The sequence below is a fragment of the Choloepus didactylus genome, chromosome 10, assembly GCF_015220235.1.
Source record: "Choloepus didactylus isolate mChoDid1 chromosome 10, mChoDid1.pri, whole genome shotgun sequence".
Classification (NCBI taxonomy): Eukaryota; Metazoa; Chordata; class Mammalia; order Pilosa; family Megalonychidae; genus Choloepus; species Choloepus didactylus.
The window spans coordinates 29,612,291-30,189,006 of NC_051316.1; the positions used below are offsets into that span (position 1 = coordinate 29,612,291).

The following is a 576,716-nucleotide window of genomic DNA, read 5'->3' on the forward strand; positions in this document are numbered from 1 at the left end:
TTTATAGTTCTGGCTCTTATATTTATGTCTTTGATCCTTTTTGAGTTTACTTCTATATATAGTATGAGATAGGGCTCCACCATCATTCTTTTGCAAATGAAGATATAGTTTTCCCAGCACCATTTGTTGAAGAGACTGTTCTTTCCCAACTGGTGTTCTTTGCCCCCTTGTCAAAAATCAGTTGGCCATAATTATGAGGGTTGATCTCTGAGCTCTCAATTTGATTCCATTGGTTTATATAACTGTGACAGTACCATGCTGTTTTGATTACAGTGGCTTTGTAATAAGTTTTAAGATCAGGAAGTGTGAGTACTCCAACTTTGTTCTTCGTTGTCAAGATGGCTTTGCTTATTTGGTGCCCCTTACCCTTCCATATAAATTTGATGATTGGCTTTTCCATTTCTGCAAAGAAAGTTGTTGGAATTTTGATTAGAATTGCATTCAGTCGGTAAATTGCTTTGAGTAGAATTGATATCTTTATGCTATTTAGTCTTCCAATCCATGAACCTGGTATGTCCTTCCATTTTTTGTCTTTGTATTTTTTTAGCAATGTTTTATAGTTTTCTACAACCTTATTGGTTAGATTTATTCCTAGATATTTGATTCTTTTAGTTGCTATTGTGAATGGAATTTTTTTCCTTGGTTTCTTCTTCCAACTATTTATTGCTTGTGTATAGAGACACGACTGTTTTTAGGGGGTTGATATTGTACTCTGTCACTTTGCTGAATTCACTTATTAGTTCTCAGAGCTTTATTGTTGGTTTGTCAGTATTTTCTTTATATAGGATCGTATCACCTGCAAATAGGAAAAGCTTTATTTCTTCCTTTCCAATTTGGATGCCTTATATTTATTTCTCTTGCTTAATTGCTCTGGCTAGAACTTCCAGTACAATTATGAATAACAGTGGTGGCAGTGGGCTTCATTGGCTCATTCCTGATTTTAGAGGAAAGCTTTCAGTCTTTCACCATTAACTATGATGTTAGCTGTGGGCAAAACATTTTGCTGTCTGGTTGTTCATTTGTATCTCCTTTATTATTAATAAGGTTCATCATCTTTTTTTATGTTTAATGACATTTATAATTCTTCTGAAAATTGTCTATTCATAGTCTTTGCTCATTTTCCTATTGAGATATGGGCAACTTATAGATTTGTAGAAGTTCTACAAATTTTAGGACAATAATCTTTCATTTAGTACATTGTGTATATTTCCATCTAATGTATTCCTTGTCTTTCAATTTTATTTGAAAATTGTCTTTCACCATACAGCATTCTAAAATTTTGCTTAGTCAAGATTGTCAGTCCAAAGTAGGATGTTTCAACCAGGCTGCCCCTTTGAGCATCTCAAACCCAAAATGTCTAAAACTGCATTCTGTATCATTCACTCCAATTAACTTTTCTTGACCATTCACTCATTCATTTATTCAGCAAATATTGCAATGTGTAGGTGGGCACTTAAGTTTTTTTTTTTTTTTTTAAATCATAAGGATGACTGGGAAATGTCATGACCAAAGGTTGTTTTTTTTTTTTAATTTTAAAAGTAAGAGAGAAGTTCAAAGATATCTTCTTTAAAAGCAATTATCACATGATTCACTTAGAAGCAGAAAATAATAAAGGGCCAAATCATGTCTTTGCAAGTTTCTGCACTGAAACATCATTGCAAATTACTAAATGTATTGCCACAGGACAGACTTCTCAACCCTGCTGTTGTCAAACTTTACTTGGTTTACTTTAGCTCACTAATCTCCAAAGCAAGCCTTTTTTCTGCCCAAATAGACCCTGTTTTTTTATTCTGAGCACTGTAAGCATAGGAAGCGTGCAGAAGGAATGGTGCACCCTTGTGCACAAAACCCTAGGGCAAGTGTGTCTACACTGTTGTGAAAATAGTTCCTCAGTCCTATCCATGCTGAGGTGGGAGTTGGGAAGCAAACTTAGAGGAACCCATCAGTTTGAAAATGGTGTTTCTTTCCTTCCTTCCTGGGATTCCATGCTTCCTCCTCCTCCAGACAACCCCCTACCCCCCCGCCCCCATTGGTCCTGTCAAGGAAGGGAGCATGTTACTTTATGTTCATTCTTTGCCCTCTCCCTTGGCTTCCACACCTGCCCTTTGGGAAACTCAAAGCAACTTTCCGCTGCAAAGCACTTGACAACACAGAACCTGGGTTGACTCAAACCTGTGAATTTCCTTTCCTGAAACTTTAGGATGCCATGGGGTCCCCACAGCTGATTTCATAAATCTGGTGTCACATTGTAAATCAAGCAGCAGCAGAGTGGCCAGAACATCTGCCTGGTTCTGTTATTCTCTTTACAACAAAAGGAAACTTACTCTAAAAGGTCAGTAAAATATGCACATTGTTAGTAAGAGCCTGTATTATTCTTCCCCCAAATATCAGGAAGATATTTTTCCTAAAAAAAAAACCCAACATTTTAATACACATATACTTACAATTGCTTTATGGAAGTCTGCTTAAAGGATAAGGTAGTAGGAAAAGGAAATGAGTAAATAGTGCACTGGAGTTTCTTGAGATCTTTATTCATCCTTAGCAATTTAGAGATGTTGGGAGCGGTGATAGAAAGTGCATAGCTAAAGAAGGTACAAGACAAAGACTGATGTTTATCGCCTTCATAAGCTGTTTAGCAGGTATGTGTTGAACATTTCTGTTTCATGGTCAAGACAGAATCAGAGGCCATGGATACTAACCACTGATTTGTCTGATTTCTTCTATTTCCATGACTATGTCTACTGCCTCATCTTGATTTATTAGCAGAACCTAGAAAGCCTACAAAAATAAGTGTTTTGTGGTTTATCTAGGAATAATATAGAAAATATTGCTGTTATTTTTGGTGAAGAAAATCAATTTTGTGCAGTTTATTTCAATCCAAATAAAATGTGAATTTTGTTTAAAAAAACAAACTGATGTTTATAACCAATTAGTTTAGCTTAGTCAATTCAGTATGGGGACCATTTTCTTTAACAAAATTTTACCTATTTTCCTTTCTCATAGACTGTTTCATTAGATTAGGCTAGGCTGTGGTTAAAAAAAAACGCACTCCCAAATCTCAGCGGCATAACACAACAAAGGTTTCTTTCTGGATCATGCAAGCCTGATGGCTGTCAGGGTACTGTCCTGGGCAGTTGGCCTCCCTCAGCATGGAAGGGAGTGCCAGAAAGAGCTAGACACAGCTCTTAAAGGCTTAGTTCTGTAAGTGGCACCTGTTACTTCTGCCCAGTGCCCATTGGCCAGAACTAGCCCCCTGGTCCCACCCACTATAAGGGGGTTAGGAAATGAGGAAGAGCACATGAATATTTGTAAGTAGTAAATGTCTCTGATACCCCCAACTCTATTTGAGGCAGACATAATAAAGATAATAAGTCCTCCTTCTTATTACTTAATTCTTAACTTTTGACCCAGCAACTTTCCCCTTCTCTTTTCCTCCTTTCTGTGCACTTCTACTACCAATTGCCATAACAGTATGGTAAAATATATTCTTAAATAAAAGATGGAAAGCCAATATGATTTAAAAGGTGTGTATATAGAATAATATTTATGATCTCTAAGTAAATAAAGTTATTCCAACCCAAAATATAGTGTTTTTAACTAAAGGTTCCCAACCAGGTAGCTTTGTAGCCCCCAAACAGTTCCAACAGTAGATAGCTTGACCAGAAGCTCAAATATATCCTCACTGTACTTCTCTCCCAAGACACACTGGAAATCATTTGGGACATTAGTTAAATATTCAGATTTCTGGGACTCACTCTAACTCTACTTAAACCAGAATCTCATTGGGTGGGGCCCATTTTGAAAGAGCATCACAGATTATTCCAATAAACATTGAAATTTCAGAAAGGTTAACTTGTATTAATTCTCCCAAGAGTATATTCAAATTTAAAAGGACAGCTGAAAGAAGGAAATGTTTCATATGAAAGAATGATTCGCTAAGCTTTGAAATTCAAACAGAGTGATCTTTGAGTGAAGGCCTTCCTCCATTGGGTCATATTAAATATTTTTGCTTCCTCAGCTAAAGTTGGCATGTACAATTTTTTTTTGTGTGTGTGTTTTGTATTGTATTGTATTGTTTGTGTTTTAAAAGTCCCTATCAGATGTTCTATTGTACTTTTCTATTTAAAAATTTTTTATTTTTTGAGATTGTTCACATACCATACAATTATCCAAAGATCCAAAGTGTACAATCAATTGCCCCCGGTACCATCATACAGCTGTGCATCCATCACCACAATTAACTTTTTTTTCAATTTTTAGAACATTTTCATTACTCCAGAAAAGAAATACAGGCAAAAAGAAAAGGAAACTCCAATCCTCCCATACTCCTAACTATCCCCTTTCCATTGCTGACTCATAGTATTGGTATAACAAATGTATAGTACATTTGTTACTGTTGATGAAAGAAAATTAAAATACTACTAACTGTAGTTAGTTTGCAATAGGTATTTTTTCCCCCTATATGCCCCTCTATTATTTTTTTTTGAAGTTTCAGAATAGTATTTAATTTTCAGATATTTATAGTCATCTTATTTGATATCACAAAATAGTGGCCGTGTTATAAATTTTACAGATGAGGATATTGTTGCACTATTCTCACCATACCTAGGTTGCAGAATAAATCTGAATACAGATCAATACTTCCCCTTCTTCCTCCGTTGTATATTTACAAACATACCTACATATAACCCTTGCTATTCAAATTATTTTTATCTGAGCCAAGGAACTGAATGCATTGAGATAATTTTGTTTTGTTTATAGGAATTCTCACTGTAAACTACACAAACTTAGGGATCAGAGAGTAAATTCCTTTTTTTTTTTCCAAACCCTCTATCTGAACTCAGAAGCTGAAACGATTCAGTATTTTCCATTAACTATGCAATAAATAGCAAATCTTGGGTCCAAAATTCATGTTCTTTTGTTTCAGTGTATGAAATAGAAGTTAATTGCCACTTAAATTAAGTGGTTCAGTGACCACCATAACAGATGTCTCTTCATATATAACTAGACATTTTCACCAACACTGCTCCCTATATGTCTTTGCTCTATGTATGCCATGCCTATCTCCAGACAATGGCATCTAATCTACAACCAATAATACATAATTGAAAATACACATTTTTCAATGCTCTCAAAAAGTATGAGTATTCCTTTGGATTTTCAAAAGAAGACTATATTTTCAGACTTAAACTTAATAGTTTTTAATTATTCTTGGCCTAATAACTTAATAGTTTTTAATTATTCTTGGCCTAATTCCTGTTTTATCAATTAGGAAACTAAGAGTCATCTTACAAGCTAAGTGAGATGACCACATTTATAATCAGCAAGTCAGAAAAATGAGGCAAGTATCCTCATCTTCTGACTTCTAGTGTTTCAGAAAGAATGCCATACCGTAAACCTGAGTTATCCATTTGAAATAGAGTGAAAGAAATGGTAGCATGGAATAGGATGTGATACCAAGTATGTTTTCTCCTTCATAATGTCACCTTTCTGCAATGTGTGTTTATTCCTCTCTGAAATATGGAGTTAAAAATAATTTAATATAGGGTTGTGTCTTATGATGACTATGATGATAATAAAGCCAAAGTTATATTCAGTGGTCACTATATGGCTTAAAAAATGCATCTTCATCTAATATTATGGAACCTTTCTCCATCTCTCTCTCCTTTCTTTGTTTCTCTGTCTGTAGGGCTCCTTTAGTATCTGAAGTAGGGCAGGTCTTTTATTGGCAAACTCTCTCAGCATTTGTTTGTCTCTGAAAAATTTAAGCTCTCCCTCAAATTTGAAGGAGAGTTTTGCTGAATAAAGTATTCTTGGTTGGAAATTTTTCTCTCTCAAAATTTTAAATATGTGATGCCACTGCCTTCTCACCTCCATGGTGGCTGCTGAGTAGTCACCACTTAGTCTTATGTTGTTTCCTTTGTATGTGGTGAATTGCTTTTCTCTTGCTGCTTTCAGAACTTGCTCCTTCTCTTCAGTATTTGACAGTCTGGTCAGAATATATCTCAGAGTGGTTTTATTTGGATTTATTCTATTTGGAGTTCGCTGGGCATTTATGCTTTGTGTATTTATGCTGTGTAGAAGGTTTGGGAAATTTTCCCCAACAATTTCTTTGAATGCTCTTTCTAGATCTTTACCCTTGTCTTCCCCTTCTGGGATACCAATGAGTCTTATATTTGGATGTTTTATATTATCTATCATATCCCTGAGGTCCATTTTGATTTTTTCAATTTTTTTTCCCCATTCTTTCTTTTGTTCTTTCATTTTCCATTTTGTCATCCTCCAGGTCACTGCTTCATCGTTCCGCTTCCTCTAGTCTTGTACTATGAGTATCCAGAATCTTTTTAATTTGGTTGACAGTTTCTTTTATTTCCATAAGATCATTTTTTTTTTTAATTTACTCTTGCAATTTCTTCTTTATGCTCTTCTAGGGTCTTCTTTATGTTCTTTATATCCTGTGCCATGCTCTTCTTTGTGTCCTTTATATCCTGTGCCATGCTCTCATTGTTTGTCTTTAGTTCTTTGATTAATTGCACCAAGTACTGCGTCTCCTCTGATATTTTGATTTGGGTGTTTGGGTTTGGGTTATCCATATTGTCTGTTTTTTTCATATGCTTTAAAATTTCCTGTTGTTTTTGGCCTTTGGCATTTGCTTTAATTGATAAGATTCTTTTAGGATATGTATGCTAATTCAAAGACTTCTCTCTAGTTTGTCAGATCTACAGCTTGGTGGCGTACACTTCCTCTAACTAACCAGCAGGTGGCATCTGTGAGCCACCTATTTCCCTCAAGCCAGTTCCGCCCAACTTTGTCTTTGTGGTGTGGGTGGGTCTGATTCTTGTGGGGTCCAATTGGTGCACCAAGTTTTGCATGTGTAGTTTGTGCTGTCCGCCCTGAATGTGGGGTGTGTGTTTGAGCAGTTAGGGAGCAAGGGTGGCTTTAACAATCAAATCTCCCAGGTGTTCCTGGAGATTTAAGGCTGTTCCAAGAGTCTAAACCTTCAGTTTGGTCTCGCCACAGATTGTCTCTGCCGCTGACTCACAAGTCCTTGCTATTGGTGTATGGTCCCTGGGATTTCCAAGTGGGCCCCTCTTCCAAGCCGTGCCCTTCTAGGGCCTTTGCTGAGGGAAGGCTGTGCTACATCATAAGTGCACACCAACCCTCAAGGGAAGTTCTGGGCCACTGGGCCATGTAGGGGCTTTCCTAGCCTGCTGTAAGGATGGCTGAATGGGGCGTGCTAATTTCCCCCTTTTTTCACACCACTCTGCCTTCCTAGCTCTGGGACAATTAGCTGCGGGTGTGTGAAAGGCTATTTTCCATGTCCGATATTGTGGCATGTGTATGTGTTGCTGGAAACACTTCCCATCACACTGGGTTTTTTGGTGCAACTTTGGGCTGTGGCACCAGGCAGGTGCATTCCCAGCCCACCGGGAAGATGGCTGTGAGGGGCATGGTTTTTTTCCCCTTTTGGCTCACCTCCGCCTGCCTCGCTCCGAGACGTTTAGCAGTGGATGTGCAAAAGGCTATTGTCCACGCCAGATATTGAGGAGTACTCCCAGGTTGTGGAGGCACCGTTCCTGCCGTGCTTCCCTGTGTGGTTCTCACTGCCATATCTGCAGCTGCTTTTGGGTTTTTAAAAAAGAACTAGTCCAACTCCAAACGCTAACCCACGGTTTCCCCACACTGCAGTGTGGCTGCCGGCTATTCAGCAGGCTTACTCACTTGTTTCAGAATGCAGACTCCCAGTTTCACCAAGTGGATTTAGCAGACCTTGTCCAGCTGGTGCATCACTGGAACTGGTGTTCTGGGTGACTTTCTGGCTTTTATCTAGTATTTTTCATGGAAGTGTTTTTTTCCCTGTCTCTCCTAACCGCCATCTGCTGGAAGTACTCTATTGTATTTTATTGTTGCATCTGTTGGGTTCCCCCCTTGGTGGACAGTTTACTATTATGGCTTACCATTTCTGATTGTGAGTTCATCTTTGGTAGGGGTTATTTATTTATTTTGTTTCTGCTATGGGGCTCTCTGATCCCTGGTATGTGGAAGAGACCTTATGGAGTAATTTTTTTTTGGCTCTCCCAGAAGTCCAATGGGTTTCACTTGTTCAGGGTCATTTCTCTTGGGTTGTTATCTTGGCATCACACAGGGAGGGATGTTCTTGGAATCTCCAACTCAACATGGCACACACTTGTAGTTTTTAGATCTGTTCACCCCATTGCCTAACGCAGAGATATGCTTCTTTGCCACTCAGTATACCCAACTATAATGTTTTTTCCTAGTCCTTCCTCTTGTAACACAGAGCCTTTCCAGGGCTGGACTCAAGGCCAAATACCTTATCCGCTCATGGACATAAGATTTCCTAGATCTGCTCGGATAACCCCAACCGCTTCCTTGGGCAGCCATGGCCTTGTCTCTAAGGTATAACTCTGCAGTTTTCAGTTTCTCCTTTTATTTCCTGGCATCTGAGGATATCCAGCACTTTATTTTGAATTCAGCTTTGGAATTTTTTTAAGCTTGTATTTTATCCACTCTGTGTTTGGAGCCAGGCAGAGGGAAAGGTGTATATTCTCTATAGCTATTCAGTTTGCCATTTGCTCTGAAGTTTTACAAGGACGTTTTGGAGGCACACAGCTTTCACAGTTAGTTGCGTTCATTTGTTTGGTGCTGCCACTGCTATTTTGTGTGGTGAATTACCTTTGCTCTTGCACAATATTAGATGTTAAAAAGGTCCCATTTCAAGCTGAAAACAGACCATTAATCACACTCTCCCATGGAACTTAGTTCATTTTACTCACATAGTTCCCACCTCACTGTATTGTGCTCAGTTCCAGACAGTTTTGCCTTCCCCACTACTCTGTGCGCTTCTGGGGCCAGAGACCAGATCTCATCAATCGTTTTTATCTCCAGTGCTGGCACCACACCTAACACACAGGGTTGGGCAGAAAATGCTTGTGTTATTGGTTATTAGGCAGGAAACCTTGTCATTGATGATGTTGATGATGACAATCACATCAAGAAGAATTCTGGCACTGGTTTGGATGAGCTAGAATGTCCTTCTAGGTTTATTGGATTTTTAAGTGCTATTAATGGCTATTAACTAGCCTGAGTAGATTAACACCTGCTCCCTGCCTGGATGCACATGCAGCCATTAGCTGCAGAGAGAAGCCTCCCTGAGGGATGGGAAATATATAGAAATTCAGGAAGGGCTTGCCTTCTTTTCTTGATGATGGCCTTGGATCTGCAAGTACATGCTCAGAGGACATTTGCTGCATGCTCTGCTCCTCCACCTGCCTCCTTTCCACTCTCCTTTTTCCCTCATTTTCTCCCTCCCTCTTCCTCTCTCCCTTTTACCACTTCAGTTGATGGTGTTTGAGTGAGATCAAACACAGTAATTTATCAATAAATATTTGCTGTGTAAATTATTTTAATTACCCCAAAAATATTGCCTAGCTCACTTTTTCATACACAGGCAGCCACTTATGTGCACACTAATGATAATGGTTAACATTTACTAAGCACATCACTGTCCACTGGGCACTTGTTGCCAAGCATTTTACACCTATGAAATCATTTAATCTTGAAAACTACCTGCGAGGTGGGGGATATTACACATATATTGAATCTTACTCACCCGAAGCAGAGAATTGGCAGAGAGTAATTTGTTCCAGATCACATACCCTGTAAATGGCCTTGCTGAGCACTGAGCCCAGGTTGTTTGGCTATAAAGCCCATTCTCCTAGCCATTGTTCCACATTTCAAACAGTGCTCCTCTGCTGAAGAAACACTTCATATTAAGTTTCCACTAGGCCCACCCACACCGTCAGCATGACTACTTTTTATTCCAGAGATACAATGGTGGATAGAAAGTGCTGGGTCTCTCACTTCTTCCAGTGTGGTGGATTCCAGATGGAGATGGGTAGTCCAAAGCAGTTAGATTTTCTATGGCAAAGTTGGGTCTGAAACCTTGAGTCAGTATCAAGAATTTGCAGTCTAAATATGGATTCCCCTCCCCTCCCAGCTTCTAGATGATAAGAGTCATATTTTAAAAACCTAATGATAGTAATATTAAAAATATTGATATGAATATTAAAAGATAAGATAATATTCTCAAAAAGAGGAGAATATTCAAATCAAGTTTCTTTAGTGATCCAAAATCAATGTTGAGATGCAAGCAAGTCTATTTTACAGTAATAAAAAGAGAAAGAAAGAGAATGCTAATCTTAATGCAGGCCCTAGAGAAGCTGGCAGTCAAAGTGTGTGTGTGTGAGATGTCTAGCACCACAAGATAGGAAGTTTGGCTAAGGTGGCATTCTCAGTACGAAGTGATGCTTGCCCACTCTGCTTATTCCGCGGACCAAGATATAGACTGTAATTATGTGTGTGCTTATGTGTGAGGCCTATTGGACCAGATATCTATTCATATATCTGACAACTGTATGTTAATAAAGAAGATTGGATAGAAGACATGGAGCTGCCTCCAGGAAATGTCTTTATGAAAAAGCTGATATGCATCTTTATCCCTTCTTCTGGCCTCTCTCCTTCCTTTTGGCTGGAATTTAAATAATAACTAGAGATTCAGCAGAGATGGATCACAATGGAGCAAAAAGACAGAAAGAGCTTGGGTCCTTATCCTCAAGGAGGGTTCTGGACTGCTTTAGTTCAGACAAAAAAAAAAAAAAAAAAGAATACTTTTAGTTAATTTAAGTGACTGTTAATTTGGGTTTTATGTCACTTTCAGCTAACCCTAACCCTAGCACCCTAGCTGATCCATCGTATACCAAGTGACTCCCCAGGGACATCACACAGTGTGAGCTGGAGAAGAACCAAGCCTACTGTCTACGATCTGCAGACTAGACCAGAGATGTTCTGCCTCTTGGATCCCTCTCCCCCAAGACCTTGGCCTCACGGACTCTCTCCCATTTTGATAGCGGCAGAGGGGAAGACTTTGACATATTTTCTTGTGCTTCCACTATGCACCATCTGCCTTTTGCCAGGTGCTGTTGCCGTATTGATTGGAGAATGCTCAGTGATTGATTGCTCCATTCTATGTTGTATAAAATAGGAATTTGGAGGGGCCTGTTCCTTGCATTCCAGCAGGGTACTAGAAGGGACTTGGTGATGCTGGCAAGCCTGACTCCATTTCTTTTTCTCTGAAGAGAGAGGCTGAAGTGGGTTAAGATGATGAGGATGGAAGGGACAAGACAGATGCTTTGCGATGGAAACCATTTTGCCTTTTGAAAAGGAGCAGGGCTCCCCTCCAGACAAACCAGCTTCACGAAGTGAATTTAAATAGAAACTAAGGGAGTGTCTAAGAATGAATTAAACTCCATGGAACATGTTAGGCACAGGAACATTGCAAAATGCAGCGAGTTGGCCGTCACACTGAAGGATTTGCAAATACTTGCACTGAGAAGAGGGATTTTATCACTACCCCTCTGGGCCACGATGTATCCACTCCCTCCTCGCGAATGCGATGGTATCTCCTCTGACTTGGCTCTGAAACAACTCCTGCTTAGAAACTGATACTCCATTTGGTAAAAACATTTCTAATTTTTGAAGAATGACAATACGTCCTGTGAGTTTTGAAATGTTTTCCTAATTTGGGCAACTTTTGACTGCTTTGACCTTGCATGTTTGGTGTATGAGGACTTCATTGAAGGATTGTGCTTGGGGGAAAATGATTGGCAGGTAGATGTGACATTATCTCTTTTAGAGCAGCATAAACAACACAAATGGTATAATAGTTACACATGTTTTTATAATTTGGGAGATAATATCACCCATAATGATAATGTTAAGAGCTATAGTAGCACTACTGTGTGCTGGGTACTTTTTAAGCACCTCATAGATGTTAACTTAACTGGCCCAACTACCCCAAGAGGCAGATGCTATAACTTCCCTCACTCCAAGTTTTGGATGTGGAAACCAAGTCTAAAAGAGATTAATTTGTCCAAAGTCACACAGCTAGTGTAAGGTAGAGCTGGGATTTAGACCCGGGAGCACAGCTCCAGAGTTCAAGTTCTTATCAGCTACCATAGACTACCTGTTCACATTGGAGAAAAAAAGAAAAAAAAATGTACATCAAAAATATCTATCAGAGATGCTGAATAAACCTCAAAGTGTCAAGTTATCCATCCCCAGACTCCAGAAGATCGTTCTATCAAAAGTTGACAGCAATTTGTGTGCAATTTGAAAGAACCAGGGAAATTAAGAATGCTCCTCATTTTCTGAGATTAAAGTTAACACCATCCATGTAGCTTTCCCCATCTTAGTTTTCTCATTTGTAAAATTGGAATGACACGTATGTCTTTAAAAGGGTTGTTAGGGGCAGCAAGTAAAAGGAAGTACTGTATGTAAAATGCCTGTGTTTATTGGGATGCTTTCAGTTGTCAGTGACTAAGAAAACAACTCAAATTGGTTTAAGCAAAATTGGGAATTTAGTTGCTCTCATAACTGCAAAGTCTCAGGGTCATCCTAAAAACCTAAGGCTGGATTCAGGGCTAAAATGGAGTTATCCATTTTGGTTGCTTATGCTGTTGTTGTTTTCCCACTTTTCAGTTCCATTTTGCTCTCCCTTATATTGGCTTCATTCCCAAGTTTCAACACCATCACCCCTCAGATTCTCATTCAACTGGAAAGCAAGGGTTTGGGAATTAGCTGGGATTCGCTCTCCTGAGATCTGATTGGCTCAGGCTGAGTCATGTGCCCTTCCTTGAACTGACCATTCAGTGGTCAGGAGAAATGGCTTGCTCTTATTGGCCAAACATAAGTCACATGCTGGAGTCAGGGGTGGAGTCAATATTGCCTGAAACACAGGGGTTAATCGGTAGGGAAGAGGTATTTCCCTGGAGGCCATTAAGGAGAGAAGGGTAAATGGATACAGAGCATCAAGAAACACTGCCGTGTCTGGCCCACGAGAGGAACTCAATAAATGCTAATTTCCAGCAAGTTCTTGTATGGGGAACTCATGGGATGCCATTCCAAAACATTTTTGCAGAATTGTGCAAACTAGAATGGAATTCAGGAACTTTGTTTCTAACAGACGTCACTATTAGAATTGCAAGAAAGCATATTCTTCCCTTGCTTCTGATTCGACATTTCCTTCCCGCTCCCACTCATTGTATTCCCCCAGTGATCTTAAAAGCCTTCCACATCCTTTCTTCTGATGTGAAGACTAGAGATCAAGTATTGGATAATGTGTCTACCATATCGTATCAGGCAGTCTTCCAGCAAACAATCACTGAAACCCCAGCATCAGAAAATATGATCCAATGCAGAATTCTGAGGAAATTGTTATTGCAAGTAGAAATAAAACCAGGAAACCAAACTTTCTCCCGTATTTAATTAATTTTTAAAATCTCAGTCAGCCAAGTTAATCATTCAGTGTTAATCATTTCTTTATTCATTCAACAAATATTTATAAAGCACCTACTATGTGTCAGGTTCTCCACAGGTACTGGAACTGCAAGGGATTTGAGAACTCCTTTTACTTCTGGGGGCTGGGTGGGGGTAGTTTATTTATTCCATCCTCTTTACCCTTTCCCATCACAGAAAAAGCTGGTGTATGAGCTGAATCCTAACAAACCTAGAGGTTTTTTTCACCATACCTATTTGTGCTTTTCAAACGGTGCTCTTGAAGTCTCACATTTCCAAGGAGGGGCTGCAGGGGCTACCACGGACCCGGGAAGGAGAGCATGAAGAGGCGAGACACTCCATGTTGAACTCTTTTATATCTTGGGGCTGCTCAGAAGAATGTTTTCAAAGAAGGGGGTATACACACACACCGATGTTGGAATCAGGTGTAAATTTCACCTTTCCTACCAACATCGTAACTATGTCACCTTGGGGCACGTCAGTTACTCCCTACGGGTCTATTTTCTCACGGACTGAAATGAAGATGGTAATTACTATGTCATAGAACTGTGGCGAGGATCCAAGGAGATATTACTGTATATGAAAAGCATTTGGCACATGCCTGGTGCATAGTAGGCATCTAATAAAAGTTTATTTTCATCCTTCTCTCCCTCCTCCTTCCTTCCTTCCTGCATTCCTATCTCCCTTTCTTGTAAACCACTTTGGGGATCGTTTGCACTGGGCTAGACTGTCAGCAGAGGTTGATACAGGAGCAATTACTGCTGCCCCTTCTACCTGCTCCCAACCTTGCCTTGAGCCCCACACAGAGGTAAACACCTGTCAGAGGATGCCAACTGGGAGTGATGGAGCACCTCTGAGGTGCTATAGCCCGGGATGAGCTTGGGTGCCCCACTTTAGGGGCTGTGCTTCTGCAAACATCACCATGACTCCAACAGTGAGCCTGGGAGTGGGAAGCAGAAGAAATGCTTCTCTTTTTAGTTCTCTGTGAAGCAAACTCATACCATCCTGAATGTGAAATGGGTATCTATCGTACTCAGTAACTTTTATTGGGAAGCAGCAGGAGAGTTCTCTTAGGCAAGCAGGGAGGGCTAAAAAGACAAAACACTATACAAATACCAGTAAATGGAGACCAGAATGTTGACAGAATACCCATCAGTGCCTCACAGATAGCTTTATTTTCTTTAAACAGCACTTTGAAAATAATGAGGAGAATTTTTAAGTCTGCTTAAAGAAAAAGTAAACATTACGAGCACATAAATTGATTTAAGTGTAAAGGAGGAGTTACTGGTTCAGTAACCAAAAAATCCAGTGGCTTCAGGAATGGCTGTATCCATCTGCTTTAGAATCTGTTTTGCTGAATGATTCAGCTCTGCTTTCTTAGGCAGGTCCTCCTCTTGTGGAGGCACAGTAGTCTCCGACAATTCCAGTTTTGCAACCACAGGAAAAGCAGAACATCTCTTTCCCTTTCCAGCAAGTATTCCAAGACTGAGTCTCCTTGACTGATCTGAGTTATCATGGTGGGCAGATGGATGGAATCATTCTGATTGGAGAGACTTCTTTCTGGAAGGGTTGGTGGACAAGTGTAGGGGAGAGTTAGTTCCTCAAAGATAAATCCACATGCTTTTGCCAGAAGAAGGAATAGTAAGTAGGCAAAAACAACAGGTGTTTATTCTAGGCTTATGCCTTTGTTTAGAAAATATCAAGACCTTCCCCAGAAAAGGCCATGTTACAACCTAGAAACTGGGCACAAGAATGTTTTTGGTCCAAAAAAATCTAATTATCAGCCTATTTGCCCTATCAAGAGATGCAGTAATAAAAAAAATGAATTGAAGGGAATTTTTTTGCTTCACCAGCGCAATTGTTCAGTTCTTGGAATAGATTGTTGTTTCTGACCTAATAAATAACTTAATGGGCAATCATATCATGTTGGTTGGTTCTATGTATCCACCTGGGTAGGCTGTAGCACCCTTTGTTCAATCAAACATGAATCCAGGTGTTGCTATGAAGTTATCTGTAGATCATCATCTACAATCTGTTTACTTTGAATAAAGGAGATTATTCTCCATAACATGGGTGGGTCTCATCCAATCAGTTGAAAGCCTTAGCAGCAGGACTGAGGTTTCTTTCGATGAGGAACAAATTTCACCTGTGGATTGTATCATCGACTTCTGTCTAAATTTCCAGCCTGCCCTTCCTTGCGACCTGCTCTAGTCTGCAGAACCCACAGCTGAGTAAGCAATTTCCTCTCTCTCTCTTTCTCTCTCTCTCTCTCTCTCTCTTTCCCTCTCTCTCTTCTACAGCTTCCGTTTCTTGCATATAACCTCAACTGATAAACCAGGGAATGTCCAAATGTGGTCTGTAGTTGGGAAATGACATTGACCGTGATGTCAGCCAGATTTTAAGTCAATTTTAAGTCGACGTTGAGGGAGACACCCTATTCCCCTTCAGTATGCAGCATTTAGTATGATCGAGCCTAGAGTGTAGCAGTCTTGTCAGTACATTTTCACAGCACTGGTACCGCTTTTTGTGGGGCCCTGGAAAACAAAGTGTCACTGTAATACTGGAAATAAATACTTGATAATTCTTGAAATATAGTGCTTTTCTACTGAGAAATTTAAACTACTTCACAGGCATTATCTCATGAGTTCACATGGGATGCTAATGAGGTAGGTGGTAAACATGGTCAGTCCCACTTTATAGACTGAAATTGGGACGTGATGAATGTGACTTGGCCCAAAGCAAGGTTGAAACTCACTCACAGACTAGGAATAGAAAGAGAAGTGTTACAAGCTTGAGGCCAGTGTTCAACCAGTTCAAGATGTGGACTTCTGCTCCCCTGTGTGAGAATCCCCTGGGGTTATTAAGATGCAGATTACTGGGTGCTCCGGAGATACACTGAATCAGAATTCCTGGCATGGGGAACAAAGAGTTTGCAAGCTCCTTGAGTGGCTCTTATCACATTCAAGAGTGAGAATCACCTCCTAAGGTGTGGTCTCTACCTCCACTGTTTGGCTCCATAGATGTATAAGCTGGAAAATAGAGGAACACAATACCTGGTTTATCTGGGTCAATTAGGAAAGAAGAGCTAGAAGAAAAAATACGTTTACTTTTTTTTAAGCAGATGTAAATGTGCTTCTTATTATTTTCAAAGAGCTGTTTGAAGAAAATGAAGTTATCTGAGGCGCTGACGGGTGTATTCTGTCAACATGCTGGGCTCCATTTATTGGTATTTGTATAAAGTGTTTTGCCTTTTTAGCCCTCCGTGCTTGCCTAAGAGACCTCTCCTGCTGCTTTCCAGGGACTGTCTGGACCCTTTAACCGATACAATGTGCACGACATTTGTAAGCCAAAGACATTTTTGCTAGAGAAGCACTGGCAGAGATTGTACAGCAGCTCTCAAACTGTCTCTAAGACCAGAGGAATGTCTGACAGGGTGAATTCACCTTGGCAAAATCATTTGATCCACGGGCAAAACAAGCTGAAACGGCGGTGATGCAAACATTGATTGCGCTTACAGCTGTAATGTCCTTACCCTTTTGTCATTGTTTTCTTTTTTAAAAGTTTGAAGAAAGGAGGTTCCTGTACAATAGAAATTCCTAAAGACAAGAAAAGTTTACTTTTCTAGAAGAAGAGGTTAGGCTTTGTTGGAACAATCTGGAGTCGTATGGTCTAGAATCTATAATTCCAGAATCTAGGATATTATTGCATACCCTGTCTGTGCTCAAAGGAGGCATTTTGGAAGCGCAAAGCTCGTGAGCTCTGAAAGGGAGAAGAGATTTATGTGGCTAGTGACTGGATCGCTCGGCCAAATTAGCAGCCACCCCTTGGTTTCCTGTTCTCTACCCCCACATCCCCATTCCCCATCCTCCCATCCCTCACTCCCACCTTCCAACCCCCCCTCTCCCCAGTCCTATTGCACCCCCACCCCACCCACCAGCTCTCCAATAAACTCCATTTAGGGTCACAAGGAAAGTAAGGGGAAAAGATGGGATGAAACCTGGGACCCCCTCAACACCACTGGCAATTAGCAGAAAATGATTTTCAAACTCCTGTTACCTAAAAGTGCAAAATTATAATTTGGGTTCACTCCTTGGAATCCCATTTTATACTCCCCGGTCTCCCAATACCAATATAGATGATAAATTAAAATGAAACTAAATATACGCTTTCACAAATATTTCAACATGTAAACTCAAGCTAAACATCATGAGAGCTCTGTCATAATCATGAAAAACTAGAAACAATGCAAATGCCCATTTCTGTGGAAATGTTTAAATAAATGATGGTATGTATATTCATACAGCAAAATACTATGCAGTTGGTAATTCAAATGAGGTTTTTCTATGTCTATGGGCATAGATAATAATATCTAGGATGGATTGTTTTTAAAAAAAGCAAACATCAAAAGAGTATAGTCTGATTCTGTTTTATAAATGAATAATGACCATAAATATTAGCAAATGCATCTGAAGAAAACCAGGAGGGGTATACCTCTAATGGCAAGAGGTTTGGGGCTGCAAGAGATGTTCTCTTCCTACATTATGAATTTCTGCTGTGTTTGAATTTTCCATAAAGAACACAATTGCTTTCTTAATCAGAACAAATTTTAAAAGTTTACCGATTGAAATGCTGAAAAATTCCTTTTGAGGGATTTTTCAGCATGAATGATCTGGTTGAGGCATCTTATAAATACAGGCTTACTGGTGTTTGGACCAAAGATGCTATGCTAGCTTGGTTCTCAGTGAAGCAGACACTGAGACAGAGTTAGCTGGGCAGGTGGCTTATTGAGGTGAAATGCCTCTGAAAGGAGGAGGGTGGGAGCAGATTTGGTGGGGAAGCCATCAGACCCGATGCAGACTTGACAAAGTCTCAGCCATCACAGATGCCCTGGTAGATGAGTCCCACAGTGAGCCCTTGTCCTGAGCCCTGGTACCACTGCACTGTGCGGTTGCTGTCAGGAGCCACCAGGAAAGTGTGAGCTGGGCTCAAAACCTGGGGTGACCCCTGGAATAGTTAATACCTGGAAGCCATCTGCTAACCACGCTCCCTGACCCTGGGTAACAAGTCCTTTCTTGCCTGGGGGTCTGAGTGGAGCCTTACCATGTCTGTCACAGATGCTTTTTATTTTTTTCCAGGTAACAGGCTTAGACATTTATGATGAAGGTGGTTTGAGGTGAAACCCCCAATTTTCCCTAGGTCATGCTTCTTTCTATCCATACAACTTTCTTAACAATCTGACCTCTGGTTCAGCTGTACCATGGAAATATTGTCAAGAAGTGGTTTGTTGTATGTGAAAGTTATAAAGGATAAAGTTACTCTTAGTAGTCAGAATATATACAGTAACTATCAGTTTACTTTTGTGGATTTTCAAATAATTTCAGAGAAGGTATGGGAAAATATCAATGGCAAACACTTACTTAAATATGTAAGTACTTTACGTTTATTCACATTTAATCCTCACAACCACCCTAGGAGGAAATTACTATTATCCCCATTTTTTTTTTTTTAGATGAGGAAACTAGGGCACAGAATGGTTAACAAACTGTCCTCAGGTTCTCAGTAAGTGATGGAGTCAGGATTTTTGTTGGTCGGGAGAGAGATACCTAAAGAGACGTCAGCCGCCTCCAATAAAGGCATCAGGGTTGCCAGCCAAGGCAGGACTCACACGGGCTCTGGTGGAAAGACGCTTCACTCACATGGAAAAGAGAGAGCCAGGCCAGCTTCGCCGGTGGGCATTGGTTCCCCACGGCCAGCTGGTCTCAACCATTGGCCGACCTTGGAGGTGCTCCATGCACAGCACCCTTCTCTTGTGTTCGTTTGCTGCCACAGTGGAGGAGCGCCACTCCCTCCCTGTTCAGGACAGATAAACCATCAGGGTGTGAGCTGGATGTTGTAAAACATGCCCACCAGAGTCACACTGTCTCCAGTGAATGTTAACATATGCTCTGGGCGACAGGGGATGGAATGTACTGGCAGTCTCCTTATCTACCAGGGTTCTGAGCACAGGATATATTTGTGGGTCCCAGGGAAAGGTGGCAGGTCACTCTGGGACTGCCCCCTACCACAATTTGAACCCAGGGGGTCTGGCTTCAGAGCCCATATTTATAACCACCGCAATAAACTGCCTCTTCAGTGAACCAAGAATGCTCACCACAAGTTGTAGGAAAAAAAGTATCTGTAGTATACTAGGGAAGAACTATCTTTCAAGACAGGGGGCCTGGGTGTACAAAGGAATGGGCCAGGGGGTCTCAACTGCAGACAAGAATGGAGCAGACCCCAGCTTAGGCAAGGCTTGTCACCTGGACCACTGCTACAGCCTTGGCCAGCCCTTGGTGTTAGACTCTTCCCATTGGGCGGCGAGAAGCTTTCATTAGCTGCCCCCAAATGGAGCAGCTTCATCTTGAAATGAATGGACGACTTTCACCCTGGAGTTCGATGAGAAGTATCCTCTCCACCTGCTCATGTGTCCTGAGGAGGCCCTTAGACTTGCCACAAAATCTGCGAGTTTCTAGATTTTTTCTACCCTCACCTCTCATATCCTTTTGCCATTGTTCTCTGGGCAAATGGAGGTATGGGCTCATCAACAATCTTTGTTAAAGAAAACTTGCCTTTTGTCTCTATCCTTAAGTAGTCTTGGGGTAAATTCTCTGTTCCAGAGAAAATGTTTGAGAGTCTTAATTACAGTTACTGAATCCAATTTCAACACAGCACTCTTCATTGCTCCAATTATGAATAGAGTTCATAAATAGGGTCACTTAGGAAAATTATTAAAAATTCAATGTACGTGAAAGCTTCAAAAGTCCTTGAGAGGCAAATGCTAGGGAAGGGCTGTTTCCATGACAATGTCTTCTCATCTTCATTGATCCCTTGCTCCACATTTTCTAGGAGATAAACACATGTTTTGAACAACAGCTTTCTTCTTCAGTAATTTCAACAACCTTTTCTGGAAAATGTGTTGATCATTCTCCATCAGTGACTGGAATTTTCCCGATTCCTGATGTTATGCTAACCAGTCCTTTCCTGAGGCAAACAAACCATGCTTTGCTGAAGAAGGAAACATTCTCCTTATTCTATCTGTTCTAAAAGACTTAAAGAGTAGTTCAGAGACAAATAGATTTGCAGCATTTGAGCAAGCCTCATGCAAAGAAGTATTGTCCCATCTCACAGTTTAGCCAGTCAACTCACAACCTAGCCCATCTCTAAAAAATATCTTTGTGGATTTCATTGACTTCTTGTCAATCTGTTAGTTCATTGGTCAAATCATTAGGGAATTCTAAATTCACATTTGGGGTTTCATTTTTAGTAGGAAAGGGAAGACAGGAAAGAAGACATGTCATAGTCATGAAAAATCTGAGACTGATTGCATTAGAAAAGTTTCAGTAGTAAGTCTGTATTGTCATCCATTGAATAGCAGCATGTGATACAACCCAAACTATTTAACAAATATGGCTATACTATTGCTGTTATTACTACTACTACACTGCTACTACTACTACTACTACTACTACTACTACTACTACTACTACTACTACTACTACTACTACTACTGCTACTACCACTACCACCAGTAACAAGGATAATAAAGCATGGAAAGTAAGAAATGGAGATATTTGTTGCCTTGTGAAAAATAATTTTATAAGCACAGAATTCAGTTACTGTGATGTGAACCCAGTGAAGAAAACACCTTGCTAACTGGTTTGATTCGCTCTCCCACAAGCAGCCCAAACAGGAAAATGTACCCCAAAGAAACATTTGGAACTCAAACAGTGAAGACTTCTGCATTAGTCTGTAAAACCAAAGAGCAGCCATTTATACTGATACCTAATCCTAAGTGCTTTGCAGTTTATTTTTGGAAAAGAGAGTAAGAGAAGGAAGAAAGTGGGGCAGAATAACAGGGAGCAAGAAATGGGAAGAAACTGAGATTTTGTTTGTATGTTAGATGTTAAAAACAAAGCAAGTTGCTTCAAGTGAAGAGTCATAACTTTCACTTTGTTGGCCAATCTGGGGCTAGTCCTATGTTAAGGGGATGTTGCTAACGGCAGAATTTGCTGGTTCCATTTCACACCATTTGACAAACACCCTTTTCTCTGATACAGCAGCTCTTATTTCATTTTGAATAATGCTGACTCAGCTCACAGGCCCGATTTGCAGACAACTTTGATACTAACCTGAGGGGAGAGGTAAAGGGAATAATAAAGAGAAAATATTCCATATCAAAATTGAAATATAAAAATGTAATCTGCATTAAAATATAAACCAGAAAAATGTAAACTAAAAACTGAGCTAGGAATGATAGTTTATGAAGCTTTAAAAATAGATTGTATTTTTTAGATTAATAAAGAAATACATATTCACTACAGAAGATGTGGAAAATGAAGAGTAGAAGGAGGGGAAAATACTTGTATACACCTTTTCCATCAGTTATATTTTGGGGTATTTTATTTTTTTCCCTAGGGAGAAGTTCTTATATTTGTTTGGTTAATGTAACAGTGGTCATAATACATGCACACACACACACACACATATAGTCTTTATTCTACTTTTTAACCTTTACGCTAATAGTAAGGATTTGTTAAGTGAATAACAGTATTAGATTCTTCTGTTATTTTAGCCTTGTATATACATCATTTTAAATGAGAACATAACAATATATCATGTGGATATGGCATAGTACATTTAACTTCCCCAAATATGGACATTCAAGTTGTTGCCAATTTTTGACTATGATTAATAATTCCAGGTAGACCTATCTGACTATTAGATTATTGAGGGTAAAACAAGGTTAAGGGGGCTACCCTGCAGAAATCTGTCTTGATACAGCTAAGGCAACTTAATACAGCCATGGGTACTACAAGTTACAAAGGCCGTATAGAAGACTTGAAATATACAAAGATCAAAAGGAGGAATAAGACATGGTCACCCTTACCTTCCAGGATGGTAAATAATATGTAAACAAAGATGATAATGTAGAGAATCAGAGCTGGAGGTGAGACATGCAAACTGTGTAAAGTAACTCCTTAGAGAATCAGGAAAGACGAAGTGATATTCAGATGATATATCTAAGGAGGTGATATTCAGGTAAGATGAAGGATAAGTAGGTCTTTGCTCAGCAAGAAAGGGAGTTCCTAGATACAGTGGTGAAAGCTGTGGAAGATTGAAAGATGATTAGGACTTGGAGAATTAAAACTGGTAGGGAATAAAGATATTTGACAGAATATAAGGAAACATAAGATAGATCTATATAAAGTGCAACAAACAAGCAATGGTAGTTGCTAAGAAAAGGGAAATAACTTTCATTGGAAGATCATGGGGTTTCCAAGGGCGAAACATCACTGAGCTGAACCTGGAAGGGACCAAGTTTTTGAATTGATAGCTAAGAGGGGGCGAGGAGATGGAGGAGAAGAGAGGTTCCTCCAAATGGACAGGATTGGCTTAAGCAAAGTGAGGGAGAAAGGAACTTGAAGGCTGTATTTGGGAAATCGGAAGTGTATTTGACTGGCATTTAGGCGAGGCATGCATAGAAGAAGGGGGGAAAATGATGCTATAAGGACTTCAGCACCAGATGGTGGAAGCCCTGAGGCTGGGTGAAGTTTGGATTTTTTTTTTAGGCAATGGGAAGCCAATAAAGATTTTTAAATAGGTGAGTGACAGGTGAGAACAGTCAGTGGACAGATGGGAAGGAGGAAGTAGGCAGAGCAGTGAGAATGTTCTTTTGGTAATCTAGGCTTCATGTAATAAATGCTTGAAGAGAGAAATGGGCTTGGATAGAAAGAGGCTGTGAATTCAGAAGCTAATCCAAAGGAATAATCAATGGCAGGTGACAACTATTTAGATGTAGTAGGAGAAGAGAAAAAAAGCATCAAAGATGACTTAAAGGTTTTGAGCTTGGGAAACTTAAATGGATGGAGATGCTGCTGTGCCGAAAATGGGTTTTGTGGAAAAGATGAGTTCAGATTTGGTAGTGTTGAATTTGAGGTGCTAATGAGAATCTATTTCTTAAGTTCATTGGGAAATTGAACCCCAGAGCTTAGAGGCTTTTATTAGTTAGTGCATTTCCAGAATGGTCCCATTATATCTAGCTTACGGAACATCAAAGTGGGTTTAATAAGGAGCTGTGCAATTGAAGAGTTTGAGATGGGGGCCTTTATTTATTGGGCTTTTGATTTGCTATTAAAAAAAAAAAACAAAAAACTGTGTATGTGAAGTAGGAATTGGAAACATTTTTTCCAAGAGTAGATTGTTTTAAAATTCACTAAGTTAGAAGTTTATATGAATCTTTCTGTAGTGATTTTTCTTCACCACTGTGTAAAGATTGCTGAATTTTAACAATCAAGATTTAGAAACAATTGTTTAAAAATCACTTTGAACACAAATGACATCATCTCAAACTATCGTGGTGACTTGAATGAGGGAATAAAAAACAGGTGGGGCTGATGGAGTTTCAGATTACTGTCAAAGTGCTCAGCCTTCAGAGTTTGAGGATTAACAAATTCTCTGAGGATTATTTAAAACATTCTGTAATTTACATCTTGGCCCACTTCTGTTCTGAATGTAAGTGACATAAGTGGAGGGTAGTCAGAGGGCAATTTCAATGCCATCAGATGTGAAAAACATCAGTTAGTGTTTACATTTGCTTCTGTGGTTCTTTTCCCTCTTCCTGCTCATCAAATATTTTGAAGTTCACTCTTGAAATCACTGTTAGAAGTCAATCCAAAGCCAAGACTTGCTCCCCCAAAGAATGCTTTGTGAATGCCATTGCAATTTTAGGTATTTGAATTTTTTTTGATTGTTTTGTTTTGCTTTCAGATTTTCATTCTGCTCCCCACCTCTTGACTTGTGAACTACTTTGTATTAGTGTAGCAATTATACTATATATATAATCTAAAAAGTATATATTATATATAAGGTGTTTTATAAAGGAACACTGAATTACCTCTTCCAAGAAAATGAGTGCACCAGTTTTTTTTAATTCCACAAATTGAATGCATAGGTTCTAAAAATATAGATTTTTGAGTTTAGGATTGAAGATCCAAATGTGAGTATTTTATTGTAAACATAGGAGATTTATATATTTGTTAATGATGATAATCTATTAATAATTGAGCCACTATTTTTAATACCACATATTCTTTATTAGGAATCTGTGATACACTGGGGAATCTGTTGTACAGAAAGTGTGATGAGAAACAAGAATTGCTAGAAATTAGTGATAGTCTGTCCATTTAATAAAATTGCTACAAAACTCTCTTGTGGGTAATAAATAAGGATTCTTTTTTTGCTAAGTTTCAGTCCAATTATTTACCCACTAATCTTCTACAGTCTAGTTAATAGAAAAGAAATTAATCTGAACATGTTTATGCCATTTTCCATATGGCTTGGGATGTAATAGAGAGTTTTGGATTTGTGTACCAGTAAAATAAAAGAATAATTGCAATATTTTGAGATTTCAACATAGAATTGCCAGCAGTTTATTTTGCTAAGTAAGGACATTGATAGAAACATGTACTATCTACAGTCCCTATCCCTGGTAGGGATTGCTAGTGTTAAGCAATATTCCCCTTCCTGGGAATGTGGGAAGGCTATACATCCCAGTACCCCTCTAGGTAGGTGAAGCCATGTGAATGAGTTCTGGCCAATGGAATGAAAGCAGAAGTGACTTGGTTCAGCTCCAGATAAAATCACTTACAAGCCAGAGTGTCTTCTCTACTCTTTCCCCACATAACTCATGACCATGGCTAGACTCCAGGATGGTGAATCCACATAACAGAAGTTACCTGGATTCCTGAGTCACTGCATGGAGGAGATCTGCCTGGAAAAGTTATCTGAGCCACAGTGGACCATAATGTGAAAGAGAAGAGTTAACTTTAACTATCTACATAGCCTCATTTCATAAAAATATGGGTGTTTTAAAACCAACCAAAGTAGGAAGGACATAATCTCATAATTAGAAGTTGAATAAATTTTGTTCTGGCACTCCTGAATTTACTAGAATGCCAAAGACACTGTTGCCGACCATATCCCTTTGTGGGCTGTGTTTGGTGTCTCTGGCACAGTAATTAAAAGCCCTGACTCTGGAATCAAACAACCTGGGATTAAGTTCTGGCTCTGCCACTTCCAAGTTCTGTGGCCTTGCCAAGTTATTTAACATCTCTGATCCTCTGTTTCCACTCATGTAAAATGGGGATAATAATAGTATCTATATTATAAGGTTGAGTCAGGCTTCAATGGGACAATAAATAACTCCTAGTAAGTGCTCAATAGTGTTAGTTGTTATACATATCTTGGGTTCAGAGACGATCTCTATTCCATTGTTTCTCTTGTTTCCTTAGAATTTATGCCCTCATTTTTAATATTTGATAAAATCGGGAAATTGAACTATAAACATTTTAACATCGACCGGCATAGCTTTCCTGACATTTTGTTAAGAATTACTGAAAACAAGAAACTGACTGGTAGAAAGAGTTGAAGGAGGTGAGGAGGCAGCCACATCAAAAATAGATATTTGGGTCCATGGGGCTTTGAGTTAATTAAAGAAATAAAGGCAAGACCACCCATGCCATAGACTCATATTACTCTGCCTGAAATAGTCCATGCTCAAAGGGGAGAGTTGACAGAGACAGAGGATTCTGATATGTTCTAGTGTATTCTGCACAAGGTCTTTATGAGTGGAGCCAGGTACAGCATTATAATCTTATAACTATATTCATGGGACGATACATTAACAATTGCTGATCCATAGATACGTGGAATTTCCTCCTTTTGGTAAATGTTATGTCAAACTGGGCAAATAAAATGGTCTCTGGAACCATTTTGACTGCATGGCTCAGTCTCTGGTCATTTAGTCTTTAACATCTGTCCAATGGGAGACTTTGTTGTTAAAAACATACTGGATCCCTAGAACAATCAGACTCAGAAATTCAGCCTCACTCCCTAAACATTACAGTTGCTTAGGGATTTTTTAACTCACAATCTGATGCTTCGTTCATTTTGTTATCTGTGATAAGATCTTAATATAAGAAAAGGGAGAGGTAACAGTGATAAACCTATTTTTTTTCTGATATTTTGCTGCCAAGAAACTTGTTTTAAAAGAATTCCTTTTCAAGAAGCACCTGCTAAATTGGAATGCATTTTGAAAAATGATCTTAGAAAATGATTTTTTTTTGTTTTGATTCAGCTACATTATCAAAGGGCTAATGAGTTTGATCTCTTCAGGTCTTAGAGATTTATTGTCATTAGAGTCCCTATCATGTTACATGTGGTGAAATGGTATTTTTGTATATGAAAATAATTAAATAATTTGTGGAGATGCGTGTTACTAACTTCCTAATATGATCATGCCTGTGTATTTAAGTCACAGTTATTAGTCACAGACAACAGAATTTAGTCTATCCAATTTAGGCAAAAAGGAATATACTTAGCTCACAATATTGTTGGGAGAGCTGATAAAACAAGCTATAGCTGAGCTTGCAGGAATAATTCTGCAAATCATACATAGGCCTAGGTTCTAAGGGAAGGAAACAGCAGAATCCCACTCTGGAACTCTAGCTTCAAGGGAGTCTAGTAAATGTAGCATACTCTCCAGTATCTGCAGTAGAGGAAGGTATGCTGAAGGGTGTTGGAAGGGCGATTGAGTGAACCAACCATAGTATCAGTTGCACCTGACAATACAAGATATGTGGAAGATACTTTACAGAGTTGGCTAGAAGTCACATTTTTGAGTGTGTTTTAAACAAAGGAATTGTCAGAGGGTAACTGACATTAACCTTAGCTACTTGCTAATGAAAAGATATTTTTATCTAAGGGAAAACTTGGGCAGCTGCAGAAATCTGTAACTTTTTTGCAAGAGATTAATGTATAATGGAGGTCAACAAACTAGGGTCCCTGGACCAAATCCTGTCTGTCACTTGTTTGAGCAGATAAAGTTTTATTGAACACAGCCAGGGTTATTTATTTATGCTTGCCTATGGCTGCTTTCAGGCCGCAATGGAAAATTTGTGTAGTTGCTACAGAAATCATATGGCCTGAAAAGCCCCAGATACTTATTACTTGATCTGTAAAGAAAAAGATTGCTCTCCCCTGGACTATAACTCCATCATATCAAACTATCGGATTTTTAATACTTTGATTAGTGATTTTGCAAAGGATGTTGGGTAATTTCTATTTTTTTAATGTACAGTATATGGTGAGCTCAGTGTGTCAAGCATACAAACACATACGCACATCCAAAATAAAGCTAAACACCAACATTCTCACAACTTTAAAGAACAAGCAGAGAAATTTGAAAAGTTCTATTTATGCTTTTATACAGGAGTCCTCTAGATTTGTTTTTTACAGACAATTGAGAATATCTTTTAAACACATTTCTGTATTATTTCCCCTGTCAAATGTCTCCAATTTGTTCTTTGGGTCAGAAGGCAAATTAATAGTGATTCTGATAGCTCCTCTCACAATAAAATGTTAGAAATAACAAAATGTATTAGGTGAATGTTGTGAAAGTATCAACAAAGGACAAGGAGATTGTCTGCTATTGCCTTAAAATAAGTTGTTTGATCATCTAATTTTTCATGGCTTGCTTGATGTAAGGCACTTTACAATTTTCACCCACAGTATCAATCTCCATTTGCTTCTACTACATTATTACAAACACATCCCTTCCCTTCATTTCTGGAATCAGATAGGACTGTGACTGATCGCTTCAGCTATCTGTAGACTCAGCACACGTATTGTATAATTTTTCAGTAACTCCCCCAACTTTATGAGGCAGCATCTTACTTCTATTGAAAGCATCCTTACTCAGTAAAAGGTTTAGCAAACAGGAAATGCTATTTACCACAGAGATAAAATAATAAGCAGAACTCCTGAGCAGCTGCTGTTTCTAACACCGTTTCTTCTCACCCACAAGCGGGGATGCTTATTTCTCTTCTTTGGAGGACATGGGAGAATTTGGGGGTATATTTGCCTCTCAATTTCCTGGAGACAACACTACAAGCATGGGTGATTGGCTGCCTCCAATTAAAGCAGTTGCTGTTACTTGTCTAGTCTGTACCCCATCCCACGTATTTCAAGCCATTCCCCAGTCTCTGAAGTATGGGAGCTTACTTCTTCTGCTGTCAGTGCTAACTGAGTAGTCTTTGTTTTCTTACTCTTCCTTGCTAAACTCATTTGTTATCCCAGTTTGGTTCTCAAAGGACCACTCTGTCACTGACTCATCCATTCTCCCCCCAGTTGCAGGCTCGCATTGTGGTTGTTATGTACAAATACAGCTAACGAGACGATAGTGTGAGTCCTGCCTTTTTCCATGCTGCAGACCTCCAGAGTCCTTCTGTTTGTGGCTCGGGTTGCTGTGTGCAGCGTCTGGCACTCTTTTTTTAAACTTTTAACTTCTGAATGTCCCATAATCTGCGATGCCTTTGCAAAGAGCTATCCTATTCATGCTTACTCCATGTCAGTTTCGACCTTTTGTCCATCTGTCCGCCTGCTGCTGTTTCACTGGATGCTACATCTGGGTACACACTTTTTGAAGCCGTGTTTACAAGCACTCTTTTAGAAAGCCTTATAGTCTCTGCCCATCTTGCTGGTGGAGATTCTAATTCATTTTTGTCTACACAAAGCGGTATTTTAGGACAAAGGCTTTTATCTAAAATATGGTTTTATAATTGAGATGGAGATTTGGGGAATGCTGTAGGAGAGTTGTGAAAAGCACTCTGTGCTCAAATAAGTTTGACTTTCGACAGTGAATGTGACTTGGGGGGCTGTTTACATAATGTTGAGAAACCATGTGGTTGTGGAGTTAAATAAGAAAGGAGCTTTAGAAAGAGTTTGGTTTTACAGAAGACTCAGAGACAGAAGACGAATTGTTTGAGATGAATGGAGGGTTGAAGGTAGGGAAGAATGTATTTTTGACAAAAGGCATAGAAAAATATTTGCATGGGATGGCTCAAAAAGGTGAGAGATCAGGGTGGGAAAAGGGGTTTTCATGTAGTGTGGTATAGCAAAGAGAGTGAGTGTTGCAGAATCTAAGGATTGGATTTTGACTCCATTCTGATTGCCTGTATGATTTTGGTCAAGTTACTTAATCTTCTAAAGCCTTGATTTCCTCATATCTATATGGTAGGCTTTATGGGAAGATGAACTGTTGGGCTTGTAGTAGGTGCTCAACCAACATTGGTTTAGTACTTTCCATTATTTTACTGGTTTCACCTCGAATTGTTTTTGAATGTTCGCCATGCACATATTATTGAGCTCCTAACCTGCTTTCGTGCTTGAATTTTTAGCACCGTGGTACCTTGATAAATGCCTTCCAGTGTGCTACTGAACTTCCAGCTTCTCCAATATACAGTAAAAATGCCATTAAGAGTAGCATTGGAGGAATAATGTTGGTTAACTAAAACCCTGACTGTTTTATTCACTGTTATCAAAATCTTCTTCATGTGTATTAATTCATCTTCTGGTCCAGAGCATACATCCAATGGAACATCCATGAATAGTCTTTTAATGTAAACATCAGCTTTCACTGTTGGATGCTGTAGAAAATGAACATAGGGCAAAATGACTAAAAACATAACTTGGCAGTTGCTTTTGTGAATAAATATCTTGCAGTTTAGCTTTTGTCATTTTTTTCTCTTTCACATAAAAAAAAGGAAATGCAGGAAAATTTGGTAATTATTTTGGCTTTCATAAGACACTTCTGATGAAATTTGAGCTGCTTGGTTTGAAGAAATGGCTTACACCTGCTTCTGGGTAGCTTTTCATCTTCTCATTATGGTGGTGGCAGGGGGCAGGGAATAAGAATGACTCAGATTTCTAACTTAGACAACCAGATTCGGTGCCTCCAACAGAACAGACCACTATTCAAGGCTCATTTCAGAGACGGGTAAAAGCAGTAAGTGTTTGATTACCAGGAGCTTTGCAGATGTATGAAAGGATTTTGTGGGAAGGTCAGGAGAAGCAGAACATTTTGGTGGGGTTATTTCAACAAGTTGGGTGAAAATAAACCATGTTCCCCATCTTGGGTTAAAAACGGGTCTGTCATAAATATTCAGAGAGTTGCCTTCATATTCAGGGCGTTTTATGATGACTAAGTCTTTTCATAACCCACTTGTACCACTGAGAGGCCAAAGCTAGCCCAGTTGGGGGTGTGGCCAAGGGAAAGCTGTGTTACTGTGTCTCTTCTCCCATGATGCAACTGAATTTTCTGTTTGCTAGTTCTGGCAGTTTCCTATGCTCCTAGGAAAACTGACTAGAAAATTGCATTTTCTGTTAGCCTCTGAAGCTGCTTGCCCTCCATGGAACATTCTATGGTCAAACTCCACTGAAGCTTATTATTACGGGGGAAATCAGTGGGAGAGTTTTCCTCTTATGGTGGGTCTATTTGGTGAATTACTTCACTTTTAAGAAATGGAAAGGGAGGATTGAGGTCTGAATAATTTACAGTGAATAGCTTGTTACATACAGTGAATAATTATCAGGACAATATCAGTGTAAATAACAAGAAAAGTAACTGTCAAAACATATGGGATCACACCCATATGCAGTAGCTGTGAGGGCAATTTTCAATCTTTTAGAAATTTCAGGATCTTTCTGAATCCCAACAAGTTACAGTTTTCTGGTAGGTCCTGAAAGATAGAGCTTCCGCATGGAAACCTCTTTGTCCCACACTGTCCCAGCTACTTTAATCCCATGCTGCTCACCCCATTTCCTCTTCAATCCTTTAAAAAGACTTCCACTTTCGGGAAAAATGCCTCTAGAAAGCTGAGTGGAGCAGAGACTTGCTATATGCCCACTAAATCCATTTCCTCTTTCTGGATACTCCACTAAACCACATTTCCCAGCCCATCTCCCTCTAGCTGGGGCTGCGTGACTAGTGCTGGAGGAGGTGATATATGCCACTCAAGCACTGACTGCTTTATAAAGCATCCTGTTCCATTCAGTATATTCCCTGTCTTCCACCTTCTTGGCAGTTGGGTGATGCCAGAGCCATCTTGTGTTGAAGATGGTGTAGACATAGCCTGAATCCCCAAGTCATCATTGGGAGGAGACTCGCCCAATCAGGAATGTCTGCTTTGGCCTTTACATAGTGAGTAAAAAACTTTTATAGTGCTAGGGCACTTAGAATTTGGAGGTGTTTCTTACAGCAGTTAGCTTAACCTGGTGACTACACTCCACTGTTTTTTGTGCATGTTTATTATTCATCTGTTTATCTTTAAGGCAGGTGACTCACAGTTCAGTTGACACCAGGGAAAGTCCTGAATCTATGGGGCTGTTAGGAATGACAAAGGCTCTTTTGTTCCTGGGATGTTTGATTTAGTTTCTTCTGAGGTCATTGGATTAGTCAGCAATTGGGAAAGCCACTGTAGGAGGTCATTTAAGGGCAATCCATTTTAGAGAGGAGGAGATAGATTTTCTAGATTGGGTTTTCAACTCTGGCACAATGATGTCCAATCTGTTGTGCTCTCTTGCAAGGCAAGGTATAACATAAATGGTTTATTATTAACACTGGTTAAAATAGTGAAGTGGGTGACTTTTTTTAAACCTTGCATTTTGAAATAATTACAGCTTCAGAAGAAGTTGCAAAGAAATGTACAGGGAGAGCCCATGGACCCCTCACCTTGCCTTCTTCAGTGCTGACATCTTGTCTAACTCTAGAACAATATCAAAACCAAGTATTTGACATTGGCATAATTCACAGAGCTTATTTAGATTTCACCAGTTATACACACACTCTTTTGTGTGTGTATGTGTGTGTATAATTCTATGTAATGATATTATATGTGTAACTGTTTGTAGCTATCACCATAATCAAGATGAAGAACTATATATCCCCAGAAAGCTCCTTCATGCTGACCTCTTATGGCCACACCTACACTGTAAGCCCCCACCCCTGCTAATCCCTAACCCTGGCAACCACAAATTTGTCTTGATCTCTATAATTTTGTTATTTGAAGAGTGATTATATAAAAACAATCATACAGTATTTGACCTTTTGAGATGGACCCTTTTTTCACTAAGCCTAATTCCCTTGAGGTCCATTCAAATATTACACATATCTGCAGTTCATTCCTTTTTCATTGCTGAGTAGTATTCCATGGTATGGATATAGCACAGTCTTTTCAACCATTCACCCACTGAAGACATCTGGGCTGTTTCCAAGTTTTGGCTATTATATATAAAGCTGCTATGAATATTCATGTACAGTTTTTATGTGAATATAAGTTTTGATTTATCAGGGGTGAATGCCCAAGAGCCCAATTGCTGAGTTGTGTGGTAAGTGCATTATTAGTTTTAGAAGAAATAGCCAAAATATATTCCGAGTGGTTGTAGCATTGTACATTCTCACCACCAGTATATGAGTGATCCAGTTTCTCCACATCTTTGTCTGCATTTGGCGTTATCACTATTTGTTTTATCCATTCTGGTAAGAATATAGGAATATCTCCATTGTGGTTTAATTTGCATCTCCCTAAGGGTGAATGATGTTGGACATCTTTTTGTGTGCTTATTTTCCATCTCTATTTTCTCTTTGGTGAAAAGTCTGTTCACATCTTGGCCTGTTTTCTAATTGGATTGTTTTATTCATGTTGAGTTTTGAGCGTTTTTTGTACAGTCTAGATATAAGTTCCTATGCTGGATATGTGGTTTTCAAATATTTTCTCCCACTCTGTAATTTGTCTTTGCATGCTCTTAACAGGATCTTTCACAGAACAAACATTTTTAATACAGACGAGATATAATTTATCAATTTTTCCTTGTGGATTATATTTTTGGCATCAAGTCTAAGAACTCTTCACTTAGCCCTAGGTTCCAAAGATTTTCTCCTATGCTTTTTTTCCTAAAAGTTTCAGACTTCTGTGTCTTACATTTAAGTCTGTGGTCCATTTTGAGTTAATTTTTGTATAAGGTGTGCAGTTGAGGTTGAGGTTCATTCCTTTTTGTTTATGATGTCTGATTGTTGAATGTTTTTTAAGAAGAAATAAGAACAGTCTGTCATACCACACATGGCACTCCCCTATATGTGTTTTCATAATCTTTCTTGAATAACAGACAGGATTACAGGGGCTATTGTATCCACTTACACACTTATGTATCAATAAATTTTTGTGTTGGGGACAGGGGAGGGTTTTAAACAAGCAGCCACAGGTCATATTTGGCCTGCAGACATATTTATTCCACACAGTGTGTTATTTTGTTTTCAATTTTAAACTATTTGAAGATTTCATTTGCAAATCTGGATTTATGAATTCTCTTTATAAATCAGAAGATTCAGCAATAGAAGACCCCATGCCTGCCTGACCACAGTACCTTAGAGTTGAAGTGGTTCTTTGGATGGTGTGCTGGTTTGTATATTTATGTCCCCCAGAAAAAGCCATATTCTTTATTGCATTCTTGGGGGGGCAGATGTATTAGTGTGGATTGGATTGGAAGCTATTGGTTCAGTGTCCATGGAGATGTGACCCACCCAACTGTAGGTGATAACTCTGATTGGATAATTTCCATGGAGGCATGGCCCCACCCATTCAGTGTGGGCCTTGATTAGTTTACTGGAGAAGTATATAAGCGCAGACAGAAGGAGCTCATAGGTAGCTGGAGCTGAGACTGACACTTTGAAGATGGCCATTGGAAGCTGATGCAGACATTTTGGAGGACACCATTTTGAAACACAACCTGGGATCAAGCAGATGCCAGCCAGGTACCTTGCCAGCTAACAGAGGTTTTCCGGACACCACTGGCCATCCTCCAGTGAAGGTACCAATTGTTGATGGACACTTCATGGCCTTAAGACTGTAACTTTGTAACCAAATAAACCCCCTTTATAAAAGCTGATCCATTTCTGGTGTTTTGCATTGCAGCAGCATTAGCAAACTAGAACAGAAGGGATATACTGTCTCCAATTCACCATAGACTCCACCAATCCCTGTTGATTCCTCAACATTTCAGGCTCTTGTCAGTTGCCACTTCTCCTTGTTTCTGTTTCCCTTGCATGACTGTTTCAGTTGTCCAGTGCTTGCTCCCATATTGAGTTCTCTTCCTTCTCTTTAGACCTTTGCATTTGAGGTGTTCTCTTCCTGATCTTTGTTTCCTCAACATTGACAGATTTGTTTTTCACCTACATCTCCCCCAGCCCTCTCTTTTGCTCTATCCCAGGTTACTGATTTAAGCACACTTTTAACTGTGGTTATAAAATGTCACCTGAGAGTGGTCTATCACTGGGTATTCCTAGGTCTTTTGGAATCTTGTCCCCCAGGACAACCAGCCAAGAAGCAGCTTTGGAATGTAGTAATCCATCTGTAAATGCTCAGTTTCCAATGTAGTGCTGGTGTTAGCAGGCAGAGAATACCCATTAGGCCTGTGGTTGTAAACTACCTGTTGTGTCTTAGTTACCAAGAGCCAGTTTCCCAGAGTTGGACCACTGAGCCCAGTCACAAAAGGATAAGTAGTGGCATCTGAACTACAATTATTCTAAGTCACACTGGGAGTCATTTGGAAAAAAAAAGACTTCCAACTAAGGGATGACTCATGACATCCTGGAGAGAGAAGGCCAAGAAAGAGTAATGCCAAAGGACGGGAAATTTCAAACAGTGTCGGGGAAAATCAGACCTGGGACTCCAAGGCCTTCTCTCCTCAAACCCCACAAATCACATTTGATTTCAAACCAAGATAACAATGATAACCATCTTGAGCACAAGATGGCACTCTTACTTCTGCTTCAGTCCCCAGGGCTGTCTGGAGAAAAGTGATAGGAAACAGAGCAGAACAAAACTGCTGGTGTTGCTGAGAAATACTGAAAAATAAACAGTAATCAAGAAGGGCGATGAGGGTAGAGAAGAGATTAAAAATAAATGCAACGTTTGCATCTTACGTGTGTGTTTTAATTTGGTTTTACTCAAAGTCTTACGTCTCTGTGCTAAATATATGTGGAATTAAGTCTCACGTGCTTGTTTTGGCTTTCATCTAGAGCAAAGGCCCTGGGTAAGTGCAGGGGATGTAAAGGGAAGTAGAAACCAGACGTGCTGGGGATAAAGAGGGAGGCAAAGGATGCAGGTTCTCAGACTGAGGACATCTTGGCCTGGGCTGTGATGACCTCTATTCAGTCTTCTTATGAAAATAAGAACACAGGAAACTTCCTTCCTTGTTCGAGTCTATGCCAAACTCTAGCAAGTGTGTAGACTGGTCTCACTCCTTGGCAGACGTTAAGAAGAGTAAAAGAGTCTCTCCCCTCTCTCTGCCCCCCTTTCCCTCCACCTGCCTTCTCTTTTTTGGATGGCAACTGAAACCCAAAACGAAGGACAGAAGTAGCTACTCTGGAACACCTTCTTCTCTGTATCTAAAGAAAATGATCTCCCAGAGGGTGATGGATAGAAGGACAAGGAGGAAAAGTTCACTTAACAAGAAGCTCTCTGGCATCCTCTCATGGGACACTCAGTGTTGCCCAGGCAGTGCTGAATTCACCTGGGACTTACAGCGAGCCCTATAAGGTTTGTAGCAAAACCCTCAAAGCAAGTGAAGCCAGCAGGCTCCTGCTTCTGCGATAAGGTGAGGGTCATTCTGTACCTCCTGTTTCTCATGAAGGCCAGTTCCAGAGTTGTCCCTTTTATAGGTGGAGGGTAACTTGTGATTCTTACCAAGCTGGAAAGTGCAGGCTGCCTTGTCACTTTCCATTCTTGTTGAAATGAAGTTAAACTTCCATTCTAGGACTGTCTTCATTTAGACAATGAGGTCAATAAAGGAAATGCAATCATTTTTGGAGGCAATATGTTTTGTTTTGAGAGAATTTCAGGCTTAACGTTTCAGACACTTAAAGACAGCATCTAATTAGTCATCCAAGAGCTTTGTGTGATGGAAGATGTGAAGTGGCATTATCCCCGCTTGTTTTATATGGTGCTGCAGGCACAGAAAAGCAAGTTGATAGCTTAAAACCTCACTCCTCTTTTGCTTCATAAACAATCTTGGGGTCTTTCTTTGAGTATTATTTATTCAGCTATTCAGAGAACAAACTTGAGATTCAGAACCAAAGACAGTGGCTGGTAATGTTTTGGGGGTTGTGCAATGACTGGGCATAGCTCTCATGATACCCCCTCCCCATCCAAAAAGGGCCAAGTGGAAATTTTTTTTTTTCAAATTTAAGTTAAAGAGAATTGATTTTTTTTTTTTTTTTTTTTGGTTGTGTTTTGAGGATCTGATAATACTCTTTGAAGATACTTAGAAATACTCTGGAGTACAAAAACCAGAATTAGCTTTATCTGTCCCTAGAAGTTGAATTACCCTTGGAGCAGACTCTTCTTTTCTACTTAGCTCACTATTGAAGGTAGGAGGAAATGGGAGACAGGAGGCCTTCTTCCATCTCTAGGATGTTGTCTCTTAAACCACAAGAAATCTTACCCTGTGCACAGGAGATGTTTTTCAGGTAGGTAGAGAAGGTTTATTGAAACTTCCAAAGGGCAGTAGGGGGAAGGTGAAAGCTGGAATTTCTGTCTTTGCAAAGGTCTTAGCAGAATATCAAAAGTTTCTGGACAGAAAGAGGCATTTAAATTTCAAGGTACAAGGCCAGTCAACTGACCATAAAGGTCCTTTAAGAACGAGCAACTACATGGGTGAAAACAATGAAAACTTAAGAACAGGTGGATTTCATTCTAAAAAATTATTTGTTTTCAACTTTCTCTTTGCTGAAATGGCCTAAGAAGTGTGATTATGATATGAACTTCATCTTTGTAAGGCTTTAGCTTTTCATTCACTAGAGTTAGCACAGAGAAGTCCAAGTTCATATAAAGCCAAGGGCTAAGGTCCCCTAGTAGAGAGAAGGAAGAAGAAAAGATGTCCACTTGAGAAATACTTAGAAGAGCTTCAGGGCCTGTCAAATACAGGACTCAGAAGGAACTAAGCATCATTAGGATGCTTACTAAGCATTCTTCCTGTAGATTGCTGCACTGCTGACAGCGGACTGACCACAGGGCAGAATCTCACCAGAGCAAAAGGAAGTGGTGAGAGAGCAGCCGCCATGTCCACTTAGAGTCCAGTCTGGGGCACGAAGCCAGCATACACAGGTGATGCTAATTTGCTTGGGAAGATGAAGGAACCATGAGGGCATGGCCACCACTCAGGCAGTCCATGGTTCCCCCACATGCTGCAATGTTTGGCCTCCTTGCATTTACTCATGTCATCTCCTAGACCATTTCTCCTGGACAACTCAAGTGCCTTCTTTCAGACTCAGCTCAAGGCTCATTCCCTCCATGAAACCTTGCCTGAATCCCCGATGGAGCTCTCTCCTCCTTCTCTGTCTCCTGTAGCTCCCAATGCACACCTCTGGTCAAACCCCACGTGAATTGAAATAATCTACTTTGGCATCTGTCTTCTCATAGGACTGCAAGCTCTTAGAAGGCAAGAATTGTCCCATGTTCCCATTTATATTCCTGGGGCTTAGCAACATCTGTCAATTTACTTGAAGAGAACTAGAGGTGCTGATGGCTAAGAGCTCCCCCAAATACTTACCTGGAAGTCAGGGTATGGGGGCTGTTGTTGATACCTCTTCACTGACCTGTCGATGCTGCTGATTATGAGGTGGTTTCAGAGTGCTGTCAGAAAACTCTAAGACTATATACACATTGCTTTACAAATAATAACTAGGTATTATTGGTTGTATCATTACAGAAGCTGTGCTTTTGCTGGGGAGTGATTACTTTGCTGATTGAAGGTTAATTGCTTAACTGTGCAATATAGGTAGCTATCTGCTCAGAGCAATGTAAGAGACATGGAGAAGATTCTGTGGCCAGTGCAACCAGAACTAGCTATGCTATAGCAGATGCCTTCATTTCTCTCTCATAATGTGCTAGAATAGCAGCACTGAAAGGGACCTTGGTTATCCAGTTCCTCATAGTTCTGGTTATTTACTGATGTGTGGTAAACTGCCCCAAACATAATGGCTTAAAGCAACAACCATTTCACTCTTCCTCACAATTCTTTGGATCAGGATTTAAGGCAGGGCTCAGCTGGGTGGCTCTTCTGTTCCAGATGGCATTAACAAAAGTCACTCAGTGGTATTCAGCTGGTGGTTGGGCCAGCCTGAAGGACCCATGAGGCTTTATTCATATGTCTGGAGCTTAGGAGGGGATGTTTGGAAGTCTGGGCCCAGTTGGCACTGCTGAACTATGTACTGCCCAGGATGGTAGTCTCAGGGTAGTCAAATTTCTTACATGGTGGCTCAGGGCTTCAGGAACAAGGCAGAGACTGCATCTCTTTTTATGACCAAGCCTCAGAAGTCTCATAGTGACACCTTTGCCATTTTTTATTGGTTGAGGCAGTCACAAGACTGCCAAAAATCAAGAGTAAGGGGCATACATCCTACTGCTCAATGGGAGCAGTGTGAAAGAATCTGCAGCCATCTTTTGAAACTACCATACTTATTTTACAAATAGGTAAATTTGGGGCTTAGGACAGGTAAATGATTTGCCTAAAGATACTACTACTACTACTACTACAAAAAAAAAAAAAAAAGAAGACAAACAAAACCCTACAGAATAGCATAGCAGCATTGGGACTGAAACACAAGTCTAATGTTTTCTATAGCAAAAGTGAGAATATTGCCAAGAAGCTCCCTGTGACTTAAGGGAGGCTGGAGCTGTGTTTCAAGTACAAGAACACTCACTTTAATTTTTTGAAAATTGTGTAATTTTGCTTGAAGAGAAAAAAGCTTTAGCTAAAGCCACTGCAAAGAACAAATGCAATCAAGTTCTGTTTCCTACATATATATATATATAATGGTCAAAATTAGGAGCTATCCTTAGAAATGAAAATGAAGACAGTGGAATTTGCAACTCACAGTATTATGCATATATTCATTAATAAAGCCCTGAGTAAGAGCTAACTTTATACTTGGCTTTGCCTGGAGTAGACAGTGTGGCAGAATGACCCTTGTGTCTTTCCTCAGGGGCAGAAAGGAAAGGTGTCAGAATGTCACCTTTGAATTATTGTCATTAGATGCTATTCTAACTTAAAGATGATGCAGTCAGGAGAAACCTAGAACTTCTATGAAGGAAACTATGGCAGATGTTGCTAGTTGTCCTTCAATGTCTCTTTTCCATTTCCTCTCTTGAGTAGTAGGACTCCCCACTTCAAATTCAGCAGCACACTTGGTCACACCCAGTTAACTAATTTTTCAACTTCTCTTGCAGTAAAAATGTGGCCACATGACTAAGTTCTTACCTGTGGAATGTAAGTGGAAGTGATGTGTATGACTTCCACAACACTTCCTTAGAAGAATTGTTTCCATTTCCCTCCATTTGCTCTCTTCTTTCTTTCCTGCAGGCTGCTGAGTCAGCTTGCACTACATAGATGAAGGCCACGTAGAAAAAGACTAAGGAACAAGATAGAAGGGACCTAGATCTATGGCTCACTGAGCTGATATATGAGAAAGAAATGCATTTCTTGTCTGTTTGAGCCACTGTACTCAAGGTCTGTTTATTGAAGCAGCTTAGCTTCTATCCTAATTATAGTAGAAATGGAAGAATTTAGGGGCGTAGGCTTCAATATAGTCATTCCCCATTTCTTTCAGCTGAAAGTTACTACTTTGGAAGAGATGACATGCGTGAACAGCCTCCTTATTAAAACAAAGCACAGCACAAGTGAAGTTTGAGTATTAGAAAGAGAGCCTCTAATTAGAAATGAGTGTCAGGCAACTCTGGTCAAGCCGATTCTGTCCCTTGACCCTCCTTCCCATTGTGATTCTTCCATGTTAGTTACTTATGACACCATTTTCCTGCCCCAAGGAAATGGGATATTATAAGGGTCCCTCAGACTTGGGGGTGGAGAGAGAAGGACTGGATCATGGAAACACAAAAGACTTCTCTGAGAGTAACGCTGGAGATCATATGGGTTAAATATGGGATGCTGAGTAGACTTTTATGTATCCTAGACTTCAGCGAACAGATTAAAAAATTTTGAGGAAAAATAGATAAAATCCTTTGACTGACTGCCTCTAAAAGAGACTATTGATTTCATAGGAAAGGGAAGTTCTAAAGTAGAAAATCTGACTACGCAGGTGTGAATGATCCCCAGGTGAAAGAAATGAGACTCTACATACCTAGGCTGTGGATTTTCATATGGAAAAAGAAGGAAGGAGGGGTATATAGCCAAGTTTTGAATGCAAGAGAGCATCACAAATCTGGGAGAAAAGTGGCAGGAGGGATGAAGTCAAGAATGCATTAAAATTTGTAACAAATACAGCGAGTAACAAAACAGGACTGTTTGAACCAAGCGTAGAATATGAGAAACAAGAATGAAGAGACAGCCTGCGAAATTGGGGCAGGTGGGACATTAACAGATAGTTGGGAGAAAACAGAACTATTCACCTCCTATTCTGTGTCCTTCTTTAGTGAGGAAAAAGAACTTTCCTTTGGGAATGGTAGAGATGCGGGACACTGATTACGTGCTTCAACTTGGCGGGCCTGGGCTGGGGGACCGGATCCACCCCTGGGGAGGGTAGTGGGTACGGGTGACAGCGCCCTCCACAGCCCCCCGGGCCTGGGAAAGTGAGGCCGGAGGCAGGCCCCATTTCCTCACCCAAAATACCAATGTTAGGGGAGGCTTGCCGGAGGGAACCGCCTTTTCCCCACCCCCTTATCTTGCCCGGACACTCCCCATTGCCAGTGCAACTCCCATCACCACCGGTGCGCATACATTGTTGCCAGACACTGTTACGGGAGCAACTCTCGCCCCTTTTCAATCAACCTCCGCGCCCTCTCAGAACCAATCCAAGCCTTTAACCTCTACAGCTACCCCGCCCTCTAAACCGCCCGATATAAGCTTGTACTCTCCCCTAATAAACTCTCTTGGTTTTCTTCACCCAAAAAGAAACGTGTTCCGCCTGTTCCTTTCTCGCCGCCCTCCATACTTTGCACGCCTCCCGCCGGGGACCTGGCCAAGTCCCCCGCCTCGCCCTCGCCTCCGGGAAAGAGCCCCCGCCGCCGGTACCCTCGGAGCAATCCTGAGAGCCTAGGATTTAGCAACCGGCCGCCACCCTCCCCCAGACGAGTCAACTGCGACCGCATAGAGATACTGTGGTTAAATAATATGACATCTTAATTAAGTGATATAAGGGACATACCTTATTTAAATGATTGCAAATATTGATAAAGGTTGTCACTGGGCTTACTTATGTAGCCAAGAACTGTAGCTGATACTTGGGGGAAAGATGGCACGTAAAGAAAATAATAGAAAGTGTCTCAATTTTAAGAAAGGAGCAAGGGTGGTTTCCAGAATGCATCTAAATTACTGTTCATTCCATTTTCCTAGACCAATTTCCATTGTCCTATGCTGTTCTTCCTCTTTCTGAGATATCCTGCCCAATAGTTCCCCATCAGCGGAAAGGAGAGTGGTGACAACTTAGCCAGATGAATTGTGGCTAGATTTAACAAGCCTAAACTATGAGGAAGGAATTCCTATCAAAGACATCCCAGGGTACCAAGTGCCAAAGGGGCAGTCAAGACAAATTCATTGGGAAAACTGATATTTAAATATTAGAGAAACCAAATATAAGAGTCAAAAAGACCAAAGGAAAGAATGGAGTTAGAGATCACAAAAGCTGAAATATGGATGCTAGGTTGACATCAGGTTAGAATGAGAGCAGATCTGGAGTTGGCAACAGGGTGAGAGATGAGTTTCAGGGTAGAGCTAGTGATGTCTGGTTAGTCTTTTTGTAATTGGGTGTGTGGTACATGGGTGGCTCAGGACACTGGTCAAGGAAGACATCATTACAGAATTTAGTTAGGTGGATTCTCAGCTGGTTAAACAACCACACTTGATATACAGATGAATTGTTTGGTTAATGTCAGCTTAAATGATGTCTCTAGTTTAGTGTCTAGAACTGTCATGTTAAATATTTGTATCAATGACTTAAATGGATGCATGAAGCACATACACATTAGACCTGCAGGTGACACAGATACACAGTTAAAATGTTGGATGGCAGATTCAAAACTTTAGAAGTTTACACCAAAGACTCAAAAGGATTCAATGGTCTGGATCATTGATTCAAAGGTAACAGGATGGGATTTATAATAAAGATAAATGTTGAGCTAATAACTTTCTTTAACAAAATAAAAATAAAATTTTTCACATTAAAAAGGTAAAAAGAAACAGGATGAAACTAATTTAAATGATGTATTTTCTTTAATCTAATGTGTCCAAAGTATTGTCATTTCAACATGTAATCAATATGAAAATTATTGATGAGATATTTTATATATTTCTTGTACCAAGTATTTACGGAAAGTGTGTATTTTGCTCTTACAGCACATCTCAGTTTGGACTAGCCACATTTTAAGTGCTCGATAGCCACATGTGGCTAATGGCTCCATATTGGATAGCTCAGGTCTAGAAGGAGACTGATCAAAAAGTATCAGCCTTGAAGATGGCAACCATGACTGTGAAAGGCCTGGAAATCAGTCATAAGGAACAGATGAAGAAAGGACTTGTAGATGTTTAGAAAGGACACAAATACTGTATTTGAATATTTTAGGATATGTTACATGGAGAAAGCATTCCGTTTTGTTTGTTTTTGTTTTCCTTTGAAGGTAAGAGGTTAAAACTAGGAGCAATGGATGGAAATTATTAGGGAAGCATATTTGGGCTTGCCATAAAATGGAAGTTGCTAGCAATTAGAGATGTACAAAAATGGGATTAACTTCAATTCAGCCAACATATATTGAGCTCCATGCAAGAAACTGTGCTAGGTATCAAGATTATAATGATAAGAGAATTCCTGTCTCAAAGAGCTGACAACAGTTGTATGACTGACTTCAATATAATCTGTAAAGTCCTTATTTCTTGATTAAGGAGGATTGCTGCAAGTCTTCAAGCAGAGACTAAGAAGGATCTTGTAGAGGGGATTCCTACAAATGGTTGAGACATTGTGCTCTCTGTGACTTTCATATGTTTTTGATTGTGAGCCATGCTAAGAAATACATTTATACCATAATCTGGTGCAATCCACAATGAACAAAAAGTTCCATGGAACAATATTACACATACCATGTGTGATGCATTTTGATGTTTTCTACTCTAGTAATAGACTACTCTATTTCATTAGAAATATCCTGATCCCAGTCCACTAAATTGACCTAATGGGTTGCCATCCCGTTTGGAAGAACATTTGGTTAATTACTTGTACAGATCTGATATGATTCATTGCCTGTAGCTTTTAAAGTAAGGCTAACATGGCCATAAACACTGTTCTTTGCATAGATTGTTATTGTCAGTTGGGTTGGAACTGGGAACACTTGACTTCCCCAATAAATCTGAGCTGGGTAGCCCTGAAAAGGCCTACCATACTGTTTGTTGAGGGAATTAAAAAACCTCCCTTGTAAACCAAAGGGAGTTTGCTGGTGGGGTGATGGGTGGAATAGCTCTAGAGAAATAGGACAACCCAGGGGCAGGTATGAGTATGGATACAGACTATTGGCCTAGAATAGGAAACCAATTCAGAGTTGACCATGAAACCTAGTCAGATGGATGGTCCAAACTTAGATTTAAGGACCACGTGGGTATATGTGATTCTGATTTTCTGAGGCTCTGTTGTATGCTTCCCATATGTTCTTCCATTTAGGTGTTAGGTGTGTTGGCTTAGTGTGTTACGAGCATGACCAGGAGTTACAAATGGAAGTCTTGGGTACAAGGAAAAAAGGAAGTGGGATGAGACCATGGGTGCGGCTGTGGGTCAGTGACTGGGACACATGCCATTTGCAGCCATCTGGGCAGAGGCAGGGGAGAGTGAAGCCCTTGCCAGAGCTGGAGGGTTGGAGGAGGAAACTTTCTGAACGATAAAAATAGGGAAATGAGGTGACAGGGGCGAATCATGAACTTCAGCCTCTGGTTCCATTGTGGTCTGTCTTGAGGGTCCTCTGTCCCCACATGCCCCCCTGTTTCTGGATGCCATGTTTCCTGAAATTCCTTTGGATTATGTCTTCCTCTCTGTGTCCTCTACTAAAATATAGATATTCTTGGGGAAGGAAAACTTCTGAGGGTGGTGAATGTTATTTAGGTTGTTAACTTGTTTTTAGACTTGGATCTTTCTGCCAAAGGGAGGGACTCTAGGAATAGAACACTGCTGCACCTGAGGGTGAAAAGAAGCAACATGGGCAAAAGGGTGAAAAAAGAAGGTACACTATGGAGTAAGGAGGTCGATAGTGCCAAAGAAGCATTTCACAAGTTTTCTGATTTGTTCTCTTCTTCCTTCAAACAGTTTTCTCCACCCCACCAGGTTACCAATGCTGTGACTCAAATTCTCCTCTGCCTTTCTCCATATGCACACAAAAATAAAATACATTCACAAATATCCGCTTTATTTGTAGGATCAGACCCTGCATTATTCACTTAATATATTGTAGACAGGCCTCTAGGTCAATTCATATAGTTATAACCCATTTTTAATTAGATAAATAATGTTACAAAGGCTGAAAGTATATCATAGTTTATTAAATTTTTCCCCTATTAATGGACAGTCCAGCTATTTCTAGATGTGGGCCACTATCTCTTCTATCTTTTAAATGATGGTTTCTGCCCAACTTTTTTGAAAAGGTAAAAAAGCTACATAGTAGATGCCTCTAAAACTAGAACATTACAGAAACAGAGTTTATAAAATATTACTGAACTTCATAATTGCTCCCTAAAATCAGATTTTAATGGAATTTTGATGGGAACAGGAAGCTGATAACAGGATGAGCTAGTGCAGTCTTTCTTCCTTGTTTTTTAAACAGCTTAATTGAGGTATAATTGATATATAATAAACTGAACATATTTAAAGCATGCAATTTGATAAGATCACCACAATCAAATAATGAATCATCCCCAAAGGTTCTCATGCCCCTTTGACATCACTCTCTCTGGTTTTTACCTGCGTACTCTTCCAATCTCCCCAGAAATCATTTATTATTCCCTCTTGTTTATTTTTCTGGAAGAATGAATATAGAATTGGTTTTTTTAATTCCTTAACTGTTTTATAGAACTCACCAGTGAAGCCTTCTAGGCCTGGAGTTTTCTTTGTGGGAAAGTTTTTAACTATAAATTCAATTTCTGTAATAGATACAGGGCTATTCGGGTTGTCTATTTTTTCTATAGTTAGCATTGCTAGCTTGTATCGCTCAAGAAATATGCTTGTTTCATTAAAGTTGTTGAATTTGTTTGTGCAACTTTTTTTCCACAATATTCCTTTATTATTTCCTTAATATATGTAGAATCTCTAGTGTTATCATTATTCTTATTCTTTTATCGGTAAAATATGTGTCTTCACTCTTCTGTTCCTGATCAGTCTGGCTGGACATTTATCAATTTCATTGATCTATTCAAAGAACCAGATTTTCTCTACTGCATTCCTGTTTTCTAAAACATTGTTTTCCAATCTGATCTTCATTATTTCCTTTCCTCTGCTTACCTTTACTGTTTAATTTGCTCACCATTTTCTGGTTTCTTAAGGTGGAAGTTGTGGTCATTGATTTGAGACCTTTCTTCTTTTCTAATACATTTAGTGCTATACAATGCTCCCTAAGTACCGCTTTAGTGGCATCCCACAAATTCTGATATGTGGTTGTGGTGGATTGAACTACATAACCTAATTTAGACACGTTCTTGGTTTTATTTGCATTCCTGTGGGTATAAACCCAGTGTAAACAGGATCTGTTGAAGATGTTATTTTAGTTAAGGTGTGGCCCAACTGAATCAGGGTGGGCCTTAACTGGATTACGGGAGTCCTTTATAAGCAGAAGAGATTCAGACACAGGGAAAGCCTCGGAGAGGAGCCAGAAACCGAATTAAGTGGGAACCCAGAAGATAAAGAACAGGACATTGCTATGTGATGGGAAAGCCAAAGAACCCAAGGATTGCTGACCAGGCAGAATGCTACCAACCCCAGTAGGAAACCAGCTTTCTAGCCTCCAGAACTGTGAGCCCAAACATTCCTGTTTTTAGAGCCAACTCATTGTGTGGTATTTGTGACAGGAGATCACAAAAACTAAGAATCAAGTAGTGTTTTCATTTGCCCTTTTGATTTCTTCTTCAACTCTGTGTGTCAGATACTCTTCTGTTTAATCCTTTCAGTGGTTCTTACTCTGGCTTCAGGTTGTTTCCTCACCTGCATGTGCTAATTAGCACTCAGCTTGTCCCTCTGCAGATCTCCATAGTTCTCTCTCTGGGCAACTCTCCTCCCTGCTCCTCTGCCCTCCTTGATTTCCCTGGACCCTCAGTGATGTCTCCTCAACCCAGGGATCCTATGAACATGTCTGGGTTACCCTTCCCTGAGCCAACCAAGGACACTCTCTCAAGGCAGCAAACTGGGGAATCGCAGGGCTCATCTTCTTTGTTTCCTGTTCCTTAGGGATCACTGGCGTTCCTTTTGTTATGCCCACTGTCTTGAAAATTGTTGCTTCATTTAGTTGGTTCTGCATTTTGATTAGGAAGGTAAATCTTCTCTCTACACTCCATATATGAAGTTAGCAGTATTTTGTTCTGTGTGTGTGTTTGTGTGTTTAAACAACCTAGAACTGGGTTTTGAAATTAACTTACTGGGTTATAACTAACATTAAAACAAATGAATTTGCACATAATAGAAAAGAAAATATCTGTGTATTCCTTGTATTAAGGGTAAACAAGTTCGTTTCGTGAAGACGTTTTTCAGTTATATGTATATATGTATGTGTGCACCGGGTTGTGATATAAAAGGCATTTCCTACTCTTGGTCATGGTCAAAAGAGTTTGACAAACTCTGTTCTAGGTATATCATGATCCAGTAAGCTAGGAGTCCGCGAAACTTAGTTTCAATCCCAGCGTCAAAGGTTCTCATGACTTTGGGGAAATTACCTCTTTTCATCTTGTCCTTCTGAAAAGCACCCATCATGTACAACGCTATGATCTGAGAACCCTGAAATACTGTCTGTGAAATATCTTGTAGGTCTAAAAGGGAGACACAGCCAGAGCCCTATCAGTGAAGAGGAGGGACTGATCGCCCGGTGGGTCCCAGGCACTATATACCACATGTTGAGTTGCCAGCAGGGAGAGGGGCCCTCCCTCCTCCAGCCCTGGAACAAACCCGGCTGCCATGGGAGGCAGGAAGTAAGGCTTTAAGAAGTGATGTGAGAACTTAAGAGCACAGGGAAAATCCAGATTGTGGAGATAGGAGGAGACTGTCCAGAGGAAATCATTCAGAGGGGCTGGCGGGGTGGGTGCGTAAAAAAGTAGAAGTGTGGAGGGCCGGGGGAATCTCAATTTTATTTCATTTATTCATTAAACACATATATACATGTATTTTAACACCTATTATGGCCTTGAGATATATCAACAGATAAACTAGATAAAAATCTCTGCCCTCGTGGAGCTTACATTCTACTGGGAGAGATAAGAAACAATAAATAAAGTAAAACATGAATGATGTATTAAAAGTTAAGTACTACAGAAGGACCAACAGCTGGGAAAGGGTGATTACAAGTGGGGCTGCTGGTTCTAATTCAAGTGGGATATAGTCAGTGGGATGTATTTAGGATCTAAATAGAATAGTAATATGTATCTATTATAAAAAAAATTCTAAAATTATTCCAGCATAATTAGAATTTCTTGTCTACAAACCGCATCTAAAAGCTTTGGATGCTGCATTGACACACTGCAGCCACTAGGGCGCAAATGGGCCGTTTCTGATTAAAATGGGGTAAGGGTGGGCGTGTGGCAGAGATGCGGGCAGTTTTGCACACACACACACACACACACACACACACACACACACTCACCCCTCCCCGCCGCCGGGTGTTCCGCAGGGGCACCTCCACTTAGGACGCTGGCAAGAAAGGTGGAGGAGTTTTACTGTGTGAGATGGACCAAGACATCTTTGCTCTTGGCTTCCCTTCCTTGGCATACACCCAGCAGAGGAAAAGGCCGACCAGAGGAAAGAATTTCAGCCTGGCGGTTCAGCACCTAATGCGTGTCACAGCCGCGTACCGGTGGTGAGGCAGAGATGCTTCTTTGGGACCTGCAGCGAGATTTGGGGGTGCTTCGTGGGATTCCCACGTTTACAATCAGAGCCCGGGATCTGTACAAAAGCACCACTGGATGCTTTCTGTCTTCTAATATTTAAGGCGTCATTGCGATCCGAGTATTCACCCTGACATTAAGATTTCTCGATCCTTCCCACTTCCCAGCCTCTTGCAGGCTGATCGGTGACCATTTTTATCTTTCAGGCGAGACCCAGCGGATCTATCCTTCTCGGGCGGAGGGCCGCCGTCCTTTTTCCGGGGCAGAAGCTCTGCCAGAAGGGGAGAGCCACGTGCCAGCCAGGCAGGGGCGCGCACGGTGGGGAGCCGCTGGTTGCGCATCTGGCGCCAGGGCGCGCCCGCATTCCCCTCCTCACCGCCCAGCGCGGTGCGGGTGGCGGCCGCGGCTGTGGACTGGTGCTTCGGCGCGTGCGGGGCGCTCTCTCCCCGCGCGGGGGCACCAGAGCTCTCGTGTCAGACACTGCGGTGCATTTTCCCAGATCCCTTTTAAATGACTGCGGAAAAACACTCTCTGAGCCGCAAATGGGAAGACGGATTCTCAGACAAGGGTCGCGAATGCCCCGCAGCCATCATTTACCTGCGCCCGCAGAGCAGTTAAGGTTTATTACCCGACCCTCCGGGATCGCCTCGTTTGTCCCTAGTGCGACCCTGAGGCTCTGCCCGCACGGGGTTTCTCGATAGCTTGGATGCCTGTCGTGCTCCGGGGAGCGCGGGAGCAGGGCACGCATTTGCGCACACACGAACACACGAACACGCGCAAGGTACGGCAGGGGAGCAAGGGCTTGGGGTGCCCCGCTTGGGAGTGGGCCTCGCGGGGAGCGAAGCTACGATCTGGGAATGGCTGCGTCCTCTCAGGTTAAAGAATGAGAGAAAATGACGCGGCGCCACACATTGGGCAGGCCACGGTTCCTTCCGCGCATTTTGGGATCCTGATAACGCGTCAGGCGAGCTCCCTTAACCCTCATAAGCCTCTATTTCCCAAGCGTGTGAAGCCATAAAATGGCAGGAAAAAGACCCGGTTATAGACAGCCAGAGTTGGGTTTAGAGGTTCCCCTCCCCTGAAAAAAACACGAAGAGGAAGACCCTCCAAAACCAGCGATCGCCAAATAGGTGGCCCGGAATGGGGGCAGTGATCGTCGGTTACCAAAGCAGAGCACGTTTTGGTGTTTACAATATTTATTTATTTATAGGAGAGCGCGCCCTCCCTTGAAGGCAGGGTGAGAAAAGAGAACGCAGCGGGGAGGGCTAAGGGAGGGAGGATTCCTATAATAAGAATCAGTGCATTTTTCAGAGCTGAACCGAGCCGGGTTTCCATTTCAAAAAGGGAGACAGCCTTTACTGTGATTGTGGGCGACCGTGGTGTGAATTAGGGACCGGGAGGCGTCGAGTGGCGGAACGGTCCATCTCAGAGGTACCTAGAGCTAAATGCACACACGCACACACGCACACAAACGCGCGCGTCTACACGGTCAGGATGTGTGCGTGTGTGCGCGCGTGTGTGAACTCCCACATGCTGCTGCTGTCTGCCTCTGGCCAGTGGCACCGGTACCTCCCTCCTCCCCGCTCGCCCCCAGATTCCCCTCCCCTCCTTGTTGCTTTTGTCTGGAGGGTGCTATGGGTTTGTGTGTGTATGAGCGTGTGTGTTTTTGGATTTCAGACTAATTTTCTGGAGTTTCTGCCCCTGCTCTGCGTCAGCCCTCACGTCACTTCGCCAGCAGTAGCAGAGGCGGCGGCGGCGGCGGCGGCGGCGGCGGCTCCCGGAATTGGGTTGAAGCAGGAGCCTTGCTTGCTCCTTCGCTCGCGCTTTCCGCGACTGAGTCCCCGGCGGCGGGAAGAGTCTGGACCCAGGCGCCGCCAGCGGGTGAGAGGCGCCTGAGCTCCGGTGAGCAGCGCGGGCAGTGCCCTCCGTCGCCTCGGCTCTCACTGTCCGCCCCCCATGGGGCGGCCGCGGCGGCTCCCCAGGTGGGACGCGCCGCGCCACCTGCCCGCGTCCCCCGCGCCCAGCGGCCGTGCGGATTCTGCAGCATCATTCGGGGGCTCCGTCGCGAGTCATCGCTGCCGGCAATCTCTGAGCCCCCATTTAGAGGGTCCTTCGCCCGGCCTGTGCCATGGAATCCGGTCTCGGGGACCCTTGTCCTACCTCCCCTCCTCTGACCTCAGGCTTGGAGAGAGGGTTGGCACACTGGTGGCCCCAGCGGCGTCAGTGCCATCGCGGACCAAGTTGATTCCTGGGACCGGAGCTGGGCACTCATCCATCCATGGTCTCCGGGTTGGGGTCAGGGTGGGGGCGAGGGGAGCGCGGAGGGACAGTACCCCAGTTAGCGGTGTCTGGGGTCCCGCGCCCAATCTCATGCGTGTCTGTTTGTCCTCAGCCCCGAGGTGCGTCCCGGATCCCCGTGCGCGTCTAAAGAGGAACCTGTGCCCCAGCGAGTCCCGGGAGCGCCGCGGGCCTGTGCCCGGCGCGCCGGCCATGCAACGGCGGCCACGGCGGAACTCCGAGCGGCGGGAGCGCCCCCTGTGAGGCGGCCCGCGATGCCCCGGCTACTGTGAACTGTGCCACCGGCCGGGACGCACTCAGCTCCGGAGACTGTCGACTCTGTGGGCCCGTGACAAGCACCGAGGGACCGAGAGAAAGGCGAGGTCTGGAAAGGCCGCCCAGCGCGGGCAGGGAGGCCAGCCGCCGCAGCACGGGGGCACTCACTCCGGCTGACTCGGGCTGGCACTGTTGGCTAGGGATGTCGTCCTGGACGAGGTGGCATGGGCTCGCCATGGCGCGGCTCTGGGGCTTCTGCTGGCTGATTGTGGGCTGCTGGAGGGCCGCGCTTGCCTGCCCCACGTCCTGCAAATGCAGTGCTTCCCGGATCCGGTGCAGCGACCCTTCTCCTGGCATCGTGGCATTTCCGAGGTTGGAGCCTAACAGTGCAGACCCCGAGAACATCACCGAAATGTGAGTTTCTGGTGCTTTTACCTCTCCCTTCCCTCCTTGTCCTTAGGGCCTGGGCCAGCTGGCAGGTACATCCAAGGCATGAAATGCTGTCCCAAGTCTGGAAAGAAGTCAGAGATGAGAGATGGATGGTCGGGCCATCTGTCAGTTACCTCTTCTGTTTTACTGGCTTGGGGCTGCTAGTCAGGGAGAAGCATGACACTTTAAAATAAGTTTTAAAAATATAATATTCCTTGTAAGAAGGAATTCCATATGCACTTTATATTCAAAACCCTGCTGGATGTGCTTTAGGCTGTTTATATATGTGTACAATAGCTTAGTTTTGGACATTTTTGTTTGATAAATTGTTATGTGTATGTTTGTATCTGAAGTTCCAGTAGTATTTATTTAATAGAAAGGAGGTTAAAATAATTAACTTTCTGTAATCTGTTGAAGGAGGTTAGAGTCCCTCCCTTAACGTCTTTCTCTGAGGTTTGGAGTTAACCAATTTCCCTTTTCATTTCATATATCAGATTTTGCTTAGGAGATTGCACCCAGAGATGGCCTTGAAAATGATCTGTAAGAGGAGAAGTTCTGAGTGTTGAAATGCACTGGGTCAAAAGAGAAAATGTGATAGTTGGAAGCCTAAAAGCCTGGTCTGATTTAATTTGGACTTGACTTCCCAGTGATACAATTCTGAGACCATTTGGATTACGAATCTTAATTGCCCATTGACCAATTTCCTGGGACTCGGTTGCTTGATGAAACAGTATGTTGGACTCTGAGGAATGCTGGCTTTAGCATCTGACCCCTGTGCCTCTAGAAATGCCTGAGCTTGTCCTACTCTAATGGAGAAGCAGAATTGTGTATTTCTGTTTCTTATCCTCTGATGCCTGGTGACACATTACCAAGCAGGAACTCATCAATCCTTTCTCCACCTCAACCAGAGGTGTTATTTTTCTCCAGGGACCTTGTCCTTTCATACATTTCATTAATATGAGATTTTATTCATTCATGTAGAGGATTGTAAGGCAAAGTTCTTCCTGGTTTTCCTGATGGTGTTTGACTCTGAGAGAGAGGCATCCGTGAAAGTAGGGCTTGGGCTGTGGCCTTCCGGTTGGCGAGTGCGCATGCATTTTTTTCCCCCACAGAAATCGCACAACCCTGTCTCTACCAACGTAGTTGGCCAAGATAACCTGTTTTTAAATGTAAGTAAGAGACCTTTCCAGTCTCTGATGCCTGTTCTGCTGCTGAGTGTCATGTTAGAAGGCTCAGGCAGGAAGAAATGACAACAGAACAGAGGGGAATGTATAAGCCGAGCAGCACTGAGACATGCGGAGAGCCGCCAACTGTCAGGCCAGATCCAGGATGCTGGAATCTCAGTCTTTTAGGTCAGGTTGGCAGCAGGCAGGGCAAGAGAGGAAGGCTGGGGATGACGGCTCTGGGCTGGCTGGGCCAGTGGAGACTCGTCAGGCTGGTCTAAGTTGTCTGTGGCCTTTTTATCAGAATCTGTCTTTTTCAGGGGATGGGGGTGTCAGTAGTCAGATGGAGGAAGCCTTATGGAATGCAGAGCCCTTCAGACTATTTTGAAACCATGGGGAGTGCCTTTATCCAGATGGATATCAGTTCTTGGTTCTAAATTCTGTTAGAAGATAGATGCATAATGAAGGAGGGAATGCGATCAGGCCGATCATTTTCATGTTCATATTTTTTCACGTCAGCAATTTTAAGGTCGTTGTCTGTAAAAAGGCAAATGAAACTGTTTTTTTTAATTTTTAAATATATTATTATTTTAAGCCTTAGAGGTCTTAGCTGCCTGATATATATGAAATCAATAGATTATACTAGAGGTTTCTCATACTGGTCTCACACAATGTTGTTGTATCTTTTATATTTGATGGCAGGTTCCTAATTTAAGGCTTTTTAGAATTTCATTTTTAATATTTACCAAAGCACTTGTGATGTTTGTTAATTCTACAATGGCACTTCTAATTTCAACTCCTGTTTTTTTTTTTTCCTTTTGATTTGGAAAACCCACTGAGATGGGGGCAGTTGAGAAGTTTATGGGGGTAATAGTTCAGACCAGGGAATTAGTCTAGGTAGGTGTGAGCTCTGAGAAAAAAAATTCACTTCTCTGCTCTGCCCAACAGCTTTGTTTGAGCCCAGCCAGACTGTACTCCAGTCTCTTAATCTGTTAAATGGATCGCAATACGTGTTTGGAAAGCACATCATATAAATTGAGTTCTGCTTTTTTTGGTATCAAAATGACATTAGTGGATGAGCTTGTTTCACTCTCATTCCTGTATGACACCACCTGTGATCAATTTCTTATGTATTAATGTTTCCTTGAACAGCTTTTATATTCTTGGCCAGCGATACCAGCTACAGATGGCACCAAATTCCCCATTTTCCCCTTTGTTATTAGACACAGTGGTATTCCCCAAATAACTTATTTTAAAGTCCTAGTTTAATGGTATTTAGCTGAAGTACATGTTTCTGGTTTTTTTTTAATAGGGATAATGTAAGTAAATAAAATGGGATTAGAGCTTGCTGAAGCAACAGTTTACCCTATCGTTTAAAAATTGTTTATCTTTCAATATCAATGTGTGGTGTAGAAAGTGCAGCCACAGAACCCTAGCAGAAAATTTTAAAGATATAGAGAAATATTAATTCAGAGGTAGGATATTTTTGCTGTTGTTTCTGTGTGCATTATTTTAAGCCAAGCTGACATTTCTTTTTCAGAGTCATTGTTTGAACTTGTTTTCTTGAAAATGCTCCCATCATGGTATCTTTTCATATTCTTTACTCACTAATGTGAACTGTATTTCTCTATCTGTAGATGCATAGCACACCTGCCCAAAATCACACAGCTGATAAGTGGCGGCTCCTGTTATCTGGAGATGGTTATACCACAGCAGTGCTAAATTAAATTTTAAATACAATACCATTGTCATGTATAAGTGGAGTTCAAGAGTAAATCCTGTTGTTGGAATTATATAACCAGCCGTTTAATTCCAAATTGCATCAAGTGCCAAATTGCATTGCAGAGGACAAGTTCCTTCTCACCCAAGTGTTAAAAGGCATGGTCAAAATAGGTCATGCATTTTTTTTTTTTTTAATTGCACAGGTTTTGCAAAGACCCATGACTGTCTTTTTCTGAGTTTCTTGGGTGCTATTCTCTGAATATGGGGGTGATGTTTGAAGACCAGTCTGATATTTTACCTCTTAGTGCAACATAAATAGAATTTGCAACTTCTGCTGTCAAATCCTCTACATCAATTTATTGTTGGCCCAGTTAAGCAGCTGTAACGTTATGCCATTAATACATTGATTTTGGCCCTCTCACCTTAGTAAGCTTTTCCATAGCAATTAATTGTACTAAAAAAAATCCTGGCATTCATAAGGATTCAGTGAAAGGCATCAGTTTTTATTACTCCGATGTTTACTTTTCAGTCCCTCCACTGGGGGTTCTAGAACTTTGGATTGTGCTTTACATGCATTTAAGAACCAACAGAGTAAATTTTGAGTGTGGTTACGTAGGCCATGCTGGACTTGTTAATAAATAAGGCAGTCTGATTTACATCATTCATTATTTAACGCAACTTGCATGCTGGAGTTGAAAACATGTTGTCTTCAGAGTGAAGATATTTACAGACTTCAGCTCAGCACCACCGTTTGGAGTCATTTTAATTTCATACCTTCAGTCTGCAATACGGAGATTTTTATTACATTGGTAAAACAATTGAAAAGCCCTGTGACCCTCTGACCCTACTTTCTTCTACCTCCCCCTCTCCATCACTAGTCATTGACTGTACAAGAAGATGTGTTTGATTTTTTTTTCTCTGAAAAGCGATATTCCCTTATGGGAATTCAGAGCACTAGAGTTAAGAGAAGAGCCTGGGTTATATGCTATTACAAGCAAGTAATGGGAAGTTGAGGCCATGTGGTCACAGCTTCCCTGCTCTGAGTTTAGGTCTGTTTAAGGTCTTTCACTGTTTCCATCCCATAAACCTCTGTTTGTGTCTGTTTCAATATTCCCTTGTAAAGAGGTTTTCTAAGCAGAAAAGTTGGCTGAACAGCTGAGAGTTGAGGTCCCTTTCTCCCTAGGAACATTCTGTATGATCTCTTTGACGATATCTAGGTCGTAGGACTATAAAACCTAGAGTTTTTGTTTAGCTGGAGAAGGGAAATTGAATTTCTTTCTTTTCTTTTCCTTTTTTTTTCCTTTTTCCCTTGTGACTTGGACACTAAGCAAGTGCCTCCAGTTTTAACTCATTGCTCATCTTGCCTGTTAGGGAATGAAACACTGAACAGTTTATTATTGAATACCGTACACTGACATTACTTTTGCCCCAGGCTCGTTTTACTCTTTACCACTTCTCTAGAGAGCTTCTTGTAGTTTCAAAAGTTATAGGATAGAATGTGACATTGAACTTGCTGCCCCTTGGAGCAGGGCCAGTTTTTGGTCCCTCTTGATGCTTATACATCAATAGGAGGATTTGGGGGAGAGATTATTTAGGCATGGCAAACCTTTTACTTACTTGATGTGTGTGTGTGTGAGAGAGAGAGAGAGAGAGAGAGAGAGAGGGAGGGAGAGGGAGAGACTCTGAATTTTGGATTATTAATAGTTGATTGATCATTTTCATAGTCTACTTGGGCTTGGCTATTTTAAAACATAAATCCCACCCGAGCCCCCAAATGGCAGAGATCTGAGCCTTATAGTGGCCTGATAATTTTAGCTCTACATTTGATTGCTGATCGAACTCCATTTAAAAAAAGCAAAGATCCCACATAATCAGGGTGCCTTCTTACCACTTACTTTGCTCTCTGGGGTGTCCAAAGAACTGGGAGGTCATAAATATTGATCTGGGAGATGAATAAGTGAATGCTGATGAACACCATAAGCCCTGCGAAGAGTGCAGAGTAATGCAGAGATACTAAGTTCTTACCTTACTTTTTTTTTTTTAAAGTATGTTATGGAAAATGGGAGTCAGAAGACCTGAGAGCAAAACGTATCATTGCCACCAGCTGGTTTTCTGATCTTGAGGAAGTCCCTTAATGTCTCTAGGCCTCAGCTTGTCCTACGTGAATGAGAGCTTTGGATTTGATGCTCAGACAGGTTTCTTCTGGCTGTGAAGTTCCACAAGGTTTTAGTTATGGAGATAATGTGGTTAATATATCAGCTACGAAGTAGGGGGTTGGTGTATGCGAAGCTAAAGACCTTTGGCGTCATAGTGTCATCCATGCCTTGTTTTCGTCGTCCACTCTGAACTCTCCAAAGCATGTCTTTTTAACGGTGAGCTGCTGATAAGGCTGGTGGCCTCCTGATGCTGGGCTAATGAGTCCTTTTCTCTAGGCAATTCATATACAAAAGTTGGGCTGCAAAGGGAAGCCCCAATGGGTTACCAGCAAGGAGGGCTGCTAACCCAGGTCTGCTATACCGTCTTGGCTGGTTGGGGTTGGAGTAAGGGCAGGACAGACAGACAATGAGGCTGGGGCCCCTGGGATCTTCCACATTAAGGAGTAGTCATGTAAGTGGAGGAATCCACAGCCCTTTATACACAGTCTGTGTTAACTCCTATGGAAGACCCGTGGCCAGAAACCACTTATTCTTTCCTGACTTCTTTTTGTCCCCCTGATAAAACTATACCCTTAGATTGATGACTGAGCTCAGCGGCTGAGCCAGTGAGCAAAGTTTAAGATTGTTGACTCACATCCAGAACCCATTCTGCTATCTTTGTTCTTGTTGCCCATGGCCTGCTCCAAGAGTTTTCTGGTATGAACGCTAGTTCTGAGACATACCACTGGTTTCATGCAGGGCTTCTCCCCAGGAACCTCAAAGACACTTGACAGACACCTGCTCATTAGGTTTACAGCATCACTCTGAAGTAGGTGGGTAGGTTTTGACAATCTCTGAGGCACTGTCAGGTTAATTGCTTGCCTGGGGCTCTCTGGTCAAGCAGAGAATAATTAGGGATAGGATCTCAGCTAATCTCTTGCTTAGGGTTCTGTCTGATCCAACCACAGTTGCCCACATTTGGCCTGAAGAGCCCAGGTGATTATGGGAGAGGTAGAGAATTAAATAAATGTTTACAGGTTAAACATGGTGATGTGAACAGTGGATTGGGGTTTCATCTCGTGGCTCTCCTGTTCTGTCATTTGCTCTGCCTCCCATTCACTCTTCTATATTCTGTTGTATTGTTAAGAGATAAATGATTTATAATATAGCATCTTCTTGAATAAAAATATAGAATAAAAATGTGAATAATCACACTCTATTTAGATTCCTTTTTTTTCTAGCAAATAAGGACTTATTGCTCTCTAGCACCCCAAACTTTCCTGATATCTTAATATCCCAAGAATTCTCTGGATACACGTGCATACACACATACCAGACTGTACTTGTGTATATACAACGTGTCTATGAAAATATAAATATACGTATAAAACCCCACTATGTATGATCCTTTCAGACTTATCTTTAATTGTAGCATTTTCCTCATAATTGAGGATTTACTTCTTTAATTCACCAGAGTTTTCATTTTGTTTTAACCATTCCGGATTGTGAAGTCCATGAGCATTTGTGCATAAACTAAGTGTTGGCCAACCTGGTAACTCAGAGGCCCATTGCATCTATCTTCCTATTCTTTGATCATTTTGCAACCTGAGCAAACATATTTTGTTATCCACAAGGCGTTTTTCTTAAAAAGCAGTTTTATTGAGATTAATTCACATACCATACAATCCATCTAAAGTATACAATCACTGCCTTCTAGTATATTCACAGAGTTGTGCATTCATCACCACAAACAATTCTGAAACATTTTCACCCTGAAGAGGGTTCGCTATGTTGTATAGTCCCGTGTTTCATCCTCTGGCTTTCCTTCTAGTGGCATACACGACCCTGAACTTTCCCTTTCACGCACAATCGCATCCCAAATCATCGCCGTTAGTTACACTCACACAATCAACCTTATATAATCTGCACAAATTAAGCATCAGCTCCCCATTCTCTGTCCTCATTCTATCTTCTAATGAACTATGTTCTAGAAATCAACACCATGAGATTACTAGTTAAAATTAGTTCATATTAGCGAGGTCATACACTATTTGTCTTTTTGTGTCTGACTTATTTCACTCAACATAATGTCCTCAAGGTTCATCCATATAGTCACATGCATCATGACTTTATTTCTTCTTACAGTTGCATAATGTTCCAACATATGTATATACCACATTTTGTTTATCCATGCATTGGTTGATGAGCTCCTGAGCTGTTTCCGTCTTTTGGCAATTGTGAATAATGCCACTGTGAACATCGGTGTGCAAATGTCTGTGTCCCTGCTTTCAGTTCTTCTGAATATATTCCTAGTAATGGGATTGGCAGATCCTATGGCAGTTCTATACTTAGCTTCCTGCGGAACCACCAAACTGTCTTCCACATATCAGTGAGGCATTTTTGAACAATTCTGCACCAAGGTAATTTAAACCAAAAGATAGAATTATGGCTTTCAACTCTGAAATCTAGTGCAACTAAAAGAGATAGGATCTTCTAAATTCTAATCTTTGTAAGAGAAGTTGTTTCTTCCCGATGTACCCCAGAGTCTCTTTCTGTGTGGTGGAAGAGGAGGTTATATACGAATCCTCCGACTCTTGCTCACTACGGGAAACAAGTCACTGCCCTTTCTGCTTTCGGCTTACTCACCTGGGCAGTGTGTTTGCCTGGGTAGGGGAGCATTGGATGAGAGAGTTGACATGATAGCCTGTAAGATTATAATTGTTCTAGTCTCCATGAGGTATGATTAAAAAAAAAAAAAAAGCACTTCCCTTTGAAAAATAAAATAAAACAAAAAACAGAACATGCTTCTTAGTTTGCTCCTAGTTTTACTTCAAGTCTCTCTTGCCACCACCCCGAACTCAAAAAATGCTGTGGAATATTTTCCTGGGATGTTTCTCTTGCCCTCCTGCATTTAGCTTTTTCTCTTTGTGACTCTTCAATTTCCTTCCTCTGTTTCTGGTGTTATTCTCTTATTCCCCTTCTCCCTCTCCCAAGTCACAGACACGTGCACTCAGCCAGGTGTTGGGCTATATCTTAGTTTGCCAGGCTGCTATGACAAATACTAAAATACTAGCTTAAGCAACAGGAATTTATTGTCTTATGGTTTTGGAGGCTAGAAGTCCAAAATCAAGGTGTCGACAAGGCCATGGGAGTCTGTAGCATTCTGGTGCTGGCTTGTGGCAAGTTTTGGGGTTCCTTAGCTTGCATCTCTGCCTGCATCCCATGGCAATTTGCTTCATTCTCTGGCTTCTGACTTCTGGCTTCCACTGACTGACTGGGTTCAAAGCTACTCTCCTTATAAGGACTCCAGTCATGTGGATTAAAGCCCAGCCTGATTCAATTTGGTCTCATCTAAACAGGATCTTTGAAGATCCTGATCACAAATAAGTCCACAACATGACTCACCTTAACAGAGTCAGAGACTATTTACAAATAGGTTCACACCCACAGAAATGAAGGTTAACATTTGAACATGCCTTTTGCAGAATACATGATTCAATCCTCCTTAATAGGTTTTGAAGAAATCTTGAGTTGCATGCCCTTTTCAGATAGCTGTCCTGTGCAAATATCACCGTCATTTCAATGAAACCCTTGGCTTACAAGGTTAGAAAAGGAGTCCTGGATAAGGAGATGGGATTTTGGGTTCATATCCTCATGCTGGCAGTAGCAGGGTCTATGATCCTGGGTGGGGGGTGGGGGATGCATTTAACCTCACTGGCTTGAGTTTCCTAATCTTGAGACTGGAGGTTGAGACTTAGATGGAGGCTAATCGCTTAAAGACTCTGTGGTTCTGAATCAGTCAGGCATGGGCACTAGCATTTCCTTTTCTGTTCTGGAATTCACCTTTGCCTCCATCTCCAAGGCCAAACCAGAGCTTGCTTCTGTTCTCATGGTGGCTAAGCAGCAGGAGTCCTTTCCAAGGGTTTTCTCTAAGCCCAACTCTGCATGCAGTTCAGGCTGGATGGTTTTCAGGTCCCCAGCTTCCAGCCCTCCTGTGCTTCCAGGGTTTCCCACAAATACAAACAAGTCCCCTTGGCCCCTGATAGTTTTCTTAATATGTGCTTTCTGTCTGCACTTTAAGCCATTGCAAAACCCATCCAGATATTCATATTTGAACAGAACACCTGCCACTGTGTGTGTAATGATTTTTTTTTCAGCTCACTCCTGGTCCACTTCTGTGGACAATGATCTGGAGGATTTCCTAACTGGTTTGCCTCTTTGTTCAGTCTCCACCTTCTGTGGCGCCCACAGCAGAAGCTTTCACCTGGATCAAATCATTCTCCCCATTAATTTTTCTTTTCATTCTGGCTGGTGTAGTTGACCACATGGTTCCGGATTGTCATGTAGGCTGCCTGCCAGATAATTCAAACTTCATGCAAACATTAGTTCAGTTCTACTAGTGTTTCTTGAGGACACTGAGACATTACAGGCAAATAAGATGCTGATATTGAGGACAGGGAGCCCCTGAGTAGCTTATATGCAGTGGGAGGGACAGATGCATAAACATCTAATTTTAATATAATGTGATAAAGACCGTCAGGGCATGAGGGTAAAACCTGTATTTACATTGTGATTGTTTTGACCTCAGCCAAAGATTGTGCAATTGCAAAGAGTGTTACCTCCCAAATGTGTATGCATAGTTTTCCCTGTTTAATAGTGGGAGGCCTAGATGTATGAGTTGAATGTAAGAAATCCACCATCTCTGCTTCCTATGCTGGCAGTAACTGAGTTTTGATGGGTGTGTGGCTTCGTCCAGTCCTATTCCACTAGAGTTAGCTGCCTGCCTCTGGAATCATCCTTTATGCCTTCCCTTCTAATCTGATTATGTTGGAAAGGATGGAGCACCTTCTAACAGAAGCTGATCAGTTTACCTCTATTGCAGACCCCCCCACCTCTTATTTTCTCTAACAGTGACTTCCCCTCTCTCTCGTGTATTTTCAGTCTCTTCCTCTCATTTGATATTAAACATTGGAATTTAAGCAGGACCAGGTCTCTCCCATTTTAGAGAGGTATTCCTTTAACATTACTCACTCCCTTCTTCCTCTTCCTCTTTAATTACTGCCTCTTCTCCTCTCCTCTTCAAAGTCGACTCTTGGAAGACTGGTTTCTATTCATTATGTCTGTTTCCTCACCCAGCCCATTCTCACTCCATGGCTTCATAGAACTCATCACATCCCCCAAGGACCCCCTGCCCCGTGTCTAAATCCAAGGCACATTTATCTGTCCTTATCTTACTTGACTTCTTAGCAGAACTTTCCTTGTTGCTCACTCCTCCGTCTTGAAATACTCTTTTCCTTTGGCCTCTCTGTCCCTGCCCTGCCCTGTCCTTACCTGTCCCCTGTCTCTCTGGCTGCTGCTTCCTGGTCTTACCTGTGGGCTCCCTTTGCTCCCCCCTTAAAAGCTGATGTCTCATGGGCTTCTGTCCTAGGGCTGCTTCTCTTCGTGGGCTATCCCTGCACATGCCACCTTCCTTGAGGACTTCAGATGCTCTCTTCATGCTATGGAGTCTTAATCTATGTTCCCATTAAATATCGGTGATGCCTTTGGGCTCATTTACCCGACTGCCTGCTGAGGATCTCCTCTTGGATATTTCATTGTGTGTCACACTCAACATTTCCACAATTAAATTCCTCCTCTTCCTCCCAAACCTATCCCCAGTGTTCCCCATCTTAATGGATGGTGTCTTCGTTTCCTAAGGCTGTTGTAATAAAGTAACACAAAATAGGTGGCTTAAAACAGCAAAAATTATTCTCTTACAGTTCTGGATGCTAGAAATTGGAATAAAGGTGTCAGGGCCATGATCCCGCTGAAATCTGTAGGGGAGAATCGTTTCTTGCCAATCTCCTAGCTTCTGGTGTTTGACGGCAATCCTTGGCATTCCTTGGCCTGTAGAAGTACCACTCCAATATCTGCCTCATCTTCACCTGGCCTTCTCTCAGTGTCTGTGTGTTTGTCCACATTTTCCACTTTGTTTAAGGAAACTGATCATGTTGGATTAGTCCCACCCTAATCTAGTTTGGCTTTGTTTTAAACTCAACACATCCCAAAGACCTTATTGTCAAATAAAGTCACGTTCATGGGACTGGGGTTTAGGAACAGGAATATATCATTTTTGGGAAACAGTGCAACCCGTAACAGATGGCAGCACGGTCCACTTGGTAATGCAAGCCAGAAACCTAGACTCTTCCCTCTAACTCCTATACTCATTCAATTATTAAGTCTTGCCAGTTCATTTTCCTAAATAGTTCTTACATTTGTCCAACTCTCTTTATCTCTACTGCCACTGTCCATTCATTCTTTCTTTCAGCTAAGATCGATTGGGGTCTGTTCTATGTCAGGCATCAGGTACTGGGGATGAGGTGACAAGAGGGGGCTGAGTGGTCTCTTTTCTTTACAGAACTTGCAGACTGTGAGGGGAAAGAAACACTGAGAAAATACTTAGACAAAATAATTGAATTCATGTCACCATCATCTTTTGCCAAAAATACCGTGACAGGCTCCTAATAGGGGTCTCTCCTGCAGGTTTGCCCTCTCTCTCTCCATCGCCACACTGTAGCTGCAGTCGTCTTTCCAAAAGCTCATCTTACTATGTCATGGGTTTAATTGCTCTGTGGTCCCCCATTTAGGATAAAGTCCAAGATTTTTGTTTTTGTTTAGTTTTTTTTTTTTAAACAAAACCCAGATTGTCAACGTATTGCTATATAACAAGGCATAAAACATCACATGGACTAGAATCCACAGATTAGCGTAACGTTCACTTTCTACACAAGCAGATCTATAAGGGAGCACAAATTATAACTGGAAGCTTGCTCAGCGATCTTGGAATTAGAGCAAGGGCACTTAATTCTGCATTTAAAATGTTAAATGGCATTAAGCTAAGCCTGCCTGAGGCATCCATCTCCATAATGGGAGAGCCTTCACAAAGGGAATGTAGAACTTGAAGTACTTTGGCCCAGACCCCTGTCCTCTGGATGGACACTCCTTTTCTCTCCTCCATTCATTGCCCAGCACCGATTCAGATGGACACATTCTTTCTTTGGAAAGGTTAGTGCCTTTAGCCAAGCCTTGCTTGAGCCTGGGAGCCTTTCAAATTCTTTAAAGTGATTTGCACATGTTCCCTCTGAAATGAATTGGCTTTATTGTATGGAATTTATTAGCAATTAGCCTTTTTTTTTTGGAAGCAAGATTTGAATGTGGTAATTAATGCAAACTATGCAAAGTGTTGTATCATGAAGTTATCTCCTTCTCACTGTGGACCCCAATTCAACCTCCCTCTCTAGTAGCAACCTCCCTCTCTAGTAGCAACCTTTGCTTTTAATTTTGTGTACCTCCTTCCAGAAATAGTCTCGTTATATACATGGCATCTGTCATATGTCTTTTCTATTTGTACACAAGTGAAAGCATGCTATGGCTATTCTTTTACACCTTGCTGATTTTCCCTTAACAATGTATTTTTAAAATGTTTCTCAACGTATGAAGACCAAACTTATTTTTTTAACAACCACATAGTAATCTGTTACATGAATAGACCTTACTTTATTTAACCACTCTCCTTTTGAACAACTTTACCTGTAAGTTTTTGCACATATGTGTGATTTTATCCATAGGAAAAATTCCTGGAATTTAAATTGCAGGGGCATTTGTAAGACATTCGTGACTTTGATAGGTATTGCCAAATTGTCTTGCAAAGAGGTCATATCATTTTATTCTCTTACCAAAACTGCTAAACCAATACTACTTGTTATCAAGCCTTTTGATCTTTGTCAATCAGATTCCTGGGAAATAGTAACTCACCATTGTTTTATTTTGCAATTCCATAATTAGGATCTAGGTTGAAAGTTGCTTTTTTTTTTTTTTTTTGATATACGTATGTAAGTCTTTTGTATTTCTTTTTCAGTGAACTATGTTTTAATATCCCTTTTTCATTATTTTTTTTCTATAGGGCTTGGCCTTTTCAAAATATTGATTCATTAATGCTCTTTAACAATAAGAAAATTTGTATTTTATTTAACATTTCACTTGTATTCTGATGTTGATTATGGTTTTTTTTTTTTTTTTTGTAAAGCAGAATTAAAACATTTTATAGTAAAATTTATCATTTTCTTAATGGCGCCTATGTTGATAGTGTGGCTTGTAAAGCTCTCCTCTTTAACAGTATGAAACAAGTCGTCCATGTTTTATTCTACTACTTTTACTATTTCACATTTTAGTACTTAAAGCTTTGCTCCAGTTGGATTTTTAAAATATAAGGAGTGAGGTAGTAATTGTTTTATTTTTTGTCATGAATCATCGAATCAAGTGTCTCGATATCATTTATTATAAAATTTTACCTTACTCTCACTAATTTGATAAAACAGCTTGTTTATATACAAAGAACACCCTTCTATTTTGGGATCAATCGTGTTCCATTAATCAGTCTGTCTATTAATATGCCAGCACAAACTTTTATCTCCTAAAGTTTCATATTATTTTTTCCTACTTGGAGTATAGTTTTTCTCATTGATCTTCTCTTTCAGAGTGTCTAGGGCTATTCTTGCATGATAATTTTTCCATGTGAATTTTGGGAAAAGCCTACCTATTTCCCCCCTCATTTGATGGGTGTTTTAATTGATTTTTATATTAGAAACTCCTAACTTCTTAATAAGTCTGAAAAGCCCTGTGTCCTCAGATTCTAAACCATTTCTCTAGCTCACCTCTGGCCCCTCTCTTTCTTCACCTACTCTGAGCTTTCAGGTCCTCTACTGAGCCGTACATTACTGATATTCCAGACTTCAACTGGCTTTCCTCACTGCCCAGTACCCCTGGCTTACTACTGCTGATCCTTTAAGCCTCAGCTCCGATGCCACTCCCTCTGCCTCCTCACATCTGGATTGTACGCTTTTACATAATCTGTTTCCCAGATTCAGCTCAGGCTGTTTAGAATCATAAACGCGTATCTCTGTACTGATCTGAGCATCCCCTTAGAACATAAACGCCACGAGGGCAGATACCATGTGGATCTTGTTTACTGCGTTTCAGCACCGAGCACCATATCCAGTTCTCTATGTTATACACACACAGATATACACACATGCAGGCACATACACACACACCTAGAAATTCATCATTTAGCATATTTGTTAGCTGGTCTCTAGGCCTCTGATATGCAGATCGCTGTGCATGGCTTTCCTAAAGTCATAAGGTCAAGATGCTTGCTTAAATACATTTTCTGGAATTAAATAGTGCAACATCAGCTCATGCATGATATGACGTCAATTCATTGTAGAGACATGGCATACCTTGAAAGGAAGGCAGGCTGATTGTGTATTCAACAGGAAAGAGGGACAGTGATGGGAAGATGCGGGCAAGCAGATGAAGAGAGCTGAAGAGCAGGTGAGCTGAGCATTGGAGATAAATCCAGGGGAAGGAATCATTCCAGGAACATCTGATCTCTAAAAGTCCAAATAAGTCAAATGAGAAAGATTTGTGCCATTTCTGTCATGTCAGAGCTAATAGAAGATATATCTGTGGATCAACTGCAGTTTTCCCTGCAACTGCATTTATGATTCTTCACTTAAAAAGTGATTCTGGTGTGAGATTTCAGATGTGATTTACCCTTGTAGTATGGCTGATACAGGCTGTTCATTTTTCTCAAAGAACTGCAGACATCAGGAGTATAGAAAGAGCATGTCAGGTCCAGTTTAATACATCTGCTTTTGTGCCTTTGCAGCCTAAATGCATTAGGCTGATCCCAGGAATGAGTTCTGTTTCATTAGATTTATAATACTTAACACTATCAGGCATCTGAGAAAATTTGATGGTTATTTGGAAAAAAATCATGAAACAACTGATAGACGTATGAGATTGGAAGATGTTTAAAAATAGATGGGGAAGTCTATAGGTGAACAGATTGTGTTGAATGATCCAAAGCGATAATTCTCTCTCGAGATAAATAACATTGATTTATTTATGTTTACGCTATGCAGTATGTTCATAATATACATACAAATGAAAATAGTTGAGACTATGTATTTTGAAAGCTTAACATTTTAAAAAGGAAATAGGCGGTACAGAGCCAACGTATCTTGTTGAACTCTGATGTGAAAAGTCTTATTTTTGGTTGAGTCACTGGCTCTCATGGTTATCCTAGCTCATCCTCTGGGACTGAGCTTCTTCAGGAATCTCATTTATCCTTTCAGGGAATTACTCCCTCACTAATAAAAGAATCTCTTCTAGAACTTAATTGCCTGTTGCCTTTCAGGTGCTATTGAGTTTTTTACTTACGTTAGCCTACCATGGAATCCACTCTATTACTACCATCCTTTAATTGCATTTTATATATCTATAGATGTATAGAGATGTATAATTCATAGAGCAATAGGTGCTCTATTGGTAAAGTCATCTTTTCCCAGGGATAGCTGAAATGGAGGACAGGAATCTACTGTTTATACATGCATGTATTCATTGGTTGACTGATTGATTAATTCATTCATTCAGTCAGTCAGTTAACAAATATTTTTTTAAAACATCTTCACACTGGACACTTTTCTGGGTCCTGGGTAACAAACCTGAGGCCAGGCACTACCATTTGTGTGGCCTGGGGCCAGGGCATGAATGGAGGCCCCCAGTTGGGTCATGTCTGCTGTTCTCTCTCCCCCACAGCAACTCAAGAGGCCTCGCATGCATGTTTGTAGACAACCCAGTTTGCACATCCAAACTCCATCGCCATTACCACAGACAGCCACCCGAGCAGAGCTCTACCTGGCCTGTGCCTAGATATGTGCACATCCATGGTCTGGTATACCCCCAGGAGGACAGACCCAGGGGAAAGCCTTCACAGGCCCTGGCAGTGGATTCAGAGCCCTTTGTTTGGGCAAGGAACTCTGAAATCCTGGGTATGGGGTCAAGAAGGGAGGGTGTGATCTCCAGGAAGCAGCACCCTGTTGTCCCTGTGGGCTCCTTGCCCCATGCGGACAAGCTTGCCTAGAAGAGTACCAGAGTGAGGCCTCTAAAGCGCTGGACCCCACTGCCCAAAGCTAAGGGCACTGCTGGCATGGCTGATCAGGCCTCTGCTTTGTCATGGTTCTGAGCCGTGGTTTGATCTGAAACAGAGGGAGTACAGGGTGTCAGCCATGGAAGGGCGCAGCAGGGTAACCATGAAAGGGGAATTCTCAAGCATGGGAGTCCAACATGTGCTCGATTCCTCCCCTCCCTCATATTACAACAGACGTGTCACAAGCAAAGCCTAGACTCGTCCCCGGGAGTTCATGGGAATTGTTAAACATCATTAGCTACCAGCTTTCACTTTTCTCTCTTCCCTCTACAAATTTTTACATGGCCCCTGAAAGGTCTGGATCTAAATTTAATGTTTCAAGCATTTCATTATGGCTGAATAATTTTCTCTTTGGCTCCCTAGGAGGATCCAGGATTGAAAACTGTGCCTAGAAGTTCCTTTCCCCATTATTTCTTTTCCAGATTGAAAGATCACTGGATATGCCAACTGGCATATGTAGTTGGATTGATGGAATAGTTTTTCATTTTCTTTGGGAGTTTGTGTAGGGGGGTGATGTGTGTCATGAGGTGAGATTGCTTGGTGGGTGTGGTGGGTTGAATTATGTTCGCCCCAAAACATATGTCCTTAATCTGCATTCTTGTGGGTGTGTACCCATTGTAAATAGAACCTCTTGAAAGTGGTGCAACTAAATGACAGAGGGTCTTAATCGGATTACTGGAAGCCTTTAAAAGCAGAAGAAATTCAGAAATAGTCAGAGAAACCCATGGGGAGGAACCAGAAGTCAGTGGGAACCTGGAATAAAAAGGAGAGGACATCTCCTTGTAACTGTAAAGCCAAAGAACTAAGGATTTCTCACCGGTCAGAACACCACTAATGCCATGATGAAGCAAGCATTTAGCCTCCAAAACCATCAGTCAGTAGATTCCTGTTGTTGAAGCCACCCCATTGTGTAGTACTTATCATAGCAGCCTGGAAACTAAGACACTGGTTCAGTTGTCTATGAAGATGGCCCCTGCTACTTTGGACTAGTCACTAAAAATGCTCTGTGCCTCAGTTTCCCCATCTGTAAAAGGGCATAATAATGGAGCCTTCCTCATAGGGTTTCTGTGAGGTTTAAACATGCTGATATATGTAAAATGCTTCTAACAGTGCCTAACACATAGGGAGTGCTCTACTGTTAGTTTTTATTTTCTTTTTATCCTCAACTATATTTTGGAGGAGAGTAGTCCTCTGTAGGACTGGGGGAGGGCTGAAAAGTGAAATATCTGCCTGGAGTATGGCACTGAAGGGAGCTGTGATTAAGAGGACAGATGTAAAAGGGAGTTTCCTTTATTGCAACTAGTGCCATGCCCTTTTGCTCCTTTGCTGATTGCTCTCGTATTTCTCTCCTGTGCTCAGCCAATGGGGATATTGACTCTGTGTGCTGAGCAATAATGGGTCAGATTGAGCCACTTTTATTCAGGTTGTGGTTTTCGTTCTTCAACTGTAGTTTGTTAGTTCATCCTGGTCCATTTTATTTGTTTAGATTGTTTTTAGGAGATCCCCTGGACTCTGCAAGTTACCAGTCAGCTTGTACTCCATTTTCTCTTCTTTGTCTTTCTCATTCTTTTTAATTGCAAAGTCTTTTAAAAATATACAACTTTGGAACAGTGACACATCCCTTGATTTAACAGTTTTAACAAGATATTTGTTTAGGATTTTAGATGTGCTTACACTTTCTTCATGCAAACTGACTTCTCTTTATTGAATGTAGCCTTCTATGACCATTATGTTTGGGATCCTTTCCTAACAGCATCTTTGATAGTTTAACTCCATACATAGCAATCTCTAAACGTCTATGAAAGTGATTAAAGGTTCAATGAGAAGTGAAACAAGTGAAAATGACATTGGAAGTGTCCCTCTCATCCTAACCCTCTCCTTACTCCCACAGCCTATAAACGTTGGCTGAAAAATTGTGCCAAAATCCAAACAGACCTTTTCAGAGATCCTAACGATTTACCATTTGAATCATTCTCTCTTTTTTGACATTATGCCTGATGCTTGTTTTTCTCTGTGCCATGCTTGATCTATCCTGAAGCTGGAGCAGAAATATTAGTTCCAGAAAATGTCTTCATATGGAATGATTTGGTCTGACCGGAGGCCAAGAGCTTTCAGAACTGCACTCGGCTGTGATTAGTGCTGACTTCGATGCTCCTTAGAATTCTCCAGGCTCATGTTCATCCTTGTTGCTCCTTCCTCACTGGTCCTAAACGGATCACTGGTTGGAAAGAGGGAAAAGGTGTTTTCTTTAAAAAAGATAATTTATGTATTAGATTGTAGTTTCAAGAAGTTTCACTTTTTTTAAAAAATGATCATTCATACTGAAACACACAAAAAAATCTTAGAGAAAATAATTTACTAATTCATTTCTTGAAAACAGCTGTAAGATAATTCTATAGTATTAGCATCTTGTACATAATGGCCACTTGATTTGAGTTGATTCAATATTAGAAATGTCCCAAGTAATCAATTTAGCAGCACTATATTAATTAACTGATGATAATCATTTTATACAATGAGGTTAACACAGTAAAAGTGTGGGAGTAGGGAATGAAAACAAAAAAAAAAGACAACTCTCCAACTAACTCACATGGCTGACACAGTTGCCGCAACTGAGTATAACATTTGTCCTCAACTTCCTGGCAGTGAAAAGAGAAACTCATTATTAAGAAGGAGAATGCCTACTAATTCCACAGGAACACAGCTTTGTCTGGCACTGAGTTCTGAAAGGAATTTTTTTCAGGGACAATGAGTGATGTCAAAAAGCACAGCTTTTGTAAAAAAATGCAGAAGTAGATTTCATTTTTTTTCTTGCTGAGAAAGCCAGTGAGCATTGGGAGAAGTGACAAGATGGCAATTCTGCAATGAGGCTAACATGGTTCCAAGAGTTTAATCTTTAAGTGCCGTAATTATAAAACTGATACAAATTCAGAAACTTTAACGAAGGAGATGAAACGCTTTTCCCTTAGACGCTCAATCCCAGATACCCTTTGTTGAGCCAGGCTGTGATAGACGCTGGAGTGCAGATGATCTGAGGTTGTCCCCTCTGACCAGAGCTTGGAAAATGTTATCCTCTGTTGCTAGTTAAGGCCAGATCTGTTCCCTTTGGAAACCAGACAAGCAGATGGCGGGGCTGCCATCTTTTTACAAAGACCAAGCAGCCCCGCCTGTGTGCTCATCCAGGTGGAAGCTACCTGACTGCGTACAAGGACGAGCAGCAGAGAGAGCAGCAGGTAGGTTTTGGCTCACGGGAGCAGTGGCCCTGTGAGTGCCCGAGAACTTGTACAGTCTGTGGAGCGCCATCCCAAAGAGCACTGCAGAGATGGTTTTGGCCTAGAAACTGTCAGCGGCAGGTGTGGCCAGACAGTTCCTCAGCCATAGGCAGGGCTTCTTCAGGCCCCCGTGGTGCCCCCAGCCTTGAAAGGGATGGCCCCCACCTGGGCCTGCCAGGATGCATTAGCTGCAGCGTGCACCTCACTCACTGAATGAGTGGATGTGTGGTCCGTACTAACCAATTCTAGGTACACCTGCCTCAAATAAAAATTTTGTTTTAAACATAAACTAAGCCTCCTTCTTGACAGTGGTTCAATATTGGGGTCATTTCTGTCTTGGGGCTTTTCATGGTTTAATATGGTAAAACCATGTCATGGTGTCTGGGAACTTACTTGTCTTTCCATTTGCTGTAGCAGGTTATCATAACCTATCAAAAAATCTGAAACCTAATGGGAAATATATAATGATGCTAAGTAAATTAGTTGGAAGGAAAAATAGTTCTTTTTCCAGAAAAAAAACATACCCCATGCTCCTTGTAGGCATTTTATTCACCCTTGCATCAAATATGAAACTATACTTGGTTATGTTCATGTCTGCTTTAGTTTGTTTTTAACAACAGGGGAAGTTTCTGGTGGTTCTGGAACAGGTAACAGTAAGGTATTTTTTTGGTAGTCTCTGTGACATTTTACTTGATGAGACTCACATAAGGGATCTGTAGGCTTGCAGGTGACACACCAAAGTAGGAGAAAGGCTGGAGCACGGACATCTCCAGATGCAATCTCTAGCAAGAACGAAATCAGATGTCATAAAATTTTTCCATGTGCCAGTGAGGTAGCCGAGGTTGGGGCATGTGACACAGCCGCAGGGCAGTTGCAGCTCAGCTCCACTGACTGTTGCCAGGAGGAAATGCTGGGTCCGGTGGCAGCCCTTCTGTTTTTTGTTTTTTTTTTTTTTGCAAGAATATGGAAATTCAGATTTTTAAAATGTGATTTCTTCCAATTTTGAAATATTAGTGACTAAAAAGAAAAATTTTTAAAAAGGCAGACTGTGTTGATTAGTTCTGACCACACGCAGTTCATTATGACATCTGATTGACCATTCGTAAAGTTTACAGGTCACATTATTTGTAGGCTTAGGTCCGGTTCCATGTCTACAAGGGAGTTTACGTTAATAAGTCAAATTAAACTTGCCTTTTCCCAGTGGAGACTAATGTGTTTTGTCTGGAGAGCCAACCTTAAGTGTTTTTCTTTTCATAATTAATTTTTCTCATCATAAATTGTGGTGCTCCTTGTTGGAAACCCATGATGATGACTGATAAGAAAAATGCTATTCAAACACTTCATAGAAAGATCCAGAATGTAATTTTTCTTTGTAATATTTTGCTGAATTGTTCTTTTAATTTGTGTGCTGAAGAGAACTGAGACATCATCAAGTCCACATTTTCTCTTTCACAGATGCAGGTACTAGAAGCAGGGTAATATAAAGCTCACCAGCTAATTGGTGATTAAGCCAGGCCTTGAACCCCAGTCTTCTGCTCATTGTTAAGAATAACTAGCATTAATTGAGTTCCTCATTTTTGCAAGGGCAGTTTTCTAATTTTTCCCAAATCCTCATGAAGCAGTTATTATTGTTGCTCCATTTCATAGACATGGCAACTGAGGGCAGACACTTGCCACAGGTCTGGTAGCTAGTAGGAGGTGAAGCTAGTGGACTACATTTATCCCTCACATTACATGGCTTATTATTTTCCAGGCACTTAGATTCTTAAATTCCCAGGGTATTTGGGTGTTCTATGAAACTGCAATTCTCAGAGTTTGGCCATTTACAAGAATCTGGAGAAGATTATTTATCTCCTATTATTGCTCTACTTAGATATAACACGTGAGAGGACCTGTGAGGTGCCCTTGCTCCTTTTAATTGACTCTTGTTTTAGGCCCTGATTATCTGTGACTGTCTATTATGAAGAAAATTTAGAAACGGTTTTTTGTTGAAGATGCTGGATTTACAACTGCAGGGCTCTGGCAGCATGGCCCAGGTAACTTGTGTTTTGGCCACCATGTGACCTTGGGAAAATGACCTGGGATAGCTGAGCCTCAGTTTCCTCTTTGGAAAAATGGAAACAGCCATAGTGCTCTCCCGGTAGCATTATTGTGTTATGACAGACAGTCCCTGGGGACCCCAGTGCCTGGCACACAGTTAGCACTCCATTAAAGGCAATAGCTGAGGCATCTCCAAAAAGAAGCTGGAGGTGCCAACACTGAACAGTATGTGCTGATAGGCTGTTCGGATTCAGGTTTTGGACAGGTTTAGCTGGTCCATGCTTCAGAGTGGGACACCTTAAAACATGGAGCTATAGGTTATGAGGGTCATATCTTGAATCCTGCTTTGGCCCATTTGTTTCACCTGCGCCTGCTTGTGAATTGACTTTCAAAACTCTTCCTTAGCATTTTTGCTGAGAAACTGAAGTGGCCTAGTTGTGGACCCAGGAAACAATGGCATTTTAAAAAGGATTATTACATTTCCTATGAAAGAAATCTTAGAGCAGGGAGATTTGTATCAGAGTCATGTCTTACTTCCATGGATGCAAGGAGTGGAATTTGAGGTCTATCAGCTTTTATTAACTTTATCTATCTATCTATCTATCTATCTATCTATCTATCTATCTATCTATCTATCTATCTACCAATCCATCCATCCATCCATCCATCCATCCACCCACCCATCTCTATATCTATCTATCTATCTATCTATCTATCTATCTATCTATCTATCTCTCTATCTATCTATCTATCATCTATTTGTAGGGGGTGGAGTGGACAGGGTAGTGGGAAGTAATTCCATTTCAAAAAGTTGCCATTTAAAATAGTCACTGCTGTTTCCATTTCTTTTTGATGTAATAGTGCTGAAGTACAGTTCAGGTAATAAAGTCTAAGCTCCAGGGAAATTTTACTTTGAATAACACTGCTGTTAAGCTAATATACACAAAGAAAATATGCATTAGAAACTACTCTTTGTTATTTAGGAGGATTACCTAAAGAAATGATTTGCTGGGTTGTTAAAGCAAATGTGAGATCATTTAAAATGTGATGAGTATCCTTTCCAGGAAATATAATTTGAAAAGGCATTCTGAGAATTTTTCTAGAATTACCTCTTCTCTCTTCTTTTCCAAAAAAAGCCACCTGTAAGCTTTTTGATAAGCCTAAGGAGTGGAAATTCTTTGCCCTAAAGAAAATGGCTTTGTAAAGGTCCTGCATGTCAATTTGAGACTGGAGAAGCTTTAGTGACAGTATAAAACAAGATGGCAAACAGTATGGACTTTGCTTATGTTCTAATTCTCTACCTGTTGACTTTCTGGTCACCCTTCAAGAACTTATCTCAGTGCCCTTTCTCCATTGAGCCTTAACTTTTAGCATTTTAAAAAATAAATCAGCAGCTGAAGATGTAGTGTGCTTGTAATCCAGATTTCCTTCTAGATTGGAGAAACAAATTTTGCTTTCAAAATTGGATCTCTACTCCCCTGTTATCATCTTCACCTTGTTTCCTTGGCTTCCACATGATAAATGAAGCTATTTTATATCATCACAATCTTCAATCAGTATTTAGTATGTACCTTGCACACAGGTGTGTGTTTATGCCTGATCTTTCCAGTGGGGTTATAAAAACTTCAAATGAAGGATCAAGTGCATCTGGGTGATTGCTTCAAAGTCAGGTCTGTTCCAGGAAACAGGGATAAGGTGAGTTGACTAAGACCCCTACATCTGAGGAGTTCACAGTTCAATTGGGGAGTCAGATAGGTTAATACAAAAATAACAATTGTCGATACAAAATACACCCCCATTTCCTCTAATTCTTAAGTACAAAATTAAGAAGTACAATAAATGCTAAAATATACTTGCCAGACTGATGGAAGTAAAAGGTTGTGAATAGAAAAAGCATTTATGGTGTTGCCTACAAATAAATCACTCAGTGTTTCGATATTGTAGGGTCCCAGGAGAGATTTAGGTGAATTCATTGAGACATCCCTAGAACATGGGATTCAACTCTTAGGGCAGTAGATGGTGGTGTCAGTATTTAGTAAAGGTAAGAAATAACAGCACTATAACTCTCATAAAATGAGGTTCTAGCAAGAGGCCTGTGTATGGACTGGAGAAAGGAAGAGGATGTGTTCTGGTCAACACAGGGTGGTTGAAGGCCACCAATGATTCCAGACATGTTGTTGTTGGAGGGGAGGTCTGGTGGGACTGAGAAGCCAAGGAGTTAACTGAGAGAAATTCTGAAGAAGTATCAAATTTAAAAACCCAATGCACCGAATCACTTTGTCACTACTTAAAGACTGCTGACCTGCCTAAAAGAAAACGAAGCAACGTCAGCAGATCAGAGTAGGGGAAGCTTCATTTTCCATGAAAGGCCAAAGCTCTGCTGATCTCCTATGAAGACTCCTAAGAGATAAGCTTTGGGACTTGGGCTCTGGGGGCCTTTAACCCTCTAGGGCCTAAACTTTGTAGAAGGTGTGCATAGGCCAGAGGAGGTAGAGGCTGTCACGGAGAGAAAGTTCATGAGAAGGCCTGTGACAAAATTTGTGGCCTTCCCTCTGCTTTGTGGGGCAATGAAACCTTGCGTGGAGATGAGATTATTAAGCAAAGCTTGACTTGGTATAGAGCCTACAGAGTTCACAGAACTTTGCTCTGAGTGATCAGAAATGGCCTTTGGGGGAAAGCCTACCTGATTGCTTGTCAGGCAGATATTTAAATTATCTGCTCTGCCCTGACTCTGCCTCCCTCCCTCCCAGCCCTGGGCTGGTTCCCGCAGCTGCAGATCTTCTGATGAGTGACAGCAAGCTGGGGAAGCCAGAAAGGCCTGGTATTGCCAAGACCTGAGTGGGGGAGCACAGAAATCACCAGTAGGGGGCAGCCTAGCATGCACCTGAGTTTTCTTGTTAACTGCTAGAGGCTCCAGGGCAGAGAGCAGAAAACCTTAGACTTGTGGATCAAGAACTTGAGCCACGTGTGACTTGTCCACTCACTCACTCAGAAGCCTTGGGTCCAGCTTCCTTGCAGATATTTCACTTTCTTTTCTTTTCTCTTTTCTTTTCTTTCCTTTTCCCTTTCCTTTCCTTTCCTTTCCTTTCCTTTTCCCTCTCTCCCTTCTACTTTTGTCTTATTTGTTACAAATCTTTTCTCTTTTAATTAAAAAGTAGTTTAGTAATTTAATAAAATAAAGTTTAATAGTTTGTTTCTTTATCCCCACACCCATTTCCTTTTTCCTGAGGTAACCTTCCTTGCAAGGCCTTAAAAAAAATACTTTATATACACACCTTATTGTGAACAATAAATGGTATTGCTTCCTTGTAGTTTTAAATGTGCACACAAATTGTTTTATATTATATTTATGTTTATATATGAATACGTATTATATATATGTGTTTATCTCGGTATGCAATTTGGTTTTTTTTTTTCCTGTTCAAATATATAGATCTGATTCATTCCAACTTATGTATTTACCACACCTTATTTTTTTCTGTTTGTTGGAGGACCCTTGGGCTGCATCCATCAAAACTCTTAAATGGTTACAGTGAATACCTTCGTACATGTCTCTTTGTTGGCATGTGTGAGAATGTCTCTAGGGTGAGTTCCTAGAATGCAATTGCTGGATCGTAAAGCATGCCTGTTTATAATTTTCCGGAACACTGGCAAATCGTTCTTTAACATGGTTATACCAATTTATACTCCCTCCAACAATGTAAGAGAAATCCCCCACATCCTTAGAAATGCTTTATATGGCCAAACTTTAAATATTTGCCAATAGAGTGGGAAGGAAATGGTATGCCATTGTTGATTTAATTTGCATTTCTAGTTGAGTGTCTTTTCACGTGTTTCTTGGCTATTGGGGTTTCCCCTTCTGCAAATTGCCCATTATTAACTTTACCGGCTTTCTTTCTAGCCCTGTTAATCCTTATGGTAGCTAAGGAGGGTTTCTTATGGAGTAGATTCAGGAGCCATTCGTAGCCAGCGACTATATTTTGGGCTTCTTTACAGATGACAGCTTGGGAAGGGGAATTCTTGGAATCTGGTACCGGAGAAGCACTTGCCAGGCTTTTAATCCAGTTCTACAGTAGGTGCTCCTACTTTGACCAGGAGAAAAATTCACTTCTATTTACCTGGGGCATTCCTGCCTTTACAGTGGAAGGATATTCTCTAGTGACTGTTTTTCCTGATTTCACATGGTTCTTTAGATGGTTTTCAGCAAAATCTCCTGTCCTTAGAACTAAGAATAGTTGTGCTTTGCTTAACTTGTGGCTTATTTTCATCTCATGAAAACTATGATTTTGCCACAGGCCAAATTTATCCATCTCCCTCCTTTACTTGGGTATTTAAGCTTAGAAACCTTAGAAGCAAGCGTGTGAACCTTTTCTAGCAGCTATATAGGCCATTAGAATATGCATTTTCAAATCTAATTCCTAGCTCCATTGAGGCCTCTGCTCTTGCTTTTCTTTCCTCTGCGCTTTCCCTTTTTATCTATGTCAATGCATTGCATTTTATGGAATACATCTGGGGTGTATATAAATTAAATACATGACAAAAATAAAATAAAGGGCATAAATAACTAAGAGAAAAATTAATGTTAAAAATAAAGTATTTGTGCCACAGGCATTGGTTAAGTACCTATGGTGTGTCAGGCCCCTGTTCTAAGCCTGGAATAGTCAGTGACGATACTGGCATCCCAAAGGGAGCTGAAGAACTCGCAGGTGGTTTACCCACCCCTGCCACTGTACTAACCCATCGTAATGAGTGAACAGGCTTGTCTGGAAGCCCAGATTATGACCTCCAAGAAAACCTTGCCCATATTATCTACTCTTTTTGCTGCCAGTTGCATGGAGCGAGGGAAGCATTACAATTTAGGGCTCTCTGGAATGCAGTTCATATTGTGACATAATTTAGAAAGGTGAGGTTGCTGTGGTCTCTACTCAAAATGTTAGTGGCATGAAAATCTTGGGAAAAATGTATCTAAAGTGTGGTAATTTTGAAACATTTCTTAGAAACCTGATGTTGAGAACTGTTGTTTGTGCAGTTCCTCCTTGTTTGGATGGCAGGAGGAGAGAAGGGAAGGGATCCTTCCTGTGCATCAGAGTATTAAAGCACCAGGTCCTGGGTAGCAGGGAGAACTGGGGTCATTCAGAGGAAGGTGCCCTTCTATCTTGGAGGTTGCTTTCTTATCTTAACAGGCAATGATGTTCATGTGGGTCCCTTTAAAATTATTTCACTCTGGCTTGATTTTGTTCTCCCAAAGCATTTGCTTATTTTCAGATGTGGTTTCTAAAAAGGAGGGCTCAAACTCTTCTACCATACTCTTGTCCTCACTTTTTTTAATAGTTAGATGGGACCTGTATATGTTGTGTCTTCTCCATAATTGATTAATGTTTGTTTCATTTTAACTAGTGTTGATAGCAGCAGAGTTACGTATTTATCTTCAGTGTCTCAATTGGAATATGTTATGTATCTTGACTCTTTTTCATAAAGGGGATAAGGAAAGGCACTTCCTGTAGTACCTTTGTAACTCCAACTGTTGTCTGTCATCCTTCCATCCACTCATCCATCCATTCATCCATCCATCCATCTGCCCATCTGTCCATCCATCCATCTGCCCATCTGCCCATCCATCCATCCATCCATCCATCTGCTCATCCATCCATCCACCCATCCATCCATCCATCCACCCATCTATCCATCCATCCATGCATCCACCCACCCATCCATCCATCCATCCATCCATCCATCCACCCACCCATCCATCCATCCATCTATCCATCCTTCTTCCTTTGAATACCTATCTTGTGCATGGCACTGTGCCAGGTGCTATGGGGCATATTAAAAAATATAACAGGCTCTAACTATCTTCAAAGAGGTCATGATCTAAGAAAAATGAATAGACAGGTACTAAAATTGCTGTGGTTCAAGGTAGCAAATAGGAAATTCTGTGATAATAGTTTTAATGGTTTTTGTTGTATTACTAGGGACTTTGTTGGTGCCAAGTGACAGAAATCCAGTTCCAACTAGTTTTAGGTCCGTGACATCTGGCCTCAGAGCTAGCTGGATCCAAGTGTTCAAGTGGCTTTTTCAGGGTTCTGTCTTTTTTGCATCTCTGAGCTCTCTTTTCTTTGTGTGCTGATTTCATTCTTGGATGGTCTCTTTCCCTGTGGCAGAAATATTTTTTCCATGGAAGCCCCAGGCATGTGCCATCCTTCAGCTGTGCTTCCAGACAAAGCATCAATTTAATGCTAGGGAAGATTCTCATTGTTCTAGTTAAGGCCACGTGCACACCTCTTGCCAGTCTTCATGGCCAAGGGGATGAGTCCTCTGTCCAGTCTACTTCCATATTTGAGGGGGTGGGGGTGGGTGGGAAGAGGGGCTTTCTTACATACAGTGCTCTAGGGGGCTTCATGAAATGTGGTTTCTCAAAGGAAAAACTGGTATCATTATTTGTCAAAGGTGGAAGGAGGGGAAGTGTCATGTTATTGCCTACATTGAGTCACTGGTTTCCACTCTCTCTGCTTTTTTGCAGTTACATTGCAAATCAGAAAAGGTTAGAAATCATCAACGAAGATGATGTTGAAGCTTACGTGGGACTGAAAAATCTGTGAGTACTCAGGACTTGGATACACTATCTCAGTGATTTTTCTTGTGCTCTATTATGGTCAGGTGAACGTTCACTGGTTGGTTCTAACATACCTGCAATGATGTGTTTCTATAGGACAATTGTGGATTCTGGATTAAAATTTGTGGCTCATAAAGCATTTCTGAAAAATGGCAACCTGCAGCATATGTGAGTAAAGTTTGGTTCTTTTGTTTCCCAGGGCTCAATTTGTTGAATATTTTTCTTTCCTCTGTTTGTTTTCCTTCTTTTCCAAACCTAAACTCCCTCGCCTTTTAAAGTTAGTGTAGCTGTGATAATAGCTTAGAAATGCTAGCTTTGATTTTGTTAGATTTCTGAATAGCTTCAGAGGGGTACTTAGAACAGCCTGTTTATTCTCTTTCATGAGTTTCTGGGCCATTTCCATCTTGGACAGAGCAATAGGCCAATGGCAGGGAGTCTGATGTGAAAACTATGTCCTGGTACAGAGTCCTTGATTCTTTTCCTTGGAAGCATGACATGCTTCCTGGAAGACATCAAACTAATTGGCCTTTTTAGGGAACTAAAAATTTGCCAATGCTCCCCCACCCTCAATGAATGCTATTTTGAACCTTCATTTTCCCAAAACTATCTGCCATAGGTTGATAGAAGTGGACAAAAATCAATCATGGGGCATGCTAAATGTTCAGATGGTTATTAATAATATGAATAAATAATATGAAAAGCCATGTTGATGGGTCAGAGACTGAAGTCTAATGGAAATGTGGGAAATAGGAGCTACTAGATTGCCTGCTGCTAAATCCTGTTCAATGATGGCACTTAATCAATAAGGTGTGGCCTTCTTGAGAGGTTTCTTCATTAAACAGAGGATCATCCAAGCAAAAAACGTTTATGCACCCTTAAGGTCAGATTAGATTGGTGCCTTCCCCTCAAGTTTTTCTGTCAGAGTATTGTTACCCTACATTCATTGCCCTTTTGGTGCTTTGCCACCTTCTCTTTTCAGTGATACCTCCCATGTATCATAGCCTAGGATTTTATAGAGGACTCTCATCTGCTTGATTTTTATGACCATTGGTGGGAAAGATCTTTTTAGTCTCATTTTATAGATATAAAAATAGACTTAACTTCTTGCATTTATGCTTCCGGCTCTCAGTCTTCAGCCATGTTCTTACCTTAAGAGAATAGGAAATGAAATTTGTGCCATTCCTATAATTAGAGAATCAGCCTCTTGACGTTTCTCCTCTTTCTTGGGGAGAGCAGTTCCCCAACTGTGTTTCATGCCAGTTACAAGAGACATTATTCTCTTAGAGCAGATTGTCTGGACTCCATATGGAGATTTGTTGATATTATGGAAAACCTTCATTTCATAAAGCTAATGTTGTGACTTACTATTTTACGGGTGGCATTAACGATGAAGTCACTTTAAAAATAAAGTCTGTAAAAGTAAGATATAAAACATTTGACAAAAATGTGATAAAAACCCAAGGAACTTTTATTAACACATTTCACTTAAATGTTTTTGGCATCATCTCTGAAGTCGGTTTGCCTGTACAAATCTGATGTCTGCGTAGGCCTTGACAGCATAAACAAGAGAGCAGTTGGATAGGAGAGAGAGGCAAAATGCTCTAATGCAGTCACTTAACTATAATTAATGACCTCAATGGGTAAGTTCGGGTATTTTCATTACAGCCGACCTTACACCTAAATTACTCAACTACCACATTTCACTGAGTCTTTTACATCACTTTTCTTAGTGTTGTGATTTGTACATTGGGCCATGGTTAATTGTAGCTGTCGTAAGAGATTTTTTTTTATTACTTTACAATACTTCTTTTGTATTTCCCTATGTTATTGTTGTATGGTTTTATATGAATAACATGTTATCTTGTGTATTTTTCATGGTGATATATGGCAGAATAATTTTAGTGGCATTTTTTGTGCCATACACAAAGTCAAATATCTGCATTTGTCTCCCGAAGAGGTATTTGAAAACTGGAAACTAAAGGGGCAAATATATAGTTTCCTTTAAAGGCAACCATTGGGCAGCCCACTCACTGGTAAAACTGCAAAATCTCTATCGATATTTGTAGCCATTGTCAAATAGTAAGAATGAAATTAGGCAAGTACTCAGACAGCTTTGAAGATGTAAGAGAATGTCACTACGCTTCATATCTTCACATTTGAGAAAGGGTTCTAATTGCCAAAATATGAAATTAAATTAAGTAGCTTGCCTGTAAGGACAAAAAGGAGGGAAGAAGGAATCAAGTTATGTGTCTGCCTCTCCAGAACTTAGTCCCAACCCCCTGAGTGAAGGTTCTAGGGAATGACTGTGTCATTCAAATAGGATGCTCTCTCTTCATCACTCCTCCCCCTGCCTATATTTAGGTGGCCGTCTGGAGCCCCTGCGCCTGGCCGTGACTTTGTTTCTTAGTGCCTGTAGTTCCTGCCCAGCCCTAAGAACCCAAGGGCTCTGAGAAAAGCCAGCTTTTGGGCTTCCAGGGGCTTTGCAGAGGTGCTCCTTAGCAGCGTTCTATAATCCAACAGTAAGAGGATTGTTGATTCTTTTCCTCCCTTCCTCCTCTTTTTTGGCTTTTGGCCCCAGTAATAAGTATGGTTCATAAAACTCGTTTTGTTCTTTGGCGCATCACCCTGCTCTGTGCTGGCAGCCTGACAGGGGCGGCTGCTTCCAGAGCCCACACTCAACTAGCTGATGGCAAGAACCTTTAAAAGAAGCTTCCTCTTTCTTTGCCTCCTCTTTCTTCCTTCTTGGGGAGGAAAAGCAGGGTTTTTTTTTTTTTTTTTTTTCCCAGAAAGATGGGGATTTCTGATGAAGCTGAAAACATCTGTGCCCCAAAGACTCTGGAGATGACAGGCAGACTGACTTCAATTTATTGTGCTCCAAGACAACCCATTCTTAATTCATGTTCCAAAAGAAATGATGTATGTGGGCACATTCTACAACTTCCGGGTGGATTAGTTTTTTCGTGTGGGTGAACACTTGATACTCAGTGTGAGAAAGAAGATGTAAGTGTAGAAGGAAGGGTGGCATTCTTGTGTAGGTAGAGGTTTGGATGTGTGGAAATCCCAAAATAGAATTAAGCTGGGAGTTAGACACACATTCTTAAATTATGACATGCTAAAGCTGATATCTTCTTTATTCATCAGCTGACGAGCCTCAGCTCATGCATTACCTCTTAGGCTTCAACCCCTTGCTGAGATGACTGGTCAGACACAGTAAGATACCACAACTGGCCAGCATCACCGTCACTCTCAGATCTGATGTTATCAATGGACTCTCAGCCCCGAGCAGGAAAAAGATGCCGAAATGCTCATTGATGTCCCCCTTTTGTTGAGGTCTTGGCTGTTTTTGTAAAAATTGATGTATATTTTACATTTATGTTACTTATTATTAAACACCTGCCCAGAGGTTCTAGCATTGGACATTTTTAAAATAAATTCAAACAGCAAACAATTTCACCAAGTGCATCAGCTGCCAAGATTATGACTGAATTTCCCAGCCCAAGGTGCTATGGCACTGATCATTGGAAACTCCCATCCACTGAATAAAATTGCATGCTTGGAACATGTTAGTAAAATTCACCTTTGTTTTTTTTTTTTAAATCAACAGATATGCCATCTTTTCACTGTCTGGTTGGTCCAAATCTCAAGATAGTATGTTGCCACAGTATTTCAAGATAAAAACTGATATAATCCTTACCTGTATCTTATCATGGTCTGACCAAAATTCCTTCTCTGCACACAAGGCCAGTTTACGAGCATCACATTTATTCCAAATAAGCAGCTTGGCATTTTTTTTACTTGGCACTTACCTTGAGCAAAGATGCTTCTAGGGAACGGTGCCAGTTAGGCCACGTTGTTTACTCACTAGGGTGAGCCACAGATACTTTTTCAGTTTGTGTTCCATTGCCCTGCTTCCAATGTCTTTGAATTTCTCCCCAGGCAGTAGGTCAAAAAGGACTGAGCCCTGTGTTAACCTGTAGCAGTGTGTTTCATAAATGTGCTCACTCTTAAAATGCAAATAAAGGCTATTTCCTTAGAGGGTGCTTGATGTGGAATTCTCCAGTTATCTAGAAGTCATATATGGACAATCTCAGCAGTGTTTATCAGTCACTAGGTGTGTTGTTTCCTATAGAGACATGTTAAATTTGGTCAATATTCAGAGTTTTGTGCCATGTAACTTCAAAATATTCATGCTGCCCTTTTGTTTTAAAGCATCTTTTCTCCTCATCAAGTTTCTAGTCTTTTATGTAGACTCCTATTAATTGTTTGAAAGTTCAGACATTAATTGTTAGAAAGTTCAGAGATCTCTAGCCATGTATAATGGCTTTGAATTGCCATATGAAAAATAGCTTTTGGGTAAAAAAGAGATTAAAAATACACAATATAAAAAAAAAGGTGCCCTCCCTCTTCCCACAATAAGGCAGAATTGTAGAAGAGTCTAGGGGAAAAACTAAACTGTCACTCCAGGTGAAAGAGAATATTGGATCTAAGTAAGGCACTTAAAACAATCAAATAAAATTATATTTTGAAAAACAATCTCTATTTGAATACTTTTATCCTGCAGTGTAACATTTCAAACTTCACATTTAATGCTTTTTATTCCTTTCAGCAATTTTACCCGAAATAAACTGACAAGTTTGTCTAGGAAACATTTTCGTCACCTTGAATTGTCTGAGCTGTAAGTAATGATTTTCTGTGGCATTTGGGGAAAAAATTTCAAAGGAAAGTGTGATTAAATATTTTTTTTAAAATGAATGATGTTGCAGTCTTCTTTTTATATCAGAATTCTAGAAAAATGCTTTCTTAAACTTTGGCCTGTTGTTCTAGAAGTCTCTTCATGGTTTTATTCTCTCATGAAAACATGATTCAGTAATAAAAAATATAAATCTCAATAATAATATATCATTTATTATGAGTTTAAATATTGTTTTTACATAAATTATTTCTTTTCTCGTAAAGGGAAAAGGATAGTAAGAAGGGAGCTTCACGTTAAATGGTTACATGTTGCAGAGTATCTGTTCATTTCCTGTTCTGTCCAGGCCCTAAGGCAAATCAAACCCATTCAAGGAGAAAATAACAATGGGCAAACCCTCGCAACTCTTATCCATTGGAGGAGAGCTATTCCTTCTCCCTACTCACCCATCTTTGAGAGATTTTCTTCTAGATCTGCCTCTGCATTCAATATTTATCCTTATGTCCTAATTGCTTCTGCTGTAAAATGATAGGAAAAATATTGCAGTGTGTTGATGACTAACAGCCAGCCTTTCCAAGTGTGCTCAATTCTTTGTGTTACCACCACAAAGTAAATATGATTTGTTACCATTCCTATAGGGAAGGCACTCAAACGAACCCTAAGGCAGAGGGTCTCTAAGGTTAGAGATGGGCCCAAAGGAACAAGGCCTTTGAATAATAGGCAATGACTTTTGCTTAAACTAAATGGCTTGTAGGGTCTTTTTACAATGGTCCACTCTTATTCACAAGGAAATTGTACAGATTAGAAAATGCCACTAGAGATGAGATAATGCTAAGTTAAATTAGTAGCAATGGCAGTAACATGGTTTGGCAATTGGCAGCTATTTGGAATAAAATGAATTCAGGGAATTGAAGCACCTAATGTTTCTACCACAGGACAGGCATGAAAAACTAAAGCAAGATGTGGGAACTAGAGTAAGATGCTCAGTATAAAAATTCTGGGCATCACTGTAGGAAATTGGTAGATTAAAAATTAGAGTTCTGATTTCAAAGTCACATGTCCCAATATTTTCTCTCTAGCGTATTGAATCAATTCATTCAACAGGTTTTCATTGTGCACCTATTACAAATCAAACAGACATGGCACTAGCTGAGGGATAAAAGGAGAAAAGTGTTCCTGTGTTCTGTGAGGCTGCTATCCAGTGGAGGAGATGGAAACCAAAACAAATAAGTGTATTGCACTATACTAGTCCTTGGAAAAGGAATTTGCAGAGTGAGCCGGAGGAAGAAGCCAACTGCCTTCCTGCGTTATGTGGTCAAGGAGCATCACTATATTTGTAGCTGAAAGGTTCTTTTGCTATTTAATGCCTTCTGCTGATTCAATTTTACCTTCTTTTAAAAAAGACTCTTCAGTTTTTTGTGTACTCAGAACACAAGGGAGATCTTCAGGGAGTGGGGCTTAAACTGATTGTGGGTTTCTCCTATGTTGTATTCCATTTCCAGAAGCATCAAATCCTATTTTTGTGTTGCTGGGGTACTTGGAGGTATCAAGCAGGCATAAATTAAACAGGTCTGCCATGACCATATTTTCCCCCAAAGAAACTCCTGGAAGAGTCTCCAGGGATGCCTGAGATTCTTAGAACCTGACCAGATAACCACAGGAATAAATGATGTTGCAAAGCCCAGGTCCTGTCCTCAAGGAGATCTCAAGTATTGTGGTTAATACCAGAGAGAGCCCATGTAACAATTTTAAATGGCCTCATTTAAAGGATCATTATCATAAATGGAATTCATTTTGAAATAGACCACTGAGTATAATAAATAAGCATTTAAAGATTTTTTTTAGCTTGTGGTTTTTATTTTCCCCTTGATGGCTTCCTCTTTCACCAATCTCCAGGCCCAGGAGTCCAGGCAGCTTCTCCGAGGTCAAACGTGTACCTTCTCTTTGCAGACTCTCCCACCATGGGTTAGACAGTCAGTTCAGAGCTCAGTTGCCCTGGCTCTCAGAAACTGAGACTGCTGTGCGTGTGTGTGTTCATGTGTGTGTTCGTGTGTGTGTGTGTGTGTGAGAGAGAGAGAGAGAGAGAGAGAGAGAGAGGATGCCAAAAAAAAAATCTCTCTTCCAGCTTTCCTTAATATTCACTCCAATTTTCCTGTATCAACAAAACTGGGCTCTGGTTGCACAATTCAGAAAGCTGGGAGGGCAGCCTATCAACAGTCATGTTTTCTTCCTAGCATTGTATTTGCAGTCTTGTTTTTAATTAAGACAAAATTGCTTTGCCCCCACCGAAATTTGAGCTTACCAAACGATAGTACTTGACTCTGTATCCTGGTCAGAAATGCATGCTCTAGAGTTCCTGAAAACTTATTTTTGGTATCTTCATTTAAGATCTTTCTTATTGCTATACCATAACTGTGATAAAATTGCTGTGACACCTTATTGTCCCCTGTCTTATGAGACATCCTTTTCTGTCCAATATTATAACTATTTCTGTTCTGATCTTGCTTCCCCTATATTTTGCAGAGAGAGAGAGAGTTATGTAAGACCACATAACTTTGCTTGTACAGTGATCTTTGGCTATAGCAGTTCAGATAGCATTAGATAAATGAATGTATAATAAGTACTGTCATGCTATGAAAGTGGGTATGACTTCCAAGGATTGCTAGATAAAAATAATTAATAATTTATAACATTTCATTAAAACTGAGGCAGTTGAAACTAACAGAAGAGCCTAATTGGGTTTCGTTTTTCTCCATGTAGGATTCTGGTGGGCAATCCCTTTACGTGCTCCTGCGACATTATGTGGATCAAGACTCTCCAGGAGACTAAATTCAGTCCAGAGACTCAGGATTTGTACTGCCTAAGTGAAAGCAGCAAGAATATTCCCCTGGCAAACCTGCAGATACCCAATTGTGGTAATTTACTTTTAAATCAATGAATTATAGTTGTTACTAATTATTCTAATTGCCTTGGCATGGTAGAGAATCTGGAAAGATTACTGCTACCCAGATTTTCTATAATGTGCCGTTGATGTCTCCAATGACTCGGTCAACATTTGTGTGCAGTGTGGAGAAATCAGCTGGGAACAGCTTTGCTGAACATTTTTGCAAGTAGAAGACTAGTTCTGAATAGATGATTTTAAAGCGCATAGAGATAAAAGTACATTGTTTATTCCTTTGTTAATTTGATGTGTCTGTCTATTCATCCAACCACCCATCTATCCATACATCCATCTACCCATCCATCCATCCATCCATCCATCCATCCATCTATCCATCCATCCATCTACCCATCCATCCATCCATACTTCTGTCCATTTACCCATTCATCCATCCATCCATCCATCCATCCACCCATCTATCCATCCATCCATCTACCCATCCATCCATCCATACTTCTGTCCATTTACCCATTCATCCATCCATCCATCCATCCATCCACCCATCTATCCATCCATCTATCCATGCATCCATCTAAAAAATATTTTCTTAGAGTGAAGTACTTCATTGGCCACATATATAGTTGGTTGGCTCCCAGGCCCTGCAGAGGGAAGGATCCCGTAGTGATAAAAGTGTCCTGGCAGCACAAGGAAATGCAATTCAACCCAGCACATTCTCTCGAGCTCATCTTACACCTGATGACTGTGTCTCTTGATGGGGCGCCGTAGGTTTGCCCTTAGAGGTGCATTTCCCCTTGTCTGGATTTAAAATCTCCTTCTATTACCATTATCCTCTAATCCTCTTCTCAGCAGTTTCACCTCCAGAACTTACAATAAAATCACAGCTCCATGTAAGTGCCCGTGTGTTTACAGGGAAGGAAAAATCAGTGTACTGGTTCGGATTTTACCACTGAGGGCTTCTGTGATGCACTTCTGTAATATCCACATATGCTTATTATTCTGCCACTGAAATTTTAATCAGTCAACCAGTCCATCGTTCACAATTATGGTTGATTTTCTGGCCTCATGGCTGGCAACATAGGAGAAAGTCCTGAACACCCGGTTCTGTGTGCTAGGGGCATGAACTTAATTGTAAGCATCCAGGTCTTTGTTTGAAGAAGACTCTACTGTTTGAGGTCAATTCTTATTTAAGAAATATATAGCTGCTGCTTATTCTTAATGAGGAATGTGGAATAAAAGCCAAGACAGGTGTTTGTTTCTGACCCTGAAGGGGCTTAGGAGACATCACTTACCCTAAACAGCACTTACCCTTCACATAGTCTTTTCTGTCACAAGTAGTGTCCTTTGGCTTCGTGGCTTCCTAATGCAGAAACAGAGCTTTGTTCCATTGCCAACTTCCCTCAGCTTTCTTTGCTGGCCAACACCTAAAAAAAAACACCCCACACTTTTAATGTATATTGTTTCCTGATTGATAAGAGGGTGACTGTTCTCCATTCTGGTATAAATTTACGGCTGAGAGAAACTCCCTAGCGGGACAAGACATTCAGTATTGAGTCACCTGGCCTTTTGGGCAGTTCCCAAATCCCCATAACTCTTGTGACCACATTGGTTTCGGCAGCCACTGAGAGGAAAAGAGAGAAAGCCGCTACTGACTACCGCACTGATTTCAGAAACCCCCTCATAATAGATGTCTGCTTTGCCCCTGCCTCAAGCCAATCTTTTTTTTTTTTTTTTTTTTTTGTCCATGTTGCCCTGATAACTTTCGGTACTGCACCTCCCCATCGTTATGCCTTACGTGTTGGGGGAGGAGATAGGTAAGGAGTGAATGCGTCCTATTTTTTTCTAATAAACTTGCCAAATTGCAATAATTTTTTATATCGCTTTCTTTTATTTAGTCAATGACTTGTGTATATGACAGTGAGACTTACAGTCCACTCTCAGGAGAGCATGCACTTTGATTGATTGATTAGAACTGAGTGGAAACATGCAAACATTCACAATTAATTTCACTGTAAATGAAGATTTTCAAAGAGCTACATTATATAAGAAAGTGTCAGGTGAATCAATAGACTTTTTCTATCACTTTAGAGTTCTTAAACTTTTTTGTCTTTCCTTGTTAATTTTTCTTTTCTTTCAAAGTATTTTAATATATTTATAATTGTAAAAATAATATTGATACTTTTTTGGTAAAATATTTTTTTCTGTATTATGCATAAAGATTGTCTTCTTGCTTGTGACAATTTCAGGTTAGTAGCCATAGATCTGTCTTATTCTTTTTAACTATTGTGTAGTATTCATGGTAGAATATTTCATAATTACATAAACTGCTCTATACTGATGAACATTTGGCTTATTCCCTATTTTTCACTACTATAAAAATGTTGCAATGAGCATCTTTACATATGCTCTTTGGACATATGTACAAGTGCACTCAGCTTTCTCAAGGGTACAAAGTAGGAATCAGAATTTATGGTTTATGTGATTTGCTTAGTGAAAATGGCTGTGCCAATTTATAGCCACACCAGCAAGATATGCCATGGTTATTAGCAAACTTATTTGTTGTTTCTCTAAAAAATGTTATGTCATTGCTTTTCAATTTGCAATTTCCTGATTCCTATCTCCCAGTTGCTGTTGAGTATCTTCTTATATGTTTATTGAAAATTTGTGCTTATTCTTCAGTGAATTACTTATTTATCCCTTTGCCCATTTTCTATAATTTTTTTTGTAGATTTTTCCCATGTGCTATTCTGTTGTCAGCTCTCTGTACTAGTGTTATACCTTAGAAGAATATCATGCAAGCACCTGTCTATATTTGTAGTGCTGATCTGTGAGATACATGTCTTTAAACAACCACTTTCAATCCTATTTGCCTTCAGCACAGCTCTGATACTTACAGTCTCATTAACAATCATCTCCCCTATCCATTCCCATACCTTTGAATTCACCATCATTAACATATCCAAATATATTAGATTGTCATTCCCCCTCACTATTTCCATTCCGTTTCTTCTGTTAATAGTGTTCTTTGTTTTTTTATTAGAGATTTGAAAGTTATAAATTATGTTTTTTTAGTATATAATGCCAAAATATCTACTGCATATATTTAAACTTTTATTTTCTATAAGTATCTAGAGATAACGAGTATCTCTACACCTCTTCCCCCAACAAGACAAGAAAAAATACTATTTCTTCTGTTTACTTCCTCCTCCCATTTTTCAGATTGTATCCATCTGGGATTTTATTGTTAGTTTGTTTCTTAAATTTTTTGAAGATTTATTATTTCTTTGTATATCGTTGACTCTTGTATCTGACTACTTTCTCTTGGATTGGCCTTTCTTCTTGCTGGAGTATATCCTCTAATATTTCTGTCAGAGAAATTAAAAAAATAAAACTCCAAGTTCTTGCCTTCCTGAAAAGGCCTGAATTTTTTTCTTCTCAATAGAATTGGCTGAGTGTAAAATTCTAGGCTCATAATAAATTCCTCTTAGAACTATGAAGGTATTGAGCAACATTCATTTTAGGGTTTTCTCCTTAACCATGTTATTATTAATTTTCACCACAATGCTGGCTTCTTTTTTTAATTCTGTGTGGTGTGCAATGTGCCCTTTCAATATGAGGGTTCATTTATTCAGTTCTGGAAGAATTTTCTAATTTATTTGCTCTGAGTCTTCTTTCCATTTATTCTCATATTTAGGAATTCTCATTAGATGGATATTTCAACTTTTGGCTCTATCCTCTATACCTTGCAGCCTTCTGAAAATGCTTTCTATATTTTTGTTCCTTTGTGTTGCATTATGAGAGAATTGGTCTTCAGGTTAGAAGTTTTGTTTAAAGAATGGATTCAAGATTAGTTGCTTTCCTTTTAGATCTCATTCTGTAAATTTTAAAACCATGTCTGTTGTTTTTAATTGAAGTCATGGATTCATGGAGTTCATCTTATTTCCACCATTTTTTGGGGGGTGGAGGGTTGAAACATTCTGAATGGGGTGAGAATATGGTCTTGTGTGTTTCATCATCATAAACCAGCATTTGCCAAGGAGCATGGTCATTGCATTTAGTATACAACTGGTAATACTTTAATTTTTTTAATCACATTTTAAATTGTGGAATATAACATATATGTGTATGTATATACATATATGTATGTGAAAACTTTCCAAGTGCAATTTAAAAAGTAGTTAGCAAATTTCAAAGAATGTTATGGGTTACAGTTCCACAGTTTCACTTATTTCCTTTTTGTGAAACATAACATATATGCAAAAAGGTCTTAACTTTCAAATTGCAATTTAACAAGTAGTTATATAGGAAATTTCCAAAAATGTTATGAGTTACAGTACCATAGTTTCAGTATTTCCTTATTGTGAAATATAACATATACAGTATGATGATAATTTTCAAATTACAATCCAACAAGTAGCTATAGAGCAAATTGCAAAGAATCCTATGTGTTACAGTTCCACTATTTCCGTTAATACTCTAATTTTTAATACAAAAGAGCTCTTGGATTTTCGTTCTTTATATGATGGATCTTCTTTAAAAGCTTCCTCCTTTAGTATTTCATCATGTAGATATTATATGGAGAACAAGTTTTTGACATTTTATATACAATTTTGCATCCTCCACGATGTCTCATGTGTTTCTTGGAACTATTATACATTGGATGAATGTTTGCTGAATCGTTCAATTAATAAATGCATCAACCATATTATCCTAATGATTAGATCAAACCAGAATTTTTAATAGAATGGTGACAAATACTTCAGTTAAGGAAAAATAACCTAAATATTTATGTTATTTTAACCAAATTATTCCATATGTTAGCATTTTGTAGTTCTCTTTGGAATTTCCATCATCATTGTATTTTGTGAGACTCTTGTCCCTTCTTTTTCCCTTATAAGCCTTATTGATTAAGCAAGTGTGGAAGGCGGGGCTGGGAATTTTAGCTGTGCCTTTCCCATTAATGACACAGTCAGATGCCTCACAATATTTTTCTAACAGTCCCCTCCTGCTGTGAATTACTGTAAATTTATTCATGCTGTGAAACGTATTATGCTCTGTTTCTCCACAAGGCTCTTTTAAACCTTAGAAAAACTCTATTAATTGCAAAGCAACAAAGCATATTCCTGTAAACTTTCTACATTAATTGGAATAATGTGGTGTTAAGAACACTGATTTTGAAGACTGAAACTGAATCACACAAGTGAAAGTGAAAATAAAGTTATTTTGCCAGGCTGTGCTAATTTCTCATTCCATACTTCTTTTGGTATTTTTCAATGAAATTTTTTATCACCTAGTATTTAAAAAATTTTTGCACCCAATTTCTGTACACTTGGTTGATCTTCAGCAATTAGTCATACAATGTATGCCTTTTTAGTCATTTCTCTTGGCTGGATGGGATTATTATGGAACTCTGTACTTTCATTTTTTAATTCTACAATTATCCTTTAAATCTTATCTGGAAGAAAGCTTCTTCAGGAACTGTATAAAATTCTCTGTTCTAGGTAGACTTGGCAAATATATTTAAGAAAGGCAATATTCCTCTGGGTCATATCAAAACAGTCCCTCAACTCATTTTACTAGTAACTGGTTACCAGAATGACAGTCCCACAGTGAATACAGAGTGCTAAATTCTGTTGATGGTTGAAGCACTAGGCAGTTACTATATGAAACTCCTTTAAAGGACCCACAGATTGAAATCAGACCTGCCTTTCATTTCCTTGCTATTTGTAACAACAGTCACAATTTTCCTCTTTTCTAACCTTTGAACTTTTAGGATGGAGACTCCTTAAGATCCATCAGTAAAATATTCTTTATGATAGTGAACACCGGTTCATAGGAGAGACTGAGTTCCATGAGTTAAATCGATTTCAATGATTTGTTTTTAACATTTACTTTTGGTTTCAACCATAGTTTGTAGTATGTGTGACTGTTTAGCATATTTGTACATACTCCTCCTTTTGTTTGTTTTAAACTGGGAAAATAGACTGATGGCAATTCTGCTCCATTAGCGTTCATAGAAGATTGAGAGGAGATGCTATGTTATGGCTTTCTGTGTAAATTAGATTGGTATAAAACATTATTTTCTTGGTGTGTTAGCTGGATTGATTTTTATTTTTCCCTGAAAAACCTGTACAAAGTAGGCTTTGGATTACTGCTTTGCTTTAATTTTATTAGGGAGCAGGTTTTAATTAAAATAAAGCAAGTCACACAGTGAACTCTTGCTTTTCTTTATCTTTTTAGAATGCCAAATGAAGTTTTTTTCCTAATCTGTCAGCTGTTGTTTAGATTTTTGTGTTTAGAAGTTTTGTGTGGCTGCTGTCACTGTCATGACATTCTCTCAGAGGCTTAGAAGCACAATTAACAATTTGAACTTGGAAAGCCACTCGGCTAATTTTCTGTCATTTCTGCAACCAGGTATAAAGCAGCCACTTCTAAATAGGTCAGACTCATTCTGGCTTCATTCGTGGTCATGGGATATAATACTTCAAGAAACAAAGAAATGGGAGGATATGGCAAGAAGATAAAAGGGCAGAGGGAAAGGTTATGGACTTTTAATGTTCTGTTGAGAGAGAATTAAGGGATATTTCAACTCTTTATTTGCTCTAAGTTCTTTATGAATGCACAAAAAGAAATGAGAGGAGAAGAGAAAGAGAGCAAACTAAATAATAATCCACATGCATGTGTTTATATGCTCAGTCTGATGATCCTTCATGAAGTGAACAGGGCTCAGAATCACAAAAACTGGATGAAAAAGAGCCCAGTCCAGACTTACTGGTGAAAATTGAAAAGCAAAACCCAAATTGATCCATCTCATTGATCACAAAGCTTATTTAATAATCTCAGATGATGAGAGGTTAGTTTTCCTCATTTACTGTAAGGCTAAGATACACGCTTTGAATCCATGGTTGAAGGACTGGTCAGTCTGGTTAACTCTAGAGAAGAGTGTGCTGATGGGTGGGAAGGGCTGCATGGGTGATCCCAGCCAAGAGGCAGCCGATCAGGCTAGTGGCTAAGGTCATGGGCTGATGGATGTGAGCCAGGGTCAGCTACCACTTAACTAGCTGTTTAGTTGCAGTGCTTGATGAACTGTAATTTCTTCATTTGGGAATAAAGATGCCATTGTCACCTACTTCTAGGGATGTATGGATAACCAATAAGATAATATATAGAAAATACTGAAGATGGGGTCTAGCACATCTTAAGTACATAATGTATTGGCTATTAATGTCTTTGCTATTGTCAATATGAATCTTTACCTTTAAATGTATTTTACATATGAATTTATATATACATATATACCTAATATTTCAGAAAATTCCTTTGGATAAAAATAAAGCCAGACTTCTGGGGAAGGTGGCAGAGTAGAGAGCTCCAGGACTCAGTCCTCCCATCAGAATAACTATTAAACAGGCAGAAATGACTTGAAGCAATCATTTTGAATCCCCAGAGGGCAGAAAAACACTGTACAGCATCCAGCGAAGAGCTGGAGGAAGAGGCAGGTAAATTGTTCTCTCTGCCCAGCAGCTACTGGTGTCCATCCCCACTATCATGGGGTCCAGTCCCTGGCTAGCTGCTGGTGACAGAAGGACATAAGAATCCTCATCGCCAAGAAGAGGTGGGTGGGCATGGCCACTTGCTGATCATAGCTTTTCATTAGCAAATTCTGATAGCTAATAGCTGGTTCCTGGCTGTAAGGCAGCTATTGTTTTGACCTGACCCAGTCAAAGGCAGGGGCAGGCATTGTTTCAGCTTCCCCAGACAAAGGTGATGGCAGTGGCGATTCAAAAACACAGCACTTCCTCAGGGCTGCAGGGGACAATTAGCTGAAAGACTGTATTTGCTGGGCAGGCCAGGAAAGCTCAGCTTTGGGGACATTTTGGAGGCCTTTCTGAGCCCCTCCCCAGGGCACTTTGGAGATACTCAGCACCTCCTTTGTGGGTCCCTGGTCCTGTTTTGGCTGAGAAAGACTGACTTGGAAAAGTCCTCTCTGGGGTGACCCTTCTCCCAGAGTTTGCCTTCCAGACAAAAGTAGCAACAAAAGAAGTGCAAAAGGCCTGCCAGCATCAAATACCTGGGAGAGGGAGGTCAGTCTCATGGGAAACAGAGGGGACAACCAAACTCCTGTAAACACAAAGCAAAATCCCAGGACCAGAAAGAGTAAGACAGGGAAAACCTACATACTGCATTCGCCTTAGGCAGACCTTCTTGATTGGAAGGCTGAAGCTCAAGAAGATCTGCCTTATCACCAACTGGTTACAAAACCAAGAAATAGATGTCCCAGGGAGTAATTCCCAAAGTTAACATTTTAAAATCTTCAAATGTATGGTGTGCAACAGAAGAGTGAAAGATAAGAAACAGAAAATGATGGCCCATCTAAGAGAAGAGGATAAAAATACGGAAAACACCAACAAAGAAGATGAGAATGTGGACATACTGAACAAAGCCTTTAAAAAAATGATCTTAAAAATGCTCAAGGAGATGAAAGAAAGTACAGAGAAAAATCTAAACAGGAAAAATACCAGGAAAACAATGAATGAACAATATGAGAGTCCAGGTAAAGAGATAGAAATTTTAAAGAGGAGTCAAACAGAAGTACTGGAGTTGATGATCACAATAACTGAAATGAAGAATGTTCAGGAGGGTGCCAAGAGCAGATTGAAGCTGGTAGAAGAAAGAATCATTGAACTTGAAGACAAGACACTCGAAATGAGTCAGACTGAGAAGCAGAAAGAAAAAAGAAATACTAAAAGTGAAAATAGCTTAAGATAGCTATAGGACACCATCAGGCACACTAATATATGCATTATGGGAGTCCCAGAAGGAGAAGAAAGAAAGGAGCAGAGGAATAGTTAAAAAAATAATGACAGGGAATTTAACAAGTTTAGCAAAAGATGTGAATATGTATATTCAAGAAGCTCTGAGAACACCAAACAGGATGAAAATGAAGAAAAATATACTCCATCATACACTGATTACACTACCAAATCCAGAGGACAAGGAGGGAGTTCTGAAAGCTGCAAGAGAAAAACAACATGATACATACAAGGGAGTCCCATTAGAATGAGTTCTGATTTCTCATCAGAAACCATGGAGGCAAGACGGCAGTGCGTTGAAATACTTCGAGTGTTGAAAGAAGACAGCAGCCAGCCAGGAATTTTATATTCAGCAAGACTTTTTTTGAAAAATGAGGGAGAGATTAAGACATTCTCAGATAAACAAAAGCTAAGGGAGTTCATCACTAGACCTGTCTTACAAGCAATGCTAAAGGGACCTGACCCAGACAAGGCAGGTGCTTAAATGCAAATGCATAAAAAGTTAATGATAAATCTAGGTTTTTGGACATAAATGTACAAAGATGTAAGTGGTAACAAGTAAAAAAAAATGGTGAGGGGCAGATGGGTATGGGAAAAGTATATGTGCGTGCTGTTGAAGTTAAGTTGGTATCAAACCAGATGTGATTGTTATATATTTAGGACATTACATTTTAACCCCATGGTAACCATAAGGAAAATGGATGAAAAATTTATCCAGATAGAAATGAGAAGACGCTCAATATGGTACAACACAAAAAAGCAAATAAATATAAATGTAGGCTTTACTGGAATTGTGGGACAAAAAGGTATAAGCCTGCAAAGGCTAAATAGCAAAATGTCAGAGGAAAGTCATGTATACCAGTAGTGACTTTAAATATAAATAGATTAAACTCCAGTCAAAAGGCAGACATTGGTATAATGGATGGAAAAACATGACCCAACAATATTCTGTCTGCAAGATACTCACCTGTCAAAGTTACTAGTAGGCTGAGGGTAATACTATATACCATGCATGTAGTAACCAAAAGAGAGGTGGGGTGGCTGTACTAATATTGGATAAAAAAGACTTTAAGTCAGAAACAGTTAAGAGGGACAAAGTGGTCATTACATACTGATAAAGGGGGCAATTCAGCAGGAAGATGTAACAATTATAAATATATATGCACCTAACAGCAGAGCCTCAAAGTATAAAAAGCAAATACTGACAGATTTGAAGGGAGAAATTGATGGTTCTGCATTAGTAGTAGGAGACTTTAACACACCACTCTCAGTCATGGATAGAACATTTCATCAAAAGTTCAGTAAGGAAGTAGAGAACTTGAATGATAACACTAAACCTACTAGACCTAATAGACATATATAGATCACTGCACCCAACAAAGACAGAATACACATTCTTATCAAGTGCACAAGGATCATTCTCCAGTAGAGACCATATGTTGGGTCACAAAACAGTGTCAATTAATTAAAAAATATTGAAATCATACAGTGTATTTTTTCTGACCACAGTGGAATGAAGCTAGAAATCAGAAACAGAGGGAGAAATGGAAAATTCACAAACATGTAGAAATTAAACAACATACTCTTTTTTTAATATTCATTTTATTGAGATATATTCACATACCACGCAGTCATATAATACAAATCATACATTCGATTGTTCACAGTACCATTACATAGTTGTACATTCATCACCAAAATCAATCCCTGATGCCTTCATTACCACAAACACAAAAATAACAAGAATAATAATTAAAGTGAAAAAGAGCAATTAAAGTAAAAAAGAACACCGGGTGCCTTTGTTTGTTTGTTTGTTTGTTTGTTTCCTTCCCCTATTTTTCTACTCATCCATCCATAAACTAGACAAAGGGGATTGTGGTCCTTATGACTTTCCCAATCCCACTGTCACCCCTCAGAAGCTACATTTTTGTACAATTGTCTTCAAGATTCATGGGTTCTGGGTTGTAGTTTGATAGTTTCAGGTATCTACCACCAGCTACCCCAATTCATTAGAACCTAAAAAGGGTTGTCTATATTGTACGTAAGAGTGCCCACCAAAGTGACCTCTCGGCTCCTTTTGGAATCTCTGCCACTGAAGCTTATTTCATTTCCATTCACATCCCCCTTTTGGTCAAGAACATGTTCTCCATCCCATGATGCTGGGTCTACATTCCTCCCTGGGAGTCATATTCCACATTGCCGGGGAGATTCACTCCCCCGGGTGTCTGATCCCACGTAGGGGGGAGGGCAGTGATTTCACCTTTCAAGTTGGCTTAGCTAGAGAGAGAGGGCCACATCTGAGCAACAAAGAGGCATTCGGGAGGAGGCTCTTAGGCACAATTATAGGGAGGCCTAGCCTCTCCTTTGCAGCAACAGTCTTCCCAAGGGCAAATCCTGTGGTAGAGGGCTCAATCCATCAAACCACCAGTCCCCTATGTCTGTGGGCATGTTAGCAACCATCACAGTGGGGCAGGCCAATACCCCTGCATTCTCCACTAGCTCCTCAAGGGGGCTCTGCATATTTTTTCCTTTTTTTTTAACTTTTTTTTTAAATCAACTGTATGAAAAATAAAAAAAATAAAAAAAATTTTAAAAAACATATAATAAAAGAACATTTCAAAGAGACCATAACAAGGGAGGAAGAAAAAGACAACTAACCTAAGCTAACTACTTTACTTCCAGCATGCTCCTACTCTACCCCAAGAAAGTAACCTAATATAGCAACATTTCTGTGAACTTGTTCCTACTATACCCATCAGAAATTAACAGACAATAGTCATTCCTGGGCATTCCCAGAATGTTAAATTTACCCATGATAGCTTATCTGTTCTTATTGGATTATTGTCCCCCCTTCCTTAATTACTCTCGATCTCTAGTTCCCCTACATTCTACATTATAAACCATTTGTTTTACATTTTTCAAAGTTCACATTAGTGGTAGCATATAATATTTGTCTTTTTGTGCCTGGCTTATTTCGCTCAGCATTATGTCTTCAAGGTTCATCCATGTTGTCATATGTTTCACAACATCGTTCCTTCTTACTGCCGTGTAGTATTCCATCGTGTTTATATTCCACATTTTATCTATCTATTCATCTGTTGAAGGATATTTGGGTTGTTTCCATCTCTTGGCAATTGTGAATAATGCTGCTATGAACATTGGTGTGCAGATATCTGTTTGTGTCACTGCTTTCCAATCTTCTGGGTATAATCCGAGAAGTGCAATCGCTGGGTCAAATAGTAACTCTATATCTAGTTTTCTAAGGAACTGCCAGACTGACTTCCAGAATGGCTGAACCATTGTACAGTCCCACCAACAATGAATAAGAGTTCCAATTTCTCCACATTCCCTCCAGCCATTAAACAAACAATGGCTGTTTGTTTAATGGCAGCCATTCTAATTGGTGTGAGATGGTATCTCATTGTGGTCTTAATTTGCATCTCTCTAATAGCTAGTGAAGCTGAACATTTTTTCATGTGTTTCTTGGCCATTTGTATTTCCTCTTCAGAGAACTGTCTTTTCATATCTTTTGCCCATTTTATAATTGGGCTATCTGAACTATCGTCATTGAGTTGTAGGATTTCTTTATATATGCAAGATATCAGTCTTTTGTCAGAAACATGGTTTCCAAAAATTTTTTCCCATTGAGTTGGCTGCCTCTTTACCTTTTTGAGAAATTCCTTTGAGGTACAGAAACTTCTAAGCTTGAGGAGTTCCCATTTATCTATTTTTTCTTTTGTTGCTTGTTGTTTGGGTGTAAAGTCTAGGAAGTGGCCGCCTAATACAAGGTCTTGAAGATGTTTTCCTACATTATCTTCTAGGAGTTTTATGGCACTTTCTTTTATATTGAGATCTTTGATCCATTTTGAGTTAATTTTTGTGTAGGGTGTGAGGTAGGGGTCCTGTTTCATTCTTTTGGATAAGGATATCCAACTCTCCCAGCCCCATTTGTTGAAAAGACCATTATGACCCAGTTCAGTGACTTTGGGGGACTTATCAAAAATCAGTCGGCCATAGATCTGGGGGTCTATCTCCAAATTCTCAATTCGATTCTGTTGATCTATATGTCTATCTTTGTGCCAGTACCATGGTGTTTTGACAACTGTGGCTTTATAATAAGCTTCAAAGTTAGGGAGTGTAAGTCCTCCCACTTCGTTTTTCTTTTTTAGAGTGTCTTTAGCAATTCGAGGCATCTTCCCTTTCCAAATAAATTTGATAACTAGCTTTTCCAAGTCTGCAAAGTAGGTTGTTGGAATTTTGATTGGGATTGCGTTGAATCTGTAGATGAGTTTGGGTAAAATTGACATCTTAATGACATTTAGCCTTCCTATCCATGAAGATGGAATATTTTTCCATCTTTTAAGGTCCTCTTCTATTTCTTTTAGTAGAGTTATGTAGTTTTCTTTGTATAGGTCTTTTATATCTTTGGTTAAGTTTATTCCTAGGTACTTGATTTTTTTAGTTGCTCTTGAAAATGGTATCTTTTTCTTGAGTGTCTCTTCAGTTTGTTCATTTCTAGCATATAGAGACATTACTGACTTATGTGCATTAATCTTGTATCCCGCTACTTTGCTAAATTTGTTTATTAGCTCTAGTAGCTGTATCGTCGATTTCTCAGGGTTTTCTAGATATAAGATCATATCATCTGCAAACAATGACAGTTTTACTTCTTCTTTTCCAATTTGGATGCCTTTTATTTCTTTGTCTTGCCGGATTGCCCTGGCTAGCACTTCCAGCACAATGTTGAATAATAGTGGTGATAGCGGGCATCCTTGTCTTGTTCCTGATCTTAGAGGGAAGGCTTTCAGTCTCTCACCATTGAGTACTATGCTGGCTATGGGTTTTTCATATATGTTCTTTATCATATTGAGGAAGTTTCCTTCAATTCCTACCTTTTGAAGTGTTTTTATCAAAAAGGGATGTTGGATTTTGTCGAATGCTTTTTCAGCATCTATTGAGATGATCATTTGATTTTTCCCTTTTGATTTGTTAATGTGTTGTAATACATTGATTGATTTTCTTATGTTGAACCATCCTTGCATGCCTGGAATGTACCCCACTTGGTCATGGTGTATGATTTTTTTTAATGTGTCTTTGGATTCGATCTGCAAATATTTTGTTGAGGATTTTTGCATCTATATTCATTAGGGAGATTGGCCAGTAGTTTTCCTTTTTTGTAGCATCTTTGCCTGGTTTTGGTATTAGATTGATGTTAGCTTCATAAAATAAGTTAGGTAGTGTTCCATTTTCTTTGATGTTTTGAAAGAGTTTAAGTAAGATTGGTGTCAGTTCTTTCTGGAAAGTTTGGTAGAATTCCCTGTGAAGCCATCTGGCCCTGGGCATTTATTTGTGGGGAGATTTTTGATGACTGATTGGATCTCTTTGCTTGTGATTGGTTGGTTGAGGTCTTCTGTTTCTTCTCTGGTCAGTCTAGGTTGTTCATATGTTTCCAGGAAATTGTCCATTTCCTCTACATTATCCAGTTTGTTGCCATACAGTTGTTCATAGTATCCTCTTATAATTTTTTTAATTTCTTCAGGATCTGCAGTAATGTCACCTTTCTCATTCATTATTTTGTTTATATGGGTCTTCTCTCTTTTCGATTTTGTCAGTCTAGCTAGGGCTTGTCAATCTTGTTGATCTTCTCAAAGAACCAACTTTTGGTATTATTTATCCTCTCTGTTGTTTTTTTTGTTCTCTATGTCATTTATTTTTGCTTTAATCCTTGTTATTTCTTTTCTTGTACTTGGTTTAGGATTGGTTTGCTGTTCATTTTCTAGCTTCTTCAGTTGATCCATTAGTTCTTTGATTTTGGCTCTTTCTTGTTTTTTAATATATGCGTTTAGTGCTATAAATTTCCCCCTCAGTACTGCTTTTGCTGCATCCCATAGGTTTTGGTATGTGGTGTTCTCATTTTCATTCATCTCTATATATTTAGCAATTTCTCTTGCTATTTCTTCTTTAACCCACTGATTGTTTGGGAGTGTGTTGTTGAACCTCCAGGTATTTGTGAATTTTCTAAGTCTCTGATGGTTATTGACTTCTAGTTGTATTCCATTGTGGTCAGAGAATGTGCTTTGAATAATTTCAATCTTTTTAAATTTATTGAGCCTTGTTTTATGTCCCAGCATTTGATCTATTCTGGAGAAAGTTCCATGAGCACTAGAGAAGAATGTGTACCCTGGTGATTTGGGATGTAATGTTCTGTATATGTCTGTTAAATCCAATTCATTTATCAGATTGTTTAGGTTTTCAATTTTCTTATTGGTCTTCTGTCTGGTTGATCTATCCATAGGAGAGAGTGATGTGTTAAAGTCTCCCACAATTATTGTGGAAATATCAATTGCTTCCTTTAGTTTTGCCAGTGTTTCTCTCATGTATTTTGTGGCACCTTGATTGGGTGCATAAACATTTATGATTGTTATTTCTTCTCGTTGAATTTCCCCTTTTATTAGTATGTAGTGGCCTTCTTTGTCTCTCAAAACATCCCTGCATTTAAAGTCTATTTTATCTGAGATTAATATTGCTACACCTGCTTTCTTTTGGCTGTAGCTGGCATGAAATATTTTTTTCCATCCTTTCACTTTCAATTTCTTTGTGTCCCTGTGTCTAAGATGAGTCTCTTCTATGCAGCATATTGATGGTTCATTTTTTTTGATCCATTCTGTAAATCTATATCTTTTAATTTGGGAGTTTAATCCATTTACATTCAACGTTATAACCATGAAGGCATTTCTTGAATCATCCATCTTATCCTTTGGTTTATGTTTGTCATATGTATTTACCCTCTCTCTATTAATATCCTTTAATGTACCCATACCGAATCTCTTTACTATTGAACCTTTCTCAATGTCTTTCTCTCCTTTCTTTGTTTCTCTGTCTGTAGGTCTCTCTTTAGTATCTGAAGTAGGGCAGGTCTCTTGTTAGCAAATTCTCTCAGCATTTGTTTGTGTGTGAAAAATTTAAGCTGTCCCTCAAATTTGAAGGAGAGCTTTGCTGGATAAAGTATTCTTGTTTGGAAACTTTTCTTACTCAGAATTTTAAATATGTCGTGCCACTGCCTTCTCGCCTCCATGGTGGCTGCTGAGTAGTCACTACTTAGTCTGATGCTGTTTCCTTTGTATGTGGTGAATTGCTTTTCTCTTGCTGCTTTCAGAACTTGCTCCTTCTCTTCCATATTTGACAATGTGTTCAGAATATGTCTCAGAGTGGGTTTATTTGGGTTTATTCTATTTGGAGTTCGCTGGGCACTTATGATTTGTGCATTTATGGTGTTTAGAAGATTTAGGAAGTTTTCCCCAACAATTTCTTTGAATACTCTTCCTAGACCTTTACCCTTTTCTTCCCCTTCTGGAACACCAATGAGTCTTATATTTGGATATTTTATATTATCTGTCATCTCCCTGAGGTCCATTTTGATTTTTTCAATTTTTTTCCCCATTCTTTCTTTTGTGCTTTCATTTTCCGTTCTGTCATCTTCCAGGTCACTGATTCGTTGTTCAACTTCCTCTAATCTTGTACTATGAGTATCCAGAATCTTTTTAATTTGGTCAACAGTTTCTTTAATTTCCATAAGATCATCTGTTTTTTTATTTAGTCTTGCAGTGTCTTCTTTATGCTCTTCTAGGGTCTTCTTGATGTCCTTTATATCCTGTACCATGCTCTTCTTCATGTCCTTTATATCCCACACTATGGTCTCATCATTCATCTTTAGTTGTTTGATTAGTTGCTCTAGGTTCTGTATCTCCTCTGATCTTTTGATTTGGGTGCTTGGGCTTGGGTTATCCATATCTTCTGGTTTTTTCATATGCTTTAAAATTTTCTGTTGTTTTTGGCCTCTTGGCATTTGCTTAACTTGATAGGGTTCTTTTAGGATTGTAGACCAATTGAAATCCTTCTCTCTAATTTGTCTGATCTACAGCTTCGTGGAGTACACTTTCTCTAACTAACCAGCTGGTGGCGTCCATGAGCCATCTGTTCCCCTCAAGCCAGTTCTCCCCCACTTTGCCTTTGTGATGAGTGGGGGAGTGAGTCTTGTGGGGTCCAATTGGTATACCAAGCTTGCATGTGTAGTTGGTATTGCCCACCCTGTATATGGGGCGTGTGTCTGGGCAGGGAGGGGGTGGCTCTAACAATCAAATCTCCCCGGTGTTCCTGGAGATTTAAAGCTGCTGCAATAGTCTAATCTTTCAGTTCAGTCCTGCCACAGTTTGTCTCTTCCACTGACCCACAAGTCCTTGGTATGGCCCCTGAGACTTGGGAGTGGGTCCCTCTTCCAGGCTGTGCACCCCCTGGTCCTCTGTTGAGGGATGACTGTGCTATGTCACAGGTGAGTGCCGTACCCCCAGGGCTGCAGGGTTGTGTAGGGAGGCTCCCAGTGTGCTGAGCGGATACCCCCCTTTTCTTGGGAAGTGTGGTGTTTAGGGAATTTTCTCAGCCACTGGATTATTGCCTTTTGTCTCAGAGCTCTCTTAGTTCTGCTCTTGTCTTGACCTGCCCAAGTTGCAAGTCTTTGAGGCTTTCTGTATTGGGCTTCTTAAAGTAATTGTTTTAGAAAAAGAAAAAAAAGGTAAAAAAAAAAAAAAAAAGGGCCCTCCTCACAGATCTAATGGGTTATTGAAATGCTAAGAGAAAAAGCAATTAGGGCCATTAAGGAAAAGTCCAGGGGGCAGAGAGATCAGTTTTTCTTCGGGATTTGCATATGCGCCTCAGGGCCTGAGCTCTGCCCTTCCCCTTTCTATGTTCACCAGAACTCCAAAAAAGCTGCCACTTTTCTTTTTGGGCTTTCCTTGCTGTTTCTTGCTATCGCTATCTCCTCTCTGCTGGGGTGGCTGCTCTCAGATTCTCTGGTGTCTGGTCTCAGTCTATCTATGATTGGAATTTGGATCAGTAGAATGAGTTTTCGATAAGAGCCGCCACTGCAGTTCTCCCTTCTCCTTCCCGGAGCTGACAGCCCCTCCTCCCACGGGACTGAGCCTGGCAGGGAGGGGCGCGGGTCCCCTGGCCGCAAAAACTTACAGACTTTGCTGATCTCAGCAGTTCGACGTGTTCATGAGTGTTGTATGAAGTATGCCCAAAGTCAAATTGCTCTGTGGTGTCCAGTCCACGCAGTTCCTGGCTTTCTACCTACTTTCCTGGAGGAGTAACTAAAACATACACCTCACCAGTCCGCCATCTTGCCCCACCCCCAACAACATACTCTTAAATAACCAATGGGTTAAAGACAAAATCAGAAGAGAAATTAGGAAATATCCTGAGGTGAAGGAAAATGAAAATACAGCATACCAAAACTTATGGAATGCAGCTAAGGCAGTGCTGAGAGGGAAATTTATAGCTCTATATGCTTATGTTAAAAAAGAAGAAAGACATCAAATTATATATCTAACCTCAAAACTGGAAGAACTAGAAAAGAAGAGCAAACTAAACCCTAAGTGAGCAGTAGGAAGTAAACACCAAAGATTAGAGATAAATGAAATAGAAAAAAAAAAACACAGCAAAACTAAAATTGGTTCTTTGAAAAGATCAATAAAATCAACAAAACTTTATTTTGACTGACAAAATAAAAAAGAAAGTGGGTACAAATAATGAAAATTAGAAATGAGAAGAGGGACATTACTAACACCACTGAAATAAAAAGTGTCATAAGAGGATGCTATGAACACCTGTATGCCAACAAATTAGATAACTTAGATGAAATGGACAAATTTTTAGAAACACACAAACTACCTATCTTGACTCAAAAAGAAATAGAAGATCTTATCAAACCAATTACTAATAAAAAGAGTGAATTAATAATCAAAACCCTCCCACCAAAGAAAAACCCAGGACCAGATGGCTTCACAGGGCAATTCTATCAAACATTTGAAGAAGACATAGCTCCAATTCTGCTCAAACTCTTCCATGAAGATTGAAGGGGAGGGAGCACAGGCTAACTCATTCCATGACACCAACATCATCCTCATGCCAAAGCCAGATAGAGATACCTCAAGAAAAGAAAACTACAGACAATACCTTGTATGAAAATAAATGCAAAAATCCTCAACAAAATGCTAGCAAACTTGAATCCAACAGCATATTAAAAAGAATTATACACCATGATCAGGTGGGATTTATCATGGATATGCAAGGTTGGTTCAACATAAGAAAATCAATTAATATAATACACCACAATAACAGAATGAAGGAAAAAAGCCACAGGATCTTCTCAATTGATGCAGAAAAAGCATTTGACAAAATAGAGCACCCTTTCTTGATAAAAATACTTGGAACACTAGGCATAGAAGGAAACTTCCTCAACATGATAAAGGGCATATATGAAAAGCCTGCAGTGAACATCCTACTTCATAGTGAAATACTGAAATCTTTCCCTCTGAGGAACAAGGCAAGATCCCCATTGTCACCTCTGTTATTGAACATTGTACTGGAAGTCCCTGCCAGAGCAATTGGGCAAGAAAAAGAAATAAAAGTCATCCAAATTGGAAAGAAAGAAGTAAAACTTTCCCTATTTGCAGGTGATATGAACCTATATACAGAATATCCTGACAAATCTGTAACAAAGCTCCTTGACTTAATACGTGAATTCAGCAAAGTGGCTGGGTATAAGATCAAAACCCCAAATCAGTAGTGTTTCTATACACAAACAATGAACAATCAGAAGAAGAAATCAAGAAAAAAATCCATTCACAATAGCAACTAAAAGAATCAAATTTCTAGGAATAAATCTAACAAAGAATGTAAAGGACTTGTACACAGAAAACCACAAAACATTGCTAAAAGAAATCAAAGATCTAAATAAATGAAAGGACAGTCCGTGTTCATGGATTGGAACACTAAATATCATTAAGATCTCAATACTACCCAAAGCAATTTATAGATTTGATGCAATCCCAATGAAAATTCCAACAACCTTCTTTGCAGAAATGGAAAAGCCAGTCATCAAATTTATATGGAAGTATAAGTGGCCCTGAATAGCTAAAGTGAACTTGAAAAAGAAGAATGAAGTTGTAGGACTCATGCTTTCCAATCTCAAAACTTATTCCCAAGTCACAGTGATGAAAACAGCATGGTACTGGTACAATGACAGACATATAAACCAATGGAATTCAATTGAGAGCTCAGAAATCAACCCTCACGTTTATGGCCAACTGATGTTTGACAATGTGGTAAAGGCCACTCAACTTGGAAAGAATAGCTGTTTTAACAAACGGTGCTGTGAAAACTGGATTTTCATTTGCAGAATAAAGAAGGAGGTCTCCTACCATACTCTACATACAAAAATCAACCCAAAATGGATCAAAAACTTTAATATAAGAACTAGAACTATCAAACTCCTAGAAGAAAACCTAGCGATGCACCTTCAGGACCTTGTGTTAGGCAGTGGTTTCTTAGATTTATACCCAAAGCACAAGCAGCAAAAGAAAAATAGATAAATGGGACCTCATTAAAATAAAAATCTTTTATTCCTCAAAGGACTTTATCATGAAAGTAAAACAACCACCTTCATAATGGGAGAAAATATTTGGAAACCACATGTCTGATAAAGGATTAATATTCATAATATATAAAGAAATCATTCAACTTCACAATTAAAAAGACAAACATCCTTATCAAAAAATGGGCAAAAGACCTGAACAGATATCTCTCCGAAGAAGGTATAAGAATGTCTAGAAAGCACATGAAAAGATGCTCAATATCATTAACCATGAGGGAAATGCAAACCCAAACCACAAGCTACCATTTCACGTCATTAGAATGGCTGCTATTAAAAAAAGAAAAGGAAAATAACACATATTGGAGAGGCTGCAGAGAAATAGGAACACTCACTCATTGCTGGTGGCAATGTAAAATGGTGAAGCCGCTGTGGAAGACAGTTTGGTGATTCCTTAGAAAGCTAAGTATAGAACTACCATAAGACCTGACCATCCCACTTCTAGGTAGATACCCAAAATAATTGAAAACGGGGACTTGAACAGATATTTGCACATTGATATTAATAGTGGCATTATTCACAATTTCCAAAAGATGGAAGCAACCCAATGCCCATCAACTGATGAATGAAAGGATAAATAAAATTGGTATATACATATAACAGATTTATTCAGCTCTACAAAGGAATGAAGTCCTGATATATGCGACAACATGGATGAACCTGGAAGACATCATGTTGAGTGAAATAAGCGAGACACAAAATAACAAATATTATAAGATCTCACTGATTCGAAATAATTAGGAAAAGCATACTCATAAAGTCAGAATTGAGAATATAGGTTATCAGGGGACAGGGTGGGGTTAGAAGATGGAAATTAAGGCTTACAATGTATAGGGTGCTTATTTGGAATAATGGAAATGTTTTGATAATGGATGGTGGTAATGGTAGTACAACATTGTGAATGCAGTTATCAGCACTGAAATAGATATCTGAATATAATTAAAAGGGGAAGTGTTAGATTGCATATATCATAACAATAAAAATTAAAAAAAAATCCATGGAACTATACTACACAAATAGTAAATCCTAAGTTAAACTATGGACTTTAATTAATAGTACGATTATCAGAATGTGTTATCATCAGTTGTAACAAATGTCACACACAAAAAGGTGTTGATTTTGTGGTGGTATACAGGAATCCTATATTTTATGCAGTGTTGTTCTGTAAACCCAAAACTTGTCTAATAAAAAAAAATCCTCCTAAATCAAATGGAAAAAATAAAACTTTTGAATCTCAAAAAATACATAAAAAATTAAGAAATTAAGCCAAAACAATACATCATAATCCAAGGAAATGTTTATGTATTCAAATAAGCTTGGGGAGTGTAAGATCAATGGAAATTAAATGGATCCCTTATAGCAGGATTTCTCAGAGCTTTTAATATGTAATGTGTATTGTGAATGTCCAAAAGCGTTTCCTATAGTTTTTGTTTTTTCTTTTGTTTCTTTAACTTAGACCCTTTTTCTCCCAGAGCACCTCAAGAAATTAGAGTTTCACAGAACACACTTTGGGAGAAGGTTGGTGGGCTAGATAACTGCTCAGGCCCCTGTTAGATGGAAGAAAATTAGTTGTCTATTGATCAACGGTACAGTATCTGTTTTCTAAACCCTTACTCTTCAGAGTGTGGTCTATGGAACCGCAGTGATGTCACCACCTGGGAACCTGTTAGAAATGCAAACTTGCAGGCTCCACCCCAGACCTACCACATTTTTAACAACATCCCTGATGATTCATATGCACATTAAAGTTTCAGAGCCCTGGTGAAGAGATTGTCAGTGATTGCATTGATAGTTGATGATTTTCCCCTGAAGTCTACAGGAGCACATGTCTTTCCTAAGCCCATCCATGGCAGAAGATGTTGACAAGGAGGTGTCTGTCTGTCTGGGAAGTTGGTCAGCTCTTATCTCTGGTAAGGAATCCCAAGTTCCAAGGAAGCTGGCTATGATGCTTAGAATCGTATCTCATTACTGGGTGCTAGGAGATCTCAGAAGCATTGCTGGGCATTTGCCCTGAACTTGTGCTGATTTCAAATCTTATTAAGCCAGGAAGTAGTGCCTGGCAAATGATTTATCCTGCCTTGGCTATTCATGCTACCCAATTCATTTTTATTGTGCTAATTAAACCTCAAGTGATATTTCAAGTACAGATTGTTTTTTCCATTATTGAATCTTTGGCCAGCATATTAATGCTGTAGAATTAATGTGAGTCAGATGCTTACTCATTTGTGGATGACTTTACATTTGAAAGATCTAGACTTGGCCAGTTTTGCACAGATTCCTTTGGAAACTGCTGTGACAGAGTGATACAATTTCACTATAAATAAATAAGACTAACTCTTCCCTCAGAAATAGACACATAATTATTTTTTACCTGACCCAAATTCCTAGATCGTTGCTATGCAATTATATTTATGGTCTGTGCCAAAAGGTTTATGTGCCACCTGGGGAGGTGGTAAGGTGCAGTGGTGAAGACCCTGAGCTTGGGGTTCAAATCCCAGGTCTACATGTACTTGAGTGACCTTGAAAAACATTGATTTTTCCAAAACTCATGTTCTTCATTAATTATGAGGACAAAATTCTTCATTAGTCATAAGGATTTTAAAAAACCCAATAATTTAAACACACTAGGCAAGGGTATCTGGTTCAGTAAATGCCCAATAAATGATAATATTACTATTACTGCAATTAAACAAAACATTTTTAGAGCTGTTAATCATATAAGCTTAGGCTTGAAGAAAACAAAATGACATTTGATTTTATAGGGAAGATTAAGATTATGACATAACATTCCCTATTGAGAATCTCTTTATTTTAACCTTCCTCTGTGCAGAATTTGCAAACTATTAGATATTATAAAGAGTAGAAAACTCATCCCATAGGTTTGTACTTGGGGTGCTAAGAGGCGTCTCGTCACGCTCCATTGGGCAGTCTGACTATGGAGGGGGTCATCCTGAAAACAGGCACTGCAGTAGGCCCCTGCCCCAGGGCTCCTCCAGAACCAGCACATGAATCTATAAGGACAAAGGAAATGGGAGAGGAGTCAACAAAGTACAAAAATTTGCAAACTGGAAAGCAGATGGGTGAGTAGTAACAGATTTAAAGGCTGAGAATGAGGGCTACCAAGTTGGCAACAGAGAATGCCAGGGGGAAACTTAGTTTATACTGTGGTACTACTACAGGGCTCAGGAAGTGAGAGCGAAGGTAAGGCCAGGCACAGGAGATTGGTTGAAAGTCTGTAAGAAGCAATTAAACCCATTTTCATTCCATACAGCCAGGTGTCTGCACCCCTCCCCCCCCAAATAAAACTGGAGGTTTATTCTCTTAAGAAGGGTAAAACAGAGGTTGTGAGGAACTCCAGGTAGAGGTTAGGGTTAGGGTTAGGATGAGGTTGTGGGAACCACAAAGAAAATGGGGGATTTACATATTAGATATTGAGATTGCCAGCCTTTCCTACCTCCAGGCAGGAGACTGGAAGAGTATCATCTGAAGAATTCAGCCAATCTGTCCTCCAAAAATGATTTAAAGATAATGACATTGGGTGTGTCCTAACTAAAAGGCCAGTTATATTGTCCTACACTGAAACTGACAGTTGATAAAGTTCCACAAAGTTTCCAACATCCTATTCTTGAAGATGTATGAACAATCAAGGGTCACCAAATATATAAGAAAAGCTTATAAAAAGCTTATAATATGAAAGACAAACTCCAAACAACCAAAGAGGAAAAAAAGCTGCAAGAAACAAAATATATGTATGGAGAGAAGAAAACGTCAAAAGAAATTATAATTAATATCTCATCGAGCCCAGAAGAGATTTTACACCCATAAAACAAAAACAGGATGCTATACAAAAGAAAGTCAGGCACAAAAAAGAGACTTGGACACTAAAAATACAAACAAATGAAAACCTCAAAAGAAGGTTTGAAAGGTAAAACTGAAAAAATCTTCTTGTACATAGAGAAAATAGACAAAAAGATGTGAAAATGGGACAGAAAGGATTATAAAATTAGATGTCTTTTCAGAAGGTCCAACATCCAAATAATAGGAGGTCCAAGTGGTAAGACAGTGTCACATCATAGTTTACTTGGCATTGGTTTTTCTTTTTTTAGCTGTACGTATAACATCCTACGCTTGACGTTGTCTTAAATTTGTGAAATATGGTAATTATTACATATTATATGCTTCAGTTGTAAAAAGGATTTACTTCATAACATATGGAAAGATGTGAAGATGGAGAGTGTATTGAGTGTGGAATGGCCATGTGGGGGAGGGCTGGTATTCAGTGTGGAAGTGAGCCTAGTTCTCAGCTTCCATAGTGGGAGATCAGTAGATAAAGAATGCTGAAATAGGATCATCAAGAAGTAGCAATATAAGTGTGGTGTTAAGTGATGAGGAGATCCATACCAAAAGAGGAAGTTAAAAGAGATGAGTCGAGTGCCTGGAAAACAGGAAATAGTGCTGCATGGGTGAGGTGGGGCTACTGGTTTTCACATAGTAGTTTGAATATTTTTCATCACAAATTTTTTTAGAATTATAGACTCTTCAAATTAGGTGACTAGTTTAAAAATAAAAGCAAAATAAAATACTTTTTTTTTTTTAAGTCCCCTAGGTCAGACCACTGACTTCAAGGAGTTTTTTCCACCAATAAGCCCGTTTCTTATATCTTGTTTAGAGAATTTCACAACGAATTGGAAAGTTCAGTCATTGTAGAATATTATATCACCAAATATTAGAGCTAGATGGAATGTAGGGAGCTTCTAAATGAACTGCTTTGTTTTATTGAGAAGGAAACATATTGAGAGAGAAGTGACTCACCTGAGCCCACTGAGCTAGTCGGAGCCAGCTCTGGGGTCCATGGACCAGAGTTCTTGACTTCATGTTCCACTGCTAGTTTCTGTTTACTGCATGGCCTCTGGATCATTGCTATGTTTTATTGTCCTAGATAGCTTGGGTCTTAGGATCCTGGGATTGCATTTTGTAGCCCTTTCCCCCTGGTGGGAATGTCATGAGCCATGCACTCTACAAATTTTGTTCTGGTCTGATTTCAGTAATAAAACACAAGGCTTTTGTCAGTGAGGGCTGCACCATAAAAGAAGGGTTTATGCACAGTAATGTGCAGATGGTGGTCAGAAACTGCCAGGTGGGTGGATGAGTTGCAATTTAACAGCTGTCGAAGATGAATTGCCTTTTCTGACTTCTGGGTTACTCCTGAGTTAATAATGCATCCTTGTTTCATGGGACACAGCTTTTGGGGTGAATGCAGCCCCAAGCAGAGTTTCTGATACCAAGAACTAACCAGCCTGAGTGGCAGGACCTGACATATACTGTTACCCACAGAGACCTGTCTTCATGTAAAAATTACTGTAATTATTTGTGGTTTGCAGTGTGGACAACCAATAAAGGTGACAGCAGGATCAATAAAGAAAAGCTAGCTTTTGAAGTATAAAAGTGTAAAAATGATGCTTTCCAGAAATTAAAGTTCAAAATTTCATCAGATAGCAAATACATTCTCCAGATTTTTCAAAATAAAGAATGTTTCATTGGAGTAAGAGTCCACATAACTTTATTCATCATATCAGAAAGAGCATGACCAATTTTACCCAAGTTGTTTAAGTATGATTTCTGTAGCTTTGAAATATCCTAACGTTGTGGTGATTCAAGTTTCAAGTCTTTGAAAAACGTTTTAAAAACTACATTTTCTCCACTTGTCTGACTCTTTTAAAATCAGGTCTGGTAGTGGATCTGATTCATAAGACTTACTTAAAGCAAAAATAGAATTATTCACAAAAAATAGATGCATCTAATGCTTTTGTGTTCTTGGCTATAAAAAGCAGAGGGGGAGAAATCAGTGCCTTTTTATGTGCAAAAAAACTAGATTAGTGATTGTGGGACAGAAAAAATAGGCATAGTTCTATAAAATAGTATTTTTTAAACAAAAGGTTATTCTGCAATAATATTTTCAAGAAATGTGTGAAATTTGTTTCCAGATCTTATCACTGAACATTTTTTGGGGGTCCCCATTAAATCAACCTAGTACTTCTTCAGTTCAACATTAGTCAGTCTCAGAAAATGAATAATGCTTGATTTTAAAGCATGCAATATAAAGAGTGTTCTGTTTACTGCTGTTATTTTGATACTGCATCTAACGATGTGTGTATGTCTCCATTTATACCTCTTGTTCCACAGGTTTGCCATCAGCAAACTTAGCTGCGCCTAACCTCACTGTGGAGGAAGGAAAGTCTATCGTGCTATCTTGTAGCGTTGCAGGCGATCCTGTTCCCAATCTGTACTGGGATGTTGGTAATCTGGTTTCCAAACATATGGTAAGGCTTGTGTTTGCCTTTGTGTTAATAGAGAGACAAGTGTCTCAGAACGGGAGATTGTATTAAATCTAGTGATGATCATTTAATGTTTCATAGAGACACACATAGAAATCTAAGGCAAATTGTTGATTGGCATTTACTTTCTATTGATTCTTAATTAACAGAGACTAATTAATGCACTTGAGTTATGTACACCCAATAGACTGGAGAGTCTGTATGTCCCTAGTGAGCTCTTTGTGGCGTCATGAGCAAGATGAGCGACTCTCCTTGCTGTCTTTTCCCTTGGAGGAAGGTAGGTAGGAATTCAAAGATTAAGTCAACTTTACATAGTAAGCAGTTGAAACCTAGAGAAATAGATTAACTTCTGATTTACTCCATTGCCTGTGCCCAATTCAGGCAGGGAACCTTCTCTAATGTTACACGTTTTGTTTCTCTAGTTAGAAGAAGCCCCAAATCTTCTCACTTGGGGATCAATTCTAATAAAGATTATTTTTGTCTGTTAATTCATTTGTAGAATGAAACGAGCCACACACAGGGCTCCTTAAGGATAACTAACATTTCATCTGATGACAGTGGAAAACAAATCTCTTGTGTGGCAGAAAATATTGTAGGAGAAGATCAAGATTCTGTCAACCTCACTGTGCATTGTACGTAATCAGACTGGCATGTGTGTTTAATAGCAAACGATCGTGGACAGACCCGCTTCTGTCGCTGGGGCACCCTGGGTGCTGCTAAAGTTTGTTTTAAAAAGTACACGCACACTTAATTAAGAAATGTTTATCAGCCTCTCTCACTTGTTCTATTTCTGCTTAATTTCTCTTGCACGTGTATTGTCTTTTAAGGCTCTTTTTTCAATCTTGAGTGTGTCCTCCTGTGCCTTCCCCCTGTCTTTTTCTGATAGAAAACATTTTGAACTCTTCACCTTGTTAATAAGTTTTAGTTGAAATTCTGATAACCCAATTTCTAAGCATTTTTTTCTTCTATAAAAGTAATGGGAAGCTTTAAAATTGGAATACCTAAAGTATTTGGCATCTGCTCATTAAAAACCTAATTGTTCTGTTGATACAAGAAAACCTCATTAGTTTGACATCAAGTTTCTGTGGAAAGGTAAGAGGACTCCTGCTTAAATTAATGAAAATTGTAAATATCACCTGCAGAAACTTTGTTATTATTATTTTAAATTTCTGTATAGACTGAAACTAAGATATAAGATATGAATGCTTCTTAATTCAGCGTATGTGCGTTGTTTTCCATTATTCTAAGTAGTATTTCATACATATTAGCATCCCAGATTGTGATGTTCAGTGTGAATTTGCATTCAGTAAAAGTCACATTTCACTCCACATCACTGAAAATTCTGAGCTGGTATGGTATAAATTAATGAGGTTTTGCTTTGTTTGGATTGGGATTTGGATGAGAAACACATGAGTGTACATGTGTGTAAGTATGCATACAAATTACACCCATGTAGACACATGCCCATAGTAGTGTTGATGCGCTGCTTAGCACTCACTCCTAGCACACATCATGTTTAGTGTGTGATTGTTGAAGTGAGTGACAGAAAACACCAATCTTCTGTTGCTTTTAGAACCACCCCTTTGCCCACTGAGTACTGGACTCATAATTTCTCATCATTTTGAGACATTAGTATTATCCCTAAATGAATACACTCAATATCCGGCTTTATGACCTTAAATCAGCACCTCGTCCAAAGCTCAGGACCCTTTGAGCATGGTGTAGGAATAAGTGGGTTCTGGGCAGGGGGGCCTGGCTGGGCTGGTGGGAGGTAAGTAAGTGTGGGCCCTACCTCACCGGGGTCCTTGTTGTGATTGGTTTGAAGCACAGGCCAATAAGTCTGTGTATTTACATGTGCACCTTATTTTCTGTAATGGGCAAAGAGACACGCCCTACCCCCCAAATTGTGTTTAAATGGAATTTGTATAGATCAAATCATATATTAACAGCTATTTTACTTCCCAAGCTACTTTAAGGGTGCCTATAACAATATTTGCTAAAGCAAAGAATTACACTTCGTAAATTTTCATTTTGTAATGTTGCCTTTTCTTAAGATGAGGGACCCTGTTACATACATGTGTGCAGAGTTCAGAAATTCCATGTGCTCATTTATGAGGAATTTTACTAGTACCTGGAAATCTTCCTGTAGGTTATGGAGATGAATTAGCCTTCTTGGGTAGGATTCTGGGAGGAGATCTGCCTGAGCAGATATAAGACGGTAATGACAGATTATCAGCTTTCTAATAAAGACAGTCAAACCTGAATTTTTCTCAGTAGTTGATAGTGGTCACTATCATCTGAAGGGTGGGCCTTTATCTATCAAGGTTGAAATAAAAAGTAAAAGGACTAAGTCATTCAGAATTAACAGCTGACATAACCATTGCAGGGGCCCCTCGTGGAAGTCGGTGTGTTAGCAGACTCTGATGGCTTAAATATTTTTTCCCTTTATGTGATGAACATATACAATTGAGAGGCTGTGTGTGAGAAGGAAGGGCTACTGGGTTAGTCATTGGAAGACCCAGATTCCAGTTCCAGCTCTGCTTAGCTCTGTAAGCTTGACGGAGTCTCTTAATTTCACTGGACTTTGGTTTCTTCACCTGAAAAATGATGCTAATAGATCTTGAAGGTCTTTTCAAGTTCTTGATTCTAGAATAATCCAAATTAGACTACATAAAAATAAACGATGATTTGAGATGTGAAATACCTTTGCTCAGGATAAGTCCTCTATTTAAAGATGCTGCTTGATAATGTTTGTTTCCCCAAAACATAAAGCATTTAATACTTAAACTTGAAATCATCGCTAGTCTCTTTGACCAGGTTTAGATAAGAACCCAGACATGTAACAGATCAAAACAATGACCTTTTGCGTCTAGAATCCTACCACAAATAGACCTTACAAATTAAATGTGATACTTTAAAAATACATTTCCTATTGAAAATAGTGGAAAATATTAATTAATCATATTTTGTAACAATCCATCAGTATCAGTAGCAACATTCCTTGTATTGATTGACTTGATCTACTTTGGAAAAGTTCTGTCAGATCAGGGCTTTGGAGAAGATTTGCAAAGTCATTTTTGTTGTTATTAGGATTATTTAGAAAAGAAGCCCTATAAAGGTAGTATTCCTCATTGTTCTGGTGATGAATCGATAGAAACCAAAGTCAATTTCAATTGAACCTTCCCATTGTCAGAGCCTTTTGCATCTGTTTGGAGCTGGTGCTCACTTACGCTGAATAGATTTGACAAATGACAGTGACACACTTAAGCAGAGCAGAGAAAGGAGTCCCTCTGAAGTTCTCTGTAGGGAGCTGAACTACAAAATATTGATGGATTCCAGAGTTACTGGTTATGTGTTTTCTTAAACCAAACGATGGTGGAAGAAAATCCCCTGTCGAGGTCACAGAAATCTGGAGATGGGGAGAATTCTGAGCTTTCTGATGCCGTTAACTCTCTCTCTTTCAATTTAGTTGCACCAACTATCACATTTCTCGAATCTCCAACCTCAGACCACCACTGGTGCATTCCATTCACTGTGAAAGGCAACCCCAAACCAGCGCTTCAGTGGTTCTATAATGGGGCAATCTTGAATGAGTCCAAATACATCTGTACTAAAATACATGTCACTAATCATACGGAGTACCACGGCTGCCTCCAGCTGGATAATCCCACGCACATGAACAATGGGGACTACATTTTAATAGCCAAGAATGAGTATGGGAAGGATGAGAAACAGATTTATGCTCACTTCATGGGCTGGCCTGGAGATGGTAAGTATCTAATGCTTTTTCATCTGGGGAGAATATGGGGTATATCCGTCAGCTCTTGACAAAATGATGTACATAATAATAAGCCATCCCTCTACCTCATGGCTTAAAACACCACTGTTTATTCTTGCTCATGGATCTTCAGGTCAGCTGGGGTTGTTTTATTCCACATGCATTTATTGTGGGGTGCAGGATGAAGAAGATCAGCTACACATAGATCTGCGTCTTATGGTGAATGTGGATGTGCAAGAGGGCAGGGCCTCTTAAGCCTTGGGTTCAGGATTGGCACACTGTCCCTCCTGCCTCTGTTCCACTGGCCAAAACCAATCAAGGGGAAGGAACTTGGGTGAGGTGAAAGAGGAGTTAGTATTTGAAACAATAATCTGATCTATGTAGGATTACTAATTAATGTGCTTGGGTAGTTCATGAGAGAAGAGTTATTATTATTACTTTTCTTCTTACTATTGTTGTTATTATTTTGTCTCAAGTATTTAAGAGATTTTGTACTTGCAAGGGCAAAACCCATGGAAAATCATGAGCAGATGAATAGTGTTTGGTTGACCCATGGCATATTTAAATTTTAATTTATCCCATTATTCATTTGGGATGCAGATTCCTGCTTTCTCATCCAAGAATAGAAGTCAGTATTCTGGAATGTTTTTGCTTATCTCAGGTGAATGAGTTGAATCATCCTGTCATCAGATCTTTAATTGTTTTTTCTAGGGGTGACAGTATTTCTCATCTGACTGATGGTTTGGGTGGGGAGGAAGGAGGCTGGCATCAGGGGTCCACTCGGTGGGCAATAGGGGAATTTCTGTGTGAGCCCCACTATCAGCAGGGACAATGGCCATGAGTTTAATTGCAGATCATGTTGTACAGTGGATACTATCTTGAGGCCATACTACTGGCTACCATTGTGGAGGCAGAGACCTGTTCATGAATAGAATTCCTCACCATAATAGCTCTGAGTTAATCAAAGTCACAGCAAGATTGCGTGGCAGAGGGAAGGGACAGTAGAAAGTTGAAGCCCATGTGGCAGGGGCTGCTTGGGGTGTCTGTACCTGTGTGACTTACAGAGGAAGCTTCACAGACAGATGTGACTCATGCAAAGTCACCTTGGCCAAGCATTAAAAGGGAATGCAATAACTCTCATTACATAATACTTCTTCCTATTTTCCTGCTATTTACTAAACAGCTTTTTCAATGCACAAGGTTCCTTTGCATGTTCAAAATGTGATTTGAATTATAGAAGTGTGATTTACAAACAGCCGCTCAGGAGCACATAAAACAAGCTCTGTTTGGACACATTACCCAAGGACCCCTGGCAGTCATTGCCTTTCCCATTAAATCTTCCTCTTAATTGGGACCTTAGCTGCATGGCTATATTTGCTGTAGTAAAATCTCTGTTTGACTGTGTTTCTTCTTGTATGTTTGAGGGAATAACAGCTTAGCCTTACATCTGGGGGACTCCCATTTGGGAAGATTGACGTTTGAGTGTTTGTTTTTAAATAAACTCTTTATTTTGGAATAATTTTGGATTTACAGAAAAATGGCAAAGACAGTACATAGAGTTCCCAGATGCTCCTCACCCAGTTTTCCCCATTGTTAACATCTTACATTTCCATGGTGCATTTGTCAAAATGAAGACACTGCCATTGCTACTTTACTATTAACTGACCTTTGGACTTTATATGAATTTCACCAATAACCGCCTTTTGAAGTTGAAGTGAAACTTGATTCAGAGCAAAGGTCTGGAGTTTAAAAGCCAGCAGAACTGGTCTGTGCTTTTTGATATATGCCCAGTACTGTGAAAGTAAAGGCAGTAGCTTCTATTTTAGATAGGATTTTGATATAGTTTTCTGTTGAACATTTCTGTATGGTCCCAATAGTTGATAGAGCTGAACTCCTCTTATCCATGTGGCCTCATTTTTATTGATCATTTCTGTTGGTTTTTTTTTTTTTAACAATCAAACACTCCCCCTGTTTCTTCCCCCCATTCTCGATAACCTCTAATCTACTTTCTGTCTCTGCAGATTTTCTATTTCTAGTCATCTCTAATAAATGATATCATGCAATATTTGTCCTTATGTGCCTTGCGTATTTCACTGAGCATATGTTTTTAAGGTTCTTCCATATTGCAGCATGTCTCCTAACTTCATTCTTTCTTATGGCTAAATAATATTCCATTGTGTGTACGTACCACATTTTACTTATCCATTCGTTTGTTGATGGACACTTGGATTGTTTCCACCTTACGGCTATTGCAAATAATGCTGCTGTGAACACTGGTGTACAAGCAAATGTTTGAGATCCTGTTTTCACTTTCTTTAGGTATATCTCTAGGAGTGGAATTGCAGCTCAGGTGGTAATTCTATATATAACTTTTTGAGGAACCGCCATATTGCTTTCCACAGTGTCTGCACCATTTTACATTCCCACTGACAATGCACTAGAGTTCCAATTTCTCTGCATCCTCTCTAGCATCTGTTATTTTCCATTTTAAAAATAATAGCCATCTTTGTGGGTATGAAGTGATGTCTCATCGTTGTTCTGATTTGCATTTCCCTAATGGCTAATGACGTTGAGGATCTTTTCATGTGTTTATTGGCCATTTGTATATCTTCTTTGCAGAAATGTCTATTGAAGTCTATTGCCCATATTTTAATTGAGTCTTTTTGTCATTGCCTTGTAAAAGTTCTTTATATAGTCTGGATAGTAAGCCTTTATCTGATATATGGTTTATAACTACTTTTTACCATTCTGTAGGTTATTTTTTCATTTTCTTGATAATTTCCTTTGATGCACACAAAGTTTCTGTTAGTTTTAATTTAAATAGAGATGGGAAAGAATGATTTTCTGGCATAAGAATAACTTGAAGCCTCTCCAATATCTCTCTTAAAAGAAATAATGATTTATTTATCAAAAAATTAAAATTAAGTTAAATTTTATAAAGATGTTGTCTTCCCTCCCTCTTTTCCTCTTCTTGTTCAGTTATTCATTTGTTTTTATTAGGTCTTTAAAATGTAAAATATCTGCTTTGGGGAAAGACCGATTTTTTTTTTTCTCTCTGAGTATTCAGTCAGGGACCAGCTATCAAGGAATAATAAATGAAAGTGGAGACGAAGGAGACTTGGCCCCGGGTGATAGTGGAAATAAATGGCCCTAGCAGACCATAAACCAGTGTGACCAATTAGAAATTGACCTCACTTGCCTTGTGTGATAGAATCTTTGACAGTATTTATGAGATTTGTAGCCATAACATACAGATAGTGACCTTTCTTAGAATTGTTTCCTTTCCTTCTTCACCCCCTTTAAAACTAAAGAAAAATAAACAGATAACAATAATAATAATAAAATCATTTCCCTGCTGGTTTAAAGGTACATTCCAAGTTAAGAACAACGGGCTAATTTTGGCTTTACGTTCCTCCAATATTTTTGCTGTCATCAACTAGTAATTCTAGTAATTAATGAAGAAGTTTAGGTCTCACGATTCTTTTGATGCTGTGAAGTTTTGGTTACTTTTTTGGTTTTCAGTTGTTTTGATGAGATCCTGTATTTTTTTTGTTGCAAGTTTCCTGGCTGTACAGGAAGTGGACAGCCTGGGCTGTGGCTAAGCTTGTGTGCCTTTCCACACAAAGCTGGGGAATCAAAATGGTGGCTGTGCTGTCTCTAAGAGGGTGAGATCCTCATTCAGCTCAGAAATGAGCTTTCCGTAGGATGGTCACTTTGCTTAGGAACTCATGTTTGGAGATAAAGAAGAGTTTTAAAGAAATTAAAGCATAAACAAAAAGAAAAACAAAAATTGCCTTTAGTACAGTGTGTGTTTATATTCCCAGACTTGGGAGCAGACACTTGAAGGAAAGATGGGGAGGATAGATGGGAAGCCAGCTTGGCCCGGGCCAAGATGGTGCCATTTACAAGGCATGAGGCTATAAGGTGGGGCCCTTGTAAGGAGAGGCTTGGCTAACCTTGTTGCCCGTTTAAAGTCTCCTGAGAGTTCTATGACAGTGTAGACTGTGCCACGGAATCAGCCGAGGTGCCAGTGGAACAACAGCTGTTATCAGATCTTTAGATGTCAGCAGGACTCCACATATCAAGCCAATGCCTTCCCCATCTGTTAATCATTGGAAACCTGGCTAGTAACTGAGGATGGGAGAAAATACTTTCCCAGGCTCCAAATGCCAGATTGATCATTTTGGAGCTCACATGTAGAACTGAGCTGAGTTCTGGCTAGTTCTGGGCTGCCTTTAAATCACAAAATGCTGCTTTCATCTTCAAACTGAATTCTAGAGAACTGTAGTATTTATTTTCCCATAATACTGAAAAACATACCTTGGGACGATCAAATTGTAACTTTACTTCATTGTTGTTTTCCATTGTCCTTTAAAAATTTATTCACTACGGGTAATTTCCCTGGCTCCTAGAAGAGTAGCTTCCTACCCCTTATTTCAAATGAGAATCAACTGGGGAGTTTCTCTTCTCTCCCCTCTCCTCCCCTGTATTGTAGTTTTCTTTTCCTTTCTGCCTTTTCATTTGTTTCATTTCATTTCATATTTCACTTCATTTCATTTTTAATGCACATTCCTGGAGCCTGCCTTTAGCAATTTTGCTTCAGTGGCTCTGGGATGAGACTGGGGCTTTGGCGGTTTTTATTTCTAAGATCTCCAGGTGATTCTAGTGTGTACGGCTCAAGATGAAAACTCTGACTGGCCCAAGATTTTTCTGCTCAGTGTTGGTTAACAGACAATTCTGTGGTCACTTTAGTTTGCAAAAACAATTCTCAACTGAGAATAGCATGCCCTTTCTGAGATAGAAGTCAAAACTCTGGACTGGCTGTAATGGCAGATCTCTCTTCTCTTCTCCAAGTTCAGATTGGCCGTGTAGGGAGCCAGATCTTGCTGATGAAGTTTTAGCCCCCTGCTGCCCAGGTGAAAGAAGATGGGCATGAAGGGACAGGAGGGAAGTTTATTTGCTGAGGGCTCTGGGTTCTCAGACCTGAGACTGTTCAATGCTGATACACAGACTTTCCCTTCTGGATACTTCTGTGTGTTCTTCTGAGATTCCTCTCTAGGGTCCTCTCCTGCAGTTCTCATGACATGAACAAATGCATCTCTACTCCAGATGGTGGCTCTCAACTCCTTCTTCAGCTTCAAGGAATGCAGTTTTGTATTGTTGGGTCCCTGAGCTCTCTAGATGACCCTGTTGGACTGAACCCAAGATTTTCACACCTACTTTCTCCTAAGCTTCCTACATCTGGTCCACAAGGAACACTCATGATCCATTGTCCTGAGCCCTTGTGAGCACACCCTCTTGCCACCTGCACCTTACTGCCACCTTTGTCTTCTCTGGCAAGGGTCAGGCATTTGTCCTCTGAGCCTTTTACCTGCAGGGAAAACAATTCAAGTTCTCAGAGCGGTTCCATGGAAGTCCCCTGGTGGGGTGGTGGCATGGTAACACTTCTCCTCAAAGAAACTTCTATATAAATTCTTCCTCTTTCTCTCCTCTTGGGGACCTCTTAATGTCTCAATGTGAATTAGACATTTCAAAGGACATGGATCCAGTTCTCAGCCATTTCCTTCGTGAATTCTGCCTATGAGTGTTTCATAGTCACTTTGGTGTTTGTTACTGAGGCAGAAAGAGACTGGTTCAACCTCCTGTTACACTAGAATCTTGGTATTCTGGTCACCTAGAGCAGTGCTATCCAATGGAACTTTCTGCATTGATGGGAATGTTCTGTATCTGCACTATCCAGTTTGATAGCCATGATCACTTGAACTATCTCTGGAGAGACTGCGAAACTGAATTTTAAATTTTGTCTAATTTTAATTAATTTTAATTTAAATAGCCACATGTGGCTTGTGGCTACTTTATTGGGTGGTGCAGTTCTGGAGTTTGATGCTCTGAAAATAAAGGGTAGAAGGTTCACTTGAGCTATTGAAAGAACAGGAGAGATGATGGTAACTCATATCATCGAACTAAAAAATAAATGCCTAGCAAAGAGCAATGTTTACACTGGCTTCATCATTTTAAGGATTCTCAACAATGAAATCCATGCACTGCAGGTTTCAGAGGTGCAGTGAAACCTTGCAAGCAAAATTAGGTTAGGGAAAGTCAGTGCACGCACATTTGGAGCCAACACCCACCAGTGTCATGATCTGGATTCCTGGGTGCAGAAGGAATGCTCTCTTCTGCATGGAGTGTAGCACTCCTGGCTCACAGGAGTGGGTCCTGGATCACAGGCTCAGAAAACAACCTAGCATTCCTGTTACTAAGTGTGGGAGATGTGAGACCATGGCCAGGAAGGGTAGGGTTCATTCTTTAAAAGATAACATTGCAGCTCAATAAATCTAAATGTTGTTCTACACACAAAAGACAAGCAAGGGGAGAACTGTTTTTCAGAAGAATTTGCTGATGCAGAAGATGAGGCTGCCTGGTAGCTGACTCTCTGGTCTCTAAAATGAGGAGTGGTCAGCTTAGTTGTTGTCATCTTCTTGGTTTTCCGCTGTCAGATTGCTTGGTGCTTAAGTGATGAGTTATCTCAGTTTAATGTTGTGAGCTTTTCATTCTTCTGTAGACCCATTTAATAAAAGGGGACTCTGAAGAACAAAGACTAGCCATGCTGAAAGCCAGCAAGAATTTAAACTTGGGTTTCCTAGGGACCAAACCAAACTTTTGTCTACTCTGGGACTGGCAGGTAGAGGAGTGAGGCAGCTCTTGTGAGCCCAGGAAGAGATGGGCTGGAGGGAGCTGCAGAGCTGGAGAGCACCCATCTAAGGGCATTTGAACTCAGTTTTGTTTTTTTAAAATATCAGGCAAACCGAAACCTCTTTGTGCTGCATTGTGCCCAGAGGTCATGGCTTCTAGTGACTAATTCTACTCTGTCTCTTCACTGTGCTAAATCACTCTTTTATTCAGCCCTCTTTCCACTTTCTTCAGTGCTGCTTAATCTTCCTGTTTTGCAGATGAGGAATCTCAGTCTTAGAAAGGTGAGAAATCTGCCCAAGTAGGCCAGAGGGAGAAAAAGATAGAGCTGGAACGGTGAACCATGCCTGTCTGACTCTGTCCTTGCACTCTGAACCCCAACCTTTCACTTCCTGAGATCTGTACATGAGCGAACAACAGGGAGCTGTGCTACTCACTGTGTCAAGTGACAAAGCTGGAGACCATGGGTCCTGGAAAGCTGGAGATTATAAGGTGCACGACTGGGGTTTCCCAAGAAGGAAAAAAAAAAACTCCAACCACTCATAAAATAATAAATGATATGGAAACACTAGGCTTTCTTTTCTGCCCCCTGTTCCTCTATTTGATTGCCTTCAACTTTTGTGGTTGCACAGAGATTAGCTTCTACTTCCCAGAGGTGTCCAACTCTGGAGCAGACCCAGCCTCTGCAGGCACAAGCATTGTTCAGATGAAGACATTTAGAAATTGTAGTCAAGGAATAATTAAGCCACGTCTTTGAATATTTTTGTTTTTGTGAAAGCCGAATGAGCAGATATGAAGTAGAAAAGGAGGAACTTCTCAGATTTTACTTTCTAATGAGAGAAACTCCTGTCACTTGCTGTTAATCCACTTGATGCATTCAGATCAAGTGTTTGAACTCAGAATTTTCAGCATAGTTAGTTCCTACTCTCCACATTGCTCAAAAGGATGCTCTGGTGTTGTAGAAAGGGTTTGGACTCACATCTGATTAAAACATGAGTTCCATCCTCTACTGACTGTGTGTCTTTGAGCAATTTACAACTCTGAACCTAGCTTTCCTTCTCTATAAAAAGTGGGAGTCTAGCCCTGCCTTAGAGGTTGTTGAAAGACGAGCATATCAGAAAGTGCCCAATTCAGTAGCCGGCACGTGGTAGTCAGATGTTCACTCAATAAGCATTATCCTCTTCTCAGATGGGTATGGAGAGTATAAGCAAGAATACACATCTCACTTCCCTTTGCATTGATGCTCTGTAGCCATTAGGGAGAAACTTTCTGCTCAGGGCTTTTAGCTCAGCATTGGCTTTGCCTCCTTATCTAGAAGCTTGAGCCTACCCAGGGAAGAGGGCCCTCAAGACTCTGCCATTTTACTGTGTGAGCTTTCTAGATGTGGTCCTTGAAGGAGAAAAGTTGAAGTCCCAGTTTGTTTCCCAGAGTGTAAATGTAAGGTCTCTCTGGAGTCTAAGCTCTTTTTCCCCCCTTTCCTCTTTCCCATCCGGAATGGATCCCAGAGATGTGCCAGTGGGAACAAAACAAAGCCCCTTCTCCATCACCCCAAAAGATTTTTGCAGCTGTGGCCAGAGCTACCCATCCACTAATATTTGGCTATCTAGCTATTTTTAGTTTGGCTTTATGTTTCATTGAAAAATTGCCCTCCTTTTTGCTAACTGGGGCCTTGACTCTGATAAAACCCCTCAGCTGGTTGTGAACCAGCACCTTAAACTTTAATGGGCACTCGGATCACCTGGAGGTGCTGATTCAGCAGGCCTGGAGAAGGGCCTGGAATTCTGCATTTCTAACAAGCTTTCTGCAGCTGCTGACCCTGCTGGGCCATGAATCACACTGTGAGTAGCGAGGACAGTTCACGCCCTTCAGGCTATCAATGCCCATCAAACCTGAAAGAGCCCCTGGAAGAATTTTTCAGGCATCCTTCAAGATTACCTCACTGGTGTTCCCTAAGGATATCAAGTAGTAATAATGATAAAAATATAGAAGAGATGATGCACAGAAAAAGCTCTAATTAGTTTTGGCTAAAAGTAGGGTGAATTCGATTCAGGCTTAAGGAGGCCCGGAAGAGAGAATGACAAGTAGAGAAAGCAGTTGCACACACAGAGAAGGGTTATCTGAGGATCCGCCAAAGATTCTGCTGTCTCCTGTTTAGCTTACAGGCCAAAAATAAAGACTCGTCTAACATGAAATTGATCCACTATGTGGCTGTCATTTGGAATTCAATCCTGAATATATAAAGGTCCCTTTATGAACAAGAAATGATGGTAGGAGACTAAGTGGAGATTAGCATTGGTGAGATCTCCTATACCCCTCTTTAAGCAGAAATCAATGGCAGTTGGGTGGGAGTGGGTGGGCATCACGTTGAGACTGAGATGGCTTGCAATTGTCATGATGAGGAAATCTGGAGCCTTTGTTAGCATCTTCTGATCACATGGTGTTTTAGTTTACTAGGCTGCTGAAAGCAGATACCACAAAATGGGTTGACTTTGAACAATGGGAATTTATTTGCTTACAGTTTTGAGGCTGTGAGAATGTCCAAATCAAGGTATCATCAAAGTGGTGCTTTCCTCCTGTAGACTGGCTGCCTGTGATCCTTGGCTCCTCTCTGCCACAAGGCAAGGCACATTCTCTCCTTTCTCTTCTGGGTTTCATTGCTTTTAGCTTCTTGCTTCTGTGGCTTTCTCTTTCTTTGTCTGAATTTCATCCTCTTATAAAGGACTCCAGTAAGAGGATTAAACCCACTCTGGGCCACACCTTAACTGAAGTAACCCCATCAAATGGTCCTACTTCTAATAAGTTTACACCCACAGGAATGGATTAGCTTTAAGAACATGACTTTCTGGGGTACATACAGTTGCAAACTACCATTGATGGCAAACGTTCCAAGTGTTTTGAAGGTCACCTATTTCCATAAGCATGAGCATGTTGGTTGTTTAGGAGTAGATTCTCTCATCTATATCATTACCCAAATAATTTAATGTGTTAGGCTTGGAACAAACCTAGTCAAGGCACTAGATGATAAAGTACCATTGGCTTAAAGCTTCACATTCTTTAGGCAGTGCATAAAGAATGTCTCCCTGGCCCACTCATTCAGGAAGAATGTCACAGCTCAAGAACACTCATCCACACAGGCAGTGGGAGTTAGTGACTTATGTTTCCTAATTCAGGAGCAGTTGTCTCTTATACAAAATGCACGTCAGGAACAAACTATAAATATTGAGAATTTTCCTCAAAGCTTCTTACGCCATGCAATTTTATCAAAAGATTCAGGGTGTCTGGATGAACTAGATCTCTCTGCATCACTTTGAATTACCCCAAACTGGCAGATTTAGATTTGATATGTGTCATCCAAAGAACTTAAGGAAAAGAAATTTCTCCAAATGTTATATTTTAAGAAAATGTAAAGCCCTGTTTTGGAAGTTATGTGAAAGTTCTTTGGGTGATGAGGTGCAAATACAGATCGCAAGCCAGCCAAGAATGCATGCAAAGGACAGCTTTGTTAGATCAAAGGTCCTGGTGGGGGAAGGGGAGACTGAGGGCAGCGGAGGGTTCCGCTGGGCTCACCTGATCTAGGGTCCTGTGAGGGTCTGTGGAGGAGGCAGGGGTGGTGGGACTCACACGTGGGTCTTGGGCTCTTGCCCTTCTCGTGACCCAAAAGGGATGGGAAGGGCTTTCCCACGAATACTGGTGATGGGAGGATTCAGACACTATGGCATGTAAAGCAGGAGCAGCAAGGCTGTTTGGAGAAGCTGAGGGTTGCTTCTTAATCATCCAAGCCACATGGAAGTACCTGCCCTGCTATTAAATTATGCAGCAGGAAAGGGGAGAAGCTTCAAGGGGCCTTTTGGAAAAGAAGAGAGGAGCAGCTCTTATCATCCAGACCACATAGAGTTGCAAGCCTTGCTAATTGTGGTTAACACCCAGAGCAGGGCTAGCTGAGGTGGTCACTCAGAAGGGAAACTTATGACTAAGCCAGGCAGGATGACGAGGCACCAAATATAATTTCTTTTATGTCATTGCAAGCCCCCCCACCCCCACCCCACAGCTTGTTCCTTAGGCCATTTGTCAAGACTCATTTCTTGTCATGGAGGTGAAAGAAAGCAAGTTCTACTTGCCTTTCTGCCTTAAATAACCAAGAAGTATGTAATTTGACCATAGACTCATAATAATCATGATAATTAAGATTCATACTTAAATGACTCTTTATATCTCAGGAGTACTAATTTTAATTAATTATGCTTCCCGAAGCTCCTGGGAGGTGCCAAAGTGAATGCTAATATCCTTTCTGATTGTATTGGAGACTCTTTGGTTATAGAAAAAGAGAAAAGACTCCCAATGCTAGAGAGCAAATTAGCAGTTCAGCCAGAAATGAAACCCAGACATTCAGACCCCCGACGTTTTCAGGTCCTGAGTTCAGCTTGCCATTCAGAAAGAGAAGAATAAAAGGACCTGGAAGTCAGAGTGTGAGTTGGGAAGCACTGTTGACAAAGCAAGGACAGTTGAGTTAAAATGAGCAGATCTTTTGCTATTGCTTTCTCCTATGCTATGGAATCTTTTGAACTATTTTTCAAGATCACACTAGAGTCTGTGAATAGAATTGAAAGAGAAGTTTTTTGTTTTGTTTTGATTTTGGTTTCTCTATAGGGCATTAGAGGGAGACTTAAAGCTTAATGGAAGGAAACAAATGAGTCTTCTTGGTTTCCATCATTGTTTTTATCTTTGCAGCCAAATGGAACATGAACCCTGCTCTTGGGCTATCCCTCCTCCCACAAATTTTTTTCATCCTATGACTGTATTTTTCCTTAATGTTTAGAGTCTGACAATTGCAGGATTTAACTTGATATAAGGAAGATATAGTTGAAATTAGATGGTGGGAATAAAAAGACACTCACTTTAGGTTATTTTGTGTGGGATTTAGAAATTGGTGAAATGCTTTGGTTTGATATTGTTGGGAAAAAAAGGTGGTTTGAATCATCCACGGTGAGAAGCCTAAATGCACTAAAGGTCTGTCTCTTGGAGGTGCAAACCTCACCTATTCAACAAGGAGCTTCGTCGGGACAGCCTCTGTGGCTAGAATACTCTCTAATGTTCTTTTCATTTGGATCGCCTGGTCCTCTCCCCATAATTCCTGACTACATTAGTTAGGTCAAGAACAAAGTAAAAGTGAGTGTAGCACCATAAAGTGCTCAGCAAACTTCAGAAAATAGAATGTGGCCCTGATCTTCTTTTATTTGGGGAGAAGTCGTGGCTTCTGTGCTTGAGTGCGATGTGGAAATGTAGTCTGCTGTTTATTTGGAATGCTAGTTCAGTGGGTTTTAATGGAATCCCCAAATCTCCAGATTTTCTTCCAGAAATCCTTAACATGAAGCTTTAGGGTTTGAAGCCCTTTGCTGCTGCCTAAATCTGAGTTTTCTTACTTAATGGGAGCTACTAGGATAGTATTCAAGGAAGCATAAACCTTTTCAAATTCCCACTACAAGTGCTTTGTGCAAGACGAACACTACTCATTTCTCTTCCATTCATTTTTTTTTTTCCTATTGAATTGTTTCCCTCAGAGCCAGTTTGCCTTCGCTCATTTATCTTTTACTTCTGAGCATCTCCAACAGATGTTCCTAACTTTAGGAATCACTAATGGTTATAGGTTATATGATGAACATATGTAAACTAAGTAAAAGGAAATAGGAATTAAACTTTTCATACAGTTTAAGTATTAAAATTAATACTTTTCATACAGCTAGGAAAATGAAGTCAGGAAAAAATAGTGCTTTTTGGAAAGTTTAGATGTGGCCTAGTGGTCTTGCTGGTGAACTTAGTAGGAAAGGATTGCCTTGCACTGTTAAGATTCATAAGTCTGAAAATGACCTGTTTTCTAGGTTTGGGGCTTATGTATTTGTTTTTGGTCTCATGTAAGTCCCACTTTTCTATCCCTGGCACTTGCTATATTGAATTGATTGGATGTTCTTGGATCTTCCTGGGGCCTCTGTGTGGCGAATGCGTTTGGGTCCACCTTTTGCATGTTGACCATTTAAACCTGTATGTCAGTCACCACTGAGGCTGTTTAAATGTGTGGCTTAGATAAATCTGGCTGCGAATGCTCCGAGTCCTTTTGCTTTCTTAAAGAACGGTGACTGCGGGACTGCTTCTCACTTGTGCCGGGTCCAGGACATGAGAACAAACCAGTGACCAACTCATCCCGGTTTGCCTGGGACTTTGCCATTTTGAAAGTGTCATGTCAGGGGAAAGCCCTCAGTCCTGGGCAAGTGGGATGGTTGGTCAGCCTAGTACAAATAAAGGTCCACATACCTATGTCCAAATACTTAAAGATATAAATCAAGTGAATGGATTGTTACATAAAATGGGTTCTATCCTTTTACCTTGACAAATACATGTTTATAATGACCTGCAAGGCTGGGTTTGAAGTTGGAATTCTCAGACTCTTGGAGTTCCACGCTGGAGCACTGTGCTTTGGATAGGGCTGGTCCGAGCCCATGGCCTTGCCTGTGGCTCCCACCTGTACCTCGAGAGACTTCACGAGTATGCTTGTGGACAGCCCCGTCCACCTGTCCTAGCTCAGTCCTCACATCCTCCCATGAGCTGGAGGCCAAAGGGTGCTCACTCATACTGATGATGTGGCCACCCTTGGGCTGACTTATCTAGGGGAAAGAGCTGACCAGGTCTAAGAAGTGGGTTGGACCATTTTAGGGAGGGTGTTCTCCTGGAGGGAGGTCTAGAAGTGAGCCATGGACTCAGTTTGGGTGTCTTGCAGACTCAGGCTACATGTATTGGGGCATAGTTGGAAGAGGGTCAGAGTGGGGTCTTCAGAAGTACTGGGTGACTGAGTAGCTCAAGGGATAATTGCTCATCAGAGTTCTAGAACCTTTCCTTCGGTAGGGGTTGTAAATCCTCATTGTGTGGGGACATCATTTGGATGAGGGACTGTGCAAAGGAAAAGGACTTCAGAGGACAGGTGGGTGCCATGCAAATGACATCGAGAGGACTGCCACTGGCATTTCCTGCTGCTTTATTCACTGAGTGACCCCTCAAAGTGTAAGGCAGCCTTCAAGTCTCTTCTCAGGGCATCACATCAATTATAAACAATACTGAAAATATATATTGACATATTATAGTTCACAGTTACTTTGAAATGGCATTTGGGATAATAAAACTCATCAAAGTACCATTGAAATCTACTAGAATCAATGACTTGACATGAATTGCTGCAGAGCCACTGGTTTGGTTGCACAGGTTGTGCACTGCATAATTTCAGGTAGTGCTTCCACATAGACTATAATGCAGATGGCACCCCTAGAGTTGTGCATAGCATGGACTGCACAGCATCATGCAGCATCCCTGAATTGAAGTGCATAGCCATTCACCTATTTTTTTCCTCTGATAAGATAGATATTCTTCTGGTTAAATGTGTTCAATTATAATTTGAACATTAGGGCCACTTTTATTTGGTTCTTCATTTAAATTAACCTTGATCATTCACTGGGAGAAATATATGGATAGAAAATTGGCTCAAGATTCATCTTTATTTTAACTGGTATTATCTGCAAAGTATTCAAATATGAAATGAAAACTGAGTAAGTTTTATGGCTGACAAGTTTTTCTTGTAGGTGAGGACTAAAACTTTTAGGAAATAGCTTTGGAAATTCATTTTCCAATCACTTAAATGCTATAGCAAAGCTTTTTGTTTTTTTTTCCCAAGGAGGCATTTACATCGAAGGCCAGTTCTGATTGGAAAACAAGTAGCAAATATTTTGGTCACAAGTTCTTGCCAACACTGAAAAAAAATCCTTTAAATGTTTTTGGCACTTTTCATGGAGATCCTTTAAAGCAAAATAGTCTGATTTTGGTGACTGCAAAGTTATACAAAAAATTAAATTGGTATACTTTTGCATTTCTCTCTGAGATAGCTTTATTTATAACCACATATATAAATGATTTCAATAGAAAAATATAATTTTATTTTACTTGGTTGGGTTAAAACAAAAAATAGGCTTTATTCAGCTTTGGTAGCCCCCCCGAAAACCAAGTAGAAAGCAGAACGGTTTTAGATGTCATTATGGAGGTGGTTAATAACGTGTTCATGAATGTGAATGGACCTGCCAAAGCATGATTTGAAACCATCAGAGAATAACAAAACTGATATGAACATTGTTATTTGTCTCTGGAATAAAAGTACCAAAATTGCTATTAAAATGGCTAATCATATAACAAAGTACAAAAAAGAAACGATCATAATTAGTTGGTTGAAGTTTTTCCAGCCAAAATGATTTGTGATTTCTCTTTATTCTTTCCTTTCTTTTTTGAAGGGGTGGAGGTTGGGGTACTAGGGAGGGGGACATGGCTAAAGTGAAGCCAAGTATGAGTTTCAGGTTTTATTTGCCTGTCCTGCAAAACAGTCTATTCGATTATAAAAGCTTCGAAGTGTATCTAGCTCGTTTTAGTTGGTATAAGATAGTTCTTATCTCCAAAATGCATTACTTACAAATCTTTGTGTTTGTTTTTTTTTTTTTTTTTTCCTTCTTTCTTTTTAGGTGCAAACCCTGATGTCATTTATGAAGGTAACTATCACATTTCCTTTATTTTGTATTTTTTTCAAAATGTTTTTCTAAAATGAAATAAATCAACTAAAAGAAGACCATTAAGCTCAGTTAAATACACACTTCAAGCTTTACTTATGCCAAAATAATATTTCAAAAATCATTCAGTATTGATGGCCATTTTCCCTTGATATTTACAGTGCCTGTAAATAGCACTTTCTCATGCTGTGTTCTTGGAAGTAGTAAATCTATTCTGCTGTAACAGACATTTTGTTTCCATAATTAGAACCTAATTACCTGTTTAAAAGCCATGACTACAAAGAAAAGGGAGTTGTATCTGCTTGTTTCTGGATATAACAGTAAACTTAATACAGAATTATGTTTCTTTTATAATAAGGAAGTTTGGCTCACCTCAGAGATAGGACAGCTCCACTATTTCATCAGGGACCCAAGTTCTCTTTGTCTCTCTACTCCACGGCCAGCTATACCAGCCTCGTATAGCCCTTGTAGTTATAAGATGATATCAGCAGAAGAGTGACTGCCATTCATATGGATGTGAAAAAAGGAAGAGCTTATGAAACGTGTAAGAAGAAAGGGAACTTTCCCAGAGACCCCCAGCAAGTCCTCTTTGTATTTGATTTAAGACTTAACTGGGTCCTGGTTCATTCTTGCCCCATTACTGATAAGAGGGTGGATTACCCCTTCAGTATCTAGACCCAGCCCTGGAGGTGAGGTCAGCTCCCCCTGAGGGGATGGGATGGGCTCCCTGGGGAAGAGTAGATACTTGAACAAAATGGGGTCCACTTAGGAATGTGGAAGGGGGAGCCCAGAAGTTCCCCTGTATTAGCTTTTGACCAGATATTTCATCTCCATTTTGCTCTTTTACTGACTGCCAGTGATGTTTCACCAGGTGAAACACCCACCTTTAACAGATTTCCAAACTACCTTCATGGTCAGGAGGCCACTGTGTGAGGAGATTGCAGGCTAAATTTCAAGACATGGCTTGAAAGTTAAGACTAAGTAAAAGTCAGATTGATTAAAATGTTCTATTGGCCTGTTTATTCTACAAGATATGCTTTATATATTTGTTGACACTTTTATATTTTATTTTTCAATAAAATTATTTTATGGTTTTATGTTTGGTATATGTGTGTTTAACTTGAGCTAATTTTAGTTGGGAAATTATGTTTTCTTTACCTGCTTTATACACGTTAAGCTGTATTTTTCTGAGCTGTGGTCTGGATGATTTTGTGCATGTGACTTATATATTTTTGTTTTTATTTGTCCTGATAGGATTTAAAGGAATATCTCAAATTGCATCACAGGGGTGAAGGTTGGGGGATGCATTTGAATTCTGATTTCACATTTAAAAATTTCATTTTGGACTCTCTAATGACTTAACAGTTTAAAAATGTCATCTTTCCAGTGGTTTTGGGTCTCACCTTGGATCTCTGGGCCAAAATGTCATGGTATCAAACTATAGATAGTTTAATGATTTAAATTTTACATGAATGGTTGGATATAATATGAAGAGGGAAAAATAAACAAATTGTATCTGTTGATGTTGGATTGAAATTAATGCATTTTAAGTTATTCAAAATTCAGAATATCATTCTGGAGTTCAAAGTAAAACAGCAAACAAAAAATAGGTGCTTTTCCTGTTACTTGTCATTCACATTCAAAGGAATGGTATGATAATAGAAAAAAAATTAAATTGCTTGCCCCAAGGCCAGCCTGTTATTTCTATCTAGGGATATTTCATTCGGGCTGAGTTAACAAGGTAGCTAGCTCAGGATGGAAATTGAAGGCACCTTACCTCTTAAGAATTAAAATTAAATATATATATATATATATAAACAATATGGTCTATAACAAGTTTACCAATAATTTTTATGACTTTTTTCTATGTAATATTACTAATAAAAATGTGATTATCCATGAAGAAATAAATTATATATTTCCATGTCTGATTCATGTAGACTAAAATTGATTCAGAAGATAGCAATTGCATTTGGGACATGGTGAAATGTGAATGCATGCTTACAATTCTAAATATTTTGTTGGCACAGTTCCCTGTCAATTAATAATTCTGAAACAGAAACATAGGCAATTCAGAGTTAAAAGTTCATATGTTGACTGAATTTCCATATTTATGGATTCCACATTCCATATTGAGTGTCTGCCTCTTACTCAAATAAGATACACCTGCCCAGGGTACAGGTGTTGATTTCAAGTATAGGTTCATGTTCAGGCTCTGCCTGGCCCTTGCCACATGACTGTAGACTGATCATTTAACCTTCCTAGGCTGACATTTTTCATCTGTAGAACTGGAGGTTAGACTGATGATTTCTAAAGACCCTTCCAGGTCTACAAATCTGTGACTCTTAGACAATTGGTTCTTTTTAGTATTTATTTTAAATGCCATCAATAAAGGTATACATCCTCATTTATGAAGAAAACAACCCTGCACCTGTTTAGAATTTGACCAACCAAGCGCTGATATAAAGATCTGGGTTGAACAAAACTTCTAGCTTTGTACATTCCCAATACAAAGATGGATTTAACATAGGCAGCCAGATCCTGTGTCTTCCACAGTGGTTTGGAAACTTGGTGACTTGTTTTGCTTTGTTCTGGGTCTTACCAAGGTTCTGTGGTCTCGTGTTTGTTGACAACCTAATGACAACATTATGCTTTCTTCTCTTTCCCCCTTCTGCAATTTAAGATTATGGAACAGCAGCGAATGACATTGGGGACACCACAAACAGAAGTAATGACATCCCTCCCACAGATATGGCTGACCAATCGGGCCGGGAACATCTCTCGGTGAGTGTGATGGGCCCGTGTTTTCTAGGTTGGTTCTGAGCAGGCTGCTGCTTCTCTGTTGGGGGAATTAGGCTGCTTCAGTGGGTGCCCTTCAACAAGACATTGGATTGTTCTGATGTCAACAGCATGAATACAAACCGTAAGGAATCCATGTGAGATTCTAGACAGCCTCTGACTGACTTGCGGCTCCTTTTGTGGGTCACTTTAATTGTAAGTGGTTCCTATTTCAAATGTCTTTTCTTCAAAATGTTTTCACTAGAAGAGCAAGAAACCTTCTTTGTGTCAGGGACATGCATACTTAATCCTGTTTTCCATACCTTCACACCTTAATTTTTTAAATAAAAGTTTGAGTGCACACTAAATGTAAGGAATCCAGTAGTTCTAGAAGGGACTGTGAGTGGGAAGATATTAAAAAAAAAAAATGAATGAAACTCAGGCCCAGCCTTAGGAGCTTATATCTCAGTCATAGACTTGAGATGCAAATAATAATACCTAAAATATAAGGAAAAAATGATCAATGTGATGAGAGAGAAATAGAGGTAGAGGCATCCATTCCTTCCAGCTGGGAGACTCAGGAAGCCTCTGTGAGACAAGAAGCATTTACAGTGGTCTGTGTAGGATGGTTGGGATCTGGGCATACAGGAGAGGGAGGAATGGCCATTTAAGCACTTGAAGTGGTTTGTGTGTGTAAGGAACCCAATGTGCATGCGTTGAGCCCATGGGTTACATATGTATCCCAGTTACTGAAAATTATATGTCAGCTTCGGTTTTCTCTCCTTGTTCCAAATGATAAATTTAAACACTGAATCAGCAAATGTCAGCACCATTTGAACTGACGAGGACATACACACTGCTATCTGTTTCTGGTATGATCACTGGAAGACAAGGTTGATGAAAAGAATGTTTGTTGAAAGTCTGTTCATTGTGACTCCACCTGAGTCCGGACTTGTCTATTTAGGTATTCCTTCACTATCTGTAGAAGTCTAGAATTGAATAATAAGGTAGAAGAAGCTATAGCTAAAATACTATGATCTCTTTCCCATAAAAATGTTAATTAGAAATAAAGATTTAAAAAATCCAGAATCATTAGGCAAGTTTGAGGGAATTGTTTGAGCTGGAATAAATTGATCCATAATTAGCCTCTTAGGACTCTGTGCCATTCTATGGGTAGCAGAGGCTGCTGAGATGGTTAGTTTGCACTCAAACAAACATTTGCAGAAGCATTCTCTGGCAGAGCCACTCACAGCTGAAGCATGGGAAAAGAGGATTATCACAGCTTTGCTCTGCCTTGACCAGGGGCTTGGTATGTGCCCTTTCCTGGGCTTTGTGACGAATTTGGTGCTGTCCCATCTGACATCAGAGAAGGTGAGGCTGGAGGATTAGCCATGCGTTTTTATTAGCCTACCTTCACTGTCAACCATTCAAGTTGGAGAGGCAGCCTAATGGATAAATCACGGGTTTTAGAATTCAACAGACTTTGGTTCAGATTCCAAACTTTGTCATGTATTGGAGGTGTGATCTTGGGCTGCATACCTAATTTTTTGTAAATCTCAGTTTTATCACCATCATCATCATAGCTAGCTCTTACTTATTATTTATTGAAGTAGACATGGTTCCAAGCCTGAGAGGCCCTACAACAACCTATAAGGTAAAATTTTTACAATCTCCATTTTACACATGAGGACTATGAGGTTCAGAGAAATTAAGGTAATTCTGAAATAGTACGGCTAACGAGTGGTAAATCTAAAATTTAAACGCAGGAAGAACCCATGTTCTTAATCTCCACTCTATGCTGCTTCTCACCAAAGGGTGTATTAGTCAGGATAATCTATGCTATAGTAACAAAAATCCCCAAATCTTAATGGCTTAAAACAACAAAGGTTTATTTCTTGCTTATATTACATATGTGGCTGGGAGTTCTGCTCAGCTTCATCCTAATTCCAGGACTAGGCTAATAAATTAGAGATGCTTTGGAAAGTTGCAGTTACATGGTAGAAAGAGAGCTCTAGAACAGGATTTCTCAGCCTTTGGTGCCATTGGCATTTTGGGATGAGTAATTCTTTGTGGTGGGGGCTGTCCTGTGTGCTGTAGGATGTTAGCAGCATAATTGTCCTCTACCCACCACATGCTGGTAGCACCTCCCCTCCACATTGTGACAAACAAAAATTGCTAAATGTCCCCTGAGTGGCAACAGTGTTCTCTTTTGAGAACCACTAATCTAGAGAATCTTGTACTGGCAGTTAAATCCTCCACCCTGGAAGTAACACAAGTCTCAGCTCATGGGCCAGAACTAAGTCACATGAACTAACCTAACCACAAGCAAGCCAGTGAGTCCTACAAAGAGAAACAGAAGGAAAAACAGAAGTATTTGGTGAAGAGCACTAATGATTACCATAGATGGGGATAATTAACATCTGCTTTAAGGATTATTATGCAGATTAAATGAAAGAAAGAAGCTTAAGCATCTAAGCCAGGGTGGATATCTAAGACAGTTTATAGCAGCAGTTGGCAAACTACATCCAAATCCAGCTTACCATCTGTTTTTGTAAATAAAGTTTTATTGGAACGCAGCCACGTCCATTTGTTGACATATTGTCTACAGCTGCTTTTGAGCTACTATGGCAGAGTTGAGTTGTTGCTGTGGAGACCTTGTGGTCCACAAGCCTGACATCTTTACTGTCTGACCCTTTACAGTGAAGGTTTGCCAACTCTTTGTTTAGAGAATGGAGCTTTCTTTGTAGGTAGGACCTTGGGCTGAGCAACAAGAATGGAAGAAGATACATTGTTCTGCTTACTTTCTTGTTTCTAAAATGTTAACTTGGGCTCAGTGTAGCCTTATGCCTTGACTAGCAGCAATGGGACAGCGTGATCCATGTTTCCACTTGTATCTCTGTTCTCTCTTTCTCATGGTTGTGGCAGGATTCACTGTCTGCACCTACTCTCTCTGCACATATCATCCACACTGTGCAGTTACATTTGTAAACTTACAAAACATTTTTAATGACCTGTAACATACATACAGAAACATGAATACACTTATCCTACAGCCCAATGGGTTTTTAGAGGCTGAACTTAACCCAGAAGTGCCTTCTGCTCCCTTCTGCAGTCAGACTCACCACTCCAAGGTACACTGATGTCTAAGAGCCACAATAGCTAACTTAAAAAAAAAATCTTTCTCTTATGGACAATTTTCACACATGCACAATAGTAGGGAGAATGGTATAATGAATGCCTTTGTAACCTTCACCAGTTTCAAAAAATTATCAGTATTTTGCCATTCATGTTTTATTCTCTCTTATACACACACACATATATACACATATATATGTATGCATAAATATATATAAGTAACACATATAGGAAACATATGTATGTGTCTAGACTTTAAAAATATCAATTGGATGTTTATTTCTATAAGCTTTAACTTATGCTTCCTCATTTGTAAAGTAGAGTGATCTTCATAGTTCGTTATAGAGTTGTTGAGAATCAAATGAATTAGTATATGTAAGGCTCTTAGAAGAGATTGTTAAGCATTCAATACATGTTAACTGTTACCATCATCATGTGATGATAGGAACTCAAAGGCAAGGTTGTAACTGCCCCTCTCTTCCTTCCCCTAGGTCTATGCAGTGGTGGTGATTGCATCTGTAGTGGGATTTTGTCTGCTGGTAATGCTCTTTCTGCTTAAGTTGGCAAGACACTCCAAGTTTGGCATGAAAGGTAAGAAGGGTTGTGTTTATTTTGCTTCTTACGTGGAATCATTTTTGGCTGATGACTAATGCTAATTACCAGTAAAGAAGGAAGTGGCTAGATTTACAATGACTCGTTTTTAAGGGTGAGAAAACAACAACAAGGATATGATACTATGAATCAAGACAGAGAGCAAAATATTGTTGATTATTCAGCACCACCCACTTTCCAATGAGGACAGTTGTCCCAGAAGACATGAAACTGGTTTCTTGAGTATCAAGTGATTATTAACAATGTAGGCAAATAGTACTTGATTTTTTCCTTTGTTTCTGAAAGGCAGGCAGGGTACTGAGTCATAAGAGTAGGTATATACTCAAGTACTTTGTGCAGAAAGGGTCTTTCCCTCAGACATTTGACTTCCAGATCTTCAGTGGCATGCTTTTGGGGTTGCCACTGCTTTTCCAGATTCTCATCTTTTGAAATTTAAACAATAGGCTAGGGAAGCGAAATAAGACCAGTCATTGGTGATCATTGAAGCTTTGTGAACACTAGTGTTTTTTTTTTTTTTTTTTTTTTAAATGTACTGTAAATGCTCTCAGTGCAGGATTCAAAATTAGAGACTGTGTTGCCCAAGAATAATAGATAACTGGTCTCTTTTAGAGGATTGAAAATTATCTTTTGGGAATAGAATGTGTATAAATGCTCTTGTTAAATAAATAGCCAAGAGTTTCAATGCTTTTTCTTTGAAATTTAACTTATGTATGGGCTAATATGTTCTTGTATTTTGCGTGGTCTCTGAAATAGCCACTAAGTCTGGGGAATCTGTGAAGAAGGTTTGGCTGGAGTCCTTTTTCACTTGTGTTGGAGAGCAGGTCTGGTGTGTTATCTTTACATGTGTGGTGGATCACAATGACTACGAATGTTGCTTGTCTACTTGGAAGGGAATGTATATTCTGGGCTTTGGGGTAGATCAGATCCATTTCTGATGTTTTCTCCTCTCCTGACTGAAATTCCTAAACCAGAAATGAAGGGGGAGAATAAATGGTCAATTGGGGTTTAACGATCCCCTCCCCTACCCCCAGACTCCTCCTGCCCCTCTCTTGCTTGCTGATCCTTGACATGTCTTTAGGAAGAGAAAAGATCTTTCATTCTCCAATTATAAATAAGACTCAGAGAGGAACTATGGTACAATGATTTAAAATCCTTCTCCAGCGGCGGTTCTTGAACTTGACTGGGCATCAATACACTCCTGGAGGGCTTGTTAAAACGCAGATGCTGGGCGCATACCCAGAGTTTCTAATTTAGTAAGTCTGGGGTAGGCCTGAGAATTTGCATTTCTAACAGCTTTCTGGAGATACCGTTGCTGCTGTAGCACAAGCATTCTTTGAGATCGCTGTTCTGTGGGATAACCGTAGACTACCAGGTGCCCTTCTGAAAGTGACAAGGTGTGGGGGGAGTCGTTGCAACCCAGCTTCTCCTACTGCTTCTCAGACCTTTCTGGGTCCCAGTGTTTCCATTGGCACCCAGTCCTGGCCAGGTGGCAGCTCTCCTCACGCCAGCCACCTATCAGGGCATTTTGTCTTTCTCATTCTCATCAGATGCTTTCTTTCCCTTGTGGCACTGGGAGTGGATGGACTAAACAGATTTTACCAGAGAGTACCAGTCCTGCCTTTTCTTGAGGGGTGTAGTTTGGGACCTTTCATCCTATGGGCTCTTCAGAGAGAACATGTGTTCAGGTCCTTCTGGGAGCTCAGCAAAAGCTTTGGGAATCCTTAGAGCAAAATCTGAGAGTCCCTCCCCACCCCTTCACCTGTGCAGAATTGTCTCTCAAACTTAATGTACTTTCTGAAGTGCAGCAAATGGAAGTGAAAAGAAAAGATAGCCATTTTGATTCAGAGAATATTGTATTTCATATTGAGACTCTGGCACTAAGATAGAAATACTGTTTTATGTGGAAATTTGGGATTACTGCTAAAGCACCTGCATTTTCCAACTATAGCCTAGGAGTATGCTTAATGAATTGTAAGAAAGATTTTGCTTAACCTTGTGACAGAGACAGTAAACGACTTCCCTCAGGCAGCAACTTGGATATTGTATGTCTTTCTCCCTTATTCCTAAACATAAATAAAATAGTTTTTAGAAATTTTGTTTGGGAGACTCATGTTCTTGTTTAAAATAACTTAATTTTTCTATTTTTAATTACAAGTATATCTGTGGCATGATTTGAACAGAAATGGGCCTGAGTTTATTGTTTTACCAGTCATGACCTGAATTGATAATTTTTAGGGATCTAGAAGTTAAGATGAGGTTCATGCAAGGAGTGGAAATGAAACAGAATAAAAAGTGTTTTTTAAAAATTAATGTAATTTAATGTGCTTCAGATGCTATTAGAGCTGGGATTATTGCTGAAAAACATCTGTGTTAAAAAGGGAAGAATATGTAAAAACACTGTTATACCTCCTGAAGTAACCAGGAAGTATGTTGACTGTGATTTCTGAGTAGCAGTGGTATGAAATTTGCATCACTTTGGCCAGAATTACAGACCCCATGTGTGTGGCCAGTGGTTGGTATGCAAATGAGCTATTCCAAATATAATTCTTACACTCAGAACTCAGAAGCTTCTTTGGAGAGATTCTGCCCCATCCTTATTCTTTTATCCTGGAGACAGACTGAAACCTAAAGATGGCTGCCAGCTCACCTTCAAACCTAGCATTGTACCAAATCCAGCATCAATTGTTTCAACCCATGATAGAAGCCATGAGATTATAATCTACAGTTTAATACTGCTGATTTGAAGGTCCCAGAGTTAACACAAACCAGCCAGCAACTTCTTAAAATCACAGTGCAGCTCAGTGCAGGGCAATTCAGGCTTTGTGGATTGACCAGAAACCCAAACATTTTTTATGGTATGGCTTTTATGGGAAGATGATCTCTAAATTCCAAATCAGGGGGTTAAACCTGGATTTTAGAAAAAAGCCAGTGAGATGTGGGTGTTTTCATTGGAAATAGGTCTTTTTGAACATAAGCTTCATAAGGATTTTTTCTCTGTTTTGTTGATTCCCCATAAACCAAATGCTGATGGTGCATCTAGAAGAGGCAGGACAATTCATATTTGTCCCGTTCATCATTATGTACCCAGTGCCTCATGCAAAGTTGGCACTCAATAAATATTAATCCAGTGAATGAGTGATCGGAGAGAATTTGCAACTTCATTCACTTTAGGTTGGCAGTTGGAAAATAGTTAATTTTTGGAGGATGGCTAACATGAATGATTAAAGAGAGACCCTGGGAAATTTTCTCAGTTTCTAAAGGGCTCAAAGCCCCTGCACCACCTCCTTTTTTTCAATTTTCAGATAAGTAATGGCCATAGTTAGGATGTCAGTGTGTCCAGGTCTTGTCTTAGGACACACTAGTTTTCACACACGGTTAAGCAAGTATTGTGGTTTAAGTTGGGAGGATTCTCTTCAGCTTTCCATACTGCACATTAGCATCTTCAATTTTAACCTTTCTTCCTTTCAAAGTGTATTGTTGGAATATGTGTCTGTCTAGTTCTGAAGCCCGCAGAAGTGCCGGATGGTGGCACACATCTTGGTGTTTACTTAGAATTCCTTTCGTGATTGATTGATCTATTTTCAACTTTTTGTTGCTACTGTTCAGTAGGCTACCTGCTCTGTTTTAGTAAAGATGTCAAGAGGTAGAATTTATCCCAGTCCAGTTTTTTTCCATGCTCATTTCTCTGCCTTTACACTGTCCTGTTGGTTTTTTGGAACACTGAGTTATCGTAATTGCAGAAGCCCTGAATAAGGCCCCTAACTTAGTGCTTGGCCGGCTGTAGAGGGATTATTCATTTATGTGTTTAATAAGAATGCATAGAATTTACAACAAATCTGTCTAAATCTACATCTGTATCGATTCCCCCCTACTTAAATACATTAATTTTATCCATATTCTTTTAAGATCTGCCTCTTATTTTAATTTTCATTTTCACTGAAATAGGGCTTTGGTAGATAGGAGCTCAAAGAATTTTCCAGGACAGCTTCATTGCCAATGAAATGGGCAACCAGGCTCTTGAAGGCTCTCACTTGTGCTGCACCACGTCTTGTGTTTAACTCCCACATTGCTTTCTGGCTCCCTTTCTTCATATGAAGGAGAAATGGAAGAATCGAGGGGTACAAGGGCTGCCAGATCTTCAAAGAGTGTTCTCCAACTGGGAACCCTGCCTGATGGCGTTTGTGGTATAAAGTTTTGGAAAAAAACGGAAGGGAGCCAGCAGGGAGGAGGGGGCTGGGCCCTTGTCAGACTGGGACAAAGTACTTTCTGCTATCAGCTTTCTGTTACTTGTATTCCCTGATACAAAGCCAGATATCACGTTTATTCCCTAAGTTCTGATACATCCTTTGTCCTTCTAGAGTAAAATATCTAACTGGCCCTAAGAAATCACAGGAAAATGAACTAGAAGACTAACCTTTCCTCTGATTCAATGTTGAGAGCTTCCAAAAGCCAAATTTCCTCTGTGGCCACCTCTTTGTGCGTATAAAGGGCCTCAGTTGCCTCCATCCCTGCTATTAAGGCTGTAGATTTTGCCAATTAGTCATTGACCCCAAACCTACACTGCCTGAGGATGCAGATCCAGGTTTTCTGACTGCCAGACTTGCAGTTTAATTTTCTCGTCTTGCCAACGATTTTCTAATTGTCTTTTGACAGCAACCAAAAATTTAGCTATTTAAAAATAGTTTTAAACATAGTGGGGCCAAAGCTAAAGAGGTTGAAGGTTAAGCCTTTTATATGAGCTGAAAACAATTCCAGAAAGTTTAGGAGGTTAAGTTTAACAGCTATTTGGATCAACTTTTAAAAGAGGGAAAAAATGTGACCAAAAGCCAGAAGCACAGTTGTAGCAACATCTGTAGAGACAAAAACTGTTTTTCATATGCTTCTTTTTTAAATTTAAAGAAAAATAACACTGAAACATTTATAGCAGTAATACATGAAAGCATTCTTGTTTCTCAAACTTTCAAACAGTTTAGAAATACAGAGCATTTAAAAGTGGAAATTCACCTTTACCCTCCTCTCTCACTATGATTTCCACTCCAGGGAACCTTTATCTAATTTGCATGGGTGTCTTCCATCAATAATCAAATGCGTAGCTTCATTTGTTAGGTAGATAATCAAATATATGTGTTCATTTTGTATTACATGAAGTTGTTATATACCAGTCATGTTCTGCATTTTTTTTAAGATGACCATTTGCCTTGGAGATCTTTCCATATTGGTACCTAGTTATCAGCTGTCTTCTATTTAACATTTTGTGGAAGCCTGGCATCTGGCTGCTTGGGTGTGAGACCTGGCTCTCCTGCTTACAAGCTGTATGACTTTGAGCAAGTTTCTCATCTTCTCTCTTTTTTTTTAATCTTCATTTTATTGAGATATATTCACATACCACGCAGTCATACAAAACAAATCGTACTTTCGATTGTTCACAGTACCATTACATAGTTGTACATTCATCACCTAAATCAATCCCTGACACCTTCATTAGCACACACACAAAAATAACAAGAATAATAATTAGAGTGAAAAAGAGCAATTGAAGTAAAAAAGAACACTGGGTACCTTTGTCTGTTTGTTTCCTTCCCTTATTTTTCTACTCATCCATCCATAAACTAGACAAAGTGGAGTGTGGTCCTTATGGCTTTCCCAATCCCATTGTCACCCCTCATAAGCTACATTTTTATACAACTGTCTTCGAGATTCATGGGTTCTGGGTTGTAGTTTGATAGTTTCAGGTATCTACCGCCAGCTACCCCAATTCATTAGAACCTAAAAAGGGTTGTCTAAAGTGTGCGTAAGAGTGCCCACCAGAGTGACCTCTAGGCTCCTTTTGGAATCTCTCTGCCACTGAAGCTTATTTCATTTCCTTTCACATCCCCCTTTTGGTCAAGAAGATGTTCTCCGTCCCACGATGCCAGGTCTACATTCCTCCCTGGGAGTCATATTCCACGTTGCCAGGGAGATTCACTCCCCTGGGTGTCTGATCCCACGCAGGGGGGAGGGCAGTGATTTCACCTTTCCAGTTGGCTTAGCCAGCTCGTCTTCTCTTGCTTTGGCATCCCAGCTGTAATGGGGCACAATAGTACCTACTTCATAGGCTCATTATGAAGACAGACTGAGTTTATGTATGTGAAGCACTTGGAAAAGTTCCTGGCACTTAGTAATCACCCTGTAAATATTTACTATTATCACTGTTGTTATTACAGATGAATTAATGGTTTATTTAACTTTTCTTCTTTGAATCGGCATTTGTTTTCAGATTTTCAAAAACTTATTCAAATAATACCTCGTATATAAAGATAGATACTTGCAGATGGGTTGCTGAGAGAAAGATGTATATATTTTAAATATACACTTGGATGGTGTCCAGTTATCCTCCATAAATGCTTTACCAATTTACGCCATGTATTTGTTTATACTCTCACCCATAGTGGATAGTGTCAGTCTTTTTTGTTTTGGCTGATTTGGATTAAAATGATAGTTTGCTAATGAAGTTAACCATCTTCATCACGTGATTATTGACCATTTATAGTTCTTCTGTGAAGAACAAATGTTTGTTTTTTATTTGTCAATTTATAGGTTTACTTTATAAACTATATATAATCTTTTATTGTTCACATTTTCTATTAGTCTTTTGGGTTTTTATGTTCTCTTTGGACAAACAAAAAGATTTACCTATTATATAGAAGCAAATCTGTCTGTCCTTTTCATCTATGTTTTGGGTTTTGCTTAAGAAGGCCTTTACCGCCCTAAGATTATAAACACACTTTTTATTATTTTCTTTACTAATTTGACTTTGTGTGTATGTGTTTGTGTTTTAACTTAGATCCTTAATCCTTTGGTGTCTTAGTTTCCCAGCTGCTATGACAAGTACCACACAATGGGTTGGTTTAACAAAAGCAATCTATTGGCTCATGGTTTCTGAGGCTGGAAGGCTGGTTTCCTCTCGGAGTCGGTAGCTTTCTGGCTGGCTGGCAATCCTTGGGTTCCTTGGCTTTTGCATCATGTGATGATGTCTTCTCCTTTCTGTTTTGGTTCCGTTCACTTTCAGCTACTGGTCTTCCCCATGGCTTTCCCTCCATGTCTTTCACCCTGTTTATAAAGCACTCTAGTAATCCAGATTAAGGCCTAACCTCATTTAGTTGGGCCACACCTTAACTAAAATAATATCTTCAAGAAGTTCTATTTACAATGGGTTCAATAAGACTACGTGCAGATTTCTCAGTAGAAACCATGGAGGCAAGAAGGCAGTGGTATGATATAATTTAAAATATTGAAACAAAAAAACTGCCAACCAAGAATTCTACATCTGGCAAAACCATCCTTCAAAAATGAGGGTAAGTTTAAAATATTTTCAGACAAACAGATACTGAGAGAGTTTGTGAAAAAGATAGCTGCTCTACAAGAAATACTAAAAGGAGAACTACAGGCAGATAGGAAAAGACAGGAGAGAGAGGTTTGGAGAACAGTGAAGAAATGAAGACTATCAGTAAGGGTAAAATGTTAGCTTGTGGTCAAGAAATAGATCCATGGCAACCACCAAAAAGTCTCTGGACCCTTCCTTACCATCCTGGTTTTGTTGATTTTAGCCTCTTGCTTTCCTGGCTTTCATACTTCATTTTAGAATACAGATATGTCTATGAAATGTAAATTACCCAGAGTAAGACAAAATTAAAGTATTTCACTGCAAACAGACAAATTCTAATTATGTCTATTCCCCTAATCTTTTCCAATTTGTCAGATGTGACATCGATAAGAAAGTACCTTCAGCTCTGCCCGACAGGATCAAGACCAAAAACATGTCTAAATTGGGGTACATAATTTAATCTACATTTGGCAATTCATTTTTTTTTTTCAAAATTTGGTATGAAGGACTCCTGTCTTTATGGCATAAAGATACTTGAATGAATTTGTGTGGCATTTTCAGAGCAACCAATAGTGTTATTTTAATTTTCTGAAATCAAACAAAAAATAAATTTGGAAGAAAACCTAATAGTTAGCTCTTTATTGTGAAGTAAGTAATGAGCTTTTTGTTCTTTCTTCTTATAGAGGAATGCCAACCTCACAAAATACTATCATAGAAAATAGGTTTTCATAGGAAACCTTTTTATATTGCCCTCCACCAGCTTTCAATTGAGCTAAAAGTGTGTCTTTGCACTTTCTTAGTAGAGAACAAAATTGTTCAATGCCAGTCAAGTCCTCAGAAATTTTAGAAAAGACATTCATTTGAAAGAGACATTTGGTTTAGTCATTGAGTCATTTAACAAACTGAAAAATGCTGTGTATCTAAAGAAAAGAATTAATCCAAGTATTCTTTTCCTGTCATTTGAAGATGTGTGCCATGAGGTGAAGATCTACTTTCCAAAGCCTCTTCTTTTAGTGCCAGCATTTGGATTATGTATATATGAGAAAAGAACATGCATTTTTCTTTGCAACGTATTGAAAATGTGGGTAGAACTTTTAAGAACTGGCTAGATTAGGCAAGAGCAGAAGCAGAAGAATTAGCTTTTAACTTTTAATTTACTATGTTCCTTGGAGTAAAGTCTATTAAGATTCAGGGGAAAGTGCACCCTTTTTACCTTTTACTAAAAGGTAAAAGATCCTCTAAGAAATTAGATTTTGTACTTAAACAAAAGTCATGAAACATTGTTACTTTTCTTTGCTTCTTCATAAACTGTTTGGTGGAACCATTTCAACCACCTCACACATAACGACTGTGACATACTTTGTAAGGAAACTTCAAAATCTGAAAATCTGTTTTTCTTCTCTTTTCTCCCCTTCATACCTCTTTCGCCTTTCTTTTTTTTCCCTCCTTTCATTTTGGCCTTCTACATCTCTGTGCTTTCTAATTTTATGTTATTTTTCTCTCTCTTGATTTTCTTCTTTATCCTAGTGTGTGATTTTGGTGGACAAGCGTTTCAGAATTTATGAAGTAGATAATAATATGACTTAAATATGCTATGATTTTATCTTACTTTATTTGAGGCAAAAAATACTGAATGACTGTGGGAATAAATTTAGCTCTAAATCAGCAGAATTTTCATGTGACACTTTGGAATGCAGCCTGTTTGAATAATGCACCTTCTTCCCATTTGTAAGCTGTTTTATGTCTTCAACCTTAGGAGCATATAGGAACATAATATTGGAGACATAATATTGAATCAGAAAAACTTTGGTTCAAATCCCAGTTCTCCCATCTGCTAACCATAAAGTTGGGCAAAATTTTAAAACTCTGAATCTTAGATTCCTATTTGGTACACTGAGGGAATAATACTCGTCTCTCTGGTTATTGTAAGAATTAAATCAGTGCTTAGTTTAGTGCCTGGTTCATTGAACTAATTCTGTAAGAGGTAGCTATTTTTCAGATTTATGTTATAGTCATACATCATTAAAGAAAAGAGTGTGGGGAACGCCCTATTTGAATTTATATTGAGTCTGAATCGTAGAAAATGTGCTACTACTGTTTATAGTGTTTATTAGTGTCTCAAGATTTATTAGTTGATTTTATAGGGAAAAAAATGCAATTTACAGTGTGTCTCTTTTATGGGCGTATATCATAAATATAAAGTTGCTGAAACTTATGCTTATTTTAAGACCTTCAGCTAATAAAAGACCTTATGTATAAATTATTGCAGGTTCTTAATTTTATTGTCCTTTAGATAATTCACTTATTTAAATTGCTTGTGGGTTGATGAGAATCCAGCTTTAAGTATTTATTGACTTGGCCTGTAAGTTTTACATGTTTCTTTTAAGAGGAGCATTTATTGAAGGAAAGGTTCAGAAAGAGCAAGGATGGTGTGGGGAAGGGAGTTCCCCCAAAACCCATAGCTTAGATCTAAAAACATGAGCTCATGGAGCCTCCTGTTCTAATGTGTTTTCCTTTTGCATAGTAGGGATTGCAACTGCTAAAATGATTTCTTTTATACAAAAATAGGCTTTAATATTTGATGTATTTACAGCCTGCTAGAGAGGGAAAGAGGGATTCTAGAGAAACTAAATTCTTCCTTATGTAGAAAATTTCCATCCAAATTATTATAATGGTAGACCAAAATGCTGCATTTCCTGTGAGAAAGCCTAAGCTTGTACTAGTGAATGGAGATGTAGCACTTTTGTTTCCATCAAGGCATTAACAAAACTTGAAACACATTGGCCTCTGATTTTCTGGGGAGCCGTAGTGGCCTGAGGATGCCTGATGTCAGTTCTAACGCTTTGTCTTTTTATTTTGTAAGAGGTTAATATTCCTGAATTGAAGGCAGAAGGGTCATTCCCGTTCCAACTAGTGGCAGTAGATGGAAGGAAGGGGAACTGAGTGCAGGATGTGGACGAGGTGTGGAGGGGAGAATGTTGGCAAAGAAGTGGTATTTCTAGTTACAGCTGTGGTTGTCAACTTTAGTAGTCCTGGCAAACTTGAGTAACGTCAACCTCCAGCTGAGCCTTTCCCACTCTTACTTCCTAGATTATCTGTTCGAGAAAGTTGTATGACTAAAAATAAGAGGATAGGACCAAAAGATCATCCAAGGGTCCCCTCCAGCTTTAATATCTACTATCCTGTAACAGAACTGTTCTACACAATCACACATTCACTAAAACAGTCTGCCTTGTCCTTCTGGTGATTTCCTTTATTGTTTTCGAGAGCAGTGATGTAGTCTCTTTTTCTCCAATGAGTAAACACAATCTCATTATTATTAACATATGAAATATTGTGGATGAATGGTCAATACTAAATATCCTTGGACATATTTTCAAACGTGTGGTTGTTTCAGTAATATATTGCCTTTAAATTTTAAACAGAGGCCATTTCTTATTTAGCTGGCATTCCCAATGACTCTGTTTACTATTAATTTGCAAGTAACATCCATCCTGGCAGGCGTGTCTTCATAATCCAAGCTTGAGAGCAAAGAGAGGCAGCTCTGCCTAAGCTATGTCTTCCTGGACTGGTGTGGGCTTCAGAGAGAAGTTCAACAGCTGGGCTCTTTCCCGAGATTTTTAAGCCAGACTTCACAGCATGGCTTTATTTCGTTTGAAGTAAACCCTTGGAGCATTAGATTTATCCATATTGAAGTACCATGCATTCTGTAGCCCAGAATAAATACTTCATGTATTATCTACATTTAGCCTTTCCTCCATAAGTGCAGACAATTGTGAGGTGATTGTATATATATAATCCCAGAAATATTTATTCCTCACATTTTATCTTAATTCCTCTGTGATGCTTTGGCAATGCGTGGAGGAATTGCTAAAGTGTCAAGAATTGGATTAAGAGTAGAGTAGGCGCATATCTCAGACACAGAATGCAATATGTATGACTTAATTTTTTTTTTTACAGTTAAATAAAATATCTATTTTAAGCCCTTTCTCCACTGAGGAGCAGAAATTTAGTCTCTTACCATTCTGGATAATCTCAGACATATAATTGTAATCACAGAAAATTCAACGTTTGCTCCATCAATTCAGGGTCTCTCCCTTATCTTTCCATTTCCTCAGGTTGCATTTCACTTTCTAGGTGGTGATGAAGTGTATGTGTCAGGGAACATGAAATATGAAGTGCCACAGCTTGGGGAGGGGGCGTATGGCCTGTTGGTGGTCATTTCTCTATTCTGGTATCTGCCGAGTTGTCCTTCTTCCTGCTTGTCCCTGGGCACAAGTGCAAGTCACAGGTGTATTGTCTTGTGTTCCTAATCAGGATCAACAACTTTCTCAGCCATCTTTGCAGATCTGGGGACCCAGGAAATGTGGATGAGACTGCCCCCCAGTTCTCTCTGCTTAGATACATCACGTAGCTGTCCCTACTTTCTCTCTCCCACGCCATTACAGGCTTGGCATTGCTCTGATCATATCTATCGCCAGGCTGTTTCACCATTATTGATGCTTAGTTGGATGCTAAGTTGCTTTGTAAGATGGTGACCACCAGATCATTTCGTTGCAAATGTACCTTTTTCCCTGTGCAATTGGCAGGTGACTTGTGGGGTGATATATGGCATTTAGCAAATATCATCTTCCCCCAAACTTGAGCCTAATGGTTTTAGCATCCAGTTCTGATCTTTTCCTGAAACAGTTATTTAATTTCTAAGAGTTGCAGAATGGTGTTTTTCTAATTCACTCATTCCTTCCACATACTGGCCTTCTTCCATAAAAAAGAGCTTTCTGTCCTTGGCCAGGAATTTCAACTCTTTTGTCCTAATTCTGCCTCAATAACACATCCTCGAGGCAATGGGCACTTGTTATCTGGAGCCTTCATTGCGGAAGATCATGGGGTTTAGAAAAGAACAGTGTTAACTTTATCAAAGATATATTTCATTTTAAGAGTACAATAAACTTAATTCCTTTCAGGATTCCTTCCTGTAATTTTGTAGTTTGTTGGTAGAATCAAAGACAGTGAGAGCTGGCAGTAAGTTTAGGAATCATCCAAAGCTGTTATTACACAGATGAGGACATTGGGGCCTGGAGAGTTTAAACGACTTGGCAGATCTGGAGCCAGGACCAGGCCTTGTGACCCCGCTTTACTGTTTTATGCTGTGAGACTAAGAGACATCATGAGAAAAACCCACAATTAAATTTGCTTCCACTACCAATTCACGGCGTTAGCTATATAACATGTCACTGAAGTGTATTGCCATTGAGTGATACTGTGTTTCTCAGAGCTGGGGACATATACCACATATACCACTGGTGGTAATAAGATGGTTTTATTGGAAAAATATACATGGCACTCCATACTCATGGTTTCATAATATAATTGTTTGGGTTAAGGCTATGTTAAAATCTTTTTCAAATAAAAAATGCCAAGTAAATAATTTCATTTCAATTTAAATGACAAAAAGATTGCTTGAATATGACTATCTTCGGGCACTGGAAATTTAATATTGAATGGGCAGAGCAAAGTTTTTGCCTCATGGAGCTTAAACCCTAGTGGAGGGAGAGAGGCAGAAAATGAAAGAAAGAAAGATAGATGTAATCTTCAGGGGGGTGGCAAAATCTATGAATAAAAGTGAAGCAAGGTAAGAGTGGGATCACAGGGGTGTTGCTATTTTAATAGTTTGGAAAAGGCTCTCTGATAAGATGGCAATTGAGCCAAGAGATGAAAAGAAGTGAGGGAGTGAGCATGCAGGTATCTGAGGGAAGAAAATTCCAGGCAGAGGACACAGGACGTGCAAGAACACAGAGGCAGAAGCATGCCTGGTATGTCCAAGAAAGGGCAAAGAGGCCAGTGTGTCTGGAGCAGAGTGAGCAAGGGGGAGAGCAGGAAGAGAGGCAGTTGGAGAGGTGGCAGAGATGTAGCTCACACGGGGACTTGCAGGCCATTATAAGACTTTCTCTGAGCGAGAGAGAATAGTACAGAAGGTCCTTGGATAAAGCAAAACTTGCAAAAGAATATGAGGAATTCAAATGTAGGCAGCACAGATATATTCATGCACTTAAGTAGTTTCTTATAACAAAAGATGAGAGTGGTATTCATGACATAAGGGTATGGAGAAAATTTCATTTCTGGGTTGTGAGAATGATGCTATCCCTCCCTCCTCCTCCCCCCATCCATACACAAAATACTTGTGTGTGTGCATATGTGCCTCCCATCCCCATCCCAAACACACCAAAAGATGGTTTGCAAAGTTTTTTGGTATCTGCACTTCCACCAGCTTTATGCACTTATAGAATGCTGTAGTTACTACTTGTCACATGATTATGGTCACTTGAAAGCTGAAAGTGGTAAAAACCTGTCTTTCAGTTATGCCTTGAGTTTTTCTTATAATCTTTCTCATTTTCAGTCTGATTCCTTTTATTCAAGCCAGTTCCCTTAAAGGTCTGGCTCCTTCTACAATAAATTTCATGGTTGATATGATTTGAGTCAAATTTTCTCTTTTTGAACTCTCAGTTGCTATTGGGAGAAAAGTGCCAGTGTTTGAAAATCCAAATGATGTATTTTTAGAGTAAGCAAAGACATTGTGAGAATTTTTCTATTTGTTCTCTTTGTGATGATGAAACATTAAATGGAACCCATGCACTTTGCATGGTGTTCCTTTTGACTCAAAAGTCAAGCCTAACACTTAAGGTCAGACTGGGAGGTTGGGCAAGATGGCGGCATAGAGAGGAGTGGAAGCTAAGTAGTCCCCCTGGAACTACTACAAAAAATCAGAAACATCTAATAAATAATCCAGAATAACTGTGGGGGGACAAACGAGACCTTCCACTCATCATACACCAACCTGAATTGGGAGGAATGCCTGAGAACACAGCATAAAATCTGTAAGTAAAACCTGCGGATCCAAGTCGTGAGACACCCTCCCCCATAGCCCGAGCTGCAAAGCCTCATGGTGCCAGAGAGAAGCTCTCTCCCAGTAAGCAAATATAGCTCAGCTGAGCTCCAACTGGGGTTTTAAGTAGCGAGTGTGAACTTCTCACTACAGGTATGAATCCCCAAAAAACAGACAGAGGCTTTGGGTGACGATCGACCTTGGAGAGCCGGAGGGTCGCCTTGGACTAGGTTTGAAGGGGACTATCTGTTTCTTTTTTGGCTCAGTGGAGAAATCCCCAGTCATTTTCAGTTTCCAGGACTGTGACTCAGAGAAGGGTGGAGACAGCACAAGCAGAGAGAGAGAGACCATTAAAATGCTAATTACCTCCCCCTAGGGGGTCTTTCTTCTCTAAGAGGAAAGAGGTGGGGCCCTTTCCATTCAGAACCAGACCCCAGAGCCTGGGGGAACATGGCCATACCTCCTCACACCAGTCAAGAATTAGAGGCTAACAGGTATCACCTGCTGGGCAGAAAAGTACAGTGACCTGAGGCATCACAGGGTGGAGCAATTTTCTAAGACACACCCTCAGGGAAACCAGATACTGAATATTTCTTCGCTCTGGGACCTGAGCCTGTTCTGGTCTGGGAAAACCTGATTTGGATAACCAAGGAAACCATGCCTAGACAACAGAAAATTACAACCTACACTAAGAAAAACAAAGTTATGGCCCAGTCAAAGGAACAAACATACACTTCAACTGAGATACAGGAATTTAAACAACTAATGTTAAATCAAATCAAAAAGTTTAGAGAAGATATTGCAAAAGAGATAGAGGCTGTAAAGAAAACACTGGGCATATATATGGCAGAAATCAAAAGTTCAAAAAAACAACTAGTAGAATCTATGGAAATGAAAGGCACAACACAAGAGATGAAAGACGCAATGGAAACATACAACAGCAGATCTCAAGAGGCAGAAGAAAACACTCAGTAACTGGAGAACAAAACACCTGAAAGCCTACACGCAAAGGAGCAGATGGAGAAAAGAATGAAAATATGAGCAAAGTCTCCGGGAACTCAAGGATGAAACAAAGTACAATAATGTATGTATTATTGGTGTCCCAGAAGGAGAAGAGAAGGGAAAGGGGGCAGAAGCAATAATAGAGGAAATAATTAATGAAAATTTCCCATCTCTTATGAAAGACATAAAATTACAGATCCAAGAAGCGCAGCGTACTCCAAACAGAAGAGATCTGAATAGGCCTACGCCAAGACACTTAATAATCAGATTATCAAATGTCAAAGACAAAGAGAGAATCCTGAAAGCAGCAAGAGAAAAGTGATCCATTACATACAAAGGAAGCTTAATAAGACTATGTGCAGATCTCTCAGCAGAAACCATGCAGGCAAGAAGGAAGTGGTGTGATATATTTAGGATACTGAAAGAGAAAAACCACCAACCAAGAATCCTGTATCCAGCAAAGCTGTCCTTCAAATATGAGGGAGAGCTCAAAATATTTTCTGACAAACAGACAATGAGAGACTTTGTGAACAAGACACCTGCCCTATAGGAAATACTAAAGGGAACACTGCAGAGTGATAGAAGAAGACAGGAGTGCGTGGTTTGGAACACAATTTTGGGAGATGGCAGCACAGCAATGTAAGTACACTGAACAAAGGTAACTATGAATACGGTTGAGAGAGGAGGGTGGGGAGCATGTGAGACACCACAAGAAAGGAGGAAAGATAACGACTGGGACTGTGTAACTTGGTGAAATCTAGCGTATTCAACAATTGTGATAAAATGTTCAAATATGTTCTTTTTACGAGGGAGAACAAGCAAATGTCAACCTTGCAAGGTGTTAAAAATGCGGAGGCATTGGGGGAGGGATGCAATCAACATAAACTAGAGACTGTAACTAATAGAATCATTGTATTATGCTTCCTTTAATGTAACAAAGGTGATATACCAAGGTGAATGCAGATAAGAGGGGAGGATAGAGGAGGCATGTTAGACACTTGACATTGGTGGTATTGTCTGATTCTTTACTCTACTTTGATTTAAGGTTATTTTGCCTTTTGCTGCTTCCTAGCTGTCATTTCTTTTTCCTCTTTCTTTTGCCGCTCTACCTTCTTTGACTCTCCCTCCTGCCTTGTGGAATAAATGTAGATGCCCTTATATAGATAGTGGAGAAGGTGGTGAACACATAAATGTATGACCATACAGAGAACCATCGATTATTTACTTAGGATGGAATGTATGGTGAGTGAACAAAACCATATTAAAAAAAAAAAATGGGTTGATGACAAAACCTCGCGGGCAATATACTGAGTGAAATAAGCCAGACACATTAGGACAATTATTGCACGGTCTCACTGATAGGAACTAACTATAATATGTAAATTCATAGACATGAAATATAAGGTACCAAGATATAGGACGAGGCTTAAGAATGGGGAGCGGTTGCTTAGTATGAGCAGAATGTTCAACTAGAATGAACTTAAATGTTTGGAAATGAACAGGGGTGTCGGTAGCAAGATGTGAGAATAACTAACAGCGCCGAATAGTGTGTGAATGAGGTAGAAAGAGGAAGCTCAGAGTCATATATGTCACCAGAAGGAAAGTTGAAGGTCAAAAGATGGGAATGTATAAAACTGAATCCTGTGGTGGGCAATGTCCATGATCAACTGTACAAATACTAGAAATCGCTTCCATGAACCAGAACAAATGTGTGACAATACAATTAGAAGTTAATAATAGAGGGGCATATAGGGAAGAAATATATACCTATTGCAAGCTATTTACTACATTTAGTAGTATTTCAACATTTCTTCATAAACAGTAACAAATGTACTATACCAACACAACGAGTCAACAGTTGAGGGGGGTTGGTTAGGGATAGGGGAGGATTCGAGTTTCCTTTTCTTTTTTTCTTTTTTCATCTTTCACTTTATTTCTTGTCTGGAGTAATGAAAAGTTTCTAAAAATTGAACAAAAATTAAGTGTGGTGATGGATGCACAGCTGTATGAGGGTACCCAGGGGCAAGTGATTGTACACTTTGGATCTTTGGATAATTGTATGGTATCTGAACAATCGCAATAAAAATGAAAAAAAAATATCAGGTTCAAAATTAAATTCAGATAGATAAAAAATATATAGTTATCATAGCTATCTTTGATCTTAAATTTAAAACAAGTAAGCAATAAAATAAACAAAATTCACCCATAAGCTTATATGTTTTTCTGAATTTTCTGGATATCTGCATCTTTCTATAAAAACAATTTAAATTTGAGTCAATTTTTTATATTACACTATGTTAACGTGCATTACATTTTAGTTATTGGAAGCTCTCAGTAAAACCTTCCTGGGACTCTGGCTTTTCTGTAAAATTTTATTTAAGAGAAAATATCTCTAAGTATTACCTGGACCAATTATTATAAAAATAAATGTAAGTAATGTTTAAATTATCCAAGTACTTCTGAAAATTTACTAGATATACAAATAAAATACTGAAATTTTGTTATAGTTTAAAAAAAAAAAAGGTTAGACTGGAAGATTTTTGAGGCCATGCATTTCTAGAGAGGAAGACAGCACATTTTGATTTTTGTGCTTATTATCCTCCTGACAAATTACTAATAGCACTTTGCCAGCTTGTGGCCTGGATTAGTCGTCTTTCTTGAGTCATCTTGGGGGTTAAAATGAAGGATTTCATATCCTATGACCAGATCTCCTTAAATCTCTTGTTCTATCAGTGTCCTTCACCCATCCAACACCCTTCTTATTATCTCTGTGTTTTAGAAAGTATTTTATTGATGTCATCTTTGGAAGGCCTCTATCCTCTTCTTTCTTTCTTTATACTGCTGTTCTTTCAACTCTGGCCATAGATAGCCTTTGGATTCCCCATTAGACCTGGGTATTGTATTCTTCCTGAGTCTTCACAATTGTCATGTGGGTCTTCTGCTTTATTACCTTCCCAGTAATACAAATTTATTCAAGTCTTTTTTCTCACCTATTACCCAATATCCTTATAGGTTAGCAAATTCAAACTAACTTGGATATTACTAGCAAAAAAAGCACATTTGAAAAGACAGTTCTGGCATATACAGATCTTCAATATGAGAATCTGAATATGGGAAACAAGGGCTACAGTTATCATGGATTCTTGAAAATCAACAGTATTAATTTTGGTTTTATTTCTCATTCCTCCTTCTATTCAGCATCTTATGCTGCATATCAAATTGTTATGAATTCTCAAAGTTTTCAATGACAAAACAATGCATGGGAAAGCAAAGAAGAGCCATAATCAGTCTCCAAATTCTCAGAATTCAGTATACCAAGAGTTGGAAAAACCAAGCATGAGTAGCTTTGTCCTATCGTTTTAGCATTGATTTTGGCAACTGTGTCGACCTTGAAATGATAATTCATCACAGTTATCTGTAAGTGTAGTAATCGTTGAGAATTTTGTTTGAGAAAGACAGTCGATTATTCTTCAGCTGAACTCTCTCCCCTCTCCCCACTGTGGCATTTTCTGTTCATCTCCTGAACTCCTGTAGTGTTTAGAGAGTCTCTGAAAATGGAAAACAGCCTCTGCCCCTTGGTGGCAGCCATTGTGGTTACTGATTATTAACTTATATAAAATTGGAACTCATATCTACGTGCAAAAACCTGAGGTACCCATGCATCATCAGTTTTATCTCTCTGTTAGGTCCCTCAGATTCTAGATGACTTTTGTTTACATGTATCTGGCTATTCAGCATTTGTATGGTGTACTCTCCTGCTCCAATCTAGGCTTCCAGATGTGTGGATGTAATTGCCTTTAAAAGGTTATTTATTGCCCAAATTATAAATGTTATTGGAAATTTTTTTTAAAGCTGGTGTGTGGAAACATTCATGACACTAGCAAATTAATTCCATGTGCATTTAAAATTAATTTGGTGTTTCTTGCTTCTATAGTCATTTATAACAATATGTTGGTTAATTCTTAAGTGACCCTGAGGCAGTCTACTCACCCAGTTGACTGTCTCCACAGAGTACCTATTACCCGGAGTATAAAGTCAGCATTCCCCTGTACAGACAAGGACATAGAGGCATGAGAAATTATATATTTAAAACTATGAGTAGCTATTTGAGAAGAGTCTTGAATCTCTGTTCTATAGAACTATGTTAACGAGATGCATAGATTATATAGCTCAATACACAGCATCCTAGAAACTCTGAGCAGTGTGCGTGGTTAGATGGTTAGATGAATAATGCATATGTGGAAGAACCAAGGCATTGTTGTGGCGTTTCTCTCTTAGTCTTTGAGAAATTGGTCATTGCCCTTTCCCAGTGGCTTCCATCTGGGCACGGTCTGTGCCCTTTATCAGCAACAAGCACACTTTCTTCAGGAGAAAACCAGAGCTGTAATAGGTTGAGGAGTTCATTTCTGATGCCTGAGGGCAAAACTTCAAAATTGGATTTCATACTCTTAGGAAATATTTACTTCAAACTCAGTTCTTTATAAATTCCCAAAAAATGAATTTATTTACAGTTAAGGTAGTTGGTGAAGACCAAATTCGCATGATCTAAAGGAAGAGTCTATACAGATATGTTACCATGAAATTTTCCTGATTCATGTAGGCGATGTCATGCCCTTCCATCTCCCATAACTGGCTCTGCACTCACGCTTAACTTCTGTGTGTGCTGGCTCCTAAAGGCTAGCTCCTGGAACCTTCTTCAGAGGGCTACCCTTGAGCAACCAGAGCTTCTCCTCCACCCCCAAAACACACACAGGACTCCAAGTGGCTGGGAATTAACCACCCTCCACTCCTTTCCCCCACTCCCTTATCACCCCTTAGTCAAGGGCTGACTGGTGCAGAAGTGTGGAAGCCCACTCTCTTGCCTTGAAGCTGGACAAACTCTGTAGTATAATTTACAAGTTCCCTGCAGGATCTATACAGTGACTTACACTCCAGAGCAGCCTTCAGATCAGGCTGAGGCTGAGACTTCCCCTGGAACTGCAGCCTTGCTTTGATTCTTCATTTTCCCTCTCCTGTCTGCTGCTCTCTTACCCGTTCTTCCTTGGGAGCCCTTCCTTAAATTATTTCACCTGCCAAGAAGACTCCGTCCTGGGCCGACTTCTCAGGAACTGATCCAAGACAATTAACATTTTCTCTAAGAGCCTTAAGAAATGAAGCCTGTCACGTGATGCTATTTATCAGATCTTTAAAACTATTTCATTTCTTGTTTGCTAATTTGTACTATGTATATGCAAGTGGGTGATCTCAAAAGTCAACAAAAAATTAACTGAGGTCTAGATTATACTCATTGCTCATGGAGGGACCACTGTATGTCAGATCCTTGACACATTTTCTCTACTATTCATATCGATCTGTATTTTACAGCTATGTTGAAATCTGGAGAAATTTATTCATGTGTCCAAGTCACAGAGCTGGTAGATAACACTTCAGCTCTCTCTACTGCTGCCCTGATGACTCTCTTTCCTTCTTGGAGTATTAAAACATCTGCTTTTAGATGCTGTCAAAGAGGCATTCCAACATCAAAGCTCATGACATACTAAACTTAAAGGAGGTTGTCTTTTTATCAATAGATAACAAAATACATTTTAAAACACCTAACTTAATTTTACAGAATGGCATTGATTGAAAATAATTTCTAATACGCATTTGAGTCAAGCCGCATTGATTTGTTGCATAGAGAGAGAGCTTTGACGAGTTTCTGACAGAATCTGGGTGGGTCAAAGAAACCCAAATTACTATGAAGGTAAAAGCAGATCAGGGCTTTAGGAATGTGCTTTGGGAGCAGGGGTGGAACTTTCTTTCTCAGTTCTTCCTCTGGGGCAGTTGCACTCAGTCCTGTGATTGTGTTGTACCAGGATGCTATTTAGAAACCAAGTTTCTCAGGCCATTAAATGGACTGCAGTGTCTTGAAATCTCTAATTCAACTCACAGCAGTTTTCAGGCTGCTCCTAAGAGAAATTCTAAAAGAAAAAAATGAGAGGATAATGGCAATGATGGCTTGGCCATCTAAAAGGACATCCTTCCCACTTTTGTGTTATTCATTGCTGATACAAGCCTTATATGTGTGAAAATTTCAGCAACAGTACATGAAAACCATACAGAGGCCTTTAAAGTTTCAATATGGCGATGTCAGCACTTTTTGTGGACCATAAGCTAGTCTCTCTTCCTGGAGAGCTCTTCCCTGTTCCTTTGGGTATTTCTTACTTCTCTTCCAAGATGAATTCAAGTATCACCTCCTCCAGGAAGCCATCCCTGATTCCCACAGGTTAGACAGAGTCTCGTTTCAGTGGATTTATATTACCATGAGTAATCATCCAGAAAACTGCTTAGCCCATTATAGTATGTTTACTTTACCTATTAATCCTCCCACTAACTGAAAAGCTCCTCAAGGTCAACAATTCTGTTTTATTATCTGTGTTTCCCCAATGCTTGTTTTGGTGCAAGGCACAGAGTTAACCCTCAATAAATGACTGTTGAACTGAATTGAACTGTGAAGTCAGAAGGCTCCAGGTCTTTTTGGCATATGTGATTTATTTTTGTAAATTGTTCTAATGTCACTTGTGCGACTTGAGCTGAAGAAATACCAAAGAACTAGAAGGGTAGTGATAACACTTGATGGGGATTTTGGGGCCAGGGAGTATGGAAGAGAGGAATGGGGTTATGTCGGGAAGGACGGGAGAAGTTTGGTAGCCAATGCCTTCTGAAGACCACTTGGGGGTACAGTTTAAGAGGTGAAGATAATGGTGGAGGAGAAATGGGGACAGAAAGCTCTTAAGAAATGGTAAAGAATAAAATGAAGGAATCTGTGGAATTAGCATTTGAGGTAAGATAGGGTGGTAGAAGGAGCATAGAACTGAGATTTATCTCCAAGCTCTGACATGCTCTATTTCTGTGACTCATCCTCTCAGAGTTTCATTGTCTTCATCTGTAACATGGGCATATTTGCTCCGACTTCAGAAAGGGTTTCTGAAGATAACATCAAGATTAATAAGATAGTGCCCAGCAACCATTAGGAGTGCATGAAGAGTCGTAGACTCTTTTTGCATAACCTAGAGAGGTTGTCTCCTGTGTATTTCCTTTGCTCCATGGTTCTTTGAATTGAATGTGTATATCATTTGTAACAATGGAAATGTTGATCTATTCCTCATATACGCACACCAGCACTCATTGTCAGATATTCAAGAAATTTTTTAGTGTTCTCTACTAAACCAGCATAGGATTTTCCTGATTTATATGGAATTCTTGAATTATTGTAGCTATTTGCATTAAAAATTTTAGATTTTAGGCAGTTATCAGTGTTAATACTTACGAAATTTATATTTATTTGCTCTTAGAGCTTTTCTATCAAAATGTGATCCTTGGATAAGCACCATCAGCATCACTTGGGAGGACGTTTAAAAAAGGCAGAACTTTGGGCCCCATCCCAAATCTACTGAACACAAATCTGCATTTTGTAACAATTCCTAGGTGATTTATATGTTCCTTAAAGTTTGAGAAGTGCTGCTCTAGCATACATAAACAAACATTAAGGTCAACTCTTCTTTTGTTCATGCTTACTGTGCCCAGTTTCAGATTCATACCTTTAAAAGACTGCAACAGCTCTGCAGTTTTCATCCTAGTAATTTCATCATGGGCTGTCTTATAAATTATTGCCCAAGACAGCAGTAAAGCATCTGTGAGGAACACAGTTGGTGTGCCTCACATACATACATACACACACACACACACACACACACACACACACACACACGGATATACACAATTATAAATCTTTTGAAAAATAATCTCTCTGTATATACTGATTATTTTTTAAAAGCTTTATAGGTAATAGGTGTCAAGAACTGTGAAAGCTCTGATATTTTACCCTGCAAGTGAGCCTGCCACAATTTCATGGGTGCTGGCAGAAGACATGAGACCCCTGGATCCAAGACAAAGGGCTCTATTACTCACTGCCCAGCAAGCAGCGTGAGCAGCATATTCTTGTCAGTTCCTCTTGCCCCAAGTCCCATGGGGGTGAGGAGGGTGGGCCCAGATGGATTGTGTTACAGAAGAGGAACTACAAGTGGAGGGATTCTGACTCTTTTAAAATGGGCAGTAAACATGGTCGGGAGACATTTTATCTTCTAAAGCTGTTTGTTAGACAAACATCCTTAAGATAATTCAGAACAAAGGGCAGTCAGTGCCGTGCTTCCTAAGATATACCAAAACATAAGTGGCTGTGGAGAATTGTATCCCAATAGTTAAGTATCAGGACATCTTTATTATTAAGCTTTATAATAAACATAATTTTTTTGGAATCCAGGAATATCTCCCAATCCCTAGATTATACCTATTTGAAAGACTCTAGGTGGAAAAAAAAATTTAGTCTGGACATTCAGCTAAGCACTTTCTGTGAAGGGAGGTTTTATATGAAGAAAGCAATGGTGTTGTGCATCATAAATAGCAGGGACAACTGTGACTCTTCTTAGCATCAATATTTCTTGCCATTCAGGTATTGAACCTGTTCTCATCCTCAAGTTTGAGAGATACGACATAACTCAGAGAGCTCTGAGGAGACTCTTAAGAAATGATTAAAAGATTGACAAATAGTAGTAGGAGGAAAAGCAGAGTTAGATTGGGGCTAATGATTATCTTCTAATACTGCAGTTGGAGTTGTCTCCAAATGGGTTTCCTTGGAAAACATTTGGTTCCCTTTTGCTCTGAGCATCTAAGTAGAGGCTGGACTTTTCAGAAATACTGTAGAAGAGATTTCCTCTTTGACTTCTAGAGTCTTTCTCACTCCCATAGAATATGAAATTTTGGGGAAGAGAAAGCTGGATAAGTTTTATAAAGCATTTGATAATGTAATAGTGCCATGCTGATAAATGCTTAATAAGCGGCTTTCAGGGATGGGGTGGGGGTCCCTAATTTGTAGCGTTTGCTGATTTTTATGGTGTAAACACTCCCACCATGGCTGATTTTAAGCTACCAACATGGTGTCAACCAGCTTGCAAATGACCTGAAAATTTAACAAATGGTTGTCTCAAGCCAGTGTGAGCCAGCTTCAGCAAGCCATTGCAAAACAGTCATGATTAGTAATTTTTTTTGGCAGTGAAGGTATTTTGATCATGCAGTAATTTTGCTTGCAGAATTTTCTTGTTTTCAATTCTTTTAAGAGGGTCTGTTCTGTTTGCCCCTGGCAATTCACAGCTAGACTTACCTAAGGCAGGATGGCAGCTTAAATGATCTTTTGAAGTTCATTTCAACAGTCTGAGTTGTTTGTTTGTTTTTAATCTTCCTTTACATTGTGGGTATAACTGGCCTGGCTATTTCCTTCCCTTAAATAAACCAGCTGCCTGCTCAGCATATTTCTTTTCTATGGAAAGGCTTGTAGGCACATAGTCTGATTGCCACAGATATTTTTAGAAGAGCAGGAGGCTATTCAGGTATCAGCCAAACAGTGCTGATTCCTTATAATTGGGTAATCTGTAGAATCATAATGAATCACAAATTTGGGACCAAGGCACCTGCATCAGTGCTTGGACCAGGAGCCTGGTAAATCCTCTTTGCCTTAATGAGGCTTAATGCCTCTTTAAGAGATTTATCCTGGAATTCCCCTTGGGCGCAGTTTGGCTGAGTCTGTACAGTCTGTCTCTGGAGCGCTCTATTGCTGTGTTGACAGAAACATTTTCCCAGAGAGTTTAAGTGTTAGCCCAGACGTTGCAGTCGTATGAAGCCCATGGGTGAGCAAGTCATCCACCTGCATGAACTGCCCAGCTCCTGCTGTTGAACTTTGCCTTCCCAGACACCCATGTGACGTTTCCTTTTTCTGCCCAATCTGTGCCCATCTTGTGGAGGTTGGTTTAGTGGCCTTATATACCCTCGGCTGCCTCCTCCCCACTCTCGCCTGGAAGGGATAAGCAGAAGGAGCAAGCTTGCTGCATTTGAGCCCACCCCAATGAGATGTGCCTTTAGTGGCCTCTGGCTTTATTAAGCCTGTCTTCTCCTCTCCCAGCATTTACCAGAAGGGGGGACCTTGACTTTAATGCAGATTTGAGTATCTCCTCCCTTCTCCCTTGGGTGATATTGATTGGGAGGTTTCAATTATTTATTTAACAGATTTATAAAATGCTCATCTTGTCAGGCTCTCTGGGCATATGGACAAGAGTTAAAATACTAACAAGTAATAATAATAATCCACCAAACTTAGATGCATATTCTGAAGGCTCTAGGTCAACTCCATTGGGAGCCTGCTGACGTTGATTTGCAGCTTCCATTACAATTTGACTTTTTTTCTATTTCCAAAATGCACTAATTTCCAAGGGGGTTTGTTCTCCCATGTGAAGAAAATGCTTTAACAAGCAAAGAGATGAACGCATAGATTTGCTATTTACGGTAAGACCAAATTAATAAAAAAAAGTTCACATGCCGCAGTCTAGAGATCAGTTTCCACCCAGCCCTTCCACTGTCATCTTCCCTTTTGTGGTGAAAAGAAAAATAGGAGAAGAAAAAAAACATGAGTGATTCCCTTAAAACAGGGATCACCAAACTATGACCCACAGGCCAAATCTGGCCCATTGTTTGTTTTTGTAAATAAGGTTTTATTGAAGCACAGCCCTGGCTGTCTGCTGCCACTTTCAGTCTACAATGACAGAGTTGTACAGATGTGACAATGACTATGTACCTGCAAAGTTTAAAATATTTACTATCTGGCTCTTTACCGTAAAAGTTTGCTGACCCCTGCCTTAAAAGAACAAATGAGCAAAATAGTTAATAAACTAACAAGCAACCATTCAGACTCCTACACATTTTGTAACAAGGAGCTAAGACCAAGCAAGATTTCCAATCTCCAAATCAATTTAGGTAGATGCATAAGCAGTGAGAGGGTAGCTGAGAAAAGTTATAGCTCAAGAGATTACCAACGTCCAACTCTATGTTGCAATGTTACCTTGAGAGTCTGTGAATAAAATTACAAAAAAAAAAGAAGTGTCTCTAATTACCTGTGTGGACACTTCAGTTTTATATACTAAAATGGAAACTGTGTAGAAAAAGGAAGAGATGCATTCAAATCTGCGGTCAGGGTCGGGGATGGGGAGGTGGTAGCACATACTGCTGAATAGTCCTCATGGATCTGCTGATTCTTAGTTTGGAGCTGGTGTATCAGATGGCTATAAATAGAAATATAAACAATCAAACTTGGATTTTTTGTTTTTATTCTATCTTTCTGGGAAGGAAAAAATAGAGAAGTGTCCCTGACTTGGATTGACCAGTGATGATCTTAGGGATATGGCAGAATTTGTGTAATGTTTTTGGTATATAGAGACAAAAAAGGTGTGATTCCTGGATTCTTTCAGGAATTTGGTATTTGAATCCTTTTTGCCTGTGTTTGTCATAGTTTCACACTGATTTTCTTTTTTATAACAGAGTATCAGGATTCACGGTGTAGAATGGTAAATACGTTTTTGTAGATTCCAGTGTCTTTTCTTCCTTTCTTCATAACTTTTCCAGAGAAAGCCAGCTGATTTCCGTCTGCCAGTGCTGACGGAAGAAAAGTGATAAGATCTTTGAGAAACAGGCATTTTTAAAAAAGACAAGCAATGCTTTTGTGGTGTCTTTGAATTTATGTTTTGTTTTCCTTTTATTAAATTACGGGGTATTATTTGTTGCCACTTTTAGGCCTAGGAAGCACCTTGAGGGTATTAGTTATAGCTCCCATCTTAATACCCACAAAATTAAACTCTAACTACAGCTGTGTGTTCTTTGCATGTATGTGTTGTTGACATTTTTCTGGAGAATTCATACTATTCTCCAGTATATCATCACCTTTAGACTATAATAATAAGCATAGTTTTTCATACTCATATATCTTTTCATATACACAAAGCATCTGATTTAAGAACTATCCACCTAAGGCAGGCTTTTTGCTACCCATAGGAAATGCAAATTTCCAGTGCAATAAACAAGAATATGTGTCTTAGGCATTTCAATGTAACATTCTTTTCTTGTACCCTGAATTTAGCTAACCGGTTAAAAAATACTCATTTTCAATGAGACGAATGCCCCCTGGTGGAAACAGTGGCAATTATTTGCACTGGTTTGGGGGGCCACATATAAAGAATGGTACAAACATATAAGTATAATCATGGGACAATGTAGATAGCATAGAGAGTTCCTTTTTTTTAAGTTTTTTTCTGCTTGATTTAAATGCAATAAATAGAGTGTAACATCAAATTGTGAAAGTCTTTTTAAATACAGCTGAAATAAAAAATGAGTCGCTAACTAACCCCTTATTATGATAATTCCTTTAGCGCCTTTCTCTTTAACTTGGGAATCTCTAAGCTAGTAAAGTCATTTATTGCAGGGCCATTTGTAATGATTTTTTAATGGAGGACTTTTAGCTAATACCTTGGAGGGTGTTTGAAAACTAAATAGTTGCATAAGAGAGAATTGCTTAAAGGATTATAAGATGGTCTCTTAGAAAAAAAGATGGTGGGAGGGAGGACCAGGGCTTGGGATTTAAGCTTCATCAAATGACAACTTTATATTGTTTGTCTCATTAACTGTCAGACAATTCATCTTTAGTTCAATAGGGGATGCTTACCAAGCCAGGGACACGAGCTTGACATAAATCATGTTTTTACAGAAAGCTTCATTTTGGAAATTTCTAATTGGAGCATTCTTAGAGTCTAGCTCTCAGAAAATCTAAAATAATTTCTAAGCAAGCAGAGAAGAGCAAAAGGGGGGGTTTAATGTGAGATTGTGCCCCCTCAATAGGGAACAGAATTGTGAAGAAAGTAGAGGTCATTTTCATTCCCCCAACAATGTTTAGTTTTGCTGTGGCTTGTCACTCTAATAGAGAGGAGATGTAGCTTTTTCTACTTTTGCATTTTCCCCACTTGGATGGAGCCTTTAGATATGAGAGAAAAAAAAAAGCCGTCAAGGACCATCTTGTATTCAAGGTTGACTTCTGTACACTTAATGGGCTAAATCGCCCTTTCCCCTTTCAGATATGGTTCATGTCCGTTAAGCTGTGGCTATGGATGATAAATACCATTGTACTTGTCATATCACCAAATGCCACATTTCCCGAGGCAGCAACATTTCTTTCCCTCAGCATTTGTAACGGGTTACACCCTGGAGTAGAGCAGGCTGCCTGAAGTCCTCTCGTTAACTTGCAAGTACTTAGAGATGTATTAAGATGTATTAAGATGGCTTCGTGGGAATTGAGTTCTTTAGAAATTGTTCTTAAACCAGGGCCTTGGATCAAGCTGTGGTGCTTACTCATATGTTATCCAATGGCTTGTATCCTGGAATGGATGGGAATATGGGGCTTGACTTCCCCAAGCGTGATAAGGCAAATCACATGCGAGAGAGCAAGAGAAAGCATTGAGGTTTGCTGAAGGTTCTCTGTAAGAACTTGTTTCTCAGATGAGAAATGGATGGCTATTCCCTTCCTCCCCCACCCCTGCAAATATGAGAGACCCTTAAGTATAATGTAGTAAACACTGGATGATAGTTCCTCGGATAGATGTTTATTTAAAACTGTTGGGCAGCCCACGAGGGACATTTTGGGTGTTCAGGGATTGATTTTCCCATCCTGACAATGGTCTTTTTCACAGTGTAATTTTGTTGAAAGAGCTTTGGACCCTAAACAAGTGTTACTTAACTTGATCACTTACGTTCGGTACTTGGCTTGGCTCTGAATGATTCTCAGCGATTTCCCTGGGTCAGATTCAGCCCCAAAGGTTGAGTATTTACTCTCATTCCTTCCTCCTTACATTTATTCATTTACAAACATGTGTCAGTATTGGGCATTGGGTTAGATGATGCCTATCTTCCGGAGGCATACACTCCAGTGGGAAAATCCAGAGTCAGCCGATACTTGCACTATAGTTTGAAAAGCACTTTTTAAAGGGGAAGCACAGGTTGCTGTGGGACCCCAGAAGAGGAACATCTAAATTAGCCTAAAAATAATTACTTAATGGATCCTTGTGGGATGTGCCAGGCTAAGACTAGGTTCGTCTTAGTGACATCTCCTGAGGAGGGTGGAACAGAGGGTGTTTAATAATTAATGTTCATCAACTAATTGGTGTCCACATAAGATGATAAAAGTGTCTAATATCTGGTACGAATCAAAATGCTGAAAAACCATCCATCTGAGTTATTAACATTTTAAATTAGATCAACTGGGAAAAATAAGCCCTTTGGGGATTTACTCACATTTTCAGTGACTATTTTTTCCTTTTCTCAATTTAGTTACTTTGAGAACTGAACATTTATCAAATGTTTTTGGTGAAGCCATTTATGCAGTAGAATCCATTTTCTCTAAGAGGCTGGAGAAATACCAAGAGGAACCAGAGAGTCATAAATCCTATTTAATTTGAGGTCATACATTTCATGAGAGGAGGCCCTCTTCTTTATCCTCTTTTTGTATTTTCCCCTGAGACCTATAAATGGATGATGTTAGCAATGCTTTAAAAATGCAAATCGTATCTAGAAGTTCTATAGAGGATTATTCTTACCCTTTCCTCCACCTCCCCCCACCCCCCCGCCCCTTAAACAACAAGATCGGTAAACCCCAAACCAAAATCATGCTCCAGGGATCAAAATCAACCATTCCCCAGAATAAGTCAGCTGTGCCCATCCAGCTATCTTTATCATCCACACTGGTTAGAAAACTGAGGATCTGTGCTCTGAATATAATGAATATGTCTACTGATCCATTAAATAATTGTGAAATGCCTGCTACATGTATATGTGGGGGGAGAAATGTGGTTGTGAGGCTGAATAAGTGGAAGCCCTTGCAGTCAAGTGGTTTCTGTGACTCAAGGGCCAACATAACTCATGTTCTAGAAGAAGGGCAGGTGGATAGCTGTGGGGATTCAGAGAGAAGCCTTACTTCTGGTGGATGCTATCAAGGATGTTTTCGTAAGAGAAATTGGTTTCCGGTGGGGTCTACAAAACACTGGCCTATAGAACCTTCCAGTATGAAAAATCCCAAATCACACAGTGTGCATAGTGAATGCTTTTAAATTACTTTTTCTCATGTGATTTTTATTCATCCTTCAATAACATAGACTGGATTAGAAAAATGTGCTTGGAAGGCATTAGTTCTTGGACTAACTGTTCTTGCAACAGTGATACCGAATCAGGGGCAGCTAATCATTGCAGAAAAAGGGTGGACTAAGGTGCTTTTCCTTCCTGCCTAAGATGGCAACTTGCTTACAAACCCCATGCTATTGGAGCCTCTCTCCTGGCAACCTGCACTAGAATTTATTGCAACCTTGATGTGAAAGGAACTGAGAAATCTTTTAGAAATATGACCTTGGAATTCCAAAAGTCACACATGCCTTTGAACAAAACAAAGGAAACCAGGGCCTGTTAAGCTGCAATGCAAATCTCTGGTCTCTTCAGCTGATCCCTGCCAACCTGTCTCATCTAAGAGTTTCACATTCCCAGAGTCCTCCTGGGACTTAAATTGGTAAAATGTATATGTGTCCCTTAAAATCACCGCAACCGCAGTAAAGCTGTCATTTATTGAGCATTTGCTTTGTTCCAAGTACCTTTTCATGTACTTTTCATGTATTACCTCTTTTAATACCTTCAAAAACCTCATGGGTTAGGTGTTGTTTATTGGTGGGGAAACCGCAGTACAAAGAGGTGAAATAACTTGGCTGGGGCCTCTTATATATAGGTGGTGAGTGACGAGACCAAGATCCACATCTAGACAGATAACAGTTACACATTTTCAGTGATATTTGAGATTATTATTCCTTTTAGCTATTTTTTCTCTTTTCTCCCTCTCTTTCTCTTTCTTTTTCTTTTGTTATTTTCATGCATCTGTTTCTACTTCTGCTTCATGTTTCTGTTTTTCTCCAAAGTAGGCTGTGTTATTTCTTTATCTTTATGGGTGAATCTTTTAAGCATTTTAGCCTAATGGTCATTAACCAAAAAATCAAATCTATGAGAAGAAAGGTGTTATCTTTTTTTTTTTAATCATCATTTTATTGAGATGTATTCACATACCACGTAGTCATACAAAACAAATCGTACTTTCGATTGTTTACAGTACCATTACATAGTTGTACATTCATCACCTAAATCAATCCCTGACACCTTCATTAGCACACACACAAAAATAACAAGAATAATAATTAGAGTGAAAAAGAGCAATTGAAGTAAAAAAGAACACTGGGTACCTTTGTCTGTTTGTTTCCTTCCCCTATTTTTCTACTCATCCATCCATAAACTAGACAAAGTGGAGTGTGGTCCTTATGGCTTTCCCAATCCCATTGTCACCCCTCATAAGCTACATTTTTATACAACTGTCTTCGAGATTCATGGGTTCTGGGTTGTAGTTTGATAGTTTCAGGTATCCACCACCAGCTACCCCAATTCTTTAGAACCTAAAAAGGGTTGTCTAAAGTGTGCGTAAGAGTGCCCACCAGAGTGACCTCTCGGCTTGTTTTGGAATCTCTCTGCCACTGAAGCTTATTTCATTTCCTTTCACATCCCCCTTTTGGTCAAGAAGATGTTCTCCGTCCCACGATGCCGGGTCTATATTCCTCCCCGGGAGTCATATTCTACGTTGCCAGGGAGATTCACTCCCCTGGGTGTCTGATCCCACGTAGGGGGGAGGGCAGTGATTTCACCTTTCAAGTTGGCTTAGCCAGAGAGAGAGGGCCACATCTGAGCAACAAAGAGGCATTCAGGAGGAGACTCTTAGGCACAAATATAGGGAGGCCTAGCTTCTCATTTGCAGCAACCATCTTCCCAAGGGTAAAACTTATGGTAGAGGGCTCAACCCATCAAACCACCAGTCCCCTATGTCTGTGGTCATGTTAGCAACCATGGAGGTGGGTTAGGCGAATACCCCTGCACTCTCCACAGGCTCCTCAAGGGGGCACTACATCTTTTTTTTTTCCTTGTTTTTCTTTCTTTCTTTTTTTTTTTTTTTAACTTTCCCTTCTTTTTTAAATCAACTGTATGAAAAAAAAAGTTAAAAAGAAAACAGACATACAATAAAAGAACATTTCAAAGAGACCATAACAAGGGAGTAAGAAAAAGACAACTAACCTAAGATAACTGCTTAACTTCCAACATGTTCCTACTTTACCCCAAGAAAGTTACATAATATAGCAACATTTCTGTGAACTTGTTCCTACTATATCCATCAGAATTTAACAGACCATAGTCATTTCTGGGCATCCCCAGAACGTTAAATAGCTTATCTGTTCTTCTTGGATTATTGTTCCCCCCTTCCTTAATTGCTCTCTACTGCTAGTTCCCCTACATTCTACATTATAAACCATTTGTTTTACATTTTTCAAAGTTCACATTAGTGGTAGCATATAATATTTCTCTTTTTGTGCCTGGCTTATTTCGCTCAGCATTATGTCTTCAAGGTTCATCCATGTTGTCATATGTTTCACAAGGTCGTTCCTTCTTACTGCCGCGTAGTATTCCATCGTGTGTATATACCACATTTTATTTATCCACTCATCTGTTGAAGGACATTTGGGTTGTTTCCATCTCTTGGCAATTGTGAATAATGCTGCTATGAACATTGGCGTGCAGATATCTGTTCGTGTCACTGCTTTCCGATCTTCCGGGTATATACCGAGAAGTGCAATCGCTGGATCGAATGGTAGCTCTATATCTAGTTTTCTAAGGAACTGCCAGACTGACTTCCAGAGTGGCTGAACCATTATACAGTCCCACCAACAATGAATAAGAGTTCCACTTTCTCCACATCCCCTCCAGCATTTGTAGTTTCCTGTTTGTTTAATGGCAGCCATTCTAACCGGTGTTAGATGGTATCTCATTGTGGTTTTAATTTGCATCTCTCTAATAGCTAGTGAAGCTGAACATTTTTTCATGTGTTTCTTGGCCATTTGTATTTCCTCTTCAGAGAACTGTCTTTTCATATCTTTTGCCCATTTTATAATTGGGCTGTCTGTACTATTGTCATTGAGTTGTAGGATTTCTTTGTATATGCAAGATATCAGTCTTTTGTCAGATACATGGTTTCCAAAAATTTTTCCCATTGAGTTGGCTGCCTCTTTACCTTTTTGAGAAATTCCTTTGAGGTGCAGAAACTTCTAAGCTTGAGGAGTTCCCATTTATCTATTTTCTCTTTTGTTGCTTGTGCTTTGGGTGTAAAGTCTAGGAAGTGGCCGCCTAATACAAGGTCTTGAAGATGTTTTCCTACATTATCTTCTAGGAGTTTTATGGTACTTTCTTTTATATTGAGATCTTTGGTCCATTTTGAGTTAATTTTTGTGTAGGGGGTGAGGTAGGGGTCCTCTTTCATTCTTTTGGATATGGATATCCAACTCTCCCAGCCCCATTTGTTGAAAAGACCATTATGGCTCAGTTCAGTGACTTTGGGGGCCTTATCAAAGATCAGTCGGCCATAGATCTGAGGGTCTATCTCTGAATTCTCAATTCGATTCCATTGATCTATATGTCTATCTTTGTGCCAGTACCATGCTGTTTTGGCAACTGTGGCTTTATAATAAGCTTCAAAGTCAGGGAGTGTAAGTCCTCCCACTTCATTTTTCTTTTTTAGAGTGTCTTTAGCAATTCGAGGCTTCTTCCCTTTCCAAATAAATTTGGTAACTAGCTTTTCCAAGTCTGCAAAGTAGGTTGTTGGAATTTTGATTGGGATTGCATTGAATCTGTAGATGAGTTTGGGTAGAATTGACATCTTAATGACATTTAGCCTTCCTATCCATGAACATGGAATATTTTTCCATCTTTTAAGGTCCCCTTCTATTTCTTTTAGTAGAGTTATGTAGTTTTCTTTGTATAGGTCTTTTACATCTTTGGTTAAGTTGATTCCTAGGTACTTGATTTTTTTAGTTGCTATTGAAAATGGTATCTTTTTCTTGAGTGTCTCTTCAGTTTGTTCATTTCTAGCATATAGAAACATTACTGACTTATGTGCATTAATCTTGTATCCCGCTACTTTGCTAAATTTGTTTATTAGCTCTAGTAGCTGTATCGTCGATTTCTCAGGGTTTTCTAGATATAAGATCATATCATCTGCAAACAATGACAGTTTTACTTCTTCTTTTCCAGTTTGGATGCCTTTTATTTCTTTGTCTTGCCGGATTGCCCTGGCTAGCACTTCCAGCACAATGTTGAATAACAGTGGGGACAGCGGGCATCCTTGTCTTGGTCCTGATCTTAGAGAGAAGGCTTTCAGTCTCTCACCATTGAGTACTATGCTGGCTGTGGGTTTTTCATATATGCTCTTTATCATGTTGAGGAAGTTTCCTTCAATTCCTACCTTTTGAAGTGTTTTTATCAAAAAGGGATGTTGGATTTTGTCAAATGCTTTTTCAGCATCTATTGAGATGATCAATTGATTTTTCCCTTTCGAGTTTTTAATGTGTTGTAATACATTGATTGTTTTTCTTATGTTGAACCATCCTTGCATGCCTGGAATGAACCCCACTTGGTCATGGTGTATGATTTTTTTAATGTGTCTTTGGATTCAATTTGCAAGTATTTTGTTGAGGATTTTTGATCTATATTCATTAGGGAGATTGGCCGGTAGTTTTCCTTTTTTGTAGCATCTTTGCCTGGTTTTGGTATTAGATTGATGTTAGCTTCATAAAATGAGTTAGGTAGTGTTCCATTTTCTTCAATGTTTTGAAAGAGTTTGAGTAAGATTGGTGTCAGTTCTTTCTGGAAAGTTTGGTAGAATTCCCCTGTGAAGCCATCTGGCCCTGGGCATTTATTTGTGGGAAGATTTTTGATGACTGATTGGATCTCTTTGCTTGTGATGGGTTGGTTGAGGTCTTCTATTTCTTCTCTGGTCAGTCTAGGTTGTTCATATGTTTCCAGGAAATTGTCCATTTCTTCTACATTGTCCAGTTTGTTGCCATACAGTTGTTCATAATATCCTCTTATAATTTTTTTAATTTCTTCAGGATCTGCAGTTATGTCACCTTTTTCATTCATTATTTTGTTGATATGGGTCTTCTCTCTTTTTGATTTTGTCAGTCTAGCTAGGGGCTTGTCAATCTTGTTGATCTTCTCAAAGAACCAACTTTTGGTGATATTTATCCTCTCTATTGTTTTTTTGTTCTCTATGTCATTTATTTCTGATTTAATGCTTGTGATTTCTTTTCTTGTACTTGGTTTAGGATTGGTTTGCTGTTCATTTTCTAGCTTCTTCAGTTGATCCATTAGTTCTTTGATTTCGGCTCTTTCTTCCTTTTTAATATATGCGTTTAGTGCTATAAATTTCCCCCTTAGCACTGCTTTTGCTGCATCCCATAGGTTTTGGTATGTGGTGTTCTCATTTTCATTCGTCTCTATATATTTAGCAATTTCTCTTGCTATTTCTTCTTTAACCCACTGATTGTTTAGGAGTGTGTTGTTTAACCTCCAGGTATTTGTGAATTTTCTAAGTCTCTGATGGTTATTGACTTCTAATTGTATTCCATTGTGGTCAGAGAATGTGCTTTGAATAATTTCAATCTTTTTAAATTTATTGAGCCTTGTTTTATGTCCCAGCATATGATCTATTCTGGAGAAAGTTCCGTGAGCACTAGAAAAGTATGTGTATCCTGGTGATTTGGGATGTAATGTCCTGTATATGTCTGTTAAATCTAATTCATTTATCAGATTGTTCAGGTTTTCAATTTCCTTATTGGTCTTCTGTCTGGTTGATCTATCTATAGGAGAGAGTGATGTGTTGAAGTCTCCCACAATTATTGTAGAAACATCAATTGCTTCCTTTAGTTTTGCCAGTGTTTCTCTCATGTATTTTGTGGCACCTTGATTGGGTGCATAGACATTTACGATTGTTGTTTCTTCTTGCTGAATTGCCCCTTTTATTAGTATGTAGTGGTCTTCTTTGTCTCTCAAAACATCCCTGCATTTGAAGTCTATTTTATCTGAGATTAATATTGCTACACCTGCTTTCTTTTGGCTGTAGCTTGCATGAAATATTTTTTTCCATCCTTTCACTTTCAGTTTCTTTGTGTCCCTGTGTCTAAGATGAGTCTCTTGTATGCAACATATTGATGGTTCATTTTTTTTGATCCATTGTGCGAATCTATATCTTTTAATTGGGGAGTTTAATCCATTTACATTCAACGTTATAACCGTGAAGGCATTTCTTGAATCGGCCATCTTATCCTTTGGTTTATGTTTGCCATATTTTTCCCTCTCTCTATTAATATCCTTTATTGTACCCATACCGAATCTCTTTAGTACTGAACCTTTCTCCAAGTCTCTCTGTCCTGTCTTTGTTCCTCTGTCTGTAGGGCTCTCTTTAGTATCTCCAGTAGGGCAGGTCTCTTGTTAGCAAATTCTCTCAGCATTTGTTTGTCTGTGAAAAATTTAAGCTCTCCCTCAAATTTGAAGGAGAGCTTTGCTGGATAAAGTATTCTTGGCTGGAAATTTTTCTCACTCAGAATTTTAAATATGTCGTGCCACTGCCTTCTCGCCTCCATGGTGGCTGCTGAGTAGTCACTACTTAGTCTTATGCTGTTTCGTTTGTATGTGGTGAATTGCTTTTCTCTTGCTGCTTTCAGAACTTGCTCCTTCTCTTCTGTGTTTGACAGTGTGATCAGTATATGTCTCGGAGTGGGTTTATTTGGATTTATTCTATTTGGGGTTCGCTGAGCATTTATGATTTGTGTATTTATGTTGTTTAGGAGATTTGGGAAGTTTTCCCCAACAATTTCTTTGAATACTCTTCCTAGACCTTTACCCTTTTCTTCCCCTTCTGGGACACCAATGAGTCTTATATTTGGACGTTTCATATTATCTATCATATCCCTGAGGTCCATTTCGATTTTTTCAATTGTTTTCCCCATTCTTTCTTTTATGCTTTCATTTTCCATTCTGTCATCTTCCAGGTCACTGATTCGTTGTTCAACTTCCTCTAGTCTTGTACTATGAGTGTCCAGAGTCTTTTTAATTTGGTCAACAGTTTCTTTAATTTCCATAAGATCATCTATTTTTTTATTTAGTCTTGCAATGTCTTCTTTATGCTCTTCTAGAGTCTTCTTGATTTCCTTTATATCCCGTACTATGGTCTCATTGTTCATCTTTAGTTCTTTGAGTAGCTGCTCTAGGTGCTGTGTCTCTTCTGGTCTTTTGATTTGGGAGCTTGGGCTTGGGTTATCCATATCGTCTGTTTTTTTCATATGCTTTATAATTTTCTGTTGTTTTTGGCCTTGTGGCTTTTGCTGAACTTGATAGGGTTCTTTTAGGATTTGCAGACCAATTGAAGTCCTTATCTCTAATTTATCAGATCTACAGGTTCATGGAGTACACTTTCTCTAACTAACCAGCAGGTGGCATCCACGAGCCACCTGTTCTCCACAAGCCAGTTCTCCCCTGCTTAGCCTTTTTGGTGAGTGGGGGAGTGAGTCTTGTGGGGCCCAATTGGTGTACCAAGCTTGCGTGTGTAGTTGGTGTTGCCTGCCCTGTATGTGGGGCGTGTTTCTGGGCGGTCGGGGAGGGGGGGTGGCCCTAACAATCAAATCTCCCTGGTGATCCTAGAGTTTTAAAGCTGCTGCAATAGTCTAATCCTTCAGTTCAGTCCTGCCACAGTTTGTCTCTGCCACTGACCCACAAGTCCTTGCTGTTGGTGTATGGCTCCTGAGACTTGCAAGTGGGCCCCTCTTCCAGGCTGTGCACCCCGGGTCCTCTGTTGAGGGATGACTGTGCTATGTCACAGGTGAGTGCCGTCCCCCCAGGGCAGTTCTGGGCTGCTGGGCTGTGTAGGGAGGCTCCCAGTCTGCTCAAATGATGGCTGAGTGGGGCTTTGTTAATTCACAGTGCTCCACCTTCCCAACTCTGGGACAATCAGCTGAGGTTGCAGGGAAGGCTAATGTCCACGCCCAGTTTTGTGGTGTGTGCCTGTTATTTGAAGCACTTCCGTCACACTGGGTTGTCTGGGGCAGCTCTGGGCTATGGGGCTGGCGATGGGCAGGAGTGTTTCCTGTCCACCAGGATGGTGGCTGTGAGCAGACACCCCCCTTTTCTTGGGAAGTTGTGGTGTTTAGTGAAATTTCTCAGCCACTGGATTATTGCCTTTTGTCTCAGAGCTCTCTTAGTTCTGCTCTTGACTTGACGTGCCCAAATTGAAAGTCTTTGAAGCTTTCTGTATTGGGCTTCTTAGAGTAATTGTTTTAGAAAAAGAAAAAAGGATTAAAAAAAAAAAAAAAAAAGGGGGCCCTCCTCAGAGATCTAATGGGTTATTGAAATGCTAATAGACAAAGCAACCAGGGCCATTAAGGAAAGGTCCACAGGGCAGAGAGATCAGCTTTTCTTTGGGGGTTTGCATATGCGCCTCAAGGCCTGAGCTCCGCCCTTCCCCTTTCTGTGTTCACCAGAACTCCAAAAATCCTCCGCTTTTATTTTGGAGTTTTTCGTGTTGTTTTTTTTCTCTATGCCTGTCTCCTCTCTGCTGGGCTGGCTGCTCTCAGATTCTCTGGTGTCTGGTCTCAGTCTATCTATGGTTGGAGTTTGGATCAGTAAAATGAGTTTCCGATAAGGTCTGCCACTGCAGTTCTCCCTTCTCCTTCCCGGAGCTGAGAGCCCCTCCTCCCACGGGACTGAGCCTGGCAGGGAGGGGCGCGGGTCCCCTGGCCGCAAAAACTTACAGATTTCGCTGATCTCAGCAGTTCGACATTTTCATGAGTGTTGTATGAAGTATGCCCAAAGACAGATTGCTCTGTGGTGTCCAGTCCACGCAGTTCCTGGCTTTCTACCTACTTTCCTGGAGGAGTAACTAAAACATACAGCTCACCAGTCTGCCATCTTGCCCCGCCTCTCAAAACTCGAAAGGTGTTATCTTAAAACTAAAAGAGGGACAATGGTAGATAACCCCGTGTTTGAGAATGACTCTTTGTTGTCATGTGTCAATTGTGGTTTGCAGCTCCCAGTGATCATCATATGTATGTGATCGCAAAAATGTTATTCACTTTATGAAATTGTGAACATACAAAGGTGGAGGCGGTGACTCTGCCAGAAAGAATTATGGCCAAGTGTCTTTAAAAATCATGCCTGAAATCTTTTCTCAGTCTTAAGCCTCCTCATTGCCGTCTCATTGTCCTTGAACCAAGGGAGAAGCAATTCTATTTCTATGCTGGTCAGATTTCTGGAAGCTTAAAGGAGTTTAGATTTCCGGAAGCCTGAAATGATGCAGTCAGAGACGATGCATATGAGAAATGAACAGGTGCAAAATGATCTCATGTGTGATAACAAGGACTTTAGAACGAGGTCACCTCAGGAGACTCGGGTGGCATGGCCATTCGACCTGGTTGGTCACTGGCTCTTGACTCATCTGTGAAATTAGGCTGGTGTGAACCCATCTATCTGCTATTTGGGGATGCTGGGTCACGGGGATAGGCTGCTCCATAAACAGCAGTGGCTGGGTGGATAGATGAGTCTTTATGAACTTTCTACCTTCTCTCCTCATCTCATCTTCTGAGATGTGAGAAGTTAGACAAAACACTGGGTTTTCAATTCCAAGGTCCACCCCTTATTAGCTGGGTGATCTTTGATGAATTTCTTCACCTCTCAAAGCCTCTTTTCTTAAAAAATATGGTTTTATTGAGGTATATTCACATACCCTACAATCATCTACAGTGTGCAGCATTAAATTATTCACAGTGCCATCATATAGTTGTGCATTCATCACCAGAATCATTTTTTGAACATTTTCCTTACTCCCAAAGAAATAAAAATAAAAGTAAAAAAAGAATACCTAAAACATTCCATCCCCCACCCCACCCCATCTCACCCTATTTTTCATTTAGTTTTTGTCCCCATTTTTCTACTCATCTGTCCATGCACTGGATAAAGGGAGTGTGAGCCACCAGGTTTTCACAATCACACAGTCACACCAAGTAAGCTATGTAGCTATGCAATCGTTTTTAAGAATCAAGCCTACTGGGTTGCAGTACAGTAGTTTCAGGTATTTCTTTCTAGCTATTCCAATACACTAAAAACTAAAGAGGGATATCTATACAGCACATAAGAATGCCTGCTAGAGTGACCTCTCAACTCCATTTGAAGTCTCTCAGCCACTGAAACTTTATTTTGTTTCATTTTGCTTCCCCCTTTTGATCAGGAAGGCTTTCTCAGTACCACGATGCCAGGTCCAGGCTCATCTCCAGGAGTCATTTCCCGCATTGCCAGGGAGATTTGCACCCCTGGGAGTCAGATCTCACATAGGTGGGAGGGCAGTGGGTTCACCTGCCACGTGGCAAAGCCTCTTTTTAAATTGTAAAACATGATGATAAAAATAGCATCTAGTTCAATAGAGGTGTGGTGAGGATTAAATAAGAGAATATCTGTGAAGTATGACGATGGTGGGCAGTATAGAGCACAGTGAGGCCGTCTAGCTAACCAGGAAAGAGGAGACAGCAGAGCCAGACTTCTTGGGTTTGAACCCTCTCTCCAGCTCTTACCCACTTTGTGACTTGAGGGCATGTTCCTCTACCTTTCTGTGCCTCACTTCCCTCACTATTGGGGATTGAATCACGTCCCCCTCAAAAGACATGTTCACATCTTAATCTGTGTTTCTGTGGGGGTGAGCCCATTTGTAAATAGGATCTTCGAAGATGGGATTATTGCATTAGTTAAGGTGTGGATTCCTTTGTGAATATGATCTTCTAAGATCCTATTTAGATGAGGCTAAGTTGAATCAGGGTTGGGCCTTAATCCACATGTCTAGAGTCCTTATAAGGCAGAGGAAATTTGGATGCAGTCAATCAGAAGAAGCCAGAGAGCAGAGAGATTGCCATGTGCCATATGCTATTATCAGAATGCTACCAAACATGGGAGAAAACAAGGCCTTGTCAGCATCTTTTTATTTTGGATTTCTAGCCTTCAAAACTGTGAGACACTAAATACTTTGTTGTTAACATCAGCCCATTGTGTGGTATTTGTTATAGAGCCTTGGCAAACAAAAACTCATCTCTAAAAGTATATAATCATAATACTACTTATAGGGGTGCTGTGAGTATTAGATTAATTCAAAGCCGTAAAGGACTTAGAAGAATGTTTGGCATTTGGATGGCACCATGTAAGTATTAGTTACTATTGTTGTACACAGTAAGCATGACAACATTCAACAAGTATTAATTTATTATTATTAAATTATTATAATTTATCTCTGGGGATTTAAAATAAATATTCTGGAGAAACCAATAATGATATACATAGGAAAAAAATAAAAATAAAATTTTAAAAAATTGTAAAAATGGGAAGAAAATGAAAAACTAATAAATATATGATTTGGCAGGTGCAGATGGGATTCATTCATTTCTTGGGCCAGTCTGTCATTTTTCAGACATTAGGTTGAGTGTCTGTTCTCTGCTGGGCACTGTCATGTACTGGGGCCATAGAGAGGAGAGTGTCACCCTTGAGAATCTGCCAGTGTATTCACAGAAAAGCAAATAACATAGAGCAAAGTGACGTCATCAGTGTCTGTTTTGGGGTCTCGGATATCGGCTCTTCTACCCCAGCCTCAGAGACCAAGGGCGGGCTTTGTGTAGGAGATGACATGGCATTTGAACTTGGCTATCAAAGGTAACAGGCTCCCAGCAGGGATGTGGGAAAGGGAGTTCTTTGCAGAAGTTTGATCATGTGGGCAGGTGTTTTGTGGGAACAGTGTCTTGTGTGACTTGAGACACAAGACGCATGAAGAGGAGGGGCGTACAACAGAGTGGGAGAAGGAGGTAGGGGCTGCTGTGGGATGGTTTTCTGTAGAAAACCTGGAGAGGACTTTAGATAGGAGTCCTTGACCACCAGTAGTCAGGGACAGGACTCAGTTTCCCCCAGAGCCAGTGACTATCTCCTAATTCCTAGGGAATTAGAACTGATTGGGAGATAGCAGATAGAGGAACGGGAGGACTGAAAATGGTGTCAGAGAATCAAGGAGTGGAGATTCTTACAAGTAGGGTGAGCCCCCAGTGCCAAAGGCCTCAGTTTCATCATCTATGAAGAGGATGGAGAAAAGGTCATGGAGAACTTGTTTGGAAGGCTTTTGTGGTGGCATTTCAGAAGAATGGTGAGGCATAGAGGCCAGATAGAAGCAGGTCAAAGAAAGATGAGGTTCTGACCTAGCAGGAGCTGAGGCATCAGCTTCTTATTCCACAGCACAACGGGGAGAGAAGAAAGAGTGAAGCTAACAGGGAGGCAGAGAAGGTGCTGCCTGTCCCCAGGGGTGGTCTGAAGAAACAACCACTAGACGGACAAGCTCCAGCCCCAGCAGACTGCAAAATTGCTGAGCTGTTGGGGAACAGCCAGAAGTCTCAGTGAGGTGAAATGAATTAATTTTTTCTGTGCCAGATCTTGATAGCCCAGAGCCAAGTGTCCAGAGCATTTGCCTTGCAGAGTAGGGAAGCAGAAGGCTTTGCTGATCTGACTTTCAGGGCTGTGATCTACTACCCACCAATTTAAGATGCTGAGATGCAGGGATTGTTCTAGAGATTGCAAAGAAGGACAAGCTTGGATCATAGAATCACTGGGTGTTAGTCCTGGAAAGGAAGGTCAGAGGCTGCCTAGTACAGCTTCCTTGGGGGAAACTGAGGTCCTGAGTGACATTTGTGCTTGCCAGGGTTAGCAGGAGTTAATTGCAGGCTTAGATGCAGTAGGAATGGGTTTTGGTGACTTTGTACACATTCCACTGAGCATGTGCCCACAGCCTACCTTCCTTCTTTCTTTCCCGCTCTGTCCCCCCATCCTGTGCTCTTTCCTGCCCTGTGACCCCAGAGGTTGTCATTCCAGCCCATCCTAACCCTGAGCTTTCCTTATCCTCTCCTGTCCTTTTATCTCCTTCCAAAGCAGCACTTCGTACTCTTCTCTCACTTGGGGCGATTGGTAAACTAAACAGCTTAAATGCCCACATGGCAACGAGTGGAGTGGACGTGACATTCTATTCCTCCCTGCAAGCATTTAACAAGACATCTTCTTGCTGCATTTTCATTCATTTGGGCCACTCGTGGTGTCCTCCTTTCAACTCCAAGGTGTAGATGGTATGGGAGGTAATTGGAGACTGGGCATTTTTAATTGGGGTGTCTCTCCCCAGTGCATATGGAGCCCATCCACTAGGTCTGTGAATCTTAAGTGGGCTACGTGCACATCTCAGTACTCTTAAAGAGAAAACTCTTCATTAGCAAAATGAAGTCAGGCAAACTTTGGTTAGAAAAATGACATGCTTAAAATCTTTTCTTTTTCAGTATCTTTTTAATCAGCTTCTATGGGAGACTACCTATCAGCCCCACAAATGAAGTAAAAATCGTGTATCTTTCTATGGCAATTATTCAGTTTATTGTGGCTGAATTTTCCCTTGGCTATTTTAAGCATTGGTGAGAGAAAGAAAGTATGCCCTCTTCTTGAATGTCTTAACAGGAGAAATTTTGTTGATGCCCACCAAGATGTATGGATGCTTGAAAGGATGGATTTCTGGTTTGGGCAAGGGATGGGGGAGTTGAATAGAAGAACAGAAAAGGAATCTATTAATGATTTAGAAGACTGCTTAATTTCTCTACCTCAGTAACAGAGAAACCAGCTTGATCGATACCCTCAAGGTCACTGCTGCTGTTTGCTGTGTCAGCTAGACTTTTTTAGAGTTTTAAAAGCCATCCCATGTATCCATCCTGATAGGTTTGCTTAGATGTAGTGCAGGTAGCTATGGTTTTGAGTGTGGAGCCAGTGAGATGTTGAGGGAAGGAGTGTAAGTTGACTTGGTGGGGATGTGAAAGGAACTCTTCAGCAAACTTTCAAAGAGTTGAAAGACTCTTTCAAGATAGAATTAAATCAAGATTGAGTCTGGGGAATCAATCTGCTCTGATAAGGTGATTATTATTAGATGAATCCTGGTTGTGATGTGCTTTTTAAAGGCCATTATCAATGTTTCTTCTCTAATTATTTTTCTGTCACCTTTTAGTTACCTCTTTCCTTTTAAATGTGACATTGTCCCTTGGGATTTGCCTAGTAGTGTCATATCATATTCTGATTGTTTGTTTTTGCATTTGTTGGCTAAGTGAGCTTTTTAGAATGAAGAATCTCTAACTTGCTAATGTCAGAGAAATTTGAGCTTTTTACCTCTTATGCTGATGGAAATGAGTTCAATGTTCTCTTGGCATCTTATGAAAAGAGCTTTAATGATTGCACAATCCAACATTCAAAATGGCGACCGTAAGGGACATAGTCCATGACCCCTGTTCCTCCAAGGATATTTCCTTTGGCAATCTCATTATTTGAGGACTTCTATAAGAATAAATAGATTAACACTTGGAGTTAACTGCCTTTACCCTAATCTTTACTTATATTTACTTATGTCTGGGTCAACTATAGGGGGAAAAATTATTCAAATGATTGACTATTCCCTCTGTAATGTTTTGAAGCCAACCTTCATTCCACACAGACTGAAAGGCTGATAGAGCCCCACAGTGATAACATTCATTTGAAAAAGTCTATCACCAGGAGGGAGTTCTGCTGGACGTGTGTGCACTAGGAGCAGATATCCTAGAAAATTCTAGGGGACATATGTGGTTTCCAGTCAAAATACTGTGCAGATGTTTTCTTCACTCTGGTATTTCCTCTATATACATTGCCTGTAGAATGATGTTTTGTTATTTATTCAGGAAAAAAACAAGTGAAGGAAATTCCTCTTTCTGATCAGATTTTACAATTCTGTGAGACATCACTCTGGGGATAAGATACTCATATTTTCAAGAGAAGGGCTTTTTAAGAATCATCTCTGAGTTTGAGAGACGTTGTCTAAAATGCAACTCAAGCTTGTAAACTGTCTAGACTCTCAACAGATGGAGCTACTGGGAACTTGGTAAAACAACAAGAAACGGTTTCATTTCAGATGTGAATTTATTTCTTTTAAGCTTGTCAATGGCAGACAGGCATTTGAGGGGAAGTCTCTTTATCTTACAATTCCCCAGCCTGGGAAGAGAAAGTTATTTTTACTCCCAGTTCCTATCATGGAATTTGAAACAGAAAATTGGATTGTTCTTTCTTCAAGTGCTGCTGAATTACCCTTCTGGTTTTAAGTATGAACCACAGCAGGAATTCCACTGAGGAATATTATGAGCAGAGTTAATTATAACTGCTTAATGAGGCAGATCCCAATTTTCAGTAGATCATGACCCTTAATATGTTAAAGAAGAGAGAGAGTTCACATTTTTATTCGACTGATATTTGGTTAATATGCTTCAAACAGGTTTTGGATATACTGAACTGATTATAAAATGGACTTTGTGCTCTTCCTAAAGTGCTGCTAGTAAAATAAAAAGTATTAATGTTCTTTTTATTTACTAGTTCCCTGAAGTCAGTTTCAATTTATTAAGGGAGCCCTCAGTAAAGAGTATCATTGGATTTCTTTGAAGGTCACTAAGTTGGTAGAAAAAGCATTGGTTTTCCCTGTCAGTCAAATTCAGACTAAAAGCCTTGCTCTGCCACCTTCCTCTTGTCCTTGGAAAATAATAACAATAATACTAATAATATAATTTACTGAGGAATTGTTAGTTTGTGCTGTATGAAATTGCCATTTGTCTAGGTCAAGAGTGTTTAAATACTGGCAGTTTCATATGGTTCATCCTAACATGCTGGGATATTGTACTAACTGCTTTACAGATATTATCTCATTCACTTCTTTCAACACAGCTTTATGGAATATATAATTACTGCCATTTACAAATGAGAACACTTAGCCTGACACAAGGATAAGAAGGGTGCCCAAGGTCCCAAAATTAGTAAAATAGAGATTTAAACTCTGAGCTATCTTTGACCTCACTGTTCTATAGCATCCCTGCTGTACAACTCCGCTGAGCCTCAATTTCCTCTTCTGTAAATATGTAGAGCAGAAATGTCATGAGCATTTGCCCTGACACGTGGAAAATACTTACCATGGTGTCCAACATGCAGTGGATGCTCAATAAAGTATAGTTGTCATCACCATCGTCATTGTCATCGTCACCATCATGATCAGAAAATTTCGCTTACACAAGAGTGTGTGCAGAGTGTACATGGTGACACAATGAAGGAATGCAACTTCTGTGTGTGTGTGTATGTGTGTGTTTGCTGGGAGTCCTTTTCACTATTTGCAGCCACCCTTCACACAGACTGCTATCGGTTGGTTGTGCTTAACAATTGTACATGCATTTTGCCCACTTTGTTATTTTGAAAACAAGAGAAGAAAATGTTATATTGAGAACAAGTGTCTGTGACAAATTGGCTTAATAGAAAACAACCAAAAAATCACCTGGGTTGAGTTTTCTTTTGGGCGGGGGGTGGTTGTGGTGGTTGTGGTGTCAAATTAGCCATGAGCATCTGAGTAGAGGATTTTATTGCTTGCCATGGGCATGACCTAAATCTCAGAGTGTGAGTTAAAATAAAAGTTATTTTTTCTGCACTGCTCAGTGAGAAGCAGCATTCCTCCTGTGGTAATGTTAGGGCTGGTGAGTGTGGACACAAGAATCTTTTCTCAGCTGTGTCCCACAAATGCTTACCAACTTCAGGCCAGTTTTCCTGCCCTATGCATTTGTTTCCCCAGTGGCAAACATAGACAATAATGATATGCAACACGGTTTTGAATTTTTTAAAGAGATTTGGTGGGCAGTATGTCTGCAAGCTTATACTACACAAAAATGATATTTTAATGGACAGGAATGAAGAATTTCCATTTTGTTCTATTTCAGAAGGAGGGAAGAACAGCTAATCCCCATGTTGTGGCTCACAGAAATGACTATAGAACAGGAGTCAGCAAACTATGGCCAGTGGACCAAATATGTTTATAAATAAAGCTTTATTGGAACACAGTTATGCTCATTTATTTACCTATTAACTCTGGCTGTTCTCGTGCTGCAAGAGAAAAGTTGAGTAGTTGCAATAGAGAATGTATGACCAGAAAAGCTGGAAATGCTTACTCTTTGGCACATTATAGAAAAACTGTGGTTTCAGACAACTTGGTTTACTCCACACAAACTCAAGCTGTCTCCTTTTTATGTCCAATGATGCAAATTTGGCAAGTAGTATGGGGGTCTCAAGTGTTGATGTGTGTATCCATCAAGAGGCTGAAAATGTCCATTTCCAGGAATAGCATTTAGCAGCAGACACAAACCAGTGAGAGAGAGAGAGAGAGAGAGAAAGAGAGAGAGAGAGAGAGAGAGAGAGAGAGAGATGGGGGCGGGAGAGGGGAAGGAAGTCCTTCTATTAAAACACCAAATTACACAAAAGGAGATTTGGTAATTGGGACTAGCCGTTACCTCAAAATGAGGGCAGCTGGGCAGCTGCCATATGTTCCTTTGCTCATGCAGACAGGGGTGGAAGTGGAGGCGGCTGATTTCTTTGCCTCTCTGGAAGAGAGAGAGATGAGCAGGTTAAAAAGGCAATTCAAATGGGCTGACCACATGGCACAGTAAGGAAAGAACGGTACAACATGTACTCTTTAGAGTCGGATATAATTTGAGTTTTTATTGGCTCCTTGAGACTGGAAAAGTTGTTTATCCTGTCAGTTTCCTCATCTCTGATATAGGGATAAAATGCACCCAAAATAAAATACCCCTGGAATGTAGTTAGACACTTAAGAAAATCTTGGTTTTCTCTACTCTCCCCCTTTATGCTATCTCCTTTCTTTCTCACTCTGACCTTCGTAATTGTGGTAAAGGGGAAGATAGTCAAAGGAGGGAAAATTCTTGAATGTAAAGGGATTTTGGAGCTCTGGGACAGAGGTTGAATCTAATACTGAGTAGAATGGATTCGTTTTTCTCAATGTCTTACTAAAACACAGGAACCTCAATTTTATGAACAGTTTCCATCTCACTGTATTTGGTAGGAATATAGGTAGATGGAAGCAAAATCTCTTAAAGTCTGTGATTGGAGACAGCCACTCTTACGGCTCCAAATTGCCATGGGAAAGCCCCCAAACCTCCCCCAGGCCTCTGATCATAATAGACGTGTCCAAGAGAGGAAATTTGCACTCAGTTGCATGAGTGAGGAGATAAAAACAAGGCAGAAGAAGCCTCTCATCTGGGATTTGGGAAAATCTATGGTCTTCATTTTCCTCTAACTGAACTTGATTTCTGCCTTAAAATCTCAGCTCTGAGCACTTCATATAGTAATTTCCAGATAAACTCAGTCAAAACTAGATTTTGCTGAGACTTGAAGCCCAGGCAAGTCCAGGTTCCCTCCACACCTTCCCCTGGGGTGCCATGGACAGTCAAACAGGGAGAAGGGAGTGGAGAGGAGGAGGTCTAGCAGTTGGCAGCCTTCCCTGGCATCTACTGAAATGTGGCTATAATCCTTCTGCCTGGTATTTGGTATTGGCTCTGCCCTGGGTGCTTCCACTGCAGACATTCTGAGGCCTGGCATCAGGAAGACACCAGTCATTCTGTGACCCCTTGTCCCAACACAGCCAGTGACAGCCTTGGCCACTTGGTGCCTCCCCCTCACCCCTACCCTGGGCACACAGGCACTATTGCATGCCCTCCCTCACAGCTCTGAGCTCACACATGTGCAGGTCAACCCAGCGCTGTCCCACTTCTCTCACTGGCACTGAGAAGAGGAAATATGTGGGCTCTTCACAGGAGGAAGCCCCAAGTCTCCTCCTTTCAAGTCCACAGATGCCAAGGAGGTTCTGTTGTCTTTCACCAGCCCCAAGATTCAACCCAAGAGCTTGAGTTGATCACAGCGCCTCATCCTCAGTGTCTCACTTACTTCTTTTCTGTGCTCAGTTCCCTTCTCCTGGGTCCCCCAAAAGTTCATCTATCTCCCACTCATGCAACTGAATCTTGGCCATGTCTGTGACCCTTTTGGAGGCCCAGCAGAGGTTTGGCTGTTGTCCCATGGTCTACTAGTGTGGCTGTCCCTAGTGTATTTCCACTCTGGCTCTCCACCCAGCTCCATACCATTGTACTGTGGCCATGCAGAGAGCTCCAGGACGCACAGATGCCAGAGTGCCACTTGAAAGCTGACTATTTTCCTTTGGTAATAGCTGAGCTTCTTTATTTAGAGTCAACCACTCTCTCTTTTAGAATAATATAAACAAGCCCAAAACCTCCATGAATTGTGTCAGGATTGTATTAGCTGCAACAATAAACAGAACAATCAACCAGTTAAGCAGATAGGGATTTATGTTTCACACAAGATGTCCAGGATATGGGGCTGCTATGGTGGCTTAATGATGCCATTGGGGACTCAGACTTTTTCCATCTTTCCCTTCTGCTATCATTAGCAACTGCCTCCATCCTCACATTCGTGGCCTTGTGGTCTCAACATGGCTGCCTTACCTCCAGGCATCAAATCTACATTCTAAGTGGGAAGAAGTAAGAAGAAAAATGAGGCTTCTTCTGATGAGGCCTGGCCTTTTACATGAAGAAGAGAAGAACCACTACCCCCCTGGATATCTAGCTACATCTTTGTGGCCAGAATTGGGTCATATGCCCACCCTTAATTCAAGGGATGGTGGGAAAACATGTGCATTGGGTTTTCATCCTCCAGCGTAATGGAATGCAAGGAAGAAAGGGATTGTGAATGGGTTTTGAGCAGCCAACTCATAATGTCTGCCAAAAGGTCAACTAGAGGTCTTTAGAGAGAGAGCAGTAAAGCTATTTCAAAAAAAATGGTATTAATATATGATGTCATAGGTTTTTCAGGAAGTTCAAACATTTTGGCTGATTCAGATCATTAAGTTAGTGATAAATCAGTTTGGCAGAATATTGGGCATCTTCCATGAACAGAGAAATTACTGACTCAATTAATAGTGAAAACGAGATGGGGATGGTTTCTAACACATCCCATTTAAACCATCTTAGGGAACAAACTTTTTAAGCACTTTAGAAAAAAATCTTGTGAAAACACTTGATGAATTACATAATTTTAAGTTGTTCTTTTCTTTTGGGTAAGGCTGAATTACCCCCTACTTGCCAAAACATGCTGGAAATGTTTTATTGGCTTAATTTTGATTCCTATATGTATATGAAAGTAATAAAACTGCATTTCTTTAAACATATTTCATAATTTAGGGCTTTCATAAATTCATGCTGGCTTTTATTTCCAGTATAAAATAAATTAGATTCTCCTGCATATTGATTGCATCATGATAAGAATATTGAAACAGTATGAACCTTCATTTAAGGAGGAACTGAAGGTGGGAAAAGGTAAAAGTAATAAAGGAAATACATCAAGCAGATGATTACTTTAATCGAAGGTTGGCAAACTGTGGACCATGGGCCAAATATGGCCTGCTGTCTGTTTTTGTAAATAAAATATTACAGGCGCACAGCCAGCTCATTCTTTGACATATCGTCTATGCCTGCTTTCACGCTACCATGGCAGAGTTGAGTAGCTGTGACAGAGCCCGTATGGCCTGCAAAGCTGAAGTTATTTGTTACTTGGCTCTTTATAGAAAATAATTTGCTGACCCCTGCACCACCAACCGTGGGTGACTGCACGGCACCCGAGCACAGGGGCTGGCGTCTTCTTCCCTTTATGTGGAAATCAATTGAATGTTTAAGCAAAAATAAAAGAGACTACGTGGGTGATTTAGCACTAGTGCACTCAGAACTTCCAGCTCAGAGCCACTGGGATGTTTATTTTCATATCAATAGCAACTGATTCCATTTCCGTCTTTGGCTTCAGTGTGTCATGAGAGATGCTTTCACCAAGTTGGCGTCTCATGCTAGCACTGTAGCTCGCACAGCAACAGGGGACCCTGAGTCTGCCCTTCCCTGATTCTGTGCCCTTGAGCAAATTACTCCAGCTCTCCTAAACTTATATTCCTTGTTTTCAAAAGTAGAGAACAAGACCGGCTGGAGTGGATGGGCTTTAGGGTCTCTAAATTTCCTTTCTTTGCTGTAGTTGTCTGTTCCAGTGATGAAATAGCTTATTTCTTGTCTGAAACAAGAGAATTCTGTTTTATCTACAATCTCAGCCTTCAACTGCTTTTTCCATTTGGTGCATGTGTGGACTGGGATGTCCAACAAATTAGACTTGTACGATAAATCATTTGCACCTCCTTTTGAATACTGAATAGCTATTTTCAAAGGGAAAAAAGCTAGCAGCTAGAACCTGCAGATAATAGAAATGGCCAATATTTACTGAACACATATTATATGCCAGGCACTCTTCTAAACAATTTATATGCATTAGCTTATTTAATCTGCACAGTTAAACCCCATGAATTAAGTACTATCATTAGCTCCATTTTACAGATGAAGAAAACAAAGTTACGTGCCCAAGGTCACTTGCCCAAGGTCACCTGCCCAAGGTCATGCATTTGTCCTAAGTTCTAGCTTCAGAGCCCATACTCTCCCCTCTCATCTTCCTACTGCCCAGTGGCTCAGACTTTTGCACAGCAGCTGTTCTCTGTTTTTGTGGCAAGTAAGAGAAAAAAAGTGAGAGATGTAGATTGGCTTTCCTAGAAATTATGGACAATTTTGAAAACTGGAAGAAGATATTCTTCATTTACCAAAAACCTTAATGCACTCTCTGTGCCATGAGAATCATCCTTTAAGGGCTCCTTTTCTCAGCCTCCTTTCTTTCCTAAGTCAGGAAACTTTCAGATGATTGTTGGGGCAATATTGCAAACCGGGTCTTTTCTGTGAAATCATCCTTCTTGGTCAATATCACTTTTGAATTCTTTCTGAGAATTAAAAAACAGGCAAACAAATGATGTGGAACAATCTGTAGCAGATGGCTGTTTCTGCTCCAGGTGAGTTTTTGTCATGATTCTCTGGGAAACGGAAACTGTAGCTTTTTATGATCCTCTTATTATTTCAGCTAACTGCCAGCTAGAAACTACTGTAGCTGCGATGGTTTAGGATGGTGTTTTGTTTTGTTTTGTTTTTGTTTTCCTAGAGATCAGCATATAATCAGTTTCCATTTGAATTCTATGGAATTTAGGAGTCCATTCTGAGGGGGCATTTCCATTCTTTAATTCCTTTCTGTGAGAAGGACCCCTTGTGTAGTAGAATTGGTACTCAGAGTCCACTGTACCATGATCCTGAGTATAAATAGGAAATCTAACAGTTCATTTGGAGTGGAAGCTTGAGGTGGGAGAGGGGAGGTAAAATGAGGTTTAAGACCAAGTTAGCCTTCTTCTCAAGGTTTAACTTCCCAATAGCTGTCTCCAGTAAATACAGCAATAAACCAATAAACTATGGTGTTCATTTCCAGCACAAGTCCCTAATTAATTTATTTTACATTAATTAGGTTTATAATTATATAGTAAAATGTTTACTTTCTCCCTCAGGAAATCATCTGACTCTTCTGAAGGGGCTTTATGACTATAATCTAGTGCAATGAGCCAGATAGAGAGGGTTTGGTTCCTTTAGCTGCTGCCAGAAGATGCTAGAAAGGAGGAAACAGGCAAAGTCTTGGAAGTTCCTCCAGCTAGTGAGACCTCCCATTGCCTTTGAGCAGCTAAGTCAGGTCTCTTGGACAATTGGAAGTAGAAAATTTACCAAGATGTGGTTTGATCATTATCATCTGTGCAAGATCCTTAGTAGTGGAACTGTAGAGTGCTAGTAAGTATGGATGAAGGCAAAATCCTTTTGCAAACAATTTCTTTGTGGTCCTGGAATTGGAACTGAAGCCATAGAATGTTCTCAGACATTTTCCACCATGAGTATGAAATGCCTGGCACTTGCCAGCATTGAGACTCAAGAGTGCTGTCACCAGCCAACAGTGCCATTTTGGAATGGAAAGACATCTTCTGCATTGACAGTTCTGCAAGAGGGTATATGCCCCACCCCCCCCATTGATCTGACAGCTGTGACTTCATGCAACTCCCTCTCCAGTATCCCTAGGGCTTCTAACTCTCAGTTTGGAGAGCACTTTTCCAGGAGTGTTAAGTTGGAACTTTTGGGCAAATCTCCCTTCTGTGACTTTTTCCTCCGGAGCTGAAGGACAAAGAATCTACTTGGGCCTCAGATTTAAAATGCAGTTGAAAGTAATCATTTGCAGTGGCTGCTGAGCTGACTGTATTTGGAGTTCACTGCTCATGACTTTGAGTAGAAGTCTGGAAAGCGGTAGGTATAGTTATTCTAGTAGGTAGCAAAAGAGCATCCCAGCAACACCCCAGTGGTGGGTGTAGCAAGAATTCAGTTTCTCTAAAGTGCCCCTGGTTCTTGAAGCATTTATTTCTTGGTGGGTCAACAGAGGTCCTTGCTTGGAAAGGGAGGTTGAGAATTTTTGTCCTGAAGTATCCAGTCATCAAGGTGGGAAGGTTTTACGAGTGGGTGATTAATGAGTGAAACAAAACATGGTCCGACAGTTGGTTACATGGGCTTGTAATAAGTCAAGAATTTGTAAAGGAATATTCCAATCTCTTGTCTTTATGCACCTTGTCACTAATTGATTTAAATTCATGTTGTATGTTTACCCCAGAATCCTAAATGAGCTGGATGAAGATGGATCAAGGTCAGGTTTAACTTTAATTTGTGGGCTAGCAGCTTATTTTCCTGAGGTTTTGTGTGTGTGTGTGTGTGTGTGTGTATGTGTGTGTGTAAATCATACATTCTTGGTAAAACATAGATCTCTTTTCTAAGGCCAGGAACTTTGTCTAAATATTAATAGCCATAATGCTAGCAGCTACACTGTGTTGAAGAATTTGTATACAGCATGGACAGTATTTGCTACTTATAGTAGTTCTAGCCATCACAACAACCCTACATGTTAGCATTTTTTTTATTTTTTAAATAATAAACTTTAATTTTAAAGCAGTTTTAGGTTTATAGAAAAAATTGCACAGAAAGTACAGACTTCCCATATTAAGCTCCCAATTTCACACACACACACACACACACACACACAACACACAGTTTCCCCTATTATTAATGCCTGCATTAGAGTAGTGTGGTCCATTTGTTACAATTGATGAATGAACACTGATACATTTTTAGTAACTAAAGTCCATATTTACTTTAGGGTTCGCTCTGTGTATACAGTTCTGTGGATTTTGACAAGTGTGTAATGTCACCTATCCACTAATACTGTGTCACACAGAATAGATTTTTTTCATCTCTCTTTTGGAGTTGGGTAACTGAGGTTCAGAGAGATCCCATGACTTGGGCAGAGTTGCACAACTCAGGCAGGATCCAAACTCAAATCTGCCTGGCTTCAGGCTGCTTCTTCCTGTCTAAGCAATCAGCCAGCCAACAAGCCAGCAGGGGGTTTCCTTTCAGGTATCAACGTAGAAATGTGGACTGACTCCTTTAGTACACAATCGCCAAGGAAGATAAACATGCAGGGTGATTATCATTATTACAATTCCAATGCCAATAGCAGCTGTAAGTAAAGTTTCAGGATCTTGTACAATTTAACTGGGTGGCAGATAGCTATAATTGTGAAGAATGAAAGAAAAACTAGTTTATAATCCAGTCATTCCTGCTATACACATGTAATTTCACTCTGTCCTTTCATTCTTGTGACATTTTTTAATGTTTACAGCATTTGTCTTATCACATCTGTCTCTGAATGCCTCTCCGTGCTTTACATGGATGGTATGTCCTGTTTTAAACTGAGAATGTGTGTAGTGTTACATGGTAAATAGCCTTTCCTTTTTAAGCACTTAGACTTAGCAAAGAGCTTCCTGTAAGTTTTGGAAAACATTCCTTAAAAAAGGTCAGGTGTCTGGATACACAAAATTTTCATCTAAAAAATCTAGAATACATTGTTTTTCCAGTATCTTGGTTCTGATTGATTCTTGAAGTTGATGCAAAAGTGCTTAATTAAGCTACTATATTTGGTATGCCATAGTTGCCATTTGTACTTTAGTTGAAAAAGAAAAATAAATTGCTATATCTAGTGTGTGTGTAAGATAGCATGCTCTTTAAAATCCAGTTTTTTCCACGTTTAGATTAGATATGTACCAAAGGATTGCGAAGGCACTTGCTGTGTTCTGACATGAGGGAATCAAGGAGTAGAGAGAGTTTTCCTACTCTTTCAGAAAGGGGTGTTTCCATGTAAACGGCTGAGGTTGGCACACGTCTAGCTGCTGGAAGGGTCCATTGAGGCATTAGTAAGGATAGCAACGAGGGATCGCATGGCAGCGTGGGCTTTTCCAAAATGAGCTCTTTGAGCAAATAAAAATGTCACTGACCTCAGAGGCTTCTAGGACTGTGGGACTAATTTAAGTCAAGTTGGGGGTTGGCTGCATCGGTCTGAATGCATATAAGTCTGTCATCCTGGAATTAACTTCGCCGTTTTAAGCTTTCCTATTGAGAATCTGTTGTCAGATAGGGTAAGCTCTCCATTCTAACAGGGCTTTTAAAAATAACACCTGCTAAGCAGACAGAGGGTGCTTAATGATTGGCTGTTTGTGGAAACACATTTGGAGTGTGGATCCAATTCTTGGTGGCATGAGTGGACAGACACTCTTTCAGCCTGCAGAGCAACTCAGGGATATGCTAGGACACGGTATGATCCTTGGGTTTCAGTTGATAGGCTTCTGCAGAGCCCAATCTGGGAATTCCATTTCCCTTTTCAGAGAAGTGTCAAGTGATGTCCCAGGTAGGCTGACAAAGGACAGGATGACCACTGTTCCAAACCAACATTCCCTAGATATCAGAGTGCCAGAAGAGTCCATGGCAACCCTGTCAGACATCCTTTGCACACCTCCGATGCTGTGGAGGAGATGCAAGCCTCTCCCAAGTTTTAATTCTTGTTCTACCTACGTGATATCTGAGATGACAAAAGTCTGTCTGCTAACGGTTGCTCTGGGGAAAAGGCACAAGAGAAAAATAGCATGTATGCTTGTATTCGTCAGGGTTCTCTAAGGAAACAGAACCAACAGGAGATATCTGTAAATATGACATTTTATAAAAGTGTCTCACACAACTGCGGGGATTCACGAGTCCAAAATTCGTAGGGCAGAACGCACAAGTCTAAATTCCGTAGGGAAGGCAGCAGACTGGCAACTCCGATGAAGGTGTTCAATGAACTCCCCAGGAGAGGCTGGCTGGCTGAAGAAGTGAAGGTCCTCTCTCTTTCTCTCTTGAAAGTCTTCAACTGATTGGATCAAATCCAGCTGATTGCATTCTCTCATTGTGGAAGACACGCTCTTCGTTGAGTCATCAGTCACAGCTGCAGCCAACTGACTGATGATTTAATAAACCAGCCTGTTGATTTATTAACCAGCCACAAATGTTCTTGAGGCAATGATTAGGCCAGTGCTTGCTTTACCAGACAGCTGGGTACCATCACCTGGCCAAGTTGACACATGAACCTAACCATCACAATGGATGAAGTACCTCCTTCCTTCCCCATGATCTTCATCAATCTGTCTCTGAGTTTGGACACATTCACTTCTCTGGATAAAAGGCTGGAGCCAGAGAAGTATCTTTGAAGACCAGGCATGTGCCTGCTGCAGCCGTGGTCTGGAATCAGGACCCCTGGGCAGCGGTGGTTAATGTCTGTGGCTGCAGATGTGGCACAGCAGCAACAAGTAGTGGGAGGAAAACCATTACAGGGTGTGGAAGTCACCACTCCAACTACCTCCTTAGTTCAATCCTTAGAATGCTGACCTTGGTGGTTTCATCTTGTCTGCTCCAAATATTGGATGCCAGCATAGCTTCCAGGACATCCATTGCCAGATAGAACCAAAGTTTTGTATTTTATCCCCCTCTCAGGCAGATTCCAGTAATTCATGTTTCTTTTAGTCAGTTCGTGGGGATCATTAAACCCATCTGACTTTGGTTTTCACTCTGGAATACTTGGTGTTTAGCTTAGGTTTCATTATCTCTTACACTTAGCTAATTTTAGTGGAGACAGAAAACCTTGTGGACCTAACTTGCAGGCTTTGCAGCAATATGCAGGGATGCTCTGCACACAGAAGCCCTCCTGATTGCCACATTCTCAGATAGGATCCTAAATACTAAAGATTTTCAGTCTCTGTTTCTGAAGTATTGGCTTGGAGTGCCTAATGAAAAAATGTTGCTCTGTGACAAATTTTATTTTTACCTGCTCTTTTCCTTCTAGGACCAACTTAAATTTGTTTCTGGATTTATAGCCCCTCTTTGGGGTCTTTTTTATCTCTGTTTTTCATTAACTGTGATCTCCCTTTTTTGTATGTTTGAGGTCTCTTCAAAGTGCATCAACAGCATTTACTTTTTCTTTTGCACCCTCTCCTCCTCTCTTCTCCTCCTCCTTCTCCTCCTTCGTCTTCATCTTTATCTTCATCATCATCATTAGACAGGCACTGACTGACCCATGTCCACTTCTTTTCCCTTGCTTGTCTTATACATTATTTACATCTTGAGAAGTTTTCTCTAGACTAACGTCACAGTTTTAGCTGCAGTCGGGCAGAGCCAAGAACCTCCCATTGTGTGTGTTTGAGGTTCCTGCAGGGTTTAGGTAGTTATAGGTTGATTGAGCAATAGTTTTTATGTCAATTATCTCTGGTTTAGATACTGTAGGTTCTGGGACTCTGGCTTCACATACTGGGAATAACCAATGGCTAGAGTACTTTGCCAGAAATAAATTTAGGCGCAAAATCTCAGGCAACAGCAGCAGGTACATACTCTTGTCCAATGAACTCTGTATCACTGTGCTTTCCTAGGCTGAAAATTTGAGACACTGGTCAACCTCTCGGGACTGAAAATTGTGCAACAGTGTCTTTAAGAACCCACATCACTCTACTAAGACCTATGCCATAAATTTTGCAATACAGGTTAATTGAAGCAAGCCTGCAGACTAGATGTATCCACAGAACAACAGATTGATTTGAGGATCTCAAGGTGGTTATAGCTAAAGCCTTTTGAGCATTTTTATGACCCTCAGGCCACGAACTCCATCTTTTTTTTTTTTTCTCCTCACCTAAAGCTCTTTGAGATGATCTCACGGATAGAGCAATGGCCTCAGTCTTGACATGTGCTCCCAATCCTGTGTGAACTCTCCAATACGGTCAACAATGTGTCCTTGGTTCTTGTTACTGGGCCTGTAAGCAGAGCACTTCCTTCTTAGGAATCCTTGAATTTTAATTGTGCAATAACTTTGGCTTTCCTTACACGTTCAGGCTCTGCCAAGAACTTTGTGTTTCCTACTTTGATTTTAAGACCATAACTGAACTTCATTTTGTAAAGTCAAATCAGAGTTTTTCTTTCAAAAGCCTTGAGAGCTTATGACTGTCTTCAGCCATTTAGTATTAGATTTACATCTCCAGATAATAAAATGGATGGACAACAGTCTCCTTTGTCCCACTCCCACACTCACTGCAATTTTGATAATGGTCTAGCTCCTTTTCTCCAGGAGCTTAAAATGTCTTGGGATATACTCACTGGGTATCCATGTGACCAACTGTAGCCTTTGGTATACTTCTGACTAAATATGTGATTATGTACAGGGAGCTTTGGAGGGACTTGATCAATCCAGTTACCAGTGAGAAGCAGTAGAGCCTCTGTTGTGTTGTCTCCTCCCCTTTCCCTGACTTGGTTCTGTTGTCGAGTATGTCAAAGTTCTCCAATACAACTCAAAGGTTAGACATCACTATTGTGGACCTAAAGATACCTTGAGCCCTAGGTACTGTGTGAGGTGGCTTTGCCCATAAAAGAGGAATAGGCATGCTCTCTCTGCCCTCGGGATGTGGGGCAGCAAAGAGAAAAGAAACCCAAATTTTAAAGAAATGCAGAAGAAATCCACGTGAGCTGAAGAGAATGCTGTATAAGTTAAGAAGAAGGCGAACTAAATAGTCACAAGACTGCTCTTGCGGTGGACCTTAAAGAGTGGTAAAGGCTTCTATAAAGGTGAGCATTTATAGAATTATTCAGGTAGAAGAGTGAAGGTGGGCACGAAGCACATGCTTCAGAAGCAAAAGGTACATTTAGGGATGGTTAAGCAACTTTCTCACAGAGCTCAGAGACCAAAGCAATAAAAGCTAAACTCCCATATTGGGAACTTCCTGCTGCAGGTGCAGGAGATACCTTTGTAAAAGATGGGCCAACTGTTCGATCCTGAGTATAGATTTCAGTCCTCTCACTCCATTCTCACGTGATCTGGGACACGTCACAGCCACCACGTAGGTCAAACGTGTCACCTATAAAATAGAAAAAGCGACAGTGAGGGGAGTTGATGCAACACCCAGCAGAGACGAAGTGCCCCACAAATGTCAAACTAGGGCATTTGGTGTTTAAGCCCAGGTATTGAAAGAGAGCAGACTAGAAACCTAGCTCAAATCTAATTTTATGATGGCCAGATCCTTGAACCCACTATTTTCTGGCCGTCGAGTGTTATGAGGACATGGGAATCATTTCTTTCGTTTTACCTCACCAACATTTTCCAGGAGGCTCAGGAAGCATTCACTTTGCTTTCCAGTGAAGGTGAACGGCTGTGTCGCCACTCCAGCCGCCATGCCGTCTGTGAAGTAGCGCCATGCCATGCAGACTCCAAAGTTGCTCGTTTTCTACTTGCACTCTCCAAATGACAAATGTGATAAGATTTGCTTTTTTAGATAGCAGCTGCATCTTTCTTCCGTTCCCTTCATTTCCTTTCAACTCAGCAGTTTTCCTTTTTGCTCCAGATAAATTGCTGTAAATTTAAATGTACTGCGGATTCTTGCCATTTTATGGCTGAATGCTTCTGAGTAATAGGGGGGAAATGTATGCACGTTTAAATGTAAATAAATCTAAATGGGTTGTGAACCAATGGAAAAGAAAGCACAGTGTTTCACTGACCTTCAAGTCCTCTCCCCATTCCAGCCCTTCCCTTTGAGGAGATCAAGGAGTAGATTTAGCAGAAATTGAGTTTTAGCCCACATCTGTGTTTCTCTCTTTCTCTGCTTTCAACATTATGTCACATCTCTCAGAAAGCACCTGCTGTGTCCTTGTTCTGCCTTAGCTGAGCTACTGTAAGCAGCAGTGGCAAAGTTTCCCTCAAGTTATTTTTGATAAAGGAGTTAATCTCACAGTAAACTACCATGCACCATCGGAATGCTGCAAATGCTTCAGAATGTCACATTGTCAAAATATCGATATTTCAGGCTCATAAGCTAGACAGCTCGTTTGGCTGCTAAACCTGCAAGATGTTCAGCCATTTGTTGTGGTCTACAAACTTTCCCCCTCACTAGGAGAAAATAATTGGCTATTGTTTTATATCATTTTGTGGCCCTTTTCTTGAGTTTCTTGTAATGTGAGAAGACAGAAGCAATGAGATACTGGTAAAGAGATTGGGAGATGAGTTGAATTTTACTATCATCCCCTCAGAAGTATGAAGCAGTAGATCATTTTCCTTCTAAAAGAATTAGCTCTTTAAACCAAACTCGCTTTTCAAGACATGGTGGGATTTCTTTGGTGGATGTGAAGATCAAGGATTTCAAAGAGGAGGCAGACTTGCCTTCCTTGGGGCTGCAGCGGTGGTCGGGACAGTTTGAATGCAGACACCGTGTATTGCTTACAGTTGTAACAAACTGGCAAAGAAGGTAGTGCTTGAGTTTTAATGATGGCTTCACCCTTTTTATTACATGCGGTGCGGAGCTGCCTTAATTTCCTAAGACTGCTAAAATCGGGGTGGCTTAAAACAACAGAAATATATTCTCTCACAGTTCTGGAGGCCAGAAGTCTGAAATCAAGGTTTTGGCAGAGTCATGATCCCTCTGCAGCCTCTAGGAGAGGATTCTTCCTTGATGTTTCCAGCTTCTGGTAGCTCTGGGCACCCCTAGTGACAGTCTCGGCTTCTGTCTTGTCTTCATGTGGCCGTCTTCCCTCTGCGACTTTCTGTCTGTGTCCAAATTTCCCTCTTCATATAAGGACCCCAGTTATACTGGATTTAGGGCCCGCCCTTATCCAATTAAGACCACCTTAGTTGGTTAAGGTCTGATCTCATCTTAACTAATTACATCTGCAGAGACCCTATTTCCAAAGGGGGACACTTCAACCCAGTAAAGTAGCTGAGATCTGCTTATTTGGGAAGATGCCTCATGAATCAAGCAGAACAATGCTGCAGAGAGACATTAGACATCTATTTAATTATAGGCAAATGCAGTTGTCACCTCAGCAAACTGTGGTCCAATGGGGCTTTCATCTAACAAAGCAAATGGTATTTCCCAACTGTAATAATTAATGAGTATGGAGAGGTATGAAGGAGGAAAATGGCAAATAGAAGCAAAGGAAGGGTGGGCTGGTCCCCACTGTCAACCCTTTGGCATCAGTAAGCTCTTAGAGTTCCCGTATCACAAACCCAGTGGGAATAAAGCTTGCACTAGCAGCTTAATCTGTTGTGTTATTTTTTAAATCAAATGCGTTTCACGATTGGACGCGCTGTAAACTGTTGTATCAAATCAAGAAACTCTTTTTGTTTGAGAGTGATGCCTTCTCTTTATATCGCCAAGTTTCTCCTGTTTTCTTTGGCAAACTTGACATCCTACCATTAATCCTATTGTTTCAGTGGAAAAGAATTTGTGTTCCACCCTCATGAAACCTGAAGGAGTAAGGTATTTTGTTTGTTAATTTGGCATGCATGTCTTACGTGCCTTAGCACACTCTTAAACTGGCCTGGCTTATGTTTGCCTGGAGGTTAAACTTTTAGAAAGAGAAAAGAGTAAGATAGGAAGGAGCATTCATCAGTGCCCTGGGTACTTCCTAAATTCTCCTGGCTTTGTGGGTAATTAAATCCATAACCTGTGTCTGACGTCTGTGCTGAGTTTTTTTTTTTTTTTTTTCTTAGAGGCTTGGAAGGGTGGGAGAGAGAAATGCCATGGAAATGAAGCTCCATGGGCTCCTTTAGCATTACTGTAAGTGGTGGTACAGATTGGTGGTGGTAATTACAGCTCTGCAGGCAGATGCCACGAGAACTTGGCAGACCAGACACCAGGTTGAGGAAGATCAGGAGTCTGGAAGGTTGGGTTTGGAACGTCTTCCAAAGCTGAACTTGCAAATGTCTGGGGGGTTTTTACATTGGCATCTATTTTGTCACTTAGGAATTGGATACAGAGTCATGCAAATGGCACACAGAATTATAGGTAGTAGAATCCTCCCCGTTTCTGCCATGTTCTCCTGGGCAAGTTCCAAGAGGGGCCACTCCCTCCTTTGCGCCCTGCTTGTGCCGACCTTGGGGTCCCCTGCCTGCACAGTAATGTGGCAGAGAGCCCTCTGATGGTGTGCTCCATCACGCACTAGCTGTGAGACCTCAGGCAAGCTGCTTCGTCCTCTGCGCCTCTGTTTCCTCACCAGGAAAGAGGGCACGGTAATAGAAACTGTCTCATAGGGGTTATTGTGACAATAAAAGGGATAATTTGGGCAAAGCACTGAGAAGACAGCCTGGTACAAGGTAAACTAATGGTTATTTGTTGTGCAAATTATTTACTCCCTTTTCTCCTGCTAGATAATGACATATTCCAAGGAAAGGAGCTCTATGTCTTTGTTTTTGTGTCTCCTATTACAGTGTCTACTGTCAGTGCTCAACAAATGTTTGTGGGATTAATTAATATTAAGTTACATATTGTAAGTTTTATATATAATACAGAGACTATTTTATATATAATATATGCAATATGTACACTTCATATCTTATGTGGTACATGTAATATACACACTATATATATGTATACTGTAGGTTATGTGTTATATGTTATGCAAAAGATTACATCTAGGTTTATATGTATCATATGTCTGGTATGGTAATTAATTAAATTTAGTCAATCAATTAATTATTGATATTAGGATTTCTGAAAAAGAACCTAAATCTTCCTGTGGTCTAATATTCTACCACTTAAGTCAGCCAGTTCTCTGGTCCAGTTGCCAAGTAAGCGATTAGTTATTTTAGAGATAATTTGGTAAAAGTAGGCAGGGAAAGGGAAACAGGATTTGGGTGGATATTTGTCATTGAATTTAATTTTTTCCCAACATAGATAAATATATAAAAATTCTTCAGGGGTCCTCTATATTGTACATAGATTTCTACTCCTTAGATTATGATGCTGAAGCACTGTGCAGAAATCCTTTGCATTTCTTGCCCGTGTTTCATGTACTATGTAAAATTGGTTTTATGTTTAAAACTAAGTTGTAGCTCATTTTCTCCCAGTTTCTGTTCTGTTCTTACACATTGCTTTATGTTTTAAAGTATATCCCATGTTGATGTCTTATTTTTGATGTTTACTTATTATGTTCTTTTTAAAGTGATTGTACCTGTGTATTAATTTCTGTTGATTTTTTTTTCTTTTGAGCATGACATATGTTTTATTTTGTGTTTCTTTTAGGTTTTGTTTTGTTTCATAAGATTCCACTGGATGGGTAACTGAAATAAAGGAAAAGAAAGAGAGAGGGGCTGTGGTGCTTGTTGGTTGGTGCTGTGCTCTGGGCTGGACTTTCGGGAATGGCGTTGGCTGATCCCGGAAGTGCTGCTTGTCTGGGGCTTTCCAGTAGATGTGGGTGGTGGTTGGTGGATGTTCTCTATGAAGCCTTCGTGTATCGTGAGCTGTTTGGGTAACACCACAGGCAGCTAAGCAGCAACTCAAGAAAACGTCTCAAATCAATGCTTCTCTTCTGTTCTGGCAATAGTTCAAATACAAAATCGAAATGAAATTCCATCGGACTGTGCTTTTCTGCTGAACAGCACACTGTTTGACCGTATTGGAAATGTATTGATTTGTATTGTTTCTGTTTATTAAAGGTGAGCTGTGATGTTAAAAACAAAAAAAATCTAAATTTAGTGATAGGTACAAGTGCACACTAAACAGTCTAACCTACATTTAACCCATATTTTAGCTTCCTATTCTGTTGTTCTTTAATCAGTACTGAATTCAGATGGTTTGACTTTTCTGTCTACAATACGATGACTAAAAGAGTTATGGGTATATAGACTATTGCTTTGGAAACTTTGTGATATCATCGAAAAGTTCTTTTTTCACTTGCAATAAAGGTCCTAACTTTTGGCTTAGGTCTCGGTGTCATGCCATGGTAATGATTTCCTCCAAGTTCATCAGCAGGCAAAGGGAGTTAAAAAAAAAAAAGGTGTTTGGTCTGAGCTATAGATTTATGTCAGGCAAAGTCAGTTTCCGAATAACTAAAAGAGTGAAATATATGCATATGATGAAATGATAACCTTGTCCCTTTCTATTTGCCCTCTGTGATCCACCTGCTGTTTAGAAGTTTGCCGAGTGCAAAGGCTGCGGCGTCACATGCTGTTTCCATTACAGAGCTGCAGCTTTTCTGCTCTGAAAAGGCCTGAGGGCTGAATTGTTGGCCTGCTGAGAGCAGGGGAGGCTGTTCTAAGAAGGGTAGTCCCCCTATGACATGCTGCCCTCCTGCTGGGTTTTCATGGGCAGGAAAGTTCTTCCTGACTTGAGCAGCAAAGAGGCAGCAGGTTGCTAATAAATACGTGCTTTATCATGTCCAGCTTCATTGCTGGGAGGGCAGCCTTAGAGCTACAGATCCCCGTGTCCCCCTTAATCTTACCTGTGGACACCTGTTCCACTTGCTTTGCCATCACAGGGACCTCTGTAAGCTTTGCTCAGTGTGCACCAGGCAGTGGTACACTATATCCCCATCCCAAAGAGGAGTTTAACTGTCCCCACCCCACCCCACCCCACCTTAAATGCCTTTTTATTGGGGGACTTCAGAGCCAGGCCTGGAGGATTTTGTCTGAAAATACTGTCAGCTCTGACTGTTAAACATGCACATCTTTGCCACTGCTGAATTGGAAACTTAAAGACATTTTCAAAAATTCTTTTTTTTTTTCAAGTAACTTCTCGAGTTTTGCAGTTCAGCTTTAAGGATTTATAGATTTTTAACTAGTCCAACATGTTTGGAAACATTGTTCTGAATCCTGTGAAACCAAGGCATTCATCTTCATGAACCAGGGTGGATTTAGCACCATCTGATATAAAAAAAAAGTATCCATGATGAATATTTTATCCTGTATCTTTTACATTAGCCACTAAATACGTTTTTGCTTGATGCAGGCATTTCACAGAGTCCTATGGATTACAGTATTTAGCTTGGCTACTCCATGCACATGCATTAAAGAGGGGCAGTTTCTCCGAAGCATAAACAGGCTGCTAGTTCTCAAAAGTTTTTTGTTTTTTTTTTTTTTTTTTCCCAATAAGACGTTTGATTGTAAGGAGAGCTGATCCCCACTAAAGGGAGGTCCCAATATTCTCCGAACTCCTGTTTTCTTGCTTGCTGCTGCTAAATGACAGTTCCTTTCACCATTAAGATTCTGATCTTTCCCAAAGGTGTTGATTTACAAAGAGGCCAGCTAATTGCAGAAATCCTGACCCCTGAAAGAAAAATGAAATTCAAACTGAGAACCAGGAAGGAGCTGTCAGTATTGCAAAGGTTCTTAAATATCGGCCATTTGGTACACAATATTTGGAGCTTTTATGTTATTTCATGGAGCCATTAAAAAGGTGATGAATTGTTTAAGGGCTCTTTTATAAATTTCCCAAATCCAAAAGGAAAACCAAATGAATATTTGTGCTTAACAGCCCCAAAGGATTGCTGGGTAGATTTTTGTTTTAAAATGAAGAGAAGTGGACAGATAAGGCAATTTAATATATCAAAGAGCAGTTGACATCTCCTAGGAAACGATGAAAAACAGCAGGCTATTAGAAAATTGTTTCATATGGTTCTTGTGTTCTTTGCTTTTCGTTTTTTTTTTAATCTCTAAAGACCACAATCAGTAACATAGCTTCTCATTTCTGTACTCTACACCCCTTTCGTCCTTTGCTTTCTTTGTCCCCTAAAAAGAAATCTTCTTAGAGCTCTGTTAACGACATATATTGTGTATTTCTGTGGCAGTAAAAAAAGATAGGTGGCATTTTTACCGAAACCAGTCTGTCACCCTAATACAAGGATGTCACACTTGAACACTGGTGAGAGTTAGGCAGGTAACTCGAATGAAGAGGGCTGGGTGTATGAATACCTGCCCATCCAGAGAGACAGCCGCCACCCAGTCCCAGCCAGCTTGTGCCTCACAGGAATGTGGGCCCAGGTTTCCAAACTTTCCTGTTCTTGAAGAGAAACTCAAAACCTGAATATTTTATATGAAATGTCTCTATTTTTAAAAAGTTGGCTCAGCTATTTTTAAAACATTATGTAGGCCTACAAAGCAAGTCTGTGGGCTGCCAGTTTGATGATCCTTGTTCTTTCACGTATCTTTCTATCTTTCCTTTGCAAACTCACGTTTCTTTCTTCTTGGCATGGCCTTTGAGAGCGTTGTTTCTACAAGCTTATGAAATTGAGGCTGGCAGCCCAATCATCTGCAGCGTTTCACTCACCTTTGCTGTTCTCCTTGACTTTCACCTAGCCCGTGACCCTCGCCACTCCCACCCTGCCTGGGTCTCCTGCAGCAGTTTTGCCTTCCACCCATAGGTGCTACTCCCACAGGGCAAGGGCCATTCTAATGAGTCCTTCCGTTTGTCCTGGCCCACTCAGGTTCAGTCGGGTTTAGATGGGAAAATGCACAGCCCATTTTCACAGGTGTCTTTCATATGCCAGAGTGGATGCTAGTAAATGTAAAGCAGACGTGAGATGGTCAAGAGATGTGGTTTCAGGTCCTGCGCTTTGCTTGCCCACCCTTGGGTCCCATCCCACTGCAACTAAGGCAGCTGAGATGGAGGAAGAAACTGCCACTGTCATCCCGGGATACATTGTCTCTGACTCCAACAAGAACAACAAGAAACAGTGTAAGGCTTAAGAAGGTTGGCCTCTGGGAAGTGAAAATAAATCCCAACACACTTAAGCAAGAATTGATTCAGAGGTTTCCAGTCCTGGTTTTGCAGCAGGAACTGATTTCGTTTTTGACCCATTAAGTTTTCTTTCCAGAAACAGGCAGCAAGGAAAAGAACTCAACAAACCCAGCTCCCCTGCCACACAAACTCAGAGACAAAGCTAAGTTTGCTTTTGTCTCTTAACTCTCCTGAATTAGATCCAGAATGGTTAAGGCTGAAAAAATCTCAAGACAGAACAGAGATCAGAATTACCCAGCAGCTTGAGGGGTAAATAGCATAAGGAGAAAGGCAGGAATTTAGTTTCCCTGCCAGCGACAGAGTGAGCATGACAGAGAAGTGCCAGCTTTCTCTCCCTCCTTCCTTTTCTCTTTATTCTCTCATAAATCTTACTTTTTTCCTCTCTTGCATTCTAAGTTGACTCTGTGGAAAATGGGAAGTCTATTTGTATTCATTTTTTTTGGTTGCTTTGCACAACTATCATATGCACTTTTTCTTTTTAATTGCAAAATGGAATAAAAATCCTAAAGGGAACCTGAAAGAACCCTTAACCCCATCTTGGTGAGGACAGATGACTTACACCTCCACCTGCTCCAGGGCTTCTCTCTAGAACTCCTTTCCGGGTTTTAATCGAATTCCCTTTGTCTAGAATCTAGATACAGAGGGAGAGCAAGTGAAGGGCTGGGATCCCATATAATATAGGGTCTTTTCAGGGCTGCTGCAAACACCCACACGGGCTGTGCCCTTTCTGACTGCAGGGGTGCCATTCTGTGTCAGTGGCACTCCATCCAGTCTGTCAGTGCGGTGTCAACAGCCACTTCTAGTCTGTGCCAGGGGAGTTGCACAACTCAGCAGACTTGACTCCAGTGAAACTTGTACAGAAATAGCCACTCTGTGCTGTGTATTCTGCTGTGTTCACACACCTGTAGCACCTGCAGACCATGCAGGTTGATCCAAGGAAAGGCACCCGGGAAAGTTAAGTTCTCTCCTGGACACAGCATGAGTTTAATTTGCTGTGGGATGCTGTCAGATTGAATAGCCTTGACAGAATCCCCTGTCCCTAAAGACACATACGAATGGCATTCACAGAAAGCAGCTTTCTACTCAGATCATCCCATTGCCTTGTTTCAGTCTTCAAGGACAGAGGAGCATCCTAGCAATCTGATTTTGACAGTGAGACCACTCTACATCTAATTCAGGCTAATGTTGCAGTGCAGCCTGGGGATGGTCATTAGTGAGTACTTAAAGATGTAGCAACTTGCCCCCTGCCCCAATCCATTGGCTGCACCTGAAGTCTTAGTTTTCATGGAAAAAAAAAATGTGTGATAAGTAAAGAAAATAACAGAGAGCTCTTACCACCTTTATTTCAGGACAGTCCATTTATGAGTTGGGCATAAATAAATACACAATAGCAAGAGATTCCCAAGAAAGGCAAAGCCTTGTGTTTCACCCATTTCCCATTCAAATCCCTTTGCTGTAATCCATAGGCAGCCTGTGAATCATTCTCATGCTCTGGTTTCCCCTACCATGGTGTTCCAGATTTTAAAGCCATTTTTTCACATTTCCTGTAAATAATGGATAATCATTTTTTTATTTTATTTTCAAATGCTGTTCTAACAATGTGGATAGACCATAAATGTACTTGCTGAATTCATTCCTTGTTTTAACAAGCCAATAAAGTTTTATAATTCATCTCCATGTGTCTTGCACTCTCTGTAGTTCCTTGCATCCTTCCCCTTCTTTCCTCAAACACACGCCAGCTCCCTGTGTACTGTTGGTGGAGTTCAAGATGAAGGCTGTTAGAAGGAGTGTGAGGAACAACATTGAGGATTTGGGGGAGTCCCAACCCAACTGTATTTAAACCCCTGAAAAGGACTTTCAAAATTTCATCAATGTGAATGATAAATTTATTGTTTACTGATTCTTGCATCGGAGATATTTTCATTGGCTTAAAAGCAATCCCCCCAAAAAAGATGAGGATTAAGAAGATTAAAAAAAAATAAAAAACAAACCAACTGCATTCTGTGGGAATGTCCTCTGGTATTTTAAAAACAGAATACCCCAGGTCCCATCAGAAGGATATGCTCAGTAGTGTGTCCTTCATTCTAAATGACTATGTGGTCAAATGAATATGATGACTTGCACTTCTATAGAAAGCAGAGAGAGGAAGATAAGATGACCTGGAATCATAACTGTTAACCTGAATCCCACATTTCATGTCCCATTTGTGCCATACCTCGGCCTGCCACACCATCCCTTCCTTATTTTTCCCTTTCAGGATATGATCTGACAGTAAGCTGTGTAGGACCCCACCTCTAATTCACTGGCACTTGGAGTCACCTTCTGATAATCTTGAAGGGGGTTTGCTCCAAATCAAAGACTGGAAAAACAAATCCAGTGTGACCTAATACTTTTTCAAATCAACGACACTGATCTTTATATAAGCGCCTCATGCTTAATGTTAGCGATGTGTGCCCTCTAAATTTTCTGAGCTGAGAGCAGGATTTGTCTGCCATTTGGAGGTTGTATAAGAGAGGGTATAAAGTGGTAGGCACTGGACCCAGACTATGTGGGTTTGAATCCCAGCTACACTCACAAGCTCCCTTGGGAAAGTTATTTCACCACTCCATTCCTGCTTCCTCATTTGCAAAGTGAGATGATGATAATGTTAATAGCACATTCCCCGTTGGGCTCTTACGAGAGGTCAATGGATGAACAGTGCACGTAAAACCCTTAGCACATTGCCTGACACCTGGGGGGGCACTCGGTTTGCACTATAGTTGGGTGTGCCTGTGGATCAGACCATTGATGATCATATGCCAGTTGTGTGTGTGCAAATAGTGGTGTCCAAATGAAAAGGAACTTCACTCACTGGGTCATCCTGGATGTCGCCCAAGTGTGGAAAGGACTTCAGAGCTTTCCCTGCAATTATCGAGATGCTGCTTCTGGATCCCTCTCTGTGTCCAGGGTCTTCTTCCACACTGATTCTACCTCAGATTTGAGTTTGGTAAAAGAGAAGGATCCAGTTTGTTTGTGCCTGTATCCTGATAGTTCAAAGAGTTCAAACAATGCTGTGTAATTCGCGATTTCTGGAAGAAATAGCATCAAAATATCTGATCCCAACTACGATTGGCCTCTTTTGTTCTCACTGTATTAATTCAGAATTTTTGACCATATGGATGGGGTCTGTATTCATTTTGATTTTTGAATTATCTATTAAAAATTGTAGGCTAATAATTTAAATAACCAACAAGTTGGCCGAGAGGTGTTTAAAAGAAAAGACTCATTGCAAGCTCCCTCAAGCCTTAAAAACAAGTGTTTACAGGCAGTGAGCTACAAATAACTAGATTATTCATTTCTGCTTACTGAGGTAGTTTCTGTTAATAGTCCTAGTAAGAAACACATGATTGGCCCGGTTGGGGCTACTTAATCGTTGAAGTAATACATTTTAATTTCTTTTAAAATATTTTGCAACTAGGGCTTTTTTCTTGTCCTTGAATCATTTTAAGTTAATGGCACTATGTTTTACTGGCCCTCAGTTTAAGGCACTTTAACTATTTTTGCCATCTTTTCCTACACATTTTAAAGAGAAATCTACCACGGAATCAAGGCGATAGTAACAGCTAACGAGTATTGAGCTCTCACTGTGTGCCCAGCAGTATTTTAAATGCTGCGGGTACTTATGATTTTCCCCAAAACCGATGCTAATACTGCCCACATTTTGAAGATTAGGCAACTGGGGGGCAGAGTGATTGAGGGACTTGCCCCAAGGCACCCAAACTAACAGGTGGTTACAGTAGGTTTTGACTTCGGCTGGCCCTAAACCTGGTACCTCTTAATAACTACCCTATTTGGACGAGACTCTTGAGCATGGCCAGGATTAGGGTGAGGCAAGCGAGGCACTCATGGTCAAGGTCATTCGCATGCCCAGCGATCACTCCTGTCAGCGCCAGCAGTTGAACCGAGATTACTGTTGTAGTAAAGCAGAATTATAAGATTAGCTTAAATCCCTGGGGAGATGCCCGCTGGTCCCAGTAAGCCCTCAGTTTTTTGTGCCACTAACAAAGAGCTTGCTGACCTTGACTTGCAGGTATGTGGCGCGGTGGTGAAATTGGCACGTGCTTTTTAAATTTTACCTATGAAACCGGGAAGTTGCATAAACTGTGTATTTGGCGCTAATTAGCTAATGAAAACCCAGAGCATGTTTGGTTGGTCCATGATGGATTTGTTCTTTTTGATTGTCCTAAAGTGAATTTTCTCATCAATCTTGAACTTTGGTGCTTTCTATTCATTTGGCATCAGTCCTGACTCTCTGACGAGTGCTCTGGAGGGAAAACACCTTGGTGGGGGGTGGAGGTGGGGTGCGTTGGGAAGATGCGTTTGCAGACACATCCTTCCACCTCCATGAAGAGGATGAAGATGTCGGAACAAAGTGGCTGAAAATGCCTGACATGCTCCCAGCCTCTGAAACGGCAAAGTGGCAGCCCAGCATCTGAACAGCCCAGTCACCTCGTCACTCTGGCCTCAAAAGTCCCACCTGGCAGGCAGTGAATCAGTGATGGAAAGAGACCACCAAGGGCACTTGTTAATTTTCCAGTCATTTAGTCAAGTCCCATCTCACAGATCACAGGCCCCGGGGCCTGTGTTTGCTAAATTAAAATCTCTGCCAGACCATAAACTAATGAATGGCAATTCTTGTTCTCTCTTTAAAAAAAAAAAAAAATTCTTGTTCTCTTTCAAAAGAGGAGAGGAGAACCCTCTTTTGTATTTATTTACCACCTTTATATCTCTTTTTAATAATTCTCATTATGCAGTAATCTATCTTGCTGAAGCATTAAATAAAAATGTTCACAAAGGCCGTTTGCTTTCAAGATTATATAATTCAGCTTCAGGTAAGTTCATGTAATTTTGCCCAAAGCCCCTTCAGTCCAGGTGGGAAGTACAGAGCTGCCAGCCCTGTTTTACATTTTGGGGAAATTCTAGGTTTTTACATTAAGTAGGACATAGCCTTGGAGGGTCCTCCAATCTTTCTGAAGATTAGTCTTTCCACAGGTTTTCCTCTCTGCACTTATTCCAGCCCTCCCCACCTCCCCGCCACCCCTGCCCCTGGACTAGTGAGGATTTAGCTTAATTAAAGTGTTTGATTTGCATTCAATAGATGTAAAATGAGGTCTTGCAGTCCTTCTCCACCCGCCTTCTCTAAGCATTATGGTACAGAGTGAATGCCCTGTTCTATTTCAGAGCTGACTTTCCCACTGGGTTTTACCTAAAGTGGGGTTCACTGGCCCCTCTGAGTCAGGGAGGAGAGGGACCGGTGTAGGTTTCTCTGTTCCCCCCTGGGGAGAAGGTGCGCCTCTGACAGGGGTTCAGCCCTCTGCATCTTCAGCCCCCCGGGACGGGACGGCTCCTTGCTGGCCCCAGCTCTTACCAGGCTCCAGTAACACTGTTTTCTCCACCTGTCCCGTGAGCCTGACAGGTGGCAAAGGCTCCGCTCCTCCCTATCCATCTCTGAGCACCTCCCCACTTCTTCTTTGTCTCCTGCCCCCCACTTCTGTAAGTACTCCCCACAAGTCGTCTCTTTAAGCCATGTGAGTGAGTTCGTTTTCCTTGACAGGATTCTAACTGAGACCTAAAATCTTTAACATTTTATCTCATACAGTCTTTATGTCAAGGCTATTCAAACTCCAATATATATTTATTGGAGTGAGTTCCATGTCAGCCAGGCATTGGGGGCTGCATGGCAGACAAAGCAGACCCCGTCTTTGGCTTCCTGGGCTGTGGCCTAATGGTAGTAATTCTAATGTTGTTGCTGTTATCATCCATCCTTGACACAGGAGGAGACAAAGGCTTAAATTATGTGACTTGCCCAAGGTCACACAAACCAGATCCCTTGGACTAATACAACCCATGCTTCTGGCTCTGCTTCTCGTAAGAGTGCTTTGCCTGTGCCCCTTTGGGTGGTGCTGCAGCTGCTAATTCTTCCTGACATGGTATAAGCCACATAAAAGTACCCCTGCCCTTGTTACGTATTTTCTTTTTTTATTCTTCCCTCTCCTTTCCCTCTAGTCTCCCTTCCCCTAATACAGACACACACAGACAATATGCTTCATTTCTTAAGCTTTCATCTGTTAAGAATTTAAAGCTTGGTTTGGTGAAATATGTGATTAGGAGAGAGATATTTTGTGTGTGTGTGTGTGTGTGTGTGTGTCTCTGTGTGTGTGAAAGAGAGGGGAGAGAGAGAGAAAGAGAGAGAGAGAGAGAGAGAGAGAGAGAGAGAGAGAGAGAGAGAGAGAGAGAGAAGCACCCACAAAGCAAGAGCACAATAATTTTCTCTCTCCCTCTCCCTCTCTCTCTCCCCCCTCTCTCTCTGTCTCTGTCTCTCTCTCTCTCACACACACACACACACACACACACACACACAGAATGAGAACATTGACTAGTTTAAGCCTGGTTCGATTAGAAGGGAATTCAATCCCACTACATTCCATTATCACCTCCCCAGTACTCATTATGCTTTAAGGCTCCAAGCTCCTTTTTAAAAACTTTCCATGTTGTATTTCTTGCTTTTTGTTTTCACTTCCTTACAAATAGCAAGACGTTTTGCTGAGAAGAAATGATTACAAATCCCAAAAGGTTGGTGTTCTGTTCTGAACTCCAAGATGTAAGGATTGAGTGGATTTCAAACTTGGCCAAATTTCTGACTTGGCAAATGCTTCTATCCTTATTTATGACAGCTTGGAAACTTCCATTTTCCAGGGCTTATAAATGATGCTGCTGATTTTTTCTCCCTTTTCTCTTTTACTCCGAATTATGAAATAACCAGCCTGAAGGTTTCCTTTAATGTTAACCCTCTTAGCAGAGTATGAGAGAGAGGGACAAGGGGGAGGGGAGAGAGAAAGAGAGAGAGAGAATTATGATGTTCTTTCTTTTCCTGGTTATGAGGCATATTTTATAAAGGCAGATACTTCCCTTCTTCTGCCTTTCAACAAAATGAAAATCTGGAAATGTTGAGATTTTGGTGTAGGGAATGATAGCCTTGTGGTTGCCACTGTGGTCACTTGGAACGTCACCCAGCAGCCCCCAAAAGACTGTCAATCTTGTGCTCAAACGGCAATTTAGCATTTGGGATTCTGGAGCAAGCCAAAAATCCAAAAATGTCTCAGAGATTTTTCTTAGAGTATTTAGACTATTTCTGTGTGTGCACATAAGGTGCTCATAGGTTGTGTTTCAGGGGATTTCTAGATCCATTTTCTTTGTAGAAAATTGTCAAAATGGAGGAACTACTAATTGGAGTCCTTCTTTTCCTTCTCTTTCTCCTCCTCCTTCTCTTTCTCTTAACTCCACAATCAATTCTTTAAAGCTTGTTCTTTTTAAATTATCTTTGCAAGTGCTTTTTAATTTTGGATTCATGTGACCACCCAGAAATTGGGAACCTCCAATTTTGGGGTAGAGTAGACAGATTTTTCCAAATACAGGAGGTAGGAATTTTCAAATGCAGAACACATCCTCTGAGCAGCTACCACCAAGACCGAGTGAAAGGTGCAAGGATTTTTATGAGGGGAAACACTTGCATGGAGGAAAATGGGGCAGGAGCTGGAGGGGGCTGCAGGAGCTCTCAGACCACTATGCATGTCTGACCCTGAGCAAATAAGAGAAGGAGAGAAGCAGGTGGATGCAGCTTAGACTGCCATTCCTTCCAAGGAAGTTTTGGCCAAGCCGTTCGGAGTCTTGGTGCTGAATTCGGCCATCGGAGGAGTTCCTTGCTTCCCAGGGTGGGTCTGTCTTATTCCTCCCGGTCTCAGTGGTTCCCCTGGGAACCATGACTTCTGTAGATGAGGCAAAGGATTTTGGGGCACAGCAGCTGGGACCCTTGGTCAGTTATGCTTCCTCTCCTTGAGGGTCCACGAAGTCCATTCTGGTGGCTGTCACATAATAGATGTCCTACCTGATCTTCACTTACCTGATGTGCTGGTTAATGCCGCGTCCCATTCCCTCTGTAAAACATCTTGATCCACCTACACTTGGTGCCCTTGAACCCTCCTGGCCACACAGCAGCTTCCAGTGCTCAGGGGGAACTTTAGCTTCATTAAAAGACCAACTGCATAAATTAAGCAGCTGCCTAAGTTAAGAGGGCTTCAACTATAATAATTCTTTAAAACACACACACACACACATACACAGACCAGGCAGACCAACATTTTGAAATGGTTCAAATATGATTTTTGATCTGTAGCCATCCTTTTATTTATGGCAACATAAAACAACATCTGAAAGTAAGACCTGCTTTTGTTTTTCTCGCCTACATACTCAAACCACAAGTGATTTTATTTCGTTTCATTTTGTGTTCCCCGTCAAACAAATTTCCTATCATGGCAGATCTCATTATTGATTCATATTCTTTCAGAAGAGTGTTTATAGAAATGAACAGCAGTACCTTGCCAGGCATGAGGAAAGAGTTGGAGTGGAACAGAGCGATGCATCCACTTACACAATTATTCACTCCCGCTCTCAGCTGCAGCAGCCCTGGAGTTGAATTGTTTTCAAGAAAAATAATGCCTTATTCAGATGCAACCTATTTTATTGAGTACTTTCTAGGTGTTAGACCACCCGTTGGCAACTCAAATGACTGCAGAGACCAGACAGGTCACCTGAACGAGAGGGGTGGGCGGGTAGGGACTGACCCCATCTATGGGGCAGAGCTGCCCCCCTGGTTGCAGCTGACCATTGCCAGGTGAAAACGTAAACTCGGGGTTTGCCAAATCTCCTGATTTGGCAAGAATCAAGGAGAGATCTGGGTCTCACTGTGAAATTATCCAGTTTTTAACTGTTGGCAAGGCCCATACCAATTTCGAAAGTTTCCACGAGCCAAACAAAACACGTCTTGATGCCAAATTTTGCCTTCCATGATCTTTGTGCTGGAGTTTCTGCTTGTCGCTCTCAGATATGGTTCCCTCACGATGACCTTGAGTAGATATTTGTCATGGGTTTGTTTTTCCAGAAGCAGACTCTGCGATGAGGTTTCATGTGCAAGTAATTCTCTAAGGGTGTGCTCCAGGGGAGCCTGGGACAGGAGTGTGGAGATAGCACAGGGAAGAGAGGAAGGTGTACAAGACTGTGATTGCAGGCAAAGGTTGTGGAAGTGGCTTCAGTCCCATATTTTTGGGAGACACCAGAGTATAAGTTGCCCCTGAGTTGCCCACTAGAGACTTGAGAGCTGGGCTTTCATATTCCCCACACCCATCAGTCACTGGTTTTGCGTCTCAAGCAGGCAAAAGTGTGCTCCAGTAGCCCAAGGGCAGTCCTCCAAAAAAGAGTCACAGGTACTGGCTGGGGCCCACAGTGACAATGGATGAGAGGGGACCTGGCCAAGTCCCAGCCCTTCTGTCACCAGAAATCTATGACTTTTGGCTTTTCTAAGGTCCCACAGGTTCTAAGAATTATATAAGGGGCCAGAATCCGAGCCCTGATCTTCTGACTCCATGTCTAGTGCTTGGTGACAGTATTTCTAGCTGCTTCTTAATGAGATCAGTGTGCAGAATTCAGATAATGCTAAACCTTGGCTATGTGGTCAGCCTCAGATTACAAGTTCTCCTTTTCCTCTAGAAGCCTATTTGAAGAAAGCTGAAACAGACTGATAAGTGCCAGAAAGGGGTTCTGGAATCAGCAACGCTCCAGACAGCCCTGAATGGGAGACCCCAAGAGCACCTGAAGCAACTCCCAGTTCTAAGTTCTCACCAAATTTGCTGATTTCATATCTGAGATGCAATCAGTGATTCTGTGTGCTCTGGGCCCCAAAGCTGAGTTCTGGGCCTATTAGACATGGTTGACCTGTCACCAATGACATAGACGTTTCTGGGAAATAGACCAGTGGCTAATACATCTGTTGAAGGAGATCCAGCAGAAGCAGAAAGAGGACGCCAGAGCTGCTAACTGGACATCTCTGGAGTTTGGGGGTCTCAGAGACAATTAAGATAAGATTCTTTTTTCTTTTTTTTTTTTTTTAGTACTATTTTTTTATTGTGGACTTTAACATATATACATAACAGTGATAACTTTCAAAGTATGATTTCACAAGTTGATAGAGAGCAAATTTCAAAGAATGTCATGGTTCACAGATCCACAACTTCAGCCATTTCCATTATTGTAAAATATTGCATACATACAGAAAGGTGTCAACTCTAGATGCACAGCTCAATAAGCTATTATATAGGTAATTTCAAAAGTTGTTATGGGTTACAGTTCCACAATCTCAGTCCCTTCCCTAAATGCAATAGAAGATATATACAGAAAGGTGAAGACCATCAAGGCACAATTCAATGAGCAAATCCCAAAGGATGCTATAGGCTACCATTCTACCATGTCATTTACCTCCTTCCAGCCATTCCAACACCCCAACATCCGAAAATATATATGTAATTATATAAAGTTTCAGTATTCATAGACCTTTGTTAAATCTTATCTTGTTTGTTGCAATTCCTTCCTCTCACTTAATCTCTTTCTCCATCTTCAGGGGTGTCTAGGCAGTGAGCACCCTAACTTGTTATATTGAAAGGGGGTGTTGACAGTACGGGGAAGGGGGCTGCATCTGATTATTGAAGATCAGATTATTTTTTAAGTGAACTCTCCACCTCCCCCAGGTAACCCTTCCCCTATATCCACTGTTGTAGTCAGTGGCTTGCTCATCCTTCCAAACTTCTGGGTTAGCCAAGACAACTTCCTCTCCCTTACCTCTTAAGTGCTGTCCCCAAATCAAGCCAAGTGTTAGTCCCCAGTATCTCTCAAATGTGTCCTGTTTTTTCCACTCCCACTACCTCCACCTTCCTCTAGGTCCTCTGTATTTTAGATGGATGACCTGAGCTTCTTGCCACCCTTTCCTCCGCGAAGTCCAACATTATCTTCCCAAATGGACTTGAACTAACTGGTCCACTCTGTAGTCACAAACCTTTGGCAACTCACACTGCTAATTAGATCAAGCCAAAGCTCTTCAAAATGACCCTCAAACTCCAGGACTTTTCCCCTCTAACCCATCTTTTCAGCCAAGCCTTCCCTATCCACCACTTCCACCCCACTTTTCCAAGCTGCCCACTCCACCTGGTTTGCCCTTCTTCCACCCGCCATCTTCAACATCCATCTGTCAGAGTCTTCTCACCTAACTTATTGTGTGACCATGGATGTCATACTTAACTTTAACCCTCTAAGCCTTGCTAAAACAAGGCAAATATCTACCTTGCAGAGTGACTGTGACAATTAAATGAGGAAGAGTATGGCAAATCCCTGGGACAGTGTGTGACATGTTATGGGACTCAGTAAGTGGTAGCCATGGCCATAACAATTTCATTATTGTTGTCCATCTTTCAAGGCCCAGCTCAGTTTCCATCTTCCTCTTAGAAACTTGCCCAGAATTCCCCACACAGAATTGACACCTTTTTGACACTCCTTTATTACTATCTCAATATATTTGACCATGTGGTTTGAAAAGAGCCTATTTCTGCATTAATTTGAATTGTCCCAAGACACTGGGCCACATTTCAGTCCTGTTTGAGGTCCTCACTGTGCTTTCAAAGAAGCCAATGGAATGTGTGCAATTCTCAGTTGAACTCACTTCTGTTGTGATGTGAGAGTGGTTCTGGATAAGGCTGTGTCAGCTCTCGGGCTGAAAGGCTGGATCAGAAACTGGGAGCCTCTGAGGTAAGCCTCTGAGGATCCAAAACAAGTCCCGATCTTTCCCATGAACAGTGCAGGCAAAGTTTCCTGGGGAGCTTCTTCAGTACAAGGCCCAGGAATATTTTGAGAATAGAGTTTAGGGAGAGGCTGGTAGCATCACAGGGAATGCACATGGTGTGAGAAACAGGCAGATTTGTGTTCAAATCCCGGCTTGGCCAATGTTGTGGATCTGTTCCTTAACCTCTCTGCATCTCCATTTCCTTTTCTGTAAACTAGGAATAATAATTTCTACCACTTAGGTTGTGAGAATTAGTTAAGAATGTATAGTAGATCAACAATATAGTTATTGTCTATAGCAATTCTTACCATTCATTCATTCATTAAATAAACATTTAAATCTCTGAACATCAAGGGCCCTCAGCCACATAAGCACTTAGAAAGAGTTCAGTATTTGTTGAATTAATAAACAAATGATCCTCTATAAAGCCTATAAGAAATAATTTCTTTGTTCCAAACACTTAGAAGACACTTTGGCAAGTCGTTTTATACAGCTTGGATGAACTGTGAAGCTAAACTTTTAAGGGGAGCTCATATATTAAGCTATTCTTAAAAATCCTTGAAGAATATTATTGCCATTTTGCTTCAGTGGCTTGCATATGTGGCCGTTAAAGTGGGTTCTATGGGGAATTCATATCAGGAGGCAGTTCCTTCATGGAAGGACGGATAAACTTACAGCACGGAGCTGAGTGGCAAGCTCAGGTGCCTTTAGGGGCCAGAGGAGTAAGGGGAGGGGCAGTCTGGAGGGGAGCCCCTGAAGACTGTGCCTCCTATTTAAGAAGGGTAACTGCTGCTCCTTCATCCATTCATTCTGCCTTTTACTGAGCAGTTTCCATGTGCTTCTAAGGGCTGGGACCACAGAGGCCAGCAGGCAAAGCCTTGTCCTCATGGAGCTTATATTCTCTGAGCCCAGCTCCTGCTCCAGTTACCATATGGGAATTCAGTCCTACCGCTGCCAAGTCATCTGATTTTCAAAGAGAAGGAGCCAGAATTTTGTCAGCAACCTCCTGATTTTTAAAAGTTGGCTAACGATTCACGTTTTTAAAAGAACACTGTGCAGGCCAGACAAAACTTGTCTCCTGATTCAATTTGGCTCCCAGTTTGCAACCCTTGGGGTAGAATCTTGTGACCTTTACCTTAAGAAACATTTTTCTAATGTCAGATATTGAACCGCTTCTCATTTTTCCTGGCCTTATTAGAAGCTACCAATGGTTACCACTTGTTTTCTGTGTCCTCATGGGTATAAACATTCTTAGGTGTTACATCCCTGTATTCTGAGGGTAGCTAACTCCAGTGTATCAGCTTTCCCTTTTCAATCCCATCCCCAAGGCTTTGGTCACTTTTTCTAGTTCTCTCAAGCTTCCAGAAAGGCTCCAAGCGTTGTTATCTGCTGCTCAGCATTTCATCGCAGGAGGCTCAAAATCTATCCCAAACTCTTAGCTAAACTGCTTATAGATCAGGGCCTGCTTTTAAGCCTCCCTTTCTGACTTTGCCATCCCAATTTTCACAGCCTCTGTGTCACACTTACTCTGAACCTTAAGTGTGATATTAATTTCTCTCAGAGGGACATGGATTTAATAGATTTTTTAATTAACATTTTGCAAAATTGGAGCTGTCATGCTTTATGGCAGACTGATACAAATGTCTGTAATTACATTTTTGGCACTACATCTTGGGAATAGTCTGGAAATGTTTGTTTTAACCCCTTCCTGAAATGCTCTGATTTATGGGCAGGCTTCTTTATGTGCACCTCTTACAGGCCTGGTTGTCATGACAACACAGAACATCATCTGTCAAAGAGCTATAACTTCATTCTGTGTTGCAGCTAAAAATTTATCTTTTAGGATTTATTCTCATGACAAGAAATTTTGCATTTCTATAGACATGCTTCTTCTCTCTAATTCTGCTTGTCTTTAGGGAGATTCAGGATTCAAGTGAAATTTTTCTAGAGAACAAGACAAACCTTCTACTTTCCCTCTCCCCCACCAAGGAGAGATGAATTCTTTATCCATCCCAAAGAGACATCAAATGGACTCCCTAGTACCACAAAAATGTGGAATTATCCCCACGTGCCTCCAAATATGATTTTTATTTCTTAAAAAGTTTAAAATGATTTTTTTATTGGTTGATATTTTCTTCAGCTAATAATCAAAGTACAAAAAAAAAAAAAAAAAAAGAGAAGAAAGAAAATGTCTGCAAACCTCTCCTACAAGCTGGAGAAAAGTGAAATACTTAGGTATGTAATTACTTGTGATCTGTGATTTGGGAGTTGCAAACTCAATGCCCATCACCAGGGCCAGGCAGATGATAACATCAAGGAGTATAGTAGGCCCCTGGGGACAATGTCAAATGGGAAGCTGCTACCTTGTGTAAAGGGACGTCCCTCTATAGGATCTGGCATCTGATGCCATGCAGAAATGCAAACGCTATTGTCCAGGATTTCAGTTTCATTTTATTTAAGACAAGCCAGACATCAGTATTCTTATATGAAATTTCCTGCTTTTAAAGTGTTGACAGGTAATGTAAAAATGTGTTTTGTTTTGTTTTTAACAATGTAATAGTCAAGCAAAGCATATCTGAGATCATGTTCGCTCTGTGAACTCCCAGATATGAGTTCTGCCCTAAGTGCTGCACACAACAAACATTTCAGAACGGCTTTGTTTACTCTAAATGACTAAATCAATTATTTTGCTCTCCAGTTCTTACATCTGCTCTGTTACATATTTTGTGCATTGGCTTCACATAAAATATGCTGTAGGGTGAGAGAAAGTTGGGGTGAGTCTTGGCGTCTCATACACACTCCTTTCTGACACACTAAGACAGATAGCAGGGGTCCCTCAGACACCTTCTAGAATTGTTCACGGATTTGATGCTCACTTTTTGTCTTTGATGGATGGCATAGCTTAATCCTCTTCACTTAGACCCATATTTTTTCTTTTGTGATGGGAATTCCTGGATGGCTGCTGCATTTCCAGAAGAGATAGCAAGAATTTCTTCCCTTCCACTGGATTTGAAAGTGTTTTGCTTCTGATCTATCACTGAGGGTAAAACTAATAATTCTTGGGTATACGCCATCATAAACATCTGGGGGCAAGCTGTCCTGTGGCTGCCATTGCTCTGGTACAGGTGTGGTTTAGGAAACACCCACCCCAAACAGCTATGTACCTGTTACCTAGCAGGTTCACAGTTAGATTTAAGACACTGTGGGATTCATGCAAAATTAAACCAAATGTCGAAACTTCACAGTGATTCTGGCAATAGGTTGGAGGACATTTCATGCCTTTGGGACCCTCTGTGATCTGGTCATTTGGGACCCTCTGTGATCTGGTCTTTTGGACCCTCCAGATTTGGTCCTGTGGGACCCTCTGTGATCTGGTCCTGTGGGACCCACCATGATCTGGTCATTTGGGACCCTCTGTGATCTGGTCTTTTGGACCCTCCAGATCTGGTCCTGTGGGACCCTCTGTGATCTGGGCATTTGGGACCCTCTGTGATCTGGTCTTTGGAAACCTCCATGATCTGGTCCTTTGGGACCTTCGGTGATATGGTCCTTTCCCACCTTTCCCAACTTGATTCCCAGGATGCCTTTCGTGTACTCTAGACTGGAGCCTCCCTGAGAGTCCAGGCCAGTTGCTGGTTACCTGTGTGCTCTGTGTACAGCTTCTATGCCTGAATGCTTCCACACCATCTCACCTCATCTAAACCCAGGCAAGGATTTATTAAGCCTTTAGGAAAATTCAAACTTGAGCAACATTGTTTAGAAGTATGATACAAACAATCCCCCAAATAAGTAACTCTTGGAAATTGGCACAAGGTAGGGGCTCGTTGCTACTTTCCTTTCTCCTTCTCATGCTTTACCGAGTGTCCTGTTTTGTTTTTCTTTCTTTGAGCTGTTCTTAGCCTTAAGAGGCAAAGAATTCGTTATAAATAATTCAGGTTATCAAGCAAATATGCTAATATTCTGTGTCAGGTAGCCACAGTTTAATTTCTAAATCTTTTCTCAATATTATAGAAAAAATATTTTGAAATAAATATATAATGGTAATAAACCAATTCTGATGCCCATTTCTGTTTAATTCCTTTCTCAAGTAATTTTGAAAATAATACCAATATTGGTTTATTTTACATACAGAGAAAATTACAAAGAAAGTAGAAATTTCCTACAATTCTACAATCCAGAAATATTTTACTGATTTTCCCCAATACTTTTCTAGGCATATAATTGTTATGTGGTTGAAATAATATTGTGTGTGTGTATACACACACACACACACATATAAATTTCCTATTATATGTTCTGAACAATATATATTATAAGCATTTATTTGTGGAATTAACATCTCATAAGTTCTTGGGTCCATAATATTTCATTCTGTGGATAAACCATAATGTACCTAATCATTTCCTAGTTTTGGGCATTTAAATAATTTCCAATTTCATTATTTAAAATAACACCATAATGGGCAACTTTATGCATAAATCTTCACCCATATCTTTGAATTTTTTCCCTAGGATTGATTTCTAGACACAACATTTCTAAGTCATGAAGTTTTAATATTTTTAGATCCTAAATACACATTGCCAATTTACTTTCTAGAAATATTGGCTAATTTACAGTCATACCAGGGGTGTATATGAGTACTCATCTCCCAGCACCCTTATTAGCATTGAGTTCTGTTTTTCCAGCCTTTGCTTTAGTGTTTATATGCTGTTTTGTACACATGCCCAACTGTGGTTCTGTTAGTGTGTGGTGTTAGTGTGTGTGTGTGTGTGTGTATTCAGTGCTGAATGAGAAAGAACAATGAGTCTAGTCTCTCTCAGGCTAAGGTAGAGTTATGTTGGAGCCTCCCCAGGAGAGGAACTTACCACATACCAGGTAGAACTCTTAAGTGCTATTGCACGGGCCAACTCCTGTGATCCTCTTAAACTCCCTGTGAGGTGGATATTATAATCATCCCCCTTTTTCAGAGAAGGAAGCTGGGGCCCAAGGAGGCTGAGTGACTTCCCTAAGGTCCTTCCACTAGTAGGTGTCACAGATAGGATTCACACAGGTCCTCCTGGCTCCAGAGTTTAAACTCTTAGTCACTCCTGGAGAGTGATCTGCTACCGTGAGGAAAAAGGAGTGAGGCACCACTTCAGGGTCTACGCCAAGTGAAGGATAGTAAACAAAGAGAATGCGCAGCCAACGCAGGTGATCGTGGGATATCAATAAACATAAGAGATTATCAACATTCTCTTTCTTTAGTGAATAGGTGAGTAGGTTTAGATCCCTGACTCAATGATGAACCTCTACAAAGGCGAGATAGAGTAACTAAAGCAGGAAGCCCTTTCATGGTTTCAGGAAATAAAATTTGATTATTATTCTCCATGGTGAGACCCTGATCACCTCCAAAATAACTTAGAAATTGCATTTGGTGCTGCGGCCAGAAAACTCAGTTATTTTAGAAATACAAAGAGGTGTTATGTCAGATCCATGCTGATCTTCAAAGCATGGAATTCAGCGAACCTCAGTGCTCCTTTATCTTGTTACCTTTGCTGTTTTCTCTTTAACTTAAAGCACAGTGGGCTTCGTTGATTCTTAATAAGTCATAGGCTTGAGACATCATTTGAGCAATCACAATTTAATTTAATAGGAAGCATTTGATACCCACACAATGATGCCGGGCATTTTAAGGGGATACAGAGATACGGGACATGTTTTCAAGAGGTTTACATTCCCACAAGGAGTTTAAAACAGGTTTACCACAAAACAGTACAAGATAGAAGAGGACAAATACCAGTAAAGAGGTTCAAAGAGCCGTGGGGGAAGAGTGAATAGAAAAAATATCATCTCATGCTATAATGATCAAGAAGATTCCTAGGAAAGCTGGCATTTCTGCCAGCCCAGGAAGGATGGGAAAATGTATAGGAGCGAAGACAGAGGTGACAAGCTACCTGGGTGGAGGTCTGGGGATGGGGAGGGTGCAGAAGCAGCCAAGTCTCAGCTGGGCATTGTTCCTGCAAGTGATAAAAAAAACACTGTGTTAACGTCCGTGGCTTCTGATGTACTGCCCCATCCTTGGCTGAGATGGAAACCCTCAAATAATTGCCAGGATGAACCAGCTGCAGGAATATAAAGGGGGCTTGCCTTCTACTTCATCTCACTGACTTTAAGTGCCTCGATATGATTTGCTGTAATCCATCTCAACAAAGATCAGTGCCACAGAAGCACACCGAAATTGCCTGTGTTCGAAATGGTGGAAGGAGTGGGCAGGAATCTGAGTGTTTCAAAAGCTCTTTATATGGTTCTGATGCATACGAAAGACCAAGAGCTGTGGTTTCATCAAGTGATTCTCAGCTTTGGCTGCACGATAGAATTACCTGGAGAGATTTTAACAATGCATGTGCCTGGGATCCACACTGGATTCACTAGATAAAACTGTGTGGAGATGAGCTCCAGGCTTCAGTTGGTTTTTAATATATTTCATGTGGCTCTCACATGCAGCCAGGTTTGAGAACAATTGGCACTGGAAAAGACTAGCCTAGTGTTTTTAGTGCTTTCCATTAAAAAGTAAATGGAAATAATCACTCCTGTAGATATTAAAGTGAATGCCCATTTTTGGCTATGTTCTGGGATGGCTTCTCTGGTTAAACCAGATCAGGTAATCCACTCAGATTATATTACTGTGGTTCTCACCTGGGGAGCTTTGGAAAATCCCCGGGCTCAGGCTACATCCTAGACCAATCTAATAAGGATTTTTAGGGGACAGGACCTTGGGCTTTATGGCTTTAAAACTCCCTGGGTGATTGCAGTGTGCAGCCAAGGTTGAGATCCACAGGGGAATGCCCAGGTAAGGACGATAAGAGTTGGTTCTCCCTGGCTCAGCTCCCTCCAGCTTCATGTTCCACTTGACAGCTCACTGCAGTCTCCATGGACACTTCTGTGTGTGGGTTATACTCTCACTCCCTGAAATTCTAACCCAGTTGGGAGAGGTTGACATTTTCATCCAAAACTGTACAAAATATAAAGGGAGAACCCATCAATAAGGTTTTCAGATTTAGCAAACAAAAATAAAGGACACCCAGTTCAATTTTAAATTCAGATAAAAAATAAATGTATAATTATGTCTCATGCAGTATTTAAGACATACTTACACATGCAAAATTATTCCTTGTTTATCTGAAATTTGAATTTAACTGGATAGCCTGTATTTTATCTGACTACCATACTTATAAAGGAAGTAAAAGTCATAATGAGTTTTAAGTGACAAATTCCTGATTCTACAGTTGATACTGGATCTCCAAACTTGCAGACCTGTTCTGTCCCGGAGCACACCCCCAGAGTAATTAGATCTGAGCCCCAAAGAATTAGCACCTCCTCATTGCACCTGTGTTCACACGGAGGGAACAACCTCATATCCCATCAGACCCATAATCACATTTTTCCCTTGATGATCAAGGTCAAGTTTCTAGGATCCCCTTGGGTTGTCCTATTTACTTTGTTTCTAATCCGAGGGATGGTCTCATGTTGAGCCAATTTAACAATTGACCTCCCCTTTCCCTTCCCACCTGTTGAGCCTTCTGGGACTGTGAAAGCCCACAACTTACAGGTGAAAAGATGGACAACAGTAATATCACACCGGGACCCTCCCTCACCCCCAGGACTGGCTTCATGGTCAAGTGGTCTGGGCTTAGCAAGGCCACACAGTGGGTTTAATACTCTACCATCAATGTTTAGAAATTAATTTACAACTGAGGGGCCCTGAATTTTCATTTTGTGGTGGGCTCCACAAATCAGGTAGCCAGTCTGGCTAATATTACAAAACATATGCAAAATAGACTAAAAGCAGTGGTCTTCTTGTACAGGCAATATTTTATATCCTCTACAGTGTGCACAGTCCTAGTCTTCTCTTTTGGGTAAGTGATATTCCTTTGGCAGGGAAAACTCATGATGACTGCTTGTGCACTCCTTTCCACTATCCCAGGCACACCCGTCCTAACAAAGACTTCCGCAACATAAATCCAGGAATTCCATCTGCGAACTGGAATTAACCTTCGTTTTTTTTTCCAACGTACCTTTCTTTTAGGGTGGCATTTAGCAACTGTCACCCTTCATCAGGCAGCAATTATTGAGTACCTGGCCCCGTGTGAGGCACCTTTCGCTACTCACCCCCATCACCATTATCAGTCCTCCCCAGGTATGGAATCGATGGTCATCTGTGTGCAGCCCTGCCCTGCACTGTGGTGTGTGCTATGCTAGATTCTGTTGGTGCAACTGGTCTTCACTATGAAAAGGCTCTCTTTGCTGCCTTTGGAACACAGATTTCTTCCACATTGAAGAAGGGTGTGCCCCTCAGGGCTAGAACCATGGGGGAAATTTTCTGGCATCCGCCACTATGAGATTCAGACAGATAATGAAAAACCACTGGAATCCAAAGATGGCTCATTGGGTTGGTTGGAAATCAAAGCCACCCCATCCGCACCTCTTTGGTAATAGTCACGTGGTAAAATCATTCATCTATCCCTGCTGAGGATAGCCATGTGGGTATTGGCACCAGACGGCTGGCCCGGGGAAGCTATTCTGAAATAACACAAGTGAAACACATCATCTGCAAAAGTAATGTAAGTCCTTGTTCTTATTTATGGCTGATTTAGCTTCCTCGAGGCAGTTTCAGCATCTTCCCTGCCATGCCAGCAAATCTGAATCTAATATAAAACTCAAAACAGTTGACAAGATAAAACAGCTCCAGAAACCCTCCAGAAGCCCTTGTGGTTGAAGCATGAGACAGGAATTAATAGCCCGGCTTCAGCCTTCTGCCAAGGCAGAGCAGCGGAGCACACTGTACCTTGGGGCCATCTGAGCCGAATCTGCAGGGTAACAGGGCTCCTTATCATTTGTGCAAATAGTCCTTCACTTTTCCAGAACGCTTTGAGTTAACCTTATGGTAGAAGTAAAATTGTTAAAATGTGCACGCATAATTCAAATATTCTATTAATAAGACAGCTACTTTTCAGATCTTTAAGGTCAAACATATTGATATGAGGTCTGCAGTCATTTCTAGGTATACAGAAATGCAAAGTCAAGGACAGCTTTCCTTGTATTCTGCCCTCTCCATTTGCCCAGGTTTGTTAGAAAATGATGACTTTGTTGGCAATAGTTTTATCTGAAAGAAATATCCCCACAGGGGATTGAAATCGCTTGGATCCAGGAGGATGCTCTTGAAGTGAATTAAGTTGAGTGGAATGATTATCAAGAACCCACCAGGTACTCGAGAGCGTGTGAGTTGCTGTTGGGGGACAATGTGCCCTGCAAAAAAAAAATCAGTCCTTCAAGGAACTTGCATTCCAGTTGAGAGGAAAGATTCATTGCACTATCAGATTATACTAGAATGTGATGTTATTGTTTCTAGTATAATCTAATATTACCATATATTATATAGGGCCACACTTTCTTTTCCCAAACCCCTGGAACCAAATGCTTTGGATTTGGGGATTGAGTGAGCCCCGTTAAGACCCCCTGGGTGGGGGCCTGGAGCAGCGCTTTGTAATCACACTGACTGGTAGTTCTGCAGCAAATCTGAAGGCTGCAGATTCAGGTTCAGATTCAGACACCAACTGAAAGTTTACAAATAGCCTCACAGCAGCCCATGTCTTGTTTGATTGCAAGATGAGTAAAACTTTGGGTTTTCAGAATGTTTTGGGTTTCAGAAGTGCCAAAAATAGATTGAGAGCTCATGCTAGAGTATAATATGGTATAGTATAATCTACAGTTATATTAGGGTGTACTATAATGGAAGTTCCAAGAGGGCAGTGCTATTTCCCAAATACCCAGAGAAAGCAGGCATAGTGATTCCTGTTTCATAGATGAGGGAATGTTTCTGAGCAAATTTCAGACCACCTGGGTAGCTGGTGATAGAGCCATGATTCAAGCTGGGGGTGGATCAGATGGCTTTGGGGGTTAGGACCAAGGATCAGGCTACCTGGGGACCAAGTCTCAGTCCTGCCGCTCACTGGCTGTGTGCACTCACACAAATGGCTTGACTCTTCTGTGCCTGCGTTGCCTCAAAAGCAAACGACCTATCTCATAGGACTGTTCACAGGAACGATGTATGAAGGCATAAAAAGTGCTAAGAAATTGTGGCTGGCACACACTAGCCCTGCATGAATGCTAGCTAAATCTGAGGCACTGAAGCGAGGCGCTGTGGCAGTGAATTTTGTCAGGTGGACTGGAAAGGACTTTTAGATATACATAGATAAAACTTCAGATTATCTTATGAATGCAAATATTTAAATTTCAAGAGAAAATATAGCTAATCAAATACAGCCTAATAATGAAAGAATAACAACATGATACTGTGGTGAAGTAAGAATCCAGGGTTTATGTCTAAGTCACAGATGAAGATCTATTGGGTTATCTTCTTAGGTATTGATAAAATTGAATAACTTGTCTTATGGAAATTAGCAGGAGGAGAATGGAAGAATGCCCTATTTTCATTATAAAGATAATACATTTTATACGGAGTGACACCATCTTATTGACTGGTGAAATTTTAGAAGTTTTCCTCTTAAAATCTGAAACAACATGAGCATGCTTGCAACATCACAATTATTATCGTGTTCTGGAAGTTCTAGCTCATGGAATAAGAGATAAAATGGATAGAAGAGTTTCATATATGGAAAGTCAAATGTATTGATATTTGTAGATACAACAATGGCTTAGAAAACTGTGGAGAACAAACTTACAAACCAATGCTGACTCTAAAGGTTCTATAACCTGACTTGGATACCAGATAGACAAACACCATATAGTAGCTTGCCCAAATATTAGAATAATATTAGACAACATAATAGAAAAAAAAAAAACAAAACCACCCTAAACCCTCATTCAGAGTGTGAAATAACAATAGTAGCAATAACTCCAGCATATCCAGAACAAAAAGGAGGCGGAGATGGGGAGAAAGCTATGTGTACAGATTGTTCTTCTCAGCGTAATATATAATAGCAAAAGAGAAAAAGGAAAACCTAACTGCTCAATAATATGAAAATGATTAATTGAACAATGGTAAAATTGCACAGAGGATGAAATAATGTGTATGCTTACAATAAAATGTTAAGTAAAAAGTGCAGATTATTAAACCATATTCAGTATATATTCTGAATGCATTGTAATTCCACACATATTTACTATAGGGAGAAATCACTGGAAATAAAAGCATTGACATGTTAATAATTATGGGATGTGGGATTATAGGTGATTTTTATTTTCTTTTTCATACTTTTCTTCCTATATAGTATATATTATTTTATGAAATTCTATTGCTGAAATAGAATTTAAAGATACCATTATCGATTCAAAATAGACCAATCTAGTCTTTAAAATATAGTACAGCACTTGGTAGTGGCCTCTTTCCTGATTAAAAATAATTGAACTTCTGTAAAGAAGAAAAAAAATGTTTTTTTTTCCTGATATCTTGCTATGAGACTTGGATTCATTTTCTGGAATAGAGGAAATGCCAAAATGTTCAACAAAACTCTAGAAGGTGAAGCTTCCATTTCGTTAATTCTTTGAAAAATAAATTACCTCATTCTATTACTGTAGTAATTAACACACACATTCACACTGATTCTGAACAATGCCATGTATTATTTATTGCTTTCCATTTGTGGTTTGGTGGTCAACCTAATGGATATCTTTGCCACATTTTTTTTTGTGACAATGCTAAGGTTGCTCTCATCTGCTCTTATAGTAATTTCTCACCAGAATAGTCAAAAAATATACTTTTAAAAAACCTGAAACAATATAGACCACAGGCGAATACAAATTTTAATTCTGGCTTTTCATCAGCCTCTTTCCTGCTCACTCTAATAAATGTGTGATATTGGCCAATAGGTGAGCCCTGCCCAGTTCCTTGCACAAAGCATAGCATCTAATAGTTCTTCATGAGATGCTTGTGAACTGGGTGGAAACGAGAATAAAACACCTGGGGCTCGAAGCTGTTGCTGTGTGCCTGATTCTGTGCTGAATTTGGCCACTGATTATTTTTTATGATGTGGAGCTTTATTTCAGAGCCTCTAGCAAGCTCAGAGCAGCCTGTGTGTTCTTAGAGCCAGGCCACGGTGCGCTTGTGGGTTTTCTCCGCTTTGTTGCCCGCGGGTTCTGCTGCCGCCTTTCTCCCAAATCCCTGCAAACAGGCAGCGGGTGAAGCTGCCAGCACATCAGATGTGCCTGCAAAACGCAGACAAATTGTTGCTCTTTATTAGAGGTATGGATGAAGGACTTGGGAAGCTCTAAAACTAGAAGGTTTTGGGTTTCTTGGTTACTTTTTCTCAAGCTCGCCTTTCAGAAATATGATGTCATTAAGTGGTACATTTTGTGGCCAATGTCCCTCTCTTCCTCTCTTGCCTCTCTCCTTCCTTTCCTCCCTCCCTCCATTTCTTCAAAAGGTCTTAGAAATAAAATATGATTTTTTTATTGATTATTCTTCCCTATTAGGAAAAATACCCAGCATGCTCTTCCTGAGTTTCGTACTTTGTCAGAAGCGTATCCTCTGCTTCCCTGTGGATATACCCCTGGCCTTGTCATTACCAACCTCTCCATAATCTCAAGAATCCACTCTCTGACCACACATCCCACTTTCCAGCTCACTTCTCTAGCACCCTGTCTCTAACAATCCTCTGGCCATCCCAGGACCCACCAACATTGACCCCACCATTTTTCCCCACTATCTCTCACCCCACTCATGCCCTCACTTTGGCTATAATCACTCCCTTGAACATACTGACAGTATCATCACCCTGCTCTCAGCCAAACAACACCCCTGGCCTTGGCTCATTCCAAAGCTCTGCCTGTGCTGTGCTGGGCCAGGGCACTAGAAGACACCCTCTCTGTAGTGAAGTGTCAGCACCTCCTTCTGCCTCTGTCCTAGAGAAAGGCTTCATACTTTCCCTTTCTCCTCAGACTACCACCATCTCCTCTCCTTAACTCATTTTTAGCACCTCCCCCCAACTTGCTTTCCGTTGCCCTGAGAAAATCATAGCTGTCAGAAAAAAACATTTTCAAGCTCCCACCACACCATGTCCCATCTGCCCAAACATGTTGCCACAGCTTTGACCTCCCTCTTTGTTTCTCCCCAAGAACTGCCCCTCCACTGGATTCTGCCTCCTTTTACCTGGTGAAGGGCATTGCTCCAGCAATCACCCCCTCTCTTCCCTGCATCATCTCATTTCCTTCTGTACTAGATCATTCCTATCAGCTTACAAATAGGCTGCCATTTCTCCTGTCTTAAAAAGAAACTTCTCTTGACCCCAATCCCACCTTCCCCTCTTCTATGGCTCTTTTCTCCTTTGCCTCCTACAGGAATCTCTTGGAAGGAGTTGTTCTTCCTTTCTCTAACTCCTCTCATCCCAGTCTCTCTTTAGTTTTCTCAAATCAGGCTCTCCGTCTAAGCACTGCCCTGGAACTACCCTTGCCAAGGTCACCACATTGCTGAGTCCCATGGTAACTCTCAGTTCTTATCCTACGTGGCCTGCCAGAAGCATCTAGCACAGCTTCTCATTTCTTCTGTAGATACTTCTCTTGACTTCTGCTTTCCTCCCAACTCAGTGGTAACTCCTTCTCCTCTCCCAGCTGTAATCTCGAGCCTCTTCTCTCTATCTGCACTCCTTCCTTTGGTCATGGTTTTAAATGCCTTTTAAATGCTGACCTTGCCTAAATGTTCACTGCTGGCTGATACATCTTTTATGAACTCCAGACTTGTGTGTTCAGCTGTCTACTCAGCAGCTCTTCTTGGAAGCCTAGCAGGTGCCCTGCTCCTGCCCTGGTTAACCCATCTTCATAAATGGACACTTAGGCCAAAATATGGGAGTTGTTATGATTTCTCTCTTTCACTCTCAACCTGTCCAGCCCTGTATGAAATCCTGTTGACTGTACTTTCAAAACATATCTGGACTCCAACCACTTCACCCTACCTCCACAGGTACTAAAGTGGTCCCAGCACCCTTGATCTGTCTCCTAGATAATCTGGCCATACTGCCTTCCTTGCTGAGCAGAGCCCACTCAGTTCTACTCCTGCCCCATGGCCTTTGTACTCACTCTTACCTCTTCCTGGAATGCTCATCTTATCTCTGTCAGTTCTTTTTCGCATATTGCATTCTCCATGGACCTTCTCTGACCATTTTTCAGATCCTTCCTCCTACTTGACCTCCTCCATTCCTCTTCCCTGTCTTATCTTTTTTTTTTTTTATTTTATTGAGATATATTCACATACCATGCAGTCATACAAAACAAATCGTACATTTGATTGTTTACAGTACCATTATGTAGTTGTACATTCATTACCAAAATCAATCCCTGACACCCTCATTACCACACACACAAAAATAAGAATAATAATAATTAAAGTGAGAAGGAGCAACTAAAGTAAAAAAGAACACTGGGCGCCCTTGTCTGTTTGTTTGTTTGTTTGTTTCCTTCCCCCACCTTTCCACTCATCGATCCACCAACTAGACAAACGGGAGTGTGATCCCTATGGCCCCCCCAATCCCACTGTCCCCCCTCATAAGCCACATTTTTATACAATTGTCTCCAAGATTCATGGGTTCTGAGTTGTAGTTTGATAGTTTCAGGTATCCACCACCAGCTACCCCAATTCATTAGAACTTAAAAAGGGTTGTCTATATTGTGCGTAAGAGTGCCAACCAGAGTGACCTCTCGGCTCCTTTTGGAATCTCTCTGCCACTGAAGCTTATTTCATTTCCTTTCACATCCCCCTTTTGGTCAAGAACATGTTCTCCGTCCCACGATGCCGGGTCTACATTCCTCCCCGGGAGTCATGTTCCACGTTGCCAGGGAGATTCACTCCCCTGGGTGTCTGATCCCACGTAGGGGGGTGGGCAGTGATTTCACCTTTCAAGTTGGCTTAGCTAGAGAGACAGGGCCACATCTGAGCAACAAAGAGGCATTTGGGAGGAGGCTCTTAGGCACAATTATAGGGAGGCCTAGCCTCTCCTTTGCAGCAACAGTCTTCCCAAGGGCAAATTCCGTGGTAGAGGGCTCAACCCATCAAACCACCAATCCCCTATGTCTGTGGGCATGTTAGCAACCATGGAGGTAGGGCAGGCCAATATCCCTGCATTCTCCACAGGTTCCTCAAGGGGGCTCTACATATTTTTTTCCTTGTTTTTTTTTTTTTTAAAAACTTTTTTTTTCCTAAATCAACTGTATGAAAAATACAAAATAAATAAAAAAAAAATACAATAAAAGAACATTTCAAAGAGACCATAACAAGGGAGTAAGAAAAAGACACCTAACCTAAGATAACTACTTTACTTCCACCGTTTTCTTACTCTACCCCAAGAAAGTAACCTAATATAGCAACATTTCTATGAACTTGGTCCTACTATACCTATCAGAAATTAACAGACCATAGTCATTCCTGGGCATTCCCAGAACTTTAAATTTACCCATGATAGCTTATCTGTTCTTCTTGGATTATTGTTCCCCCTTCCTTAATTGCTCTCTATCGCTAGTTCCCCTATATTCTACATTATAAACCATTCGTTTTACATTTTTCTAAGTTCACATTAGTGGTAGCATATAATATTTGTCTTTTTGTGCCTGGCTTATTTCACTCAGCATTATGTCTTCAAGGTTCATCCATGTTGTCATGTGTTTCACAACATCGTTCCTTCTTACTGCCGTGTAGTATTCCATTGTGTGTATATACCACATTTTATTTATCCACTCATCTGTTGAAGGACATTTGGGTTGTTTCCATCTCTTGGCAATTGTGAATAATGCTGCTATGAACATTGGCGTGCAGATATCTGTTCGTGTCACTGCTCTCCAATCTTCCGGGTATATACCGAGAAGTGCAATTGCTGGATCGAAGGGTATCTCTATATCTAGTTTTCTAAGGAACTGCCAGACTGACTTCCAGAGTGGCTGAACCATTATACAGTCTCACCCACAATGAATGAGAGTTCCAATTTCTCCACATCCTCTCAGCATTTGTAGTTTCCTGTTTGTTTAATGGCAGCCATTCTAATCGGTGTTAGATGGTATCTCATTGTGGGCTTAATTTGCATCTCTCTAATAGGTAGTGAAGCTGAACATTTTTTCATGTGTTTCTTGGCCATTTGTATTTCCCCTTTGGAGAACTGTCTCTTCATATCTTTTGTTCATTTTATACTTCGGCTGTCTGTACTATTGTCGTTGAGTTGTAGGATTTCTTTATATATGCAAGATATCAGTTTTTTGTCAGATACAAAAAATTTTTTCCCATGGAGTTGGCTGCCTCTTTACCTTTTTTGAGAAATTCCTTTGAGGTACAGAAACTTCTAAGCTTGAGGAGTTCCCATTTATCTATTTTTCTTTTGTTGCTTGTGCTCCTGTCTTATCTTAAGAGCACTTATTGCTATCAAACACACTATGGATTTCCTTTTTATTGTTATTTATCATCTGTGTCCCCCCCCAGCCCCCAACCCGAACTGTAAGCTTCATTGATAGCAAGAATTTTTGTTCATCTTCTTCACTTGTCTTAAAATCTATTCTTTGAATAAATGAATGAAGGATTGAATGTCTCAGGTTAAATCTGGGCCATATCAAGGTCTGGGACTATATAATGGAAGCATTCCACTGAAAAGCAAAATAACGGCCCAGATATTTCTCTATGTGCAGATATGCCGTATCCTATAGACAAAACATTGAAGCAGTAGGCAGAATTATTATCCTTTCCCCAGCAATTTGATGACACAACCAATGTAGGTGACTTTGGAATCCTTCCTAATCTCATTTTCACTTCCAGCCAGCTTTGCATGCCGTTACAGCTGTAAAGCACAGTAAAAGACTAGTCTTAGTCTGTTTCTGTGCATATTTGCAGTGTAACTGTGCTCTGTGTAGAGGGGCCCTCAGCCTCTTGGATAGCAGTGGCCTCTTAACCTAGTACCCTCCGAATTCAAGTCTCACCCTTCTGCAAATCATTCTTCCTATGATTGCCAGCGCTATCTTTATAAAATGCGTGCTTACATTACCAGAGGGCAAGCACGTCGTCTGAGTTCAGTACGAACCATTGAGATTGGCTCAGAGCCCAAAGAAAGACCCTTGGCCCAAGTTGTTGATCCACCTTATGTTTTCACCCTCATTCCAGGACTACCAGTATCCGACTGAGCTCCCTACGCTTGGACTCGGGCTTTGGGTTCTTCCTCTCCCTTGTTATCCACGCATCATGCTGCTTCCTAGATCACAGGTCATGCAGCACATTATTTGGTTGGGACATGGGCGCCATTGGGAGTTTCCCTCTTAACAGGCCCCTGATTTCAGTGTGGGTTGGGGCTTTGTTCTCTGTGGGAATTGGAGTCCCACCTCATCCACATTCTAGCAACACTACTTGGAATACTGATTAGAAGCCTCACTTGAGGATCATCTTAGGAAAGAGCTAGACTTTGATGAACATCTGGGAGAACAGCCAGGAGGCTGAATTCCAGACCCACTACTGGAGCCAATGCAAAGGCCTGATGAAGACATTAGGCTGTGTAACACCATCTTCCAGAAGTTTATGAAAGTGATGACCTTCTGCAAGGGGACCGAGAAGAGACCCACAGTTATGAGACAGGGTATCTACCACCTAGTCTAATCTCATGATCCTGCCTTCCTGACTGAGATTTGACATCCCAGAGTAAGAAATTTACTTGGCTCCATTTACTGTCTATATGATCTGAAGGTTACTGAATCCCTCTTCACCTTGGTTCCTTCCCTTAGAAATAGGGATCATAATACCTCCTTGATGGTGTCGTGGTGAGGATTTAATAAGAAGATGTCTGTCTGTCTGTCACAGGAAGAACTCAGTCAATGCTTTTTCTTCCTATAGAATTGCACACAGAAGGTTTACAACCTAAATATTTTTAATTCATGGATTGATTCCCTGGGTATCCAGTTTGCTGGAGCTTCTGTAACAAAGTCCACAGACAGGATGGCTTAAAACAACAGCAATTTATTTTCTTGCAACTTTGGAGGCTTGAAGCCAAAATCAAGGTGTCAGCACAGCCGTGCTTCCCCTGAAGTCTGCAGGGTTCTGGCGCTGGCTTGCCGGCAAACCATGGCCTAATTCAATCTCTGTTCCCATCACGTGGCTGTCTTCTCTAGCTGACTCCTACCAACGGTGAACTAAACTTCTTCTTCTTACAATGACACCAGTCACATTGAATTAGTGCCCACCCTAATTCATTGTAACTAATCACATCTTCAAAGACCCTATTTCTAAACAGGAACACACTCATGGGACTTGGGGTTAGAATTTTTTTTTTTTTTAATGGATAAAAGCATTTATTCTGCCTCTTTAGCTTTCTTTTTTATTATTGTTATTATTAAATTCAGTTTTATTGAAATACATTCACACACCATACAATCATCCATGGTATACAATCCACTGTCCACAGTATGATAACATAGTTATGCATTTATCACCACAATCTATCTCTGAACATTTTCCTTACATCAGAAAGAACCAGAACAAGAATAAAAAATAAAAGTGCAAAAAGAACACCCAAATCATCCCCCCATTGCACCCCATTTGCCCTTTAGTTTTTATCCCCATTTTCTACTCACCCATACACTAGATAAAAGGGGTGTGATCCACAAGGTCTTCATAATCACACTATCACCCCTTGTAATCTACATTATTATATAATTGTCTTCAGGAGTCCGGACTGCTGGGTTGGAGTTTGGTAGTTTCAGGTATTTACTTCTAGCTATTCCAATACATTAAAACCTAAGAGGTGTTATCTATATAGTGCATAAGAATGTCCACCAGAGTGACCTCTCGACTCCATTTGGAATCTCTCAGCCACTGAAACTATTTCGTCTCATTTTGCATCCCCCTTTTGGTCAAGAAGATACTCTCAGTCCCATGATGCCAGGTCCACATTCATCCCCGGGAGTCATATTCTGCATTGCCAGGGAGATTTACAACCCTGGGAGTCGGGTCCCACATAGTGGGGAGGGCAGCGAGTTCACCTGTTGAGATGGCTCAGTTAGAGAGAGGGCCACATCTGAGCAACAAAGAGGTACTCAGGGGGAGACTCTTAGGCACAATTACATGCAAGTTTAGACTCCTTTGTGGTAATGAGCTTCATAAGGGCAAGTCCCATGAACGAGGGCTCAGCACATCAAACCTCCAGTCCCAATGTTTGTGACAACATCAACACCAGTCCAGGTGAGGATGTCCAACACATCTGCACCTTCCCCCAGATCTTTGGGGCTGGGGAGGGGGAGGCTGTAAATATATTTTTTATTATCTGCCCAAATTACTCTGGGATGTGTCACTATTTCACTCCAGCCTATACTAACCTACCGTATCTCTCTTCCTATTCAAAGTTCCATGCAATCGTGGTGTTTGTACAAATCGACTGTAGAGTTGTACCGTTTAGAAAATTTAGATCCTGTACCTCTTCCCTTGGTCTCATATGGAAGTTGAAGTTTTAAAACACAATCAGTTTCAACCTTTATTGGGGTTAGAATTTGAACATATCTTTGGGGGGTCAAAACTCAACCCATAACACCTGCAGGTGTTCAGGAAGGCTTGTGAAATAGGTACGTCATGATACTTGTAGCCCTACCCTTTCTCAGTAGCCTCCCCTCCCAGTGCAACATTCTACCAGCTCCTGGGGAACACTATGAGCTGCAGGCCTTCCTTGCTTCTTGCTTTCCTTCCCCTCAAGGTGATTTCCCTTCATTTTTCATTCCCCAGGGCCCCACTAGCAGGTTGACCAGCTGCTTGATTGAACAGTGCTTGCTTTTAATGGCTATGATGGTTTGGATGTGCTCTCTTCATCAGGGATGGTTGCATTTTCCCTGGAGGTTTTTGAAGGCAGAAAGCTAGAACTCAAAGGTGTGGGTCTCTATTGGTGTGCCCTGAGTTGTGAAATTGTAAGGGGCACCAGTCAGGTTGAGCAAAAGCTTTATGCCATGCACTGTGTTGAGGTAAACAGCTGAAAGTTGAGGAGGCTTCTCCTCAAAGAGTTTATTATCTATCTAGCTGAAGACATAAATAAGAGAACAGATCATTATAATGTATGGCTATCATAGAGGTCTGCAGAGGGATTCATGTGAACAGAAACATTTAGCCCAGTCTGAAATAAGGGACACATTCTGAAGAAGGTGAGTCTTGAATAACAAAGGATAAATAACAAAAATCGGGAAAAGGATGGCCATTGGCAAAGACGCAGGGCCAGACACAGCATGATGAGAGCATAAAGCTACGGATCGCTGCTGCAGGGGTTAAGGCATAAGATGGGAGAGAGGGAACTGGAAGGAAAGAGTCTGGATCTAGATGAGAAGTTTGGGCTCTCAGCTAGCGATGTGGAAACATTGATCCATGTTGAGTATGGGTGATAGAAAGAAAAGGGTCTGAGCGACATTTTAGAAAGTTCTCTCCAGCTGCAGCTTGGAGGATGGAGGGTCCAGCAGGAGGGAAAACAGGAGGCAGGAGGCTAGAGTGGGCCTTGGTAGCAGCTGTAGTGAGAGAGGGAGAGGACTGGATTGGAGCAGCAGCCTTTTTGGCCAGTGTTAAGACCAGCCACAGACAGTTCACCATTGGGAAAAAAATAGTGGGCTCTATTTTTAGGAAAATGTCCTAGACTCCTCCCATATTCAGAACAAGTCAGAGAATTTTTGTAAAGGGAAAGAAATGAAGGAGGGACAACTGATCTCCTAAGATTCATCTCTCATCACCTTTCCCAATGTTCCAGGGCAACTTACTTGAGTCGTTGGTCCTTCCCTGTCCATTTGCTATAAAAATCTGACATTTCTGAAAAGAGACTGTTAGAAGCTATAAAGTGTTACCGAGTGCTAAGGGATGTGCTGCTATTTGTTTCTGTCCATTACTGAAAGAGGATGCCTTCCTGAAAACACTCCTAATTATTTCTTGGGTTGAAGAAACCCAAGGAAGAATAATACATTCTAGGGGAAGCAGTGGAGAATGTCTCATTGCATAAAATTTCCAGCTTAATCTCTAAGCATTTTTCTTGCTAACTTCCAAATTTGAGAGTGCTTAATTGTGTAGCACCAAGCTTCCAAGCTCAAGGATTCTCACTTGACAGTAATTCAATTATTTGGGATAACAGTTCACCCTGACATAAACACTCACTCTTGGAAAAGTACATTTTCTCATATTATAGTAATCTCAAAAATGATCTGAGAAATTGGCCCTCATGGACAGACTCTCATCTTCCTCTTCATCTGATCAATAGAATGCACTTTCTCTAAGCAAAAGATATATTTCGAAACCGTTTAAAAAGAGAGAACTGGAAATTTCATTTTAAGCTGAGCAGTCCTTTTCTTTTCTTTCACAGTCAGCTCATTCTTCATGATTCTTTATCTTTCCCACCAGCATCTTTCATTTTAGTGTTTAAAGGAAGGAGTGTTTTATTGCCAAAGTCTTCACAACATGGAGGTCTACAAGCAGTTATAAAAAGTCAAGCTTAGATGATATATATTAAAAATGATAAATCATTTTCCAGCCTTCCATAACGTTTTATTTTCTCTGGATCCTTACCTCCTTCTGACTCATGTACCTGGACTGATTAATGCCCCATCTGCCTCGTTACACTTTAATCCAGAGCCTGTGTTTCATTTGCCTGCCAACATTGATAGCCAATAAATTAATCATGTAGCCACACACTTGCTGTGCTGACTGCTGCCAGCATAAAACTGCCCATCAAAAGCAGGCGATTCTGAGCCTCCATTTATCTAGTACCCTCAAGACTCACATCTTCCCAGCAATTGGAGCTGCAAATGCTCATTTCTTCCTAGGCATGGGCTGGGAAAATGTGAGAAGGCTAATTAATGCATTCAAGGGATCTTACTGAATCAGCAAATCCCTTAAAGGCACAACAGACACAAACAGGCAGCTGCAGCTCCTTGGGATTCAAAACAACAACAAAAGAGCTAGTTAAATATTTGAATAGCTAAAGTATATGTCTATTCATTCCCATGGAAATTGCTAAAATAGTCTGTCTTCCCATCTCCAGAGGAGTCAAAGTCATTGAAATCCCAAAGTCTTTCATCCTGTCAAACATGCCTTTGAAGAGCACGGCATTTGCATCTCCATAACAGGCTGATTCAATGTTAGTGGTGACAAAACTCTGGTACATGGAAGGACTCCACAATATGGTACCCATTCAGTCCTGCTACTGGTGACGAAGGACTGACCAATTGAAAATTAGACTACTCTTGCCCCATGCCTGTATTAGTTTGGCATCTTTCAGTTGCAAATGGCCTGAACAATAATGGGGATTTATTGTTTCATATAAATGTACCACTAAGGAGTAAAAATACCAGGTTTTGGAGGTGGCTGGATGTTAGGCTCAAACATGACCAGGATTCACCTTTTGACTCTCTTCCATTGGGTTGGTCCAATTGGAGACAAGCTTTCCTCTCCTGGTTACAGGAAGGATGAAGGATGACTTCCATCCTCTCCTTATACTACATCCTCCCAGGTACCTATCCATGAGGAAGGGGAGCTTCACTTACATCATCCATTGTATGCAAATTGTGAGCTTTGTTACACACCCATTCTTGACTCAGCTGCTGTGAGCAGGGAATGAGATTGTTGATGTCTTTAGGCCTGAGCCACTGGCTCCTCCTTAACTCACATTGGTTGTCCGGAGGTGGGTGGATGAGAAGGAAGTGGACACTGGCTAGCAGCAAGGCAACCACAACAAAAACCAAAATGATAATCCCCACCTATGCGTCTCTAATAAATCTTGGTTTAGATGGGGTTTTGTTCATCAGGAGTCAATTGCTTTGTGGGGTCTGAGGATTAGATGTGCTTAGATGGTTTCTCAACCAGGTCTATAAGAGTTTCTCATGTATGCCTTGAAGAACGCCTGGGCCAGTGGCCATGATACATCATGAAGATATATCTTACATGGTGCTTTGCTTTAGTCTACAAAAAATGTTGGTTTAGAGCGACCAAAAAAGAATTGGCATGTTATATATAGATGAATATGAATAATGTAGGCATAAATACAAATTTAACTGTGAATATGGAGCAGAAATTGCAAAGGCATTTCCAAATACATTTAATGTGCAACAAAGCCAGTGCAAGAAAGAATGGAGAGCATGGCCTTCCTTTATATTGGATTCGCTTGGTGACTTGGCACAATCTATGTGTCTGAGCAAGTCGAGATCTGAATCATTGTTTAGGTTTTCCATGGAAACAAAAGCTCGTGGGAATTTGACATCAAGTGTCTGCCAGAACCTATGGGCTTGTTAGTCTCTTTGAGGGCCGGTAGCATCCATTCTAAGATGATTCCCTGAGAATCCACCAGTTCCTTTCCCAAAGACTTTCTCTGAGTGCTAACCAACATTAATTTGCAGAGAGAGGGGAATTGGAGGTATGTTTCAGGCTATCCTTCACCCCATGATAAGACAGAGCTAATAGGGAAATTTTTTGTGTGAGCAATCAGACATCACCTCCCTTCCCTGCAGGGAGCTTGTGACGGCTGAGAAAATGTTTAAGGAGCATTTTGAGCTCTCACTGGGGTGGTACACTAGAAAGGCGAAGCTTGGATGTGACTCTCTCATGTCTGCCAACTCTTATGATTAAGCAGAGATTGCTCCTGACTTTCTCAAACTTCCAAGCTTGAAAACTAATTATTAGGCGTTCCAGGTTCCCTTTTTTTTAAAAAAAAAAAACTCACCCAGGGAAAATTTTAACTGACTAGTTTAAAGAAAAAGCCTTCTGGAATTTACCATAGATTTAAAAAAATGCTTTGCAGGATTTAATTGTGAATGACTAATATTCAGACCAACTGACTTTTCTTTGAAATATTCCACATACTCAAAATGAAAGAGATGGTAGCTGGCTTTTTTTTTTTTTTCTTTTAAAATTAAAGGTTTGAAATACTGTGCCAGGGCATCTTGCCACATTCTGAACAAGTCTAGTTCCATCTAGTCCCACTTTAGGCTTCTGAATTTGAAGTCTATAGTATTTAAGATTTTAGCCTACTTTTTTTCTTCAAAAACTGCTATAGAAGCCGATTAATTTTCCCTAATTAAAGTAATAGCTAATCTCTAGTAAGTTTCCTGGCATAGCTCTAGATTTCAATAAATACTATTTTTTAAAATGGCTTTTGGCAGAGCACAAGGCCTTTTCTTAAGATGAGGATATTGTGACCCTAAAGCATCAGAGTATTATTGAGCAGGAGAAAATCTAGGCCAGTTGACTGAGTGCTTTTTCTTTAAATTGCACATGATCTCACATTCCCAAAATACCCATGCTCAGGAAAGCTATATAAGGCCCTGTGACAATCTGTTCTCAGTTATGCATGCCTAATGATTGGTGCCATAGACTGCCATGGTTTGAACAGTTCGTAGATGCCATTTCTCAACCTTTTTGTCTTCAGGGGGTAGGAAACAAAGTCTAAGAGAAGGGGAAGTGACTCACTTAAGCTCATACAATTCATTTCTTGCAGTGTCCAGAGAGGGCCCACATCTTCTAACATCTAATTCAGAGTCTTTATTCCTCCCTGCTGCCTGGTGGGCTATACTTTAAGTATTGCTCACCTTTAAATGCGGTCATCAGGGAGGTTTCATTGGAGGGCCACAAGTGAATCAGGAGGGTGACAAATATATTTGCATGAAAGAATGGTTTTAATGTTGAGTGTATCATTTGTCTATTGGCGTTTTCATAATACTGCTATACTTTTTATTATTATGCTTTTTAAAAATGGTTGTCCCTATTCATTCATTCAACAAGTATTTATTGAGGGTGTGTTCTAGGCTCTTGAGAGAGTAGTGAGCTATATAGACAAGATCCCAGGAGCAGATAGTGTTGTGTTTCATCATATCCTCTCAGCTCTCACCAGCCAAGTACTTGCCCAGTGTCCCACTGTAGAGACCCGTGATCTCTGACCAAGAGCCTTCCCTCAGCTAGAAGTTGTCAGCCAATGACAGACGGTAGTCGTAGAGGAAGACTCTCAAGTGGGGTATAACCCACTTGATAATGCATCTACAATGGGCTTCCTTCTTCTCCCTCATTCTCTTCCTCACTTCCTCACTGGTGTTTCCTGGGATTCCTTCCCAATAAACTATCCCCACTTGAATCCCTCAGTCAGGGTCTCTTTCTGGGGAAGCCTAGTCTAAGACAGTCACTGACCTCTTGGGGCTTAAAGTCTAGTAAAGGAGATAGACAAGAAATGGTGAATGAAGTAGTCATTTATTGGTACACGCTGAGAAGGGTGAGATGACAGAGAGTGACTGGAAGGGGTCTGGGAGAGCTTCTCTGGTTGAAGTGGTGAGGTTGGGGCCCCTCTGAGGATGTGATATTTGGCCAGAAAGCTAAAAGGATGAGAAGTAGATACATAAAGAGTGCCAGAAGAGGATTCTGGGCAGAGGCAAGAAAAAATGCAAAGTGAGCAGAAATGGAAAACCCAGTGTGTTTGTTTCGTAGGAAATGGGGGTGGGACTGGGGGCACTGGGTAGGTTGGCAGAGGCCTCGCCACGTGTGGCTCGACAGCGATGACCAGAAGTTAATACTAACTGCAATGAAAAATATTTGAAGGACTTTTAAGCGGGGGATAAAATAGCCTAATTTATACTTAAAAAATGACTACTTTGTCAGATTAGGGCAAAGCAGGGAGACAAGTTAGAATCTAGATAAGAGATGAGGGATGGTTCTCAGCACCCAGACACAACCACTGTTAGGGAACAGAATGAAACAGAATACAAAATCGTAATACATATGCATTTATCTTCTGTCTCTATAAATATTTATATAGAGTCCTTAGCATTTGGGAGTGTAGAACCCCTTAAAAATCTGATGAAATCTATGGATTTCTCTCCAGAAAAATGTACATATGCATAGACACACAATTTTGAATTTATGATGGGGAGTTAGGAAAGTCATGGAATCAGTTAATAAAACCATGTATCTATTTGTTTTTTTTTCTTTATCTACATGTATCAGGTAGGGTAGTCTCCCTACCAGAATAATTAAGTCCCAAAGCGGCTAATGATTCAAACACAATAGTTTATTTCCTGCACATGGGAGAGTTGAAGGATAAATAACTCAGCTTCATGGCCCCTCAGGTAGAGTAACTCTGAGATGTGTTCTACACCGTCTACGCTCAAATAACGGTACTGGGAGAATTAACTAGTTGGTGGAGCAGGCTTCTGCTAGCTTCAAGTCATAGCTTCCAAGTTTGCCCTAGATATTGTCTCCATTCTGGCTGGGGAAAAGGGGAAAGAGAGCAGGAAAGCACATACGTGCAGTTATTGTGGACCAGGCTTGGAAGTGGTACGCATCCCTTCTGCTCACATTCCTTTGGCTAAAATTTGGTCATACATTCACAACTAACTGAAAGGGAGGCTAAGAAGTATAGTCTAGCTGTGGGCCCAGGAAAAAGAGAAAAATATAAATTTCAGACAATAGCAGCAGTTTCAGCAACAACGCACGTATTTTTCTGTATATTTGTCACCTAGGAGACGCTCAATGCTATTTCTCTTAGGGAACAATGGAAATAAGTCACATTGGAAGCTGGAGAGAAGGGAAGGGATGAAGCCAGATGGAGGTCAGTCTGGAGGATGCCAATGCTCTTTGCATCATGTGACTCCAGACCCAGTTTAACTCAAAGCAAGTTCTCTTCCTGGACTGTGGAGAGACTTTCTTTTATAAAGGTTATACCCTAAAATAAAAGGTTAAGATCAAATTGAAGTGGAAACTTGGCCCCAAACCACACTGTTCTGTGCCCTGAGGAACTGGAATTAATTTGAAGCAAGCTATTATTCACTCGGATTATGTGTCAGTAGGAACGGGAGATGATTATGTTGTCAACAAAGTGCTTCTTTCCATTCATTTCCCCTCCACTCCAATGACTGGTGATCCTAATCCTTTGTTTGAAACAACAGTCAATCTGCCACTCAATCCAGCACTTCCTGAGCTTATACTTTGGGCTCTGCAATGTTTTGTCCACACTGTCCCTAGAGCAGGGCAGCCCACAGCCTCCTCTTTCAGGAGTATTTTAGGGAGTGGGTGTGGTCATAGGCGTTGGAGCTGAAGTGCATTTTTGCTGGTGAATCACCTTTTCCCATTTGCTCCCATTTTGGTGTTAGAGGTGTTTTTCTTGGGGATCGAGGGTGGTGAGCGTTCCTGTAAAATATAAAGAAATCATATTTGAGAATACAGCAAATTTTAAGGGGAGAAAAGCTGATTTGGTTCCTTATTAAAGCTAGAAAAGATTTTTCTGAAACCTAAAAAAAAAAAAAAACTCAAAAACTGCATTCTGTTGAGATCAGAACCCTTCTAACAATGATATTTTATGTTTGTGTAATTCAGCACCCACAGGGAAGATTAGGTTTCCTTCATGTTGCCTCTTTCTGGCTCCTTCTTCTGATTCTCTTTCTTGCATCATAAATATTCCCTTTTCAACTCCCTAGATTTTTGTTGTTTCCTTTTAGAGACATTTGAAAAGAAATCCTTATTGCCATTTGTTTTCTTTAGCTTGAATCCCCTCTTAGAGTTGTTAATGCGTTAATGTGTTATTATTTCCAAAGTTCCTCCTTTATGTTCAGGGAAGGCTGAGCTTTCCTCAAAAGGAGATAGATTTAGTTAATTCAGTAATTTCATAATTTACAGTTTTTGTTAGTCTGCATCCCCACAAGGAGGGATTTCCTTAAGCATGTGACATTTGCTTTTGAAGGGGCCCTTTATTTTGCAGTGAATAAAGTGTCTCTTATTAAACAGAAAATAAAAGAATGCTTGGCAGAGCTCTACTTCCAATGAGTGAAACATCACAGGAAATTGAGAAATTGTTTCTTTTTGGCCTTGTGGGAAAATTTTGCTGGTGAAAATCCATAGCAAAGTTCTAAGACTATTCCTTAAATCCATCAAGAAAGAGCTGTTGAATGAGGATAAGCTTCCGGAGGAGTGGTGCCAGTTTGATCTTTCTACGTTGGTCTGTTTGATTGTCCAAGTACTCTGGGGTATGGTTGAAAAGGTTTTCTTCTCTCCTACATAATGACTGTGTTACTGTTAAGGAGAACTTAGAAATATTTTAACGATTTAGGAATAACTTTGCCAAAAGTTGGCCTCAGTTGGGTGTCCCTCCACTTGGGCCTGCAAGAAAGGAGCTGGATGTGCCTAAACAAGAAATGTATCCTAAGTACACTTCTCTTCCCCAGTTAAACTGTGGGCTCTGGAACTTAGGACAAATCCAGTTTGGGCATTTGACTTGTTTCCTGAGCTCCAAATCATCATATCAACTCTTCTTGTTTCCCCTTTCATCTGCTCTGCATCGCCACCTTATTTGGGACTTGTGGTCTCAGTTTATCCCCTAAACCTGTTTCCCTTCCAGATTCCAGGGAGACTCTTTGGGTTACGTCACATATACCTCATTGTCTAACTCAAAACCTCCATTATTCCCTTTCCCCAATCCCCTCAACTTGCAGTTAATTGGCAAGGCCTGTTGATCCCCTAAATATGCCCAACAGCCATCCCCTTCTCTCTTCCCACCTTCCCAATACCCAGTTCAAACCATCCGTCTCTCCTGCCTTGATTTCTCTAAAAGCTTCCTTACCCAGTCTCTTGCCTTCAGCCTTTCCTTCCCATCATCCAGTTTCCTCCCTACAGCCAAAATGGTATTTCTAAAATTAATCCTGATCATGTGACTTCCTGTTCTGGGATTTATTTTTAGGCTCTACCCCTGATTTTCACCATCAAATCCAAACTCTTAGCCCTTGCTTACATTTCTCAGCTTCTCTCTTTCCAGCTGCTTCAGCCCTGTTCTAGTTTGCTAATGTTGCAGAATGCAAAACACCAGAGATGGATTGGCTTTTATAAAAAGGGGGTTTATTTGGCTACACAGTTACAGTCTTAAGGCCATAAAGTGTCCAAAGTAACAAACACATCAGTAATCAGGTACCTTCACTGGAGAATGGCCAATGGCGTCCGGAAAACCTCTGTTAGCTGGGAAGGCACGTGGCTGGCATCTGCTCCAAAGTTCTGGTTTCAAAATCTCTTTCTCCCAGGATGTTCCTCTCTAGCAAACTTGCTCCTCTTCAAAACGTCACTCACAGCTGCACTCCGTCCTGTCTCTTTGAGTCAGCACATTTATATGGCTCCACTGATCAAGGCCCACCCTGAATGGGTGGGGCCACACCTCCATGGAAATATCCCATCAGTTATCCTCTACGGTTGGGTGGGGCGCATCTCCATGCAAACAACCTAATTCAAACGTTCCAACTTAATCCCCACTATTATGTCTGCCCCACAAGATTGCCTCAAAGAATATGGCTTTTTCTGGGGGACATAATACATTCAAACCGGCACATTCCACCCCCTGGACTCCAGAAAAACATATTCTTTCCAAATACAAAATACATTCATCCCACAATACCACAGAAACTTAAATCATTTCAGTAACAATAGTTAAGTACAAGATCCCATCAAAATCAGATATAGGTGTGGTCAGCCCTAAGGCATACTTTTCCTTTAGCTTTGGATCTGTGGACTTAGAACAAGTTATGTGCTCCCAATATACAAAGGAGGGACATTCATAGGATAAACATTTCCATTGGCATAACGAGAAACAGTAAGGAAAACAGGGTTAACAGGACCAAAACAGTTCCTAAAACCCACAGGACAAACTCCATTAGATTTCAAAGTCTGAGAGTCATTTACAGAACAACGTTGCATCCTTGGGGCTTGAGAGAGCCGGAGTCTAACCCTTCCTAAGCGCCTTTTCGGCAGCCCTTTCCTCTCCAAATGCTTAGGTGAGTGCTCCAGCATATCCACACATTGGGGAAACCACCTTCTTGGCCCCACCCTCCTCAAACATTGGGGCAGCTCCCGGATTCCTTTCCATCTCCGGGGCACATGCTCAACCCCTTCAGAACAGTGTGGTGGCAGCCAGGCTCTCCCCAATTCCCTGGAAATGTGCTCCACCCTCTTTGGGACCTGAGGTGGCAAAACTCTTCCAGAGCATCGCGGCGGAAAGCCCGCCCTCGACCTCCAGGGCAAACTCACCCTTTCCATGCGTGTGGGCTGTTCCGCTCTCCCAGCCCGAGACCTCTTGACTCCAGACCTCAACCTCCATGGCTCTGTCTTTGAAGAAATTTTTCCTTTAATTTTTTCCTTGTCTGTCTCCTCCAGTCCAGACCGGCAATGGCTCTGTCTATAAAGATCTCACAAAAAATTCTGTTGGCTTTGCATGAAGCATGCAGGGGTCAAAGCCATTAGACAATAGGACTTTCCACAAATCCTTTCTGGATAATTCCATCTCCAATCTTGGCTTGTACTGAAATGGTGGCTGGGTTCCATGTTTGGTTACATCCTCACGTTGGGCTGTAGCTTCAGGGATTCCACCCTCTGGAAGCTCGTGATTTTCCAAGTGATCAGCTTCTGGTCTCTTTGAACCCAAGAGTTCAGTTCTAAGTTTGTCTCTTTCCACTCGCATTTTACTATAAGCTGCAAGGAGAAGCCAGGGTACATCCTCCACACGTAGTCTGGAGATCTCCTCAGCTAAGTATTCCAGGTTGCCACTTTCAAATTCTTCCTTCCATTTGACACCAGGACTCAATTTTGCCAAATTCTCTGCCACTTTAAAACAAGGATCGCCTTTCTTCCAGTTTGCAACAACACATTCATCATTTCTGCTTAAGTCCTCATCAGAAGTATCTTTAGAGTCCATATTTCCATAAACAATCTCTTTAAAGCAGTTTTGGCCTTTCCTATCAAGCTCCTCACAGTTCTTCCAGAAACTCCCCATTATCCATTTAAAAAGCCGTTCCAACATGTTTGGTATTTGCAAACTTAGCAGCAAAAGCACCCCACTTCTCTGGTACCAAAATCTGTTCTAGTTTGCTAATGCTGCAGAATGCAAAACACCAGAGATGGATTGGCTTTTATAAAAAGGGGGTTTATTTGGCTACACAGTTACAGTCTTAAGGCCATAAAATGTCCAAAGTAACAAACACATCAGTAATCAGGTACTTTCACTGGAGGATGGCCAATGGCGTCCGGAAAACCTCTGTTAGCTGGGAAGGCATGTGGCTGGCATCTGCTCCAAACTTCTGGTTTCAAAATCGCTTTCTCCCAGGACGTTCCTCTCTAGCAAGCTTGCTCCTCTTCAAAATGTCACTCACAGCTGCACTCCATCCAGTTTCTTTGAGTCAGCACATTTATATGGCTCCACTGATCAAGGCCCACCCTGAATGGGTGGGGCCACGCCTCCATGGAAATATCCCATCAATTTTCATCTACAGTTGGGTGGGGCACATCTCCATGCAAACAACCTAATTCAAACGTTCCAACTTAATCCCCACTATTCTGTCTGCCCCACAGGATTGCATCAGAGAATATGGCTTTTTCTGGGGGACATAATACATTCAAACCGGCACAAGCCCCTTGTCACATGCAACACTCCCCATTTTAACCGCAGCCAAACTACTTGCACTGCAAATTGCTCCTGTTTTCCTGCTTTCCTGGCAAATCCTAATTTGTTGCCCAGAAGCCAGAGAACTCTCTCTGACCTGCTGCCTGCCCCCTAGATTGGAATCGATGCTTGTCCTCTGAGTTCCCATGGTGTCCTGGGCGTACTTCAAGAGTATCCTCAACTGTAAGTTCCTCGAGGGCAGGCGCCGCAGCTTATTTCTCATTGAATCCTCTACTATGCCCATCGAATTAAAAAAAAAAAAGATGAGTGTATACTTATAGTGTCTTTTCATACATAATATTGAATCCTTACTATAATTTTGTTAAAATTGACTATTTTGGGCTAAGCATTTCATGGCATTGGAAAAGCAACTGTGATTGAAAGAATGAAACAATAAAACTGGATTTGGATGCAGAAAATAGAGCCCCTGCTCAGTCGGTTACGAGCTGTGACCTTTGCTGAGTCTATCAGCCTCTTGGGATCTCTGTGCTGTGACAATGAATAGAGGATAATATATTACTCCCAGGGTTTGGCTGAGGACCAAGGAGGAAACGTCTGGGGTGGGTGGAGGCACTTCGTGAGTTGTGACTGCACATGTGGGAGGGCTTCTTACTGCCTCCATATCCGCAGTTCTTCTTATTGCACCTGTGCAAGACACTAACCTTGGAGGCTTGGGGTGTAACACCAGGTCCCCGTTCAGTTGAGTGGAGCCTAACTGGTTGGATGGAGGTAGGAAAACAGTCTACCCTTAGCTTTTCCACTGGATGGGGCTGGAAAACATACTCCTCCCCACTCATGCACTGTTGGTGAAAGTGAGACCTGATGTTCTTGGAAAGCAGTTTGACAACATGGGTTGAGAACCTTGGCTACATTCAGCCCTTTGACCCAGTAATTCTAGGAGTTATCTTAAGGGAATGATTTTTGAAAATAGCGAAGGAAGTTGTTAAAACATGTAAAGATGTTCATTGCAGTTGTGTTTTTTACAGTAAAAGATAGAAAATAATCTGAAATAATCCCACTGATGGGTTGCTATTGCCTTGTTCTCCATTGGGTTCTCTGTAAAATAGAAGCATGAGTTCTGGGGGGAAAAATGCTTGAGTGAAAAAGCAGTCTTAAAAATTTCAATCCATGGTTTAGTTAAAACTATGCAAATCAAACAAATATGGAAACAAAAAAAATGACCGGTAGGACAAAGGCACTTGGTTTTGAAAGAGGGTAAGTGGTAACTAAGAAATCTGCGGGCATGGCCTCTGCCTCCCTGGGCTGACACCCACTGAATGAGGTCCACTGTCTTCTTTGCAAAGGAATCTTTCTTTGGTGTTGGGTAGAGGCCAGGCCTTCATCTCTTCTTCTGAGACCTGGAAGAAAGCATTCAGAGGAATATCAATCAGAAGTAAAACTCTGCTTAGAGTTTGGAGGGGTGAAGTTGTAGGGTACCAAGGAAAGAAAGCCTAAACTTATACTTGGAAAAATAATAATCATAACAGAAACTTTGTCATGTATTTTTGAGTGTGCAAAGAGTATTTATGGACATAGTTTCACTTAATTTGGCTCTTCTGTCTGGATAGCTTATCCTAACCGCTCTATGAAACTTGCTACAAATCTGAGGAGCAGAGAAACAGTTTCTTATTTCCCCTCCTTTTCCTTTATTTGTTTCCTTACCAGGAATGCCCCCTCCCTTTGTAGCATTCACTTTGAACCCAGTGGGGACTACCTAGAATGGAACAGTGTGGCCCAGGACACAAATATTTCACAGTGGCATTATTTATTGGAGGACCTCCTGAAAACATTTGGCAGATATGTATGCTTAGTGGAGTCTTGCGTTGTAAGAGGCACAGAGCTCGGCTTCAAAACACAGATACTCCATGCCCACTGTCACACAGCAAGTCAGTAGTGGGAATCCGTGTAGAATTAAGATCCCTTTTTCCTTTTCAAATCCTCATCCAGCAGAAGTATCAGCTCTCCTATGGGATTTTGTGTTCTTTTTTATTTTATATTTTATATTTTATTTTATTTTACCACCTATCTCAGTTTCAGAAAAACTCTGTTATCTCTTATTATTTTCCCACTTTGTTCTGTGGTTCAGAACCATAGTACATTTGTCAAATGCACTGTGTCTTTCACCCCTGCAGCTCTCCTGTTAGATGACTCAATGCAAGGCAATGCTCTTTTCACATAGGGGCAAGAAAGAAAGTGAGGTAGAGAGAAAACTGCTTAGAGACATCAACCCTGGGGTTGGGCCATATTTCTTGAAGACATTCTGCTGTCTCTTATCCGATTTGAACCTCCAGTGTTCTCAGGATGTGAAATAAATCTTTATGCAAAAATCCAGGGGTCAGTTTCCAGGTGTTTGAGAGGAAGTTTCGGTCCCCCATGGAGCTTTCCATGGGAATCTGTTGAGTTATTTCACTAAGGATAGTGCTGACTGCCTCTGGTTTACGCTCCCCTTTCGACGTTTATTTTATGTTTTGTTGTGGTTTTCAGATTTCTCATGGTTTGGATTTGGGAAAGTAAAATCAAGACAAGGTGTTGGTAAGTAGTTACCCACTCATTCTTTGGATAAGTAAATGAGGTTTGTGCTGTTTAATGAAGATGAAACTGCTTAGACCCTCTTTCTATTCCTTGATTCTTGATTCATTTTCTGTGTTCCTGGTTTCTGATTTCTTGAAGGAGATCTATATTTTTTCCAGGAAAGGCACTACTTTTGCTAATTGAGTTCAGTAAACTGTTTTGCATTTTGAAATTAACTTCTTTTTGTCCTATGGGAAAGTGTCTACTTTGCCCTAGTTCTAGATTGTGATGTGTTTTTAAGAGGCTGAAGGAAATAGAATGGAACTACAATATAACTACATGGACAGCAAACAGTTGGCTGAATATTCGAGCCTGGATAAGGTTGGGTCTCAGCTTTCTTCCATTGACTGAGATGTAATGGAATGGATTTCTGAATTGGTAAATCAGCTGTTCATTTATGACCATTTCACTAACTTTCAAAACAGACTCTAACGTCCAGATGCTGTGATTTGTGCTTGATTGCATTCTATTTCTTGCATTCAAACTATGTGCTGACAACCGCAAGGCAGAGTTCGGAGCTTACCAAGTGATTGCAGATGATGTAGCTCATCACTAGGATTGAAATCAGGTGTGATTTCTTGGGAACTCCAATTAGTTATTTTTATGGGTACAGAGGCAGTGGACAGGAATTGCACAGGAGGCAGAAAGGACAGGCCACCTTGCATCTTTCCTGTGCTTTTCCAAGCTGTGATCATCCTGGGCATCTGCTGGTTAGTATTTATTTTGGTAGCAAGGTTTCCATAGGTAAAGTGGCAAGCAGGGGAAGTGGATCAATGTCCTGGACTCTCCCAGTTCTGAGCCATCACCCCTTATTGTTTATCTCATCCTCTCCATCCCTATAAGAAACCCTGTTTCCTTTTTCTTTTTGAACCTGACATCAGACCCTTTCCTGTGGGCAGCCTCAATTATTCTGTTCAGTGATCCAAAAATGACCAGCTGGCTGAGCCCAGGGGTGGCAGGCTGCAGCAGACTGATCCAGACAGGGCATGCAAGGGGAAAAGTCACCCTGACCTTGAACTATCCAGATGATTCCAAGGTAAAGGCTCTTGATGAACAAAGAGAAAATGGAGATGTGGAAATTGGAAGGTCAAGCTCAACCAGCTTGGACCTTCTCCTCTGCACTTCCCAGAAGCAAATTTCAGATACAGCTGATGATAGTCACTTTCCTAAGATACCCGAGGGCCTGTCCTGCCTGGGCAGTCTCCAAAGCACCCTCTTCTGAAGCCTTGTGCTGTGTGCTGTGTGTGTGTGTGTGTGTGTGTGTGTGTGTGTGTGTGTGTAGGAAGAGGATGGGATAAACCCTCCCACTGACAGCACCATCTGGGGGTCTTCCCTCTCTACTAAATAGCAATTTGCTGCAACCATTTAAATATTTTTCCAGATCACTTTGCACTGCAGAGTGATGCTTTTCCCTGGAAAGCCTCAAAATATAGCTTTCCCCTTTTGGGTCACATCAGAGAGAGATAGAGATGGAGATAGAGATAGAGGTAGAGATAAAGATAGAGATAGAGATAGATAGAGATAGAGATAGAGTTTTTCTGGAGATTTGCACCTCCATTTACATCCATCAGGACAATAATCAATCCCATCACCTTGGAGACATGATTAGTATTGAGAGAAGGGAAACCTCCTCTCTTAGATGACCTGCATGGATTCTTATCAAGGGAAAATAAGTCTAAGTTCAGCATAAAAGTGTCTGTAAAGTCATGTCTGCAGGATATGTTACCAAGCAACTCTGATGAAAGAAGACTGTCTCTGCACCTGAGACATATTAAAATAAAAATGGGCTAAAAATGTTTCCAGGCAGAACTCCTATGTGTCAGTTCAGTCATCTGAGCTCCCTACCCCAGCCTCAGCGAGTGAGCACATACCCAGTAATTTAAAACTTTTTATTAATATTATAATATTCTTTTTTCAAGTCCTCCTATGCATCTCTTATAACACTGCTGTGATGTGTCCCTGACTCTTCTGTCTGACTTTCTCACAGCATCTGCTCAGACACATGCACTGATACACAAAGATGCTCCCTGTGATAGGCAAGACAGGCTGCTGTCAAATTATGTAGACACTCATTGTCCCAGCTGAGGGCTTTCTCCCCCTTCACAACTTTGCTAGGTTCTACACAATGTTCTACAGAACATTTCTACAACATGCTCATTGAAAAAGGGACTTAATCCCTGCAACCTTGCCAGCCATTGCAGTCTTCCACGATCTGGAACATCAGTAATGAAGAAAACCACACTTGAATTAACATCTCACTTGATAAATTGTCGAGATTTACATGTTGCTCAGATTTGTCAACAGCGACTTTCTGGCAAAGCGAAAAGGCTTTTGAAAAATCATCTCTGCTGCCTTAAACTGCTTTTAGGCTTAAGCATTTTCCCCCCTCCAACAGTGACCGCATTCCCTTGTGATCTGTAATATCAGAGTTGGGGGTTTTAATTGGAGAGAACAGGGGGAGAAAAGGGTTATCCTTTGGAGGAGGAAGTGACAGCAACGAACAAGCACTGTACCTTGGTTGAACTCTTTATGTGAGGGTTCAACTGTGTACATCACAGATGATTTAAGGACTGAATTCCTGGGGGAATCTCAAGATTGTTGTTTAGGTATCAACCTCCTCAAAAATGATTGAATGCTGCTAGCCTGGCTTGAGCCAGAAGAGAATCAGAGAAGAAAGCAACTGGGGTTTGTTCATGTCTCGTCCTTGCAGAGAGTTCCAGAAGGAAATGTTGGTGACTTTCTGGCAGCCTGTGGTGCATTTGAAAATGACAGCTCCTGCATTTCTGGGGGTAAAGGTGCAGCCTGGAATCTGTTGAGAAATGAGGGGCTCTGATTGCACCCCCTCAGGGAGCTCAGGTGGTAGCATGCTTTGGTAACCTTGCATGAGGGGACAGCTGCACATGGGACAGAGTGAGGGGGCCAGCCATGGGAAGATTTTCACGACAAGGTACAGAAACCTTAACCTACAACATTTCCATTTTCCATTACTGGCCAGAATTTGGGTTAAAGCTCTGAGTGATCTAGGCCTGTCAGGAAGCAAATCATAAAACAGGGATGGTTAAGGATATTAGAAAGAATTTGTTTTTATAGCTGCCCTTGGCAAGATTTCCATTCTTTACTAACACAGCTGAGCTAGGCACAAGAACTCACGACTGGTGGGTTTGTCTGTGCTTTGAGTGCTCTGTGGCTTCTAAATTGGCTATGTGAGGACTTGTTTGCAGAATTGAGCCAGAGTGTATCATTAAAGGCAACTTAAGCACACATCCCCTTGAGAGGATGCTTTAAAAAATTACCTATAATAGTAGTTGGCTGCCTCCTGCATTGTTTGTTAAAGACACAGCTAGCTGGGGAATGTCCGATTGCTCTCAGTACAAACTGTGATAATCCTCATATGAGGGGGAAATATGATCTTGTGGGATGGGTCACTGTTATATTTCTTAGGTGCTTCGATAGTATATGACAAAACAACTTTTGTTTTTGGAATTGCCATGCTTCTTGTTGAAATAGTTAAGTGTGAGGGAAAAGAAAAAGGATGGACAGGGCTGCCAAAACCTGTATCCTGGGGTGTTTGATGAAAACACATTCCCTGGCCCAGGCAAGTAGAAATTCAGACTTTTCCTTCCCTAGTATGGCATTTGACTTGGCTGGGATTTTGATTCTACCTGTTTACTGCCTCTCCTCTGTCTTTTCCTTCTTATCCTTTCTCTCCCTATCTTCCTCTGGCATCTTCCAGTAGCTGTGCCAGTGGTATTTGAGTGGGATCCTACATCAGTTTAGTACATGTCAGAAATGTGTAATATATGTCTAGGGGGGTTTATCTACTTCCCGTGTGTATTAGTTAGGGTTCTCTAGGGAAACAGAATCAACAAGAGATATCTATAAATGTAAGATTTATAAAAGTGTCTCATGCAACTGTGGGGATGCACAAGTCCAAATTCCATAGGGCAGGCAGTAGACTGGCAACTCCAATGATGAACTTCTCAGGTAACGAACTGACAACTTTGATGAACTCCTCAGGAAATGCTTCGTTGGTTAGCCAAAGAAGTGAAGGTCCTCTATCTGTCTCACTTAAAAGTCTTCAACTGATTGGATTAAATCCAGTTGATTGAATTCTCTCATTGTGGAAGACACACCCTTCGTTGATGTAATCAGTCACAGCTGCAGCCAATTGGCCGATGATTTAATAACCCAGCCTTCTGGTTTATTAACCAGCCACAAATGTCCTTGCAGTAATGGTTAGGCCAGTGCTTGTTTGACCAGACACCTGGACACATCACCTGGCCAACTTGACATGTGAACCTAACCATCACACCATGTATGGTGTGCCTACCAGAAGCCACGGAGATATTAATTGCTTTGAAGGTTTAACATAGGCCTTTAGCTCTGTGAATCCAGTTTTGGTGGCAAACAGTATAGTTTAGTGGTCAGTGGATGAATTGTTTAGGTAAGATACAGTAGACTGTACATCTGAACATATACATTCTGAGACTGCGCTAGAGAACTTACGTCTTGTATAAAAATTGCCATGATTATTGCTGTAGTGTAAAGACATCTATGTAATGACTCTACAAAGAACATTATAGCTAACTGCTAAAGGCAAAGCAGGTAACTTTACTGTGGGGTTGATTTTTCATTCCAATGTTGTTATGAAAGTGTTTTGTAGGCAAAGGTGGTGCAGCTACTCACAGAATACAGAGAAAGAGAAACATAGTAATAGGACAGTCCGAGATACTCTGATCCATTTAGTATTCTGGTTCATTTAGTATTATACGTAGTACTAATTCATAATCAAAATGCACATTTAAATTAACAAGGCATTTTCATAACACTAGTCTCATTCCGGTCTCATAAAATAAGATGTTATTTTTCATATTTTATTAATGTAAGTAGATATAGATGTCTGAAGAGGGTAAGTGACTTGTCCAAAGAACAGGGAAAGGAACTCAGATCCTCAAACTCTTATAACACCTTTCAGTATCCTTTGAAACAGGATACTTGATTCATGCTGGGAGTTGCGATGAGAGAGTCTTCTAAAGGTGTTGTGAGAGCAAAGAGGAAAACTGTATATTAAATTACAGGAGAAGGATGTAGAGAAATTGGAACCCTCATACATCACTGGTGGGAACATAAAATAGTGCAGCCACTTTGGAAAATAGTTTGGAAGTACCTCAAAATGTTAAACATAGAGCTTCCATATGAGCCAGCAATTCCACCCAAAAGAGATGAAAACATTTGTCCATGCAAAAATCTGTGCAAGAATGTTCATAGCAGCATTATTCAAAAGACCCCAAAAGTGGAAACAACGCAAATGTTTATCAACTGATGAATAGACAAACAAAATATGTCATATCCAAACAATGGAATATTGTTCAGTAATTAAAAGGAATGAAGCACTGGTTCATGCTACAAGATGGATGGACCTTGAAAACATTATGTTTAGTGGAAGACGTAAACCACAAAAGACAACATATTGTTTGACTCCATGTATAGGAAATGTCCAGAATAGGCAAATAGAGATAGAAAATGGACTAGAGGGTGCCTAGGGCTGGGGTAGGGAATAGGGCATGGATGCTAAGTGGGGTGATGAAAATGTTCTACAATTAGATTGTGGTGGTGTTTGCACACCTCTGTGAATATATTGAAACTCTCTGAGTCTTTCACTTTAAATGAGTGAATTTTATGCATGTGACTTACAGCTCCATGAAGCAGTTAAAAAATTACAGGAGAGTATTTATTTTTTCCAACTCCAGGCCCAGCTTCAGTTATCAGTAATGATGATGATTCTGCAAGCCCACTCCACCACATCTCCAATGGGAGTAACACCCCATCTTCTTCAGAGGGCGGCCCGGATGCTGTCATTATTGGAATGACCAAGATCCCTGTCATTGAAAATCCCCAGTACTTTGGCATCACCAACAGTCAGCTCAAGCCAGACACATGTAAGTACAGCTGTTTATACTTATTGGCCCATTTGCTCCAGAGCTGTATCTACCAGCCTGTTTATCAGAGCCCTGACAAAGATGTCTGGAAGCGGGTGAAATGTCTGAGTATTCTTGGGGCTCTTGGCCCATGAAATAGATCCTCTAGTTTGTTGCTTATGGAATTCTCAGGGTGTGTCTCCTGCTGGGATCAGAAGTGCAGGCAGATACTGACTTCTCTTGGAATCCACTTTCCAAAGCCATTTATCAACATGAAGTTGAAATCAAGGCATGCTTATCTTGAAAAAGATAGAGACAGAAACCAGGAGTATCATTAGAATGCACATGCATCAGTTGCAGAAGACAGGCAATTCATGTAATTTAAATGTGGTTTATTGAAAGTAGTTAAAATATACATCATCGGCAGTAAAGAACGTGATGTGTTCAGGTAGTTCTGAATTCTTTGTTCAGTCCTAGTTCTCAGCATGAGGCCTTGCTATGCTCTCATAATGAAAAAGACACACAGAAACAGATGATTTTCATGTTAATTAGGCTGGCTCGTATTTTTTGAACCAACTCAATCTATTAGCACCTGTGGGGAATCATTGGTTTTAGAAGCTTGGGATTTTCCTCTGAGCCCCTTATTCTATCTTTTGAGATATGTTTAAAATGTTTAAAATGCCCAAGTGTTTAAAAATGGAGTAGACTCTTTAGGACAATAAAAAACAAAACCACAGTGGAAAAACTGGCTGCCATTGAAACTCCAGGTCTTTCTCACACATGAAAAAGGAGCCATGCTTGCAAGCACATCAGGTGGCTCAGATCCCCAAGGGCTCCTGATGAAGGGAACTGATGAGTATGTATCTTCAGTTGCATGTTCTTGCCCAGTCATAAGTACTGTGTTCTTGCCCTGCCTCAGAATTAAGGTAAAACTTTTGCAAGGTTAGTCTTTGGGAACTGATTTGGAGACTGATTTTCCACTGGGAACTCCCATGGGATAAGGGGTATCAGCAATGTGTATCAGATTTTTCATATATAGGGGAACTCCTGTAACTTCCTCCTATTCAAATTTATCTCAAGGTATGTTTAGGGTTGGTTTTGAGTTTAATAGTTAGGAAGAACAGTATTAAAAACTTGTAATGTGTGAGACTGGACCCCATCATAGATTTCAGTTTACTATATAATATGACAACAAAATAGAATAACATATGTGAAGAATATTCAGCTCCTTGAAGTACTTAAGATATTATTTGAAATCAAGTTATTATTAATCCTAATATTGCCCTTATGGTGTCAACATTGCTTAAATTGTGCATCCTTTGAAGAGGTATGCATCCGCCAAAAGTCCTTGAAACATCCTGCATACATTTGAATATAACCGTCAAATATTGAATATGCAGGGCCACCATGGTTGGAGGATCTGTCATGGTTTTGATCGTTTTCACTCATACAAACAAAAAATGAAATGGGAGCCTATAGAATAAAGGGAACTAGCTGGCTGTGAAGTCTGTAGTTCCTACTGGAAGAGCTTTCTCCCTTTAGAAGTCATAAAAGAATTTCCAAAATTGGCTTCCTTAATCTAGAGACAATGGAGATTTTTGTAAAGGTTTGGGTTTAGACATTTTGGTCATTTTTAGAGGAGTTTTGGTTTTGTGATTTGTCTACTCTATGCCACTCAAACTTAGCAGGAACTGGAGGAGAGTGGAGGAAACCTGCAGTCTCCTCTCAGCTCCTGGCCTCTATCTAAGAGCTCCAGACTATAGATTCTACATTTGGCTGTTCCTTCCTTATATCCTCATTGGGCCCTTTACCCAACTGTCTTTATCCAACTCAGTGTTCTCAGTCATCTTGGATCATCATGACTCAGTGATCCAAGCTATGCCATCTTGGATATGGCTCCAAGTCATATCCTCTTTCATGATTTTATGAATACTTAAAACCACACAACTTCCATGAATCCTTTCTCAAAGAAATGGGAGTGAAGAAGCAATTTACTTCTCTCCTTCCCTTCAGCCTCCTTTAAATGTCATCATCTCATAGTTTTTTCCTTTATCTTCAATGTATTTTTGGCCTTTTGTTCAGTAGCAAATACACCCACTCTTGTGGATGCATTTCTGCAGTCTTGTCTAAGATAGATTGTAAGCTCCTAGAGAGCAGGGACTTTGTCTATTGAACTATGCCTCCATAGCATGGAGCATGCTGGATCTTTGATATTGGCTAAGTGTGGTTGTATTTTACTGCAGTATTGAGCATCAGCAGACTTCTAACAGGTAAAGATGACTCAGCACATTTTCATTTTATTCTACCAAACTTGCCTTCACTGAAGTTTATCTATTAGACATATTTTTAACAATGTACTAGTGTATTTAAACTATTTTAGATAACAATTTTAACATAAATAAGCTTTTAACTAAAATTAATTATGTGAACTTTCTAATTTTAGTCATCCAGAAATTAAAATATTACAAAATACATAGATCTGACATACAGAGGGATCTGTTGTTGTAGGCTCATGTAATTTTGAGAGCTTAGCTCAATTATTACAAACCAACCTCTAAACAATGGCTCTCCCAAGAAGTTGCAGAGGTTACCTCTTAATAAAACAAATTTAAGAAGATCTCAGAGAGAGTTTAGAACCTCTTTTTGCTTAAAGCAAAATATCCCATGGACAGTACACCAGCATTCTTCTGGGTGCATTGGAGGCTTGGATCAGGGACTAGCATTTTTGCATCTCTTTTCTGAAGCTGCTTGCCATTCAAAGATGCTAGCTTTAGAAAATATGTATAATCTTGTGAACAGTAGTCCCAGTCTCATTTCCCTGAATTGTAAGAATCCAACATAGAAGGTGACGCTCAATTCAATAAATTTTTATTGATTACCCGCAATACACCTGCAATGCTAGAAACTGGAGATCAGTGACAATGATCATGTGTTCACTGCCCTCAAGGAGTCTTATTGGGGAAGCTGACAGTTAATAACATATCATTGTGTAATCACAGAGCAATGAGATAGGCGTGATGATAGGATTGGTGAGAGCAGAGGGCCTGAGCCTCAATTGCCTGCAGAGATACGACAGGTCAATTATAGGAAACAAGCTGAATTGGAAAGATGATATGGGGTACTGAAGGCCCCGCTGGGACATGGGCTTGATAGTACCAGATATTCTGATTTTTCCAAAAAGGATGGACGTTTATGGTTATACGAGTTTTGCAAGGTTTAAAGCATTGGGTGGGTTAAATAAAATACATTAACCAAGTCAGGTTGGGTCCATAGTCCACCACCATTTGTGATTCCTGAGTTAGACCTTAAAGACAATTTAATAAAAACTGCTTATTTTACAGATGAGAGTTAGAAGTGTTTTGTCCAAAGTTGCACAGCTTGGATTTAAAAAAAAAATTACAACAAACAAATATAACAAAACCAACAAACAAAAAACATGCTCCAATCAGATTTCTTTAAATGATGCATAAAATGGGGAGCCAAATGAAGGAGGACAATACACTGTAACTCCTGACACACTTTTTCACTATCAGGAGCTATGTGAGGTTTTCATTTACAAAGTCCAGAGATCATTTGCAGGATTTTAGAGCAATCTGAATGGGGTTGCATTGCTCCCAAGCACTTTCCAATAGCAAGTCTGTCTACTTTATTGCAGGGCCCAGAGGTTCCCCCAAGACCGCCTGATAATAATTTGGTATTTGGAGGCTCCTGTGTCACTGCAGGAATTAAAGGAGGCTAAATCCATGCCTGATGGAGGAGAAGAGTTCTATGGTTTTCTGCAAATTCTGGCCAGACAACATCTTGACGTCATTCCTTAGCTTCCATAACCTAGCCAAGCAAGAAGTTGCCTTCCAAAGACAAAGCAGTGTGCTCTAATGACTAACCCCTCAAAGCGCTATGCCATTTTAACTATAGACCCATCTCCTCGATCAATCAGGATGGCAAGCTGGAGCTGATGAGCTCAGCAACATCAAGTCTGGAGTTGGTCTTTAATTCAACTAGTCTGTTTAGCCAAGTCTGAAAATCACATCATCTGAGAGCACGGGGTGGTTTCCTAGTAGGATTTGCAAACTTGGTTCAAGGGCCGTGTGCTGCTATCCTCTCCTTGACTGTCGAGAAAATTTTTGACAGGGTACAGTGGAAACACACCTTCTGAGCTGAAAAAAAAAAAGAAAGAAAGAAAGAAAGAAAGAAGGAAAGAAAAGCAAAACCCCCAAAACATCAATCTTGGGTTCTCTTGAAGGGTGGGAATGCGTTACATCTTCCCCTGCAGGGAAAGTGGGTGCCATAGACTTACTGTCTCCTCTAAAGTTGTGTCTTTCCTAGAGAAGCCTTGTAAATTAGCTAGGGACCTAGGCCTAGAGTCTAGGTCAAATTAGAATTGGCTCTAAATATGTACCTGTGTGTGTTGTTTTGTCCTTGGACAGCATGCCCGCCGTGTAACCTAGGGCCAGGAACTCCTGTGGCAGATGCTTATAAAGAAGTCTGACTTCTTCCTTCTTCAATCCCATTTCCAATGAAATGGGTATTTATTGAATTCTCCCAGAGTGTGCCATACTTCTCCAAGTATTAGAGTTCACGTGTGTGTGTATGTGTTTTCCCATTAGTCACATGCTTATTAGGCATTTTAAAGATCAGCACAGACTCCTAGACCAGCTAGGACTAAGGAAATAAGATGTTATAAAGGCAAGAAGTGTCTTACCAGTAGTTGAACATATCACACAGGGCACAGACGTCTGCATTGCCATTGTCATCAACGAAGGGAGGGAATGGAGATGATCTTTTTCAAGCAACTGCAGAAGCTTTTGAACGTATTCACAATGTAACTTTGAGTACACATGAGCAAAAATTCTGAATTACATCCAGGACCCCAGGAACACGTTTTAACGGATCAAAAGATGGAGGCTCTGAAAGTTAGCTGAGGTTATCTTCAAACTTGAGGGCAATTGTGTGACGATGGTCCATTTTGATGATCAGGGATAGGATTTAAAAACAAACAGCAAGGATTGTTTTAGCACTTTCTTTGCTGATTAATTTTGCCTTTCAAAATTATATTTTCTTCCATGTATTTAATTGGCCAAGTAAAAGCTGCTTTGGGAACTGTTTGTGTGCCTTTGAAGGCCATGGCCTGCATTTTAAAAATAAGCCAACTCCATTCTGCCTAGCTTGAGCGTTAGGACAGGGAGAATGCAGCTATTTTAGGATCCTTAGAAATTGCTTCGTTTCCCACACACTGGGTTGGCAACTCATCCCACGAGGGTCTTCATGGCACATTGTTGCATTTTGTATGTCCCAGTCTGATTCTTTTCCCCTCTTGATGCCCTAGTCCCCCATTGCTAGTAAAAACAATTTGACATTATATTCCCTTTCATCTCCAAAGGAGAGAGTAAGAAACTATCAAATGATGCTTAAAAAGTAACTCAAGTTCCTTAGAAGAAAGGGAACAAACACATGCTGCATTATTAATTGAAATAATCGAGATGAGAATCTGTTAGCAAATCATTTCAGACACAGTCACAGTAAGTAAAATGAGAGATCTTTTTAATTCACATTTGACCACTGGGTGATACTACTTGTTATCAAAATAGAAATACCACCTGTTTATAGGACATATTGAATACTGGGGATACACTGAATACTCCCATCCTACGTTTGACAGCTGAGAGGGGAAAATGGCTATGGATCTGGGTGGGGGGAACCATTCATAGTGACATTCTGAAAACAATTTTTACTTCCACATCATCAGCCAGCCGAGGTGGAATGAGGCATCCTGCAAGCATCTGACATCTCAGTACACTTCCCCCAAGTCAACAAGTTGGCCACCTTCCAGCAGATGCAGGTTCCTGATGCATTTGTTCTGGGCATTTCCCAAGGCCCGGGTGAACTGGAGAGCGTGTACCAGCAGGATTGATCTAATTCCATGGCACCTCTACTTTGATTTTGGATTGAATGCTCTTGTGTGTGCTGGCAAATTGTGGACCAGGGTCAGCTCAGCAAACACGGATGCAGAAGAGCCTCTTAGGCTCTACCAGATGCTTTGAACTATTGAGTACTCTCTATGGTTAAGTAGAGATGGCATGGTTGGAGTTTTTCTTGGATGTGTTGCTCAATCCTTTATGGTAGCTATTATAACAAAGTGCAGGTTTTCTCCCTGTGAAATGCAGATTTTCTCTGCCTTTCCTAATTCTGCCAGCCCAGGAGGGTAACCCACCATGGTTGGGTAACTTCTCAGATTACTCATCATGTCAACTCTCCTTAGTGATGGGCACAATAATGCTGTCCTTTATGCTCATTGGGTGTTGTAGTGGTATTTTGTTTTGGTTTTCTTTCCCTTCATAGTTCTTAATTCTTTGGAAAGGCATGTTAAAAAAATTGCTCTAAACCATGGACTATGAAAAACTGGGGAGAGAGCGATTACTTAATTCAATCTGGTAGTGAAGCAAGAAGGTAATCACATGCTGGAGGGTTAGCCCCAAAAAGGAGGGTGAATGAGACAGCATCCCAGAGGAAACCTGAATGATGTCCCCCTACTCCCATTTGGGTTTGCTTCCTTTTGGTGAGAGAATGCTGAGTGTTTCTGCTGGTGTACACCTGGCTTCCCTCATTGAGGGGAAAATTAAAAGGCAGTCCAGGGGACTCAAAGGAAAAAGGATCCATATTAGGATCACCAACCATGCTGGTTTGCCCAGCATTGAGGAAGGTCCTAGGATGCAGAACTTCCAGTTTTAAAACCATTACGGTCCTAGACAAACCACAGTGATCTGGTCACCCTAGTAGTACAGGCCTAATGATTTTTGCTTGCAAGAAAAAATGAAGTCTTAATTCCCCCAAATGCCTTCTGGTGCCCTAAAATGAGATATTTTTAAAATAAAAATAAATAACCTAGGTTATAGTAGAAAGTTTGGAAAACATAAAAGACAAAGATGAAATAAAAAATCACCTGTAACTCTGATAGTTAGAGATAACTGCTGAAGATATCATTTGCACATGTGGCTTTCTGGTCTTGTGAATGTCCCTTTAATCTCGTGTGATGTAAAATCTAACTGTGTCCTTGCTTTTATTTACACTGGGCTTTGTTCATATTTCTATAGTAATGGTTCATCGTTGGTGGATTTTGCTGGAGTATCCATAGGAAGTACACTCAGTGTCTTATTGCCAGTTCCTTATTTCTCATTTGTTGGTGGTGCACCGGAGGGTTGGCGATGGTTGACATTGTCAGGTGTGGACTGGAGGATCCTAAACTCCAGGGGAGCTCAGCTGTCATGTGGTAAATATCCTAGAGGATATGGGCCCAGGCTGGGGTTGGAAAGACTCAGAAAGTAAAAGTCTCCCTTTTACTGTCAAGGCAGGTTGGGAGCTCCAGGTTAGGATCAACACTCTACATGACTCCAAATGTAGTTTTTTGCCCAACTTCAGCAGATAATCCCTTCTTTTCTCTCAGTTCTTCAATATAGCTAGCTAGTGCCCTTTAGGGAGCTGAGTGTTCTGGATATTAAAAGGCCAGGCTAGTTACAGCTAATATGATTCCTGATATTTAGGGATGCTTGTTCTCCCACCCCAGGATTCCTGGGCTGTGCAAAGGACTTCTGATGGACTGGAGTCTCCCTTTGGGTATTTGGCCTTACCTAAACTTGGTGGAATAAGCGGTCCAAAGACCAACAGATTTTTCCATCATGAAAAGCTTCCTCTTTTGATGTCTTAGGCACCCAGACAGACTGAGGTTCTGGCAAGGAGCCTCTATCAATACCATGGCATAAAATAGTATGTCACTGTTGGTATTTTGCACAGTAATATTGTCAGATTCTAAATATGAGCCAGAACGAATAGATTCCTGTAATCTGTAAGAGATTATATTTGTGTGATTTTGAACCAAAGTGTGTGTGGGGGGAGTCCTAGAAACTAAACAATTCTCTCATGCCTAGTTTCTATATTATTCTTATCAGTTCCTGTATGTTCTATGAGTATGGGTAGAGATCAACATTCTTTTCATCCTGTTGCTATTTTTCAGCATGTTGATTTAACTATATCATTAACCTTTTGGGTGTGTTAAAGCACAACAGAAGCTCATGATTAGATAATCATGGCATTTAGACTGAGTTCCATGTTCCTAATTTTCCAATAAAGTGGTTGGTATAGAGGAGACAGGGTAAAATCCTAAACTATCAATATCAAAAGAACCATCCTGCACTTGAGTGAATGTCTTCGCTGAAGGGAATTGCATGGTATGTCTTCTTATAAAATGAGCAGAGATGTCACCACCGACCCATCACCTGAGTTGTTTATTGGAATGGTGGATGTTCAGATCCATTTCTACTTCCATGCCCAATGCTCACCCTTCACCCCAAAATAAAGTTTGCTTTTGTAAGTCAGCTGGACTTTGGTTTGCTGCTAAGGAAACTAACTAATTTAACCAGAAACAGAACTCATATTCTTACCTTCTATTAATCTAGTACTCTGGATAGCTGAACTGACTGGTTTCACATTCTTGCTATCCTGGGTTTACTTTTTCTGAATCATAAAAATAAATTCCTTTTTCCATCTTGCTCTGCCATTCTCGCTCCTTTACTCTATGTATTGGGGTTCGGGAATCATGACACTAATGATTATCTCATTTCTTCCTAGTTCTAATAATGCCATTTTCTGACATCCACAGAAGCAATTATGAACGTGTATAGTTGCTTGAGCCATATTTAGAGGAGGATGGTTTCTCTTTCTGAAGTGTTAGATGCTCTGTCAGAGGGATACTTTTAGGGTTTTTCTTTCCCAGTTGAGAGCCTTTGTTTTAAGGTGATGGTAAAATTACTTGGTGTACATGTAAGATGTTAGTTTTCCTTAACCCTTGAGTAGACATTTATCAACATTGGTTTGAAAGGTAAGACATTCATTTTGTTAGGAAGACATTGGTGATGGGGAGCTGCACCTTCAGTTCCTGGGATCCTGAGCTTTGGGGAGTAAGGCAATGGCCAAATGGCAATGATAATAATATGCCCACTCACTTTCTGAATCACACTTCTCCACTGGGCTTCTGTATGTTCTCTGCTCTGTCCTACAAATTATATCCCAAGTTTTCAGTTAAAGTGGATCTCAGCCAGATGGGCTAACACACCAGCCCAACCCTTGGTGTTGAAAATCTCAGTGCCCCTCTTATTTCTGCTTGGGAAGTTCTGGGTGGTTCCTGACCTTTATCTCACCTCCTGCCCCAGCATGAGGAAGGACTCTAGGGTGTGGGAAGGCTTGGGGAAGGGGTGTGTTGAGTGGGAATTCATTCAGATGGTCCCCACGTTTGGAGAGAGGGAACCTGTGTAGGTGGGTATGGGTTGATGTTTTCTAAGGAGACCCTTCTGCTGATGGGCACATTCCTAAGGTCACCCAGCTTCCCCACTATGGGCAAAGAGCCTCTTTCTGCCTGGGCATCCTGCCTGGTGCTTGGAGCACTGGTCTCGGCAGTTCAGCTCTCTCTTGTGGCAAGGGGCTCTGTTGATTGCTAAAATATTGCTAGCCCTTACTCCCCTTTCATTTGATACAATGGAGTGGATCTAAAACAAGACTTGTATTCCTTTCTATGTTCAGTCACTTCGGGGATTGTCTATGCATACATACATGTGATCAGTCGGAGCTTGGGATTCTTTATTACAGAGACATCTTCAGGAAAATGAGTTCTATTGTATTGGAATTTGTGATGTAGTCGATCATTCAGAGCCAAAAGTGTATACCAATAAAAGTAAGAGTATCAGTTTGTGGTCTCTGTTGCCTACTTTTGTCACCTACAAAAAAAAGTGTTCTCTACACAGACTTGAAAACATAGTTCGGTGTTGGGATTCCTAACAGCACTACCGACAGCCCCTTACAGCTGATCCTCATTTGTTTCTATTTAGCTCCAGGGCAAACCTCTCCCAGCCAGACTAGCACACAGTCCCCGCTTCATTCAGGCAGGGCCAGGAACTAAGGAGAGGCAAATAGGCACCGACCTCAAGCACACAGTTTAAGGGAGCACCCAAAATCACAGTAATCGAGATCTATGACATTTTAATGCAGTATTTTAAAAATAATAATTCAAAAAGATCTGCAAACAAAATATAAAAGTTTTAAATAAGCCCAGGATCCAATAGACCAGGATTAGGGTGAGGTGAGTGAGGAGAGTTTTGCAAATGCAGGGCCTGATCCTATCCTTATTTAAAATTTTGATACTTCTTCACCACGGGTTTTTGTATACCTTTTTATTTTTTAAAGATTGCATTAAAATGTTATTTTTCTTGTTTTCTGAGTCTTCAGCTTTCCCTTAAGCTTTGTGCACCAGGAGAGAATCTCACTTGCTTTGCCCCAGCCTAGCCCTGGACTCAGGGTTCCTCTTTGGCCTGGATCTCCTGTAGACCTCTGGCCTTTGCAAAGCCCAGTTTTGTGCACATTAACTGCTCGGCTGATTATCTTTCAGCCTTCTCTCCCTTCTGCAGCCCTGGCCTAATTGTCCTCCTCACCTCCACCGCGTCTGCCCCTGGAGATACATTTCCCTGACTTGCCTTGCTCGGAAGCCTGAGCATCTCCAGCTTTAGCCACTCTGTGCTGTCTAATGAAATAACTGCAGAGATGTGCACTCAATGCACTGGGGTGGGAGTGGGGGGCAGTGGGAGGGATGTGACTCTCGAGTGAGGAAGTGAATACGGCTGCCAAAATACAATTTATTTTGAAAAGGATAGGTAAGTCAGGAGACCTTCCCAGCAAATGTGAGAAATAATCTAGGTAAAAAAATTTGGATGGACTTTTAAAAAAATTAGGTGAAATTCTTTAATTTTTTTAATTATTAACTATTGCTTGAGTTCCCCACCTTTGGAGCTTTAGTAGGATGTTTGCTAAATTAAAGATACAATATATGAGATTTTGAATATTCCATCGTTCCTAGGCCTTTTTCTTAATGTCATGAGCCCCTTGTGTAATGTCTGCATTCCCTTTTTATGAACAACAGCATCAGATGACTTTTATGTGCCAGGTCCGAGGGGGTGTATTTTCACATTAAAAAAAATTTAAAAATATTTAAAAAGTTCATCCTTACAATGCTACAGAATAGCCTTATAGTTTATTTTGCAGGCAAGAAAACAGGCTCAGAGAGGTTGAAAAATAACTAACCCTAATTACACCCCTAACTCATGGGAAAGGCTATTCAGACCCACATCTGCCTCCATGAAGCCTCAGGCTCTTACTAGTCTAGAGCTGCTGGTGACCTTTTCCAAAAAATAATATCCACTTTTAATAATAATAATAATGATAATATTTCCAAAAATAATAATAATTTTCTAATGTGGCAAGAGGAATTGTACTGTCAGGATTCCACCTCTCATGTGGGTCAATCACATTATCTTGATGGAAAGCAATGACCTTCAAAAATGAAGATTGGGGAATGACCGGGTGGAAGGTAGTGATCTTTGTGTTTAAGGAGGAAAGAGCTGGTGAGGGCAGACTCCAGTGTCCAGGCTTAGGGTGATGGGGAGACTGTGTTCGCTTGGGCAGCAGTGGTGTCTTCCTTCATCAGAGTGATTGGCAGAAATCAGAAATAATCATGACTAATAAAACCCTTATTTTTATTTTATGCTCCTGAAATAGTGAAAAGAATCGAAAATCCCATTGATTTTTTTTTTTTTTTTTTTGCTAAACCTACACTGAAAAGTTTGCCTTTTTGTTTTATTTCAGAAAAAGTCCTAGTGAAAACATTGAGCTGGATATACCAAAGCACTATACTGTACTACAGATCTCTGACTTTTTTCTTTTTGGGGGGATGACTTGACTGCTCTGAGTTCAGCCCCTCACATTTCCTGTGTGAACCCGGTGTCCACCTTTCCAAAAGAGAGAGAATTAAAAGTGTGCCAAGTGCTTCTATGAGCAAATTGGGTTATAGACGTTTATGGCATCCCTTTAGGCATTTGTGGGTTTTGAGGCATCTGTAGACCTGCTGTGATCCAGGGAGATTAAGGCAGCATAAGTAGTTAATAATGCTTCCCGCTCACTGTTCCACAGGAAACAGTCTCAACACCAGCTGTGTGTATCCATCTCCTAGGACAGACAAGACACCTCTCTGGCTCTCCCTCTACAACTCATTCTTTCATTTCTCAGTGCAAAGGTCCATGTTTCCAAACTGGCTCATTGAAAGTGGTCAGACTTCTCATAGATCTGTAGCCTTTAGGGAGTCTTTTTAAAAACATGAGTTGGTGCTAATAATTGGCATCTCTTACAAGAAAAGGACATGCATGTAGGAGCTTTATAAGGTCAGGAGAGAATCAAGGAGCTGACACATCTGAGCACCTACCTTGTGTTAGGTACGTACGCTCACACACATTTGCATATGTGGCTAATGCTTCAGATTAGTCTTTTAATAGGTGGAATACTGAGTGCTCCCTGAAAATGCTATATCACAAATCTTTCCTTGACTTGATGAGTGTAGAGGAGTTAGAATGGTGAGGCTTAGCCAAAATGAATAATTCTTCTCTGGCCCAAAGTGTGTTCTCTTAATTATTTTGATAACTTCTAAAACAGCAGACTTTGGGGTATGAATTGTTCAATTGCAGTTCAAAGTTTATCATGACAAAAAATAATAAAATCAAAACATTGTTTACTAAAGATTTCCAAGCCCGCTGAACTCATATGCATATGTTAGTACAAAAATGCAAAACCAAAACAGCCCTTTGGGGTTTGTGGAGGCACAAGTCCTAGTGCTGTTTTGGTTGACTCTTTGGAATGAGCCTAAAGAGAAAAGGATTGAAATATTTCCAAGGAGAGAATATGATGAGTCCTTTTGCTGCCCCTGGTGGGGAGGGGTTGTGTGTGTGTACATGGAAGGAGGTACATATGCCAATAGGGAACATTCTTCCAGTGAAATGAAATAAACAAATCTCTGACTAATAAGTCTATCTGGAACTCTAACAATGAAACTCAGGATGGGGAGGGGCAGACAGAGTGGGAACGAAAGTTTAGATTAGGCTCAGAGTATGTAATCATATGTCTCTGTCAAATGATGAATGTGTAATCAGGAAGTTAAATCTTACCAGGGAATTCAGAGGCAGTCATTCAATGATACTGAAAATTGCAGATGGCAATAAATACCTATTGACATTTTTGTAAGTTCCTAATCATGGACTGTTCAATGAGCAAAAAAGTGCTTTGGTATTTCCAGCTCCTGGGTCAGTGCCCAGAACATTGTAGGTGCATAGGAAACATGTGTTGAACAACTAAATGGACAAATGAATGAATGATCTTATCTATTTGTAATTTTTCTGTAGCTTGCTTTGGAGATAAATGCATCTCTAATTCATTGAGCTTCAAGCAAGGCTACTAAGGTAAATTTCCCTATAATTCTGTTAGGAGCAGAAATTCAGTTACATTTCCATTTGAATTTGTGTATTATCTACCCCAGTGGCCATGGCTTTGTTTGTTAATGATGGGTTTAAAGCTTCGTTTTAGTTTTTGGTTCTTTCTCTTCTACTTCCCAAGTCATTTACATTTTGAGAGTTCTGTCTGGTTTGGTAAATTGGGATTCAGGTAAGCTAATCTTTATATTTTATATTAGGAGAGAATAAAAGTGACACATCTGAAGTTGAAGTTCCAATAGTGACTTCCATTTGGAGAACTGGTGATAAGGAGCACATAAAAGCTTCCAGAAGGAGACCAAAAAGGGTAGGGAGGTGAAGACTTGAAAGCAGAGCAATTTTGGAAAAACTGGAAGAGTATACCTCAAGTGGCTGAAAGCAGTCGTCATTGGGAAGATTTGAGGCTTAGGGATGAAGACAGGGCTGCTGGGAAGATGAGTGAGGAGCCCGTTTGTCAAAAAGAAACTCAGATGGTTCTGGGCAAAGGATAGGAAGAGGTTTCAGGACTGACTCCTTTGGATGCATCAGACAGCTCCTTCCTGGGGACAAAGAAGAAAAATTTGGGTGAATCAAGACCTCAGCCTCCAACATGGATACTGGGTAATCTAGGGGCATAAACTGGATCAGGAAACTAAGAACTTGCTTAGTGAATGCCCTCATTCAAGGTTTTATTTTATCATGGACACAATAATAACTAATATTTATTATTCAGTCAATACATGCCAGCCACTGTACAATGTACTTTATATATCTTTTTAAACTTACATAAAAATAGCACCTGTGCAAAAGGTGCTATTGTTATTTTAATCACACAGATGCAGAAAATAAGGGACAGAGAATTTAAACAAGTGGCCCAGGTGCATGCAGCTAATAAGCAGAAGAATGAGGATTTGAACCTTGGTGGTCTGATGCCAGAGTCTGATTTTTCTTTTTTTTTCTTTTTGGGATTGCTGTATTATTATTTTTTAATTAATTATTTTTTATTAGGTAAGTTGTAGGTTTGCAGAAAGATCATGCAGAAAATAGAGTTCCCATATACTCTCCCCCATTTTTAACATTTTGCATTATTAGTGTGGTACCTTTGTTACAATTGATGAGAGAATATTATTATAATTGTTCTATTACTTATAGTCCATAGTTTACATGGGGTTCGCTGTTTGTATTGCACAGTCCTGTGGCTGTTGTTTTAATTTGGATTCTAGCAACATGTATATCACCAAAAATTTCCTCTTTTGCCCACATTCAGATATATAATTTGATGCTGTTAATTACATTCACAATGTTGTGTTACCATCATCACCATCCATTGCCAAAACTTTACCATCACCCCCATGGAAACTCTGCACCAGCTACAAATTAGCTCCCCATTTCCTACCCCTACCCTGGTCCCGGTACCCTGTATTCCAGAGTGTGTTTCTTTAAGCACATGCTATCCTAAGCCCATCTCTCCACCTTTATCTAGCCATCCAGCTGGTCCTCTTCCCTCCTCTTCCCAACACACACACACATACACACTGACCCACAAAGGATTTGAGACAGTTTATGTTGGAAATTTACTAAATGAACTAATGAAATGTTGTATCTGCAACTTTCTCATTTTGCCTGTAGTTTAAATCCTGAAAGTCCCTCCCATTCTATAAAAGTACTTTCTGCATTCTAAAAAGCTGAAGAGGCATGCACTTCCTGAAGACGATAAGGTGGAGGATGAGTCCCAAGGGGAGAAGCCGGTGTCCAAGGCCTTCATCTCTGATGGAGAGTCACCCAGAGTCTTGACTTTGAGAGGTGGTGGTAGTGGCCTTTAGTTTGAGGCTTTGCCCAGCCTGTTTCTTATGGAATACCCTAGGAAGCTGGGGCATGCCATTGTTGGAGGAGTTCTGTATCTATTTACCCTTATTTATCCTTAACCCTGCATCCTCGAGCTAGCCAGTCAGCTGTTGGCACTCACCAACAAGCAAAAGCCTTTGGACCTTTGTGCTTCACTGCACAGTCTCTGTTTTTGTTGTTGCTTTGCTGTCATCACTGGAGATACTTTCTAAGAATTGAATCTCTGCCTCCCAACCGACATCTGTCAAATTCGGATCCTTAGAGGTGAGGCCAGAGAATCTGCATTGCTAAGAAGCTGCCAGATGATTCTGATGCATGTTGGAGTTTGGGGAACACTGGTGCAGTCCAGACCCCCAGCAAGAGGTTCTCCTGGTAAGAGGCTCATGACGTGACGCTGGGTGAGGACAGGTGGACTTTCGTTGCTGGTGAGGTGTCCCTGGTCCTCCCTCCTCCACTGATATTCACCTACCCTCTTTGGTCTGCTCTTGCAACACATACAGCTTTTACAGGTTTCTAAACATGGGAGTAATTCATTCATGGTAGTTCAGGATATAGGAATTGTGATCAGGAGGGCAAAGTAGTGCAGGGGTTTAACAAGCATTTCAGGGATAATCTCGTCATTCTAAAGCATCGAGTTCAATGTCTCTCTGAGGAAATGGTTCCCTTTTCTAAACAATCCACATGGGAATGGACCTTGGTAACAACCTGTTTCTAAGTTCTGGCTGTCAATGCACTAAGAATATCCGTGGCACCTGAAACAGGTAAACAAAGGGCAGGCGAGAAAAATCTTTACTGATCAAATTTTTTTTTCAGAAACACTTCCTAAAGTTACCCAAGTGAAAAAAAATGCCTAAACCCTCCCGTTTGAAGAGGAAAGGTTCTGGCAGTAATTTGGTAAATTTTGTTATCCACATAATAAACAAAATGCAAAATTGCCCAAACTGGGTCAGACTAGGCTCAACACTGCTGACACTTTGATGATTAGAAACAGCAGTTCCATCAAAAGTTTACTCAAAAAAGTTATGTTCACTGACTCAGTTGATTTTCCTCAGAGATAACACGCAATCATAATGCAAAATAGACAGAAATTTTAATTGTTGTCTGCCTTAGTATGCTTAGTAAAAGGAATTATTGGGATGTTTATTCCATCCTTCCCCACAAATTCTTAAATTTCCTTTGCAAAGTCATCTTATGTGATTTGAGCTGTACAAAATGATGTGAAAAGAGCTAATGGGACTTAAGGAGAGAAATGATTGAATCACCATGTTCCAATAAAAAGTGTTCAAATTGCATTTCACTGCATAATGAATTCTGCTTCAACTTACTTTGACATAAATAAGATTGGGTTAGAGAAGCCAGAAGTAAATCAAATAAATTAATAAAACTATGAGAGTTGCTTCAGTTTTTTCCCTCAGACAGTGTCTGTTTATATGTATAATAAAACCTGCACTTGTAAGTTAAAATTCGGGCATGGCACTTGGTTGGAAGCAAAACTTTAAGGAAGAGTTAGTAAATTCTAGGGCCTGAGTAGGGTGCCTTCTAGTTCACAAATATCAAAAGTTCTTTTAAAGCTGAAACTTGAAACCTAGAAGAGAGAGATTCAACTTTCAGCTAGCTGTTTTTGAAACAACAAGATCAGACATCCAGACACGCATGCAATACCAGTGATTAGTTGTAATTCATATTTTAATTATACACATTTATTGAACATGGGGAAATTTTTGCATTTTGTCTAGACGGGGACTGTGTCCCCACCAGCATAATCTATCATGGCGTTTGTGAGTCTTGTACAAAATTGAATTTGCATCCCTGCCACCACTTATAGAGAGTTCGTTATCCTGCAATGCAACTGCTGGGAAGAATGCAATTTTCAGTGTTTAATAAAACTTTGGTCTTCTCATAATGCTTTTGATGCTTGAGCGGTTTGTTAAGCACTATTTATCACAGATGCTTAACCCTAATTATAATGTATATAGTGCCAGTAAGGTGATTTAATATATTTCCTTTATTTAATATGTGTCAGTGCAAACATGGTATTTTGCAGCCACACTATCATTTGTAATTCACAGAATTGAAGTTAAACATACAATGTATTAAATATGTACTGGATGTGGTTGTAAGGCATGAAACTGATGGTAAACTCGGTCTCTTTGCTTGCTAGTTAGGCTAGATTTATGGAAAGATGTAAGGCATTGACTGGTCTGAAATGTGTCTCCTGGACTTACTAGCACCTGAAGACTTTCAGAGGGAAACTGAAGGGGGAAAATGATTGCTGAGGTGCCCTCAAGCTCTCCAGTTCTACAATCTATGATCTACTTAGGTCATGTCTATCAGAAATTATTTAGCATTTTAAAATATTGCTTTACTAATTGGAAACCTGAAAGACCAATGCCTATTTTCTGATGATCTCTTGAAAATGAGGTTCAAGTGACAAATCACTGAATGGGAATAGACTGCTAAATAGTGAGGTCAAGACCCCAAAACATGGTCTATGGCTATTAAAGAGCTGTTTAAAGAATGGCTATCATACATGTAAAATTTCAGCAGCCCAAGATCTTTATACTCAAGACACAATTTCCATGTAAGCCACATCTTTGTCTTACAATAAATTGATTGTGAAATGTAAAAAAAGAAAATTCTCTTTTTTTGCTCTTAGTAATTCTGAGAAGAAATATGTCAAACAGTTATGAAAGTCCTAAGCTGAAACAGTAAACAGACTTAGTCTGGGCAACTTCAGAAGAAAAAGGTGTCTAGATGAGCTAGTTCCTGTGAGATTTATTTAAAAATAATATTCAAAATGGTTTTCTTTCTGCAGTCTTGAAGAATTCTGTGCTTTATTAATGTAAAATTTCTACCCACAGATGAATTTTCCAATTTTCCAGAAAGAAGAGATTTTCAGAGAACTCAAAACACATTATAGATGGGAAACGGGATTTTAACTCTTTCGATCAAAGCTGAATGCTTTCATAGACATATATGACTGCTACTAATAAGCCTTTGCTATGGATTCTGTTAAACCAATTCTACACAAAGAAATTTCCACAGAGAGAAATTTATATTTATACTTCCTGAGGTTGAAGTTGCATCCTCATATTTCCTTTGAAAGCAAATTTTCAATTTGGATCATGGACCCATGGGAAGTTGCTTCCAAAATTTATGGAGCTATTGGTTACCTAAACTCCTTAATGACCAACATTTGATGGTTTGGAGAAATTTACCTGCTACCCAGGCACTGTTAAGGCTCTGGTCCAGCTTTAACTTTTACTACCTATCTTAGTTTCCTAGCTGCTAAATCAAATACCACACACTGGGTTGGCTTAACAACTGAAATTTATTGGCTCACAGTTTTGAGGCTAGAAGTGAAAAATCGAGTGTCAGCAAGGCGATGCTTTGTCCTTGAAGACTGTGGCATTCTGAGATTAGCTGCCAGCTATCCCTGGAGCTCCTTGGCTTTTCTGTCACATGGTGATGCCCCTCCTTTCTCCTCCAGGTTCCATTGACTTCCAGCTTCTGTCTGCTTGCTGTGGCTTCCCTATATATGGCCTTCTCTGTAAGGCCTCCAGTAATAGAATTAAGACCCATCCTGATTCAGTTGGCCATACCTTAACTAAAAGTAATATCTTCAAAAGGTCCTATTTACAGTGGGTTCACACTGCAGAAATGGATTGAGATAAAGAACATGTTTTTTCTGGGGTACATAATTCTGTCTACCACACCACCCAAACGTAGTGCCACTAGCATTCTCTGGAGCCCCAGCTCTGATTTAGTGCTTCCAACTGTTTCATACCAGGCTTTGTCTTAGAATTGTGTGCTCATCCTATTTTTTTGTTCTTTTCAAGCAGCGGTATCCAACGTTTCTCCCTAGAGTCTGTATGCCAAATGCCTTTCCCTGAATGTGTTCAATGAGATGATCTTACCTTCATCTCCACATCTCCTTGTCCTAATCCATCTTGAAACTGGTTCTCTCATCTAGATTTTGCTGAGCTTGTGTTTTCTGGGCCATCGAGTACTTTTCACTGGGTAATACGAAAAGGAGCCTGAGCAAGGCAGAAAACAGATGTCTCTTGGGTGGTGTGTGTCTTTGGGAGTTGGAATTTGAAATCTCTGTATGAACAGAACAGTGAATGGGTGTAATTAGTCAGGCTGATGAAGGAGTAAAACCTGGTAAGCAATTTTTTTTTTGACTGGCTTTATGAAAAACATCAGCTATCAGTTTCTGTCTCAACTAGCAGAGGTTAAAACAAGTGTGGGGTTTGAACGTTTGAACAAAAGATAAAGATTCAGCGTGGGCTTGGACTCTGTTCCTGAAAATAAATTTTGCTTGGGTGGAATGTATGTAGTTCATCCAAAAAAAAAAAAAAAAAAGAAAAGAAAAGAAAAAAATCAATGACTTGTGGCAGTTCTTCATGCATTTTATTGCAGGAGAATTTATAATATTTCAAGAAATAAATGTCAGCCCAAAACTAGTATTTAGCAAACTACAGTGTGTGGGCTGCTCTTCTTTTTCACCATCTCATCCCGTAAAGCCAAACATTTCCCCAGGTTTTCAGGGCCAAGGAGTTTTTAGGGATTGACTTAAAGTTATCACCCATCACCACGCACCCTCTCCTGGTGGCATGAATCTGGAAAATCGCTGCTTAAGTCCTTGAGACCCTGTCACCTCCAAGTGACCAACAAGAAATTAAACACTCCCTGGAGGAGAAATTTTCCTGCTGTCCAAGGAATTTTAAAATGATATTCTAGCATCATTTATGACAGCTAGTAAAGGCTGTTTGAAAAGAGGGGTTCCTTGGAGCCAAATGATGTAAAGTTCAAGAAAAAAAACAAAACAAAACTTGATAGCCAAAACCAAAAATGGCAGACTCCTTGGTGCTGGGTTATGAGCTGAACTAAGCATTCTTCACACAGCAAAACCAAACAAATCAATGATAAGCTTGAGTCTGGAGTTTGGTCCAAGATGCCTTTATTCTTTTTGGCCATCATCAAAACAGTCACTGCCTCCAGGCCCTTCAGGTAACAGTCTCCAGCAGATAGCTGCATCGGTTCTTGACCTTGTTTTGTAGCATAGATTTCAGCTTTCTGGCTTGGACCCCAGTGAAAATTTCTCGTTAAGTTGGGAAATGACAGAAGGGTTAGGGCTATTTTTTTCCTTAAGGGAAAGATTATTGGTTAGTGCTATCTGAGGTTGCAAATTATTTTCTTAGTGATATGGGGACAAAAGGCACATGGAATCCTTTTTTGTATCCTATTTGCCTAAGATTCAAAGAAATTTTATAAGAAATGGCAAACCCATTGTTTTAAGGTACATGGCTTCTTGATGGACCACAGAGTAGAACAGAAAACAAAACAAATCTAGTCTCATTACTTTCCGAGTAGTTGATAATGCAAAATATATCAGCCAGGACAAAGCAAGCTGAGGAAAAAGTTATCCTTGGGTTCAGATGTTAAGAGACGAGCGTTGACAGAACTAAACCAGTTCTGGAAAGGGAAGAGGAAAGGAAACATTTTTTGAGACTTACTATGTGCTGAGTGTTTTCACCTACCTTACATTGGGCAATTGTCACATCAGTCAGGCAATTTCTTATGGATGAGGAAAGTGAGGCGCGAAGACTTTAAGTAACTAACTCAGAAGGAGAAGGTGGCAGAGCCAACTCTCAAACCCAGGTTTGCCAGCCTTAAAGCCATCCGAGGGCTTCTATCCCTAACACTCATAAGCAGACACCCAAACATCCATCCGCTCTCTAGAGTACTCCACGTGCTATGAAGTTAGCCTGACTCCAGACACCCACTTCAACCCATGAAAGCAGAAGGGGGTGAGTTCATTGTCTGGATAAATCATGAGTTATGAGGTCTGCTTTGGTTTAAATTTCTGAGGTCAGCTTTCATCTGTTGGCTAATTGTCTTATCTGTAAACACCCCCCTTCTTTATTATTGTTAGCAATGGCTTTTAAAAGTGGCTCTTAGGAAAGTTTCTTTCCTTCTTGTATTTCTAAAATACCCCAGATGCTTTAAGTGGTTACCCAAAAATATTTTGGTATTTTTAATTTGGATATAACTTTAGCATATCATTGGTGGCACATTATAGGGCTTTAACTTTTTCAGCAATCCCCATGGTTCTGTTTGCTAGGGGAAAATTGTCATTACAACACTGTCATCATTACTAATGGGGAAAAGTAGAATCACAGACCCGAGTTTTAATTCTGGCCCCACAAGTTTTACTCTTGTGTGACCTTGAACAAGCCACCTAACTTCAATAAGCCTTGATTCCCACTGTGGAAAATAAGCAACACTATAGAAACACTAATGATTACTATTTGGGGATGCTTACTGAAGAGTCCACTGTGGTGCAAAGCACTTTGTCTACATTACCATAATATATATAAAAAATAAGCATAAAAAACCCAAACTGCTCTACGTCTTCTGCATCTTTGGTGATTTTGAATGCACATAAAGCATCTTGCATAATGCCTGGCACGTTGTTGTCAATATATGTCAGTCCTGTTATCCTGTGTCTCCATTTCCTTCTCCCCTCACCTTTGGTCACAGGAGGTGACCAATCACTCAGGACCTCTTGTTGAATCATTCAGTGGGAAGTGGTGATGCGGGGCATTAGTGGGTCCAGGGACGTGACCGATGAGTGCTAATGACTGAGGACATCTGTGACCTTACTGCCCTCATGTTACAGGTCCTGGGCCAGACTAGTGTTTTCCATCCTGCTACTTTCAGGGAGTCCTGAGGGTCCTGCTATGACAAGGCCATTTGATCAAGTGCTGGAGGGAGGGTTGTTGTACCTGGCTGGACAGACCTAGGCCTTATCTTACTGATATTTTCTCACCCTCTAGGATCAGTTACGTCTGACCATTTGAGTTGAGTCTCTTAGTTAGAGGAGCAGGACTTTGGAAGAAAAAGAATGAAAGGATCTAGAGGAGAGTGTCAGATATAAATGATGCTCCTAACTTCCATTATATCTTCATATGATCCCAGTAGCAATTACCTTGGTATGAATAGGCATGATTAAAAACTCCTTACTTCTGGTTGTCTAACAAAGATTTAGAACATGAAGTTCCTCTTGATCATACAACAACTAGGAATCCGGGGGGGGGGGTTATTTTTGTGAGTTATATTCTAAGGATATACTTCTGTCTTAGTTTGCCAGGTTGCTATGCCAAATATCACACAATGGGTTGGCTTCAACAATAAGAATTTATTGGCTCATGGTTTTGAGGCTAAAAGAAGTCCAAAATCAAGATAGATAACAGCAAGCCTTGCTTTCTCTTGGAATTTGTAGCATTCTGGTGCTGGCTGCCAGCAATCCTTGTGGTTCCTTGGCTTGTATCTCTTCCTCCTGTCACATGGTGATGTCCTCTCCTTTCTGGCTTCTGTGGCTTCCAGTTCTTTTAATAAGGCCTCTAATAAGGTTTGGCTACACCTCAACTAAAAATAACATCTTCAAAAAGTCTTGTTTTCAATGGGTTCATACCCACGGAGATATGGGTTAAGATTAAGAACATGCGTTTGTGACATACTTAATTCAATATACCCTAGCTTCTCAATCATTTTGGCTACACTACCCTGACTGAATGAGAGAGGGCTGAAGGTATAACTCTAAGATGCCTTCTTCATTTGTAAAATATCTTGAGAATCACAGATTTCATTTTAAACATGTATTTTGGTTGTATAATTCTGTGTAACAAACCACCACAAAACTTAGTGGCTTAAAACAAGAACAATTTATTATTTCTTGCTTTTGTTTGGATTGTCCAGGTGGATTTCAACTTTGTTTGGTGCCAGCTTGGATATTAGGAAGATCCAAAATGGTCTCAGGCACATGGCAGGGGGTCCGAGCTTGCTGGCTGGGAATTCAACGGGGATTGTCAGCTGAGGACCTCGGTTCTCCTCCAGGTGGACCTCTCCACGTGGCTGCTTGTGCCTCCTCACATCATGGTGGACTCAGGGTAGATAACTTAAAAGTACAGCAGTGAAGGCTTCGAGGCCTCTTAAGACTTAGGGCCTAGAACTAGCTCTATCTCACTTTCATTGCATTCTATTGATTAAATCAGGTCATAAGGCCAGTATCGATTCTAGGGAGGAGATCACCTAAGGGCATGCATGAAAACAGGGAGGCATGCTTTACGGGAGGTCACCAAAGTGGAGTCTACTATCTGGGAATTTTGCCCAGTATTACAGAATAAATCTGCTTTGTTTTAGTATAAAATTATATTCCTCCAAATGATAGTCCAGTCAAATTAACTCTCAGAGACCATTCCATGGTTTTACTTAACGGTGTGTACTACCATGGATATACCACTTGGGAAGTGTTCCAGGTTTTTCTTTTCTTGTCAGCTCACCAGTTGGGTCTTGGGACCCAGTGGGGCTGATTTGGGAGGAGAGTGGGATACAGGCTGAATGCTTTAGTTCATATGTTTATCTCGCTTAGTATGTATCTATGACTAAATCCAAAATCCCAAAACAAATAATTCTTATTGATATGTGTGTTTTCATCATTTAGATGAAATAATTGAGAGTTGCAAATTAGAACCTACAGAAATATAGAAAGGACTTTTTTTTTTAAGATGTCCAGGAATGTAGCTTAACTTCTTTGGCCTAGTAAATACACTTTGTGTTTTAAAAAAATAAATAAATAAGAATGCTTTGCCTGCATGTAGCCCATAAAACTATTCTTTAAAGAGGTGAAATTATGCCTCTATGATAGCAAGATGAATATGGGATAGTAGACCCATAGGGTATGGTTTTAGTAACCCAGTGTGATTCATTTCCCTGATGGTGGAGTTTTTCACCACGAGCAGTAACAAGGATAATTTGAAATAGCACAGCAGCCGGAAAACAAATCATATATCTAAATGTATCTGCCCTTGTTTCAGGTCAAAGTCTGCAAATTATCCAAAGGACATTTTTCTTGCTTAAGTTATCTGAGCTAAGTTATCTGAGCTCTGCTGCCAAGCACGATTGTGTGTTGCAGTTCTGTAGAGCTCAGAGAGAAAGGTCTGAGCCGTAGAGTTCACACAGGGCAAAGAACCGGAGGGGTTGTGAGCATTGCCGTGGCTAGTGAAAGAGTCTCAGACTTTCTGTGCGAGAGAGTCCATCTGGTCCGAATCCAAAGCCGATGTCACCGCCCTGAAACCTTACTTCTGAAAAGTACAATTGAGTTTCTTCCTCCAACACTGAATATTTTAAGATAAAGTTTCAAGCATACAGAAGAGTTGAAAGAAATATTCAGTGAACACTCACATACTCACCTGCATTCTACAGTTGACATCTCTCTATACATTCATCAGTCCATTAAGTTTTTTAAGCATTTTAAAGGAAGCCACAGACTTAGCTTCACCCCCATGTACTTCAACAAACAGAAGCTAAAGTTCAATATTTTATGGTTCTTTCCTTCCTTCCTTCCTTTCTCTCTTTTTTTTTTTTTTTTTGAGGTAAAAGTTACAGCAATGAAATACACTAATCTTAAATGTGCTGTTCCATGAATTTTGACAAATGCATAATAATCCTGGGTAACCCAAACCTCTATCAAGTTCCAGACCATTACTATCACCACAGCATTTCCTTGTGCCCCTTTCCCGTCCATCCCCTCCAACTCTGTCCACCAGAAACAATCACTATTCTGATTTTTTTTTTTTTTTTTAATATTCACTTTGCCTGTACTGGAACTTCATACGGACCGAATCATTTAATAGGTACTCTTTGGGTGAGAACTGGCTTCTTTTTAAAATAGGTTTTTAAAAATCCTAAACCTTGAAAGTATATACCTTCTTTGTGCTAGATTCAGAGGCGATTTCACCAAGAGCCTCTGCTCCTTTTGCTGCCAACAGGAGCGAGAATTGTTGTTCCTGGAGCTGTCCCTGACGGCTCAGCAATTTGGGAGGACCTGTGTCCTTCTTTCCGTGTCCCTAAAAGCCCGTAGCAGCAGCAGTTCCTCACTGACAAATGTGGCTGTGGACGTGAGGTGCAGCACACGGTATGTATCGGGAACAGTGGCATATCCACACAGACACCCGCAGATGCCAGACACTTCTGTGTTTATTAGAGGAGCTGCCTTTGTGTTTGCAACTCGGACTCTGTATTATTGATTTTATTCCGATTGTTCCATGAGACAAAGGAGGAAATGGTTTGCCTCAAAGCATGCAGCGTTGATTGAGGGGAGAGAATGGCGGTATCCCAGCCAGCCAGATGCTGCCGTTTCTGTCTCCAGGATAGAAAAAGAAGCAACGCACGGGAGCTGAAGTTATCTATGTTTAAGAGGCTTTTTCAGACTCCCAGAGCTCATCTGATCACAAGAAACAGGTCACACCGCTTTCCAAGATAGACGTGGTACATTCAGTAAGAGAGAGAGGACGACCCGGAGGAAAGGGGCCCCACGAGGCCTCTCAAGCCACCGGTGGCAAGCAGATTATCATTAGCCTCTTAAATCCAGAGGGCCAGAAGGCACAGCGAGTTTATTTCCAAGTCTGAGCCACTCGATGTTATTCTGATAAATGAAAAGTCTAACAGGTGCCCAGCAATTGTATGCACTGGTCAAATCACGTATTAGGAGGGGTTTTAATAGTCTGCATTGCACACACGCGTTAATCTAAGAATGCTGCTGCTCTAACGCCTTGGATGCGTTCCAACTGTGAGCTGGTTCACTTCGTTTTGCATCTCAAATGCTTAATTTAATGGGACACAGTTTGTATAACCAGAGCAGCAGCAATCACGCTTATCTCTACTAACAGATTATTTTATTTAGCTTTGTAAGTTAATGGGTCATTGGCTGCTGAGCTAAGGCAAAGTTGAGCAATTCTGTTGGCTTATTGTGGTTTAGCTGTCCCAACTTTCTGTTCTGTTCCATTACATGGACCAGTCGGATGCTACTCAGCAAATAACAGGAAGGTTCCCACCCCCGTCCCTTCCACCTAAATGACCTATTTTGACTTGAGGTGGCCGTGCTTAAAGCTGGCTGAGAGCAGAGGCTTTTTTGAGTGTTACAGTCTGGAAATATTGTTACCCACATCTACAAAGCACTTTTACCGTGAAATCTAATTTACAAAAATATCCAAACATGAGTGATGACAGACCTCAAATTAATAAATTGCCATATGCATCCCCAAACACCAGATACTATCAGTCATCTCTAATATTGTCTATGATGACTTCAAAAAAGCATACAGGACAGGGGACACAATTCATAAGCCTTTTCCTCTAAGTAGCTACAGACAAAACTTAACAGATCATTGGGGCAGGGAACATGGAATCGGACAGGCATCAGACAAGATGCAACTTGGCTCAGCTGGAAAAAAATTGCAGGAAAGTATATAGGTCTATGATGATTCAAGCTTATCCAAGCGATATTGGGAAAAATAACCATCAGATAATAGGGCAACCTGAGACAATGCACTATCCAACTCACTATTTCAAGACAAGGAGAAGGAAGTGAAGGGTGGAGAGACTGCAGGATATTGGCAATAAGAAAAACAAAAGGAAGGCAGGCTCATTGGTCCTTGTACTGTGTGGAATGTCTTAATTAATGACATACTTCACAACTTCCCAGCCCTAAATTTTAAGCAATTACATTTGACAGATAGATTTTCACTTTCCCTTAATCTGGAGATGCTCCCTGGTTGTGGTTTCTAGATACACACAGGATTAGAAGACCCTGACATTTTTGATCCAATTTGTTACCTGTCGTGTTCACAGCAGCAGGCTTTGATGCAAGCTTTTCAAGTAGCTTTTCCCAGGAATGGTCCTCTACAGGAAGCTTTCCTTCTCTACTCTTGCATTTCATCCCGGCAGCCAAATAATCAAATCAAGGGAAGGGATGGGGGATTTTCTCCACGTTTCTCTGAGCCTTTGGAGAAGCACGGAGAGCCACAATCAAGAAGGAGGAGGCCAGGAGGGGAGGCTGCCTTGGCTTCTTGATATGGTTTTATGGCTTTTAAAGGGATGCTTACGGTCTCTTTAAATGTTAAAGAGGAAAGTCCCCTTGAACTCCTAATGGCATTCAATTATGGTCATGATTATAAAATGTCTCAGATTTTTGGGGAGGTTGAGCAAATCAATAGAGTGTTGCAAGAAGGGAACACAAAGCTCTTAAGGCTTGCCTTTGCTGGTTTTTGCTCACTTCCCTATCACACTACTGCAGTGGGAGAGGCTGGTAGCATAACGGGCTTGCTTGCTGGGTGGAGGGGGATTGGGGAATTATTACGTAGCAATAAAGGGCAAACAGCGCTCCAAGATCTTTAACTCATTCAATGAGATTTTTAAAATGCTAATCAGGCATTTATCCATGTTGTTAATTTGTAGAAGCCTATGTTAATTTCCAAATCTCATTTTCCAAGGACTCTTAGGATGTTCCTATTTGAATAATTCTCCCTCTCTCTCTTCCTCTCTCTCCCCCCACCTCTTATTCTTTTGAGATGGACTCATACAGTATGTATGATTTAAACTTGGCTTGTGTTCAATATTTTTTCTTAGCAGGGTAGTTTCAGTTATGCATATGGCTAAGCTTTCCAAAGATTTTACATAGCTACTTTAGATTTAGCTGGGCAATTTCATCGTTAGATTGAAAGCACATGCATGCATTCATTCGACAGTTACGTATTAAGCAGTCGTTGTGTGCCAGGCTCTGAAAAGAATGCAGACTCCAAGAGGACAGGGATTTTGGTCTTCTTTGCCCACTGCTGTATATAGGATAGGCCAGGAATTTGAACCAGCTAGTTTTTGAAAAATAACATGTCATATTACTCTATACCTTTTATATAGGGATTATATTTCTTATTCTTATGGATTGTAATTGGGTAATAGAGGAAAGTTGGGAGAGACGAAGAGCAAGGGAGAGAGTCAAGAATATAGACGAAATAAATGGAAGAACAGAACATGCCTGGAAATAAACTGAGCAGCACAGTAGAGCAGACACTGTCCTGGGGACCTGTCTTAGTTTGCCCAGCTGCTGTGACAAATACCACACAACAGGCTGACTTAAGCAATGGAAGTTTATCGGCACCTGGTTTTAAGGTCACAGGAAGTCCAAAATCAAAGTTTCAGCAAGGTTTGCTTTCTCTTGAAAATCTGTAGCCTTCTGATGCTGGCTGCTGGTAATCCTTGGGGTTCCAAGGCTTTCCTGTCACATGGCTCTCCTGTCATGTGGCAGTGTCCTCTCCTTTTCTGGGTTTCTGCTAACTTCCTGCTTCTGTCTCCTTCCTAAGAATTTCTCTTTAAAAGACCTCCAGTAATCTCAATAAAGATTGTCTTCATTCAATTGGGCCACTGAATAATATCTCAAAGAGGTCCTATTTACAATGGGTTCACACACACAGGATTGTGGTATATAACCCAATCTACCACAGAACCCAAAGACCAGAATCCTAATTCCCTGTTGGGTTGACACACAACTCCTCAGATTCTTAGTTTCTTGACCTGTGGAAAGAAAATTCCTGTCCTGCCTATATCGTAGGGCCATTCGGAACTCCTGGGAGAGACTAGATTTAGCAATACCTGTTAGGTTTGGGTAAAGGAAGGAGGTCATGTCAAGTGAACAACTCATTTGGGGGGCATCTCAAGCAAGAGAAATCGCTTAGCTCCATCTGTCCCATGAGAGATGGCATCAAATGCATTTATTGTCTTTTTGGAAGCTGGACCAGTTTCATTAATGTTGAGGAAAGGAAGTGATCGCTTTCCTATTACTATAATCACAGTCAGAATGTTAGCATTGACTGGTGCCTTACTCATTCTACATCTTCATTTAGAAGGTAAGAAAATTATTAAGAGGGTGAGCAACTGGTCCAAGGTCTCCTTGTTAATAAATAGCAGGGATGGGACTAAAAAAGATGCTAGTCTGTTTCTGCTACATGACCCTGTTACTACCTTCTCTCTTCCTAATGCTCCATGGTTCAGGGTGTATGAAGGATTTTGCATGTTTCTATGTGTGTTCATGGATAGTGAAGATATGGATATTCTTGATGTTTTCATATTTAAATCTGGAAATCCCAAGGAAAGTTCTCAGAATATTGCAGAGGCATTGAGGGGCTCCTTCTACAGTTTCTATTTTCTTTTGTTCATCTATATCTCTCAGCAGGGTCACAGTCCCCACAATTCTAAAGTGAAACAAAGCAGGCTGCATTTCAGAGGCAGACTTTGGAAAGGCTAGACAGTGACAATTAAAAATAGGTATATATTTCCTCTTGTGAGTTTAATTGTTAAATTGCTGACTTTTTTCAGGGACTAGAGCATTAATACTATCCTCTCCTATCACTGAGTAGGGAAGGAGGTCCCCTTGGCTCCTCTGAAATGACAGGGACAGCCTGGATAAAATAAGATGACAAAAACCTCATTTTATTGATTTATTTAAAATTCCTTTTCCCAAGTCTTTAATTAAAAAGTTTTCAGTAACTAAAACCATCTATCAATTTAAGTGAAAAAACTTTTTTTTTTTTTTTTTTTTTTGCAGCAGTAAGCAGCATATTGATCAAAAGAAGGGTGAATAGGTAGCAGGAGGTAAGGCTATGTTTATGTACTGCTTACAGTCAGCTCTCATTTTAACCTAGAAATACAATTACAAATTTGAATGTTGTAAATAAAATGGGTATTTTCTGAAAGAAAATGTGCAATTATCAGTTGCATAGTTGATTAAGGTTTTTTTTCCTCCCCTGGCAAACAACTCACAGACAGGAACCCCAAAATGCATAAAAAAATATAAATTAATGTGAGATTTGTTATAATTTTAATAATTTAAACAATGCTCAAGTCCTGTTAAATAAGTATAAATGCATCATTCCTAGTAATTATACAAGAAACTCCAAATTATTATGAAGAGTATGATTGGTTTCATCTGTCTATTTATTTATACCTCTACTTTTTCTAAAACATCATTCTCTGGGGGACAACTAGCGATGGAGACTAACCCCTGGCTTTGAGCTCCTCTTTCTCTACCTGCTTCTTCTCAATAGAGCTGGGATCAAAAACCCAGCCCCATCCATTTCTAAACCAGAAGCCCCACTGCTCAAAATGCCCGGAAACTCATTCCATTCAGTTTTCCTTTGAGGTAGAGATGAATGTGACTTTAATGTTATTACTTCAGTAACAGTTGAATCTAAAGACTGCCATCAGTACCATCAGTGATTTTGACTTAAGGATCTTTGTCTTTTTTTCCCACCAATGAGAAGGTTTAAAATTCTTGTGTGTTCTTTGAATGGCTCAAAGGATCAATATGCACACTTTGGGGACATGGGATCCAGGGCAAATCTGTGAGTCTGTACATATTTCACAGCAGTTCATGACAAAGAGAGGTAAAGTGAGAAGTTTTAGGACTGTTGGTGGGATTTGGGATGCTTTCTTGTGCTCTGTCTTCAACACTTTTGGAAAATGTCTCAATTTTTGTAAACAATGAATATAAATTGGTTTTTCAAAAATGCATGTATTTTTAATTTTCAGGTTGTAGTTGGGGGCAGGGAAGCAGGCAAACTAACCCACAGAACTAGTGGTAGAAAAGACAGGGATGACAGAAGGTCATTTTATTTAAAAACCTTCAACTAACTCTCTCTCTCTCTACCTTTTGGGGCCTTGGCTAGGAATCCTGGTTCCCCCTTTATTGTGTTTCTAAACTGTTCTCTGTGATAGTGGAGATGTCATGGGCTCTGCTGCCAGAGAGCTGCAGGTTCAAAACTCAGCTCTGCTACAATTAATTGATTTTAGCCAAGTTACTGAAACTGAGCCTTAGTTCTTTTATCTGTAAAATGGGTGAAATAAAGCCTGCTATAGCTTCCCAGAGGTCTAAATGAAACAATAATTTTGAAGAAGGCTGCATGGTGTTTCACATGTCTGTAGGCTTTTCCACACTCACCAGCTTCATTATGGTTGTCATGTAGCAGGAGGGAATTTTCTGATTCTATTGTACTGCCCTACTAAAAGTCTATAGATGTGGCTATTTAAATTTAATTAATTAAAGTTAAATAAAATAAAAAATTCAGTTCCTTATTTCAAGTACTTAATAGTCACATGTGGCCAATGTCTACTGAATAAGTCAATGTTGATAGAACAATTCCATCACTGCAGAACGTTCTATTGGACAGCACTGTTGTCTACCTTGCAGCTGTAGGTGTGGCTGAGTTCTTGCTAATGAAATGTCAGCACAAGTCTCTGGGCGAAGCTTTCTGGGAAAGCAGCTGGAGCTATGACCATGAGGCGACTTTCAGGATGGAAGTCAGGAAAATGGGGTAGAGATCATTTAGAGCTGGTCATTTGGAGTTATTTTACAGCTAACCATATCTTCACCATGTCATCATTCTCTATCCCTCCCAATTCCCATTTTCTGTAGCCCAGAACTACAACACTTAACTCTTTCATACATTGGACAAAATCTCTGATGTCAACACACCTTAGTTTTGATGGGGAAGGAGGCCAGATAGGAGAAATAGTGTGATCTTAGCATTTTGGGAAAATCTTTCCTTCTTACCTCTGACCCCATTTGTTCTCTCTCCTCCCCTCTCTCCACTCCCCTCTGCTCCCTTCCTCTCCCCTCTTCTCTCCTCTCTTCCTCTCTCCTTCCCACCCTCACTCCTTCCCTCTCGCTTTTCTCCTCCCTGTCTCTGTCTCTTTGACTCTTTCTGTCTGTCTCACTCTTTCTTTCTTGTTGTACTAAAGACATTTACCTGACCTGGGAGCAGCGATCTTTTTCTGAATCAGGTGGGATGTTTCATCAATGAACCTGTAGGACTTCCTGCCTGGAGTATTTTACTAGGCATGTATTTCAGCCATTCCTAAGCAACTGCTTTAGGCTGTTCAAATTAGCAAATCTAAATGAACAGTATCTACAGTGCCTAGGAGGGGAAGTAAAAAAAATTCCTATAGGTGCAACAAACTACCTTAAGTATCAACATTCCCTTACTTCAAAACACCTTCTTCCCCAGTCTCTCTCTCTCTTTTTTTTTTTTTTAAATCAGAAGCTATTGTAGATTATTTTTTCCTTCTCTTTTTCTAGGCGCATGGTGTTCTGATCTAAGTATTCGTGAATTCTAATCCTCATCATTAAATTGGCTTCTTGCCTAATCTTGGGCAGAGGACACTGTGTCTTTACTGCATCCCTGTAGGAATCACATAGAATGCTGTTGAAAGTTTAATTATTCATGGAACTCACAGAGAATTGGCCTAGTGCTATAACTCCAGCCAACCTTAATTTTTAATCTTTATAAATACCTTTGAATTTTAATAACATAAATAAGTTCTCTGCAAGGCCATCATTTATCGTTCAAGCATGGCTCTTCAATTTATGTTTTTTTTTTTTTTCACATTCTTTGCTTCATCTCCTCTTCCTACTTCCACCATTGAGTGCTTTTTTCTACCATCATCCACCAACATACCATTTTATTTTCTTATAGCAGCTATAGTTTTTTAGAAAAATGTAATTGAAAAAATGGAAGCTAATTGCCACATTTTCTGTGAATGCTTTTGTTCAAGCTCTGTTTCTCTTCTGATGTTAGAGATTCAAAATTTAGTGATATCACTTCAAATAACAACATATTACATGTTGCGATATGTATCCTACACCTCATATGTTTGTTGACTGTAAAGTCAAGTTTTTGAAGCTCTGAGTGTACCACCCCTATGGGAACAAGCTTATAAATAGTGGTTAGAGTATGAGACCAGCTCACACAAGCCAATTTCACTCAAAGTGGGATCTCTAGTTTTGCAATGAAAAACAGTGGAAAGTAATGCTGTCATAATCCAAGTATTCAAATAAAAGAGAAAGCAACTCCACTTTGTATTATAAATCTATGGCAAAAGAAGACTTTTCTATTATACCAATATTTTCCTAGTCTTACTTAAGTTTGTCAATGATCAAGAGCATTAAAGATTTATTTTTTTTCCTTTAATAAAAGAAGCCAAGATATGTTGTGGCGGAATTGTGCTGATGTGACTGGTTCATCATTAGAGGAGAGAAGACAATACAGAGTCAGAGATGATGTACAAGTGCCTAAGAAAGAGTTTGCTAAGATAGAGGTGTCTTTATTCTGGAAGGTAAAAATACAAGTGGGAAATAGAGAAGGATAATAGTGATCAAAAGGTCCACCTTAATGGGAAATTTTGAGTTGTATCTAAGTTACTACAATAAAAATTTTTTTAGTAAAGTCCCATCTTAAGGGGAAGAAAGAAGGTGGTGGAAACGTTGTGGGGAGGGACATGTCCTTAAGTGAAGCACCAGGTGACACTGTTATCCCCAGACCCCATACCATGGGCTTGTATGGAGGTTTTGGAAGGGGTATGTGTGTGTGTTTGAGCGTGAGAGAAACTAGGAATGTGCAAAGAAAGGATGTGGACACAGAAGCAGGGCTTTGAAAGTGCTGGACATAATTAAAGAATGATGAAATTTTCTGCTTCACCTGTAGCATAGAAGGTAGGACAGTCACAAGAGATGAGACAGAAAAATAAGTGTCTGCTAAATTGTTTTATAAACCAATGCTTCCCAAACTTCCTGTTGCATTTCATTAGTGGATCACAACCAGTTATTTTTTAAGAAAGTAAAATAAAATAGAATATAATTAACTTGAATACACAAAGAGTACATCTCTTTTATTGAGGGTAAATATGCTTTCTGGAATTTTAGTTGTATACTGGTTTATGTGTACTAGGTTGCAAAGTAAAAAGTGTTTCTTAATTTGGATTGCAATCAAAGGGCATGTTAGAATCAGGGAATAACATGGTCCATGTGGTGTCTTAGGATGATTAATCTGGGAGTGTCAGTTGGGTAGATCCTACATAGGAGGCTACTGAATTAATCTAGATTAAAAGGAGGAAGGGTCTCATCAGGGTAATGGCAGTGAATGGAGCCAATGAAGACAGTATGGGAGAAAAGATAGAGGCCGAGTCAGTGGGATGGACCACTGATTGGATATATATTGTGAGGGCAAGCAAGAAACCAAAATTGCTTTCATTTGAATCTGGGTATGTGAGAGAATAGTGAGAGAATAGATATGAAGGACACAGATGGGGAATCAGGTTGGCAAAAACCAAAGACACATGAGAGTTTCAATGCTTTACATTCATGGAGCTGGAAAGACACCCAAGGGGAAGATGTCCAAAAGAAAGTTGGAAACAGGGACGTGGAGCTCAGGAGAGCTGTGGGGCTTAGAGACATAGATTGGGAGAGATATGGAAGGAAGGGAGAGCTATAGCTTGAGAGAACTCCAGTTCCAAAATTCCAGGCTTGGGGATGCCTAGAATTCAGGAGCAGCAAGCAGAAGAGAAGTCACTCAAGGAAACAGATGAAGAAATAAGAGAACTAGTGTCATGGGAACAAAAAGACAAGACAAATTCTGTGGGGCAGGTGATAAGGTCAGTGGTGCAGAGAGGTCAGAGATGAAGGCTGAGAGGAGCCAGTTGGGTTTGTGAGATGGCGCTAAACAGTGACCTTGAGGGGTAGTTTCACCATCAAGGAGACGTGGCCTTGTGGGCTAGTGGTGGGGCCCCCGAGGCAATGAGTTGGGCAGGAACAGAAAGGAGAGTGACTGAGAAAGTTGCTCTGGAGCCCTGCCTGGTTCTTTCTACTCCTCCAACCCAAGCCTTACACTGACGTCCCTTCCAGGACTTAGTATATTTTTTTCATCAAAACTACTCCATCCCGTGTCCCTCGCTCCCTGAGCCCTAGGGATAGGGATGGTAATGAGTCCAGGTGCTCAGGTCCATGAAGACTGAAGGTAATTCTGGGACTGTCAGGGGCTGCCAAGAGCAGGTTAGAGAGGTTTTCAGGCAGAAGTGCCTACTGGTGCTCTTGAAATCATGTGCTGGCAGCTGCCCACTTTGACTGTGGATAGATTGCTTTGCTTTGAATGTTTTTATTCATTACCCTTAAAATTGTATTTATCAATATGCAACCTCCCTCCCCCTGGAATTATTCCTTTCCTTTTTAAGAAGTATTTTTTTTTAATTTTTTCTTTCTTTCTTTATTTTTTTAATTGCGATTGTTCACATACCATACAATTATCCAAAGATCCAAAGTGTACAATCAGTTGCCCATGGTACCATCATACAGCTGTGCATCCATCACCACAATTAAAAATTTTTTTCTATTTTTAGAACATTTTCATTACTCCAAAAAAGAAATAAAGACACAAAAAAAGGAAACTCAAATCTTCCCATACCCCTAATCACTCCCCCTCCATTATTGATTCATAGTTTTGGTATAGTACATTTGTTACGGTTGATGAAAGAATGTTGAAATACTACTAACTGTAGTATATAGTTTGCAATAGGTATATTTTTTTCCTATATGCCCCTCTATTATTAACTTCTAATAATAGTGTTACACATTTGTTCTAGTTCATGAGAGAGATTTCTATTATTTGTACAGTTAATCATGGACATTGCCCACCACAAGGTTCACTGTTTTATATATTCCCCTCTTTTAACCTCCAGCTTTCCTTCTGGTAACATACTTGACTCTGAGCTTCCCCTTTCCACCACATTCACATACCATTCAGCACTGTTAGTTATTCTCACAATGTGCTACCATCATCTCTGTCCATTTCCAAACAAGAAGTATTTTTAAATAGGCATTCTTTTTTAAAAAAGAAAACTTTAACCAATTATGCAACTCAAAATAAATAAATACATAAATAAAAGCCTGTATACCTTTGGAGAAATTGAAAGCATTTCTATAAAGCACAATGGAGATTAGGGTATTTGTTGCAGTTCTGGAGTAGGTGTAGAATCAATATTTTATGAATTGAAATGCGAATCCCAAATTGCCAAAACATATTTCGTATTACCTATCATAGTATTAAGTGGTGATAAACGTGAACTTGACATCTATGACTTTGTTCATAGCTGTCAGGACTGCTTCCAATGCAGGTTTCATCCAGATCATTCTATAAATGAAAGGCAAGGAAATATGGTGAGCCCAGTTAGAAGGTCCTCACCTGGCGTTCTGGTTTGCTAAAGCTGCTGTTATGCAAAATACCAGAAATGGATTGGTTTTATAAAGGGGATTTATTAGATTACAAATTTACAGTTCTAAGGTCATAAAAGTGTCCAAACTAAGGCATCAACAATAGGATACCGTCACTAAAGAAAGGCCAATGGCATCTGGAACACCTCTGTCAGCTGGGAAGGCACAAGGCTGGCCTCTGCTGGTCTTTTGCTCCCAGGTTCTGGTTTCAAAATGGCTTTCTCCAAAATGTCTCTGGGCTTCTGTCTCTCTTAGCTTCTCTCTAAGTTTCTGTGCATCCTTGCTTGTTCTCCCAGGGCATTTCTCTCTAAGTGTCTGGGTGTCCTCTTTTAGCTTCTACGTGGCAAACTCTGGACTTCATCTCTTAACTTAGCATCTGCAAACATCTTTCTGTGTGTATCTCCAAGCTCTGGGTCTGTATTGGCTCTTAGCTCTCTTAAGGACTCCAGTAAACTAATCAAGACCTACCTTGAGTGGGTGGGGCCACACCTCCATGGAAATAATCCAGTCAAAAGGTCTTATCCACAGTTGGGTGAGTCACATCTCCATGGAAATAGCCTAATCAAAAGATCCCACCCATAAGTCTGTACCCACAAGATTGGACTGAAAAACATGGCTTCTGTGGGAGATGTAATAGATTCAAACCAGCACATCTGAGAAGAAAGTGTTTCATTTAGATAAGTTGCATATGCATTTCCATAGCAACAGAACATTTTCAGAAAATAAACTATATACTATGTTGCATTTGGAATCCCACTTGGCATTTTAGTAAAAATCTAGATTCTTTAGTTCCCCATTATCATCATCAACAATAAACAGAAACACACTCTCTAATTTTCTTCTCTTTCAAAATGTGGAACAAAAAATACCATACATATTTTTGTACCTGCCTGGCAAAAATCCCAAAAGCTTTGCTTAATTCTGTTCAGTCTGGTGGATAAAATTTACACCAGCAACAGATATCAGGGAATGAAAATAATGCATTTCTGTTGATAAAGTAACAGATTTTGCCAGTTTGCATTTGGAGGCATTTCTTAATTTTTTTATTATTTTTTTAAAGAATAACGCTTCCTAGTTTTTCCAAGAATAGGAATTTTTATTATTTATTTTATTTTATTTTTTTTTTAATTTTCTTTCAAGAATAGGAATATGATGTAAATATAAGGTGATCTGGACCCAGGAATCTAGTCCTATGTTGCTGCTTGCTTTGTCCTCTCTCTGAATACATTTGAATATATTCAAATTCTTGCCCAAGTTTATAGTTTCTGAACACCCAACCTCTTATATAAAGGACAGTTGATACCCTCTAGTTGTTTCTTGCCTTCTCTATTGGTTTTGGTGCCAGGAGATGTCCCTGAGATGTCCTCTGGAAACCGTTACTGCTAGGGAACTATTCAGCTGTGTTTATTGTTGACCATGAAGCAGTGTTCTTTGTAAGATGTCAGAGCACAGGAAACTGAAGTTATTCTGATACTGGCTACCAGAAAAGAGGAACAGGCTTCCTCTGGCTGGACCCTTCATACAGGCAAGTCTGTTTCATTTATGAGAGAATGTAGGCAGTCACTTTTATCTTTAGGGCTGCATGGCTGCCTTTTAGCAGATACTCAACATTCATCTGATGAATGAATGACTCAACCAACAAAGAAATTGCAATCAAGCACTTGGAAGTACACTATGTCAAATTAGAACTGACTCATTTAATCACTAAAATAGGTAAAGTGAAAGGCTGCTGTTCTTTTATGCCTTTCTAGACTTAAAATTTTTTCTACTATGAACATCAATTACTTTTGTAATCAGATAAAGAAACAAAGAAAGTAAAGAGAAAATAAACAGAAAATTAAGTTTAAAAAGCACAATGTTAGAAATCTAATTGCTTTTTTTTTAAAGGATGGCTTTAATTTACTTGATGACACTTTTCTTTAATGTTTTTCTCACTTGCAGCAGGTAATGTTTTAACAATGTGCAATACACATACTCACATACACCATGCATTACTCCACTGATAAAAACATTAAGTCAACAAACATTTATTGAGCACTTATTACATAGCAGGGTGCTTGCTAGGCACTGTGGGGGATTTAAGGATAAATAATACATGAGCTAAGCCCCCAAGGAGCTCACTTATGATGCACATGGGACCAAAACTATAATTGTTCCTAATGAATGGAAGCTTTTAGTGGCAAACTGTTCCTTAAAAGCAAGAAATGTGCACTGCCCATAAAATCTTATCCAATGGCACAAGGCATATGTCTTGCATTTTTAAAAATTAAAACTTTTTTTTTGAGATAATTGTAGATTCACATGCAGTTACGAGAAGCAATACAAAGAGATCCCACATACCCTTTACCCAGATTCCTCCAATGATAGCATCTTGGAAAATTATATGGTACAATATCACAACCAGTTGACATTGACCAAATCAAAATACAGAACATTTTCATCACAGGATCCCCTGTGTTGCCCTTGTATAGCTGTGAGTGTCTCCCTCTTGCTCATCCCCAGCAACCACTATTCTGGCTATTTCTATAAATCTGTCATGCAGGATGTAACCTTTTGGGATTTCTTTTCCATTCAGTACAATCTCTGGAAATTCATCCAGGTTGTTGTGTGTATTAATAATTTGTTCATTTTTATTGCTGAGTGATATTCTGTGATATGGAAGTACCAGTTTGTTTAACCATTCACCCATTGAAGGGCATCTGGGTTGTTTCTAGTTTTTTATTATTACAAATAATTTTGTAGAGCAAACGTTTTTGATTTTGATGAAGCTCAATTTATCAAGTTTTCCTTTTTTTTGGTGATAAGGCTAAAGAATTTTTTGTCTAGTCCTCGATCTCAAAGTTTGTTGTCTGTGTTTTTTTTCCTGAAAGTTTTATAGTTTTATGTTTTACTTTTAAGTCCATGATCCATTTGAGTTGATTTTTCTGTAAGGTAGGAGAATTAGCTCAAGGTTTATTTTTGCCCATGGATGTCCAATTGCTCTAGCATCATTTGTTTAAAAAGCTATTTATTTCCTAAAGGTGCCATAAAATATTAGCATGAACTTCGTGGCTTAAAAACAACACAATTTATTTTCTCACAGTTCTGGAGGCCCGAAGTCCGAAATCAAGGTGTCAAGGGCTGTGCTCCCTCTGAAGGCTCTAGGGGAGAATCCTTTTGTGCCTCTTCCAGCTTCTGGTGGCTTCTAGCAGTGCTTGGCTTTCCTTGGCTTGTAGACACATCACTCTGGTCTTTGCCTCCATCTTCTCATGCCCTTCTCCCCTGCTTCTCTGTGCCTTCTCCTTTTCTGTCTCCTGTAAGGATGCTTATCACTGGATTTAGAACCTACCCTATTCCAGGTTGACCTCATCTTGAGATCCTTACCTTAATTATTTCTGCAAAGACCCTTATTCCAAATAAGGTCACATTTTGAGATTCCAAGTGGACATATCTTTGGGGGAGGAGGAGCGCTAGTCAACCCATGACAGCTATCTTTGCCTCCATTGAATTGCTTTTCAACTTTGTCAAAAATCAGTTGGGCATATTTGTGTGGGTCTATTTCTGGGTTCTCTATTCTGTTTCATTGATCTGTGTGTCTATCCTTCACCAGTATCTCACAGTCCGAATGACTACAGTCCTGCACAGGTTTTGTTAGAATTACATCCAAGGAGTTCACTTTTGAATGATTTCAGTGGTATTGTATTTTCAATTTCAGTGTTTACGTTTTCATTGCTACCGAAATACAATTGATTTTTGTATGTTTATCTTGTTTTCTGCAATGTTGCTGAACTCACTTATTAGTTCTAGGCAGTTTTTGGAGATTTCCTGGAATTTTCAGTATAGACCATCAAGACTTTGAATAGGAAGAGTTTTAGCTCTCTCTTTCCACCTGTATGCTTTCTGGTTTTTTTGGTCTAGCAGTCCTAACAACTACTGAAAGAGAGGTGTTGAAGTCTCCAACTGTAATTGTGGATTTGTCTTTTTCTCCTTTCAGTTCTATCAGTTTTTTCATTATTTGTTTTTCAGCTTTCTTGTTGGTGCATACACATTTGGGATTGCTATGCCTTTTTGGTGGATTGAAACATTTATCATGTAGTGTCCCTCTACTGCTTCAGAGTTTACTTTATCTGATTTTCACATAGTCATTTCTTCTTTCTTTTGATTAATATTTCCACCCTTTTACTTTCAATTTATGTGTACTGTTATATTAGTCATGATATATATTTCTATATTTCTTATACACAGCATATAGTAGTTAGATCATTTCCATTTCATTTATTTATTGATATGTTAGGGCTTAAGTCTACCATTTTATTTTTTGTTTGCTGTTTGTTCTCTCTTTTTATTGCTAATCTATTTTTTTTCCATCCTTTCTCTGGGTTACTTGGACATTTTTTAGAATTCCATTTTGATAGATCTGTAGTGTTTCTGAGTGTATCTTTTTGTACATCCTTTTTAGTAGTTGCTGTATATATTACATTATATACATAATTTATCACAGTCTACTTGTGTTGACATTTTACCAGTTAGAGTGAAGTGTAGAAACCCTAACTCTGTTTACTTCCCTTTTCCATCCCCCATTTATAATATAATTGTCAATATTTCTTCTACATACATTTAGAATCATATCAATGTTATAATTTTTGCTTCAACCATAATTTAGAAAACTCAAGAGGAAAAGGAAAATGTATTGGTTTTTCCCCTTGCTGGTTCCTGAAGCATAGTTCCACTGGGTATAGTTATTCGAGGTTGGCAGTTCTTTTCTTTTAGCACTTCAATGAAGTTGTACCAGTTGCTTCAGGCTTCTATGTTTCTGATGAGAAATTAGCTGTCATTCAAATTGTTTTATATTTATAGGGAATGTGTCATGTTTTCTCTCTTTTCAAGATTTGTTTCTTCATCTTCAGTATTCAGAAGTTTGACTGTGATGTTCATAGTGTGGATTTTTCTAGGCTTATCCTATTCGAGGTTCACTTCTTGAATCTTTAGGTTTATGTCTTCTATCAATTTGGGAAAAGTTTTCAGTCATTATTTCTTTGACAGTTTTCTCAGCCCCATTCTCTTTTTCCTCTCCTACAAGTAATCCAATGACATGGATGTCAGGTGTTTTGTTCTAGTCCCACAGTTCCCAGAGGCTCCATTTCTTCTCCTAGTCTATTTTCTTTCTATCATGCAGATTGTGTAATTTTTATGATTCTGTCTTACAGTTTATGATTCTTTGAGTTTTTAAATTCACTATTTGTACTTTTCAGTTCTAAAATTTCCATTTGGTTCACCTTTGTATCTTCCATTTCTTTGCTGAGACTTATTATTTTTTCATTTAAGTATCTCTTTAATTACTCATTGAAGCATTCTTACAATGACTGCTTTAAAGTCTTTGTTATATAATTCTAATGGTGCTCTTCCTGGTGATTTTCTTTTTCATTCAGTTTGGGATCTACCTGGGTCTTTGTGTGACAAGTGACTTTTGATTGAAACCTGGATATTTGGGGTATTTTTGTATGAGACTCTAGATACTATTTAAACCTTCTGATTTAACCTATTTCCTCTAACAGCATGCCAGTAGGAGAAGGGGGATGCTGCCTCATTACTACCAGGTGGGGGTAGAAGTCCACGTTCTCTACTTGTTCCCGTTTGCTAATGCTCCCAGGATGCAAAATACTAGAAATGGATTGGCTTTTATAAAGGGAGTTCATTTGGTTACACAGTTACAGTCTTAAGGCCATAAAGTGTCCAAGGTAATGTATCAACAATGGAATGCCTTCACTGGAGGATGGTCAATGGTGTCTGGAAAACCTCTGTTAGCTGAGAAGGCACGTGGCTGGTGTCTTTCTGGTTTCAAAATGGCTTTCTCCCAGGATGTTCCCCTCTAGGCTGCAGCTCCTCAAAATGTCACTCTTAGTTGCTCTTGGGGTGTTTGTCCTCTTTTAGCGTCTCCAGAGCAAGAGTCAGCTTTCAACAGCCATTTTCCAACTGTCTGTCATCTGCAGCAAGCTCACTCCTTCAGTCTGAGCTTATATAGGGCTCTAGTAAACTAACCAAGGCCCCTGCCCATTCAGTGTGGAATTTCACCTCCATGGAAATTATCTAATCAGAGTTATCACCTACAGTTGGGTGGGTCACATTTCCATAGAAACACCCAAAGAATTACAATCTAATCAACACTAATGTCTGCCTACACAAGATTGCATCAAAGAATATGGCTTTTTCTGGGGGACATAATACATTCAAACTGGCACACCACTCAAACTCTGTTGACACTTGAGGGGGCCTCCTTATTACTGTAGGATGTGTGAGTCCCAGCTCCCCACTAGGCTCCACTGATACCTCCTTGGTTGGGAAGAATAAGGATCCCTTGTTACTTCTCGCCATGGGGCTTCCACTGACACCAAATTGTGTGTGTGTGTAGGGGGGTGGCCTCATTACTGCTGGTTAGTAGTGAAAGTCCTGACTCTCCACAAGGCCGCTTTTGACACCACCCCAGAGTGGGGAAAAGGGATCCCTTCAATTCTGTAGGATGGGAATGGATGTCCAGGCTTCTTGCATGGCCTCAACTGATACTGAACAGGGAGGAGATGCTCATTACTGCCTGGTGGAAAAGAACATCTCAGCTCCCTGCTTGGTCTTCTCTGTCACCACCTGGGTGCATGACTGGGGTTCCCCATTACAGCCTCATTAGTGTGGAAGTCTAGACTCCCACTCAGCCTTTGCTGTCATGGGAGTGGGGCCACAGTTTTTTCCATGGCTTTTGGCTGGAGTAGGGCAGTTATTGTCTAAAAGTTTTCTGTCTTGTTAAGTGGCCCCTTTCCTGGTCCTTAGGCTAGAGTGAGCAGGGTTTTTCTAGGAATTTTTTGTTGGTGCCCATTGGCATTTCTGTATTGTTGGATTCTTCAGCTCCAAATCAGGGATATATGCAGTGAAAGTCAAGTCCATGGGACACACCATTGTTTTATTCCTTGAGTCCCAAGATCCTTACCTGGTTTGCCTTCTCTCCACCATTCAGAGTCTTCTTATGTTTGTTTTGTATGCAATGTTCAGTGTTTTTAGTTGTACTTAATGGAAGGAATAGTGAAAATTATGTCTCTTCCATCTTCTTGAAATGGAAGTCACATCTCTTACATTTTAATTTAACAATTATACATCCTAAAATGTTAAGTTTTTGGAAAATTAATAAAACTACTCAAATGTAGACATAAGAACAGTCGGTATCCATGTGTTTTGTTAATTGAAATTACGTTTCTCCCAAATCAATGGAGAGGTGCCCTGCTCTACCTGAAAGAAATGCTTATGAAGGAGGCATTTGGATCTGGAGTGACTGCGTGGACTTAAGGGAAGGAAGCCAAGGGGCTGTAGGTTAAGGAAAGAGGGAATTCACCTGGCTAAAGTCTGGCATTGGAAGGCTATCACTCCAGAAGTAAGCAATGTCCTGTGCTCCAAAGAGTGAGTTGGGTCTAGCTCTGTTCCATTCCTCTGGTTGATGGACAACAGCAGCAGAAGTTTAGCAAGCAGCAGAGTTCTAGTTACAGTTAATCTCTCCTCTCAGAGCGGATACCCACCTAGGATCTGGGAGGCTGACAAATAAAGTGCACCCATTTGAAGAAAGGGCCTAGAAGGACTAAACTAAGATTCACAGCTGGGTTCTTGACTCAGAAGAGAACTAGAATGCTGTTTGGAAAACTGGAAGAGAGCACTGGTTCATGGGGAGGGCTCATCAGAGCCATCAAAAAGCCAGTGTTCCTCCTCCAGTGCCCAGCAAACATTACTAATTGATCATGGCACCCTTTCCTAAGACCCAGTCCTCTCGACATAATGTTCCATGCAGCACAGCCAATCGATAGGCAATGGCATATACAGAGAAACCTGTTTTCCATCTCAGGCCAGTAGCCCATTCTGGGCACAAAGGACCTCAGCTCTAAAGCAGCACAATAGATCCCAGAACCTGTCCAGGAGTGAACCTGAGGCTGCTGGTTTCCTGCCTTCCTAAACCAGGGCCTGGGTGTGGCTGCACCTGTTGGCTGCTGACCTTGGTTACAAATAACTGAAATCAGTTGGGGGCCACCTGACAGAAAAAAAGCATCTTACTTTGTGCACCAAAATCCAAGACTTAGCTCAATCTGTCTTGTTCATTCACAAAGATTTCAAGGCAGCCTGCCTGCAAGCTGAATTTCAGGGGAGATATGGGAGTGATTTATGGTGACATCTATTAAGCTTTTATAGAACATAATACACATGTTCTTGCTCCTACCGTAAAATAAATTGTTGCTAATTAGTTAGGGCTGCCAACTCACTTGTGTGTGAGAGTCTGTCTGTCACACTCCCTTCTCCAGTCCTGTTAATTAGACTTCAGAGTCTCCTACTATCCCAGGGTCCCACGGCTTTCCTCTCATTGTACATTTCATACTTAAACAATCAAGCCTGCTCCTTGGTTTGGGTCAGTTTTGACTAAAGTTTTACCTTTTGGAGCCTTGAAGTCCTCGCAGAGAGTCTAATAATGCCAGGTGAGACAATCCATTTTTTTATACATTAGGTAAGTACATTTGACCCAAAATAAACATCCCTTTTTTCAAAATTTCTTTTTTTTTTTTTTAAATGGACTGTTCAATTCACATGAAATAATAGAATTTAGCTCTGGGGGGTGTGGTTTTGGTCATTTCTGGGTTTCTGGAGTCTGGGATGGAGGTCATTCTGGTGGGACGCTAGCGCATAAACGTGTGTGCCGAGGTAGGAGTGCCTGTCACCTTGCCTGTGGTCACAGCTGCCCACCATGGAACATTGTCATTATCAGCTCTAAGGGGGATGCTCTGAGGTGCTGAAAATACCGTGACAGTGATCGAGCTCGTAGGCAGCCCCTGGAGGGATTCTGACTCTGGTATACTCGCCTGGGGAGTGCCGGTTGTATAATTGCTGTTGACATTTCCTGGCAAAAAGAGGTCAATTCTGTTGGATTTTTCCAAGAGCAGGTAGCCTGCTTCTTCAAACCAGCATGAATCTGAGGGTGACAGTCTCATGCAGTTATTATCACATATAATGACAATAAAAAGAAAAGCCTTTTCCTAAACACAGTTCTGCACCCGATGAAGCTTGTTCAGCCCTCTGCTCAATGAGCCACGAAACAGTCAGGGGCGGGAGAGAGAAGACTCTAGTTTGCATTGATTGTACTGTGCAGGGCTCTGCCTGCCCCCCAGTGAGCCGGTTATTTCACACATGCCCATTGACTGGCAAGCGGCTGTCAGTGCAGCATGTGAGGCGGCTGGGTGTGTGTCTGCTTGTGCAAAGCCCACACACTGAAATCAAAAGGAATAGAATGCATGACGTCGCTGTTGAAGATAAAAGAGAAAGTCTTCATTGAAATTCATGTAAGTGGAGGCAGCAGCTATGTTCAAATCTGATTGTGTCTACAAACCCACCTGCCAAGCAAAGGAAGGGGACCAATGTCAGCCATTAACCTCTCTGCTTGGGGCAGGACTTCAGAGAATAAGTGCTGGAAAGAGAAGGCAGAATCAGGCATCATGACTCCAGCTGGACTGAACAACCCAACTCGTGGGTTTCAGGTTCTCCATCCACCGATGTCATATCATCCTTGACCTGCCCCTTCTCCTCCTTACGTGGGGCTCTTTTGCTTCTGCCTTTTCTCCCCATCTTCACCTGCACCTCCGCAGAGCCAATGAAAGGTGCCTCTGGACTCTTACACTACACACAAAGATTCATGCTACCTGAGTCCATAGTTATCTGCATCAGGAAGGTCTGTAGGTGATCTGAGGGATGTTGAGGCTTGTGAACAATCTTCTTATTTTTAAGGAGTCTTCTTGGATTGAAGACTAAGGGATGAAATAAGGGAACTGGATCATTTTGTTGACAAATTTATGTGATTTTTCTTCATGAACTCTTTGCATTGGAAACTCTGGCTTACTTGATTTGGCAGCATGATTAAGGGGAAATATGATTGAGAAAGCCATTTGTGTCACTGAGAGATATGGAGAGTATGGTAACTGAGTGAATGATTCTTTTGCTTCTATGATTAAATATCTTGGCTATTAGAATTTGCATCCTTACTTTTATTTTCATTGCCACCACTGTCCTGCAGAACTTCATAACTATGCTTTTATTAATGCAACAACCTCCTAGCTGCTCTGTCTATTCTTCTGGATGCTTTCATTTAATACATTGAGCATATTGCTCTTGGACAAATTGCTACTTTTAGAATGCCACTGCCTTGCTCAAGAACCTGCAGTAGCTCCCTTCTGCTTAGAGGACCAAATCTGAGATCCCTCTTCTAACGTTCATGCTCTCTATAATCTGGTCCCACCTCCCTATCCAAGCTTATATGGAAACTTGTATCCTACCCTGTCATCAAACCCTTGATTAGCCAGAACAGTCTTGTTTCCACCTCCCTGCTTTTGTTCCGAAAAGCCCCCCTTCACCTCCACCTTCCACCTATTCAAATAAATCCATCCCTTAAGTATCAACCCAGACCCTTTTTTAATCTGTGAAGCCTTTCCAGTACTTAGCATCCACATTGACTTCTCCTTTCCTGAGTTCCCATCACTCTACTTGGCAAATGCTTGGCACCGTTTCAACACTAGCTTAGAGTCCATCTTCATTTATCTTAGTGTCTTATCTGTAAATCTCATCTTCAGAATGAATTTTTGCCTTCTTGATTATTATTCTCCAGAATGCCTAGCATGCTACTCTAGTGTAAAGAATATTGAACTTTGAATCAAAAGGCCAGGCTTGAGATCCAACTCTATAACTGACAAACTTTATAACCATGGATGAGCTTCTTGATTTCTGTGAGCCTGTTTCTCAATTGTAAAAAGATATTTTCACAGCCTGTTTTACAAAGTTGTTCTAATGCTCAAATAAAATAGCACGTGATTGTATTTTATGAGCCTTAAAGCGCTCTGAGAACAAAAGGCTCCATTGTTATTATAGTTTGTCTTCAATATTTAGTGTGAAATTAAACCAATGAAAACATATCTGTGAGGCACTGTGTAATCTTGAGTGCTAAATTGCTAAGCAGTAGTGGTCACAACATTTAACAGTTATAGTGCATTTTATTTTTCACAGTGCTTTTCATTCAGAATACCATTTTATTCTTGCTACCCTGTGAGGTTGTGGAGGTTAGTTATTTTTATTCCCATTTTACAGCTAGAGGAAAGAAATTTAAGGGGACAAATGCATTCAGTGATTTGCTGTAAGTCAGGTGGTTAGTTGAGGGTGACAACTGAACTGACACTTCTGTAGTCTTAATCCTTTCCTGCAAACTGTGGTCATTTTCACTACCTGCTTATGGCTGCCCAGAGAACACTTTTCTCCTTGTTTTTCACCTGTACTCCTTGCTGGGCACTTACCCCCTTGGCCTTCGATGGTTCTTGTGTAGCTATGGGTAATTTCATCTTGGCTTTCAAGGCCCTCACTCTTGATTGGCACATTCTTAAGTGGAGTGACAAAATACAAAAATGTTTTGCTGTTAACTTGCAAATACTGTTTGTTCACTGATGTATTTTTAGGTGGAGGAGCCTGGATGAGAAAAGTGACCTGAGTCTGATGCGAGGTCCTCACTATCTCTGCAGACATTGCAACCTGCCTGAGAGCTCGGGTCTTTTCTAGATGGTTGGCCGCTCATTCTGAGCTGGGACTGTTAGGCAGGGCTGGACAGATTTTAGCTACACCCCCAGGGACACACTGTCACCAGCTGACATGCACAACTGAATTACTTCTTCAATTTCTGCATACCGTATAATTTAACACTGGCTTATTCTTGAATGAATTTCTTTAACATAATCTATTCAGAAGATTGGTGTCATTTTAATGCTTTAGACCATGCCAATTCCAGATGTACATGGTCCACATTAATATCAAAGAATAGAATTCTTAATCACCCAGTGTAAGTAGTTCTCTTTGTAACAGCATTGTTGGAAATCTCCCAGGAGGCAATTTCTATGAGACACTTCATTACACAAATTGAGGACCATACCAGGAGTCAGATTTGTCTGACCTTCTATGATATCCCCAAAATTACCCCAAAGCCCAATGGGTGGGAACAGTTCTCTCCTTTCTAAAGCCTTTTGATTAGATAAATGTGACTTAGTTGTACAATTTTTATAATCATGCTCAAAAAGATGAGTTTGTAGCATTGACTGCCAAGTTTGGAAGTCTTCCAGCTGACAGAAGCACACAAACCAAGTCCTTATCATAAGACAGAGAGTAAAGGAACCCAAGCACCACAGCTCTCACGTTATAAATCTGCTCTCAGCTCATAAACTGCCTTCAATGTCATTGCTTCTTGGTGTGTGTTCACACCCAAGGTTTTACAGTTCATCAAAGATGGAAGGTGTAAATAGAGGAAAGAAGAGATAACGCTGGTAGCTACAGAGAAAGGGTGATTCAACTTCTGGGGATGACTATAGCAATAGTCCACTATCTTCATTGCCTTCTGTCCTTATGCTTTTGGAGCTATATATTACATTTGGTTGATACATGTCTATGTGGAGAAGGAATAGGATATAATTAAAATGGCACTAAATTTGAGGACGTGCAAATAGGTTTTGGGTCCTAGCTCGTCTCTTGGAACTTTGTACTTGTACTATGCCTTACTGCCTGCATTTAGAAAATGAATAGGTGGTTTAAGGTCTCCAGGGATCCTGTTTGAGCTCTTGGACAACGTTCCCCCTCCTTTGGGGACTTCAAGCAGCACTTTGTTATAAAGGTATGGAAGATGTAAAGTTAAAAAATGCTGGACTGACATGTCTGTTTGCCTCTTATCCATAACATTAAAGTGAAGAAGAGGTGGAAGTCTTTATTGGATGAGAGTTTTCAACAGATTTCTGAAAGAGAGATGGTGTGTGGTTATTATGCTGATGTATGGAATATGATGGAGGAATCTCCAGCTGAGAATATGTCCTGTAGGGGGTCTGCAGTGGAGGCAGGACCTGGCTTGCTTCGTAGAACCTGGAAGGACTCCAGGCTTGGGGTCAGTGAGTATAACAGAGGGAAGAAGTGGGAAGAGGAGGGACAACTACATTAGTGGTTTGCACTCCACCTCCAATCTGGCAGAGGATCAGACAGTCCATTATTTATTTATACTTAGTAAAAAAAAAAAAAAAAAAAAAAAAGAAAAGCCAAAAACTCTTCTCTGCAGAAATTTCCTGAAAGGATTAGGGATAATAATATGGGTATTGGAGACCAGAATAATGTTCTCTTTATTCTGGCATGTTTATGCTCCAGCTTAATGGTCCACTCTCTGCCTACTCACCCTACATCAAGGCCTGTTCCCATCCATGTATTCCACCAATGACACAATCCCTAACCAGGCTTTCCATGCAGGGAGAGCCCTATCTGGAAACAGAATTACTAACATAAGTGAATAACAAACACATGTTAACTTCCCAATTCTTATTCTTTAATATAACTTGGATTCATGATCCACCATGCATATAGGATAATCCTTTAAAGAGAAAATCCAAATGAAAAACTGACCTTAGAGGAAATAGAGGTACTTCAAAAAGCAGCAGAGAACTTGAAAAAAAGAATCAAGTGTTCTCCGGTTTGAGATTTTATGCACACAAAACAAAAATAGGTAGCTATGAGAAAGGAATGATGAGAGAACAAGAAGGAACTTGTAACCATTTTAAAAAAATACAATGGCTGAAATAAAAGTTTCAGTTGCAGGTCTGAAAGATAGTCAAGAAATTTTCCTAGAATAAAGAGCAAAAAGACAGAGAGAGAGAGAGAATGTTGAGGAAGAAAAAAAGAGAAATGAAGAACCAATTCTTGAGAGCTGACATATGACTACTAAGATTTCCAGATGTTCTGAACAGAGAAAAATGGCAGAGAGCACATTATTAAAGAAAAATCAGAAGAAAATTTCCCTGAGTTGATGAAACATGTTAGACCTCAAAATAGAGAGGCCCACTAAGTGTCCACAGGATAAATGAAAAATCTATCTACTTGAATTAGGTGCTAGGACATTCTTGATGCTAGGAAAGAGAAAGCATTTGAACTTGATGCTAGTTACATCCTTCTTCAAGTGGCCCAAAAATTCTCTGCATAATACTGAACATACAGAGAAGAAAATGCAGTCCTGGCACCCTATTTAGCCTTGTAGTGAAGGCATTAAGCTGGCTACATTAATATAAATTCTATTTATTGCTTTTAAATTTTTATAAGCATAAGCCACTATTGTAAACTGATTGTAAATCTTAATCTTGGCAATGTTATGGCAAAGGTAAAGCTGAAAGAATATGGTAAGTGATTGGAGTTGAGGGGAAGGAAGGGAAGTAATACGCTCATCATGTACAGGAGGGTATCAGAATACTGGCCAAAATAGAGATATTAGTATCATCTATAAGCAATAGAGGAATTAAAAATAATACAGCTCCCAATTATTAGGATGAGATGGGGGATAGTGTAAGGTAAATCATCTCTGTAAGTAGTGGGGAATCAATAAGTGTCTTAAATTGGGAAAATGATAGCTGAAGGTATAAGCATATTGATTAAAGTTATAATGATAACCCCCCAGAAAACCAAAAATAAAATTGATAAAGTGGTTGCCCTGGGAGAGTAGGACTGAGGACAAGGGAGGAGTGTGGGAAGGTCAATTCCTTTTCATCGTAAGCTATTTGGTACAACTTGATTTGTTACCGCATTCATATATTGCTTTCCTGATTTTTTTTTCAAAACTAGAAATAAAAGCTATGGGACTCGGCAATTCTTTTTGCACAGATAGGATCTAGAGATAAATTAGGTTGAGCATATGAAAGAGATGATATCTGTCTCTTTTTGGCCCTGCAAAAATGGAAATTTCATTTGGTACAACCTACTAGTTTTCAGACTTTGGACTCTGATGTGGACATGTCTTAATATAAAGGTCCAGTATATAATTAAGTCAAGTGGCACCTTGGCATTCTATAAATGTCATAATTCATTACTTCCAACAATGCCCTTCTCTCCATCCAACACGTCAAGCACTGCTCAACTTACCAGGCCAAATTCAAATGGCACCTTGTCCAACCCCAACATCTGTGGTCCAAAGGTTTTGCTTTTCTTCTAAAACCCTTACACTAAATTTTTTTTTGCATCTGTCATGACAGTTAATATGTTCTGCCTTTATGGCTATTATGTGTGTACTCATTTCATCTGCCTATTAGACTGTCTATCCTTTGAGGAAAACAATCATGTTCTATTGGGAGGGGCTGAATGGGCTTTGAAGTCAATTCTGGCTTGCCTTGCTCACTTTACAACTTTGTGACTTTGGGCAAATTACTTAACATCTCAAAGACTCATTTACCTCATCCCCAAATGGAGACAATGATGTATTGTATCTCCCTATACTTGTCAGGCCTGGATGGATGTTCGAATAAGAGAACATATTTACAATGGTTAACACGATACCTCTTCCCCTTTTCCTTATTCATCCTCGAATCTTCTGCAGCACCAAACGTGGTTCTTTTCTTTTTTTTTTAATAGTTGTGCATTCATCACCCCAATCTATTTTCGAACATTTTCCTTACACCAGAAAGAATCAGAGTCAGAATAAAAAATAAAAATTAAAAAAAATAAAACACCCAGATCACCCCCCTATCCCACCCTATTTTTCATTTAGGTTTTGTCCCCATTTTTCTAAAGGGAGTGTGATCCACAGGGTTTTCACAATCACACTGCCACCCACTGTAAGCTACATTGTTATACAATCGTCTTCAAGAGTCAGGGCTACTGAGTTGGAGTATGGTAGTTTCAGGTATTTACTTCTAGCTATTCCAATACATTAAAACCTAAAAAGTGTTATGTATATAGTACGTAAGAATGTCCACCAGAGTGACCTCTCGACTCCATTTGGAATCTCCCAGCCACTGAAGCTTTATTTCGTTTCATTTCTCATCCCCCTTTTGGTCAAGATGTTCTCAATCCCAAGATGCCAGGTCCAGATTCATCCCTGGGAATCATATCCTGTGTTGTCAGGGAGATTTACACCCCTGGGAGTCAGGTCCCACGTAGGGGGGAGGGCAGTGTGATCACCTGCCAATGTGGCTTAGCTAGAGAGAGAGGGCCACATCTGAGCAACAAAGAGGCACTCAGGGGGAGACTCTTAGGCACAATTATAAGCAGGTTTAGCCTCTGCTTGCAGCAAAAAGCTTCATAGGGGCCAGCCCCAAGACAGAGGGCTCAGCACATCAAGCAGTCAGTACCCAGTGCAGTCAGCAACAATCCAGGTGAGGAAGCCCAACACCTCTGCATTCTCCCCCAGCTCTTCCGGGGGCCCCGAATATGTATTTTTATTCTCCACCCAAATTACTTTAGGATGTGTTGCTATTTCATTCTAATCTATATAGACCTACCATAGCTCACTTCCTATTCAAAGTTCCACCAAACATGGTTCTTTTACAAGAAATTACAAGATCCTTAATGGTGAAATGAAAAAAAAAAAAAAAATAGTGTCTCTTGGATTGAAAGATGCTGGAAGTATTGCAAAATCCTTTAAGGAGAATAAACACTAACATTACCTTTTAAAATATGAATTCTCAGAAAAGAATACTAAGGAGGAAATATTACAGGATTCTGCTTTGCAGATTAATTGGAAAGGAATCCATCCAGAGATAGAAAATTTTTAGATTTCACCCCAAATTGTTGTCCATGTCCCTCCATCTTTCAGACATTGGTTATGAGCTGTACTGGACATCTACCTTTCTACGGAATAGGGCAGAGTCTACAGCCAAGGAAAAACAGCCTGTGAAGTGGGCATGGAATTCTTGACCTCATGAAATGCCCATTGGCTTCCCATTGCTTGTTAAGAGATTGCCCTTCCTCTTGTGTTCAGAGCTTTCCTCATAAAGACTTCAACCTGCTTTTCTAAAGTTGATTCCAATGACCCCAAGGAGACTTTCCTAAGTTATTCACACCCATAGTCCTTTGTTTATCCCTCTCACCACCACGTATCACATTTTGATTGCATTATTGTTACATGTCTATTTCTCTTACCTGTTCTTGCCCCCTGACTAAAGTATGTGCACCAAGTAGATGGTCAATATATTTATGTTAGGGTAAATTGTTTAAAATTAAGACACGGGTCAAAGAAGCCCTTTAATACCCACTGGTTTGGCTTCTGAGCTTTCCTCGCCAAAAACAAAAGACTTCTCCCACAGTGGGAACATCCATTTAGAAGTACTTCAGTAAAGGCCAACTAACTTGAACACATCAATTAGGAAGCCTTAGTGGCTACCATTTTGAATTGTTGCAGGAAGGGAAGTTTCTGTGAGGAGGGCTCGGAAGTAGAGGATCCCAAATGATAAAAACAGATACCAATATATAATCCTCAAATGGAGGTTTATGCACACAGCCTGGGTGGTAGGTAAGCCGGCAGGGAGATACTACGGCTCAGGGACTCTGGGTTGGAAGGATAGGCACATAAGACTGTCTGGCCCACCTGCCAGGATTTTGTAGAATCACTCTGCATAATTATTCTTGAAAATACAAACATTGCTAGGGCTGATTGACAAGTATTGTTCCAGCAGGGAGGGCTGTCAGGGCAAATCAATCCAATTTTACCACATGCCAGTGTGTAGAACAGATATAATTTTGGCTGTTAGGGGATGTCAAAGCGAAGGATGTATTGTGTGTGTATTTTGAAGTCTGGTGTTCCATTTAGTCTAACAGTTTGAAAGATTTCTGGGGATTCTCTCCCCTGGCTATTTTCTACAAGAAGTTTTGGGAATTTAACTTCAAATAAACTGAGTGGTTTTATCTGCTTCTATATTCAAGTTAAGGTAAAGCCCTGCTCCCTGCTGTCCCCCATAGCAAATCTGCTCCCATGCAGCACGGAGCTGTTAAGATTTGGTTTAGTGGTAAAAGGGCCATTTACTGCTATTGGATGTTGCATGGGGACATCCAAGTAGGTGCCTGGTGCCCTCCAGGAGTGTAAAGTCACCATGCAAGAGCCTATCTCATCCATCCTGGTGCCCAAGTTAGGGCTTAACTTGGACCTCAGGATAGCTTGTGCTTAATGGGTGCCTTGGGCTTTCCTGAAAGTCCATCTCCTCCTTCAATGGCCCAATCCTGCGATGAGCATCAAGTTGGAGGCACTCAGAAGGTGATTCACTCAAATCTCTCCCAGAAAGGAAGTTTTCTGCATCTCCGCCCCTCCACTGTACTCTCAGTGCCTTCTCTAGGAATCTCTCCCGCCAGCAGTTGCTCTCCCCCCCCACCCCATTTAATTTCTTACCTTCTACCACTCCCCTTAACTCACAGACACGCTAAACCTTTCCTTCTTCAAAATCCCCCCACCCCCGTCATTCTCTCTCTAGCCTGATGTGTCTGACCCTACCCCCACCACGTTCCCTGCCTGACCACCCAGGAGCAAAGTCCCCATTCACCGCCTCCATGTCCTCACTTCCCCCTCACTCTTCCACCCAGGCAGTCTGGCTTCTGCCCTCCTGAGGGTCATCTGTGTTCTTCTCTCCCACTCTCCAATTTGTCCATTTTGGTCTTGTTCTATGGCTCCTTTATTTTGTCTTTTCCTGAAAATAAAGACATTCTTTGAGAATCAGCCCTTGGCAACATCCTGTATTCCCTTTGGGGTCATGGATTTGACTCCAGCTTCCCTGGCAGTAGACAGCACTTCCAAAGAGGGTCAGGCACACGGAGCTGTGTGCCTTTGATGGACAAGACGCCAGAGAGGAAAGATGAACGGATAACTGGGTATAACCCATCCCTTAGCTTAGCTCTGGACTCTGTGAGAATAGGGTCTGTAGCTGCACCCTAACTTGCTTCCCTGCCTTCAATCTTTCCATTTATCTCACGCCTGCCTACTGAATAATTTTCTACTGATTTGTCCTTTTCACTTCTCTCTCATGCTCAAAAACCTTCAATAGCTCCAAAGGATTTATATAATAAAGTCATGGACTCACAGAATGTGGAATGTGTGTGCTGGATCAGACCTAAGATGTCATTTAGCCCAAACTCCCTCATTTAAAGATGAAAAAACGGAGGCAAAGAACAATTCCAAAAGTCCACAGTTATCAGTTCCTGGCCTTGTCTAAACTGCTTAGCGAGATATTCGAGCCCTCCATGATCCAACCTCTTCCTCCTTTTACAGCATATTATCTCCTGCTTCTCTTCAGGAAAAACCAAGGTATATCACTATTTCTAAATACACTCTGGACTTCTCTTCTTCATCATCCTTGCTCTTGCTATTCCTCCACCTAAAATGCGCTCTTTCCCACTGATCTTATCTCTTGTTCATCTATTGTTATGTGTTCATGTCATAATTTATTCATAAGATCTTTCTGATTCCTTAATATGTTCTAGGCTCAGCAGTGGATGCTGGGAAATTGCCTTATCCCCAAAGCATTCTTGAGTATGGTCATTGATATTTATTTTAATACCATTATTATGATAAGAGCTATGGCCTCCCTGTATGATACTTTGGTTGAGAGTGGGTTTTGTGTCATATGCTCATCTTTCATTGAGTTCTGCCATGAGAAATATTCTTTACTCTAGGGACATTGTTGAGGACATTGATCATTATGTCACTTGATACCCATATGTAAAATTCCACTTGAGATATTCCTCTGAAACTAAGTGCTGTGAAAAACTTTAATTCCTTTAAGGAATTGTACTTTTACTTATGCAGAGTAAAAATTTGTAAATTATTGTTTTTCCCTCTGGCACTTACTACTAAGAGCCATAGAGTCAAATTATGAGTTAATTTCAATAATCATTTGGGAACTTAGATTCTGTACATTTGCATTTTTACTTAACATCTAGTCTTAGCTTCCTATTGCATTTTCCCTAACTTGAGTTCTTATTTTAGTTTTCATTTTCTTTGTACAATCCTGTAAAGTCCCCTAGAATCTTGTATGAATGAAGGACAGATGTAAATAAGTGGCATGAGAGATGTGTGCATAAATATATTTCTGCCCATTCAGTTTATGGGTTCCTTGAGGACAAGGATTATCTTACTTCTCCCTATTTCTAGGCCCTTGGAAAATATCCAGACTATACTAGGTTCTCAAGAAAAATTTGTTGGACTGAATTGATCCAAGACCCATAAGTCCCTAAGTAGGCAAAGTTGATCTCTTGCACTTTCTCTTTCACTTTGATTTTCACCAAGAGTCAAGGAAAGCTAGTGTTGTAGTAGAAAGAATTCAAACTACCCATTACAAACTGTACAACCTTGGATGAGTTATTTAACCTATCTGATCCTCTTTATTTTTTTTTAATATGAAAATGGAAATAAGAATACTCCCACTGGATTGCTGTGAAGATGGATGACACTCGTAAATTTCTCAGCACGGTTTCTGGCCCGTAGTAGCAATCAGCACACGTGAGGCCCTTTCTTTACTTCCTATTTCCACATTTCATTAGAAATAGCACTTGGAAAAGGATAAAAACACAAATTGATCTGTGACCATGAGGAGGTCAATTAATTGTGGTGTCATCTGAAAAATAAATGTGACTATTGACCTCCTTCACAGGGATAGGAAAATTAATTGATGGTAATGTGCATTGGGATTTTTTGCTGAAAAGTGCTCAAGAATGGCTCATAATTGGTTACATGCTCTCTTTCACCATTAATGTTATTTATGTATATTTGGCCTATTCTTGTCCTGATGTGTTTTATGCCTGTGGTCTTAATTGCATTTATTTTCAATTTAGTACCAAGTTGTGTCTTAATAAAAAATGGAGATGAAATTTGAAAACATAGTTCCTGTCTTTCATGCAAAATTTATTTTTACCAGGTCAAAGATTTTACACTGTACTTCAATATTCTGCCCATGAAATATACATTAAGATACTCACTAAATAATTTTTGATGATTGTATTTAAAATCAGGCTCAAGTGTTTTTCATAGTATTTAATTTTTACGTCTTGTTTTTCACCCTCATATTTAAGGTTTATTGGCAGTTTCCTAATTAATTCCTTCAGTCTGAGACATTTGGCCCATGGCGGAGGTTATCTGAATGTTTCAAATCTTTTTAGCAAAGAAGATAGTAACTAAATGAAATACCTGTTTACACGTTAATTCCAGGAAACTCACTGCCTTCAGCCGAAATTGGAGCCCTGTGTTACACATCCAAGGGTCCCTCTTCTGAGAGGCAGGCACTTGTGTCCTGGCTCTGTCACAGTCCAGATGTGTGGCCTTGAGAAGTCACTTTCCTTCCTGGAGCCTCACTCACTTACCCATCAAGCAGAAGGCAATGGACTTACATGACCCTGACATTCTTTTCTCTTCACAACACAGCCTTTGAGTTGGATTTGCTATGGCAGGCCCTACACCAAGTCTGCACAGAGATAGAGAGAGGATTTAAGGAGCTCTTATTACAGAACATTATCTTCTAGGGTATATTAATTTTTACCTTCCTGCTCAAAAGTTTAAAATATCTTGCCTTTTAGCTGCTGATCACTCTGTACTTGGCATGTGTTAGGTACTCAATGAATGTTTCAATTTAAGATCCATATACTGAGAGGATATGTGCACAGTGCCAAGGGCTTCTACAAAACCCCATAATTGAAGAAATGGGAAGGACACATTTCCTATTTCAGAGCTTAAATGAGCAGAGATTTATTTTAGATTTCGTGGTAATGGATATAGATGTGAATTAATACTTTATCAATAACCTGTGTGTGTATATCTATAGAATATTTTCTCCTGGGAGTTAGCTATACCAGGAATTTCATTGGAACCATCTGCAGCTTGAAAACATCCCTGTAAACTGCTGATGCCACTTTGTGACAAAATGCTTTTTCCAGTGGCCATAATGTACTGCTAATACAAAACTGGAAATCTACTAATTTCTATTTTACATGAAGCAGAAGTACAAGGACACCAAATGTCCACTCTGGAAAAACCTATTAATGGCAAAAATGTCCAGACAGTTCTTAACCAGTCACATCCTGATTACTATTTCTGGTTATCAGTTGCTCCTTGATTCTGTAGGCTGAATTTAATTGCACAAAAATTTAACCACATGCTTTGTTTTGACTCTATTGTAGGATGCAGAGCACATGAGTTTTGGTGATGCATTTCCTAAACCTCTTATGATACCTCCTTTTCTTTTTGCAGGGTGAATTTTAAAGAGGAAATTTCTATAAAGATTTTATTTATTCTTTTTTAATCTGCTATTGTTTTAAGTTTTCCTTCAAATCTAGGAAACCATTTATGGTAGAGTTTGAACTCTGTTTTTTTTTTTTTAACATTATTATTTTGGGTTATAAGATGATTGCATTCAAGTCCCCAAAGCTAGGAGCAGAGAATTAACTGATCTCAAAGAAAGGAAGCATGTAAGAATTTCACATGCTCACACGATAGCTTATTTATCATGGATTGCTTAGACTCTCATTGCTCAGGATATTTTGCATGAAATAAATCCAAATGTTCACTTTAAGACAGTGGTATTCCACCAAGGGACAAGGAGTTTGTACAGAATGTAAATCAGTGCATTGTTTCTTTCATTGAGAAAGACTTGCTCCCAAAAGTCAGCTGAATTAAAAAGTTAGAGGCATAGCCAAGTTACATCCCGACACAAGTTACTTAACCCATCAACTGGCATCACACGGTTTATATACCAGCGTCACGCTTTGAGTTGTGGGTCATAAGAACTCAGCAAATAATCCATCCTTCCATCTATCCATCCGCTTTAGAATCTTACAGAACTTTATATACAGGACTAAACTTGCAGACTTAAAAAAAAAATTAGCTAAGCACATAGAATTATGACAAAACTGTTTGTAATAATGAAAGTACAGCAAAAAGTTCTCCCTCCCTCCTTACCCTCCCCATAACTGAAGGCTTTAAATTTTAGGGACCAGTTATCCAGCTGTTTGTTGCTTGGCCCACATCTCACTTATGCTGAGAGAAAAGCTGTCTTACGTAGGTCAGTCTTCTGCCACGCCTGGCTGTGCATTCCTGCGTGGCTGGAACATGAGTTAGGCGGACCTCCCAGAGAAACCTAAGGCTCACCACCAGGAGCTAAGACTGTTTCCTTGCCATGACATCCTGATCTTGGGGTAGGCCTTTGCTAGCATTCAGGAACCACTGACAGTGCATTTAAATTCATTGTCTTTCTGGGGACAGAATAGAAACTCAGGAACTCCAGCCCAACTAAAACAACTAATTCCTTTTGGGAAAGGAAGTCAATGTGTTCTCAATGGAGAGAAAACTCTGAGGCTCTGTACTCATGACTCCATACTAAACTGACCGTGGAATTATAAAAAGGGAGGATACCTATGAACTTAATGATGTGCAAACCACCAAACCAAACCTTCTGGTGCTTCGCCTCTTTGCCGTGCCGTGTACAAATGCAGGGGTGAATAGGCAGCCCAGTGTGTTTCTGCATTCTACAGCTTAGATGAGTTCCTGGGCTTCTCTGTACCTGGGACCCTGAGAATGATGGCACCAGCAGGTGGAGAGGGGATGTGAGTCGGGAGCTCAGTGAGTGAGGGGGAGCAACCAAGAGTCCACCACGAGGGAGGCAGAGGTGGTAGAGTTTGAAGGCTACACCTTAAGGTAGCTGGGCTCCAGCAGGAGGGAGAGTGAGTAAGAGTCAGAAGTCAAGTGGGCAGACCCTGATGTACCTGGGGAGTAAGAGATGGGGGCGACTTGCACTGAGAGGTTTTCAGGGGGAAAAAGGTATGTATATCCTTGGATCACAGCTAGGTTTCATTTAAGATAAGGAAGTAAAGGGAAGTTCAATGAGAGGTTGGTGGCATCGTGGAAGGGTTTGCAAGGGAAGGGAAGGACTGAGCATTGACTCAGGCTGGGGGATGTATATGCAATGTTGGGGTGCGAGGCCAGATAATGAGGGTGCCTCATGAGGGTACCAATACCTTCCTGTGTTGATTGAGGGAAACAGGATGCAAGGCAGGTTGGGATAAGCCCTGATGCTTTCTTGGAGGAGAATGTGAACGAATTCTTAGCTTATTGAAGCATCAGGTTGGATGTTCTCTCCACTCTTGACACCGAGAATTGAGGTGCTTTATTGCCTACATACTCAATAGGGTTGTTGTGCTAATATGATTATTTCTGTAATTAAGCAGTATCTATTTGTGGTCATTATTGTTTTTCAATCCGTTTTTTAACAAATATTTATATGACACCAACATATATAAAACACTGTGAGACCCTGTCAGAAATACAAAGATGTGTAAGTTGTTACCCAGGTCCCTAAGTACCTTGCAATCTAATAAAAGAGAATTTCATTCTGTTTAGAGGGAATTTATTGGCAAAAGCCTCCACCCATATAATCTATTATGCCCCAAACCACAAAGCAAATAAATTCAAAATAATTCACTTTCTAAAGAAAAGATGCATTTAATGCTTTCAAGGTCAACATGGGAAACTGGTCTAATCATTTTTAATTTTTAAGATGATGAAATTGCAGCTTTATCCATAGTTTTAAAAATTTATTTCCTACCAAATTTTCCTCCTGCTTGGAATAAGAAAAAAGAATGTAAATCAAATGCAAAAAAAAAAAAAAAAAAAAAAAAGTTTGAGTACTTGTCTTGATCTGGTTAGAATGTGAAGTAAATCAAGTGACAGTTTCATTCCCAATGAACATATGACAACCAGGGAGTTAAATATTAGATTTAAGTAGGGCTGCTAATTCTCTGCAAGAATTGTGCTTGCATCTTCGTATGGGCACTCTACCTAATGAACACATTTCTCTTCTCTGGAATTCAGGCATTGCTACTGCAGCATGAGAAATTATATCTGTTCTTATGTTCATTAATATTGTCTCCCATAAAAAAGGACTTTTGATTTTTATGACTCTGAGTTCCCAGAGGCTCAAAGAGGCATTTGCGTCTCCAAACCACATGAATTTTCAGAAGAAGGAAAAAATCCCATTAAAGGAAGACCTTAATTACCCCTTGCATTTTATATAAAGTTGCATCTAAAAAGAAACTTATAGGATATCCATCAACATAAAATGGACAGATAAATGGTGGTATAGCCCGTCCACAGAACATTATAAAGTAGTAATAGTGAAAAAATTATTACTATGCACACACAATGTGACTCAATCCCAAGGATATTGTTGAGTGAAAGAAGCAAGATATGAAATACGTAGAGGAGGATTCCATTTGCATGGTTCAAAAACAGGCAGACCCAAACAATCTCTTATTTAGGGATAAAGCATTGGTAGCAAACCTATAAAGGAAATGATTAACACAAAACTCAGAACAGTGGTTAACCTTGGAAGGTGAGTAGGGAATCAGAGAAAGAGCGTGGGAAGAGATGTGGCTTCTAACGACCTGGTGAGTCTGTTTCTTAAATGGGATGTTGGATTCATGAGAATTAATTTTATCATTATTATTTGAACTGCATATATGTTTTGTATTTTCTTTTGTTTTTATAATGCGGTTCACAATCAAGCAAAAAACTTTTAAAGAGAGGTAATCAAATTAAACCTTTACAAAGGGTTTAAACCAGAGTGCTAAATCCCTGCTATGTGCTTAACACCTAAGGAGGGCAGCACGGGATATAGGGCTTGCTCTTCTTAGCTCAGGGAGCACACAGACAAGAATTGACTGGAGAATAAGTCAGAATCCAACTAAGCACAAGCCATGATATGAATTCAGACAAGGAGGTCATCAAAGTGGTCAGAAAGTCCGCTGAGGGAGTGAGAATTTGAACTGGGCTTTGAAAGATGAACCAAGCAGAGAAAAATCTGGGAAACCGATTTTACTTTTTACTCTGTTTCTTTTATACCTCATGTCTCTTGTCGTATTTAACACAGTTTGTGATTGAGAAAGTCTTTGTTATGTAGAAGCGGAAACAGGGACTCTAGATGCAGACAGCATCATTTAAACATCTGCAGACTCAGTTTCCCCATTTGTAAAATGCAGAGAGGAAGGCTCCACAGAATTGTGAAAATGAAATGAGAAAATGTTGTTGGCTACATGTCCCAGTGCTAGAGAGCATCAGAATCTCTTTCCAGTACTACTGTTCAGGGGTGAGGAGTTCAGAAAGGGAAGGTAGCTAAGACCTGGTAGAATCTCTGTGCAAAGGGATTCAATGTGTGATGGGCTGGGTAAAGAGGTACCACGTGCACCGCAGTTTTGTGCTCTCCAACATCTCCTTTTGGGCTTTTCTTCCACTGACTCTGCTCTTATATGTATTGCTTCTCTCTATTTGCCATCTGCAACTGATGGGCTTCACCTTTGTCTACCTTTGCCTTCTGTCCCCAGGAAGGCATATAGATAGGTAACTTGGGCCAGCTCAAACCTAGGGAAAAATGCTTTGTCTTCCCCAGATTCAAATATATATTCTTGTATCCTCTTGGCTTTGGGGAGTCAAGACTAGGACATGATCTTAGAAAGGAGCTAACAAAACCAGCCTTTAGCACAGGCAGTCTAGACTTTCTGATCACAATAAAAGAAGTCATTAGGGCATAAGCATGGTCTAACCCAGCTCACCAGGTAGCTACAACTGGGGTGAGGCCAAAGCCTTAATCATCAATGAACAGATCTTGCATTTCCACTTTGCATCTTCTGAGCTCATCTCCCTCAGGAGTATAAGGTGGCTTAACAAAGAATTAGAGATTCCTGGCTATTCTCTCTGACTCTCTCCATCAGATTCCCTCATGACTAACAGTTCCCATCATGACTAACAAATGCAAAGCATCCAGCCTGCAAGAGAACTGCCATTAATATTAATTCCCTTTTCATTTCTCCCCTTTACTAGTCTGTAAAATTCATTAATGACATTTTTCAGCCAACTGTTGGGTGGGTCTCTGCTTTAGCTCTAGCAAAAGCAATAACTGTGCTCTGTAGGATAAGTTACAGCAACCCCTTTCCAGCCATTTGGGGCGGACTGTGAGGATGGACATCGGGTGCCTCTTTTTTGGTTGCAGAGAATCTTGGGCCTGAGAACCCACTGACTCCCATCCTTTGCCTTCACCTCCACGTGCTTCAATTCCAATTCTATTCTGTCTTTGTTTTACAGTTGTTCAGCACATCAAGCGACATAACATTGTTCTGAAAAGGGAGCTAGGTGAAGGAGCCTTTGGAAAAGTTTTCCTAGCTGAATGCTATAACCTCTGTCCTGAGCAGGATAAGATCTTGGTGGCAGTGAAGGTAAGAGAACACTCCAGAATGTCTCATTATCCGTGGACACACTAATGTGTGGATGATTTATTTATTTATTTTTTTAGTGGCCAGTTCAGGAGTGAATGATGTCTGCTATGGTGGCTGCATTCAGATTCCTTTAACTAAATGGACAGTCAAAAGGATATTTGGGGCGAGTTACCAGTCAGTCTTCAGGCTGTAAATGGCTCTGACTTACTCTTCCACATCAGTGCTGACTAAATTCTGGATGGAAGTCAGAGGTGTCAAAGAGAATTCAGCCAGCTAAATCTTGGAGACTCAGCCTTGTCTCCTCAGATGGCTCAGTGCTTGAGCCAAGCTCAGTCGGAGTTTGTCTCATGTTCCATGTTCTGGACGAGAGGCCTGTCATACTTCACTTCCCCTCTAAGCCTCTGCTCTACCGAGATCTTCAATCATACCTTACCTTATCCCTCTCACATGTCTCCAAGGCCCCAGGATTTTATACAGCACAGGCACAACTTCAAAGCGAAAGCTGTGGCAGACGCGAGCTAGATGACTTCTGTGTGTTGCACCATCCCCAGGAGCCACAGTGCTCATATTGAAATAAAGAAGTCTGAAAGTCCTTTATCATAGTCATTTTCCTATGAACTCAAAAAAGAGACCTGGTCTTCATTAACATAAACACTTCTGAAAGGGACAAAAATTTCCACTGTGCTCTCTTTTAAAACACAAGAATTAACAACAACAACAAAAAAAACCACAAACGGTTTCAATAGTTCTTTTACAAATGCATTGACAAAATTAAAAAAAAAACTTAACAAAGCAGTGGATAATATACCTAAAATGCTTCAAAGAGGCATACACGTTTAAAATGAACTGAGTGCACAATGAATATGGACACGGAGATCCTGAAATTGTAATAAAATATAATTTTTTGGCCTACTATACAATGATTATGGACTTGAGTTTTGTTTTGTTTTTGCAAATTGCAGAGCATTTATATAAATGGCATTTGTTGTAGTTATCACCAGGATAGCTTTTCTTTCTTTTTTAAAAATCAGGTCTATATTGTATTACCGTTGTATGTAGCACTAAAATGCTTCAGTTTGTACATGATGGATAACTGAGGAGGGAAATAAAATTATTCTTGAGTTTACCCATTCAGCAGTCAAACTATAGTTTCTGTTAAAGCTCATCCAAAGTAGAAAAACTGCCCATTTGCCTTCCTTGTCATTAAAAGTAACTAACCTGGGTGGCGTGGGTACTCCAAGATTCTCAGTGAGCTGCACGTTAGAGCGAATAAAGGACAGACTCTCTGGGGATGATAAATGCAATATCTACTCAATGAACATAATCTCACCAAGCTAGGCAAATGGAAGGGAGAGAGGGAGACAGAGGATAGAAGAAAGGAGAGGAGGTCCTATAGAGATGTAAAGCTTAGAGGACAAGTGGGTAGAAGATGTCAGAGGAGGACACCTGCAGAAACTCTGGGAATGTTTAATCCCTGCTGTTGCGATTGCTTCCTCTTTTCTTTCATTTACTCAAAAGATTTTTTCTTTTTAGCACAAAATGTTCAGAACATTTGGCAGTTATATCTGCAGTCTTTACTTTCTTCATCATCTTTTTTTTTTTCCTTTTGGATAAATGGGACCAAAAGGTGCCTCTATTTTTGTAGCTTCATAGACTGATAAAGTGTTAGGGCTGGAAGAATCTTAGGGGACATTAGTCCTAGCCTAGCCATGTGTTATAGACAAGGAGTCTAAAGACCAGGGATGCCTAGTCCGAGCCCACACTTCTCATTGCTACTTGGAAGCTACCTGGGAAGCTAAGTCGGGCATTCAGATCTGAATTCACTTCATAGTGTTCCAAGTCGGTTAGCCTTGCATGCGAGAAAATCCTGGGAGGTTAGGGAACCCAAGAAGACAGTGGAGTAGTAGCTGAGAGACCTCAGCCAGTTGTAGAGATGGATCCACAAAATTTCTCAGTGGGTATAGCCTTTCATCTTAACCCCATTCCTGATTCTGTGCCTGCTTTTCCGTACTTCTTGCAGTGTTCTTAAGGAAAGAATATCACATAGCTAAATCTAGGATGCCCGCAACCCATATTTTACATTTCCTTCCATGCATATGCTAAAGCAGGACTTTGGGGTTTGTACTAGTAACTCTGAAGGGTTAGCCTACTGATGGCAATGTTTAGCCACTGGTAACTGGGCTGGCCTTAAAAGAGAACATGCAGTTCCAGTTGTCCTGTCCATGGTATGCTTCTGTTTGGACATAAACCATTGTCAGCGAGTCTCCTCTCTGGTTTAAATCCCAATCATACCCCTAATCCCACCTCTGAAGCAGACCCAGGACCTAGCCCACATACACCTCCTGGCAATTCTAAATAAATGCTTGTCAATTAATGACCTATGATGAGTGTTTGCCCTTTAATCAACACTGCTAAAAAAATAAACAAATAAAAGAGTTGACCCTTTGTCAAATCCTAACTCTGGTCTATTGTCGAAACTCAATAGAAAATGTTATCTCAGAAAGGGAGGATAAAGTGCCTGCAGCTTAAAAGTTCATGCTAACTTTGTGGTCGTAATCCCACGAAGCCTCATCTCGATGACCTTGAATGTGAATTGTCAAAATCAGAGGTTTTGCTTATTGCTGGAATAACTGCAAGCTCAGAGAGGATACTGATTTGAACTCCTGGGGACAAGAGATGGCAGCCACATGAGATCTACGGCCTCTGGGTTGTACTGGATCAGAATAACACACAGCCCTTTTTACTCTGCTGCCTCTTGCCAGTCGGGCGTGCTCATTTACAGGGCTGTCCGCCAATTGGAAGTGTATTTGGAGGCTATCTAAATCAGCCTGTGGGGAAAATGTCTGAGGTGCAGCCCTGACCAAAATAAAAGGATCCTTTAGGAATGCAACTAACTGAGTGTGGCTTCCTGGACTGCACAGCCTCTCACCTCTGGAGTAGTTGCCGGAGGTTGCTCCCCTTCCATTGGAGGCACCCAGGGATGTTTGACAGCCCTTCTGCCCGTTGCCTAGCAACCCCTGCAGCATCGATTATGCATGCTAAGGAATAGCAGCTATTGTCCTTTTCCCTTTGCTAGAAAGAGCTGACTCTGGTTTGAAACTCAAGGCTCTAAGTTCAGACTGACAATTGTCAGATTGCTGTAAATTCCGATGTCGTTTCCCCCATGTGATTTATGAGCTTAAGGGATTTGCAGGAACCCGGTTAAGGCTGAAAAGATCTTCAGGCATGTGTGGTGGGTTCAGACACATGCGGGCTGAGCTCGTCTCTCCGGTTAGAGTATCTGTTTGTTTTGATCCAACTGGACTGTCCTTTTCTGGATAATTTTGGATGACCTTTGTTTTATAGTGAAATGGATTTGTCGACCATTTTCCCCATTTACAGAGAAATACAACTGAAGAACCCAGAGAGAGTAAGAGACTCAGAGCAACCAGTCTTTGATCAAACTGAGTTACTTCACCTTTAAGTGTCTCAATTGCCAAGGAAACGCTTCATGGTAGCTTCCCTGCATTAGCCACGGAGTGGATGCATTAGCTATTTTTGGTTCCATCCAAGCTGCATTTCAATAGTGACAATTCCTACTACATTTTCTTGTACTATGAACGCAGGCTGATTTTGGTTGTTTTTAAATATAGCCACAAGTGTGCTTTGTAGGATCCGTGGCCTCTCTTCCCCCTCCCACTAAGCCAAGTGTATTTCTAGAAATGTAAAATGTGGAATATGAGGGAGACTTTAGAAATACTCTATATAGCCCAAGGCTCATGTTTTATAGATGAGAAAACCGAAACTCAGTGAGGTTGAGTGAATTCCTCAAGGTCTGAGTTAAAGCGAGTCAGGGGTGCTGCCCAGCAAGGTCTGGGGAAATAAACTGTGAGATTTGAGTTCTGCCAGGCACCTTCCTCTGGATCCAGCTTAGGATTTTTGCTTTTTGTGTTTCTGAATGCTTTCTTGTCCACAGAGGAGATAATGAGATTTTCCTTACCCAGGGTTTTGAAAAAGTTAACCGAGTAGCGCACTGGCCTGTTACCGTGAGGCATGCCAGAGTAGATTCCGACCCACCATCACTTGTACTGAATCTGCACTGGTCCCAGTCCAGCCCCTTTTTCCAGAAATCCCACCCATCCTTCAGCTCTCAGTTCCAGTTGCCCTCTTCAGGGACACCTTCCCCACCACCCTCCCCCAAATAGGTCAGATCTCCCTGTTATATGCTACTAAGGCATCTGTACTTTTCCTTTATAGCACGTCATGGTTTTTAATGTTATATTTATTTGTGTGGTATTTAATGAATGATACTAATGTCTGTATCCTTTGTTAGGGCAGCATATTCTCAGAGGTGGAACTATGACTTTTAGCATCATGCCTAATGTCGTAGCATGCAGTAAATGCTTGTTGAACGAATGAAGGGGTGTATGTATGTATGTATGTACTTATGTATGTATGGATAGATAGCTAGATGGACAGGCCATAGGAATAATAGTCTTTTGATAAAGCATAGGGTTGGCAATTGGCATTCCTAAATAAGGAAATGATCTGATGAGCTATTGATAATCATGGAATTTTATAGCTGAAAAGAGCTATAAAGATGATATGTAATCTAATGAGAAATTATTTTAGAAATACTAAATCACTACACAGATACATAGACTATTACTCATACTCTCTATTTCAACCCCCACATTTTGCCAATGAGAAAACAGGAACCTGGAGAAGATAAATGACCCATCCAAGGTCATTTAGTTTGAATGAGGTCATTTAATGTCAGGCCTAGGACTAAAACTCAGGTCTCTTCAATCACAGTCCAAGGCTCAATCTGCACCACATCTTCATTTATTGAATTTTACGTATGCCTAAGTAAACCAAAATGAGGAAATTCAACACGATGTCACTTATCAGGTAATACAGAGGAGCTTGTTAATTATGCTTGTTTGTGTGCAAAGATGAGAAATACTTTCATGTTCTCCCAAGTAGAAATTTAATGCAAGGGAATAGGTAGAAATAAGGAAAAGTGGGCTCTTGAATGACTGTATAGGCCTCAGTGGAATATAAACAAAACATCATAATCAACTTTCACAAGAAGAATATTACAATGTTCATGGGAATCCCAACTCAAGCTGCTTTAAAGGGAATTCATTGATTCACAGTACTGGAAAACAAGGGAGAGTATTAGCTTCAAGTACAACTGGACCCAGGGAAATCAATGATTCTCTGCTCTTTCTCTTTTTCTCCGTCTCTTGGCTCTGCTTTCCTCTATAATGGCTCTATTCTTAGACAAGTTCTCCCCACACTGTGGTAAAGAGTTGGCAGCAATAGCTGTGGGCTTAGCTCCTGCCATCCTAGCAACCCAAAGAAAGAGAGCTCCTTTTCCCCAATCATTATGCAGAAGTCTAGGGCTGACTTCTGCTGGCTTGTCTTGGATTGTGTCACCAGACCCTTGGCCCAGAGGAATGAGATATTCTGACTCTCTAGGCCTGGGTCATATACCCAACTTTGGAAGTGGAAGTTGGGGCCGTCTCTACCCAGAACACATGGTTTGATGGTGAGGAAGCATTGGTTCCCCAAAAGAATATTAGAAATACTATCACCCAAAGAAGTGGGAAAGAGATCTGGCAAGCAAAAAGAAAAATAACCAACTCAAACAATAACCATGATAGAGCTGGGTCCTACTGACGCTTGGAACAGTTGGGATCTGAAGGCTCATTCAGGATCTGACGTAGCCCTTAAGCCTGTCCCTTCTTTGTCCTCTCAGCAGGAGACTTCAGGGATTCTCTCCTAGGCTTCCCAGCTAATGTAAGATTTCTGCTGTTCCCTAATACTTGACATCTGATTCCACATGAACTGCTGCCCACACTGTCTCTATTACTGGCAATCAGACTCCTCGAGAAGGAAAATATGAGGGGTCCAACTATTCCAATAAGACAAGCACAATGCTGTGTAATCTTCAGGCCAGCCCACGTACAGCTGCTGGCCAGTGCATCAGTGGGTACCTATATGGGGTCCAGTCATCCCGGGGTGTCACGTGGTACAGATGCAGGCACCCATGGGAAAGGAACCAGCAAGGGCCACTTCTCTCAGAATGCGTACAAGGGCTCAAAAAGGGCAGCTCATCCTCTCCAATTCTTGAACAGTGAGAAATATCATAGATGGGAAAGAGCATCAAGAGTTCATCAAGTCAAGAGCTCTACCCAGGCACACTTACTTCTAAGACAGATGGCTATTTTCTTTTTTTCAGTTTTTTATGACAGTCATCATCTCAGTCCTCACGTCTTGATTCATCGTAAAGTCCCCCTCCCACTCCTCCCTCTTCCTCTCCTTCCTCCCCACATCTGCATTTACACGGCCATGTGAAATCCTTGTTCCTCCCAGATGGAAATTGATGATGACAAGGTTAGTGCAGGGACACAGGGATGAGGACATTTGTTAGCATTGCCCCCTAAAAAATGTTTTTATACCTTAACAGAACATAATGTTACAGAAAACACTGATTATCAATTCTATCTTTACAAGGCTCTAGGAACAGAAATTGCATAATGTTTAATAGTGGCTTGTTAAAAGGCTTAATCTTCTTTATTGCCCAGATGTTGCTCCTTATATGTAATAGATGTCTGTTTTGTTGTGTTTTTCTGTCTGTTGTTCTTAAGGGTAAGCGCATTCTTTCCTGCTCTGTGTGTGTGTGTATATGAGTATATGTGAGCATATGAGAATGTGTGTGAGTGGGAATAGATGTGTGTGTGAGTGTGCATGAGAGTGTTTGTGTGTGTGTGTGTGTGTGTGTGTATGTGTGCATGTGAACCCTAGAGGATGGGGAGCAGCATCTTTGTTGTAATAATTCCTCATGAACTTGAGTTAGGTAGACCCTGATGATTAAGTCACTCCATCAATGTCCTTTTCCTAGTAACTTTCAACTTTGAACCTTTGATCAGGGATCTGTTTTTCGTCTTGTTAATTACATTGGGGACCCCTTTCCTGGCTTATCTCCAGTTTATCCACATATTTTCAGAAAAGTTGAAACCAAAACAGTACATTTCCCTCTAATGAGGGCTTATCTGATCTCAAACCCAGTTGAGAGGATTTATTTCCCACCTTTGCCTCTCTGGAACATAACAGATTGCAGTAGTTGTGCTGCTTTTTTACTTATTTAGCATGATAGCCCATTCACAATCAAGCCATGGTCCACTGGGATCCTACCAGCAATTTTATGTCTAGTGAAACTGGCTTCAGATAATTATATGCCTGTTTATTTAGAGTCTTTAAATATATTGTAATTGTCCATATCAGGTATCAACTTCTGATTCACCCTTTTGATTCAACATTTCTCTAATATGTCATTCACTGGGCATATTTTTTTTCCTGTCTTCCCCAAAGTATTAGCAGCTGTACCCAACTTGATATAACATGCAAGTGTAAATCATCAATTTATACTAAAATCATTGCAAGTATGTTATAGTATGGGAATTGGAGCTTAATCTCATGGTTTCCTTTGGATGGTCAACTCGTTAGATTCGGAGCCATAAGAGTCATCTCACCTGTGAAAGTAAGGGTAGCAGCAATCAACCCTCTGGCTATGAATCTTGTATTTGAAGCTGTCGCTTGGTACATAATTAAAGTCCTTTCACAGACTAAGTGCATTGATGTACACAGAACATTGCTTTCTGCCATGTGGTGAACACTATCAGAATGTTGGTAATCATTAACATCATACAATCATTTAATTATTTTTTACATTTGGGAAGACCCCTTTTGCACATTCCTTGGTTTCTGAGATTTTATTTCCACTAAGCTCTTCCTTTCTCTGAATTTATTGAGATACACTCCTCCAAAATTCAATTTTGTAAGAATTTGACAGAAGCTTCCACTATCTTCCTCCAGGAAAGACACTGTGATTGAGTAGAATCACGTAGCTTTGTGACTGAGTCTTTCTCTAAATACTTGGCTAATTATTGCCCATAGGAACCTTCAAAGAAGAGTGTCTGCCTTCATTCTATTTCAATTTTGTATTTGAGAAATGTTTTCCAAAATTCCTAAGAGGCAGGTTGACCCCTTAATAGCTTACTGAGTTGGCTTTTTTTTTTTTTTTATTAAATTCAGTTTTATTGAAATACATTCACACCATACAATCATCCATGATATACAATCCACTGTCCACAGTATCTGAGTTGGCTTTTTATAGAATAATGTTGTCAATAGAAGTATTATGTGAGCCACAAATGCAAGCCCCATATATAATTTAAAACTTTCTAAAAGAGGGGAAAAACCAGGTGAAAATAATATTATTAATATATGTCATTAACTCAACCTATCTAAAATATCATTTCAGCATATTATCAATATAAAAATATTAAAGGGATACTTTGCATTACTTTATTCATATCAAGTCTTTGAAATCTGGTGTGGATATTACACTCAGAGCACCCCTCAGTTTGGTCGAGCCTCCCTCCAAATGATCAATAGCCACAAAGGGCTTGTGGCTTCCCCATGGGATAGTGCAGGTCTAGACGACATCAGGAAGGTAATGTTTCTCCTTTAACAACAGACCTTGACCCAATGATCCTGATCCAGAGGAACTCAGGCATATTAACCAAACATCCCCATGCCCTTGGACCTCTGGCATGGGAGTTTATTCATTGCTCTCTCTGTTTTAAATGCTCTGGTGGGCACTGGACCTGGTGAGGTCTTATAATAATCTCTTCTATATTTTGTCTTTCACTTTCACAAAGACACTATTTCTATGAGCCCTAAAAATGTGTGAGATCAGTATTCAAAAGAACACAATCTCCCTTTTGCCTTGTCTCTCCCCAAACACCCATACTTTGAAATGCATGATCATTTGTCATGTTCTACAACATCCAATCCTACCAATGATTTCAGATAAGCCCTCTGGCCTCTCCTTCTAGCTTCCACTAGCCTTAACATTTTGCCAAAATATTTCAGATGAACACTGGTTTGCCTTTTTTTCATACTTCTATTTCACCTTCACCAGTTTATCAGCTCTGTACTGAGGTGTTTTCCATGCTCCTCCATTCTTCCAACTCTGAATCAAGGTTTACTCCAGGCTAGAGTTCTGGGTGAGACCTTTCCCTTGAGGATGACTTCAGAAAGATGGCAGCTTCGGAGTGTAAGACAACTCATGAAGAATAAGAAGTGAAGCTACAAAGCAGAGCTAGAAAATAGCAGTGCTCAGTGATGGGGCAAATATATCTGTCAAAATGAAACATAAGTGGAGGGGTCTCCAAGTGAGGGAAGTTGCCACCTCGTGTCCACAATCATAGTGAATTGCCAATGGACTCAGGGACCAGTCAAGCCTCGCTTAATTGAAGGAAAATGACCTTCAGCCGTGGTACTTGGACAGAGATGATTTTTAAACATGGGATGGAAAGCAGGATTTTCGAGCTTCTGATGACTGTCTGGCTATGGTTCTACCCTTAGAAATTCTGTCCTGAGAGTGCCAAATTCAGAAGATTATTTTGCCCAATTCATTACTACCATATTTTCTCTCTTTAAATAGAACTGAATCATAATTTAGGAAAGAAAAAAAAAAAAAAAAAAAAAGAGGTCCAACTGGCAAAAATGGATGGGTACCTAGGAGAAAGCCAGGTTTGTGAGATGCATTTGCCCCATGGAGAGTAAAATCTGCACTCTTAAATTATAAAAAATGTTCTGAAGCACAGCTTTTGACACTATATTGAGTGGGCTCTCTCTTGCCATAATATTTTGCTTTGGGGAAATGGAAATACTGGATGCTTATTAACTCTTATAGGTTGGTGACCCTCCCTCACATTCCTGTCATCTCTCCCACTTTCCCCCTTCCCCCATTGCCTGCCATTCTTTCTCTCTTACACACACACACACACACACACACACACACACAGTGCAGCATTCTTAAATCAGTATTACACAGCTAAACTTGAAAAGAAAGGTTATATGCAGAATTTACTCATGGCTTTGTGAAACTGACCAAAAAGGACCAGTGGCCTTTTCCAAGAGACTGTTAAAGACAAGCTGAGACCCTAGAAATAAGCTCCCATGACTGAGAGCAGCCTGAGTAGATAGGGACTGGATATCTGAGAATATATTGCCAGCTGGAACTCCAGGAGCTTTTTATGCTTCCAGGAGCTTAAACTGCCATCCAGGAAGAAGGGGCAGCTCCAGAGGCTCTGCCATTCTCATGCCTTGGGTGGGGCTCTGTGCCTTGTCCATGCATCTATTGATCTTCTTGGATCCTTTGTGTGAGCAAATTGCATGCAGGCCTGTTTGCAGGTTTGAATTCAAATCGCTCTCAAACAGGGCATCCCAACTCACAAAATCACATGCAGTCCTCCCAGTGACCTTGTGAAGTACATGATGTTGTGGCCCTCACTTTACGGAAGAGAAAACCGGAGTTCAGAGAGGACCACAGCAAAACCAGGTTTGGAGCCGATCTTTTGATTCTGAGCTACAACTCCTTGCATTTGACCACCACCATTGTGAGAATTTGTTGTTTGATTGGAAGGAGAACACAAAAGCTTGGGGCCTGCTCTCCAGAGAGAGTCCATTGGGCATCCCCCCTCTAAACCTTATGTCCCTCAACCTGTTTTGTTTTCCTAATCTTCATTCATTCCATCCCTTACCTGGGCCCATGTTCCACCTCTCCAGATGAACATTTACTTTTCATTCCTTTTGCAATGTCTTTTTTCCCTACTTTGCACAAACTTCATGCATTAGGGGTTCTGCCTGACACTGGGTTAGGTGACCAGTGATAAAAAGGTGAACGTGACACACTTCATGCTTTCCAGAGCAATACCCGAGACAGATACATGCCCAAAACCACAGTGGACATGTGAGAGTGAGATTTGCTCTGCTGTGTGTACATTGCTCCTTGAGCCCAGGGCAAGAACCGATTGATCTGAAAGGGGATGACAACTTCCACCTCCTCCATGCATACCTTCTTGCCTCATCTGGCATCTTTCTACCTAGAAGTTCAGGAAAACAAAAGAGTGGGTGGATAAGACACAGTGAAAAACATATCCATGGATAAAACCAACCTAAATGCATTGACACCATAAGCACATCACCTTCTGCATGAGCCACGGGGACACAGAGGGCTTCAATTCAGATGGGTGCCAGCCAGAGGTATCAGAGAGCAGAGACCCACACCCCAAGTCCTCAGCCACTGTTCACTTTGTTGTTAAATGAAGAAGTGTACGGTTTCTAAGACAAGGGCCCTACTGAAGTTTTGCAGTCTCCCTGAGCATTTGGTGACCCCAGTCTGTTCACTTTCCAAGCAAACCTGGTGGTGCTTTTAGGAACACTCCTCAGAAAACTGTGTACTAAAATGAGAATAGTGAATCTCATCCCCAGACTCTTCCTTTGAATGGTGTCTCCAGAATTTGACAAAAGAAGCAATTGCCTCTTACCTAAGGAAAATGGCACCCATAATTTCTGTCTCTTTGGGTCAGGTCACAAATATGGAGAGAACTTTAAATCCTGCTCGGTGGTTAGTAAAAATGCTAGATTCTTTAGAGATTGTAGCAGACAATACTTTGTGATCTTGCTCCTGCCCCCACCAACTTCCTGTTTTCTTGTTACTAACCTGGGATAGGCACTGCAGATTCATTGGTGCCACCTGTATGGAGGGCAGCCCCAGGCATAGCAACTTGCATACTGAAAACTCATTGCTTGGTGGACTCAGTGATGACTGTCCAGCTACCCTTCAGGAATGAGGAACTGACACCCCACTGGCTGGGAATGCTGCCAGAAGGAAGGCAGTTCTCAGCTGCCAGCCCCTTAAGGGGTCCAGCGATACCACTCCAGTCCACACCCCTTTCTTGGGGTGATCAGCAACCAATGATTGGCTCAATTCAGGACAGTTCTGAAGGGTCATCCTATGGGACCAGAGGAGGCTTCTGTGATGACTGTGTCACAGCCCCACTTTCCCTCTGCCCACTCCCTTCCATGGATTTTGATCCCTAGAGCAGGCCCTAATTACACCTTGTCCGTTACTCTCCGTCTCAGAGTCTGCTCTGCAGAGACCTCAACCTGTGACACATCCCTAGGTCCATATGTGGTGCAGGTCACAAGTGTCCTATTGGGGAGAACAGAGTCCAAGCAAAGACCTACAAAATGACCCTTTAGGGATGTGGCAGTGCTCTTTGACACTGGACCTAGTGTTTAGTTGTGCACTCCATATGTGTTTGTGGATGACAAAGCTTTCATTCCATTCCAATTTAAGGGAAAAGTGATATGGATGGACATGTTTGCTGTCTAGCTTTAATAATGGCTGATTATAGTCTCCCTGGTGAAGTGAGTCACCTACCAGGAGGTGTCCTCTGGGCTTCCTTCCTCCTCTCTGAGTTCTCTTTCACTCTCAGCATTTGATTCTCGTGACCCTTATCATTTATTGCTCAGGCATCTATTGCCTATTTGCTATTGGCCAGGTGCCATGCTCAATGTTGGGAAGGCAGAGATGGAAGGTACAGCCCCTGATTCCAGCAGTTCACAGTCTGTACCAGAGACAAGCAGGTAAACATGCAGTTAGGATGTATTGTATTCAGCGAGGTGATAGAGATAAGAATGGTGTACACAAAGGAAGGCCATCCAACACAACCTGGGGGACAGTGGGGATGTAAGGGCAAAGAACTGGAGGTCAGGGGACACATCCCAGAGAGGTGATGTGTGGTCAAGTTTGTAGAAGACTGTTAGGTATCAGCCAGGTGTATTAGCTTCTTATTGCTGCTATAACAAATTACCACAAACTTGGTGGCTTGAAACAACCCAAATCATTTCTTTTGCTATTCTGGAGGTCAAAAGCCTGAAATCTGTTTTACTGAGCAAAGTTAAGATACCAGCAAGTTTCTTTTGGAGGCTCTAGCGAAGAGTCTGTTTCCTGGTCTTTTTCAACTTTTAGAGACCCCCGAATTCCTTGACTCATGCCCCCCATTTCAATCTCCAAAGCTAGAATTGTAGCATCTTCTCTCCTTTCTGACCTCTGCTCCTGTCCTTACATCTACTTTTCCTAACTCTGATACTCCTGCCTCTTTCTTATAAGGATCCTTGGGATTATAACGAGCCCACCTGGAGAATCCAGGATCATCTCCCCATCCCAAGAACCTTAATGTAATTACATCTGCAAAGTGCCTTTTGCCATAGAAGTGAACACATTCACAGGCTCTGGGGATTAGGGGACTGGACATTTTTAGGGGTCATTATTCAGCCTACCCCACCAGGTGGCCATGCCCAAGAGAGCCTTCCCAACAGAGGGATGTGGATGTGCAAAGGCAGGGACCATGACCGCATTGCAGATATTTTGCAAGGCAGAAGCATAGGTGTACTCTTGAGAGAAGAGTAGAAAGAGATCCTGCTGGAAAGAGGTATAGGGAAGTTAGAGCATTCAGAGTATGATGTTTTGAAATTGATTCGATGTCTCTCCCTATTTTCGATAAGCATCTGAGGGCAGGAACTGGGTTGGTTTCTTCTTTGATGCCACCACAGCCCTGGCACAATGCAAGCACTATGGACATGCATGTGATATCAGCAAATGCCAGCTTCTCTGTGCCTAGGACACTGTGGTGGCAGAAAGATCTTAGCAGAGAACTATGAGGGCTTCAGAGACTGACTGGCCTGATCCTGGGGGACTTCCTCTGGGCAGTGTGACTTGTCTTTTGCAGCTCCCCAGGCAGGGATGCTTCATGAGCCATAGTGTATATGGGGACACATTAGAGGAGGCATTAAAAGTGTTAAGTAAAGATGGACAAAATGATTATTGTTGAAATTGGAAGATGTGTACATGACAGTTCAGTATACTCTTCTTTCTACAGAATAGTTCCATCATATAACATTTTATAAAGGTTATATGAGTAGAGCTGAGCTGCTCATAGCACCATAGAAAGTAGAATGGGCACCAAAAGGAGAGAGAAGTTTGTGGCGATAATTGGATGCAAGCAAGTTTAAAAAGATAAAGACTATAAAAAGGGTTCACGTCTGTGACTCAATGAGAAAAAAATCCATGAAAGTGCTTCATAAACTATAAAGCTCTGTCTACCCATAAGAGAGTATTCCTCTATTATTAATACAAATATGATTTCCTCAGGAATCAGGCCATTTGCCAATTTTTGTGTTAAAAAAAAATGAGATAAATTTCCTTCCCTTCTAGGAATCCTGTGGCCAGTGAGGTGAGTCCTTGATGCAGCTTTCTCTTTGACGTACTTGGTTTAAGACATGTTGATTTTCCTCCTCTCCTCCCATCCTCCCAGACGCTGAAGGACGCCAGCGACAATGCCCGCAAGGACTTCCACCGCGAGGCCGAGCTGCTGACCAACCTCCAGCACGAGCACATCGTCAAGTTCTACGGTGTCTGTGTGGAGGGAGACCCACTCATCATGGTCTTCGAGTACATGAAACATGGGGACCTCAACAAGTTCCTCAGGTAGCGTGGGGGGCTGGTGGAGGTGGGCCTAGGAGGGAGCAGGTGATCGCAGCTCAGACAGCCCGAGACAGGGACAGGGAATTCTGGGAAAGGGCGAAGGGACCCGTGGACCCTTCTCGGGGGCAGCCTTTCCTGATAGGTACACCGTCATGTGCCACAGAGAAAGGAACAGAGACACACAGCAATGCTCTTTCTCCTTAATTGGCCAAATCTGCAAAATGTGATACTAGTGAGTCAACTCGGTTCAACCTGCCTTTGTGGAGCATTTGTTATTGGTGACAGTTGGATGATACACAGGGCTCCCTTGAGGCTATTATAGTCTTGGAAGGGCTGGAGTTGGGGTGGACAGTGAGTCTTAGGGGTAGATTTTTGCCCCCACCCCTCCCCAGAATATATGTTCAAGTCCTGACCTATCATCCTATAGACATGAGTCTACTTGAAATAGGATCTTCAAAGATGTAATTGGTTAAGATGAAGCCAAACTGAATTAGGATGAGCCCTAATCCAACATGACCAGTGTCCTTGTAAGAAGGGGAGAATTGGACACAGATAGACAGACACAGGGACAAGATCATGCCTTGACTGAGGCAGAGATTGAGTTATTTTGCCAAGGAATACTGACTGCCAGAACCACCAGAAGCTAGAAAGGGGCAAGGGAGGGTTCTCCTCTACAGACTCCAGAGGAGAAGCAGCCCTGCCGATACCTTGATTTCAGACTTCTAGCCTCCAGAACTCTTAGACAATAAATATCTGTTGCAAGCCACCCAGTTTGTGATAACTTGCTACAGCAGCCCTAGGAAACTAATACTGTGATTAATAAATAATCATAATAAGGACACAAAGTGGTAATGTGAAAAGGCCTGTGTATTAAGTAGTATGTGCCATGCACATTTTAGATGGGCCATTGAGGATCTATAGGAGTTTGTCAGATGAATAAGACAAGGATGTTATTCAAGGCAAAGGAAAGAAGGCAAGAAGGCAAGGCAAGAAGAGCTAAGATACCAAGGTGTTATGGTGAAAGGTGTGGTAAAGTGAAAGTGAAGAGTCTTCTGGAGTCGTCAGACTACGGACTAAACCAAGAGAGGGGAAATGTAAAAGCAGCTGGGGTGGAAGCAAGGCTGGAAGGTGAGTCACGGTTATTAAAGGGTGCTCTATGTTTATATTTCATTCTGTGGGCAAAGGAGATTCCATGGAGCCTTTCATGCAGGGAAGTGACCTGTCAGACATAAGTTATGAAATGGTAGCTCCTGCGGAAGTGTAGAGTGTAGAGAAGGGGTCACAGGAAGGACAGGGTGAAGAAAGAGGACCACCTGGGAGGAATATATCAGCCCAGAAGAGGGTCTAGAGCAGATAGATGAGTGTGTGAGCAAGGTAAGTGGAGGCTGAGTGAATCAGACTCTGGGGCCAATGGAATTGAGTGTGATGGTGAGAGGGGCAGTTAATGACTTACAGTCTTTGACATGGATATTTTTGTGGATGGTGATATTATTGATCAAATAGGGAATCCAAGAGGAGCAACATATTTGGGAGAGGAAAACCATGAGTTCTGATTTGAGCAGGTAGTTCCCTTTGGGAAGCTCTGATGGAAATTTTCAGTAGAGAAGCAAAATTCTGAGCCTGGAGCTCAGAAGCAGTTGGCACTGGAGCCATAAGTTTGGGAGGAGTAGTAAATTATATATTGGAGTTTTGGTGATTGATGGAGGAAAGGATGAGGCTGCTTAGGAAGAACAGAATGGGAAGAAAAGAGGATGAAAGAGAGAACTCCAAGGAACCCCAGCATCTAAGGGGTGAGAAGAGTGTGAGAAGCCAGGAGAGGGAAAGAGTAGCCCCAGAAACAGAGGAATTCAAACAGGACAGTGTCATGGTAACCAAGGGCATGAGCTTCAAGAAAGGGTGGTTAAGATTTTTGTACAGTACTGATAGTCTCCTGGAGAAAGAAAAAGGGCTGTGATTAACTTTGCCAGAGTAGTTTCAGCCAAGAGAAGAGGAAAAGATGCAGTTGGGACTGGCTAAGCAGTGAGTGGGAGGTGAGGAAGTGAAGACAAGAGACATAAACTTCTCTTTCAAGAAAGTTGGCACAAAAAGGAGAGAATGAGTGGTACTGTAATGGATTCAGGGTCAAGAGAAGGTTCTCTTCTTAGGATGGTGAATTCAGCCTTTCACCGAAGCAATTGGAGAGGGAGAGATTCAAAATCTCGGAGGGATTGGATCTTCATTATAAAGACCTTGCCAGAAAGAGGAAGGTCATAAGTGAAGGCCTAATTGTTGAAAGGAGTAGGGAACTCTTGCTCTGAAACAGGAAGAAAACATGGTCAAAAATTTGCTTTCTAAGAGAAGTAGGAGAGTAAGTGATTTGAGCATGAAGGCAGGAAGCATGGATTTGGAGGGTCCAGAAGCATGGGGAAGGTTTGGAACAGCTGCTCCGGAACATGAGAAGACTAGCTAGAGATTTGGACAAAATAATTTTGAGCAATGTCAAGACCCCATCAGAGAGGTGGACTTCATAAATTTCCCATTGGACCTATAAGCAGGGTTTTGAAATATTTTATAAGAATATTCAGGGTTCCATGAACAGGAGGTGAGAAAACAGACATCTGGTTCAACTTGTGTTGAATTGGTAGGATGCAGCAACCCTGAGGGTGTGACTGGGGATGGCGCGGGGCTGAAGGTAAGAGCCTTCACCTTAGGATGAATGCAAAAGATCAGGAAGGAGAAGACATCTCCCTTCTACAAGTTGTCAAAGTCCTAACTTTATGATTTATGCATTTATCAGTTCAATCAACAAATATTTACTGAGTGCCTGCTGAATGCCAGTCACTGGGAATGCACAGGGTCTAAATTCTAGTAGAAGGAGACATGCAGTAAGCGAAAACACAAATCAGTAATGTAACGTGGGATAGCTGTTGGTGTAACGAAGGAAAAATCCAGCAAGATAAGGAGGTAAGAAAAAAGGGAATTATTTTTGATACAGTGGCCATGAAAGTGGTGGTGACATTAAGCAGAGATCTGATGGAAATGACAGAGTGGACGCCTGGTTATCTGAGGACAGAGTTCCATGCACAGGAGATGGCAAAATTAAAGGCCACAAAGTAGGCTATTGTGGCTGAAAAGAAGTAAGCAAGAGGGAGAGAGCTGTAGGAGAAGAGATGGAAGAAAAAGCTGGTGGCTGATACCTGAAAGCCTTCAAGGTCAGGGTAAAGCATTTGGACTTTATTCTGAGGATAAAAAGACTAATCTGGAGGTTGGTAGGCCAGAAGATCTACAGTGGACATAACAGATTCCAAAGACCACTGAAGACTCAGGATTGAGCTGAGATCCTGGGGTCATGGACAGACAGCTTCAACTTGAGGGTTTTCGTGGTAAGCAGGGTCATTCAAAGAAGGCATGTTCTCAGCCAAGGCAAGGAAGAGAGAAATGTTGAATGTAAAAGAGAGTCTTTGGGTTATTAAATGCAGTATGTGTCCCTTGGATTTCTAGCATTGACCTCATTGGGTTTCAGTTCAGTGGTGGTTTCTCAGAAAGTTCACTCCCTCGGGTGGTGGCTATGGGTGGGTACTAGTACAAGCCGGGTGATAGAGAGAGTGAGGGACAACCCAGTGTGAGCCTAACCCAAGAGGAAAAAGCAAAGCTGCTTTGAAAAAGTGAGAATCACTCTCACCATATAAATGGTTATATTTATTACTATTGAGGAGATGATGTGGTGTAATGGAACAAGCAGAACAATTCAGGCAGAGCTGAATTAAACCCCAGCGCTGGCATTTATTAGCCGAGTGACCTTGAGCATGTTCTTTGGCTGCTCTGATGATGATATTGAACTGGCAGGGTAGTCATGAGAACTGAATGAGAGAATAAGTCTAGAAACCTTTTAGTATAGGAGTGAATAGGAAGTGTTTATTAAGCAGAAGCTTGAGTTCTGCTACCAAACCAGCTCGCCTTGGTGGGAGAAATGCCAAGGTGAGCAGAGTTCAATAAGATGAGGGCAGTCAGTGGTCAGCCTGGTGGCGCCCATCAGTGTTCTTGTCCTGCAGCTATCAAGAGAGAGAAGGGCACTGAACCGGCCACTCCTTGGTGAAGGACACCATCTGATGCTTTTGCATTAAGGGAGTGCATACGAGGAAGTGGTGAACCTAAGGTGCAAAGATCCAGCAGTGAGGGCCAGGAGACCCAGGCTCTCCTTGCTATTCTGCAGCAGCTGCTGGTGTCCCTGAAGCAGGTCTCTAGCCTCAGCCATCTCTGCTCTCAGTTGGATCGGAGTCAGACCCTCTCCGAGTGTTGTCTGACTTTGACATGCCATCATATATAAAATTCAAGTAAGAAAGAAACAAGAAGGGTGTTAGAGACCAGCCGAGCTTGATTTAAATTCCAGTTCCATCTCTTTCCAGCAGTGTGACCTGGGTAAGTCACCTGCCCTTGCAGGCCTCAGTGTCCCTGCCCATGAAAGGAGTATAACAATTTCCATCACCAGGACCGACATGAGGATGATCATGATACGGCGCTCAGCAGACATTGTCTCACCACCCTTCATCTCTGCCACATTTTCTTCTTTGTTTTGGCTGATGGATACAAAACTCCGGGGAAGTTACTCCTTTTGGCTCATAGCAACTCATAGACCTCTCTGTCCACCTCCAGTTTCCGAGGGTACTGAAAAGGGATGACCACAGAAATCAGCACCAGTAGCTTCACTCATCTGCTGGAAGCTTCAGAAACTGTGCAGTTTAAGTAATAAGTCAATCACTGAGAGACGGGTGGAAGTGGGGAGTGTACTGCTGTTTCTAGAAATATTATCACGTGCCTTGTAATGTCTGGGTCATTTTTATCATCTCTAGCCTCATGGATTCACGTGCAAGTTAGTTCTCCTTTGCTGGGATTGAGCCCCAGTCTCTGCCATGCCTGTGATTGTGAGAATGCCAGGGAGAGAGCTGTGGACAAGATTAGGACGTGGGGTCAATGCCTGGTGTTCAGAGACAATCATCCTTAAGTAATATCCTGGGTTGGCAAAATTTTCTTTTCTTTTTTTTCGTTTTTTCTTTTTTTTTTTTTTTTTTTGGTATGTTGTTGGACAGAGGATGATGGTAGTTTTTGTACATTGTTCTGTCAGAGCTAACGTGAAAGGAAGAAAAGAAACCGAATTTGGTTGAGGCCATGCTGCTCACAGGAGAAATGTGTTTCCGTTATTCCCATGCCCCAGGTTCCTTCCCTAACTAAAAATGATGCTTTCCAAAAACTGAAGAATAATAAATCCAGTGTCCTCACCTGGATGGGATTAAATGCTTCTGTGTGCTCAGGCTGCATCTCCCTGTGGGGGTGGGGGCAGGGTGAGGTGCAACTTGAATCTTTCACTTTCAGTCAACTTCTCCCCAACTCCGCTTGCAGTCTTCTGGAAGCAGCAGGTACCTGATTCTCCCTTAGCATCTTGCTCAGGGCATGTAGCAACCGGAAACCTTCTCTGCTCGATTTCAGAATCCACTAAACTCCGCAAACAAGAGCTTTTCCAGGCCAAGAATGGAAATGCTTCTCTGGCATGATAATGTCCTATGAAACGCAGTCTGTCCTCTCTTTTTGGAAGGGAACCTGGCACTCAGCCTGCCATGAAACTGGTCCTCAAGTTTTATTGGCACTGCCCTATACAAGGCAGATGCTCTCTATCTTCCCACCCTTTTTATTCATCCAAAAAACACAAACAGGGCACCCAATTTGGGTGGCCCCTGCCCTAGATCTGCTGGAGAAACAAGGAGGAGTAAAACACCAGCCTTGCCTTCAAGGAGATTAGTTTTTCCTCTTAGAATCTCTCCGGAACTGCCTTCTAAATAGGGGAGATTATGTGAGTAAGAAGAGCTCATGTTTATCAAGCCTTTCTAGACATTTAAAATGTTTTAGTTATATAAACTTAAATGATTCCCGTCTTACAGCCATGGAAACTGAGGCACAGCTAGAGAGGAACAAAGCTGAGGTTCAAACCCACAGTCCTGGCTGCAAAAGCCCATCGTCTTAACCACTATGCAATACTTCCTATTGAGGTGCCTCTTAAAAACACCGGGAAGAAAGAAGTGTGTTACGGAATTCTAGATCCAAAGATGTGGTTTACAGTGCATAATACAGACTGTAATTCAAACTGGGACAGATTAAAATTAGAAAGGTTATGCAGCTTCTCTGGTCAGAAGCCCTCTGAACCTCTTACCTGTTGCCTAAGCCAGGTTGCTGCACAGTGCTTTTTTTTTTTCTTTTTCTTTTCTTTTCTTTTTTTGCCTCTTAAAGAATGTTTGCCTGGAGAGTGAAATGTTATTTTTATTTCTAAGAGCTGCTTGGTAACCTGGGGTGCGAAAGCAGAGGGCTGCCACGTTAATTTCATTTGTGCTCTTCTTATGGACTTATTTGGAAGACTGACCTGCCCTCTTTTCACAGCAGGACTTTCTGCTCAAGGAATGAATCCAGTGACTTCTCCCATTAAAAAAGAACCATGTTCAAATACTGGAAGCAAGCAGGAGAAACGACTGTTGAAAGACACAGGAGCCTCCCCCAGTCTATGCAGGCTAGGATGGGTGCATAAGGCATTTGAGGCCTGCCAGCCTTCTGGTATCTTCAGATTATAAGGCTGGATGTTAACGCAGAGGAGGCCTTTTATGCTGGTTTCTAACTATCCTTTCCTGAAGTGTTTGCATCCGACCAATTCTTAGCATCGACTAGTTTTCTGGGGCTGAAATAAGGGTGCGGGAAGTCAACAACTTGTTTTACTCTTATAACTAAATCTATGAGGAGTTAATCCTGGTCCAGACTCCCTGCATCTTTATTTTATGTTTTCCCTTGGTTTATTTACACCCCGGATCCTTCTCCTGCTGTGCCTCCTATAATGAATGAAAACTTTTTTACTTTCCTCTGCCCCCTTAGTGTGAGAAAAGCTTGGGCTTGACCAACTTTTAGAGGGTGGAAAGAGCAGGCCCTTTTGGTATCCTTATACACCTGTTACAAAAAGAAATGCACAGAGGATGTCACATTTGTATCTCTCACCTCTCTGTTTCTTTTTTTAAAAAAGAAAGACCTTTGTTTGCAAAGCCTTCATCTCTGGCTTTGCTATGACAGGCCATGAAACACTGTGCAGACAAATTCTCAATTACTCCTGACATCAATGCCCTTAGGAAGGTACAGTGATTACCTCCATTTTACAGAATGGGGAAACCAGCCCAGAGAGGTTATTTAACCCACCCAGAGTCACACAGCATGTTAGCCCAAAATTCAAATCAGTTCTGATACCCCAGAGTCTTGGCAACTGTACTGTCATATTCTATCCTGCCAGTGACAGATACTGGGCTGAAGAAAGCCCCAAAGCATTTCCCTGGTATTGTTCCTCGATGTGACGCCATGCAATTGAGGTTTGATTTGAGTAGAGGTGAAATATGTTAGGACATGCCTTGTACAAAAACAGGAAGCTCCTCCCTACGGAATAGTTAAATCCAGATATTTAGAGATAGAAGGAACCTAAAAGATCACCCAGCACAATATCCCTTTGTAGTTTTAATTAAAGGGAAACTGCACACCGACACCTGCAGAAGTTAAAAGGCTTGCCCAAGCTCATGGCTGTGTATACTGGTGGGACTGTAAGATACCCCAGCTCCTTGTGTAGTGCTTGTTCCCTGAGAATACAAGAACGAAGGGTTTGGAGACAGTATGCTCTGGAAATCAGGGAAAGGAGAAATCACTGTGGGATATCCCCCTGACTTGGCCGGGAGGGGCAAACCCTGCAACATGTTTGTGGATAATTCTGGCTCTTTAATTTTCAAATGCTCACACCTTTCTGGAATCCTGCAAGTGGGATCAGCCACTTTAAAATTCATTTTAAATCTCTATATATGTTTTAAGTGTTTCTGTATATCTTAAAGGAGATCTCCCTTATTGGCCTTTGCTAGGGAGAAGCCCTTTCTTTAACCGTGCTAGGGCAGACGCCTGCGGCAGAGAGACCTTCGATTTCTTGCCCTGCAGCGCCTCCTCAGGCCGTTGGGGGCAGTGACGCCGATGGGCTACGGGCCGCTTCCTAAGGCTGAACCCTCCTCTCCCTGAATCACATCCAGTGTTAAAATGCCTTAAGTCATCACACAGCTGGGAAAAGACCAGGTTCTTAAGATAGAAGAAAAAGAAGATAAAACAATACCAAACCAAGACCCTTCCACCCCCCATAGTGTAAAGAATTAAACATTCCCCAGAGAATAAATGTGTTGTGATTCAAAGTAGCTCTTGTATGAGGTGACTAGTCCATGTGTTGAGTTGGAGGTCAGAGGAGGGGCGGGCAGAAGAAGGAAACGCTGTTTTTCATTGAGAATGGATGTCCAGAATGATGGCCGGGGACTTGGCTGGCCACAGATCCAGCGGAGTGGGGGAGATGCAAGCTTCCCATCTCTGTTTCTGGCGTGATACTCTGGAGGGAACAGCCTGGGGTGGGTAGGTGAGGGGTTCTTTTGCAAGATGGGGATCCCATTGGGATGCTATGACCCATCCCTCTAGGAGAGCCTGTCTCTCCCCCAGTGTGTTTTGTTTTTGCTTCAGCACCTGCTTTTCGAGGTCAGGGGTCCAAGCCAATGCTTGAACCCCAGCATCATCACGGAGCCCCTACGATGTAACCCATCTGCGTGCATTGGGCGGGGAAGGGGTGCGCGGCGGGATAGGGGGCGCTGTGGGGGGTGGAGCCGCATTCAGGCCCACATAGTACCGGGAATCTTATAGATGTTTTGGGAAATAAAGCCTGTGTATCCTCAAGGCTTGAGAGGTAAAAATGGGGGTGCAGCATATTTCTCTCCTCTTTATCAAAAGTCAGGCAGCTTCTTTTAACAGCAGCAGTTGATGAGGGCGCAAAGGGGCCCCTTCGGCCAAGAAGCCGAGGCTCCAGCAGCACCTTCTATGTCACCCCCCAGGGCGCACGGACCCGATGCGGTGCTGATGGCCGAAGGCAACCCGCCGACGGAGCTGACACAGTCGCAGATGCTGCACATCGCCCAGCAGATCGCCGCGGGCATGGTCTACCTGGCTTCGCAGCACTTTGTGCACCGCGACCTGGCCACTCGCAACTGCCTGGTGGGGGAGAACCTCCTGGTGAAAATCGGGGACTTTGGCATGTCCCGGGATGTGTACAGCACTGATTACTACAGGGTGAGTGGCTGCTGCTCGGGAGGACGGGAAGACCCCAAGGCCCTTCTGCCAGTGGCAGTGGGGGACCCCGCTGTGCACCAACAGCAAAGCCCTGAGCCTGAGAATTGTGAGGGGAGTCCGAGAGCTTGGAGGAGTTCCTGGTGGGCATGAAGTTAAGGGATTTTGAGGTTTGGGTTTGATTCTGTGAAATTATGCGTGGGGTTTTTGTTTGAGGTTTGAGGTAAGATGAAATTGAGTGAATAATGACACATACACCATCTTGGGTGAACCTGGTGGAGCTAGTGGCCTTCTTGGTGGGATTTAAGAGTTTCTGTCCTGCCTGCTCCCTAATAGTTTCCGTCCTGCCTGCTCCCTAATAGTTTCCGCCCAGCCTGCGGAGGGGTGGGGGAGGCCCACCTTTAGAATGGCTGAAGTGTAGAGTTATATAGATAATAATTAAAATCCACAGATTTCCTGCATTTGGCCCCCTTGGAGTGTTAGATTTGTTTACTGAGATCTTAGAAGTTAGGTGTGAGAGAATAGGGACACTTCTGTGAACCTGGAAGGCATAATATTAAAACGGAAGGCTTAGGGTGGGTGTTTTGCCACTTCACAGCTCTCAATTTGACTTTCTTATTTGTTTGTCTTGACTTTCAAGGAGATGGAGAAAAAGTAGGAAGGAACAGGAATAACTATGCTCTATGTGCATTAAGAATCCTTTAAGGTCAATCTGAACCAGTGGAGGAGGATAAAGCATGTAATTTGATTAACTTTCATAATGTTTACCTTTGACAGATTTAGATGCATGAATGCTTTGGGGCAAGGCTGGTGAAGGAAATGCCTTTCATCTCTTGTTGCTTTTGAACAGTATTATTTTATTTTATTTTTTTGAGGAGGAAGCCCTCTCAGTTTGTTTCTTACACCCCTTCCTGCACACTCACCCACCTCCAATACCTCAGCATTTTGGCTGAGCTAACATTGCTACAATTAGTCTAAGAAAATGAACCCATTTTCTTGCCTCGTATTCCTCCTATTCTGGATATTGTTTCGTGGAGTTTCTTCCTTTCTTTTCTTGATAGCCAATGTCCACATTTTGTATGGCAAGAAGAACTAGAGACCAAACTGAAAAGGATTCTCTTGGGTGCCTTTGTAGAAAATGTGGGCACAATCTTAACTTCAGGAGTTCAGAGTGGAGCTTACAAGCACCTGCCATGAAGTCTAGCAATGGCTAGTTTTTTTCCTAGAGATCTAAAACCTGGAGGGAGATTTTTGCCTAATAATGGATGCATCTCCTCTGCTAGTTTCTGCTTTCTTTGGGAGGAGGGGTTGGGGATATCTCCCTGTCTCAGGAGAAAAAGGAATGCAGGAATTCATCCGTGAAGACAAGCTTTGGTGACCTTTATGAACCAATTGCTCTGAGCAGCCAAGGGAAAACAGGTCAGAAGCAGCAGCTCTCTCTCTGTAGCAGTAAATTAATAAGGTTTACAAAGTGTGAGGCATAAAATAAGTGTTCAGTAAATGTTTTCAACCTCACTATTACCCAAATCAATAGTTACACTTCATCTGCAAAGCCAGGAGTGAGCTAGTATGCCATGCAATGTCCTCCTCCACAGGGCTCTCTAGAAAAATAATGGGTATGTGTGTGTGTGTGTATGTGAAAACTCAACAAAAAAGACAACCCAATTAAAAATGGGCAGAGGATTTGAATAGACATTTCGCAAAAGAAGATATACAAATGACCAATAAGCACATGAAAAAGATGATCAACATTATTAGCCATTAGGGAAATGAGAATCAAATCCTGGATGAGACACACTTCACATCACTAGGATGGCTGTATTAATAAGGCTGACAATAACAAATGTTAGCAAGGATGTAGAAATATTAGAAGCCTCCTGCATTGCTGGTGGGAATGTAATATGGTGCAGCCACTTAGGAAAATAATTTGGCAGTTCCTCAAAATGTTAAATATAGAGGAACCATATAATCCAGCAAGTCCACTCAAGAGAATGGCACCCAAGAGAATTGAAAACCTGTTTTCACACAAAAACTTGTACATGAATGTTCATAGCAGCTCTATTCACAATGGCCAAAAAAGGGGAAACAGCCCAAATGTCCATCATCTGATGAATAAACAAAATGTAGTTTATCCAAATAATGGAATATTATTTGGCAATAAAAAGCAATAGAGTACTGGTAGATGTTACAAGACAAATGAAACTTGAAGACATCATGCTGAGTGAAACAAATCATTCACAAAAGACCACATATTGTACGAATAGGCAAATCCGTAGCAAAAGAAAGTAGATTATTGGTTGCCAGGGGAGAAAGGAGGGGAAATGGGGGGAGTGACTGCCAGTGGATTTGGGATTTCTTTTAGGGGTAATGAAAATGTTTTAGAATTGTATAGTGGTGACAGCTGCACAATTACGGATACTCTAAAACTGAATTGTACACTTTAAGGGGGCAAATATTATGGTTATGAATGATGACTTAATTTTTTTTAAAGCCTGAAAAGGAAAATACTAGCAAAATAGTAACCATGATTATGAACATAAGAAGTTAATCTTGATTATTTTTACATTATAGAAACACTGGCATTTGCCATCTACCATATTTTATCATTTGTTAAAAAGGAAATTCTTTCACTTAGGTTACACGATCCCAAAGTACTTCCTTCTGAATTGGTTTGAGAAAATAGTGAGTCCCGGTTCCTTTATTTGTTAATTGCTCTTGGAACTATCCCAGTCATTAAGAAATGTGCTTCAGATTCCACCTTTATTTCATTCCCCAGCCCTCTCCCACCACGGTCATTGCTCATTTGCCATTGTAGGGCTCCTATGTTTGTTTGTGTTTCCCACCCAGGATGAGGAAAAGGATGCAGGCCTGAGACTGGCCTCCAACTAGGTGGGTCTGGCCAGGAGTGTGTAAGGGTGTGGATGATGGATGTAAGACCTGACAATTTCATAGCAGCCTAGGAAAACAAAGAAATTACAAAGTATATTTTCCCTTCTGTAAAATTTCAAAATGATGGTTCACCTTTTGTTTTGATGAAAGTGACTATTATTTCTCATCGTGGAAATCACTCTTGGCATATTTTTGCTTAGTGAAACAGCATACCCATAGGGTCTGTTTTGTTGAGTTTGTCAGATGGAGAAGCAGAAGTTGTGGCTCTGTTGTTGCAGATGAGCTGCAGTGTGTCTTGCAATGGCTATTTCCCAGAACATCTTGCTTTCATGTTAGTGATCCACCTGGTGGATCCCTTATGAACTCAGAGTTAAATCCATCCCCATCAGGGTATCTCACAGCACCTGGGGTAATAGGTTCTTACAGTTAGGATTTTCTCATTTGTTAGCAGAGTAAGTTTTTCTTCAGTATTCTCTTGCTACTCCTATCCTCTCCTACAGCCTGCCTCACTTGTCCCGTGTTAGTTGCAGACTCTAAGGTGAGAAGCTGTAGTTGCTGATGTAGATGTCATCACCAGTGTCAGAAATCCTTCTGGCCACATTAGCCAAGACTATCTTATATGCTAGGTGGTGACTGGACTGGGAGACAGCTAGATGGAGGAACAACACATCCCTTATCTTTAAGCAAGAATGAGTCCTAGCAGAAGCTGGTGGCTGGTGAGCAGCCTTGGGGGGTGGTCCTGGCTCTGTGAGATCCGTGGCAGGCGGGGCTGGGTGGCAGCTGTTCCTGTGTCTTGGGGGATCTGGCAGCCCCAGGAAACGGCTGCCTCAAGGCTTCCCTCCTGTTGCAGCTGAGCTAATTATACCTTCCCAATGAAGGGCGAAATCGGAACACTACATTTGCATTGAAACCAGCCCGACATGGCGGGTCCCAGATTATTCTAGCATTTATGTTCTCTGAATCGTTTTAATTAGCAGCTCCGCAGTACCAGTCTTTTACTTTGTTTTTATATTCCTTCCCTCCACTGGCAAAACCTGACATTTAAGAAACATCTGAACCAGATTTCTGTCACATTCTGCTGGTTGGAGACACGGGATCTCACTCTGCTTGGTCATTACCATGCCACAGTGGAACCACTGAAAAAAATTTTTTTTAATGTGCCAATTGGTAGTTTTCACTGTTTGGGTCTAACATGCGTTTAAAAAGGAATATGATCCGTTGGTGCGTGGAGAGTCCCAAACATCTGAAATCCTGGCTTTTAAGTCCTATTCTCCCTCAGACTTCAGCTTTATTTTGGGATGGTAAGAAATCCAGTCCTTTAATTAATCTTTCACTTCAGAAGAAAAGAAAAGGAAGTGAAATAGGTGAATTGATTTATGGTGGAAATCTACAGGAGTAAATGACTCTAAATTGGCTAAACAAGGAGGTCAGAATCCTGACGTATAACAATGGTTCAACACCAAAGTCAAGAAACCATCTTTAGGTGCTCAAAGCTGGCTTATTAACTGCAGAGAGACAAGATGATGTGCTGTACTGAAACTAGTTGAAATAACTAATAGCAAAATGAACTGATTTGAACTTCAGCTCCTTTTCCTTTATTCTGACCTCTCTGGAATGAGACAGTTGATGAACTAGAAATAAAACCTTGAGCCATAGAAGGGAGGAGAAAGCTAAGATAATTTAAGAATGGGACAGGCAGATGAAAAATAGGGAATAGTTCATTTTCATACCTTGGTCTTTTAAAAGATGTTTTCTTTTTACAAAGGAATGTTTTCATGTAATGTGAACAGTTCTAGATAGATTAGATAGATGGATAGACAGATTAGATAGATAAATAGATAGATATCGATTGATCCTGACTTCACAGATTTTTTAGTGTCTTGTTTTATATGCCAATTCTGTTCCTCTATGAGGAGCAACTTGCATCCACCTGGTGAATACCTGCTAGCTCTTAAGTGGCAATTCCAGTTTTAGCTCCTCCCTGACTTCCTCCAAGCAGAACAATTGCTCATGAATCTGTGTTCCCTGGTACTTTATACAAATCTGCATTACTGTGTGTAACACCTGGCATTATGGAATGTGTTCCTAAGTGTTTTCTCTCACCAACGGAAGAGCAGGTAAAGGACAGTTCTTGTATGTCTTTGTATCTGCAGAACCCGGCAATGTGCATGGCATATTTACATGGTCAGTAAATAAATGCTAGTTGAACAGGACAAACATTGGATGAATGTGGAAGATACTTGATTTGCAAATGGGCCTGGCTTTGAGTCCAGAAGTACTCAGTTCAGGAAGTAAGTCTGGGAACAAGGCGGTGTATTAGTGAGGGTTCTATAGAGAAACAACCAACAGGAGAAGTTCGTGTGTGTGTATGTGTGTGTGTGTGTGTGTGTGTGTGTGTGTGTGTGTGTGTGTGTGTGTAAATATTAAGAAATGTATTACAGGAATTGGCTTATGCAACTGTGGGGACTGGCAAGCCCAAATTCATCAGGGCAGGTTGCAAGTTGGGAACTCGATGGTGATGATGAAATCCCCAGGAGAAGCTGGCTAACTGGAGTCAAGATAGAAATTCTTTCTGACTGCTGAAATCCTCAGCTCTCCCTTTAAGTCCTTCCCATTGGATAAGGAGACTCCTCTTACTGCTGAGGGCAATCTCCTTTGTTGATTGAGGATGTAATCAGCCATACATGCAATCAACTGACTAATAGTTTAAATCCATGAAATAACTTTACAGTAGCAAGCAGGCCAGTGTTTGCTTGACCAAACAACTGGACTCAAAACCTAGCTAAGGTGACACATGAAATTAACCATCACAGGGGGAATTCTTGTCTCAGACAATTTCTTTTCAGTAGAGTTGTTTATTTCTCTTCCAGGACTAAAACTTATTTGCCTTTATTACTATAGCAGGAAAAGCTTCCTTTAGTATACTATGCCTAGAACCCTTGAAAACCAGGTAAAATGCTTAATTTGAGGGGCAGCTCAATCCCTTCCCAAAGTCTTTGATATCATTAATTCTCTTTTCCGTGTATCATTTCCTTATTTTCCCTCATCTGTATACAATTACTACACACAGTAGTAATCCAGTAACTCTTAACTTTCATGGGAAGCATCACAGACCGTTCTGCCTGGGCTCTTTTCATTAAAGTGACCCTGAAACAAAAGAGATTGTTTATTTTATGATATCATCTTCAATTTATGCTTCTTACAGCACGTTCAGAGCACAGTTTAGAGGAACCTGTCTGCAGGGGAAAGATCAGAACATTGAGTTCAGACTAGTTCTATATTAAACTAGATGTGCATAAATTATTTCAAGATTCTAAATTTGTTTAATTTGTGTTCAGACCTTCCTGGGAACCTTTTGTATATGCTGTGGAGTTGGAACAGGAGATGTGTGAGTGTTCTTTCACTCATTCATTCATTTATTCAACATGTATTATGCAACTATTATGTGCTAGATGCTTGTGGTGGTTTGGAGCTGTTATGTACCCCAGAAAAGACTATTTTTAATCCATCTTTTAATCCATCCCTGTTGGGGCAGACCTCTTGTGGGTGAGACCTTTTGATTAGGTTGTTTCCATGGACATGTGACCCAGCCCATTCGGAATGGATCTTAATCCCCTTTCTGGAGTGCTTTATGAGAGGATAAAAGACAGATGAAACCCAGAGAGCTCAGAGAAGCTGAGAGAAATTACCAGAGACATTTGGAGAAAGAGAGAGAGAGCCATTTTGAAACCAGAACCCAGAAGAGAAGGACCAGCAGATGTCACCATGTGCCTTCCCATGTGACAGAGGAGCCCCGGATGCTACCAGCCTTTCCTCAGAGAAGGTATCCTCTTGGTGATGCCTTAATTTGGACATTTTTCATGGCTCTAGTATTGTAACTTGTAACCTAAATCCCCATTGTTAAAAGCCAGTCCATTTCTGGTATATTGCATTTCAGCAGCTTTAGCAAGCTGAAACAATGCTATACTAGATTCTAAAGGCATCAAGATAAAAAAGCACATGTGATCTCTGGCTTGGAGGAGTTCTTAGACATTTCAACACAATGTGATAAATGTTGCAATGAAGATATATACTGGGAATGCTAAAGAGGAAGCCAACAACCTGCTTGGAAAGACAGAGGAAGGTTCATGGAGACACAACATTGAATTGGTATTTAAGGGGTGAACCCAAAACTGTTCTATTGGCAATTGGGCCCTGTGCCAGGAAGGAGAGAGGGCCATTCTTGGTGTAGAAATAGCAATATGAAGACAGATGGCAGTGTAAACATCATGGTGTGTACTCAGAGAATGGGGACTCCTAAAGCTAAGAAAGTAGGCTATTTAGGTTGTTATCAGATTTCACAGGGGCCTGTTTGCCATACTAAAGATTTTGAACTTGATCTTTTGGGTAACAGGGAGGCACCAAGAGTTTTTACACAGGAAAATGACGTAGATTGCAACCTGTCAGTTTACGAAAATGGATCTTCCCAACAGATCCCAACATCTCCACCCCTGTACATATTTGATTTTTTCTAGAGCAGTATTTCTCAAACTGGGTCCATGAGCTGTCAGTGATCACCAAGGAAAGCAATACTTTTCCTCAGCATCTATTAATGTGCCTTGTGACCTTTTAAGAAGGTCTGTAGAAAGTTGCAGAAGACAACATGGAAGAGCTGACCTGGGAATGCTTTGTCCAGGTTCCAGGTCCCATTCTTTCTCAACTTCTGATGATTGTTGGCAGTAGATGCAGTAACCCATCCCTCCCCGACTAGTGATGGCTGTTATCAGTAGATGCAAGAAATTCCTTTTGTTTTTATTCGTTTGTTTTGGGCTTATTTGTTCTTCTGAGTCTCTTATTCCTGAAATCACTGGCCCATCCACTTTGTAAAGAGAAGTGATATGTTCAGAAATTAAGTACATTTTAGGTGCACTGGGAATGAAGATAGGAAAAGTGGGCATCGTTCATTGGGCCAAAAGGACTCTGATTCTTCCAAATCCTGAGAGGTCTTTCCAACAGATGCCTTCTTCCATCTTTTTTGAAGCAGTCCAGCTCAGCTTTCTCATGCCTGAGATGATCCATGCTTTTGCATACCTCATGCTAGAGCCACTTTTAAAAGGAAGCTGGTAACAAAGAGTTAGTTGGGATCTGCAGGAAAGAGCATCAGATATGGTAACTGAAGACAAATGTTCAAATCTCTGGATTTCCCTTTTTGAACCTTGTAATTATATCAGGTAGGAATGTGTTTAGCACCAGGTAGCGGTATGCTGTTAATGGTGGCCTGAGTAGGCAAGGGGATTGTTCTTGCATTCTTGGTGTAGAAATAACATATGGAGACAAGAAATGACAAGAAATTCACAGGTGGGTAGTTTTTGATTGTTTCAGAGGATTTCCAATGTCAGAGTACTGGGTTGACATTTGTGATTTTCTTGTTTTTTTCCCTCATGGCTGCAAGTTGACTGCAGCCACTCCAAACATTGTAAAAATGGAAGAGGAAGGAGGCAAAACCAGTGCAGAGAGGAGATAGCTTCCTTGTGCAGACCTTCCTCTCACCTGGGAAGTAAACCTTTTCCAGAACATCTCCTCTCCAAAACTGCTCCATGTGCCTCATTGGCCAGAGGTGGAGCAAGACTCTGGGCTGGGCACACTTTCCAGAGACCAATGGCTTTTCACCCAAGAAAGCGAAAAACAAAAAACTGGGATTCTGCAACCGGGAAGAAGGAAGTAAATGACTTTAGAGTGGTCAAAGAAAGTTATCTGTCATAGTGACCTTATACACCATCATAACCTCTGTTTCCTCAGGTGCAATGATCTCTTGCCTATAAAGGTTGTTAAGGACATTCAATTGAAGTGGCAGATATTTGCTACTAAAAAATGAAAGTAGTAGAATTGCTCAGCTTGCCAATTCAGTTACAGCAGGAGATTCTTTGAGATATTTGATAATGAACAAATCACATTGCAATTCTCATCATCATAATTTCTTATAGGAAAATTTGCAACTTGTCTTCAGCATTGCATGACCCTGTTACCTTCTCTCTGAATAAGTCAAGAAGTATAAGGTATAAGAAACTGAGGGCAAAAGTAAGGGACAGGGCAGTGGCTTCTTTTATCCAGCACAAAGATGAGCTGCAAAGACTTGAGATCGATCCTGGTCTGGACAGATAGACTTCTTGATAGCATGAGACCAATGAACTTGCATGCTGGATTGTTTTTAAGTATTTTGCAAAGCAACATCAGCACTGAGGGTCAGGTCCAGCCTCTGCGCACACAATGAGGTTGCTCATGGCAACTCCCCAGCCCAGCCGAGCAGCCAGTGAAGCAGTCACCTCAAGGCATGCTTTAGCTAGCCAGTCACCTTTACACATAATTACCCATGTAGTGTGGTAAGGGAAATTTTGTTTCTCTGCAGTCTTAACAGGGGAAAGAGAAGGGAAGAACAACCTTAGACCACTAGTGACAATGTCCACTTCAAATGAAGGCTCTGGATTTCTAAATTCATCTGCCACCTGACTGTCGGGTCTTCTGGACAGAGGATGTTTGGGCATTTCTTATGCCACTGGTTCCCTTTAGCTTTAAAGGGTCAACAAGCAATGACTTTAATATTTTTTAATCTCAATAAAAGAGCTTTTACCACCTGCTTCTAAAGTTTGGAAACTTTCCCTAACTCCCTCAAGGTAGGGTAGACTCCTTTTCTGACATAATGCTCTGAGTATCTCACTAAGATGCACTTAGTGTCTGATATTATGATGATCTGCTTTTGCACTGAAGCTGGGAGCATCTTGTTGCCAGGGACTATCTTTTCCATATTTTTACCCCAGTGCCTAGCATCATGATTGGCATATATAAGTGTATACCTTTTGTTGAATGAATCAGTAATGAATGATTATGGCCATATGTATCTCCATGATTTTGCAGCCTCTCCCTTCTGCTCTTTTTCCTCCTCATTCAAGATTATTGCTGCTTCTAAAATATTTTGGTCTAAGAACTAAGGTTCTCTTAATTATGTATAGCACTAAAATAGGACAACTCCTGTTTATTCAAAATAGCAAAGTAGGTTGCCATCTCTTAAAAAAAGAAAGCAGTATTGGGGCATAATTGACATATAGTAAATTGCACATATTTTAAGTGTTCAATTTGAGAATTTTTGACATGGAGATACCTGTGCAACAATCACCACAATCAAGATAGTGAAAATATTCATCACCTTCAAAATTTTCTTACACCCCTTTGTAATACCAGCTTACTGTCCCATTCAGTGTTTTATCATTAATATGATGTTAGCTGTAGGTGTTTTGTGGACATTCTTTATAAGGTTGAGGAAGCTGCCTTCTATTCATAGTTTTTGTGTTTGTTTTTTTTTTTTGAGAATTTTTATTAGGAATGGATGTAGGGTTTTGCAAACTGATTTTTTTTTTTTTTGATGTGTTGAAATGATCAGATGGTTTTTCTTTTACAGTTTGTCAAGATGGTCCATTGCATTAATTGCATTTTGAATGTCAAACCAACCTTGTATTCCTGAGAAAACCCCATTTGGTTTTATATATTGTTGAATTCTATTTGCAAAAATTTTGAGAAGAATTTTTGAAGCTATGTTCATGAGAGATATCGATTTATATAATATTTGATTTTGGTATAAGTGCAATGCTGACCTCATTGAATGATTTGGGAAGAATTCCCTCCATTTCAATTTTCTGGAAGAGACTTTGGAGAGTTGGTATTATTTCTTCCTTAAGCTGTTGGTGGAATTCAGCCAAGAAGCCATCTGGGCCTGCAGTTTTCTTTGTGGAAGGGTTTTACCTACATATTCAATTTCTTTAATAGATATTGTGCTATTCAGGTTATATTTTTTCTTGAGGGAACCATAATATTTTGAGTCTTTCAAGGAATGTTTCTATTTTACCTATGTTATAAATTTATTGGTCTGAAGTTGTTCATAATAGACTTTATTATTCTTTTAGTATCTGTTTTAGACTCTGTAGTGATGTCACTTAGATCATTCCTGGTATTGGAAATGTGTTTTATCTGTCCTTTTTCCCTAATCAGGCTGACTAGACTTTTGCCAATTTTCTTTGTCTTTTTAAAGAACAAGATTTTAGTTACATGGGATTTTCACTATGTTTTTGTGTTTTCTGTTTCATTCATTTCTGCTCTAATCTTTATTTATTTCCATCTTTTGCATATTCTGAGTTTAATTTCCTCTTCCATTTCCAGTTTCTTCAGGTGGAACCTGAGGACAATGATTTAAGACTTTTCTTCCTATCTAATATAAGTGTGTAGTGCTATAGATTTTCACCTAAGAACTGCTTTAGTGGCATCCCACAGTATTTGACATATTATTTTTTCATTTTTATTCAGTTCAAAATACTTTCTAATTTCCATTTTGTTTTCTTCCTTGGACTATGGGTTATTTAGAAGTGTGTTTTTAGTTTAAAAATATCTGAGTATTTTCTGTTATTAATTTCTATTTGGATTCCATTGTGGTCAGAAAACAATGAATCTTTTAAGTTGTAGACTATGATCTATCTTGACAAATATTTCTTGTGAACTTAAATATTTATTCTGCTGTTTTGAGAAGACTGTTGTATTGATGTCAGTTAGACCAAGTTGGCTGATGGTGATGTTCAAGTCTTTTATATTCTCACTGAATATCTCTCTATTTGTTTTAACAATTATTGAGAAAGGGGTATTGAAATTTATGGCCACCATTGTGGATTTGTCTGTTTCTCCTTGCAGTTCTATCAGTTTTGCTTCATGCACTTTGAAGCTCTGTTATTAGATGCATACACATTAAGGATTGTTAAGCTTTTGATGAATTGACTGCTTTATCATTATGAAACAAACTTCATTATCCTTGGTAACCTTTTTTTCCTATAATGTCTAATTTGTTATTAACCCATCTAGTGCAATTTTCATTTCACACATTACAGTTTTCATTCCTAAAAGTTCAACATGATCATTTTTACATCTTCCAAGTCTCAAGTTAACTTTTTCAGCATATGGAATATAGTTATAAAAAATGTTTTAATATATTTGACTGTAATTCTAATATTGGTGTCAATTTTGGATCTGTTTCAATCAATTGATCTTTCTCCTCATTATGGGTCACATTTTCCTCCTTCTTTGTATGCCTGGTTATTTTAGACCGAAAGCCAGACATTAAGACTTTCACATTGTTGGATGCTGTGTATTTCTGTATTCCTACAAATATTCTTGAGCTTTGTTCTGGGATGCAGTTATATTGCATGAAAACAGTTTGATCTCTTTGTGTCTTGCTTTTAAGATTTTTTAGGTGGAATAAAAGCAGTGCTCCCTGTAGGGTTAATGATTCCCCATCACTGGGGCAAGAACCAACTGTGTATTCTACCCAATGTCCCATGAATTATGAGGTTTCCCACTCTTCATGGTACTGGTGCTATTTCTGGCCTCTTTGAGCACCAGGCATTGTTTCCTCTAATCCTTTTGGGTAGTTCTTCTCCCAGCCTTCATTGGTTTCATCACATGCTTGCACGAATCAGTACTCAGTTGACTAGTCGAGGAGGGCTCTCTGTGTGCAGTTCTTTCTTCTCATGTTTTCTGTCCTTTGAACTCTTGCTGCCTTGATCTCCCCAGGCTCTTAGCTCCATCTTCTCAAATTAGGAAACTTTGCTGGGCTCCACCTGGGTTCCCCCCTCTATGTCTCTTTCATTTAATTAAGTTTGGAAAATCACAGAACTAACCAAGTTTGTTTCTAATCTCCAGGGGACACTCCCTGGTGTCTTGAAAACAGTTGTTTCATGTATTTAAGCTATTTTTTGGTAGTTTCAGGTGAGAGGGCAAATCTCTTCCATGTTACTCCATCTTGCCCAGAAGTAGAAGTCCATTACCATCTCTCTTGATGATGAATACGGCGTTTAAAAAAATCTAATAGTGAACCACTTAGAAGATGCAGTAAAGAAAACATGTTCCCATCACTTTAAAAATAGATACTTCCTGTCCAGGTTTTTTTTTTTTTTTTTTTTTCTTTTTAATTGAATAAATTACATTTACATAATACTTCTTCTACAATTAAAGTTTCCCTGCCTACACAGGATTACACTTAAGTAAGAGGGTTGATTTTTTCCATCTCCAGTGAGTATTGAGCAAAAGGAAATTATCCCAGCCTACTTGTCAGCTCTGAAAGACCCCTGTGCTCAAAATGTGAATTGGTTCAAGAAGCCTTTGGGAAAAGGTGTGGGCAGAATATTAATAATGCTCTCACTTTTCACATTCTCCCACAGACTTTGTTGATGGTCAGGGGCAGAACATTTTGGATGGATGAGTGACTGGATTAATCCAAGATGGTATTGCATGTGTGTATAGCTCTTAACCATGCCTCTTCAACATGTATATACTGAGTGAGATGTATTCTGTTCCCTAAAGAACATCACAGATCTCTTGGGGAGATGACACAGAAATGCATCACTCTGCACCAGGAAGTGTGATACATGTTGTGAAGGATAGAGATAATTTGATTTTTATTGGGCTATGAGATGAAATCTGAAAAGTGTTTTGGAAGAAAAAAGATTTGATCTGGACCTTAAGGAAAGTGGGGGTGTTGTTAATCTTAAAGGTGATTGCATATAACTGAAGTTATAAAACAAGACTAGTTGCCTGATTACAAATGCTTCATGGACAAAGTGCACACGTTCTCCTTTCGAACTCCTCACACAGTGCTAGGCACTTTCTATGGTCTTACTAATTATGGCAGTTGCCTAAAGGATCCTTCAAGGAAGATTATGTAGTGTTTTTTTTTTTTGGAAGTCTTTAAAAGTAAAGATGTTGACCGACTTCATGTGTCTTCTGGATGGAGATCACTTCCAAGTCCAAGCATGAACTGACTTCTCCTCTCAACTCTCCATAAAACTTTCTCTTAAAATTCTGTACTGAGGTAGTTACTTCAAATTTCTGCTTGATCTGCATGCCTACATATGAAAAAACTAAAACTCCGAGAGATTGTTGCAACAACCTAACTTAATGTTGGATATATGAAAACACTACAAATACTAGCATGTGTCCCTCTGCAGAGAGACCCCAGCTTCCTTGCTGATCATCCCATCGGTGGCTCTAAGGGCTTAGTAGAGGGATACAGCCTAAGAAATTCTTCTTATCAGGTAAAACACATTCTAAAAGGACCTTCATTATGGAATTTTCAAACATAAAGTTGCTTGTGATATCTGACTTTAAGAAAACTTTTCAAATTCCTTTCACCCTACAGGAGAGGTAGCCGCCTTATCTTACCTGATGCTATAAAACGCCTCATGGCACAGGTTTCCAACCTTGACTGCACATCTGAATCACTCAAGGTGTTTTTCTCAAAATATTGATTCTTGGACCTCACCTTAAATATACTGATTCAGCATTCCTGGGAAGGATGAGACTTGAGAATTCATATTTTTAACAGCTTCTAAGATGAGTCTGACGTGCAGCCAAGTTTAAGAACCATTATATTAGTCCTGCTCAGGAACATATATAAAAAGTAGCTAAAGGGCATCACATGGTCTCACCTATGCTAAGAATCAAATGACAATGCTATAAAAATTGGGTGGGTGCTATTGGCCCTTTATTTTTTTGATGGAGATGGTGTTACAATAATTAATGGATTTGCAGGGCTTAGCAATAGCCAATGAGAAATACCTTTAGAATTTTTAATCACTATCATACCATTGTATCTTAGTCTCCTTACCAAACTAGCCTAGACTGGGTGAACCACTGCATTTCTGAATGAGCCCAAGATGTATTTCTTTTGATGAATTGGTAGATGAGATATCACTGGAAGCTCTCCCCTCTCAGATCATCTTGGGAAATGAGCTTGGCTCTTTCTCTAGGTAAGGAGTTTCAAAGGAATCAAGCAGTGAGAGAGGGAAGGAGGGAAAGAGGGAGGGGGAGAGGGGAAGAGAGAGAGAGAGAGAGAGAGAGAGAGAGGGAGAGAGAGAGAGAGAGAGAGAATGAATAAGAAGCAAGTTCAAAGTGATGTAGCATGTTCCTGGATTGGCCAACATCTCAGTGGCAACGCCTCCTGCCAGGAGCAAGGGCTCCCCCAACTGGGCCACCTGTCTACACAGATCCCTGCTGGCCTCTTCTGTCACCACATGGTTGTATATCTGTGTGGGTGACTGGTGGCGGCCCCCACGCAGGAAAAGCAAGAAAAGGCTTGTGAAGAGTCAAGCAGCTTACCAAGGTATCCTTGTGGGTGTCTGTATTGAAGTGTCACAGTAGGAAGGCTTTTTATTAGCAGCTATTTTAGAATCCTAACACTGAAATGGAACAGTTTCTTCCCTATATGGAATTTCCAGGCTGGCTTCCTCCCTCACAGCCCTACTACAGCATCAGCACCTCATAAGGGGGTGGAGGACATGACGCAGGGCTCCTTTGACGGCGGAGCGCGGCGACGTGGCCCACGCCCTCAGCCCTGGAGATAATTTGGTTCATTCACATGTTGCTGATGTTAGGAATACGCAGTAGAGGGTGAGGAGGATTTGAAGCTCATGCCATCCCTCCTCGTACAGCATAGGCCCCTTCGTGCATCTTGCAAGGGCATGGATGGATCGATGCCCAATTTTAAAGGCATGGAGGTGACATTGCAGGGTGAATGAAGTCCAATATCAATATGTTTTCTTGAGGCTACCCCCGTGTTTGAATTCATCCCACCTCTCGGGAGTAACTAGTGAATTTCTTCTGGGAAATTCACCAGACTATGTGATAGACAATTGCAAACCTAAAAGCCTCTGTTCAATGTCTTGAAGGATCGGGTTGGGTCAATGTTACAGAGACTAATATGTATTGATCTCCTTTTCTATCTCAGTTTGACATGCAGCCCTCTAAACCATCTCCTAATACAGATAAGGAAAGTAACATTCAGAGAGATGAAGCCACCTTCCTAAGGTTCTTAAGCTTATACATATGGTAGCTGGCATCAAAACTGTTCTCAAAGGAAAAGAATATGTCCTTCCCACGCTGAAACTTTCCTAATGCCCTCGGCACACGCACAGCTCTTTGGGTCTCTTTCCCGGGAGGTGGAAGGGTTACCTGGTGTGTTCCCAGAGCTGTGCCCTAACTAGTCATAATAGATACCCTTAGCCTGGTGCCCCATGGTGCAGGACAACGCTCTACAGCTTTGTGGGGTAGAGAAGGAAAAGAGTGTTTTAAATTTCAGAGCCTTAACCTTTTAGATTGGAAAGGGATTGCAGAAATATTCCAACCTACCCCTCTTGCTTTAAGAAGGAAGTTGGAATTCTTTTGACCAACCTACTGATGCTCCAGCTATGGGTCATTACCAAATTGGATTAATATGTCTGTTTGCTACTTAGTGCTGTCATGAAGACACCAAGTGTGTAAGTTCTTCTTCTTATTACTGTTGCCATTGCTGAAGGAGACAGAGGCAAAATCCTGAGGCAGATCCTGAACTCCGTCTTCCGTGTTGGAAGGAACGCCCTCTTAAGTGAACAGCCTGAATCTGGGGATGGGTGCCTGGGGATGGGTGCCCTGTCACAGATATTTATGGGATACATCCCTCATCATGTCTCTGGATGTATGACATAGCTCCCATCAGTGTTTTGCATCCACTCTTCAGTCTTCCCGGGCTTGGGTGATGTTTATGGGGTCTTTGAGAATGTCAAAGGATTTCCCCAATCCCCAACTGCCTGTTGGTCTGTTTCCCATGTTTCTTCCATTATGTCCTTGAAGGCAACTTTAGCCACCACCACAAAAAGCACATTTTAATATTCTGAGTGATATGATTCCTTTGTCTCTTTGTGGTTGACATAAAACTATCACTTGCTTACCTTTGTCACCCATTATGAGTCATATCTACTCTCCTGCGCATGACACACCTGTCATAAAGTGAAGAATTGTGGCACAAACCACATGCTCTGTCAAAGAAGCTCAACTCAGACAATGAAGAACAGGACTTGGCAGTCTGGTGAAGCCAATGGACGCCTTCTCAAAATACAGGTTTTCAATGCATGAAGTCAAACATATAGGGTTGCAAAGGAATGCAATTGCATTGGAATACAGCTATAAAATCTTAAAAGTGTAATGTAATGATGAATGTGTTTTTATTAAAAAATCAAATAATGAAATCTGGCTGCAGGTTGATAATCACTATACTTTCAAAGTGATGAACATGGGTGATACTTTGAGATATCTACAACAAAAATATTGTGACTTGAAAATATCTGATTTCTATTGGCAACAGCATCACAGATTCTGCAGATACTTCTGTGGTCTGTTGCCTACATTAATAATTGAAGGAAATGCTAAATTTTCATTAGAAGTTGGAGAAAACAAAGATGCAATTCAAGTTTATGAACTGCCCGAATTCTATCCATGGATCTCTTGAGGTCCTGTGGATTATGGGTAAAGATTCCCTGCTACAGAGCATTGCAGAATAGTGCACAGAAGCTCATGAGTCAGGTACAATAAAGTCTAACTGGCTGAGAACCTTCTAGAGCATCTGAAGAATGGAGGGTGAGGTAAGGATGAGGTAGCATAGTGACAAAGACCATAGATGCTGGAGCCAGACTTCCTGTGTTCAAATTCCCGTTCGTTACTAACTGTATGACCTTGAAGAAGACTAGGTTTCTTTATCCATTAAATGGCAGTAATGATAATACCTATCTCAAAGAATTCTTGTAAGGATTAAGGGCACTTAAAACAGTGCCCACTTCATAATAAGCATTTATGTGCCAGCTGTCATTATGATAATTATAAATGCAGCATTTAAATAGAATAAGTCAGAAATAAATAGCATTAGAGTGAATCAGCACTGGGCAGGGCAGTGCTAAGACAGGAATGCACAAACTGCTGTTTGACTAGCTGTGAGAGCAGCCCTCGGTTCTCCATCTCACAAGGACATTGTGAGGAACTTTGCCAAGAACCTTGCTGAAATCAGTCTACTTCATGCCCCTGGGAGTTCCCCATCTCCCATCCAGCAAGTTCACCTAAAAGGAACCGGATGATCCTTTGCTCTGACTTAATCTTAACGATCCCATACTTTCTCCTGGCTGTCCTTGCTTCCTTTTCTAAGTGCTCTCAAACCATCCTCAGATAGTTTATGGTAAAATTCAGTATGTGAAATTCTGAGATGCTGTACTGTGTGTGTATAACCTGGTATTTCACTGGAACTTTGGGTACCTGTGTGACACCTGAGACTCAGAGTTAGAGTTTTGCTGCTCTCAAAGTTAGCATTACTCCATGCAGGAACTGTTAAAGAAGCTGAAAAAGAGGTCAGACTTCAATTAGAGATATGAACAAAGCTGATCTGGTTGGGACTAAGGTAAATCAGAATACAGGGTAAAGGATGATATTGTCTTTATTTTAAAACTTCACCTTCTGTGTGAGGCTAAAGGAAGAAATGTTTATTTTGTACAAAATTTAAATTTTCTGTAGCACACAGTCTAAATTAACCCATCTGTTCAGTTCATTTATCAGCCTAAACACGTGGAGCCTAGAATAGGGAATGAGATCTTGTAATTCTGCTTAGCTTAATGTAATACCCTGATACATTCCAGAGTATGTTGGGCAGATAATAATAAAGAATTTGCAAAGTCCCTTGGGGGACTGCAGAAAAAAATATGGAACTATTAAATTTTCCCACCTGGGAAATTCCTGATGCTATCTTAAGCATTAGGGACCTCCCCAATTTAATAAGCCAAGCCCTTGATCTTGAGGCTTGTTCTTATGAAACTTATTTCTGTAATGGGAAAGCTAAGCCTACCTATAATTATGGCTAAGAGTCACTTCCAGAGAACCTCTTTTGTGCTCAGACATGGCCTCTCTGTCTCTTTAAGCCCAACTCTGCAAATAAACTAATCACCCTCCCTACTACATAGCACATAATTTCCAGGGGTGTGAGTCTCCCTGGCAACATGAGACATGACTCCCAGGGATGAGCCTGGACCTGACATCATAGGATTGACAATGCCCTCTTGACCAAAGGGAGAAAAGAAATGTAACAAAATAAGTTCAAGTGGCTAAAAGATTTCAAATAGAGTTGAGAGGCTATTCTGGAGTTACTCTTATGCAAGCTTTAGCTAGATATTGCAAATTGCCTCAGTATGACAAGCCCAACCAATAGAATTTCTGAAAACCCTAAAGAATACGCTGGACTCTATCTAAGACTCTATAAATGTTTTACCTAGTAAATTTATCTTTTCAGACACTTAAGGCCTCCAGGTTGTTCCTATGCCAGATAAGCCCTGAAACCCAGAGGTCCCAGTCTCTCCAAGAACATCAATCAGTTGCATCCCCCTACCTCATAATGTCAACACCCCTTTTGAATTTGAAGTTAGGATGGTCATTGCCCAAATATCCCTGAAGATTGAGAGAATTATCAAATGAAAGGGAGGAGTTGCAACAGAGAAGATAGGATTTAACAAATGATTATGACTACTGAATCATTATATAAATATTTCTTTTTAGTCTCTAATGTATTAGAACAGCTAGAAGGAAATACCTGAAATTGTGGAACTGTAACCCATACCATATGCTGAAATTTGCTTTATAACTACTTGCTAAACTGTACTTTAAAATTTATCACTTTTATGCCATATATATTTCATAATTTAAAACTGTTAAAAATTTTAAAAATTAAATTAAAAAGCCATTTCCATTAAAAAAAAATTCAGTATGTGACCAAGGTCAAGGATAAGGTTTAGTTGTTTCAGGAACCCCACTCCTTCACTCTTTTGAAAATTATGGCAGCCTTTGTGCATCATCAGCCTTCTTTTATGTCTTTCTTTTCCCTGGTTGCTGCTGTCCTTAGGAACATCACTTTTACATTGTCAAGGGGAGTTTGATTCTCTAACCTAGAGACATGTATTCTTTTTTTTTCCTTGCAATTTTATTGAGATATAGTTTCATACAATACAATCATCCAAAGTGTACAATCAGTTGTTCACAGTATCATCATATAGTTGTGCATTCATCGCCACAGTCAATTTTTGAACATTTTCATTACTCCAAAAAAATAATAAAAATTAAAATAAGAATAAAGATAAAAGTAAAAAAAAAAAAACACACCCAAAACAACCCATACTTTTCTCCCCTATTATTCATTTACTTTTTGTCCCCATTTTTCTACTCATTTATCCATATACTGGATAAAGAGAGTGTGAGCCACAAGGTTTTCTACAATCACATGGTCATACTGTATACACTATATAGTTATACACCCATTTTCCAGAAACAAGGCTACTGGGTTGCATTTCAACAGTTTCAGGTATTTCCTTCTAGCTATTCTAATACACTAAAAAACTAAAAAGGGATATGTATATAATGCAAAGAATAACCTCCAGAATGACTTCTTTACTCCGTTTGAAATTCTCTCAGCCTCTGAAACTTTACTTTGTTTCAATCCTCTTACCCCTTTTGGTCAAGAAGACTTTCTCAATCCCACAATGCCAGGTCCAGGCTCATCTGTGGGAGTCATGTCCCATGTATGGGGAAGGGCAGTGAGTCCACCTGCCAAGTTGGCTTAGAGAGAGAAGCCACATCTGAGCAACAAAAGAGGTTCTCTAGGGGTGACTCTTAGGTACCATTATAGGTAGGCTTAGCCTCTCCTTTGCAGTAACAAGCTGCATAAGGGCAAACCCCAAGATTGAGGGCTCGGCCTACTAAATTGGTAGTTCCCAACGTTTGCAAGAATATAAGGAATTCCCCAGGTGGGTAAATTTAATATTTCTACATTTTCCTCCAGTCCCTCAAGGGGGCTTTTCAAATACTTCTTTATCCTCTGCCTAAATTACTCTGGGATATATTGTAGCTTCATACTAACCTGTACAAACCAACTAGATCTCACTCCCTTATTCAGGGTTCCATGTAATTCTGGAGACACGCATTCTTATAAAACAACATTCAACTCATCACTTATCTCTCTTGGGTTTCAAATTCCTCTTAACCATATTTGTTTCTTCTTTTCTATATTTAATATCATTCCCCTTGATGGAACAGGGAAAATCAAAATCAGAGCCATATAGCTAATTCACTTCTCAAATATTTTTGGGTACCTGATGTGTTGGGTACCAGGGTGAGAAAGTGAGCTAAAAGAGGCACATCTTGCCTGGTATACTGAGAGTTCAGTTGGAGAGCTAGGCATTAATTGAATACTCCTGCAATTATATGTAAAATTAGCACTAAGATAAGTGCCAGGAAGCAAGTCCCTAGGTCTATAAGAACCTGACCTGGTATAAGGGGTTGGGGAAGACTTCCCTGGGTATTGGGATAACCAGGTCAAAATGGGAGGAAAGTACACTCAAGGCAGAGGAATCTTGAGGGTTCTTGCATTTGGACAATGGTTGGGAAGTCCCTGTGGAAGGAGAGCAGAGCCTGGTGAAGGAAATGAGAGATGGCCAGTGTGACTGGACTTAGAGAATAAGGTTCAATATCCAGCTAGAGAAGCAAAGAAAGGCTAGATCACACAGGACCTTGTTGGCTGTGTTAAGGATTTTTCATTATCCTAAAAACAACGGGTTGCTACTAAGATGTCTAAGCAAGATGTGGGATTTTGCAAAGATCATCTGGCTGCTGGGAAGACAACAGATTGGAGGGAACCACAGTGGATATGAGCAGATGGGTTAGAGGCTCTTGCAGAAGTTCAGGAGAGAGATGATCATCTGACAGACAAACATGATCCCAATGGAGATCGAACCAAGTGAATAGACTTATAAAATATGTGGAAGGTAAAATTGCAGGACCTGGAGGCGGATTGGATAACGAAATGGCAAAGCAGAGGAAGATGCCGAGGAGGGAAAATAGAGTTCAGACTTGTGCAACTGGACCGATGGTGGTGTCACTCACTGACCAGGTTTTGGGGTTGGCTGGGGGAGATCAAGAATTAAGTTGGATACATGTTGACTTTTTTTAGTGATTTTAAGACATCTGTATTTTATAAGAGTTCTCTAAAAAGCAAGAAAACACTCAGAGGAGAGTGATCAAACTTAGTCTGGAAAGATGCCTAGAAGGGATAGTTGAGGGATCTTGCATTTGGACAAGAAAAAAGACTTAGTTGTGGACACATTAGCTGTCTTTTGCCACATGAATGAGGACAGGGCTTGAGAAGCCAGAACTGAGCCTGTTGGGTGGACATTTCGTGGAGTCGATTCAGCACAGTGTAAAGAAGACATGCCTAGGGTGAGAGCTGTCTAGCAGTGACAGTGAGGAGGGCTGCTTTCCCAAAGGATGAGTTCCCTATCACTGCAGGGAAGTGTCCAGACATAGGCTTTCCACCTTCTAAATGTTGTAGAAAGGGCTCAGTGTTTTAAAAACTGTTCTGTGGAACCCAGGGATTTAGTGGAGGGGCTTCAGTGACTGGCTCTGTAAACAGTTGATTTAAATTTCATCTGTTTATCGTGTCTTATAACCATTAAGAAAACTATTAAGATTAAGTATAGTATAACCATTAATAAAAACTAATGGAAACCAACATGCTCAGAAGGGTTGTATATTCAATTTTAACACATTGAACAACAGTAACATGTTGATGTGTTTGCATGGTTTGGCTTTATAATACATAAATGGTACCAATTTGAAGTTTACGAAATAATTTCTTACTGACACAATGCATTTTGATGTGCTTTTGTTTGGGGGATTCTGTTATAAGATTGCTTATGATTTAGATAACTTCTGAAGACCCTTATAACTCAAAAGATCCCATCATTTTTTTTCTGACAAAATCAGTTACCATATTCTGAGCTCTATAAATTTAATTTAGCCTGAACAAAAAGGATATGGTCAAATCTATGTACTGTGTACACAGAAAGAAATTGGTGAAACTGTTTCCAGAATTAACTAGACTTCCAACTCACCCTACACTCTCCAATGAACTCTCATTCTCTGCTCTCCTTGCTTCTTTCAAACTTGCCAAACCCCATCTGAGCTTTCAAAGGCATGGATTAATTGTGCATGGACTACTCTAAAAAGTCTGCAGCTTGGTATCTCATTATATTCATGACATAATTATTTAAATAGCTTCAGGACCATGCCCAACAGTTTCTCAATGTAACAGAGAAGAAAATGCCCAAATGTTCATGGCTTTGAAGCACAATTGACTCTGCATAATGAAGTGGCAGTAGTTAAGAGAGAAAAAGGGAAATGGTAAGCAGATCGGGGAAACCCAGAGAACGTTTGATTCAACTTTTTACCAGCTGACTGCTTCACTATTCTTTAGGCTCTCAGCAAAACTCACCAACTATGCAGGGGAGAGATCATTCACCCGCGGACACTTTTGGCCGTAACAGTCTTCAATGCAAGACCTACCCGGTGTGCCTTCAAAAGCTCCTGCTGAAATGAATGAGGAATGAATAGGAATGTGGCCACCTATTTAAGCCTCTCGCTTTATAGTCCATGTTCCTCAGTCCCCAAAGTATATATCTCAAAACCCTTTCAAGTGAGAAACAAAGTTGACCTGCTGACAAACGTAATACTCCCATTATTGAAAAGGTCAGCTACCTGTGGTTATATGAACCCAAAATGTGGTGAATAATTATTTCTGTGCATTGAATGCCATGCAGGCAATTTGCATGTCATCTCCGTTGAGCTCAAACCTCCCTGACTGGGCCTCAGTCTCCTCAACTGTGAAATGGGGATAATGTTTAGGTCAGATGACAGCTAAAGTCCTTCCAGCTCTAAAACTCTAAGTTCAGTTCTCAATTCCACTGAGTTAAATCAAAACATTTTCTGCACAGAGGAGACTGCAGATCAATTCTTAGAGAATTTACAAAGCTGGCAAAAAAAGAAAAAACGGAAACAAAGCTATAGTTATTTTCTTCTGCAGATGGCAGAGTGTTGTTTAGTGGTCTTTTCTAAAAATTTGTTTCTCTGTCCCCTGCTCTCATCTCCAACTCCCTGAATCACTCAGACTTTTTTCCACATGCATTTGATCTTCCAGCCTTACAGATAAAGGGTTAGGTAGTATTATCTTTTACTTTTTCTCTATCAGAGGAATCTCTCTCTATTCGTCAAAGAAGTTTATTCATTTATTAGCCACATGGAGACTTCCATGGCTTTTTGTCCTGAGTAGATGTGTGCATGGAAATACATAAAATGACAAAGGAATGCAAAGGTACATAAAACCTGGTAACATCTCCTTAATGAGTGACAGAGCTGCTATCGTATTGTAGATCAATATTACTTGGGTATAGCCAGGGCCCCTATTCATGGCACATATCCCAGCAAGATAAAGAGGTGAATGAACCAATGTAAAACACAAACGTAAGATGATCTTTATTAAATAATACACTCATGTAGCCATACCTTGCAAATTTTAAAGATCTCAGCTCTAAAGATGGTAATTTAGAGCTGCAGATTAAAGGTCTTGCCCAAATTGGGTCAAGTTAGCCCGAGAATTTTCTTTACTTCTTTGAGACCTACAATAGAAAGGATTGCAATCTTAACACTCTCTTCTTCTCACTTATAAGAGAACCATCCTTTATTCTTTCAGCATGGACACTGAGCTGGATGGAGGATGAGGTCTTTTGGTTCAGGTGTCTCTAATTTGCAAGATTCCTACCACTTTGACTTTTCCATTTACCAACCAGTTCAGGTTCTCAAATGGCTCTCTTCCTTTGGTTCTCAACTCCTGCTTTAGGGGACAAGAATGTGCAACCATTTGAGCAGTCAGTACCTCTGGAGGTGAGCTAAAAGCTGCAGATGGAGGCATATTTCTTGCCACTTTCTATGTCCCTGTGGGTTTTGGCTTTCTCTAAACAGGACCAGGGAACTCACCAGCAGTTTCAGGGTTAAGAGCAACAGCCTGGGCATCCCCTGGGTGTGGCATGTGTCCAGGAAAGAAAGTTGCAAAAGGAAAGAACAGTGTGGGAAAGAAATCCCTCCTTGAATAAGATCAGGATGTCCTGAGCCTGTCCTGGTGCTGCCCCAAGGCTACTGCTTGGCAGCGCCAAGGGACATTCGTGCCCTCCCACAGCCCTGGTGTGCACCTTGGAAAGGCCTTGCTCTCCCGCGGGGGAGTACACACCAGCAGCAGGGCTGCAGGCCCAGAGAGACCACCCAGGGGCAGCTCTCAGAGGAAGGGAGGTTCCTTTGAGGAGTGGTCAGCAAGACATTCTCACCAAAGGACTCCTGAGAAGAGGAACTTTTTTTTTTCCTCTTTCCCAAAATGCAAATAGCCTCTGTCCTTGGAATAAGGAAGATGGGTTGCTAGGCAATCACTTCCAAACAAGTGCTCCCCTCAACCCCCTTTTCCTGACCCCTAGAACAATGGAGACTTTTCAGCAAATGGAACCAAGATGGAGAAAAAGACATGGCGAACATTAAAATGGAATCTGAGATTATGGAAGGTCTGGTTCATGGAGTACGGAAAGAAAAATGTAATATTAATAAGTTTTGCTCTAGGCAGACCAATTGGGAGTTTCATTTCTTTACCCACTACGATGGTGTTATTTTTCATCACCATCCAAGTTGTATAGGCAAAGAGGCAGCCACCATCCTGGGCTGATCCCACTCGTGACATACTGGGGACCCTGAGGATGTGCCATCAGTACCACAAAATAAGTATGAAGAAGAGGTCTTGGGTCTCAGTCTCCTTATCAAGTATTTTTTGAGTTATATATTTTTAAAGACTCTCGCTAGCCATTCCCATGTTTTGTTAGATCCTGCAGGATCCATCACGGTCTTGGCAGGAAATACATAGCACACTGAGATTGAGTAATGGGAACAGAATTTAATAAAAGGCCCATTTACAAAGGTGTAGGTAGGCTATAGGGGAACCACAAGGGATAGTGTAGGACTCTATCACCCGTTGGTCTGAAGGGACAAGGGGAGGGAGTGGTCTCCTGAACCCAGGAAGGGGGTCTAACAAGAGAAGGCCACCTGGCAGGAAAGGGGTGCCACTCACCCTGATGCCTCCACAAAGAGGGACCCAGGGGGCTCAGTACCCAATGTCCTGCCCTCTAAACCCAGAGGGAAGCTGGAGAACAAGAGAGCGAAACTCAAGTAACAGTTTAGATCAGGCATTCAGAAATACAGCAATGCTTAAGGCTTGAGAGTATCAGAATAGCTCCCTGGGAACCTTACTGCAAGATCTTGATTGATACATTCATGCAGGGCCTGATGTTATCCTTACTCCTTAGTGGAGCCAAGTAAAACAAAGGGTGATCAAGTGACTTGTCCAGAGAACGAGCTGGAAGGACACACATGCTGGCCAACCTGCTTTGCTTGGTGGCGGTATCCAGGCCACCAGTTCCAAAAGAACTGTACATATGGCTGGAGAAGTCTGTTATCAATCAGTGGGGTTTCTTTGGCTTTTGTCCATTTTAAATGTTTTCATTGCAAAAGCAGTATTAGAAAAATATTCTTGAAAGTTTAAGAGGAAAGTGAAATCATCCCTAAACTCACACTGATGGTATATTGTGTATTTGTATACACTATTCTCTTGTAGTGTACGCACATTTATTATAAGGTTGTAACCACCTGGAACTTACAATTTTTGTTCAATTTTTGTACCTGGGCTTTTATTGTAAACATTTTTTTTCTTATTACAAGGAATGATCATTGTGTAATTATCATTTTTGATGACTAAGCAATATTCCATCCAGTTGGGTTACCGTAATTAACTTAATATTTCCCCTATTGTTGGACTTAATTATTTTTCCTTTTCTTACTATTTCAAATGACAGTGCAGAGAGCATGATTGTATGTAGGGCTTTCTTCTTCTTTTGAATTATTTACTTAGGATAAGTTCCCAGTAGTGGATTTCCTGACTCAAAAGATACGAACTTTTTTATGACTCTTGATCTGTATTGTTATCCTATTTTTGAAAGCCAGATGTACGAGATACACTCTACATATGACCATTGCTACCACCAATCCCAGGGTGTCACAGTTTCATCCAACCCTGAAAAGATTGATGATTAACTTAAAATTTTTGCAAATTCCTAAATAAAACATTGTCCCCTGGGGGTGAATCTGAATTCCCTTAGTTGTTGGTACATGCTTTCTGTCCCTTTCACGGTTGATTGGTTCCTTTGGGGCCAAGGCAGAAAGTCCACAACCAAGGGTGTCTTCCCCATGCCCTCCCCATACAAAGGGCCAAGCCTGACTTTGGACATCGCATCTGAACTGGGGAGTGCGTCCACATGGGACATCAAAGCTTAGGATGCTGGACGTGAGCCTCAGATAGAATTAAATAAAGAACATGGGAAGACGGAAGCAAGTTTTAATGGTTCAAACTGTTAGAGGTAACAGGTAATCTGGAGCAAACCCTTCAGCTACTGACACCAGTTTCATACATGAATTTAGGTGATCCCTATATTTGCAGAGCAGGTCTGCCTAAAGGGACTAAAAAGGACAGATGACAAATCAGCCATTTCCCAATTTTTGTAATCCATTTTTGTTTCCTCTTATTTAAATTTTCTGTGTGCTTTGAATATTTAAGTTTTGAGGTCCTGAATTTTTTCTAATAACAAAATAATCACTTCATATATACATATACACAAATATGCATAATTACTCTTAGATTTTAAGCAGATATTTTTCTAATCCATTGCTTTCCATTTTATTTTGGAAACAAAGTGTAGTTTATTTGAACTATATTTTATATATTAATTGAAACCTGCTGAGTTTTTCCATTATCTTTTAAAACCAATTGAGAAAGCATAGCACTCCAACGTCCTTTTTCTCCCAAAATGGAAGAATTGTCTTTTAAACACTAACATTTTTACATCAGCCATTATGTCCACAGAGTAAAAGGGAAAGAATTTTGGAGAGGGAAATTGTTTTGAAATGCCTGTGTTTTAATCACTTAGCGGCTTAACCTTTAAAATGATTGTTTCTGGGTTTTATTGATTAGTCTGAAGAGAAGTCTGTGAAGCCAAAATAATTGAATTGGCTTAGCCAAGAAATTAGTTAATTCAGTGACCAGGGAGATATCAATACAGCTGATTGATTGGTATCATGTGGAATAACTAACCAAGCAATTTAATTTCTGAGTTTTTATCTAGTGCCTTTGCTATTGTATAGACATCCCAATTAACCAAAATGCTAATATTTAAGAATATTCTGGGTTTCTTAGTGCTTACATGTAATATTATTTGCCTTTTTATTGGGTTGAACTATGAACTGTACATCCTTGTGTAACAGTGTTTTGTATTAGATGTCTCTTTAGATTTAGGAGGGGGAGTAGATATTGGTGGCCTTTAGCCAGGTTTGCTTTCAGGAGACCCATCTGGAGACAAGACCAAATCACACCCAGGAGGCTGCACACTGAGCACCAGGGTGGCTCTTACTAACTGAGGACAAGCAACACGCAATTGGGCAGGGTTCTTTCTCAGCAGGACCTCCAACTCTAAATGATCAGTGGTTCTGATGATGATACAGACCTTTCAGCTCACCTGTGTCATTCTGGAGTTTGTGGGAGCACCAGGATCTGCTCACTCCTGGACCAGAGATGTTGCCTAGGTTCCAAGTGCCCTCTGAGAGCAAAAGGAGGCATAAGATCTCAATCCCCATGGTGGCTACATGATTCTCTTCCACCTGCTAACTGCATCATCACAACCACCTTATCCTCTTTGCCCCAACCTCTTCACTTAGGCTCATTTTGTCTCCCTCTCAGCTCTTATCGACCAGCCAACATGCTGTGGAACAAAATTGTATTTTTGTGCACATGCCACAGAATATAAAAATTTGGGTCACAAATGTGTCTCTAGCATATTGGTCACCTACTGTCTGCCATGCAAATGACCAGTTGGTTTAAAGGAGGTAATTTATATGCTTCAACTAAAAAGTAGTTTCAAAGATCCTTCCTTGAATTTTGTGCTCATTAAAACAATGACTATCCCATGTTAATCTCCATTCCACAAAGATATTTAGACAAAATATGATGTATGATCATTTCTAAGAGGACAACATCGTGGTTGACCAGATTATATAGGTTTTCTTTCTCAGAGCCGTGGTGGATTCTTTGTCTTTTGTCTCATTCCCTCCCCTTCCCTGTGCTACTTTTGTAGGGTGGAGCAAGGGTAGGCAAGTGATCAAACCTGCTTAATATTCTGACCCTTCTGAATTATGTTTGATAGTGAGGTCATTTTGCAGATGCATGAGCTAGGGAGAAAAGCCGCCTAAGGGTCCCTGGTTCTAGTCTTAAAAATTACTACCTTCTTGCCCTTTAACAATATCTTGTACCAAATTGCTGCCCTTTAAGTTTGTAATCAGTGCTGTTCCCATGGCTACCTGAAAACCTAATGGCCCCAAAGTAAGAATGACAGGGAGGGGAGTAGCATAAGGTGAAATATGCTACCACTTAAACATAGGCCAGTTCTGTGATCAGAAGCAACAGATTTCAGAAAAAAACCACAGAGCACTACTTATTCTTTGAAAAGTATCTTGAAGGACAGCTGTCAAGACTTCCATGGCAGGGTAGGGGTGGGGGGTGGGTTGCCTGGATCCCACTGGAATTGGATATTTGCATACTCTTTTCCTACGAATGTTTTGATTTCCACTATCAAGTGCAAAAAACTGGTTATTTTAACCTCCCCGAAATTAGATAATGGGAATGGAAGGACATGATAGCCATCATTTTTAATGGGAAGGGGGTTGGGTAGAAATTATAAAAAGGCCAACTGCCAATCTTCTGAAAAGTTTTTTCTAACAATTGGACTTGCTGGGCAGCAGTGAAACATTGGGGCTAGGAGTTTGGTTTCTGGAATCAGACAGAAGTAGGATTACGTTTTCCAGTTTTCTCTTGCGGACCACTGGATCTTAGAAAAAGTGGCTACTCTTTTTTGAGCCTCATTTTCCTCATTTCTGAAATTGTGAAGACAATCTGTTGCAAGGATTAAATGAGATAACTCACAACTTGGCAGGTAAACACTAGTTATTATTTGTCTTGTGTTCTGGGGCAGTGGTTCTCCAACTTTGGTGTGCATGAGAGTCACCTGGAGGGCTTGTGAAAGCAGATTGATAGATCCAGGCCCCAGATTTTCTGATCCAGGAGGCCTGGGGTGAGACCTGAGATTTTTGAATTTCTAATAAACTCCCAGGTGAGGCCTAGGCTGTGTGTCTGGGGACCTCCCTGTGAGAACCAACACATACAAAAAAATGTTTACAGCATGTGCTCAGTTTGCATGAAGAACATCATATAAACTGGAAAGAACTGGTATTGGGAGCCAAGATAACCTGGGTTCCAGGCTTATCTTTGTATTAACTGGTGTTGCTAAAGAGAAGTCCAACTTAGCCTTTCTGTGTTTCAGTTTTTCTTGTCTTTCTGGCATATCTTTAGCAGGTTGTTGTGGAGATCAAGTGAAAGTATGTGTGATACAAAAGCTTTCAGCAGTCTTAAAATATTAAACAGCAAAACAGAAGAGTTGTTTTTATTGTTGTAGACTGTGAGGATAACTTCACCCTCCTGCCTCAGTAATGCTTTTGACCAAGCTACTACACAAGATGGTGCTGCCTTAGGAAACAGAGGTAAAGTGACTTATCTGGCTTGCAAGAAATTTCTACCTGAAAAACAGCCAAGCCTTTTATTAACACATCATTTTTATTTAGCTACTTCAGACACACAGGAAATAGCTTGTCAGATATAAACCAATCTCTTGATGTCATTTGAGTGTCCTTTTTCAGGGATGGAAACAAAGAGAAATTGCCCTTTCTGCAACCCGGCAATTCATATCTCTACATGCAAAGGCTTTGATTAGCTGGCTGAAGTGACTACATTCATTGAACCTTCCTAAGGGAACTACTCTGAGTACTTTATAGGTGCAACCCCATGAAATCTACCCAACTATGCAAGGAGTTCAGTGCTACCGTTGGGCCCAGTGTAAAGGAAAGTAAACCCTGCCATCAATTGCACCATCAATAAATGTTTAAAGTCAGAAGTTGAACCTATGGAGTATTCACCTCACAGCATAAGGTCTTAGCCACTCCTCCACGCCTGCTGAAAAGCTAGCTGCTGGTAGCCTACCCTTTCCTCTATGCAATCGATTGTTTACTAAGAGTGAAATCTACCCACTAACTCATATTTTTGCTCATTGTTGATCTAAATATGGATAATTTTTACTGTGTTATCTTCCTGAAGAATGAAATCCACCATCCTTGAATTGGTTAAGCATAATTTGAGATGAGAAGCAAGAATTTAGATTCATGATTCAATTGCGTGGAAGTAATGCTCTCACAAGCCATCGGCACGAGCAAAAGGAACTTCTATCCATTCAGCCAACGTTTATTAAGCTCCTAATCTAGGCCATGCTCTGTGTTAAAACAAATAAAACCCATCTGCAAAGAGCACACACTTTAATTAAGAAGCAGTACTCTTAGGTGTTCCACAGTTTTTCTGCTGCAGTTTCAGAGATGAATTTAAAGCCAGAAAGGGTGGGAAAGAGGAGGAAAGGAGAGGAAGTGGGAGGAGGCAAGGCAGAAGAAGAGGGATTGGTCCCTCTGAGTTTCTAATGTGCAGATCCATGCAGCTGGCGTTTTAATTACACAGAGATGCTCTCTGTGTTCTTTGTAGAACAAGCTCCCAGAGTTTAAAAGGTGGTTGCTGTCTGTGCAACATGGGTAGGTTAAATTACAGTAATTATCTGGTCGCTGTTTGAAGGCCAAAGATGACTACCCTTTGACAAACAGCCCCCAAAGTGAACCAGATTATAAAGTTCTCAGGCCCTCCCCAATTCGGACTAACTTCTTTAGAGGAATTCCTCCAGCCACCATTGAAATTGTTTTTTGCTACCCTCAAAACTTTTTCCACTTACAATCTCAAAAAAGTTTCAAGGTTGTGCAAGTGACTCAATTGTTGGTAAACTTAATTCCTTTGGATCTAGTGAAACTACTTGGTAAATCATTCAAGAGAAGGATAGGGTCAGAAATAGACAGGGAGAGAGAAAAAAATTGTTTCTGTGTGCCTATAATTAGGGACCCCACCATGGCATTCATTGTATTTTAAATAAACTGCTTTAAATCTAACTGTTCCACTTAAGACATTCTAAAATATATGCAAACCCTAGTAAAAGTATACTCTGGAACAGAACAGATCATCATATAATTGGGCTTCCAGATACAGGTGATATCACAAAGAAATTGGAAGCCAATTAACTGGGGCCCTTTCTCCTGGGTGGGAGGGGGGGCGGTTATCACACTTTCTCCTGTAAATGGGATCATATGTTTGTTGTCTTCTGATTTCAGAAAATAATTATTTCATACTAAAATTGACCCCTTTTTGCAGTTCAGGGTGAATGGAAATTATTAGGAAGTTCAGCCTTTTTTGCCTATTTTTTTAATTGCAGTTTTACAGAAAAATCAAATAGAAAATAAAAAGTTTCCAAATACCCACATACAGTTTCCCTATTGTTGCTACTATGCATTAGTGACCTATCTTTGTTACAACTGATACAATACATTTGTAATTATACTGTTAGCTGTAGTCCATAGTTGACATTAGGGTCCACTATTTGTTTTGTACAGTCCTATGCTGTTTTTCTCAATTTTGTTCTAGTAACATATATACATCCTAAAATTTTCCTTTTTCACCACATTCAGATATATATAATTAAGTGATATTAATTACATTCACATTGTTGTGCTACAGTCACCACCATCCACTACCAAAACTTTTCCATCACCTTAAACAGAAATTCTGTACTAATTAAGCATTAATTCCCCTTTCCCTAACCCCACCCTGCCCCTGGTAACCTGTCTCCATAAATTTCCATATTCTAAGTATTTCTTATAAGTGGAAATTATACAATATATGTCCTTTTGTGTCTGGCTTATATTACTTAACATGATGCCTTCAAGGTTCATCCACGTTGTCACATTTATCAGAACTTCCTTTTTATGCTTAAATAATATTCCATTGTGTATACCACATTTTATTCATCCATTCATCTATTGATGGACACTTGGGTTGCTTCCATCTTTTGGCACTTGAGAATAATGCCACAATGAGCCTCTGTGTGCAAATATCTGTACAAGTCCCTATGTTAAATTCTTTGGGGTATAAACCCAGAAGTGGGATTGCCAGTTCATATGGCAATTCTATGCTGAACTTTCTGAGGAATCGCCAAACTGTGCAAACTGTGCGACTGCATCATTTACATTCCTATTAACAATGAATGAGTGTTTCTATTTCGCTACATCCTCTTCAACACTATTTTCCATTTTTTAATAGTAGCTATTCTAGTGAGTTTTAAATGGCATCTCATTTTGGTTTTGGTTTGCATTTCCCTAACGGTTAAGGATGGAGCATCTTCCTATGTACTTTTTGCCCATCTGTGTATCTTCTTTGGAGAAATTTCTATTTAAGTCTTTTGCCCATTTTTTAATTGGGTTGTTGGTCTTCTTGTTGCATTGTTGGATTTCTTTATACATTCTGGATTTTAAACCCTTATCGGATAGGTGGTTTCCAAATATTTTCTCCCATTCTGTAGGTTGTCTGTTTATTTTCATGATTAAGTTCTTCGATGCACAAAAGTTTTCAGTTTTAATGAGGTCCCAATTATCTGTTTTGTTGTTAATGTTTTTGTTGCTTGTGTTTTAGTGTAAGTCTAAGAAACCATTGCCTAACACAAGATCCTAAAAATGCTTCCCTGTGTTTTCTTCTAGGAGTTTTATAATTTGTGCTCTTATATTTATGTTTTTGATCCATTTACAGTTAATTTTTGTTTACAGTGTGAGGTAGGGGTCCACCTTCATTCTTTTGCACATGAATAAACAGTTTTCCTAGCCTCATTTGTTGAAGAGACCACTCTTTCCCCATGGAGACAGTTTGACATCCTTGTCAAAAATCAATTGGCCATAACTGTGAGCGTCTATTTCTGCACTCTCAGTTCAATTCCATTAGTCTGTATATCTGTCCCTGTGCCAGTACTATGCTGTTTTGATTACTGCAGCTTTGGATTAAGTTTTAAAATTGGGAAGTGTGAGTCCTCCAGCTTCATTCTTCTTTCTCAAAATGTTTGTGGCTGTTCAAGGTCCCTTGATGACTGGCTTTTCCATTTCTTCAAAGAAAGCTGTTGGAAATTCTATTGGTATGCATTGAATCTGTACATCACTTTGGGTAGAACTGACATCTTAATGATATTTAGTCTCCAATCCATAAACCCAGAAAGTCCTTCCATTTATTTAAGTCTTCTTTGATCTCTTTTAGCAATATTTTTGTAGTTTTCCATGTATAAGTCCTTCACATGCTTGGTTAAATTTATTCCTGCATATTTGATTGTTTTAGCTCCTATTCTAAATATATTTTTTTCTTGATTTCCCCTCCAGATTTTTCATTACTAGTGTATAGAAACACTACTCATTTTTTCATGCTAACCTTTTACCCTGTCACTTGTAGCCTACCACTAAATTCATTTATTAGCTTTAGTAGCTCTGTTGTGAATTTTTCAGGATTTTCTACGTACAGGATCATGTCATCAGCAATAGGGAAAGTTTTACTTCTTCCTTTCCAATATGAATGCTCCCCCCGCCCCCCTTTTACTTGCCTAATTGCTCTGACTAGAAGAGCCAATACAATGTTGAATAACAGTGGTGACAGGGGGTAAACATATCTTCTTCCTGATAATTAGAGAGAAAGCTTTCAGTCTTTTACCATGGAGTATAATGGTAGCTATGGGTTCTTTGTGTGTGCCCTTTATCATGTTGAGGAAGTTTCCTTCTATTTCTAGTTTCCTAGGTGTTTTTATTAAGAAGGGGTGCTGTATATCCTTAAATGAGACTTGTTTTGTGACTTAACAAATGCTCTATCCTGGAGAAGATGATCCATATGCACTAGAGATGAATGCATGATCTCTACTGTTGGGTGAAGTGGTTTATATATGTCTGTTAGGTCTAGATGGTTTATCGTATCATTCAAGTCTTTTATTTCCTTATTGATCTTCTGTCTAGATGTTCCATCCATTATTGAAAGTGCTGTATTAAGTCTCCTACTATTAATATAGAGCCGTCTATGCCTCCCTTCAAATCTGTCAATATTTGCTTCATGTATTTTGGGGCTCTGCTGTTAGTGCCATATATATTTATAATTTTTATGTCTTCCAGTTGAATTGACACCTTTATCAGTATATAGTAACCTTCTTTGCCCCCCATAACAGTTTCTGACTTAAAGTATTTTATCTGATAATAGTGGAGCTGCCGAGATAGATTGGCTCTGACTCATAGGCTCCCCAGTGTGTGCCTAAGTGTTTCTCTGCTCCCTCCAGGACAGGATCAGGGGCCCGCGGTGGGAGTGCAGGCTGGCTCCACACTGTCGGGAATGGGGTGGCAGACAGTCCAGCAAGGGTGCCAGAAGCTTCTCTTACTATTTTTAAAGATTCGTTTTCTTGACTTGGCAAATGCCCAGTTACTGCAACCTTTTAAGTGTTTCCTGGAGTTTCGAGGAAGATGGCTCTGTCAGTTTTTGCTAGTTGTTCAAAGATTCTCTGGGGCAACGACACCCTGAAACATCTTATGCCTCCATCTTGTTTGACTGGGACCCCCGTTCAGCCTTGTTTTAAGTTAGGAAAATGTGAGTAGCATTCTTTGCTTGGTGCAGAAAGAGGCACACCAATCCTTGAGGAAAGCAGAAAATAAACATTTTCTTTCTTCCATCACTTTAAACTCTTTTCCTTTTCCTTTTCTTGCATCCCCCTCCTAGCCTCATAAAATTCAAAGTTCAGTGATTCGTTTTTGAGGAATCAAAGTGTAGTGAAACATTAAGAATGAAAAAAATCAGTGACACTAAGTTAGGCAGTCTCAAAGTTATCTTTCTGAGCAGAAGCATTAACTAAGTGATTCCTCATGTGAGGAGAATTAAACTGCTCCCTCTTTTCTCTTTAAATAGATTTTTTCTTGATTGCTTAATTGACTTGTGATGGAGAAAATACAAAATTCTAATTTATTTTTACAATAAGAATTGTAATGATGGAACTTCTGAACTTTTATTGTATTTTCTTTATAACTTTTGTTCTGTATATAATTAATGCTGTATATTTGCCTTTGCTTCAAAGGGGTGAATTTCTTATTCGACTCCTTAGATGCTGCAAATACTTCCTTAAAATCACTACCATGATGTATTTATTACCCTTCGATCAGCAAATGCTTATTTAGCCCCTACCATGGGGAGACAGATGTGCACCAAATACAGTTCCCACACTCCAGAAGTTTTTAATCTAGTTGGAAAGATAAGATTAGGCATAGAGTGATAACACCGCAAGCTGTTAAGTAGTTTTATCAAAGAGAGTAAATACTAGATGTCCTTGTGGATTGGAGGTTTTCACAGAGTATAACCAAGAAGATTGAGTGACATATTGAAGGACGGTTGGGTGTTGAAAAGATCCAGAAAAAATGTGTGCACAGTCCACCAGGAGACACAGCCAAAGCAAGCAGAGGGACAGACTGAGCCACAGACGGCCTTCCTTGGTGAGAAGTCTAGAAAGTGTGATGTTCTTGAGCGTCTGAGAATTAAGTGATTTCTTATAAAACCAGGGTTCTTAAGCAGTGTGTGTGTGGGGGGGGGGGAGGTGAGAGCATATGAATCAAGATCACTCTAGGAATTTCTGCATATTTAATCTCATTCACACACACACACACTCACTCACTCATACCTTCCCTAAGAGGTTAACGATTCTCCCATCATGTTTGAGAACCACTGCAGTACAAAATCAGAGAAAGCTTTGTAATGGGCTCTGATGCAGTGAGTGTGGGTTTAGGGAGCTGCACTCTGCACCGCATGTATATTTAAAGGATCCACTTTAGTCCCAAATGAGCCTGAGCTCCTTGATTGGGAACCTGGGGTATCATGAGGGTGTAACCACTTTACATAGATCACCTGAGGACAGGTGATGCCAGGCTCATTAGCCATGAGGGATGAGAGGCCCAAGGCAGCCGGGCAGCCCATGGAGGCAGCTTGTGCCTCTGCACATCCAAGCAGCAGGCAGGGTGGCATAAGTCTTGGGGCAGTTTTGGTCTTGGAGACACTGTCCTTATGCCAGTCCACAGGCCAATGTGCCCAGGAACTGAGAGTGGAAGTTGCTTATCTGACTACATCAAATGACATGAAATGTCAATTATCTTTTATATAGATTGGGATTCTGGATTTACATCTGATGCTTGAATCTACCGAGAATTGTGCCATCTCCAGGCTGGAACAGGAGCAACCTCATTTTGCAAATGCAAATATCTAAGATCAGAGAAAACAGGTCATTCAGCCAAGGTTCCTTAGCAACTTACTGGCAAATCACCAAACTAACCTTAAGAAAACAATGGTAGAACTTAAGTAGTAAAATTAAAGCTTCTTTCACAGCTGTACCCCCTCAGCACATACTACCATTTTATTTATTTACAAGGCTTTTGGGTTTTGCTGTAGATACTTCACTACACTTCTCAGATCAATATCCTTTTGCATTCTCAATTTGTTACCTTCCAATTTTCTGTTTGTTGCTCCCTAAAGTCACCTTTCTTTATTCATTCTTTCTTTCATGTCTTCTTTGAATTTATTTAGCAAATATTTATGGGAAATCTGATTACAGGCACTATCCTTTCCATCCCCCATCATTCCCATAATAACGTGAAAAGATACCTCAAAATAATACAACCTTGAAAATGCCACTTAGCTCTTGACAATTCAACCAGTCTTGCCAGTTAAATTAATAACCACATAAATATTAATCAATTGCCTGATTTCTAAACCTGCAATTGATCAAACCTTTTATAGGAATAACATACATCATTTCAAACCTGCCTGATAATTCAGGCAGAATTTTTGACTTGCAGTTTAGAAATAATCTGGCCCAATTGCTCCATTTTCCAAAAGCAACAGAGCAGGGCCAGGCTGTAAACTTCTTGACTCCTTGTTCAGTTTTCTTTCTCCCTCATCAGACCGTCACTTTGAAGATGTCTTCTTTGCATTCTTCTTCGAAAGGAAAACCTTGCTGAATAAAGTCTCCTTGCTTTCAAATAGTTCTTTGAAGTCTAGCTTATTTAGTCTCCCGAGAGATTCTTCATACTCATATCTTTGTACCCAGAGAACATACGGTTTTAGCACCTACGTTTTCTAGGTGCAAAGTGACTTGGTGATAACAAGGACCATGCTCACTACACAAGTGCCGTGAGTGTTTTCTGCTTCTCACTCCTTGTGCAGGCAGCACCCGGCTTTATCTACACACTAGCAGGCTGGTCCTGAGGATTAAATTAGACATGGATGAGAAAGTGCTTTGCAAACTGCAAACAGCCTGCAAATGTAAGAGACTGCTATTCTCTCTAGTGGCCTCTAAAAGAGGGTCAGGTGGAATATTCATCTTTGAATCCTGGGCATCTAGCAGAGTTTGTTCAATAAATATCTGCTGAAAAGAAATGAATGAAAGATTTGTCGAATGTCACAGTGAAAGCCAGGACTTGGGAGTCAAGCATGTCAACAAGTCTTAGTGTCAAGAATTACATCAGAGGGAAAAAGGTGAATGTGACATTGTTGTGTGTCTTATTTAATACGACCCAATAAGGCCTTTCTCTGCGTCATTTGTTCCGTCTGAAAACCAAGGGCCTCCTGTTTTTATGTGGTTTCCAGAGCTTCATTCTCCAAGCCCAAGCACTCTGTAGCTCTCAGGGTTTCCTGACTTGGATCTTAAGTAAGCGGCTAGCCCTGGCTTGTTCCTGTGAGTTGTCAGGCACAGATAAAAGCATGGAGGAATCTGTCCATTCCTTTGAGTGAGGGAAACTGTCAGAAACACAATCAGCTCATGGTCAGCCTTTAGAAACTTGCTCCCACATTGCTCCTGAAAAGAACATTTTGCATGTGTTTGCTTTGGTTTGGAGAGCTGAACACCCCTTTTGATTTTACGTGCGCCTGCTACTTAACACTGGGGTGTCTTAAAAATGATGCTATGGGCTCCTGATGTAAAGGTACTGCCTTGCTTTAGAAATGGGAAGAAAAGGAATCTGAAAGGGAGCATTAAAGAGCAGAGGGAAATGAATTAAAGTATTTCGTAAATGACAGAGCTCAGACAATGCTAAGTTATACCCCGTAATTATAGCAGATTACCAAATACTACTCTGTTGCTTTTATTATTATTGTTGTTTTTTTTTATTTTTTGATCCTATTAAAGAGGATCTTGAGCTCTGAGTGCACTTGGCCATAGAAATAGCAAAAGCCTCCCAGCATGGTGTCTGGGAGCAGACTTCCTCAGGGCAAATTGGCCAGCTAGCATACCTGGACAGATTCTCCCCTCTCCTCAATCAATGTGGTAGGGCAGCTCACAGGCTATATTGAATATATTTCTCCTCTTTGCAAAGGAGCTATAATTGCATTTCGAATATGATTTTCCAGAAGAGCAAAACAGTAACAAAAGCCTCACCAGCCAAGTTTACGTTTTGATCAGAGCACATTCAGTCTCTTTAGGATATTTTACTGAGTACATAGCTAGCATTTTACTAACAAGAGAAGGGCATTGTAGACAAGTTCCCACTCCTAAAATCCCAGTGCTGGGCACCTGATTTATGAGGTGATAGGAACATTAGCATATGCAAATGACACCTCGCTAATCCCCGGCTCTGACTCCTCCCTCCCTGGTTTTATTTATGCGGCTTTATTTGGATGCACGTTTGTATAGGACGTTTGTATAGGAGCCTCCCATCTCCAGCCACATCATTACCAAAACCTTTTTCCTCCCTATCCCTTTGAGTCCTTCTTTGGAAATTCGGCAGTGGAATTTGTCTCCCCACATCTCTGTGGTGAGTTCTCCCAGCCTTGGAAGGCTTGGTTGCCATGGCAGCAAGCCTCCTCAGTGAGGAGCCAGTGATTGCGGAAGAGGGGATTGTTGTGGCAGGAGGAAGTGGATGGAAAGTCATTAAAGTGGGCCAATTAGTATGCAGTACCAGAGCCGCGGCTACAGCTCCTCTCACTGGAGCAGCCTGCCCTTCCTGAGGTGGAGAGAAGCTAGCAGAGGTGAAAGCTCCAAGTAGACCTGTCTGAAGGAGCCCAGTGAGGACTGACCGACCCCCAGTGCCACCTTCCACCTGCATCTTCTGTTCCGATCACCTCCTCTCCTTTGCCTCCCTCCGTCTCGAAAACAGAGCGGTAAAATGTGTCCTTCAAGGACAAAAATATTTTTCGGGTTGCTGGCCATCCACCAGTTCTGGCGCTCAACATACTGCCTTCAAGGTTCATTCACGTAGTATGTCTCACACTTCATTCCATAGTATGTGTACACCACAGTTCATCCTTTGAAGGAAGGGTCTTGATGCTTGTGCTACGACACTAGTATTTACTCCTGACAATGCCAGGGCTTGGGAGGATGTTCTAATGACTACACCTCTTGTGTTCCTGGTCCCTGGCCCCTCGTGGCCTCTGATGCTGGTTCCACTGCTAAAAGGTAGATCTTTACCCTCAGTTTCCATTCCCCTTACTCTTTGTTGGATTCTGTGGATGTAAAGGTTTCTCCCCAGGCACCACTCAGTGTCTGGGGTCTGGCCTGGTGTCTGACACAGAGCGGAATACAATAAAGATTTGCCCTCTACTCTGGCTCTATCTCCTCTCTTTCTGCTCAATGCCCAGCTCATTCAAAGTTGACTTCTGGCCTCTCATGCCATCAAAGCAGTTCTTACTGTGATCTGATTAGGGCCTGTCTCATTGAGTTAATTGAATTGTGCTGTTAAAAGTGGGATTTTATTTGAGCAGTTTACGATTCATGAATTGGGCAGCATCCAAACCGCATGTGGAAAGGAGCTCCACCAAGGGGGTGGGAAGGGGGAGCTGATAGGGGGCAAAAGCGGAAGCAAGTGAGAAAATGTTCTGATTGGCTGATGTTAAGTTTCCCTTTTACATAAGGAGTTTTACAAAAATGGGGAGCAGATATACATTAATTAGTCTGTTATGCTTGTGCATTCTGATAATCTATCCTTACTGGACCAAAACTGGTTTATCACCTGGTTTTGCTTATCTGCAGTTCTGTAGGGTGTGTCCCGTTGTTCCATTTTCTCAGAAAGCCCCTGCAGGTCAATTGTTTTGTCTTCTGGAAAATCCTCTCTTGGAAACAGGTCCCTCCTAGCAATACCCAGTGCAAGAAATGCCAATGCCAATTTTCTGGTTTTGAAATTGGACTGTACGTATATCAGATGGTGCCACCGGGGAAAGCTGGGTGATAGGTATATGGGACCTACCTGTTCTATACGTTCTATACTCATAACTACTTGTCAGTCTATAATTAGTTCAAACTTTCTCTCTCTCTCTCTCTCTATATATATATATCTATAGATATGTATATATACATATCTCACTAGACCCTCAGTAAAGCTTCTCTGGTCATCAAGCCAGTGAGCATTGGCTCATCTCATTTGACAGTTGTCCCTTCCCTCTTTCTTGAATTCTTCTCTTTCCTTGGCTTCCTTGGTAATATACCACCTGGTTTTCCTCTAACCACTCTAGTGGTTGCAGTTAAAGGCCTGGCCGTTCACTGTTGGAATTTCTCAAGACCCCCTCCTAGGGTCACTAGGCTCTCTCACCCACAGTCCTGGCATCAGTTATCACTGCTACAAAGATGACTCACAAATGCACACCTCATCCTGACCACTCCCCTATGTCCACGTTTTGCCTTGAATATTGCAAAGGCACCTCCAGCTCAACATGGTCAACCCTTCCCCTTCCAACAGCCACTTCCCCAGCCTCTACCACCAACATGCCCCAGGCTACCTTGAGTATTTCCCATCTCAGCAAATGACCATGATCTACCAAGTTCAGCAAGCGAGAAACTATATACTCTCTCCACCTTTAACACCAGAATCCTAAGTCTGAGCCACAATCATCTGCCCTGGATGACCATAGTACCCCCCTTCCAACTGCTCCCACACTCATCCCCATGAAATCCTTGCTTTGCACAGAAGCCAGAATGTCCTTTGTAAAATGCAAAATCTTGCCATGTCATTCTTAGCAGAAAATTTTGAATGGCTTCCTGTCACTCTTAGTAAAAGTATTGAAATCCTTACACTAGTCTGCAAGTTCCTTCATGGTCTGTTTCATTCACATCCAACACCACAGCCTCATCCCCTATTATGTTCCCATTGCTTAATGCACTTTAGCCATGCTGGATGTCCTTAAGCTTCTCACATGTTTGTTCCCTGCTGTCACAGGGCTTTCGCACATGCTACACTCTTTATGCCAAGAATGGTTTTTCTCCTCTCTTCACCTGGCTAATTCTTAAATATTCCTCAGGTCTTGGCTCAAACGTCCTCCCCATATGAAGCCTTTTACCAGTCTTCCAGACCAGAGCAAATCCTTTATTATAAGCTCTCTTGCAAAGCTGATATTCATCCAGAACCCTGGCTTGAAAATTGAAATTATTTCCACGCAAGTTGGTAAATAGCCACCATCCTAAGTCTACTTCCATCACCCACTACAGCTCTACCTAAAGGCCACACCAAGATCTATGTAGGGAATGGATGACACCGGTTAGATGTTTTTAGTATCCCTCCCATTCTTCTCCTCTGTGGAATTTATTACGCTTGTAATGATACATTATTTTGAGATTATTTGATGACTATCCTACCCACTGTAGTTTTCTTTGAGACCAAAGATCATGTTCACCTTATATTCCCAATAGCTAACACAGAAGAGAAAACTGTCTTAGTTTGCCAGGGTTTACCACACACTGGTTGGCTTAAACAACACGATTTTATTGGCTCACAGTTTTGGAGATTAGAAGTCCAAAATCAGGGTATCATTAGGCAAATATTTTTCCAAAGTCTGTAGTGTTCTGGTGATGCAATCGTCCATCATATGGCCATCCCTCCCTCAGAACCCTCCTAATCCTGGCTTCTACTGACTTTTGTCTGTGTCCAAATTTCCTCTGCCTTATGGATTCCAGTTGCATGGAGTAAGGTCCACCCTGATTCAAATTGGCCTCATCTAAATAAGATCTTTGAAGATCCCATTCCCAAATGAGTCTACATCTCAACAAACAATAACGTCTTCAAAGATCCTATTTACAAACTGGTTCAACCCCTCAGGACAGGGGATTAGGGCTTGAACATGTCTTTATGGGACACAAGGTTTTATTCCGAACAGCACCCAATAAATACGTGTTCAGTAAATCAGTCATTTAAGCAAGTGAACAAACTTTCCTCAGGTATAATATAATTTTACCCCTCTGTACCAAAAAGATAAAGCTACTAGCTAAACAAAGCACGGCAAAAAGCAGTGACAGGGTCCAGCCCGGGAATCAGGGTGTAGAGTCCCCATCCTCTCTGTTATCCTCGTCTCCTTCTTGAAGACTTGCAGAGGACATTTTTTTGTTATTGCCATCCCCAACCATTTCAGTGCTTCCAGACTCTTTAGGATCCCACTTCCTCAAGCCTGTCACCGTGACCCAGTTTAAAACTTTGAAATTCAAGCATTGCTGACAAAATCTGTGTGTGGCTTTTTTTTCCCTCCCACTCTCTAAATAAAAGATTAAATCAGAATGGCCATGTATATGCTGTCTCAAAATAGTGCTTTATTTAGAAAGAGAAGGTGTTAGTTATTACTGGCATTTAACATTTGTTGAGTGAACAAAATCTGCTGAACATTGAAGAGAACATAGAATTAAAGAGTTTCCTGCCCAATGTGTGTTGTGGTCTAAATTAAACTCTGATAAGGCACTAATGTGCAGAAAGGATGAATCTGCAGAGATCCCAGAGGTAGGACTTCCCCTGATGTGGTCAGGGCTTAAAGGGAACCCCTAGACCATTTAAAAATAGCGAAGTGAACTAAAAATATTATGTGAATCCTTAGAAACAGAGAAGACTTGGAAAAAGTCGACTGTTTTTTTCCTGCAGGACTTTCCTAGAAGAAATGCAATCTCTAGATTCCTATGCAAAAAGGTAGCTCTGTGTTTCCTGTCAGCCTTGCATTCATTGTAGAAAGCTCACTGGGCATCAGAAAGCATCACACTTTAAATGATTTTACTTCCAAGAATAAGGACTACATGACTCTTTTTTTCCCCCGGAACAATTATAATATTGGTATAATTTAAGGAAAGAATCCTCTTTTTCTTGCCCCCTTCCCACTCCCCCACCCATTTTGTTTTTTTGTTTGTTTGTTTTTGTTTTTGTTTTTGTTTTTGTTATCGTTTTGCTTGGAGCTGACTGAGTCTTGCTAGGTGTAAAAAAATGTTCTTCATCTTAATCCATTCCTGTAGGTGTGGATCATTGTAAATAGGATCTTTTGAGGGTGTTATTTTAGTTAAGGCATGGCCAAATGAACCAGGTTAGGTTTTTATCCTATTACTAGAGGCCTTATAAAGAGAAAGCCATGGGGAGGAGCTGGAAGCAGGAAGACTGTGGAACAAGGAAGAGAAAGGAGAGGAAATCGCCATGTGATAGGAAATCCAAGGAACCCAAGGATTGCCAGCCAATCAGGATGCTAGCGACCCTGGGAGGAAGCCAGCCTTCCAGCCTCTGAAACCATGAGCCAGTAAATTCCTGTTGTTACGCCAACCTATTGTGTGGCATCTGTCTTAGCAGCCTGGGAAACTAAGACACTGGATCTATGCAGGTCTGGTGGAATCCCAGTCACCCAAGCAAACTCTGTAAACTTTGAACTAAATCCAAAGCATCGTAACAATTCCAGCGCTTTGAGCAGATTCCAGCCTGGGAGGCAGACACTGCTTGACTGGTTCTGCCACACACTTGGACAAGTCATTTTTCCCCTCTGGGCCCCAGTTTCTTTGAGAATTGAGCATCGTGATGTCTAAAGGTTGCTGGGTTGTTGTGAGAACTAAATAAACTGATGTATACAAAGAATCTAGCACATGGCCTGGAACACGTGTTGGTTATATTTCCAGCTGGAATGTTCCACCCTTATCTAGATAGCTACCCAAAAACTCAAGGTCAGGTCCAAATGACAGTAACAATCCCAGCCTCTTTAAAGTTTTTAATTCGATAAATCATATCCACTTTTCTAAAGGTAATCAGCCATTAAAAGGGGTCAAGAAACACAGGAATACCTGAGATCCCCCTGATAAGTCAACAGTCTCTTTAGCCTTTCCAAATATTACAATCCTGGGAAAATAAGGGAGGCAGACTTCTTAAAGGAAAATATTTGATTGGAATCAGATCACAAATGTAACAAGATGCTCAAAATGAACTTAACATAGAGCTTTTTTTTTTATCGTGAAGTAATCTTCATACTCTTTCAATTTGAACATTATTGTGAACATATGAGACTACTGTACACAGGTCATAAAAATGTCAGAAGAGTGAATATATTTAGCATGAAATATTGACCTTGGGAAAAAGCATTTCAAAGATTTAACCCCGTTTCCATTAATGTGAGTGATTAAGCACTCTGAAGTTTATTAATGCTGCATGAGAGACGTTGCTGTGATAAGGCTTGGCAATGACTTCCATCGTCATGTCTTAGTCGCTCCTCTTGACCAAGCTTATAAAAGAAAGCTTGAAGGCATCTCATCCGAAAGATACACTGGGGTGCATCTGTGGGCCAGTGGGCAGAGCACAGATGCCAAGGGGCAAATCATTTAAAGTTCAGCTTTGCAGATATATGATGATGCTATTTCCTGCTTGCTGTAGCTATGCCTGAATGCAGGAGAGAGAACTTGTATCTGGGCCTTGGTGGCTTCTCACCATGCAGTTGCAGGGATACAGCATGCAAGGCTGACTTGTGCCAGGAAAGTATGTTCTGCAGAACTGGGCTGAGCTTAGGCCCCCTTCTAGGTCTGTGAGTGGGAAGCTGCTGACCTTGGACAGGCCTTTAAATATCAAACCTGCCACCTATATCATGGTATTATGATTAAGATAAACTGAAATTAAAGTCAGAAGACAGAAGAGAGAGAGTGATATAGAGCCTGCCCTTACTTCAGGTGTGTGTTGAACCTCACAACAGGTGTTCTGCAATCAGACTAAGCTGAATTTCCTAGCGCCCCCACTGATCAACTTCCATCTTCTCTGTGGCTGTTTGGAGGTCATTGAGCCCAATTTTGCCCTTGTGCAGAGGCACCAGGGGCTTTGATCACACCGAGCTGAGAGAGCAGCAGCCTGGGTTTACAGCCCTGTTTCTACCTGGTCATGGAGGCACACATGTGCACCTTTCCTTTTCCCGGTGGGAGGCTTGCAGAGATACGCAGGAAGCCTCCTAAGGACTAATTTGCTAATACTTCTGGTTTGCTGTAGGATTCACAGAGATGTGGCAGCCAGTGAGGGAGGTGTAAGGCCAGGTAGGTGCTGGATTTTAGGGTTGGGAGGTCCAGCTAGTGGCAGGGAATTGCCCAGGGCCAAAGTTGATGTCTGAGATTAAAGATAATCTCCAGTGCAAGCTACCAGTCAAGAAGAATTGAAGAGTCCCTTGGGGTGGATGGACCCAGAAATGAGGAGTCTCATGCATAGACACCCCAACATCTTGGCAGGTAGGAATTGGCTTTAAGGAATCTATCCTGGGGAACAGTGATCCAGGAGTTTGTGCATAGAGGCATGGATCCAGGCATCTTTGGAAATCTGGGGACTTGTTGGGTGACTACCCTGATATCTGGCATGGAGACCAAGCAGAATCTCTATACCAGAAAAGGGGCTTCCTGGAGAAACTCAGGAGCTGTGAGTGTTGAACAGTCAGCACAGAAACTTTCCATCCTTGGGGCAAGTGAACAAAAGGGATTCCAGGCACAAAGTGGGAGCTGGGTGCTCAGCAGAAAGACCCCAAGTCAGCCTGACATGGAGATTGATTGTTACCAGCAAAGGATATGTGGGAGAGATTGTGCTGAGCTGAGGCTGCTTAAGTCATGATGGGTCTGAAATCCAGGGTAGGGAGAGATGGGTCTAGATATGGTGGAATGACAGAAGGAAGAGCTAGTGGGACATCATTACCGAATCCGGTGTCTCACACACTACTTCAGATCTTCTTGGCCTCACCTATCTTTGGGGCCATTGGCCATTTTTTTCTGCCCTAGCCACTGATGCAATGAACAGCTCTAGCGGGGCCAAGTGACTATGCAGCACGTTGGGTCTTGACCACATTTTGTGCCTCTGCCCCCCTGGCCTGGGGCTTCCCCTCACTGCTGAGGTGTGAAATGCCATTGGACTCACTCTGACGTGCATGCATGCACAACCTGGAAGTGCAGGGCAACCCACACCCACTATTGGAATCTTCAAACAATAGGAGACAGAAGACTGGAAATAAATTATTCCCTTTACTCCCCTTCAAACAGACTCTCCTGAGAACCCATATCTCCCTCCCACAGCCTCCCAAAAGAGACCTGTGAGCAATCAGTCAGTCACACTGATACCAAATGGTGGCCAGTTCATTAACACCTCCTTCCCTGCCTCACTCCCCTATCCCTCATGCTTGCTTCCCTAGGATTGCTCTCCCTATTGAACTAGTAGCAGATAAGCCTTGGCCTCAGGCTCTGCTAGCTGGAGAAACTCTCCCACCTGCCACCACTCTCATTTCTTAGAATTTGAAATAAGGTGAATCCATTAAGGAAAGAAAAAAAAAATTGCTACTGGAAGACCTCACCCATGGTATGTGTCTTAGTTTCCAAAGCTGCTATCACAAATGCCAAGCAAAGGGTTTGGCCTAAACAATAGGAATTTAGTGGCTCATGGTTTCAAGGCTAAAGGAGTTCAAAATCAAGGTGTTGGCAAGGCTATGCTTTCTTCCTAAAGTCTGTATGCTTTCTTCCTGTATGTACGTTCTGGTGCTAGATGACAGCCATCCTTGGGGTTCTTTGGCTTGTATCTTTGCTTTCTGTCAGCACATGGTGATGTCCTCTCCTTTCTCCCTGGCCTTCCAGTTTCCTCTGACTTCTGCTTTTCTTTATAAGGCCTCCAGTAATCCAGATTAAGTCCCACCCTCTTTCAGTTGGGCCACACCAATTTACAATGGATGCAATTCATAATGGATCCACAGATGCGGATTAAGATTGAGAAATGTCTAAATTAAGGTACATAATTCAATCTGCCACAACATGGTTCTGTAATCCAGACTCAGACAATGTCATTTTAGGGAGGCTCCACTGTGCATAAGTTTGCCCCAAATGAATCTTTATCTGTACTGAGGTTGTTGGTTTATTGAGAATCCCTAGTGCAACCAGTATTTTCTCTCAGCTAGGCTAATACTTCTCTGTTGTCTTCTGATCCTAAGGTTCTCATTCCATCTTTTGCACACTCTTTAGTGCCTCCTGGGGCCCCTCTCCTTGGCTTATAAAGTAGGACCCAGTCACTTATCTTTATATTTAGGAAGACAAGGATAAATACTAAACGAGCCTAAGAAGCCCATTTTATGCCCTTCCCACCAAACATCCTTTTGGTAGCCTGAGATTGGAGTTTTCTCTTTTACTACTGCCAAGCCGTCTGAAGCATGTGACATATCCCATAAGATTCCTGCCGTTCTCAATTGTGAGCTTTTCCATTGGTAAGTTATGAAAGCCACCCCTTTTTGTACTGCGTCAAGAATCTAATATCTTGAAAGGAGAACTGTTACGATGAAAATCGCATTCTAATGTCTTTAGCTGTGATATTACCAACCTATCGAACCATTAAGGCAAAATTTTTACAAGTAGAGACAATTCTTACTAATATCCTCCAATTATGCTATGCCTTAATTTATTTTAGCTTAGCTCCATAACTATATTGATGTTCCTGACATGCTTGAAATTCTCTCTGGCAAGTTTGACTCTCAAGTTCTCAAAATCAAAACTAGAAAAAGTAGGTTTTTGTTTGTTTGTTTGTTTGCTGGAGAAAAACAATCACATGTGGGAGGAAATTATAGTACATTCCACAGCAAACATAATTTCATCTTGGCAAGAGTGGTCTTACCCAAAATCCCTTCGGACTCTTTCCCAAGCCTTTTGTGTCCGTGTTTCTGAGGCTCTGAGTGAGTTTTCTATTTCCTATTGAGAGTGGACCTCCAGCCCCCATGGATTTCAGCCCTGTGGATGGGCTGGTGGACACTCCGTGCCCGCTTCCACCCCACTGTGTTGTTTCTCTTGGTTTCCCCCAATCATACTCTCATTCTCACTGCTCAGGTTCTCAGTTATTACAGAACAGCCTCCACAGCCTAGTGAATGACAGGGAGGACAGGGCAGGGCTGGTTCTCTCCTCTCCTAAGTCCTTTAAGTGATGAGATTGGAAACTGTCCTGTGTTCTAAGACTGAAACCTGAGCATCAGAGCCTCAGCCCCTGCTGTAACCCATGTCCTCATTGCAAGATTCTTGATTCCATGATTTCCCACCACTTAACAGCATCTCACATAGCATCTAAGACTTTCTCTTGACCTTTAGCTATGAAACCAATTGAATCAAAGCAATCTACAGATCCAGTGCAATCCCTGTTGAACAGCCTTTTGTCACAAAATAGAAAAGCCGATCCCCAAATGCGTATGTAATTGTAAAGGGGCCCAAATAGTCAAATCAATCATGAAAAAGAGCAAAGGTGGAGAACTCAGTGATTTCAAAACTTACTACAAAGCTATAATAATTTAAACTCTGGTATTCTTAAAGGATAAACATACAGAGCAATAGAATAGAATCAAGAGTTTAGAAATGAACCCACACACCTATAGCCAACTGATTTTTGGCAAGGGTGCCAAGTCCATTAAATGGGAAAACATAGGCTCTTTAACAAATGCTTCTGGATAAACTGGATATCCACATGTAAAAGAATGAAATTGGACCCTTATCTCACACTGTATACAAAAAATAACTCAAAAATGGATCAAGGAACCAGGAATAAACATACTTAGTTTCAGGAGGAGGGGGAGGTAGGGGCAGAGAGGAGAAGGGAAGGAAATTGCCTCTCTTCAGGAACTCACCACAAAACTGATGGTCCCATTACTTCTGCTCACTCCCCTCCTCTGTTCCTTCCCTTTACAGGGAGGGAGAAGAGGGATCTAGGGCAATTATTGTAGAGTCTGTTCTGTTATTGGGGCAGGAGTCTGGTCCAGCTGTCAGATACTGTGCTGGAGCATGTCTCAGACAGAGCCTTTTGTAGACCATGGGGCACCCATAGGTCGTCTCCCTCAGTGCAAGGAAAAACCCCACTGAGTATCCTATTATAGGAGCACTATTAAAGGTGGACTTCACAGCTGCCCTCATCAGAGTTTTCAAGCAGTTAATGACCATTAATGTCAAGAGCTGACTGTATCAAAGAGCCTCTTGCTCCAATTCACCCTTATCTTCCCTTGCTCTGCCCTTGGTGATGTGTATCCAAGCAACAGTCTCCCAACCATACTGCCTCATCATTTGGAAGATAGATTTTAGGCCACATCATAGCCTGATTCTCTCCAGCTAAATAAACTCTTACCTCCCACAGCCCAACTCCCAGTTTTCCCAAGGAGGACATGGGTTATATAAATGCAAAGCAAGTCTGGTCATAATTTCCGGAGACCCCAAGAGGATAACTATCAGAATGAGGCCAGTTCTGTTTGGATGAGTTTTCATTAGCAGAGATCATTAAAAGCCTGACCCAAGAAGGCTTATGGTTCACATTTGGGGAGAGCCTCAGGTGTGGGGACGTGGGGATGCAGAGCTTCCCAGAGCTATTATTTGTCATTGCCTCTGTTTTACTTCATGAGGACCTCTTTTGGTTCCTCTTCTGCTAAACCTAATTTCCCCCTCCAGGGGTAGCCACTTTTCTCTCTTTAAAATAATGGTGCAACCTCAGTGATTTAATTTAGAGAGGCGATGGAGTGACCAATGCAGAGTGTTCTGCAAGTGGATAAAAGCCTTTTCCATATTCCTCAAAAAAGAAGCACCCCTATCTTCTGAAATTTTTACCAAATACAGACTATAAAGAACTAACTGCCTGAGTCCATACTTATTATTTGACTGCTCCTCTATTGTGTTTTATTCGAATCTGGTTATGCCAATGGGCAAAGGTGAAGCCTGCCCCTGGGGACAAAGGGATGATGACTTTAGCCTGAGACTGATGGGAACCTGTGAGTCAGCCCCATGCTAAAGAGACAGCAGGGACAGATGAAGATGTGACCTTCTTGTCTTGACCACAGAGGGTCAAGATATCTAGGAAGATATCTAGGAAGGGGATGCTGGGGTGGGTATCTTCACATCAGGTCAGGACAGGCTGGGAAGTAAGCAACTCAGAGAGCCCTGGGTTGGGGCAGCACTTTGAGGATAGAGCCGAGCTAGCTCAGAGGACCAGCAGGAGCCTTCCACCGTGGGATCAGAAGGCATGGTTCAATGCAGCACATCATGACTGTTTGTTGTGTTCTCAGGGTTTGTTCTGCGTGGTTTTGCTTTAGAGTTTGTTTTTTTTAAAAACTTTTTAGTTTGAAGTAATTTCAAACTTACAGGACAGTTGCAAAAATAATGCACACCCCATACAGAGAACTCCAACATAACCCTCTTTTAGAGTTCAGCAAAACTTTCCAGCTCCCTTTGAGCTGTGCTAAGGTAAAGACAGAAAAGCTGCTTTTACTGCATTTGGGAGAGCATTAAAGGGGTGCAGTGCAAGCCTGTGGGCCAGCATGGAGGAAGCAGCCATAATTAAAGTGAGAGAACAAGCAATGGAAGGAGAAAAGGGTTGAGAGGCCTATTGTAAGGCAGTTGTGGGTGTTTTCCACACCCCACCCAACGGTCTCCCTCTGATGCTAAATTTGGAGGTTCTGGATTTAGTTTGTTTAAGGGAAGCAATTTCCTTCGCCTTTTTCGTCTCCTCTCTTCCCCATTCCATCCCCTCCCACTCCCTTCCCTCCTCTTTGTTCCCTCCTTCCTTCATTCCTTCCTTCTTTCCCTAGGAGGACTGCGGCTTATTAAAATGAAAGATTCATACACTCATACTTTCCAAAAACAATTTGACTACTTACTGTGTGCTCAGCACTGTTATTAATACTAGAGATGTAGCAATAAACAAGATGATCAGGATCATGGAGTTGATTCCAGTGGAAGGAGGCAGAAGAAAGACAAACAAATCAATACAAAGAATAAGTTTGGCTAGTTCTAAGTGCAGTAAAGAACAAACAGAGAGAGAGCCAGTGAGACCAGAGTTTATTGAGCAAGGAAGGGGGTGGGAGGCTGAGGACAGAGAAGGGGGCAGGAACTAGATCAGGCAGGAAGTCAGGGGTCCTGCTAAGATATCTGGATTTCATCCTAAATAAAATGGGAACCTACTTGGAGAACTGTAAGCATGGGCGTGACAAGGTCTGATTTAGTTTTAAAAGAATACTCTGACTGCTGTGTGAGCAATGGATTATAGGAAGTGCTTGTGAAAGCAGGGAGAGCAGTTGCGAAGCTGTTGCATTGGCAGAGGTGGGAGACGATGGTGGTTTGATGAGGTTCGTCTTTAGAGATGAAGATAAGACAACCCAGAAAATGGCGAGGATTGTATGTCATGAACAAGCTGCTCAAAATTAACTGAAAACTGAAAGGAAAGGCAGAGATGAGGCTGGAAGTCAGCAATTTACAGAATTGCTGTCAGCACGTGGGTAGGAGACTCCAGAACTCCACATTATCTTTTCCCCCTGATAATGTCTCCATTTTCCACCAGTTCTAGGATCCCATCACTGCTGAAATCACCCTTTGATTCTTAAAGCAATTTGAGCTTTCTTTGAGGAAGAGCGCTGCCTTGTGGCACCCCCAGGGAGAAGAGAAAAGGTTTTCATCATTGTTCTTTCTCTGTGCATCTTCCTTCCTGACCCTAGAATACTAGAATTTATGGAGGGAAATGGGGGGAAGCGGAACACATTTGGGATGTTTGGCAAGTAGGGCTGAAAGAACCTGATGATGACTTGGGTTTCGAGGGGGATGGTGGGCATAAGGGAAAATAAGAAATCATTGATGACTCCTGGGTTTTTAGCTTGAAGAAAAATAGTGGTGGCTGGCAGTGATGGCTGTGTTTTTTATATGGAGTTTGGGAAGACCAAAGGGGGAGATTTGAGAGCATTTAATCCTTGAGTAAGCAGAGGACAAAAGCCCAGTGTTCTTAAATTGGGGGTTGTCTTCGCTGACTTCCAGCCTCATCTCTGCCTTTTCCTTCAGTTTTCAGTTAATTTTGAGCAGCTTGTTCCTGATGTATAATCCTCACCATTTTCTGGATTATCTTATCTTCATCTCTAAAGATGAACTCAGGCCTGAATAGAAATTGTTATCCTGAGTCTCCATTTATAGGTTGGACAGTAGTGCCAAAAGACCTGTGTTTTGCATGAAAGCTCTTTCTGTAAAAGGGTCCAAGTAGATATTAACCAGTAAATATAGTATACTAAATGCCAATTATCTGAACCTAAATAGATCTTTTGGTGTAAACAAAGGGTGATTGCAGGGGATAGAGACATTGGGAAGGAATTGGCAGAAAAGTGACCAAAGGGGTTGACCAAAGGATTGAGGGGCAGGAAGGAAGATGCACAAAGAAAGAACAATGACTAATCATTATTGAGGACTCAGGGTTATGAAAACCTTTTCTCTTCTCCCTGGGGGTGCCACAAGGCAGCGCTCTTCCTCAAAGAAAGCTCAAATTGCTTTAAGAATCAAAGGGTGATTTCAGCAGTGATGGGATCCTAGAACTGGTGGAAATTGGAGAAATTATCAGGGGGGAAAGATAATGTGGAGTTCTGGAGTCTCCCACCCACGTGCTGACAGACACATGCAGAAACCATCAGCATAAATCCTAAACCTAAAGCACCAAGGGGGCTGTAACTAAGCACCCTAGGGCTTCCCAGCTCAGAGAAGCATGGGATGCCTCTGTACAGCTGAAGCGATTAGCAGTGATTGGGAGCCCTCTACTGCCCTTTCTCTTCCAGCAGGGCAGGCGGTGAGGGCTGGGGGTGGGAGGCACCATGCAGTTTCCTAGAGCCCGTCACTTCCCGCCCAAGAACACGTAGGTTATTTATGTGGTGCAATGCTGGTGTTGTCACATTCTCTGATCAAGAAAGCACAATACCAATAGAAAATGGCAGAAGATTGTTTCAGCTGGCTTGCATAGCTGATCATGCCACCAGTTGGATTTAGGGAAGTTGTACAAATGAAAGACAGAAAAAAGAGAAAGAGGCAACATTAGTGGATTCAAAACATCCATGTTCCATGGCCATCTTGGACTCTGATTCTGACTGCCTTCTTGGGTTTCTGTATTTTCATTTCCCTACTTATTAACTAATAATGACAGTTAGCTTACAGACCATGTATACGTTGGAAAAGCCCATAATCTTAAGTGGCTTCCCTTAAAGTAACACCTGGAATATTATTTAGTTGATATACATGATATGATATTAATATACATATAGATGTATAGGTATAGACACACACACACACACCAGTGCATCTATGCCATTGCATAAAACCCCACCAATGATGGCCCCTGAGTAACATGCCACCTCCTTTCCTATTTTTCACTCTCTTGATCCAGACACTCCAGCCATCCTTCCCATACATCAAGTGTGTTCTTACCTCAGGGCATTTGCATGGTCTGATGCCAGTGCCTGGGATGTGTTTCTTCCTGATGTTTGCGTGTCTTGTTCTTTCACTTTATCTAGATCTCTGCTTAGATCTCACCTACTCAGAAAAGGCTTCACCCACCACCCTATCTAAAATAACACCTTTCCTTCCACTTACTTATTTTGTATCCCCACCTGACGTTATCATGCAAACATATTTTTTATTTACATATGGTCTTTCTGTCCAACAGAATTGAAAGCTCCATGAGGACACAGACCTTGTGCACATCCAAGTCCCCAGTGCCTAAGGCAATGCCCAGCACCCAGTAGCTGCTCAGTATATTTTTGCTGAAAGAGTGAATGGTACCAAAACAAACAATATGAGTATCAACCTGGTAATTTTTTAAAAAATCAATATATCCTCTTGCAATGATGGTTTGATACCCCAAACGTATTGCTTTTCTTTGTATTACCTGTTGTGATGGAAACGGATAGTCCCTTGAGAGAAAGGTGGTTTGGCTTTTAGTTAAACTTTGCAGGTTTTAGTTACTGCAGAGCACTTTGATCTTGGTTTAAGGTTGTCAGTCTATGGTGGTGGGAGAGAGTGAGGGGATAACCTTGCAGAGAGCAGTGGTAATGCAGGGACTCCAGCCTCCCTCCTTAATTTCCATCTGCCCCCTCTACTTCTCCAGCCACCACAACTAAGCCTACGTGGTGCCATGCCAAGGCCCTTCAGCACAAATCTCTTCCACTCTCCAAGCCAAGCTGCCACTCTTAGGCTCCTGCTGTGGGAGATCCTGACGGGCCCAGGCAGATGTTCCATGGACTGTTGGTGAGATGACCAATGGGTCCAACTGCGGCCGGAGCAAAGGGAAAGGAGCCCCTGGGACTGGGCGCCAGCTCTTCCATTCTCTCCGACTTCCCCCGGCACCCTCAAACCCTCTACCCTATTGAGGTGTCACTTCAGCTCATTAATCTTTGGCTTTGGTGACTGTCTTGGTAATTTAGCCCAGATGTTCATTACCCTGCGTGCAACACACGTCTGTTTCCATTCCTTACTTACAGGTTAGATTAGAAACAGGTGTGCTCTCTAAAACAAATCAGCTACTGTCAGTTTTCCCCTTTCCCCTCTGGATGCCCGTCTCGGCTCCAAGGTGTCCATGCAGACAGTGCCATGCAGGGCTCACAGGAAGCTGCCTCTGTGGCTTGGGTCCCTTGTTCTTCTTCCATATTTATTTCATTGTCGTATTGTCTGTTCACTGAGTGACCCTCACATCTGCTTTTCAGAAGAACCCCATGGTGCCAAATGCAATATATTCATTTGAAAAGTGTTTGTTGAGCATCCAGTACTTCCTGGATAATGCTTTCTCACATGAAGCTTGCAGTCTAGTGGTACAGGAGAGAGCAAGCAGGCACCCGCACAAACAGACATATCATTACAACCGATTGTGCTGTGAGGAGGAAGTGTGTCGTGCAACCTGGTAGTCTAACAGGGAAACCCGATTTTGATCTCTGAGAATCTGGTATTTAAATAAAGTACTCATGGATAATGTTATGGCTTGAATTGCGTCCCCCCAAAAGATATTGTTCAGCTCCTAACCTCCATCCTGTGAGTGTGACCTTATGTGGAAACAGGGTCTTTGAAGACCTGATTATTTAAGATGATGCCAAACTGGATTAGGGTGGGGGCTGATCCAATATAGGACTGGTGTCCTCCTAAGAAGAGGGGAATTTGGACACAGGGACAGACAGACAGGAAGGGAGAAGGCCATGTGACAAGGGAGGCAGAGATGGGAGTGAGGCACCTACAAGCCAAGGAATGCCAAGGATTGCCAGCAAAACACCGGAAGCCGGAAGAGGAGGGAAGGAATCTCCCCTACAGGTTTCAGAGGGAGTGTGGCCCTGCCAAACCTTGATTTCAGGCTTCTCACTTCCAGAACTGTGAGAGAATAACTTTCTGTCACTTTGTAGTCATTTGTTATGGCAGCCCCAGGAAACTAAGGCAGACAAGTAGACATTAGTCAGGTAAAATGTGATGGGCAGCATGTTAGAAGGAATTGCAGCAAGAACCAGCTAAGAACATTTAAGAAACAGGGAGGAGACCACAATGGACCGAGCCCTGCCAGGCCAGGAGAGGCAAGCCCGAGAAGAGGCTGGAGAGGGACCAGTTCAGATCACACCCAGCACCATCAGCTATTTTCATTAGTTGTAATTTTTTCCTAAAGACAATAGGAAGCCATTGAAGGGTTTGTAGAAGGAAACAATGATGTGATTCAACTAGTATTTTAACACTATTGTTCTGGCTATTGTATGTGCAATGGATTAGACAAAGGAACGAATAACCACAGGGACACCAGTTGGGAGGCTGTGTCAGGAGCTTGGGGGAAAGTGATTGGACCCGGGAGATCAAAAGGAGGGGGAAAGTTGTGGGCAAGTTTGAGATGCCTTTTGAAGGACATCGTTAGGACTCTTTGAAGCGTTACACCAGCCCTAGACTGCCCACTTCAGGACTTCTAGTATATGAGAAAAGTAAAACCTCCCTAGGGTTAAGCCCCTGCTCTGTTCCGTGCAGCTCATGGTGATCCCTCTTGGCTCCTGCACTGGCCCAGCTTGTGATTCAGTGAGGCTAAAGGAAACAATATATGCAAAGCCCCTGGTCATGCAATAAGTGGTGTCACCTCCCTAGGGTTAAGCCCCTGCTCTGTTCCATGCAGCTCATGGTGATCCCTCTTGGCTCCTGCACTGGCCCAGCTTGTGATTCAGTGAGGCTAAAGGAAACAATATATGCAAAGCCCCTGGTCATGCAATAAGTGGTGTCAGGTCTGCAATAAATGGTGGTAGATTTTTAACTTGAGCCACAAAGTGAAACGCAAACTGATCGCAAGAGCACGCTGCTCCATTGCAGCCTTTGCTGGGTCACTATGGCCAATTCCTTCTTCACAGGAAACTTTGCTGGGGAACTAGGACCTTTGGACAGTAGATAGGGAATAACTTTCTTTGATCATTTTCTCTCCTACCGTTTCCCAAGAGCTAGTTTCCATAGTGTCCCTCCAGGTGAGCCTCTCGATAAATTGGCAAACGTTTGACCTCCTAATATTGGCCTTGGTGATGGAAGGGAAGCTCATCACTAGATTAAGCCAAGATGCATGAGTGGTGGACCATCTCAATACACAGCCATTTGTTCACATTTCCACTATCGCATCAGTCCTCTGTCTTGCATTACGGTCACAGAACAAGCTCCAGAGGGCAAGGGCCATAGTTCATTCACCTTGACTTCGCCACAGTGCACATACGAATGCAATATGGTAAAACAAAGACTGGGGGGAAAGCAAGATTAATGATACATCAAGAATACATGGGGTATTACCCTTTTAACAATATGTTACATCTGCTAACTCACTTGAGCCTCTCAGGTTAAGACACAATGAGTATCATTGTCCCCATTCGATAAATGAAAACCCTGTGGCATAGAGGGTGCAATGACTTATTCAAGGTCAAATGGGGAGGCATTGTGAGTCCTAGAACTAGAACCCTGGGCTTTTGACTCAGGTCATCCTATTTTACAACTCCAGGGAGGACCGTTTGCATGGAGTACAGTGTGCACAGTGCCTCCGGAGACTGTCCGTGGGTAGGACTGTCGTGGCTCAGGATGCAGGATTTTACTGCTATCTCAAGACTTTGCCTGAATATTTCTTTTCTCCTTTTGTTTAGTCCTGGCCATAGGGAAGTTCTCCAAGGGAAGGTTCTCTTCCAGGATGTAGCCTGTTAGGGAAGCTTAAACACTCGATTTAAGTTTCCGGGAAGGCACTGGGAGGTAGATTTTATTCCCACTTGGATGAGAAGGAGAGACTCTAAATCACTAAGTAATTTATTTGAGTTTGCCTAGTTAATAAGTGGCTGAACCGCAACAGATAAGTCTGTCAACCCCAAAGGCCATGTACTTTCTGCTGTCAGTGCTTTTCAAGCAGGAGTCGGGGGAGATCTTTGGCAAAAGATGGGGTACCTGCTCCAAAGACTCATGAAGCCATGACATAAACATCACACATGTTTCTTTTTGTTTTTTTTTTTGTTTTGTTTTGTTTTGTTTTGTTTTGCATTTTTTAAAACTGCAATTTTATCGAGAGATATTCACATACCATGCAAACCATCCAAAGTATAAAAACACTGGTTCACGTTATCAGCACATAGTTGTGCATATATCCCTGTGATCGATTTTAGAACATTTTCATTACTCCAGAAAAGAAATAAAAATAAAAATGAAACCCAAATCCTCCCATACCTCTTATCTACTCTTCCCATTATTGACCAATGGTATTGGTGTGATACATTTGTTACTGTAGATGAAAGAGTATTAAAATATTACTAACTACAGTTAGCAATAGGTACATTTTCCCCCATATACCCCTTAACTCCTTATAATAGTGACACATTTCTAAAGCCACAATTTTAATAAATGATTGGAAACAAAGTGTTACTTTATAAACTACATTATGGAGTCTAATGCAACTAGTATATGGGATGTTAAGATGATACGTAAGTACTGGAATAGGTAGAACTAAATACCTGAAATTATCAAACTCCAACCCAGTAGCCTTGAGTCTTGAAGATGATTGTATAACAATGTAGTTTACAAGGGGTGACAGTGTGATTGTGAAAGCCTTGTGGATCACACTCCCTTTATCCAGTGTATGGATGGATGAGTGGAAAAATGGAGACAAAAACTGAATGAAAAATAGGGTGGAGGGGATGATTTGGATGTTCTTTTTTTTACTTTTATTTTTTATTCTTATTTTTACTTTTTTTGGTATAAAGAAAATGTTCAAAAAAATAGATTGGGGTGATGAATGCACAACTGTATGATGGTGCTATGCACAGTTAATTGTACACCACTGATGATTGTATGATGTGTGAGTATATCTCAATGAAACTGAATTTTTAACAAAAGATGATATGTAAGACTTTAAAGAAATTCTGTATTTGCTATAAACACCTTTGGCTGGATTCCTAAACATGGTCCCAATCCTCCCCAACCCCCAACTTTTTATTTCTTTGGGTTATTTTGGTGGGAAGATTTGAGAAACATAGGGCTGTCCCACACTGGTTTTCCATAACACTGAGCTACAGGCATCCACCAGTGGGCACAGAAAAGCAGCTGATGAGAAACTGAGTTCGTTTCAAAACTGCCAAAAAGCTTCTTCTTGTGATTCGTGTACTTTCTATAGGTACCTTTTATCTGCTGGAAAGGTATGAGAAAATGATTTTTAAATGTGGATAATGTCAAGGACAGAGCATGGCATGCTAAATAGGTACTCAGTGAGAGCTATTTTTATTATATTATTTTGTAACTCTTACCATCATCATAAGAAGTCCTTTATAATCAAGGTCACAGTCCCTACGTGTTACATATATGATAGGAATAGCAGAAAAGGAACATAATGATGCCAGGGGGCATTTAAAGCTCCTTGAGGACAGGGGCTTTCCGGTTACTGTTAGACTCACGTCGACGCAGTGCAGCGGTTTCTGTAACAGAATGAACGTCCGCAGCTGGGAAGAAAGAGGACCATATTCTATTAATGACTCTGCTGTGTGAAGTCCTAATCTCAGGTTAATGGTGGAATGTATATTCCAGCAGAGTCTTTAATGTTAATTAATACTCTCACAGTGGGGTTAATGGTGGGGCGGATATGTGGAACCCATCCAGAAACCCCATCTCTCCACTTGCTGGACCTAATGCACTCAGTAAGCACTGCTGGTAGGGAGAGTGCTATTTCCAATACAAAAGCTTTTTTTTTTTCTACGTTGACAAACCACTGGCTTCTTCTAAAAACTAACAGGATTATCAGTCCTCCTGAGTTCCTTCCATAGGAACAATTTCACATGGGAATTTTGGTACTCAACAATGACTGTACATTGGACCTGCTTTCCTGGTTGCCTTTTCTCTGCACCTTGTCAGTCCCTGTGGCTTTTCACCATGAAAGGATGCAGTGCTTTTGTCTCAGGTGCTAACAAGTCAGATGTCTTTTGGGTTAAGAACCATAATGCTCATATGGCCATAAAAATCTCTGTAACACTGAACATTACAAAATGGCAGCTTGATGAATTGTACACCCTTGGAAGGCACAACTTCCCATTGGCGAGTGATGTGCAAACAACAGTCACACACCAGGCAGCATGTTGTATTAGTGCTTTCCAAGGGCTTCTTCCTTCCACTGATCCCCTTGGGAAACTCCCCATTAATGTTGATAAGAGTTACTGGGATGGGGGTGGGGGGTAGGGATCCGAAGAAGAGACGGAACTGCTCATTAGTGTCTAGTTGCACTTTATTCTTGAAGGAATTCTAGAAGAATTCTTGTTTCTAAATCCAAATGTGACTCTTAACTGTTGGTGTGATTGGCGCAAGTCTTACTTGCTCCTGAGGAGAGCCACTACCAAGGCTCTTTGGCTCTTTATATTGCATACAGTGCATTAGCACCAGCCCCTCTGTCAGGACAATGGGACTCTGGGGACTTAGGGCCCTGGGAGGAACGTAACTTGAGGAGCCCTGGAGTCCAGGAAGCCATTCTGCTTTTATCTATGCTTCCCCGGGGAGTTGCAAGGCCCTCTCACTGTCCCTGAGAGAACCCTGGGAACCTGGGGTGGGGGTGGGGAGAACATAGATGGCCCTAAGGTTTGCTTTGGAAGTTAATCGGATCTGGTGGGGTGAAGGCAGGCTGCTGTGGAACGAGGGACCAGTCTAAGCCATTTGCTGAGTTCTAAAATTAGCTGACATTGGGGAAGCCATCAAGGGTTCTCTGGAGAGGGAAGGTAAGGTGGAGTCGGGCCTTCACGTGGGGACATGCAGATTCTGACCAAGGCCCAGAGGTTTGGATTCTAGACCACAGTCGCCCACCTCCTGGTGTTCAGTGCTGCTCTTGCTTCCCTAGAATACTCAGTCAGACTTGAGGCAAAATGGAAACAGAGGCATTTGGAGAGCTGAGTCCTGGGGTAGAGTCCACCACTTCCTCACCATGCGGTCATGGGCAGGTTGCTTTACCTCCTGGGACTGGAGAATCCTCAGCTCTTAAATTGTAACAAAAGGACCTGCCCGACCTACCCCCACAGGTTACTGGAAAATGAAATGCTTAGGAAAACGACACCACTCATATATATCACCTGCTCTAGTCTGCCTGGGCTGCTGTAACAAATAGCACCGACGGCTTGACTTAAGCCACAGGAATTTATTGTGGCACTGTTTTGGAGGCTAGGAGTCCAAAATCAAGTCCAAAATCAAGCAGGGCCGTGCTTTTTCTGAAGTCTCCAGCATTCTGGTGGTGTCTGGCCTGCAAACTATGACTCAGTCTCTGCCTCGGTCAATGGCTGTCTCTCTGTCTGTCTCCTCCTAATATGTCCAAATTTCCCCTGCTGATAAGGACTCCAGTCACACTGGATTAAGGCCCACCCTGATTCAGTTTGGCCTCATCTTAAGTAACAACATCTTCAAAGATCCTAGTTATAAATGGGCTCACCTCCACAGGACTGGAGGTTGGAATTTGAACATGTCTTTGTGGGGGGCATGATTCAATCGATGCCGTCACCCCTTTACTACGTGCCAGGCATTGTGCTATGAGTGTCATTTCTTTATGATAAAGTCAGATTCATTGAGGTGCAATATACATGTAGTAAATTCATTCTCTTTTTGTGCGCAGTTCTATGAATTTTGATAGTCATGTAACTGCCACCACAATGAAGTTACAGAGCACTTGCACCCTTCCCAAAATTCTCTCCTTCCCCCTTGAATCAAGCTCACCCCCACTCCCACCTGGGCAACCAGAGGTTTTCTATTGTTTTCTGTAGTTTTGCCTTTTCAAGAATGTCATATGAATGGCGTCATATGATGGCATCTCATATGACTTTTGAGTCTAACTTCTTTTAAGAGTTTTATTCATATCAATCCTTTGAGGTAGGTGCAATATTGTAGAGTGAGTAGATGTCAAAATACCATAAAAAAGAAAAAAGTGCTATATGAACATGGGATTTCATTGTTGTAGCTGTTGCATTATTTGTATTATTATTTCATAATACAATAAGGATGAGATGAATTCTCCATGGAAACTTTGCCTGGAGTTTGCCTTATCTGCTCACCTGGAATGCAAGTGTAGGGAGATGGTGACAATAACTCCAAAGCCTTTCCCTTCAAAACCAGTGCTCATTCACCTGGTTCTGGCAGGATAGGAATTTAACCACAAGAACATGTGATTTAATTATGAAATTTTGTTGGGAATAAGGCCCAGCACACCAGTTCTTTGATTCGTCCCAAAATCCTTGGCATTGAAGTTACCATCATAACCCTGTTTGTTGCTGCTGTAAATGATAAAAGACAATGAAAGGTTTTTTAGGCTAGTCCATGGCATAGCAATAATCAGTTCTCAGGGAGAGATCCTCTAGGCACATGCAGCAAAGCTTAAAGGGCTGAGTTCCTTCCCATGAAGGATGGCCCTGGTGCAGGAGCCACACAGCCCTGAAGCACCCATCACTCTTTATAATAGGAGAGTTCCGTCTTCCTGAATGTGGCCACTATCCCGCCATAGCCTGACCACTGTGCTTCCAGGTTCTCCAAGGGGAAGACTGAAGATTGTGTGTAAATTATTTCTCTCTCCCTTTTTAACCTCATATTATAGATGCAACACATAATAAATAAGTGAGGTCCAGCCATTCCTTAAAGTTTACAGCTTTCATGAATTTTTAAGGAACAGATCAGGAGAAACTGTGGAAACAAAGTAATAGGGAGGAGGGTGTGATGAGAAGGTCCAGGAGCCCCTTCAATATTTAATGCTGCCAAAAGCCTCTGACAACTAATTGTCTCATAATGGAGTTTGCCCTTTGGCCTGCATGTTTCTAAGGGAGCAAAATGTTTGGCTTCCAAACAACTGATCGCTCACTCAATGAGTAAATACCACAAGCTGAAAAGTGGCCTCCCAGGCATCATTGGTCTTTGCTAGCTCGGTTTAGAAGATCCCAGATTAGCGTTACTCACCTTTAAATCACCAGCGGTTGCAAAGGCAGCCAGGCCTTTGCTTTGGGTCTGTACAAAGGTTTCTGGCTACCCTCGTGCCACCCAATAACTTAGAAGGGAGCCCAGGCTTCACCATAGAGTGGGAGCGAGTCCTGGAGTCTTCATTTGGGGAAAGAAGAATCGGACAAGACTAAATGCATCATTTTGTGTTTGGTATGGGACTGAACAAGTGAGATTTGAGAGGAGAGTTGAAGGAAGAGGGAAGTAGGAAATGGGCTGTGAGTGGGGAACTCTCAGAAGAATGGAGGCAAGTAGGAGAAGAGAAGAGATGGACAGCATGAGGGAGATGGTTGGCACATGTTAGGAGAAGCTCAGCGGGAGGAGGAGAACTGAGGAGAAATGAGCGGGTCACCTCTCTTATCTCCCTGTGCACCTGGAAAATGTCTTGAGGATTTCTCATTAACTTATACCAGGGATAAAGATGCATGGTATATCTGCAAAAAACAGGAACGATCCTGACTCACAGCATGAATGGTGGAAGAATAGAGACCTGGCTTAAATACTGTTGGTTGCCAATTCATATTTACCCTTGTTCACCAAGTTCCTTAATTTCCCCAAATCCTGGTTTCCCAGTGTTAGAGACAAAACCATATTGTCTGCTAAGCTACGAGGAAACGTTCACAATTTACAACCTATAGACCAAAGATTGTACGTTCTGAATTTCTTGGGTAAGAAATAAATATTATTAGTAGAACTAATTAGATGTCTATGCTTTGATTTTAAAAATAATAATGTCATTGATATCTGGTGCTAGACAGTTTCAACAAGGGCCTTTTAGCATTTTCTCTGGAATTTTTTGTCCTGAAATACCTTTCAAACAGGTAGCTTTAAAGAACTATCAGGCTCCAAGCATTTTAGCTGAAACCCATTTTTTTGTTTTGTTTTTAAAACCAGGTCCTCCCATACCGATCACTGTCAAAATTATTAGGTGTCATGGAATACACATTAAGAGCTAAAAGAACAGTTCTTTTCTTGATATCTTTTAAATACGGAATCCATTATTTTCTGTCACTTGATTTATTTTAGACACCATGGAATTTCTTTTTGGCCATGGGCCTTGGGCATTGTTCTGTTTAGCTTCACTGATTTAACTAAGTTACAATTATTAGCAGTCCTCATGGCCTACCCATCCTTTGTTTCATGGTTTAACTTCCTCCTTTAGTCTCTCTCTTTTTTCACCAGCCTCAGAGGATACCGGATATTATTTACCATCTTTCGAGCAATACACCTTCATATTATGAATTATGAAGTCTTCCTAGACTTCCTTCCCAGATTGATGAACAAGGTCGGCACACGGACGTGCTCCCTGCCAGTGTACAGTTGGTGACCTGATGAATGGGGTTTCCTATACATTTTAAGGAGCTCTTCTATGCTGGGTGAACCCCAATATTTCTGGTTGCATTTAAGAAGTGATGAATTTCACCCTTCATTTCATTTGTAGCATCCAATAGTCAAGACTGTTTCCATCCACCTAGCCTAAGGCTTGGTTGGGATCTGTCAAGAGTTTAGAGACATTATTGGAGGATGGATTGGAAGGTAGTGAACTCTGATCTCTGAGAGAACACAATTAAGAGTTCCTCCCCAAGTATCAGCTGTCACAAGAAGCTGCTTCTAAGACATGGTGTGTTTACCAACAGCCACTCATCCCCTGCCAGGCATGATTCATTGGCATCCACCCTTCTCCAAGTGTTTGATCCATTAGCAAAAGAAAGGAGGGCCTGCCAGGTAACCAGAGCTGTACTACGGGCACCAGGCTTTCTGGGGCTTAAAACAGTCCTTGAGCAGACGGTGGAACTTGAACTTGCCTTTAGGAGACCTTTCAGAAGTCATTAGAAAGGGTCAAGTTTGGCCTGGGTGAGGAGCCACAAGTAGGCTTGCTGGCTGAACGCAGGGCATGGGTTGGAGACAGGAGAGGACAGAAATGCAGAGTAAGCCACCAGAATGAGCACAAGATGTCCAGTCGGAGGCAGGAGAGGGGGGATGTGTTCTGTGTGTGGCTTTAGGTAAAATACTTAAACTCTCTGGACTTTGGGGTCATTATTTGTAATATGTTGGTAAACCAATGACTACCCCAGAGGGTAACTGTTGGGTTCTAATGAAAGAACTGCATAAAAATGCTTTGTCAACATGGGTTATTGAGTGTATGATGGATGACTGGTGGCAGCAGAGGGGGTGGGTGATGGCAGAACCACAGAATTTTGTGCTAGAAGGAACTAATTGCTGGTCTGACCCTTCATATTTTACCTATAAGGAGATAAGCCAGAGCTAAGGTGACTTGCACAAGCTAGCTTATAACCCAGAAAGAACTAGAACCCAAGTCTCTTGGTTTAAGGAAAAAGGGTTTGCAAGTCTGAGTCAACTCCCCAGCTAGCTGCATTTCCGCGTCTTGTATCAATTCTGATGTGTTTGGAAAAGAGCATGTGGCCTGACCCAACTTGATGACTGAAGGGCCTCTTTTGGCACCGTGGCATATTGGGCAGTCAAAAGCAGAAATCCTGACTCTCAATGTCTTACTGAACCCTTTGGATCACATTCCATCCCCAAAATATTTAAGCAAGGGTGTGAGGGCAAGCTGCCAAGTAGAACAATGAAAAACAAATGTCTCATTGTATTTGTTGCAGCACAGTATATGATTTTGTGCGGTCCAAAAACCATCAAATGACTCTCATTGGAATGTGACAGTAATTTGTAACAATGGTGACTTTTTTTTTTTTTTTTTGGTCTACTTCTGTAACAAGCTCCAAAATCCTGGGAAAGGGCTGCAAAAGAAATATTCAGAAATGTTCTGAACGGGTTTAGCAAACTTGTGAACCCTATCTGAACTTCTATTAGATTCTCCCACCACTCATCCATTTGACATCAGAACAAGGAAAGCATTATTTATAACAGCATGTGTGAGATCCCAGAGGGGATTTTTGAGAGAATTAAAGTGAAAAATCTGTCCCATAGAGATTGCAGGCATAAAATAAATGATCAGATGGGAAAACACGTAAATCAAAATTTGAATCTTTTTTTTTTTCCTCCTTTAAAGGAAACAGGAGCTTTTGCTTTGGCCTAAAGTTGGCCATTCGCAATACAGTGGAGAAGATGACCCAACCAAAGGAGCTACCAGAGGACTTGTCAGTGGCAAGCGAGGGTCATATGTGTTGACTCTTCTCATTAATATATCCAGAATGGCCATTTCCCATTGAGGGAATAGGGTAGGAAATGTTACAGAAAAGAAAGCTGTACCTTGAAAGTGTTTCATGCATTAAAATTTATAGAGCACTTTCACAACTATTACTGCCTGACTATTTACCACATGACAACCCTGGGAAATAAATATTGTTACCCACATTTTATAGTTGGAGAAATTACAGCATAGAGAGGCTTGGCAATTAGTTGAGGTTACCCAACTTGGAAACAGCCAAGTGTGCACTGGAACCCAGAGTTTCTAAAGTCATCCCCTGGATGTCATCCACTGCCCTGCAGCTGTGAATGCACAAGTTGATGTGGAAAGGCTGGTTAAGTCAGGTTTACCCATCCCAAGGTGGTTTTCAGCTCTGTGGTTCTAGGAGATCTCTCTCTCTCGTTCAACACCACACACACACACACACACACACACACACACACACAGTATACTAAGTTAAGCAAAGTTAATTCAGTTCTTTCCAGCCCCAGTCTCCTCACACACTTTAATAAGTCTCTGTGCATTATGAATCTCCAAGAAGTGGGAAGAATTAGAAGTCATCATATATTTTACATCTTTGACCTAGCAACATTTTGGGGGAACAATCTCTTAACATTTCGAGAGACTGGTGTCCAAAAGAGTACCACCTTGGCTCACAGTATCCTAGTCTCCCTGTTCTCCCCACAGACCAACTATATATTGATCATAAATCTGGATTCTAATTTCAGTATTTCCATAAAGGAAATAATTTCTTCTTTTTCACTAGGAACCTGAGACTGGGCAGAGACCTTTCACACCATGTAACACTGCACCAAAACCTCTCCACCCAGCTCACAGCCCTGGAAGAGGGTAGTTGCCTACCCTTTTAAGCCTTTTCTCTTTCAGAAATTCTGTAAAATTCTAGGTGTCTAATTTATAAATAGCTCTGGCATAAAGGCTCTCTAGAATAAGTAATCCATTCTATGCCCAAGGAGAACGTCCCTCTTAGGTCCTATACTTCCAACAGAAAGATCGGCAGACTGATCCTTTTGTCGTCCAAGATATTTCACTTTCACAAAAATTCAAATAATGTAGCTCTGACAGCACAATGAGGAAACAGAAAATCATGGCTTTGGTTGTAGAGGCTGCACTTGTATAAGTCACTTTGCCCATCAGGGGGTAATATTTTGCGATGCATAATGATTATATGGGCTCTTTTTTTGTAGGGTAGGAGAAAGGTTAGAATGGGCAAAGTAAGGATGCACTTCTTAGGGACGTGAGTCTTTTTCTTTTGCTTTTGTCTTCTCTATTTTCCCACGGCAGCTAAGCAGAGCAATGCAAACAGTAGGTACCCAGTAAATGCTGGCTACATGGATGAAAATGGTCTCTTGAAACACTTAGACCTCAGTTCTATCTGTCCCCCTTCCTGGAATCGTGACCTCAGGCAGAGTCCCTCAACTCCAGGAGCAATTTCATTATCTGCAGACAGGCATAGATGCTGCCATGTGTTCTGGGTCCTTCTTGGTGTGTTCATGAGACTAGATAGGGTTGCACATAAATGCTTTGTAAACTGTAAAGAGCTTTCCAAACAGGAGTTCAGAGAATGGCAGGAAACTGGGAACATTTTATTCCAGAAGGTAACAGTCTTTAAAAACATGGGTGTCAAATTGCCCAGCCCTTTCCTGGCACGTGGACAGAGGTGCGGTGCTGACCCATGGAGAGTGTGTTCCCAGCTCCGTGGAGAAGAACTACCCATCCACACGTGGCTCCACCACTAAGTCCTCCTGGTGTTGGGGTGTGGGCAGCCAGTACCTGGTTAAGTCCCACCATCCTGGCACTGGGAGTCCTTTGAATCCCTGTTCTGGTTTGCTAATGCTGCCGTTATGCAAAATACCAGAAATGGATTGGCTTTTATAAAGGGGGCTTTATTTGGTTACACAGTTAGTCTTAAGGCCATAAAAGTGTCCAAGCTAAGGCATCAACATGAGTATACCTTCACAGAAGTTAGGTCAATGGCATCTGGAAAACCTCTGTTAGCTGGGAAGGCATGTGGCTGGCATCTGCTGATCCCAGGTTGTGTTCCAGCTCCTCTCTCAGCTCCTGTGCTCCCTTCAAAATGTTGCTCCTGGGGCATTTTTTCCTCTCTTAGCTTCTCCAGAGCAAACACTGGGCTAGCTTCCCCAAAGTGTCAGCAAAAGTCTGCTTTCAGCAGCCTTCTCCAAAACGTGTCTCTCAGCCCCTCTCCAAAACGTCACATTCAGCTGTTCTGAGGTCCTTCTGTTTGTGAGCGCCTTTAAGGGCTCCAGTGATTAAAAAATCAAGACCCACCCTGAATGGGCAGGGTCCATGTCTCCATGGAAACAATCCAAGCAAACACTTCACTCACAGCTGATTGAGTCACATCTCCATGGAAACACTCAATCAAAGGATTCCAACCTAATCAACACTAATACGGTTCCCCTTGTGGATAAGCAGATTTATCCTCTCCCAGGGTTGTGAGCTGAGTGGAGATTCATTGTGCCAGCCAGAGAGGGTATCACAGCTGCAGTGGCATTTACAACCAGAGTTCTCCTGACTGGTTAGTGCCTGGGTTACCAGGTGGCTTCTGGACAATCAGTCCTGGTCCTTTGTCACCTCACTGCCTCCCGGGATTTTCAAGCAGGTCCGTATGAGAAATCGGAGCTCACCAAACAGGCCCTCCCCACTATTGCTAAGTAAGAGATGAGCTAGGAAATTGAAAGCTGGTTGAAGCCATCTAGCCTCTGCTTAGCCTTTATGAGCTTTTGGTTTATTGAAAGCACAATAGTAAAGATGTGAGGACCCTCAACCCTGAGCCAGCAAGTTAATGCCCCTGCTAAGAGCATTCTTTGAAACCACCAAGCATATTAGATGTTTCTGACACTCCCAGCTCCTCGGGCCCTGCAGTGGGCGAGCATGTCCCAGACCCTGTTAGTCCATCTCCTTCCTTTAATGAGTCAGAGGTGGATACTGAGAATTATAATTGGGCAGAAACTCTATGTGACATTCGGTCTAGGAACTCAGGGCTGAGAGTTGTAGTTGAGGCCTAATTCCTGCTGCTTTACAAGCCCACCTGCTGTTTGGGCTGTTAATGCTTGGGTTTTACCAGCCTGGGGGATGGCACCTACCAGCCTTTGCACAGGGCTACTGCACAGAAGTCTCTCCGTGGTTCTAAAATTAAACAGCACGGATGGGCTGCAAACCTGAAAATGAAATTCTTCCGTCTTCTCCATGTGGTCGGAAATTGTAAGCTAGCCTCCTTTGTAAAGCAATCTTCTCTTTGCCTGTGTGAATGTTATTCTCATCAGATGCCCCAGCCTCAATGCTTTTACTAAATGAATGTTTTTATTTTAACTTTCACTTATTTATTTACTTATTTATGTAAATAGGCTAAGCGGAGGTGCCCTGTAGTAGAGGAAAATCCTGAGCTTGGAGTCCAAAGACTGGGCTTTTTGTATTCATAGTAGCTTGAGCCTCAGTGGCCTCATCTGTGAAATGGGAATAATAATTCCTGCCCTGCTCACTGCTGGACTGTGGGGAGGATGTTCGAATCAGCACTGCCCACACAGGATACTTACAGCGTTAAGGGAGCTCTGGCTCTGCTAAGGAGTTAGGGACATTTGGCAGGCCATTTTGGATGCAGACACCCTCCCCCCCATTTGTTATCCTGGTCAAAGTAATCTTATTAATTAGAAGAGTGCGTCCTCCTCATACCATAAAGTATGGATGTGTGTGTATTTTATACAAGAGGAACATCCACCCCATCACCATCTCTGTTCCTGTCTAGTTTTGAGAAGGAGAGAATTGCAAATAATGTGAAAGAACATTTTGACCATCTTTTTGCCCTCTGTCTCTGAGGTATGAGAGTATAAAGAAATTATATTTCACATAGAGGTTCATAAGCCATTAAAAGTAATTCATGCAAACAAAGGAGGGAGAAAATGCCCCCATACTCGATGGTGGGAACGTGGCTTCGGGGTTGACTGACGCCTCCCCATTTGTCTCTTTCCTGCCAGGTTGGTGGTCACACGATGCTGCCCATTCGCTGGATGCCTCCCGAGAGCATCATGTACAGGAAGTTCACCACGGAGAGTGACGTCTGGAGCCTGGGGGTCGTGTTATGGGAGATCTTCACGTACGGCAAACAGCCCTGGTACCAGCTATCGAACAACGAGGTGTGCAGGGGGATCGGGGTCCAAGACCTCCATGGGCTGAGGGCCAAGGGGCATCTGATGACTGAGTGATTTCTCTCAGGCTGGAAGTCTGGACATGGTCATCTGTGGCTTTGTTGGAAGCGGCATTCCCCAGATGACCTGCCCCGTACCTAAATTTCATGGCCAAAGCGTAGTCACTCTCTAAATATAAGAGTTTAGAGAAAGAAAAGCAGTGTTGACTACACGTCTGTGATTGCCCTGCGAGGGGACTAAGGAATTACTTGGTGCTGCTAATCTAATAGATTAACCACAGATGGAGCATCCCGGCACCTGTTTGTCCAGGTAGGGTTTTCGTATTGTTCCAATAAGGTTTCATGGTTCTTTTTTCCATCTCCCACTAGAACATTAAACATCCAGTGAAAAATGCAATCGTTTTGTCTTCCTATTCTACTCCCTTTGCAAATGCGTCTGTATTTGAGGCACAACTTCTTAGTCAGGCATCTCACGTAGGTTTCAGACCCATTTGTGTCTTTCATCCAATTCCATTATCCAAAATGACCACTCATTTCTAGAGCCTGGGGCTCTCTTGCCGGTCAGTTAAGACAGAAGTGTTTTGGGTTCAGCCACAGGCCAGTAAAACTGAAAACTGGAATGCATGGGAATCCCAGTTTGAAGTTTGGGAGTCTTCCATACAGATGAATGGTTTCTCCACTGGTTTCATGAAGTCAGAGTAGCTTGAGTAATGGCTATAAATCAGATTAACCATGATATAAACCCACCATAGTAACTGCTCTCTTCCTTCTGGAAAAAATAAAAGCAGAACAAAACACTGAGTGGCTGTCTTTAAAACAGCCCTCTCTGTGCTCCGCTTCGTCCTGACATGTATTTTATCAGCTCTGCCCATCTCCATCTCCATGCAGGTGATCGAGTGCATCACGCAGGGCCGAGTCCTGCAGAGACCTCGAACGTGCCCCCAGGAGGTGTACGAGCTGATGCTGGGGTGCTGGCAACGAGAGCCCCACATGAGGAAGAACATCAAGGGGATCCACACGCTGCTCCAGAACTTGGCCAAGGCCTCTCCCGTCTACCTGGATATTCTAGGCTAGGGCCCTCTCTCCCAGACCCGCCCCTCCCGATGCCCCACCTCAGATGGGCCAAGAGGATGACGTCTTTCACCTGCCGCTGGATGCCATCAAAATGCTGTTCTTCGCTCTGACAGTATCAACAACAAAGACCACCGAGACGCTTTCGGAGAGAAGCAACCGTAGACACAGTCTTGACTTCTTTTTTGGCATTATCTCTTTCTCTCTTTCCATCTCCCTTGGTTTGGTCCCCAGGTTTCGTTTCCTTCTTTTTTTTTTTTTTTTTTTTTTTCTCTTCCCTGCTGCCCTTTCTTTCTAATCAAATCCGGCTTCTGCATTACTATTAACTCTGCATAGACAAAGGCCTTAACAAACCTAATTTGTTATATCAGCAGACACTCCAGTTTGCCCACCACAACTAACAATGCCTTGTTGTATTCCTGCCTTTGATGTGGATGAAAAAAAGGGAAAACAAATATTTGACTTAAACTTTGTCATTTCTGCTGTACAGACACTGGGAGTTTCTATGGATTCACTTCTATTTATTTATTATTATTACTGTTCTTATTGGTTTTGGATGACTTAAGCCTGTGTATGGAAAGAAAAGGAATACTTGTGTTCAATCTGGGAAGCCTTTATCTATGGGAGATTAAAAACAGAGAGAAAGAAGATTTATTATAAGCCACAGTATGGGATGAACAACGACACACCATTGGGATCAGTTGGCATCAGTTCCTCCTTAGGAAAAACCCAGCGACTGTTGGCCAGAAGGAACGTACTCAGCACCTTCCCCTGATGACCTTTCTGAGGAGTAAAAAGACCGTTGAACTCTGTGCCATGGGACTATTCTTTTCCAGTCACCAGAAACACCCATTGCATAGTAACAGGGAAAGATGACGTCTATGGGGCACAAGATGGCAGATCCTAAGCTGACACCGTCTTGTCTGTGCAGGTTGCGGTGGAGGCACTGGTTTGTTTTTTCAACTGTTATCCACCCGACCTTTGGCAAGTTGAGCTGAAGCTAGGTGGATTCTTGTCCAGAGATAATTTCAGGGTCAGGTGTGAAAGCCAAGGACTTGGAAAATTTTAGGACAAGCTATAAATATGGAGGCAAGTTTCTCTTATACTGAACTTTTTGGAGAGCACCTTCTTCCTACCCCTACCCTGCCCCCACACCCGTCCTTTTACCTGTGCAAGCAAAATTGTGCATGGTCTTCGTCAATTAATACCTTGTGTGCAGAAACTACCACTCCAGATGTCGTGCCCCAGGTAGGTAGAGCAGATCCATAAAGGATGTAACGTACATAATTAGGGGAAGCTAGTGAAGCTCATTAGCTGACTTTAAGTGACTCTGCATTGTATGGTGGTGATGGGTTTTAACTCATATGGGCCCTGAAGCCTGGATGTCCTCATTCACATCAAACCCATGGGACTGTGGGAGGGCAGAATCAATCCCCAGGGGGAAGGAAACCTCTCCCGAGTCATCACATGCAATGATGTCCAGTGTACACAGGCCAAGTCTTAGCTCTGGGCTCTGGCTGGGAGGGTGGTTTCATTCCAAGTGTACTCCATCATCAGTATGCTGTTTTGTTTTCTTCACTCCATTAAAAAATATAAAAATGAAACATGAGGCACAGCATGCCGATGGGTGGCTGTGCCCAGATGGAGCATTGGAGGTATGCTTCTGGCATAGTCATTGGTTTTACAAAACGAGGGTGTAAATTTGAATAGAAATTTACAGTTATTTGGCTGGTCAGTTGTACCAAGGAAGAAAGTTCTTTATGTTCCTCAAAGAAAATTTGCTACCCTCTATGAGGGGAACTTTGCTAATTTGCCATCTTTATATCATGAGCCAGATTGCAAAGGAGTGATTTTAACTCATCTTAAGTCATTTTATTTTGTATTTGTTTCTGAAGATGCAATAGTTCTGTTTAGGTTTTTGCTTAAGTCTGTTAATTACTGGAGCACCTTGATTTCCACTGTAGGCTTTGAGAGCCAGTTCTCAAAAATTCAAAAGTGTAAGTTAACAGAAAACAAGGAAGTCCATTATACTGCGGTAAGGTGAGGGGGTTGGACAAAGGGCTCTACCGTCCCTTCAGGTTCTGTACTGTCCTCTGAGAGATGAGAATTGAGCCTTTTGTTCTCTTTGTCGGTGAAAATAAAACCCCTCCAGAATTCACATAATAGAACAGAAGCCATATCTCCATGATATATATGTGTACATATATATCACACTAAGGAAACATGGTCCTGTTAAAACACTGTGGAACTCTGTAAAGCCGTAAGGAAGGGGCAGATTTGTACAAAATTTTTCTAGATTCTCTCAGTGAAGACGTTAAAACCTACACAAGTTTGCCATTCTGAGTGACTGGTCAGCTGCTCTGGGGGAAGAAGCTGCAAGTTATTTAATTTTAGTAGAGGGCAAAGGAGGGTCAAATTCAAGGATGACTATACAGTTTTAGAGGAAGGATTTGTTGAAAGCAGATGAGAAGATGGGAGCATTCCATTCCATTCCAGTTTGTGTTTTCCTCTGAAGGCAAAAAGCAAAAAACAAAACAACAAAACAAAAAACTCCTTACCTTCTGACAAGTCCCTCCAGGTCTTGCAATGAAAAGTTCTATGCAAGTGCAAAGTTTTATAGTTATTTATATTGCTGATTATTTTGATTATCATTTCCTCTGTTGTCTCAAGAGTGTGTGCTGATTTCAGAGACATCTCTCATTGAAAGAATACCAGATTCCTCTTAAAGGAGCTGAATGAACCACAGAATATCATAAAATAGTCATCACCATTCCTCCACCATCCTCTCTTCTCATGGTCTTCTAATTTTTAGAAAAATAACATCCTCATCCTAGAATGTAATGCTCAAAGAATGTGACCTGCCATCAAATAAGTTAAAAAACTACAACAGTAGCAGTGACAAACCTGTCCTCTTACCCAAACTTGGCCTGACTCATAGGAGTAAGAACGATCATTTCCATGTATAAATGGTGTACTAGGTTTCCAGTCATTTTTCACATGTACTAGCATTTGATCCTGATAAAGTAGGAACTACTCCTGCTGGACAGGTGAGGAAACGGAGGCTCAGAGGAGTGAGGTGGTGTACTAGAAGTCTCCAGGCAAGCTATTGGCACCAGGGGGTCTCCATCCAGGTTTCCCAGCTCTGAAGTTCATGATGCAGTCTACTAGTCCATCCTTCCCAGGAGACATCTGATGCAGAAGACGCTAACATACACACAAGCAGTTCAGGAAAGAAAGCACACTTACATGAAGTCACAAAGCAGGATATGAACTTAGAAGAACAAAAATGGGAGACATAAGATGACACGCGGCCAAGATACAGTGACATACACTCATGCTCATAGCTTCAGCTAAATCCTTGTTCACTGAACCAATGTCAGAATCAGGCTTATTTAGAAAACATTTGAACTATGCTATAAAGGGTTATATCAGAATTCATATTATACATATGTGTTCACATGCCATCTGTGGTATTTTCATGTAGTATATATATATGTGTTATAAATACTTGATTTATACATATACGAACACACATACATAGTGTGTTTCTGTGTTTATGTATAAATTTATAGGCACACAGTAATAGAGATAATTATAAGTAGGGTGCAGGATGAATAATTTGCTTAAAATCTGCTAAATAACCAAAACTTTTTAATGTCATTTTGCTGTGAGTGCTTCCATTCTCCATATTGGTAGGACTGCATTGCACTTTTTCAACTCTGTGCCGTGCTGCATGGGTGGAAGACATATTTACGATAATGTGCTTCCGAAAACAACTGAATAAAAGCCATCCCACCACATCAAGTCCTTTCTCTGGCTCCTTGGAATGGAAAATGCAGACTGAAACAGATCTCCTTATGTAAAAGTCCAGGAAAGGAACATTCATTTTTTTTTTCTCTTTTTCCGCTTTTGTATTATGCTCACATTGTCCCATCATGACCCCTTTACACTTGTGTTCAGAATCCAAGCATTCCAGTAAAGAATTGGAATGTTGGGAGCCCAGCGTCTTGGAGACTAATGGTGAGAAACCCAAGACCCCATAGGGAGATGAGCAACTCTTAGGAATTCCCACCTCCGCGTCTTGAATGCAACAACCAACAATGTAGAGCCCCGCCCTTTGCAAAGAGCCATGCCAACAGGGTCCCCTGGTCAGGAATGGACTTCTTTTTTCACTTTTCTCTTTGCGATCTGAACAGTCTAGAATACCAATGACATTAAGTTGCTTCTAATTAAACCAATGACTGCATACACACTCATTCCGTCATTTCTCCAGATGCCTCCCCTCCTCTTTCTTCTCCCCAGTTTGAGGACTTTTTGGTTCAATTTTGAGCTATGGTTTGGCCATCTATGACCGTTAACGAGAAATCTCACGAGAGGAATGTCTGGTGACTCAGTTCCCCAAATGGCTAAATTAGCAGTTAAAGCAGTTTCTTCACAATTCATCATTGAGATGCAGAGACTCTGAGGTTGTGTTCACGTGTATGTGAATTTCAAATGTTGTTCTAAAGAAGTAGGTAGAGGTGAGAGGATTTTATAGTTAAATATGGTAGAACTGGAAAGTGTGTTTTTTTTGTTGTCGGGGATGGAATGAATCACTGCTGCTCAAGTCAAAGGTTCCTGAATATCCTTAATTTTTGCATTCTTTTCCCTTCTCCCTTTACCTTTATTTATATAATTATGTGTTTATTTATTTATATTTATATACATATATATTTGCTCCATTCATCACAAACACAAAGCAAAGCAAAAAAAAAAAAAATGTATATGTGTTGCAGGCAGAACACTGTGAATTTCACAACAGCAACCAAGCAACTATTTTGCCATCTTAACATACGTCTCAGGAGACGAAATGGGAGAAGATGGGGGTGTCATTTTACAGTCTATGCATTTTAGGCCAGGTCTGTATTTATTTTATTTCTTTGGTCTGTGCATTAATAAAAATGATCCTGAGTGAAGGTTGGTTGAATGTTTATCATACGGGAGCAAGCCTCAGAAAAGCCGCTAGTAGCTGAGTGTTTGAACAGGAAAAAGATATTGAAGACAACAAAAAAGAAATGTAAAGGCCTACATCTTGCAGCTTGTATATCTTTCTATTGCTTAAAAAAAATGTCTAAAACGGCTGGAAATGTTTAAATACAAGGTCTTTGAATTAAATGCGATTTTAAATATGTAATCCCTTGACAAATGACCAAATTATGGTGAAATACTGCTCCCTGCATTCCTTGATCATCACCTGTTTACAAATCTGCCTAGAGACGCGGACAAGTCTCTACATTCGCTTCTGCATATGGAGAGATGTTTGTATATATCGGGGCAGTATACACACATATTTCAGTATCTCTCTGCAGATATCTTCCCCCTTAAACTGCGGCCTGGTATTTGGAACTCTCCATCTTTTCATTTGGTTTGTTTTTCCTTTTACTGTGACGTCTCTGTGCCGATGCTTACCGGTTCTTGTTTTGCAATCTGTTTCAAGGTCCATTGCTTTACTAAGACCCACTGCATCTTGGCTGATTTCGAAGTGACACCTGAATATCAGTGTTTAAAAATTAAAAAAAAAAAAAAAAAGTTTTGTTTGTAAATCATGTGACCAGCTTCTCTCAACCTGACATGGAAAGTCTCTTGTACTACAGTGTATTTAATAAAAAATGATGTCTTACAATAAAATAACATCCTCCAAAAGAGAGACTAAAAGTGACATGATGATTACTTTTAAAAAATGTATAGTATTTTTGCAAGGCATGGTGTGCTCTTTTTCCTTTATGCATGCATGCGAGTACATATGTCTATTTATGTATGTATGTATGTATGTATTTTTAGATTGGGGCCATTGCAGATGCCTGCAGTGCTTGTTAGTCGAAGGCAATGACAGTAAGTGTCTTAGGGTACAACTTCCCTGACACTCTCAGCTTATATGTTGGACAGCTGGACCATCACTGTCCAGTAGAACTTTTTGCAATGGTGAAAATGTTCTATAATTTGTGGTATCCAATATGGGTACACTTGAAATGTACCCAGAGTGACTCAAGAAATGAATTTTAAATTGTATTTAATTTCAATTCAAATGCCTCATTGCCCTGAGACCAGAGTCACTCTTCAGGAGTCTAAATTGAGCCCTGTCCAGTAGCTGGGAGCTTCCTCAGGGAGTGAGGGGCAAGAGGGCATACACATACCAGCTACTGATCTTGTCCCCATGATTCTTTCCCCAAATCATGCTGCTCCAGCAGGTCTGCTCTGTGGACCACTTAGTCATTTGCCCTTGTTTGCATGACAATATTATAGTTTTTACTCATTAACTTTTTATTGGCCATTTCCTACAACTAGAAAGTAAGTTTTATACAGGCAGGCATTTTGTGCCTTTTGTTCTTAAATTCTCAGGATGGTTCCTGACACCTAGCTGTTGCTCCATAATTTCTGAATGAGTGAAGGGATGAATGCATGAACACTGGGGAATTTGAGATATGAGTTCTGGAAACTAGGCAGGTAGTTGTGGTAGGCGGATGCCTCCAACAAGCTTAGAAACAGATGTGAGGGGTGTGACATCAGGCAAATCATTCCCACCCTTTCAAACATTAGATTCCTCATTTATAAACTTTATATTAGAAACTTTTGGTATTAGAAACTTTTGTCGCCAAGTTCAAATGAGCTAATCTATGTGTGAAATCATAAAGCAAGTTATTAGTAATAAATGACTTCCTATGCTCCCAAGTGTAAGCAAAGCCATTTCTCTTCCTGACTTAGTTTGGCGATCCCCGAAAAACCTTCAGAAGAAGCAAGATTACTAGGAGTAAATAGAAAATAGAAAGATGAGGTTTTAATTTTTAAGTGGACAATTGGTGATTTCCCTTTAAAAAAGAATCCATATCTTCAGAATTAAGAGATTAAGGGTCCCTTAAAGAGCACCTCCCTCTGCACTTGCTGGAAATGGGGCAATTATGACCAAATGAAAAAGCATGAGAATAATCCCGAGGCATCTTTAAGATGATGATTATTTTTTTCAATTCTGCTTGACCAAGGAGTTTTCTATAGCAGAGTTTCAAAAAGCACTTTGGAAGGTTATTTAATGTTTCCATAGCTGTTTGAGGATAGAAATATTTTAGAGAAAAATAGTGATGTTTTTGGCTTTGGGTTTAAAAAAGCTTGAGATAGGGGTGTATTATCAATATGGATCAGAATGGATCCCCTGGATCTCCTTTAGAATCAGATTCATAGGATTGGAAGGGCCTTAGAGGGCCGTCTGGAGGCTATCCTTGCCAGGAAGGTCCGCCTTGGGTAGAGGGAATTTATTTGAACACCCTACTCCCCTGCCCCTCCCTACAGCCCATTTGAATTTTGGAAAGCTTCCCTAGCAAGAACTTCCTGGTGTGGGACCAACATCTGCCTCCTTGGAGCTACTGCCCATGGGCCCAGGTCTCTACTTGGCAGGCTCTTTATGATTCCCTTGGCTCTTCCTCCCACATCCATGCACCTACAGAAAACTCTGGATGCTTGCCAAACACCCGGGAGAAAGGACAAGGAATCACGCTCTGCCTGGTAAAGACAATGCCCCGTAGGGCAATTCTCTGGTTACTCTTCAGTCACACCAGCCCATTTTTCCTCACGCATTCTCCCAGGGCTTAATCTCACTTGTAGCACAAGGGTAAAGAACTTTATAAAGGACCAGAGATATTTAAAATGAGGATGTGTCTCCCCTTCTTCAGGAAAACAAAAATTGATCAGTGGCATCAACACAACCAACAGAACTCTTTGCAACCCTAACATCTGAGGTCCATCCAGAATTACCCCGGGTGCTGTTCAAAGCAAGTAAAATGAGCGAGCGCGTTCAGACCCTCGGTGGGACAGACTCTGATGAGAGAGAAGGAGGGTGAAAGGCTTTGCCTATTTGCCTGCTCAGCCAAGGGTGTTCACTAACCTAAAGATAGACTTGATTTTATTTGTTTTTCCTAAGGAACATCTGCTTGTACAGTGATTAGGCACTGGTATTCATTAACACAGGAAGTAAAGTGTCTGAGGTTTGTGTCAATGGGAGTGTTCGAGAACAAATAAAACAGACACTCGTGGGAGTGATTTGAGAGAATTTTTTTCACACGATACAGAGAATATCTGGTATTCAGTTGTTGAGAATGTAGTTATCTGCAGTAGTAGGGAAGGTCACCGTTTCTAAAACAGTGGGATGGGCTGGCCGGTGCCCTGTGCTGACCACGTGGGCATGCCACATGGCAGCAGCAGCCTCTCAGAGAAGGCTTGTTGAATAAATGAATAAATTTCTCAGGCACGTAGTGAAAAGAATGCAGTACATTCTGTGCACCCTGTCTCCATTCCAAAGTGCACTTACATATATATTATGGCATTTTTGCTCCAAAACAGTCCTCTGGGGACTGGAGCACAGAGCTTTCCCCATATTTTGCAATAGGGGTCTTGTCTTGTCCCATGAGTTAGTAGCATATGAGAACTGGAAGGTGAGTTTCCTTATTCTTGTTCAAATTCTAGAACACAACCATCTGTCCCTTAAACCATCTGTTTGAGGGAAACTTCCAGATTCTTAGTTCTTATTTATGATATCAGGCTAAATCCTCAATACCTTCTCAGCCCTCTGTCTCCTGCCACCCTCCTCTCTTGGTTAAAAACAATAGTGATGTTATTAAAAATTGGATTTTGAACATGTTATGTATTATATGACAAGCGTGACAAAAGGGAAACAATAACATTTTAAAGTCAATTACTCTGTTTCCACATCTCTTCTTCTCAAGACTTCAACAGAAATAGGCATTTTGAATAAATATTTGGAAAAAAAATTAAAAGGAAAATGCAACAAGCAATTGTATTTTCTCTGTTATTTAAAGGTGGAGAATTAAAGGGGCATAGCCAGAGTCCCTTGGCTATAGGGAGAAGGTGAGACTAGATGTGAGACTCCAAGAAAGATTTGTAGCAGACCTCGGGGATGTACTAGCTCAACCCCATCAGGTTACAGATGAGGAAACTGAGGAACCGAGTCAAGTAACTGTTAGAGGCAGTACTGAGTCTTCCAACTTCCAGAGACCCTATAGCTGAGGGCCCCAATTCTACATTTCACTGTCTCCCCACAGCGGGAGCAGACTTTCTCATCACATTGGCATAGTAGTGTGTGCATGTGTGTCCACACGTGCGTGCCGTATGTCCTCCTCGGCACGCACCCTGCTAGCAGAGTTCAACAGCTGCAATTACGTACTATACAGATGTGCATTTTAAATATCTACAAAATGAAATTAAAATATTTCTCCTGGCCTTGCTGTGTCTCAGCAGTAATAACAAACCAACCAAACTGCATCACTCCCTTAAGTGTAGTTGTCCCCACCAATTTCCAGATTCCACTTAGGAGACCAGCCCCAAATAACAAGACTAAGGAGGGGGAAAACATCCGAAAAAGCTGTAGACAGCTCCCCATTCCTGTCCCCATGTGGGTTTCCACCCCCCTTCTCAGCCGCAGCCTTGGCTCTTGGAGCTCACTGCCCTTTGGGGATGCAGCCCACCCTCCATCATCCTACCTCCTGGCTACGCATCCCTCTCACGTCTTTTTAGAGAGATATTTTGGGAAGCAGCACACGCACATCCAGAGACCAATTACTCAATCTCCCAGCAAGTATGGAGATGATGGAAGTGTAGCCCTTCAGTCTCCTAGCAACAGCATGGGGGGGAGGCGCTAACTGAGCTGGTTGCCCAGCACCACCCCGGCGTGGAAGGCATTTGCGCATTTTGCTTTTGTTGTCTTTGACGGCCATTTCTAAAACGGGCTCTGTATTCTTTGGGGGATTTTAGGCACTTACATTATTCTTTTAAAAGATCTCTGCTGACATCCACAGGTCCTATAATTAACATCTCAAGCTTTCACACGGGCCGGAAGTGTTCCGTCACCCCTAAAAATACACCTCTTCCTGGTCTTCCTCTAGCAGTTTGCTAGGAAATTGTCCAGTCCCCTGCTTCGTCCAGGCCCTGTCTCACCTCTACCCAGATTTACCCCAGATGTGGATGTTCAAATGTCTTTCTTTTTTTTTTTTTCCAAGTAGTGAACTCCACCCTCTAGAAAATCAAAAAATTACAGCCACTGGACATCTTGCTCAGTTTGCATTTTTCCATAATAGCATAATTCCACACCTGTTGTCCCAGTACCTCCATAATCTCCAACTCCACTCCACCCTTCCCCCACAGCACGTGTGTCATTGGCAAAGGGGATATTTGACAAACTGATTAAATGAGGGAAGAAGGTGTGAGCTAGGTAAGATAGCTCTCCCACCTAACTGGAAATACCCAGGGTCCCGAGAGAAAAGGCTGTTGAGTGGAAAGGCAGTTATTTCTGTAGTTTATGGGAAAGGGCTATGGGGGGGGGGGGGGTAGAGAAATAGAGATCAGAGAAATATGTGGGATTTCCATTGTCAATAAAAGAAAACTGAAAGGGTGAGAGAAGTGAGGAGAGTGGGGCTTGGTCTAGATCCAGGACTTACATCTGTTACGTCTTACCCAAGGGCCCCTTGACTTTGGAAACCCTTGAGAGGGCCAAGAGGGTCAGGGCTAAATCCTTCTAACTAAGGCTTGGGAAAAAGGAAAGCCAAGGACTGAAATGTTTTTGTGTGAAAGGGTACTGAGGATCAGGAAGGAAGTATTTTGATGCAGAAGCGTTTGTTAAATGAATAGGAGAGGGACTTAAGTCCGTTTACAGGCATCTCTCAAATACTGAGTGTAAGAAAACATGGCTAAGATGAGAAGCTGTGATTCCTAGATAACCTTCCAAATTCCATTTCTCTAATAAACAGAGAAATCCCCCCATTTTCCCCTCACCTGTTGATCTATGCCCCAGTGTGCTCTTCTTTGTGCCAGGGAGTTTGCATAGATGAGGCCGTTTCCATCAGCTCACTTTACTACACAAAACCTTGCCAAGCCATTCCTTTTGAGTCCTTCCAAGCACCATCTTCCTTCTTGATGGAATTCAAGCCTAGTCAACTTAGCTCATGAGGCCATGAATAATGGCTAAAGCTCTACTGGAGAAGGAGGAGAGCAAAGATAGCTCTTGCATGATCCCAGGGTAAGTGCTATGATGGGGCCATTCGCCACCCAATGGCGCATGAGTTCCTTTTCCACTCCTGGGCCTGACTCAGGGACTAAACCAAGACTGAACTGATTTCGTCAGAGATTTTGGATAGGGAAGAGGAGGGAGAGATGAGGAAGGTAAACTGAATCTTCTACAGAGCCTGGCCACTATTTTTGCTTATTGGTTACTCTTCAGATGTGAGAAACTGGATAGAAGGGATGAGTCTTTTTCTAAGAAAAATACAGAGAAGTCCTACAGGGAAAGGAGTCTTGCTCTTGTCCTAGTTCCTACAGACATAATATAGGAAATCAACATAACTTGGAGGCCCACTCCCCATGAAAAAACAGGGATCTTCTATTCTTACAGAGAACGGTGAAACAATCAGAATTCCTCCTTACGTTTCCCTCAGTGCCAGCTTCAACAGAAGCAGAAGATCTCAGCTCAGGGGCCTCCACGGTCATCCAAGTATAGGTAGGAAACAGAATCCCAGTCTTGGGAAGTCCTTCAGTTAGGTCTAAGGAAGAGCCAGGGCTGTGTCTCAGGTCAAAGCCACCTCACTCTCTGAAGGCTGAAAATCAGCTCCCCCTTTCTGCCTAAGTCTTTGAGCCTAACCAAAAGGCCCACACGGAAAAAGAGGCAGGGGCCCAGATGATGATCAGGGGGTCACAGAGGTCATAAAAGTGGATTGCCTTTCACTATTTTGCTCAGGATAAGTTTTATCTCCAATTAAGCACATGAGCTGCCTCTCAAGAATTCCAAACTTCATGGAGAATTACACCAAGGAGCAAAGCATAATCCACCAAATTGTTTTTTCTGAGCCTGCTGAGGTTGATTCTTCATTTCATCACTTAGCTGAAAGTTTTGCATGTTCAAGTTCTGTTCTGACACAAGCCTTTGTCAGGAGCCCAGTTACCATGGCAGTGCCTCCAAAATAGAACAAGTCCAACACACATCAATAGACGGTACAATAAATAGAATAAGTACTACTTACAATACATTATTTAGTTTCAACTGGGTAGTAATTTGTGCAGAGAGTTGAAAATAACTGCACCTCCCCCCTTCATTTAATTAAAGGGAAACAATTCCACAAATTGGAAATGTTCGGTGTTTGTATCCGAGTGGAACTCGAGTTGCTGTGTGATTAAGAGGCCGGGATCTGGTTGAATTTGCTCCAGAAAAGTTAATGCATTAATGCTAGAGCCGTTCAGAGAATCACTCTGAGGCACTCGTTCTTACAATCCACCTTACAGTGTGGTTTGGTTTGACACCAGCTAAGTTCAAGCTAAAAATGACATCTAAGAAGCAGAATAATTTTTCCTATCAGTAGGATAAGCATTCTGTCAGGTTTGCCCATGACAGTCCTGGTTTACACGTGTGGTTTCATAATGCTTTCAAAAGTGTCAGGAAGTAGGAGGGAGAACTTTGATGCAGGAGCATTGCTTAAATGAATAGGAAAGGGGCATTAAATCCTTCCATGTAATGAATTTACAGCCATCTCTCAATATTGGGTGTCAGAAATCATGGCTAAGTGAGAAGCTGTGATACTTAGATAACCCTGGATCAAAAACTACATGGGCACCCTAATTATAGGTAACTACAGTGTTTATAAGGTTGGAGGTGGGGACCGCTCTGAAAAAATGTCTAACACCCACTCTGAGAAAGAAGATGCCCATCTTTATAGTAGATCTTTCCATGTGTAGTATATAAGGTGAATGTGGACTGTTTCCAGGTGAATGTGGACTGTTTCCATGTGAATGGACATCTTAGGGCATCTGGGTGGTGCTCTATCTCAAACAGAGTGAGGCATCATGATGGAGAGGAGGAATTGCATAGTCCTGGGTTCCAGAACCAACTTTGCCTCCTACCCTGTACAAGTCCCTTAATCTCAGTTTTATATATGTATAAAGTGGAGATAACATTCCCTAACGTAATTGGCTTACTGTGAGAATCAAATGATATTGTACAGGTACAAGTGCCTGACACAGTGTCTGGCTTATGGTAGGTGTTGGTTATTAGACTTTTTTCTTTTTTTCCTACAATGTCTGTAACTAGGCAGTTATGGCATTTGGAGTCAGTCAGACCTAAAAATGATAGAGCCCTGGGTGAGTTAACCTTTGAGGTCCCTCACCCCAACTCTTTTTTTTTTAATTCATTTTTGTTGAGATATATTCACATGCCATGCAGTCATACAAAGCATACATTCAGTTGTTCACAGTTACCATTGTATAGTTGTGTGTTCATCCCCCAAATTAATTTTTGACCATTTTCATTACCACATACACAAAAATAATAAGAATAAAAATTAAAGTGAAAAAGAGCAATTAAAGTGAAAAAGAACACTGGGTGCCTTTGTTTCTTTTCCTTCCCCCATTTTTCTACTCATCCATCCATACACTGGACAAAGGGGAGTGCGGTCCATATGACTTTCCCAATCACATTGTCACCCCTCATAAGCTACATTTTTATACAATCGTCTTCAAGATTCATGGGTTCTGGGTTGTAGTTTGATAGTTTCAGGTATTTACTGCTAGCTATTCCAATTCATTAGAACCTAAAAAGGGTTGTCTAAAGTGTGCGTAAGAGTGCCCACCAGAGTGACCTCTCGGCTCCTTTTGGAATCTCTCTGCCACTGAAGCTTATTTCATTTCCTTTCACATCCCCCTTTTGGTCAAGAAGATGTTCTCCATCCCACGATGCCGGGTCTACATTCCTCCCCGGGAGTCATATTCCACGTTGCCAGGGAGATTCACTCCCCTGGCTCGCCCCAACTCTTAAAAGTAGGAGTCATTGAACACGTCTAGTGAGGCGTAACAGAGACGGGGCCTGACCTTGAATGAGAAGACTTTCCAACAGCTGAATGCTGTCTGCCAGCTGTACTCCCAGCAACTAGACGTACAGTGAAGAGAGATCTGGAGGGTACATCCCTGTGTCCACCACAGTCCACCACTTGCCCCACTGAGAGCCACTACTTCATGTACATTCAGAGAAGAGCTCACTATGATTCCAGTGGGCCTCTCTTCCTGGAAGAAACTCAGAAGAGGAAATGTTCATGTTTCTCATCTGCTTGGCTTAACAACAGGAATTTATTAGCTCACAGTTTCAGAAGCTAGAAGGCTTGCTTCCTCCTGGGGTCAGTATCTTCTGGCTGGCTGGAAATCTTTGGAGTTCCTTGGCTTTCTCATCACCAATGCACATGGCGGTGTCTGCACCCCTCCCTTCTGGGTTCCCTTAACTTCCAGCTTCTGGCTGCTCCCATGGCTTCTCTTTCTGTCTGACTTTCACTCTGCTTATAAAGGACTCCAGTAATCCTGATTAAAAATCCAACCTGATTTGGTTGGGCCACACCTTCAGTGAAGTAACAACTTGAAGAGATCTTATTTACAATGGGTCCACACCCATCAAAATGTGGACCAAGATCAAGGACATGTACAAAATGGGGTACACAATTCAGTCCACATCAGGAAGGTTGGTGGAACAATTTAGATTACCTGCCAGATGATTTCAGGGACACAATAATACTCATCTTCCTTCTCCATTATCTTTTCTAGATCCCCTTCACCTTTGGTTACCACCTTCGCTTGTTTCAGTGGTTTACTTGGTGTTGCAACCTAGACCACATCCCTGTACCCCTGGTCACTATGCCCTTCTTAGGCTGCATTTGTTCATCTTCAATCAACATTGAGCAAGGGAGTATCAAGAGATACCCAAATCGATCAGCTGGGCACTAAACAAATTCCTTTGCATAAGAGCAGCCTACCTCCTCCATTGATCAAGATAGTGACTCCTCTTCTTATCAGCTTGGCACAGGAAGCCCAAAGTGCCCAGATTGTAGCTGAAGTTTATAATTCAGTGGGACTCTTGTTGTGGTAGTGTTCCCCTTTTGGGAACTAGAGCCTCTAAACCTGCACAGGCTAATATTGCAAGCAATGGGAAGCACAAATTCCCAAACTGGGTCATTGGGGGTGATGGTAATCAGAGACACTCTTATTCCTAACCTTGGTTCCCAGGCTCATGTATTCTTCTGGTTGTGGACATTGAACCATATAAAGTTCTTTGAATTAAAGTGTATACTGCATACTGAAGGATGACACTCTAACCTCATGAAGTATCTCTGGTACTTCAGCTGAGCCTTTACTAGGCAGTTTCACAGTCTGTCAGGCTGGCTGCTTCTGGGTGGTTTATAATGAGTGGATCTCATATTCATGGGTTCACTCCAACACTTTCTTTGCTAAAAGTGGGTACCTTGGTCTGATGCACTGTTACTTGGGATCCTGAGCTGGTGAATCAAAGACTATAACCTTTTGACTAGTGATGCTGGTTTAGGACCTAAAGGCAGAAAAGGTAAACTCATATTAGGAATATGTAACTAATCCTATCAGAATGAATCAATGGTCCTTCCAGGATGGAAGGGGTCTGATGTGGTCAACTTGACACCAAGTATCCATTTTGTCTTCTCAAAGTTTGGTTCCGTATCAAGGACTCATTCTAGTCTCTGTGACTGGTTCATTGAGCAATTAGCAGTGCAAATAGCTAGATCAGCCTTGGTAAGATGGAGTGTATGCTGATGGACTTGTGCAGCCTCTCCCCTGGCACCATGACCATTTCACTCATGTGCCCTTCATGCTGGTACTGGGGTGACTGATGGCAGAGGCTAGTAGAGGTTGATAGACAAAAGATTTTGTCTACTTGGTAGTTCAGTGTCTCTTTAAATGGTATATGCTCTGTGGTGGCCTAATATGTTGTGGGTTGTGATTGATTTTTCCATTGGAACTTGCTATAAACTCCACGTGGCATCTCTTGTCATCACTTCACCTCTAATACCACAAGGTCTCTCAGACCTATAGCCCAAATAGTATGGCTGCTTGAACCACAGCACAGACTGGCTGCTGTGCTCTTTCCCGCTGTGGGTACTCAAGGATGACAGCCTTTAATGTTGCCCAGTGTGGCAGACAGATCCTAGGGCAGCCCGCATGTTCACACACTGTATAATCTCCTTCCCTTGAGTGTGGGCAGGACCTGTGACTTGCTTCTAACCAATAGAATATGCATATTTTTGCTAGCGTGCACTAGAGAAATTCTTCTTGCTGGTTGGGTGAGGTAAGCAGTCATGTTAAAGAAGTCCATGCGGCAAAGAACTGCGGTGGCCTCTAGGAATCAAGAATGCCTCTAGGACCTAAGGGCAGCCTCCAATCAATAGCCAGTAAAAATCTGGGAGCCTCAGTCATACAGGTGAAGGAAAATGAATTCTACCAACAGCCTGATTGAGCTTGGAACAGATTCTTCTCCAGTCAAACCTCCAGATGAGAATGCAGCCTGGCCGACATCTGGATTCTGTACTTGCAAGATCCTGAGTGGAAATCACAGGTAAGCCATGCTCAGAAGACTGACTCAAAGAAACTGTGAGACAATAAATGTGTCTTCTTTTTGTTTGTTTCTTTGTTTGTTTTATTGAGATTGTTCACATACCATACAATTTTCCAAAGATCCAAAGTGTACAATCAATTGCCCATGATACCATCATACAGCTGTGCATCCATCACCACAATCAATTTTTTTCAATCTTTAGAACATTTTCATTACTCCAGAAAAGAAATAAAGACAAAAAAAGGAAACTCCAATCCTTCCATACCCTTAACCATCCTCCCTCCATTGTTGGCTCATAATATTGGTATAGTATATTTGTTACTGTTGATGAAAGAACATTAAAATACTACTAACTGTAGTATATAGTTTGCAATAGGTATACTTTTCTACCTATATGCCCTTCTATTATTAACTTCTAGTTATAGTGTCATATATTTGTTCTGGTTCATGAAAGAGATTTCTAATATTTGTGCAGTTAATCATGGACATTGCCCGCCACAAGGTTCACTGTTTCGTACATTCCCATCTTTTAACCTCCAACTTTCCTTCTGGTGACATATGTGACTCTGAGCTTCCCATTTCCACCACATTCACATACCATTCAGCACTGTTAGTTATTCTCACAATGTGCTACTGTCATCTCTGTCCATTTCTAAACATTTAAGTTCACCCTAGTTGAATATTCTGCCCATAATAAGCAACCACCCCCCATTGTTTAGCCTTGTTCTATATCCTGGTAACTTATATTTCGTGTCTGTGAGTTTACATATTACAATTAGTTCCTATCAGTGAGACCCTGCAATATTTGTCCTTATGTGTCTGTCTTATTTCACTCAATATAATGCCCTCAAGGTTTCCTCATCAACCCATTTTTTTAAGACAGTTTTGTTCACACACCATACATTCCTTCCTAAGTAAACAATTGAGGTTCCCTGTATAGTCACATATTTATATATTCAACACCATCATGACTATCTAAATAAGGACATCTCCATTTCTTCCAAAAGCAGTAGGAAGAGTCAAAGAAGGTAGAGAGACAAAAGAAAAAGAATTAAGAAAGAGAAAAAAAAATACATGACAGCTAGGAAGCAACAAAAGGAAAGATAGCATTAAACTAAAGTAGAATAAAGAGTCAGACAGCATTACGAATGCCAAGAGTCCCATACCCCTCCCTTATGTCCCCCTCTTATATGCATTTAGCTTTGGTATACTGCCTTTGTTACATTAAAGGAAGCATAATGCAATGTTTCTGTTAATTATAGTCTCTAGTTTGCATTGATTGCATTTTCCCCCAATATCTCTCTATTTTTTAACATCTTGCAAGGTTGACATTCACTTGTTCTCCCTCATGAAAAAAAAATTTGTACATTTTATCACAACTGTTGAGCACTCTAGGTTTCATTGAGTTATACAGTCCTAGTCTTTATCTTTCCTCTTTCCTTTTGGTGTTCCACATGCTCTTAACCTTCGTCTTTCGACCATACTCACAGTCATCTTTGCCAGTATAGTTACATTGCTGTGCTACCATCACCCAAGATTGTGTTCCAAACCTCTCACTCCAGTCTTTTCCTGTCTGTAGTGCTCCCTTTAGTATTTCCTATAGAACAGATATCTTGTTCACAAACTCTCTCATTGTCTGTTTGTCAGGGAATATTTTAAACTCTCCCTCATATTTGAAGGACAGTTTTGCCAGATATAGGATTCTTGGTTGGTGGTTTTTCTCTTTCAATCTTAAATATATTACACCACTTCCTTCTTACCTCCATGGTTTCTGCTGAGAAATCAGCACATAGTCTTAGCAAGCTTCTTTTGTATGTGATGGATTTCTTTTCTCTTGCTACTTTCAGGATTCTCTCTTTGTCTTTGACATTTGATAATCTGATTATTAAGTGTCTTGGCCTAGGTCTGTCCAGATCTATTCTGTTTGTGGTACACTGCGCTTCTTGGATCTGTAATTTTATGTCTGTCATAAGAGATGGGAAATTTTCATTGATTATTTCCTCTAATATTACTTCTGCCCCTTTTCCCTTCTCTTCTCCTTCTGGGACCCCATGACGTGTCCATTCAAGCATTTCATGTTGTCTTTCAGTTCCCTGAGATGTTGCTCATACTTTTCCATTCTTTTCCCTATCTCTTCTTTTGTGTATAGGATTTCAGGTATCTTGTTCTCCAGTTCCTGAGTGTTTTCTTCTGCCTCTTGAGATCTGCTGTTGTATGTTTCCATTGTGTCTTTCATCTCTTGTGTTATGCCTTTCATTTCCATAGTTCCCTCAATTGTTTTTTCAAACTTTCAATTTCTACCTTATGTAACCCAATGTTTTCATCATACTCTTCATCTCTTTTGCCATATTTTCCCTAAACTTTTTGAATTGATCTAGCATTAGTTGTTTCAATTCAGTTGAAGTGTAAGTTTGTTCCTTTGACTGGGCCATACCTTTGTTTTTCTTAGTGTAGGTTGTAGTTTTCTGTTATCTAGGTATCTGGTTTCCCCGGTTACCCTAATCAGGTTTTCCCAGACCAGAACTGGCTCAGATCTCAGAAGGGGGAACTATTTAGCACCAGGTTTCCCTGAGGGTGTGTCTTAGAAGACTAACACACCCTGTGATGCCTCAAGATGCTGTGCATTTCCTAACTTGCCCAGCAGGTGGCGCCTGTCAGCCTCTCACTCCCAATGGTGTAAGAAGGTGTGACCCCTTTAATTCTCAGCTTGTTTCTGGTTTGATTGTTTTCCCTCAGGCCTTGGGGTTTGGTTCTGAATTAAAGGCTGGTAGAAGAGCTGGGCACCACCTCTTTCCTCTTAGGGAAGACACACACCCCCCAGGGAGTTTTCATTTGCATTTAAATAGGTTCTTTGTTTCTCTGACTCTGCTATCTCCACCCTTGTCTGGGTCTGAGCACTGTGAACTGAAAATGGCTGAGGCTTTCTTCACTGAGCCGCTCAGGTTGAGAGAGAGAAAAAAGGACAGAAAGCCCCTTTTAAGGGTCAGCCCACAGCCCCCAGTTTCACCTGTTGGCCAGAGATAGCACCTGGTCCTCTGGGCTTCCCCTCCCAGGAAAGAGAAGTCCCCTGACTCTTCAAGGTCAGTTGTCAATAAAAGCCTTTGTCTGCTTTGGGGATTTGCAGCTTACATTGGGCAGTCCACATTTGTTAATTAAAGCCCCAGTTGGAGCTAGACTCAGCTATACACACTTGTTCAGAGAGTGCTGCTCTCTATCACAGCAAGGCTTTGCAGTTCGGGTTGCCATGGGGGAGGGGGTTCCTGGCTCATGTCCACAGTTTCTATTCACAGAATCCACATTGCAATCTCAGGCATTCCTCTCAATCCAGGTTGATGCATGATGTGTGGACAGTCACGGTTGTCCCCCAGCAATTATTGTAGATCATTTACTAGTTGTTCCTGGTTGTTTATTAGTTGCTCTGGGGGGACTAATTAACTTCCACTCCTCTCTATGCTGCCATCTTCTTCCATCTCCAAATGTGTGTTCTTTTAAGCTGATAGGTTTGTGATAATTAGTTACTCAGCAATGTAAAACTAATACAACAGTATGCTGATGGGAACAGTAACCCTGGGAGGGGAATATGTTTCCTCCAGAAACCAAAGAAGTCTAAGTCTTGTGCTTCCTTCTTCATTGTGCAATAGTTGTTAATCCTTTACTTTGGGTAGGATATCTCTGCATTTCTCTGACTACTGGATCCCCAAATTTTATCTATACAGTAGGTTTCATATTCTTGGTAGGATTTAGCTCTTACTGTCTAGAGAGTTGTCTTACCATGCTATCCATTTCTTGCTAATCTAGTTTAATTAGTATGATGTCATTGGTATAATTGATCAATATCAATATTCTTCAGGATGTCCTGACAGTCTGGATCTCCTTGGAATATGTTATGAGAGAAAGGAAGATAGCTTATAGTTCTGGGGAATAATTGTAAATGTATAGTGTTGACTGCTCCACCTATGTTAAATTTTTTTGATTCTTTTTTTCTGACAAGGATGTAAAAGAGCACATATGCTAAATTGATGACTGCATGCCATATATCTGTTTCAATGTTAATCTGCTCTGTTTGCCACATCTGGAATAAGAGCTTCAATTGAGCCTACCTTTTGGCTGAGTTTGCAGTAATTACTGTTATTCTCCAGACCATCTGATTTGTGCAAGGCCATACAAATAAATTAAATGAAAATATTATGGGGATCATTGCCCCATTCATTTTTTAGATCTTTAAGAGAGGAACCCATTTACACCATTCTCCCCATTCCCTTCAATATTATATTGTTTTTTATATACTATCTCAGCAGGAGATTAGAGGACGGTTTCAGTGGCTCCCTCTTGGCCTTCTCTGGAATCTTAGGTACAAGCTGAGAACCCAATGGGAAAGCTGGGTCAATTATCAGGTATGTCTATTCCAATATCACATTTAGGGACTGGTGAAATTACAACCAGTTGTGACCATAGACCCAGTGGACTACTAGGAGCCAGACAGTGGCCAGAACTCTATTTCCTGGTCTTTATGGCCCCCGCTCTAACAGGGTATCCAAGATGATACTTCAATCTATGGATGTGATTGTCAATTCAGATCCTCTATCCAAAGGTTTTCAAAATGTTTATGTATTTACCTTTCCCCAGTGCAGTTACCTGAGTAAATGGCCATGGTCCCTTTTGAGAATGTCTGTAGTCCCTTCTGGGAAGGATTGGGGAAATCTTTACCATTACTTATGGTGACGTTGCAAGAGTTTTCCTCCTGGGGGCCCAGATTCTTCTTCAATCAATGGACTCAGAGTCCAAAAAATGGCTCTTGCCCAGAAACTACATAAGGGTGTACGACTTTTTATTAGGAAGACAGCCGTCATCTTCTGTTCATCCATCGTTTATATTTTTAATGGTGCAGATTGAGTAGTATCCCTGCTGGCCATACATCTTTTTTTTCCCATGGGCAGGCTGTGTTCCATTAACCATCTCAATAATTCTCCATAGGTCAGGTGCTGCTGCCCTTTCAGCCTTGCCACTCAGAATTATAATTGTGCCCCCCTGGCTTCTGATGTTTAAATTTGACCACTTGGCTTCCACTATTTTACGGTCCCCACTTCTGTAAGTGAGCCTAATTCTGAAATGGCTTCTCCTACTACCAGCTCTGGCCCACAGAGGAGAGCCACCACTGAACTTCCTTATGATGCTGGTGATCCCTCTGCTGGTGTGTTGGTTGGAAGCTTACCCTATTTTGGAATTGGGTTACTCTAAAGAATACATCTGGACCTCAGCAGTCTCTCCCCTTCCCTACATGACATGAGAATCTTCTTGCTCCTTGTAGAATGCCAAGGAGGCCCTAGGGCTTCCCCTCTAAGCTTTCAATTGGAAATCAAGGCTCACAGCTTTTCCTTATATTTTCCCAGAGCTTTAGTTTTGCAAGAACCACCAAGTTACATTGTTCTTATGGTTAATATTTGCCCAAACTTATCAAAGCCCTCTTAGATCTTACCAGCTAAAGTAGCCCCTTCTCCCCATATGCCATACAAATTCAACATGGGTGAGATTTTTAACAAGTTGACAGCCACCTTGTGCCAGGAGTTATGTTAATTCCTCCTGCCACTTGGAGGAGTTCCTCCTCCCTCCTTGCAAGGGGTCTTCATTGCTAGTAAGAAGGAAAGTGAAGCTGCTCCAAAACCCACCTTAGCTATTGCATTCCCAGACCACTGTTACTACTGATTGTCATAGACATTACCATACAGGATACTTATTAGGGCATACTCTCGAGGTCAGCATCTGGGGAAGTGGGGGAAAGGAATCAGGAGTGGCAGACAGAGAAGTCAAGCTACCTGCAGGCCTAATGATAACCTTGGCCAACCCCTTAGGAGCTCTGATGCTAGAACTGCCCTCCAGAGTTGTCCTGAGTTGGGCTAAGAGGTCCAGGCTTTTATTATCACACTGATCAGACCCTGGAGATGGGCCACCCAGAAGGGGTGTGACTTTGGATACAGGGGCTTTCTGCAGAAGCAGTGCCTGGAGGTGCTGCCCACTCAAGTGCATCTTCCAACAGCACTCCCAGCAGCTGAGACAGGAAGTCTTCCATTGCAGGGAGGCTTGGGCAATGTGTCACAGGGCCTGCCACAGTAATCAATGAATTCAATTCTTCCTCTTTCCAATATGAGTAAAAATCAGATATAGTATGAGAAGTATGTACAGCTCCTATTTGACATCCTGAAAAATCCTGGGCAGCTGGGAAAACAGACTATTATCCTGAAAAACTCCAGAATCTGGGATCAGCACCACATATAGGTAAATGTTTTAAGTGGCCCAGAGAAGATTTGTGCCTTAAAATCTCTGACTAGAGGCTTAATTTCCTCCCATTGCCCTCTCTTCCTACACTTTAAGAAGGGAGAATTTGTGGCAATTATAAAACCTTTTTCATACAGTAGTCGTAAGAAAGAGGCTCCCACCCAAATTCCATATGCTACAGGCCATTTTCTCCAGGATAGGAAGACTAAAAGCCAAGTTAACAGTCAGATTAGGATCCCTAAAATCTGTTTTTAAAGTATCATTCAATACAACCCAAAGGGATACAACAAGTTTGGTGGCCCCTCATCAGGTGTGGGGTGGGGGAACTTCTTCACTGAACCTGTGCAGTCAAACACAGATGATGCGACACAGAACTTAGACTCTGCAGGCATCTCTCCTGTGTGTGGAATCACATCCATAGGGCCTGTGATACCAGCTAATCCTGGACCAGACTTATCTATGCCCTAATGACCTACACAGGTGGTGTCCTTGGAAGACACGGACAATGACCAACTCTGGAGGAGAAGAGACATTAAGAAGGGGCAATTTTTCTTTAGCTCACTTCTGCAAAAATTAGCCCCAGGCCCCATGTGTTAGTGTTCCTTTGGCGTGTCCTGCTCAATTTGATAAATGTCTTTGTCTTCAATGAAGCAGGTTAGGGATCCGTGATGGAGGGGTAGGTGGGTAGGGACTAGCAGCTCTGTGTTTTGTATTCCAGCTATCAGCCCAAAACTCTGTGATTCAGGGCAGCTCCTCAGCCTCTGAGTGGCAGATCCCTGCTTTTAGACAGAGGAACTGTCCAAGAATTTGATTTCCTCCTTGCCCCTCCCCACCCTAGGTTGGGCAGGTGTGAAAATCACCTGTCACCAAAAGGGGTCAAACGGAAGAGTCAGAACAGCAGGACAGATTTTAGGAGCACAGGCAGGAGCAAGAAAAGCATGAGGTATAAGGAGGCTAGATTTCCTTTTCCTATTTCCTTCTTCTATAAACTTTAACATTTTAACACTTCCACCTTCCCCAGGATTCTTATCCCTGTGTCCGGCTCTTTACTTCATTATTACCGTTTACTCCTAGATATGGTAAGTGACTGCTGAAGGTCAACCAGATGGCTGAAGACTCCATTTACTCTCTCTTTGGGAAAACAATTGAAAGAAATCTCAGCTACTTATTCTCCTGCAGGCAAGAGCGTGCAGTGATTGCTCCTGAAAATGAAAAGATGAACATGTTTACTGTGTGCCTGGAAGCTCTGGGGAACCTAGAAACACTTTGGGCTCCACCATTTTATTTGGGAACATAAGGAATTAATTGTACACCTTGCTGAGGGAAAATGGCACATTGTGTATTCCAAATATCAACGTCTTTCTTTTAGGATTAGAATACATAGTTGACACAGAGAAAATACTTTCAAGATGTTGTTGGGGGAAAAAAAAAACACTCCAGACTCCAGCTCTTAAGAACTCGATATTATTCAGCACCTTCAGAGTTGCATATCTCTGTGGGCTAGAAGTGTCTATTGTTTCTCAAAAATCATAACCCAGAGATCCCCCAATCCACAATCAAACATGAGGTCCCCTAAAAGAGACAGAAATAAAGAAGGAGGACAAAACATAAGAACTATTCCCTGGAGTTTCAAAATATCTCCAGATTTGAGAGCTTTCAAGAACAATCTCTTCCTTAAGGATTTCCAGGCATCTCGAAATGAAAGACAGGCACAGTGTTTTGTATTTCCCTTTCACTCTGGACCTCAGTGTGAGTCAAGCATGTAGACTGGCCATCACTGCCTGTTGGAGAATGGACAGGACATTTGTGGTCATGCTCGGCAACCATCCAGTCTTGACTCTTACTTAGTTCTGTCCACTCTCTGGGCCACAGTTTCCTCATTTGAAAAATTGGGATGGCAATGTCTACTTCAAGTGGCCACTATGATCGTTAAATGAGAATAATGGGTGTTAAATGCCCTGCACAAAGGAGATGTTTAATAAATGCATGCTCAGTAGTTCCATGAGGGCAGGACCATCTTGTTGACCCCCAGCACTTTTTCAGTGCTAGGTGTGTGGGAGGTGCTCAAAAATACCTGTGGACTATATGAATCATATTAATTCTTTTCTCTTTTCATATCATAGTCATTCTATCACAAAGAATTTTATGTATAAGACTGCATATTGTCCTATCAGGAGAAGCCACGGCACCATCTCAATTTCTAGATTCATGTACTTTATGCTCTGACAGTGGGAATCTAAATTGACAAAACCACTTTAGAGAGCAATTTGGAAAATAAGTCTAATAAATTTGAGCATGCATATGCCTTGAGACCCAGAAATATACCTTTGTATTCTAGGCTGCATATACAAAAAGAATCATGTTTATAATAGAAAAGAATGGAAAACAACCTAAATGCTGAGCAGCTGGAGAATGGATAAACATATTTGGTATATTCTTTATATGATACTCCATAACAAAGAAAATTAATATTTTCCAGCATGTGAGACTCCCATATACATAATCATGAGCAAAAAAAAATTGCCCATTTTCAAAAGAATATACAGAGACTAGACTATGGTTATATACATAGAGTTTAAAACATGCAAAACAATACCTTATATTGCTTAGAAATACATGCAACTATAATGCATAAAGAAACGCAAGGAAGAATGGACACTACATTCAGAATAGTGGTTATCTCTGTTGTGGGGAAGGGAGTTGAAATCAGGGAGGAGAATAGGTGGGAAATTTGATGCAGGGAGGTATTGGTAGCATTTTGTGCTTTAGAACAGGAGTGAGTAAAAAGGTGTTAGATGCATATTCTTTTCTTCTATCCCCAAAATGAAAATATATACTAAAAAAGAATCTTACCATGTAAGAGCTGGAGGTATCCTATAGAACTAGCCTCACCTCTCCATTTTAAAGGACCAAAGGAGTGAAGTAATGTGCCTAAGGATGCACAGACAGATGGGGTTAGAATCCACCTTTTCCAGGGTTCAGTCCAAAGGTATAGACACTGCTATACACTGCTCTTTCTAATTGCATTTGGTCCAGTAGTCCCTTTGCTTCTATTTCCTGCTTAGAGAAGGAAATCGAGCACACGTGTGAGCAGGGACATCAGAAGATTTCCGTAGTGTAACAGGCAAGCAAGCCAGGCAGGAGGTGCAAAGAAAGGTCTCGGCCAGAGACCTTAAGACAGAATATTCTTGTTTAGGTCTTTGGGCAGTTTCTCCAAAGGCTTGGCTTTTTCTGCCTTAGAATGATTATTGGGCAGTCATAGAAAACACCACCTGGGACTTGTTTGTATTTTCACTAGAACCAAAAGTGGCAAATCTGGGTTTTACTATCAAGACATTCAGGCTTTTAGGATGCTTTAAAAGATTATGTTTTGAAACTCTCAAGGTCAGAGGATTCATAGATAAAGATTTCAGGATTCTATGGAAAGAGCAGCCTCACTGCAACAAATTTATAATATAAAAAAGAAGCCCCTTCATGTAGCTCTTCATGTGCATAAAATAAGACCAAAATGGCACCACCCCAAATAAAGGTGCCATCAGTGACACTTTACATATCTTCCATCAATAGTAATGTACACCATGCAATGAATTTCCACTTTATACTTCCTCCCAGTGAGCTCCAATAGGGATCTTCTAAGATCAGTTTGCCTTGTTATTGATTAGAAGTACATGGGGGTATTTGTGTCTGTTTCTTTTGTGGTATGTTCCTTTAAGGGCTTTCTGGTTTTATGACCCAAAGTTTTTAATGCATATCTTTCTGTCCCCTGTGTACCCTAGAGACACAGAGCAACTTGGCTGCTTGAGACGGAAAAAGTTGGGGCTTTCCCTTATTGAGCCAACCCTCACTTCTGTCCTGAGGACTTTTTCAACTCTCTTTCCTCATCCATGAGTGATGCAGCTGTTGTTCTGTTTGGGGAACATCAAGTCACACAGCACATCTGAGGGGCACCACCTCTGGCTGGGCTCCACACCTCTGTTCCTCCCTCCCCTAGGTGAAAAACAGCCCCAGCTCACCTGTCCTCACCTGCCCCTGTTTTTTCTCACCCTTTTTTGTTAAAAAAAAAAAATCTCTACCTTGTTTGGACTTGGTCTTTCTCCTTTATCTCTCTTTTCATTTTCCTCCGTTAACAGATATTGCCAAATGGATTGACAACCATGTTAGGGTTCCTCAGAAAACTTCTATAGAAGAGAATTTTGCTCAAGAAGAGTTCACAGATGGGATGGATTACTAGGTCTACTTCTCAGGCACACACGTTTCTATCAAGCTGGTAGATGTTACCACACCTTCAAGTGCCACCTGAGGCTGCTATCAGATGAACAAGTAGGTGGGGGAAGTGCTGGGGCTTATTTCTCAGCCTCAGTGAAATTTGAAATTCCAACCTTCCCACACACCTGCTTCTTTTAGGGCCCCCTTTTATTTAGTTCTGGGGTAATTCCATATATTTTCCCTCACATTTGCCATTTCTTGTAGATTCTTGAGAAGAGTGTTATATGGCTTGAAGAGAGGGTGAGGGAGAATCTGTGAACCCCAACTGTTGGGGAGGCCCACTGGGTCCCCTGGGGAAGAAGGACGGGGATGGGAAGGCAGGGTCCCTGGAGCCATTGGAAGGCACTGGGGCCATTGGAAGGCATCTAAGCCTTTCCAAGAGGAGAAAGCAAGCTGAGTGAAAAGTATGCAGCTCTGTTCTCTTGGCCATTTCCACATGTGCAGGAACTGGCCCCAAGAGGAGAGTGAGAAAACCCTAACCAGGAGCAGGTCGTACATGGCAGGGCAGAGGGTCAGTCGGATTGGAGTTTCCATGTCCACGAGGGGTTTCAACTTTGGGTTTGATGTTCTCACCAAAGAGTCACAAAGAAACATAGAACACATTGAAAGGAGATGTTCATCATATAGCTCTGAACTTACATCATGTCCCCAGACCTCATTTCTGTTTTTATGACAAGTTAACATTTTCTGTAAATGCTTAAAAGTTTTTTTTTTAATAGCATAGATACATAATTATCACAGTAAAATTTTTTATTTGTTGAATGTAACATTTAAAATATAGTTTGATTTTATAGCCCTGCTTCATTATTTATTCATTTTTAAATATACCTTAGAAATATTTAGTTTACATGTTCAAATATACTTAAATCTTTTTGAAATGCATCTACATTTTGAGCATATGCCTTGGAAAATGGGGTGGAGGTTTCTTTCTAGAATCACTGAACGTGCTGAAGGAGAGGCCAAAAGTAAGTAGATATCTTTGGGTTCTTCCTTTTAGCTTTGAATTTTCCCTCAGAAGGGTTAAAACTTAAGGTTATAGAACCCACAAAAATTGGGCAGTACAGTGATTCTTTGGCATTCTAGGATAATCACATTTACTTCATTTGCTTTTAACACCACAAAAGAAAATACAACTTAATTTCATAAATCAACCTGGGGCCTTGTGACAGAAGACAGTCTTGTTTCATAAATATTTGGAGCTTTGAACCTCATGTCTGGAGTGTAGTCAGTGGCAAATTCTTTTCTTGTTGGTGCAGGTTGGTACCTGCAAGATCTGCTCAAATGTGTTCTCGAACAACACACTAACCAGAGATTCCCCGTGTTACCAGGGGGTGTATAGAGATGCAGGCTAATTTGATAATTTGCAGGAGATCAGGCCCTGCTTGGGAATTCCATGCTATCCCTGGAGCATGATGGGTAGTGACAGAGACAATATAATTTTCACCAAAACCCTCCATCACTGTGGGCCCTGCTAGTGGCATCTGTCGTATCACTTCCTGGGAGAAGCCCCACCTTAGATTTGTAGCCTGCCAGCCCTGTTCTCCCAGAGCTCCTTATGTTGTCTCTATTTTAGCCCTTCTAACATCGCCGTGCTGTTCCACCTCTGTCTTCTCCACTAGGCTGAAGGGAAATTGGCTTTTTGTGCAATTCTTTCTTTTTCGTTGTTTTGCAACAAGATTGAATCAGTCTAATGATTAAACAAGCAACATTTTTCTAGCTCTGTTCCCTCCTCGAATTCCTGACAATACTTCTGGGAGGCTCCCAGAGTGTCTCATGAGCGCTCCATGGATAGTTTTTCTAGCACACCCATGTCTCCTGAAACCGATGTAATGGTGGCAGCTCCTGATGACAAAGTCGAGGGACCCATGTCCCCGTCATTCATCCCCTGACCAAACAACTGCTCATCTCCTCCGAGGGGCTGCTCTGCTGGGGCGGGCGGAGGTCGTGGCTGACCCCCATTCTCTACTCTTGCTGTCACTGGTCACCCCAACCCATCTTTTGACATTTTCAAAGCCTCTCTCCCTATTTCCTTTCATTACTGCAACTGCTGGTGTCAATGTTACTGGGGCCTTGGTAATATTAGGATCCTGGAGAGATTTTGGTAAAATGGCTCTTTAATTTTGGCTCAGTATTTCTTTCCCACTCCTCAGTTGGGCTGAAGAACAAGACAAGTGCAGAACTGCATTGTCATCACTCCAACTCTCCGCACATGCTTCAGATTTGTGCTCTCAAAACTCTTCCTCGAAGACTCCTTGGGGCTTCCTGAAAATCAACCTCAGTTTCTTCAAACCATCAGACCCTAACTCGTGCCCTGACAGCCCCTGACCACCCTACTGGGATTTGGACAGGAAGCCCTATGATGGGAGAAGACTGATCTACCAAGCAGGCATTTAATAAAAGTCTGTAAAACAAATTCATGACCTGCACTGACATTGGGCAATCTGGGCTGTGTTTTGCTTATAGGTGGTGTCTGTAGCCCTGTTTTAAGGGAAGGAGAGGGGGCAGGTAAGGTCACAGGAATCAAGCTTAGCATTTCTCCCTCGAATTTGCCCATACATCACCGTGGCTGTCATCCATGCTAGAACCTGGTCCTTGGGTTCTCACTGTGCACGAAGATCCCCTGGGGAACTCTGAAAACCACAGAAGTCTAAACCCCACCTCAAGAGAATGGGTTTCAATCAGTCTGGGGTGAGGGCTGAGCACTGGTGTTTTTTAATGTTCCCCAGGTGATTCTTACACACGGGAATACTATAAGTACTGCTTTAGTGCAAACACACAGACATGTAAAACTCTGAAGCGGATTCAAGCAGTTTGTTTTTACTATACAGCATTTTCTGCTTTATCAATAGTTTGATTTTGAAAGTAACAATGTTCATTGTAATCATTCAAGCAATAAAAATGGGCCTAACAATAAAATACAAATGACATCTACCTAGCCCTCTAAACCCACTGCCCTCCCCACCATTGGCAACCAAAGCTTTCTCTATATTCATGAAAATTAGATATCCCTCTATCCGTGTGTCATTGGCTAATACATATCGGTTTTCTTTCTTGCATTCTTGAATACAACCAATCTCCTGTTACACTAGAGGGATGCATTTGACTTGGGAGGATTCTGTTCCTACAGGAGGAATTGGAAGACTCGGGTCAATAGACTCCTTCCGACAGTCAGAAAGAGGATCTTTGAATCTGCAGAAAGATGTCTTCATCGAGAGAGAAAAGGTTTCCTAAGTTTTTAGACTGTGTGTGCTGGGTTGTCTCTTATCGACTGAGCACTATCACTACGTCCTTCTAAGTTCTAATCTGCATAATAGAAGGGACCAGAAAACACATTCTCCAGAATCCCTTTTCCCACATGGCCCCCAGTTAGAGTCTACCAGGGAGAGGAAAATTTTTATATAATGGGCAATGTTAAGAGGTGTGCTGGCTGGGGCCCCAGTGGTAAGACAGCAGGACAGGAAGGACAGATTAGACTCATTCATTCTTTGAACCACTTCTCAGGCACTGTTCAAGGTGCTGTGGTGGCAGCTCTGAACCAAATAGACCAGCAGGGGCTTTAGCGGAGACCAAGCTAGGTGGACAATCCTCCTCATCCAGAGCCCCATGGAGAACAGGCCACCCTCCAGCCTTGTCCCGTTGTCATGCAGAGGCTCCAGTGATACCCTCACCAGACCCCAACCTGGGAAGGAGGACAGGGAGGAGTGTTAAATTGAATTCATAGTCTATACATTCCAAAGAGACTCTTTTTTAGTTGGGCAGAGGTGGAGAATAATTTACAAAGGAAGACACTAGGGTATCAAAAATCCATTAATTATCAGGTTTAAGTTTCCTGTTCTACAAACATTTGAGGGTCCAGGAGGAAGATTCAATCTGTGACAGGAAATAAGGAAGCTCATCAGACTGACAGTACTTAAAATCTCATCCCCATGTCTCATGCATATGCAGACTTACTTTTGTTTTTGTCTTTAAAAATGGGATCCTACCCATACACTTCATTCTCCAAATTGTCATTCATTGTTCTCTATGTCATCCCGGAAAGTCTGCCCAGCCACCGGGTTCCGTTACTTTCATCATTTTGCAGTCCATGAGAGCAAAAAAAATATGATACTGCCAGTAGAAGGGTTCCAGGCTCCTTTAAAATGAATAACAAAACCTTTCTGAGAGATCAAATCAATCTGGAGATTGCAGTTATTATTGCAATATACCACTGAATACAGATTTCCTTTTTGGCTGACAGTGCAGGGCAGTTGCATAGAGAATTAACCCACTTTGTTTGTAAATGGGTCAGTACAATTCATAATTGTGTCTGGAAAGCTATCCAGGCTTCTTTGGCTTCACTGTGTTTATACTAAAACAAAAAATTAATTTAGGCTGATTAGAAAGGGAGAAGTGTCCATGGGTCACTACAAAGTAGTAAGAATCTGAAATATGGAGCATTTAAAGATCAAGTCTTGGTGGCTTTCAAGATTGGAAATTAGTAGAAATAAAATATTTACAAGGAAAAGACCTGATGATCCTAGTTATAGAGAGAAGTGTACAATGAAATGAGTGAGTGAGACTCGCTGGGTTTTTCCAGAAGAGAGAAGCTTACCACTAGTGGAATAAAGATTATTTTGGATTGTAAGGACACAGCATATTAAATAATATTGAATTACACAACTAGAAAACTATTCCAATTGCAATTCCCTTAATACCTTCTGATTCCCTAAAGGAAGAAGGCTCAAGCTGGTGCTATTATCTGATTATCACATTTCTCACCCTTGCTAATCTCCCTTTACAAAAAAAATGAAAGAAGGTCTCAGTCTGGAAGCCTTCGGCAGGCCATATCTGTCCAGTTGATAACTTGGTGCTGTTTTCTTTGAATTAATGTTTACCACTGTCTTTTATTTGTGGACTGGGATTTGTTTTCCATTTATCTGGGATATGAAGTTTCCTTTAGAAATATATTTATTCATATGAAAATGAGGGAGCAGATTTAAAGCAAAGTATTAAGGAAGTAGTACATGTTGTTCAAGATATGGCAAAATTTTGAGCATGTCATATGAATGGCAGATGTTTGGGAAGCATTGTGTCAGCACACAAACTATTCCTGCCCCGTGGTTCTTTAAATATTTTTCCTTAAAGTAGGTCAAACATGTCCCTTGTTTACACTACTGCTTGCTTAGCATATCGTTCTTCATAGATGCTAGAAAGATCATTTCTCCCAGTGTAGAGGTATCATGGCCTGTTCCCAATTATTGCACTAACTTCAATGCAATATTATGGTAAAAGAAACCTAACATGGAATATTAGTCCCAAAATGTTCCCTCAGAAAATTAGGAAATTATTTTGTGACTCACAAATTTAGATGAAGATACTTGTTTGGAAAGCTCATGGGGTTCCCTAATATCTAGTGTAATTGATGGAAAATAAAAATCATCATGTTTACATTCCAACTCTATTCTCTAGTCAATTTTCCTTTTTCTATGCCAGTTTCTGCCTCTACAAAATAGGAATGGAAGGAGAAAAAAAAAATGGTGGCTTAAGGTGGAGGTTATGTGGGAAGGGGTGGGAACTAAACTGATGGACTGAGATAGATGGAGAAGAAAGAAAAACACTGATAGAATCATCATAAAGAAAGGATTTTATAGATGGGCTATTCCAGGAGATTGCAAAAAGCACATCCTTTGGAATTGACAGATCTAAGTTCAATTTCTGGCTTCACAACCTACAAGCCACAAGCCTCAATTTCCTCATTAGCACAATGGGATAATTAAACTTAACTCATCATTGTCAGAAAAAGCACAAGTGGGGAAGAGAGGGTAGGACGACATCAAGAAATGTTTCTGGGTGGTCTATTGAGACAGTATTCTGGTCACTAAAAGAATTTGGAAGTCATGGTTTTCAACCAGAGGAATTAGCATCTACAGAAGTTGTTCTTAGGGTGATTGATCAAATTATATATTTTGTCAGACAGAAATATTTTCAGGGCAAATTTATAAAACAACATATTGTTTTTCAACAGAAGGGCCCAGCTATTATTTTTCAAGTTCCATCAAATATTAGATTGAGATCTAAAATCACAAACGTCATGATCTTTGCCTCCTAGTTCTCTCACAACTTGAAGAATCTGGATCTCTTTCTCGTCATCTAAGAATTTTAGAATTAGAGTATCCAAGCAGTGCTCCCAATCAGCTATGATAGGGTGTTGAAAATGTTTGCCCAATTGTCCACCCTAGAGCCAGGAGTCATATTTTTCAACATCAAACTTGCTCTCTACAACTGATTAGCTCTAATCTTCCTTAATTTCTTACAGATCATGAGCCCTGAGGATCTAACCTAATTTGCATGTCTGTCACAAGGGGCTGGTATTGTGCTGAAAATCTGGCCCCAGCATGTTAGGAAATGCAGTATAAACAATGTCGTCTTTACTCAGCTGAGACACTCCTCCTAAGTGTAAAAGCCTGTGATTAAAAGTAAGTACAAGAAGAGTAGAGCAGAGTGGTGATGTGTGATGGGTCTCGGTGGAATATAGGGAGGTTTGCTTGGGGCACGTACACACATGGTAGACAGTGGGTTTGGATAGCGCAGTGAGGTATGCAGATGGAAACCACACTCATCCTTGAGATGTAAATAAGAGATGACTGGGGATTTAAAATGAGACCAGGGCGGTTAATGCAATAACTAATCAGAGAAGCCAGGAAGGCATGGCAATTGACCAGGTTGAACTTTTCTGACTGTCTGCAGGATGTGAGACAGGCCCACAGGACAAGTTTCCCTACTTCACTGAAATACCAGAATCAGCTCATCGATGTGCTAAGGAAGCTGTTTCTGGGGCCAGTAATTCGAGGCATGGGCATCAAGAAGATGCTCTCATTACAGCTTATAATTGTTCTCAGCTCACTCTCATGCCACACTCTTTTCACAGAATCTTAGAACAGGATGCCCTTTGAGGTCACCTACTGAATGAGAAAAATGTATGGGGAAGCATGTTGCAAACTGGCAAGTTTTATGCAACTAAAAAGCTGGCTCATTAATAGATGATTCAGTCCTTGGGTTCCTGGTTAAAGCTCCAAGGAGCCTCACCAGAGCCTGCCCCAAGGAAGGAGTAGGACCTTAAGACTTTGCTGAGATGCTGTAGGCCAAATCCCCATTCTTGACTCACCCAGAGCACCGTCCTTTTTTTTTTTTCATCAGATTTACATATTGGATACTGAGATTCTTTTAAAATTAGGAGTGCTTCTAAGAACCACCAATGTGACCCAAACTCCCTATTTTCCAGGCAGTGACCCGAGGCCCATTTGAACATTCAGTAAGTATGGTATGTTAGGTATGGGGATGCAAGATTGAACAGGGCAGGTATTGTGCCAGCTCTCTTGGAGGTTACATTCCATTGGGGTAGAAGTAGAGACAGGTAGGCATTAAACACATCATTAATAAATCATACATTAGGGGCATCCTAACCTATTCAGATCGGCTTGGGTGCTCCAGAGTGCTCAGACTTTAAAGAAGTATAACTCCATCTTGGCCCCCAGTGTGGGCTCCAGAGATTTCCCTCAGATTTGCAAATCTCCAGAATCCTCTTCACAGGGGGATGGAGGGTGGCTTAGGTGCAAGTAACTTGGAATTGCCACTTGTGTGCAGGCTGCCTAGCGGCCTGCTGCTCTCACAGAGGCCCCACCCTCAGTTGGTTGACCGAACCCTCCTGGGCAGCAGATCCACTCACAGGCAACTCTTCTAGATCAGGCCCCTCACATCAAATCCTCACATGCGGAAGCCTCTCTTTCTTGTCATCAACCTGCCCCTGTCCCCAGGTTTCCTTAAGTTCTTGTCCTCAGCCACTAATATTTTAGCTCAAAACCCCTTTGTTTTCCCCCATAGAACATGGTCCGTCAGAAAATGTTTGAGCCTCTATAAGACCCTCTCCCAAACCATTTGCCACAGAAAACCTGTTCTCCCTTTCTGAAGGATAAGATGCACCTTGTGGTTAGAATTGCCTGGTCTGCATGTGGTAGAGAGATGGTGTTTTAGTTTCCTAGGCTGCTTAAGCAAATGCCATGAAATGGTTGGGTTAAACAATGGGAATTTATTAGCTTACAGTTTTGAGGCTAAAAGAAAGTCCAAATCAAGGCATCATCAAGGGGATGCTTTCTTTCTGAAAACTGTGACTTTCTGGGGCTGGCTGCCAGTGATCCTTGGTCCTTAGTTTGTTACATGACATGGCACATGGTGAGTTCTCCTTGTCCCTACCTTCTTTTTCAGGTTCTATTGATCTCAGCTTCTGGCCACACCCTCTGTGGCTTTCTCTCTTTCTCTGTCTGAATTTCTTTCTCTTATAAAAGACTCCAGTAATAGATTAAGACCCATCCTGTTTGAAGTGGGACACATCTTAACTGAAATCACCTCATCAAAAGGTCCTACTCACAATGGGCTCACACTCACAGGAATGCGTTAAATTTAAGAACATGTTTCTCTGGGGCACATACATCTTCAAACCACCATAGATGGGTTAAAATCACTCTTTTTATAACAAACACACATAAAAGGAAGGAAAGAAAAAAACTGTATTTTCACATATGAATGATGCATTGAATGTTCAAATACTAAAGTAATGCTACAATCCCATTTGTGGTAAACGGTTTGAAACAGAAAAGTCGAGTGAGATGACAACTTGTAATAAGGTGTTCTGACCCAGTCTAGGAGGTCGGGGTAGGGAAGTTATCCCCAAGGGAGCAAGGAGGGAAGAGAGTGCTCTCAGCAGAGGCCACAACATGTGAAAAGGCCCTGGGGCAGTCTGGGGGCATGGCATAGTCAAGGAACTGAAGGAAGGCCACTGCCGCTGGAGATGAGCGAGCAAAGGGGAGAAGAATGGAGAGACGAGTGAGCACAAGTCGTTCAGGGTCTTGTAGACCATGTTACAGATTGGCTTCATTCCAAGTGCAACAGTGAGCCAATGAAAGGTTATAAATGCATATTTACCAAAATTGGGCGAGAAGGTAAGAGTTTATGTGGGGAGATCAGTTAGAAAACTCTAGCAGTCATCTAGAAGAGAAACGACGTTATCTTACACTAGGTTGGTGGCAACAGAGATGAGGAGGGATGACGAATTCATGAGATACTGAAATGGTAGAATCGCTGGAGCTATAGTGGATTGCAGAAGGAGAAAAGGATACTTTAAGACTGACTCCAAGGCTTGTCACGAGAAAATAGTTGCCACTGACTGAGATGGGGAAGACAAGGAAGAGAACACCCTGGGTTCAGCCTTGGACTGCTGAATTTGTGATTCTTATGAACCCCAGATCCAGGACTTGTTCCTCACAGACTGTGCACTGCACAAATCCAGGGATTGCTGCCAAGAGTACATGGTCAGATATTAAGGGGCAGTCCTAGAAAGCGAGGCTCCAGCTCTCCAGGTTTTACCTCCAGGTTCCCAAAATTCCATGACCATGAGTGGCCATTTTTGACAGGTAATTTTCTCTAGAATTCCTTTGAGGAAGGTTGTGCTTTTGACCTGTGACTTTGATGTCAGAAGTTAATGGACCCAGGCTTGAAGGGAGACATAAAAAACAAAATCAAAGGGAAAGATTTCCTTCCCCTTGGGACAGCCTTGAGTTCTTATTTCAGGAAAGGAAAGGGGGCATGTGTCAGTGTTTCTCAATGCTCAATGAGATTTTAAAATTCCATTGACAATTAAGCCACAAGGAGAGACTTACTCATGTCTAGTGCCGTATTCCAGAAGGTAGTGATAATTCAGGGCTTCGCAGAGCTTCAAAGGCCAGTGCCTCTTTCACTTTCTGAGACTCCTGATATATTAAAAATAAGAAATGCCGAAACAGAGATACAAAAACTGTGCCATATCTTAAATGATTCCACTGGACAAATTTACTCTCTTGACACACACACAATGCCATTTGATTGAGCCATTCACAAGTATATCAGGAGATCTACAAACAAGGTTCATTGTAGGCTGTATGGTCTGGTAACGTGGGAGAATATATAATTTTCAAAAAATGCTAAAGACAATATCACACAGTATATAGTGAACATGTGTCAAAGTTTCATTTGACTCATAGAGGAAGGAACAGAAGGATGACAAAACAGTTTCAAAAGAACAGGAAAAACTGGGATTTTCATGGTCAATGGGAAATAAAGGCATGCTAAAATAAGATTGTTAAATTAAATTCTAACTGGTTAATATCACACATAGAAAAGAAAAAAAAAAACATGGCTTTTTAGGTAATCTTGACTCTGAGTCAAAAAAGAAAATAATCATGCTTTTTTCATTTCACAGATTTGTAAATAAATGGACACTAGATCAATTGCCCAAACTCAGTGTGTCTCTGTTGTCCTTTGTGCCTGGGAAGCCAGGAAAAAGAGTCCTTTCTTCCCCCTCGGCAGCATCCTAGGTTTTGAAATTCAACTTCACAAATAGCAGTCAACTGTACCAAACTCCAAATTGAAAAATATTCTCACACAATGGATATTTGTTTAATAGTGAACTGAAGATTCCTAAGGCAGGTTTCTCATGTTCAAATGCACCGCTGCATACTCCTGCTTTAAAGTGGTAGTTTCATCAGAGAAAGCTGATGAATAAGTGAAAAGAGGTAATAGGAAGTGAAGGAGAACTTTATTTAGGCAGCAGTGCCGGAGTGGTGAAATTCAATGAAGAGAGGTAGGGATGGATCGAAAATTTATACACTAGAAGAGATTGTTATTTTTAGAAACTAAAATTCTGTGACTTGTTCCCCAAAAACACCTGTCCAATATTACAATCTACCCCGTAATGAATACCATTAGGGACTTATTTAGGAATGGGCTTTTATGTTAAAAATCCCTGTGCAATGTTCATCATTTATGGAGTTCTATGAAACCTGTAACATCTGGGCTAGTATGGTTTTAATATACATTGATAATTTTCAAGCATAATTCTACATTCACTTTGGAAATAGAGAACAGGAAAATTGCAGGGAAAGTTACAAATAAGACATAGAAAAGATCTCTATACTTACCCCACACCAATCGTGATTTTCCCTTCTAACTGAGCATCAGTCCAGAAATATCCAGGTATTGATGTGTTCCCATAGTCCTAAGCAGGCACTATTTTGAGATCAAGTTTAGCAAAAACCAAAGTGCCAAGAAGAAGTGGGATCTTTCACCTACATTTTCTGCAGAGAGCTGTCACAGGCAACTTTCACTACTTTGTCAACAGGCTCATTTTGATGGCATTTGGAATGGTACCAGGTTCTATTTTTCAATTCAATTCCTACTTGGTTGGACTTTAAGATAATCCTGGGATTTTAGTCCAGCACAACTCTCTATGTGCCTCTAGGTGTGTCTTCCCTTCTGCTGTCTCCCAAGATGGAGAACCCAGTTTTATTCACCCCTGTATCTCTGGCACACGTGCAAGTGAATGTCACATACATGGAAGACACACAAGAAATGTTTGTTGACTGTTTGACTGGAACTAAACAGCTCTGCTTTTCAGGGAGGAATATCACAGGGGTGCAGGAAACCATGGTTCCAGGACATTTCCTGGGAGTTGAGCCATTATCTCTTCCTCCCACACTGGAAATTAGAAAAGAAGTGCAGGTGATTCTACAGAGGATGATCGTAGCTACCTAGAGCAGGATGCATGATGGCACCCAAAGCTATGTGGTCCTAATCTCTGGGACCTGCAAATGTTACCTCACTTGGGAAAAGGGACTTTGCAGATGTGAATAAGTTAAAGATATTGAAATGAGGAGATTATCCTGTATTATCCAGGTGGGCTCTATGCAATCACATCTGTCCTTTTAAGAGAGGAGCAGGACGATTTGATTTATGGAGAGGAGAAGATGATGTGGAGGTGGAGCAGAGACATTTGAAGATGTTGGCCTTGAATATTGAAGTGATGTAGCCACAAACCAAGGAGCACCTGGAGCCATCAGGAGCTAGAAGAAGCAAGGAAATATTCTTCCCATTGAGTCCTTAGAGGGAGTGCAGCCCTGCTGACCCTTTGACTTCGGATTTCTGGCCCCCAGAATGACGAGATGATAAATTTTCAGCCACCTAGTTTGTGGTCGTTTGTTACAGCATCCCTTGGAGATGAACGTACAACTCATCCTTCATCTTTCACCCGACTGGCTGCCCCATCTCAGGTCTCAGCACTCACTTCTCTGCTGTTCTCAAACCCAGAAATGTGGGATGACAAGGTCACTAGATCTACAGTCAGAAGGTTTAGCCCGCTCTTCACGCAGCAGCTGTATTCACTCAGCCAGTTGCCCAAGTTCCCTAAATTGTACTTGGCCTGAGGAACAGATAAATCCAAGGCACAATTTTTGCCTTGGAGGAGCTCACGGTTAAGTGGGTGAGACAGGTAAACAGGGGCAGGATCACGCTAGTAAGCGATGTGTGCTGAGAGAGGCAAATGTGCAGGGTTCTAGGAGACCCCACTGGGGATCCCATGAACAGATCCCAGATTGTCCTGGCTCTCCCTCAATTTACAGCCATTGTCTCTTGCTCACTGCCTGCTTGGTGGACTTCAAGCTCCAGCATCAGATGCAGACAACCGTACAGAGACTGCTCCCGCAGCTCCCACAATTGCATCAGGGCAAATCCCTATTGTAAATATCTACCTTGGGTGGTTCTGGTTCTGACTGAACCTGACAGATGCACCCTTTCTCATCTTGCTACTGGGGATTCAATGAGGCAATGGATGTGACACCGCTAAAGGGGTTCCTGACACCTAAGAAGCCCTCCACACTTGGTGGCCAGTGCCATATATGAAAACAACATGGGTTTGGGGGAGAGACAAGCCTTGATTTGAGTCCTAGATTTCTGTGTATATTGGGTCAAGTTGTTTCTGCCATGTAGAGTGGTCATGAAGTCTGAGTATGTCTGGCACATAGTAGGTGCTTGGCCAGGGCTGTCATCACAGTTGTGCAAGTTGTGCACTGCTCAGCCCCAGCACTGTGTGACCCTCCATGGAGCCACTCAGGGCCCAGCGTGCAGTCATTCAGGCCGTGATGACGATTACATGAAGAAGTTAAAAATCACAACCTATGTTCAATTAGCTAGTTTCTGCCACTCAGCTTCAAATACTCTGGATCAAACTCAGGTTTCCAGTAGATTATTGATAAACCATACTTTCTATCTGTGTGAACATAAGACAACCCTCCAATCTCCCCCCTGGATTGATAAGGACTATCAGTACTTAAAAATTTTTTTGGTCAAGCTTGGAAAAGAGTCATCAAATATTATATAATTCAATAATGATTTATGTGTGACTGGCTACCATGATTTTGGTTACACAAAGTCTGGGAGAATGAAAAGGGTAATCAGGACCCCAGGATTTTTCTCTAAGGAAACGTGAGCATGAAAAGTCCTGAAATAGAGGGGGGAAAGGTACTCAGAGCATGCATGTGCAAAGGCCTGAAGGCTTGATAATAAACTGCAAAATGGATTAAAAAAATTATTAAGCAAAGTAGCAGAATTCCATCTGAATTAAAACCTAGTTTCTGCAGGAATTGACTTGAGGATATTGGCCTCTCCATTCCCCATCCCAGCACAGTCACTTTAGAATGCCTTTCCATGAGACAGAGCTTCTTTTAAACCGGACTATGTAATGAACTTGTCCAATCTGAAATGTTCAGTGGTTTGTAAAAATTTGGGAGCAAGACAGGGATTTAAATATATCCATTAAATGCCAGCCTTTTGCAGAAACCTTTTATAGACATGCAGTTCATGACACCACTCCAACGAAGAGGTACATACTGTCATTTCACCAGAAGGCTGTAAATCAGAGGGGGCTTGGCGCTGACAAGCCACCAACAGCACATGGGGCCTTGGCAGGGCATTTGCAAGGACAGATTATGGGCTGACTGCTCTTCCCTTCAGCTACAACCATGGAGAACTCTTCTCTGTCTCTTCAATGTCCCTCTCTTTTCCTTTCTCCTCCCGTTTCCCTCTTTTCTCTTTGTCTCCCTTTCCTGTGACGCAGTCTGTCTCACCATCTCCTCCCCTTCCCTTCCCTCTTCTCTCCCCTTTATTTCCTTTCTCTCTTTTGTGTTTGAGCTCTGAAGTCAGGCTGCCTGGGTTCGAATCCCAGAGCTGCCACTTCCCAGCTGTGTGACCTTGGATAAGTTTCTTAACCTCTCTGTGTCTCAGATTCCTCATCTGTGGAATGGCAACCATCATGTTTACCTCACTGGGGATTGTAAGGATTAAAAGAGACAAGCCTTGCAAAGTGTTTACCAGAAGACTGCACACCGAACAGGGCTCAGTCGTGGAGTCTTAATTCTAGTTATTTCCTCTCTCTTTGTCCTCTGTCCTCTCCCTTGTTTCTTTCCTCCTTCCTTCCTTCTTTCTTCTGATTAACCATCAAGGACTAGTTGAGGGGAGATAAAGAAGGTAATTCCCAGAACGAATCTCAAATCACACCCTCGAAGTCCCTTCTGGCCACTCCTCTTGTTTCCTGAGGGAACTTTATACAAACCAGCACCGTCAAAGGCTGCCCACTCCCACCCTCTCTTGACAAGCCTCCTGAGCATTTTAACATGGGACTTAACCTCTCTCTGGAGCTCAGTTTCCTTTTTATGTAAAATTAGAGCCCTGGATTTGGGGCACTGAACACCCTTTCCAAGTCTTAAATTGTTTCATATGTGACCTTTTGTCGTGTGGTCAGGAATCTCTTCCTAAAATCCAAATAAAATCCTTCTCCTTGCACTCGGAGTCCTCCATCTCTTCCTGTTCCTGTGGAAAAGAGGAACCTCTCAGTATCTGTTGGAGAACTTTATGTTGCTATGAAGTCCACATCGTGAAACAATCTCACATCTCTGTTCAAAATGATGTACTTTAAATCCCTCAACAAAATGCTCTATCATATACGTTCTCTCAGAAATCAGTCTCTAAAGCGTTTTTCCCCTAGGGTGCCTGTCAGTTTTCCAGTAACTTCTATTCCAGGTTATTACACTGTCGTTAGGCTGATGCTAAGATGCCACATTCCACGTCAACTACCACAAATGTGTCCTTGAAGGGATATTTACATTTTTCTTTGCACACAAGTAGAAAATTATTTCTACTTGTAGCAGAAAATCTAGACAGACTTTTGTATTTCATCAAGGAGAAATTCTAAGATGCTTGTTTCCCCTTCTTTCTCCCTCATGCCCTCCCTCTTCTCCCCATTGCCCCCTCAGCCCCCTTCCCCTTTACTCTCCTTTCATCCCCACCTCCTCTGAGTCTTCCTTTGCCTGCTCTCTTTTCTTTCCTGCCCTCAGTTTTCTCAGGTGTAAATGGAGATGTAATTATTTGTTTCAAGTAGTTTTGAACTGAAATTAATGTATTAGTTCAAAAACTCAACGCCTGCAATACAGTGATCATGCGATGTATAGAATGCAGACATTTAGACAGATATAACAGTATTAATATTAACAATTTACATGAAATAGATCTGTATTCTACTTAATGTTTTTAATTCTATTCTTTCTACCTAACTTATCTATACTCAACTCACCCTTCTTTTGTGGATGCTGCGTCCTCAGAGACTGGTGCATAGCAGGAATCCCCTAAATATGTCTTGAATGAATAATTGAAAGAATAAATGAATTAATGATAAAGCATCATCCAGAATAACAACTTACTGGAAATACGGGGCAGGAGGGTTTTGCACGCAGGGAGAGTTCTGTGAAAGCACAGAACATCTACTATAGGAGTGTGAGGGACTTACAATGGACATTGACGGTAACATTTCTCTTTGGAAAAAGTTGAGGGTTAGACTACTTCCCTTTTGACGATATATAAATAATAATAAAGCATTTATTAAGCACTGGTTGCATGCCAGACACCGTATCAGGGGCTATTCTTATATACCTTGCAAGATACCATTTCTTCTGCACATATTGGCACATACCTCAAATATACCTAATGACAAAAGTGGATTTTACTTTTTTAACTTGACTTTTCCACAGTGTTGCAAGAGCCTTATAGTGGTAAATCCTTCTCAGGTATCAAAAAGGGCCTAAGCTGTATAGTTACTAAATTCGTAAGAGCCTTGGTAATTAATATATATTTTCACAGAGAGGCAACCCAAGGGAGGATGATGCTTACAAAACCCCTTCCAAGTTGCTATCAAGAGAGATGAAGGTGTTACTACCGTCTCTGCTAACTTTCTAGGAGGGATGAAGGCAGGCTGACTCTCTGGGTTCCTTCTAACATGGTGATTTGGGGCAAGCCAAGGACTGAAGTTGCTCTGATTCCATGTGACACCAGATTCGAATGTGCCAGAATCAAATACTCAAATAGATACACAGATGAACAGATACAGAGGGACTGGTTGCAGGTCTCTTGCCCACCCCAATGAACTGCCCTTCTCTCCCCCACTTTCACAATTGGTTTCTGATCACAGCTCTTAATTTTCCACTTTCACAGATCCTGTAAACAGTACACATTAAATACAGAAGTGAGGACAGTGGCTGTTTGACAAAGGGAACCAACACCCAGTAATGTCTCACTGAAGAACGCAGATGACGTAAACCCATCAGTGTGTTCCTAGGTAGCCGGGGAGGCCGGGAAAGCATGCAGTTCATTTACTAATGTGAGTGCTTTAACGAGGAAGGCGAGGCAGCCATGTTTACAGGGCTTGAAGACTTGCCAATCATAGCACAATCTCCCCTTCTTCCTTAAGAAAGAAAAACTTGGGGGAAATGGCCAATGACGAGATCAGAGCGTCCTTCAATACACTCTCACCCAGAAGGCTTAAAAGTGTGTATGCCTCTTGGTTAGGTGTATTGGTAGGCTTTTCAATATCACTGGCAAATTCATTTTAGAGGCCTTCCATACTGAGGTCCTAAGAATTAGGCCTTTATTTTCCTTCTTTGGAAACTTAAATTTTGGGGTGGGGAGGTGGGGTGGGGGGGGTGGAGGTTTCACTTCACCCAAGGTCAAGGTCTGAAACAAATCAGCAGTAGACATTTAAAAACCCGAACGGGTCCAGCTGGTTGACATTCTTATATTCTTTTCCTATCAGCTCTTGGTTAGTGGTGAAAGCAAGGAGGATCAAAAAAGCAAAACAAAGAAACCTGTAGCAAATGCAAAGCATTTTTTGAAGACCTAGAATCTATAGGTATTGTTTTGTGCACTGTGAACAGAACTGGCACTGAGGGCCCTAGTGGAGGGAAAAAAACATTAAGACAGTAAGCATAATTAACCATTGGAATTCATCAGTGAAAACTATCAGGATGCTTTGCTAATTCTGCAGATTTAAAATTAGGCTTCATTTCTAGAAATAGACACACAGAGAAGGCTTCTGCTGGTAAAGCACGTCAGGATGTCTGAAAACCTCTCTCTGCTCCATAGAATTATCAGGTTCTTGTTTATTCTCTGCAAACCTTGCTCTCCCCACTACAGGGAAAGACCCATCCTCGTCTCCACAACCATTCCTGCTCTTTGGAAAGAGAAGCTTGGAAAATAGAATTTCAACCCTCAGGATTCATTCATCCATTCATTTAACAAATACTTATTGAGCACCTGCTAAGTGCCAGGGCCTATTATAGGTGCTGGGAATAGAGACATGAACAAGATGACCAAAATCTCTCAGGAACTCACATCCTAAAGTAGAGGTTGGCAAATTTTTTTGTAAAGGGCCAAAGAGTAATATTTTAGGCTCTGGTGCAACTATTCAATTCTGCCTCAGTAGCAAGAAAGCAGCAGTAGACAATATGTAAACAAATGGGTGTGGCTGTGTTCCAATAGAACTTTATTTATAAACATAGGAGGCAGCATGGATTAGCCCAAGGACCACAAGTTCTTGCAAACCATAGTTTGCTGACCCCTTGTGTCGGGCCTCATGATCAAGTTTACCTTCTCTTTGGGTTTTTCCCATTTTATGAGTGCTGGTTTTAGTAGCCTGCTGTCATTTTTTCAGCCTGTTTCACCTTGTTTTAAGGGATAACATTCTATTCAGCTTCCTGCTGTTGGATTTCATTGATGCCCGCCAACTGGCAGTTTAGATATCCATGAACCTATTAATTGAGAACACCCGATCAGTCCACCCATGAGTGACCAGCTGCTAGATCTCCTGTCACCAGCCTCTGACCACCTGTTGGGACATTCTGTGAGTGAGTCTATGCAGCCTCCCCAGTGTTGGAGGAAGTATGACTATATGACTATCACCCTTTATTTGCTGCCTTTTATGCAACAACCTGGGGTTTCTCTTAGGACCTCAGATTGTTAGGGGGCCATTAAGGGTCTGCCCCATCCAATGAGCAGTTATAATTTCTGGATCTGGTCTAGACCCTCTCTGTCTGATCTATTGCACTGCAATGAACCAGGAAAATTTAGCCTCATCCCCAAGAATATCAATCATTCTAAGATACCTGCTTTAATATTGGTTGTTGCCTTATAATTGATGATGGAAAAGCAAGAAAAGAAGTGTGTGCACGTGATAGCTATGTGTGTGTGGGGGGGGCAGTTGGAGTGGTGATAAGATACAATAACAATGGACCTGTGAAAATATAATGTCAATGCAGCAAAGTACAGAACATTTTCTGATCTTAACAGTCAGTACCACTGACTGTTCGCTGTGTGATCTCCATCTTGCTGGGCGAAGCTTCAGAGGTAGAGGGAGCGGGTGTTGCTTGTCATAAAAGAGGGAGAAAAATTGCAAGCTCTTGAAACAATCCATTGAGGATCAGGGTATGAGAGTTTAGGATGGAGAAAAAGAGGGCACCAGCGTAAATAAGAGTATAAAGTTTCACTCCCAAAAAAGTCTCCAGTAAACTCCACTAAATTGCAAATATTTGATGCGAAGACTTTTTGTTGCTAATGGGGTGGTGACAATGAAGAAGGCACTGTGTTTACAATGGGGTGCACGATGCATCCCCACAGACAATGAGTGAACAAGCTGAATTTAAAGAGGTAGTGGGATCAGGAGAACTTAGATTTCTAGGAAGTCTCAGAAACATTTGGGTGGGGTTTGGACTGTCCAAACTCTCCTAGATCTCAAGGGGCAAGGGGGAACATAATTGGCCTCTGTGTGTCACATAAGAAAAATCCAAAATAAAATTGCACTTACATTACAAGCAAGATACCTGGTTAAGCCAGTCCTCAAATTATTGTAAAAGAAGCAAAATTTATCCTTTTGATTTCCAACTTCCTCTCTCATTTCATTTGGCTCTCTGGTGGGACCATCTCTTTCTATACCAACCAGCCTTCCAATTTGGTCACAATTTTCCCATTATTCCATCATAGTAAAATCTACTTTAGGAAGTGCATGTGAATGTGTTGACACTAAAGCACAAGACCCCAACACCTTAATATTCTCTTCTTCTCAGGAATGTGGACCAGAATCTTTAGCTGAAAGCATGGCAGTCTTGCCATGGGGTTTCACATGCCAGCCAGCATGTGGAGGATATACTAGATAGAGACCCAATCAAGCACAGTTCAAATCACAGCAAGGCAGAAAAAATTGAGCTGGATCCCTATCTCACACCTTATCAAAAATATGTTTTATATAAATCAAAGAATTATATCCTTAACCATAGACAAAATGTATGATACTTTTACATAACAAAAAAATACAACAAAACCCAAGAAATACGACACACTGAGAAAAAAATATATTTGCCACACATATTGATAGTCAAAGGGCTTACATTTCTTTTTTTTTTTTTTTTTTGAGTTTTTATATTTTATTTCACACGTTCACTGCATATTTTCTATAACAAGGATTTTTAATTAGGGAAGTTGTGGGTTCACAGAAAAATCATGCATAAAATACAGGGGTCCCACTATTTTATACCACCCTATTAATTTGCATCTTGCATTGATGTGGTACATTTGTTACAATTTATGAAAGCTCATTTTTATAATTGTACTATTAATTATAGTCCATGGTTTAATTTAGGGTTCACTGCTTGTGTTGTGCAGTTCTATGGATTTTTTTAAAGTTTATTCTGGTAACATATATACAACCTAAAATTTCCCCTTTCAACCACATTCAAATATATAATTCAGTGCTGTAGAGAACATTCACAATGTAATCATATCACCAACCTCAATTAACAAAACTTTTCCATTATCCCAAAGAGTAACTGTACATTTTAAGTCTTAACTACCAATTCCCTACCATCACCCAACCCTCCAGTAAGCTATATTCTAGATTCTGACTCTATGAGTTTGCTTAATCTAATTATTTTATATCAATGAGCTCAAAAAATATTTGTCCTTTGTATATGACTTATTTCATTAAACTTGATGTCTTCAGGGTTCTGTCATGTTGTTGTGTATATCAAAACTTCATTCCTTTTCATGGTTGAATAATATTCCATTGTTTGTACATACCACATTTCGTTTATCCATTCATTGGTTGATGGACACTTGGATAGCTTCCATCTTGGCATCTGTGAATAATGCTACTGTGAACACTGGTGTGCAAATATCTGTCTGAGTCCCTGCTTTCAAGTTCTAGGGTATATACCCAGAAATGGGATTGTCAGGTCATCTGGTAATTCTACACTTAACTTTCTGAGGAACAGCCAAACTGTCTTCCACAGCAGCTGCACCATCTTACATTCCCACCAGCAATGAATGAGTGTTTCTCTTTCTCTACATCCTCTCCAACACTTGTCATTTCCTGTTTTGTTTTGTTTTAAAAAATAGGAACCACTCTAGTAGCTATGGAATGGTATCTCATGGCTTTGATTTGCATTTGCCTAATGTTGAGCATCTTTTGGTGTCCTTTTTGGCCATCTGTATATCTTCTTTGGAAAAATGTCTATTCGAGTCTTTAGGAAGGGCCTACATTTCTTAACATATAGTGATCTAACAGATTGTTCCTTCCTTTAATAAATACTTATTATCTGCCTACTGTGTGTCAGCCACACTTCCAGGCTTGCTCTGGAGATGGCAGGAGTAAACAAGCAAAGTCTGTCTTCCTATGCAGCCCGTTTTCTGGAGTGTGAGTGTATGAAGCATAAGGAGAAACTCTAACATCTCCCGATTCCTCCCTGTGTTCCGGGACTTGTCCTGTGTCATCTAGCACAAGGAGAGCCGCGGGGCTTGCTGAAGAGGGGGAAAGGTGACTCTAGAGGACTCTGGACTGCCCAAAACAAAAACGCCTCTTTTAAAACAATAGTTGCTGCGGCTGCCTTCCCGGGCGTCAAGGCAACTCGAGGCCTCTTCACTTACCTGCTGCAAGAAAAGATCTACGTTAAATAAACGGTTCTGTCGCCACAAAACCACCACCGATCCCATAAGACGCTAGGCGAGTGGAGCTTTATCAGTCAAAGGGTGCAGGGACAGCTCTTTCCTGGCGGAGGACATGTTAGGGACCCTGCGCACTGAGCCCTTCTCCAGCCACCTGAGCTCCTGAGGGAGCCACAGGGCTCAGGAAGCAGCGCCTGCGATCAAATCCTGCGGTAGACAGCCCCGACTTTCTCTCAGGGCCACACCCATCCCCAATAAAGAGGTTTGGGAGTCCAAAAAAAAGAAAAAAAAAAAAAAGGAGGTGCAGATGCCGTGATGGGTATCTCAATGAACAGGAGCATGAACTGACAGATCACAGAAAAATAACTATGAAATATGATGGTTTATATTTATTGAATGCTTTCTGTTGATAAGGGGCCTTACACATATCAACTCAATTAATCTTTACCACTCTATGAGATAAAATAAGTACTATTATCTTCATCCTCATTTTAAAGACATGCAGATTGAGCCACAGAGAAGTTATTTAACTTGCCCAAAATTATATAGCTGGTAATAACTGTTCTACCTCCAGAATCCACTCTCTTTAACCATTAAGTTAAACCCAAGCTTTCAATAGCTAATAATATATAAAAACATGTTCAATTCCATTCATAATTTTAACTGCCAACTAAACAACAATGGTATGTCATTCTCACCTACTAAACTGTATTGACTTCAAAAAAAAAAAAAGATAAAACGATGTTAAGGAGCATGTGTGGGAGAGATCTCTCATTTCCTGTTGGTGAGAGTGTAAATTGGTGCCAACTTTTTGGGGAACCGTTTGTCATTAAGTATGAAAATCTAAAAGGCACGAACACTTAAACTCCATAAGTAGGAATTTATCCTCCAGTTACGTTCACTCATTTGTAGAGAGCTATGTATAAGGATGAGCAAGTCAGTACCGTTTTGTAATAGACAAACACTGAGACAACTTAAATTTTATTAATAAGGGAATAGTTAATACAAATGTGGCACATTCAGTCAATGGAATACTTCGCCGCTATTAGAAAGAATCAGATTTGTATTTGCTGATGTGGAAAGCTCTTATTATATTACCAAGTAAAAATAAGCAAGAAAGCAAGAGGTAGAACAGTGGTATAACCTGTTACCATTTCTATAATTAAAACAAAGGGAAACACACACACACATACACACAGGAATGACATAAGAAACTCAGTAGCAGTATTTTTGAATTGGGAATCTGGGGCGAAAGAAGTCTCCTTTCATTTTATAAATTAGTTCTATTTTTTTTTTAATCACATGCATATATTTGTCTTGCAGTTGAGAGATACTGTTTAATTTTAAAAATACTTCCTGAGTATGTACAGGGTTTATAAGGCCAGTCTTGCAAACTAGAATAATCTGTATGCTCCCATGAGATCAATTCCAGGATGTAGACTCCCAGGAAGGGGGGGCTGCCCCTATGACCTCAGAGGCCAGGATTTGGTCCTTCCTAGGCCTTGAGGGAACACATGCTCAAGGTCATCAAGGTAGTTGAATAAAAGGAAACACTCCCTGATGTAATAATCAACTTATTCTTCTAAAGTTATCCAGACAGCCTGGACCTCCTCACCAGGAGCCAGCAAAATTTTTGTAAAGGGTCAGAAAGTAAATATTTTAGGCTTTGAGGTCCACAATAGTCTTTGTCACATTCTTCTTTAAAAGAAAAAACATTTCTCTTTAAATATGTAAAATTTGCATATGTAAATGTATAATGTACATATGTAAATATGTAAAATCTTTCTCACTGGCCATGCACACACAGGTCACAGGCTGGATTTGGCCCTTGGGGCTATAGTTTGCAGACCACTGCTCTACATCCAGTTCACAGTGGGGGGCAGACAGAGATGTGACAGGCATTCCACAGCAAGGTAACAGGTCTGGGAGCTCTCTCCACATACACCGTCACAGCCCTGCTAGTATTCCCAGACTAACACTTGTCCTGTGCCCCCATAGACTGATGCCCCAGGGCACATGACTCTGCTCTGCCCACCTGCTCCACCCCTGATACGGGAAACGGAATCTTAAGTCAGGATTTGCATTCTCCATACACTTCTTGAGATGCCCTTCCATCCCTCTCTCTAGACTTACTCACCACCTACACCCACACATAAGCACACACAAGCTGTGTCTCTCTCCTAGGTAAATCTCAGCTCTCTTTCCCTGGTATAATGTCAGGAGAAACAGTTGGCTTCATCCTTCATTCTCAGGGGGTTTATGTGGGCTCTCTCCCCTCTTGCTTTCCTTATCTTCTCTCTAGCACCCAGTTCCTCCTGCCTGCTTTTAAGGTCAACAGAAACCTCCCAGTGCTGGCCCAGGTCTGAGCAGCCTTTCCTGAGTGCACCTGGCTACTAATAGGCGAGTTTTGTGCATTTTTGCTTGAGTTCTAAAATTTCTGTTCCCAGAAAAGCATTGGCTACTTGTCCGATTTGCTTTGAATAGTGCCTAAGAGAGTAAGGTATACACATGGACATTTTCAGGAAAAACCATCCAATAATGATAGACATCTGGAAAAAACATCATTTTTAAAAACTGGCAGAAGCATAGGATGAGAGGAGCTAGGATTTTAGCATTTTCCTTTGGCACGAAAAGGTGGGACCCTCCTCCCAAGTCTGATAGATGAATGCATTGTCTTTATTGTGAAAGATGACCGATCGCTGGACGGGCGATTAATTTATTTCACCTGGGCTGCAAGTGGATTGCTTCAAAATGAAGTGCCCTCCTAGGTACTCTGTGGGCCGGGCAGGTCTGTGAAGAGAAATGATATGTGGTGTGTGGCAGAAGAACACATATGGTTGTGTGTATGTCCAGCCCAACTTCCTGCCTTGGAACCGGTGTCATGTGTTAACTGCAGCTCTAGGAGGAGCCATGAAACTTTGAGAAGCTGTGTGGCTTCGTTGGATATAGCCATCACTAAGCCATATACCTTGGTCCTAGATGAGTTCCATTGCATGTTTAAACAAGCAGCATGTCCATTCCTCTGTAAAATGAGAGGGATGGACAGTGGTGACTTCAGATGGCCTTTTCTGCTCAAACATTCTACAAGTCTATGACCTTGGATTGAAGCTTTCCAATTTTAACTCCAAGAACCCCAAGCCCAGGTATTTTTTTTTTATTCTAAAAAACACCCTTTAGTATATCTTGTAGCACAGGTCAGCTGACAACAAGTTCTCTCAGTTTTTGTTTGTCTGCAAAAATATTTTGCTTTTATTTTCTAAGGCTTTTTTTCACCGTGCAGAGAATTCTGGTTAGCAGTTTCATTCTTTCATCCACTTATTGAAGTCATTCTACTATCTTCTGGCTTCCATCATCTCTGCTGAGAAGTTAGTTGTGGCCCTAATTATTCCTCTTTTGAAGGTAATGTTTCCCCCAATTTGAGCTGCTTCTGGAACCCCAGTTCCATATATGTTAGACTTTTTCTATTGTTTTCCAAACAGCTCTTAGAAACCTCTGGCTGAGCTCCAGATATTCTAATTTCTTGAATGTACTGACCATAATTATTTTTAAGACCTTTTCTGCTACTTCCACTGTCTAAATTACCAGGCTGTCGCTTTCTAAGTCCTGAGACCATGGTGCTCCAATTCCTCTAGCACCATTTATTGAAAGGCTATCTTTCCCTCCAATTATGTGCTTTTTCAACTTTATCAAAAATCAGAAATATTTGTGTAGATCTGCTTCAGGGTTATATAATCTGTTCCATTAATCTATATCACATTTTCTTTGAAGCAATTATAAATGATATTGTATTTATAATTTTAGTTTCAACTTTGTTGTTAGAGCATAAGAATAAGTGCAATTAACTTTTTTGTGTTCATCTTGTATCCTGTGACTTTGCTGAACTCATTTATTAGTTTTAGAAGGGCTTTTTAAAATAGATTTCTTTTGGAATTTTCTACATAAACAGGCATGTCATCTGAAAATAGGAAGTTTTATTTCTTCCTTTCCTACCTGCATGCCTTTTATTTCTTTTCCTTGCCTTATAATGCTGTCTAGAACTTCCAATATTATGTTTAATAAGTAGTGGGAAAGGCCATCCTTTTCTTGTTCCCAATCTTAGAGGGAAAGCATGTAGAATTTCACCATTCAGTTTAATTTTAGCTGTAGGTATTTTGTAGATGCTTTTAATTGAATTGAGGATGCTTCCTCTATTCCTAGTTTGCTGGTACATTTTAATCATGGATGGATATTTGCTTTTGTTAAATGCCTTTTCCATGCTACTTAACATGAATGTATAATTTCCCTTTTTAACTTGATTATATTGATTGATTTTTCATGTGACATTTATGTAACATAATTTTAAATATTTTAAAGTGGATAATCCAGAAGCATTCAGTGCATTTCCAATGCTGTGCAACCACCGCTTCTATCTAGTTTTGAACATTACCATCACCCCAAAACAAAACCTTGTACCCATTAAGTATCACTCAGTATTCCTTCAACCCCTCTGGCCCCTGGCAACCATCAGTGTGCTTTCTGTCTCTATGGATTTACCTATTATTAAGACCTCATACAAATGGGAATCATACAATATGCGATCTTTGGTGTCTGGCTTCTTTCACTTAGCATTATGTTTTCCAGCTTCACACACATTGAAGCACATCTCAGTACCTCATCCCTTTCTGGAGCTGAATATTATTCCATTGTATGTATAGATCACAATTTGTTTATCTATTCATCCGTTGATGGACATTTGGATTGTTTCTACCTTTTGGCTATTTTGAATAGTGCGCCTATGGACTTTTGTGTACAAGTATTTGATTACCTGTTTTCAATTATTTTAGGCATATTACTAGGAATGGAGATGTTAAGACTTATGGTAAGTCTATGGTTAACTATTTCAGGAAGTGCCAGACTGCTTTCCACAATGGCTGAATTATTTTGCATGGCCACCAGCAATGTATGAAGGTTCCAAATTCTTCACATCCTTACCAATATTTATTATCCATTTTTTAAATGCATAGCCATCCTAGTGGGTGTGAAGTGGCATCTCATTGCAGTTTGATTGCTCTTGTTTTTGGTGTCACATAATTCATGTTGTGATGTTCCTGGTTCTTGGTATGACAAGTGATTTTTTATTGCATCCTGGGTGCTTGGAGCATTATATATTGAGTCCCTGGGTCCTATGTAATCTCATTTTTTAGTAGACAGTCCCCCTGATGAGCCCAAGGGTAAGTGTGTTCAGCTTCCACTGGGCACTGCTGACACCACTTCTCCAAAATGGGGCACTGACTCACGCTGCCTCAATGAAGACATGTCGCGTAGGACTTCAGCTCCCCCTGACACCCTCTCAGCCAAACTAAGACACCAATTCCACCACCTCATTATCTTCAACTGGATGCAGAATCTCAGCTCCCTGCTGGCATCAGAGGAGAGGAAGGTGGCAAACAGAGTGCCAGTTGGCCCTGCCTTCCACAGTGCCTTACTGATTCCAGGTGAGGGTGGACTCGCAGCTCCCCAACAGACCTAGTGTTCTGGTTTGCTAATACTGCCAGAATGCAAAACACCAGAAATGGATTGGCTTTTATAAAGGGAGTCTATTTGGTTACAAAGTTGCAGTCTTAAGGCCATAAAGTACCCAAGGTAAGGCATAAGCGATAGGGTACCTTCAGTTGAGAAAGGCCATTGGCATCCGGAAAACCTCTGTCAGCTGGGAAAGCATGTGTCTGATATCTGCTTGCTCCCAGACTGCATTCTCCAAAATGGCGTTCTCCAAAATGTCAGTGTCGGCTTCCAACGGCCATCTTCCAAATGTGTCTCCCAGCTGCAGCTCCTCTCTCAGCTGCTGTGCATTCTTCAAGGTGTCCCTCTTGGCTGTAGCAAGCTTACACCTTCTGCCTGAGCTTATATAGTGCTCTACTAAACTAATCAAGGCCCACGCTGAATGGGCCACACCTCCATGGAAATTATCTAATCAGAATTACCACCTACAGTGGGGCAGGTTGCATCTCCATGGAAACACTCAAAGAATTACAGTCTAATCAACACTAATACATCTGCCCACACAAGACTGCATAAAAGATAATGGCATTTGGGGGGACATAATACATTCAAACTGGCACACCTGGCTTATGCAGTGAGTGGGGAAATAGGTGTGTGGGACCAGCCCTGCTTCACACCACCTTGTTTAGTCTTCTTTTGTCAGGATGGAGTAGAGGCTTAGCTCTACTGGAAACCGCAGACACCAGAGAAGAGGTGGTGAAACCAAATGGAGATTGGCCCTGCCTAACACCACTTCATTGCATCTCAGCTGCAGGATGCGGATGGAGACCCAAGTCACCATTGGACCCCAACCCTACCCTGTGGGGGCTTTGGAGTTTACTGCCTTCTTCTACCAAATGGGAAGTGAACAATCAGCTGCCCGTTCGGGACCCTGCCGCCTACTCAGCAATATCCAGTGGGGCAGTCAGATCACTATTGCTTCTCTCCTCCTGCTGGATGGAGGATGAAAGATTAGCTTTCATGCTCAGCCCTGTCAACATCACCAGTGGTGGGGAGCAGAGGGTAGGGACCGGAACACACTACCTGCTTCCCTGGGAGGGAGGTTCCAAATAAACTTCCTGCACAGCTCACTGACATGTCAGAAGGGGAGGGTACAGTTTTCCTATTTGCATTTGACTATAGTGGAGCAGGTATTGCCCAAATGGTTTTCTGTTGTTAGGCCACCCTTTTCCCAGTCCTTTGGGGAAAACACGCTTGGCTTGGAGCTTTATTTGTCTACGCCTGTTAGTGGTGCTGGGTTGGAGGCTTCTGCAGCTGCTGTCTGGCATATCTAGGAGGCAATTAAGAAAACTCAGGGAATTCACTGCCATATTGTTCCTCGAGTCCCAAAGATCCTAGGCAGTTTCTTTCTTCTTTATCTTCAGACACTTCCTAAGCTTGTCTGTCGTGTCACATCCAGGGTTTTTTAGTTGCAAGGGGGAGGACCTGAGAGGACTGGAATTACTACATCCTGGAAGAACTGGAAGTCCTAAGCTGTTCAATTTTAATTCTGTATTTAAATAGATTCCACACACAGCTTTTTCATATTCAATTTCTATTCTAAATAGGCATTCCACTTATTTTTATCCAGACTTTTTACTTAGACTCTTCAATCTGCTTTGTTCCAAGTGGAGAATTAAACATGAGGTTTTCATAATTTTTTCCTACTAGTACAAGCTGTATGCAGTGGTATGTTGGTAAATAGATTCTATGGAAAAAAAAAAATTCTGATTTGCAGTGCTGCAATTCCAGTGGTGTGAAGACTACCATCTTGGCTAATTTCAAGTTGCCAACCTGATGGCATGGCGCGGAAGTTGGGAAGAGATGTGCACAAATGGCTCCCATGAGTCAGCGTGCCCTAGCTCCACGACACCCCCATCTGTGCACCCCTTCTTGGCCTCCTCTATTTCTGTGTGCCTGGAAGAAACTTTCCAAAGTATATGACGTTCTGTGGTTAAGATATGAGCTTGTGATGTTCCCTTTGTAACAATATATAGAACATATTATTTTTCTAGCAGTAGCATCCACAATCCCAGAAAATAATCTAAATTTGTTGGGTTAAATCTTCAATCAGATGCTTGGGATAGAGGACTGAACCTTGGAATCAGGCTTGAATAACAACAATAGCAACAGATTATTGGAGCATCTGAGGACTTGGCCAGATAGCTCTTCTTTGTTTTGTTGAGGGGATTCTAAGCTGAGAGCCAGAGATGAACAACCTTGGGCAGTAAATGGATCCTGTATGAGGGTCTGGGGAAAAGAAAATGAAGATGAAGAAACTCATATCTGAAAAGTAACCAATGGGAAAGGGCAAAAATATCTTTAAAAATTTCTCTTAAGATTTGTTCATGTGATATGAACACTTTTCTTGTTTTCCCATGGGATTTTCAGTAAAATTTGCTAATGCAAATGACACTTTTTTATTATTTTGGGGAGTGTTCTAGTTTGCTAATGCTGCCAGAATGCAAAACACCAGAAATGGATTGGCTTTTATAAAGGGGGTTTATTTGGTTACACAGTTACAGTCTTAAGGCCATAAGGTGTCCAAGGTAACGCATCAACAATCGGGTACCTTCACTGGAGGATGGCCAATGGCATCCGGAAAACCTCTGTTAGCTGGGAAGGCTAACAATGGCTTTCTCCCAGGACTTTCCTCTCTAGGCTGCAGTGCTTCAAAAATGTCACTCTTTGCTGCTGTTGGGGTGTTTGTCCTGTCTTAGCTTCTCCGGAGCAAGAGTCTGCTTTCAATAGCTGTCTTCAAACTGTCTCTCATCTGCAGCTACTCTCTCAGCTTCTGTGCATTCTTCAAAGTGTCCCTCTTGGCTGTAGCAAGCTCGCTCCTTCTGTCTGAGCTTATATAGTGCTCCAGTGAACTAATCAAGGCCCATGATGAATGAGCGGGGCCACACCTCCATGGAAATTATCCAATCAGAGTTATCACCCCCAGTTGGGTGGGGCACATCTCCATGGAAACAACCTAATCCAAATGTTCCAACTTAATCCCCACTAACATGTCTGCCCCCACAAGACTGTATCAAAGAACATGGCTTTTTCTGGGGGGCACAATACACGCAAACCGGCACAGGGAGGATGAGAAAAAGTGCCACTGAGAGCACCATCATAGAGACCTTGTGAATGATGAGGCCACTGCCCAGGAGCTATGCATAATTAGTGTTGCTGCTGTATTTTCTCATTTTTTAAATGTATGTTTTTGTCATTTTGTTATATTTTCGGGGTGGTGGGTTTTATTGTCATTTCAATGCCACAGTCCTTCCCCCTGAGTCCATAGTGCATTATCTTAAGTTGGGACACAACTATATATTAATGTTCCTCGTTCTAATTAGTATAAGACCCCTGTGAGAACATTCTTTTGACTCTATCTTCAAAAACATATCTATCTCCACTCCTACCACCTGGTAGCCACTACTGTCTCTTTCATGGTGTACTGAAGTAGCCAACTACCCAGTCTCTCTGCTACCACTCTTGATTAACTATAGTGTAATCCCTATGCAGCAGTCAACGTGATCCTGTTAAAACACAAATCAGATCATGAAACTCCTCTGCTCAAATCCTCCAATGATATCCCATCTCGTTAGAGTAAAACTCTACATCCCCTCACAGCCTACAAGTCCCGGTTTTCACCTTCTGTAGAACACTCTCCCCATCTCTCTCTCCCTTTGCCGCAGGTACAGTGGCCTCCTCCTGGACCACATCAGGTGTGCCCCACCCCTGCCACCGCAGGACCTTTGCACAGACTCTCCCACTGAATGAAACACTCTTCCTCTTCCTCCATATATCCACATGGCTCATTCCCTCTCCTCTTTCAAGTCTCTGCTCAAATGTTATCTTCTTAATGAGATCTATCTGATCACCCTGTTTAAGATGGGAACGCATCCCCCAGCACCTCAGGTCCTTATTACCCTCATTTGATTCCCTATAGTGCTAATTTACCAGTTCTGATGTATGAGGTAATCTCCTTATTTATCAGGTTTATTGTTAAATGCCTGCTCTTCCTACTAGAACATAATCTCTGACTTTCAGGAATTTTTTTTAATTAGAAAGTTGCATCATATCAAGTGTTGGTATTTTCAAGTAATAATGGTGACAGTGTAAATAGCTTCTGCAAAATAATCTGGTGGCACTTAGTTACATTAAGTATGAATATGCCTTATAAACCAGAAATTATTTTGTTAAAAACTTTATTAATCAAAAATTAAAAAAAAATAAAACAAAACAAAGGAATAAGAAAAACAAATATCCTACAATAACTACATTGAATTTTTGTCTATTTTTCACTCACATATCCTTGGAATCTTGTATAGTATCATGCATGGATAAACAATAAATATTTTTTGAGTTAACTAATGAATAGAAAATGAAAAGATGCTCACTGAAGGTGAGATGGAGGAGAAGGTGAAGACAAAAACCTGTATTTTCATGCTGAAGACTTTGGTAAACTGTTGCTTTTTACTCTTCACTGATTCTTCCCCCAGAGAAGAACCTGGAAGCTTAACTCTTAACACCCACATAAGGATTCCCAAGAGAAAACAGTTATTAAGCCATTGCCAGGACCTTTAGATGCTGAATTTCCTGCCATGGGGATCTGAGTTGGAGAGGATGCTAACCTTGTCTCATCAGAGTTTTGACTATTCTAACCTGAATCATTACAGTTTAATTCAAAACATGCAAGTCTTTGTCCTCACCCACTTTTTCTCTCCAAATCAGGGAATAGACTTAGTTCAGGGCTGGGAACAAAAAGGGCAGAGCCAGAAGGAGGAGGGGGGCAATAGGAAGGGAGAAGGGAGTCACACTATTTCACTTTTCTCAGACACCAATTCACCTGGGAGTACAAACCACACATCTTTGCTCCCACTGCCTCCCTTTGATTCAATGTAAAAGTTACAAAAATGTCAAGCTGACTTCAGCTAACTGACTTTTTTTAGTGATTGACTTGATATTTTTTACAAAGTGTATTACCCCTTCACAATGAAATACATTTAGTCCTCCACAGATTTTCAAGAAAGTATAATATGCAATTGCCACAGTAATAAAGTTTGACACCAATATGATATGGCTGCCAAAAAAAAAACTAATAATCTAAGAAATGCTCACAAAGCATTTTAGGAACCAAAATAAAAGCTATTTCTTTTTTTTATCATCAGTGAGCAGCATCAGATCTGGCATTATTATTTGTGTCTGCAAGATGCTAGCTGAGCAAATGCACAAGGGGCCAGCTGCCCTATTCAGTTGGCTATGATACAAGATTTTATGAGGAGAAGATCACAGTGGGGATTTGTGAGACGGCCACTTAGCTTTACTTAATTCCAGGCACATCTTCCACCACACCATATGAGCCCTGCCTTGCCTTTGGGATTACAGGAAGAAACCTTTGGGTGCCCTGAAGTGGTTTCCCACCTGATGCTTTTCAATATCCAAGCTTTTGCTCATCTGCTTAGAAAGCCCTCACCTCCACTCCACCCCAATCTCTGCCTGACTTACCCATAAGTACCAGCTCAAATACAGCTTCTTTATTGCATTAAGGTGTGTGTGAATGGTATGAACTCAAATCCTATGAGGAGTCAAATTAGTCATGAAAAGGGCATGACCGTGAATTAGAGATCCCAGGTGAGTCCTCAACAGGGGCAGGTACATTTGGCCCCAAAGTGTACAGAACCTTCCAGTTTTTAAGAAAAGACGGAGATCCGTATTTTTATGTGAAATCTCCTGAGTTACTTGCTGGCAACTTGTAGGTTTTACCATATCAAAGAATCATTTTTATAGGTCAAAAAAGTCAATAGTAATTTTGTACAAGGTGGTAGGATGAAAAATGACTCACAAAGATACCCAGGTCCTGATCCCCAGAACCTGTGACTGTGACCTTATTTGAGGAAAAGGTCTTTGCAGATGCAACTCATTTAAGGAACTTGAAATGGGGTGATTATCCTGGATTATTCAGATGGGCCCTAAATGCATTTATGAGTATCCCCTAAAGAGGGTGGCAGAGGAAGATTTCCCACAGAAGAGGAGAAAACAATGTGACCAAGGAGGCAGAGACTGGGGTGAAGCAAGCCAACAAATGCCAGCAGTCCCCAGAAGCCAGAAGAGGGCAGGAACAGCTTCTATCCTAGAGTAACTGGAGGGTGTGCCGCCCTGCTGACATCTCAATATCAGCCCAGTGAAACTGAGTTCAGGCTTCTTGCCTCCAGAATTTCAAAGAATAAATGTGTGTCGTCTTAAATTACCAAGATGGTGGTAATTTTACAGCAGCCGTAGGAAGTTAATACACGTGTGTCTACCTAATAATTCAAATGTGTGTGTGTGTGTGTGTGTGTGTATAAAAGCACCATGCAAGCCAAATAAAGCACATCTGCAAGGTAGGACCAGCCCTTAGACAATCAGTTTTGGTCTGTTTTAATCTTGCTGTATCTCGTTCATCCTTCTATCGTCTATAGTGACTGCACTGTGATGTATGCCTTAATCAAATGTTTCTTTTTTAGTCACTGTCAATGGAAGGTAAAGGATTTTGCTAATATATTGCTTAAACCTTCCTATTTTCCAAAAATCCCCATGCAGAGATTTAGGAACTGCAAGTTCCCTTTACTTTCTGATCAATTTAAACAAAGGAAGACTGACTTCAAATACTGTCTTTAGGTTCAATTCATTAAGTGCTAGATACTATGGGATGCCATGTCAGGAGGGAACAGAAACTGCAGGTGAGAGCAAAGAAGTGAAATGTCTCCCAATCATGTTAATAGAATAATATAAGTAAGTCCAGACTGTCACTGCTGCCTTGGCTAGAGCATGTTGGATCTGGAACTAGTGTCTGACTGCAGCTTCTGGGAGGCTCAGCTTTATGATGATCCCTCCTCTTGGATTTCCATGAGTTTCCATGGGTTGTATCCTTAAAATAAACTCTTTTCTTGTGCTATCTTGAGTGTGTCACTGTTTCTTGCAACCAGACACATCCAGTGTCTTCTCCCGTAGTCCAATATCCACAGCTTTCCTTCTGTTCTGGACTATAGCAGTGCTACTCAAAGGGCTAGTCCCATTGAAATAACAAACTTGTACCAGAATGTGAAACTGCACAGTTTCCTTCATCAAGGCAATCATATGTGAATGTGAACCAAGAAGCATGCTTAGGAATTGATTTACTTTTCCATGCAAGTTCTTTGTCTGGTTACCAGTAGCCAACAGGGTTAGCACTAGAAGTCGGTCAACAGACCACACTTAAAGTAGCACTGGCTCAGAGTTTTCCTGGGAGGGGAAACTAATGGTGTGATTAGTTTCTCTGCTTCCTTCCAGGGCTTCCTCACGGAAGGCAAAAACAGAACAGGGGAGAGGAATGTTTGTGCATTAGAATGATGCTGCTAGTCTGCATGAAATATGCCATTTTCTTTTTAATCATAAGGGAATAATTTTTCTTCACTTAACCATCAATTTTGCCCTTTGAAGTCAGATCCAGTGCTAAGTCCAATTTGCACTGAATGGTCCTCTAGGAAACTTTCTAATCACTCACAGCATCGGCCTTTTCTAATGCAAAACTGCTTCTATCCCTGAAGTGGATCACACACACTTTTTTGTTTTTGGGTACATTTACCAAAGGAAAACTTTAAAAAATAATTGAAAATTGGATTAACAAGATTTTAGGCAGAAACGCGGTGCAGCTTTGCCATATTCTCTCCTCCTGAGGGCATGTGGCATGGACTGGTTTTAAAATTGGGATATTTCTTCAAGATAAAAGCAAGCGCTCTTTAGTTTACTCAGAAAGGCTTCCTAAGTCTTTCACAACAGTGTACTGTCAGACACCTCAGGATACCTGCTAAAGACAGGGGAATATTTTTTGCTCCAAATTGAGCCAGAGATGTAAAGGAAAATAAGTGAATTAAAAAGTATTAGATTGAGAACTTCCAGGTTCATAGCACTATTTAGGCATATACATATGGAAGAAGAGATTGAATTCATTATAGGAATTTAGGAATAAGAAGGGGAAAAAACGAAATTCCAGAAAAGAGAAGTTAAGCCACCAAAATGAGACAGAAACGATATAAATGCCAGAAGTGTTCTCTTTAAACCCTGAAAATAGATGTGCCAACTGCTCTAGAAAACAAATGCAAACCTAAAAGTAGTAAGGGTGCATGTGTTAGAAATGAAGCCTTCTTAAAGCAAGTATGTTCGTGTTGTTATTAAATAGCTCTGTGCCTCTAAATGTTTCATTAAAGTCTCAGTTACGATGGAAGGGGTTGAAAGGCAAGCATCCAGATTCACAGAACACACCTGAAGAGGGTGGATCCTTCTGTGCTCCTTGCCAATTCTGATACATGTCATGTGGGCCAGTTTGAAGCTGTTACAGACTCCAGAAGAGCCATGATTTTTTAATCCAATCTTGTGGAGTGGGACCTTTTCATTGACTGTTTCCATGGAGATGTGACCCACCCAACTGTGGGTGAGACCTTTTGATGAGATTATTTCCATGGAGGTGTGACCCTGCCCATTCAAGGTGGGTCTTGATAAGTTTACTGGAGTCCTTAAGAGAGCTCAGGGGTTGACACAGACCAAAATGCTTGGAGACGCAGGCAGAAAGATGTTTGGAGATGCTAAGCTAAGAGATGAAGCCCAGAGCTTGCCACAGAGAAGCTAAGAGAGGACCCCCAGACACTGGAAGAACAAGCAAGCAAAGATGCACAGAGAAGCTAAGAGAGACAGAAACATAGAGACATTTTGGAGAAAGACATTTTGTAACCAGAACCTGGGAGCAAAGGACCAGCAGACACCAGCCACTTGCCTTCCCAGCTGATAGAGGTGATCTGAATTCCATTGGCCTTTCTTCAGTGAAGGTATCTTCTTGTTGATGCCTTAGTTTAGACACATCTATGGTCTTAGAACTGTAAATTTGTAACCTATAAATCCCCTTTCTAAAAGCCAATCCATTTCTGGTATTTTGCATAATGGCAGCATTAGCAAACCGGAACACCATACCAACATACCCTTGCTTTCTACTTTACCTATGTTTATTTTGTTTACACAGTATCTGTCTTCCTCATAGGACAGTGAGTGATGAGCCTCAAAGATAAAATGTCCATTCATTTATTGATCTAATATGTTTTTACTGAAGACCTATTAATGGCACATAATATTTTAGATGCTACAGATACCATAGTACACAAAATAAACCAGGTCCCAATTTCTTGTGGAGCTTAATCATGGTATGATTGTGAAATGGGCCAAATGGTCAAAGGACAAAGGACAAAAGGAAAAAGGACAAAAGGATAACATCTTTGTTCATGCACCATTCTAAGGATGGCTGCTATCCTGTCTACCTGCTCTGAGTATTTCAGCCCCTTGACTGCAATTGTAATTGGAGGGCCAACTGGTTCAGACTTATCCCTGTAACATTACCTATAGGTATAATTTAACTTTATTTTATTTTTATTTTCAGACATAATGAAACCATTTGCAATGAGGCACAACAGCCAGCCAGCAAGGAGTAGGGTAACTAGGAAGAGCAAATCAGCTTTGTCCAGTCATTCTGCAACATGGCTGTTAAGAACCTGGTGCCATTCTGATACTCATTCCTTTGTTTGCAATTTGTTTTCCTTGTGTGTGTGTGTGTGTGTGTGTGTGTCTGTGTGTCTGTGTGTCTGTGTGTGTCCTTCTATATACCTTTATTCTGGTGTTTTGAAATTTCACAATCATATTACTTAGTTTGGGTCTTTTATTATTCATCAGGCTGGGTGTTTTTTGGGCCTTTCTAACATGAAGATATGTGTCTTTGACAAGGTTTTGGAAATTTTCTGGTATGACTTATTTAATAAACAGAGAGCAGATTAGTGGTTTCCAGGAGCTGGAGGCAGGGAAGAATGAGGAATGACCGCCTAATGAGTATGGGATTTCCTTTGGGGTGACGAAAACATTCTGAAACTAGATAGAGGTAATGGATGCATAACATTGTGAATATACTAAATGTCACTAATGGTAGATTTTATGTCATGCATTTTATCACAAAGAAATGGGGGAGAATAAAGGTCACTTAATGGAATCAAGGTTTCTACACTTCACTTGAATTGGTGAAACATTTATACCAGTAGACTATGATAAAGTATATATAGTAGCAACAAGAGCAACCACTACAAAAACTATACAAAATGATATACTCAAAGACAGTACAAATAAATTGAGCTGGAATCCTTAAAAAAATGTTCAAATAACCCATAAGAAAGTAAGAAAAGAGAAAGAGAGGAATGAAAAACAGAGGGAACAAACAGAAAACAACAAAATGGGTAGACTTAAGCCCTAACTTTCAATAATTAGTTTAAATATAAATGGTCTAAATATACCAACTAAAGTACAGAGATTAGCAGCATGGATAAAAACATGATTTGATAGTATTCTCTGTATAAGTAACTCACTTCAAGGACTATAAAATAGGTAGGTTGGAAATAAAATGGTGGAAAAAGATATACCATGCAAACAATTTTTTAGATGTGGCTATATTAATATGAAATAAAGTAAAATTCATAACAAAGAAAATTTCTAGGGACAAAGAGGAATATTACATAATGATAAAATGATCAATCCACCAAGAAGACATAAAGATCCTAAATGTGTAAGCATTATATAAAGAAAAAAACAGCCTTAAAATACATGAAGTAAAAACTGATAGAAATGAAAGGAGAAATACATAAATACATAATTATAGTTGGGGACTTCACCATCCCAATCTCAGTAACTGATAGAACTACTAGACAGAAAATCAACAAGAATATAAAACAGCTGAACAATATCATCAACCAACAGGATATAATTGACATATACAGGACATTCCACTCAAAACCAGAAGAATACACATTTGTTTTCCAAAAGCCCATGGAAAATTCACCAAGGTAGATATACTGGGCCACAAAAAATTCAACACGAGAATTCAAATCACAAAGTATCATCTCTAAACATAATGGAATTAAAGTAGAAATCAATAATAGTAAGACACCAAACACTTGAAAATCAATCAACACACTTCTAAATAATCTATCATACAGAGAGGAAGTCTCAAAGGAAATTTTTTAAATATACATGGAACTGAATGAAAATGAAAATATGACAAATGAAATTATGTGAGGCTGAATAGCTAAAGCTGTGCTGAGAGGGAAATTCATAGTACTTAAATGCTTGGATTGGAAAAGAGAAAATGTCTCAAATCAATAACCTAAGTTTGCACTTCAAAAAGCAAGAAAATATTGAAGAAATAAGCCCAATGTGAGCAGAAGAAAAGAGAAAGATAAAAATAGAAATCAATAGAATTGAAACCAAGAAAACAATAGAGAAAATCAATGAAACAAATAGCTGGTTCTTTAGGAAAAAAAATCACTAAAACTGATATAATTCTAGCAAGGCTGGCAGAAATAAAAAGAGAGAGGACACAACTCTTGCAAACATAAAAAAAGAGAAGATACAAATCACCAATGTCAGGAATGAAACAAAGATATTGTTACATATCTTGCTGTGATTAAAAGAATAATAAGGGAATAAAACAACTTTATACTCATAAATTCAACAACTGAGGAAAATGGAAAAAATTTTTGAAAACTATAAATGATTAAAACTCAGACAACATGAAATAAATAACCTGAATATTTCTACAGTCATTAAAAATTAAATTTGTAATTAAAATGTCCCCCCAAAAAATCTTCAGGCCCTTATCATTTCACTGGAGAATGCTACCAAGTATTTTAAAAAAGAATTAACACTAATTTTACACAATGTTTTTCTGAAAATCATTTTATTAGGCTATTATTACTCTGATATTAAAACCAGATAAGAACAATACAAAAAATGAAAACTATAGCCCAAGGGCTCTCATGAACTTAGACCAACAATCCTCAAAAAATACTAGTAAATTGAAACCAGCAATAATGTACAAAAAGAATTATAAACCATGATCAAGTGGGATTTATTTCCTTCATGTAATGCTCATTCAACATTTAAAAATCAATAAGCATAATCCACCATATTAACAGGTTAAAGAAAAATTCTTATATCAACTATGCAGATACAGCATTTGACAAAATCCAACACCCATTCATGATAAAAACTCTCAGTAAACTAGACGGAAACTTCTTCAACTTGACAAAGAACATCTACAGAAAACATACAGGCATATCATGCTAAATGCTTTCCCTCTGAAAGCAAAAAAAGTCAAAGACATTCGCTCTCACCACTCTTATTCAACATAGTATTGGGAATTCCAACCACTGAAATAAAACAAGACAAAGAAATAAAAGAACTCTAGATGGGAAAGGAAGAAATAAAACTATCTCTATTTGCAGATGACACAATTGCTTACATATGAAATCCCAAGAAATCCAAAAACACACACAAAACTCATAAAACTAAGTGACTACAGCAAGGTTGCAGGATACAAGATCAACACACAAAAATCAATGACATTTCTATATACTAAAAATGAACAAGTGGAAAATAAAGCAAAAAACATAATATCATATACAATTACTTCAAAGAAAACAATATATAGGTATGCATCTAAGAAAACCTATATAGAATCTATGTGCTAAAAATTCTAAAATGCTGATCAAAGAAATTTAAAAAAATAATTGGAGAGACCTACCATATTCATAGACTGGAAGACTCAAAGTACTAAAAATGTCAATTGACCCCATTTGATCTATAGGTTTAACACAATTCCTATCAAAATCCCAGCAGGGCTTTTGCAGACATACACAAACTTATTCCAAAATTTATATGCAAAAACACTGGCCCTAGAATAGCTAAAACAATTTTGAAAAAGAATCAAGTGTGAAGGATAATTCTATGTTAAGACTTACAATACACCTATAGAAATAAAGAGAATCCAGTACTGGCAGAAGTATAGATCACTTAGATCAACGACTGTAATAGAGAATACGGAAATAGATCCGCACAAATATGCCCAACTGAATTTTGACATACAAAAGGAATTCAATGGACAAGGGTTAGCTTTTACAACCAATTGCCCTGGAACAACTAGATATCAAAAGGCATAATAGAACAGCAACCAAAAGTCACACAATATTTTAAAAATCTCAAAATGTAATACAAACTTAAACATGGAATATATAAATATAAAATTTTTAGAAAAATAAACATGGAAAATCTCAGGACCTAGAAGCAGTCCTAGATTTCTTAGACTTGACACCAAAAGCGTGATCTAAAACAGGATCAATTGACAGATTGAACCTCATCAAAATAAAAAACTTTCACCCTGCTGAAGTCCACATTAAGAGAATTAAAAATCAAATTACACACTGTGAGAACATATTTGCAAATCATACATATACCAAACAAAGCACTTGTATCCAGAATTTATAAAGGACTTGTATATAGAATATATAAAGAACTCTCAAACTCAACAAAACTCTACAAACTAATTACAAAATGGGCAAAAGACATGAACAGATAGTTGACCTAATAGGACATACATGTGATAAGTAATCACATGAAAAGATGTTCAGTATAATTAAACATTAGGGAATTGCAAATTAAAACCACAGTGAGATATCGCCACAACTACCAAAATGGCTAAAATGAAAATTAGTCATAACACCAAATGCTAGCAAGGATGCAGAGAAACGGGCTCGCTCGTATTTTGCTGGTAGGAAGGTAAAATGGTACAACCACTAAGAAAAATAGGTTGACAGTTTTTTCAAAACTTAAAATTGACTTACCATATGACCCAGCAATTACGTTCTTGGGTATTTATCCCAGATAAATGAACATATACTAACTCAAAAAAAAAAATTGTACATGAATGTTCATAGCAACCTTATTAATAAGAGCCCCAAACTGGAAACTACCCACATGTTCTTCAATTTGTGACTGGTTAAACAAACTGATTCATTCATACCATGAAATACTAGTTGTCAATAATAAGGAACAAGCTATTGATTCACACCACAATTTGTATAAACTTTAAGGTAGGTGAAAACAGTCAATCTTAAATGGCTGCATGCTGTGTGATTTCATTTATATAACATTCTTGAAATAAAATTATAGAGATGGAGGGCAGATTAGTGGTTACCAAGGGTAAAGATGGTGAGGGGTTAGGAGATGAGGGGTATAAAGATGTAGCACAAGGAAGCCTTGCGGTGATTACACAGTTCTGTATCTTGATCATAGTGTCACTTACACAAGGCTACACGTGATGAAATTGCATAAAACTATATGCACACTCACACTAAATCTGAGTGAGCTCTGTGGATTGTGCCACTATCAATTTCCTGTTTTGCTATTGTATGTACTTTTGCAAGGTGTTAACATTGGGGCCTGAGTGAAAGGATTCTGGATCTCCCTATACATTTCATTGCAACTTTCTGTGAGTCTATAGCCATTTTAAAAGCTTTTAAAAATATAAATAAAATAAAAAATAAATGGACAAACAATGTATACCAGACAGTTGCTGTGCCACCCCCCCAAAAAAAGTTATCTCAACATTAATATGAATGAAGATGGAATTCCGGGCCACAAAACATTAAATAAGACAAAGAAGTGCCCTTTGTTATGATAAAATAGGCATTCCACAATAATGCCATTATACTTATGAATGTCTACCCTCCAACTAACATATACTTAACATATTGTAAATTTTTAAAACTTCAAAGACACATAGAGAAAAAGTAATGCACATGTAGTTTGAGACTTTAATTCACTTTTCCTGATTGATGAAGACTGAGCACAAAAATTGTAAATAATACAATTACTTTGTCATATTTCAAATTCTGTACCCTTAAAATAGAGATAAAATGTCTTTTTTTAGTTTCCACAGAACAAACATGAAAATTGACCAGAAAAATTGAGACCACAAAGAAAACCTAAGTATATTCCAAAAAGTCAAACAGTACAGATAACATTCTCTAATCATAATGCAATAAAACTAAAAAGTACCAGCAATATCATAAAACAAAAGTCCTTTATCTCCTGGAAATTATAAAAACAACTCTTGGATCAAAAAGCAACTGCCAACAAAAATGTTTTATAAAATACCCTTTATCAATATAATTAGATACAGTTAAATCTGCTCAGAGGAAAGTTGATAACCTTAAATAATAATATCAATAGATAAGAACAAAACCATTTGGCTCAAATTTAAAAAAATATAAACAAATATAAAGCAAAAGAAAACAGAGGAAGAATAACTAAAGATAAAATCAGAAACAGTACATTAGAAAACAGAAAAATATTAAAATCAGCACAAATTTACAAAAGCTAGTAAAAAGCAATAAAATGGATAACCACAAAATAATCTAAGCAAGAAAAAAAGTACAATTACATAAAATAAGAAAGGAGGAAATAGCCACATAAACTGAGAAATTAAAGAAAAAAATTCTGAGAGACAACTGTTCAATTCTTTGCAATATATTAAAATCAGGGTAAAAGAACTATTTTCAGGGAAATATATTTTTCCTTTTTTTTTTTTGCGGGGGGGAATATATTTTACCATAATTGATTTCAGAAGAGACAAAAAAAATCTAAACAGACTGATTTCCATAGAATATCATAAACCTTAAAAAAAAAAAAAAAAAAAAAAATGCCATACCCAGATGGAGTCACAGGAAATCAGCCAAATCTTTAAAGAGCAGATAATTTAGTACTATTTAAAATTTTCCAGAGCATAATAAAAGAAGGGCAATTTTTAAATTCCTTTTTATGCAACAAGTATAATATTTTTGTCAAAACTTACAAGATTGAGCAAAATCAATGGATTTAATGAAAAAGGAAATACTAGCAAACAGAGATCAGTAGCAGAATAAAACAAGACAGCAAGACCAAATGGGATTTATTTCAAGATTTTAAGGATGGTTTAATATTAGGAAGTCAAGTAATTAAATTCCAAACATTCAATAGATCTAAGGAGAAAAAAACACACATGTATAAAGTTTTCCATAAAACTGAAAAGGCATTTACAGAATTTAACATTCATTAATAAAGAAGATAATCAATGAATACTGCTTTAAAATGAAACTAAAAACTGCTCAGTAGCCTCAATTAGCATCATTCTTAATAGGAAAACATAAGAAGAATTTCTACTGAAGTCAGAAATAAGGCAAAAATGCCTCCATGGTACACTGATTCATTCCCCTTTATATGCACACCCTTCACAATGTAAATATTTATTTCTTCCCATCAAGAAATGAAGTCTTTCTCCACCCTTTGAATCTACTCTGACTTTGTGACTTGCCTTGGCCAACAGAATTTCTAGATCTCACTTCCCTCAGCTCTTGGGAATCTCTGCTATCCAAGAAAAGAAGCCCAGAATAGCCTGCTGGGGGACGGATGAGAGATTACAAAGAAGAGATCTGACTTATCTAAACTTTCCCAGATGAAGCTATCTTAGACCATCTGATAGCCAGTGGACCCCCAGATAACTGCAGATGCCTAAGGGAGTCAGATATGACCAGAAGAACTGCCCCAACAACTTGTAGAGAGGTGAGCAAGCATAAACAGTTACTATTTTCAGGCCACTAAATTTTGAGGGTATTTATTCTGCAAAATTGTGGCAATAGATGGCTGTCACATACATTATTCTTAATAATGTTTATCATTGTATTAGCAATACTTGCCAATGTAATTAGACAAGGAAAAGAAATTTGAACAAGGAGGGAAACTATTGATATTTGCAGAAGTTAGGATTATATATCTAACACTAATTATAAACAGTAAAAATAATTCAATAAAGTAGTGGGATACAAAGTTATTTTACAGAAATCAATGGATTTCATGTGTACAATAGCTAGTTTGAACTTAAAACCAAAGGAAAAACAACCTAATGTACAATTGTAACAAAAGAGATCAAATACACAGGAATAAACTTAACAGGAAATGTAGGAGATATTTAAGAAAACTTTAGAACTCTTAAGGGACACAAAAAAGTTTTGTGAAAAAATTGAGAAGCTTACCACTTGCATAGAAAGGAAGACACAATGTCATAAAGATATCACTACTTCCATGTTAAAATATAAAACGGATGTAATCTCAACTAAAATGGTTGTGGTTGTGTGTTTTGTTTTAGAACTAGACAGGTCAATTCTAAAGTTTATATAGAGAAAAATAAGAATATAAAATAAAAATGAAAAGTAATGAGAGTGAACTTAACCTAAAAGGCATTAAAATTTGTTCTAAAGTCTCAGTAATTAAAACAGGGTGGTACTAATGCATGAATAAAACAATGGAACCAAAATTTTTAAATCTGGAAATATACTCTAATACTCAGCGGACTTCAGCATATGATAAAAGAGACATCTCAAATCACTGTAGAAAAGAGGGTCTATTCAGTAAATGGAATGGGGACAATTTATGTAGGAAAAAATTAATTTGGCTCCATACCCCATATGATATCCAGAATGAATTCCAAATGCATCAAAAACTAGAAGTAAAAAATGAAACCATAAGAAAATTACAAGAAAACATAGGAGAATTATTTTATAACCTTGGATTGGGAATGGCTCTTTTAATTATGAATCAAACTCCAGAAACCATTAAGGAAAAGAACAATTAATTGATGATATAAAATCCCAAAATTTCATTATGGCAAACAATACTAAAAGTAAATGTAAATCAAATGAAAATCGAAAAAAAAAGTCACAAGTCATGTCAGAGACAAAGAGAAAAATCTCCTTAAAAGAAGAGATTCTGGAAATGGGGGGGGGGAGACAAAATAGTAACTAAGGTGAAAAGGACAACAAACCAATGCCAAAAATGAGCACAGAATGTCAACAGAGAACTTACAAAAAAGGAAAAAAAATAGCACTTAAATATAAAATGATGTTCAATCTCACACTAGTACTCTGAGGTGTGAAGGAAACTGTGGAGGGCTCCGATATGGGGTGAAGGTAGCCAACTAGAGGGCATACAAAGAATATTTGGCAACAGGACTTATCAGAAGAATGGAAGCCCCCAGAAATCTGCAGAAAGTTTAGTAGGGGATATGTATTAAGGCATAGAACGGGGGCTTGAGCTATTTTATTTGGATGTTAAGATAAAGGACAATCACTGAAGATTGGAGGATGTGAAGACTTGAATGGAGGACTCTGGGGTTCATTTGAATGGAGAATTTTTTTTTCTTAAGCACAATTCACAGATACAGTTACATCACTTGCAAATGCTTCTGCATCCCTTCGGTGCACAGCGGAAGGGCAGGTCTTCAACTGCTTATTTATGAGTAGTTGCATGAGAGGGCTTAAAAGCAATGCTTGCTCAGTCCAATAGCAGAGTCTGCAGGCTCTTGAAAGCTTCAAGTACATCAGCCACCAAATTTTATTTCTGATTTGCCTCCAATTTTGAAAGCCAGTTTAGCCCTTATCCTGCCTCTGAGTCTCCTATGTCAGATTCCAGGAAAGTATTTCAGATACGAAGTCAACCAGGTGAAGAGCATTTACAGGTAAAGAGGAAGTTTTTATGATGGTTCATTCTTATATTGGACCATGATGAAGGTCCAGCTGTGAAGGAAGAAAAGGGAAGCTGTTATGTATTGATAACCAAAGTCTTCCACAATAGATTTCAAGAGAAAAGAGCAAGCTTCTAAAATATATATAGCATATTCCTATTTACATAAATGAGTGGCAAGGGTAAATAATATATATATATATTAAGTTGTATAATCATAAAATTCTCAAGAAAGATAAACAAGAAACTAATAATAATTGTTCATGACAGGGACTGAACATATGGGGGGGTTGTATACTTACGGTAACTTTTTACACTTTTGATGCTTGAAATATGTGAATGATTTACCTAGTCCAATAGTTAAATTTTTAAAAATATCAGGGAGAAAAAAGTGGAAAAAGTAAAAAAATATTAGTTCATATATTCAAGATCCCACAAAGCTGGGACTCACACCTGGGTCCTTCTGAAAGATCACCAGCAGATTGCTAGAGCTGGAAGTCAATGGAACCCAGAGGAGAAAGGAGAAGATATCTCCATGTGCATTGCCATGTGATGGAAAATCCAAGGAACCCCAAAGATTGCCGGCTGGCCAGAAGATACTGACCCCAGGAAGAAGCAAGCTTTCTAGGCTTCAATAAATTCCTCTTGTTAATCCAACCATTGTATGGTATTTGTTTTAGCAGGTGGCAATCTGGTTGTTAGCAGAATTCAATTCCTTGTAGTTGCAGGACTGTGGTCCTACTTTTTTAAAGGCTGTCAACTGGGGTCTGTTCTCAGCTCCTTGGAGACCTCTCCTGTTTCCTGCCATATGACCCTCTCCAAAACTGCACACTCTGAATCTCTTTCTTCAGAAAGTGCCCAGTATCTCTTAAGGGCTCACCTAATTAAATCAGGCACACACAGGATTAACATAATAATATTAAAAAAAGAAAATAGGAGGTAAGAGGCGAAGAAGGAAGGATCGCTCATTTATCCATTTCTGTGAAACGCTCTTTGCTTCTCAAAAACATGTACCACAAGTGGATTCCTTGGCTGGCGTGTAACAAAAGGGGAACAGGCCTTGAGAAATCATTCACAAGTACCCCTATGGAGTGTTAAGTAGAAACAATGACTCTGAGTCATCCAAGAGATGCGGGCAGGAATTCAGCTTGACCAGAGCGAGACGAAGTTTGCCTATGAAGGCACAACTGGAAGAAAGCGTTTTTTCTTTAAAAAAGAAATTTCCACGCATCCAGATCAATCTACAAAAGATAGAGATGGAATGCTGTTATGAGCAGAAAGGACAAGTTAGAACACTGTTCAGCTTCATCCCTAAAAGTCTCCTGGAGGGATCGGGATTTGAGGACCATTTCTAGGAATAAAATGTTGTCCAAGCTAAAATGTATTCTGAGTGTTTGGGGGTAATGATCGAGAGCCCAATTCAAGAAAAACATCCAAGTACAGGAAGGAAAGGAAAGAGGAAGATGCTTTCTAATGATGTTTGCAGCTGAAAAGAATGAAAAAGGAAACCATGGTGATTAAAATACACTGAGCCATCTTCCCCTCTCATGAAAAGAAGGGGAAAACCTTATTAAAGCCAGAAATTATTTGTGTCTAACATAATGCATTGTATCCATTGAGAAAATTTGGAAACAAAAACTCAAAGAAAATACAAATTAGCCATAATCTCATTACCCAGATTACATTTTGGTATGTGGATATTTAGCTCTTTTATCTTTATTTTCCTTGTTATTTTAAAGATTTCTTTTGTAACTGCACAATATAAGAACGCAAATGTGCAAGTGTTCAAACAGTTTAAAACTATTTAGAATAAAAACTGCAAGTCCTTCTTCACCCCCATTCTCCCCACCCTCATTCCACTCCCCTACCCAGTGAGATCTATTTAAAAAAGTCCTTTCTCTATGTATTTGCATTCTTATATATACACACACAAACATTGTTTGGAGTAGTTTGTTTGCTTCATATGTGGACTCATACTCTTTTCATATTGTTCTGCATCTTGCTTTGATCCTTTTAGCCATCTGTTTTGAAGAGTTTTCTATGCTAAGACATAGAATGCTATCATACTCGTTTAAATTGCTGCATAGTATGCTAAAGTATGTATACATCACAGTTTTTTTAAATCATTTTCCTATTGGCAGACAGTTTGTGTCCCTCTTTTACATTATTATGATTAATATTGTAATGACATTCGTATACAGATCTCTGTGTGCACATGTGCAAATATTTGTGTAGAATAATCCCTAAAAGGAGAATTCCTGGTATTTCTGCCTTTAAATTTTTGATATTCTTTTCAACTTGCCCTCTAAAAAGTCTGACAATTTATATCCCATCAACAGTGATTGATAGTATCCATTTTCCCATACTCTCCAACTTTTCCTAACATATTGTAATCTGATGGCAAACAAAGGCATTATTTCAAATTATATAATTTTCTATCCCTCCATTACAAATAAGATTGTCCAGAATTTTCTCATATGTTTATGGTCACTTTTAGTTTTGTGAATTGCTTATTCAATCCATCACAATTTTTCGAATAGGTTATATGTCTTTTTTATGGATTTGTAGATTTTATATCTTATGATCTTGTCCAAGAATTTTACCTTAATATATAGTATTTTCACCACCAAAAAGTAGTGGACCTTGACAGAATCACAGCTTATTAAAGGTTGGAAGGTACCAAACTTGAAAGGCCATTTCACTCTCTAGAGTTCAGTCAAGTAAATAAGCTCCATATTAGGGTAACGGAAGCTTTCAACCATGCCTGATACAAAAGGGCATCTAGACCCAGCCGTGAGGACTCCATTCTGAAGATGACCATAGATTTTCATGTGATTAGTTTACCAGTTTGCTTCTGGGCACAGCTTTTCTTTTGGTGAAAATGAACACGTTTTCTGTTCAGCACACAGATTTGGTGCTATGGTATATATTAAGGAAGAGAAAGATAGTGCCTTTCTATTAAAATGTATATACATATGTGTGTGTATATATATATTACTTGTTTGTTTTTACCCCATCTCCTTTTTCAAGGAGGATTAGAGGGAGTTAATGGAAATGCATAAAATAAAACAGAAATTTTTTAAAAGAGAGACAGGGGAAAGAAAATGAAGGCAACCCTAGATCTCTGAAGGGAGAACCCAAAAGTCTGCACAACCATTAGAAGTTAATTGCAAATTTAGTCCAAGTGTCTTTGAGCTAAAGCAAACCGGGAAACATGATCAGGGCAAGATTTGCATCTCTCTTACAATAAAATGATACCAGTCACTGAAGTAAAGCCTGGATTTACTGGGTGATCTCAAGGATACCATCTTTCTAATAAATTCCTTAGAAAGTTTTATACAGTTTCTTGCTGTATTCGTTTTGCCTGAGGTATAGGACAGATACACGATGGCTAAAACAAAAGGAATTTATTGGCTCACGGTTTAGAGGCCAGGAGAAGTCCAAAACTGAGGCTTCAGCAAGACGGCGCTTTCTCCCCAAAGTCTGTGACATTCTGGTGCTGGCTGCCTGCAGTCCTTGGGTGTTTTCTTGGCTTGGGACCCTGCTTCATTTCTCATGGTGGTATCTTTTCCTTTCTCTTCTGGTTTCTGTTGACTTCCGGCTTCTGGCTCCTCCTCTTGGCTTTCTCCTACTGTCTGAATTTATTCTGTTATAAAGAACTCCAGTAATCTGGATCAAGAGCCAACCTCATTCGACTGGCCGTACTCTAACTCAAAACAACATCTCCAAGGGATTCCATCCACCATGGATTCACACCCACAAGAACATGTCCAGAGTAGGGTTCATTATTCAATCCACCACATTTGCCCTCAGTGCCAGACAGCGTTAGAACAACAGAAAAGTTGGGTAAAACATTTTAAAAAGTGAACCATATTTTAAAAATGAATTAAAAAGCAAGAGCACATTTGTAATCTTCCACAATAAAATGATAACAACAACAAAAAGCAACGGGCAGCTAGGTGCAAATCTACATGCCACACTTGAAGGAGATCCTGTATACAAGAGTGCAAATACATGGGATGAATGATTTAAGAAAACAGAATTTATTTTACAGAAATACTCATCATAGGATTACTTTCAATGATATTTTCTGCAAAGGCATTTAGAATTTGAGTGTGCAATTTTCTGGCACACCTCTGCTGTTTATATAGAAGCCCTCAAGCAAGGAGGACCTTCTGTTACAGGTGAGCAAAGAGATATAGTAAGTAGTTATCACAGGTTCTGGTTTATCAAAGGAAACTTGTTGGTGGAAAAACAAAATGGGAGTATAATTTTCTTTTCTAAAAGTGAGGTTTGGGACCCTCTTCTACTAATCCTTACCCTTCTCCCTCCTCAATGCACATCACTGGGAAAGGGGGTTACCCATTGATCAGAGCTGTCACACTGTCTTCTGCCAACAGACTGAAGGTGCCGCTTCTCAGCGCTGATAATGGTGGATGAGAGAGTGGCCTGTTTTCTTACTTCTTTCCCACCAGGGGGTCTATGCTGGTTTGTATATTTATGTCCCCCAGAAAAAGCCATATTCCTTAATGCATTCTTGTAGGGGCAAACATATTAGTGTGGATTGGGTTGGAACCTACTGGTTCAGTGTCCATGGAGATGTGACCCACCCAACTGTAGATGATAACTCTGGATAATTTCCATAGAGGTGTGGCCCCATCCATTCAGCTTGGGCTTTGTTTAGTTTACTGGAGTACTGTATGAGCTCAGACAGAAGGAGCTCACAGTGAACTGGAGCTGAGACAGATATTTTGAAGACGGCCATTGGAAGCTGATACAGACATTTTGGAGAATGCTGTTTTGAAATGCTACCTGGGAGGAAGCAGACACCAGCCACGTGCCTTCCCAGCTAACAGGTTTTCTGGACAACATTGGCCAACCTCCAGTGAAGGCAACCGATTTTTGATGGACACTTCATGGCCTTAAGACTGTAACTGTGTAACCAAATAAACCCTCTTTTATAAAAGTCAATCCATTTCTGGTGTTTTGCATTCTGGCAGCACTAGCAAACTAGAACAGGGTCCAATAGTGAGCTTCACCCATGTGGTAGGCAGGCCTGAACTACTGGAATATTAGGAGAAGGCAAGGGCGCTGAGCATGGCCTGGCTCAATTGTAGCACTAAGGGAGACTTTCCTGGCTCTAGAGGGTTACAATCAAAAACTTGGGTTCTGGCTTGGAGCGGCTATAGGCAAATCAGATTTCACAGTTTGCTTCATCTTGGGATAATGAAAATCTAACTCAGTGGTTCTCAAAGTGGGGTTCCCAGAGCAGCAGCAGCAACATCACCTGGGAGTTTACTAGAAATGCAAATTATGAACCCCACCCCAACCCTACTGCATTAGATCTATGGAGGTGGGGCCCAGTAATCTCCATTTTAATCATAGACTTTCAGATGATTCTGATGCGTGCTCAAATTTGAGAACCATGAGTCTAACTTAAAGAAAAGGAGCTTTCTTGTGGCTCACTTCACCTCATTCAATTTTTTATTAGGATGGGGCCAAAGGCCCAGCTAAAAATAAAGTGTTACTTTGTTTTCTATTTGTAGTTCATCAGTCTGCAGTTAGATCCATTTCTCAGGCATATTCCAAGGAAGGGTAAGTGCTCTAGAAGCATGGTTTGGGGGAATTGTGGCCCCTTGGCCATAATATCATCTAATATGACCCCAGTTTTACCCTGGTTTTCCATAAAATTTATTTTCTGTCTCTAAAACAGCCTAGCTGGAGTATTTATAGCCTAAGGAAGCTAGCCACAGCATAGTTCTAAAAAAGTCTACAATCTGCATCAGTAAATGGTGGAAAAATGTAAAGGCTCATATGTTGCTAGAGAGGAAAAAACAGAAAGAAAGAAAAGGGCAGAAAACTTCTCAGAATTAGATGTTTGATTTATTAAAGTTTGTGAAACACAGAAATCCAGACGGCTTGTTAAGCTTAAAATAGTAATGTTGTTCCCATGTAGCAGGATTGAAAGAAGCATTTAGACACACATTTTACCTATGTGGAGGATTCATGAGACATACAGTTAGCAGGTACCTGGAATTGGTGCTTGTGTTTGGAGTACGTTTGTGGCCAAGTTCTTATCAGAGGATGGTCCATCAAAACCCATTTTTAGTTTGATTTCAAAGGCTTGACTCCATGGATAAATTTGCAATCATTAAAGCAAATGGTGCAGAAAGTAACAGTGAAAATTTTCCTTCTTAGTGCCCTCAACTGCAAGAGTGACCGGTTGCAATGTATTTTTATAACCAAAGAGAAAATGAATGGTGAATTGAGTCAGGAAGTTACAGAAAAGAAAATTCAGATCCCATACTGCTTGCTCTTGATTTATTTATTTCTATCAGGCAGTTGCCAGGGCTATTAAAATAATGTCCAGTACATAATGATGGATTTAATAAGTCATCGATGGTGGATCTGACAATGGGTTAGTGCCTAAAGTAATGAAATGTCAGGGAAAAGTGCATTATGTGCTCACTTGCATCATTAAAGTGACTCCAGGTGAAACCAATGCCTACTCTGTGACTAAAAGCTTTCCAGCTCTTATCCCAGGCTGATGGATCACAACTGAAACTTGTGTTTATAAGAGGAAAAAGAAAGGGTGTCCTGACAGGTCTAAACCAGCGCAAACAGGAGTCCTCCAAAGTGCACATGCCTTTAACAAAGCCAGGCTAGTTATTAAACATGCAAAATATGGCTCAAGATGCAAAAGGCAGATATTTCACGAAGGCCAAATGAAACCCAAAATGTACCTAATTCCTCACGCAATCAGAGAGTGAAACGTTTCTTCATTCCATTACTAGCCTTTGTGCAATGCAGTCAGCATCTAATTATGTCTTAAAAGTCACTTTGAGGATCTAAATTAACTCTGAATACAGGGTGAATCTCAGGGATGTATTTATGCTGTATTCTCATCATTGTTCATCCACTTGCATGGAGATAGGAGAAAAACAAATTGTCATTTAAACAGTTATTTCAAAACACAGCTTCCTTGAGATTGTCTCTCTTTTTAACATTAAAACAGCCATCTTTGCTTTATTGACAAGTAAATTGTTCAAAAATGACCTTACAATTCAATAATTACCAAGACTCAGACTTACATTAAAAAAGTAAAACCCAGAACTCAAGACAGGTGCGAGCCCCAGCAGAGGCTCAGGAGGGCAATGGGCAGGTGCCAGGAGGGACACGTAGGGCCCAGGACCGACAGTGCCACGTCACTCCATGCCCACTCGTGGGAAGTGCGCATCCTGCACAACAGGATAGTACCCACACCTGTGCTAAGCAGGGGAAAACCAGCCATGTCTGCTGGCCACTCATCACAGGCCTGTAGTAAGAGAGGACCACAGACCCGATCCTTGACGTGTGATGCAGTAAGGCTGACCACACACACACACAGAGGGGAATGTGGTGGGTGTTTCTACCAGATGGAGACTGGGTTACTAACCACGGGGTCTCCATGTAGGGTGGGGCATCCTGGTGCCTGCTGCTCAGCTCCCTGGGGTTCTGGCCATCCCTCATCTACAGCACCCTGGGGTCTGTCTGTGAGACGTGGTGACTGTGATGGGGGTGGAGAGTGGGGCGAGACATCATGGTACCATGGGCCTGATCCGTGACTGAAGGTTGGTAGAAAGGCTCCTGCAGGGAATATGCAATGGTAAAATGAAGAAAAAGGCCACCAACCAGCCTCCACTTGCCTTTGTCTTCCAAATTCTAGGGACAGGGATGCTGGGGATGACAGACAGCTTCCTACTGTTCTCCTCAGATCCTAAGAAACAGCTCTTGAGACTATCTTTTGATCTTTTAATTGTGAGTTTTCGAAGTGTATTTGACTCGTTGACTGTCCATATTGATAAAATTAAACAAGTAATTGTCAAGTCTCCATTTTGCTTTGTACTATAAAGAGGAATGACATAGAAAAAGATCAGTGGAGGAGAAAGGTGATGAGAAAGAGGCAGAGAAGAAGTAAAAGAGGGGCAAAAGGTGAAAACAGAAAGAAAAGAAGGGAGACTAAGAACAGAAAGGAAAGAAGGAAAGCAAAAAGGCAGAAAGACAGATTTAAGTAACCCTGTCAAGAGGAGATATGGAATCTGAAAGTTCCATAATTCATTGCCCTGTTAAGCAAACCCACAAATCACGCAACTTTTACTTTATTTTGATTGCAAAGTCAAAACAAACAAAACAAATTCAGTTCAGAGTTTAATACCATAACGATCATGCCGCATGTCGTACGGAACCAAAAAGGACCTGTGGCAGAATACAGAAGTTTAGTCCACTGTTGGAGGAGATTTGCTTGACGACTGCAACTTTGGGTGGCAGAAGAGGACTAAGACTTCAGCGTTGAGTAAAAGAAAACAGCCTGAACCCTGCAGACTGGTAGCCAGTCCTCTGGTGGGAAAGCACTCCACAAATAGCAGGCCACTAAGGCTGCCAGGAAAAGCATCCCCTCTTCCTACGGGTTGACAAAACCTCATGGGAACAGACCTGGAACCACTGCACTTCGAGAGATTCTTCATTACTGCAAATCCACCGAGTTTCTGATACAGAAGCTGCCTTTCCAAAGGTTGGTGAGAGAGATCTCCCAGGATTTCAAAACTGATGTGAGGTGCAGCCATTGATGCGCTTCAGGAGGCTAGTGAAGCATTTCTGATGGATTATTTGAGGAACCTAATCTGGGTGCCATCCACACTGAGAGTCACCATCATGCCCAAAACATCTTGTTGGCTCACCTGATTCAGGAAGAAAAATGTAAGACAATGCATTTGGGGAGAAATTATTCCACCTTCGGTTATAGGGCAGGTGGCCCATGCCCACCAGGAACAACTTAAGCAAAGACTCCTGAAATCATTGCCAACTGTATTCTGAAGATGCCGGGCCCAAAGAGCCTGGGAAGTTCCTTGGTGACTGAGGCACACTAGAAACCAATTTCTCTGGCTGAAGAGGGCTGCTGAGAAGCTCCAGTGGATTATTGCCCTGCTGAACGTTGGACTGAATTTGCCACATCTGCTTTTCCAAGAAAAGCTGGAAATTCTTATGTTTATGTGAGACCTCTATGAAAGAGACAATTGGTTTTCACCCAAATCTATCAGCTCCCCTTTACTTCCCAGTCTCCCCTGCAATCAGTTTGGGGTCATGTGACCAGTTCTGTCCAATGGTCTATGAGCAACAGTGAATGAGATATAAATCAGTGGGCAGAGTCTCCCTTTATAAGTCACTCTTTTTGTCCCTCTGTCTCTCCTGAACTGAGCTGGTTGTAGCTCAGATTCCAATTACCCTTGATCAGTTCTTTCTAGGATGTACCAGCTGCTTTTCTATGGGAGGTAGAAAAATTTTTTTCTTCTGAAATTCCAATGGGCCATTAGTACATGTGACAAAGATGGGGAAGTTCTGCCTTAATATCCTTTCTTCCCCTCATCTGTGCTTCTGTGGTATGAGAGTTCCAGCAGCCACACGAACGTTCAAAATAAAGGCTAATTTTCAAGCTTTCCTTGCTGCTGTGAGTGGCTATGTGACTAAGCTTTGGTCAGTTGCATGGGAGTGGAAGGAGTGTGTGCTCTACTGCAGGCATGCCCTGGCTTGCCCTGTTTTCCTTCTCCCCACTGGTTGGAAGCAGGCACTGTGAAGAACCACATTGGACCACAAGGGTGAGTAGGGGGCTTTAGTATCTACTAATCCTGTGGTACTGCGTTGGCATTTCTGGGCTTCTTTTCCTCAGACTAAGAAAAAATAAACTTCTGGTTTGTATAAGCCGCTCTTATTTTGTTACACCAGTCACACTTGTATCCTAGATCATACCTGGGCATTTAACTCCTATGTCTACAGCTATAACTCCTATCCAGATTCTTGGGAAGTGGGGTTAAAAAGTTTGGGGAAGTGGTATGACATAGCCATGAAGTGTATGGCATTTGAAGTCAGACAGAATGGACACTGAATCTTGTTTGGCCATGGCCGTATCTTCATGGCCATCATAATTAATATTTCTGAGCTTAGTTTCCTTTTTTTCAAAATTAAGTAACAGTAATCAAGGGGTTTCATCATCCAGGCGTTGTCATAAGGGTTAAATGAGCCAATGTATATGAAGTGCCTGGCACATAATAAACATTCAATAAATGGTGGTTGTTGCTAGGGTTTAAGAGTCTCTCACGCTACAGAAGTAGGAAGGTAGGAAGGGACGGGAATGGCTTCTGCTGCCTGCCTTACTTTTGCAACCCTGGAGACTTGTGAACACTGTGAGCAGGCCATGGGATTCTGGGGAGACAAGAAGTAGCCACTCTGTCCTGTGACTCCCTAATCACATTCAGTTGTTCGCTGCCCTGGCTTTCAGTAGATCAGGGATCGAGAATAGCACCCCCTGGTCGACAGACATCTGGATTTACCTGTGCTGGGCTCCTTCACTGAACTTAGTCTTGACCTCATTCTCTTGGAATGGCTTAGAGGCTCTTTCTCCTGCCTTGGGCTGAAGATGTTGATCAAGCAAGAAGCTCCCTCTGAGGAAAGACAGGTTATAACTCCCTCAAGCCCTAGTCGACGCTAATAAGCCTTTGAGTTCAGCCCAAGTGCCAGAGCCTACTGGAAATTTCCAAATCCAGCTGTGCACACGGATGGGATGCCAAGCCGTTCCAAAGGCATGAGCAGTGTGCAGCTCCAGGGCCTGGTGGGTTTATACCAAGACTTAGGATCCCATTCCAAGGAGAAAGCAGCTGGGGAAAAGGGGCATGAATGCTTGTTGTGAAAAGAGCCACTTCTCTTCAAGGTTTCACTCCAGACCAGTGAAATGTCCACCTGGCTGGTGTACCACTTGTCCTCCAGGGTGGCTGACCCAACTCCAGGAGGGTGCAGGCTGGCCGAGGTCTTCTCCACGTGGGCAGTCAGCAGCCACCGTGACAAGGTGACCCGACATGATCTGGAAGGATCTTGCATTTTGTAAGCTTTCCGTTGTCAACCACACTGCCTAATGCTGGCTGACAGAGATTTACACTTTCTCTTTGTGATATTGGCTTAGGAAAGTATTAGAGAGCATTAGGGAGAAAAAAATGGTGAAGGAAAAAGTCACTTGAACAGCTTTTTGTGCACAATAGCAGAGGTGAACCAACTCATGTCAGGTCTACTTTGCCTTTTGAGCAATCAGTTAAGGTAAGGCAATGAAATAGGGAAATAACTTGGGCCGAATGTCCATTGGACCCAGCTCAACTCCTCAGTCCAGACCCGCTGCATTTCCAACCCCGCCCTGACCCCAAACACATACCTTTCCCTCGTCTCCCTGGGTAGGGATATTCCCAGCCTCTATGCAAAACCTCATACACATTTCTGCCTTAGTGAATTGAAACTCAGAATATTGATTCACATATAAACACTGTCAGCCACAATGGACAGATTCTGTTAGGCTAAAAGTGAACATCAGGAACATTTGGGGCTAAACAGACTCAGACAAGCTGGTCTTGGGACTCAACTTCTACACACAATGCTGTTTCAATGGGGAGGGAAATTCATTCTGGTTCTAACACAAACCGGGAAGTGAACCTATGGAACACAGTCACTGACGTTTTTGAGACTGTGTACAAAAAAACAGACAACCACATAAGATGGCATAGGGAAAGACAGAGTGCATGGTATGTACAGAAAGCTCAAACTGGGGAGAGGTTACCAATATAGGGGATAATCAAAGGTTTCCTTTTAAGTTTATTTCCATCCCAGTTCTTCCTCTACTATATAATTAAGGAAGAACTCAGCAGAGGGAGGGTAGGTATAAGAAGCAGCCCAGAGTGGAGGACTTTCTCTAGCCTGTTCCTTCAGTAGCCAAGCTGATGTGTGCCATTCCCAGGCTCAGCCATGCCCCATAAAACCAGAGGCAAGAACCGCTTTCATTAGGAAAAAGAAAAGCAAGTGTTCTGGCTTATGCAACCACCTGGCACCCCGTCTGCACAAGGGTGTTTCATTTCATGTGGCTGTTCAGTATGCAAGGGATGAAAGTCTAGATTTAAGTAAATAGTGACATTTATTGTGTTTTTCATTAACAACCAGCCATGTCTCAAGTCCAGCTCTCTCCAAAGAAAAGCACAAGGAAAATAAAATCTTCAGAAGAAAGAACTCGATGGAAACTGTGGACATGGAGTTCCATGGTCAGTTTCTGTTTTGGAAAAGCACAGAGCACATTTGGGTTCACCGAATTTGGCTGTCAATGGCATCTCCCAAATGGCTATTTCTTCTGTGGTCTCTGTCGCAAATAGACAAACACATCCATGCTTGCCTTGCTTCTCAGTGGGCTTTTGGTTACTGGCAAGGCTTGCTGAAATTTCAAGGTGAGCTCTTTAGGCACAGGTTTGCTATAAATGAAAGTTCAGATCTGCAAAGGTTGTTCTTACCAAGCCCTCAGCCAGCACAGGGCAACTTTCCCTGAAGTAAGCTGGGGGTGTGAGGAAAGGTTTGCTGTGAGCATCACACTAGCCCCAGAGGAGGTGGGAGGTAGTCTCTGCTAAGGCAGGCCTTACTCTCACCTACAGGAGGAGCGCTTGGACTGCATGGAGCACTCAGAATGCCTCATCCCGATCATTTCCAGTGGACCCTCCCAGTCCTCCTGTTTTCTCTATGTAAGATGTGCCCTTGAGAGCACCTGCTGCCTATAGAGTTATGAGCAGGAGGAAGGCAGGTTGGCTCACACTGGGTTGATCAGAAAAGCTCAGCAAATCCTTCCATTTAAACTCCTCTAGTATGTTCCCTTTCTGGAGTAAATGAAGGAATTGGATTGAATGCATGTGCTTTGCTGATAGGTTTCACATGCACCAACATATACATCCAAGGGTGTACCCCAGGATTGAGCCTGGCCCTGGCAGCAAGGGATTGAAAATGCCTACTTTACCAAAAGGAGGAGAAATGAGATCCCAGTGGCTGAGAGATCCCAAATAAAGTCAAGAGGCTTTCCTGGAGGTTTCTCTTATGCAGGCTCCAGCTAGACACCCCAAATGGCCACAGTATGCCATGTTCTTACCAAAAGTAGCCCCCAAAAACCTAGGTCCCTACCTGAGATTCTGTAAAAGATTCACTCACTAAGTTTTATCTTTCAGAAACTTAATTCCTCCAGAGTGTTCCTATACCAGACAAGTCCTAAAACCCAGAGGCAACAGCCTCTTGAAGATCAACAATCAGATGCAAACCCCTTCTCCATACTTTCGACACTGCCTTTCAATATGAACAAGTTAGGGTGCTCACTGCCTAGACACCCCTGAAGATGGAGAAAGAGATTAAGGGAGAGGAAGGGGTAGTGACAAACAGGATAAGATTGAACAAAGGTCTATGAATACTGAAACTTTATATAATTTTATATATATATATATATATATATATATATATATATATTTGGATGCTGGGGTGTTGGAAGGGCTGGAAGAAGGTAAATGACATGGTGGAACTGTAGCCTGTAGCATCATTTGGGATTTGCTCTATAGCAGCTTGTTGAACTGTGCCTTGAAGATCTTCACCTTTCTCTGTATACCTTGTATTGCATAATAGGGTAGGGACTGAGACTGTGGGACTGTAACACATACAACTTTTGAAATTACCTATATAACTGCTTGTTGAGCTGTACATTGAGAGTTGACACCTTTCTGTATCTATGTTATATTTTACAATAATGAAAATAGCTGAAGTTGTGGAACTGTGACCCATGACATTCTTTGAAATTTGCTAACTACTTGTGAAATCATACTTTGAAAGTTATCACTATTATATATTTATGTTGAAGTTCACAATAGAAAAAGGGGTGTGCCGTTCAATGTGCTCTTTTGAAAAGGTACCTTCTGAGGTTGAAATAATTAATAATTAAGATTTGATTACTATGATTTTGTTGGTTGAGTTATCTGCTGTGAACAACGTAAGAAAGCAGAGCTAAAGAAAGACCATTGCCTTGAACTTTGGCGCTCTGAATGGAGGCACCAGCCGCTGGGGGGCTCTTAAATGTCCATTAGCTTTTCAGTAAATGGGCCCAATAATGAAATCCAAGTTTCCCTATTAACAAATGTTCTCCCCAGTCCCCTGGACATCCTTGCACAAATAGGGAGGTGGCTCCCCTAGAAACGCAAGAGAGAAGTGGTAAGGAGTGGTACCCATCTTGTTGTACTGTTTCCATAGCTGTCTAAAACTCTGGGAGGAAATTTCAAAGCCAACTGCCGTGTGGAGTAGTAGAATGGTCATAAGACATAGAATTAGAGTATTAGAGTGAAATGCTTTTGAATGCCACGCTTCCATTCATAAATGGTGTTCACCTTCTCTGTCTCTCCTTTTCCTCATCTGTAAAGTGAAGGTAATAATGTGGAACTAAAAAAATGTTATGGGACATAAAATAGATTTTGTAATGTATCTAGACCACTGGATATCAAGAGCCAGTGCTCAATACATTTTAGTTCTGTCCTCTATTCTCCTTCCAACCCTCCCACCAACTATTGGCCCCTGGGTGCCCATTTATAGATCCTCTCTAACAACCAAACAAATACTCAAGGGCATCTTTTGCTGGAAAACTACTGTGTGATGACATATGGGAATTTTTAAAAACTCAACTCAGCCCCTAATCTTTTTTATTTTTTTTAATTAATAACTTTTACTGATACATAAATAACATTCTTAAGTAACTGGCTCCTTTTCCTTTCTTTTTTTTTTTTTTAATTTACTTTCTATAAGGGAAGCTGTATGTTTACAGAAAAATCATGCCGAAAATACAGAATTCCCATGTACACCTCCCCCATAAACACAGAGAAAGTTTTCCTTATTAACTCTTTACATTAGTGTTGTACCTTTGTTACAATTGATGAAACAATAATATTATAATTGTACTAGTAACTCTAGTCCATAGTTTACATTAGGTTTCACTGTTCGTGTTGTTTGGGCCTATGGATGTTTTTAAATTTAATTTTTCTAGTTATATATATATATATATATATATATGTGCAACCTAAAATTTCCCCCTTTTAACCACATTCAAATATATAATTTAGTGGTGTTAATTACAGTCAAAAGTTGTGCTACCATTACCAACATCCCTTACCAAAACTCTTCCATCACCCACTCTGTATGAATTAAGCATCATCTCCCTACCCACTATATCCCTACCCTGGTCAGTGCTAACCTGGATTCTCAGTTTCTGACTCTATGAATTTCCTCCTTCTAATTATTTCATATCAGTGAGATCATACAATATTTGTCCTTTTGTGTTTGGCTTATTTCACTCAAAATGTCTTCAAGGTTCATCCATTTCATTGCCTGTATCAGAACTTCATTCTTTTTATGGCTGAATAATATTCTATTGCATGTATATATCTCATTTTGCTTATCCATTCATGGGTTGATGATACTTGGGTTGCTTTCATCTTTTGGCAATTGTGAGTAGTGCTGCAGTGAACACTGGTATGTGAATATCAACTGCTTGCTTCAATTGTTTTGGGTATACACCTAGAAGTGGGATTGCCAAATCATATGGTAATTCTATACTTAACTTTCTGAGCAACTGCCAAACCATTTTTCACAGTGGCTGTGCCATTTTACAATCCCACCAAAAATGAACGAATGCTCCTATTTCTCCACATCTTCAATATTTGTTGTTTTCTGTTGTTTTTTTTTTAATAGTAGACATTATAGTAGGTGTAAGATGCTATCTCATTGTGGTTTTGAGTTACATTTCCCTAATGGCTAATGATGTTGAGCACCTTTTCATGTGCTTATTGGACATTTGGATATCTCCTTTGGAGAAATGTCTGTTCAAGAGTTTTGCCCACTTTTTAATTGGGTTGTCTTTTTGTTGTTGAGTTGTAGGATTTCGTTGTTTATTCTGGATATCAAATTCTTATTGGACATGTGGTTTCTAAATACATTCTCCCATTCTGTATGTTGTCTTTTTACTTTTATAATGAAGACCTTTGATGCACAAAAATTTTTAATTTTGATCAAGTCCCATTCATCTGTTTTTTCTTTGGTTGCTCACCTTTTGGTGTAAAGCTAAGAAGCCATTCCCTAACACAAGGTCCAGAAGATGCTTCACTATGTTTTCTTCTAGGAGTTTTATAGTTTGGGTTCTTATATTTAGGTCTCTGATTCACTTTGTATTAAATTTTCTATATGGTATGAAGCAGGGGTAAACCATCATTCTTTGCATGTAGTTATACAGATTTCTCAGCACCATTTGTTGAGGAGACTATTCTCTCCCCATTGAGTGGACTTGGCATCTAACCAAAAATCAGTTGGCCAGAGATTCCATTGGTCTATTTAACTGTTCTTGGGCCAGTACCATGCTGTTTTGGTTAGTGTAGCTAATCAAATAGGGAAGTATGAGTCCTCCAACTTCATTTTTTTTACAAGAAGGTTTTGGCTATTTAGGGCCCCTCTTCTGTATAAATTGGATTATTAGCTTTTCTGTTTTGGCAAAGAAGACTGGTAGAATTTTGATTGTGATTGCATCAAATCTGTAAATCACTTTGGGGAGAACTGACATCCTTACAATATTTAGTGTTCCGATTCATTAACAAGAAATTTCCTTCCATTTATTTAGGTCTTCTAAATAAATGTTTTGTAGTTTTCTAAGTACAAGTCCTTAATATCCCTGGTTAAATTTAAAAGATATTCATTCTTTTAGTTGCTATTGTAAATGGATTTTTTTTCTTAATTTCCTCTTCAGTTTGTTCATTATTAATGTACAGAAATACTACTAATTTTGGCATGTTGATCTTGTACCCCACCACTTTGCTGAATTCATTTATTAGTCCTAGTAGCACTGTGTATTTTTCAGAATTTTCTATATATAGTATCATGTCATCTACAAACAGGGAACATTTTACTTCATTTTGAATTTGGATGTTTTCATTTCTTTTTATTGCCTAATTACTCTGGTTAGAACTTCCAATACAATGTTGGAAAACAGTGGTGACAATGAGCATCCTTGTCATGTTCCTGATCTTAGAGGGAAAGCTTTCAGTCTTTCACCATTGAGTATAATGTTAGCTGTGGGTTTTTCATATATGCCTTTTATCATGTATAGGAAGTTTCCTTCTATTCCAAGTTTTCTAAGTGTTTTTAATCAATAAAGGGTTCTGGATATTGCTAAATCTCTTTTCAGTGTCAACAGAGATGATCACTTGGTTGCTGCCCTTTGTTCTATTAATGTGGTGTGGTACATTAATTAATTTTCATATGTAGAACCATCCTTACATATATATGGTAAACTCCGCTTGATCATAGTGTATAATTCTTTAATATGCTGTTGTATTGGGTTTGGTAGTATTTTGTGGGAATTTTAGCATCTATATTCATAGGGGATAATAGTGTGTAATTTCATTTTCTTATGATATTTTTATCTGGATTTGGTATTAGGGTGATGATGGCCTCATAGAATGAATTGGGAAGTGTTCCCTCCTCAACAATTTTTTGGAATCATTTGAGCAGGACTGGTGTTAATTCTTCTTGGAATGTTTTATAAAATTCTTAAGTAAAGACATCTGATCTTGGGCTTTTTTTTTTGTTGGGAAGTTTTTGATTACTGATTCAATCTCTTCACTTGTCATTGGGTATTGAGTTCTTCTATTTCTTCTTAGGTCAAAGTAGGTAGTTTGTATATTTCTAAGAACTTGTCCATTTCATCTAGGTTATCTAATTTGTTGGCATACTGTTGTTCATAGTGTCTTCTTATAATCCTTTTTGTTTCTGTTGGGTCAGTAATAATGTCCCTCCTTTCATTTCTGATTTCAATTATTTGTGTCCTCTCTCTTTTTTTCTTTATCAAGCTAGCCAAAGGTTTGTTGATTTTTTGGAACTTTTTAAAGAGCCGTCTTTTGGTGTTATTGATCCTCACCATTTTTTTTTTTAATTCTCTATTTCATTTATATCTGCTCTAATCTTCATTATTTCCTTCCTTCTTCTCACTTTGGGTTTAATTTGCTCTTCTTTTTCTAGATTCTCCAGTTGTGAGGTTAGGTTTCTGACTTAAGACCTTTCTTTTTCAAAGTTTTGGTAAGTTGTGTTTTCATTTTCATTTACCTCAAGATATTTCCTAGTTTCTCTTCTGATTTCTTCTTTGACCCATTGGTTATTTAAGACTATGTTGCTTAATTTCCACATATTTGTGAATTTTCTAGTTCTCCCTCTATTATTGAATTCTAACTTCATTCCATTGTGGTTGGAAAAGATATGTTATATGGTATCAATATTTTTTAATTTATTGAGACTTATTTTGTGACCTAATGTATGATCTAACCTGGAGAATGACCCATGTGCACAAGAGAAGAATGTGTATTCTGCTGCTTTGCGTGAAGCATTTTATATATGTCTGTTAGGTCTAGTTGTTTTCTACTATCATTCATGTCTTTTATTGTCTTATTGATCTTTTAACTAGATGTCCTAGTCATTATTGAAAGTGGTATAATAAAGTCTCCAATTATTAATGTAGAATTGTCTATTTCTCCCTTTGAATCTTTCAAAAATTTCTGCATATGTTTGGGGGCTTTGCATGTATATTTATAATTGCTATGTCTCCTTGTTGAATTGACCTCTATATCAATATATAGTAACCTTCTTTGTCCCTCTTAAAAGTTTGACTTAAAGTCTATTTTGTCTGTTATTAGTATAGCTATCCCAACTCTGTATTTGTTACTATTTGCATGGTATATTTTATTTTCATCCTTTCACCTTCAACCTATTTGTGTCTTTGAATTTAAAGTGAGTGTCTTATACATAGCATATAGTTGGGTCATGCTATTTTAACCATTCTACCAATTTATGCCTTTTGACTGAAGTGTTTAATCCATTTACATTAAAAATAACTACTGATAATGCAGGACTTTCTTCTGAAATTCTGCTATTTGGTGTTTGTAGATCTTACAACTTTTTATTACTCAATTCTTCCATTAATACGTCTTTAATATTTATTTGATTTTTTGTATTGTACCATTTTGAGTCTCTTCTCATTTCTTTCTGTATATGTTTTTCATATGTGTTCTTTGTGTTTACCATGGTGCATAAATTTAGCACACTAAATCTACAACAAGCACATTTGATTTGATACCAACATAACTTCAATAGCATGCACATACACTGTTCCTATACCTCCTGTATCCCTACTTTTTTGTTGTACTTATTGCAGATTATATCTTTATGCATTGTATATCCAAAACTATATATTTATCATTACTTTAGATGTATTTGCATTTTAAAACCAGTAAGAAGTAAAAATTAGAGTCACATAAAATAAATACACTACAATAGTACCGGCATTATAACTACCCATGTGTTTGCCTGTACTGGAGGTCTTTATTTCTTTATGCGGCTTTTATCAATGCTATCTAGTGTCTTGTCTTTTCAGTCTGAAGAACTCGCTTTAGTATATCTTATAAGGTGGGTCTAGTGGTGATGATCCCAATGAGCTTTTGCTTATCTAGGAATATGTTTATCTCTCCCTCATTTTTTGAAAAACAGTCTCAGTGGGTACAAAATTGTTGGTTGGCAATTGTTTTCTTTCATCACTTTAAATATTTCATCCCATTGCCTTTTGCCCCCATAGTTTCAGATGAGAAATCAGATTTTGAAACCCTCTAGAGAATTTTTCATTTCAGTTATTGTTGTCTTCAATTCTAGTATTTCTGTTTGATTTCTTTTTTAATTTTCTGCCTCTTGATTGAGATACTCATATTGTTCATTCATCATTTTCCACTATCCTTTAGTTCTTATTCCATGTTTCCTTTATCTATTTTAGTATACTGAGGATCATTTTTCAAGTCTTTATCTGGTCTCTACAAAGTCTTGTCTTCTTCATTAATGGTTTCTGGATTTTCAACTTGTTCCTTTGGATGGGCCATTATTTCCTGTTTCTTTGTCTTGCAATAGTTTGTTGCACTGTGCATTTTAATATTTTAATGTTTAACTCTAGGATTTATTTTTAGATACTGCTTTTTTACACTTAGTAATATAGCATAAGCATTTCTCTAGGATGTTAATATATTGTTACATATTAGAGGATCCAAATAAAGGGGTGGGTGGGCCTAGAAGAGATATAATGCCTCTTCATGGTTGGAATAGCAGAGACTGTCATGGAAAGCTGAAGATAAATCTATGGACAGGTCCAGAGTCCCAGCTATAATCATGGGAGCTGAAGAGAAAAGGCAATTTGATCCCTCTGGCTATTTAGAGCATAGACTCAAGGAGAACGGAGGTAGAGGCAGTAAACATTAACCCAGCAGGCTTGGGTTGATCAAATCCTTCAAACAGGAGCCCATCTTCAAGACTGGCCCTTGGCTGGCACCTGGGAGATAATCTCTGTCCTTTGGAATATTTTTCCTGGTAAGAGTGTTTCTTATGACTGAAGCCTTGTGCCATGCTGTACCAGTATGACCAGGTAGGTTTACCCTAACAATGTGATTTATGGTGAATACCTTTTTGGCTCTGGTTTCAGGGAAGAGGAGCTAAAGTGGCAGAGGTCAACCATGCAGGAGCTGCATGTCTATGTGACTGACTCCCAATAAAACCCTGGACACCAAGGTGTAGGTGAGCTTCCCTGGTTGGCAACACTTTGTACATACTGTCACATAGAGTTGCTGGTAGAATGAAGTGTGGCTCCGTGTGACCCACTAGGAGGAGACACCTGGAAACTTGCATTTGTTTCCTCCTGGACTTCACCCTAGGTACCTTTTCCCTTTGCTGGTTTCAACCTACATGCTTTTGCTGTAATAACCATAACCATGAATATAATAGTTTTTCTGAGTCCTGTGAAACCTTGTAGTGAATCATCAAGCTTGAGAGTGGTCTTGGGGTCCCTCAACACAGGGTGGAGGCAAGGAGACCAGCTAGGATACTAATAACTGTCAGTGAATCCTTTTTGCCTTTCCCCCAGGGAAGAAGCTCTTAAGAAGCTTGGTAACTCTAAGATGCCAAGCAAAAGCACCAAGATTTCTTATTTCTCTGTTGGCATGAATCAATAGGTCTTCACTGGTCTATGGATGTAGTCGTAATTTAGAAGGGCTCTGGAACATAGAACAGCCTGTGCCACTCAGAACCATCTGTGATGTCTGCCTCCCCAACAGGACAATTATTCACCTCATGGTTATCCCACATTGGTGGACACAGCCACTGGCTTTGTGTCAGATAGTGTAGGACACTTGGGAGAACATGAAGAAAGAGATTCTTAAACTTCTACTTGAGTGGAGATTTGAGAACATTTGCTCATTCTAGGCCTGTTATTTAGTACATTTTCTGACCCAGAGTATCAACATCAACAATGGGGATATATCAATGAATTGTGCCAATAGATGTTTGGGATAAAGTTCAATGGGTGTTTGTGGATCAGGCAAGCCTTCTGCAAAGTGAATGTTCTGTGGCAAGGTTTGGGGACAAGGGCATGATGTGTTCTACACAGCCGGGAAGTTTTGAAGATCTTCAGGGGTTTATAAATGAGAGAGTAAACTTTTTCTCTAAGGAGTTTGTATATGTTGTGGAGACAGAAGACAGGAGTTGAAGCAATTTGGAGACATCTGTTTCCCAGGGCCTTTGACTCTTGGATTATGATTTTTGCCTACCTGAAAGGCAAGGGAGTAGGACCAGAATATTCTCCAGGTACTCACTACTTACCATGTGCTAAGATATCAGGCAGATCTTGAATCAAATCCCAGATCCTCTCTTTACCAGGAGTATGGCCTTGGCCAAGTTACTTAGTATCTTTGAACCTCTGATTCTTCTCACACTAAATGTGGATTATATTACCTGGCCAATGAGAAATTGCCTATGGTTGGGAATAGCTGATAAATCTTTGGAGATAATATCTAAGATTAAGTTGTGCTTATGCCCAGCTATGCAGTAATCTTCTTATGTTATTTCAAACTTTTCATAAATTTCACTACACAAAAAAGCCTTAAAAGTAGTCTGAGTATAGGGAGACTTTGGGGTGGTTTCCACAGTGGGGTGAAGGAAGCTAACAAGAGAAAACCTAATGCCATGGTTTAGAGCTGGATGCTGCGTGGACTTCCCAGGGGACCAAGAGCTCCCCCAAAATCTTCTGGTATTTTAGGAGGAATACCCCATGGAGATTGCCTTATTCAGGCACCAAGATAAAAAGCCACCTCAGAAGTTTGAAAAGCTCAAGACATTTGGATAGACAATGAATGCTAGGGCCTATTTGAATGGAGTATTTTTTTTTTCCTGAGTGCCCCTGGTCAAAACAATAAAATCACTTGCAAATGCTTTTTCCATCATCTGCCCGGAAAGATGCTCCCAACTCTGAAGGGCACTGAGGCTTCTGAGGCCAGAAGGTAGTCTGGATCAGGGCCTTGGAGGCCCCTTGGGGATTCTAATAGCTGAAGTAAGGAGATCATCTTTTTGGTGCACAGAGGAAGGGCAGATCTTCACCTGCTTATTTATGAATAGTTAGTTGAGAGGTCTTAAAAGCAGTGACTGAATAGTCCATTAGCAGAGTCTGCAGGCTGCAGAAGCCCTTACATGCCCAAGCCATTGAATTCTATTTCTGGATTTGCTTTCAACTCTAAGCAAAAATTTCAAACCCAGTATCTCATGTCCTGCCCCCTGAGTTGCCCATGTCAGGTTCCAGCAAAGTGTTTCTGATAGAAATGTCAGGGAAACAGGGGAAAGCATTCACAGGCAAAAGGTAAGGGTTATTCAAGGTTTTAGAACAAGGGAAAGAGGCATTTCAAAGAACTTCCAGAGTTGATATGGAGGCAGAACAGTGTTTCAGTAGCCCCAATTTTAGATGCCTTGTCTTTGAAGGCTCAGTAAGTTATGAGTTACTTAAAATGCTGCCCAAAAGAAGAAAAGTATGCATTCATGTTAAGATATCAGAGAACTCTTCATGGATGCTTGTCTAAAACTTCACTGGTACATATTTGAGACATAGATGTCAGGAATATTTTTAAATTTTCTTGGACTCGTACTCATCACTAACATAAATTCTGTGAAAGTACCATATTTTACTCCAACCCCATATTCTTCTGTTCCAGGAAAAAAATTTTAAAAAATAATATAAACCAGGAAGCAGCTTCCACTGGGGCCTCTGGCAGGGAAATAAAAGAGAAAGGAGCTGAGAAATATATTCCCTCACTCAGGGTGGGGTGGAATAAGAATTCCTTAATAAAATGTATATACTACTTAAATTCTGTCTGGATGCAAAGAATGATATAAACAAGCCATGGCTTACAGTTTCAAAATTCAGTAAATTGTATTTATGGTTGTACATTTGTCAAGATAAGTAGCTAGTGGCAATCCAATAAGCAGATAAGGGTAATAAAATGCACTGACGTAGGGCAGAAGTCAGAGTTAGTAATGGGGATAACCTTTCACATCTGCAGTCCTAAAAAACCACATCAAATGTCTTAGAACAGGGATAATGGCCAGGGTGAGGGCAGAGGGCTGGGTAAAGTGTGGGGAAGATGGACCATTTTTGTTTGTAGCCCTTCAGTAATGATAGAGCACTTACTATTTTCTAGTTTTATACTCACTGAAATGATATGAGAAGAAATACGTAGCAAGATAGAGAAAAGAGAAGTGTTTCTCCCAGCAAGAGATTTTAGTAAGGAAAACTAGGGCAAGACCCAGAATTCTTTGGGGGAAATACTGTACCTCGGCAGCAGAAAAAGCACTAAACACATTTTCAGACTTCAGACTAAAATAGAAGTCCTAGCAATTGTCAAGCTCCTAAATCTAACAGACTCCTTTAGATCTGCATCTGTTGTGTTGTGGCTGAATAGACGGGAATAGATACAGCTCCAAACCCTCTTTGTGAGGTGTCCTGTTCTCCAGATGGCCTCCTAATCTTCTCTGCCGGAGTTTTATGGATATAGTTGGATGGGTGAGACGAGTTGCTGTGAAAGCACCTCTCAATGGCCCAGTCATTTAGCCACTGGAAACATGAACGAGCAGTCTTGCTATAGGTAATGAAGAGCATTCCATCCTTTAAGTCTGATCTCTGGACTTATGTTGGGCTGGTGCATAAGGAACAAATATATTCATACCTTCATATCTGACCACAGCTTGAAATGTGCAATTTCATTGGGGGAAAGCACTGCTGTCTGTATGTGACATGAGGAAGCTGAATTCACACCAAGGCCAAGGCAGAGCTAACCCCAAGTCACTGCTTGAGTTGCTCATTATGCTGGCAGCTTGGAACTTCCGGTCCCATTGACGCAACACATACAGCTCACGTTAAAGGGGGAACGCGGCAGAGGGAACGTTTACAGAGACCACCCAAAACAACCAATGGAATCATCCAGTTTCTCAATAATTTTTTCATGGACTGAGTTCTTCTAGAAAATTCTAAAAATACCTGAAGTAGAGGTTTTTATTTAGGCAGATTTTGTTTAGTTTTTAGAGACAATCCAGGGCAAGTAAAAAGCACATTGTGTTAGTTGTTGAACCCACCTGAGTTCAAGTTCTTGCTCAGTCACTTTGATCTTGCACAAATGTTTAACTTCTTTGAGCTTCAGATTCTTCGTCTATAAATGAGATTAAATGATACTTTTAGTGTGCAGTTGTTGTAACTATTAGAAATCATGTGTGGTAAACAACCGGTGTATAGAACACACTCATTTAACATTAGCTATTACCAAACCCTACTGTCACCAGATTACAAAATTGATGTGAGATACAATTATTCTGAACCTAAAGCTTTCCTGAAATATTTAACTAAGGCCCAATGCTGGAATTTATTATAGTAATAGCTTATATGTAGCCCAGCGTTCACAAAGTGTTTTCACATCCATTATCTCCTTTAATTCTCACAACTACCAAAAAGTCTGGCTTTATGATCATCCTTACTTTAAAGATGAGAAAAGTGAGATGCAGAGAGGCTAAGTAAATTACTCATGGCCTCAAAGTCAGCCAAGTGGCAGATTCAGGTATCAACGATGCTAGTTGACTGCTTCATTCATTACTAGAACACATATTTATCACACTCCTATAGGCCCTGAGCTAGATGCTGAGAATACAGCAATAAGCAAAAAGGCCCAGCCTCAGTCTTAAAGGATTTTATTTTCCTGCAGGGAACGCAGGTATTAAACAACTCATTAAACTGATTGTGGAAAATGCCATCTAAGAGAGAATGCAGGAAACTTAGTGATCTAGTGTAGTCTTGGAGAGTCAGGGAAAGCAGCTCTTAGTGAGTTATCTTTGAGCTGAACTCTGAAGCATCTATAATGGAAATATGAATTACGCTAAATGCCATAACTTGACTAACTGAAGTAATCATATGCACGACTGAGAAGGGACAATAAACAAAATCCACTTAGGACTGAAATCAAGCACAGCAAATATTACTCTTTGGAATGATCAGTCCACTTGTGTGAAGTGTGCCTCAGATCAGGAAAAAGAAAACAAGGAAAGGGGCCAAATACCGCCACGGTAACAGAAACACGAAGAGCCTAGATGCTAGAGGGTTTCCAGTGAGCAAGAGCAGCCAGTATTCTGTAAGTAGCCTTCCATGGGGGTCAGCATTTGCTATTCATTTGTTGATTCTAGGTTTGAAGAAAAGCAGGATAATTGAAAATACTTCTATGTTCTGGGAAAATATTGAATGGAAGCACCCTTAGTGCTTCTTAAATATTGACCCACTACTTTTAACTTGTAATATAAGCATGCTCTGTCCATTTAAAGAATGGATTAGAAGGTTGGACAATATCTAAATTCAGTAATTTCAAAACTGTGGAAGATCAAAGACAGTTCTGTGCTTTAGCAATGAGAAAGAAGTCCTCCCATGATGAGGCAACTTTTGGTGGCTGAGGAAAAAATAAGAGAAAAAGCATGTCAGAAGGAGGAGGCAGAGAAGTGGAGACTATCCAGTAGATTACTGTAACCCTACTGCTTGTCTTAAGGAACACAGGCGAAATTGCAAGGAAAATAAGAATAAACTCAGCTACCTATACAACATAATGGCTCAAAGCAGGGATATGCTGTAGATTTAAGTCCCATTTCTACCACTGATTAGCTATAAGCCTTAGGCAAGTTTCTGACTCTCTCTAGAATCCATTCTCCTCATCTGTAAAATGGGAATATTACCAGACCCTACCTCATGGATTTGGGGAAGAATTAAATAACTTAATGTGCACAGTTTTTAGCACTGTGTCTAGTACATAATAACCACTTAATAAAGATTATCTCTATTATTATTACATTTTAAAAAGTGCGATGATTTATTTTGGCAAGAATAGACATATATTCCAGGCATGTGTTTATTATGACTGTCCACAAACATTACCACTCTCTGAGAACTTATAGACTCTGATCTACTAACAGGATCCCGCATTGCATTATCTAGCCAAGGGACCCACCTTACAGCAGAGGAGTTAGAGCAGTGGGTATATGACCGTGGAATGTTCTGCATCTATAACCACCCAGAAGCTACCAACCTGAAAGAGTGACAGAATGATCTGCGGAACACATACTTGAACTGCCAATTTAGATGTGACACCTTGTTCTAGGCTGCAAGAATGCTTCTTTTTTTTAAACTTCTAACTATAGTAACATTTATGACTCAAAGGTTCCCATTTTAACCACTTTCAAGTGTACAATACAGCAGTATTAATTACATTCACAATATTATGCTACCATCACTCATATCCATTATTCCCAATTTTTCATCTCAAACAGAAACTCTGCACCCATGAAGCAATACCTCCTACTTCCCCCCATTCCTGGTAACTTACAATCCACTATCTTTCCCTATGCAATTTGCTTCTTCTAAGTATTTCATATAAGCAAGATCATACATTCGTCTTTTTGTGACGTTGTCAAGGTTCATCCTTGTTGCGTATTTCAGAACTTCACCCCTATTTATGGTGTTCTGGTTTGCTAATGCTGCCTTTATGCAAAACACCAGAAATGGATTGGCTTTTATAAAGGGGGTTTATTTGGTTACAAAGTTGCAATCTGAAGGCCATAAAGTGTCCCAGGTAAGGCATCAACAATAGGGTACCTTCACTGGAGGATGGCCAATGGTGTCCAGAAAACTTCTGTTAGCTGGGAAGGCACGTGGCTGGTGTCCACTTGCTCCCAGGTTGCGTTTCAAAATGGCGTTCTCCAAAGTGTTGCTCTTGGGGCATTTTGCCCTCTCTCAGCTGCAGCTGCTCTTCAAAATGTCCCTCTCAGTTGCTCTGCATCTGGGCCTGTGTGGCTTTTTTAAAAGTACTCCAGTGATCCAATAAAGACCCAGGCTGAATGGGTGGGGCAACACCTCCAAGGAAATAATCCAATGAAAAGTCTCGCCCACAGTTGATTGAGTCACAGCTCCATGGAAACACTCAATCAAATATTTCAACCTAATCAACACTAATGTGTCTGCCTCCACAAGATTACATCAAAGATAATGGCATTTGGGAGGCCATAATACATCCAAACCAGCACATATGGCTAAATAATATTCCATTGTGTGTGAATGTACATTTTGTTTATCCATTCATGTGTTGATGGATATTTGGATTCTGAGCAGTTCCCCCAGTATAACAGTTTTGCTATACAGTTAATTTCTAATTGTTGGATGGTGAAAGTTTTAAGATAATGTTAGGGGAAAATAGAATTCCTTGGCAAGTTGTCCAACTGTGGACAGCACAAAGGCAAATGTTAGCCCAGTGATGGTTTCTAAAGCAGTAACCAGAGTTGAGGTCCTCGTCTCCGAGGTGCTCCAATTGGCCTTGGGTGTTCAGAAGACCCCGTGATGCGAAGACAGACTGATGTCTTCGCTCCCTCCGCAGCAGGGTGGGTGAAGCATCCTAAGAGCTGGCCAGCAAAGCAGCCCTCCTTGCCTGGTTTCCAAAGTTCCCCTGAGCTGTCATCTAGTCCCCTTTAGAAAACGTGAGCCACACCATGTGTATCCCAGTTGCTGCATTATCTGAGTATACTTTGCTATCTTCATAGAGGATGAAACACAATTTCACTAGTTACTCTCTGTATGAGCTCAGCCAAGTTACGTAAGCAATCTGAACTTGCAACACCTTGTCTCTAAAACCAGGGCTGAGGATCAGGTCTTGTTCAGGTGCAAGCAGGAATCAGGGAGCCCACTGGAGCTGGGCGATTGGGGCGATTAAAGTAAGGGTTTATTGACAAGGTTTGAGAGTTCAGGGAAAACTGACTGCAGTGGAGGGCCATTAGAGTCTTAGGCCTGCAGAGCTGGGGGAAGAAACCATTTATCAAAACTCGGAGAAGGTAACTTTACAGAGAGGGTCATATAGCAAGAGCTGCAGCCTGTGGTAAGAGGTTCACAGCCAACCCTTGGCATCTCCACTGGAAAGGACCAGAAGAGTCCATGAATTGCTTCTCTCCTGTTCTCTGATTTCCTATCAGTGTTAAATTATTGGCCAAACCCAAGTGGAAGCCCAAAGACAGGGAGCCTGTTGATGTGTTTCATACAGGTCAGCCTCCTGGGGGCACAGAATAAGGCCAGAGTGGGTCCGGATAGGTCTGGGGCAGGGGTGGGGATCTGGATTGGGGGAGAGTGAACCAAAGCTATCAGCTCGTATACAACCAAGAAGGGTTGGTGAGAGCATGGAATAAGAAAATTTGTAAAATACTTGCCAGGGCCTGGCACCCAACGGGAGGGCAGTAAACATCCATCCCCTCTGACCACACTTCATCCCCCTGCAGTTCTGCATCCATAATTCATGTTCCACACACAGAATAGATGCCATCATACACCTTTGCATATGTACATAATGCTCATTGTCTGCAGCAGGCTTTCTATTTTTGTTTTTTAGGATTTGGCTTAAGTGTTTATTCACATTCCTTAGTGGATTTCTTAGCCACCAAATTTCAGCCTGTCCTCCCCAAATTTCACCAGCCCATCAATTCTCTGCACTCCACATGATGAGATGCTTGGCATTAAATTAGTAGTTAATTTCTAATTTATATTGCCTCCTTAGAGGGATACTTGTGTCAGCATCAAATTTTGACAATTACCAAAAGGATTAAACATCTTTCTAGAAGAAAGAAGGGAAGATTTGGAGGCCATAGCATCGAAATGGATTTGAGTACCACTTATAAAACTTTCCAAGGAGCTCCAAAAGCTTAATCTTTGGAGGCTTAATCAAACAGTCTGGCATTTGATAGCAAGTAGGGCAATAAAAGCTCTGCTCTTTGGTCAACCAGTTTCATTAAATTAGTCTCAAAGACAACCAATAAAGGGTGCCAATCATCCCATTTAACTATGTGGCTCACCACCTATTAGTATGAGAGCATCTACTTTCAGAATTATAAATGGAGTCTCAACGATCTGAGCTCAACATACCCTATAACGTAAAAACTCCTGTGCCTAGTCATGTGATAATGGGACACATGATCAGAACTGCAGACAAAAGATTGAGGCTCTCTCTCTATGCTCTCTTCCAGCCCTTTCCCTTGTCCCCTGTGGTTCAGCACTACTAAAAATACTAAATGAAAGCATATGTTAAAATAAGAAATAAACACGCAAATAAGCATTGTTTTTTGTTTTTTGTTTTTTTTAAAAAGCTTGCATTTTGTGTGTGTGTGCATTTTTGTTGTGTCACTTTTCAGCACATTTTCTTTAAAAGAAAGAGAGATTTCTGGTGGGGCTAAGTACTGTAATTAGATTGGAAATTTAGGTCATCTCTACAATTGTGTTCAGATGTGATTGGAACACTTATTTTGGTCAAAAGCATATTTCAAAATGTGGGTAGAAAGGCAACATTCTGATCTCCCTTTTAGCTAAATCTCTGCACCTCACATGATGAGACACTTTGCAAGCTAAAGGAGAGCAAAGATGCTTTATCTTCTGGCACCCCAGGGGGTGTGTTAACTGGTTTGACTTTGTTCTGCTTAGTAGTAAATTCCAAACAGCAGAGTTTCATTAGCCTCATCTCTCCATCATTTAGTCCAGGGTCCTCAGTGCACTTTACCAACAACATTAGCGGGGAAGAGAGGAAGGAGGTGGAAGATGGGGGCACTGAGTGTCTGCTATCTTCTAGGTGTGCACACTTTATTAATAATATTACTCATCACTGTTTATTGATTGCTCAGTGGAACACAGGCCAGAAACTGTGCTAAGCCATTTAATCCTCATTAATACTTGCAACAATAAATAGCATTCTGTCCCCATTTTATAGATGATAAATCTAAGGTTTTGAAAGGAAGAATAACTTACCGGAAGTCACATAGCTAGCTGAGGTTTGTACACAGGTCATTGCAGCTCCACAATGGTGGCCCTTGACCACTATGTGCTTCCACGTGTTTTCCTATGTAATCTGCTCAGAAACTCCAATAAGGTAGATGTTACCACCTTTTATAGGTGAGAAACAGACTTGAAAGTTGAAGTAATATTTCCCAAATTTATACATCCAGAATTCCAGTAGAGGAAATAAGACTTGGACCCAGCTTTCTTTTACTTTCTTTTTATTTCTTTATTATAGACATTGTGGGTTTACAGAACAATCATGCATAAAATATAGATTCCCATACACCACCCCACCACCACCACCTTGCGTTGGTATGGAACATTTGTTACAATTGATGGTAGCACATTTTTATAATTGTACTATTAACTAAAGTCCATGCTTGAACTTACGGTTCACTGTTTGTGTTGTATAATTCCATGTTTTTTAATTCTGTTACCATATATACAGTCTAACATTTCCCCTTTTAATCATATTCAGATATATATTACAGTGCTGTTAATTGCATTCACAATGTTGTGCTACCATCATCACCATCCATTACCAAAACTTTACAATCAACCCAAATAGAAACTCAGCACCATTTAATCATTAACCTCCCATTCCCTACCCCACTCAGCTCCTGGTAACCTATATTCTAGATTCTGACTTTATGAGTTTGCTTATTCTAATTGTTTCAAATCAGTGGGATCATACAATATTTGTCCTTTTGTGTCAGGCTTATTTCACTCAATCTGATGTCTTCGAAGTTCATCCATGTTGTTGCATATATCAAGACTTCATTCCTTTTTACAGCTGAATAATATTCCATCACATATATATATATATATACCATATTTTATTTATCTTTTCATCAGTTGATGGACACTTGTGTTGCTTCCATCTTTTGGCACTTGTGAATAATGCCACTATGAACATTGGTGTGCAAATATCTGCCTGAGTCCCTGCTTTCAATTCTTTGGGGTATATACCTAGTAGTGGGATTGCTGGATCATATGGTAGTTCTATACTGAACTTTCTGAGGAACTGCTGAACTATCTTGCACAGCAGCTGCACCATTTTACATTGCCACCAGCAATGAATGAGCGTTCCAGTTTATCCGCATCCTCTCCAACATTTATCTTCCATTTCGTTAATAGCAGCCATTTTATGGGTGTGAAATGGTATCTCAATGTAGTTTTGATTTGCATTTCCCTGATGGCTAATGATGTTGAGCATCTTTCATGTGCATTCCGGCCATTTGATAGCTTCTTTGGAGAGAGATGTCTGTTCAAGTCTTTTGCCTATTTAGACCCAGCTTTCTTGGCTCCACAATCAGGACTCCTTGCATTATAATACACAATCATACCAAAGATAATAATAAGGACATTACTGAGAACTTATTAGGTACACTGTTCTACTCATTTCTTGTGCAGTTACTCATTTTATCCTTATTAAAAAACAACCTAAAATACCTCTGCAAATATCCTCCCTGTTTCCAGACAATAAAGCTGAAGCAGAGAGTGGGTAAGTACTTTCCAAGGTTTCATAGTAAATAAGAAGAGAAGCTGAGATTTGGACCTGAGCAGTGCAGCTCCAGAACCCTCTCTTTTAATCATGAGGTTCAAGCTAACCCCAATGTTAAGACATCTCTGCCATAGGTATGACAGCCCTCAGGACCATTCTAATGCATCTGGGCAGGGTTGAAAGTCGCAGGGTGAAATGAACATCTGCAGAAAGAAATAGAAAAAAGGACAATTGCTGGTGACAGACCTTTGAAAAGAGCAGCAATTTCTTTAGCCAAGAAGGATTATCATGGTTCTTTATGGTCCACGAAATTGCTTTGCTTTAATTCTAACATGCAATGTGACTGGCCTTGCTCTATCCACAGTGGAAATCACCCAAGTCTAGAATTGACATGAGAAGTTGATTTATTTTCATTGCTCATTAAAGCAATTCAGTGCAATTTATTTAGGACCACTGTCTCTCACTCAGAGGGAAACTCATAATGCCAACACATTAATCTTGGGAGACAGTATCTTGGATACCAGCAGTTTGGATAATTAGATTGTTACTCTCAGCATGCACAGTCTGTTCATAGACAATGAAGAAGCTTATCAGATTCTAATAACCTTTAGAGCATATTATACAAACTACCGTATGCAAAGATTCACAATATGCAAAGAAAATTCCATAACCTGGGCTCTCCTTTGCTCTGTGGAAAACCAATATGTATTTTCCTTTCATAACTAAAACACTATTTCTCTGATCAGCAGCCTGGCTAGAACATTTTCTAAAAATTGATTCTCTAAAGGCTCTTCATTAAGTGAAATCTCAGATTAAAAACCAGGAACAATGTGACCTTCAAATCATCAGGGCTTGGATCCAAAGACATGGCCCATCAAACATATTGGATGAGTTTCTACTGATGAGTGTAAGTTGAACCCTTCAGATAACTGTAATGTTTAGCCAACAATGTCCCTTGTCAAGGTGTCTGAGTTCAGAGACCACCAAGCACCCAGATATGGATGGTTCAGATGATGAGGAGGCCTTGGCCAAACCCTCACTTAAGCCACCCTTTTAACTAGATGTGATGGAATCCCTGGGATTGGCAACCCTTCTGCTATATCCCCTGGCCAATCCCAAGATGTAGCTCTGTCTTGAACGTGGGCATCAGAGGATATGTTCAGGTGGAGATAAAATCCTCAGAGAAAGTGACTAGGCCAAATGGTTGAACTCTATGGGAATAAACATCACCCTAAGTCCAGACAGCTCTGGCATCTCAAAGACGCTGGCAGCGATGACCCCTGCTTGGTACTTCTACCCACCCTACCCCTTAACCTGTATTCTACGTGGTTGAATTAGTCCATTACCTCAATTCATGGCTATGACCAGACTTTTTGTTCTTGCGAGTTACATCTTTCTCTCCCTGGTGACCTGAATCATCACCCTCACCACCATAGATAGCACCTAACTCTGATCTCAGACAGCTGCCCACAAGGGTGTAGAATCCCAGCTTGCTTTGATCACCTGTTATTGTCACCCAACTCAGTGTTTTTTGTCTGTTTGCTTGCTTTTTGCACAATGTACCATGAAGTTATATGCCAAAGATTTGCCCCGAGTTCTTTCTTCTGTCAAGTGGGAGCCAAGAAGAAGAAAATCAAGTGAGCAAGACTTTAGGCCCTATCCAGGCTCAACCCAAGGTCCATTTCTAACTGAATCGTGGTAGGTTGTTTTTGAACAGAGGATGCTGATACAAAAATGAAATGCTTGCAGCTCTAATGAAAGGAAATTGCACAGGCTTGAAGGAGTTGAAGCTGTGGTCCCTGCACCTTCTGAGAGTACTGTTTTCTCAGGCTTCAGCCCCTTCTTTTCATGCATTTGCATCCAAATGTACAATTATTAGTTGAGGATGATCAATCATCTCCTCTTGTCATTGTTACATGTGTTAATTGGTCTCATTGTCTCTATAGCTGCCCCACACACACACATTTCCTGCCTTTGTACATCTATTCAAGGCATTTCCCAACCCACAAGGCCCTCTCCCTGCCCACATATTTCTCTCGTAGGAAAATGTTCCTCCTCTGTGCTCTCTTAGCACAATGCACATACATCCCTGCTCTGGGTACAGAACATATTTGACAAACATTGATTTTCAACCCAACGTTGACCTGGATTTTAATCAACACTCTATACTTCCTTTTCCTAACCTTTAAGAAGTGTATGATGTTATTTAACCCACAAGTTAAAGAATTAGATGAGATAATACGTGTAAACTGTCAGATAGGACCTTGACTTTATAGGCATTTTAACAAACAAGAGCCACTTCCCTGTACCCTGCTGTCTCTCCTCTTGATTCCGAGCTATTGTGGGGCAAAGAGTGGGTCTCAGTAACTGTTTAACACACATAACTATTACTTAATGCTGGATTACTATGTGCAAGCTGCTATTTGCACTACTTTACGTTTCCTGTCTCATTCAATCCCTGGAAGAAATCCACAATATAGCTCCATTTCTTAGCCCCATTTTGAAAATGGTAAGATTATGTAATTTGCCCAAGATTATATCGATAATTAAGTGATAAGTTGGGATTTGACCCAGGTTGGATGTCTCCAGAACCCAAGCACTAATCTTGGTATATTGTCTTTAATTGATTATTAAATATTTGCTGTGTTTTGACGGTTCAACTCAAAGTGTCACTTCTTTTCAAATTGTTCCAGCCCACACTGATTTTTCCTTCCTCTGGACTCTCACTCACCTTAGCAGTGCTTCTTACTAAATGGTTAATCACTTCTGTGTTTGGGTGCTTTGTGTGCCTCCCACCTTGTCTCGCACAGAAGAGCTAATAAATAAATATCCGTCAGTTGGATGATGACTGGCATGACCATCATTAATTATGAAACCTGTAAATCCAAATACTCATGATGAAAACAATAGCATACTTTCATTCTTCATTCAACCAAAAAGTACCTACAATATCTCAGACATACCAGGAAAAATTGTGAAAGACTTCCAAAAGGGCAAAAAGTTTTGATTACTGGATGCCCTTTCTACAACACCCTTCTGAGGTTTTCCCTGCTTTTTATTGACTTTGAACTAGATTACGGTTTTTTCAGTTGGAGAAAATTGATAATAAAGCAAATTATTGGTATCCATAGCAATACAAATGAATTGTGTCCTGTGGAACACAACTGATTACTGCTCTGTGGATAGACCAGGTTTACATTTATGTGAAGGTTTATCTCATCATCCCTTACTGCCTATATGTGGCTGGTTCTTTCAATTCTCCTTTGAGGCTGTTGTAATTAATCTTACTAGTTTCTCCATTAATTGACAAGTTAAATAAACCTCTGGTGTGTGTTTATTTTACACTTGTATGAGAATCACAATTTTATCCTCTAAAAAAGTATCCTTCTATAGACATCATAAAGTTCTCAAAATGAAACATGTCTATCCAAGGTCCAAAATAAGCATGTGACTCTCCAAACAAATCCAGAGTCTTTCCTTAAGATATAAAATTCCTAGTGTCTTTTCACTTTGAAGGAGATTTCTTTTTTTCCTTTAAGTTGAGACATGATTCACATACCATAAAATCCACCATTTTAAAGTTCAATGGTTTTAGTATGCTCACAAGGTTGGGCAGTCATCACCACTATCTAATTCCAGAATATCTTCATCCACCCTAACAAGAAATCCTGAACCTATTAGCAATGACTCCCTAGTCCCACATTCCCCCATCCCTTGGCAACCAATAATCTAATTTCTGTCTCTCTGGACTTGCCCATACAAGACATTTTGTATAAATGAAATCATATAATATGTGACCTTTTGTGTCAGGCATTTTTCACTTAGCATAATGCTTTCAAGTTTCATCTACAGTAGAATGCATCAGCACTTCATTCCTTTCTGTTGCTGAATAATATCCCTTTGTATGGATATACCACTATTTGTTTATCCACTTATCAATTGGTGGACATTTGGGTGATTCCCACTTTGGAGCTATTGTGAAAAATACTGCTATGAACATTTGTACATTAAGTTTCTGTGTGGACATATGTTTATAACTCTCTCGGGGATATATGTAGGACTGGAATTGCTGGGTTAAACAGTAACACTATGATTAACTTTTGGGGGAACTGCCAAACTAGGATTCAAAGTGGCTGCCCCATTTTACATTCCCACCAGCAATGTCTGAGGTTCCCAATTTCTTCTCATTCTCATGGAGGAGATTTCTTTTTGCAAATAGTTTTTTTTAAAATCTGAGAAAGCAAATCCCTGATGAGTAGATAAATTAACTCTTGAGTAGTAACCTTGATACACACCTCCCAGGTCCCCTGGAAAACACTGTCCTGCACCAATGATGCTGGGCTCCATGGCTCTTTCTCAAGGAGGGCTTTGCCACACTTTGCAGCCCCAAATGTGGCCACAATTTCCAGCTGAATATCAGAATTTGCTTTTTCTCATTGATCTTCTGGCCCAGCTCATGGGAGGCGGAAGGGAGGATTTTATACCTTCATCAAGTCCAACTCTCATTTTCAGGTCTGGAGGCCCCCAGAAGCCATTGGGAGTTCAGACATTTGGCAGCATTTTCTGTCCTTCAAGCTACAATTCCCCTGTGGCTGGCCCAGTTGGCTACGGTTATCCTTGTTTTAAGCATCGGGAAACTTAGGACTAAATTTCACTAAAATAATGTGACTCTTTAAGTTAGCACAGACTTTAGCCCAGGCCCAGGTACTGAGAAAACTGCCCTGTGAGCAACTATGAGTCCTAACAGACTGAGAGGCTCATCAACCTGCACCCACAAGCTCTGCCACTGTTAACAAGGATAAATGTGGGACGTGAAGGGAGAGAGATGGGTTGTAGGCCAGTCAGAATTGTTGTGAGCCCAGAGATTTTATTTTTTGGCTTTCTCTTCCAGGGGCTTAAGCAATGAATGACATGAGTAATGGTGCATTTCAGGCTTCTCACACCCAACCTGCCCACCTCCTCATTCTGAACGTGTCTCAACCAGCCTATAAGAGATCCTCACCAAGCCTGTGGCTTCAAGGGCGGGCTTTGGTGTGGTTTCACACCAGGCCTCTCAACTGGGCCCATTTAAAGTTTCATCACTCCCAACCAGCCACTATTTCACTGCCTGTGGTTTTCTGTCTAACAGTCTATTAAAAGATTAATAGTTCTGCTGCTAATGGGATCATGATTTTGACACAAGATTGCAGACAGCAACAAGCCAGCCCCAACAGAATTCTCTTACTGGCTGAGTTTTCCATAGGATCTTGGAAAACTGAAACCGGTCTCCTCAGAAGGTGAGTTCTGTAAAGGAAGAAGAAAAGGTAATGAATATTCGTTAAATATCTGCTTTTGTGTATTTGACCTCATTTAATCTTGAGAAATAGATATTATAAACCCCCATTTTGCTCCATACATTTGCCCAAAGTTACACAGTAAATGGCCAAGCTAAGATTCAAACCCCCGTTTGTCTGATTCCAAATCTCAGGCTCATTCTACCAAACCATAGTGCCTTGGAGATAAACATTATAGTAAATATGCCTCATGTGTCTCAATCTGCTCAAAATATAGCACAGTATCTTGCTCTGCAAAACACTAGAGATTTGTGTTGCCAGTGAAGGTTCTCTGACAGATATCTGGACATATCCTCGTATCTTAGAAGCCATGCATAATATATCAGGTCACATCAGGTCAATATGAGATCACTACTACAAGACCATAAACAAAGACATAATTTTAAAGCCTATACTAGCTTGTCATGAACATATCGTTCCATTTCCAACTAGATCCTAACCAAACCATATTAGGTTACATTAAGCCCTCCATCTATGGGGAAAACCATTTCCCCCTAAACCAATTAACTGGGTCAGCTTTCCCAATTATTGCTGTAATCAAGCTAATGTGTTATTAAAAAAACTGAAATAATTGTTTATGATCTGGTTGCTTTGGTCAATGAATAATTGAATTGAATCACCATTAAAGAAAATATAATCCATTGCTATGTACTGAGTCAGTCCACAAATACTAAGTATGGTTGAAATGAAGTTACATGTACTGAATTTTAGGGCAAATAGAAGTGTCCTGATGTCTTCTACTTCAGCCTTATACGTGAAGACCAACCCAATTGCTAGCCCTCTCTGCTTTTCTTTATACCTTCCAATATGTTCCATCCTTTTGGCTTTCTTAGAATACCCCATGCTCCTTCCCAATTTTGTACATGCTATTCCTTCTTAGCCCATTTATCTCTTCCTCGTCCTTTGGTTCTATGCTGAATTTTAATTTCCACAGGGAAAGCTTACCTGAAGCCCTAATGTGTACTCTCATGACATCATAATCTCCCTCTTCATCCCAGGTATCAAAGTTATAATTTGATCTTTAATGTCTAATTACTGTCTGTCTCCTCTACTAGTGTAATTGACATAAGGGCAAGAATCATGTTTGATTTTATTTATTGGGTTTTTTTTTTGGGGGGGAGTGGTTCTCATTGTATCTCCAGTACCCACTAGAGTACAGAGAGCACTCTTGAGTACCTAGCAGGTACACAACAAATTTTTATAGATTGAATGACTGTATAAAGGCATAAATAAATGAAGAGGGACAAATAACATTCATTGGGGGCCTGCTTGTATGTCTAATCCTCACAAAAAAAAAATGTTATGGTGGCAGACATCTCCCCTACACCTATCTCTTTTTTTCAGAAAAGGAAACAGGTTAAGAGGGACTGATTTATCTCTATAAAAACATGAACACAGGTCTTTCTTAACATAAAGCCATAAGAGCATAAATCCATTGCTCTTTCCACCAAAGCTTTCCATCATTTTTTGTTTGTCTGTTTTAATTTTTTTTTATACCAGTACATCATGAATTCCACTTCTTAGAGCTGAACACTGGTTGGCAAATTGCCACTAAGGCATCTCCTAGACTTCTAGTTAGTGGTACATTTACATCCTCCCTCAGTAGCTATCCCATTTTTAAGAGTTTCTGCCACCAGAATTCCTGCTTTATTTCTGCTGTGAATCCCTCCTGCTGCCCTCCTTTTTCCCTCCTCACTTCTCCTAATGGTAACCTGCAGACAAAAGAACGGCTTTAGGATTTAGCTAAACTCTACACACATGCCTGGACACAACAACATGCTTCTTGGTGTAAAATTAAGACAAGAACCAAAAACGTAATTTTTTTGAGCATTCATTAGGAGAAACATCCTTAGAAAGAAAGGAGAAACCATTGATAACGTTTATATGAATGAAGTTTACCTTCGAACAAGGGAATATGTCAGCGAAAGTGCTGCTGCTACTTAAGAAACACTGAAAATACTGCCCTGAGTTTTGGAGCTGCCGCCAGGGACGGGCCAGCTTTGGACAGATGACTTACACACTTCTTGGAGTTCAAGGCACACTCCTTTGAGGGAAGCATGTAATCAAAGCTAGCTTTGTGTACAGTTGACAAGAATTCCAGAGTGACTTTTATATAAACTGTGACTTAAATATTGAGAGGGTTTATACAACAAGTGGATTTCCAGCTGTTACGCTGTTGAGGCAGGGCCAACAGGCCATCATTTGTGATGAGATTTCTGTTGTTGGACTAGACAACCTCTAGGGTTCTAGGGTCTACTTGAAGGCCCTATATTTACTGGGGTATTTTTCCTCACTAGTGCATGGTCAGTCTTGCACCAAAGATTAGTTCCTAAGTAAATTAGATAGCTTAGGACAGTCCTGGGTCACCCTGCATTTGACCCCTAGCTAGGGTTGCCCGATTTAGCAAATAAAACTATGGGCACCCAGGTGAATTTGAAGTATTTCTAATTGCCTATGCATTGTGTAGTGGTGTTCTAGTTTGCTAATGCTGCAGAATGCAAAACACCAGAGATGGATAGGCTTTTATAAAATGGGGGTTTATTTCGCTACACAGTTACAGTCTTAAGGCCACAAAGCATCCAAGGTAACACCTCAGCAATCGGGTACCTTCACCAGAGGATGGCCAACAGCGTCCGGAAAACCTCTGTTAGCTAGGAAGGCAGCTGGCATCTGCTCCAAAGCTCCGGCCTCAAAACGGCTTTCTCCCAGGACGTTCCTCTCTAGCAAGCTTGCTCCTCTTCAAAACATCACTCCCAGCTGCACTCCGTTTCCTCCCCCCGAGTCAGCTCATTTATATAGCTCCACCAATCAAGGCCCACCCTGAATGGGCGGGGTCATGCCTCCATGGGAACATCTCATCAGAATCATTACCCACAGCTGGGTGGGGCACATTCCAAGCAAATCCAACCAGCACAAAATCTTCTGCCCCAAAAGATAATGGCATTTGGGGGACACAATACATTCAAACCGGCACAAGTGGGATAAAAGAAAATGATTGCATGGGACATATTATACTAAAAATTACTTGTTTATCCAAAATAAATTTCAAGTATGTAAATTATATGCCTCAATCTTTAATTGTATTTCCCTATGATTTGGCTCACCTTAACAGTCATTTCTATTATAGAATTTGCTTATAAAATTATTTGCAGTTACAGGCTATAGTCTATTTACATTGTAGCACAGCTTCTACGTGGTCACATCTGACTTAGTTCATTCTTTTGTCCATTGAATCTTCATTAATGAGAAACCATGGTCAAAATTAGCAGTATAAACTAGCATACTGAGCATGTGCTCACATAAAGTTAACAGCTTTAAGGACTGTTCTTCAAATTTGATTTGTTGAAACACATAATGCCATCTTCCTGTGATGAGATTTCTGTTGCTTTCCATTCTTCAGGGTTACATTGAATCTCTTGATCAATTTCTTATATGTTTTCCACTGATAAAAAAGAATTTTATCATTAACTTTTAATCTCTCTTCAACACTATACATGTTAGAAGAGTATTTAGTAAAATCCATGTCAAAGAATCAAATCCTCCAAGGGACAAAATTCATTTCAAAAGACAGTGATGGCAAGTGCTGTAAAAATTACATACTTTTTCAGAATTTCTTTTCCTGTTCATAAGTTAGTTTGCCCTTTTTAAGAACAGCCTTGACATTTAAAGGGATAACTTTTTCTGTCAATTCTTTCTTTAACTCATTCAACAAGTTTCTTTAAGCAATAGAGTACTTCAATAATGGTTTGCTCTTCTTTCAATTTGCATAAACCTATTGCTTAAAAGATATTGAAAACTATGAACAAGAAATAAATAGGTTCACTCAATAAAGTATTTTAGAAAGTCAATAAAAGTTTGGGAGTCTTTCCTTCAGAATTGAAGGATAATTTCAATGCTCCAAATTAATTGAGAATTATCTCAGCTATGTTTGCTAAAGAGAGCCAATGGGTTTTTGAATGCAAGAGAACTGAAGAATACTAAATGCAAACAAAATCACAAAAATCCTTAAATCACTCAGTTCAAACTATATAATATATATATATTTATATTATACATTTAAATGCTAAAGTAGGAGAATAATTTCATGACAATTACTTCAATGTCAATAGAAAGGACAAGGGATGCTGTTTTAGCAGCATTATGTAAAATATGAGCAGGACATGTGACACCTTCCATAAAATCATCTAATCCTTGCTTCAACTTTCAGTAGACATGGTCTGCACCTTTATGCAAATATTCACTAAAATTTGTATTTGTATTATCTCCACCAAAAGCAGCAAAATGTTTCTCATTAAGTCATAACTCAATAGGAGTCTCTGCAAAACTTTGCTCTTGTTTCTCAACTCTCATCTCAAAGGGATTTTACACATAGTAGCTTTATAAGCAAGCCTCTTTCACTAGAAATACTGTACAAGCAAAGGGAAAAAAATTTCTGCATTATGGTTACTTGCATCTGTGACTATGCCTTTAAAAGGCGATTTATTTACATCTTTATTCATCTCTGTAGCAGCAAATGGTAGCTATTAACATTTTTTATTTTTGCAGTAGATTTCATCATAGCCCTTGAAAATTTGCTTGCAATTTTGGAATCAGAAAATACTTCTGGAAGCAGAATGTTCAAATATCCATTGAGCTGAAAGACCAATGATAAATGTGCAGTGTGGAAGGATATGCAGCAAGACCATCCATGACCTGACTTCCTGTCTTCCTGGGAAGTTGGGAGGCTGTCATAGATAGTTCCTCGTTGCCTCCCAGATTCTGATGAGGTGTGAGGTGTTCCGCCTTGCTCCCACTTAAGGTGCAGCTGCAGGCTATAAAAGAGGATGTTCCACCATTTGTGTTGTAGCCTGCTGGTCCCGCTTCTTCTGGTGTTGTCCTGTACAACAAGGGACCTGAAAGCTGGCACGTTGCCTAAACTTTTGTTGTCTATGTGACTAATAAACTTTATGACTCAAACAAGGGCTCATTGTTTGACAGCTGAATCTGTCAGCCTTGCTTGACGCAATTCTCACGCTAAATCTCTTTCCAAAACAGACCTTGTATCTGATCCACAGGAAACCTTCATGCCAGATCTTTATCTGGACCAACCCTGAAAGCAGGGGGCTGATTCCTATGAAGCAAACAGCAACTCTTCTTTTTTTCTACCCAACAGTATCAGTTAGCTGTAACCACATTGAAGCTGCATAATAAACCATTCCAAATCTCAGTGGCTTAAAATAACAATAATTGATTCTCATACCTGTGGTTGATTGGAGCAGCTCTAGCCTCAGGTTGCGGCAGTTGGGGAGGCTGGGCTTCACATTGCAAACCTGTAGGTTCAGATCTATTCTGTGTGTCTCTCATTCTCTTTGGACCAGGGAGGCTAGCCAGGCCTGTTTTTCTCATGACAAAGGCAGAGACACAAGGAGAGCATATCCAACCATGCAAGCATCTAACAAGCCGCTGCTTGAACCACATCTGCTAACACCCCCGTAGCAAAGCAAGTGACAAGGTAAAGCACTAAGTCTAGGGACAGGGAAAGTATACCCATAGACAAGGAGAGGGAGGGACTGATTATTTTTGAATAATAATCTAATCTTCTAGATTCCAGAACCTAAGTTCAAGGGACACAAGACAAGCTCACAGAATAGTTCTGTTAAATCTCTCCTTCTAAAAGGGAAGCATCCGTTGGCCCTCCTCTTGGGGAAGGGATGGTGGGCGGGGATCACAGCACAGCTGTCTTCAAAGAAATCTTCACAAATCCCCCCTTCATCTCTACCTATGTAGATCCTTTTATATTCTTAATGAAGGTTAGGAGAGTAATTGCCTTTTGATTCTCTTCTTTGATATTCCTACAGGGTGGTCCATTTGCAATTTGCTTTAATATCTGATATCTAGTGCCTGAAGATCTCTGCCAAACTTCCCATCTCAACATCTTTACAACCCAAATCTGGAAATGCACACAGCTATGACCAACTTTGAAGTTTTGGGCTTCATTGTTTGTTTGTTACTAATCTATGCCCAGAAACATGAATTGACATTTTTTTCATATTTTAAATTAGAGCCGTTGTACGTTTACAGAAAGTTAAGCACAGTTTCCATACACCACCCCCCCCCCCCAAACACACACACATACACATACTCAGTTTTCCCTATGGTTAGTATTTTGCATTAGTCTGGTAAACCTTCTTCTAATTGATGAAACAATATTATCATAATTATGCTATTAACTATAATCCATAGTTTATGTTAGGGTTCACTTTTTGTTTTTGTACAGTTCTGTGGAGTTTTTAAGAATTATTTTTATTCGGGGGACACATATATGGCCTAAAATTTCCCATTTATCTACTTTCAAATATACAATTCCATGGGGTTAATTGCAACTTTGACGATTTTAAAAGAAATTTTAATTTCAGTGAAATGGGGAATTAGGCCATCCATCCTCATAATTTCCTATCATTTAGGTTTTTGGAAAAAAAAAAAAAAAAAAAAAACAGCCAAGCTGCATACACAGGAATCCTGGGAAAAGTCCCAACAAATGAAGTTTCAGTGTCATAGCTTCACTTAAGATCTTTTCTGCTTTTCCACCAATGGGAGTTCTTGTCCCTTCTCTGTCAAGGCACTACCAGCCCAGAAATTAGCTCTCATTGTGCTGCAAGTATTCAGTGCAAGTGGAGGACATTTCACTACACGTTCTACTTGACAGTTTGCTTCTAAATGCTCTTGTACATGTATTAGATGAAACTTTCCCTCTTCTCTCTCTATCCTTCTTTCTCAGGTGGAGTAAAGGCGTGTGAAGCATTGAGTAAAGGGAAGAGGCTTTGACCAGGGCAGGAGTAAAAAGGGAAGAAAATATAGAAACACATTCAACAGAAGAAATATCAATGTCTCCATCAACCATACTTCAGGGCATTAAGAAAATTGCAGTTGACATCTATTCTTCTTTACCAGTTCCAGTGGAAACAAGCCACACTCCATGAAAACTGGTATGCAGCACGCGCTGTGTCTTTTTCTGCCCCTGATATATTTTGACTGGTATTAAAGATTGACAGACTCTTTATTTATGAAGCCACTAAGGTGGTAAATTTGGTTAAAATAGAGTCAGAATCTAGAATATAGTTTACCAGAGACTGGGGAGTTAATGCTTAAATTGTACAGAGTTTCTATTTGGGTTGATTATAAAGTTTTAATAATGGATGGTGGTGATGGTAGCATAACACTGTGAAAGTAAATAATACTTAATAATTAATTATATATGTGAATGTGGTTAAAAGAGAAAATTTTAGGTTGTATAAATATTACTAGAATAAAAACTAAAAAAAACAAAAGCAACATAGGACTGTACAACACAAAGTTAACCCTATTGTAAACAATGGACTGTGATTAAGAGTACAATTATAAAAACGTTCTTTCAAGAAGGATAACAAATGTATCACACTAATGCAAGGTATTGATAATAGAGTGGTATGTGGGAACTCTGTATTTTACATATTTGATATGTGATTTTTCTGTAAACCTATAACTTCTCTAGTAAATACAGCATATTTTAAAAAACTAGATATGTTCAGGCATTTAGAAAAGAAATTTAGAATCAGATTGCCAGATTAGATACAAAACTGATGTCTTACAGCCATTATCATTTTTACTGGACAAAAATTATTTGTCTATTTACTGGACAAGACCTAGAAGCTAACAGGTCACTTCACAGAGTCTGAGCCTTTAATAAATAATACATAGCAGAGTGATAATAAGCATACTCCCATAGATAGTAAATAATCCTTGTGTGGGCTTGTTAAACAATGCCCTAGTATGTCCTTGAAATGCTGTGTTGTACCCTCTTGCCATTGTACCCAAGTATGGGATAATTTTTCTTAACAAGCACATCTGGGCACGTTTGCTCATCTGTGGATGAGGCGTGGTGGAATTCTATTTGCATAGGAATTGAGGAATCTCCTGGGAAATAATTTATCTCAGCTCCTGAGCTGAGATAATAAGTGGTGGGTCTGGCAGGGACTTATCAAGGGCAGGACAATGGAAGCAACTAACATACCCTGGGAGCTGGCAGTAAAGGAGTGCATTGTCTATAAAGCATTGAACAACAATAATACCAACTAAAAGTCTGCTTTTTCTTATTACTTTGTGCTAGCAATTCTAAACAAGGTGAGTTACAAAATACCCACCCCCCTGGGGAAGACGCCTACCACCTCTTCTTTTTGGTACCTCATTGATGCCTGGGCGACCAATGGGAAGATAGTACAGAGTATGTTGGCAGTATGATGGAGGAAAGAGAGCCTATCCCAAGGGAAGAAGAACTTAGATTAACCCAGAAACAAAGCTTTGCCTCTCAGTAATCTGAATCAGGGATTCCGTGTACACCATGACCTGTCTCGAATCCATACCAGATCCAGATCTCAACGTGTAAGTCTCAGAGAGAAAGGGCTGATTCAGTGCACCATATAATTCACTGAGACATAGGTGACATAACTTGGAATCCCTCCATGCAGGTGCCAAAGTGGAAAGAGTGGTTCTCCCCTTGTGTCCTGCAGGGGACTCTGCAGCTCTGGCTTTCCAAGGGCTTAGGTGGACCCAGTGGAGAGCTGCGGTCCCCAGAAGAGGGGCAGCACCCATTGTTCAAAGCTTGCTGGGCCTGGCAGCACAGCCATCACACCCACACCCGAGAGAACCGAGAGGAGTACAGCACCTGGTGGAGAAACCCAGACAGTGGAAATGAACTTGTTCCCAAATACACGAGATGCCCCAAGAGGTCTCTCAGAAGGACTCGGAAGAGACTTTGCTAGAGCTTGAGGCCCAAGGTCCCAGGTGAGCAATTGGGCACAAGAGTTAGGGTAAATTATACTTAAATCAGCAAAGCTCCTTATAGCTTAGGAAGCCATTTCACAAATAGTAAATCATGTGATCCTGAGAACATCCTTGTGTGGTAAATTAGCAGGTATAATTCCCATTTTTCAATTAAACAATTTTCTCAAGAACCCAGAGTTTGTAAGAATCAAAGGCTGGATTTGAACCCAGACCATCTGATCCTAGAGTCAATTTTCCTTCCACTAAATGACTTATGTCCTCTTCACCTCTCATTGCATGATGACTGAGTAATTTCAAAGTTCTTCAGAGTCTGAAATAGAATTATGACTCCTTAAATATTCTTTCCCTTATCTAATCAGAAAGCTAATGTTTTTCTCTCAAGAGTTGAACAGATTTATTTTAACTGGGCAGCCCATGCACAAGGAATGACTTCTACACAATTAAGGGATCCAGATTGAAATTGATCTGGCCAGTTGCTATGGCCCCACACCTGACGGGCCAGTACAGGAGTCTCTAAGAGGAAGACAGAGCTGCTAATACAGTAAGCTTATGGGCATTTGTTCTTATCCACAAAGCTTTAGTTTGAAGAACTAGTTTAATAGATATTGCCTCTAATAAGGCATAAATAATCTTTCCTAACCATAGGAAATCAGTCACGTGGCTTTTCTTGCTCAATTGTTTCTTGTTAATCAGGCTCTGCCCTGTGGAATGTCAGAGAAGGGTATATGGATATGAATTGTACTGATGGAGCAAGTCTTTTATGGAAATGAAGGGCCTTGAGCTGAGAGTTGAAAAAGGGATATGATTTAGAAATATGGAATAAGGTTAGTCTGGGTAGGGAGAGTAAGATGGGCAAATGCAGGTAGGTAGACTGTAACAGGATGTAGCATCATACCCTATTAGCATTGTAACTCCTAGAAAATTTCATTCATTCCTTCATTCTTCAAGTATTTATTGAGGGACCATTAGGTGACAGGCCCTAAAGCAAATTCCTCACTTTCCTGAGTGACGAGGAAGAGAGACAAGACACCAAGAAGTCAGCCTGCCTACGTGACAGACAGTGAAAGGGCTATGAAGAGAAGTGAAGCTGGGTAAGGGGAAGACCTCTGGGAAAAGGTTATAGTTGTCTAGTGATACTTGCTTGAACAAAATAAGTCACGGAGACATCAATAGCCGAGAGAAGAGCTTTTGAGGAAGGGAGAGTGGTAAGTGCAAAGGCCCTGAGGCAGAAGCATACTTGACCAAGGACAGAGGGCAGGGTGGGACTGACCATGGCAAGTGTATGGGACTAAGAAAGGACTAGCATATTTTGAGTGTAGGATTTATGTTTTGGAATAAAGGGGGAAAGATCATCCAAAGCACACATTGCCATAAGCTTTTGTATTGATTTAATTTTTAACTTGGTCTATCTTCTGGGAAATCATAATGCCTAGGAAAAACCACAAAACAAAATTCTTCCCTTTACTGAGCTCTGTACCAGTGTCTGACCCCATGCTAAGGCCTTTATAGGCATGATTTCATTAAATCCTTTAACAACGCTTAGAGGTAGGTATTATTATCCCCATTTTATAGATGGGGAAGCTGAGGTTACAAAAGTTTACAAAACAAGAAAGAGGATAATGATTCAGCTAAGTCTGCCTGATTTCAAAGTCTTGGATCTTAAATACAGAACTTACCCTCTCTCCTGTATCTCCCAGGACAAGTTTTATCCGAGAAGAATGTAAAGATATGCAACTTTCCACCCTATTCCCAAGCTCCATAATATTGGTGACGAAGTGCATTACTCTTTAGATTCAGACAAAATCCAACCCTACAATGGATGTATTTTCTTTCCCACCCTCTCTCCTTATTATATATTTTTATTCCACTTTCTCTGGGTTTGTTTCTCATGAATTTATTAAATATGTATTGATCATCTACTGTGGGCTAGACACTTTGCTAGCACGCAACAAAATGGGCTGCAGCCAACACAGGTATCCCTCATTCCGCTAAGATATTCAAACTGGGTTAAATTAAGCTATTCCATTTTGAAAATGTTCACTGCCAAATCTACATGTGTGAATTGCCCCTAAGATTCTGTTTTGAGTAAATTCTAGGTAAGGGCATTTTAATAGTGTCTCCTACTTCCCTTACACCCTTTTCTATCAAAGTCGGAACACCACTTACTAACAGTGTCCTTCTTCAATGGCTTTAGTTACCTTTGCTAGAAAATTCCAGCTTTTTACTGAAGTTTGCTGTTTTCCCAAGGTTTCCACTTTATGCCAACCACTTCTCTCCCTAAAATAATGGAACTATCTATTGTTTGCAGTGAACATCTTTTCCTCCATTTTATCACTATATTCTAATTTTAATCATTTCAGAGACATGCAGAAATTATTGCTTGGCTCAGAGGGATACTATTTATTATTTCTGTATAACAAATTACTCTCCAAACTCAGTGGCTTATAAAAAGCAAATATAGCTGCTTTTAAAAACCTCTTAATGTGCAGGAGAATGCCTGGGAGTAAAGGTCAATGATAAAGCTGAATATTATCAATAAATAGGACTTTATTAAGTGATCTGCTGAATAAGAGTGTAAATTCAGATTTCTTCACAGTTTAGCTCAGGCTGATGGTAGATTAGCTGAATTAATCCCTCTAGACTAAGTTTAATAAAAGATTCATCAACAGATGTGTGAAACAACACAAAGAAATTGTGAAAAATTTCAGGAAACCCACAGAGTTATGTCATATATTTGCAGAATTCTAGAAAACAGTCTTTTGCAAAGGTGAAAGATGAGGGGGGAGAAATGAAAGGGGAAGACTTGTGTTGCCCAGTGACCAAGTAGGAAAGAGTGTGGTAGCTATACTCATATATTCTATTTTCATTCACCAGGGTTGTGATGATTGTTTCGCCTTCAACCACCACCACCACTTCTAGAATAGCAACTGTTAAGTAGAATAGTAATGTGCTTATGTTGACACGGAATGTAATAAGGTGTGGGCTGGTGACACAAAGCACTTTTGAGATGATCTACAGTGGATCAACTTTCAGTACTTTTTTCATTGACTCACACAGTGGGAAGCATCTGTGTCTTACTCTTCCGTCTGTAGGATCATAACTAACATAGCTCATATATAATTTTCTGAATGATATACCATTTGCCTTGAGGCTTAAGGTGGCATAGAAGGAAATGGGTGTCTAGACTCACTCTTAGGAATGAGCGATACTCTCAAGAGATTATCATTTGATTTCCAGGGTGTAAGAAGAAGGCTTACGAAAGAAAGACTTTGCAAACTGTCCCATGGACCTTTGATGCAGAAATGAACATTTAAATTAGCAGCAAATGCAAGTGTCTGTGATATCTAACATATCTAATTAGTAACCTCCTTTTTCAATCCATGTAGTGATTGGGCATAAGGTATCACTTCTGGGTATCAGCACTGGGGCCCTTCCCAATCCCAATTTGCAAATTGAAACCACCAGAAGCAATATGGACTTAATGATATAAGATTTTAGAATAGGCCTGTTCTAGTTCACTAAACTACTCAAAGGAGATATTGTAAAATTTTTAAAAGAAAATAAAATGAGTGTACTATATTGAGAGAGAATGAAAGGAGATAAGAGAAACTTTAAGGGAAGAAAAGACAAGGCTAACAAGCAGCAGACAAACTTCATCTACTGAACAATTTTGTCAAAGACTCAACCTGAGAGTGGGACCCAGTACTCAAGACCACTGTTCTCTTTCTTCTTGAGGGGTCCTGTGACCCACCTCATGGACCACCAGTCACTCAGATATGCCCCCATTTGAACAAGCCCAAGGGTACTCCTGCCCTTAATACCTTCCACAATATTTGATGTCAATGACCTCCAAGTCCTTTTCTTGTGGAAGGAGGGGTCTCTGAGAGATTTAAAATGAAACCAATTTGAAGATGAGAATGGAAATGGAAATAATCGATATCTCTGTCCAAAATGGTAGCAGACGTGATCACATGAGACATTGTCTTTCTCATGGATCTAAAGCTGTAAAAGTTCTCTCAGTACTTGGCATCAAACTCAAGCCCCCTCTCCTTGACACTCTACCCAATCCCTGCTGGTTGCCAGAGGTGTCAAGTAGCTTGTGAAGAACCCCTAAAGGTCTAGCAGTGGTATAGGCAGTCAGCCTAGAAATGAGAAAGATAGAGGTTCTCAGTGGGGACGTGCTATTCCTCATTCATCTCCTCAGGATGATGGATGGAGTTCACCTGAAACACATTTTGAGAGATCTAAATGAGACATCAAAAAAGTCAACATTCTTCCATTGTTATGTCTTGGAAATCACAGTTAGTAAATGAAAAAGCATGACTACAGGAGGCATACAGATAGAAAAAATTACCAATGTTGTCAAGACTATGTTGTTTCTCTTCTTTGTCTTCTCAGTGATATTTTCAGTCTAACTCAGGAGTTTCTGTGGCTCCAATGTAAGGTTCGTGACATCTCAGGGAAGGGTGTGGCTCATCGGTGAACATCCTAGAACCAACTGATTCAGTGTTTCTATCCCAAGGTTCTGGCATTGTCCAACAAGCGAAGAATTGGGCTAATATGCCATAGAGATGAACTGAATTCTAACAGGAACAGATGCTTAAAACTGATGGGAGATACCCTACATGTATTGTTAGTTTCACCAACATTAACTTACAACATTTCTCACATTCAGATGTTTGACGATGGTTGAGGGTGTGTTCCGTAGCCCCAAATAAATTATGTCTCAGATACCAGCTGGATATGTTTGTGAAGTAGGTGATGACAGATCCTTATCCACAATCATTCATCTCAACTTGCATGTGGGCATCTGGTATACATTTAGTCTATTGTTTTTACTATCGTCATTATTGCTCCACATCAGGAAGAGGGTGTAGACAGAATATTTACTTGCCAGCAGTAATAACTAAAACATGCAACTTCATACTAAGAGAGAGAAAGTGGTTTACTACAAAACTCACAGGTTTGGAGAAGAACTTAGGAATTCATTGAGCCGAGACGTGCGGCAAAGCCATCCTTAAACTCCCTTAAGGAGAAATGGGTGATTTTGTCAGGGATGGTTAAATTCTTCTTGGGAAAACCAGTAGCCAAGAGATGACTTAACTGGAATTAGGCTATAGGGAAGTTGTTCTGAGAAAGGAAACCAATGTCTGTAAGAGACGAGAAGAACTTTCCAAAGTGACTAGGAGGAAAGCAGCTAAAGAGAAAATTGGAACATGCAGTAGACCGCTCACATGAAATTTGGAATGAGGCTGAATTGAAAATGCCATAGAATCATAGAATATTAAGATAGAAGAAACCCTAGGGCTTATTTGGTTCAACTCCTCATTTTGCAAGTAAGTAAGTGGAGACCCACAGAGGTGAAGTGATTTGCATAAGGTCCAACTATGAAATAATGGATGCGCTCCAACCAGAATCCATTCCTCTCCCCCAAACTACATCTTTACACAACAGCTGCTTCACACAGAGGGTGCAAGTTCAGCTAAGGTAAAAACACATTTATTTTGACTTTCTATATCAGTCAGGATCCAATCAGAAAAAACAGAAACCATGCCAGGTATATCAGGATTTAATAAAAAGAATGGATTACACAACTGTTGGAAGATGGAAAGAGCAAAGAGGGGATGCTGGGGCAGCCAGATATTATAAACTTCAGGAAGAAGTTACTACTCCCAGGATTAAGGGAACAAAAGGGAAGGGATGGAATGTTCAGAACTGAGGAGCTTGAAGGAATGACCCCTCCCACTCGCAGGCTCAGGTTTATGCAACAGAGGAGAGAAGTCTGGGCTTATGTCAATCTACAGAGTACTTTATTCTGGAAATGCGAAGATAAGGAAGATTGAGGAAGTGCTAGCATGGAAAGATTCACCAGCACTTCGGGAACTTAAAAGAAGGGCTCCACAGGATCATTGTGAAGGCCTGATTCACGACAGTGACTATAAGGCACGCCGAGTCCAATATGGGAGCACACGTCCACCAAGTAACAGTCCAACCCTTGAGTATACTATTGCTGCCAGAGAAAGGAAATAAATGATAGCACTCTTACTCATTGGGATTATGCACCAATCACAGACATGTGCCACGTTGGCTGGCCTGTGCAATCACACTCAGGTGGATTTAGCCATGCAATGCTGGCCAGAGGAGATGAGAAAGAGTCCTTGGCTGGGAACAGCCAGCTTCCTGCAAGAAAGAGCTTGATGCTTGGAGTTCTCATGTGTAGTGACCATGATGAGCTGGGGGCAGGCATGTGGAGTGGGCATGGTGGTCACCCCGGGATGCTAGCCATCAGAGGCCAGGATACTAGGTGCTAGAAACTTCTGGAAGGAGCCTGGCTGGGTGTCTAGGGCTTGTCAAGAATGTTGGAAATCCCTCTGAAACTCCTTTTTTAATCCACAGTCTAACTTAAATCCTCATCTCAGGATTTAACTTGGCATTCCTGTCTTGTACTATTAAAACAATAATTAATTAAGTATAATATTTGTTATAATGCCCATTTTCTCCAAGACACTCTAAAGTTCCTGGGTTCAGGGGTCATGATCTTTCTAGCTTACTTCTGAATGTGTGGTGCTTAGCATACAGTAGGAACTCAATAAATGCTGACAATTATGGGCACAGGGTTTCCTAACCTGATTTGGATTTAATGCAATCCATTCATTAACAAATGTAACTTGCATTACATGGACCCCAGGCAGTCAAATACAGTTGTTTAGTTTGGGATCTAGCTGCTCCTGAAGAGGATACCACCCCTGGGCTTTCAGTTACAGAAACCAACACATTCTCTTTTCTGACAAGCCAGTTTAAGTTTTTCTGTTACTTACAACCAAAAGAGTCAGGTACATCATTTCACCGCTCTGAAGTCCTCTCTCCCTCATCCATAAAACAATGGCTTCTAAAGCTTTCTTCAACTTCAACCAGCCTTTAGATTTTCTATGGTAAGAATAAAAATAACTAATGTGAAATTGTTCACAATCTCCCTCTTTTCTCAGTCTTCCAAAGAGTCTTGCAACTGCCTGCATGCACCTTGTCTTTCCTCCTTCCACCTTCCTTTGAAAGGGGATGGATTCCTCCCTTGTAGAGAAAAGCTTAGCCAATCTACATAATACAGAAATGCAAAGAAAGGAAGGGGGAAGAGAGAGAAAGATGAAAGCAGGCCAGGGATTGAGAGAGGTTAGGTGGGATTGAGAGAGGTTAGGTGGAAGGTTGTGGAGATGCATATGCAAGAATCCCTGCAGGGTGTGAAGGAAAAAGTCAGGGGCTTCATGTATGAATAGCTATTTGGCCATTTGGCTTTTGAAAATTGCAAGCTAATGATCTACAAGAGTTGCAGGGTCACAGCTGCTTCACCAAGATATCTTGCAGACTCTCATCACTTGCCCTTAGAGACCATGATGTACTCCATCCAGGAGAGATGCTCTAGAGCCTGGAAATTGCTACAGGTGGCAATAGGGAGAAAAGGAAGGACACTTTCTCACCTGAGCAGCTGAGTCAGTGGAATACCAATGAATAAACTGTTGGGAGATTATTCTTATATTTCCCAGCTGTCATATGGGCTAAAGAAATCAATTGATGGATGAGTGGTTAAGCCAGCTCTGTGGTTAAGCGTTTGTAGTGGTGCTTGCCTAGTTGTTCCAGCCATCTCAACAGGTAAATTGGATTGAATAGTTGACAGCTGATCAATAATTCATTGCTTATCTATTGCAATGAACATTCCACCTGAAAGCCAGTGGTCCACAATGTTTTTGATGAGGCCTCTGCCAAAGCTCCTTTTTCTGTCGATTTTCGTCACAAAGTTAGTAAGCCACGAAATTGCATTTACCAAGAAATTACACGATAAATGCATTATTAGGATTGTGCAGGTATTTAAGAGTAAAAGATTACACATTTGCAAAAACTAAATTACAAAACAAATAATTGCAAAACAAATAAATTGCAAAAACAAATAATCAAGAAGAGATTATTTGACTTTTTGAGAAATAGTGCATGGTAAGTCTTCAAGAGCACATCTTCAATTATATTATTTTGCTGTCCAAAACCCTCCAAATAGCTATGATTATTAATTTTTGTAGAAAGTATACCTGTCATTCACAGTCCTCTACCATATAGTACAAACCTGCCTATCCAGTCAGGTACCTTTCTAGACTTGCAGTCCACTTATTTCCTCAAATTGCATTCAAAATCGGGTTTACATGTGCATGTGCTTTTTTGATGGAAGGGAGAGGAAGGAAGATCTACAATTTCATCAGATTCTAAAGGGAATATAGAACCCCAAAGAGATGTAAAACTTTCGCTCAAGGCCAGGAGTCTGTGAATTTGGAGGGAAAAAATTGCTTCTTTATTTTTACTAATCTTGAGCTGAAATTTACCATTCCCTTCAATTATGAATGTAGGCAACACATGACAGTAAGCAGTTGTAATACCTATGATTTTGTTGTCAGTAGAAATGACAGATGTTTGCCAATCATACTACAGGTATTACAAGTATATCAAGACAACACACAAGCTCATTGGTACTTCAAAATTATGGTAGTTCTTAAACCTGCCACTATATCTTGGTATCTAATATCTAATCTTATTTAATGTAGTCATTGATTATATGGTAACTTTTTAATATTTATTTTGATGACTGTTTTAAATGTAATTATTTTCTTTGTAATTTTGATGCAATTAAAAACATTCACCTGTGAAGGTGTCCATAAACTTCACCAGGCTGTCAAAGAGGTACGTGGCACAGAAAAAGGTTAGAAACCCCTGATGTAGACACTTATGTGTCCCCAACACTCTGATCCTTGGTTTGACAAGTTCACTTCAAGTTTTCTCACCATTCTTGCTCAATCTGTTTGTGCAATATGAAATGCCTTCTTCTACCATCTCCTTCAAGGAGAGTCTCAAGTACCACTTCTTGTAGGAGCCTTTTTTTTTTCCTCTCTCTCTCTCTTTTTTTTTTTTTTTTTTTTTTTTGATGCTTCCAACTACTTGAGAGGTGATTACTCCACTCTCTGACTCTCCACGTTCCTGCACCTCTCCAATGTGGTTCTCAGGTATAAAGAGGTGACCTGGCCAAGCACAGCACATGACAAAGAACATGAACCAGCCTGTGGAGGTCTGAATCCTGTACACACACCACACCGCCCAGCTGTGTTACCATGGCAAAAGTTCTCAACTTCTCTGATAGCCTCGATTACGCCATCCACAAAGTGGAGATGATAATGGAGTTTACGTCACATTGCTGTGGTGGGAACTAAATGAGTTATTTCACACAAAGTGATTGGAACAGTGCTGAAACATAAAAGTATGCCCACAACGTTAACTGTCAACGTGCCTGGCACATTTGCTTGGTTCCCACTACTGGGGGGAGAATTCCTAAAGGGCAGAAATTGCTTCCTATTCATCTATTTCTTCTGTTGTACTTAGGACACCGCCTCTTATACAATAGAGATATATTTATAATTGAACCCTTAATTTACAAAGAAAATGTTGAATTGGATGGGGGCTAAAGGAGACGGACCTGAAACACCCATAGAGCATAAAAAAGGATACACAACTCTATGAGAAAAACAAATCTGAGACACCCACAGAGCATAGTAAACCATGCACAATTCTATGAGAAAAACTAACCCTTCTTTTTTTTTTTTTTGCCTTTCAAAAACAAAAGCCCCTTTTGAAAATGCCAATGCTGCTGTGCTCAGCTTAACCAACTGTGCAAACCCCAAACTTAAACTCTACATGGAATTTTATCCTTCTGACAGGAATTGCATAGGATTAAAAAAGAAGTCTTCGTAAGCATTGTTTCTGAAATAAATTTAAATGAGAGATGTTATCCAAATTTTGTAACATAAGTAAAAGGAAAATTCTCAGGTTGCCAGGGATATCTCCATATTGAACCTGGTTCCAATTTTCTCCTATTAAACTTAAGTGAGTAGACTACTTTTGGGATACAGTGATATACAATGCACAAAATGCTCTGAGAACTCAATGAAAAACCCACCAAGTTCAATTGCTTCTACTCTCTTCTTTTTTTAAAAATCTAATACATATATGCTTACAAGGTCAGCCCATGCTTAATGGAAACTTCAGAAAGACATGTTGTTTAGCAAGAATGGAAGTTGATATGCTGCCATGGAATTAGCTTTATTTCTGTGAGATTGCCTTCTAATTATTAGGAGTTGGCTGTACATGGCTGCCTCAAATGAAAGTAATTTTAAATGTTTTTGCCTAGCATAATTTTTAGAAAACACCAGCAACAAAAACTAAAAGACCTTAAGACTGTTAAATGTATTTTCTTCCATGCTCTTATTTTAATGGTGATTTTGGCTCAAAGCACTTCATTACTACCACTTTATTTCTCCCTTTATATTTGATCCCACTTTCCCTACCATAAAATGCTCTGAGCATGATTGGATTCAGAATCAAGCTGGCTGTGGCACAACAACATCTGTGCCCCCCTGTCTCTATGAGCAGGGAGCGGAAAGGAAGAATGGAAGGAGAGGGGAACACAGTTTGAAAGACAAGTCTCTTCTGGGTGGTTTTTCTAGAAGACATCCTCCTCGTCATCCAGGTTCTGCTTTCTCAGCTGTCTGAAGAGACTTTGTTGTCAGAATGCTAAATAAAATATTGACATCACTCTTTCAAAACAGAGAAGACCAGGGAGTCAATATGAAAACTTCCAAGTGAAACGCAACAGAATTCCTGGGGATGGAGCCAGGAGCTGAGCTGCCATGCAGTTGATTCCCAGGTTTTTAAGTCCTTACAGGGCTTTCTTGCTAGCTTAATTTCTAAATCCACTGTCCCAGGGTTCTTTGCACAGTCTTCCTATCATTGGAATGACCATCCCCTTCATGAGGAAGGTTCAGACTTCTCCATTACCTTCTTGTAATTTTTATAAGCTTCCTAAATATAAATGGCAAATTAGGGTGGGTGTGCTCCCTAGTAGACCATATTTCCAAGCCACTGGGAAAAAAATAAGGGTATGATAGACAGATCCAAAATGCGCCCCCAATGATTCCTGCCTCCTGGTATTCACATCCTTGTGTAATCCTCTCTCCTTGAGTGTGGGCTGGACTCAGTGATGCATGAATAGAATATGGCAGAAGTGTTGGTTAGGTTAGGTTATATGAAGATGGGCTTTGATACTGGGTGCACTCTTTCTTGAATGGCCCACCCAGCATTGGCCAGCTGCCATGTGTGAGGCAGCCCTCTGCCCTGACCCACATGGTGAGGGTCTAAAGCCTGCCAAGAACCTCATCGAAATGCTTGGATGTAGTTCCTTGAGATCCTTTGAGATAGCTGCAGCCCTGGTCAAGAGCTTAACTGTAACCTCATGAGAGACCTTGATGGGAGAGCAACAAATAATTTTTTTAGTTTAAGTATGCTCAAATTTTGAATGGGACATGATGACACTAAAAAATTATCCACTGTTTATCTGAAATTCAAATTTTACTGGGCACTCTGTTTATTTATTTCTAAATCTGGCAATCCTGGACCTTGATCCAGAGGCACCCAATTAGCCAAGCCATATTCAGATTCCTGACCTACAGAAACTATGAGATAAATGTTTCTTGTTTTCAGTCACCATGGTCTGGAATAATTTGTTACACAGCAATTGATAACTAATACAAAGGGACATATGTAAGAGAAATATCAGAAGATCAAAGAGGGACAAGTGCTGATTGTAGTACCTGCAGAACCAAATGTTAGTCCAAATAATTTATTCATGTTCTGGGCTTTATTGAAAAGTTACCAACTCATAGGGTGCACTGTGTAGCTGATAAGAGTATGAACTATAGCCAAGAACTCCTGGACTTCCAATGACTGAGAGGTTAAGAAACATCCAAAAAGACAAACAACCAATTTAAAAAATGAGAAAAGGACTTGAACAGACATTTCTTCAAAGAACATATACAAATGGACAATAAGCACATGAAAAGATGCTCAACATCATTACCCATTAAGGAAATGCAAATCAAAACCATGAGAGACTACCTCACACCCACTAGAATGGTTACTATTATTAAAAATGAAAATAGCAAGGGCTGGTGAGAATGTATAATGTATAAACATAAAACTACCATATGACCCAGCAATCAATTATATCCAAGAATAATTGAAAGCAGGGACTCAGGCAGATATTTGTATACCAATGTTCATAGCAGCATTATTCACAATAGCAACCCAAATATCCTTCAACAGATGAATGGGTAAATAAAATATGGTCTACACATACCATGGAATATTACTCAGCCTTAAAAAGGAGTGAAGTTGTTACACATGATACAACAGCGATGAACCTTGAAGACATGTTGAGTGACACAAAGGGACAGATAGTATATGATTCCACTTATATGAAATGTCCAGAATATGCAAACACATAGAGAGAGAAAGTAAAGTACAGGTTACTAGGGGTAGGGGCAGTGGGGATGAGGAGTTAACACTTAATGGGTATAGGGTTTCTGTTTGAAGTACTGGGAAAATTCTGGAATGGATAGTGGTGAGATGGTACAACTTTGCACATGTGATTAATCCCACTGAATAGTATGCTTGGGAGTGGTTGAGATGGAAAAGTTCACGTTGTATATGTTTCCACAACATAAAAAAATAAAAGAGCTGTTAAAGAGACAATGACAATTAAATGTAGTACATGATCCTGGTACGGATCTAATAATGGAGGGAAAATGGCCCAAAGAACACTATTGGGACATATGAAAAAAAAACTGGAATATAGACTGTAAGCTTTATATCAGTGTTAATTGAACATAAGGTGGTTACATAAGTGAATATACTTGTTCTTAGGAAATGTACATAAAAGTAGTATGCATTCAAGGAGTATGATATATACAACATACTCTCAAATACAAAGACAGATAGGTAGGTAGGTAGATAGACAGATGATAGATAGATAGATAGATAGACAGATGATAGATGATAGACAGACAGATGACAGAAAGACTGATATAGCAAATGTGGCAAAATGTTAAAATTGTTGGGTCTGAGTTCCATAATGTGGGAGATATGTTGGTGTTCTCTGTTTGGATGTTATTTTTACAACTGTCCTGTAAGTCTGAAATTATTTCAAAATTAGAAATTTAAGGAAAGAAAAATAAACATCCTCAAGCACTCAGGTGGTGTATGAGTTAGTATTATTCAAATTCTAACATTCATATGATTTTCCTGGTGATTTCCTCAGATGCAAGTTCGGATTTAGTAGGTCTAGGGTGGGGTCTGAAGCTCTGCTTCCCCAACATGCTCCCAGGTGGTGGCTGTGCTGCTGCTGGTTCCCAGACAACACTGTAAGAAGCAAGGTTGTGGGACTCCTTTCCTTACTTAGGACCCAAGTTGTGTGATAAACCAGACTGACTGAAGTTGTGACCCTTTGGAAGAAAAGTAGATAGGCTGTCAATTCTCTCAGCCTGGACAATCTCAGGATCTTGGATGATCAAAGGATCATCTTTGTTTTTCCCTTTCATATATTCAACAGTGATTCTGGAGGGGTTACAAAGGAGAATTTACGGCGGTACATGTGTAGAGTGAAAATAAAAGAACTTTGCCTTACTGCTTTCATTTGCTATTAGTTGCAAACTTTAACTGGTTTTGAAATTTTAATAGCATTAAAGAAGAACATTGACTTTTTTCTTCTGTAAGATAAATTTGTATTTCTATGAAAACCGTATGTGTGTGGTACAAAATTAAGCAAAAATAAGAAAATCAATTTAATAAGTTTTAATAAGTTTAAGTGTTTAAAATTTATTGATTTTTAAGAAATTTATTTCTTAAAGAACATTTTAAGAAATCCTTCAAGGGTTACCTCTGATTGTCTCTGACTTTCAAAGTTCATTATGTGACTGATATTTCAAAGAGTATATTGGAGGGCAAGGTGGAAGGGAAAAGTTAGGGAGATGTTCATGAGGGGAAAAACGAAACACTAGGCAGGATGTGCCTATGTGTTGTCTGCTGCCTGCCTGGCAATCAGAAATTTAAATATTGAAAATTGTTTCCGGATTGGTGAGTTGGACATAAAACAGGAGTAAGAGACATGCATCTGAGAACAGAAAATGATTAACTCATGCTTTTACATTTGACGGGGAGACCTACAGCCACAGCCCAAATGGGCAGTTGTCATTACACTCTCACGGTCCCATGGCATTTGGTCAAAAGGCAGCAGGGCCAAAACGGTCTTTATGTCCTAAATTCTGCCTCAGTTGCCATGATAACCCTCTCCTGCATTCAGCCTGTGAAAAGTGAGTGTGAGATGCAGAGCCTATGTTTTTATTTCTTGCCGCACAAGAGGAGCATCCCTTGGGCCTGCCACAGGTGGTGGTCACGTGGGCATGTTTTTGGGGATTTTGGAAAGACAGAGTTACTCTCTTAACCAAAATATTAACTGCATAGAGATTCAGCTCTTCATTCTGGGACACAGGGAGCTACTGTTTAAAAGGGAAGACAAGTTTTTACAACCAATAGGAAGCTAGATATTTCTGGAAGGGCTTTACATGAGGCTCAGACGGTCCCAGTCAAGACCCCATCATGTGCCTCTTGAGAAGTTAATCAATATACATACATGCCTTTCTGGAGACTCAGTAAGAATGTGGATATAGTGTGAGTATTTAGGTCTATAGGTGTGAGGATGTTGAGGGACCCTTTCTGCAACTGATCCCATATCTCAGGCAAAAGGTGGAGTGTTACATGCAATACAGATTACTAAATCCATTTACCTCAGCTATGTAATAGGTGTGTGACCTTGTGAAAGTTATTCATTTTTTTGCATCAGTTTCTACATTTTTCAAGTAGGAATATTAATAACTACTTTATAGCATTGATAGGTGAAGATTGAATCAGATGCTACCCAAAAACATCTTGTGTAGTGCCTGGCATGTAGCAGGTATTCAAAAAATAATAGTTTCTCTTCTTTGCTCCCTACAGTAGACTCAAGGGCTCAATCAGCTCCCCTTGCCCTTTGGTAGCTGCTACCCTCCACCCAATCTTCTGAGGTTCTTCTCTCTGAAAATTTATTGGAGTAGGATACAGTTTCTCCAGCTCCCTGCCAACCACCTGCCTCCAGATAAGCTCTAGGACTATTATCTAGGGGATTTTCTAGTAATCACTCCAGGGGGTAGATAGAGACTTCCGTATTAAAAAATGTTGAGGTAAGAGCAGAATTACAAAGCTGGCTCCTTGGTCCAAACTCCCTTCTGAAATGACAAAGGAAACATCATCATGTCTTCACTCTGTGGGCAGGCTCCCCGCATCCCTGCCCTCCCTTACCTCCTTTCTGACCTCCTGCACCCAAGGCAGATCCGGGCTAAAGCTACAATTGATGCAGAGCCATAGGTGTCTGCTTGACTCCAGCATGTGATGTTTAATCCTGGACCCTCGGGATGGGTCACTCCCAGGAATCTGCCTATGGTAGGATGAACCGGGGACTCCAATTCTTCATCACTCCCTGTTTCTGTACCCATGCTAAGGCCTCATTGTGGACCAGCAGACTTGCTGCAGCTCAGAAGCAGAGCCGGCCAGCTGAGCCTAGCCGAGATTCACTGAGCCCTAAGCAACCCACAGATGCATGAGCTGATCCAGTGCTGTTGGACAGAACTGCCCAGTCAAGGTCTACTGGCCACCAGCTGACCCTCAGTTGCAGGAGTGACAGTAAGTGACGGTTGTTTTAAGCCGGTGAGTTTAGGGTAGTTTGTCATGCAACAATAATTTAACCAATATGCCACCTCACACAGGATTGATTGCTTTGGGGCAAAGAGCATTTTGATGAGGACTAGCTCAAGTTGGGTCTATGCAGTGGCTTTGCCACTCAGGCATGGTTGGACTATAATCTTATACTGAGGAAGTTTCCCCAGTAATAAAAATCATGAAGTTCTCATGTTTACATAGCGCCATAATTGATATAACATTTTGGCAAAATATATTATATTTATTATAAATGATGAAATTCTTTGTTTCTTTTTAGTAAAGATATATTCACATGGTAGGTACAGAAGTTGTAGCCCTTTCATAATTAAAAATAACCATCTTAATGTATATTTAAGGTTCAAATTTGTTTTTGAATAAACAATGTAATTTGTATGTTGAAAGAGTAAAACTCGCATTATCAAATCACAGAGTGGCTTTATTTTCCCTATCACCTGATTATAGCTGTCAGTGGCTGGTTATTTCCCTGCACCATGTATAATTTCTAAAATGTCATAGCTTATCTCCCCCTCCTTGGATAATAGCCTCTGTTCACTTTAAGCCCCCAATCTCTCATTTCGGTGTTTGGTAATGTCTAGTCCAGTGTAATTATCAAATTCTAAATTTCATTTAAAATGTAAGCGTCCCCCTTCCCCAGTTCAGGCCTGCTCCTGGCAGAAGGCTCACAGTGGGGAAGAGAAACTTTCAGTTTCATCCTCCACTCACCTAACTCTTGGCAGGGTCTAGTGGAAGTGAGAAGACAATGAAGAGCAGTAACCAGCAGGCAATCTTCCTTGACTGACATTGATCTTGGGTTTTTGTTTCCTGTCTGTGAGAAATGTTTTTATGGGGTGCTTTGCTGGTTTGGAGGATCCATGTATCCATTGGACCCTCTCATCTACAAGTCCCTGGCAAGGTGATAATGCATTCCTGTCAGGCCACCCCCACACTTTCTCTCACTGTTGGGGTTCCAGTGCTTATCTGCAGCTTCCACTCTGCTAACTCGGCCAGCAAAAGCCAGCCTGAAGCTCTTCAGATTTCTCTAGAAGGAGTCAGATGCCACCCCTAGACTCGTGGGGTCACACATCAAAGTCTCCAATGGTCTCTTGAAGCTCAGAGCCCCAGGCAAGGGGAAAACACCCCATTTCTTCTCCATGAGATATGGGAATGAGACAGCACACTTCTCTCCAAGAAATCCTCTACCTAACTTCAGTCTTTTTTGTGGCCTCTCTAACCTCTTGTAGACCAGGGGTAGGGGTCACCTAAAACCTCTAAATCAGTACTTAAATGTCAGCTTGGGAGGCTGAGCCCCCTGACTTTGGAATATGAGAGAGCTGACGCCTGTTTTTGTGGGAGCTTCTGACAACTTTAAGACAAAATCCCCTTTTAACTTCCTGTAACGTTCAATACATCTTCACACTTTTCTTCATCTTCCAAGCAAGGTCAGTGGAAAAGAAAAGCAGGGAAGACCATCATCTTATAGTTTGCTGAAATATTTATGAGAAAACTATTAACCACATGTGATGGTTTCCCCACTGCTCTCTCCCACCATTCTCTCAGTTTTAATCTCTCACAGCTGCATTAATTTGATGCTGCCATTTCCATCCTTGAGGTAGGATCAATGCCTTCTGAAAGGAGAAGTCCCTTGTGCAAGGCAAAGAAACCACCAGCAAAGTAAAAGAGGGAAAAAGAAGGCCAAAGTGCAGCTCTGCAATGATGGCTGACCCTCGGGCCTCCAGACAGAGCTTTCATCACATCACCTCTCCAACCAATTATGTACTCAGAGGCCATAATGAAAATTCAGAGAAAATAAGCATTTCAGGACTTGAGTAGTTACGGAAGATGTTCAAAAAGAGTTGGCAAAGTCATGTAGCAAGAGATTGTGAACAACTGTGCCAGATGTCAGAAGCTACCGAGACATCCCAGGCAATCACACACATGGAAAACATTTCAGTCCCAGGGAGATTGTTGAAATAATAATTTTCAATGATTCATTAATAGCTAAAAGCATATGGTTTTTTCTTGGGCAATTTTGGATTGTTTAGTCTTTTTCACTATTTTTTTTTCTTTCCTATTAAGAAACACAGATGACATCAGTGGAGGTAAAACGTCTTGGTAATGGTAATCAGTAGAGTTGCTGAGGCCTGTCCAATGGCCGTGGAAACCATATTGCTATCTGGTCTCCAGATTGCTGCTCATGCAGAAGCGTAGTAGCTCTAAACTAAATGGAAGGCAAAACAAGGAGATGAAGAGGACATGAAAGAAATAAATGAGAAGACCAAAATCCATTGTGGGCCAGAAACCCCATCTCTCCTTGTTCGTTTTGGTATTTCCCCTTCTCAAATAAAGGGGGAAGGGGGTAGCAGGGATGTGGTGTGGGAAGGCAGTAGGGGAGGAGGCACATTGCTTCTCTTCAAAGTGCAACTGACTCTAGACACTCAGGGAGAGACAAAAGTGTGACACCGAAGTAGAAAGAACTGAAGTGAGAAAGAAGATTTAGAAAATTACTAAGAGTAAGGAACCAAAATTTTGTAAACAGAAGACAATACCCCCATATAATAAACATTATTTTAAATGCATGTGAGCCAATATTTAGCCACAATGATATTTATCTTGGGATTGTTTGCAATTATAATAAATTAGAAACAGCCTAAGTGGCTAGAAATATTTAAATGATGGTTAAATAAATTATGTCATCTAGACAACAGAATAATATGCAACTATTGCAAATTATTTGTACAAATATACTTATTGACATGGCAGTAAGTTCACAATATATTGGTAAGTAAAAAACATGCAGGTTGTAAAGAGTATAGGAAATACGATCACATTTTGTTTAAATAATTTATATATGTATATTTAGATACAAATGCATAGAAAAATGTCTGGGAGGATGTACATCAAAATGTCATAAGTAGGTTTAGTTTTCTTTAAATAATGAAATTATCAGTGACTTTAACTTTCCTATTTACTTTTCTAACATTTTCAACAGTTTCTTCAATAATTATCTACATATTTATCAGATAATTATAATATGTAAAGTTATTATGAAAACGGGAAATTTTAGGAGAGGAAGGAAAGCCACCAACATTTTACTGAGAAGCTGTGGATACACACCGGCTGCCAGGTGTACTGTATGAAGACTAATAGCTGCACAGCCAAAGCAGGGCACGTCAAGGTCACTTACTTGAAGGCAATGAGAAGTAGGGAAGAGTCTTCTGTGCTGGTTGCCCAAGTACTAGAGCAAATGGAAAGTCTGAGGAGGGAACGAGTCCATGTTTATGAAACTCCTGCTTAAAACATTTGTTATAAAATGCATGATACTGTGCCAGTTTGAATGTATTATGTCCCCAAAATGCCATTATCTTTGATGCAGTTTTGTGTGGACAGATGTATTAGTGTTGATTAGATTGTAATTCTTTGATAGTGTTTCCATGGAGATGCACCCCACCCAACTGCAGGTGGTAACTCTGATTAGATAATTTCCATGGAGGTGTGGCCCCACCCATTCAGTGTGGGCCTTGATTAGTTTACTAGAGCACTATATAAGCTCAGACAGAAGGAGTGAGCTTGCTACAGCCAAGAGGACACTTTGAAGAATGCACAGGAGCTGAGAGAGGAACTACAGCTTACAGGGACATTTTGGAGACGGCCTTTGGAAGCAGTCTTTTGCTCCTGAGAAGCAAAGAGAGGACAAATGCCCCAAGAGCAACTAAGAGTGACATTTTTGAGGAACTGCAGCCTAGAGAGGAATATCCTGGGAGAAAGCCATTTTGAAACCAGAACTCCGGAGCAGACGCCAGCCATGTGCCTTCCCAGCTAACAGAGGTTTTCCGGTTGCCATTGGCCATCCTCCAATGAAGATACCCGATTGTTGATGACTTACCTTGACACTTTATGGCTTTAAGACTGTAACTTTGTAAGCAAATAAACCCCCTTTATAAAAGCCGATCCATTTCTGGTATTTTGCTTAATGGCAGCATTAGCAAACTGGAACAGATGCTATGCTATCTTAATACGATTATACAGTGGTGCAGTTTTGAGGGGCATTGAGACATAACAGAAAGAGTGGTCATCTGAGATATGGGAGAAAAAATGTCCTGCTTCAACTCTAACACTAACTTGTAGGATCTCAAATCATTTCAGTTCAAGTCAATGAACATTTATTGAGCACCGATTGTATGACAGGCACAGAGTTCAACACTAACATAAAAAGGTGAATATGATACCCTTCCTACAGTTGAATAACTCAAAGTCTAGCCAGGAAGTTAAGCAAATAAACAAATGGGTATAAAACGATCTGATACACATTACAATGGAGGTTTAAAGAAAATACCATGTGATCAGAGTCGTGGTGGGAAGGCATTCATTCTGTGAAGGTAGGTAGGGCATTAAGTGTCAAAAACAACTGAAGAAAGAAGGTATCTTTTGTGTTGGCTTTTTCTTTGGAGCCTCAGTTTCTTCATCCTTAAAATGAGGGTTTGACCAGAACAATCTCTGCAAGGACCTTGCTCAAGCCTGTCCCGTGAGTTACTCCAGTGTCCATCATACTGCTGACATGCCATCCCGAGCTCCTCGTCAGAGTCTGCGGGCAGGAGGGTGTCGGATTGCTGGGGTGGGTATCCCACATTGCATAATTGTATTATACCAATCACTTGTGTTAAGATAACATCTTGAAACTTGAAGACAAGGCAAACTCACATGCCATGCTGAAACATTGTCTAACTGGCCCAGTCGGGGTTATTTATTTCTCTAGGAAAAGGTACCTCTGTTGACATTGCTATTTACTATTGATTAGTGCCCAGACGTTGTGAAGTTATACATTAACTTGTAAATTTTTGTCTGGTAGTGATGCAAATTATTTCTGCTCAGTAGAAAAGATTCCCCCAAAGGTTACAGTTTTATTGCCACATAGGATATTAACTGGATTTGTCTCTCACTTGTACACATAAGCACACACACATGCACACACACACACACAGATTAGTATGCCCTTCCTAATGGACTATATAAACCCCAGTTCCTTAAATGCACTTTGCAGCTTTATCATCTCACTGGTTCCCTTAGCGAGTAAATTTTGACGCTAGCTCATTCTATATTTGAATGAGAGTCGTGCTTTAAAATTTTTGAAAATTATGCTTTGACATTTGAAAAAAAAAGAGAATTTCACCTTCATTTTCTAACTGAGAATCAATTGCAGAGGTTTTGCTCCTTTCAATATTTACTGCAGTTTGCTGCCTTTTTGTGGACTTGTTTTAGCTGCATTTATTTATTTATTTATTCCTGGACCAGGAGAGTATTTAGGGCTCATTCTCGTAAGTCACACCTGCCTTGTGACAGTGTTCAAGATGCACAGTGCTCACACATACACTTAGGCACATATACACCCACATATATTCATGCTTACACATACCTATACACACTCACACATACACTCAAGCCCCCACATTCACACACACATATATATTCTTACATACACACGTGCTCACACATACTTGCATGCTCACGCTCACTCATACACACATGCTGAAACATACACACACATTCACACGTTCATGCACATAAACCTGCTTTTACACACACACACATACACCCTTACACATACCTACACACACACACACACACACACTCAAACACAGGCTGGTTTGTTGATTTGGTTCTTTCCTGGATGTGCCTGAACCAATGCACACTCCCACCTCGCCCCACCCATTACTGTCACTGTATTTTTATTAAAAGAAAGACAATTCCCTGAGACCCCTTTATTCCTAAGATGATCTTCACACTTGAAGATTACGAAATTTTGACATTCAACCTTCAGATTTCTTTCACTTGATAATTAGCAAGAACAACATTAACACTATGGTGTTTTGTGTTTTCTTACAACATTTTCATGTACATTATCTTACTTGTTCCTTAAAACACTCCGTGGGAGAGGCGTTGTGATTCTAATTTTACAATTAGAGGAAGCTGACATTCAGATAGATCCCTTGCCTACGATCACTGGCTTTTAGAGAGCAAGGAACTAAAATCAAGCCCAGATCTACAAGGCCAGTGTCTTTCGATCCAAGCTGCACCAAAGTTTCAAGCAAAAACACAAGTGTCCTCTTGTTTTCTCCCATTTTACTGATAACCTAAAATTTAAAAGATTTATTATAGGGTACTGCTTATAAACCAGTGAATACTTTGTTATTTTTTTATAATCATAAATATTTCATGCAAATTTATTAAAAAGAATCACTGCCATTGTGGATCTGTTTCTTTTTGTCCCTATGCATACATTTAGTCCTTGGGAACCTGAAAGAGCAATGTGGTACCTGTCAGTGATCATTTCTCAGATATAAGAGGCAGTTCTCCCCATGAGTCATTAGAATAAACCTGATAATCCAGTAATGCCCATGTGGACACAGGAGGTCACATGAAGCTTTTGGGTTTGAATGCTTGGGGCCTTATCTCATGAGAGAGCAATTATACTTCCACTGACACTGTTTCAGTCCCCCAGGAGGAGGAGAAGTTATTGAAAGTTGAACACATAGGTAGAACAATGCTTTTATCATTCCCATTATTTTAAAAAAATATTATTTTAACAATACTTCTCTGCTCATGCTGCATTGCTGCACATACAAAGAGACAGCAATGAAACACCAGGGAAACCTTTCAAGGGATTTTAATGTAATTTAAAAATCATGATGTGAAATAAGAAATAGAGGGAATATATAGTCAGAGAAAGACCACAGAGAAAATACAGACTAGGGATGTTTAGTAAGTAAATACAACCAAGCATAGCTCTTAGGCTAAGATTTCTTGGAAAGTAGCAAAAAGGAGAGACACAGGTTGCTTCCTGCTTTGACAGAATGAAGTTCATTAGTCTGAGAAAGCTGTTTAAACCAGGTCGAAAATCAGAAGTTATTAATTAATTCCCCAAATGTTTACTGAGCACCTACTAGTGCCAGGATATGTTAAAAAGCTGATACACAATTTTGTATTTATGCATTTATACATATGCATATATATGAAATCCTTGACTTCATAGTACTTACAAGACAGACAGAAATGAATGAAGCACCAGAGAAATACTTTAAAAACCATAACTAAGTGAAGTGCTATGAAGGAGTAGGACAGAGCAGGTAATACCATGGAACCAGGGACCCACCAAGTCTTGTGTCAAGGAAGTAGCTTTGAGGAAATGATGGTTGACCTGGGACTTAATGGATGAGTCAGATTATGGGAAAGATGAGGAAAGAGGTTACAGGCAGAAAGATGAGGATATACAAAAGCCAGAAGGGAACAGGGTGGGTGTGAGGGCCTGAAAGAAGGCCAGTGTGGCTGGAGGTTAGCAAGAGAACAAAGTGAGGTGAGATGAGGCAACAGCAGGAGGTAGGAGCAAGCCCTTATGGGCTATGTTGAAAGGATTTGGTCTTTAACCTAAAAGTGATAGGGAATCATTGACATGTTGTAAATGAGGAAGGAAGGGGAAAGGTCCTAAGATTCGCATTTTGATGAGTTCATGTAAGGAACAATTGAAGGAAGGAGACCATTGGCAGGCAGTTGCAGAAGTCTAGCCAACAGATGATGATGGCTTTGAACTTGGATGGTGGTAGTGATGAAAGGGAGAAGTGTATTTGAGAGATATTTAGAGGACAGGATCAGTAAGTCTTTGGACTGGGTATTGGAGGTGAAGCTTGGTGAGGTATCAAGGATAACTCCTAGGTTGTGGTCTTGAACTCCCAAATGGATGTTGGTTCCAACCACAGAGAGAGGAAACACTTGAAAAGAACCAGGTTTCAGGTCAGATGAGCATGGTGGAGTGAGGAAAATAGGGGATGGAATAGAGATTTTAGTTTAATTATTGACGTATTGAGTTAGGTGATTAAATCAAGGGGAAATTATGCGTAAATTAAAGGCAAATCTACTGGGCTACTTTGAAACAAAGTATTAGATAAGTCAGTTCTTGGTACTCCCAATGGCCAGTTTGACCATTCTTCCAAATACATATTCATATACCAACTTCCCTTGAAGGCAGTTGCCAGTTTCTGTTACGAAACTCCTTGCCATCTGCCTCCAATTTTTCACTTTTCCTTCCTGAAACTGCTTTAGAAATTGTGTAATCAGAATGATAGTAACAAATTAAACTGGCTATTGGAGTTATAATTCTATTGTCTTTACACTGTTTCTCAACTTTTCAAGTATGGAGATGTATTTGGGAATTGTAGTGCATATTCTCCTTCTAGTGAGGAAAACAGAAGTGTTTCAAAATTGTAGACGACTTAAAGATAGACAGACAAGCATTGCCTAGGAAATAAGAAAAATAATACCATATTAGATAAAAATGGGGAAATACAAGCAATCTTTTTCAAGACCTCCTTCTATCTAAAAGAAGGGAAGAAAACAAAACAAAGATGCTTAGACAATCTAAATTCTCTGATTTTGAACCAGTGGGATAGGAGATAAATCTACATATTAGAGGACATGATTGTCAGATACTTCTCAGTATTAGAAAGAAGGAGCAAGATCTTGGAAGAAATGAAGAATGGAGAAGAAACAGGTGGAAAACAGCTATCTTTGAGAAAGCCTAAAATCAAAGCTGATGGTTGTTGGTACAAATTTCATCATTAACTGACCAAATCAACCATCCCCTTTCCCCCATTCCATGCAGTTCTTTTAGCCACAATTGGACCTGGCATTGCATACTATCAGGAAGTCATACTTCTTGGAAAGTCATTTAAAAAAAATCAGCATGTCATTTAACTGTGAAAAAATTCAGCAAAATCTTCTGGGATCCCACATTATTTGGTGACTGGGGGTGTTTAGGAGGATGTCAATCATGTAATGCAAGTACAGCCCCCACCCCATGCTTACTACACATGGTAATAACAAAGGGACAAAACTAATTACAACCCACTTATGATGTACTCCATTCAGTCTAATTCCTTCCATAAAATCTCTCAGGCTAACACCATTCTCTGATCCAACTAACCCAGGCTGCAATGAATTCTCCCACCTCTTTCCTCTAATTCATTTGGGGGCTAATTATTAAGACATGAATTCAGGAGAATTAGACCAAGTAAAGAGTGTTTATTAATCAATAATTACTTGACAAGCAACTTTTAACCCATTATATTCCCCAAGAACTGAATGCTAGTTAATCAAATTAGTGCAGATAAGCACTTTTTATGATAACCTTGTTGAGTACGTCAATATTGTTATCTTAATTTTCCAGATGAAAAAGAGGGAGAAAAATAACTTTGTCTGGCTCACATAGTGAATCAGGATTTATTATTGTAGGGTGCTGAATTCTGACCTCATCCTTAAGGCATGAGTCTATTGCTCTGAGGTTCAACAAATATGGATCAAAGACTTCCCTTGCTTTTCTCGGAAAAAAGAAGAAGTCTGTGTTTGTTTTCCCATAAAACTCAGCAAACATCTCAACTGGAACACTTCTCACATTGCATTATAATTAGTTATTTGCATTATCGATCTACTAGGTCAGCATTTCCCAATTTGATATCCTTCAGAGCACAGCACGCATGCCTTAAAAAGGGAATAAAAAGTACAATGGTCAAATAAATTGGAACAAATCTGGGTTAAATTCATTTAAACAGACTTCTTTACTGCAGGACCTTCTCAAGGGTCTTTAAAATGTTAATAGGCATTATGAATCCAAAGAGTGAGATTACAACAGTTCTCAAATTTATTTGACCGTAGACCTTTTTCTCATTAATGTCATCATTAATCTCTCCAGAATGGTCAGAGAACACAGTTTGGGAAACTTTGGGCTACATCTTGAGTTTGTCTAATTCAATGTGTATTCCCAGTCCTTTACATGGCGTCTGGCACTTGGTAGTTGCTCTCTATGCCAACAATTTCCAAATTTCTGTTTCTAGCTCAGGTCTTCAGAACTCTGGACTCATATATCCAACTCTTTGACATATTCACTTGGTTACCTGATGGACACCTCTAACTCAGCTTGTCCAGAATTGAACTTCAGATCTTCCCCACAAAACCCATTTCACCTGCAGCTTTCTCCTCTTTCTTTACAGTGGTTTAGGCTAAAATCTTTGGAGTCGTTCTTGACTTCTTTTCCTCATCTGATATATCTGAAAATGGCATTTGCCCTACCTTTAAAATATATAAGAAATCTGGCCACTTCTCATACAGCCACAGCTCCTACCCTGTTCTGACCACTGCCACCACCACACCCCGCACCTACACACACTGGGAATCCTATAACAAGCTCCTACTTGGTCTTCCTAATGAGTCAGATAATGCCCCTCTTCCCCTCAGAGTAAAAGCCAAAGTCTTACAACAACATGGAAGGCCTCACATTATCTGGGTCCCTGCTATGTCTCTGACTTCATCTCATCTCTCCTCTTTATCTCTCCCTCCACTCCAGATACCCTGCCCCAAGCTAATGGTCAAACATACCATGTACACTCCTGCCACAGGAACTTGCAATGGCTGTCCCATCCGATCAGAACATTCTAGCCACATAGGCAACGTTCTCACCCCTCAAATATTTGCCAAAATCTCACTTTCTCAACGAGGTCCATCTTGACCACTGTGCTTAAAATTGCAAACCTTCCCAGCTCCCCATGCCTCTCCTCCCCCTACCCTGCTTTCCTTTTTATTTTTCCAAAGCACTTACCTAATATTCTACATAATTTACAAGTCTATAATATTTATGTTGTTCCTATATCCCTCCACTTGAATATAAGTTTCATGTTTAGTTCATTGATATTGCCCAAGCAACAAAAAAATAGTGCAAGGCACACGGTATATGTTCAATAAGTGTTTGTCGAATGAATTTGCATTGAATGAATATTCAGTATGTGCTGTGTGCTGAATATGCTAAGCTACAGTTTACCACAGTTCTTTTATGTGGCTGAGCACTTTGGGCAGAAAGCCAAATGCTATGATCTTTTCTAGTCAAGGGAAATTTTTTTTTTCCTTGATAACTTGTCAAAGCCAATGTGCTATAATTCTGTGCTGAATTCATCTGGCCAAGGCAAATACTATTCAAAAGACTTTGCAGCCAACAAATTGTTGGTTCTCACTAATGGTTAAATAGAAGGGTGGTGTGCAAGACAGTTATGGAAAGAAAATATCAAAATATCTGGAGGCATATTTTTCTCTTAAAAATGAGAAAAAAATCAGCTGTACTAATACTTAACAAACTCACTGACACTGGTGCCGTAAATGCATACAGCATGTGTAGGGTGGCAGATATCTCAGGGAAGAATTGGGGAAAGGATTCCCAGCCAGGGGCTCCTCCCTCATTTGTTCACTTTCAACCCATTGTAATACATTGTAACATACTGTAGTTGTGTACCAGTAAAGAGGATTTGTAATTTATATTATTTATCTAGTATTATATAAACTAGCTATCAAAGATTAGACCAGTATCTTAAAAGATTTCTTCCATGAAGTGATGGATAAAAAATAATATCAAAAATGCAACAAATAAACAAATAAACAAAAGGAAAATAGCAGAGGGGAGAACTCTCTTCTATTATGAACTCTTGTATTACCAGGTAAAAACAATGATGATCTAACAATGATTACAAAATTGTTGAGAATTGTTGGAGGTGAATGATGAACATGTGGGGTTACATTAAGCTGTTCTTTCTCTTCTGTGTATTTTTAAAATTTTTTTCATAATTAAAAGTTTAAAAATTTTTAAGTTGGCTAGAAATATGAAATTATCAAAAACATGATTGAAATACCGATTTACCTCCAGCCTCATTAACACTAAATTTCTAAGTGCTTCTTGTGTCATGAGAGATTAAATAATAGAGGTGTGAAACAATCAGAAGTAGTAAGTCTTCTCAAAATTTTGTGTATTTCATCCTTATATCATTGTCTTTAATTTTTATGTATTTCTAGATTTCTTTTTTAACACACAAAATACAACATGTGAAGTGGCATGGGAAATGATTTTTATATAACTACAGTAGTAGTGGGGTTGCAACGTGCCAACATTCTTTAATGGTGGCTATGTTTGGAAGCTCACCATGCTTAAATGATAAAAGTAAAATATATATAATAAGTGAAATACGGATTATACCATAAAAGATATTGAGGCCAAATTTGTGGCAGAGGGGGCTAATCGTATTAGGAAATATTTACAAGCTTAATGCATACATGCATTATTTGTATACAAAAACATTATTCATGAATTTGGTAAAGCTCTTTGAAACCCTTTGGGATGAAAGGCAATATAAAGCAATATATTATTAATATTATTATTGTATTGCATATTGTGTTTCTATATAAAGATGCCAGAGAAATCTTTTAATGGAGTCCCATTTTTTAATGCAATGTATATCAGTCTCCATTGAAGAGAATTACATTAATCTAAATTATTGAGATGAGTTTCAATTTGGTTGAACAATACCAAAGCTTGGAACAACTAAAGAGTAAAGCTAAAAATCTGCTCAGCCTGCTGAAAAATAAATGTTAAATAACCCGGAATGGTGGAGTACATATTTTTGTTCTTCTGCGTGCTCATTCCACAAATTGGCGGGCCCAGATGCCCTACAGTGAGGTTCTTGAAGTGTGGTGGGAGGATGGATGCCAGACTGCAAGAATTTTTTGGTTTTATCTTCATGGGACAATGTTTACGCATTTTTTTGCAGTCATAATTTTATACACTTACTTTGTAGTCTTTAATAAAAGCCAAGAAAACACCTTACTTGTTTCTCAAGAGCAGAAGCATTTGTTTCAGTGATTTTAGAGCAGTGTTTTTTGTTTGTTTGTTTGTTTTAAATTAGGAAATCGAGCAGAAACAGATGGATTAAAGGGTTGTTGTACCCTGGGAAATGGTCTGCAGCCCAGAAAAATAGGAGAACCATGGAGGTAAGGACTAAGCTTTAATGTTATCATTATGCTTTAATCCACATTTACTATGTTTTAGACAAACTGTAGGAACTTAAAATGTTGTGCCTGTACTCTTGGCTACAGGAGATGAAGATGTTATACTTATTAAAATAGGTCAGAGTGAGAGGCCACATGTCCGTTCACAGTTGGGAACCCAGGACTTTGTCCTGACATCCCATCCCTCTTTTCCTCTGATCTTACCCCTAAACCCTAATCCCCATTCTATAATACACAGCTGAGAAGTTTTCCCCATCCCAGAGAGTGAGCATCTGTGATTCTCAAAAAGCACAGTGATTTACTCATTTGGACTCTGGAGACCAAATGCTCAGTGGCAACTGCTCTGGCTTTACCACTGTCTCTTTAGATGATTCAGAGCCTAAACTTTCCCATCCTATAAAATAGGCATAAGTTTCAGTGTGGTAAAGCAAGGGGGAAGTATAGCATAGAAGTTAGGAGAACCTAATCTGCTTGTGAAATCTGCTTAGCTTAAATTTCAGTTCCACCTGGAAAAAGTTGTGAGAACTTGGGCACATTACTTAACTTCTCTGAGCCTGTAAAACAGGGATAATATTAATAATACTCATGTCATAGAGGTATGTGTTAAATAAATTACTCTTTGTGACGCGTCTAGAGTAGTACCTATGTCTGTGGTATGTACTCAATCAGTGGTAACCATTATTAAGAAACCAAACCAAATTTGTAGTACAAATTGCCCAAATCAACTGAACGGAGAAATAGATGTCCCTAGAGCAATAGTAGGAGACTCCAATACACCACTGTCATCAATAGATAGAACATCTAGAGAGAGGATCAATAAGGAAACAGATGACTTGAATAATTTGATAGATGAACTAGACCTAAAAGACACATACACGACACTGCACCCCAAAACAGCAGCATACGTCTTCTTCTCAAGTGTTTATGGATCGTTCTCCAGGATACACCACATGTTGGGTCACAAAACAAGTCTCAATAAATTTTAAAAGACTGAAATTATACAAAGCACTTTCTCTGACCATAAGGGAATGAAGCTGGAAATCAATAACATATGGAAACTGAAAAATTCACAAATAAATGGAGGTTAAACAATGCATTCTTAAATGACCCTTGGGACCAAGAAGAAATTACAAGAGGAATCAGTAAATATCTCGAGATGAATGAAAACAAAAACACAGCATATCAAAACTTGGAGGATGCAGTGAAAACAGTGCTGAGAGGGAAAAGTACAGCCCTAAAATGCCTATGTTTAAAAAGAAGAAAGAGATGAAATCAATGACCTAATAGGATACCTGGAGGATCTAGAAAAAGAGAAGCAAACTAATCCCAAAGCAAGCAGAAAGAAAGAAATTACAAAGTTTAGAGCAGAAATAAATGGAATTGACAACAACAACAACAACAACAACAACAACAAAGGGAGAATTAACAAAATCAAAGGTTCTTTGAGAGGATCAACAAAATTCACAAACCCTTTGCTAGACTGACAAACAAAAAAAACAGGAGATGCAAATAAATAAAATCAGAAATGAGAGAGGGGACATTACTGCTGGCCCCAAAGAAATAAAAAAAAAATCATAAAACAATATGAACAACTGTATGCCAACAAACTACACAACTTAAATGAAACAGAAAAATTCCTAGAAACAAATGAACAACCTACACTGGCTCTAGAATAAACGGAAGACCTTGACAGACAAATCACAAGTAAAGAGATTGAATCAGTCATCAAAAATCTCCCAGCATTCAATTAGAGATACAAATGAAGTTGATCTGATTAGGACTAAGGCAAATCAGACTAAAGGATAAAGGATGATTCAACTTGTGTGTGAGACCAAAGAAAGAGATGTTTATTTGGTACAAAATTTGTATTTTCTATGTTCAGAAATAGATTGTGGTGATGAACGCATAACTATGTTATCATACTGTGGACAGTGGATTGTATATCATGGATGATTGTATGGTGTGTGAATGTATTTCAATAAAACTGAATTTAATAAATAAAAAAAAATTGTATTTTCTGTAGCACATCATCTAATTTAACTTGTATGGTCAGTTTCTTCAAACCACATAATTATATGGAACGTTGAATAGGGAGTGAGATCATGTTGGTTTGTACAGGTTAGTTATGATGCCATGATTCACTCCAGAGTAATCTGGGCAGAGTATAAAAATGTATTTGCAAACCCTCCCTTGGGGGACTGGAGAAAAAATGTGGAAATATTCCCACCTGGGGAATTCCTAATATTCTCACAAGCATTAGGGACTACCAATTTAGAAGGCTGAGCCCTAGATCTTGGGGCTTGCCCTTATGAAACCTATCCCTGCAAAGGAGAAGCTAAGCCTACTTATAATTATGCCTAAGACTCACCCCCAGAGAACCTCTTTTATTGCTCAGATGTGGCCTCTTTCTCTAGGCCAACTCTGCAGGTAAACTCACTGCCCTCCCCCCATGTGAGACATGACTCTCAGGGGTGTAATTCTCCCTGGCAACGTGGGACATGGCTCCTGGGGCATCGTGTGATTGAGAAAGTCTTCTTGGACCAAAAGAGGGGAACAAAATGAAACAAAATAGAGTTTCAGTGACTGACACATTTCAAATAGAGTCAAGAGTTTATTCTGGAGGTTATTCTTAAGCACTATATAGATATCCCTTTGTAGTTTTTAGTGTATTGGAATAGCTAGAAGGAAATACCTGAAACTATTGAACTGTAATCCTTGATTCTTGAAGATGAGTATATAACTCTATAGCTCTTAAGGTGTGACTGTGTAATTGCAAAAACCCTGCAACTCACACTCCCTATATACAGTGTATGGACTGATGAGTAAGAAAACAAAGACACAAAAACAAATAAATAACAAGAGGGGTTAAGGTGTATGGGATGTTTTGGATTGTTTTACATTTATTCTTACTTTTTGGAGTAATGAAAGTGTTCAAAAATTGATTGTGGTGATGAATGCATAACTATATGATGATACTGTGAACCATTGATTGTACACAGTGGATGATTATCAGTTATGTGAATATATCTCAATAAAATTGCATAAAAAATCTCCCAACAAAGAAAAGCCCAGGACAAGATGGCTTCACAGATGAATTCTGCCAACCGTTCCAAGAATTAATATCAATCCTGCTCAAACTCTTCCAAGAAATTGAAGAGTAGGGAACACTATCTAATTCATTCTGTGAAGCCAACATCACCCTAATACCAAAGCCAGAAAAAGATGCTACAAGAAAAGAAAATTACAAACAAATTTCTCTAATGAATATAGATGGAAAAATCCTCAACAATATACTTGCAAACTGAAACCAACAGTGTGGTTGTTGAGAATTATATACCATGATCAAGTGGGTTTTATCCCAGGTATGCAAGGGGAGTTCAACACAAGAAAATCAATTAGTATAATACACCATATTAAAAAAAACAGAAAGGGAAAAAACCACGTGATCATCTGGATCAATACAGAAAAGGCATTTGACAAAGTTCAGCATCCTTTCTTGATAAAAACACTTAAAAAGATAGGAATAGAAGGAAACTTCCTCAACAAACATCATACTCAATGGTGAAAACCTGAAAGCTTTCCCTCTGAGATCTGGAACAAGACAAGGATGCCCACTGTCACCACTATTATTCAACATTGTGCTAGGAGTTCTAGCTAGGGCAGTTAGGCAAGAAAAAGAAATAAAAGGCATCCAAGTTGGAAAGGAAGAAGTAAAACATTCACTTTTTGCAGATGGCATGACCCGATACAAAAAGTCCTGAAAAAAACTACAACAAAGCTTCTAGAGCTAATAAATGAGTTCAGCAAAGTGGCAGGATACAAGATCAACATGCAAAAATCAGTAGTATTTCTATACACTAGTAATGAGAAATCTGAGGGGGAAATCAAGAAAAAAATTCCATTTATAATGGCAACTAAAAGAATCAAATATCTAGTAATAAATTTAAGTAAGGATGTAAAGAACCTGTACACAGAAAACTACAAAATATTGCTAAAGGAAATCAAAGAAGACCTAAATAAATGGAAGGGCATTCCATGTTCATGAATTGGAAGACTAAATATTGTTAAGATGTCACTTCTACCCAAATCAATTTACAGATTCAACACAATCCCAATCAAAATTCCAACAGCCTACTTTGCAGAAATGGAAAAGCCAACTATCAAATTTATTTGGAAGGGTAAGGGGCCCTGAAGAGCCAAAAACACCTTGAGAGAGAAGAAAGAAGTTGGAGGACTCATACTTCCTGGCTTTAAGGCATATTACAAAGCTACACTGGTCTAAACAGCATCATACTGGCATAAAGATAAATATATATTAACCAATGGAATCACCCTGAGAGTTCAGAAATAGACCCCCACATCTGTGATCAATTGATTTTTGACAGGCTGTCACATCCACTCAACTGGGGCAAAACAGTCTTCAACGAATGGTGCTGGGAGAATTGAGTTCCCATTTCCAAAAGAATGACAGAAGACCCTTATCTCTCACATCATACAAAAAATCAACTCAAAACGGAACAAAGACATATTTGTATATAAGAGCCAGGACCATAAAACTCCTAGAATAAAACGTAGGGAAACATCTTTAAGATCTTGTGGTTTGTTTCTTAGACATCACACCCAAAACACAAGCAACAAAAGAAAAAAATAAACAGGACCTCCTGAAAATTAAAGCTTTTGCATTTCAAAGGACTTTGTCAAGAAAGTGCAAAGGCAGCTTACTCAATGGGAAAGACTATTTGGAAACCACATATATGATAAAGGCTTAATACAGAATATATTAAAAAAAATCCTACAGCTCAACAATAAAAAGACAAACAATGCAATTTAAAAATGGGCAAAAGACTTAAATAGACAGTTTTTCTAAGAGGCAATACAAATGGCTAAAATGCAAGGAGAAGATCCTCAACATCACCAGCTATTAGGGAAATGCAAATTAAAAACCACAATGAGATATCATTTCACACCTACTAGAATGGTCACTATTAAAAAAAATAGAAAACTGCAAGTGTTGGAGAGGATGTGGAGAAATAGGAAAATTCATTCAGCGCTGGTGGGAATGTAAAATGGTGCAGCCTCTGTGGAAGACAGTTTGGCGGTTCCTCAGGAAGCTGAATATAGAATTGCCATATGATCCAGCAATCTCGCTACTAGGTAGATAACCACAAGTACTGAAAGCAGGGAAACGAACAGATATTTGCACACCAATGTTCATAGCAGCAGTATTAACAACTGCCAAAAGATAGAAGCAAACAAAGTGCTCATCAACAAAAGAATGGATTAAAAAAAATGTGGTATATACATATGATGGAATATTGTTCAGCTATACAAAGAATGAAGTCTTAATGCATGTGACAACATGAATCAACCTTGAGGACATTATGTTGAGTGAAATAAGCCGGACACAAAAGGACAAATAATGCATGATCTCACTGATCCAATCTAATTATAATAAGCAAACTCATAGAGTTAGAAACTAGAATACAGGTTACCAGGAGATATAATGGGAGTAGAATGGGGATCTGATGCTTAATTTGTGCAGAATTTTTAATTGGTTTGATTTTAAATGTTTACAAATGGTTTGAGGTGAACACAGCCCATTATTGTGAGTGTAATTAACAGCACTGAATAATGTGTGTGAACATAGTTGAAAGGGGAAGTTTAGGGTCACCTATGTCACTAGAAGGAAAGCTAGAGGATAAAACATGGGACTGTGTAACAGTGAAACCTGTTGTGGACAATGACTGTGGTTAATAGTACAAATACAAAAATGTTCTTTCGTGAACTAGAACAAATGTATATCATTACAAGGTGTGAATAATAGGGTGGTATATGGAAAAAAATGCACCTACTGCAAACTATGGACTATTGTTAGCAGTAATAATTTTTTAATTAAATTCAGTTTTATTGAGATATATTCACATACTATCCAGTCATCTATGGTGTACAATCAGCTGTTCACAGTACCATCATATAGCTATGCATTCATCTCCTCAATCTATTATTGAACATTTTCCTTACACCAGAAAGAATGAGAATAAAAATAAAAAATAAAGGTAAAAAAGAACACCCAAATCATTCCCCCATCCCACCTTATTTTTCATTTAGTTTTTGTCCCCATTTTTCTACTCATCCATCCAAGCACTAGACAAAGGGAGTAACATCTTTGTTCAGTGTAGTTACAATATTGTGCTACCATCACACAGTATTATGCTATCTATTTCTAGATCTATACAATCAATCCTGCTGAACATTCTGTAGTCCTTCAGCATCAAATGTCCGATCTCTACACTCTATCTCCTGGTAGCCTGTGTTATCAGTTTTTAACTCTCAAAGTTTGCTCATTAATATTAGTTCATATTAGTGAGACCATACAGCATTTGTCCTTTTATTTCTAGCTGACTTCACTCAACATAATGTCCTCAAGTTTCATCCATGTTATTATATGATCCATGTCTTTGTTCTGTCTTATAGCTGCAAAATATTCTGTCACATGTATATACCACAAAGTTTTCACAATCACACTGTCACCACTTGTAATTTACATTATTATACAGTCATCTTCAGGAGTCCAGACTACTGGGTTGGAGTTTGGTAGTTTCAGGTATTTACTTCTAGCTATTCCAATACATTATAACCTAAAGGTTATCTAAACCCTAAAGAGGGTTATCTGTATAGTGCATAAGAATGTCCACCAGAGTGACCTCTCGACTCCATTTGAAATCTCTCAGCCACCAAAGCTTCACTTCGTTTTATCTCACATCCCCCTTTTGGTCAAGAAGGTGTTCTCAAACCCACAATGCCAGGTTCAGACTCATCCCTGGGAGTCATATCCTGCATTGCCAAGGAGATTTACACACCTTGGAGTCAGGTCCCACGTAGCGGGGAGGGAAGTGAGTTCACCTGCCAAGTTGGCTTAGCTAGAGAGAGAGAGAGAGGGCCACATCTGAGCAACACAGAGGCACTCAGGGGGAGACTCTTAGGCACAATTATAAGCAGGTTTAGCCTCTCCTTTGCGGTAATGAACTTCATAAGGGCAGGCCCCAAGATAGAGGGCTTGGCATACCAAGCCATCAGTCCTCAGTGTTTGTGAGAACATCAGCAACAGTCCAGGTGAGGAAGTCCAGCACATCCGCATTTTCCCTCAGCTCCTCAGGGGGGTCCTGCATATATTTATTCTCCACCCAAATTACTTTGGGATGTGTTGGTATTTCACTCTAACCTATACAAACCTACCATATCTCACTTCCTATTCAAGGTTCCATCTAATTGTGGTGTTTGAGCAAACTGACTGTAGAAGTTACATTGTTTAGAAAATATAGATCCTGCACCAAATAAACATCTCTTCCCTTAGTCTCACATGGAAGTTGAAGTTTTAACACATAGTCAGTTTCAACCTTTAGCCTTCAGCCTGGTTTGCCATAGTCTTAAGCAGACCTGCTTCATTTATACCTCTGGGCTCTTTTTCAGCTTTTTTTTTTTAACAGTGGCTGTGTGCGCTAATACTGACGTTCATATCTGCTGAGCTCTAGCTCTGAGTTTCAGGTGTCACAGAGATACCCAATGTTCCAGAGACCAATCAGGTTATACACAAAGGGATCAGCATCTCAGAGTTTGGAGATGGCCATTAAAATTCAGGAATAGATTTGACTGCTGTAAGAGCTTACAATCTAGGGACCATTACAATAATCATTTCCCTGTTAGGTTGTGCTCTAAGAGTCAATTCAGAGTTCACATATTATAGTTAGTCCATATTGGTGAGGCATTAGAGTGTTTGCCTTTGTTTCTAGTGTACTTCACACAAAATGCTGTCTACAGGATCCATTCACCAGCTTGTGTGTCTCACAGCTTCACTCCTGGTAGTTGCTCAACATTCCATTGTATGCACACACCACAGTTCACCATTCTGTTCCTCAGTCAATGTACCCTTAGGCCACCTCCACCCATTGCAAATCATGAATACTGCCTCCATGAACTCCTGAGTGCAAATGTCCATTCATGTCTCTGCTCTCAGATCTTCCAAGTATATACCCCATAATGAGGTTGCAGGACCTTATGGCCCTCACATACGTAGCTTCTTGTGGAACCACCACACTGACTGCCAGAAAGGCTACGCCATTCTGCCTCTTCATCAACAGTAACTAGGTACATCCCTCTCTCCACGTTTTCTCCAGAACTTTTACCCCTAGTTATATTTTTTCCTACAATTTTATAGAGATATATTCACATAACATACAATTATCCACAGTGTACAGTCAGTTGTTCACGGTATCATCATATAGTTGTACATTTATCATCACAGTCAGCACTTGAACATATTGATTACTATGAAAAAGTTTTTTTAAGCAAATAATAAAAAAGATAATAAAAGAAAAATAAAATGCCATACAATGCAATATAATAGTAAGGACAGAAAACAACACCACTACCAAGAATCCCATATCCCTCCCTTATGTCCCCCTCTCATACACAATTAGCTTTGGTATATTGCCTTTGTTACATTTAATGGAAGCATATTACAATGTTACTGTTGACCATAGAGTCCAGTTTGCTTTGATTATGTTTTTACCCCAATACTGTCCCCTTTCCAACACTCTGCATGGTTGACATTCATTTGTTCTCCCACATGCAAGAACAGTTTTATATTTGTACATTTAGTCACAATCCTTGACTACTCCAGTTTTTGCTAAGTTAAACAGTCCCAGTCTTTATCTTCTATCTTTACCTCAGGTGTCATTCATGTCCTTAGCCCACCTCTTTCAGCTTTACTCATGGACATCTTTGTTCAGTGTAGTTACAATATTGTGCTCCCATCACACGGTATTATGCTATCTATTTCTGGATCTATGCAATCAATCCTGCTGAACATTCTGTAGTCCTTCAGCATCAAATGTCCGATCTCTACACTCTTTCTATCTCCTGGTAGCGTGTGTTATCAGTTTTTAACTCTCAAAGTTTGCTCATTAACATTAGTTCATATTAGTGAGACCATACAGCATTTGTCCTTTTATTTCTAGCTGACTTCACTCAACATAATGTCCTCAAGTTTCATCCATGTTATTATATGATCCATGTCTTTGTTCTGTCTTACAGCTGCATAATATTCTATCATGTGTATATACCACAGTTTGTTTACCCACTCATCCATTGATGGACATGTGGGCTGTTTCCATCTCTTGGCAATCATGAATAATACCACAATCAACATCGGTTTATAAATGTCCATTTGTGTCTTAACTTTCAGTTCCTTTGAGTATATACCTAGCAATGGAATAGCTGGGTCATATGGCAAATCTATATTTAGCTTCCTGAGGAACCTCCACACTGTCTTCCAGAGTGGTTGTACCATTCTGCATTCCCACCAGCAATGAATAAGTGTGCCTCTTTCTCCACATCCTCTCCAGCACTTGTCATTTTCTGTTTTTTGGATAATGGCCATTCTGGTAGGTGTGAAATGATATCCCATTGTGGTTTAGATTTGCATTTCCCTAATAGCCAGTGAAGATGAGCATTTTTTCATGTTTTCGAGCCATTTGTATTTCCTCTTCTGAAAAGTGTCTGTCCATGTCTTTTGCTTATTTTTTAATTGGGTTGTTTGTCTTTCTGTTGTTGAATTGTAGGATTGCTTTATATATTCAGGGTATTAAACCCTTATCTGATAGGTGGTTTCCAAATATTGTTTCCCATTGTGACAGCTGCCTTTTTACTTTTCTAACAAAGTCCTTTGATGTACAAAAGTGTTTGATTTTGAGGAGATTCCATTTATCTATTTGTTCTTTGGCTGCTCGCGCTTTGGGTGAAAGGTCTAGGAAACCACCTCTTATCACAAGATCTTTAGGAAATTGCCCTCCATTTTCTTCTAAAAAGTCTTATGGTCTTAGCACTAATGTTTAGGTCTTTGATCCATTTTGAGTTAATTTTTGTATAAAGTGTGAGATAGGGGTCCTCTTTCATTCTTTTGGAAATGGATATCCAGTTCTCCAAACACAATTTATTGCAGAGGGTGCTCTGTTGCAGTTGCTTTGGCTTGACTGCCTTATCAAAGATCAATTGTCCATAGATGCAAGAGTCTATTTCTGAACACTCAATTCAATTCCATTGGTCAGTATTCTATCCTTATGCCAGTACCATGTTGTTTTGAGCACTGTAGCTTTATAGAATGCTTCAGAGTCAGGTAGTGTGAGACCTCCCACTTCATTTCTCTTTCTCAATATATTTTTGGCTATCAGGGCACCTTGCCCTTCCAAATAAATTTGGTTATTGCTTTTTCTATTTCTGCAAAGTAGGTTGTTGGGATTTTAATTGGTATTGCATTGAATCTATAAATCAGTTTGGGTAGAGTTGACATCTTAATTATATTTAGTCTTCCAATCCATGAACACAGTATATTCTTCCATTTTTTCAGGTCCTGTTCGATTTCTTTTGGCAGTTTCTTGTAGTTTCCTTTGTATTGGTCTTTTGTGGCCTTCGCTAAGTTTATTCCTAAGTACTTGATTCTTTTGGTTGTTATTGCAAATGGAATTTTTTTTTCTTTCTCTTGTTGCACATTACTTGTTTATAAGAACACTACAGATTTTTGCATGTTAATCTTGTAGCCTGCCACTTTGCTGTATTAATTGATTAGCTCTAATAGTTTCACTGTAGATTTTTCTGGATTTTCTACATATAGAATCATGTCATCTGCAAAGAGTGAAAGTTTTACTTCTTCCTCTCCAATTTGGATGCATTTTATTTCTTTTTCTTGCCTAATAGCTCTAGCTAGAACTTCCAACACAATGTTGAATAACAATGGTGACAGTGGGTATCCCCATCTTGTTCCTGATCTTAGAGGAAAAGCTTTCAGTCTCTCCCCATTGAGTAGAATGTTACCTGTGGGCTTTTCATATACTGCCTTTATCATATTCAGAAAATTCTTTTCTATTCCTATCCTTTGAAGTGTTTTCATCAAGAAAGGATGTCGAATTTTGTCAAATGCCTTTTCTGCATCAATGGAGATGATCATGTGGTTCTTCTGCTTTGATTTACTGATGTGAAGTATTACATCAGTTGATTTTTTGTGTGTTGAACCAGCCTTGCATACCTGGAATAAACCCCACCTGGTTGTGGTGTATAATTCTTTTAATGTGCTGCTGGATTTGATTTGTGAGTATTTTGTTGAGGATGTTTGCATCTATTTTCATTGAAGAGATTGTTCTATAATTTTCTTTTTTTTTTTGTAATATCTTTGTCTGATTTTGGTATTAGGGTGATGTTGACTTCATAGAATGAGTTGGGTAGTTTCCCTCCTCTTCAATTTTTTTGAAGAGTTTGAGCAGAATTGGTATTAATTCTTCCTTGAATGCTTGGTAGAATTCACATGTGAAGCCATCTGGTCCTGGGCTTTTCTTTTGGGGAAACTTTTTGGTGACTGACTCAATCTTTTTACTTGTGATTGGTTTGTTGAGGTCATCTATTTCTTCTCAGGTCAATGTTGGTCGTATACACTTTTCTAGGAAGTTGTCCATTTCATATAAGTTGTCTAGTTTATTAGTATACAGTTGCTCATAGTATCTTCTCATTATCTCCTTTATTTATGCAGAGTCAGTTGTTATGTTTCCTTTCCCATTTCTGATTGTGTTTGCTGTTGTTGTCATTGTTGTTGTTGTTGTTGTTGTTGTTGTTGTTAGCCTAGATAGGATTCCATCAATTTTGTTGATTTTTTCAAAGTACCAGTTTCTGGTTTTGTTGATTCTCTCAGTTTCATTTATTTCTTCTCTAATCTTTGTTATTCCTTTCCTTCTGTTTGCTTTGGGGTTAATTTGCTATTCTTTCTCTAGTTCCTCCAGGTGGACAGTTAATTCCTCAATTTTTGCCTCCTCTTCTCTTTTAATACAGGCATTTAGGGCAATAAATTTCCCTCTCAGCACTGCCTTTGCTGTATCCCATAAGTTTTGATATTTTGTGTTTTCATTGTCATTTGCCTCAAGGTATTTACTAATTTCTCTTGTAATTTCTTCCTTTACCCACTGGTTTTCTAAGAGTTTGTTGTTTAGTCTCCATATATTTCTGAATTTTACAATCTTCTGCCTGTTATTTATCCCCAACATCATTCCATTAGGATCTGAGAAAGTGTTGTTTATAACATCAATATTTTTAAATTTGTTGAGACTTGCTTTGTGACTCAACATGTGGTCTATCCTAAAGAATGTTCCATGAGCACTCGAGAAGAATGTGTATTCTGCTGTTGTGGGGTGTAATGTTTTATAAATGTCTGTCAAGTCTAGTTCTTTTATCATACAATTAAACATCTGTGTTTCTTTATTGATCCTCTGTCTAAATGTTCTATCCATTGATGAGAGTGGTGTATTGAAGTCTCCAACTATTATTGTAGAGGTGTCTGCTTCTCCTTTCAGTGTTCTCAGTGTTTGCCTCATGAATTTTGGGGCACTCTGACTTGGTGCATAAATATTTATGATTGTTATGTTTTCTTAATGAATTGACCCTTTTATTAATATATAGTGTCCTTCTATGTCTCTTTTAGTTGTTTTACTTTTGAAGTCTAATTTGTCTGATATTAATATAGCTACTCCTGTTTTTTTTTCTGGTTGCTGATTGCATGAAATATCTTTTTCCAACCTTTCACTTTCAGCCTATTTTTGTCCTTGTGTCTAAGGTGAGTTTCTTGTAGACAGCATATAGATGGGTCCTGCTTTTTAATCCATTCTGCCAGTCTGTGTCTTCTTATTGGGGAGTTTAATCCATTAACATTTAGTGTTATTACTGTAAGGGCAGTACTTTCTTTTACCATTTTGTCTTTTGGATTTTATATGTCATGTCTCATTTTTTCCTCTCTCCTTCTACCCTTCCTGATAATCTTCATTTCTACACTCTTCTCCAAACCTCTTTCTCCTGTCTTTTCCTATCAGTCTGTAGCACTCCCTTTAGTATTTCTTGTAGTGCCGGTCTCTTATTCACAAACTCAGTGTCTGTTTCTCTGAAAATATTTTAATCTCTCTCTCATTTTTGAAGGACAGTTTTGCCACATATAGAACTCTTGGTTGGCAGTTCTTCTCTTTCAGTATCTTAAATATAGCATACCACTGTTTTCTCACCTCCATGGTTTCTGTGGAGAAATTTGTACATAGTCTTATTGAGCTTCCCTTGTATGTAATGGATTGCTTTTCTCTTGCTGCTTTCAGAATTCTCTCTTTGTCTTTGACATTGGACAATCTGATCAGTAAGTGTCTTGGAGTAGATCTATTGGGTCTATTCTGTTTAGGGTATGCTGTACTTCTTGAATCTCTAATTTTCTGTCTTTCATATGAGTTGGGAAATTTTCAGTGATTATTTCTTCTATTATTCTTTCTGACCTTTTTCCCCTCTCTTCTCCCTCTGGGACACCCATAACACATATATCTATGTTCTTCATGTTTTCACTCAGCTCCCTAAGACCCTGCTCTTATTTTTCCATTCTTTTCACCATCTGTTCTTTTGTGTGTATGAATTCAAATCTCTGGTCAGCCAATTTACTGATCCTTTCTTCTGCCTGTTCAAATCTACTGTTGTATCCCTCCATTGTCTTTTTCATCTCCTCCATTGTCTTTTTCATCTCCTCCATTATGCCCTTCATTCCCATAAGTTCTGCCATTTGGTTTTTCAAGTTTATGACTTCATCTTTATGGTCATCCAATGTCTTCCTTATATCCTTCATCTCTTTTGCTATATCTTCCCTCAGTTCATTGACTTGATTTTTGAATTCATTTAGGAGATTTGTTTGAACATCTTTAATTGGTTCTTCCTTCAGTTCATTGAATTGATTTAGCATTAGTTGCTTCAACTCCTGTATCTCAGTTGAACTATTAGTTTGTTCCTTTGGCTGGTCCATATTTTCATGTTTCCTAGTATGGCTCGTTATCTTGAGCTGTCTAGGCATCTGACTTTCTTGATTAGTTTATTCTGGAGCTTGTTTTCTCTTTTACCTAGGGTTTTCTCATTGGTTGGCTTTGCTCTCTAACCTTTGGTGTTTAGTTCAGCTTATTCTAGGCCTCTAACTTAGGTTCTATTTAGTTGATCAGAGTTTTTCACGTCCTGTTTTTCTGTTTCTTATCCGGCCTCTATGTAGCCTTTTTGTGTGATGGTCTCCTCAGATATGGTCGACCCCAGTCAGGTTTTCCCAGTCCAGAGAGGCCCAGGTCTCAGGAGGAGGGTGTGGAGTTTCCCTGAGAATGAGACCCTCCTGTGAGGCCTTTAGACTCTGTGCTTTTCCTGTCCTGTCCAGCAGGTGGTGCTTGCCAACCTGCAACTCCCCCACCAGTGTGAGGAGGTATGGAGCCTTTAGTTCTCCTGGTGACCCTGTTGGGGGTGTGGCTGACTGAAGCTGGTTTCTG

General features: G+C 40.5%; 1 protein-coding gene across 3 annotated transcripts; it reads left to right on the forward strand.

The window, feature by feature from the left end:
• The first annotated feature begins 50,821 nt into the window (after positions 1–50,821).
• NTRK2 (neurotrophic receptor tyrosine kinase 2) lies at positions 50,822–416,190 on the forward strand. 3 transcript variants are annotated; one of them, XM_037797551.1, is made up of 17 exons: positions 50,822–51,339; positions 79,239–79,313; positions 79,428–79,499; positions 83,938–84,006; positions 86,782–86,936; positions 113,405–113,541; positions 114,056–114,188; positions 117,026–117,325; positions 132,571–132,597; positions 135,299–135,399; positions 139,020–139,119; positions 257,475–257,663; positions 320,677–320,807; positions 335,030–335,202; positions 344,103–344,337; positions 414,732–414,890; positions 415,790–416,190. In XM_037797551.1, exons 1-17 carry the CDS (start codon positions 51,128–51,130, stop codon positions 415,973–415,975), a joined length of 2,454 nt encoding a protein of 817 aa, XP_037653479.1. In that variant the 5' UTR covers positions 50,822–51,127; the 3' UTR covers positions 415,976–416,190. The 3 variants fall into 3 exon arrangements, with proteins under 3 accessions (XP_037653479.1, XP_037653480.1, XP_037653481.1); XM_037797552.1 differs by lacking the exons at positions 320,677–320,807; positions 335,030–335,202; positions 344,103–344,337; positions 414,732–414,890; positions 415,790–416,190 and adding an exon at positions 261,298–267,368 and having other exon boundaries at positions 50,980–51,339; XM_037797553.1 differs by lacking the exons at positions 257,475–257,663; positions 320,677–320,807; positions 335,030–335,202; ... (1 more) ...; positions 414,732–414,890; positions 415,790–416,190 and adding an exon at positions 202,552–207,714 and having other exon boundaries at positions 50,980–51,339.
• The last annotated feature ends 160,526 nt before the right edge of the window (positions 416,191–576,716 follow it).

Coding starts and splice junctions, on each gene's coding strand:
- NTRK2 (XM_037797551.1), top strand. CDS start 51,128: ATGTCGTCCTGGACGAGGTGGCATGGGCTCGCCATGGCGCGGCTCTGG. Junction 51,340..79,238: donor CCCGAGAACATCACCGAAAT/GTGAGTTTCTGG, acceptor GCTTTTTTGCAG/TTACATTGCAAATCAGAAAA. Junction 414,891..415,789: donor ACCAGCTATCGAACAACGAG/GTGTGCAGGGGG, acceptor ATCTCCATGCAG/GTGATCGAGTGCATCACGCA.